Below are 576,716 nucleotides of genomic sequence, written 5' to 3' on the forward strand. Positions count from 1 at the left end.
TCCCTGGATCATTCCTGTGGCCTGCTGCTCTGCATAGCTAAGTTCTTCTTTGCTATTTGTTTGCTATTTTTTCTGTCCAGCTTGTCTAATTTGTTGCTGGAAGCTTTGGGACGCAAAGGGTGTACCTCCGTGCCGTTAGTTCGGTACGGAGGGTCTTTTTGCCCCCTTTGCGTGGTTTTCTTTAGGGTTTTGTGTAGACCGCAAAGTTCCTTTTCTATCCTCGATCTGTTAAGAAAGTCGGGCCTCACTTTGCTGAATCTATTTCATCTCTATGTTTGTCTTTTCATCTTAACTCACAGTCATTATATGTGGGGGGCTGCCTTTTCCTTTGGGGTATTTCTCTGAGGCAAGGTAGGCTTATTTTCTATCTTCAGGCTAGTTAGTTTCTCAGGCTGTGCCGAGTTGCATAGGCAGAGTTAGGCGCAATCCACGGCTGCCTCTAGTGTTGTTTGGAGAGGATTAGGGATTGCGGTCTGCAGAGTTCCCACGTCTCAGAGCTCGTTCTATGATTTTGGGTTATTGTCAGATCACTGTATGTGCTCTGACCGCTATGTCCATTGTAGTACTGAATTGCCTTTCATAACAGTACACCACTGATTCCAACACATTGAATTTATATATACACCCTAGTAGGTCACTGCTAACTTCACGATAACCAAATAACTACGTGCTGCTGCCACCACCACCAGTAGTTTATACAGGCCAACTGGATGCCTGGTGTCTTGTAGCATATGGATTTCCGGAGTGCGGTTTACAGAACAAAAAGAACAGAACTATTAAATTGTATATTTAATCCAGAACAATAGACAGTTTTTATTAAAAAAAATATACAAAAGATTTTACAAAGGGGACAAAACAATAAAGCATATATAGATTCATAAAATAAAATGGATTAGCAGAGAAACTTGCTACGCTGGTCACATAGATGGCTCAGCTTAGCGGATGGCAGCAATCCGATTGAAAACATCTGGTTTTCATGGATCAAGCCTACACTGATATGTATCTTCCTTAGCATTGAAGACAGATCATAATTCGCCTTGACCTTTTATCATCACCTAAGATATACCCACACCCTTCCCCTTGATGACTCACATAAAGGTTGGCCATGGGATGTGGCTTCAGTATTTGAAAGTTAAGATATCCCCAACATTCACAATATCTTCACTCCTGACAATCTCAGAAGTTTGATATCCCCGCCATTTTTTTAATCAGGATTTTACCTTTTCATAGTTAGGAAACATGGCAAGGCTGTTACCAGCGATCTGGCCACTATGGATTTGGGGCTTATAGGCATGTGTCATAGTTATAAAAAAATGCATAGTCTTCCTCGATTAGTCCTGAAATTGAAGATGTATGTCCCATTAATATCGGATGCATAGAAAACCCCAATATTCATAACTTTCCACCGGTGCCCAAATGTCTAGTTACAATTACAATCTAGTTATGTAAAGTTCCTTTTAACAGTGTTAGATTCCCTGCTTCTCTTCTGCTCCAATTTATAAATCTCAGTCTTCCTCACAATAGACACCCTGCTTGGCCCTGCAGGGGTCCTCTGATCAAAGGGAGTGTTAAGTAGTTTTATCACTTCTTAGCTATATGCAATTTCCTCACTTCCCATATGTCAACTGTGTAATTCTACTTCAAGGAGGCTTAGATAGTAAGCTCTTTCACGTTGACAATTTGTGCAAGAGAGGAGGGAGGTTATGGATAAAACAGCACAAAGTATAAATCATGGTCTTTGCCATGAAAGCCCATTGGCACTGCAAGGTCTTGTTGTTGATAGGTGCTGATAGAATTAAATTTATGTGCTGCTGTCAGAGATTCACAGCAGCATGTAAGTGGTCATACAGCAGGGAATCTAGTGAAACTCAGCAGTAGCTGTGCATTTCTTCTGCAGTTCCCCCAGAGGGGAAGATAAGTATTACACATTCAAATTAATGGGATGTCTATGTAATAAAGGACAGGTCCTCCAGAGCAAGAGACAATCTATGATCTCACCATTCAGACCAGGAGCTGAGGACACTGCACAGAAGCCCCCGTCACCTGTAACAATATGGTGTAAGCGATGAAGACTTTTACTAATTCCATCCCATGTGCAGAGGTCAGACGTCATCTCTTACCCTTACATGTTGGCACTGAACATTGGCACTGTCAATATCTGTGGGATTGGTAGACATTAGTCTAATATGTAAGGTGGTCAATAAGGCAATTATCAGCGCACAAAATTTCAGCGTCCAAGATCACAGTCGTCTTTCAGCCTGCAGGAGACTGTTTTCTATTAGATCCTGTCTATAGCAATACTGGGTAAGAAGATCTCAGACGGTTACAGAGAAGACGAGCTCATTACAACACCCCATGTTCTGCCGTCTCCCCACTATATTCAGCTCCTGACAGCCCGTAATATCGCACTTAGCTCCACGGGAACAGCAAGTGATTACCCGTCCAAGGCCTAAGCTGCAGAGAATGGCAGATCCCGGAGACACTGGAATACATGCGATGTCTGCTCTGTCTCCGGAGAATCTCGGAGGCTCTTAGGTGCCAAGTGAAAACCTCGGAAATCAGTGTGAAGAGTCTGACAAGTCTGCAAGGATGTTCTGCTCCTCCTGTCTGCTGCAGTGTGCTGCAAGAGCTCCGCATCCAAACGTCAGGTCTTTATTTTAAAGTTATCTATAAAAAGAAACACAGCAGAAAATACACGGAGAAAAGAAAAATGGTAGAAATACACTGTCCCCTATGTACAAGAATATAACTACTATAATACTGCCCACTATGTGCAAGAATTTAACTACTATAATACTGCCCCCTATGTACAAGAATATAACTACTATAATACTGCCCCTATGTACAACAATATAACTACTATAATACTGCCCCCTATGTGCAAGAATATAACTACTATAATACTGTTCCTATGTACAAAAATATAACTACTATAATACTGCTCCTATGTACAAGAATATAACTACTATAATACTGCCCCATATACAAGAATATAACTACTATAATACTGCTCCTATGTACATGAATATAACTACTATAATACTTCCCCATATACAAGAATATAACTACTATAATACTGCCCCTATGTACAAGAATATAACTACTATAATACTGCTCCTAAGTACAAGAATATAACTACTATAATACTGCTCCTATGTACAAGAATATAACTACTATAATACTGCCCCCTATGTACAAGAAAATAACTACTATAATACTGCTCCTATGTACTAGAATATAACTACTATAATACTGCTCCTATGTACAAGAATATAACTACTATAATACTGCCCCTATGTACTAGAATATAACTACTATAATACTGCCTCTATGTACAAGAATATAACTGCTATAATACTGCTCCTATGTACAAGAATATAACTACTATAATACTGCTCCTATGTACAAGAATATAACTACTATAATACTGCTCCTATGTACTAGAATATAACTACTATAATACTGCCCCAATGTACAAGAATATAACTACTATAATACTGCCCCTATGTACAAGAATATAACTACTATAATACTGCTCCTATGTACTAGAATATAACTACTATAATACTGCCCCAATGTACAAGAATATAACTACTATAATACTGCTCCTAAGTACAAGAATATAACTACTATAATACTGCCCCTATATACAAGAATATAACTACTATAATACTGCTCCTATGTACTAGAATATAACTACTACAATACTGCCCCAATGTACAAGAATATAGCTACTATAATACTGCTCCTAAGTACAAGAATATAACTACTATAATACTGCCCCTATATACAAGAATATAACTACTATAATACTGCTCCTATGTACAAGAATATAACTACTATAATACTGCCCCTATGTACAAGAATATAACTACTATAATACTGCTCCTATGTACTAGAATATAACTACTATAATACTGCCCCAATGTACAAGAATATAACTACTATAATACTGCCCATATATACAAGAATATAACTACTATAATACTGCTCCTATGTACTAGAATATAACTACTACAATACTGCCCCAATGTACAAAAATATAACTACTATAATACTGCTCCTAAGTACAACAATATAACTACTATAATACTGCCCCCTATGTACAAGAATGTAACTACTATAATACTGCCCCTATATACAAGAATATAACTACTATAATACTGCTCCTATGTACACGAATATAACTACTATAATACTGCCCCTATGTACAAGAATATAACTACTATAATACTGCTCCTAAGTGCAAGAATATAACTAATACTGCCCCCTATGTACAAGAATATAACTACTATAATACTGCCCCTATGTACAAGAATATAACTACTATAATACTGCCCCCTATGTGTAAGAATATAACTACTATAATACTGCTCCTATGTACAAGAATATAACTACTATAATACTGCTCCTATGTACAAGAATATAACTACTATAATACTGCCCCTATGTACAAGAATATAACTACTATAATACTGCTCCTATGTACAAGAATATAACTACTATAATACTGCTCCTATGTACAAGAATATAACTACTATAATACTGCCCCTATGTACAAGAATATAACTACTATAATACTGCCCCTATGTACAAGAATATAACTACTATAATACTGCTCCTATGTGCAAGAGTATAACTACTATAATACTACCCCCTATGTTCAAGAATATAACTACTATAATACTGCTCCTATGTACAAGAATATAACTACTATAATACTGCCCCTATGTACAAGAATATAACTACTATAATACTACCCCCTATGTTCAAGAATATAACTACTATAATACTGCTCCTATGTACAAGAATATAACTACTATAATACTACTTCCTTCTCCTCTCAGTTACAGACCATTCTTGGGAGGGCGTTGGATGAAGGGATCATTGACAAAAAAGTACTGGAGGGACTCACAGTTAGGTCAACAAGGACACCTACTTTTTACCGTCTACCAAAGATCCACAAGGACACCGTCAACCCACCAGGGCGTCCGATTGTGTCAGGGATTGACAGCTTATGTGATCCAGTATGTAAATTCATTGACTTTTATCTGAAGCCACTTGTGGAGGTTTTACCGTCATATGTTAGAGACACAAGGGACGTCCTTTCACGTGTTGACTTCGTCCTTGTTGATCCTGGTGTCCATTTGGTCACCGCTGATGTCCAAACACTCTATACCTGTATAGACCACGAGCACGGTTTGGCAGCGGTCCGCCTCTTCCTGGGAGCCTCCGACCTGGGCGGCCCTATGTGCGAATTAATCCTCGAGCTGCTGCGCTTTGTCCTTGCCCACAATTTTTTCGTCTTTAAAGACAATTACTATCTACAGAGGTGCGGCACGGCCATGGGCGTGGCCTGTGCGCCCTCGTACGCCAATCTCTTCCTGGGAGCATGGTAGAGATCAATCTTTGGCGACGGGGGCACGCGGTCCGCGGACCATGTGCTGTGCTGGATGCGCTATATAGATGACGTTCTGTTTTTGTGGGGGGTAACGGCGCAGCAGCTCGGGGAGTTCATGAACCAGCTGAACGATAATGAGCTGAATATAAAATTGACATATCAATCTGACTACCAACATATCGACTTCCTGGATGTTACACTTGAGATTGATGATGCCCGTCGGATTCAGACGGACGTCTACTGTTGTGAATTCCGCTCTTGGGCTCCCTCCGGTGGTTGTAAGTGGCACTTTTGTGAGTTCTGCTCTTGGGCTCCTTCTTGTGGTTTCCAGTGGTATGGCTGCTCCTTGGAGTTAGCTGTCTTCAGCTGTTTCCACTGATCGTCTTTTCTGTTCAACTATTTATGCCTGGCTCTGTCCTTCAGCCAGTGCCACTTGTAAATGGTTCCTGGTTGGATTCACATCTCTTTGGAGTTCCCTGTTATCCTGACTAAGCTAAGTTTTTGCTTGCTCTTTTCTGTTCACAGTTTGTGGACTTATCCGTTCTGTGCTTCTATGTTTGTCCAGCGTTATCAGTATGAATTAATTCTGCCTTGCTGGAAGCTCTGGGAAGCAGATTTACCCTCCACACCTTTAGTCAGGTGTGGAGATTTTTAGTAAACTCTGCGTGGATTTTTGTAGTGTTTTATACTGACTGCACAGTATTCCATCCTGTCCTATCTATCAAGTTAGACTGGCCTCCTGTGCTCATCCTGGTTTCATTCTGTGTATGTCTTTTCCCTCTCCACTCACAGTCATTATTTGTGGGGGGCTAATCTATCCTTTGGGGATTTTCTCTGAGGCAAGATAGTTTTCCTGCTTCTATCTTTAGGGGTAGTTAGCTCTTAGGCGGTGACGAGGTGCCTAGGGAGAGTTAGGAGCACCCCACGGCTACTTCTAGTGTTGTGTTGAGCTTAGGGACTGCGATCAGTACAGTTACCACTTCCTTCAGAGCTCGTTCCATGTTGCTCCTAAACCACCGCATCATAACAGTACAAGTGGCTGAAAATGAATTAAATGCATCTCAAAAGAAGGAAAAGAAAGTTCTGAACCATTTTTTTTTCTGTGCCCTGGTTTGTCTTTTTTTTCCTCTTGATCTCTGGGTGGTTCAGGATATATGCTTTGGCATGGATGTTCAGGGTTTGTTTTCTCGTATGGATCAACTTGCTGCAAGATTACAGAGTATCCAGGACTATGTTGCCAGACTCCGGCTTTAGAGCCTAGAATACCTACTCCTGATTTGTTTTTTGGGGACAGATCCAAGTTTTTGAACTTTAAAAATAACTGCAGATTGTTTTTTGCTTTGAAACCCCGTTCTTCTGGTGATCCCATTCAGCAAGTAAAAATCATCATATCCTTGCTGCGTGGTGACCCTCAGGACTGGGCTTTTTCTCTTGAAACAGGGGACCCGTAATTATTGAATGTAGACGCATTTTTTCAAGCGCTCGGATTATTGTATGACGAACCTAATTCTGTGGATCATGCAGAAAAAACCCTGTTGGCCTTGTGTCAAGGTCAGGAAGCGGCAGAATTATACTGCCAGAAATGTAGAAAATGGTCTGTGCTCACTAAATGGAATGAGGAGGCTCTGGCTGCTATTTTCAGAAAAGGTCTTTCTGAAGCCCTTAAAGATGTTATGGTGGGCTTTCCTACGCCTGCCGGTTTGAGCGAATCTATGTCTCTAGCCATTCAGATCGATCGGCGTCTGCGCGAGCGCAAAGCTGTGCACCATATGGCAGTATCCTCTGAGCAGAGTCCAGATCCAGGAATTCAGACGTCAGAATAGGCTGTGTTTTTACTGTGGTGATTCTGCTCATGTTATCTCTGATTGCCCTAAGCGTACTAAGAGAGTCGCTAGGTCTGTTACCATTAGTACTATACAGCCTAAATTTCTCTTATCTGTGACCCTGATTTGCTCATTGTCGTCCTTTTCTGTCATGGCATTTGTGATTCAGGCGCTGCCCTGAACTTAATGGACTTAGAATTCGCCAGGCGCTGTGGTTTTTCCTTGCAGCCTTTGCAGAGCCCTATTCCTTTGAGGGGCATTGATGCTACACCATTGGCCAAGGATAAACCTCAGTACTGGACACAGATGACTATGTACATGGCTTGTTATGACCTGGTGGTTAGGAGCACCCGACACGACCTGATAGTTAAACTCACACAGGACAAGCTCTGGGATGTGGGAGCTCTGCTGACCGCAGGCCCTAATCCTATCACAACAACTAGAAATAGCCGTGGAGCATTCCTGACTCTCCCTAGACGTCTCTTCACAGCCTAAGAACTAGCTAGCCCTAGAGATAGAAAATAAAGCCTACCTTGCCTCAGAGAAATTTCCCCAAAGGAAAAGGCAGCCCCCCACAAATATTAACTGTGAGTAAAGATGAAAGTCACAAACACAGAAATGAAACAGGTTTTAGCAAAGGGAGGCCAGACTAACTAAATAGACAGAGGATAGGAAAGGTATCTTTGCGGTCAGCACAAAAAATTACAAAAGACCACGCAGAGTGTGCAAATAGACCCCCGCACCGACTCACGGTGCGGAGGCGCCACCCTGTATCCCAGAGCTTCCAGCTAGCAAGACAAAATCATGAAAGCAAGCTGGACTAGAAAACCATGAACAGAAAATAACAATCGGGGACTTAGCTTCTTGCAGGAAGAGACAGGTCTCCAGAAAGATCCAAGAGTGAACTGAACCAGCACAGGAATATTGACAGCTGGCATGGAGTAACGATCTGAGTGGAGTTAAATAGAGCAGCCATCCAAGGGATAAACCACGTCACCTGTGTAAGGAACCTCAGAAGCAGCAGCTTCACTCACAGCCACCAGAGGGAGTCCATGGACAGAACTCGCCGAAGTACCATTCACGACCACAGGAGGGAGTTCGACAACAGAATTCACAACAGTACCCCCCCTTGAGGAGGGGTCACCGAACCCTCACCAGAGCCCCCAGGCCGATTAGGATGAGCCAAATGAAAGGCCCGAACTAGATCAGCAGCATGAACATCAGAGGCAAAAACCCAGGAATTATCTTCCTGACCATAACCCTTCCACTTGACCAGGTACTGGAGTTTCCGTCTCGAAACACGAGAATCCAAAATCTTCTCCACCACATACTCCAACTCCCCCTCGACCAACACCGGGGCAGGAGGATCAACGGAGGGAACCAAAGGCGCCACGTATCTCCGCAACAACGACCTATGGAACACATTATGGATGGCAAAAGAAGCTGGAAGGTCCAAACGAAATGACACAGGATTAAGAACTTCAGAAATCTTATATGGCCCAATGAAACGAGGCTTAAACTTAGGAGAGGAAACCTTCATAGGAACATGACGAGATGACAACCAAACCAAATCCCCAACACGAAGTCGGGGACCAACACAGCACCGGCGTTTAGCGAAACATTGAGCCTTCTCCTGGGACAATGTCAAATTGTCCACCACATGAGTCCAAATCTGCTGCAACCTGTCCACCACCGTATCCACACCAGGACAGTCCGAAGGCTCAACCTGCCCTGAAGAGAAATGAGGATGGAAACCAGAATTACAGAAAAAAGGAGAAACTAAAGTAGCCGAGCTGGCCCGATTATTAAGGGCGTACTCAGCCAAAGGCAAGAAGGACACCCAATCATCCTGATCAGCAGAAACAAAGCATCTCAGATATGTTTCCAAAGTCTGATTAGTTCGTTCGGTTTGGCCAGTAGTCTGAGGATGGAAAGCCGAAGAAAAAGACAAATCAATGCCCATCTTAGCACAAAAGGACCGCCAAAAACTCGAAACAAACTGGGAACCTCTGTCCGAGACGATGTTCTCTGGAATGCCATGCAAACGAACCACATGCTGGAAAAACAACGGCACCAAATCAGAGGAGGAAGGCAATTTAGACAAGGGTACCAAATGGACCATCTTATAGAAGCGATCACAAACCACCCAAATGACCGACATCCTTTGAGAAACAGGGAGATCAGAAATAAAATCCTTGGAAATATGCGTCCAGGGCCTCTTCGGGACCGGCAAGGGCAAAAGCAACCCACTGGCACGAGAACAGCAGGGCTTAGCCGAGCACAAGTCCCACAGGACTGCACAAAAGAACGTACATCCCGTGACAAAGAAGGCCACCAAAAGGATCTAGCCACCAAATCTCTGGTACCAAAGATTCCAGGATGACCAGCCAACACCGAACAATGAACCTCAGAGATAACTCTACTAGTCCATCTATCAGGGACAAACTGTCTCTCCGCTGGACAACGGTCAGGTCTATCAGCCTGAAACTTCTGCAGCACGCGCCGCAAATCAGGGGAGATGGCAGACAAAATTACCCCCTCTTTAAGAATACCCGCCGGCTCTGGAACACCCGGAGAGTCAGGCACAAAACTCCTTGACAGGGCATCAGCCTTCACATTCTTAGATCCTGGAAGGTATGAAACCACAAAATCAAAACGGGAGAAAAAGAGCGACCATCGAGCCTGTCTAGGATTCAACCGTTTGGCAGACTCGAGATAAGTCAAATTCTTGTGATCCGTCAAGACCACCACGCGATGTTTAGCTCCTTCAAGCCAATGTCGCCACTCCTCGAATGCCCACTTCATGGCCAACAACTCTCGATTGCCAACATCATAATTGCGCTCAGCAGGCGAGAATTTTCTAGAAAAGAAGGCACATGGTTTCATCACCGAGCCATCAGAACTTCTTTGCGACAAAACAGCCCCTGCTCCAATCTCAGAAGCATCAACCTCGACCTGAAACGGGAACGAAACATCTGGCTGGCATAACACAGGGGCAGAAGAAAAACGACGCTTCAACTCCTGAAAAGCCTCTACAGCCGCAGAGGGCCAATTGACCACATCAGCACCTTTCTTGGTCAAATCAGTCAACGGTATAGCAATACTAGAAAAATTAGCGATGAAGCGACGGTAAAAATTAGCAAAGCCCAGGAACTTCTGCAGGATCTTCACAGATGTCGGCTGAGTCCAATCATAAATGGCCTGAACTTTAACAGGGTCAATCTCGATAGTAGAAGGGGAAAAAATGAAACCCAAAAATGAAACCTTCTGAACTCCAAAGAGACACTTTGACCCCTTCACAAACAAGGAATTCGCACGAAGGACCTGGAACACCATTCTGACCTGCTTCACATGAGACTCCCAATCATCCGAAAAGGCCAAAATGTCATCCAAATATACAATCATGAATCTATCCAGTTACTCTCGAAAGATGTCATGCATGAAGGACTGAAACACAGATGGAGCATTAGAAAGCCCGAATGGCATAACCAGGTACTCAAAATGGCCCTCGGGCGTATTAAATGCTGTTTTCGATTCATCGCCCTGTTTAATTCGCACAAGATTATACGCCCCTCGAAGATCTATCTTGGTGAACCAACTAGCCCCCTTAATCCGAGCAAACAAATCAGACAGCAGCGGCAAAGGATACTGAAATTTGACTGTGATCTTATTAAGAAGGCGGTAATCAATACAAGGTCTCAAAGAGCCATCCTTCTTGGCCACAAAAAAAGAACCCTGCTCCCAATGGTGACGACGACGGGCGAATATGACCCTTCTCCAAGGATTCCTTTATATAACTCCGCATAGCGGTGTGCTCTGGCACAGATAAATTAAACAGACAGCCCTTAGGAAACTTACTACCAGGAATCAAATTAATAGCACAATCGCAATCCCTATGAGGAGGTAGGGCACCGGATTTGGGCTCTTCAAATACATCCCGGTAATCTGATAAAAACTCAGGGACTTCAGAAGGAGTGGAAGGCGAAATAGACAACAATGGAACATCACCATGTACCCCCTGACAACCCCAGCCGGACACAGACATAGATTTCCAATCTAACACTGGATTATGGATCTGCAGCCATGGCAACCCCAAAACGACCACATCATGCAGATTATGCAACACCAAAAAGCGAATATCCTCCTGATGTACAGGAGCCATGCACATGGTCAATTGAGTCCAGTACTGAGGCTTATTCTTGGCCAAAGGCGTAGCATCAATTCCTCTCAATGGAATAGGATACTGCAAGGGCTCCAAGAAAAAACCACAGCGCCTGGCAAACTCCAAGTCCAACAAATTCAGGGCAGCGCTCGAATCCACAAACGCCATAACAGAATAGGACGACAAAGAGCAAATCAGAGTAACGGACAAAAGAAATTTAGACTGTACAGTACCAATGGTGGCAGACCTAGCGAACCGCTTAGTGTGCTTAGGACAATCGGAGATAGCATGAGTGGATTCACCACAGTAAAAACACAGCCCATTCCGACGTCTGTGTTCTTGCCGTTCAGCTCTGGTCAAAGTCCTATCACACTGCATAGGCTCAGGCCTATGCTCAGAGAATACCGCCAGATGGTGCACAGCTTTGCGCTCACGCAAGCGCCGATCGATCTGAATGGCCAAGGACATAGACTCATTCAGACCAGCAGGCGTGGGAAATCCCACCATGACATCCTTAAGGGCTTCAGAAAGACCCTTTCTGAAAATTGCCGCCAGGGCACACTCATTCCACTGAGTAAGCACAGACCACTTTCTAAACTTCTGACAGTACACCTCCGCTTCATCCTGACCCTGACACAAAGCCAGCAAGATTTTCTCTGCCTGATCCACTGAATTTGGTTCATTATAAAGCAATCCAAGCGCCAGAAAAAACGCATCAACATCACGCAATGCAGGATCTCCTGGCGCAAGGGAAAATGCCCAGTCTTGAGGGTCACCACGCAACAAAGAAATAATGATTTTTACTTGTTGAACGGGGTCACCAAAGGAGCGGGGTTTCAAAGCTAGAAACAGTTTACAATTATTTTTGAAATTCAGAAACTTAGATCTATCCCCAGAAAATAAATCAGGAATAGGAATTCTAGGCTCTAACATAGGATTCTGAACCACAAAATCTTGAATGTTTTGTACCCTTGCAGTGAGATGATCCACACAAGAGGACAGACCTTGAATATTCATCTCTACACCTGTGTCCTGAACCACCCAAAGGTTTAGGGGAAAAGAAAGACAAAACACAGTGCAAAGAAAAAAAAATGGTCTCAGAGCTTCTCTTATCCCTCTATTGAGATGCATTAATACTTTGGGCAAGCTGTACTGTTGTGACCTGGTGGTTAGGAGCACCCAACACGACCTGATAGTTAAACTCACACAGGGCAAGCTCTGGGATGTGGGAGCTCTGCTGACCGCAGGCCCTAATCCTATCACAACAACTAGAAATAGCCGTGGAGCGTTCCTGACTCTCCCTAGACGCCTCTTCACAGCCTAAGAACTAGCTAGCCCTAGAGATAGAAAATAAAGCCTACCTTGCCTCAGAGAAATTTCCCCAAAGGAAAAGGCAGCCCCCCACAAATATTAACTGTGAGTAAAGATGAAAGTCACAAACACAGAAATGAAACAGGTTTTAGCAAAGGGAGGCCAGACTAACTAAATAGACAGAGGATAGGAAAGGAATCTTTGCGGTCAGCACAAAAAACTACAAAAGACCACGCAGAGTGTGCAAAAAGACCCCCGCACCGACTCACGGTGCGGAGGCGCCACCCTGCATCCCAGAGCTTCCAGCTAGCAAGACAAAATCATGAAAGCAAGCTGGACTAGAAAACCATGAACAGAAAATAACAATCGGGGACTTAGCTTCTTGCAGGAAGAGACAGGTCTCCAGAAAGATCCAAGAGTGAACTGAACCAGCACAGGAACATTGACAGCTGGCATGGAGTAACGATCTGAGTGGAGTTAAATAGAGCAGCCATCCAAAGGATAAACCACGTCACCTGTGTAAGGAACCTCAGAAGCAGCAGCTTCACTCACAGCCACCAGAGGGAGTCCATGGACAGAACTCGCCGAAGTACCATTCACGACCACAGGAGGGAGTTCGACAACAGAATTCACAACAATGGCTCCTGCACATCAGGAAGATTGCTGTTTTCTGGTGTTGCATAACCTGCATGATGTTGTTGTACTGGGTTTTCCATGGTTACAGGAACATAATCCGGTGCTGGATTGGAAAACTATGTCGGTGACTAGTTGGGGTTGTCAAGGGGTACATAGTGACGTTCCTTTGATGTCAATTTCCTCTTCCCCTTCTTCTGAGGTCCCTGAGTTTTTGTCAGATTTCCAGGATGCATTTGATGAGCCCAAGTCCAGTTCCCTTCCTCCGCACAGGGACTGTGATTGTGCTATTGACTTGATTCCTGGCTGCAAGTTCCCTAAGGGCCGACTTTTCAATCTGTCTGTGCCAGAGCATGCCGCCATGCGGAGTTATGTTAAGGAGTCTTTGGAGAAGGGGCATATTCGGCCCTATTCGTCACCATTGGGAGCGGGTTTCTTTTTTGTTGCTAAGAAGGATGGCTCCTTGAGACCCTGTATTGATTATCGTCTTCTTAATAAGATCATGGTTAAATTCCAATACCCCTTGCCTCTGCTTACTGATTTGTTTGCTCATATTAAGGGGGCTAGTTGGTTTACTAAGATTGACCTCCGAGGGGCATATAATCTTGTTCGTATTAAACAGGGTGACGAATGGAAAACTGCATTTAATACACCCGAAGGCCATTTTGAATACCTTGTGATGCCATTTGGGCTCTCTAATGCTCCTTCTGTATTTCAGTCCTTCATGCATGATATTTTCCACAATTATCTTGATAAATTCATGGTCGGATATTTGGATGATATTTTGATTTTTTCCGATGATTGGGAGTCTCATGGAAGCAGGTTAGGATGGTGTTCCAGATCCTTCGTGATAATGCTTTGTTTGTGAAGGGGTCTAAGTGCCTATTCGGAGTTCAGAAGGTCTCTTTTTTGGGTTTTATTTTTTTCTCCCTCGTCTATAGAAATGGATCCTGTTAAGGTTCAAGCTATTCATGACTGGATTCAACCCACATCTGTGAAGGGCCTTCAAAAATTTTTGGGCTTTGCTAATTTCTATGGCCGTTTCATTGCCAACTTTTCCAGTGTGGTTAAGCCCCTTACTGATTTGACGAAGAAAGGCGCTGATGTGACGAATTGGTCCTCTGCGGCTGTTGAGGCCTTTCAGGAGCTTAAACGCCGATTTACTTCTGCCCCTGTGTTGCGTCAGCCGGATGTTTCTCTTCCTTTTCAGGTTGAGGTCGACGCTTCTGAGATTGGGGCAGGGGCCGTTTTGTCTCAGAGGGAGTCTGATGGTTCTTTGATGAAACCGTGTGCCTTTTTCTCCAGAAAGTTTTCGCCTACAGAATGCAATTATGATGTCGGCAATCGGGAGTTGTTGGCTATGAAGTGGGCGTTTGAGGAGTGGCGACATTGGCTTGAGGGAGCTAAGCACCGTGTTGTGGTCTTGACTGATCATAAGAATCTGATTTACCTCGAGTCGGCCAAGCGGTTGAATCCTAGACAGGCTCGATGGTCTCTGTTTTTCTTCCGTTTTGATTTTGTGGTCTCATATCTTCCGGGATCTAAGAATGTTAAGGCTGATGCCCTCTCTAGGAGGTTTTCGCCTGATTCTCCTGGAGTCCTTGAGACGGTTGGCATTCTTAAGGAAGGGGTGATTCTTTCTGCCATCTCCCCTGATTTGCGGCGGGTGCTTCAGGAATTTCAGGCTGATAGGCCTGACCGCTGTCCTGTGGGGAAGCTGTTTGTTCCTGATAGATGGACGAGTAAGGTGATTTCTGAGGTTCATTGTTCAGTGTTGACTGGTCATCCTGGGATTTTTGGTACCAGAGATTTGGTTGCTAGGTCCTTTTGGTGGCCTTCCTTGTCGCGCGATGTGCGTGCTTTTGTGCAGTCCTGTGGGACTTGCGCCCGGGCCAAGCCTTGCTGTTCCCGCGCTAGTGGGTTGCTTTTGCCTTTGCCGGTCCCTGAGAGGCCCTGGACGCATATTTCCATGGATTTTATTTTGGATCTTCCTGTTTCCCAGAAGATGTCTGTTATCTGGGTTGTTTGTGACCGGTTCTCTAAAATGGTCCATTTGGTACCTTTGCCTAAGTTGCCTTCCTCCTCAGATCTGGTTCCATTGTTTTTTCAGCATGTGGTTCGTTTGCATGGCATTCCGGAGAATATTGTGTCCGATAGAGGTTCCCAGTTTGTTTCCAGGTTTTGGCGGGCCTTTTGTGCTAGGATGGGCATTGATTTGTCTTTTTCTTCGGCGTTTCATCCTCAGACTAATGGCCAAACTGAGCGAATTAATCAGACCTTGGAGACCTATTTGAGATGCTTTGTGTCTGCTGATCAGGATGATTGGGTGTCTTTCTTGCCGTTGGCTGAGTTTGCCCTTAATAATCGGGCTAGTTCGGCTACTTTGGTTTCACCTTTCTTTTGTAATTTTGGTTTTCATCCTCGCTTTTCTTCTGGGCAGGTTGAGCCTTCTGACTGTCCTGGTGTTGACTCTGTGGTGGACAGGCTGCAGCAGATTTGGACTCATGTGGTGGACAATTTGACGTCTCAGGAGAGGGCTCAACGTTTTGCTAACCGCCGTCGGTGTGTTGGTCCCCGGCTTCGGGTGGGGGATTTGGTTTGGTTGTCTTCTCGACATGTTCCTATGAAGGTTTCGTCCCCTAAGTTTAAGCCTCGGTTTATTGGTCCTTATAAAATTTCTGAAATTATTAATCCGGTGTCTTTTCGTTTGGCTCTTCCAGCCTCTTTTGCCATTCATAATGTTTTCCATAGATCTTTGTTGCGGAGATATGTGGTCCCCGTTGTTCCCTCGGTTGACCCTCCTGCCCCGGTGTTGGTTGAGGGAGAGTTGGAATATGAGGTTGAGAAGATTTTGGATTCTCGTTATTCGAGGCAGAGGCTTCAGTATCTTGTCAAGTGGAAGGGTTATGGTCAGGAGGATAATTCTTGGGTTGTTGCCTCCGATGTCCATGCCACCAATTTGGTTCCTGCTTTTCACTTGGCTCATCCTGATCGGCCTGGGGGCTCTGGTGAGGGTTCGGTGACCCCTCCTCAAGGGGGGGTACTGTTGTGAATTCCGCTCTTGGGCTCCCTCCGGTGGTTGTAAGTGGCACTTTTGTGAGTTCTGCTCTTGGGCTCCCTCTTGTGGTTTCTAGTGGTATGGCTGCTCCTTGGAGTTAGCTGTCAGCAGCTGTTTCCACTGATCGTCTTTTCTGTTCAACTATTTATGCCTGGCTCTGTCCTTCAGCCAGTGCCACTTGTAATTGGTTCCTGGTTGGATTCACATCTCTTTGGAGTTCCCTGTTATCCTGACCAGTTCAGCAAAGCTAAGTTTTTGCTTGCTCTTTTCTGTTCACAGTTTGTGGACTTATCCGTTCTGTGCTTCTATGTGTGTCCAGCGTTATCAGTATGAATTAATTCTGTCTTGCTGGAAGCTCTGGGAAGCAGATTTACCCTCCACACCTTTAGTCAGGTGTGGAGATTTTTAGCAAACTCTGCGTGGATTTTTGTAGTGTTTTATACTGACCGCACAGTATTCCATCCTGTCCTATCTATCAAGTTAGACTGGCCTCCTGTGCTCATCCTGGTTTCATTCTGTGTATGTCCTTTCCCTCTCCACTCACAGTCATTATTTGTGGGGGGCTAATCTATCCTTTGGGGATTTTCTCTGAGGCAAGATAGTTTTCCTGCTTCTATCTTTAGAGGTAGTTAGCTCTTAGGCGGTGACGAGGTGCCTAGGGAGAGTTAGGAGCATTCCACGGCTACTTCTAGTGTTGTGTTGAGCTTAGGGACTGCGATCAGTACAGTTACCACTTCCTTCAGAGCTCGTTCCATGTTGCTCCTAAACCACCGCATCATAACAGTCTACAGGAAGTCGACATCAGTCAATGCTCTTTTGCATGCCGATTCAGCACACAATCATAGCACAATTGGGGCCATCCCGGTCGGACAATTCCTGAGGATGAGGCGGATATGCTCCACTGATAATAGATTCTTCGCACAGGCAGAGGACCTGAGGGGACGTTTTGAGGCACGTGAGTACAGTCGCAGGACCATTAGGCAGGGGTTCGAAAGAGCAAGAAGGACACCGCGGAGGGACTTACTGTACCCAAAAGACAATAAAAGGGGGATACGAACAGAGGGAGATAGGATTCGGTTTATTACCACATACAATCACTAGTGGTCAAAAGTGCGGGAAATTTTAAATAAACACTGGCCGGTTTTGCTGACAGAGCCTGTATTAGCCTCTGCGTTGGGTGAGTTTCCATCAATGATCGCCAGAAGATCTCCGAACCTAGGCAATCTCCTGGTCCGGAGCCACTATGTTCCTCCTGCTCTTAACCCATTTGGTGCTAGGGGCCCATTGTTGGGCTCTTTTAAATGTGGCCATTGTTTGGCATGTACTAATATGATACGGATCTCGTCTTTTAAGTCACCCGACGGATCCAAGGAATATGACATTAGACAACACATCACATGTGGCACGTCTGACGTCATATACTATGCCACGTGCGAATGTTCTCTGATATACGTGGGACTCACATCCAGAGAACTTCGGGTGCGTGTCCGGGAACACGTCAGAGATATACGCGCTGCACGTATGGCCACTGATGACTCTGACCTGAAGACACTCCCCCGTCACTTTAAACAATTTCACAATTGTGACGCGGGGACTCTTCGGGTCAGAGGCAAAGAAAGTGTTCACCTTGGGGTCAGAGGTGGTAATTACAAGAAAGTGTTAGCGCAACGAGAGGCTGCCTGGATCGTACGCCTCAACACCCTGACCCCAAGTGGACTTAATGAGTCCCTCAGCTTCTCTTCCTATTTATGATGAGTATATAGTATACCTCTTTCATCTTGGGATCTTCCTTCATATATTTTTATAAGATATTATCTCCTGCTATATTCCTGATCAGCCTCCCTGCTTGGGTCCCCCATATTTGTGGGTCCCCTGCTTGGATTCTTTTCGTTGTTTTTATTATGTTTTTATTCACTTTATTCTTTTTTCGTTATTTTTAATTTTTAATATCGCTTATTCATCTTGCTCCGACCCTCAGGACACCTCGTGTGAGCGGATTCCGTCACATATTGGAACCTCTACATGCGCCGCCTCTCCAATTAATGTTCTATTTATATGCATATTGTAATGGCAGCAATGTATTCATTTTTGTTCATCTGAGCATGTGTGGTATTTTGTAAAATGTATATATGCATGTCATAGTGCGCCCGAATAGGATTCTTATTACGGGCACTACACACTTGGATGGCAATAGCATACATTTACCCAAATAACTTACTGTGTCCGGTTTAGCCAGTGTGCGCATGCGCCGCTTGCGGTTCCCTTGGTTCCCAGTCCGAGTGGTGTCTCTAATGTCTCGCGCAGGCGCTGTGGGGCTTTCCTCCCCCACAGCGGCTGGGCGACGCCTGACGCCATCTCTGACGCGGGACAGGGTGCCCCAGGCGCGCATGCGCCGCATGTATGGCTACTATTGGCTGGGAAGCTCCATGTGATAGGTCACATGTGGTGAAGTCCGCACTATATGAAGGGTCCTGTTTTGCTCTGGGGCACTTCCCCTTGAGAAAGCTAAACACCCGCGTAGGCGAAACGCGCATCGGGGTCATCTTTGGACTGAATCCTGCCCGGTGCACACTGCCTTTACATACTCTATTGGTAAGCGCCGCCTTGTTACTGGTATTAGACACTGTGGGGGGTATATTGGTTACCCATGGTGGTGATTTGGCATACACGCTTGGCTGCTTTCCCACTATTACTCTATATGTGGGATACTGATTATTGGCAGTGTGTCCACCGATGGAGACTCACCTTGTTTTATCCATCCTTTTGTATTGTCTAGTATGTATTTATGCACTATATGCTTGTAAAATTAATAAATATTTAACTTTTGCACTATTTCTTTGCTCCGCTGGTACTCCTTTTTGTCCATTATACAGTATGCAGCATCATGTGGGACCATTATACTGTATGAAGCATCACGTGGGGCCAGTACACTGTACGCAGCATCATTTGGGGCCATTATACTGTATGGAGCATCATGTGTGGCCATTATACTGTATGGAGCATCATGTGTGGCCATTATACAGTATGGAGCACTATGTGTGGCCATTATACAGTATGGAGCATCATGTGTGGCCATTATACAGTATGGAGCATCATGTGTGACCATTATAATATAATAAGAGATTCCAGAGGACTGGCAAAAGTAGGAGCTAACCGGAACCACTGCCTACACTGGGTCCGCTCCAACCTCCACTCGTTAAAACGGTGATCGATGCGGGTAGATATAGCTACGAGGTCCTCCAGTGTGGCAGGAATCTCCCTGGTGGCCAAGGAGTCCTTTACATGGTCAGCCAGTCCCTTCCAGTACACAGGAATAAGGACTTTATCCAGCCACTCCAGCTCTGATGCCAAAGTCCAGAAGTGGACGGCAAATTGGCTGACCATGGACAAACCCTGTGTTAATGCCAGCAGTTGGAGCGCTCTTAACATGGGTAACACGAGGTCCCAAAAAGACCTGTCTCAGAGAGTCCAGGAAGCGAGGAGCACTCTGCTCCACATGATCATCATGCCCCCACAGCGGCGTTGCCCACTCCAACGCCCTGCCCGACAGAAGAGATATGATTAAACCCACTTTTGCCCATTCCGTAGGAAAATGTGCAGCCAGAAGCTCTAGATGTATGGGGCACTGGCTCACAAATCCCCGACATAGCTTACTGTCACCAGCAAACTTGTCTGGAAGTGGGAGACGGGATAAGGTCGGAGCAGGGTTGGCAGAGGACAAACTGGCTGCAGCTACGCTAGCAGCCTGTACAGCGACTGTGGTGACATCCACAACTGAGGTTGTGCGCTCAAGAGCCACCAACCTACCCTCCAGCTGCTGGATGTACCACTGTAGATGCTGCTTGTCTGCCATTTACTAGCCAAACCCTGGCGCTAGTATTATGTTAGGGTTGACGGAACGCACCGAGTATATATATGAGTAATAATAGGTGCGTTCGCAACCCGGGGTCCACCGTGCAGGAGAGAACCTGCTGCTAGCAATTGACAGCACTGTATGGCGGTATAAGTGAACTCTGTTACTTCACAGAATCGCAAAGATAGGAAAACGCTGTCCCCTGTTAACAGAGGATCACAGCTACCTAACAGAGCAGAAAGCAAACAGTGGTCATGCAGTCAGCCTACGACAAACAACTGCTCTCCGGTGGAGCCGGAATTCTAGTGGCTATACGCCAGCCCTGAATTCATACACACAAACTCATCACTGGAGGTGCCGGTATTCTAGGGGCTTATTTCAGCCAACCCTGACCACATGCAGACATGACCACAAAGTAGCAAAGCTCATAACATAGGTTGATACTAGCGCATGGCCGTGCGGCCATGTGAACCTTTTATAGCTGTAGCAGACAAGGACCTTCCTAGTGGTCCAATAGGAGCCGCTGCAGGACCTGAACATGTGACCCAAGACCTCCAATGGAAGGTCGACCCTTGAGCATGCTCAGTAGAGGAAAAGCAGGACTTAGTCCCAGGAGCATCTGCCCGCCGAAGAATAGTGCTAGTTACAATGGCTGAGCCTGGAAGATCAGTAGTAACCAATCGCACATTATCTGCCTGAGACCGACGTCTCCGCTGAGCAGGTTCCACTGTGGCTGGAGGAGAATGGGAGACCACAGCGGACATGGTTCGAGATTCCCCCAGTGCAGTGGCAGGAACTTGACATCTAACATACTGTTCCCTATGTACAAGAACATAACTACTATGATACTGTCCCTATGTACAATAATATAACTACTATAATACTGCTCCTATGTACAAGACTATAACTACTATAATACTGCCCCTATGTACAAGAATATAACTATAATAATACTGCCCCTATGTACAAGAATATAACTGCTATAATACTGCCCCTATGTACAAGAATATAACTACTATAATATTGTCCCTATGTACAAGAATATAACTACTATAATATTGCCTCTATGTACAAGAATATAACTACTATAATACTGCCCCTATGTGCAAGAGTATAATTGCTATAATACTGCCCCTATGTATAAGAATATAACTACTATAATACTGCCCCTATGTACAAGAATATAACTACTATAATACTGCTCCTATGTACAAGACTATAACTACTATAATACTGCCCCTATGTACAAGAATATAACTACTATAATACTGCCTCTATGTACAAGACTATAACTACTATAATACTGCCCCTATGTACAAGAATATAACTACTATAATACTGCTTCTATGTGCAAGACTATAACTACTATAATACTGCTCCCTAAGTACAAGAATATAAATACTATAATACTGCCCCTATCTACAAGAAAATAACTACTATGATACTGCCCCTATGTGCAAGAGTATAATTGCTATAATACTGCCCCTATGTACAAGAATATAACTACTATAATACTGCTCCCATCCACAAGAATATAACTACTATAATACTGCTCCTATGTACAAGACTATACCTACTATAATACTGCTCCTATGTACAAGAATATAACTACTATAATACTGGCCCTATGTACAAGAATATAACTACTATAATACTGCCCCTATGTACAAGAATATAACTATAATAATACTGTCCCTATGTACAAGAATATAAATGCTATAATACTGCCCCTATGTACAAGAATATAACTACTATAATATTGCCCCTATGTACAAGAATATAACTACTATAATATTGCCTCTATGTACAAGAATATAACTACTATAATACTGCCCCTATGTGCAAGAGTATAATTGCTATAATACTGCCCCTATGTACAAGAATATAACTACGATAATACTGCCCCTATGTACAAGAATATAACTACTATAATACTGCTCCTATGTACAAGACTATAACTACTATAATACTGCCCCTATGTACAAGAATATAACTACTATAATACTGCCTCTATGTGCAAGACTATAACTACTATAATACTGCTCCCTAAGTACAAGAATATAAATACTATAATACTGCCCCTATGTACAAGAAAATAACTACTATAATACTGCTCCTATGTACAAGAATATAACTACTATAATACTGCCCCTATGTGCAAGAGTATAATTGCTATAATACTGCCCCTATGTACAAGAATATAACTACTATAATACTGCTCCCATCCACAAGAATATAACTACTATAATACTGCTCCTATGTACAAGACTATACCTACTATAATACTGCTCCTATGTACAAGAATATAACTACTATAATACTGCCCCTATGTACAAGAATATAACTACTATAATACTGCCCCTATGTACAAGAATATAACTACTATAATACTGCCCCTATGTACAAGAATATAACTACTATAATACTGCCCCTATGTGCAAGAGTATAATTGCTATAATACTGCTCCTATATACAAGAATATAACTACTATAATACTGCTCCTATATACAAGAATATAACTACTATAATACTGCCCCTATGTACAAGAATATAACTACTATAATACTGCTCCTATATACAAGAATATAACCACTACAGTGTGGGCCATGTATATGGATACACCTAAATAAAATGGAAATGGTTGGTGATATAACTGTTTGTGGCACATTAGTATTCGGAAGGGAGAAAACCTTTCAAGATGGGTGGAGACCATGGTGGCCATTTTGAAGTAGTCCATTTTGGATCCAACTTTATAAATGGCCCATCCAGGTGTAAACATATAAATGGCTCACCCTGTATAATACTGCTCCTTTGTACAAGAATTTAACTGCTGTAATACTGTTTCTATGTGTAGGAATGTGTAATGGAAGCTTCTGCATTGCAAAGAGGTAGTGGATGGATTCCGCACTCTATGATGTTTCAATACTTGATAAAGGAAAGGTCGTCGACTATTTTATTTCTCGTTGTTTTGTAAATCTTAAAAGTTCATTGACTTTAAAACATAAATGGCAAACACAAAATCAAAGCGCCTGACATTTCTTCTCTTGTAAAAACGCATTTTGAATCAATCTTTATTTTTATGAGCAGGATGGGAGTCATCCATCATCACATTCAACTCAAGCTCATCCTCCGTGCTGGGATCCATCGGGAATTTCATTACTTTAGGTTCTTCTTATATTAAGATTGATCCAAACTTTGTTTTTCTTTCTCAGCTGATAAAACTATAGAATAAAATCTTTTTTTTTCTTCTTTTCAGATTTAGAAGATATATCGCAATATACAGTAGTTCCTGTACTGCACAGCTCTATAGGATATAGTCCCAGTACTACTCAGCTCTATAGGATATAGTCCCTGTACTGCACAGCTCTGTAGGATATAGTCCCAGTACTGCACAGCTCTATAGGATATAGTCCCAGTACTGCACAGCTCTATAGGATATAGTCCCTGTACTGCACAGCTCTATAGGATATAGTCCCAGTACTGCACAGCTCTATAGGATATAGTCCCAGTACTACACAGCTCTATAGGATATAGTCCCTGTACTGTACAGCTCTATAGGATATAGCCCCAGTACTGCACAGCTCTATAGGATATAGTCCCAGTACTGCACAGCTCTATAGGATATAGTCCCAGTACTGCACAGCTCTATAGGATATAGTCCCAGTACTACTCAGCTCTATAGGATATAGTCCCAGTCCTGTACAGCTCTATAGGATATAGTCCCAGTACTGCACAGCTCTATAGGATATAGTCCCAGTACTGCACAGCTCTATAGGATATAGTCCCTGTACTGCACAGCTCTATAGGATATAGTCCCAGTACTGCACAGCTCTATAGGATATAGTCCCTGTACTGTACAGCTCTATAGGATATAGCCCCAGTACTGCACAGCTCTATAGGATATAGTCCCAGTCCTGCACAGCTCTATAGGATATAGTCCCAGTACTGCACAGCTCTATAGGATATAGTCCCAGTACTGCACAGCTCTATAGGATATAGTCCCTGTACTGCACAGCTCTATAGGATATAGTCCCAGTACTGCACAGCTCTATAGGATATAGTCCCAGTACTACACAGCTCTATAGGATATAGTCCCTGTACTGTACAGCTCTATAGGATATAGCCCCAGTACTGCACAGCTCTATAGGATATAGTCCCAGTACTGCACAGCTCTATAGGATATAGTCCCAGTACTGCACAGCTCTATAGGATATAGTCCCAGTACTACTCAGCTCTATAGGATATAGTCCCAGTCCTGTACAGCTCTATAGGATATAGTCCCAGTACTGCACAGCTCTATAGGATATAGTCCCAGTACTGCACAGCTCTATAGGATATAGTCCCTGTACTGCACAGCTCTATAGGATATAGTCCCAGTACTGCACAGCTCTATAGGATATAGTCCCAGTACTGCACAGCTCTGTAGGATATAGTCCCAGTACTACTCAGCTCTATAGGATATAGTCCCAGTACTGCACAGCTCTATAGGATATAGTCCCAGTACTGCACAGCTCTATAGGATATAGTCCCTGTACTGCACAGCTCTATAGGATATAGTCCCAGTACTGCACAGCTCTATAGGATATAGTCCCAGTACTGCACAGCTCTATAGGATATAGTCCCAGTACTGCACAGCTCTATAGGATATAGTCCCTGTACTGTACAGCTCTATAGGATATAGTCCCAGTCCTGTACAGCTCTATAGGATATAGTCCCAGTACTGCACAGCTTTATAGGATATAGTCCCAGTACTGCACAGCTCTATAGGATATAGTCCCTGTACTGCACAGCTCTATAGGATATAGTCCCAGTACTGCACAGCTCTATAGGATATAGTCCCAGTCCTGTACAGCTCTATAGGATATAGTCCCAGTACTGCACAGCTCTATAGGATATAGTCCCAGTACTGCACAGCTCTATAGGATATAGTCCCTGTACTGTACAGCTCTATAGGATATAGTCCCAGTCCTGTACAGTTCTATAGGATATAGTCCCAGTACTGCACAGCTCTATAGGATATAGTCCCAGTACTGCACAGCTCTATAGGATATAGTCCCAGTACTGCACAGCTCTATAGGATATAGTCCCTGTACTGTACAGCTCTATAGGATATAGTCCCAGTCCTGTACAGCTCTATAGGATATAGTCCCAGTACTGCACAGCTCTATAGGATATAGTCCCAGTACTGCACAGCTCTATAGGATATAGTCCCAGTCCTGTACAGCTCTATAGGATATAGTCCCAGTCCTGCACAGCTCTATAGGATATAGTCCCAGTCCTGTACAGCTCTATAGGATATAGTCCCAGTACTGCACAGCTCTATAGGATATAGTCCCAGTCCTGTACAGCTCTATAGGATATAGTCCCAGTACTGCACAGCTCTATAGGATATAGTTCCAGTACTACACAGCTCTATAGGATATAGTCCCAGTCCTGTACAGCTCTATAGGATATAGTCCCAGTCCTGCACAGCTCTATAGGATATAGTCCCAGTCCTGTACAGCTCTATAGGATATAGTCCCAGTACTGCACAGCTCTATAGGATATAGTTCCAGTACTACACAGCTCTATAGGATATAGTCCCAGTCCTGTACAGCTCTATAGGATATAGTCCCAGTACTGCACAGCTCTATAGGATATAGTCCCAGTCCTGTACAGCTCTATAGGATATAGTCCCAGTCCTGCACAGCTCTATAGCAGGGGTCCCCAACTCCAGTCCTCAAGGCCCACCAACAGGTCATGTTTTCAGGATTTCCTTTGCATTGCACAGGTGATGCAATTATTACCTGGGCAAGACTAAGGAAATCCTGAAAACATGACATGTTGGTGGGCCTTGAGGACTGGAGTTGGGGACCCCTGCTCTATAGGATATAGTCCCAGTCCTGCACAGCTCTATAGGATATAGTCCCAGTCCTGCACAGCTCTATAGGATATAGTCCCAGTACTGCACAGCTCTATAGGATATAGTCCCTGTACTGCACAGCTCTATAGGATATAGTCCCAGTACTGCACAGCTCTATAGGATATAATCCCAGTACTGCACAGCTCTATAGGATATAATCCCAGTACTGCACAGCTCTATAGTATATATTCCCAGTACTGCACAACTCTACAGTATAGGATATAGTCCCAGTACTGCACAGCTCTATAGGATATAGTCCCAGTACTACACAACTCTATAGGATATAGTCCCCGGATGGCACCAGTGCTGTTGTCCCAGTACTGTACAGCTCTATAGGACGTAGTCCCAGTACTGCACAGCTCTATAGGATATAGTCCCAGTACTACACAACTCTATATGATATAGTCCCAGTACTGCACAGCTCTATATGATATAGTCCCAGTACTGCACAGCTCTATAGGATATAGTCCCAGTACTACACAACTCTATAGGATATAGTCCCCGGACGGCACCAGTGCTGTTGTCACTGATCCCAGTGGTACACAGCTCCACATTCCCACCAGGGCTCAGGTCACTGGTCCCAGTACATAGCACTGCATTCCCACCAATGATCAAGTCACTGGTCCCAGTACATAGCTCCATATTTCTACCAGTGCTTAGGTCATTGGTCTCAGTAGTGCACAGCTCCACATTCCCACCAGTGCCCAGGTCACTGGACCCAGTGCACACCACTGTATTCTCACTAGTGCCTTGGTCACTGGTCACAGTACAGAGCGTCACATTCCCACCAGTGCTCTAGTCACTGGTGCCAGTACACAGCTCCACATTCCCACCAGTGCTCAACTCATTGATCCCAGTACTCAGCTCTGTAATACCACTATTGAACAGGTCACTGGTGCCAGCACTTGACAGCTCCACCGACCCACCAGTACCCAGGTCACAGATGCCAGTACGCAGCTTTACATTAGCACCAGTGCTCAGGGCACATGTCCAAATGCACAGCTCCACATTTCCACCAGTAGTTAGGTCAATGGTCCCAGAAGTGGACAGCTCCACATTCCCACCAGTATCCAGGTCTCTGGTGCCAGTACACAGCTCTACATTACCACCAGTGTTCAGGCCACTGGACCCAGTGCACACCACTATATTCTCACTAGTGCTTAGGTCACTGGTCCCGGTACAGCACTCCACATTCCCACCAGTGCTCAACTCATTGGTCCCAGTACTCAGCTCTGTAATACCACTATTGAACAGGTCACTGGTGTCAGCACTTGACAGCTCCACCGACCCACCAGTACCCAGGTCACAGATGCCAGTACGCAGCTCTAAATTAGCACCAGTGCTCAGGGCACATGTCCAAATGCACAGCTCCACATTTCCACCAGTACCCAGGTCTCTGGTGCCAGTACACAGCTCTACATTCCCACCAGTGTTCAGGCCACTGGACCCAGTGCACACCAGTGTATTCTCACTAGTGCTTAGGTCACTTGTCCCGGTACAGAGCTCCACATTCCCACCAGTGCTCAACTCATTGGTCCCCGTACACAGCTGTGTAATCCCACTATTGAACAGGTCACTGGTGCCAGCACTTGACTGCTTAACTGACCCACCAGTACACAGGTCACAGATGCCAGTACACAGCTATACATTCCCACCAGTGTTCAGGTCACTGGACCCAGTACACAGCTCTATATTCTCACCAGTGCTTAGGTCACTCGTCCCAGTACAGAGCTCCTCATTCCCACCAGTGATTAGGTCCCAGGTCCCAGTGCACAGCTCCACATTCCCACTAGTGCCCAGGTCACTGGTTCTAGTGCACAGGTCTACATTCCTACCAGTACCCTGGTCACAGATGCCAGTACACAGCTCTACATTAGTTCCAGTGCTCAGGGCACAGTTCCACATACCCATCAGTGCTCAGGTCATTGGTTCCAGTACACAATTCCCCATTCCCACTAGTGCTCAGGTCACTGTTCCCAGTAGAAGCAGTAATAAAATAACCATGATGACTATAGCGGAATAACCATAACCCTGCGTTGTGTCTGTGACTTTGTAATGAGATAATACTGAGATCCGACGCTGACGTTCTGGTGATCGAACTGATAAGACGAATTCTGACCACCACGCGTTAGCGAGAAATCGGTATCCAAAGTTGTGGGATGATTGACAGGTGCCATCTGCTTCTAGACAGGGGGAGAAGGCGATAATTTGCCATCAACACCCACCGATAATGAGTGATGATATATGATATGGGGGCGTCAGCGGAATACTGATAGAATTATATCAATTATATGTGTAAGATAGTGAGATCCTCATATTATACAGGGCACGTCTGCAGAGCCGAGTATCTAAGCCTGTCATGTGTGATACTACCTGCTGAGCTGCGTATCTAATCCTATCAAGCTGACAACCACCTGCTGGATTTTCCACTGGCGTGTTTCCCTCTAGATGGCGCTTCTGAGACTAGTGTGACTTTTTGTAGTATCTTTCTTCGCAGGTTGTGTTTCTTATAGTTAAGGAACCGTCTTGACCAGTAGCGTAGCTTCTGGGGGGCAGAGGGTGCGGGCGCCCCGGGCCTGGTGCTCTGAGGTGGCCCACACGGAGCTACGCTGTGCGCGCCGATACAGTTACATTCTGCGGCAGAGCAGGGAGAATCGATCTCCCTGCTCTGCCGCCCGGCCGCTATGGGGCTCCTGAGCAGGCGGGTGGGCCCAGTGTCAGCAGTGAGCCCCCCGCCATCATCGGAAGATCAGCTGTACCACCGGCATTTAGCCGATACCGCTGATCGCATTGATAGGAGAAGGAGCTATATGCTCCTTCTCCTATCATCTCCCTGTCAGTGTCGGCGTATAACGTCGCCGACACTGACAGCGGGTGCGATGACGTCACAGCCCGGCGCCCGCTGTCAGGAGATCAGCGGGAGCAGCGCAGGAACCAGGAAGAAGAACGGTGAGTATTTATTTATTTTTTTATCGGTGCTGCTGCCTTATTACAGGGTCTGCCGCCTTATTACAGGGTCTGACTATGGAGGCTGCCTTATTACAGGGTCTGCCTATGGGGGTCTGCCGCCTTATTACAGGGTCTGACTATGGAGGCTGCCTTATTACAGGGTCTGACTATGGAGGCTGCCTTATTACAGGGTCTGACTATGGAGGCTGCCTTATTATAGGGTCTGACTATGGAGGCTGCCTTATTATAGGGTCAGACTATGGGGTGCTGCCTTATTACAGGGTCTGACTATGGAGGCTGCCTTATTACAGGGTCTGCCTATGGGGGTCTGCCGCCTTATTACAGGGTCTGACTATGGAGGCTGCCTTATTACAGGGTCTGACTATGGAGGCTGCCTTATTACAGGGTCTGACTATGGAGGCTGCCTTATTATAGGGTCTGACTATGGAGGCTGCCTTATTATAGGGTCTGACTATGGGGTGCTGCCTTATTACAGGGTCTGACTATGGGGTGCCGCCTTATTACAGGGTCTGACTATGGAGGCTGCCTTATTACAGGGTCTGACTATGGGGGCTGCCTTATTATAGGGTCAGACTATGGGGGCTGCCTTATTACAGGGTCTGACTATGGAGGCTGCCTTATTACAGGGTCTGACTATGGGGGCTGCCTTATTACAGGGTCTGACTATGGGGGCTGCCTTATTATAGGGTCAGACTATGGGGTGCTGCCTTATTACAGGGTCTGACTATGGGGGCTTCCTTATTACAGGGTCTGACTATGGGGGCTGCCTTATTACAGGGTCTGACTATGGGGGCTTCCTTATTACAGGGTCTGACTATGGAGGCTGCCTTATTACAGGGTCTGACTATGGAGGCTGCCTTATTATAGGGTCAGACTATGGGGTGCTGCCTTATTACAGGGTCTGACTATGGGGGCTTCCTTATTACAGGGTCTGACTATGGGGGCTGCCTTATTACAGGGTCTGACTATGGGGGCTTCCTTATTACAGGGTCTGACTATGGGGGCTGCCTTATTACAGGGTCTGACTATGGGGGCTGCCTTATTACAGGGTCTGACTATGGGGGCTGCCTTATTACAGGGTCTGACTATGGGGGCTGCCTTATTACAGGGTCTGACTATGGGGGCTTCCTTATTACAGGGTCTGACTATGGGGGCTGCCTTATTACAGGGTCTGACTATGGGGGCTGCCTTATTACAGGGTCTGACTATGGGGGCTGCCTTATTACAGGGTCTGACTATGGGGGTGCTGCCTTATTACAGTGTCTAACTATGGGGGCTGCCTTATTACAGGGTCTGACTATGGGGGCTGCCTTATTACAGGGTCTGACTATGGGGGCTGCCTTATTACAGGGTCTGACTATGGAGGCTGCCTTATTACAGGGTCTGACTATGGGGGCTGCCTTATTATAGGGTCTGACTATGGGGGCTGCCTTATTATAGGGTCAGACTATGGGGTGCTGCCTTATTACAGGGTCTGACTATGGGGGCTGCCTTATTATAGGGTCTGACTATGGGGGCTGCCTTATTATAGGGTCAGACTATGGGGTGCTGCCTTATTACAGGGTCTGACTATGGGGGCTGCCTTATTATAGGGTCAGACTATGGGGTGCTGCCTTATTACAGGGTCTGACTATGGGGGCTGCCTTATTATAGGGTCAGACTATGGGGTGCTGCCTTATTACAGGGTCTGACTATGGGGGCTGCCTTATTACAGGGTCTGACTATGGGGGCTTCCTTATTACAGGGTCTGACTATGGGGGCTGCCTTATTACAGGGTCTGACTATGGGGGCTTCCTTATTACAGGGTCTGACTATGGGGGCTGCCTTATTACAGGGTCTGACTATGGGGGCTGCCTTATTACAGGGTCTGACTATGGGGGCTGCCTTATTACAGGGTCTGACTATGGAGGCTGCCTTATTACAGGGTCTGCCTATGGGGGTCTGCCGCCTTATTACAGGGTCTGACTATGGGGGTCTGCCGCCTTATTACAGGGTCTGACTATGGAGGCTGCCTTATTATAGGGTCTGACTATCGGGTGCTGCCTTATTACAGGGTCTGACTATGGGGGCTGCCTTATTACAGGGTCTGACTATGGGGGCTTCCTTATTATAGGGTCTGACTATGGTGGCTGCCTTATTACAGGGTCTGACTATGGGGGCTGCCTTATTACAGGGTCTGACTATGGGGGCTTCCTTATTACAGGGTCTGACTATGGGGGCTGCCTTATTACAGGGTCTGACTATGGAGGCTGCCTTATTACAGGGTCTGCCTATGGGGGCTGCCTTATTACAGGGTCTGACTATGGGGGCTTCCTTATTACAGGGTCTGACTATGGGGGCTGCCTTATTACAGGGTCTGACTATGGAGGCTGCCTTATTACAGGGTCTGACTATGGAGGCTGCCTTATTACAGGGTCTGACTATGGGGGCTGCCTTATTACAGGGTCTGACTATGGGGGCTGCCTTATTACAGGGTCTGACTATGGAGGCTGCCTTATTACAGGGTCTGACTATGGGGGCTGCCTTATTACAGGGTCTGACTATGGGGGCTGCCTTATTACAGGGTCTGACTATGGGGGCTTCCTTATTACAGGGTCTGACTATGGGGGCTGCCTTATTACAGGGTCTGACTATGGAGGCTGCCTTATTACAGGGTCTGACTATGGGGGCTTCCTTATTACAGGGTCTGACTATGGAGGCTGCCTTATTACAGGGTCTGACTATGGAGGCTGCCTTATTACAGTGTCTGACTATGGGGGCTGCCTTATTACAGGGTCTGACTATGGGGGCTGCCTTATTACAGGGTCTGACTATGGGGGCTGCCTTATTACAGGGTCTGACTATGGGGGCTGCCTTATTACAGGGTCTGACTATGGGGGCTGCCTTATTACAGGGTCTGACTATGGAGGCTGCCTTATTATAGGGTCTGCCTATGGGGGTCTGCCGCCTTATTACAGGGTCTGACTATGGAGGCTGCCTTATTATAGGGTCTGACTATCGGGTGCTGCCTTATTACAGGGTCTGACTATGGGGGCTGCCTTATTACAGGGTCTGACTATGGGGGCTTCCTTATTATAGGGTCTGACTATGGTGGCTGCCTTATTACAGGGTCTGACTATGGGGGCTGCCTTATTACAGGGTCTGACTATGGGGGCTTCCTTATTACAGGGTCTGACTATGGGGGCTGCCTTATTACAGGGTCTGACTATGGAGGCTGCCTTATTACAGGGTCTGACTATGGGGGCTTCCTTATTACAGGGTCTGACTATGGGGGCTGCCTTATTACAGGGTCTGACTATGGGGGCTGCCTTATTACAGGGTCTGACTATGGGGGCTGCCTTATTACAGGGTCTGACTATGGGGGCTGCCTTATTACAGGGTCTGACTATGGGGTGCTGCCTGATTACAGGGTCTGACTATGGGGTGCTGCCTTATTACAGGGTCTGAATATGGGGGTGCTGCCTTATTACAGGGTCTGACTATGGGGGCTGCCTTATTACAGGGTCTGACTATGGGGGCTTCCTTATTACAGGGTCTGACTATGGGGGCTGCCTTATTACAGAGTCTGACTATGGGGGCTGCCTTATTACAGGGTCTGACTATGGGGGCTGCCTTATTACAGGGTCTGACTATGGGGGCTGCCTTATTACAGGGTCTGACTATGGGGGCTGCCTTATTACAGGGTCTGACTATGGGGGCTGCCTTATTACAGGGTCTGACTATGGAGGCTGCCTTATTACAGGGTCTGACTATGGGGGCTGCCTTATTACAGGGTCTGACTATGGGGGCTTCCTTATTACAGGGTCTGACTATGGGGGCTGCCTTATTACAGAGTCTGACTATGGGGGCTGCCTTATTACAGGGTCTGACTATGGGGGCTGCCTTATTACAGGGTCTGACTATGGGGGCTGCCTTATGCTATAGAGTCTGCCTATGGGGAGTGCATTATACTATATTGTGGACTATTTGGTGCATTATGCTACTGTATATGGAAGCTATCTTTGGGGCCATCATACAGTATGGAGATTACAGTGTGGGGGTCATTATACATTGTTGGAGCCATGAACCAGTTTGGGGGCTACTAAGGAGTCAGTATACTGTGTGGATGGTACTATACAGTGAGGAGGCATTATACTGTGTATAAGAGAGCATCATACTGTGTATAAGGGAGTGTCACGATATTGTTTGAAATGTGATATGATTTTGTAGCTTGCCTGTTAGACCCATGCTGCGGGCTAACCCCCCCCCCCCCCTTTCTCTCTCTGTCTATCTTTGTTTCTATGTGTGTGTGTGCAGCTATTCTTCTCAATGCTCTGCCCTACCCCCAAGCCCAGGAAGGTTTATTGCGCTTGTGGCAGCCCAAAGCTCCCTCCAGCTGAAACTGGTCTGATTATCATTCTCAAAGACATGCGGTTCTTTGTTCGGTTATAGTAAGATATTGGGCCACCGATTTGGGCTAGAAAAATAATAAGGATATATTGTGAATCTCCATCGACGGATTTATCTGCCACTGTAAGCACTAGCCTCTAATTCCACCAGGTAAAAAAGTACGGATTTCTCTGGAACTGCATGTCCCAACCAGCCCAAATTTGGTTTCCTTAGAAAGCCAATTTTAAAATAAGCTGAATGAGGGTATTCTGGCATGTTCTGGAGCGGAGATACGAGCATTATAAAACTTTGTGTTAAATTTGGTATGTTTGAGGAGATGGGAGGGTCCGAGAAAACCAACCCCTTTAGTGATGTCACGAGCCTGGGGGTTTAAAAGTCTCTACCCATAACCCAGCCTTTAGTCCGAGTTGAGTCTGAGTTTTTTTGCCTGAGGAGCTGTACTATGCATTGGGACATTTGTGAGCTCTGCCTGCAGCATGGTTTTGCTTGACATGAACTGAGAACATGTGAGTTTTACCTTTCTTCTTTAATCCATGTTATTTTTATAATTACCTTGTACATATTTTCAATTGTCTCTTGTGTAATATCCTTGTAATATTTTTCATAAACACTGCCTAATTTTAATATAGTAAAATATTTAAAGTACTAGATTCGTTCTTACTGCTCTAAAACGTACCCTAAGTCTTCTGAAAGGAATTACGCTACTGTTTTGGGTTAGCTTCGGACCCGTTTAATCGAAGCTGGTGGCAGCATACCGTGTGCTGTGCCTTTGGGAGTTGTTGTAGCGACTGCGTCGTTGATAATTATTGGTCCTGCCTGAGCGGGAATAGTTATATCGCCTCGCTGCAGCGTGCCCAATAGCCAGTACATAGCAGGCAGCCTTTCTGGCGACTAATTACCCTAGGTGCAGTACCTAATCTGACCTGAGAGTAAGGGGGGCGCCAGAGAGCTGCAAGTTTCAAGTGGAACTGTAAGCGTGATATACATAAATCCCTGCAGTTCGTGGTATATTGAAGAGCAGTGGGATAACTAGAATAAGCCCCTGCTGTAAACTAAGAGGTCCATAGACTTGTGTGTGTTTTTTTTTCATTACATTGTAGCAGTGGGGGGATAACTAAGATAAGCCCCCCTGCACATGTGATAGCCGTCTGTTGGCCTAAAGTCACCCCGATCCGTGACGTGGGGGTGACGGTCACGGTGTGAATCGTGACAGGGAGCTGTACAGGGGTAGACTCGGGACATTATTAAATGTAAAGTGGGCACTTATTGTTATAGGGGAACTCAGGTTACTGTGGCTATCAAAGGGGCACACAGGGCAATATTACTTTCTAGGGGGCAAAATATGGGCACTGTGTTCTAGGGCACTTGCACCCGGCATTACTATATTATAGAGGGGTGCTTTAGAATTCAGAGTGCACAGAGAACCACACAGCAGGTGCTGTAATAGGGTCACATAGGGCAGCAGTCGCTCAGTATTGGGGTGTCAGGTGAAGTAATAGGGACACATACGGCAGCAGCGGCTCAGTATTGGGGTATCAGGTGCAGTAATAGGGACACATACGGCAGCAGCGGCTCAGTATTGGGGTATCAGGGGCAGTAATAGGGACACATACGGCAGCAGTCGCTCAGTATTGGGGTGTCAGGTGAAGTAATAGGGTCACATACGGCAGCAGCGGCTCAGTATTGGGGTATCAGGGGCAGTAATAGGGACACATACGGCAGCAGCGGCTCAGTATTGGGGTATCAGGTGCAGTAATAGGGTCACATACGGCAGCAGTCACTCAGTATTGGGGTATCAGGTGAAGTAATAGGGTCACATACGGCAGCAGCGGCTCAGTATTGGGGTATCAGGGGCAGTAATAGGGACACATACGGCAGCAGCGGCTCAGTATTGGGGTATCAGGTGAAGTAATAGGGACACATACGGCAGCAGCGGCTCAGTATTGGGGTGTCAGGTGAAGTAATAGGGACACATGCAGCAGCGGCTCAGTATTGGGGTATCAGGTGCAGTAATAGGGACACATACGGCAGCAGCGGCTCAGTATTGGGGTATCAGGGGCAGTAATAGGGTCACATACGGCAGCAGCGGCGGCTCAGTATTGGGGTATCAGGTGCAGTAATAGGGACACATACGGCAGCAGCGGCTCAGTATTGGGGTATCAGGTGCAGTAATAGGGGCACATACGGCAGCAGAGGCTCAGTATTGGGGTATCAGGAGCAGTAATAGGGACACATACGGCAGCAGCGGCTCAGTATTGATGTATCAGGTGCAGTAATAGGGACACATACGACAGCAGCGTCTCAGTATTGGGGTATCAGGTGCAGTAATAGGGGCACATACGGCAGCAGCGGCTCAGTATTGGGGTATCAGGGGCAGTAATAGGGACACATACGGCAGCAGTCGCTCAGTATTGGGGTGTCAGGTGAAGTAATAGGGACACATACGGCAGCAGCGGCTCAGTATTGGGGTATCAGGGGCAGTAATAGGGACACATACGGCAGCAGCGGCTCAGTATTGGGGTATCAGGTGCAGTAATAGGGTCACATACGGCAGCAGTCACTCAGTATTGGGGTATCAGGTGAAGTAATAGGGACACATACGGCAGCAGCGGCTCAGTATTGGGGTATCAGGTGCAGTAATAGGGTCACATACGGCAGCAGTCACTCAGTATTGGGGTATCAGGTGAAGTAATAGGGACACATGCAGCAGCGGCTCAGTATTGGGGTATCAGGTGCAGTAATAGGGACACATACGGCAGCAGCGGCTCAGTATTGGGGTATCAGGGGCAGTAATAGGGTCACATACGGCAGCAGCGGCGGCTCAGTATTGGGGTGTCAGGTGAAGTAATAGGGACACATGCAGCAGCGGCTTAGTATTGGGGTATCAGGTGCAGTAATAGGGACACATACGGCAGCAGCGGCTCAGTATTGGGGTATCAGGTGCAGTAATAGGGACACATACGGCAGCAGCGGCTCAGTATTGATGTATCAGGTGCAGTAATAGGGACACATACGGCAGCGGCTCAGTATTGGGGTATCAGGTGCAGTAATAGGGGCACATACGGCAGCAGCGGCTCAGTATTGGGGTATCAGGGGCAGTAATAGGGACACATACGGCAGCGGCTCAGTATTGGGGTATCAGGTGCAGTAATAGGGGCAAAAAAAGGGAAGAAGCCAGCACTGCTCATGGTCAGAACGCAATAACTGAAGTGCAATTGCACATAAATTCTAACTGTATTTCAAATATGAGACATTTAGCAAACAATTGATCAATTCTTTGAGCTACCCCGCCCCTTCACGGCATTCTCATAATGGGGTAGTCCTAATCTACGTATTTTATTTACGTTGTGCCATTATGGCCTCCTGAATGTATAAAAGAAAAAAAAGGACCACATTAAATGCGAACTGTACCTGGAGCATTTTCAGAATCACTCCCTTGGTGCCAGGAAAGGCAAGCGCAGGTAAAGGCCGATCAGGTCCAGTGCGGACATTTCAGATCTGGCTTCCACACTGCCAAACCCGCACCAAAGATGAAGGGTGAGACAGGCTGAGACACAGGTGCACAATTAACTTGAGCCTGAGGCGGGGCAGGGCTGCTGTGTGTGTGCACAGCAGCCTATCAATCACAGTGAACACAGAAAGAATGGCGCAATAACCCAGCGTGCGCGGCAACAGTGGTGGTCAGCCACATACCAATGCAAAGCAAAAAAAGGGAAGAAGCCAGCACTGCTTATAGTCAGAACGCAATAACTGAAGTGCAATTGCACATAAATTCTAACTGTATTTCAAATATGAGACATTTAGCAAACAATTGATCAATTCTTTGAGCTACCCCACCACTTCACGGCAATCTCATAATGGGGTAGTCCTAATTTTTATACTCTTTATACATTCAGGAGGCCATAATGGCACAACGTAAATAAAATACGAAGATTAGGACTGCCCCATTATGAGATTGCCGTGAAGTGGCGGGGTAGCTCAAAGAATTGATCAATTGTTTGCTAAATGTCTCATATTTGAAATACAGTTAGAATTTATGTGCAATTGCACTTCAGTTATTGCGTTCTGACCATAAGCAGTGCTGGCTTCTTCCCTCTTTTTTGCAGTAATAGGGGCACATACGGCAGCAGCGGCTCAGTATTGGGGTATCAGGGGCAGTAATAAGGACACATACGGCAGCAGCGGCTCAGTATTGGGGTATTAGGTGCAGTAATAGGGTCACATACGGCAGCAGTGGCTCAGTATTGCGGTATCAGGGGCAGTAATAGGGTCACATACGGCAGCAGCGGCCCAGTATTGGGGTATCAGGTGCAGTAATAGGGTCACATACGGCAGCAGTGGCTCAGTATTGCGGTATCAGGGGCAGTAATAGGGTCACATACGGCAGCAGCGGCTCAGTATTGAGGTATCAGGTGCAGTAATAGGGACACATACGGCAGCAGCTGCTCAGTATTGGGGTATCAGGAGCAGTAATAGGGACACATACGGCAGCAGCGGCTCAGTATTGGGGTATCAGGAGCAGTAATAGGGACACATACGGCAGCAGCGGCTCAGTATTGGGATATCAGGTGCAGTAATAGGGACACATACGGCAGCAGTGGCTCAGTATTGGGATATCAGGTGCAGTAATAGGGACACATACGGCAGCAGTGGCTCAGTATTGGGGTATCAGGAGCAGTAATAGGGACACATACGGCAGCAGCGGCTCAGTATTGGGATATCAGGTGCAGTAATAGGGACACATACGGCAGCAGCGGCTCAGTATTGGGGTATCAGGTGTAGTAATAGGGACACATACGGCAGCAGAGGCTCAGTATTGGGGTATCAGGAGCAGTAATAGGGACACATACGGCAGCAGCGGCTCAGTATTGGGGTATCAGGTGTAGTAATAGGGACACATACGGCAGCAGGGGCTCAGTATTGGGGTATCAGGTGTAGTAATAGGGACACATACGGCAGCAGCGGCTCAGTATTGGGGTATCAGGTGCAGTAATAGGGACACATACGGCAGCAGCTTCTCAGTATTGGGGTATCAGGTGCAGTAATAGGGACACATACGGCAGCAGCAGCTCAGTATTGGGGTATCAGGTGCAGTAATAGGGATACATACGACAGCAGCGGCTCAGTATTAGGGTATCAGGTGCAGTAATAGGGACACATACGGCAGCAGTGGCTCAGTATTGGGGTATCAGGTGCAGTAATAGGGACACATACGGCAGCAGCGGCTCAGTATTGGGGTATCAGGGGCAGTAATAGGGACACATACGGCAGCAGCGGCTCAGTATTGGGGTATCAGAGGCAGTAATAGGGACACATACGGCAGCAGCTTCTCAGTATTGGGATATCAGGTGCAGTAATAGGGACACATACGGCAGCAGCGGCTCAGTATTGGGGTATCAGGTGCAGTAATAGGGACACATACGGCAGCAGCTTCTCAGTATTGGGATATCAGGTGCAGTAATAGGGTCACATACGGCAGCAGCGGCTCAGTATTGGGGTATCAGGTGCAGTAATAGGGACACATATGGCAGCAGCGGCTCAGTATTGGGGTATCAGGTGCAGTACTAGGGACACATACGGCAGCAGTGGCTCAGTATTGGGGTATCAGGTGCAGTAATAGGGACACATATGACAGCAGCGGCTCAGTATTGGGGTATCAGGTGCAGTACTAGGGACACATATGGCAGCAGCGGCTCAGTATTGGGGTATCAGGTGCAGTAATAGGGACACATATGGCAGCAGCGGCTCAGTATTGGGGTATCAGGTGCAGTAATAGGGACACATATGGCAGCAGCTTCTCAGTATTGGGATATCAGGTGCAGTAATAGGGTCACATACGGCAGCAGCGGCTCAGTATTGGGGTATCAGGTGCAGTAATAGGGACACATATGGCAGCAGCGGCTCAGTATTGGGGTATCAGGTGCAGTAATAGGGACACATATGGCAGCAGCGGCTCAGTATTGGGGTATCAGGTGCAGTACTAGGGACACATATGGCAGCAGCGGCTCAGTATTGGGGTATCAGGTGCAGTAATAGGGACACATATGGCAGCAGCGGCTCAGTATTGGGGTATCAGGTGCAGTAATAGGGACACATATGGCAGCAGCGGCTCAGTATTGGGGTATCAGGTGCAGTAATAGGGACACATACGGCAGCAGCGGCTCAGTATTGGGGTATCAGGTGCAGTAATAGGGTCACATATGGCAGCAGTGGCTCAGTATTGGGGTATCAGGGGCAGTAATAGGGACACATACAGCAGCAGCGGCTCAGTATTGGGGTATCAGGAGCAGTAATAGGGTCACATACGGCAGCAGTGGCTCAGTATTGGGGTATCAGGTGCAGTAATAGGGTCACATATGGCAGCAGCGGCTCAGTATTGGGGTATCAGGGGCAGTAATAGGGACACATGGCAGCAGCGGCTCAGTATTGGGGTATCAGGTGCAGTAATAGGGACACATACGGCAGCGGCACAGTATTGGGGTATCAGGTGCAGTAATAGGGACACATACAGCAGTAGCGGCTCAGTATTGTGTTATCAGGTGCAGTAATAGGGACACATACGGCAGCAGCGGCTCAGTATTGGGGTATCAGGTGCAGTAATAGGGTCACATACGGCAGCAGCGGCTCAGTATTGATGTATCAGGTGCAGTAATAGGGACACATACGGCAGCAGCGGCTCAGTATTGGGGTATCAGGTGCAGTAATAGGGACACATACGGCAGCAGCGGCTCAGTATTGATGTATCAGGTGCAGTAATAGGGACACATACGGCAGCAGCGGCTCAGTATTGGGGTATCAGGTGCAGTAATAGGGTCACATATGGCAGCAGTGGCTCAGTATTGGGGTATCAGGTGTAGTAATAGGGGCACATACGGCAGCAGTGGCTCAGTATTGGGGTATCAGGTGCAGTAATAGGGTCACATACGGCAGCAGTGGCTCAGTATTGGGGTATCAGGTGTAGTAATAGGGGCACATACGGCAGCAGTGGCTCAGTATTGGGGTATCAGGTGCAGTAATAGGGTCACATACGGCAGCAGTGGCTCAGTATTGGGGTATCAGGTGTAGTAATAGGGGCACATACGGCAGCAGCGGCTCAGTATTGGGGTATCAGGTGCAGTAATAGGGACACATACGGCAGCAGCGGCTCAGTATTGGGGTATCAGGTGCAGTAATAGGGACACATACGGCAGCAGCGGCTCAGTATTGGGGTATCAGGTGCAGTAATAGGGACACATACGGCAGCAGTGGCTCAGTATTGGGGTATCAGGTGCAGTAATAGGGACACATATGGCAGCAGCGGCTCAGTATTGGAGTATCAGGTGCAGTAATATGGTCACATACGGCAGCAGCGGCTCAGTATTGGGGTATCAGGTGCAGTAATAGGGTCACATACGGCAGCAGCGGCTCAGTATTGGGGTATCAGGAGCAGTATTAGGGGCACATACGGCAGCAGTAGCTCAGTATTGGGGTATCAGGTGCAGTAATAGGGACACATACGGCAGCAGCGGCTCAGTATTGGGGTATCAGGTGCAGTAATAGGGACACATACGGCAGCAGCGGCTCAGTATTGGGGTATCAGGTGCAGTAATAGGGACAAATAGGGCAGCAGCGGCTCAGTATTGGGGTATCAGGTGCAGTAATAAGGACACATACGGCAGCAGTGGCTCAGTATTGGGGTATCAGGTGTAGTAATAGGGACACATACGGCAGCAGTAGCTCAGTATTGGAGTATCAGGGGCAGTAATAGGGTCTCATACGGCAGCAGTGGCTCAGTATTGGGGTATCAGGTGTAGTAATAGGGACACATACGGCAGCAGCCGCTCAGTATTGGGGTATCGGGTGCTGTAGGACACATACGGCAGCAGCGGCTCAATATTGGGGTATCAGGGACAGTAATAGGGACACATATGGCAGCAGCGGCTCAGTATTGGGGTATTAGGGGCAGTAATAGGGACACATATGGCAGCAGCGGCTCAGTATTGGGATATCAGCAGGATGAGGAGTTTGTGCAGGCTGGTAGTAGATGGTGATGGGGCTGGAATATGAGAAGTGAAATGCGTCTTTGTTGTATTCTCTGCAGACGAGTTGTAGCTGGAAGAAGTTGTCATGTCGGTCTGGGCCAGATGGAAAAGACAGGAAAAATGAACGATTCCATCAGAAAGGACATCAGCGGTAAGACATTATCTGTAACTGTGCTGTGATCTCTTATATGTTCTGTAGGGCTGGTATCTACCACTGACCGTATGGTGGTAATATCCATGATGGCCGTTATATAGAGATTATCTTCAGTATCAGCGCGGTCTGCTGAGGTTCTCCTCCACTATTAGGGCGCGTAACCAAGTTGTAATTGCAGCGCCCCAGAGTCCTGGTCGTTGCAGTAATGTTATTCTTCCACCAGGGGGAGTGATGTTATGTCTGAGGGCAATGAAGGAGATCTTCTGTCCAGGTATCACAACCACAAAACACACTTCACACTCCAGTCCGCCAGGGGGAGCCATGCTTCTATCTATTAGGGCACTCCTCACACTTAGGTAAAACTGGTGGGTTGGTTAGGAAGTTAGACAGAAGCTGACTGGAGGGAGTAGGAGATAGTCAGTGAGTCCCGACCGAGTTTGGCAGAAGCTGGTTGGAGTGGGTTCCAGCCAGCTCCAGACTGCGGCCTGCGGAAGACGAGGGTTCACGGAGCTGCGTCTGCATCCCATGCGGCAGCATCCCAAGAAGGAGACATTGAAAGGAATTGTGTTGCAGTGAGTGAGAAATGAAGTCATAGCAAAAGGAGAGGAATATCAGCGGGAGACCAGCTAGAAGCAGGCTGCCTCCTTCTGAAGCGCAGTACCGGTAGCCAGAACACCGAGGGAGTAAGGATCTCTATGCCGTTACTTCAGAGACTGGCAGGACAGTTGATTCCACGTTGGCTGCCCGACCATATACCCAGGAGGCAGGGTGGCAACTTGTGGAGGCTGGGGCGTCTCTAGGGTCCCTATAATAAGCCTCAGGCCACCAGTCATACAGGTTTGTCCTATCCGTCAGGGGGACAGAGAGAGAAAGAGACTTAACATCTGCAATAGTTGTGAGGACCTTACCGAGTTGCTCAGCAGGGAGGTACTACAACACCCAGGTGCTAGAGGAAGGCTATTGAATTCCACCTGGATAAGGGGACTCTGGATTTGCCTTCAGACCGGCCGGACTCTACCTACCCTGTGGTCCCTACCCTGGACCCTACCCTGGACTGTGGATGCTGAAGCCTTCAGTAAAGGTAAAGAGACTGCAACCTTGTGTCCTCGTTATTCACTGCGTCTTACAACATCCACCATCTACCAACTACACTCTGGGAATCCCTGGGGATACACTTCACCTGTGGGAAGGTCCACCATCTAGCTGCCATAACATCACCCCAGCGGACCCCTAAGCAGCGTCGGTCACCCTGACCAAATACCACAGGTGGCGTCACGAACATTATCCCTTTAAAGACCTTTTCCCCAATTTATCAACGGACGTTCCCCTAGGGCCACGGACCGGGTCAGCCACCGTGACATCCCCACTGAGAACCGAAGGACCCGGTACCGAGTATCCCCTAGCCCTTGGGGGCGCTCCATAATCAAGGTTACCTGGTTAGGGGCCCACTCAGAAGTTTCGCCCCCCCTGAGCCAAAACCCTAACTACTCCTCTGGTCTTGACGACTTGTCTGTAGTTTCGGAGCAGCTCATTAGTAAATTGAGGGTACAGATCCACGGAGACATTGTACCCAGAGGACGATTCCAGCTCATTTACGTGGGGACAATGTATCTTGTGCAGATGCCGCTCCTCCATTCCTCTTACAGCGAGGACCTTGTTCTTGATTTTCCTTTTATTGTTTCTTCGTTTCTCTGTAATGTGCGAAAACGAAACCGAGAAATGAGACAAAACCTTCCTGGAGATTTGGCAGAAGTTTCTGACTCTTCAGCAGAATGTTAATGGGACGACCACAAACACTTGGCTCCGGGCCCTTCATACAGCAGCTTCTGTGCGTCTACTGCAGCCACACCGGCCGTATGGCGCCCACAGAACGTTCCTGCACAGCACGGGGGCTCAGCGCAGGACCCCCAATACCTGATGTCCAGGGAAAGAACAAGTTCTGTTTAGATGTTTCTTCAATTGTAAAAAGTGGTGACCACCAATAACACCCCCTGCCTCCAATGTGCGCTGACAACCTAACATACACCGACACCCCCACACATGCAGACACCCCCACATACGCAGACACCCCCAAATAGGCAGACACACCCAAATAGGCAGACACCACCACATACGCAGATACCCCCACACACGCAGACACCCCCACATACACAGACACCCCGACACACGCAGACACCCCCCCCCATACGCAGACACCCCGACACACGCAGACACCCCCACACACGCAGTCACCCCCACACACGCAGTCACCCCCACATACGCAGACACCCCGACACACGCAGACACCCCCACATGCAGACACCCCCACACACGCAGTCACCCCCACACACGCAGTCACCCCCACATACGCAGACACCCCCACACAAGCAAACACCCCCACACACGTAGACACCTCCACACACGCAGTCACCCCCACATACGCAGACACCCCGACACACGCAGACACCCCCACATGCAGACACCCCCACACACGCAGTCACCCCCACACACGCAGACACCTCCACACACGCAGACACCCCCACACACGTAGACACCTCCACACACGTAGACACCTCCACACACGCAGACACCCCCACATACGCAGTCACCCCCACATACGCAGACACCCCCACATACGCAGTCACCCCCACACACGCAGTCACCCCCACATACGCAGACACCCCGACACACGCAGACACCCCCACATGCAGACACCCCCACACACGCAGTCACCCCCACACACGCAGACACCTCCACACACGCAGACACCCCCACACACGTAGACACCTCCACACACGTAGACACCTCCACACACGCAGATACCCCCACACACGCAGACACCCCCACATACACAGACACCCCGACACACGCAGACACCCCCCCCATACGCAGACACCCCGACACACGCAGACACCCCCACACACGCAGTCACCCCCACACACGCAGTCACCCCCACATACGCAGACACCCCGACACACGCAGACACCCCCACATGCAGACACCCCCACACACGCAGTCACCCCCACACACGCAGACACCTCCACATGCAGACACCCCCACACACGCAGACACCCCGACACATGCAGACACCTCCACACACGCAGACACCCCCACACACGTAGACACCTCCACACACGCAGACACCTCCACACACGCAGACACCTCCACACACGCAGACACCCCCACACACGTAGACACCTCCACACACGTAGACACCTCCACACATGCAGACACCCCGACATACGCAGACAACCCCACACACTCAGACACCCCCACACACGCAGACACCCACACACACGCAGACTCCCCCAGACTCACCATAACTCAGCTGTTAGGACATCTGGTTATAAAGTGGTGAGAAAAGTAACAAAACAAGACGGATCCAGAAAAATGTAACATTCCATCATAGTCACAATGATGAGTCTGATACCATTGGGTCAGCTGCTCATCTCTGTACTAAGCTTCCATTTATCCATTCTTCCTTTGTTCTTTGCCCATTCTTCATTCCTTATTTCCTTCCTACCTTGCTTCCCTCCTTCCTTACTTTTTTCCTTTCTTTCTTCCTTCTTTGTTTCCTTCATTCTTTCCTCCCTACTTTTTCTTTCTTTTTCTTTTTTCTTTCTTTCTTTCTTTCTTTCTTTCTTTCTTTCTTTCTTTCTTTCTTTCTTTCTTTCTTTCTTTCTTTCTTTCCATCTTCTTTCTCTGTCTCCTTCATTCCTTCTTTCATTCCTCCTTCCTTTCATCCTTTACTTCTTTATTAACTTCACTTCTTCCCTCTCTCCTCTCTTTTCCCCTTACTTTTCTTTGTAATTCCTTCCTTCCTTTCCTCTCTCCTTCTTTCCCTCCTTTTAGTCCTTCCTTCCTTCCCTCCTTTCTTCTTTTCCTTCCTGCTCCCTTCCCTCTCTCCTTCCTTCCTACATTTCCTTCCTTCCTTCCCTCTCTCCTTCCTTCCTTTCCTCTTTCCCTCCCTCCTCCCTTCCCTCTCTCCTTCCTTCCTTTCCTCTTTCCCTCCCTCCTCCCTTCCCTCTCTTCATCCTTCCTTCCCTTTTCCTTCCCTCTTTCCCTCCCTCCTCCTTCACTCTCCTTCCTTCCTTTCTTCCTTCCTACCTTTGGCAGTATTATATTGGAATGCCCGGTGGTTTCGGAAGGATTTCTGTGAATGGTTTAGGGGTATTTTACTGTGATTTTCAGTAGTTTCGTGTTAATTTCTGTGAATAGTTTGACGGTATTAAATTGTGATGTCTGGTTCCTGTTGTTTTGTGCTAATTTCTGTGAATAGTTTGACGGTATTATATTGTGATGTCTGGTTCCTGTTGTTTTGTGCTAATTTCTGTGAATGGTTTGGTGGTATATTGTGACGTCTGGTGGTCTTGCACTGTTTCATGTGAATTATTTGGTGGTATTATATATTATATTCGCTCCTTTATTGTGATGTTTGGTGGTTTTGAAATGATTTTTGTGAATGGTTTGGCGGTATTATATTATGATCAGTGGTCTCGTGATGATTTCCGTGAATAGTTTGATGGTATTATGTTGTGTGATGTCTGGAGGCTTTCTGCTGATTTCTGTGGATGGTTTGGTGATATTATACAGTATATTATATCCGTTACTTGTGGCGAGAATTTTTGTGAGTAGTTTGCGTTATTATATTGTGACGTCTGGTGGTTTAGAGAGGATTTCTGTGAATAGTTTGGTGCCAATGTATTGTAGTTTGCTCTGATTCCTGTGAATGTTTGGTGGTATCATAATGTGATGTCCAGTGGTTTTGCGCTGATTCCTATGAATGGTTTTTTAGCGGTATTATATTGTGATGCCTGGTGGTTTCATAATAATTTCTGTGAATAGTTTGCCAGTATTATATTATGATGTCCAGTTGTTTTGTGAGTGTTTCTGTGGATGTTTGCGGTATTATATTATGATGTCCGGTGATTTTGTGATGATTTCTGTAAATAGTTTGACTGTGTAATAATATTGTGATGTCTGGTGGCTTTGTGCTGATTTCTGTGAATGGTTTGGCGGTGTTACATTGTGATGTCTGGTGGTTTTGCAAAGATTTCGGTGACTCGTTTGGCGGTGTTATATTGTTATCTCCCGTGGCTTTGTGTTGATTCCTGTGGATGGTTTGGCGGTGTTCAATTGTGATGTCTGGTGGTTTTGCAATGATTTCTGTGAATGGTTTGGCGGTATTATATCGTGATGTCTGGTAGTTTCATAAATATAAAAACGACTGAAGAAACTTTTGCTTTCTGACACAGAAATATTATCTCAGTACAGATTGGGAAATATTCCAGATTTCAAAATTATTTTCAATCCTTCCAAAGACTTAGTTTAAATTTAGTTTTTTTGCTCGACCCCGCCGGCTGTGAGTGCCCGGAATCACCCAGAAACCTGCCATCCCTTCTGGTACGCGAGTCGGCGGCATTTAATGCACTGACATAAATAATTCTGTCTTCAGAACAACAAAGATCCGGATCCTGCGGGTAAAGCTGATTATCCTGCGAGCCGCTGTCTCTGGGACGACTCGGGGACATATATTATTATTATTATTACATGCCATTGGCTTAGTGTTAGAAGAAAGCGCGGAGCCTCGAGGGGCTGCAGACATGTGCCGAGCACTCACTGCGGGGAAATCAATCCATCAATTCTGCAAATAATGTTGTCACTCTCTGTACCAACTAAACTAATGTTTCCTGATGGAAAACTGCAAACAAACTGATTAGAAAAGGTATTAAAGCCGCCACCGAGCTTCTCTGCAGAAATCACCAACTTTGTAATATATTAGCCAAACCCAAGGGCTGCCATGACTGCGCGACACCAATCACTCAATGCTAACCTTCTGATTTATGGGCACGCAGGGGCAAAGGTGCCAAAAAATCTCCCAAATCCCCATCTAGAGAGATTGAGAAATATTAGCTGACATTTACAATTACAAATGACAGGAAACGTGGCTGAAATGTGGAGTGTTAGCGGATGTGGCATATTCAGGAGCCTGGACCGTGCCCATCGCTGTACCCACGATACTTAATTCCAGCTAGAAAAAAAGATTTAAAGTGATTGTAACCTTCTAAGATACCTTCAGATGTTTTGTAACTAGTTTTAAGATTTCTGCTTTCGTGATGAGCTGCGACTTTTATTCTTACCATTTTGGTGTATGGGCAATGCTTTCATCACTTTTTATTCCATTTTTGGGGGAGGTGCGGTGACTAAAAAACTGCAGTTGATTTTTTTTTTGTATTCCAGTAAAGGTATGGCTTAATTCATTTTATATCTTCATATATCAGAATTTTACAGACATAAAATTTTATTTTTATTTCTTTACTTTTGGATTGGGACAAGGGGAAAATCAAAATGTTACAGTTCATAACTTTTTTATACTTTCAAAAACTTTCACTGCTTTTTTTATTTCCATTAGGGGCCTTGAACCCGCAATCATTTGGACGCTTGTACTATATACTTCAATCCATTGCTTTGGCGTATATAGGAAAATTAATGATATAGGAATCCCAAACATGGCACCATAAAGATTGCAACCGTTTAAATGCCACTGTGCAAGATTGACAGTGGCATTTAAGTGGTTAAGCAGCAGCGATCGGAGGTCGCTTCATACATTTTCACCCGATGAGGGATATACTTCAAGGGATATTTCCAAAAGAGCAAGTTATCTCCTAATCACAGGATAGAGGATGATCTGCTGCTGATCATCGGGGGTCTGACCACTGAAACCCCAGTGATCCTGAGAAAAGAGCCAAACCCTATGCTCGGGGCTCCCATAGACAATGAAGTGGAGGTTGTTCTCAAAGATCCAAACACTAACTGTGAGGATGGACTTGGGCCCAAGAGGTCGGAGCCAGAGCGATCAGTAAGTTATTTTCTATCCTACAGAAAGGGAATAACTTGGATCTTTTGTGAACAGGCCATTGAAACTTTTACTGCCCTGGTTACATTGTAACTATCATATTTTTCGGACTATAAGACGCACCAGACCATAAGATGCACCCCAAATTTAGAGGAAGGAAATAGCAAAAAAAATGTTTATTGTGAAAATGGGAGTCTGTCTTATAGTTTGAATTTAGCTTAATCGGGGAGGCGGCAGTTGAGTGCGGTCACAGGAGAAGGATCATTTTTGAAAGAAGCTGGCAGCGACAGGAGTTGGGACAATGCTGTGGTCCAGGTATGGGAGGGATGTCCCGCCAGTGTGAGGCAGGAGCCGTTGATCTCCCAGTGGTGGGCTTCAAGAGAATATCGGTGGCAGGAGCATATTCCCCACTGTGCATATTGGTCTTCCCGGAGGTGGGCTTCAGGAAAATGGCACTGGAGGTGGAGCATTCACAGATTTAGATTAGGGTTGAGCGAAACGGGTTGGCCAGATTCAGAAGTCGCCGACTTTTGGCAAAGTCGGGTTTCATGAAACCCGACCCCGGTGTGGGGTCGGCCATGAGGTCGGCGATCTTCTGATCTGGAATCGGAATTCCGATACCGAGTTCCGATATGTTTAAGATATCGGGAATCGGTATCAGAATTCATACTCTCCTTCAGGCCCTGGGATCCATATTTAAGTATAAAATAAAGAATAAAAATAAAAAAATATTGATATACTCACCCTCGGACGCGCCCTGGTTCTCACCGGCAGCCTTCCTTCCTAAGAATGAGCGCCTGAAGGGCCTTCGATGACGTCACGGCTTGTGATTGGTTGCGTGAGCAGTCACATGGGCGGTCACGCGACCAATCACAAGCCGCGACGTCATCTAAAGTCCTTCAGGTGCTAATTCTTAGGAAGGAAGCGTCCGAGGGCGCGTCCGAGGGTGAGTATAGGTACATACTCACCCTCGGACGCGCCCTGGTTCTAACCCGCAGCCTTCCTTCCTAAGAATCAGCGCCTGAAGGACCTTAGATGACGTCGCGGCTTGTGATTGGTCGCATGACGCCCATGTGACCGCTCACGCGACCAATCACAAGCCGCGACGTCATCAAAGGTCCTTTAGGCGCTCAATCTTAGGAAGGAAGGCTGCCGGTGAGAACCAGGGTGCGTCCGAGGGTAAGTATATCAATATTTTTTATTTTGATTCTTTATTTTATACTTTAATATGGATCCCAAGGCCTGAAGGAGAGTTTCCTCTCCTTCAGACCCTGGGAACCATTAGAAACCCAATGCACTGCATTGGGTTTCGTGTTTCGGCCGACCCCGACCCCGACTTTTCTATAGGATCGGCCGATTTCACTCGTCCCGACTTTTGAAAAAGTCGGGTTTCGTGAAACCCGACCCGATCCTATAAAAAGAAAAGTCGCTCAACCCTAATTTAGATCTCTGCTCGTCTTTGAGCTGACACTTTCCAGAAGCCCACCGCCGGGAGATCAATGGCTCCTGCCTTGCATCGCCCCACTCCTGTCGCCGCTGGCTTCCTGCAGCAAAGACCCTGCCTCCTGTGATCCCCCTCCACTGCTGCTCACCCCCCATTATGCTACACTCAGACTATAAATCGCATCCCTATTTTCCTCCAAATTTGGGGGAAAAAATGCATCTTATTGTCCGAAAGATATGGTATATATAATATCAAACCCCAGGAACGTTATCATTAACCCATTTGCTATTCTAGACTTCAACATCATGATTGTTACTACTAACAAATTACTTTTAGAGATGAAAAAACTGATTTGATGCAAACGGAAATTTTGTAACAGTATTAGGAATTGTCATATTACACAATGCAGATGATTGCATCAGCCAAGTAAGGCTCAAATTACCTTGATCGCAGCCGGACAGAATTCCCCTGTCACGGATCCCATCGTGCTGCCAACACTAAGTCACGGATCCAAGCAATATGTCAGGGATCCCAGTGAGTATATCTTTATCGTCCCCACTACTGACACCAATATGTCGTGAACCGGGGTTGTTTGATTGCCCCTGGTTCCTTCTGAAGGGGATTTATCTATATCCCACTTCCCAGTGCCGGTTTGGAACTTGCAGCTCTCTGGCGCCCCCCTTACCCTCAGGTCAGATTAGGTACTGCACCTAGAGTAATTAGTCGCCAGAAAGGCTGCCTGCTGTGTACTGGCAATTGGGCACACTGCAGCAAGGGCAATATAACTACTACCACTCAGGCAGGAACAATAATTATCAACACCGCCATCGCTACAAAGATTCCCAATCACACAGAACAAAGTATGCTGCCACCAGCTCCGATTAACGGGTTCGGAGCCAACCCTAATTAGTAGCGCAATTCACTTCAGAGGACACACAGTTGTACAGAGCAGAAGAGACAAGCTAGCAATTAAATATTTTACTCCATGAAAAATTAGGCAGTGTTTACAAAATATAAAAAGATATTAGAAAGGAGACGATTCGTATATACATTACAGATTACAAAATAAAATAGGATTAACCTAAGAAAAATACACCTACAGGTCGTTAGATCATGTCATATCAGCATTCTTGACGTGTGCTCAGGAGATGCATCCAGGTGCATTGAAGAGCTGTTGTTAGCTGCTTCCTGGGCCAAGACTGAAAGCTGGGCTAAGAGTATAGTGGCTTATACTTCTCAGCTTGTGACATCACTAAAGGGCTGGTTAATGATATGCACTGTTCTGAGAGATATTTACGTTTTTAGAGTCTGGAGACAAAGACATTCCTGAGTGAGAGGGGAGGGACAATGGGTGGCTTTGCAGGATTGGTCACTGTTAAATATTAATTGAATCATTCATATTCTCAATTCTGTACTGAGCACATTGCTTCTTGCTGACATTATCAAAAGCTATTTCTGTGTATGTAGCTCAGAGTATAAGTTAACACCATATACAGGGGACACGTGATCTGTGTTGGACATATATAAACGTCTCTTAGGAGGGTGTGGGGGCCTTTTGTCACGTGGGACTGTCACCCCTGCCTCCACCATGGACGTCGGACAAAGAAGCAACAGCTGATAGTCATAATTCTACTCCATGCCATGATGACTTCAGACTTCACACAGACAGACGGTTTTACCATTCAGGACCTTGGGAAAGATGAGTAACAAGACAAGCGCTGATATTTACACTTGGACAATCTGTTCGTAACTATTTCATCTACTTTTATGTTTTTGCTGCAATGGTGGATAATTCAATAAACCACTATACTTTTCATCAGAATATCATGACATTTTTCTTTTAAGAATAACGCACCTGGTTAAGTCTTGATGAAATATATGTGCAAAATAACCATTTTTAACAGTCACCTGCCATTTAAAGCCACACCCTGCTCCAACACTAGGTTCAAGTTACTCAGTGCATCATCATAGGGCTTGGTGTCAACGAATGCAGTGGAAGCTGGAAGGGAGGTCAAATCTGCATAGTGTGTGTGTGGAAAGCCATGTCCTTCAAACTAAACTCACAATATAATATGGTATTTTTGGCATTATCGTGACATCCCCATAATACCTTGCGAATATTACATTATTTATTACAGCACAGCCAAATGAACAGGACTATCGGAGGCTGTATAAAAGCTGAAGCAGGCAATGCAGCTGCCAGTGTTGAGAATCTGGGTTCTGAAAGGAGGTAAAAAAGCCATAAAATAGAGCAGCAGTAGTGATACTGTACAGATAGCGTGTCATGGCACAGAGGTGATATAATGTACAGATAGTGTGTGACCGCACAGTGGTGATATACTGTACAGATAGCATGTGATGGCACAGCAATGAAATACTGGACAGATAGTGAGTCACCGCACAGTGGTGATATACTGTACAGATAGCGTGTGACGGCACAGAGGTGATATACTGTACATATAGCGTGTGACGGCACAGCGGTGATGTCATGATATTGTATGAAATATCATATAAGTTTAGTTTCTCTGCCAGCACATATAGGGTGGCCGTTGACCCCCCTTCACTCTGTGTTTAGCTTGCCTTGTCAATGTATGTGGGGAAGTTTTATTGAAGAAAGGTATTTACGACTGGCATAGCTGCAGTGGAAAGTTGTACTAGCTAAAACCGGTCTGATTCCCTTCTGTAAATGCAAGAAGTCCTTTGTTCCATTCTTGTAAGATATTGAGCTAACGATTTAGGCTAGAAAAAGGAAAAATACATATTCATTACGTCCATCGGCGGATCGGTCAACCGCTGTAAACATGAGATTCTAACTCCATCAGGTAAAACAGTAGGGATTTCTCTGTAATGAACAGTGGAAAAGTTAAGTTTCAGCTCACCCCCATCAGTAAATCCATGAGAGTCCACAGGAACATCCGAGCAAGGAAAACGCCACCGCCCAACGTCCTCTGCTGAGTAAGTAAGAAATCCTGCTCCGGAGTAAAAGTCATCAATTTTATTTCCACAAATTTAAAATTCGGAAAAAGCTGCTTGCAAGTAGCTGCACAACTATTCCAGAAAAGAAGCCATAAATTAGCTGAACGCGTTTCGAGCACGCATGGTGCTCTTTGTCCACAGCATAAGCTTGAACAGCCCAACAAGACATATAAAAACAGATTTAACAGGTGAATAGCCATGAGAATAATTAACTCCACCCCGACAAATCCCATTGGACATCCAGAACATGCAGTCATTAGGACAGGTACAAAAAGAAAAAAAAAAAAAAATCATTGAGCACATATTATATACATATACCATGAATACTGCACAGGCAGGTGTAATTATCCCCCGGAAGATAAAAAAAAAAAAAAAAACAACAACAATAATAACATGTTAATAATGTAACATCATCTCTTTTCTCAGGTTTAACCCTGTGGGCACTCTGGTGTTCAATAGATAAATGCAGAAAGCCTCTCTATCGCGTAATTTACTTTCTCTATCACCGCCTCGTATATTTTTGTAAGTTTGTTCTATTGCATAAACCTTTAGGTGATTTGTGTGTCTGTCATGTTTATTAATGAAATGGCTTGATGCATTTGACACATGACGTATTGTTGGTTGAACAATGTCCAATAAATGTTCCCTAAATCTGTCTTTTAGTCTCTTTATTGTCGATCCAACATATAGGAGTCTGCATTCCAGACATTCAATAATGTAAACCACATAGTCGGAATTGCAGTTTAAGAAACTTTTTATCGGAAAATTTTTTTGATTGCTAGAACAATGAAAACCTACAGTTTTTTTGGTGTACGAGCAAGTCTTGCATGGGTGTGAACCACATCTGAAAAACCCTTTTGTTGATAGCCAGTGAGTGGAAGTTTTTGGTTTAGTTTGATTCAGAAAACTGGGGCATAACGCATGACCTAATGTGGGTGCGCGTCTAGGGACGATTTTGATACCATTCTGTAAGATTATATCCATGGTTTGATCATCTCTCAGCAAATTTAAATTGCGCAGTACAATTTCTGAGATGGATTTGAAATGTGTACTATATGTGAGTACTAACACTGGCTGCTCAAAAGGCAATTCTGATTTTATCTGTTCATCATGGACATTAGTAGTTTGTATAAGATCTGATCTTGTTTTTTTATCTGCAATAGAAAAAGCACGATCTATAGTCCAATTAGGGTATGCTCTGTTGTTGAGACGTTTTTTAATAATGTTTTTTTCCCGGGTAAAAGCTGGTTCATTATTACAATTTCTTTTGGCTCATAATACCTCTCCTACTGGAATTGAATGAATGGTGTGGGGAGGATGAAAACTGCGTGCATGTAATATAATATTGCCAGCTGTGTGCTTGCGATATGTTTTACTTTGAATAATGGTATCAGGAAAGCCCTGCATAGTGTGTGTGTGGAAAGCCATGTCCTTCAAACTAAACTCACAATATAATATGGCATTTTTGGCATTATCGTGACATCCCCATAATACCTTGCGAATATTACATTATTTATTACAGCACAGCCAAATGAACAGGACTATCGGAGACTGTATAAAAGCTGAAGCAGGCAATGCAGCTGCCAGTGTGTTGAGAATATGGGTTCTGAAAGGAGGTAAAAAAGCCATAAAATAGAGCAGCAGTGATACTGTACAGATAGCGTGTGACGGCACAGAGGTGATATAATGTACAGATAGTGTGTGACCGCACAGTGGTGATATACTGTACAGATAGCATGTGATGGCACAGCAATGAAATATTGGACAGATAGTGAGTCACCGCACAGTGGTGATATACTGTACAGATAGCGTGTGACGGCACAGAGGTGATATACTGTACAGATAGCGTGTGACGGCACAGCGGTGATGTCACGATATTGTATGAAATATCATATAAGTTTAGTTTCTCTGCCAGCACATATAGGGTGGCCGTTGACCCCCCTTCACTCTGTGTTTAGCTTGCCTTGTCAATGTATGTGGGGAAGTTTTATTGAAGAAAGGTATTTACGACTGGCATAGCTGCAGTGGAAAGTTGTACTAGCTAAAACCGGTCTGATTCCCTTCTGTAAATGCAAGAAGTCCTTTGTTCCATTCTTGTAAGATATTGAGCTAACGATTTAGGCTAGAAAAAGGAAAAATACATATTCATTACGTCCATCGGCGGATCGGTCAACCGCTGTAAACATGAGCTTCTAACTCCATCAGGTAAAACAGTAGGGATTTCTCTGTAATCATGCATCACAAATAGAACATATTTGATCTCATTAGAATGCCAATGTTAATACGAGATGAATGCTGGGTTTGTAATGACTATGACATGTTCTGTAGCGGAGTTACAGGCATTAGACAAATTTAGGTTAAATTTAGTTAAACTGAAGATGTAGGAGGGTCTGGAAAAACCAGCCCTTTCTGTGATGTCATCAGGTTGAGCTATAAGTCTGTCTGTCTGCTGGAGCCTATGTGAGTCTGACTTGAAGAGCTGTTCCTAACCAGCGTCCTCATGCACTGGGACATTTGGGGAGCTCCACCCACCAGCATGGTTTTGCCTGATATGAACTGAGAACATGTGAGTTGTACCTTTTCTTATTTAATCCCTGTTTATTTTATAATTTACCTTGTACATATTTCAATTGTCTCATATTGTAACAACTTTTTATAGACACTGCCATAATTCTAACGGAGTAAAATATATAAATTACTAGTTTTCGTTCTTCCTGCTCTAAAACGTACCCTAAGTCTTCTGAAGAGAATTACGCTACTGTTTTGGGTTAGCTTTGGACCTGTTTAATCAAAGCTAGTGGCAGCATACATTTGTACAGTGCCTTTGGGTGTCGTTGTAGCGACTGCGGCGTTGATAATTATTGTTCCTGCCTGAGTGGGAGTAGTTAATCGCGTCGCTGCAGCATGACCAATAGCCAGTACATAGCAGGCAGCCTTTCTGGCGACTAATTACCCTAGGTGCAGTACCTAATCTGACCTGAGAGTAAGGGGGGTGCCAGAGAGCTGCAAGTTTCAAGTGGAACTGTAAGTGGGATATACATAAATCCCTGCAGTTCGTGGGATACCTAGAATAAGCCCCTGCTGTAAACTAAGAGGTCAATAGCCTTGTGTGTGTTTTTTTTCATCAAATTGTGGGGTGGAGGGATAACTAAGATAAGCCCCCCTGCACATGTGATAGCCGTCTGTTGGCCTAAAGTCACCCCGATCCGTGACGTGGGGGTGACAGTCACGGTGTGAATCGTGACAGGTGATATACTGTACAGATAGCGTGTGACGGCACAGCAATCACGGCACAGCAATGATATACTGTACAGATAGCGTGTGACGGCACAGCGGTGATATACTGTACAGATAGCGTGTGACGGCACAGCGGTGATATACTGTACAGATAGCGTGTGACGGCACAGCTGTACTGATATACTGTACAGATAGCGTGTGACGGCACAGCTGTACTGATATACTGTACAGATAGCGTGTGATGGCACAGCGGTGATATACTGTACAGATAGCGTGTGACGGCACAGCGGTGATAGACTGTACAGACAGCGTGTGATGGCACAGCGGTGATATACTGTACAGATAGCATGTGATGGCACAGCGGTGATATACTGTACAGATAGCGTGTGACGGCACAGCGGTGATATACTGTACAGATAGCGTGTGACGGCACAGCGGTGATATACTGTACAGACAGCGTGTGATGGCACAGCGGTGATATACTGTACAGATAGCGTATGACGGCACAGCAGTGATATACTGTACAGACAGCGTGTGACGACACAGCGGTGATATACTGTACAGATAGCGTGTGACGACACAGCAGTGATATACTGTACAGATAGCGTGTGATGGCACAGCGGTGATATACTGTACAGATAGCGTGTGACGGCACAGCGGTGATATACTGTACAGACAGCGTGTGATGGCACAGCGGTGATATACTGTACAGATAGCGTATGACGGCACAGCAGTGATATACTGTACAGACAGCGTGTGACGACACAGCGGTGATATACTGTACAGATAGCGTGTGACGGCACAGCGGTGATAGACTGTACAGATAGCGTGTGACGGCACAGCGGTGATATACTGTACAGATAGCGTGTGACGGCACAGCGTGATATACTGTACAGATAGCGTGTGACGGCACAGCGGTGATATACTGTACAGATAGCGTATGACGGCACAGCAGTGATATACTGTACAGATAGCGCGTGACGGCAAAGCGGTGATATACTGTACAGATAGCGTATGACGGCACAGCGGTGATATACTGTACAGACAGCGTGTGAGGGCACAGGGGTGATATACTGTACAGATAGCGTGTGACGGCACAGCGGTGATATACTGTACAGACAGCGTGTGACGGCACAGCGGTGATATACTGTACAGACAGCGTGTGACGGCACAGCGGTGATATACTGTACAGATAGCGTGTGACGGCACAGCGGTGATATACTGTACAGATAGCGTGTGACGGCACAGCGGTGATATACTGTACAGACAGCGTGTGACGGCACAGCGGTGATATACTGTACAGACAGCGTGTGAGGGCACAGCGGTGATATACTGTACAGATAGCGTGTGACGGCACAGCGGTGATATACTGTACAGATTGTGTGTGACGGCACAGCGGTGATATACTGTACAGACGGCGTGTGACGGCACAGCGGTGATATACTGTACAGACAGCGTGTGAGGGCACAGCGGTGATATACTGTACAGATAGCGTGTGACGGCACAGCGGTGATATACTGTACAGACAGCGTGTGACATGGGGATAGAGAAGACCATAACGTCGCCCTCTGCCGCTGTTAGTAATCCCATCCTACTTATACGTCTTTTTACGGAATTTTAGCAGAGTTGACAATTTTGTATTTCGTAGCCCCCAGTGCTCACCGCTCTCATCATCACTCCTGGTAGGTGGCATTGTTCCATTGTTGCATTGTCGTGGTTGGTATTTGTGACGTTGTTGCTGTAGTTTTGTAGAGTTTACATGAACCTGTTTCCTATAAAGACACCTGGCCTCTTCTCGCTCCTCCTCCTCGCTCTGCACGTAGAGACGTGTTTCATTTGATTTTTCTTCTGTTCCCCGGTGTCGTGTCGACCCCCCGGCCCCTTCCCCCGATCTGCGCATTTCCCGGCAGCTTCATCTTCTGTTTGTGATTGTTCATTAAAAGTAAAAAGCCATTTGAACATGTAAGACAAGTGGAGCTGGCATGAGAACTGAGGACATCGGTGCAGCATATGGGGAGACGCTGGAGGAGCGCCCCGGGCCCCCGCCGCGTCTGGAGCAGCTGCTGCGGAATCTCATGGCACGCGTTCATACCACGAGCAGGTCCAGGAGGAAACGTCGCGTCCAATAACCCGGGCATGGCGGAGAAGGCCGCTCTGCAGAGCCCTGACCATGGAGCCTGGCACTACGGCGCCCGCCATCGACCTTCAAGACGTCACCCAACTTTTCAGACTCCGGAATGGCAAATCTGACGATTTACGTAGCAATAAGACCCATCCTTCCTGCATGATAAGTGCAGGGCTCGCCCACAACCTCGGGGTACAGGCCATGTTGGTTGTCGCTCACTTTTTCCAAAGACAGATATAGCAAGAAATGACGGAAAAGCAAAGTAATAAGTTGACATACTTCAGAGTTGGCTTTGGGGTGTGAAAACATTTGCAATACTGTTAGATTTTATATGTTCTTAGCACAGTATGTCAGACATGGCAGGTGAGGGGCGTCCAGGGTCCACTCTTCATTATCAGCTTCTATGCTGTTTGTGGCTGCAGAGCCCCCGGCTTTCCCCGCAGAGCATCGCTCCTCCTGCTCCTCGGTGATAACATCCTGGAGAAGAGAGAAAAAGAGAAACAATCTATAAAACCCCCGAGATGAAGGACAGGAAAACAGAAGGTGTCCGCGGGAGCTTCTATGGAAATGGGAAATGTGTCTGACGATAGGGGATGAGAGAAGCATTGTGAAGTCTGAACGTGCGGGAAATCCGCCATCACCGCACACCTGCCATAATGTCACCACCTTATATAACACCAGCTACTATCTGTCCATATAGAACATATACCAGTCCTGTATTATACCCCAGAGCTGCACTCACTATTCTGCTGGTGCAGTCACTGTGTACATACATTACATTACTAATCCTGAGTTACCTCCTGTATTATACTCCAGAGCTGCACTCACTATTCTGCTGGTGCAGTCACTGTGTACATACATTACATTACTGATCCTGAGTTACATCCTGTATTATACTCCAGAGCTGCACTCACTATTCTGCTGGTGCAGTCACTGTGTACATACATTACATTACTGATCCTGAGTTACATCCTGTATTATACCCCAGAGCTGCACTCACTATTCTGCTGGTGCAGTCACTGTGTACATACATTTCATTACTGATCCTGAGTTACCTCCTGTATTATACTCCAGAGCTGCACTCACTATTCTGCTGGTGCAGTCACTGTGTACATACATTACATTACTGATCCTGAGTTACATCCTGTATTATACTCCAGAGCTGCACTCACTGTTCTGCTGGTGCAGTCACTGTGTACATGCATTACATTACTGATCCTGAGTTACCTACTGTATTATACTCCAGAGCTGCACTCACTATTCTGCTGGTGCAGTCACTGTGTACATACATTTCATTACTGATCCTGAGTTACCTCCTGTATTATACTCCAGAGCTGCACTCACTATTCTGCTGGTGCAGTCACTGTGTACATACATTTCATTACTGATCCTGAGTTACCTACTGTATTATACTCCAGAGCTGCACTCACTATTCTGCTGGTGCAGTCACTGTGTACATACATTTCATTACTGATCCTGAGTTACCTCCTGTATTATACTCCAGAGCTGCACTCACTATTCTGCTGGTGCAGTCACTGTGTACATACATTTCATTACTGATCCTGAGTTACCTACTGTATTATACTCCAGAGCTGCACTCACTATTCTGCTGGTGCAGTCACTGTGTACATACATTTCATTACTGATCCTGAGTTACCTCCTGTATTATACTCCAGAGCTGCACTCACTATTCTGCTGGTGCAGTCACTGTGTACATACATTACATTACTGATCCTGAGTTACATCCTGTATTATACTCCAGAGCTGCACTCACTATTCTGCTGGTGCAGTCACTGTGTACATACATTACATTACTGATCCTGAGTTACATCCTGTATTATACCCCAGAGCTGCACTCACTATTCTGCTGGTGCAGTCACTGTGTACATACATTACATTACTGATCCTGAGTTACCTACTGTATTATACTCCAGAGCTGCACTCACTATTCTGCTGGTGCAGTCACTGTGTACATACATTACATTACTGATCCTGAGTTACCTCCTGTATTATACTCCAGAGCTGCACTCACTATTCTGCTGGTGCAGTCACTGTGTACATACATTACATTACTGATCCTGAGTTACATCCTGTATTATACCCCAGAGCTGCGCTCACTATTCTGCTGGTGCAGTCACTGTGTACATGCATTACATTACTGATCCTGAGTTACATCCTGTATTATACCCCAGAGCTGCACTCACTATTCTGCTGGTGCAGTCACTGTGTACATACATTACATTACTGATCCTGAGTTACATCCTGTATTATACTCCAGAGCTGCACTCACTATTCTGCTGGTGCAGTCACTGTGTACATACATTACTGATCCTGAGTTACCTCCTGTATTATACTCCAGAGCTGCACTTACTATTCTGCTGGTGCAGTCACTGTGTACATACATTACATTACTGATCCTGAGTTACATCCTGTATTATACTCCAGAGCTGCACTCACTATTCTGCTGGTGCAGTCACTGTGTACATACATTACATTACTGATCCTGAGTTACATCCTGTATTATACTCCAGAGCTGCACTCACTATTCTGCTGGTGCAGTCACTGTGTACATACATTACTGATCCTGAGTTACCTCCTGTATTATACTCCAGAGCTGCACTCACTATTCTGCTGGTGCAGTCACTGTGTACATACATTACATTACTGATCCTGAGTTACATCCTGTATTATACCCCAGAGCTGCACTCACTATTCTGCTGGTGCAGTCACTGTGTACATACATTACATTACTGATCCTGAGTTACCTCCTGTATTATACTCCAGAGCTGCACTTACTATTCTGCTGGTGCAGTCACTGTGTACATACATTACATTACTGATCCTGAGTTACATCCTGTATTATACTCCAGAGCTGCACTCACTATTCTGCTGGTGCAGTCACTGTGTACATACATTACATTACTGATCCTGAGTTACATCCTGTATTATACTCCAGAGCTGCACTCACTATTCTGCTGGTGCAGTCACTGTGTACATACATTACATTACTGATCCTGAGTTACCTCCTGTATTATACTCCAGAGCTGCACTCACTATTCTGCTGGTGCAGTCACTGTGTACATACATTACATTACTGATCCTGAGTTACATCCTGTATTATACCCCAGAGCTGCACTCACTATTCTGCTGGTGCAGTCACTGTGTACATACATTACATTACTGATCCTGAGTTACCTCCTGTATTATACTCCAGAGCTGCACTTACTATTCTGCTGGTGCAGTCACTGTGTACATACATTACATTACTGATCCTGAGTTACATCCTGTATTATACTCCAGAGCTGCACTCACTATTCTGCTGGTGCAGTCACTGTGTACATACATTACATTACTGATCCTGAGTTACATCTTGTATTATACTCCAGAGCTGCACTCACTATTCTGCTGGTGCAGTCACTGTGTACATACATTACATTACTGATCCTGAGTTACCTCCTGTATTATACTCCAGAGCTGCACTTACTATTCTGCTGGTGCAGTCACTGTGTACATACATTACATTACTGATCCTGAGTTACATCCTGTATTATACTCCAGAGCTGCACTCACTATTCTGCTGGTGCAGTCACTGTGTACATACATTACATTACTGATCCTGAGTTACATCCTGTATTATACTCCAGAGCTGCACTCACTATTCTGCTGGTGCAGTCATTGTGTACGTGCAGTACATTATTTACTCTGTGCTGATGCTGTGTTTCCCTGTAATCCTTTAGCTCCGGTTCCGGTTACGACTCGGCTGTTCTCTATTTTCTGACGTTTCCAGCATTTACTTGGTCCCAGTTCACATCGTGCGTCGAGGTCTAGATGCCGTTGAAAGTGGAATCAAAGAGTATAGAGGAGAGGAGCTCCGGAGTGAAACCAGCAGCGTATCCTCAGTAGCAGCATGGACTGGAGCAGAGGGAGGTGAGTACAATATGTTATTGTTTTTTAACTCCTTCCTGGCCCAGTTGAATCCTGCAAACTATTGGAAGACTGGCCAGTATTTTTCAGAACTTCAACAAATTTAATCGCATAAACTTCGGATTCACTAGAATTCACAGAATTTAGAAACTTCTACACAAATCTGATTTGTTTAGAATCTATTTGCTCATCCTTAATTTGTAGCTCATGATTACTGGATACATTGTTACTGGACTTAGATAAGTCATTGAAATTGTTTCGTTGATTACTTAAATCAGGGACTGGATCAGGATTGTGATATTCACTGTGCCTTGCAAAATTATTCAACCCCCTTAAAAGTGAACTTATTTTACTTGGATTACACATCTTCTTTTCAGAAGTAATCTTCTCCCTGCTGGGACCTATGGGCAGCACCACACCCTATTTATACTCCCAGCAGTCTGCTGGGAGCTGCTAATCATTGATTGGTGTACTTCTGGATCAATGGTGTTATACACTTGTTGATCCTAATCGTGACTCGGATTGTGACCCTGACTGGATCTGTCTCCTTGATTCCTCTGATCCGGACTGTGGCTTGACTTACTTTGCTTTTGACTGATCTCTAAGCACCTGACCTCAGCATTTCCTCCTTACAGTTTTGTCTCCTGATCTCGGTCCCTCCAGTTACTCACCTTGGTATATTGAGTATCCTTGCTTCGGGCTACTCCTCCAGCCAGCAGCTACTCCATGGACACAACCCAGGGGCCCCTTTGTAATCCTAGATCCCCGTATAGAGAATCTTGGTATATTGAGTATCCTTGCCTCGGGCTACTCCTCCAGCCAGCAGCTACTCCATGGACACAACCCAGGGGCCCCATTGTAAGCCTAGATCCCCGTATAGAGAATCTTGGTATATTGAGTATCCTTGCCTCGGGCTACTCCTCCAGCCAGCAGCTACTCCATGGACACAACCCAGGGGCCCCTTTGTAATCCTAGATCCCCGTATAGAGAATCTTGGTATATTGAGTATCCTTGCCTCGGGCTACTCCTCCAGCCAGCAGCTACTCCATGGACACAACCCAGGGGCCCCATTGTAAGCCTAGATCCCCGTATAGAGAATCTTGGTATATTGAGTATCCTTGCCTCGGGCTACTCCTCCAGCCAGCAGCTACTCCATGGAAACAACCCAGGGGCCCCTTTGTAATCCTAGATCCCCGTATAGAGAATCTTGGTATATTGAGTATCCTTGCCTCGGGCTACTCCTCCAGCCAGCAGCTACTCCATGGACACAACCCAGGGGCCCCATTGTAAGCCTAGATCCCCGTATAGAGAATCTTGGTATATTGAGTATCCTTGCCTCGGGCTACTCCTCCAGCCAGCAGTTACTCCATGGACACAACCCAGGGGCCCCCTTTGTAAGCCTAGATCCCCATATAGAGAATCTTGGTATATTGAGTATCCTTGCCTCGGGCTACTCCTCCAGCCAGCAGTTACTCCATGGACACAACCCAGGGACCCCATTGTAATCCTAGATCCCCGTATAGAGAATCTGTATGAATGTCGGGGTTCCTCTGACAGACTTTACAACTGAAGTGATAATGTGTTTGCAAACTGTAAAGCGCTGCGGAATATGTTAGCGTTATATAAAAATAAAGATTATTATTATTAAGTGAAAACATCGCCCTGGACACCACATCTTCTTTGCAACTGAGAAAATACAAATTATCGGAATATTTCTGCCTCGCTCTCTTAACAAGTGTATTTCAGCAAACGGTCCAAACATGGAGACATTCATAAATCAATGCTTCATACATCCAAGTAAGTCACCATGAATTGTCGCCTTCTGCGGCTCAACTGTTTGGGAATTATAGATAAAAATATAAGAATAAAATGTGAGAAATGCATAAAACATTGCCAGATAAGTATAAGTATGTGCCCCCGGCCTCACAGACCGAGGTGGAATGCCATTTCTTAAGCTGATAATTACATCCTAATGTTAAGTGACTCCGGAATGAGATGATGTTCCAGGAGGACGGGGAAAGTAAGCTGGTTGTGTTGGGAGATTTGATCATCTAGTCCTCCTTGGCTGCGAGTAACCAGTTTATTTGGAGATCTCAGTGTCATCATCTGCTACTTACGGTGACTGCGATGCGTAATCCAATACAACATATTGAGGATCTCGGCAGAGTTAATGCGGCTTCAGGCTTTATTACTCCTCCGGCTGAATCCTGTAGGGACGGTCAGAGGTTCTGTAGATACATTGTATCATGGAGATGGTATCGCGGGAGCATTGGGGGTCACAGAGCTCATCTCCAGTCACCGTGTGCCTCCGGATCATCCTCCTGTAATGAGGTTACTGGGAGATGAGATGGTATTCATGGTATTCAGCCATGGATAGAAAGATAGCAACTCAAGTCGACAACTATTGATCTGGAAGAAACAAACTTCCAAGAAGAAATCTACAGTGGAAGTCGTATGGAAAGGAAGACATAGTAACATAGTAACATAGTAACATAGTTAGTAAGGCCGAAAAAAGACATTTGTCCATCCAGTTCAGCCTATATTCCATCATAATAAATCCCCAGATCTACGTCCATCTACAGAACCTAATAATTGTACGATACAATATTGTTCTGCTCCAGGAAGACATCCAGGCCTCTCTTGAACCCCTCGACTGAGTTTGCCATCACCACCTCCTCAGGCAAGCAATTCCAGATTCTCACTGCCCTAACAGTAAAGAATCCTCTTCTATGTTGGTGGAAAAACCTTCTCTCCTCCAGACGCAAAGAATGCCCCCTTGTGCCCGTCACCTTCCTTGGTATAAACAGATCCTCAGCGAGATATTTGTATTGTCCCCTTATATACTTATACATGGTTATTAGATCGCCCCTCAGTCGTCTTTTTTCTAGACTAAATAATCCTAATTTCGCTAATCTATCTGGGTATTGTAGTTCTCCCATCCCCTTTATTAATTTTGTTGCCCTCCTTTGTACTCTCTCTAGTTCCATTATATCCTTCATGAGCACCGGTGCCCAAAACTGGACACAGTACTCCATGTGCGGTCTAACTAGGGATTTGTACAGAGGCAGTATAATGCTCTCATCATGTGTATCCAGACCTCTTTTAATGCACCCCATGATCCTGTTTGCCTTGGCAGCTGCTGCCTGGCACTGGCTGCTCCAGGTAAGTTTATCATTAACTAGGATCCCCAAGTCCTTCTCCCTGTCAGATTTACCCAGTGGTTAAATTGACGATACATTAGAAACGTATTGAGCCTCATGTCTTCATCATTGATATGTGCAGCCCCGGGGCCGGATTCTGCTCCCATCACCTATGGATGATGTCCATTGTTGAGCTCCGTGTCACAAGTTTGTTGCTCAATATACTGTAGCGATATAATCGCCCGAGGGCTTTTAGGGCTGATTCTGACTTGCCTCTCGGTCAGAATATTGAATAAGCCTTGTGTTTACCATCTTCCTTGGAGTTTGTTCCACCAGTTTATTCAGCTGGAATCGCCTCTTCAAACTACAATCTGCATTTGCAATCAGCAGGTTCAAGAGAGAAAGCAAATGCAGAGCCGACTCCATAACTGCAGAGTCCAAACCTACTGTCACGGGGCTACTGCGACAGAGAGGTTCCAGAGAACCGCAGCGCTCTGGGCCTCATTCACACACAGTTAACAGAAGCTCTTCACCTATATTCTGACCTGGCTGCTTTGTGCCAGCAGTGCACCTTATTGCTGAGTTGCTGAGAGCTGGGTCTCTCTCAGCTGAAGTGGATTTTGTAATCTGATCCTCTATATAGACCCAGTCCTGACTTCAGCTATTGTCAGTGATCAGTTCTACTGCCTGGCTTGGAGGTTGAAGGAGCGTAGTGTTGGTGTTGGAGGTTTATTTTCAGAGATTAGTGTCTGCGGTTTTGGTTGCATGTTTAACCTGTTTTCCTTCCTAGTTTATTCCTTCTTATCCCTTCTCTGTGTTTCCTCTGTGGTTATGTGAGCATTTGGTGAGTTTGAGACTTTTAGTTACCTTGTCTGTATACCCTGTTATTTGTTGTATTATTACACTGGTGCAGTCCACCTCCTTTGGGGGGAGAGGGGGCCACTTATAGGGCCTATACAGGAGACAGGGATACGCTGGCGGCTCGGGCCTCCTAACCATCATAGGTACCCCTGAGATAAGGGAAAGCCAGGACCCCATTAAAGTGGTAGGGACAGGTGCGAGTCCCAGTACGCCGTCCTGCCCCTTTAACACCGCTTACGGCGTGACACCTACTAAGATCAGTACAAACACTGCATCCACCCTGCCCTCCATACATTAACAAGCACAATGCCGAGCGTCGGATAGAGTGGTGTAAAGCCGCCACCACTGGACTCTGGAGACGTTCTGTGCAGTCATAGATCGCACTTCTCTATCTGCGTCTGATGGAGGAGTCTGGGTTTGGTGATTTCAGGAGGACGTTATCCCCCCTAACTGCATTGTGCCCCTTGTACAGAGGGTGGAGGATAATGGTATGGGCTCATTATAAAGGGGCGGCCTCTGAACCTCAGCTCTTAATCTTCAGCACAAAACAATGTGGACAATTGTAGATTCAGCTTTGTGGGAACAGTTTTGGGAGGACCCTTATCTGCCCCCCATGACTGCACCCAGTGCACATGCTCCATACAGACGTTGGGGGTTGGGGGGGGGGTTTGGGGGGTTGGTGGAAGAACATGACTGAAGCTCCATCCAACATTAATAATGGAGCTTGAGAGCCCGGACCTCCCCCCAAAATCAGGGTCTGACCCCAAAAATGTTCTCCTGGATGAAGGTACAGAAATTCCCACAGACACCTCCAAAATCTTGTAGACCTAATTCCCGGAAGAGTGGAAGCCATTGTACCTGAAGAGGAGTGACTCCATATTATTGTCTATGGATGTAGATGAGGACAGAGAAGCCCCCGGAGCAGGATGTGGGGGGCACATACTTTTCTCCATATTAATGTCTATGGAGGTAGATGAGGACAGAGAAGTCCCCGGAGCCGGATGTCGGGGGCACATACTTTTCTCCATATTATTGTCCATGGATGTAGATGAGGACAGAGAAGCCCCTGGAGGTGGATGTGGGGCACATACTTTTCTCCATGTAGTGGAGTTAGATGTGAGATAGATAGATAGGAAGTGATGTCAGATAAGGGGACATCGGTTTGAATATTTTTGCTTTTCCATGTAACTTTTGCTACACGTTGTGACGACACAGAATTTCTTCTTAATTATGCCAGACGTATATTGTGTCGGCCCAGAATCATAAACTGTTGTCTGAAGTATTAACTCTATTTGTAGGACCAATATTAATCCCTAATATCTCCTACAGTTTTTATTCTGTTATCGTTGTAAAACAGTACAGCATGGCCACTGAACAATGATGTGTGCTGATATGTTGATTACTTACATTGTTTATGCCAGCCAGAGTGTTGGCATTCCGAGAGAAGGAAAAACTATGCAAATAGCTTACATAATCAGTCAATGCAGGTTGGCGTCATTCACATCTCTGTTTGACCTCTGGGTGATAGTTGCAGGCCAGTTGAGAGCTATATGAAGAGTCTTTTTCTTCTGGTCGGTGTGACTCTTCAGGATCTCACCTTATGGACCCGGCTGGAAGAACACAGGACTGCTCCAATAACCATCACTGAAACCTTGGAGACGTCTTAAAGAATCGAGGTTGGGACAATCGGGTCACCTGGCCACATACCTCACTGCTCTTTGTTGGTTTCCTAAGCTTGTCGTTACCTCCTCATTGTGGGGGCCCGCCAAAAGCGGAGAGCCACTGGTGGGGGTATGCGGCACTGGAAGCAGCACTAATCCTGGCAAGTCAGCGGAAGGGTGAGACTCATGGGCGTACCGGGGATCAAAACTAGGGAGGGGCAAGCCATGTTTGTTCAGGTTGTAAAATTTTAGAATGAAAAAGATGAATGATACAAAAATTTTAAGAAAATTATATGTAATTATAGCAGTGCTTTATTAGTTATTACCATTATTTGCTTGCAATAAAATTTAGATTTTTATTCTAATTACATATCTTACACTAATATAATTTTTGGGGGGTTTGAAGAAAACTTGTTCAAAACTTTCGTTTCAATCCAGTCCTGATTTTCCCTGAAGAATTTCCGATGGACGCTCATCAAACACAACCCAGTCAGTCTGCCCTCTCCCATTGTACTTCTGAGCCAGGTCTTTACCCTTCGAGGGGTACTGAAAGATCATTCAACAGTAGCTGTGGTGGACGGGAAAGCAATTAAAATAAAGAGTTCGTGCCTTGTTGCAGAGAAAAAAATATTAGCCTCCTCCAAAAGTGCAGCCACATTAATGCACTTTAATTTGCCTTCTGCTAAATCCTTCTTTTTCCTCAGATTATACCACAAATCTAATTCTGTAGAGATATCACCCAACCCATAAAACTCCACGAAAGACTTTGCATTTTGTTCCAAATCTTTTGAAGCCATTTTTTAGCACCCCCACAAACACATATAGTGCTCCTCCATAGGGCTCCCATCTCATATACAGCTCCCTAATGCCCCATAGGGCTCCCATACTATATTCAGCCCCGATAGGGCTCCCATATCATATACAGCCCCATAGGGCTACCATATCATATACAGCCCCCATGGGGCTCCCATATCATATGCAGTCCCCCATAGGGCTCCCATATCATATGCAGCCCCATAGGGCTCCCATATCATATACAGCCCCATAGGGTTCCCATATTCTATACAACCCCCAAAGGGCTACCATATCATATGCAGCCCCATCATAGGGCTCCCATATCATATACAGCCCCATAGGGCTCCCATATCATATACAGCCCCCATGGGGCTCCCATATCATATGCAGCCCCCCCATAGTGCTCCCATATCATATACAGTCCCCCCATAGGGCTCCCATTATGAGTGGTCTTAGAAGGCGGTGTTTCAGGACCCCCCCTTTTGCCCCTTCCTTTTTTGACCAGACCGATCAAGATATCTTTCAAGGATGGTAGAGGCACAAATGTTCTACGCAGGCTTCCAAGATCTTTCCTCTGGGCAAAATCCCTTCCAATAGACCAAATATAATGTATTCCATCAAGCTCTCTTGGAAGCCAAAATACCTTTGACCTTGTACACATCCATAGGCCAATGAGGAATGGAAGTAGAGGTAGGAGGATGAAACTTGGAGAAGTGATTCAGTATTACCGGCTTCAAGAGTGAGACGTGGAAGGAGTTTCGGATCTGTAGATTTGGTGGAAGTAGAAGACTGTAGGTCACTGGACTGAACTGTCTGATCAATTTGAATGGACCATATATTAAGACTGGACAGCTGGCGCCTTCCAGTAGATGACGCCATTCTTCTAGAGCAATTTCAATATCCAGTAGTTCGCGATTCCCAATAGAGTAATTACTTTCAGCCGGTGAGAACAGTTTAGAAAGGAAACCACAAGAGGCAGATTTCAAAGAAGAAGTTCTTTGCGGACGAACTGCCCCAGCACTGATAGAGGAGGCATCCACTTCTAGAAGAAACTGTTTCTTAGGGTCAGGTTGATGCAGCACCGGAACTCTCGCGAAGGCCTTTTTCAAGCACTGGAAGGATGACATGGCAAACTCAGAGCAAATCTTGGCATTTGCTCCCTTGTTGGTTAGGGCACTGATGGGTGCAATGGTGGACAAGAAGTGAGGTATAAACTGCCTGTAAAAGTTGGCAAACCCAATGCATCACTGGATGGCATGCAAACCCTGGTGCCAAGGCTTGGAGAGAACCACTGAAACTCTTTCAGGACCCTTCTCGAGACTCTGGCAGGAAAGAATATACCCAAGGAATGGCAAAAAAGACACATTTGAACACCTTGGCAAATAAATTGTTCTCCTGTAGGTGCTAGGGAACTGGAAGGACATGTAGACGCGGAGAGAATATCAAGATTTTGTCCAAATACATGGCAAAGGAAACATAGAGAAGGTACCTAAAGATGTCATTGATGTATTCTTGTCAGATGCATTGCACGGCCCAAAGGGTATGACGATATACTCGTAGTGACCCTCATGAGTATTAAAGGTCGTCTTCCAATTGTCGCGCTTGCGGATCTGGATTAAGTTACAATCTTTTAAATCCTATTTGGTGAAAATCTTAGCCCTATGGATTCTATCAAAAAGTTTTGAAATCAAGGGCAGAGGGTACTTGTTTTTGATGGTGATTTTGTTAAGTCTTTGATAGTCAATACAAGGACATAGTGAAGCATTCCTCTTTGCCCCAGAAGAAGAAGAGAACTTATGAATGAATCTCTTATCAAGGTTCTCTGAGATATATTCTGACATGGCCCAAGCGCCTGGCATGGATAGAGGGGATACCCAGCCTCGGGGAGGAGAGGGGCCAGGCTGAAAGTCGCTGGGGCAATTGTAAGGTCTACGATGTGGTAATATCTCTGCCTTGTTCACACGAAAGACATCTGCAAAGGCTTGACAATAAGTGGGCAAAGAACAACAGTTGTAGGCACGGAAGGCAGAAACTTGGGCTAGACCTTGGTAAGGCAGATGGTAGTGCAAGAAGGTCCCCACTGAAGCATTTGACTAGTGGATCAAACGACAAACAGCATGTGTGAACACAACCATGTCCCAGAAGGACAGAGTTCACATTTTGACAACACATAGAATTAAATCCTTTCGGAATGCCGGGCTCCAATCCGCAACCTGACGAGTCTCATGATGAATCCAATAGGCCCAGCTAGGAGCTGCAGAGCCCTGACCATGGAGCCTGGCACTACGGCGCCCGCCATCGACCTTCAAGACGTCACCCAACTTTTCAGACTCCGGAATGGCAAATCTGACGATTTACGTAGCAATAAGACCCATCCTTCCTGCATGATAAGTGCAGGGCTCGCCGACAACCTCGGGGTACAGGCCATGTTGGTTGTCGCTCACTTTTTCCAAAGACAGATATAGCAAGAAATGACGGAAAAGCAAAGTAATAAGTTGACATACTTCAGAGTTGGCTTTGGGGTGTGAAAACATTTGCAATACTGTTAGATTTTATATGTTCTTAGCACAGTATGTCAGACATGACAGGTGAGGGGCGTCCAGGGTCCACTCTTCATTATCAGCTTCTATGCTGTTTGTGGCTGCAGAGCCCCCGGCTTTCCCCGCAGAGCATCGCTCCTCCTGCTCCTCGGTGATAACATCCTGGAGAAGAGAGAAAAAGAGAAACAATCTATAAAACCCCCGAGATGAAGGACAGGAAAACAGAAGGTGTCCGCGGGGGCTTCTATGGAAATGGGAAATGTGTCTGACGATAGGGGATGAGAGAAGCATTGTGAAGTCTGAACATGCGGGAAATCCGCCATCACCGCACACCTGCCATAATGTCACCACCTTATATAACACCAGCTACTATCTGTCCATATAGAACATATACCAGTCCTGTATTATACCCCAGAGCTGCACTCACTATTCTGCTGGTGCAGTCACTGTGTACATACATTACATTACTGATCCTGAGTTACATCCTGTATTATACTCCAGAGCTGCACTCACTATTCTGCTGGTGCAGTCACTGTGTACATACATTACTGATCCTGAGTTACATCCTGTATTATACCCCAGAGCTGCACTCACTATTCTGCTGGTGCAGTCACTGTATACATACATTACATTACTGATCCTGAGTTACATCCTGTATTATACCCCAGAGCTGCACTCACTATTCTGCTGGTGCAGTCACTGTGTACATACATTACATTACTGATCCTGAGTTATATCCTGTATTATACCCCAGAGCTGCACTCACTATTCTGCTGGTGCAGTCACTGTGTACATACATTACATTACTGATCCTGAGTTACCTCCTGTATTATACTCCAGAGCTGCACTCACTATTCTGCTGGTGCAGTCACTGTGTACATACATTACATTACTGATCCTGAGTTACATCCTGTATTATACTCCAGAGCTTCACTCACTATTCTGCTGGTGCAGTCACTGTGTACATACATTACTGATCCTGAGTTACCTCCTGTATTATACTCCAGAGCTGCACTTACTATTCTGCTGGTGCAGTCACTGTGTACATACATTACATTACTGATCCTGAGTTACATCCTGCATTATACTCCAGAGCTGCACTCACTATTCTGCTGGTGCAGTCACTGTGTACATACATTACATTACTGATCCTGAGTTACATCCTGTATTATACTCCAGAGCTGCACTCACTATTCTGCTGGTGCAGTCATTGTGTACGTGCAGTACATTATTTACTCTGTGCTGATGCTGTGTTTCCCTGTAATCCTTTAGCTCCGGTTCCGGTTACGACTCGGCTGTTCTCTATTTTCTGACGTTTCCAGCATTTACTTGGTCCCAGTTCACATCGTGCGTCGAGGTCTAGATGCCGTTGAAAGTGGAATCAAAGAGTATAGAGGAGAGGAGCTCCGGAGTGAAACCAGCAGCGTATCCTCAGTAGCAGCATGGACTGGAGCAGAGGGAGGTGAGTACAATATGTTATTGTTTTTTAACTCCTTCCTGGCCCAATTGAATCCTGCAAACTATTGGAAGACTGGCCAGTATTTTTCAGAACTTCAACAAATTTAATCGCATAAACTTCGGATTCACTAGAATTCACAGAATTTAGAAACTTCTACACAAATCTGATTTGTTTAGAATCTATTTGCTCATCCTTAATTTGTAGCTCATGATTACTGGATACATTGTTACTGGACTTAGATAAGTCATTGAAATTGTTTCGTTGATTACTTAAATCAGGGACTGGATCAGGATTGTGATATTCACTGTGCCTTGCAAAATTATTCAACCCCCTTAAAAGTGAACTTATTTTACTTGGATTACACATCTTCTTTTCAGAAGTAATCTTCTCCCTGCTGGGACCTATGGGCAGCACCACACCCTATTTATACTCCCAGCAGTCTGCTGGGAGCTGCTAATCATTGATTGGTGTACTTCTGGATCAATGGTGTTATACACTTGTTGATCCTAATCGTGACTCGGATTGTGACCCTGACTGGATCTGTCTCCTTGATTCCTCTGATCCGGACTGTGGCTTGACTTACTTTGCTTTTGACTGATCTCTAAGCACCTGACCTCAGCATTTCCTCCTTACAGTTTTGTCTCCTGATCTAGGTCCCTCCAGTTACTCACCTTGGTATATTGAGTATCCTTGCTTCGGGCTACTCCTCCAGCCAGCAGCTACTCCATGGACACAACCCAGGGGCCCCTTTGTAATCCTAGATCCCCGTATAGAGAATCTTGGTATATTGAGTATCCTTGCCTCGGGCTACTCCTCCAGCCAGCAGCTACTCCATGGACACAACCCAGGGGCCCCATTGTAAGCCTAGATCCCCGTATAGAGAATCTTGGTATATTGAGTATCCTTGCCTCGGGCTACTCCTCCAGCCAGCAGCTACTCCATGGACACAACCCAGGGGCCCCTTTGTAATCCTAGATCCCCGTATAGAGAATCTTGGTATATTGAGTATCCTTGCTTCGGGCTACTCCTCCAGCCAGCAGCTACTCCATGGACACAACCCAGGGGCCCCTTTGTAATCCTAGATCCCCGTATAGAGAATCTTGGTATATTGAGTATCCTTGCCTCGGGCTACTCCTCCAGCCAGCAGCTACTCCATGGACACAACCCAGGGGCCCCATTGTAAGCCTAGATCCCCGTATAGAGAATCTTGGTATATTGAGTATCTTTGCCTCGGGCTACTCCTCCAGCCAGCAGCTACTCCATGGACACAACCCAGGGGCCCCTTTGTAATCCTAGATCCCCGTATAGAGAATCTTGGTATATTGAGTATCCTTGCCTCGGGCTACTCCTCCAGCCAGCAGCTACTCCATGGACACAACCCAGGGGCCCCATTGTAAGCCTAGATCCCCGTATAGAGAATCTTGGTATATTGAGTATCCTTGCCTCGGGCTACTCCTCCAGCCAGCAGCTACTCCATGGAAACAACCCAGGGGCCCCTTTGTAATCCTAGATCCCCGTATAGAGAATCTTGGTATATTGAGTATCCTTGCCTCGGGCTACTCCTCCAGCCAGCAGCTACTCCATGGACACAACCCAGGGGCCCCATTGTAAGCCTAGATCCCCGTATAGAGAATCTTGGTATATTGAGTATCCTTGCCTCGGGCTACTCCTCCAGCCAGCAGTTACTCCATGGACACAACCCAGGGACCCCATTGTAATCCTAGATCCCCGTATAGAGAATCTGTATGAATGTCGGGGTTCCTCTGACAGACTTTACAACTGAAGTGATAATGTGTTTGCAAACTGTAAAGCGCTGCGGAATATGTTAGCGTTATATAAAAATAAAGATTATTATTATTAAGTGAAAACATCGCCCTGGACACCACATCTTCTTTGCAACTGAGAAAATACAAATTATCGGAATATTTCTGCCTCGCTCTCTTAACAAGTGTATTTCAGCAAACGGTCCAAATATGGAGACATTCATAAATCAATGCTTCATACATCCAAGTAAGTCACCATGAATTGTCGCCTTCTGCGGCTCAACTGTTTGGGAATTATAGATAAAAATATAAGAATAAAATGTGAGAAATGCATAAAACATTGCCAGATAAGTATAAGTATGTGCCCCCGGCCTCACAGACCGAGGTGGAATGCCATTTCTTAAGCTGATAATTACATCCTAATGTTAAGTGACTCCGGAATGAGATGATGTTCCAGGAGGACGGGGAAAGTAAGCTGGTTGTGTTGGGAGATTTGATCATCTAGTCCTCCTTGGCTGCGAGTAACCAGTTTATTTGGAGATCTCAGTGTCATCATCTGCTACTTACGGTGACTGCGATGCGTAATCCAATACAACATATTGAGGATCTCGGCAGAGTTAATGCGGCTTCAGGCTTTATTACTCCTCCGGCTGAATCCTGTAGGGACGGTCAGAGGTTCTGTAGATACATTGTATCATGGAGATGGTATCGCGGGAGCATTGGGGGTCACAGAGCTCATCTCCAGTCACCGTGTGCCTCCGGATCATCCTCCTGTAATGAGGTTACTGGGAGATGAGATGGTATTCATGGTATTCAGCCATGGATAGAAAGATAGCAACTCAAGTCGACAACTATTGATCTGGAAGAAACAAACTTCCAAGAAGAAATCTACAGTGGAAGTCGTATGGAAAGGAAGACATAGTAACATAGTAACATAGTAACATAGTTAGTAAGGCCGAAAAAAGACATTTGTCCATCCAGTTCAGCCTATATTCCATCATAATAAATCCCCAGATCTACGTCCTTCTACAGAACCTAATAATTGTATGATACAATACTGTTCTGCTCCAGGAAGACATCCAGGCCTCTCTTGAACCCCTCGACTGAGTTTGCCATCACCACCTCCTCAGGCAAGCAATTCCAGATTCTCACTGCCCTAACAGTAAAGAATCCTCTTCTATGTTGGTGGAAAAACCTTCTCTCCTCCAGACGCAAAGAATGCCCCCTTGTGCCCGTCACCTTCCTTGGTATAAACAGATCCTCAGCGAGATATTTATATTGTCCCCTTATATACTTATACATGGTTATTAGATCGCCCCTCAGTCGTCTTTTTTCTAGACTAAATAATCCTAATTTCGCTAATCTATCTGGGTATTGTAGTTCTCCCATCCCCTTTATTAATTTTGTTGCCCTCCTTTGTACTCTCTCTAGTTCCATTATATCCTTCATGAGCACCGGTGCCCAAAACTGGACACAGTACTCCATGTGCGGTCTAACTAGGGATTTGTACAGAGGCAGTATAATGCTCTCATCATGTGTATCCAGACCTCTTTTAATGCACCCCATGATCCTGTTTGCCTTGGCAGCTGCTGCCTGGCACTGGCTGCTCCAGGTAAGTTTATCATTAACTAGGATCCCCAAGTCCTTCTCCCTGTCAGATTTACCCAGTGGTTAAATTGACGATACATTAGAAACGTATTGAGCCTCATGTCTTCATCATTGATATGTGCAGCCCCGGGGCCGGATTCTGCTCCCATCACCTATGGATGATGTCCATTGTTGAGCTCCGTGTCACAAGTTTGTTGCTCAATATACTGTAGCGATATAATCGCCCGAGGGCTTTTAGGGCTGATTCTGACTTGCCTCTCGGTCAGAATATTGAATAAGCCTTGTGTTTACCATCTTCCTTGGAGTTTGTTCCACCAGTTTATTCAGCTGGAATCGCCTCTTCAAACTACAATCTGCATTTGCAATCAGCAGGTTCAAGAGAGAAAGCAAATGCAGAGCCGACTCCATAACTGCAGAGTCCAAACCTACTGTCACGGGGCTACTGCGACAGAGAGGTTCCAGAGAACCGCAGCGCTCTGGGCCTCATTCACACACAGTAAACAGAAGCTCTTCACCTATATTCTGACCTGGCTGCTTTGTGCCAGCAGTGCAGGAGTTAACCTTATTGCTGAGTTGCTGAGAGCTGGGTCTCTCTCAGCTGAAGTGGATTTTGTAATCTGATCCTCTATATAGACCCAGTCCTGACTTCAGCTATTGTCAGTGATCAGTTCTACTGCCTGGCTTGGAGGTTGAAGGAGCGTAGTGTTGGTGTTGGAGGTTTATTTTCAGAGATTAGTGTCTGCGGTTTTGGTTGCATGTTTAACCTGTTTTCCTTCCTAGTTTATTCCTTCTTATCCCTTCTCTGTGTTTCCTCTGTGGTTATGTGAGCATTTGGTGAGTTTGAGACTTTTAGTTACCTTGTCTGTATACCCTGTTATTTGTTGTATTATTACACTGGTGCAGTCCACCTCCTTTGGGGGGAGAGGGGGCCACTTATAGGGCCTGTACAGGAGACAGGGATACGCTGGCGGCTCGGGCCTCCTAACCATCATAGGTACCCCTGAGATAAGGGAAAGCCAGGACCCCATTAAAGTGGTAGGGACAGGTGCGAGTCCCAGTACGCCGTCCTGCCCCTTTAACACCGCTTACGGCGTGACACCTACTAAGATCAGTACAAACACTGCATCCACCCTGCCCTCCATACATTAACAAGCACAATGCCGAGCGTCGGATAGAGTGGTGTAAAGCCGCCACCACTGGACTCTGGAGACGTTCTGTGCAGTCATAGATCGCACTTCTCTATCTGCGTCTGATGGAGGAGTCTGGGTTTGGTGATTTCAGGAGGACGTTATCCCCCCTAACTGCATTGTGCCCCTTGTACAGAGGGTGGAGGATAATGGTATGGGCTCATTATAAAGGGTCGGCCTCTGAACCTCAGCTCTTAATCTTCAGCACAAAACAATGTGGACAATTGTAGATTCAGCTTTGTGGGAACAGTTTTGGGAGGACCCTTATCTGCCCCCCATGACTGCACCCAGTGCACATGCTCCATACAGACGTTGGGGGTTGGGGGGGGGATTTGGGGGGTTGGTGGAAGAACATGACTGCAGCTCCATCCAACATTAATAATGGAGCTTGAGAGCCCGGACCTCCCCCCAAAATCAGGGTCTGACCCCAAAAATGTTCTCCTGGATGAAGGTACAGAAATTCCCACAGACACCTCCAAAATCTTGTAGACCTAATTCCCGGAAGAGTGGAAGCCATTGTACCTGAAGAGGAGTGACTCCATATTATTGTCTATGGATGTAGATGAGGACAGAGAAGCCCCCGGAGCAGGATGTGGGGGGCACATACTTTTCTCCATATTAATGTCTATGGAGGTAGATGAGGACAGAGAAGTCCCCGGAGCCGGATGTCGGGGGCACATACTTCTCTCCATATTATTGTCCATGGATGTAGATGAGGACAGAGAAGCCCCTGGAGGTGGATGTGGGGGCACATACTTTTCCCCATGTAGTGGAGTTAGATGTGAGATAGATAGATAGAAAGTGATGTCAGATAAGGGGACATCGGTTTGAATATTTTTGCTTTTCCATGTAACTTTTGCTACACGTTGTGACGACACAGAATTTCTTCTTAATTATGCCAGACGTATATTGTGTCGGCCCAGAATCATAAACTGTTGTCTGAAGTATTAACTCTATTTGTAGGACCAATATTAATCCCTAATATCTCCTACAGTTTTTATTCTGTTATCGTTGTAAAACAGTACAGCATGGCCACTGAACAATGATGTGTGCTGATATGTTGATTACTTACATTGTTTATGCCAGCCAGAGTGTTGGCATTCCGAGAGAAGGAAAAACTATGCAAATAGCTTACATAATCAGTCAATGCAGGTTGGCGTCATTCACATCTCTGTTTGACCTCTGGGTGATAGTTGCAGGCCAGTTGAGAGCTATATGAAGAGTCTTTTTCTTCTGGTCGGTGTGACTCTTCAGGATCTCACCTTATGGACCCGGCTGGAAGAACACAGGACTGCTCCAATAACCATCACTGAAACCTTGGAGACGTCTTAAAGAATCGAGGTTGGGACAATCGGGTCACCTGGCCACATACCTCACTGCTCTTTGTTGGTTTCCTAAGCTTGTCGTTACCTCCTCATTGTGGGGGCCCGCCAAAAGCGGAGAGCCACTGGTGGGGGTATGCGGCACTGGAAGCAGCACTAATCCTGGCAAGTCAGCGGAAGGGTGAGACTCATGGGCGTACCGGGGATCAAAACTAGGGAGGGGCAAGCCATGTTTGTTCAGGTTGTAAAATTTTAGAATGAAAAAGATGAATGATACAAAAATTTTAAGAAAATTATATGTAATTATAGCAGTGCTTTATTAGTTATTACCATTATTTGCTTGCAATAAAATTTAGATTTTTATTCTAATTACATATCTTACACTAATATAATTTTTGGGGGGTTTGAAGAAAACTTGTTCAAAACTTTCGTTTCAATCCAGTCCTGATTTTCCCTGAAGAATTTCCGATGGACGCTCATCAAACACAACCCAGTCAGTCTGCCCTCTCCCATTGTACTTCTGAGCCAGGTCTTTACCCTTCGAGGGGTACTGAAAGATCATTCAACAGTAGCTGTGGTGGACGGGAAAGCACTTAAAATAAAGAGTTCGTGCCTTGTTGCAGAGAAAAAAATATTAGCCTCCTCCAAAAGTGCAGCCACATTAATGCACTTTAATTTGCCTTCTGCTAAATCCTTCTTTTTCCTCAGATTATACCACAAATCTAATTCTGTAGAGATATCACCCAACCCATAAAACTCCACGAAAGACTTTGCATTTTGTTCCAAATCTTTTGAAGCCATTTTTTAGCACCCCCACAAACACATATAGTGCTCCTCCATAGGGCTCCCATCTCATATACAGCTCCCTAATGCCCCATAGGGCTCCCATACCATATTCAGCCCCGATAGGGCTCCCATATCATATACAGCCCCATAGGGCTACCATATCATATACAGCCCCCATGGGGCTCCCATATCATATGCAGTCCCCCATAGGGCTCCCATATCATATGCAGCCCCATAGGGCTCCCATATCATATACAGCCCCATAGGGCTAACATATCATATGCAGCCCCCCCATAGGGCTCCGATATCATATACAGCCCCATAGGGTTCCCATATTCTATACAACCCCCAAAGGGCTACCATATCATATGCAGCCCCATCATAGGGCTCCCATATCATATACAGCCCCATAGGGCTCCCATATCATATACAGCCCCCATGGGGCTCCCATATCATATGCAGCCCCCCCATAGTGCTCCCATATCATATACAGTCCCCCCATAGGGCTCCCATTATGAGTGGTCTTAGAAGGCGGTGTTTCAGGACCCCCCTTTTGCCCCTTCCTTTTTTGACCAGACCGATCAAGATATCTTTCAAGGATGGTAGAGGCACAAATGTTCTACGCAGGCTTCCAAGATCTTTCCTCTGGGCAAAATCCCTTCCAATAGACCAAATATAATGTATTCCATCAAGCTCTCTTGGAAGCCAAAATACCTTTGACCTTGTACACATCCATAGGCCAATGAGGAATGGAAGTAGAGGTAGGAGGATGAAACTTGGAGAAGTGATTCAGTATTACCGGCTTCAAGAGTGAGACGTGGAAGGAGTTTGGGATCTGTAGATTTGGTGGAAGTAGAAGACTGTAGGTCACTGGATTGAACTGTCTGATCAATTTGAATGGACCATATATTAAGACTGGACAGCTGGCGCCTTCCAGTAGATGACGCCATTCTTCTAGAGCAATTTCAATATCCAGTAGTTCGCGATTCCCAATAGAGTAATTACTTTCAGCCGGTGAGAACAGTTTAGAAAGGAAACCACAAGAGGCAGATTTCAAAGAAGAAGTTCTTTGCGGACGAACTGCCCCAGCACTGATAGAGGAGGCATCCACTTCTAGAAGAAACTGTTTCTTAGGGTCAGGTTGATGCAGCACCGGAACTCTCGCGAAGGCCTTTTTCAAGCGCTGGAAGGATGACATGGCAAACTCAGAGCAAATCTTGGCATTTGCTCCCTTGTTGGTTAGGGCACTGATGGGTGCAATGGTGGACAAGAAGTGAGGTATAAACTGCCTGTAAAAGTTGGCAAACCCAATGCATCACTGGATGGCATGCAAACCCTGGAGCCAAGGCCTGGAGAGAACCACTGAAACTCTTTCAGGACCCTTCTCGAGACTCTGGCAGGAAAGAATATACCCAAGGAATGGCAAAAAAGACACATTTGAACACCTTGGCAAATAAATTGTTCTCCTGTAGGTGCTAGGGAACTGGAAGGACATGTAGACGCGGAGAGAATATCAAGATTTTGTCCAAATACATGGCAAAGGAAACATAGAGAAGGTACCTAAAGATGTCATTGATGTATTCTTGTCAGATGCATTGCACGGCCCAAAGGGTATGACGATATACTCGTAGTGACCCTCATGAGTATTAAAGGTCGTCTTCCAATTGTCGCGCTTGCGGATCTGGATTAAGTTACAATCTTTTAAATCCTATTTGGTGAAAATCTTAGCCCTATGGATTCTATCAAAAAGTTTTGAAATCAAGGGCAGAGGGTACTTGTTTTTGATGGTGATTTTGTTAAGTCTTTGATAGTCAATACAAGGACATAGTGAAGCATTCCTCTTTGCCCCAGAAGAAGAAGAGAACTTATGAATGAATCTCTTATCAAGGTTCTCTAAGATATATTCTGACATGGCCCAAGCGCCTGGCATGGATAGAGGGTATACCCAGCCTCGGGGAGGAGAGGGGCCAGGCTGAAGGTCGCTGGGGCAATTGTAAGGTCTACAATGTGGTAATATCTCTGCCTTGTTCACACGAAAGACATCTGCAAAGGCTTGACAATAAGTGGGCAAAGAACAACAGTTGTAGGCACGGAAGGCAGAAACTTGGGCTAGACCTTGGTAAGGCAGATGGTAGTGCAAGAAGGTCCCCACTGAAGCATTTGACTAGTGGATCAAACGACAAACAGCATGTGTGAACACAACCATGTCCCAGAAGGACAGAGTTCACATTTTGACAACACATAGAATTAAATCCTTTCGGAATGCCGGGCTCCAATCCGCAACCTGACGAGTCTCATGATGAATCCAATAGGCCCAGCCAGGAGTTGTCAGTCTATAGCCATGGTTTAATAAAGCTGTTGTGTTGGAAGTTGACGCTCAAGAGCAAGGTTCTTACGGATGAAGTTGGCAGCTGAAATGGAATCAATGTGAGCTACCGTGGAGAGACAGTACTCACCCCAGACCAGTGTGCCTTCGGTCACTAGTTCCTGAGAGCAATCTTTCTCACCTAGTGTCATCTCTTTGGCCAACCCTGGAGTTTCCAGGCTTCAGTTGGCATGAGTGAATACAATGCCCTTTGTCTCCACAAAACATGCATTTGTTCTTACTATACCTCAGCTGTACAGAAAATTCTGCCTCCTCCACTAGCATCAGCTCAACAGCAAAAGGCATGACTTGCAGCAGCAAGAGATAAGGGAAGGCTGGGGCCAGCCTGGGGGAGGTGTCCTCTAACTCGAAATGATACTTGTGATGTATAGGGAGGTGCTAGATATGCAGAGTCAGTGTGATGTCCAGGGTGATGCTGGACCACCATGGCCAGTGTGATATATAGGGAAGTTCAGGACCTGCAAAGTAATTGTGATACAAGGAAGTTCTGGATCTACAGAGTCCATGTAATCTATAGAGGGGTGCTGGACCTGCAGAGTTAATGTGACTGTGAATGTGTTGGTCTCTGATATACAGCTGTACAAAACCTTAATAACAGCATATTTTTCACACATTGCAAACGAGGAGGGCAGTTTATTAGCCTCTTGTCCTAATTTTGATTCTAAACCAAAATCTTGAAACCGAGGCTTGTGGGTAGCAGAAATTGCACTTCCTGCATTGTGAGATGGACAAGCCATATATTTTTATTATCTCTTTAATCCAGAAATGTAAACATGACTGTCACAAAGTGAGGCAAATTATAATTTTTTTGCACACATCTTTGTTGTAGTCCAAAACTCACGCACAAGTCACCTGAATATCTCAGCTTGATGCAGGTGTTTTCTTTTAGGAAAAAGAAATAATTTGTCTAAACTGGTGTATGATTTTAGTAATTATAAAAACTTAATTCCAGCTCACCCAGTTGCTCTATGCTCATCCACCTGGGGCTCAGACACCGGCCTCGCCCTGTCCTCACATCAAGTAAAATAGAAAAAATTGGAGTCCGGCTCAACAGGACTAGATTTTCCTTTTCTTTTTATTTTTCAAAAGAAAATATGGTGCATATATAAAAAAAAAAAATTACATGGTCGACATGACCCAGTCGACGCGATTCGACTGTACTAGGCAGTCTTACTCATGGCTCATGCAGGGAATGAGGAGGTCCTAGACCTCACATGGCCATCCTAGTGGAGGAGGTGGCCACACCAAGAGCAAAGTAAAAGAGGAAGCAGGGCACAAAAGAACAGTGGGTGGACCCTAGCCGGTACACCAGCTGCTACTGCCCACCGCGCCTCTGAAATCAGCACACCAAAGAAAGTTCAACAGAGCTCCCTGGTGTGGCATTTCTTCAGGGAATGTACTGCTCCATGGAACTGTTCAGCTTTCCATTCCCGAAACCCTAGAGAGAAAGAGGAGATACCACCCCTAGCCACCCACAAGCAGTGGTCCTGAATGGCAACATTTCCAAATTACTGGCCTTTAAAATGCTACCATTCCGGCTGGTGGAGATGGACAGTTTTTAAAAAACTGATGGTGGTGGCTGTCCCGCAGTATGTTGTTACCAGCCGCCACTACTTTTCCTGGTGTCCCATCCCTGCCCCGCACAAACATGTTGCAGACCAAATCAGTTGTGCACTGCACAACGCCATCAGTGGCATGATACATATAGTCACCTGAATGTGGACCAGTAAGCACGGCCGGGAACGTTACATCTCCCTAACTGCCCACTGGGTAAATATAGTGATGGCCTGGGACAGAGGCGGAAGGCATTGCAGCCCATGTCCTACCAGCACCTAGTATGGACTCAGTTGAGAAGTGGTTAATTTGCTTGACTGCTGCCTTACTTGGATGTGGTACACATTTATCAGGTTGAGTCTCCAGAATAGAAACCTGATTCTCCGCTACACGTGTGTAATCTGCAACCCTGCCTGTGGAAGTACTGTGACAAAAGCCTCTGTGTGTACTTTGCAACCCTGCCTGTGGGGTTACTGTGGTGAAAGCCGCTGTGTGTACTCTGCAACCCTGCCTGTGGGGTTACTGTGGCGAAAGCCGCTGTGTGTACTCTGTAATCCCGCCTGTGGGGTTACTGTGGCGAAAGCCGCTGTGTGTACTCTGCAACCCTGCCTGTGAGGGTACTGTGACAAAAGCCGCTGTGTGTACTCTGCTGATCCGCCTGTGAGGGTACTGAGGCAAAAGCCACTGTGTGTACTCTGCAACCCTGCCTGTGAGGGCACTGAGGCAAAAGCCTCTGTGTGTACTCTGCATCCCCGCCTGTGGAAGTACTGTGACAAAAGCCGCTGTGTGTACTCTGCAACCCCGCCTGTGAGGGTACTGAGGCAAAAGCCGCTGTGTGTACTCTGCTGATCCGCCTGTGAGGGTACTGAGGCAAAAGCCACTGTGTGTACTCTTCAACCCCGCCTGTGGGAGTACTGAGGCAAAAGCCGCTGTGTGTACTCTGCAACCCCGCCTGTGAGGGTACTGAGGCAAAAGCCACTGTGTGTACTCTGCAACCCCGCCTGTGGGGGTACTGAGGCAAAAGCCGCTGTGTGTACTCTGCTGATCCGCCTGTGAGGGTACTGAGGCAAAAGCCACTGTGTGTACTCTGCAACCCTGCCTGTGAGGGCACTGAGGCAAAAGCCTCTGTGTGTACTCTGCATCCCCGCCTGTGGAAGTACTGTGACAAAAGCCGCTGTGTGTACTCTGCAACCCCGCCTGTGAGGGTACTGAGGCAAAAGCCACTGTGTGTACTCTGCTGATCCGCCTGTGAGGGTACTGAGGCAAAAGCCACTGTGTGTACTCTTCAACCCCGCCTGTGAGGGTACTGAGGCAAAAGCCACTGTGTGTACTCTGCAACCCCGCCTGTGGGGGTACTGAGGCAAAAGCCGCTGTGTGTACTCTGCAACCCCGCCTGTGAGGGTACTGAGGCAAAAGCCACTGTGTGTACTCTGCAACCCCGCCTGTGGGGGTACTGAGGCAAAAGCAACTGTGTGTACTCTGCAACCCATCCTGTGGGGGTACTGAGGAAAAAGCCACTGTGTGTACTCTGCAACCCATCCTGTGGGGGTACTGAGGAAAAAGCCACTGTGTGTACTCTGCAACCCCGCCTGTGGGGGTACTGAGGAAAAAGCCACTGTGTGTACTCTGCAACCCCGCCTGTGAGGGTACTGAGGCAAAAGCTGCTGTGTGTTCTCTGCAACCCTTCCTGTGGGGTAACTGTGGCGAAAGCCGCTGTGTGTACTCTGCAACCCATCCTGTGGGGGTACTGAGGAAAAAGCCACTGTGTGTACTCTGCAACCCATCCTGTGGGGGTACTGAGGAAAAAGCCACTGTGTGTACTCTGCAACCCCGCCTGTGGGGGTACTGAGGAAAAAGTCACTGTGTGTACTCTGCAACCCCACCTATGGGGGTACTGTGCCCCCTTATCTGGGTGTTAAATTTGTTATCAGCTTCTGTGGGGTAAATGTGGAAACATTTGTAACTGGACTGCGGGCATCAATAGTCGCGGCGGACCGCCAGATCAATCCAAAACCAAACTACAATCTTTTCATCAGCAGCATTGTGATGTACGCTACTGGAGCAGACATTTTGGAGCTGTGGGGGTGCTGTGCCCCGTGCTCTGTGGGTGAAATGGTAACTGCACTGGTGGTAGTAATCCTCAGTCTCTGTGGGGGCACTGTTGAAATGTTAATGTTATTTATTTACTTCCTATTTTACCATGATTGCTGGTGACAGAACCCCTTTAATTCATGTTCATATCCACATTTGCTTGCAGGGCACTTGTCCTGCTCTTATTTTTCTTCCTTTCGCAGCCTGTTAGCCCTTATTACGACCATTTTACAGCCATTTTACAGCCCTGAAGTTCGGGTCCCTATTGACTTATATGGGGCTTGGTGTCCGAGGTCAAGTTTAGGTTCCTAAACAGACTTTATAAAACCTGAACAGCCACAGGTTCGCTCATCACTAGTGAACACATATTTTTTTTAGATCATTTTTCATCATCGAAGACCCTGTAAAAAGCCCTCACTGGTCTGTGTCTCATCACTCTGCAAACAAGCCGTTAATAGAGCGGTAAAGTCACAGTGTCGCCATTTATCTCACACCAATAGATCAGCTCGGTGAGCCGCGGCGCCTTGCCCCTTTGGTTTCCGTTAAACTTTGTCGCTATGTAATTAATGGTAGCGTCTGTGAGAGGCGCTCAGCAGGAGAGGCTGAGAGAAGATGAAGCAATGTGTCTACTATCGACATCAAACCCCGGCGTTTAATAAATCCGCTGTTCTGTGTGTCTCCGTAAAGAGAAAACAAAGCAATGGCGGAAATGATAATTAACAGCAGATCTAATAGAAAGGTCCCGGGTGGAGAGACGAAGCTTCACATTGAGAGAGTCTCCTGGAAGCGTGTGCGTCCGGCGAGGTAAACTTCTCCAACGTGTCCTCTACAAGGTGGGAAAGTCATCGCTTCAGATTTGATATTCTGGACACATTTCAGGAATGCTTGTCCTCAACACTCATTGCCAAGCCGTGAAGAGGGAGAACACCAAGAACGATGACGAGAATTCCATCTAGAAGATGTCGGAGAACAAGATCCAGGAGCATAATGTATTCTCATCATTCCATAATGTATGGATGATTCCGAGACGTGGACCTCCGGTTTATCAACACGTCTGCTGTGTGAGAGAGAGAGGTCAGACGGGTCACGAGAATGAAGGGTCTCTGTGAGTCCATCAGTGGTAAAGCAGCACGGACTGATGAAGTAAATGCAGCAAGGTGGGCTGGTTGGAGCAATGGAGGCTGTAGAGGCCGGAGACCCAGTGTAGAATGACAGATAAAGCAGAGTAAGGATACGAAAGGATAATCTCTTGTGGAAATGTAGCATAGACCAGGTGTCCAGCAGAGCTAATTATGTCAGAAGACACATTAATGATGAGGTAGCAGAGCCCAGTGGTGCAGCAGAGTTGGGTAACTCAGGAGATTCACTTGTAATTATATAGCAAAGCCCAAAAAATACAGCAGGGTTGGATATGATGGGAAACACCTTTATGGTGCTGCAGCAGACCTGTAGAATACATAATATCTGGTGATGTCAAGAGACTCAGTTTACTCAATTATGGTCATGCAGCGGAGTCCGGCAGCACACTAGAGCATGTCAGGAGCCTTCTTTGTGGTTATGTAGCAGAGCACAGCAGTACAGCAGACTAGGGCTTGTCAGGAGACTTCATTGTGGTTATGCAGCAGAGCACAGCAGTACAGCATACGAGGGCATGTCAGGAGACGTCATTGTGGTTATGCAGCAGAGCCCAGCAGTACAGCATACAAGGGCATGTCAGGAGACTTCATTGTGGTTATGTAGCAGAGCCCAGCAGCACAGCATACTAGGGCATGTCAGGAGACTTAATTGTGGTTATGTAGCAGAGACCAGCAGCACAGCATACTAGGGCCTGTCAGGAGACTTCATTGTGGTTATGCAGCAGAGCCCAGCAGTACAGCATACAAGGGCCTGTCAGGAGACTTCATTGTGGTTATGTAGCAGAGCCCAGCAGCACAGCATACTAGAGCATGTCAGGAGCCTTCTTTGTGGTTATGTAGCAGAGCACAGCAGTACAGCATACAAGGGCATGTCAGGAGACGTCATTGTGGTTATGCAGCAGAGCCCAGCAGTACAGCATACAAGGGCATGTCAGGAGACTTCATTGTGGTTATGTAGCAGAGCCCAGCAGCACAGCATACTAGGGCATGTCAGGAGACTTCATTGTGGTTATGTAGCAGAGCCCAGCAGCACAGCATACTAGGGCCTGTCAGGAGACTTCATTGTGGTTATGCAGCAGAGCCCAGCAGTACAGCATACAAGGGCCTGTCAGGAGACTTCATTGTGGTTATGTAGCAGAGCCCAGCAGCACAGCATACTAGAGCATGTCAGGAGCCTTCTTTGTGGTTATGTAGCAGAGCACAGCAGTACAGCAGACTAGGGCTTGTCAGGAAACTTCATTGTGGTTGAGTAGCAGAGCCCAGCAGTACAGCATACAAGGGCATGTCAGGAGACTTCATTGTGGTTATGTAGCAGAGCCCAGCAGCACAGCATACTAGGGCATGTCAGGAGACTTCATTGTGGTTATGTAGCAGAGCCCAGCAGCACAGCATACTAGGGCCTGTCAGGAGACTTCATTGTGGTTATGTAGCAGAGCCCAGCAGTACAGCAGAATGACACTGCATCATAAATCGAGTCGTCGTTACGGGTTTGGCACAAGCACTATATGGAAGCCCACCCGCTGATGCCCAATGCAATGTGATCCTTCTGAGGCTGATGCAATCTTATGCATTGTGTATAATAGCTGGAGACATTTTTGATCATTTTTGAAAATCGAATTGCAAATTGTTCAAATTTGTTCTTTTTGTTGAATTTCCTAAATTTTTTGCAAAAATTAGCATTGAATTGATTGGCAGAGCTCTAGCAGGGAGGTATGGTTTGGGCTTTACACATCCCACCAGGAAGGCTCCAGTATTACACCGGTCACGGTCCGATCTAAGGCTGCCGCTGTCTGGTACCCGTTGTATGTGGCAGGAGACCTAGAAGGGATCCTCTCCATCAATATTAACCCGTTAATTGTCAGATAAATCGAAAAGTTATTCAACTTCAATCACCCAATATCAAAAGTATCCACGCCCTTGTATCAGTACATCTGGCCTCTGCACTGTTACGAGTTGGCGGTAATCTGTGCGTTGAGGCCAGATCAGTAATTGTCACATTAGCGACCCCTGTATAAGACTGCAGTTACTTTAGGTAAAGTCTATTTACTTTTGTAGCTTATTACGGCGCGGCCTCCGGCGACTGCGCTGATTGATCGTTCCACGTCCTCCGCGCCCCAAATGTAAATTGTTTATACCAACATTAATATTCAGGATCAATAGTCATCGTTCTTTGTCACTCGGATCCTAATCCGGCTGTCACAATATAATAGAGTATGTGACACCTTCAGGGGACAAGGAACCGCCGTCACCATAGAGACCCGCGCGGAGACAGCGCACAATGAGAGCATAATGTATCAGAGAGGATGGGAAGGATACATTGGATCAAAGATCATTCATACCGTGCAGCTATAAACCAGCGATGAATATAAGCACCCACTGCGTAATACCAATTGATGCCCACCAGACAGAAACACGGGGGCTTAGACGGATAGAAAATACTGTATAATGCATGGGATAAATGGCGCTATAATAATAAATAATAATAATAATAATGGGGGGCACAAATAAGCAAGAGTCACACACGTTAGATGGATGATTATCTACCTTTACTATATAAATAATATACTGTGCATAAATAATACCGCCACATAGCTCATAAATAAAACCACAATATAATAAACAGGTTGAGATCAGAGCTCCCCGAACACAGCCGTGCAAATATCAGCGGCACGAAGGGTTGGAAAATGAAATATTATGAACGCTGTAAACTGCGGTCATCTGATTACTTACTTTATACACACTCCTATTTTACGCAACTTTACTATGGTGCATAAACAACAGTGCCAAGTAATGTCTGAATAATAATGTCATACAGTGTGCAAATAACACTGCCAAGTAATGTCTGAATAATAGTGTCATACAGTGTACAAATAACACTGCCAAGTAATGTCTGAATAATAATGTCACACGGTGTGCAAATAACACTGCCAAGTAATGTCTGAATAATAATGTCACACGGTGTGCAAATAACAGTGCCAAGTAATGTCTGAATAATAGTGTCATACAGTGTGCAAATAACACTGCCAAGTAATGTCTGAATAATAATGTCATACAGTGTGCAAATAACACTGCCAAGTAATGTCTGAATAATAATGTCATACAGTGTGCAAATAACACTGCCAAGTAATGTCTGAATAATAGTGTCATACAGTGTGCAAATAACACTGCCAAGTAATGTCTGAATAATAGTGTCATACAGTGTGCAAATAACACTGCCAAGTAATGTCTGAATAATAGTGTCATACAGTGTGCAAATAACACTGCCAAGTAATGTCTGAATAATAGTGTCATACAGTGTGCAAATAACAGTGCCAAGTAATGTCTGAATAATAGTGTCATACAGTGTGCAAATAACAGTGCCAAGTAATGTCTGAATAATAGTGTCATACAGTGTGCAAATAACACTGCCAAGTAATGTCTGAATAATAGTGTCATACAGTGTGCAAATAACACTGCCAAGTAATGTCTGAATAATAGTGTCATACAGTGTGCAAATAACAGTGCCAAGTAATGTCTGAATAATAGTGTCATACAGTGTACAAATAACAGTGCCAAGTAATGTCTGAATAATAGTGTCATACAGTGTACAAATAACAGTGCCAAGTAATGTCTGAATAATAGTGTCATACAGTGTACAAATAACAGTGCCAAGTAATGTCTGAATAATAGTGTCATACAGTGTACAAATAACAGTGCCAAGTAATGTCTGAATAATAATGTCATACAGTGTGCAAATAACAGTGTCAAGTAATGTCTGAATAATAATGTCATACAGTGTGCAAATAACACTGCCAAGTAATGTCTGAATAATAGTGTCATACAGTGTGCAAATAACAGTGCCAAGTAATGTCTGAATAATAATGTCATACAGTGTGCAAATAACAATGCCAAGTAATGTCTGAATAATAGTGTCATACAGTGTGCAAATAACACTGCCAAGTAATGTCTGAATAATAATGTCATACAGTGTGCAAATAACAATGCCAAGTAATGTCTGAATAATAGTGTCATACAGTGTGCAAATAACACTGCCAAGTAATGTCTGAATAATAATGTCATACAGTGTGCAAATAACAGTGCCAAGTAATGTCTGAATAATAGTGTCATACAGTGTGCAAATAACAGTGCCAAGTAATGTCTGAATAATAGTGTCATACAGTGTGCAAATAACACTGCCAAGTAATGTCTGAATAATAGTGTCATACAGTGTGCAAATAACAGTGCCAAGTAATGTCTGAATAATAGTGTCATACAGTGTGCAAATAACAGTGCCAAGTAATGTCTGAATAATAGTGTCATACAGTGTACAAATAACAGTGCCAAGTAATGTCTGAATAATAGTGTCATACAGTGTACAAATAACAGTGCCAAGTAATGTCTGAATAATAGTGTCATACAGTGTACAAATAACAGTGCCAAGTAATGTCTGAATAATAATGTCATACAGTGTGCAAATAACAGTGTCAAGTAATGTCTGAATAATAATGTCATACAGTGTGCAAATAACACTGCCAAGTAATGTCTGAATAATAGTGTCATACAGTGTGCAAATAACAGTGCCAAGTAATGTCTGAATAATAATGTCATACAGTGTGCAAATAACAATGCCAAGTAATGTCTGAATAATAGTGTCATACAGTGTGCAAATAACAGTGCCAAGTAATGTCTGAATAATAATGTCATACAGTGTGCAAATAACAATGCCAAGTAATGTCTGAATAATAGTGTCATACAGTGTGCAAATAACACTGCCAAGTAATGTCTGAATAATAATGTCATACAGTGTGCAAATAACACTGCCAAGTAATGTCTGAATAATAGTGTCATACAGTGTGCAAATAACAGTGCCAAGTAATGTCTGAATAATAATGTCATACAGTGTGCAAATAACACTGCCAAGTAATGTCTGAATTATAGTGTCATACAGTGTGCAAATAACAATGCCAAGTAATGTCTGAATAATAATGTCATACAGTGTGCAAATAACACTGCCAAGTAATGTCTGAATAATAGTGTCATACAGTGTGCAAATAACAGTGCCAAGTAATGTCTGAATAATAATGTCATACAGTGTGCAAATAACACTGCCAAGTAATGTCTGAATTATAGTGTCATACAGTGTGCAAATAACACTGCCAAGTAATGTCTGAATAATAATGTCATACAGTGTGCAAATAACACTGCCAAGTAATGTCTGAATAATAGTGTCATACAGTGTGCAAATAACAGTGCCAAGTAATGTCTGAATAATAATGTCATACAGTGTGCAAATAACAATGCCAAGTAATGTCTGAATAATAGTGTCATACAGTGTGCAAATAACACTGCCAAGTAATGTCTGAATAATAGTGTCACACAGTGTGCAAATAACACTGCCAAGTAATGTCTGAATAATAATGTCATACAGTGTGCAAATAACAGTGTCAAGTAATGTCTGAATAATAATGTCATACAGTGTGCAAATAACAGTGCCAAGTAATGTCTGAATAATAATGTCATACAGTGTGCAAATAACAGTGTCAAGTAATGTCTGAATAATAATGTCATACAGTGTGCAAATAACACTGCCAAGTAATGTCTGAATAATAATGTCATACAGTGTGTAAATAACACTGCCAAGTAATGTCTGAATAATAATGTCACACAGTGTGCAAATAACACTGCCAAGTAATGTCTGAATAATAATGTCATACAGTGTGCAAATAACAGTGTCAAGTAATGTCTGAATAATAGTGTCATACAGTGTGCAAATAACACTGCCAAGTAATGTCTGAATAATAGTGTCATACAGTGTGCAAATAACACTGCCAAGTAATGTCTGAATAATAATGTCATACAGTGTGCAAATAACAGTGTCAAGTAATGTCTGAATAATAGTGTCATACAGTGTGCAAATAACACTGCCAAGTAATGTCTGAATAATAATGTCACACGGTGTGCAAATAACAGTGCCAAGTAATTGCTGAGTAATATTGCATTTAATAGTATCATACAGTATTCAAATAACAGTGCCGTGTAATTCTTACGGCTGTGACCGCAGACGCGGCCGAGCCGACACCTCCACGTTGCCTGACCAGGACGACGTGGGGCGAGCGTCCCAAAAAGGAACACAATGTGGACCCACTGGTCCACATAGAGTAACCTGGACCCACCCAGACTAGGGAAGGGCAGCGAGCAGGGTCTGTGGCAGCTGAGCATGTGGACAAGATGGCGATGTGCAGAACTAGATTACACCGCACAACTTCAGGTATGAAGAAACAAAGTTTACTTAAATGAAAGCACAGCACATAACAAAACATAATGGTGTCAGGATCCCGATTCCAGACGTCTAGGAAGGGTACACGTCTCAGACGTCAGACGATGGCAGGAGTCATCACGGGTTGATGCAGTCCAGGGTCATCTGGCACGGGCTTACTAGAACGGTCTCTCTCTCTCAGGGTAGGTGCACACGTTTAGAATTTTTTGCATTTTTTTTGCATTTTTTCGCTATTAAAATGTGATAAAAACGCGAAAAAAAACACGAAAAACGCTTATATATGCCTCCCATTAATTTCAGTGTATTCAGTATTTCTTGTGCAAATGTTGCATTTTTTTCCGCGAAAAAATCGCATCGCAGAAAAAAAAGCAACATGTTCATTAAATTTGCGGAATCGCGGGGATTCCGCACACCTAGGAGTGCATTGATCTGCTTACTTCCCGCATGGGGCTATGCACACCATGCGGGAAGTAAGCAGATCGTGTGCGGTTGGTACCCAGGGTGCAGGAAACTCTCCTCCACGGACTGGGCACCATATAATTGGTAAAAAAAAAAGAATTAAAATAAAAAATAGTGATATACTCACATTCTGATGGCCCCGGAGTCTTCCCGCCTCTCATCGGTGCATGCTGCCGCTTCTGTTCCTATAGATGCTCTGTGTGAAGGACCTGCTATGACGTCGCGGTCATGTGACCGTGATGTCATCGCAGGTCCTACACACAAAGCAACAGCTGAGAAGATCGGGGGCCATCAGAGGGTGAGTATAACCTTTTTTTTATTATTTTTAACATTATATCTTTTTACTATTGATGCTGCATAGGCTGCATCTATAGTAAAAAGTTGGTCACACTTGTCACGCACTATGTTTGACAAGTGTGACCAACCTGTCAATCTGTAGCATCGCTTGGAAAGCTTTAGCATTCTGCAAGCTAATTACGCTTGCAAAATGCTAAAAAAAAAAAAAACGCAGAAAAAACGTGAAAAGAAGCATGCGAGTTTCTTGCAGAAAATTTCCGGTTTTCTTCAGGAAATTTCTGCAAGAAATCCTGACGTGTGCACATAGCCTCAGGCCTCAGGCGTAGCACAGGCTCAGCAGGAGAACATCAGACACCAATCCCAGAAGGACGTCATCACAGGGTGGACCTCAGGCCATCAGGACACAGGCAGGACATCAGGACACAGGCAGGACATCTGGGACACTGGCGTGGCAGCCCAGGTCATCGGCTGGGACACTGGCGTGGCAACCCAGGGCATCAGGACATCGGACACAGGAAGGACATCCGGACAAAAGCAGGACATCAGGTCATAGGCAGGACATCAGGAACATAACACAAAGGACACAGTTCAGACAGGATCAGGTACTGGATATACAGCCTCCAGGATAGGCGGGTCTGGGTATTCTGCCCCCAGATTAGGCAGAAAAACGAAACACAAACAGATCTGGATATGCAGCCTCCAGGATAGGCGGATCTGGGTATTCTGCCCCCAGAACAGGAGGGTAAAACAAGATACTAACGGATCTGGGTATTCCGCCCCCAGAACAGGTGGACAAAACAAGATACTAATGGATCTGGGTATTCCACCCCCAGAACAGGTGGACAAAACAAGATACTAACGGATCTGGGTATTCCACCCCCAGAACAGGTGGACAAAACAAGATACTAATGGATCTGGGTATTCCACCCCCAGAACAGGTGGACAAAACAAGATACTAATGGATCTGGGTATTCCACCCCCAGAACAGGTGGACAAAACAAGATACTAATGGATCTGGGTATTCCGCCCCCAGAACAGGTGGACAAAACAAGATACTAACGGATCTGGGTATTTTGCCCCCAGAGCAGGCGGTAGACAGGTATCAGCTCTCCCAGAACAGACTGCAGACAGAACAGGAGCTGGATACCTCACAAGGCAAGACACAGAAACACAATGCAATGCTCTGGCCACACCCAACAGCAAATAGGAAGTTTTTATAGGAGCTGCTCCTCAGCAATAGGCTGTGGAAGCAACACAGGTGCACACTCAAACCCTGATAAAAGCAGGGTAGGTGTGGCCGCGCGCACCCTAAGCACAAACAGAAACCATTACAGCACAGATAGCACAGGAACTGTGGCTTAGGGCACCTGGCAGCGACTGCTAGCCTGGACACACGTGGAAAGTCATGCCCCAGCTGCAGAGGACCTCGCAAGCCGTGGCTAGCTTCCACAGCGGCAGCCAGGGACCGCAAATCCGAGTGGCCATGCAGCAGAGCAAAGACATCACAGCACATGTACAGCTACGCAGCGGTGGCAGGGAACTGAGCAGCGTCCATACAGGTAACAGATTACAGTATCCCTGCACATTAGGGGGAGAGGAGCAAGGGTTAAAGCAGAGACATGCAAAAGTAACGCCGAAGAAACAAGATATAAACCCAGCGGCGTTATAGTAATGTCAGAATAATAGTGTCCTACAGTGTGCAAATAACACTGCCAAGTAATGTCTGAATAATAGGTGTGATACAGTGTGCAAATAACAGTGCCAAGTAATGCCTGAATAATAATGTCATACAGTGTGCAAAAAAACAGTGCCAAGTAATGCCTGAATAATAGTGTCCTACAGTGTGCAAATAACAGTGCCAAGTAATGTCTGAATAATAGTGTCATACAGTGTGCAAATAACACTGCCAAGTAATGCCTGAATAATAATGTCACATAGTGTGTAAATAACAGTGCCAAGTAATGTCTGAATAATAGTGTCATACAGTGTACAAATAACAGTGCCAAGTAATGTCTGAATAATAGTGTCATACAGTGTGTAAATAACACTGCCAAGTAATGCCTGAATAATAGTGTCATACAGTGTGCAAATACCACTGCCAAGTAATGTCTGAATAATAGTGTCATACAGTGTACAAATAACAGTGCCAAGTAATGTCTGAATAATAATGTCATACAGTGTGCAAATAACAGTGCCAAGTAATGTCTGAATAATAGTGTCATACAGTGTACAAATAACACTGCCAAGTAATGTCTGAATAATAATGTCACACAGTGTGTAAATAACAATGTCAAGTAATGTCTGAATAATAGTGTCATACAGTGTACAAATAACACTGCCAAGTAATGTCTGAATAATAGTGTCATACAGTGTACAAATAACAGTGCCAAGTAATGTCTGAATAATAGTGTCATACAGTGTACAAATAACACTGCCAAGTAATGTCTGAATAATAATGTCACACAGTGTGTAAATAACAATGTCAAGTAATGTCTGAATAATAGTGTCATACAGTGTACAAATAACACTGCCAAGTAATGTCTGAATAATAGTGTCATACAGTGTACAAATAACAGTGCCAAGTAATGTCTGAATAATAGTGTCATACAGTGTACAAATAACACTGCCAAGTAATGTCTGAATAATAATGTCACACAGTGTACAAATAACAATGCCAAGTAATGTCTGAATAATAGTGTAATACAGTGTACAAATAACACTGCCAAGTAATGTCTGAATAATAGTGTCATACAGTGTGTAAATAACAATGCCAAGTAATGTCTGAATAATAGTGTCATACAGTGTACAAATAACACTGCCAAGTAATGTCTGAATAATAATGTCACACAGTGTACAAATAACAATGCCAAGTAATGTCTGAATAATAGTGTCATACAGTGTACAAATAACACTGCCAAGTAATGTCTGAATAATAGTGTTATACAGTGTGTAAATAACACTGCCAAGTAATGTCTGAATAATAGTGTCATACAGTGTGTAAATAACAATGCCAAGTAATGTCTGAATAATAGTGTCATACAGTGTACAAATAACACTGCCAAGTAATGTCTGAATAATAATGTCACACAGTGTACAAATAACAATGCCAAGTAATGTCTGAATAATAGTGTCATACAGTGTACAAATAACACTGCCAAGTAATGTCTGAATAATAATGTCACACAGTGTACAAATAACAATGCCAAGTAATGTCTGAATAATAATGTCATACAGTGTACAAATAACACTGCCAAGTAATGTCTGAATAATAGTGTTATACAGTGTGTAAATAACACTGCCAAGTAATGTCTGAATAATAGTGTCATACAGTGTGTAAATAACACTGCCAAGTAATGTCTGAATAATAGTGTCATACAGTGTACAAATAACACTGCCAAGTAATGTCTGAATAATAGTGTCATACAGTGTGTAAATAACACTGCCAAGTAATGTCTGAATAATAGTGTCATACAGTGTACAAATAACAATGCCAAGTAATGTCTGAATAATAGTGTCATACAGTGTACAAATAACACTGCCAAGTAATGTCTGAATAATAGTGTCATACAGTGTACAAATAACACTGCCAAGTAATGTCTGAATAATAGGTGTGATACAGTGTGCAAATAACAGTGCCAAGTAATGCCTGAATAATAATGTCATACAGTGTGCAAAAAAACAGTGCCAAGTAATGCCTGAATAATAGTGTCATACAGTGTACAAATAACACTGCCAAGTAATGTCTGAATAATAGGTGTGATACAGTGTACAAATAACACTGCCAAGTAATGTCTGAATAATAGTGTCATACAGTGTGCAAATAACACTGCCAAGTAATGCCTGAATAATAATGTCATACAGTGTGCAAATAACAGTGCCAAGTAATGCCTGAATAATAATGTCATACAGTGTGCAAGAAAACAGTGCCAAGTAATGTCTGAATAATAGTGTCATACAGTGTACAAATAACACTGCCAAGTAATGTCTGAATAATAGTGTCATACAGTGTACAAATAACACTGCCAAGTAATGTCTGAATAATAGGTGTGATACAGTGTGCAAATAACAGTGCCAAGTAATGCCTGAATAATAATGTCATACAGTGTGCAAATAACAGTGCCAAGTAATGCCTGAATAATAGTGTCCTACAGTGTGCAAATAACAGTGCCAAGTAATGTCTGAATAATAGTGTCATACAGTGTGCAAATAACACTGCCAAGTAATGCCTGAATAATAATGTCACATAGTGTGTAAATAACAGTGCCAAGTAATGTCTGAATAATAGTGTCATACAGTGTACAAATAACAGTGCCAAGTAATGTCTGAATAATAGTGTCATACAGTGTGTAAATAACACTGCCAAGTAATGCCTGAATAATAGTGTCATACAGTGTGCAAATACCACTGCCAAGTAATGTCTGAATAATAGTGTCATACAGTGTACAAATAACAATGCCAAGTAATGTCTGAATAATAATGTCATACAGTGTGCAAATAACAGTGCCAAGTAATGTCTGAATAATAGTGTCATACAGTGTACAAATAACACTGCCAAGTAATGTCTGAATAATAATGTCACACAGTGTACAAATAACAGTGCCAAGTAATGCCTGAATAATAATGTCATACAGTGTGCAAATAACACTGCCAAGTAATGTCTGAATAATAGTGTCATACAGTGTGCAAATAACACTGCCAAGTAATGTCTGAATAATAATGTCACACAGTGTGTAAATAACAATGTCAAGTAATGTCTGAATAATAGTGTCATACAGTGTACAAATAACACTGCCAAGTAATGTCTGAATAATAGTGTCATACAGTGTACAAATAACACTGCCAAGTAATGTCTGAATAATAGTGTCATACAGTGTACAAATAACAGTGCCAAGTAATGTCTGAATAATAGTGTCATACAGTGTGTAAATAATAGTGCCAAGTAATGTCTGAATAATAGTGTCATACAGTGTACAAATAACACTGCCAAGTAATGTCTGAATAATAATGTCACACAGTGTGTAAATAACAATGTCAAGTAATGTCTGAATAATAGTGTCATACAGTGTACAAATAACACTGCCAAGTAATGTCTGAATAATAATGTCATACAGTGTACAAATAACACTGCCAAGTAATGTCTGAATAATAGTGTCATACAGTGTACAAATAACACTGCCAAGTAATGTCTGAATAATAGTGTCATACAGTGTACAAATAACAGTGCCAAGTAATGTCTGAATAATAGTGTCATACAGTGTGCAAATAACACTGCCAAGTAATGTCTGAATAATACACTATGTTCCAAATTATTATGCAGATGACATTTTTCTCGGATTTTCCTAACTGGTCGGTGCTAATGACAGTCAGTCTAATAAAAGTCATCACACGTTAGATTATACATCGAATTTTACTGAAGAAACCTCCCAATGATAACAGTATAATCTCCAAAATGAATAAAACCCCACAGTGCACTGTTCCAAATTATTAGGCACAGTAGAATTTCTATACATTTGATGTAAAGAACTGAAAATGCTCATTTGTGGAATTTGCAGCATTAGGAGGTCACATTCACTGAACAAAAAAGCTATTTAACTCCAAAACCTCCTAACAGGCCACGTTACATTACATAGGACCCTTCTTTGATATCACCTTCACAATTCTTGCATTCTTGAGTTTTTCAGGCCCCAGATCCAAAATGGCTGTGGGGGGCCTCCCGGGTCCTGCAGGGAGGTGACTTACCAGCGCCTGCTCAGAGCAGGTGTCGGGAAGCCTCCCTGCAGTGCCTGTGTGATCGCTGATCTGACACATTGTCAGCTATCTGACACTGTATAGTCATGTCCCCACCTGGGGCAATGTAAAAAAGTTTAAAAAAAAAATCCTAAATAAAGAAAAAAAAAATATTGTTCAAATAAATACATTTCTTTATCTAAATAAAAAAAAAAAAAAAAAGTACACATATTTACTGTAGTATCGCCGCGTCCGTAACGACCCGACCTATAAAACTGTCCCACTAGTTAACCCCTTCAGTGAACACCGTAAAAAAAAAAACACGAGGCAAACAGCGCTTTATTATCATACCGCCGAACAAAAAGTGGAATAACACGGAAAAGACGGATATAAATAACCATTGCACTGCTGAAAACATCATCTTGTCCTGCAAAAAACGAGCCGCCATACAGCATCATTAGCGAAAAAATAAAAAAGTTATAGTCCTCAGAATATAGCGATACAAAAATAATTATTTTTTATATAAAATAGTTTTTATCGTATAAAAGCGCCAAAACATAAAAAAAATAAATGAGGTATCACTGTAATCGTACTGACCCGAAGAGTTGCTTTATCAACTTTACCAAACGTGGAACGGTATAAACGCCTCCCCCAATAGAAATTCATGAATAGCTGGTTTTTGGTCATTCTGCCTCACAAAAATCGGAATAAAAAAACGACTAAAAAACGTCACACGCCCAAAAATTGTACCAATAAAAACGTCCACTTGTCCTTCAAGAAACAAGACCTCACATGACTCTGTGGGCCAAAATATGGAAAAATTATAGCTCTCAAAATGTGGAGACGCAAAAACTATTTTTTGCAATAAAAAGCGTCTTTTAGTGTGTGACGGCTGCCAATCATAAAAATCCGCAAAAAACTCGCTATAAAAGTAAATCAAACCCCCTTCATCACCCCCTTAGTGAAAAATAATACAATTTTTAAAAAGTATTTATTTCCATTTTCCCATTAGGGTTCGGGTTGGGGCTAAAGTTAGGGTTAGGATTGAGGCTACAGTTAGGGTTAGGGTTGGGGCGAAGGTTAGGGTTGGGGCTAAAGTTAGGGTTAGGGCTAAAGTTCGGATTAAGGTGGGGGCTAATGTTAGGTTTAGGGTTGGAGCTAAAGTTAGGGTTAGGGTTGGGGCTAAAGTTAGAGTTTGGATTACATTTACGGTTGGAATTAGGGATGGGGTTAGGGGTGTGGTTAGGGTTATGGTTGGGATTAGGGTTAGGGGTGTGTTGGAGTTAGGGGTGTAGTTAGGGTTGGTGTTAGGGTTAGGGGGGTGTTGGGGTTTGGGTGTGGTTGGGATTAGGGCTCAGGGCATGTTCGGGTAAGGGGTGTGGTTAGGGTTATGGTTAGGGTTGGGATTAGGGTTAGGGATGTGTTAGGGTTTCAGTTAGAATTCGGGGGTTTCCTCTGTTTAGGCACATCAAGGGCTCTCCAAACGTGACATTGCGTACGATCTTAATTTCAGCCAATTCTGCGTTCAAAAAGTAAAACAGTGCTCCTTCCCTTCCGAGCTTTCCAAACAGAGGTTTACCCCAACATATTGGGTATCAGCATACTCAGGACACATTGGACAACAACTTTTGGGGTCCAATTTCTCCTGTTACCCTTGGGAAAATACAAAACTGGGGGCTAAAAAATAATTTTGTGAAAAAAATTTTTTTCACGGCTCTGCATTATAAACTGTAGTGAAACACTTGCGGGTTCAAAGTTCTCACAACACATCTAGATAAGTTCCTTGGGGAGTCTAGTTTCCAAAATGGGGTCACTTGTGGGGGTTTCTACTGTTTAGGTACATTAGGGGCTCTGCAATCGCAACGTGATGCCTGCGGACCAATCCATCTAAGTCTGCATTCCAAACAGCGCTCCTTCCCTTCCGAGCTCTGCCATGCGCCCAAACAGTGGTTCCCCCCCACATATGGGGTATTATCGTACTCAGGACAAATTGCACAACAACTTTTGGGGTCTAATATCTCCTGTTACCCTTGGGAAAATACAAAACTGGGGGCTAAAATATAATTTTTGTGGAAAAAAAAAAGATTTTTTATTTTCACGGCTCTGCATTATAAACTGTAGTGAAACACTTGGGGGTGTTAGGGGTCGAGATCCCGCTTCTGCACAGGGGGAATCTCGAGCCACTTCCGCTGCGGTCTCCCATTCTTGTCCAGCCGCAGTGGAGCCTGCTCAGCAAGGACATCGGTCCCAGCGTCTTGCTCAGTCTCACTCTGTACAGAGAGTTACTGCTGCTTCTCCAGTCTCTGCCTTTAAAGTCAGTGCTGGTCAGCAGCGAGCGGACTTCTCTGGGACTAAGTCCTTGTCTGCATGTACTGAGCATGCCCAGCGTAAGGTCTCCCGTTGGAGATCGAGGGTCATGTGCTCAGGCTCTGCAGCACATTCCATTGGTCCTCTTGGCAGGTCCTAGAAGGGCAAAAGTGCTGTGGCCACTTCCTGTGCTGCTGCTATATAAACTGCGCATGACCGCACGGCCATGCGCTAGTATTGTCTTACAATTGCTTATGTGTGTATGTTGTGAGTGCAAGTCGTCCTTGGAAACCCCTACCCTATTGAATGTCTGTTCGCGGAAGGTGTATGGCTGCTACCTAGCGCCCGACTTAGCCTACAGCACTAACACACATCACAGCGTCCTGTAGCTGTGCCTGCCAGTACGGCGCCGTGCGCCTGCCTTGCGCTTTCCATACCCGAGTCTTGGTGGTTAGTGGCGTCCGTTAGTGCGGCATCGCTCGCACTCTTGTGCACATAGATTGCTTAAGGTTCTCTACACACCCAGTTGCGGTGTTACGCCAGCAAGGGTCTAATCGGGCTCCAATCCCTTCTGGGGTTAGGTCCGCTGACCACTTGCTCGCGCACTAGTGCAGTACTGCGGTCCTGTGAATTAACAGGATCGCTTTCTTCACGCTGGGTGAGGTTTAACCCACGCGTGTATTCTTTAGTGTACCGCCATATTGTCTGCTAATTGCTAGCAGCAGGTTCTCACCTGCACGGTGGACCCCGGACTGCGAACGCACCTTTATCGTCTGTCTTGGTGCGTTCCGCCAGTCCTAACAGAATACTAGCGCCAGGGTCTGGCTAGTAAAATGGCGGACGATCAGCGTTTACAGCGGTACATCCAGCAGCTGGAGGGAAGGTTGGCGGCTTTTGAGCGTTCAACCTCAGCTGTGGATGTTACTGCTGTCGCTGTTCAGGCTGCAAGTGTGGCTGCAGCTACCTTGTCCACTGCCGCTCCTGTACCGACGCTATCTCGCCTCCCGCTACCAGAGAAATTTTCTGGTGACAGTAAGTCCTGTAGGGGTTTCGTGAGTCAGTGCTCAATACATCTCGAGCTTCTGGCCTCTCGTTTCCCTACAGAGCGGGCTAAGGTGGGCTTTATAATTTCCTTATTGTCGGACAGGGCGTTGCAGTGGGCTACGCCGCTGTGGGAGCGTGGCGATCATGTGGTGCAGAGTGCTCCGTTATTCCTGAGCACTCTGAAACAGGTCTTTCTAGGACCTCGTGTCACCCATGACACGGCGCTCCAACTGTTGGCACTGACTCAGGGCTCGTCCTTGGTCAGCCTTTTTGCCGTCCATTTCCGCACTCTGGCATCTGAGCTGGAGTGGTCGGATAAAGCCCTTATCCCTATATTTTGGAGGGGGCTGGCTGACCACGTTAAGGACGCTCTGGCCACTAGGGAGATTCCCGCCACACTGGAGGAGTTAATAGCAGTATCTACTCGCATTGACCGCCGTTTTCACGAGCGGAGGTTAGAGCGAGCCCAGTGTAGGCAGAGGTTTCGGCTGGCTCCCACCTTCGCCAAACCTTTGGAATCTCCAGTTCTGGCTCCTGAGTTCCAGGAACCTAAGGTGGTGTCACGAGCGGGATCTAAGTCCCAGACTGCTCGTGCACTCCAGGGTTGCCAGGTTTGCCAACAGTCAGGACATCTTGCCACCAGATGTCATCAGCGGTCGAGGAAACGTCAGCGTCTAGTGGTAGTAGGTGGAGGTGCACTAGACGCTGCGACGTTTGCCTCCAAATTGTCCTTTAAGGGGACAATTACCTTTGGCTCATCCTCCCACTCGGTAGACCTCTGCGTGGATTCTGGGGCGGAGGGCAATTTTATGTCTTCTGCCTTCGCCCAACGTCACGCAATACCCCTGGTTATGCTATCCCAACCAGTAACGGTACGAGTGGTGAATGGGTCGACACTCCCCGCACAGATAACACATCAGACCATCCCTGTTACTCTGTCCCTGTCGCCATCCCATCAGGAGATTATTTCTCTACTCGTCATTCCTGAGGGTATTGATGAGGTCCTGTTGGGGATACCTTGGCTACGGTACCACTCTCCTCACATCGAGTGGTCCTCAGGCAGAATTCTGGGATGGGGTGAATCATGTGGGGGTAGGTGTCACCGAGAGTGCGTTCAGGTTGCTACTACTGAGGTACCCGCAGATCTATCCTCTCTCCCCAAGCAATATTGGTCTTATGCAGACGTGTTCTCCAAGAAGGCGGCGGAGACCCTTCCGCCCCATCGCCCCTATGACTGTCCTATCGATCTCTTGCCTGGTGCTGAGCCTCCCCGGGGTCGAGTCTATCCATTATCTCTCCCGGAAACGGAGGCAATGTCTCAGTACATACAAGAGAATCTGGCAAGAGGGTTCATTAGGAAGTCAGTGTCACCTGCTGGGGCAGGGTTCTTCTTCGTGCAGAAGAAGAATGGAGAACTACGTCCATGCATAGACTACAGGGGTCTTAATGCTATCACAGTTAAGAACAAGTACCCTTTGCCGTTGATATCTGAGCTTTTCGATAGGCTTCGGGGAGCTAGAGTGTTTACGAAACTAGATCTGCGGGGTGCTTACAACCTGATTCGCATCCGTGAGGGGGACGAGTGGAAAACGGCATTTAACACCAGAGATGGGCACTATGAGTATCTGGTGATGCCCTTCGGGCTCTGTAATGCACCTGCCGTTTTTCAAGACTTTGTCAACGACATCTTCCGGGATATGCTTTCCACCTCGGTTGTAGTCTATCTGGATGATATTCTCATCTTTTCTCCAGATATTGACTCCCACCGGAGAGATGTTGGCAGAGTCTTCGACCTCCTACGGGCAAACTCTCTTTACGCAAAGTTGGAGAAGTGTGTGTTTGAGCAGGAGTCCTTACCTTTCCTGGGCTATATCATCTCCGCCCAGGGATTGGCTATGGATCCTGCCAAACTACAGGCTGTGATGGACTGGCAAGAGCCCCATTCTCTTAAAGCGGTGCAGCGCTTTATGGGGTTCATAAACTATTACCGCCAGTTCATTCCCCACTTCTCAACTCTGGTGGCTCCCTTGGTAGCCCTCACCAAGAAGGGAGCGAATCCCAAATTGTGGTCGGAAGAGGTCTCCAAGGCCTTCACTTCTATTAAGTCCCACTTTGCTAGCGCTCCCATCTTACATCGTCCCGATGTGGATAAGCCATTCCTACTGGAGGTGGATGCCTCGTCCGTTGGTGCTGGAGCAGTCCTCTACCAAAAGGATGCTCAAGGTCGGAAGCATCCATGCTTCTTCTTCTCCAAGACCTTCACGCCAGCGGAGAGGAACTACTCCATCGGGGACAGGGAGTTGCTAGCAATGAAGTTGGCCTTTTCGGAGTGGAGACACCTTCTGGAAGGTGCGCGGTTTCCCTTCCAAGTTTACACGGACCACAAAAATTTGGTCTATTTGCAGACAGCCCAGCGGCTAAATTCTCGCCAGGCCAGATGGTCCCTGTTCTTCTCCCGGTTCCACTTTTCCCTTCATTATCTCGCCGGGGAGAAGAATATCCGTGCTGACGCTCTCTCTCGCTCCCTTATGTCAACTGAGGAGGAGGAAGAGGAGCCTCGGCTTATTGTCCCTTCCGAGAGCCTGAGAACCGTGGCGCCAAGACTTTTGTGCCCATTAATTTGCGACCGGAGGTTCTCTCTTGGGCTCATTCGTCCAGGGTGGGTGGACACTTTGGGACAAAGAGGACATCTGAGCTACTGGCGAGGACGTACTGGTGGCCGCATATGGTCCGGGATGTCAGGGATTATGTTCTGGCGTGTGTCTCCTGCGCCAAAAATAAATCTCCGCGTCAAAGGCCAGCTGGTTTGCTCTATCCCTTGCCGGTGGCAGATAGGCCCTGGGAGATGGTCGGGATGGACTTTGTTGTGGGTTTGCCCAAGTCTCGCGGCTGTACCATCATTTGGGTCATCACCGATCATTTCTCAAAAATGGTGCATTTGGTGCCGCTGCCGCGGTTACCTTCTGCACGGGCCTTGGCAGCGTTGTTCATCAGACATATCTTCCGCCTACATGGTATGCCAGACAAAATTGTCAGTGACCGGGGTCCCCAGTTTGCGTCTCGGTTCTGGAGAGAGCTCTGTCGTCTTCTCAGTATTGAGTTGAATCTCTCTTCCGCTTATCATCCCGAGACGAATGGGTTGGTAGAGAGGGCCAACCAGACCTTGGTCACATACCTGCGACATTTTGTTTCAGCCAGGCAGGATGACTGGGCATCCTTGCTATCATGGGCAGAGTTTGCACTGAACAACGCCGTTGCCGACTCCACTGGACAAACCCCATTCCTCCTCAACTATGGTCAGCATCCACGGGTACCTGTGCCTATGCCCGTGTCTTCCGCCGACTCCAGGGTGGCAGACTGGGCTGTGGAGGCACGGGATATTTGGGACCGCACTCAGGATGCCATTCGGGCCTCTAAGGAGAGAATGAGGTCCTCCGCTGATGCTCATCGGCGCCCCGCCCCGACCTTTGCTCCTGGCGACTTGGTGTGGCTCTCCGCCCGTAACATCAGGCTGCGAGTTGAGTCCACTAAATTTGCTCCTCGCTACTTGGGTCCATTCAAGGTCCTCGAGCAGGTTAATCCTGTGGTCTATCGTTTGGCCCTTCCGCCACGCCTGGGTATCACCGACACCTTTCATGTGTCCCTCTTGAAACCCGTGTATATGTCCCGCTTTTCCGAGTCATCTGCTGGGACATCGGGTTCGTCTACGGACGATTATGAGGTGAACGCTATTTTGGGGTGCAAGGTGGTGCGTGGTAAAAAATTTTATTTGGTGGACTGGAAGGGTTATGGCCCCGAGGACAGGTCCTGGGAGCCTGTTGAGCACATTCGGGCCCCGCAGCTCATTGCTGCCTTCGAGCGTAGCGAGGCCCAAGGAGGGGGGGGCCCTAGGAGGGGGGGTAATGTTAGGGGTCGAGTTCCCGCTTCTGCACAGGGGGAATCTCGAGCCACTTCCGCTGCGGTCTCCCATTCTTGTCCAGCCGCAGTGGAGCCTGCTCAGCAAGGACGTCGGTCCCAGCGTCTTGCTCATTCTCACTCTGTTCTGAGAGTTAGTGCTGCTTCTCCAGTCTCTGCCTTTAAAGTCAGTGCTGGTCAGCAGCGAGCGGACTTCTCTGGGACTAAGTCCTTGTTTGCATGTACTGAGCATGCCCAGCGTAAGGTCTCCCGTTGGAGATCGAGGGTCATGTGCTCAGGCTCTGCAGCACATTCCATTGGTCCTCTTGGCAGGTCCTAGAAGGGCAAAAGTGCTGTGGCCACTTCCTGTGCTGCTGCTATATAAACTGCGCATGACCGCACGGCCATGCGCTAGTATTGTCTTACAATTGCTTATGTGTGTATGTTGTGAGTGCAAGTCGTCCTTGGAAACCCCTACCCTATTGAATGTCTGTTCACGGAAGGTGTATGGCTGCTACCTAGCGCCCGACTTAGCCTACAGCACTAACACACATCACAGCGTCCTGTAGCTGTGCCTGCCAGTACGGCGCCGTGCGCCTGCCTTGCGCTTTCCATACCCGAGTCTGGGTGGTTAGTGGCGTCCGTTAGTGCGGCATCGCTCGCACTCTTGTGCACATAGATTGCTTAAGGTTCTCTACACACCCAGTTGCGGTGTTACGCCAGCAAGGGTCTAATCGGGCTCCAATCCCTTCTGGGGTTAAGTCCGCTGACCACTTGCTCGCGCACTAGTGCGGTACTGCGGTCCTGTGAATTAACAGGATAGCTTTCTTCACGCTGGGTGAGGTTTAACCCACGCGTGTATTCTTTAGTGTACCGCCATATTGTCTGCTAATTGCTAGCAGCAGGTTCTCACCTGCACGGTGGACCCCGGACTGCGAACGCACCTTTATCGTCTGTCTTGGTGCGTTCCGCCAGTCCTAACAGGGGGTTAACAGTTCTCACAACACATCTAGATAAGTTCCTTAGGGGGTCTACTTTCAAAAATGGTATCAATTGTGGGGGGTTTCAATGTTTAGGCACATCAGGGACTCTACAAAGGCAACATGGCGTCCCATTTCAATTCCAGTCAACTTTGCATTGAAAAGTCAAACGGCGCTCCTTCCCTTCAGAGCTCTGCCATGCACCCAAACAGTAGTTTACCCCCACATATTGGGTATCAGCGTACTCAGGACAAATTGCACAACCACTTTTGTTGTCCAATTTCTTCTAGTTCCCTTGGGAAAATAAAAAATTGGGGCGAAAATTTCATTTTTGTGAAAAAATATGATTTTTTATTTTAACGGCTATACACTATAAACTTCTGTGAAGCACTTGGTGGGTCAAAGTGCTCACCACACTTCTAGATAAGTTCCTTAGGGGGTCTACTTTCCAAAATGGTGTCACTTGGGGTTTCAATGTTTAGGCACATCAGGGACTCTCCAAACGCGACATGGCATCCGATCTCAATTCCAGTCAATTTTGCATTGAAAAGTCAAACGGCGCTCCTTCCCTTCCAAGCTCTGCCATGCACCCAAACAGTGGTTTACCCCCACATATGGGGTATCGGCGTACTCAGGACAAATTGTACAACAACATTTGCAGTCCAATTTCTCCTGTTACCCTTGGTAAAATAAAACAAATTGGAGCTGAAGTAATTTTTTTGTGAAAAAAGATAAATGTTCATTTTTTTAAACATTTCAAAAGTTCCTGTGAAACACCTGAAGGGTTAATCAACTTGTTGAATGTGGTTCTGAGCACCTTGAGGGGTGCAGTTTTTAGAATGGTGTCACACTTGGGTATTTTCTATCATATAGACCCCTCAAAGTGACTTCAAATGTGATGTGGTCCCTAAAAAAAATGGTGTTGTAAAAATGAGAAATTGCTGGTCAACTTTTAACCCTTATAACTCCTTAACAAAAAAAAATTTGGTTCCAAAATTGTGCTGATGTAAAGTAGACATGTGGGACATGTTACATATTAAGTATTTTGTGTGACATATCTCTGTGATTTAAGGGCATAAAAATTTAAATTTGGAAAATTGTGAAATTTTCAAAATTTTCTGTTGTTTTTCATAAAAAAACGCAAATAATATCAAATAAGTATTACCAGTATCATGAAGTACAATATGTCACAAGAAAACACTGTCAGAATCATCAGGATCCATTGAAGCGTTCTGCTGTAACCTATTAAATATATTTCTTAAAATATGCAATACAATTTAGGTATATTTTTATTTATTTTTCAATTTTTAAAATGACCAATAATATCACATACAAGGAACAAATACCACTACACCATGTCAAGACCACATATTACCACCACATAGTGACTGAATACTACAATACTGATCAGTAATTTAAAAAAAACCACAATACTATCACCATTCGTGCCATTATACACAGGAGATCTGTACTTAGTATGCAGTGTCCATGTACAGGTAATACAGTGATCAATGGTGACATTATACACAGGAGCTCTGTATATAGTATACAGTATGTAGTGTCAATTATATCATATCAGGAGCACAGATATTAATCTGTGATCCAAGAAGTGCCACTATATACATTCATTTTAAAATTCAAATACCTTTATTAGACAATAAATAAAACTAAACATATATGGACATAGACAAGGTGCCTCAAAAAACAACCCAATTGCGGTCAACCGGGAATACATATACTGGAGTCAGGTAAATCCATTATACATACATTGCACAGTAATCTAGTTGGAAGCCCTGATGGCCGGAACCACACCGTTTTCTCCTATCACTAGAGGTTACAAACATAGCATCTGTGATACACTAGAACACTGCCTGGCGGCTAGCGTATAATGAGCGGTGCGCCCCGACCCCCATACATATTACCTGCTCCGTGCTGTCGGTAAGCCCCATCGCCTTAGACACACCCCCAGGAAGAAGCATCACGCGAAACGCGCGTCGGGGTTTATGCGGTCACAGCACGCCACTGAGCAGAGCACGTTAGGAGACAGCACGGAGCAGGTAATATGTATGGGGGTCGGGGCGCACCGCTCATTATACGCTAGCCGCCAGGCAGTGTTCTAGTGTATCACAGATGCTATGTTTGTAACCTCTAGTGATAGGAGAAAACGGTGTGGTTCCGGCCATCAGGGCTTCCAACTAGATTACTGTGCAATGTATGTATAATGGATTTACCTGACTCCAGTATATGTATTCCCGGTTGACCGCAATTGGGTTGTTTTTTGAGGCACCTTGTCTATGTCCATATATGTTTAGTTTTATTTATTGTCTAATAAAGGTATTTGAATTTTAAAATGAATGTATATAGTGGCACTTCTTGGATCACAGATTAATATCTGTGCTCCTGATATGATATAATTGATACATGAGGTGTTACCTACTCCCCTAGTGGGATTATGGGTTTGGGCGTTGTGCTTACAGTATGTAGTGTCAGTGTATAGGTAACACACTGACTCACCAGTGACGTCTCTAGGTGAAGTCCTTCATCTTTTTTTTTCATCTTTCATCCAGCACAGTCCCCTGTGACTTCTTCCAGCCAGGACTCGTCTCTGCAGGAAAAAACACAGTTATCTCGAGCTCAGCTTGCAGAACACATTACTTAATTTTTCCCAACTTCTACACTACACCACATGAAGAAAAAAAGGCTACATGGTGTCGCTCTGCACCGTAACATGCCTGCCCTCCATTTAAAACAGTATACTCAAAAAATAAAATAAATACATCACTGCAGAAATAATATCCCTTAATTGGCCCGGATGGTAATAATATTCCCCATCCTGGCCCCCGTGTGTCTCAATACTGGCTTCAGCCATATGTTCTCACATCCTGCCCTCATAAGTATCCATTCTGCCACATATGATATCCCCATCCTGCCCTATCTGTCTCCATCATATCCATCCTGCCCCATGATCCTGCACGATCTGTTTCCAATCCTGCCCCCAGTGTCTCCAAACATGCCCCATGTCTTTCATTCTGCCCTGTGTCTCCAATCATGCCCCGTATCTCCATTCTGCCCGAGTTCTTCTTGCCTGGCAGCGCTCCAGCGGCGAAGCTCCCTCCACATAGCTGAAGCGCGCACTCGCCAGCGACTGACAATGATGGTGGCTGGCGGATGTTAACTATTAGTGTTACACTGCCGCAGCACCGGTAGGGGCCTGGTGAGCAGATGAGACGAGTGCGGGCCCCCCTGCCCACCGTGCCCCATATGCGAGTCAGGGCAGTAATGACCTGATGGCGGCCCTGGATGAGGATAGCGAGTAACCTATCTACCATTGTTTGTACAGATATCTGTGGTCACATCCTTCAGACACATCTCACCTATGTACATCAGTGACAGAACATGCCGCTGATCAATACTGATGGAATCAAGTCCAAACTATGCAGGAAATAACAGAGGTGAGGATAGCGAGTAACCTATCTACCATTGTTTGTACAGACATCCGTGGTCACATCCTTCAGATACATCTCACCTATGTACAGTTAGGGCCAGAAATATTTGGACAGTGACACAAGTTTTGTTATTTTAGCTGTTTACAAAAACATGTTCAGAAATACAATTATATATATAATATGGGCTGAAAGTGCACACTCCCAGCTGCAATATGATAGTTTCCACATCCAAATCGGAGAAAGGGTTTAGGAATCATAGCTCTGTAATGCATAGCATCCTCTTTTTCAAGGGACCAAAAGTAATTGGACAATGGACTCTAAGGGCTGCAATTAACTCTGAAGGCGTCTCCCTCGTTAACCTGTAATCAATGAAGTAGTTAAAAGGTCAGGGGTGGATTCCAGGTGTGTGGTTTTGCATTTGGAAGCGGTTGCTGTGAGCAGACAACATGCGGTCAAAGGAACTCTCAATTGAGGTGAAGCAGAACATCCTGAGGCTGAAAAAAAAGAAAAAATCCATCAGAGAGATAGCAGACATGCTTGGAGTAGCAAAATCAACAGTTGGGTACATTCTGAGAAAAAAGGAATTGACTGGTGAGCTTGGGAACTCAAAAAGGCCTGGGCGTCCACGGATGACAACAGTGGTGGATGATCGCCGCATACTTAATTTGGTGAAGAAGAACCCGTTCACAACATCAACTGAAGTCCAGAACACTCTCAGTGAAGTAGGTGTATCTGTCTCTAAGTCAACAGTAAAGAGAAGACTCCATGACAGTAAATACAAAGGGTTCACATCTAGATGCAAACCATTCATCAATACCAAAAACAGACAGAAAAACACCTCAAGAAGCCAGCTCAGTTCTGGAAAAGTATTCTATGGACAGATGAGACAAAGATCAACCTGTACCAGAATGATGGGAAGAAAAAAGATTGGAGAAGAAAGGGAACGGCACATGATCCAAGGCACACCACATCCTCTGTAAAACATGGTGGAGGCAACGTGATGGCATGGGCATGCATGGCTTTCAATGGCACTGGGTCACTTGTGTTTATTGATGACATAAGAGCAGACAAGAGTAGCCGGATGAATTCTGAAGTGTACCGGGATATACTTTCAGCCCAGATTCAGCCAAATGCTGCAAAGTTGATTGGACGGCGCTTCATAGTACAGATGGACAATGACCCCAAGCATACAGCCAAAGCTACCCAGGAGTTCATGAGTGCCAAAAAGTGGAACATTCTGCAATGGCCAAGTCAATCTCCAGATCTAAACCCAATTGAGCATGCATTTCACTTGCTCAAATCCAGACTTAAGACGGAAAGACCCACAAACAAGCAAGACCTGAAGGCTGCGGCTGTAAAGGCCTGGCAAAGCATTAGGAAGGAGGAAACCCAGCGTTTGGTGATGTCCATGGGTTCCAGACTTAAGGCAGTGATTGCCTCCAAAGGATTTGCAACAAAATATTGAAAATAAAAATATTTTGTTTGGGTTATGTTTATTTGTCCAATTACTTTTGACCTCCTAAAATGTGGAGTGTTTGTAAAGAAATGTGTACAATTCCTACATTTTCTATCAGATATTTTTGTTCAACCCTTCAAATTAAACGTTACAATCTGCACTTGAATTCTGTTGTAGAGGTTTCATTTCAAATCCAATGTGGTGGCATGCAGAGCCCAACTCGCGAAAATTGTGTCACTGTCCAAATATTTCTGGCCCTAACTGTACATCAGTGACAGAACACATGCCGCTGATTAATACTGATGGAACCCAGTTTAAGCTAGACAGGAAAAAATTATGTTCAAAACCGCTTGAGGAAAAGAGAGATTCCTGCAGAAACTCCCCTAATGAAGAGCATTCAGTAAAGCAGTCTCTGATCAAAAGTTTTGCTGCATTTAAAAGGCTCAAAAAACTCTGTGTTCACAAAATAATCTAAAGTGAAAAAAACACAGAATGATCCAACAGATCATCAATGACTTTACAGTCATGGAGATAATGCAAATAATGGAACATCGAGGAGACGCGGCAGACATGACACATCCTGTTATTAATGACCATGTCTGGAGCATTACATGGGCATTTTGATGTCCTCAGGAGCGCAGTGCTCCCCAGCCTCCTGGCTTCCCGCTTACTGAGGAGCAGTGCCCCCCTGATGACTGAAGTTTTGGACCAGTGCTTGAGTCACTGACCCAAACTCCAATGCTCAAGCACAAGCAGCTTTACCTCTGCAGCGCTTCAGAGCATCGCTCTGTAGCAAAAAGCTTGCAAGTGCTGCACTCTGCCACGGCTGATGGACTGCAGTGGTGGTCGGTGACCTGGGCATCGAGCGATAAACAATAACATTTAAGACCCCTCCATTCTGGATAATATGGAGGCATTTTTAAAAAAGGTAAATTACAAAATTTCTTGTTTTTATAAATATTTTGCAATTTGACACATTTAAAGGGAACCTGTCACCCCGAAAATCGCGGGTGAGGTAAGCCCACCGGCATCAGGGGCTTATCTGCAGCATTCTGTAATGCTGTAGAGAAGCCCCCGATGTTACCTGAAAAAGACGTTATATTATACTCACCCAGGGGCGGTCCCGCTGCTGGTCAGGTCGGATGGGTGTCTCCGGTCCGCTGCGGCGCCTCCTATCTTCATTACAAGACGTCCTCTTCTGATCTTCAGCCACGGCTCCGGCGCAGGCGTACTTTGCTCTGCCCTCTTGAGGGCAGAGGATAGTACTGCAGTGCGCAGGCGCCGGAAAGGTCAGAGGCCCAGCGCCTGCGCACTGCAGTACTATCCTCTGCCCTCAACAGGGCAGAGCAAAGTACGCCTGCGCCGGAGCCGTGGCTGAAGATCAGAAGAGGACGTCTTGTAATGAAGATAGGAGGCGCCGCAGCGGACCGGAGACACCCATCCGACCTGACCAGCAGCGGGACCGCCCCTGGGTGAGTATAATCTAACGTCTTTTTCTCCTTTTTCAGGTAACATCGGGGGCTTATCTACAGCATTACAGAATGCTGCAGATAAGCCCCTGATGCCGGTGGGCTTACCTCACCCGCGAATTTCGGGGTGACAGATTCCCTTTAAGAAAATGAGAATAATCCCTATAAGAGAAACGTCCCTTAGTGGCACTGGTTCTTTACAAGCCGTCCTGCAGACATACAGCAGTGCAGTCTGTGCCACAACTTAACAGCTTGAAAGCCTGCGGCCATATTTCACTTTTATGAAGCGGCCAGTGTCCATTTCTAGGATCCCTAATAGCCCGTGCTGCAGTAATTCACTGTGACCGGATTCTCCGGACTCGGGAAACTTCCCATTTCATGCTTGCAGATTGATAGCGCAGACGACCAAGCTTCAATTTTCTAACGCTTTCCAAAAAATCAGCACAAATCAGGATATTAGTCACGGAACGGATGATGTGGGATTAGCCAAGTGAAAACAGTGTTCTGTAATTCTCGCTTAGGAATTTGAGTTATTAGAGACTAATCGCAAAGAGCGTCTCTCTCTGGAGGACTCAGCATGTCCGCGCAATTAGACTCAACAGGTCACATGTAATACTTCATCTCACCTATGGGGGTGCTGTCAGGCATTTACACCTGATGTCACACACTGCACACATACATACTGCACACACACATCCACACTGCACACATACATACACACACTACCCACATATAAACACACTGCACACATACACACACACTACCCACATATAAACACACACTACCCACATATAAACACACACTACCCATATACAAACACACTGCACACATACATACACACACTACCCACATATAAACACACTGCACACATACATACACACACTACCCACATATAAACACACTGCACAGATACATACACACACTACCCACATATAAACACACACTACCCACATATAAACACACTGCACACATACACACACACTACCCACATATAAACACACACTACCCACATATAAACACACTGCACACATACATACATACACACACTACCCACATATAAACACACTGCACACATACATACATACACACACTACCCACATATAAACACACTGCACACATACATACACACACACACTACCCACATATAAACACACTGCACACATACATACTGCACACATACATACACACACTACCCACATATAAACACACTGCACACATACATCCACACTGCACACATACATACACACACTACCCACATATAAACACACTGCACACATACATACTGCACACACACATCCACACTGCACACATACATACACACACTACCCACATATAAACACACTGCATACATACATACACACTGCACACATACATACACACACTACCCACATATAAACACACTGCACACATACATCCACACTGCACACATACATACACACACTACCCACATATAAACACACTGCACACATACATCCACACTGCACACATACATACACACACTACCCACATATAAACACACTGCACATATACATACTGCACACACACATCCACACTGCACACATACATACACACTACCCACATATAAACACACTGCACACATACATACACACACTTCACACATACATACACACACTACCCACATATAAACACACTGCATACATACATACACACTGCACACATACACACTGCACACATACATACACACTGCGAACAAACACACTGCACAGATAGATACACCCAGACACACTGTACACATACGGCACACATATATATACCCAGACACACTGCACACATAGATACATACAGATAGAATGTGCACATACTGCACCCATACATACATTCACCCAGACACACCACGCACACATTGCATATATGCAGTGGGTGAAATTAGTATTGAACACATCATCCATTTTCTAAGTAAATATATTTCTAAAGCTGCTATTGACATGAAATTCTTCCCAGATGACGGTAACAACCCATTCAAATCACACAGGCAAATTAATCACAATAAATGTCCATTAATTATGTGTAATAATGAGAAATGACACAGGGAAACACTATTGAACAGTTGCTGACATTTAATGACTACTTCATACAAAAGCCTTTGCTAGTGATGAGGCTTCAAGATGCCGCCTGTATGGAGAAACTAGTCGCAGGCATTGCTCAGGTTTGATTTTGTCCCGTTCTTCCACACAAACAATCGTAGCATTCTGAAGCTTCTGTGACTCCCATGGACTCTGAGCTTTAGTTCCTTCCATACATTTTCCTTTGGATTTAGGTCCAGTGATCGGCTCCGTCATTCTAGCAGCTTTATCTTCTTTCTCTGAAAATAATTGAGAATTTCCTTGGCCGTGTGTTTCGAGTCATTGTTTTGCTGAAATGTCCACCCTCGTTTCATCTTCATCATCCTGGTAGATGGCAGCAGATTTTTTTCAATTTCTCAGTACATTTGTTCATTTATCCTTCCTTTAATCATATAAAGTTTCCCCTGCCATATGTGAAAAACAGGCGCACACCATGATGTTACCACCTGCAAACTTCACTGTTGGCATGTGTGGAGACACGGGAGTCAGTGAGTGCTCTCGTCCACTGGCCTGGTTGTCATAAAGACCTCATGGACCAGGGCTCATACCACTGAATGCCTGCTCTCTCTCCCCGTGGGCAGAAAACTACTCAGACAACACAGTGTGAGGGTAAAACAGTGTGGAAATAATTTATTGAACCGCCAACACACAATAGCATACAGAACAGTTCCAGCAGATACCCAAGATGGTGCAAATTACAGAATCTCACCCTTCCACTGACTCGCCGGGATAATAGCAGCTGTGACTTCAGATCTTCCAGGGTTGCTACCCCACCTGTCCATTGAGTCCATACAATGTACCAGGCCAGTTGATCAAGTGATCACAACCTCGCTTCTCCAAACATCTCCATGGAACCAGGTGACCGGCAGGTCCCAATCCTGGCTTTCTCCAAACATATCCATGGTTCAGCGATGGTCAAATGTGGTAGCTCTGTATTACTTCAGTTGGAGTGATGATGCCATGACTTCTGTAATGTAGACTCTCTGAACACAAGCAGATCCCCCATCCTCCTTTTTATAGGTCACAACTCTCAGTCATTCCACCGCAGGTTTAGGGGAAGGTGGATGGAGGTCATCCCTTGTGCCATTGTTTCCCAAAGATAGTAGAACAATATTAGCAGGGCCGCGCTTAGTAACCCGATATTTACCATGGTTACCATTGTAAAAGTTAAAAAAAAAAAACAGTACATACTTACATTCCGGTGTCTGTCACGTCCCCTGGTGTCAGCTTCCCTGCACTGTGTCAGCGCCAGCCGGCCGTAAAGCAGAGCACAGCGGTGACGTCACCGCTGTGCTCTGCTTTACGGCTGGCTGGCGCTGACACAGTCAGTGCGGGAAGCTGAAGGCGGGGGACGTGACAGACACCTGGAATGTGAGTATGTACTGTTTGTTTTTTTTACTTTTACAATGGTAACCAGGGTAAATATCGGGTTACTAAGCGTGGCCCTGCGCTTAGTAACCCGATATTTACCCTGGTTACCAGTGAACACATCGCTGGTTCGGCGTCACACACGCCGATTCAGCGATGACAGCGGGTGATCAGCGACCAAAAAAAAGGTCCTGATCATTCCCAGTGACCAACGATCTCCCAGCAGGGGCCTGATCGTTGGTCGCTGTCACGCATAACGATTTCGTTAACGATATCGTTGCTACGTCACAAAAAGCAACGATATCGTTAACGAAATCGTTAAGTGTGAAGGTACCTTAAGGGTCAATATTCATTCTCAAATGAACTCTAGCTCATGTCCCTGGGCCTACTGAAATAATATGTCTGGATAATTCAAATTAAATGCTTAATTGTTGCCACAGTATGGTGTTTTGGGGTGAGATGCAGTGCCGTTTGGCCTCTAAACATGTTGTTTATTATGGCATACAAAGAGTTCAATGTTGGTCTCTTTTGACCAGACTGTATTCCCCCAGTATTTCACAGTCTTGTCTAAATTTTATTGAGCAAGCTATAAACGCGCTTGAACATGCTTTTTGATCAATAATGGAGTCTTGCGTGATTAGCGTGCAGAAAAGTCATGTAGCTTGCATGGTGAGCGTGCTTATAGGCCATGGGGGTTGAGTGCATTGTTAATAGTTTTCTTTGACACAATTATACCTACTGATTTTAGGTCTTTCTGTAGTCCTCCACAGGTGGTCCTTGGCTCTGGGACAATTCCTTTGATAACACCTTTTGCTCCTCTGACATCCTGCGGGGAGCAACTGGAACCATATTATGGTCTTATAACTCCATCTTATGTTGAAATGGTGTTCACTTCCAGATTATGGTCGCAACAGTTATCACTGGAACCTTTAGTAGTTTAGAAACTGTTCTGTAACCAATGCATTCAGTATAATTGCAACATTAAGGTTGTGAAGGTCTTGAGACAGTTCACTGGTTTTCCCCATCATTAGATGTTCCTTGTATGGCACTTTGGTAATGCGACCCTTTTTATAGGCTATTAGTTGAACCACATGATATAATTTGTCACTAAATGGCAGGAATGTTTTCTAATTACTGATAGATTTCAGCCAGTGTCAGGACTTTCCAGGGCTTTTTGGACCTCTCTTTCTGCATGTGTTCAGTACATTTACCCAGTGTCATTTCTCATTATTACTAGGGATGAGTGAATGTGCTCGGTGATATTCGGTTATCACTCGAGTATGACAATGCTCGGATGTGCTCATTGCTTGGCAAGGATTGGGCGGCGCTCGATGTAAAACTTGAACCACCACGCCAAATGTTTGGCACCTGTTAGGCAACAAATAAGCATGCAGGAATTGCCTGGGTGTCACTGTAATGCCATAGCCATCTTAGTTGTGGCATTACTGTGATTGGCAGGCCGTGTAACACCATCAGGGGTTATAAAAGGACAGGCGTCGCCAGGCTCAGCACATTGACGCCATTGCACAGGTCTGTGACACTTTGTATTGGAGGGAGAGAGTGCTTGTCCAGGCCTGTATGCACAGTATAAAGAATCAGAGACCTGTAGTGATGATGTTGGTGCTGAAGCTGAGCCACAGTCCTTCTAAGGGATAATAGTTTGTATCACATATAATCTGCATTTAGCCTAGGGAGAGAGAGTCGTAGGAGCAGGGAGAGTGTCAGAATCCAGCCTTTAGACATAAACAGTTGTTAGGGCTGTGCAGACCCTTTCAAATATTGCTGAGGTATTTTATTTTCGTGGGTGTGTGAAAAAATTTAATATATTGTGTGATCCATCAAGTCTTACGAGCTTTGTGATACATTTGATGTTATATGGTACTCCAAAAAAGTGGTGACATTTTTTGAATTACGCACCCATAGAGTATTCAGTGGCCTGTGGTACATTTTTTGGATAACGAACACTCCCAAAAAAACTTTGCTGAGTTAAATGTCTTACCCATACAGTATTCCGTTGTCTTGTGGACAATTATGTGATGTATCACACTCAAAAAAAAAAGCATCAAACATTTTTTTCTGGGTTAAATTTCTCAGCCATACAGTATTATGCGGTCTGGGGTACATTACTGTGATATCTATCACTCAAAAAGCATTAAATATTTTGCTGGGTTAAATTTCTCATACATACAGTATTCCATTGTCTGGGGTACATTATTGTGATATATAACACGCAAAAAATTTTTTTCATTTTACTGGGTTAAATATTTCACCCATACAGTATACTGTGGTTGGGGGTACATTTTTGTGATATATAACACTCAAATATATTTAAAACATTTTATTGGTTAAATTTCTCATCCATAAAGTATTTATTTGTCTGGGGGACATTTTTGTGATATAAAACACTCAAAAAAAACACTAACAAAATTTGACTGGGTTAAATTTCTCATTTATTCAGTATTCCTTGGTCTGGTGTAGATTTTTGTGACATATAACACTCCAAAATATTACTTAAAAATTGTTTGGGGTTAAATTTCTCACCCATACAGCATTTCGTGGTCAGGGGTTCATTTTTGCAATATATAACACTTTTACTGGCTTTGCTCTTTGTGCAAATCATTTATAAGTGTAGGAGTAAAGGATCTACACTTTTAAAATATTTGAATGAGGCCCGACAGTTGTTGCCTTTAAAGGATCTATGGATTACCCTTCTTATAATTTTTCCTAGCTTTGCACTTTCTGCAAAGCCTTTATGATTGTAGAAGTAGATAATGTACACTTTCAAAATATTTACGTTCCAAATTTATTTCTGGATTCAATTAGTTATCCATATGGAGCGCCCCCAGACACAGGGCCACGCGTTTCGGTACCGGGATGGATGGTGATGGTGTGAGGTACAGTCAATAATGAGGACACAAGGTTGCAGTCTCTTTACCTCTTTACTGAAGACTTCAGGATCCTCAATCCAGAGTACGTTTAACAGGGCTGTCTGAGACCGGCCGGTCCGATGGGCACATCCAGAGTTTCCTTCGCAGATGGAAATCGTTGCCTACCAATAGCGCCTGTGTGTTGTAGTCCTACCCTGCTGAGCATTCGGAATAGTCCTCACAACTGCTGTTCTCGTTCGTTCGCTCTCTACAGCTCTCTCTCTCGTTCTTTAGTTCCAGATGTTACTAGTTTCTAACGTCCCCCAGGTATATTATGGCTAGGACGCCACCCGTGTGACGGGAAGGCTTGGAGATCTTCCGGGACCCTAGAGACGCCCCTCTCCCAATGTTGCCCCCTGTGTCTTCGTAGGTGTAGTAAGGTAGACAGCCAACCTATGATTAACTGTCCAGCGGAGTTTGAAGTAAGGCCTGAAGTCAGTTACTCCTACGGTGTTCCGACCACCGACTACGCGCCTCAGTAAGATGTTGCCTCTCTCTCTCTCGGCACAACTCTTACTGGCTTTCCTTTGTGCTTGATCTAGTTTACACGGTTCCACAATATCCTTCCCTTCGTGTCTCTTTCTTAGGATACCGCCGCAGGGTGTGCAGGCGCGGCTCCGTTACGTTCTGTTCTGTTCGCTAGGCACCTGCCAGGTTCCCACGCCTGACAGTGACCCCCCTGTGCCTTCTCCCTGCAACACCCCCTGCCACGGGATGTTGCCTGGATCCAACCCAGTCAGATTCTGACTAACTTCCTCCCCAGCCCCTAGTTTTACCAGTGTGAGGAGTGGCCCAATAAATAAAGCCTTTTTCTCCCCCTAGTGGCCGGAGTGTGAAGTGTAATGTGTTCTGGTGATACCTGGTCAGGAGAACTCCTTAGTGCCATCGGACGTACCGCTACTCCCCTTAGCGGCAGAGTGCCATACTGCAACGTCCAGGTCTCTGGGGCGCTGCACATACAGTTTAGCGCAGTTATTGGTACATTATGATGGAATGTAAAACTCCAAAAAAGGGTAACATTTCTCACCCACATACTATTCCGTGGTCTGGGGTACATTTCTGTGATATATAACACTCCCAAAAAGTGTTAAAAAATTTCCCGAGTTAAATTTTGTACCCATAAAGTATTTTGTGGTCTGGGGAAAATTTCTCTGATATCTAAAACTCCAAAAAGACATTCAGAAAAGTATCTGGATTCAATTACTTATCCATACAGTATTACTTGTTCTTGGGTACATTTTGGTGGTATATAACCCACCAAAAAAATTGTTCAAATATTTATTGGTATTATATTGCCAATCCATACAATATTATGTGTTCTTAGGTACACTTTGGTGGTATTTGACCCTCAAAAAAATTGTCAAAAAATGTATCAGTATTATATTGCTCATCCATAGAGTATTATATCTTTTTGGGTACATTTCTGTGGTATGTAACAGTCCCAAAAATTGTTAAAAAAAATTATTGGTATTATATTGCTCATCCATATGGTAGTACCTTTTTTGGGTGTATTTCGGCAGCATCTAACCCTCCAAAAAAAATTCATTTTTTTCAGTATTATATTGCTCATTGTCATGAACCGGGGGTGTTTGGTTGCCCCAGTTCTCCAGGGATTTATTTATATCCCACTTCCCAGTTCTGGTTTGGAACTTGCAGCTCTCTGGTGCCCCTATTTCACTCAGGTCAGTCAGGGAACTGCACCTAGGATAATTAGCTGCCAGAAAGGCTGCCTTGCTATGCACTGGCTATTTGGGCACACTGCAGCAAGGGCGATATAACTACTCCAGCACAGGCAGGAATTATAATTATCAAGCACCATCCGTCGCTGCAAGTTTTGCCCAACCAGCTCAGAACACTTTGCTGCCAACAGCTCCTATTACTATGATTAATAGCAGATCGGGAGCAAACCCAACCAGTAGCATGATTTACTTCAGAGGACATTGGGGGTACGTTTTAGAGTAAGGAGAACAAAACTAGTAAATATTATAGCTTTTACTCCAAAAAGATTAGGCAGTCTTTACAAAAAGTATAAAAAATTATATTACAAGATAAGACAATTATAGTATGTACAGAACGATTGCAAAATAAAAGGGATTAAGTTGAAAATAAACTTACATTTGTCTTATGTCATTCCATGGTAAGCCATGCAGCAGGGAGGAGGAGTATACAGTGCCTACAAGTAGTATTCAACCCCCTGCAGATTTAGCAGGTTTAATAAAATGCAAATAAGTTAGAGCCTTCAAACTTCAAACAAGAGCAGGATTTATTAACAGATGCATAAATCTTACAAACCAAAAAGTTTTGTTGCTCAATTAAATTTTTATAAATTTTAAACATAAAAGTGTGAGTCAATTATTATTCAACCCGTAGGTTTAATATTTTGTGGAATAACCTTTGTTTGCAATTACAGCTAATAATCATCTTTTATAAGACCTGATCAGGCCGGCACAGGTCTCTGGAGTTATCTTGGCCCACTCCTCCATGCAGATCTTCTCCAAGTTATCTAGGTTCTTTGGGTGTCTCATGTGGACTTTAATCTTGAGCTCCTTCCACAAGTTTTCAATTGGGTTAAGGTCAGGAGACTGACCAGGCCACTGCAACACCTTGAATTTTTGCCTCTTGAACCAGGCCTTGGTTTTCTTGGCTGTGTGCTTTGGGTCGTTGTCTTGTTGGAAGATGAAATGACGACCCATCTTAAGATCCTTGATGGAGGAGCGGAGGTTCTTGGCCAAAATCTCCAGGTAGGTCGTGCTATCCATCTTCCCATGGATGCGGACCAGATGGCCAGGCCCCTTGGCTGAAAAACAGCCCCACAGCATGATGCTGCCACCACCATGCTTGACTGTAGGGATGGTATTCTTGGGGTCGTATGCAGTGCCATCCAGTCTCCAAACGTCACGTGTGTGGTTGGCACCAAAGATCTCGATCTTGGTCTCATCAGACCAGAGAACCTTGAACCAGTCAGTCTCAGAGTCCTCCAAGTGATCATGAGCAAACTGTAGACGAGCCTTGACATGATGCTTTGAAAGTAAAGGTACCTTACGGGCTCGTCTGGAACGGAGACCATTGCGGTGGAGTACGTTACTTATGATATTGACTGAAACCAATGTCCCCACTGCCATGAGATCTTCCCGGAGCTCCTTCCTTGTTGTCCTTGGGTTAGCCTTGACTCTTCGGACAAGCCTGGCCTCGGCACGGGAGGAAACTTTGAAAGGCTGTCCAGGCCGTGGAAGGCTAACAGTAGTTCCATAAGCCTTTCACTTCCGGATGATGCTCCCAACAGTGGAGACAGGTAGGCCCAACTCCTTGGAAAGGGTTTTGTACCCCTTGCCAGCCTTGTGACCCTCCACGATCTTGTCTCTGATGGCCTTGGATGCTCCTTTGTCTTTCCCATGTTGACCATGTTTGAGTGCTGTTCACAAGTTTGGGGAGGGTCTTAAATAGTCAGAAAAGGCTGGAAAAAGAGATAATTAATCCAAACATGTGAAGCTCATTGTTCTTTGTGCCTGAACTACTTCTTAATACTTTAGGGGAACCAAACAGAATTCTGGTGGGTTGAGGGGTTGAATAATAAATGACCCTCTGAAAAAACTTTTCCCAATTTAAAAAAAAAATAAACAAAGAAATAACATTCTTTTTTGCTGCAGTGCATTTCACACTTCCAGGCTGATCTACAGTCCAAATGTCACAATGCCAAGTTAATTCCAAATGTGTAAACCGGCTAAATCTGCAGGGGGTTGAATACTACTTGTAGGCACTGTATGTCCCAATGCATCAGGCACAGTGTTATGGCTGGCAATCAGGCAACACAGCGTGCAGTAATCAGCGCACATACAGAGATCTAGCAATAACCAAAAACAATAGGACGAGCTCTGAGACGTGGAATCTCTGTAGACTGCAGTACCTGATCTATCCTCACACAACTATAAGCAGCAGTGGATTGCGCCTATCACTACCTATGCAACTCGACACTGCCTGAGGAGCTGACTAGCCTGAAGATAGAAATACAAGCCTGACTTACCTCAGAGAAATACCCCAAAGGAATAGGCAGCCCCCCACATATAATGACTGTTAGCAAGATGAAAAGACAAACGTAGGAATGAAATAGATTCAGCAAAGTGAGGCCCGATATTCTAGACAGAGCGAGGATAGCAAAGAGAACTATGCAGTCTACAAAAAACCCTAAAATGAATACCACGCAAAGGGGCAAAAAGACCCACCGTGCCGAACTAACAGCACGGCGGTGCACTCCTTTGCTTCTCAGAGCTTCCAGCAAAAGTTAATAGCAAGCTGGACAGAAAAAACAGAAAACAAACTAGAAGCACTTATCTAGCAGAGCAGCAGGCCCAAGGAAAGATGCAGTAGCTCAGATCCAACACTGGAACATTGACAAGGAGCAAGGAAGACAGACTCAGGTGGAGCTAAATAGCAAGGCAGCCAACGAGCTCACCAAAACACCTGAGGGAGGAAGCCCAGAGACTGCAATACCACTTGTGACCACAGAAGTGAATTCAGCCACAGAATTCACAACAGTACCCCCCCCTTGAGGAGGGGTCACCGAACCCTCACCAGAACCCCCAGGCCGACCAGGATGAGCCACATGAAAGGCACGAACAAGATCTGGGGCATGGACATCAGAGGCAAAAACCCAGGAATTATCTTCCTGAGCATAACCCTTCCATTTGACCAGATACTGGAGTTTCCGTCTAGAGACACGAGAATCCAAAATCTTCTCCACAATATACTCCAATTCCCCCTCCACCAAAACAGGGGCAGGAGGCTCCACAGATGGAACCATAGGTGCCACGTATCTCCTCAACAACGACCTATGGAATACATTATGTATGGAAAAGGAGTCTGGGAGGATCAGACGAAAAGACACCGGATTGAGAATCTCAGAAATCCTATACGGACCAATAAAACGAGGTTTAAATTTAGGAGAGGAAACCTTCATAGGAATATGACGAGAAGATAACCAAACCAGATCCCCAACACGAAGTCGGGGTCCCACACGGCGTCTGCGATTAGCGAAAAGCTGAGCCTTCTCCTGGGACAAGGTCAAATTGTCCACTACCTGAGTCCAGATCTGCTGCAACCTGTCCACCACAGAATCCACACCAGGACAGTCCGAAGACTCAACCTGTCCTGAAGAGAAACGAGGATGGAACCCAGAATTGCAGAAAAATGGAGAGACCAAGGTAGCCGAGCTGGCCCGATTATTAAGGGCGAACTCAGCCAACGGCAAAAATGACACCCAATCATCCTGGTCAGCGGAAACAAAACATCTCAGATATGTTTCCAAGGTCTGATTGGTTCGTTCGGTCTGGCCATTAGTCTGAGGATGGAAGGCCGAGGAGAAAGATAGGTCAATGCCCATCCTACCACAAAAGGCTCGCCAGAACCTCGAGACAAACTGGGAACCACTGTCAGAAACAATATTCTCAGGAATGCCATGTAAACGAACCACATGCTGGAAGAACAAAGGCACCAAATCAGAGGAGGAAGGCAATTTAACCAAGGGCACCAGATGGACCATTTTAGAAAAGCGATCACAGACCACCCAAATGACCGTCATTTTTTGAGAAACGGGAAGGTCGGAAATGAAATCCATCGAAATATGTGTCCAAGGCCTCTTCGGGACCGGCAAGGGCAAAAGCAACCCACTGGCACGTGAACAGCAGGGCTTAGCCCTAGCACAAATTCCACAGGACTGCACAAAAGCATGCACATCCCGCGACAGAGATGGCCACCAGAAGGATCTAGCAACCAACTCCCTGGTACCAAAGATTCCTGGATGACCGGCCAGCACCGAACAATGAAGTTCAGAGATAACTTTACTAGTCCACCTATCAGGGACGAACAGTTTCTCGGCCGGACAACGATCAGGTTTATTAGCCTGAAATTTCTGCAACACTCTCCGCAAATCAGGGGAGATGGCAGACACAATGACTCCTTCCTTGAGGATACTCGCCGGCTCAGATAACCCCGGAGAGTCGGGCACAAAACTCCTAGACAGAGCATCCGCCTTCACATTTTTAGAGCCCGGAAGGTATGAAATCACAAAATCAAAACGAGCAAAAAATAACGACCAACGGGCCTGTCTAGGATTCAAGCGCTTGGCAGACTCAAGATAAGTAAGGTTCTTATGATCAGTCAAAACCACCACGCGATGCTTAGCACCCTCAAGCCAATGACGCCACTCCTCGAATGCCCACTTCATGGCCAGCAACTCTCGGTTGCCCACATCATAATTACGCTCAGCAGCAGAAAATTTCCTGGAAAAGAAAGCACATGGTTTGAACACTGAGCAACCAGAACCTCTCTGTGACAAAACCGCCCCTGCACCAATCTCAGAAGCATCAACCTCGACCTGGAACGGAAGAGAAACATCAGGTTGACACAACACAGGGGCACAGCAAAAACGACGCTTCAACTCCTGAAAAGCTTCCACGGCAGCAGAAGACCAATTAACCAAATCAGCACCCTTCTTGGTCAAATCGGTCAATGGTCTGGCAATGCTAGAAAAATTACAGATGAAGCGACGATAAAAATTAGCAAAGCCCAGGAATTTCTGCAGACTTTTTAGAGATGTCGGCTGAGTCCAATCCTGGATGGCCTGAACCTTAACCGGATCCATCTCGATAGTAGAAGGGGAAAAGATGAACCCCAAAAATGAAACTTTCTGCACACCGAAGAGACACTTTGATCCCTTCACGAACAAGGAATTAGCACGCAGTACCTGGAAAACCATTCTGACTTGCTTCACATGAGACTCCCAATCATCTGAGAAGATCAAAATGTCATCCAAGTAAACAATCAAGAATTTATCCAGATACTCACGGAAAATGTCATGCATAAAAGACTGAAAAACAGATGGAGCATTGGCAAGTCCGAACGGCATCACCAGATACTCAAAATGACCCTCGGGCGTATTAAATGCCGTTTTCCATTCATCTCCCTGCCTGATTCTCACCAGATTATACGCACCACGAAGATCAATCTTAGTAAACCAACTAGCCCCCTTAATCCGAGCAAACAAGTCAGAAATCAATGGCAAGGGATACTGAAACTTAACAGTGATCTTATTAAGAAGGCGGTAATCAATACACAGTCTTAGCGAACCATCCTTCTTGGCTACAAAAAAGAACCCTGCTCCCAATGGTGACGACGATGGGCGAATATGTCCCTTCTCCAGGGACTCCTTCACATAACTGCGCATAGCGGTGTGTTCAGGTACGGACAAATTAAATAAACGACCCTTAGGGAATTTACTACCAGGAATCAAATCGATAGCACAATCACAATTCCTATGCGGAGGTAGGGCATCAGACTTGGACTCCTCAAATACATCCTGAAAGTCCGACAAGAACTCTGGGATGTCAGAAGGAATGGATGACGAAATAGACAAAAATGGAACATCACCATGTACTCCCTGACAACCCCAGCTGGTTACCGACATAGAGTTCCAATCCAATACTGGATTATGGGTTTGTAGCCATGGCAACCCCAACACGACCACATCATGCAAATTATGCAGTACCAGAAAGCGAATAACTTCCTGATGTGCAGGAGCCATGCACATGGTCAGCTGGGCCCAGTACTGAGGCTTATTCTTGGCCAAAGGTGTAGCATCAATTCCTCTCAACGGAATAGGACACCGCAAAGGCTCCAAGAAAAATCCACAACGTTTAGCATAATCCAAATCCATCAGATTCAGGGCAGCGCCTGAATCCACAAACGCCATGACAGAATACGATGACAAAGAGCACATTAAGGTAATGGACAAAAGGAATTTGGACTGTACAGTACCAATAACGGCAGAGCTATCGAACCGCCTAGTGCGTTTAGGACAATTAGAAATAGCATGAGTAGAATCACCACAATAGAAACACAGTCTGTTCAGACGTCTGTGTTCTTGCCGTTCTACTTTAGTCATAGTCCTGTCGCACTGCATAGGCTCAGGTTTACTCTCAGACAATACCGCCAGATGGTGCACAGATTTACGCTCGCGCAAGCGACGACCGATCTGAATGGCCAAGGACATAGACTCATTCAAACCAGCAGGCATAGGAAATCCCACCATTACATCCTTAAGAGCTTCAGAGAGACCCTTTCTGAACAAAGCCGCTAGTGCAGATTCATTCCACAGAGTGAGTACTGACCACTTCCTAAATTTCTGACAATATACTTCTACATCATCCTGACCCTGGCATAAAGCCAGCAGATTTTTCTCAGCCTGATCGACTGAATTAGGCTCATCGTAAAGCAATCCCAGCGCCTGGAAAAATGCATCAACATTACTCAATGCAGAATCTCCTGGTGCAAGAGAAAACGCCCAGTCCTGTGGGTCGCCGCGCAAAAAAGAAATAATAATCAAAACCTGTTGAATAGGATTACCAGAAGAATGAGGTTTCAAGGCCAAAAATAGCTTACAATTATTTCTGAAGCTCAGGAACTTAGTTCTGTCACCAAAAAACAAATCAGGAATCGGAATTCTTGGTTCTAGCATCGATTTCTGATCAATAGTATCTTGAATCTTTTGTACATTTACAACGAGATTATCCATTGAGGAGCACAGAGCCTGAATATCCATGTCCACAGCTGTGTCCTGAAGCACTCTAATGTCTAGGGGAAAAAAAAGACTGAAGACAGAGCTAAGAAAAAAAAATGCTGTCAGGATTTCTTTTTTCCCTCTATTGGGAATCATTGGTTGGGCTCCTTGTACTGTTATGGCTGGCAATCAGGCAACACAGCGTGCAGTAATCAGCGCACATACAGAGATCTAGCAATAACCAAAAACAATAGGACGAGCTCTGAGACGTGGAATCTCTGTAGACTGCAGTACCTGATCTATCCTCACACAACTATAAGCAGCAGTGGATTGCGCCTATCACTACCTATGCAACTCGACACTGCCTGAGGAGCTGACTAGCCTGAAGATAGAAATACAAGCCTGACTTACCTCAGAGAAATACCCCAAAGGAATAGGCAGCCCCCCACATATAATGACTGTTAGCAAGATGAAAAGACAAACGTAGGAATGAAATAGATTCAGCAAAGTGAGGCCCGATATTCTAGACAGAGCGAGGATAGCAAAGAGAACTATGCAGTCTACAAAAAACCCTAAAACGAAAACCACGCAAAGGGGCAAAAAGACCCACCGTGCCGAACTAACAGCACGGCGGTGCACTCCTTTGCTTCTCAGAGCTTCCAGCAAAAGTTAATAGCAAGCTGGACAGAAAAAACAGAAAACAAACTAGAAGCACTTATCTAGCAGAGCAGCAGGCCCAAGGAAAGATGCAGTAGCTCAGATCCAACACTGGAACATTGACAAGGAGCAAGGAAGACAGACTCAGGTGGAGCTAAATAGCAAGGCAGCCAACGAGCTCACCAAAACACCTGAAGGAGGAAGCCCAGAGACTGCAATACCACTTGTGACCACAGAAGTGAATTCAGCCACAGAATTCACAACAGCACAGTATCTGCTAGGTGACTTCCCAGGCCAAGAGAGACAGAGGGAGAGAGAGCAGGCTCTAGTCCCACCTCTGTGTCTTATAGCTGTGCTCAAACTTAAGGCACTCCCACTGTGCTGACCTCACTGGGTGGTTGGGGAACTCCCCTTTCTGAACAGTTATGAAATACTCTATTACCCATATCTCTTAGGGTGAACCTCGTAGAAGAAAGACAAAATTATCATTATGCTCAGCATGACATGGAGGTTCATTTAAGTATGAACACGAAGTGTTTAATTGACCTGCTTACGAAGAAATCTATTCCTTGAATTTTGTTGGGTTTGAATCCTAGAGATTTCACTGGGCTATAGATCTATCAGTGGACATTCAGAATATGTAACTTTTATATTTCTATCACTAATTGGGGTCAGGTTATGCCCTACAATTACAGTAAGTTTTTAAATGAACAAAAGAGCACGTTTCCACAACTGCCTTCAGCCAGCTTAGGGCATAAACTACTCAGTGGGGGCTGCTAGCACACTAGTATCATGTTGCACAGAGTGTGTAGTGAGAAGAATCTGGGAGGGGGTGTCAAAAAGCCCACAGCGTGTGTCTGCAAAGCTATGGAACCTTCTAGAAGTATACTCAGAATATGGCATATTTATATTATATTTTATCGTGACACTCATCCATAGAGAATTATATGCTTTTGAGTACATTTCGATGGTATCTAACCTTCAAAAAAATGTTAAAAAACGTATTGGTATTATATTGCCCATCTCCACACAGTGTTATGCGTTCTTGGGTACATTTCGGTGGTATATAACTCTCACCAAAAATGGTTTAAAAATGTATTGGTATTATATTGCCCATATATAGAGTGTTACGTGTTCTTTGGTACATTTTGGCAGTATATAACTCTCACAAGAATTGTTAAAAAATATATTGGTATTATACAGTTAGGTCCATATATATTTGGACAGAGACAACATTTTTCTAATCTTGATAATATACATTACCACAATGAATTTTAAACAAAACAATTCAGATGCAATTGAAGTTCAGACTTTCAGCTTTCATTTGAAGGTATCCACATTAAAATTGGATGAAGGGTTAAGGAGTTTCAGCTCCTTAACATGTGCCACCCTGTTTTTAAAGGGACCAAAAGTAATTGGACAGATTCAATAATTTTAAATAAAATGTTCATTTTTAGTACTTGGTTGAAAACCCTTTGTTGCCAATGACTGCCTGAAGTCTTGAACTCATGGACATCACCAGACGCTGTGTTTCCTCCTTTTTGATGCTCGGCCAGGCCTTCACTGCGGTGGTTTTCAGTTGCTGTTTGTTTGTCGGCCTTTCTGTCTGAAGTTTAGTCTTTAACAAGTGAAATGCTGCTCAATTGGGTTGAGATCAGGTGACTGACTTGGCCATTCAAGAATATTCCACTTCTTTGCTTTAATAAACTCATGGGTTGCTTTGGCTTTATGTTTTGGGTCATTGTCCATCTGTAGTATGAAACGACGACCAATCAGTCTGGCTGCATTTGGCTGGATCTGAGCACACAGTATGGCGGCTCTGAATACCTCAGAATTCATTCGGCTGCTTCTGTCCTGTGTCACATCATCAATAAACACTAGTGACCCAGTGCCACTGGCAGCCATGCATGCCCGCGCCATCACACTGCCTCCGCCGGGTGTTACAGATGATGTGGTATGCTTTGGATCATGAGCTGTACCACGTCTTCGCCATACTTTTCTCTTTCCATCATTCTGGTAGAGGTTGATCTTGGTTTCATATGTCCAAAGAATGTTCTTCCAGAACTGTGCGGCTTTTTTAGATGTTTTTTAGCCTTTTTATTCTTGATGCTTATGAGTGGCTGCACCGTGCAGTGAACCCTCTGTATTTACTTTCATGCAGTCTTCTCTTTATGGAAGATTTGGATATTGATACGCCGACCTCCTGGAGAGTGTTGGTCACTTGGTCGGCTGTTGTGAAGGGGTTTCTCTTCACCATGGAGATTATTCTGCGATCTTCCAACACTGTTGTCTTCCGTGGGCGCCCAGGTCTTTTTGCATTGATGAGTTCACCAGTGCTTTCTTTCTTTCTCAGGATGTACCAAACTGTAGATTTTGCCACTCCTAATATTGTAGCAATTTCTCGGATGGGTTTTCTCTGTTTTCACAGCTTAAGGATGGCTTGTTTCACCTGCATGGAGAGCTCCTTTAACCGCATGTTTACTTCACAGCAAAACCTTCCAAATGCAAGCACCACACCTCAAATCAACTCCAGGCCTTTCATATCCTTAATTGAGAATGACATAACGAAGGGATTGCCCACATCTGTCCATGAAATAGCCTTGGAGTCAATTGTCCAATTACTTTTGGTCCCTTTAAAAACAGGGTGGCACATGTTAAGGAGCTGAAACTCCTAAACCCTTCATCCAATTTAAATGCGGATACCCTCAAATGAAAGCTGAAAGTCTGAACTTCAACTGTATCTGAATTGTTTTGTTTAAAATTCATTGTGGTAATGTCTATAACCAAAATTAGAAAAATGTTGTCTCTGTCCAAATATATATGGACCTAACTGTATTGCCTGTCCATGCAGTATTATGTGTTCTTGGAAACATTTTGATGGTGTATGACCCTCCCAAAAATTGTTAAAAATGTATTGGTGTTATATTTCTCATCCATATTGCATGTCTTAGATGTTCTTGTGTGCATTTCGGTGGTATATAAAACTCAAAAGAAGTTGTCAATATTTTTTTCAACATTATATCGCACATCCATACAGTATTATGTATTCTTGGGTGCATTTCGGTGATATATATAAAACTACATAAAGCAGTGAGAAATTTGTCTGGATTCAATTACTTATCCATACAGTTTAACATGCTTTCTGTTGCATTTTGGCGTTGAATCAAAATCCAAGAAAACTTTAAAAAAATATTTATGGATTCAAAGATTCATCAATACACTGTAAAGCAGTTCGTGGTATATTTCACTAGTATATTAAACTCACAAAAAAACTTCCAAACATTTTTATGGATTTAATGATTCATGCATACAGTTTTACTTGTTTTGTGTAAAATGGGTAAACATTTTTAAAAACTGCTTGTCCTGGTGCAAGTCACAAAATATTTTTGTCAAAAAATTGACAAAATTGGCATGCTAAAGGTTTTTAGTATTTTAATGAGGCCATCAAGTTATTGCCTTCAAGAGTGTATGGATGACACTGCTTGTAATTTTTGTCAGGCTTTGAACTCTGTAGAACTTTTATGAGTGTAGGAGTACGACAACTATACTCTGCCAACAGTATTTGAATGAAATAATACAGTTGGTGCCTTCAAGGATGTATGGATGACCCTACTTGTAAATTTTGGAAGGCTTTACATTTAGTGCATAGCCTTTATGCGTCTAGGAGTAGCAATATGTGATGCCCAGGAGACCGAGGTACCCAGCACCGGACCAATGGGGTCTGTCTCTTAAGCGGGATGTCACAGGTGGCTTGACCCGGTGCTGTGGCCTCAGGCAATGCACAGTGTAAGGGGTATCGTGAGGGAACAGGCACTTACTTGATCAGCAGCAGGTTCTCCCAGCGGTGATGATCCCGATCCTGGATAGATGGCTATTGTCCAAATGAAAGTCTGAAGCACTGAAACGTTTAACCAGTTTACTTCAACATAAAGGGATTTACAATCAGTCCTGTCACCGGAGTCTGTATGGGAACTCTGAGTTACTTTGACCCTGCCGGGGTCTTCGCCTCTTATTGTACGCAGTTTCTGTGTGGCCCTGCTGCTGTATGTGAACTGGCTGCCGGCCCAATCTGTCCCCTCCGGGTCCTGGTTCGACGGGCAACCCGAGTCCTTTTATCGGCTTACCCCCTCCAGGAGTACCACTGAACTCTGTGTCTGTTGCTGCGTCCGGCCCTAGTGAAGCTAGGGGTGCCACATTCCCCCTTAGTTAAGAACAGTACTCCGGGACTGTGGGACGATAACATTTTGAAATAACAATTAATATGTACAGAGTCTTAAAAATGAAAAGTTACAAAAAACCACTCAAGGAAACAAAAATAGAGTTCTGTAAAAAATCACTTCAAATAGCGTCCATTAATACAGTTCTATCCTTGAAGGTACTAGGAAAGGCACTGCACTTTGTGTCCAAGAATTTAGTTCCATTTTTCCAACGGAGTTACCAATATAAAGAATAAAGAAAGTTCAAAAAGAGCAAAAAGCAAAGTTCAAAAAGCAGTCTTTCCGGAGCTTTGATTTAGTGCCTCCGGGCTGATTAAAAGTTCAAGAATATGCAATAAGTTCATACAGACAAGTCTCTGTAGGTACTGGGCTTAAACGTTGCAGAATGATAACAATGACTATAGTTTTATAGTTGGTAATCCGCATACCTGGCCGGTAATTGACCTTGGGTACTACGCTGTGATCTACGTAATAGCGGTGTCTCTTCATGTGGTGTACTACTGTCTACTGCGGATGTAGTATCTGCCTGCTCTGCTAAAGATAATTCCACGACTATGGAGTTGGCAAGTCCACCGTGAATTGGATTACTCTGATCAGGAATCTGTTCTTCCTGGCCTGGAACCTCCCGTAGTACGGGGTCAGCCTCTTCCTGTCTTGGGACTTCTGGTATTGGGTTCGGTGTTGGGTAAAAGGCCACCATGGGAACCACTACTGCACCATGGTATGTTAGTAGGGTTTTGGGAAAGTCTCCTATACAGGTGTGATACATTTCCTCTTCTTTTTCCTTTACTGGTTGGACCTGCATGGGTTGAATAACTTCTGGTTCTGGCTGGACAATTTCTGGCTCTTTCAATGCTTCCGGACACAATTTAAGATTTAAGAATTCTCTGAAGATCTCTGATTCAAAGGCTGTACCTTGGTCGGTGAGAACCTGTTCCGGATATCCATGGGGTCTACAAAAGTACGTTTGGAAACGCTTTGGTTGCTGTTTTTGCTGTCAGATCTTTTACGGGTACTACTACCAAGAAGCGTGAATAATGGTCCACGATGGTCAAGGTATAGACATAGCCGGACCGGCTTGGTGTCAACTTCACGTGGTCCATGGCTACAAGCTCAAGTGGTTGTTTGGTGATTATGGGCTGCAGTGGTGCTCTTTGGTTCTTTTGATCGTTTCTTCTGAGGTTGCACGGTCCACAATTTCTGCAACACTGTTCGATTGATTTTCTCATCCCGACCCAATAAAATCTTTCTCTTAGAAGTACTTCTAACTTTTTCCAACCGAAGTGACCAGCACCATTATGGTAAGCTTCGAGGACCATCTTCACATCTTGTTTAGACACGATAATCTGCCAAACCAATTCATGTGTTTTCGGATTGGTGTACCTTCTACAGAGCTTCCCTTGATACAGGAACATTTTGCCTCTCTCTTTCCAGAGTTGATGCATCTCTTCGGAGGCATCCTCATCGGGATATGCACTTTGCTCAGTCAGCAGTTCCTTCACCAACTTCACAGCCGGATTGCTGTCTTGGGTGTCAGCCCATCTATGGTGTGCTAACGGATTAAAATTCACCTTTTGTTGTTTCTGATAGGTACTTGACTGATGATGTTTTGCCTTGGGATGATGGAAGGCAGGTAGTTCAATTTCTTCAAGCTCCCCCGTTTCTTCTTCTACATCTCTCAAGTGTGGCATCCGGGATAGGGCATCGGCATTTCCATTCTTGCGACCTGCTCGATACTTGATCTTGAAGTTGTAATTAGATAACCGGGCTATCCATCGCTGTTCTAACGCACCTAATTTGGCTGTGTCCAGATGGGTCAACGGATTGTTGTCAGTATAGACAATAAATTCTGCAGCGGCCAGATAGTGTTTGAAACGTTCAGTCACAGCCCAAACTACTGCCAGTAGTTCCAATTTGAAGGAGCTGTAATTTTCTGAATTTCTTTCAGTTGGCCGGAGCTTTCTACTTGCAAAGGCGATGACTTTCTCCCGACCTTCTTGCTTTTGTGACAACACCGCTCCTAGTCCCACATTACTGGCATCGGTGTAGAGGATGAAAGGTTGATGGTAATCTGGGTATGCCAGAACCTCTTCTCCGGTTAGTGCCTTCTTTAGTTGTTCAAAGGAGTCTTCCCTTTCGTCGTTCCACTGAAAAGGAGGGTTTCGGTTTGAAGGTTTCTTCGTCTGCCCTACCAAGGCGTCTTGCAAGGGTGCTGCCAACTTGGTAAATCCTTTTATAAGTCTGCGATAGTAACCCACCAATCCCAGGAATTGCCTCACTTCTTTTGCGTTGGTAGGTCTTGGCCAATCCCTTATGGCGCTTATTTTCTCGGGATCCGGTGCTACTCCCTCCGAACTCACGATGTGTCCCAGGTACTGTACCTTTGGCTTGAGAAGGTGACATTTGGATGGCTTGATTTTCATGCCATACCTGGATAAGGCTTCGAACACTTCTGCCAGGTCTTTTAAGTGTTGTTCGTAAGTCTTTGAGTAGACGATCACATCATCTAGGTACAGGAGGATGGTCTCGAAGTTCTTGTGTCCGAGGCAGCATTCCATCAACCGCTGGAAGGTACCGGATGCGTTGAAGAGTCCGAATGGCATGCGATTAAATTCACATAGACCCATTGGTGTGGTGAATGCCGTCTTTTCCTTATCTCTCTCAGCCACAGGGACTTGCCAATACCCGCTTGTTAAAGGGACTCTGTCACCTGAATTTGGCGGGACTGGTTTTGGGTCATATGGGCGGAGTTTTCAGGTGTTTGATTCACCCTTTCCTTACCCGCTGGCTGCATGCTGGCTGCAATATTGGATTGAAGTTCATTCTCTGTCCTCCATAGTACACACCTGCGCAAAGCAATCTTGCCTTGTGCAGGCGTGTACTATGAAGGACAGAGAATGAACTTCAATCCAATATTGCAGCCAGCATGCAGCCAGCGGGTAAGGAAAGGGTGAATCAAACACCTGAAAACTCCGCCCATATGACCCAAAACCAGTCCCGCCAAATTCAGGTGACAGGTTCCCTTTAAGTCTAAGGTGGAAAAATAATTAGCAGATTTCAAAGCAGTCAAGGACTCTTCTATCCTAGGCAAGGGGTAGGCGTCTTTATGGGTGATGTTATTAATCTTCCGGTAGTCTACGCACATTCTCATGGTTCCGTCCTTTTTTTTGACAATCACTAGAGGGGCCGCCCAGGGGCTACAGCTGTCTCTTATTACCCCGGCCTGTTTCATCTCCCTCAGCATATCTTTTGCACATTGATAGTGAGCGGGTGGTATGGGTCTATATCTTTCTTTTATTGGGGGATGGTCACCGGTGGGGATTGTGTGTTCTACCCCTTCTATCCGTCCAAAGTCCAATGGGTGTTTACTGAAGACTTGTTCATATTCCGTCACTAGCCTATACACCCCTTGTTTTTGATGGGTAGGTGTTGAATTTATGCCCACGTGTAGCTGTTGGCACCAATACTCCAATTCTCCGTCTGAGCCGTTGACTTCCACCTGACAGGTTGGTTCTAAGGGCTCAATGGTTGTGATGGCATTGTTGTCAACAGTATATAGCTTTGCCACTGTAGCATACCTTGGCAAAGTGACCTCTTCCTCTCCACAGTTCAAAAGTCGTACCGGCACTCGTCCCCAGTGTACCTCGACTATCCCTCGTGCTGTGAGTATAGTGGGCCTGCTGTCGGTGTACACTGGTTCTGTTAAGGCTTGATAATCTCGTCCCTTAGTACCAATGGCTGCTCTACACCATACCAGCATTTCTGTTTTTGGTGGGATTACAATAGACGTTGGATCACTTACCCTCACACTGCCAATTTCTCCACCTGCAACTTCTACCTGTTGCCTTAACATCAATACTTTTATTTCCCTCCGGAGAACTCTCTGCTGGTAGGATTGGGCAGTTTCAGCAATTTGCTGTAAGACAGAAATGACTTCGGAAAAGCAGTTCTCTAACACATTCATTCCTATCAATACAGTTGGTTCACAGTTCCGCCGGTCAACATCAACAACAATTATACCCTGTTTCTTCAGTTCTACTTTACCAATCTTTATGGTCATCTCCCTGAATCCTAGTTTCGGTACCAACTTACCATTACTGGCCCATATATCTAGTTCAACATCAGAGGGCCCTTTATCAATATCTGCATCAGCCCAGTACCTCTTATAAAGGATATACGGTATAGATGAAATCTGGGAACCTGTGTCCAGCAAAGCGTTGAGGGGAATTCCGTCCAGCACGATAGGGATAATGGGTCGTCCTCCGATGTACCTGTTGTGCCAGGGTGTTGGGCCTTGAAAGTTCATTCCTGTGAAGCGGCCCGCATTCCCAGGGGATTCCCGTTTAAATCACAATCTCGTGCAAAGTGGCCTGGCTGCTGGCAACGGCGGCAAATGGGCTGTCCATCCGGTTGGTAGCGGTCGCGGGGTCGTCCTCTCCATGTCGGGTATCTCCGGGGTCTCATCCATGGAACACCTTCTCTACGGTTTGACAACTCCATCTTGTGTCCTCTCATCTCCTGCATGGTTTTAGCCATTGAAGCAACAACATCAGCTAAAGAGTCAAGCTTTTGTTGAAGAGCCTCATTAGTACTGGGCCCCAGGGGCTTAGCAATGGCCCCGGACATAGCTGATGTCACTGGTACTCCATGTTGTTGAGGAGCCTCTGCCATGAGTTGCGCAGGCTCCTGATCCCGAGGTGCTTCTGCCAGCTGGAGACGTATAGCGCTCTCCTTTAATTGGGCAAATGTCAATTCAGGGTTCTTAAAAACAAGCATGCTCACATGCCCCCGGTGAGAAGGGGTGTAGAGTCCCTCCATAAATTGATCTCTTAGCAGTTTATCCGCTCCGGTGTTAAAAATGGGTTCAGCCAGTGTAAGTGATTTGAGGGCTTCCTGCAGGTTTAAGGCAAAGTCTCTCACGCCCTCATTAGCTTTTTGTTTGCAATTAAAGAATCGTACTTTAGCTTTGCTGCTGGCCGTGGTTTCAAATGTAGCTTTTAATCCAGCAAATATGCGTTCAACAGTGCCTTTTAGATCAGCTGCCCATGCTGTGACTTCTCGCTTAGCATGGCCACTTAACTGCATCATCAGGAGACTAACACGCTGAACTTCACCCACAGGGAACATGTCAAAATGGGCCAGCATCTTTTCTCTGAAATCGTCAAGGGTATTAGGCTCACCTTCATACATTGGAAGCCACGGGCCACCCGGGGTATATGGCATCAGCACCGGCATGATGGGTGCCGCTCCTTGCACCGCTGCGCTACCGGACTCTCTATCGACACTCTGTCTTTCAGCTGCATTAGCGTCGCCGGGTGCTGCGGCGTCTCCGTGCTGCGACATACTGTGCCCCCTTAGTTAATCCGGACCCTTCCGGTCCTCCGCTTCCGTCGGGATAGTGTAGATTCGTTCCGCTGCGCAGCAGGATCGGTTTTCCCCTTGCTCTGACGTCAGAGCGCTCAGCTTGGTGCCGCCCACAATGACACGCCCCCTGCTGCTCCCGCCCGCCACGCGCTCTGTAATGGCGGATTCTGAAGTTTTTCAGTCAGACTGGGGCTCAGGTAATGGCGTAGCTCAATTAACAGTCTCGTGCCTAACGGTTATGAAGTGATTACCTCAGGGGATGGCGGCCATCTTTACTCCATTATAACCAATGGGGAAAAGTCACTTTCAATAGTTTTTAATGGGAAATGGAATTTTCTTTAATAAAGTCAATTTTCAAGATTTTTCAACCAAGTTATCACAGTTTTGGGCTCCAATCACGGCACACAATACCCGGTATACGGGCTGGCTGAATCCTGTTCGTGACGCCAATTGTGACGCCCAGGAGACCGAGGTACCCAGCACCGGACCAATGGGGTCTGTCTCTTGAGGGAGATGTCACGGGTGGCTTGACCCGGTGCTGTGGCCTCAGGCAATGCACAGTGTAAGGGGTATTGTGAGGGAACAGGCACTTACTTGATCAGCAGCAGGTTCTCCCAGCGGTGATGATCCCGATCCTGGATAGATGGCTATTGTCCAAATGAAAGACTGAGGCACTGAAACGTTTAACCAGTTTACTTCAACATAAAGGGATTTACAACCAGTCCTGTCACCGGAGTCTGTATGGGAACTCTGAGTTACTTTGACCCTGCCGGGGTCTTCGCCTCTTATTGTACGCAGTTTCTGTGTGGCCCTGCTGCTGTATGTGAACTGGCTGCCGGCCCAATCTGTCCCCTCCGGGTCCTGGTTCGACGGGCAACCCGAGTCCTTTTATCGGCTTACCCCCTCCAGGAGTACCGCTGAACTCTGTGTCTGTTGCTGCGTTCGGCCCTAGTGAAGCTGATATCACCTCACGTTTTTCCGGTTGCTGTATTATATATAATGAATACAGCCACGGATCCGGTATCCGTCTTTGCGCCTGTTCTGGGTAGTGATTAATGCTACCCGGTTCTCACAATGTCCATTTTCTCCGTCCCTTTTCTCCCCAGGCCGGTGATTTGGGCCTGGAAACCGTCATAGGGCTGTTAGAAATTCAGCTGTATGACCTCTCACTTTCAGCTCCTTAGCCCAACTGCCAGTTCTTCTCTCAGACCAGAATGGATCAAGGGGAGTCTCTGGAGCTCCCCCTTCTGGCCGGAGGTGGTAGTGCAGTCTTGCTATTTTAGTATTTGTATTTAGTGTCAGTAACTGTTTTTGTGGCAAATACCCCTAGGGGTGCCACAAATACATGACTATTTAAACATAATGTGTATGAGGCTCTAATTATGTCTAATACAGGGTGTATCTGACTCATTCTTACATCACATTTTTGGTAGCTCTTGCTTTGTTCACAAATTGCATTGAAATTTCCATTTTTTATTAATTTCAATATCATATACCATATATAATCAATATCTTTTTTCTTAAATCCTTTTTACATTTTGCCTTATGTACAAGTCGTTATCCAAGAAAGACTGTCAGGCACCAGGATTTTTCCGCTGTACGGGATAGATCCCAAGCCTTATCTGGTGCTGTGGTCTACCATTCAGGCTCGGCCACTGGGATGACTGATCAGCACAGACTCCGGCCCCAGCGCCTTGCTCAGGCTCATGCTGTATGTGGAGTTACTGCTGGCTCTCCAGCTAAGCTTTTGTGACTACTGGTATACACGTGCAGCATTGTGCTCTGGAGCCTAAGTCCAGATTTCACCCTTGAGCATGTCTGTGATATGTCACCTTCTCATTAGTGCTCAGACATCAGATGATCTGGTGATGTGGCAGCTTCAGATTGGTCCACAGGCAAGGTCCTGTCTTACTGGACTTGAGCTTAGGGTATTAAAGGCTCTCAATGGCGCATGCCAGTGCGCTAGTATCTACTTATATTCATGTGTGTATGAACTTTGCAACTCTGTGGTCTGTGTCTGCATGTGCTCAAGGTCGGCATTAAGCCGTTAGAATTCCGGCATCTCCATAGAGGCGTTTGTTTGTATGAATTCAGGGCCAGCGGAAAGCCACTAGAATTCCGGCACCTCCGGAGAGGAGTTGTTTTGAGTGCAGTTCTTGACTGTATGACCACTGTATGCTACCTCGTCCATTATTAAGCTTCGATCCTCTGTGAGGTTAACAGGGATCATGTCTAGTGTCATTTCTATTGTTTCTGTGTGCGAGTGACACAGCTCTATGGCAGAGCATCTATTTCGTTACTGTGTGCGAGTGACACGGCTCTAGTGCAGAGCATTTATTCTGTTTCTGTGTGCGAGTGACACAGCTTCTTGTGCAGTTCACTGAGTGACGTTTAACTCTGTGAGTGCAAGCAATCACTTGCAGCGTATTCCGCCATTGTTCATATTAGCTGCAGTTTAACATCTCTGCTCGGTGGACCCGGGGTTACGATTGCACTTTATCATCATATTTATTTAGTGCAATCCGCCAACTCTAACAGACTGTTTCTTTACATTTTTTCTCGTGTAAACTCCAATTTCTTGTCAATTTTAAATGCTTTTTTGTCAGTCCTTAAAGTGGAGTAAGGGCTCATACTCATGTGCAAGACTAATGGACGGTTGCAATATGATACAAAAATTGGATGGCACTCTGACCAATGTTAATCGATGAGTCCCTGCTCATCTGCGATTGTCCCCGTATCTCGGACAAGACTCGCCAATACAAGTCTATGAATGTGATAAAACATAGCATGTAATCATGCAAAAATGCAGCCTGCCATCTACAGTGCCTTGCGAAAGTATTCGGCTCCCTTGAACTTTTCAACCTTTTTCCACATATCATTTGGTGAAGAATGAACAACAAGTGGAACACAATTGTGAAGTTGAACAAGATTTGTCCTCCAACAAGACAATGATCCCAAACATAAAGCAAAATCTACAATGGAACGGTTCACAAATAAACGTATCCAGGTGTTAGAATGGCCAAGTCAGAGTCCAGACCTCAATCCAATCGAGAATCTGTGGAAAGAGCTGAAAACTGCTGTTCACAAACGATCTCCATCAAACCTCACTGAGTTCGAGCTGTTTGCCAAGGAAGAACGGGCGAGAATTTCAGTCTCTCGATGTACAAAACTGATAGACACATACCCCAAGCGACTGGCACCAGTAATCGCAGCAAAAGGGGCGCAACAAAGTATTAAGTTAAAGGGGCCGAATAATATTGCACGCCACACCTTTCAGTTTTTAAATTTCCACAAAAATTTAAAATAACCAATAAATTTCTTTCAACTTCACAATTGTGTTTCACTTGTTGTTGATTCTTCACCAAAAATTTACATTTGGTATCTTTATGTTTGAAGCATGAAATGTGGGAAAAGGTTGAAATGTTCCAGGGAGCCGAATACTTTTGCAAGGCACTGTAGCTGTAGCAGAGCTACACACGTTGTGGGACAATTGAACTATTGTTTTCTCATGGGATAGATGAGGAGTATGGTAATTTATTATTTAAATTTTTTAACAGGGGACATTGGCTTCAGTGGATTGGGCATAAGGTGACTGGAACTGTTTTGGGTAATTTAGAGTCAATAAAGGAGTCTAGGTCATTTGTTCAAATAAAGGACTTTATTCTGAGTGTTATTTTTTTCACAATTACTAACCTCTGGGCTTGATGTCACCTGACATTACAAAGGTGACATCAACCACCCCATCTATCACCCCATTTGCCATCGCACCAGGGCAAGTGGGAAGAGCGTGGCTAAGCTCCAGAAATGTCACATCTTTTGGATACGCCATTTCTGGAGTAGCTGAGAGCTGATGTTTTTAATCTGGGTGGGCAATATTTATGACCCCTTCCTAAGCGATTAATGTCAGCCTGCAGCTGTCTGCTTAGCCTTTGCTGGTTATTAATTATAGGGAGCCCCATGTCATTTTTTGGGGGGTCCCCATTTTAATAACTAGAAAAAGCTAAGTATACAGTTATGAGCTGATATTAATAGCCTAGGAAGCTCCATGGGTATTATTGCCTTCCCAGGCTATAAACATAGTCCCTCAGCTGTCAGCTTTCCCTCTGCTGGTTAAAAAGATTTCTGGAGAGCCAACGCCATTTTTTCAGAATGTATTGCATCTGCTCCTGTACACTGCTCTGTGTGGCCTCTGCTCCTGTACACTGCTCTGTGTGGCCTCTGCTCCTGTACACTGCTCTGTGTCGCCTCTGCTCCTGTGCACTGCTCTGTGGCACCACAGCCTCTGCTCCTGTGCACTGCTCTGTGGCACCACAGCCTCTGCTCCTGTGCACTGCTCTGTGGCACCACTGCCTCTGCTCCTGTGCACTGCTCTGTGGCACCACAGCCTCTACTCCTGTGCACTGCTCTGTGGCACCACAGCCTCTGCTCCTGTGCACTGCTCTGTGGCACCACAGCCTCTGCTCCTGTTCCGTGACACTGCTGTTCCTGCAGCTCAGCATTTCTCATTTGATCCTTTCTCTTGTTCCATCAGTGACTACATAATCTCACATTATATTTCCCATCACCCTCCTCTGTCCCCCCAGCCTCAGACATGAGAGGCAGTCTCTGTGCACCTACCAATGCATTATTAGAGGGTCTTCCTAACCTAGTGTAAACTTTCAGCACGCAGTGCAGCGTGTGGACCCTAACAGTGTGCAGCCGGTGCCCAAGTGACAAGGGTGTGATGTGCAGTCACATGACGATCAGTTTCTCCGCTGCTTCTCAGTGGTCTAATGAGAGACGTTAATGAGAACCTATCTGGCCCTTACAGGCATAGTCAGCGCCGCTGTGTATTGTATAGGATACAGAACTTGGGATGTTCACCCTGAGCGTCACCCCTGCATCAGCATATTATCAGGGGTCCCTCTACTAAAAAGCGATTATCCCCCCCAAAAAAGCATTCCTATAAGCCAGGCATCCAACATTCATAAATTTTTCTTGAATTTCATGAATGATTCCAATTTCTAAAGATATAATTTGATAAGTTATTGTGACATGAGAAACACCCTCAACAGTCAGCAGCACACAATGCAACCCCTAAGTGGCCACATGTAGACACGTAGCGCTGACATCTCCTGGCAGAGTATCGCCAAATCCTGATTTTTCTACAGCTCTCCCGGCACTGGGAAAATCAGAAAGGACAATCGGGATCTGTGCTACCCTGTCTTGTGGGATTACAAGCCCCATTATTCTGTAATCACGCTCCCGAGGGTTCTGCATCTGATGACCTCAATTGTACAAATTTTGCATATTATATCATTTATTATATTTTCCATTTTCCATTCCATATTTTCCATTTTCCATATTTTCCTCCATTTCTGAGAATCGTAGGAAGCGCAACTGGGTGTTTACATTCCGATCAGGATTTGGAGGGATCATAGAAGCAATTTGCATGTCGGAGGAGCAGATTGGGAGATATTTCTCCTTCCTCTAATTAAATCCTGGCTTTGACATTTTTACTGTAATGTGTCACTGGAGCCTCGCGACAGACAGCTCCAAATAATGCCATCCGGGCAGCCGTCCATGCAGGACCCGATCAATAACCAGAGCCGTCTGCTGCTTCCTTACAAGTACGGTAATTTATGATTCGTCATGAGGTCCGAGATCGGGAGAACCTTCCTTCTTCCAAAACCGTAAACAGGACAAATACCGATCTCCAGCGCAATAATCGGTGACTTAAACCCATGGACGACTCGTAGAATTGTTATTTCTTGACTTCTTCCCATTTCTCACCATCTGACTTCATTAGGTTTTGATTATCTCGGGGTCGACAGCCTGAGCTGCCTGACTCTGACCTTACATCGTCAGCAGAGAACCCCCATAGACCATGAGAAAATATCACTGGTAGAGGAAGAAAAACGTATCATATGTACCAGATTTCAGGAAATCCTCGGAATCCGCTGCAGACATGGAAATGGATATCTCACAACGGTCAACGTTCTGGTCTCCAGGGAACACCAAGACCTTTGATGTTACCCCGCTCGTCAGGTGGTGGCGGCGACTGCGGTCTTGTATATGGTATTAATATTCAGCAAAGTAACGAAAAAAATGTAAAACCCTCAAGAAATGTGTGAGGAAACAGCCTCTTGTAACAAAACGGCCCCAAAATGATGGAAATGTCCTGCTGTGAAGTGGATAAAAAATTACCGGCAGAGAAATCCATCAGCTTCTACATTGTAGATCCCGAGGAAGGTAAACAAGACTCCCGGCAGGGAAGATGAGGGTCAAAGCGGTCGAGGAAATTCCTCTCTAATACTTTGTATTCATTCCTTGGGTCAATATACAAAACCAGTTATCATAAGAAGTCATGTGAGCGACACTCCATTAATGTATTATCAGGGCCCCAGGGTGGCTGTACCCAAGATTGGTTGTAGAGAATGTGTATCACTGGGCAAAACTAATAGTAAAGTCCCAAAGCTGTCCAATGTTAGCAAAGATACCAGTATACAAGGTCCCGATAATACCACCACACCATGACCACTGAATAGAGACTGAATAATAGCACCGTACTGGACATACAGTGTAAAAAACACTACATAATGACCTATGTAGTTGGAGCGCTCCCAGACACAGGGCCACGAGTTCTCGGTACTGGGCCTCTCTGGTTCGGTTCTGAGGCTGTCACAGTGGCTAGACCCGGTCCGTGACCCTGCTAAGGGACGTCCAATAAAGGTGGTACAGTCTGTCAAGGGTTCGTGACGCCACCTGTGGTGTTCGGTCAGGGTGACCGACGCTGCTGTGGGGTCCGCTGGGGTGATGGAATGGCAGCTGGATGGTATACCTTCCCACAGGTGAAGTATGTCCCCAGGGCTTCCCAGTAAGGTAGATGGTGATGGTGTGAGGTGCAGTTAATAACGAGGACACAAGGTTGCAGTCTCTTTACCTCTTTACTGAAGACTTCAGCATCCACAGTCCAGAGCACGATGATATACAGCTGTTACCCAGCCTGAGTACATGTGGGGGTTGCCTGGTTGCTAGGGAATCCCCACATGTAATCAAGCTGTCTAGTAGCTGCAAATCATGCAGCTGTGGCAAGGATACCTAAATCTCCGAGCAGTAATAAATACTGGGAGACCACCCGAGCGTCCTCGGAAAACCCAAGTGGAGCGCCCCCAGACACAGGGCCACGCGTTTCGGTACCGGGCCTCTCTGGTTCGGTGCTGAGGCTGTCACGGTGGCTAGACCTGGTCCGTGACCCTGCTAAGGGGCGTCCAGTAAAGGGGGAATATAGTCTGTCAGGGGTTCGTGACGCCACCTGTGGTGTTCGGTCAGGGTGACCGATGCTGCTGTGGGGTCCGCTGGGGTGATGGAATGGCAGCTGGATGGTATACCTTCCCACAGGTGAAGTATGTCCCCAGGGCTTCCCAGTGGTGTAGGTGGATGGCGATGGTGTAAAGCGCAGTCAATAATGAGGACACAAGGTTGCAGTCTCTTTACCTCTTTACTGAAGGCTTCAGGATCCTCAATCTCTGGGCTCTCTGATACCGGCCGGTCCGATGGGCACATCCAGAGTTTCCTTCGCAGATGGAAATCGTTGCCTACCACTAGCGCCTGTGTGTTGTAGTCCTATCCTGCTGAGCATTCGGAATAGTCCTCACAACTGCTGTTCTCGTTCGTTCGTTCTCTACAGCTCTCTCGTTCTTTGGTTCCAGATGTTACTAGTTTCTAACGTCCCCCAGGTATGTTATGGCTAGGACGCCACCCGTATGACGGGAAGGCTCGGAGCTCTTCCGGGACCCTAGAGACGCCCCTCTCCACGCGTTGCCTCCTGTGTCTTCGTAGGTGTAGTAAGGTAGACAGCCAACCTATAATTAACTGTCCGGCGGAGTTTGAAGTAAGGCCTGAAGTCAGTTACTCCTGCTGTGTTCCGGCCACCGACTACGCGCCTCAGTAAGATGTTGGCTCTGTCTCTCGGCACGACTCCTACTGGCTCTCCTTTGTGCTTGATCTCGTTTACACTGTTCCACAATATCCTTCCCTTCGTGTCTCTCTCCTGGATACCGCCGCAGGGTGTGCAGGCGTGGTTCTGTTACATTCTGTTCTGTTCGCTAGGCACCTGCCAGGTTCCCACGCCTGACAGGGACCCCCCTGTGCCTTCTCCCTGCAACACCCCCTGCCACGGGATGTTGCCTGAATCCAACCCAGTCAGCTTCTGACTAACTTCCTCCCCAGCCCCTAGTTTTACCAATGTGAGGAGTGGCCCAATAAATAAAGCCTTTTTCTCCCCCTAGTGGCTGGAGTGTGAAGTGTAATGTGTTCTGGTGATACCTGGTCAGGAGAACTCCTTAGTGCCATCAGACGTACCATCACTCCCCTTAGCGGCAGAGTGCCATACTGCAACGACCAGGTCTCTGCACAAGCAACAAGTATACTCGCTCATCATTAGTAATGTTATATTTATCAATATGTTTTGCTTATGTGTAGGAAAAGCATAGTGCCCTGTTCAGCCCTCTAGATGGTGCCCTTGACACCATTTCATAGGTACTGATGTAAACAGTTAACATTGGGAGGAGCTAGCTGGGGTAAGATAGGAAGGGCTTCCTAGTGAGAGTAAGTTGGAGCCAGGGTGCCCAGGCAGCTTAGTCAGGTGCCAGATCCCAGGCTACCCAGCAGCTGTGCAACATTAAAGTGCAGTGCCCAGCCATCCAGGGAACACCGGCTAGAAATATAGCAGTGTAGCAGACTGGCAGCAGTGAAGAAACGGAAGATAGAAGCAGGGCCAGGAGAGTACGGGGACGCAGGTGGATCCATAATGTGGCAACTCGTTGCATGGGCTGATACCTTCAGATCCGGTGCGAAACGGCTGAGGGAATCCCCAGGCACAGTGAGTTTGGACAGGGAGAATGCTGCATTACTGCAAGAAGTGGTACCACCCGGGCAAGTACTCACGGCTGAAAGAGAAGAATCAGGGAAAGTGAGAAGTGTGGAATGTTGAAACCCGCTGCTATAACTGTAACTGAGAAGGATGTGCTGCGAAGAGTAACAAGTAAAGTTTAATGTTTGAGGTTAAAGCTGGACTGTGTCTCAATTTGCAACAGCTGGGAAGGGTTCCGGAAGGTACAGAAAACAAAGAGGCAAGTATTCTCATAAAAGAACCTTATTTGTATGTAAAGGGAGACCAGAGCGAGCAAGAGCCATTAGCCTCAGCCATGACTACGGCCCTGGCGCTGCCTCACACACCTTTCGGGACCACTTTGCTAACCTGTTAGTAATTTTCCGGTGTCCCATCCGACTCTAAGGTAAGTATGGGGGTTGGAGTCGCCCTTTAATGAGTATTTTTGCACATTTCCATGATTTTGGACCATGAAGTGCTGTTGGCGTTATTGCACACTTTCTTCCCATATTTCAGGCTGTTATGAAGTATTATTATTCATCTCCTGATTGTTGTGCCGCCTGCTCTCGTCTGATAGAACGCCAGTCGCTTTATTTTCCTATATATCTCTATGAGATTCTCATAAAATAAATGGATATGTTACAAGATGCAAAAAACCTCCAGATTACATTTTGAGGAGATTGAATGTGGTTGACAGGTCGTGCCGGCGCGTCCATAAGAGCCCTGAGTTATGTGCTTGTCGGATTGTGTTAATCTGGCGTCAGGCAGATATATGAAGACCCCAGTGACGGAGCTGCCATCCGGCGCGCTCCCCTTCCACAAATGGAGTATTGCACATCAACTTAAGCTCAGAATTACACAACTACTTCTGCCGCTCAGGACTTTATTTAAAACCAGGCCTTGGAGTGAGCCTTAAGGATGTCGTGATTTAGAGGGAGTGCTCAAAGTAGGAAAACCCTGAAGAAACGTCTTCATTCTGCGGTACGAGATCCATATTGTGAATTGATTGCACTGGTGCAGAGACATTGCAAGGCAAAGTCAGGCTCCTGCAGAACTTCTGAAATACTGAAACATCTGATAAATAAATCTGCTGCAAGAGCCGAAGAGTAAGGAGAGAAGGGTGAGATGTACGGGAGGCTTCTCTGAGTAATGTTCATCAGATCTGTCAGTGCTGGGATTGATAGTCCGCTCGTCAGGCCTCCAGCCCATCCTGCCCCAATACATACAGTATATGTTACAATACTGGTCCAGACAAAGAGGGACAAGATGATGATTTGCTCCTACTTCATAAATTAATTATGAAAAAAAAGAAGGTTTCTGCGTTTCCTCCTGACTCCCCAGTCTCATCTCTCTTTTCTTAGATCCCTTTATTCCCCTTCAGACTTCATTGTCCTCAACTGGCCTGTCTTTTCCAGGCTCTCCTTTCCTTTCAATATAACTCTGTTACCCTAGACCTTTCTCCAAACTCCCTTTTCCTCTCCAAATTCATATGCTCTCTCCCTCCACTAGGCTATTCTGTACCACTTTCAGGATCCTATGTCTCCTACTTACCTCTCTGTCATGTCCAGAAATCTCCGTCCTCCTCCAAACTCTTTTATTCCCCTTCTTACCGCACTGTACCCTTCAGAGATTTCTGTCCTATTCAGAATCCTTTGTCACCTGCTGAAGACTCCTTTGATCCTTTGCAAGCTCCTCCATCCACTCTAGACCCCTCTGTCTCATCCAGACCTTTTTGCTACACTAACTGCTCCGACCCCTTGTCCAGATCCCTTGTCCAGATCCCTTTGCTACCTCTACATCCATCTGTCCCCTCTAGATCCATCTGTACCTTTGAGACTACTCTGTTTCATCTCAATCTCTTTTTCCACTCACAATTACTCTCTCCTCACCATGCTCATCTGTTCTCCTCCAGACAACTTTGTCCTCCTCAATACTTTTTTGCACTCCTCAAGAAATTCTGTCCTCCAGACTCCGCTGTCTGTCCAGCTACCTTTATAATCCTTGAGACTCTTATATCTGTGGCACCCCAGGGTCCTGGTCATCACAGTAGCATTGCTTTCCTCACGGGGAGAGTGATGTTACGTTTGGAAGCGATGAAGTATAACTTTCATCAGGTAATCACAATGCACACAACATGTTCACTCTCCAGGCCACAAGGGGGAACTTTTGATCCTATTCCTAGGTGACTCCCCTGCATATGCATACAGTATATATTGTGGTTTTGGAGGGAAAGTCAGTGAGAACGTGCCAGGAAGCAGACTGGAGCAGTCTGAGGCAGGAAGAACGTATAAGGGGCCGTGTAATCTGAAGTACTACAGCTCCTGGAAAGAGACATACAGAAGGAAAGTGCATCGTTCAGTGAGCGTGAAGGAGAGCGAAGCACAGGAGCAGATATATGAGGAGAGACCAGCTGCGAACAGGCTGCCTGCCTCTGAAGCGCAGATAATCGGTAGCCGGACTACTGAGGTTGTAAGGGACTCTACGACTTACAGCAGAGACCGGCAGGACAGCTGAACTGCAAGTTACCTGTCCGCCACACACACGTGAGACACAGTAACACATAGATCCCGGGGCGTGCTAGAGTCCCTGTAAAAAGGCTCAAGTTACCTGTCATGCAGGTATTGTCCTATCCTATATGGGGGACAGAGAGAGAAGAACAGTGAGGACCTTATCTGAAGCCATAGGCAGTAAGGGACTACAACACTACCGCGCTAGAGGAAGGCATTTAACTCCACCTGGTAAAGGGGACTCTGGAATCACTTCCAAGCTGGCCGGACCCTGCCTTCCCCGTGATCTGGTACCCTGGACTGTGGCTGCCTGAAGTCTTCAGTAAACCATGTAAAGAGACTGCAAACCTGTGTCCTCGTTCTTTACTGCACCATTCACCATCTTCCATCTACACACCGGGAGCCCTGGGGATACACTTCACCTGTGGGAAGTTATACCATCTAGCTGCCATAACATCACCCCAGAGGAGCCTTTAAAGCATTGTCGGTCCCCGCTGACCGAATACCACAGATGGCGTCACGAACATAACTTTATTCAATTATATCCTTTTCCATGGGCGCCCAGGGCCACGGACCGAGTCGCCACCGTGACATCCCCCTGTGAACACCGGACCCGGTACCGGGTACCCCATGGCCCTGGCAGGTGACCCATATCCCCTTCACACTCCTCCACCATTCTCCAGACTCCTATGTCATTGTTAAGGACTGACCTGGTTGGAGCAATGATATTGCAACCATTAGGGGCAGCAGCGGGCAGGTAGCATAGTCTGGGATAGCCAAGGAGTCAATACACAGGAACAGCAATGTAGTTTGAAGGAATGAGTGAGAATTGACAGTAGTCAAGGATACCAGGGGTCATTTACCAAGAGCAGCAGTATCGTTTAAGGGAATAACAGGTAGAAGGGCGCTTGACTAGAGGCAGGTAGCTCAATAATCACACAAGGAACTGAGAGTAAGGTCAGGTTTAAATAGGGTGTGCAATCAGAATGAAACAATCAGGAACTCAGGGTGGTAGCCAACAAGAAACTCAGGGAGGAGACATCAGCAACAGCATAGGTTCAAGTATTTGGATAAGCACAGAACTGTCCAGCGAGCTGAATAGCTCAGAAGGAAGAGCTGCTGACCAGGAGCTGCCAGGTTCGAATCCTGACAGTCATCCTTCAGACTTCTCTGTCCTTCTCCAAACAAATCTGAGCACCTCTAGACACCTCGGTCCTTCAACAGACTCTTGGGTCCTCTCCAGACTTCTCTATCCTCCTTGAAATTCAAAGACACAAAAGAGCACAGTGAGGTCAAAAATACTCTGTTGTAAAAAAATCACAGTAATAAGCAAGTGCTAGTCAAAAGATGGAAAAAACAGGGTATTTAGTTGATACGTTTTTTTGCAAAAAAATGTATACTAAGCTGCTCCACCAATCGTTAAGGTATACCCATATAGAGCAGTCCTAACTAATGTATATAATCCCTATCTGATGTATTTAAAAACCTGATCATCTGTATAGTACCTGTATAAGCAGGGTTCAGAGAGGGAATATCCATGTGGACATGCTGGATGGAACAGCTTTGATGCAAATGACCCATAAGGAGTGGTGGACTCCCTAGTTGATTTTTTTACAACAGAGTATTTTTGACCTCACTGCTCTTTTGTGTCTTCAAGTTTCTTGGTGGTGTGTGAACAGGTTCCTACAGACTTGTTCAATGTGCAAGTAGCCCATGTGTTTCTGGTTCTATAATTGTTCTCTTGTTTCTACAAGACTAGGGAGTCCACCACTCCTTATGGGTCATTTGCATCAAAGCTGTTCCATCCAGCATGTCCACATGGATATTCCCTCTCTGAACCCTGCTTATACAGGTACTATACAGATGATCAGGTTTTTAAATACATCAGATAGGGTTTATATACATTAGTTAGGACTGCTCTATATGGGTATACCTTGACGATTGGTGGAGCAGCTTAGTATACATTTTTTTGCAAAAAAACGTATCAACTAAATACCCTGTTTTTTTCCATCTTTTGACTAGCACTTGCTTATTACTGTGATTTTTTTTTACAACAGGGTCTTTTTGACCTCACTGTGCTCTTTTGTGTCTTCAAGTTTCTTGGTGTTGTGTGAACAGGTTCCTGCAGACTTGTTCAATGTGCAAGTAGCCCATGTGTTTCTGTCTCCTCCTCCTTGAAATTCCTCTGTAATGGTCTAGACAAGAGTACAGCCAGACTCCTCTGTTTTGCTCCAGACACCTCTGTCCTCCAGCAGACTCTTATGTTTCCTCCAGACTCCTGTCCTTCTCCAGACAACATGATCCTCATCCCAATTCCTCTATCTCCTCCAGACCCCTCTGTCCTCCAGGACAGATGCACTGGATTATAAAACTCAGCCCAAATTTTGAGGAGAAAAATAGGAGAAAAAACTTTTCTTTAATAAAATGGTGGTGTTTCTTATAATCCATGCATATTATTGCTTACTGGGGGTGATGGCTGCAGTGAATTGGGGTAACAAGATCACTGCTGGAGGAGGCAAGAGTGGAGCGTGGATGCAGGCTGCATGGACCCGCTCCAAGATGCGGTGAGGGATCGGATCAGCAGCGCTTGGCTATCAGCGTTGTTAGCCGGGAGCGACTCCTTCCCTGCCACGGTGCAGGCGATGCCGCCGGACGGACGGAGACCTCGCAGAGCCACCCGGCCTCCGGCGCGGCTTAGCCCGCCGTTGCATTCAAAGAGGAGCGCGCGCAGTTTGCGTGCGCGCGCTTCCGCCACTTCAGGCGCCAAACTTATTAGCGCGGCTACAGGGGGTGAGCAGGTGCAAGGGAAAAAAACTGGAAGGTCCACTTTAGGGAACCTCACCGAAATACACCCCGCTGCCCTAGAAGGTTATGGAGGGGGTTTATTACAGCAAGTACCACCACATTTAATAAGAACGGGACAGTTACTGACCAATAATATGGGGGAGCTCAGGGATCATCTTCTTCTTCTCATGATTCAAGAACAGCAGATAGTGGCGTAGGAGCTCCACAGGGGGATAACCCATCAATTTCACTGCAAATGGGGGAAGCAAGTTCTAATGCTGAAAGAGGGAGGGAACTGATAGTACCAGCCTAACAACAGATAGTATCATCTAATGCTACGTCAGGACCCGGGCAGCAAAATGTCTATAGCCAGTCAAATGTCAGGGGTGAGTCACCTTTTCCCTTATACCCAGTCATTTTTAGCACACCTCATTCTCAAATACCCAGCGGCCAAATAGCCCCATCCCAGACAGCGACAGGTGAACATCAGAACGCCCCGGCAATATTATCGCTGTTGGCAACCGGTGTTGGTGCCCCTACTCAGGTTGCTGGTATCCCGGCTCTAAACAGCAGACAGAGTGCGGGTAACTGCTCCGCGAGCAGCTTTTCATCATCATCATCCTCAGAAGGTTACCATAGGAACAGGAATAGGCGGCGCGAACGTTACAATAGTAAGCGACGTTCTCACAGATCCAGATCCAGCCGGCGCAGCAGACGATCTAGAGCTTCGCGATGGCGTTCGCCATCTTCATCCGACAGTTCTTGGTCCTTGGTATCCACTGACCAGCACTCAATCGACAGAGAACGGTGGGTGGGTGACAAACGTACGAACGGAAACCCAATGTGGCTAAGACCATCAACAACTGGCTTCAAGCCTTTGCGGTTTTGGGTTGCGTGATGCGGGGAAAAACACCCGGAAAGGTGTTCCGAATTATTTATCTACCTAGATAGCATTTACAACTCCTACAAGGCCCACGGGGATCCGCATGGTGGAAATACGATGAAGATTTCCGTCGGCGTTTGGCCGTTAACCCGCAATTAGGTTGGAGAGTAAAAGCCACTGATTCGTGGCTTCGCCTGATGATGGCTCAGAATCAGGCCCAATCCTTTCCCGAGTCAACCGCTGGATCTGGCAATAACACAGGTTCAGCGGCCATTCGCAGACCAGGCTCATGTTGGTTATTTAATGAAGGTCATTGCAAATTCTATGGCCTTTGTAAATACAAACATGAGTGCTCAATTTGTGGAGGATCCCATTCTGAAACAAAATGTACACGAACTTCCCAAAAAACAAATAACGGTAAAACAGCCGCCGCAGGTGAGACTCACGACTCCAGTGAAGGTAAAAAGAATGGGACCGTGGTTGGACAAGTACCCAAAAAAACCAGCAGCGGTGCAACTCCGTTTCGGTTTTTTCATTTGTTTTTTTTTTATTCCGTTTAATTTTTCACGCGAACCACAGTCAGCTCCAAACTTAAAATCAGCAAGGGAATCACCTGGCATACTATCCGTTAAATTAAACAAAGAAATCAAGTTGGGGCATTTTCAGGGTCCTTTCAAAGCCCGTCCGTTTTCGAATTTCCAAGTTTCCCCCCAGGGTGTAGTTCCCAAAAAGGAACAAGGGAAATACCGGTTAATCCACCATTTGTCCTACCCTAGAGGGCTATCAGTGAATGATGGCATTCCCAGCGAGGACACCGCAGTTACATATATTTCATTTGACAAGGCGGTCGAGTTAGTCCGGAAAGGCAGCCCGGGTGCCCTTATGGCCAAATCGGATATAGAATCCGCCTTCCGACTACTGCCGGTCCACCCGGATTGTCATCACTTACTGGGAGCTAAGTTTGAAGGTTTATATTATTATGACACATGCCTCCCGATGGGGTGTTCAATTTCTTGTTTTTGCTTCGAAATGTTTAGCACTTTTCTAGAGTGGGTCACACGCAAGATCACGCGATTACCCGCTATCACACATTACCTCGATGATTTTTTGTTAATAGGACCAGCGAATTCGGAGGTATGCTTGCAAGCCCTAGCACAGTTTAAAGACATTATGGCGCATTTCGGCGTTCCTTTATCCCCCGAGAAGACAATAGGTCCTATCTCGGTAATTACTTTTCTCGGAATTGAAATTGATTCGATCGCCATGGAATTCAGGTTGCCACGGGAAAAGATTGACAAGCTATTAGAGCTCATTAACAGTTGCCTATCTGTCGGAAAGGTCTCCTTAACCCAAATGCAGTCTTTACTTGGCTCTTTAAATTTCGCTTGCAAGATTATGCCAACGGGCAGGATTTTCTCTCGTAGGCTGATGCTCGCTACTAGAGGCATAAAACAGCCTCACCATAGAATCAGGATCACGGCACAGCTGCGAGATGATCTGACGATTTGGAAACACTTTCTCACAACTTACAACAGAAGAACCTGTTTCCAAGAAGAGGAGTGCACAAACGGTGATATAAATTTGTTTTTTGAACTTGCGGGTCCCGCCGGTTTCAGCATTCGGTTTGGTGGCCAGAAATGTGCAGACAAATGGCCTGACTCTTGGGTCAGCAGGGCTTGGACTGGGGACTCAACCCTTCTCGAACTGTTTCCCGTGGCGGTCGCCATAGTAATTTGGGGACCACAATTAGCCAATAAATGAATACGTTTACAATTGGAGACCGATGGTACTGCACACGCCATAAACTACTTGTCATCCTCTTCTCCGCCGGTCATAGATCTGATCAGGTTTATTGTTTTAAAAAGTTTGATCTTCAATGTTTGGTTCAAAGCAAGTGTTGGTATCAAGAATAATGACGTTTTGACAGATATGACAAATTGGTCTGTTTCACAGGACCAGCCTGGTCGGCGGGTGCAGGAGCATCTGGAGGAGCTGGAAAGTCTGCCTTTGATTTGGGATGTCCTGGAGACTTAATTCCCCTGGTACGATTGTCAATAGCGCCGTCAACTTGGAGAGCCTATGGTAAGGCGTGGGAGGAGTGGTGTTATTTAGCAGCAGATGAGCTGGTGGGTTCTTCAGATGATTCAAGGATGCAGGTGACAATGGCATTCTTATCTCGGATGCATGCCAGAGGGGTTTCAGGAGCGGTAGCGCGTAACCGAGTATCCACATTAGCTTTTCATTTCAAACTGCGGAGTTGGACGGATTCTACAAAACATTTCCTAGTTGGTCAATTATTGAAAGGATGGCGAAGAAAAGATAGTCATAGCGACAATAGGCGCCCCATTTCATTCCAGCTGTTAGCCAGTTTAATCAAGGCTACAAGATTCATTTGCGACTCAAACTATGAAACTACTCTTATATCAGCGGCTTTCGGCTTAGCCTTTTTCGGGGCCATGCGGGTTTGTGAGATCTTACCTCCCGCTCTCAAAGCAGGTGGCTTGCAGCGGGAAGAAATTTTAATTTGCGACAATGGCTTGAGGATTATAATTCGTAGATCCAAGAACGATCAAGAAGGGAGAGGCACATGGTTTCCAGTATTTGCCATTGAAGGAGATATTTGCCCATTAGTTTTAATTAACAAGTACATGTTGGTTAGGAGTAATGGTCCCCAATTTTTTATTCACGAAAATGGACAACCGTTGCTGTCGGGTCAATTCTTCGCACTATTACGATGCACTTTGTTATTCTTGGAGCTGCCTGCAGCTGAATTTGGGCGGCTCGACGAGCCGAATTGTGTCCAGGAGGACAATCGTTGGGTTTCACCGATTTGGATGTGATCTGGCGCGGCACGAGAGGTCTTATTTGGTCTCAGGTTCTTCCAGAGGTAGTCCGCATCGCACGAGTGGCTTCATCCCCAACAGTGGTGGTCATACATGCCGGAGGGAACGATTTGGCTTCATCTCTTCTCACTGAACTTTTGACTCTCATGAGATCAGACATGGACAAATTTCCGAGCTTCCTTTCCGCAATGCGGATAGTTTGGTCAGAAGTCATTCCAAGGCTAGTATGGTGGGGCGCCAGAAAGCTAAACGCAATGGAAAGATCCAGGCGTATCCTGAATCAGCGAATATCTTGTTTTTTCAGATTTAAAAACGGTGTAGTGGTTAGGCACCATCGTCTTGAGGGAGACAATACTGGTTTTCTTCTTCCAGATGGAGTTCATCTTAATGATGCTGGTTTAGATATTTTTCTTAATGGCCTTCGCGAGGGGGTGGTTCAGGCAATTCATTCTTTGGGGGGGTCGTAGCTTGCTGTCCGCACTCCTCCTTGGCGGAACGGGTGGTGTTTTTGGTTGTGAAGATACCTGCACCGGGATACCGGAAGGTAGATAATCTCCCGACACCCGATTTATTGACAAATATTGCCTGTGTTAAGCTGCGACCAAAATATTTTAGGCCAAACTAAAAGATGAAAGTTATATAAAAAATCTTTCCTAATAAACTTTTATGTGTTAATAAAAATGGTGTGGCGTCGCTTAATGGGAGAAGAAGATTGTGGGTCGCGGCAGTTGTGAGGAGGAACTGTGCTGTACATACTGTAACCAGAGAGGGCAGTATGCATTAAGAGATAGTGCTATAGAAAAGGATTAATACACATTTTGCTTATCTTCACGCTTGTGGGTGAAATCAGGGCATGTGTTTGAACCCGGCCATAAAATGACACTCGGATGTATGCGCCAATGGAATCATAAACTATAACGGTGCCAGCAGAGTGAACGTGCTGTCTGCCTTGCATCATTTTTGCGTGTATAAGCCTACTGGAGGTTGACACCTAAACCAGTTTACTATGTCTGAGTGTCCACCTCCAGTAGGTGTATATGGCCGAAAATGATGCAGGGCAGACTGCACGTTCACTCTGCTGACAGCATTATAGTCAATGGTCTTCTTGGCACATATGTCCAAATCCTGTTTGAGGAGGAGTTCGGACATCAGCCCCGACACACAAACGTGAAGATAAGTGCAATGTGAAAACACCCTAAGGCTATGTGCACACGTTGCGGATTCGGCTTAGGAATTTCTGGTGCGGATTCTGCTTCTCCTGGCAGAAAACGCACCTGCGGATTGTCGGGTTCTTTGTGCGGTTCCGAAGCGTTTTTTTTGTGCGTTTTTGCTGCGGTTTTCTTGCAGATTTGCAGCGTTTTTTTACCCCTGCGGTTTTCTATAATGGAATGGGTACAAAAGCGCTGCAGATTCACAAAAAAAGAAGTGACATGCTACTTCTTTTAAACCGCAGCCTTTCCGCAGTGGATTTTCCGCAAAGTGTGCACAGCATTTTTTTTCTCATTGATTTACATTGTACTCTAAATCAATTGTGGATCTGCAGCGTTTCTGCACTGCAAAAAAACGCTGCGGATCCGCAGAGAATCCGCCATGTGTGCACATACCCTAACAAGGGAGGGCACTATATAACAATAGATGGTTCTGTACTTAACAAGGGAAGGCACTACGTAATAAGGGATGGTAATATACATAACATATACAGTAACACACATAACAAGAAAGGAGAATGTGTTCATACATATATATATATATATATATATATATATATATATATATAGCTTTGTTGCAATAAAAGGAGGGTGCCCAGACACATTTCTTTGGCAGGGACCCCAATTTAGCAGTGTTCACCCCTGGATTCAGGCATTTGCAGTGCGAACCTTCAGCCACTAGTCACAGCTGATTCCAGAAAGGAATGGACTCCATAATCTGATGCCACGTGGCAGCTGACTGCCGTGGTATTATACCACCGATCATGCCACCTATGACTGGCAACCATTTCTAAGTTAGCCAGATTGTCAGAAGTTAGACACTGACTCTTCTGTCATCACTGATAATTATTATTACCGCTACATCCTCACTCCAGTATCTGTGTAATACTAAAGCTCCGTCTTGGCTCCATACGGCTGGATAGACAGGGTTTCCTTAGAAACAGATTTAATGAAAATTGGTTGATCTACGCTTATTACATTGTGGGTGAAATGATTGCAGTGAGAAGAGCCGTTAATATTTCAGAAAGGAATATTGTCTCGCTGAGTTACATCATTTTAATCCTGTTTCCGAAGATTCGCGCTGTGCGAGCAGGAAACATTTCCATAATAAAATATTATTATTACTATTTAAATCTGCGGCTGGTCACGTTCCCTACACTGCGCAATGAAAATCTACTTATTAAAAAAGATTATAAAAAGTGTATTAATAAGCCGGGCGCGGCGAAGAGTCCAGACTGGCCATGAAGACTTGACTCCATGGTTCACCGGCATCACCGACCGGCCAACAAACCTTGACTCCGCTCAATGAGATGGGTAATGGATGAAGACTATGGGTCGTCTTCACCTCTCTTTCTCTATGATCACCAATAGTGTCTTCCAATAGTGTCTTAAGCTTTGGATGAGCAGTGAGATCATTGACTTTCGCAGATCTCCTCTCACCTGACTCTTTATTTTTACCAGAAACCCAACACCTTTACCCCTCATTCAACGTCTTCTTATCCAAAATTACACAACTCTTTCACCCTTTGACGTCATCAACTATGTTCAAATTTATTCTCACCCTATGACATCAGTTCTTGCAGATCAAACATATCCCGACTCTGTGACATCACCACCCCATCCAAGATAGACCAGCTATCTCCAGATAATACTGTCTCTGACATCATCAGCCCACCCCAGATAACCCAACCTCTCACATGGTGACATCACCATCCTCATTATTTGTCATCAGAAGCCCTCCAGACGATAACATCATCTCTTTATTATGACCTCACCAACCTATACAGGATAGCTCCACCCTGTACTCAGTGACATCCCCACTATATTCAAGGTGGCCCCACCCCTTCATGTATGACATCATCAGCAGCATTATCCAAGATTGTCATACCCAAGAATCGGATCCGGACCATTGTCACCGATTCACCCTCACTAGTTGTTAAAATGGCGGCCAGTTCGACGAATCCTTGCTTCCCTGTTCCTATTCCCTTCTTCTTGGATAAACTTTCCATATTTAAGATGCAGATACAATTGAAGACATTAGAATTCTGACCCTGCAGGGATAGAGAAGAACCATTCAGCTCTGAGCAGCGATGTGCCAAGGTTTGATGAAGTCATGTCATCAAGCTGACGGCATTGTGCCATTGTTCTGCGGGACGGTGGGGAAGTTGACCACTCAGTATTGGATCTTAATAGTGAAGTAATTTTTTTTATCTTACATTACATTGAAGGGGATTACAATGTGGAGAGGGGGAAGAATGGAGGGGGCAATATGGAGAAAAAATAAAGAGGAGATGTCATGGGGTGGGCAGACAGTGTGAACACCATGGTTTATAAGATGCGACCATGCAGAGGCCATTGTTCATAAGGGGGAATAGAGTGGCAGTTATATTTCTTAAATGGAGGATGGAGTGGCGGCTGTAGCTAGGAGTGGGGCAGTGTGATAGTTATGGTTCATAAGGGGGGACAATGTAGAAGCAATATTTTATAGTAGACGACAGTGTGCTGTATAATTATAAGATGGGACAGTGCAGCAGTCATAGATCATAGGGGGGAATAGAGTGGCTGTTATAGCTCTTAAATGGAGGACAGAGTGGCAGCTGTAGCTGGGAGTGGGGCAGTGTGATAGTTATGGTTCATAAGGGGGGACAATGTAGAAGCAATATTTTATAGTAGAGGACAGTGTGCTGTATAATTATAAGATGGGACAGTGCCGCAGTCATAGATCATAAGGGGGAATAGAGTGGCCGTTATAGCTCTTAAATGGAGGACAGAGTGGTAGCTGTAGCTGGGAGTGGGGCAGTGTGATAGTTATGGTTCATAAGGGGGGACAATGTAGAGGCAATATTTTGTAGTAGACAACAGTGTGGTGTATAATTATAAGATGGGACAGTGCAGCGGTCATAGATCATAAGGGAGACTAGAGTGGCTGTTATAGCTCTTAAATGGAGGACAGGGTGGTAGATGTAGCTGGGAGTGGGGCAGTGTGATAGTTATGGTTCATAAGGGGGGGCAATGCAGAGACAATATTTTATAGTAGAGGACAGTGTGCTGTATAATTATAAGATGGGACAGTGCAGTGGTCATAGATCGTAAGGGGGAATAGAGTGGCCATTATAGCTCTTAAATGGAGGACAGGGTGGTAGCTGTAGCTGGGAGTGAGGCAGTGTGATAGTTATGGTTCATAAGGGGGGACCATGTAGAGGCAATATTTTATAGTAAAGGACAGTGTGCTGTATAATTATAAGATGGGACAGTGCAGCGGTCATAGATCGTAATGGGGAATAAAGTGGCCGTTATAGCTCTTAAATGGAGGACAGGGTGGTAGCTGTAGCTGGGAGTGGGGCAGTTTGATAGTTATGGTTCATAACGGGGGACAATGTAGAAGCAATATTTTATAGTAGAGGACAGTGTTCTGTATAATTATAAGATGGGACAGTGCAGCGGTCATAGACCGTAATGGGGAATAGAGTGGCCATTATAGCGCTTAAATGGAGGACAGGGTGGTAGCTGTAGCTGGGAGTGGTGCAGTGTGATAGTTATGGTTCATAAGGGGGGACAATGTAGAGGCAATATTTTATAGTAGAGGACAGTGTGGTGACAGGTGTACATGTATCTTAAGAGGGATAGTGTGGGAGTTTTGTGCAAGAAAAAAGAAGATGCTAAATGTGAATTACAAGTTGGGGTCTTTCTATATCTACTCGGGTTTTGCTCATTATTTCCCCACTTTACTGTTTATGCCACCACTTACTTATTTGCATTCACAATAGTTTCTTGCAGTGTCGGGCTTATTGGACTGTCAGACTGCATACTGCTCTATGGCCTCTTGGCTCTTTTTGGATATAACTTTATGTATTTTTATATTTTGGGGCCAGCCACCAGACTAGATTTAAGGGTTTATTTATGCCCCTGGTCATAATTATATTTCCTAGATTTATGGGCACTTGACCTTCTTTGTAATTTGGTGCCGTCACCCAGTGTTATACATGTGATTGCTGATGTGACCTCTTTTCATATGTGACAGATATTTGTACCGAACAATGAGATTTTCTATTTGTACTTTGGCTCCACATGTGTTATAGACCTCTGTGTACATTTTAGTCCTCTTCTGCTCTGAAAAGAAAATTTGCATATTTAATTTCCCAGAGGAGCATTGCAAGACTTAAAAGTCTCCTCACATTAGCATGCCAAGCTTGGCACGTAACTTTCCACGAAGAGAAACGTTATTCCTTGGATCCAGGTCAGAAGCCTCTCACCTAGACAAATTAGATCTCACACTTTGCACAGATGAGGGGCAGCACCCTGAAACACAGTGTCTGCAAATTGAGATCCTGGTTTGGGTTTTATCCCAGGTCTTGTGGCAAGGCTCGTTAAATTGCTACTCCCAATAGGTGGCACTAGAGTTCTAGTCCTCTTTCTCTCTGAAGAGGCAATTTACGTATTTGATTCTCCTTTTATCATATGTTTTTATGTCTCTTTTTTGTAAAATAATAAAGGTTGATATTATTACTGGGCCTGTATTCTTCTATTTCGTTGTAGGTTCTATTTATTATATAGGTGTGCCTTTTATTGATTTTAGCCTTATATGGGGTTTTATTATTTTTCTTATGTTGGTTCTCACGATACATTCATATACTAATTATGGTTCTGGTGCTGTATTAGTGCACTGATGGTGGTGTGGGTGTTGTATATATGTACTCATTGTTCCGCTGCTTCATGTAATGATGTTTGTTCTGCTACATTCATGCACTGTTTGTGGTTTTAGTAGTCTTTTTTTGTTGTGATATTGATTCTAGTGTGATAAGTATGTTGTACCTTTCTCGGTGACCAACTTGCCCCAGATAATAGCCTTCCCCAGGTAGCCCTGTGCTGTACTAATGATGGCTCTGGTGATGTATTTCTGTACTTATGACGGCTCTGATGCTGTGTTAATGTTCTGAGGTTGGGTTTGGAGCTGTATTCATGTACTGGTTCTGGTGCTGTATTCATGTCCTAATGATGGTTCTAGTGCTTTATTTGTGTACTGATGACTGTTCCAGTACTGTAGTCATGTACTGTTTATGGTTCCAGTGCTATATTCATGTACTAATATTAATTTTGTACTGTAGTTATATATTGTTGGTGGATCTGGTTATCTATTTATGTACTGATGTTGATTCTGGTGCTGTATGTGTGTACTAATGATACTTCCCATTTAATAGTAACAATTCTTACTTTATGACATTATAACAGCTCTTAGTCTATGACACTAACAGCATTCTGCTGATATTGCTCTCTGTCTGACATTATTGGCTGAAATCCTACGTCAGTGATATGGGTATCCTTCATTAACATCACGCCATCACTCTATGACAGCGTTCCCCAACTCCGGTCCTCAAGAGCCACCAACAGGTCATGTTTTCAGGATTTCCTTAGTATTGCACAGGTGTTAATTGCATCACCTGCACAGGCAATAATTCCATCACCTATGCAATACTAAGGAAATCCTGAAAACATGACCTGTTGGTGATTCTTGAGGACCGGAGTTGGGGAACACTGCTCTATGACATATCTAATTTTATCCAGCCATTTATTTTGTGAAATCACCAGTCTGCATCAGATATTGCTCTGTATCTGATAACATTGGCATTCCCACATTAGCCCACCCATAACACAGTAACATCAGCATACCTGCACAATAACATCACAATGTCTTTCCGATCCATTGTAGGTCTCATTTTAGACCCCTTTCACACATCAGTTTTTTGCCATCAGTCACAATCCGTTGGCTCGACGGATCCATCGCAGATTGTGAAAAACTGATGCGACGGATTCGTTTTTTCGACGGATCCGACTAGTGGATATGGCTAATTGGATCCAAAATAAATCGGAGCATGCTCAGTTAAAAAAAATGGAATCCGTCGCCGGATTCCGTCATTTGACAGAGCCGGCACCCATAGGCTTCCATTCGAGCAAACGATGAATGGCGACGAATCCGTCGCTGTCCGAAAAAAAGTTACTTTGTCCGTTGTCTCCGGCCACCGGAAAAACAATTTTTGAGGGATCCGCCAAACGACAAATGAAACGTGAGGCCATCCGTCGCAATCTGTCACTAATACAAGTCTATGAGAAAAAAACGGATCCGGCGGCATCAGTCACCGGATTCGCTTTTTTTTCAAAATTCAACGGATTGCGACTGATAGCAAAAAAAAATGTTGTGTGAAAGGGGCCTAGCAGCAAAGCAATAGACTCTCACTTACACGTTGCCTATTACTTATAAGTGATGGCATTCTTCTCTACTGGGGGATGTAAAGGAAGATCCTATTTTTGAGTCAGCCTACAGTGTAACCTTTTTTTGTCAGCTAGGTGTAAATGCATATGAAAGGTGTAATAATCTCCCATGCAGAATAATTCATTTTATTATACTATATCAAGGATGTATAGACTATAATATTAAGGACACATTTAGAATGGAGTGATAAAAGGCAAGCAGGGTCAAGAAAATTGAAAAAAAATTCTTGGCTAAGATCTGGATGGGAATCTCATCTTATTACTGTCACATATCAAAGGCGGATTAGTAAGAAATGTGCGAGAGCAGACAACACCCTACAAGATGGGAAACAGATGACATTCAGACACACAGGGCTTGGTGGAATCCCTCAGATATCAGATCTGGCCGTGATCCTATCATTACACTTATTAATGCACTCGGAGAATAAAGCGTCTCGTGGAGATTCAATCATCGTCAGCCAAGAGATTGTCCAGGCCAACGATTATGATGTCAATTCCCCATGAAAATGTCAGATTCCCCATTAACATGTCAACTCTCCATTAGTATTTCAATTGTACAGAGCCAGAAAAAATGAGCGGCTGCCAAATATGACTGGAGCGAACCTTCCAACTGGGCGAGAAACCAATATACCCCAACATCTCCAAAACTGGGAACTAGCAATAATTAGGCAGTGCTATGGATGTTGGAAGACAGTAGAAGAGTGGTGGTAGATGATGTCACAGAGGTGGTACATCACCGATCCTACCCAAGATAGTAACAGAGTAACAAGGTAGGACTGGTGATGTCACAGAGTAAGAGGTGTTACATCACCGATCCTACCCAAGAGAGTAACAGAGTAACAAGGTAGGACTGGTGATGTCACAGAGTAAGAGGTGATACATCACCGATCCTACCCAAGAGAGTAACAGAGTAACAAGGTAGGACTGGTGATGTCACAGAGTAAGAGGTGTTACATCACCGATCCTACCCAAGAGAGTAACAGAGTAACAAGGTAGGACTGGTGATGTCACAGAGTAAGAGGTGATACATCACCAATCCTACCCAAGAGAGTAACAGAGTAACAAGGTAGGACTGGTGATGTCACAGAGTAAGAGGTGTTACATCACCGATCCTACCCAAGAGAGTAACAGAGTAACAAGGTAGGACTGGTGATGTCATAGAGTAAGAGGTGATACATCACCAATCCTACCCAAGAGAGTAACAGAGTAACAAGGTAGGACTGGTGATGTCACAGAGTAAGAGGTGTTACATCACCGATCCTACCCAAGAGAGTAACAGAGTAACAAGGTAGGACTGGTGATGTCACAGAGTAAGAGGTGATACATCACCAATCCTACCCAAGAGAGTAACAGAGTAACAAGGTAGGACTGGTGATGTCACAGAGTAAGAGGTGTTACATCACCGATCCTACCCAAGAGAGTAACAGAGTAACAAGGTAGGACTGGTGATGTCACAGAGTAAGAGGTGATACATCACCAATCCTACCCAAGATAGTAACAGAGTAACAAGGTAGGACTGGTGATGTCACAAAGTAAGAGGTGTTACATCACCGATCCTACCCAAGAGAGTAACAGAGTAACAAGGTAGGACTGGTGATGTCACAAAGTAAGAGGTGATACATCACCAATCCTACCCAAGAGAGTAACAGAGGAACAAGGTAGGACTGGTGATGTCACAGAGTAATAGGTGATACATCACCAATCCTACCCAAGATAGTAACAGAGTAACAAGGTAGGACAGGTGATGTCACAGACTAATAGGTGATACATCACCAATCCTACACAAGATAGTAACAGAGTAACAAGGTAGGACTGGTGATGTCACAGAGTAAGAGGTGATACATCACCAATCCTACCCAAGAGAGTAACTGAGTAACAAGGTAGGACTGGTGATGTCACAGAGTAAGAGGTGAGATATCACCAATCCTACCCAAGAGAGTAACAGAGTAACAAGGTAGGACTGGTGATGTCACAGAGTAAGAGGTGATACATCACCAATCCTACCCAAGATAGTAACAGAGTAACAAGGTAGGACCGGTGATGTCACAGAGTAAGAGGTGATACATCACCGATCCTACCCAAGAGAGTAACAGAGTAACAAGGTAGGACTGGTGATGTCACAGAGTAAGAGGTGTTACATCACCAATCCTACCCAAGATAGTAACAGAGTAACAAGGTAGGACTGGTGATATCACAGAGTAAGAGGTGATACATCACCAATACTACCCAAGATAGTAACAGAGTAACAAGGTAGGACTGGTGATGTCACAGAGTAATAGGTGATACATCACCAATACTACCCAAGATAGTAACAGAGTAACAAGGTAGGACTGGTGATGTCACAGAGTAATAGGTGATACATCACCAATACTACCCAAGATAGTAACAGAGTAACAAGGTAGGACTGGTGATGTCACAGAGTAATAGGTGATACATCACCAATACTACCCAAGATAGTAACAGAGTAACAAGGTAGGACTGGTGATGTCACAGAGTAATAAGTGATACATCACCGATCCTACCCAAGAGAGTAACAGAGTAACAAGGTAGGACTGGTGATGTCACAGAGTAAGAGGTGATACATCACCAATCCTACCCAAGATAGTAACAGAGTAACAAGGTAGAACTGGTGATGTCACAGAGTAAGAGGTGATACATCACTAATCCTACCCAAGATAGTAGCAGAATAACAAGGTAGTACTGGTGATGTCACAGAGTAAGAGGTGTTACATCACCAATCCTACCCAAGATAGTAACAGAGTAACAAGGTAGGACTGGTGATGTCACAGAGTAAGAGATGATACATCACCAATCCTACCCAAGATAGTAACAGAGTAACAAGGTAGAACTGGTGATGTCACAGAGTAAGAGGTGATACATCACTAATCCTACCCAAGATAGTAGCAGAATAACAAGGTAGTACTGGTGATGTCACAGAGTAAGAGGTGTTACATCACCAATTCTACCCAAGATAGTAACAGAGTAACAAGGTAGAACTGGTGATGTCACAGAGTAAGAGGTGATACATCACTAATCCTACCCAAGATAGTAGCAGAATAACAAGGTAGGACTGGTGATGTCACAGAGTAAGAGGTGATACATCACCAATCCTACGCAAGATAGTAACAGAGTAACAAGGTAGGACTGGTGATGTCACAGAGTAAGAGGTGATACATCACCAATCCTACCCAAGATAGTAACAGAGTAACAAGGTAGGACTGGTGATGTCACAGAGTAAGAGGTGTTACATCACCAATCCTACCCAAGATAGTAACAGAGTAACAAGGTAGGACTGGTGATGTCACAGAGTAAGAGATGATACATCACCAATCCTACCCAAGATAGTAACAGAGTAACAAGGTAGGACTGGTGATGTCACAGAGTAAGAGGTGTTACATCACCAATCCTACCCAAGATAGTAACAGAGTAACAAGGTAGGACTGGTGATGTCACAGAGTCAGAGGTGATACATCACCAATCCTACCCAAGATAGTAACAGAGTAACAAGGTAGGACTGGTGATGTCACAGAGTAAGAGATGATACATCACCAATCCTACCCAAGATAGTAACAGAGTAACAAGGTAGGACTGGTGATGTCAGAGTAAGGGCTGTGACTGTGTTTAGATTGGTGATGTCACAGAGTAAGGGGAGATCAGGGGTTATCTTGGTTAATATTGGTGATGTCACAGGGTATGAGGTGGAGCTATTTTGATTAAGGTTGATGACGTCACAGAGTATGCGGTGGGGCTATCTTGGGTAGAATTGATGATGTGACAGAGTAGCAAAGTTATTATCTTATGTAGTATGTCATTGCAAAAGGATTTTTAAATCATTTTTGCAGTCAGTAAACGTTTCGTTCTTATCTAGACCTTCATCAGTCTGCCTGCTTGTCACAGAATATGGTGTAACATTGTATACACAGTATTGGAGTAATGAGATGCTGTATCTGCCGCTCTTCTGAGACACATTAACCCCTGACCACCACTGCAGCCCCTGGAGGGCAGACATATATTTATAGGTCGACTGTGCCCTCACCTGATTTCCACAGCAGGGACCCTTTATACGGAGCACATTAAGCCCCTGTGGCACCAGGACTGTGATCCTCTTATAGGCACAATCTATGCCAGTACTATGACTGCAACCCAATAAGGTCTACCATATGCTATCTTGCTACAGTTACACCTATTCTGTACACGTGAACTCTGATAGGAGTTACTCCTTTACCGAACTTCAAAAATTTGAGGAGCTCATTACTCCAATCCTGTGTATACAATTGTCCACCATATTCTTTCTGTGACAAGCAGTTTGACTGATGAAGGTCTAGATAAGACTGAAACGTTTACAGGCTGCAAAAATAATAAAAAAAATCCTTTTGCAATGACATACTAAGTTGAGTGCCAAGTTCTTTATGTTACTGAACATTGGTTTTGGTAACCTACTTCAGCAGCTCACGGTATTGCCATGCTATACTTCACATTATCTTATGTAGGACTGCTAATGTCATAGAGTAAGGAGTGTGACTATCTTGGATAGGATTGATGATGTCATAGAGTCTGGGATGTGACTATCCTAGATAGGAATGGTGATGTCAGAGACTAAGGGGTGGGACTTTTTTGTGATGTCACAGACTAAAGGGTGTCACTAGCTTAGATTAGTTGATGATGTCGCAATTAAAGGGGTGTGGCTATCTTAAATAGGGTGGTGATGTCAGACAAAAAGGGGTGGGATTTTATTGAATTGAATTGGTGATGTCACCAGTTGAAGAGACATGTCATTGTGGTTGATACTAATGGTAGTGCGTTAGGAATCTAAGTGAGGAATGCTGTCATGATTCACACCGTGACCGTCACCCCCACGTCACGGATCGGGGTGACTTTAGGCCAACAGACGGCTATCACATGTGCAGGGGGGCTTATCTTAGTTATCCCTCCACTGCTACAATGTGATGAAAAAAACACACACAAGTCTATTGACCTCTTAGTTTACAGCAGGGGCTTATTCTAGTTATCCCACTGCTCTTCAATATACCACGAACTGCAGGGATTTATGTATATCCCGCTTTACAGTTCCGCTTAAACTTGCAGCTCTCTGGCGCCCCCTTACCCTCAGGTCAGATTAGGTACTGCACCTAGGGTAATTAGTCGCCAGAAAGTCTGCCTGCTATGTACTAGCTATTGGGCACGCTGCAGCGACGCGATATAACCACTCTCGCTCAGGCAGAAACAATAATTATCAATGCCGCAGTCGCTACAACGACTCCCAAAGGCACAGCACACGGTATGCTGCCACCAGCTTCGTTTAAACGGGTCCAAAGCTAACCCAAAACAGTAGCGTAATTCCCTTCAGAAGACTTAGGGTACGTTTTAGAATAGGAAGAACGATACTAGTATTTTATGTATTTTACTCCGTTAAAATTAAGGCAGTGTTTATAAAAAGGTATAAAAGATGTTACAATATGAGACAATTGAAAATATGTACAAGGTAATCATAAAAATAACAGGGGTTAAATGAGAAATTAACACTTACATGTGTTCAGGTCATTTCAGGCAAAACCAGGCTAGTGGGCGGAGCTCCCAAATGTCCCAATGCATCAGGACTGGCAGTGAGGGCTCCTCAAGTCAGACTCAGACAGACTCTGAAGGCTGGGTAAAGTGGAGTCACTTAAATAACCACAGCCTCGTGACATCACTAACAGGGCTGGTTTCCTCAGACCCTCCTATCTCTTCAGTCTTACTAAATTTAACACAATGCCTGTATCTCCGCTACATAACATGTCAGAATCATAACACACCCAGCATTCATCTTGTATTAACATTGGCGTTCTAATGAGACCAAATTTGGGCTTGATGGGATGCATAGTTCCAGAGAAATCTATACTCTGTCCCTGTTGGAACTAGAAGCCCGCGCTTACCGTGGCTGATAGATGCATCGATGGAGATTCACAAACTGGACTTATTATTTTCCTAGCCTAAACCGTTGGCTCAATATCTCACTATAATGGAACAAAGGACTTCTTGCCTTTAAAGACGGAAATCAGACCAGTTCCTGCTGGAGGAATGTTTGAGCCGACACCAGTGATCGTAAAAATTCTTTTGGGAGGGGAATGAGGGGTTTGAGAGCCGCACATACACATCTCAGAACAGGAACACAGAGAAGGGGGTTTTTAGCCCACAGCATGGGCTAGCAAGAAGCAGTAAAAGCTCTTCTACACACATTGAAAAGAAAAGTTAAACCCTGAAGTAAAGGGGGGTCAACGCCCACCCTATATGTGCTGGCAGAGAAACTAAACTTATTATGTACATTTTCCTCACAAATGGCAATGATGTTGGGTGATGAGATTTATCTGGGGAAGCTTTGTGATGCCACCAACCAAGTTATCCTAGATGTGTTTGGTGATGTCACAAACTGAAGATGCGCTGTTATTATTTTATATACACCCTGGCTGTGGACGATGGTTTTCCATATGGTATTTTTTGACTGCAGGAATAAGAATTTTTTTCAGCAGGGTCTTTTTAATGGCCCCCATACAACCTGACTAAACAGATGGGAGTCTTATGGGAGCTGCAATAGCCTAGACCATAACTAGTAAATGTGTCCGCCATTGGAAATCTTAATGTGAAAGGAGGTACCTGTCCTAGAATGAAAAAAAATATATTACAAGAATTAATATGAAACGTGGCTGAGGATCAATTTCCAATCACTTCTGATCATTTGGATATCTAATTAGCTCCAGCTATGAAGAGTATATACAGGTCTCTATCCATTTATTTAGAGCTCTCAATGTCAGGCAGCTGCTGCTAAGGCCACTAATATTCTAGCTTATTTGTGGTATTTTGAGTAGTGACTGCGTGTGTGTAAAGACATATTCATACAATATTTTACAGATATAGAGAGGATATGACAGACTCTACATTATTATAAGGGCGCATATGTGTTTCCTGTGTTGCCTGTATAGTTAGTGTAGCAAGTTATGTGCTTTATGGCAGCTGCAGTGAATAGCAGTCAATTGGCAGAGAAATTACATAGACTTGCACACTTTCTTAGAATTAATGGAGTCCAGCACAGCCCCAGGAAACTATGGAGTGAGGGTAGAGCTGAGTACGAAGCCTTATCTGTGTATATAATTTTGCTTTCCTGCTGTCACACTGCAGCTATGCAGGTAACTGCAACTTCCACTAGATGGCAATAGTTTGGAAGGATAGTAACAAGTCTGCAAGGGCAGACCTGTAGTGCTGCAGCAAAGCTACCACTAGGTGGCAGGAGAATAGTCAAACAAGCCAAGTCAAAATCTAAACCGTCATGCAATAAAAATGGAAAAAACAAGTACAGAGTCAGTGGAGAGCCAAAGGGTCAATACCAGACAAAAGGCAGAAGTGCCAGGGACCAGAGGCAAAGTCAAGTCAGAGTCAAAGCCGAGTCAAACACTGGGAAATCCAAAAGCAATCAGGAAACAGTAAGACAGGATCCGCAGGGAAGGAGGAATAGACACGGGCAAGGTCAGAAAGCGCAGCAGGACCAATCTGGGTACAACCAAAGTCAGATACTCATGCCGTAGGGAGAAAATATAACTGACATGGCCTGCAGGATGCATTGGAGCTAAAGAGCAAACCTGATCCCAGAATGAGGCAGAGCAAAGTAAACGCTTGACATGATCAGCCCGGGAAAAGGGCAGACAGGACTCAAAACCCAGACTGGATCATGACACCTGCCTTATGTGGGCCACCAGCAGTATAATACAGTAACTCGCCCATCCTCTTTTGATGATGAGATGACTCTGCTCTTCTTGTCCTAGTCTATACAGCAAAGCTGAGAAGTGAGCTGCAGAAAGCAGGAAGTGCCTGCCCATTGTCAGAAATGTAGTAAAAATCTGATTAAAATAATCTTTTTGATGAAACAATGCCTTCAATGAGGGAGCAATCCTACGTGTCTACATCTGGGTGGTCGTCACTAAGGGGTCTGTCTTCTAAATACCCTCCAAAATTGTATATTAGCGATGAGCCCGCAATGATGAGGGTTCTCCTCCTTTTTTCGGAGCGTTTCCCTATTATATTGACAGATTTTTTACAAAGCACACGTTAGTGGCTGATCCGCTTTAATCAGGGAAAAGCATCAGATCTACAAAGAAGATGAAATGGATACAATGTATCGCAGATGTTATCAGATGCATTTCATCAAGACTCTGAGCGCTGCCATCGATGCATTGTTCAAAGCCAGACTCTTAATGAATCCCGCTCGTCTAACGCCTGCAATTAGGCTGCGCAGCCCTAACGAGAGATGCACAAACAGGAGGCAAACAATCCCTGCTCTTCCCAGAAGGCCGTTCAGGCGGCTCCTCATTGAGATGCGCTGGTTATTTTGGTATGGAAATCATGGGGTGGGGAACGGAGGGATCCTTGTTTGGGAGCGCTGGAGAGCCGGTCTTGACGTGTTCATTATCGCCCTTTCTTGCAGAGGAATATTAATGCACTGTGTAATAAGCGCTCAACACAACTCAGGTCATTACAATTTGCTGCAATTGTGGTTCCTCGACTCAGCAACGTGTGAAGGGGGTTTAGATCCTTCCAGAAGTCGGCGAAACGAAGAATGAAAAACCTGTGTCCTCTGTAACAAAAAAGTCACAGTGTTAGATGGGAAAATAAAAAGAAAATAGAAGAGGGGTATAATCTAGTGGAGTCTTATAGGGATAGAAGAGGGGAAAATTGTGTCCTATAGGGGTAGAACAAGGGTAAATGGTGTCCTATGAGGGTAGACAATGGGGGAATGGTGTCAGATTGAGATAAAATGGGTAAATTGTATCCTATCGGGTTAGAATAAAGGTAAATGGTGTCATATGGGGTTAGATTGGGGGGAATGGTATCAAATTGGGATAAAACGGGTAAATTATGTCCTATAGGGATAGAAGAGGGGTAAATTGTGTCCTACAGGGGTAGAACAGGGGTGAATGGTATCCTATGGGGGTAGACAAGGGGGAAATGGTATGAAATTGGGATAAAACAGAGGTAAGATATGTCCTATAGGGTTAGAACAGGGGTAAATTGTGTCCTATAGGGGTAGAACAAGGGTAAATGGTGTCCTATGGGGGTAGATGAGAAGGGAATAGTATCAATTTTTTTTTTTTCAAATTGGGATAAATCTGATAAATTATGTCCTATAGGGGTAGAAGAGGGGTAAATAGTGTCCTATAAAGGTTAAAACAGGAGTGGATTGTGTCCTTTAAACTGTAAATTGTGTCCTATAAGGGTAGAAAAGAGGTACATTTTGTCCTATAAAAGATGGCGAAATTGTGTCCTTTAGGAGTAAAAGATGGGTAAACTGTGTCCTATAAAGGGTAGAAGAGAGGTAAATTTTATCCTATAGGGGTAGAAGAGTAAATTGTGTCCTACAAAATGTAAAAGGAGTGGATTGTGACCTATAAAGGGTATAAAAGATGAGTAAATTGTGTCCTATAGGGGTTAAAGAGGGGTAAATTGTGTCATAAAGGGGTGGAATAGGGGTAAATTATGTCATGTAATGGTAAAATATGGGTGGATTTTGTCCTTTAGGGGCAGAAGAGGAGTAAATTGTGTCCTATGGGGGTAGAAGAGGAGTAAATTGTGTCCTATAGGGGTAGAAGAGAGGTAATCTGTGTCCTATAGGGGTAGAAGAGAGGTAAATTGTGTCATATAGGGGTGAAAGAGGGGTAAATTATGTCATATAACGGTAAAATATGGGTGGATTTTGTCCTTTAGGGGCAGAAGGGGAGTAAATTGTGTCCTATAGGAGTGGAAGAGGAGTAAATTGTGTCCTATAGGGGTAGAAGAGAGGTAATCTGTGTCCTTTAAAAGGTAGAAAATAGGAGGATTGTGTCTTATAAAGGGTAGACGAGGGATAAATAGTTTTTTATAGGGGTACATTGTGTCCTATGGGGCTAGAAGATGGGTGGATAGTGTCCTATAGGGAGTAATTGCTTAAGAGGTAAATTAATTTGTTTCATTTAGGGGGAAAATAAAAATATGTTCGATGCCCCGGACTGATCGTAAGAGAGAGGGGCGAGATCCCTTGCTGTTCTGATATTTCTCATCTCGTATTTTTGTCTCATTTCTTTGATTTGGTTCTTTATCTACTTTTAGGACTCGTGAAAAATCTGATTTAGTTTATTAGGTCAAACGTAAGTAGAAAGATTGAAAAGTCTGCAGGGTTCACAAACTTTCAAGCAGCTCTGTAAATACTGTGAAATCTTTAGAAGCTAGGCGTCCATTGTAGCAAGGACGAATACTACAGATACGTTGCATCTTCTCCAGACGACTCAGGTCTTTAGCCCCTGGCAGAATTGTCTCTGAGCTGAAGGCAGGAGGTCTCTTCGGACTTGGCCTCTACCTCTCAGTAGATGTGGAGGAGCGGAGATCGGGGACATTGAGATCTATTTAATATGATAATCTAGGCATTAAGAATACAAGAGATTGTACAGCCCATTAATCCAGAACCCAATAGTCCAGACTTTTTTCTATTCTGGTTGGCGGATGGACCCCTCTTTGGGCTCAGATATTCTCCGTCCATTCTCCGCCATCAGCGCTGCCTCCATAGAGATGAGCTACTTCCCTGACCCGATAACTCAGCAGCGGAGGGAACAAATAACATCACAATAATAAAACCTATTTTCTAAGCAATTAAATCATTTCATGATGGAAACAGGGTCACGTCATGGAATATAACATTTTATCATTATCTACAGTGGGTACGGAAAGTATTCAGACCCCTTTACATTTTTAACTCTTTGGTAAATTCAAAAAAGTTCATTTTTTTTTTCATTAATGTACACTCTTGCACCCCATCTTGTCTGAAAAAACCAGAAATGTAGTAATTTTTGCAAATTTTTAAAAAAAGAAAAAATGAAATATCACATGGTCATAAGTCTTCAGACCCTTTGCTCAGACACTCATATGTAAGTCCCATGCTGCCCATTTCCTTGTGATCCTCCTTGAGATGGTTCTCCTCCTTCATTGGAGTCCAGCTGTGTGTAATTAAACTGATAGGACTTGATTTGGAGCGGCGCACACCTGTCTGTATAAGACCTCACCGCTCACAGTGCATGTCAGACCAAATGAGAATCATGAGGTCAAAGGAACTGGCCAAGGAGCTCAGAGACAGAATTGTGGCAAGGCACAGATCTGGCCAAGGTTACAGCAGAATTTCTGTAGTACTCAAGGATCCTAAGAGCACAGTGGCCTCCATAATCCTTACAAGGAAGAACTTTGGGACCACCAGAAGTCTTCCTAGACCTGGCCGTCCAGCCAAACTGAGCAATTGTGGGAGAAGAGCCTTGGTGGGAGAGGTGACGAAGAACCCCAAGATCACTGTGGCTGAGCTCCAGAGATGCAGTAGGGAGATGGGAGAAAGTTCCACAAAGTCAGCTATCACTGCAGCCTCCACCAGTCGGGCCTTTATGGCAGAGTGGCCCGACGGAAGCCTCTCCTCAGTGCAAGACATATGAAAGCCGCATAGAGTTTGCTAAAAAGCACATGAGGACTCCCAGACTATGAGAAATAAGATTCTCTGGTCTGATGAGATGAAGATAGACCTTTTTGGTGATAATTCTAAGTGGTATGTGTGGAGAAAACCAGGCACTGTTCATCACCTGCCCAATACAATCCCAACAGTGAAACATGGTGGAGGCAGCATCATGCTATGGGGTGTTTTTCAGCTGCAGGGACAGGACGACTGGTTGTCATTGAAGGAAACATAAATGCAGCCAAGTACAGAGAGATCCTGGATGAAAACCTCTTCCCGAGTGCTCTGGACCTCAGACTTGGCCGAAGGTTCACCTTCCAACAAGACAATGACCCTAAGAACACAGCTAAAATAACAAAGGAGCGGCTTCAGAACAACTCTGTGACCATTCTTGACCGGCCCAGCCAGAGCCCTGACCTAAACCCAATGGAGCATCTCTGGAGAGACCTGAAAATGGCGTCCACCAACGTTCACCATCCAACCTGACGGAACTGGAGAGAATCTGCAAGTAAGAATGGCCGAGGATCCCAAAATCCAGGGGTGAAAAACTTGTGGCATCATTCCCAAGAAGACTCATGGCTGCACTAGGTCAAAAGGTGCTTCTACTAAATACTGAGCAAAGGGTCTGAAGACTTATGTCTATGGGGTATTTCAGGTTTTCTTTTTTAATAAATTTGCAAAAATTTCTACATTTCTGTTTTTTCCAGTCAAGATGGGGTGCAGAGTGTACATTAATGAGGAAAAAATGAACTTTTTTTCAATTTACCAAATGGCTGCAATGAACCAAAGAGTGAAAAATGTAAAGGGGTCTGAATATTTTCTGTACCCGCTGTATATGAAAGGAAACTCATCAATTTACAACTTTATCCTCTAGTCACAACCCAAGCTGCAAGGATGTAACTCCTACAGAGGCAGGCATCTGCTGAGGGGCACTAAACTGCTTCCCTGCGTGCCATGTAAGTGTCGACACCAGAGAGACCCTTCCTAGAGCCCGATGCAAGACGTGTAATGTGCGCGCTAGTTCACGACTTTGGTCACATGACTTCAAGATTGTAACATCACATTGCGACATCGCATCTCATAAATGACAATGTGGTCATGTATAACGCAACCTCCAAGTGAGTGCTGCGATCATCATTGCAATCTGATGAGAAAATCATGGGAAATGCGGCAGAATTGTGAATGCAGCTCTGAAGGCGACTGAAGCATAAGACTTGATGTAACTGATAGGATGAGTTGTACTATAAAAGAAAACGGGAAAAAATCCAAATGGGTTAAAATGATGAAACAATGTTGTAAGTGACAAGAGAAGGAACATTGTTCTCCTAATCACTGCGGTTACGGCGATTCCAAACTTATATCGTTTTTTACTATAATTTACCGGTTTAAAAAAAATCGGAAGCAAATAGTTTGTGCTGCCGTGTTGTGTTCGTCAGTGTGACCGCAGAGAGAAGCCGCCCAGAAGTTCCCACCAGCTCCTCACCCACCGGAGAAGTTTGGGAGTGACATGAAAAGTTCATATTTGTGTCTGGAACGTAACCGAGCTTGATAATGAAGTCAGCGGCGCGACAAGACTAATTACATATAAATATCACTGCTGCCATTATTCATCAATTAGCATCACACAGCGGAGCCCAACCGAGCGGAAGCTGCGTTTACAGTCCTGCCCCGCTACACCCCGGGCTCCGGATTACCGCTCAATGCATGTCATTAAAATGATGTTACAAGAATTCAGAGCGAGCGACAGCCAGACAATGACACGGTATATAGCCTTCATGTGCTACTGATATCAGCGCCAGGACACACCTGACTACCGGCTGAGATCCATACAGGGTCCTCTCCAGAGATCAGTATTTTAAGCAGGACAGAAATACTTGGAATAAAGGTAACCTGCCAGGAGCATAGACTGCACTTGCCAGGAATCAGCCAGCCTTTAGGTGCACTAGCCAGCAATCAGCCAGTTCTCTCTGCACTTACCAGTAGGGTTGAGCGACTTTTGTTTTTATAGGATCGGGTCGGATTTCACGAAACCCGACTTTTTCAAAAGTCGGGTCGAGTGAAATCGGCCGATCCTATAGAAAAGTCGGGGTCGGCCGAAACACGAAACCCAATGCAGTGCATTGGGTTTCTAATGGTTCCCAGGGTCTGAAGGAGAGGAAACTCTCCTTCAGGCCCTGCGATCCATATTAATGTGTAAAATAAAGAATAAAAATAAAAAATATTGCTATACTCACCCTCGGACGCGCCCTGGTTGTAACCCGCAGCCTTCCTTCCTAAGAATCAGCGCTTGAAGGACCTTTCAATGACGTCACGGCTTCTGATTGGTCGCGTGAGCGGTCACATGGGCGTCACGCGACCAATCAGAAGCCGTGACGTCATCGAAAGGTCCTTCAAGCGCTGATTCTTAGGAAGGAAGGCTCCCGGTTACAACCAGGGCGCGTCCGAGGGTGAGTATAGCAATATTTTTTATTTTTATTCTTTATTTTACACTTAAATCTGAATTCCGATACCGATTCCCGATATCTTAAACATATCGGGAATCGGTATCGGAATTCCAATTCCAGATTCAGAAGATCGCCAACTTCATGGCCGACCCCACACAGGGGTCGGGTCGGGTTTCATGAAACCCGACTTTGCCAAAAGTCGGCGACTTCTGAAAATGGCCGACCCGTTTCGCTCAACCCTACTTACCAGGAATCAGACAATCCTCTGTGCACTTACCAGGGATCAGCCAGCCCTCGGTGCACTTACCAGGAATCAGCCAGCCCTAGGTGCACTTACCAGGAATCAGCCTGCCTTAGATGCACTGGCCAGGAATCAGCCAGCCCTCTGTTCACTTACCAGGAATCAGCCAGCCCTCGGTGCACTTATCAGCAATCAGCCAGCCCTCGGTGCACTTATCAGCAATCAGCCAGCCCTCGGTGCACTGGAAAGGAATCAGCCAGCCCTAGATGCACTGGCCAGGAATCAGCCAGTTCTCTGTGCACTTACCAGGAATCAGCCAGTCCTCTGTGCACTTACCAGGAATCAGCCAGCCCTCAATGCACTTACCAGGAATCAGCCAGCCCTAGGTGCACTGGCCAGGAATCAACCAGCCCTACGTGCACTTACCAGGAATCAGCCAGCCCTATGTGCACTGGCCAGGAATCAGCCTGCCTTAGATGCACTGGCCAGGAATCAGCCAGCCCTCTGTGCACTTACCAGGAATCAGCCAGCCCTCGGTGCACTGGCCAGGAATCAACCAGCCCTAGGTGCACTTACCAGGTATCAGCCTGCCTTAGATGCACTGGCCAGGAATCAGCCAGCCCTCTGTGCACTTACCAGGAATCAGCCAGCCCTCGATGCACTTACCAGGAATCAGCCAGCCCTCGATGCACTTACCAGGAATCAGCCAGCCCTAGGTGCACTTACCAGGAATCAGCCTGCCTTAGATGCACTGGCCATGAATCAGTCAGCTCTAGGTGCACTTACCATGAATCAGCCAGCCCTCGGTGCACTTACCAGGAATCAGCCAGCCCTCGGTGCACTGGAAAGGAATCAGCCAGTCCTCTGTGCACTTATCAGGAATCAGCCAGCCCTCGGTGCACTTGCCAGGAATCAGCCAGCCCTTGGTGCACTTACCAGGAATCAGCCAGCTCTCGATGCACTTACCAGGAATCAGCCAGCCCTAGGTGCACTGGCCAGGAATCAGTCAGCCCCAGGTGCACTGGCCAGGAATCAGCCAGCCCTTGGTGCACTGGCCAGGAATCAGCCAGCCCCAGGTGCACTGGCCAGGAATCAGCCAGCCCTCGGTGCACTTACCAGGAATCAGCCTGCCTTAGATGCACTGGCCAGGAATCAGCCAGCCCTAGGTGCACTTACCAGAAATCAGCCAGCCCTCCGTGCACTTACCAGGAATCAGCCAGCCCTAGGTGCACTGGTCAGGAATCAGCCAGCCCTAGGTGCACTTACCAGGAATCGGCCAGCCCTAGGTGCACTTACCAGGAATCAGCCTGCCTTAGATGCACTGGCCAGGAATCAGCCAGCCCTCCGTGCACTTACCAGGAATCAGCAAGCCCTCGGTGCACTGGCCAGGAATCAGCCAGCCCTCCGTGCACTTACCAGGAATCAGCCAGCTTAGGTGCACTGGCCAGGAGTCAGCCTGCCTTAGATGCACTGGCCAGGAATCAGTCAGCTCTAGGTGCATTTACCAGGAATCAGCCAGCCCTCGGTGCACTTACCAGGAATCAGCCATCCCTCGGTGCACTTACCTGGAATCAGCCAGTCCTCTGTGCACTTGTCAGGAACCAGCCAGCCCTCGGTGCACTTACCAGGAATCAGCCAGCTCTCAATGCACTTACCAGGAATCAGCCAGCCCTAGGTGCACTGGCCAGGAATCAGTCAGCCCCAGGTGCACTGGCCAGGAATCAGCCAGCCCTAGGTGCACTTACCAGGAATCAGCCAGCCCTAGGTGCACTGGCCAGGAATCAGCCAGCCCTAGGTGCACTGGTCAGGAATCAGCCAGCCCTAGGTGCACTTACCAGGAATCGGCCAGCCCTAGGTGCACTTACCAGGAATCAGCCTGCCTTAGATGCACTGGCCAGGAATCAGCCAGCCCTCCGTGCACTTACCAGGAATCAGCCAGCCCTCGGTGCACTGGCCAGGAATCAGCCAGCCCTCCGTGCACTTACCAGGAATCAGCCAGCCCTCGGTGCACTTACCAGGAATCAGCCAGCCCTAGGTGCACTGTCCAGGAATCAGCCAGCCCTAGGTGCACTTACCAGGAATCAGCCTGCCTTAGATGCACTGTCCAGGAATCAGTCAGCTCTAGGTGCATTTACCAGGAATCAGCCAGTCCTCGGCGCACTTACCAGGAATCAGCCATCCCTCGGTGCATTTACCAGGAATCAGCCAGTCCTCTGTGCACTTACCAGGAATCAGCCAGCCCTCAGTGCACTTGCCAGGAATCAGCCAGCCCTCGGTGCACTTAACAGGAATCAGCCAGCTCTTGATGCACTTACCAGGAATCAGCCAGCCCTAGATGCACTGGCCAGGAATCAGCCAGCCCCAGGTGCACTGGCCAGGAATCAGCCAGCCCTTGGTGCACTTCCCAGGAATCAGCCAGCCCTAGGTGCACTTACCAGGAATCAGCCTGCCTTAGATGCACTGGCCAGGAATCAGCCAGCCCTCCGTGCACTTACCAGGAATCAGCCAGCTCTCGATGCACTTACCAGGAATCAGCCAGCCCTAGGTGCACTGGCCAGGAATCAGCCAGGCCCAGGTGCACTGGTCAGGAATCAGCCAGCCCAAGGTGCACTTACCAGGAATCAGCCAGCCCTAGGTGCACTTACCAGGAATCAGCCTGCCTTAGATGCACTGGCCAGGAATCAGCCAGCCCTCCATGCACTTACCAGGAATCAGCCAGCCCTCGGTGCACTTACCAGGAACCAGCCAGCCCTCGGTGCACTGGAAAGGAATCAGCCAGCCGTAGGTGCAGTGGCCAGGAATCAGCCAGCCCTAGATCAGCCATGGGTAATGCAAAAAGAAGCGTTTCCTGGTGTAGTTAGATAGTGTTCAGGGTTAGAGAAAGTGTGAGAAAAAGTGTAGTTCAAGGGCAGTGGGCTGAGGCACGAGAAGTACTTATTGTTCTGGCATTATAGGACCCTTTGAAACTGTCTGTGGACATTCCTCGAACATCAAGAGCCGAAATATTGAGTTGGTGGTTATAGAGAGCACTGATAATTCCTGGGGTTGAAGGAGCAAGTAAGCGGAAGAATAGTTCAGGCTGAAACCGCACAGAACATTGAAATGTACTGTGCATTGAACCTAAGCAGATGAAAAGGCTGTACCCAACACTGCATGATGTCATCTATGGAACATGGACTGTTAAGTAAAGTTGAATTGGTTAATCTGAACCGGGTGTCCCACAATTTATGTGCGGCAGTTCTTGTATCTGGAAGCCTGGAGACAGAGGAGGCCTACAGCCAAAACGTGAGTGTTCTGCACCGCACATGCAACACATAAGCCTGGCACATTATATTTGTAAGGAGCATGGGAGACAAGTGCAGGACCTCCACCATGACTACCGCCTTGCCTTCGGTGCACTTGTAAGCGGGAGGAGAAGAGAAGATGCATACAGCTCTTGCAAGTAAATTCCACCATCTCATGGTTGGACTGGGCATGCAGGAACTGAAGGACGGAAAGTATGTTTCCTGGAGGGTTTGAAGGGGACGACAGGTCATGTGACAGTTTTGTAGCCGTTACTAAATATAAAAGCCCTGGCCAGAAGGCATCAGTTGGCACCAGAGTCTGTACCAAGCAAGACATGTGGCTGCAAAGTGGGTATACAGCCACCACCGCCACAGAAGGGTCCGAAAGCAGTCAAATCCCAGAGAAGGCCTGAGCCAAGAGGAAGGTCAAAGACCTGAGTTAAGAGGAAGATCCAAGACTGTGCCCCAAGCCAGTAGAAGACTGTGACTCAGAGCAGAAGTCCATGCCCCAAGCCAGTAGAGGACCGTGACTCAGACCAGGAGAAGTCCATGCCCCAGGCCAGTAGAGGACCGTGACTCAGACCAGGAGAAGTCCATGCCCCAGGCCAGTAGAGGACCATGACTCCGACCAGGAGAAGTCCATGCCCCAGGCCAGTAGAAGACCGTGACTCAGAGCAGGAGAAATCTGTGCCCCCCAGGCCAGTAGAAGACCGGGACCCACGCCAGTAGAAGATCGTGACCAAGTCCAAAACAGGCTCGAGAAGCGATCCGGCAATAACGGAGGACCATTCCTGTGGGCCGTTGCTTTCCTGCACAGACATACAGTACTGAGGGTGGACTTGGACTGCGGTTCAAGCAGCGAAGGCGGCCAGCGACTTGAGTGAGAGAAACCACCTCTGAATTGGACTTATTAAATGTCTTTGCTTGATCAATCCCCACTCACTCCTCATTGTCTGTGTCATTCAATCCAATTACCCTGTTTACACACGTACCAGAATTAGTGAACACTTGGTGCACTTGACAGGAATTAGCACGCGTTTAATGCACTTGCCAGGAATAGAGATAAGCAAATACGTTCGAAAACTGATCGCCAAACATAAGTTCGGCACAAATATGGCACATTCGGATTCATGATCAGAAACACAAGCAAATTTTCATAAAATCTGTAACATTCGTTAAAAAGTGCAGGAAAATATTTGCGTTGCCACTAAAGTATTTTGAGCACTTTGGCTATGATAATGGTGGTGTATCATGAGCGTGGGGTACATGTTTGATAAGGGGAGGGGGTTTGCAGTGCTCAAAGGGGCAGCGTGCTTGTAAAAAAAAAAATGTTTATAATCTTTATGTGTGCACATTGCGGCTAGCCAGTCAGGGCGTATGTAACTCCCACAACGTCTTGACACAACGGTTTGTGTCATTGGCTGCTGAAGTCACATGTCCCTCTCCATATAAATAGCGGACATCTTGTTTTAGTGCCATTTTTACACTATAACAGCGCAGATAGGTTGCTCCTGACACTGCTCCTGGGTGCTGATAGAATTTAGCCAGTTAGCTAGGCGGTTATTTCTAAGTCATATAGTTTAGACAGCTAGCGTGGCTGTGAAATCAACCTTCCAGCAGATTTTTTTTTCCCTTGTGCCATTTGTGAGGTCCAGAGACAAAGACAGTAAGGCACATTTCATACAAGTGTGTTGTGCACTGCTTCTACTGCTTCTATTGTGCTACATGTAAAAAAAAAAAATCAGCTGTTAATTTCACCGCCACTAAATGACAAGGTGAGCTATGGCGTGCAGAATCACATTAGCAGTAGTGAGGAGCGAATATACTCGTTACTCGAGATTTCCTGAGCACGCTTGGGTGACCTCCGAGTATTTTTTAGTGCTCGGAGATTTAGTTTTCCTCACTGCAGCTGAATGATTTACATCTGTTAGCCAGCTTTATTACTTGTGGGGATTCCCTAGCAACCAGGCAACCCCCACATCTACTTATGCTGGCTAATAGCTGTAAATCATTCACCCAAGTGTGCTCAGGAAATCTCGAGTAATGAGTATATTCGCTCATCACTATTGCTAACGTGATTCCGCACGCCATAGCTCACCTTGTCATTTAGTGGCGGTGAAATTCATCTTTCTACACAGCTGCTGTAGAGCGGAAAAAAAACATTTTCTTTTCTGTTTCTAAACGTGATACAACATGCCATATCCCACCTTTTCATTTAGTGGCGTTGAAATTGTTCTGTGTGCAGAGCTGTTGCACAGTAAAAAAAATAATTTTGCCGTTACTAACGATATTCAGCATGCCATATCTCACCTTATCATTTAGAGGTGGTGAAATTGTTCTGTGCGCAGAGCTGTTGCACAGTAACAGAAAAAATAAAAAAAATGTTACAGCGTGCCATATATCACCTTGTCATTTAGTGGCAGTGAAATTCATCTTTCTGCACAGCTATTGCAGAGTAAGAAAAAATGTTTTTTTCTGTGACATTCATGATACAGCAGGCTAGATCAGAGTTTGAAATTGTTTGGAGCATATATTCTTTGTCATACAGGCCTTATCTACACTAAAAAAATACTTTCTTTTTTTACTAACGTGATACAGTAGGGGAGATCTCATTTTTTAAAATTGTTTGCCGCATATCTTCTTTGTTATACAGGCCTCATCCACACTGAAACAATTCTTTCTACAGTGACTAACGCATGCCATATTTCACCTTGGAATTTACTGCTGCAGAAATTCAGCTGTTTGCAGAGGTGGTGCAGTGTAAAAAAATCTAATTTTTTGTTGCTCCTATCACACTATCTGAGCAACATGACTTGGAAAAAGCGAGGCCATGGTAAAAGGGGGATTAGGCTTGGTGTTCAAGGTGTACGTGGGGTAGGTGGAAATGTTAGTGAAAGCACTAGTGAACCAGCATCACGTTCTATACAAAGACAACTAACAACTTCTGTTACTGGGCCGGCTACTCCATTACCTTTCTTTGGCAGATGCACAATGGTTCACCTTATTGTTGAGGCCCAGAAAGAGCATGTACTCGAGTTGATGGCAAGCGCAGCTTCAAGTGGCCTCTTCTTCCTCCACCTCAACATCACACCCAGTACAGTCCACAGAGGAGGCACCCCAATTATGCTTGCTTCGCCCACCTCACCACTATCCAACCGCCCAGAGCTGTTCACACATTTCATGCCATGGGAATCAGAAATATATTCCAAAATATAGCTTCCTGACCCTCGTCATCAGACATTAACCCCAGTGGGGGATTTGATCTTGATGAGACTCATATATCTGAGGCTCACGTGGACTGTACTGTGCTGTCAGGACAGGAAGAGGAGGGTGACTCCAAGGGCGAGTAATGTGATAACAAAGTTGATGGTAATGATGAGGTGTTAGATCTCAGTTGGCGTGAACACAGAGGCACACAGCTAAGTAGGTCATCTGATGAGGTGGAGGAGGAACACGAGGAGGTTATGTTGCAGCGTACGTTGCAGATATGTAGTGATGCAGCCACAATGAGCAATGCATCCTCAACCACAACTGTGTCTGTGGTCGGCAGCACTCGCGGGTCTGCAGCTTGCAGGGGTGACAAGGGTTGCTTAGCCTGGGTGTTTTTTCACAATGCAAAAAATGAGCCAACTCACGTAATCTGCCAACTTTGCAAAAAAAAGTAGAGGGGAAAAGTGCAATAATTTGACCATTACATGTATGAACCTTCACATGCGCAATCAACATGCATTATGCTGGCAATCCCATTGCAATAAAATGCAGACATCAAAAACCATCAGCCGCCCATCAATCGCATCTGCTGCTTCCTCCTTCTTTGTTACTGTGCCAACTATTGAGACGCAGGTCTTTGACCACAGAACCTCGGGTTCTTTACCCGCTCCAGTCATGCTGACTGAGAGCCCGCCGTCAGGTGTATTAGAAGCGGACATGCCTGCTGTTTTTGACCGTTCTCAGAGAACGAGCACACCACAACTTTCTCAATCCACCATAACAGCTCCGCCTGCACCTCTCTGACGGTCCAGCAGTTTGTCCAGTGCACCGTACTTCGCCCTCTCTCAGCACTGCAGCCAGCCCATGGTTCCACAGTTGTATTCACGTAAAAGATTGTTTCTTCCTACACATGACAAAGCTTCTCACATGAAATAGCCTTCATTTCTAAGAACAAGAATAGACTGTCGAGTTTCACATGAAAGTTCATTTTTTTCGGGCCATTCTGAGAGTTTAATGGAACCAACAAATGTAATGCTCCAGATTCTCAACTAGCTCAAAGGAAGGCCAGGTTTACAGGTTATCTAATCAGCCAAACTGTTTTCAGCTGTGCTAACATACTTGCACAAGGGTTTTCAAGGGTATTCTAACCATCCATTAGCCTTCTTACACACTTAGCAAACAAAAAGTACCATAAGAACACTGGAGTGATGGTTGTTAGAAATGGGCCTCTATACACCTGTGAAGATATTGCATTACAAACCAGATGTTGGCAGCTAGAATAGTCATTCACCACATTAACAATGTATAGAGTATATTTCTGAATCATTTAATGTTAGCTTCATTGGAAAAAACTGTGCTTTTCTTTAAAAAATAAGGACATTTCTAAGTGACACTAAACTGTTGAACGGAAGTGTATGCTTTAATCATCAACGGTTTGTGAACTATATTAGGGACGATCTAAAAAGAATTGTTCAGCTACTAGGTCCCATTCCATCATGACCTTCCAAACCAGGACGGCACCAGACATGATCCTGGTAGAAAAAAGGGGTCTGCAAAGTGATAGGGACTGTTACGCTAGAGGGTATAGGGTACAAGGAGTGGACCCACTGGACCGTGGAACCGAAGCTACCCCGAACGAGCACTCCAGAAGAACCAACCCCTATACAGGGACTGTTAGGAGGCAAGCGCGGGGACCTCAAGAACCACGGAGGCCAGGACCAGGGATCGGCTCAATGAAAGCGACAAAGGGGAAGCTGAGGACCAGAAGGAACCAAAAACCGGAGGGAAAACACGGAAGCAGGAACTGAGGAGAGACACCGGAATGGAGAAGGAGGACGAGTACAGGTACTGAGGGGAAACACTGGAACGGAGGTACACGGGAGCAGGAAAGGAGGAGGACACCGGTACAGGTACTGAGGGGAGACACTGGAACGGAGGTACACGGGAGCAGGAAAGGAGGAGGACACCGGTACAGGTACTGAGGGGAGACACTGGAACGGAGTTACACGGGAGCAGGAACAGAGGGGAGACACTGGATCGGAGGTAGACGGGAGCTGAGGGAAGACAAGAGAGGAACCAGGGTTAATACGTAATAGACCAGGGGAGCAAAGAGCAAATACGCGACCTAACTAAAGCAAAGCAACTCAATAATCAGGCACCTCCAAGAAGGAAGGAGGGCCTAAAGTACCTGACGCTGGATACCGATTGGCAGGAAGGACTTCCGGGTCAGGTCAAGCAGGAAGAGAAGAGGAAGAAGGTGCGCGCGCATGGTCAGACCTGACTGTGCCTGCGCAAGCCACAGGCGCGCGCACCCAGATGGAGAGAGGACGCACGCCGGGATGCCTGGACCGAACCCCGGGAAGAAGAGGACGCCAAGCGCGACGCCTGGACCGAGCCCCGGGAAGAAGAGGACGCAGTGAGGAGAGCGAGCGAGCCGTCGGCAGGAGACGGAGCCACGGAAGCCGAGGTAACAGGGACTAACTGCTGCACTTACATACCCAATAACACAGCCCCGGAAGGGAGCATAGCTAAGGCACTTAAAGGTCTTACTGACCTGTCAGAACTAGCCCAGAACTCAGGGGTAAAGGATCAGTGGGACACCTGGTTTGGGTGATGAATGGATGGCAAAAGGCCATTACCAAATTAGGAGTAGCTATTTTATGTGTTTTACTCACATTGGCCTTAATACCTGGTCTGTGTGGCTCTATGTGTTAAGAAAATGATGACAAAAACTATGGAAAACATGGTGAGGACCATGCAAGCATATTTCAGGGATCCATATGATGAAGGCTGCTACTGCGAGCCCCTGAGGAGATTGCCATATCCACTCCGTCTGACTGAGGAATACGCCTACTTGGGGCATGCCAAAAAGGGGCCGAGTAGGATCTGACTTCCTGTTGCATGAGTCCAGTAGGAGGGAGACCATACACTAGAGATGGGTCGTCTCGTTAGTGGTGAAACAACCATTGGTGCACTACAACGGAGCGATAGACTCGACGAGAATAGGGATAGATCTTGCATATCTCCAGAGGGGGATAGACAAGGATGTAAAGTATTAATGAAGATATGCAAAATAAGATGGTGCCGACCTCCTGAGCCTCACCTGTTATAGCACACATTTCACAAGGCTCAGGTGTCTGTGCAGATAATAGAGATTACTAATATAACACGACCATTAGTCATTACGTTAGTAATCACTCCTGATTGGACACTGGATCCAGCAGGTAATAACAGCAGCTTGTATCAATGATCTTGAAGATAAGCAGGTATCAATATACAGTGGGGCAAAAAAGTATTTAGTCAGTCAGCAATAGTGCAAGTTCCACCACTTAAAAAGATGAGAGGCGTCTGTAATTTACATCATAGGTAGACCTCAACTATGGGAGACAAACTGAGAAAAAAAAATCCAGAAAATCACATTGTCTGTTTTTTTAACATTTTATTTGCATATTATGGTGGAAAATAAGTATTTGGTCAGAAACAAAATTTCATCTCAATACTTTGTAATATATCCTTTGTTGGCAATGACAGGTCAAACGTTTTCTGTAAGTCTTCACAAGGTTGCCACACACTGTTGTTGGTATGTTGGCCCATTCCTCTATGCAGATCTCTAGAGCAGTGATGTTTTTGGCTTTTCGCTTGGCAACACGGACTTTCAACTCCCTCCAAAGGTTTTCTATAGGGTTGAGATCTGGAGACTGGCTAGGCCACTCCAGGACCTTGAAATGCTTCTTACGAAGCCACTCCTTCGTTGCCCTGGCGGTGTGCTTTGGATCATTGTCATGCTGAAAGACCCAGCCACGTTTCATCTTCAATGCCCTTGCTGATAGAATGAGGTTTGCACTCAAAATCTCACGATACATGGCCTCATTCATTCTTTCATGTACCCGGATCAGTCGTCCTGGCCCCTTTGCAGAGAAATAGCCCCAAAGCATGATGTTTCCACCACCATGCTTTACAATAGGTATGGTGTTTGATGGATGCAACTCAGTATTCTTTTTCCTCCAAACACGACAAGTTGTGTTTCTACCAAACAGTTCCAGTTTGGTTTCATCAGACCATAGGACATTCTCCCAAAACTCCTCTGGATCATCCAAATTCTCTCTAGCAAACTTCAGACGGGCCCGGACATGTACTGGCTTAAGCAGTGGGACACGTCTGGCACTGCAGGATCTGAGTCCATGGTGGCGTAGTGTGTTACATATGGTAGGCCTTGTTACATTGGTCCCAGCTCTCTGCAGTTCATTCACTAGGTCCCCCCGCGTGGTTCTGGGATTTTTGCTCACCGTTCTTGTGATCATTCTGACCCCACGGGGTGGGATTTTGCGTGGAGCCCCAGATCGAGGGAGATTATCAGTGGTCTTGTATGTCTTCTATTTTCTAATTATTGCTCCCACTGTTGATTTCTTCACTCCAAGCTGGTTGGCTATTGCAGATTCAGTCTTCCCAGCCTGGTGCAGGGCTACAATTTTGTTTCTGGTGTCCTTTGACAGCTCTTTGGTCTTCACCATAGTGGAGTTTGGAGTCAGACTGTTTGAGGGTGTGCACAGGTATCTTTTTATACTGATAACAAGTTTAAACAGGTGCCATTACTACAGGTAATGAGTGGAGGAAAGAGGAGACTCTTAAAGAAGAAGTTACAGGTCTGTGAGAGCCAGAAATCTTGATTGTTTGTTTCTGACCAAATACTTATTTTCCACCATAATATGCAAATAAAATGTTAAAAAAACAGACAATGTGATTTTCTGGATTTTTTTTTCTCAGTTTGTCTCCCATAGTTGAGGTCTACCTATGATGTAAATTACAGACGCCTCTCATCTTTTTAAGTGGTGGAACTTGCACTATTGCTGACTGACTAAATACTTTTTTGCCCCACTGTAAGTACAAAGAAGAATCCTGCTTCAGTCTGAGGCCGGCAGTCACCTGTGCTCATTCTCTGTGTACATGAACATCATTTGAATTATAATTTGGCAACAGATAATTCAGACGATTATGTAAAAGGCTGGGCCAGGACGGTAGTCATGGCTGAGGACAACCGGATACACGTGTCTTGGCCCCCGGTTACGTGCAAGCAATGTCCCTTCTGCAGCATACCTTTCGCTTCACCCTCTGCACCATCTGGGTCCCATCGGGCTGGCTGAAGTTCCGCTGCTCCCATTGTACAATAAAAGACAGAGTCCTTTTCAAACTTAAAATGAGGAACTTTACTATTCCCTTGTCGCAGCATATTCCAGTCAGTAACATCATCAGCATTATGTTCCAAACAGTTCGCTTTCTCCACTCTCCCTACACTTTCTCCTACGCCCTGCAGTACATTATAGGGTCGTATCGCCTCCTGCGATAACACAGCGTCCTCCCTGTGCAAGCTCATGACACCTGAGTATTCCCTCATCCGTTTTGTGCCTGTACGGAGGGCGTCAGCCCAAGCAATGATCTGCCACATGGTGAGCGACCTGTGTCCCTGTACTGGTCAAGGACCACTTCTCTTGCTTCTGTCCTGAACTGTGGTTACACTGCTGCCTCAGCTGCACTTGCTGTCCATCCGGACTCTGAATGGCTGGGCATAACGCTTGAACATTGCGGAGCTGTCTGTCCCGCATGGGCACTAGGCCCCTACTGACCCTAAACTGGAAAACACTTTCCACTTGACACAGTCAGCCCCGCCTACATAACTATGTATAACTAGATTGTGGCCCGATTCTAACGCATCGGGTATTCTAGATTATGCATGTCCACGTAGTATATGGACAAAGATGATTCCAGAATTTGCGGCAGACTGTGCCCGTCGCTGATTGGTCGAGGCAACCTTTATGACATCATTGTCGCCATGTCAACCATTATGACATCTACGTCGATACTGTGCCCGTAGCTGAATCAGAAACGCGGGATTTCTACGTCCTTTATGACATCATCGTCGCTGTGCCCGTCGCTGATTGGTCGAGGCCTAGCAGCCTCGACCAATCAGACGTGGGATGTCTACGTCCTTTATGACATCATCATCGCTGTGCCCGTCGCTGATTGGTCGAGGCCTGGCGGCCTTGACCAATCAGAGACGTGGGATTTCTACGTCAATACTGTGCCCGTCGCTGATTGGTCGAGGCCTGGCGGCCTTGACCAATCAGAGACGCGGGATTTCCAGGACAGACAGAAAGACAGACAGACAGACGGAAAAACCCTTAGACAATTATATATATAGATATCGTGCCCCCTCTAGCATCCGACTAAGTGTACCACACTTACCCTATCACTACTGACAAATACACATAACAACATGGAAAAAATACATATCTTACACATAGTAACATAACTGTACACTTTTAACGGGGTAGAAGCATGGCACCCCCTTGCATTCCCCCTCCCTTTAACAATGGTACTCCCTGACCATTTACCCAGAACTTTAATATTTGCAATGAATACTCCACGCAGGAAGGTAAAATGAGGGGGAAAAAACTGTGTAACTTCAACGCTTGAGAGTCCTGTCTCCATAAAGAGATGTCTGGCTCACAGTCCTCCAGACAACGCATTCAGTCCAATGTGGGAACAAAAAGTCTGTTTTTCCATGAAACCTTTGAACATGTGCCCAGAAACAGTCCTTCCCTTAGCACCGCTAGTTCACAAATCCAGCAGTTCTTCCCAAATCCAATGCTTCTTTAAGGGAGGCGTCCCCCCCCCCTTTTGTGCATGGCACTGTCCTGTGTGCCACATGTGCACTGCCTGGTCATAGCACGCAGTCTGTTGCTGCAGTCACATCCAGTCCGAAAGTCCAAGGACCCTTCTTTACTAAAAAGGTGAAGTTCTGCTAACCAGCAGAAAGGGTGCAACAGGCGCAACAAAACTTAACCAACAACTCAACGTTCTTTACTGGCCGCATCGGCTGCATTACTCCCGCTTCTAGGAGTGTTACCAGGGCTCACTCACCCACAAGGATGAAGAACAGTCCCATAGGCTGCCAGGATGCATGTTATCAAAGGCAATTCAGTATCACAATGGACATGGAGGTCAGAGCACATACAGTGATCTGACAATAACCCAAAATAATAGAACGAGCTCTGAGACGTGGGAACTCTGCAGACCGCAATCCCTGATCCTCTCCAAACACAACTAGAGGCAGCCGTGGATTGCGCCTAACGCTACCTATGCAACTCGGCACAGCCTGAGAAACTAACTAGCCTGAAGATAGAAAAAATAAGCCTACCTTGCCTCAGAGAAATAACCCAAAGGAAAAGGCAGCCCCCCACATATAATGACTGTGAGTAAGATGAAAAGACAAACGTAGGGATGAAATAGATTCAGCAAAGTGAGGCCCGATATTCTAGACAGAACGAGGATAGGAAAGATAACTTTGCGGTCTACACAAAACCCTAAAGAAAACCACGCAAAGGGGCAAAAAGACCCTCCGTACCGAACTAACGGCACGGAGGTACACCCTTTGCGTCCCAGAGCTTCCAGCAAAACAAATAGACAAGCTGGACAGAAAAAATAGCAACAAATAGCAAAGAAGCACTTAGCTATGCAGAGCAGCAAGCCACAGGAATGATCCAGAGAAACACAAGTCCAACACTGGAACATTGACAGGAAGCATGAATCAAAGCATTAGGCGGGGTTAAGTAGAGAAGCACCTAACGACCTCACCAGATCACCTGAGGGAGGAAACTCAGAAGCAGCAGTACCAGTTTCCTCCACAAACGGAAGCTCCCAGAGAGAATCAGCCGAAGTACCACTTGTGACCACAGGAGGGAGCTCTGCCACAGAATTCACAACAGTACCCCCCCTTGAGGAGGGGTCACCGAACCCTCACCAGAGCCCCCAGGCCGACCAGGATGAGCCACATGAAAGGCACGAACAAGATCGGGAGCATGGACATCAGAGGCAAAAACCCAGGAATTATCCTCCTGAGCATAACCCTTCCATTTAACCAGATACTGGAGTTTCCGTCTTGAAACACGAGAATCCAAAATCTTCTCCACAATATACTCCAATTCCCCCTCCACCAAAACCGGGGCAGGAGGGTCAACAGATGGAACCATAGGTGCCACGTATCTCCGCAACAATGACCTATGGAAGACGTTATGTATGAAAAAAGAATCTGGGAGGGTCAGACGAAAAGACACAGGATTAATAACCTCAGAAATCCTATAAGGACCAATGAAACGAGGTTTCAACTTCGGAGAGGAAACCTTCATAGGAATATGACGAGAAGATAACCAAACCAGATCCCAAACACGAAGTCGGGGACCCACACGGCGTCTGCGATTAGCGAAACGTTGAGCCTTCTCCTGGGACAAGGTCAAATTGTCCACTACATGAGTCCAAATCTGCTGCAACCTGTCCACCACAGTATCCACACCAGGACAGTCCGAAGACTCAACCTGTCCTGAAGAGAAACGAGGATGGAACCCAGAATTGCAGAAAAATGGCGAAACCAAGGTAGCTGAGCTGGCCCGATTATTAAGGGCGAACTCAGCCAAAGGCAAAAAGGACACTCAGTCATCCTGATCGGCAGAAACAAAGCATCTCAGATAGGTTTCCAAGGTCTGATAGGTTCGTTCGGTCTGGCCATTAGTCTGAGGATGAAAAGCCGAGGAAAAAGACAAGTCAATGCCCATCCTACCACAAAAGGCTCGCCAAAACCTCGAAACAAACTGGGAACCTCTGTCAGAAACGATATTCTCTGGAATGCCATGCAAACGAACCACATGCTGGAAGAACAATGGCACCAAATCAGAGGAGGAAGGCAACTTGGACAAGGGTACCTGATGGACCATCTTAGAAAAGCGATCACAGACCACCCAAATGACTGACATCTTTTGAGAGACGGGAAGATCTGAAATAAAATCCATAGAGATATGTGTCCAAGGTCTCTTCGGGACCGGCAAGGGCAAAAGCAACCCACTGGCACGAGAACAGCAGGGCTTAGCCCGAGCACAAATCCCACAGGACTGCACAAAAGAACGCACATCCCGCGTCAGAGACGGCCACCAAAAGGATCTAGCCACTAACTCTCTGGTACCAAAGATTCCAGGATGACCAGCCAACACCGAACAATGAACCTCAGAGATCACTTTATTTGTCCACCTATCCGGGACAAACAGTTTCTCCGCTGGACAACGATCAGGTTTATTAGCCTGAAATTTTTGCAGCACCCGCCGCAAATCAGGGGAGATGGCAGACACAATTACTCCTTCCTTGAGGATACCCGCCGGCTCAGATAAACCCGGAGAGTCGGGCACAAAACTCCTAGACAGAGCATCCGCCTTCACATTTTTAGAGCCCGGAAGGTGCGAAATCACAAAGTCAAAACGGGCGAAAAACAGCGACCAACGAGCCTGTCTAGGATTCAAACGCTTAGCAGACTCGAGATAAGTCAGGTTCTTATGATCAGTCAATACCACCACGCGATGCTTAGCTCCTTCAAGCCAATGACGCCACTCCTCGAATGCCCACTTCATGGCCAGCAACTCTCGGTTGCCCACATCATAATTTCGCTCAGCAGGCGAAAACTTCCTGGAAAAAAAAGCGCATGGTTTCATCACTGAACAATCAGAACCTCTCTGCGACAAAACAGCCCCTGCTCCAATCTCAGAAGCATCAACCTCGACCTGGAACGGAAGAGAAACATCAGGTTGACACAACACAGGGGCAGAAGAAAAACGACGCTTCAACTCCTGAAAAGCTTCCGCAGCAGAAGACCAATTGACCAAATCAGCACCCTTCTTGGTCAAATCGGTCAATGGTTTGGCAATACTAGAAAAATTGCAGATGAAGCGACGATAAAAATTAGCAAAGCCCAGGAACTTTTGCAGACTTTTCAGAGATGTCGGCTGAGTCCAATCATGGATGGCTTGGACCTTAACAGGATCCATCTCGATAGTAGAAGGGGAAAAGATGAACCCCAAAAATGAAACCTTCTGCACACCAAAGAGACACTTTGATCCCTTCACAAACAAAGAGTTAGCACGCAGGACCTGAAAAACCGTTCTGACCTGTTTCACATGAGACTCCCAATCATCCGAGAAGATCAAAATGTCATCCAAGTACATAATCAGGAATTTATCCAGGTACTCTCGGAAGATGTCATGCATAAAGGACTGAAACACTGATGGAGCATTGGCAAGTCCGAATGGCATCACTAGATACTCAAAATGACCCTCGGGCGTATTAAATGCAGTTTTCCATTCATCGCCTTGCCTGATTCGCACCAGATTATACGCACCACGAAGATCAATCTTGGTGAACCAACTAGCCCCCTTAATCCGAGCAAACAAATCAGATAACAAAGGCAAGGGGTACTGAAATTTAACAGTGATCTTATTAAGAAGGCGATAATCTATACAAGGTCTCAGCGAACCATCCTTTTTGGCTACAAAAAAGAACCCTGCTCCTAATGGCGACGATGACGGGCGAATATGCCCCTTCTCCAGGGATTCCTTCACATAACTGCGCATAGCGGTGTGCTCAGGCACGGATAAATTAAACAGTCGACCTTTTGGGAATTTACCACCAGGAATCAAATTGATAGCACAATCACAATCCCTATGCGGAGGTAGGGCATCGGACTTGGGCTCATCAAATACATCCCGGTAATCAGACAAGAACTCTGGAACCTCAGAAGGGGTGGATGACGAAATTGACAAAAATGGAACATCACCATGTACCCCCTGACAACCCCAGCTGGACACCGACATGGATTTCCAATCCAATACTGGATTATGGGCTTGTAGCCATGGCAACCCCAACACGACCACATCATGCAGATTATGCAACACCAGAAAGCGAATATCCTCCTGATGTGCAGGAGCCATGCACATGGTCAGCTGGGTCCAGTATTGAGGCTTATTCTTGGCCAAAGGCGTAGCATCAATACCTCTCAATGGAATAGGACACTGCAAGGGCTCCAAGAAAAACCCACAACGCTTAGTATATTCCAAGTCCATCAAATTCAGAGCAGCGCCTGAATCCACAAACGCCATGACAGAATATGATGACAAAGAGCAGATCAAGGTAACGGACAGAAGAAATTTTGACTGTACCGTACCAATGGTGGCAGACCTAGCGAACCGCTTAGTGCGCTTAGGACAATCAGAGATGGCATGAGTGGAATCACCACAGTAGAAACACAGCCCCTTCAGACGTCTGTGTTCTTGCCGTTCAACTCTGGTCAAAGTCCTATCGCACTGCATAGGCTCAGGTTTAAGCTCAGGTAATACCGCCAAATGGTGCACAGATTTACGCTCACGCAAGCGTCGACCGATCTGAATAGCCAAAGACATAGACTCATTCAAACCAGCAGGCATAGGAAATCCCACCATGACATCCTTAAGGGCTTCAGAGAGACCCTTTCTGAACATAGCTGCCAGCGCAGATTCATTCCATTGAGTGAGCACTGACCATTTTCTAAATTTCTGGCAATATACCTCTATCTCATCCTGACCCTGACAAAGAGACAGCAAATTCTTTTCTGCCTGATCCACTGAATTAGGCTCATCGTATAGCAATCCGAGTGCCAGGAAAAACTCATTGATATTACTCAATGCAGGATCTCCTGGCGCAAGAGAAAATGCCCAGTCCTGAGGGTCGCCGCGCAAAAAAGAAATAATAATCAAAACCTGTTGAACTGGATCACCAGAGGAACGAGGTTTCAAGGCCAGAAATAACTTACAATTATTTTTGAAACTCAGAAACTTAGTTCAATCTCCAAAAAACAAATCAGGAATAGGAATTCTTGGTTCTAACATAGATTTCTGATCAATAGTGTCTTGAATCTTTTGTACTCTTGCCGAGAGCTGATCCACAAATGAAGACAGACTTCTAATGTCCATCGCTACACCCGTGTACTGAACCACCCAAATGTCTAGGGGAAAAAAAAGACAAAACACAAAGCCAAGAAAAAAAAATGGTCTCAGAACTTCTTTTTTCCCTCTATTGAGAATCATTAGTACTTTTGGCTTCCTGTACTGTTATGAAAGGCAATTCAGTATCACAATGGACATGGAGGTCAGAGCACATACAGTGACCTGACTATAACCCAAAATAATAGAACGAGCTCTGAGACGTGGGAACTCTGCAGACCGCAATCCCTGATCCTCTCCAAACACAACTAGAGGCAGCCGTGGATTGCGCCTAACGCTACCTATGCAACTCGGCACAGTCTGAGAAACTAACTAGCCTGAAGATAGAAAAAATAAGCCTACCTTGCCTCAGAGAAATACCCCAAAGGAAAAGGCAGCCCCCCACATATAATGACTGTGAGTAAGATGAAAAGACAAACGTAGGGATGAAATAGATTCAGCAAAGTGAGGCCCGATATTCTAGACAGAACGAGGATAGGAAAGATAACTTTGCGGTCTACACAAAACCCTAAAGAAAACCACGCAAAGGGGCAAAAAGACCCTCCGTACCGAACTAACGGCACGGAGGTACACCCTTTGCGTCCCAGAGCTTCCAGCAAAACAAATAGACAAGCTGGACAGAAAAAATAGCAACAAATAGCAAAGAAGCACTTAGCTATGCAGAGCAGCAGGCCACAGGAATGATCCAGAGAAACACAAGTCCAACACTGGAACATTGACAGGAAGCATGAATCAAAGCATTAGGTGGGGTTAAGTAGAGAAGCACCTAACGACCTCACCAGATCACCTGAGGGAGGAAACTCAGAAGCAGCAGTACCAGTTTCCTCCACAAACGGAAGCTCCCAGAGAGAATCAGCCGAAGTACCACTTGTGACCACAGGAGGGAGCTCTGCCACAGAATTCACAACAGATGCAGCAGAAGCTGTGTTGGAATGGGGGAGTAGCCAAGGTACAAGGGGCTGACCTAGCCTTGTCCGTGCCCGCATACAGTCCCAGGCCATCATCCTCTGATCAGAGGGTCACTGCCACCGCATAGTAGCCCCTGGGACAGTCCTCTTTTATAAAGGAGACCCAGTCCCCTTCTTTCAGGAGTCTCCCAAATTTTATCAAGGCACATTTACGTAAATCTTGTCGTCGGTTCCCGTCTCACGGATGAAGCGAAAACCCCTTCCCACCTCTGTATATACAAGTTGGCCGTGAGTACGGCGACTGGCCATAGCACCCTCTCCATGTCAGTGCAATTCGGTCCATATCTCTCTCTCCAACTTCTTCTTCTCAATGACACCAGCAATCCAGGTGGACTGCCCAGGAGAAGGGACTGGGCCCACCGTGGCCTGACAAGAACAAGAAGTGCCCACCACTATACTTGTGCCAGACGTGGGCCTGGTCTCTCGCTCTGGACAGCTGCGGGATGGATCAATGAACTCGTTCATTGAAACAGAAGGTCGAGGAACAGTCCACCCTGGCGGAGTGGAGGGCCACTGTAGGGACCAACCCTCTAGGGTCAAGGGCCGAGGTGCACTCACCGCTGTTGTCTGCAGTAATCCGGCCGCGCCCGTCCTGCGATTGGTAGATCCTTCCATGGGCACCACTGCACACTCTGGCTCCCACTGACAAAGTCCCAGCTGGACCATTGCTTCCGGTTCATGTTCCTCCAAGGCTTTCTCCGATCCCGGTCCCCGACGCTATTGAGGGAAATTTTCCAGGCAAAGCGGTTCCGGCCTCTGCTGCTGTCCCGACTACTGAAGACCAGGCTCCTGCTCTGAAAGACGTCAAGGCTCTGTTCCCCGCCAATGTTCCTCAAGTAACTCCCTCTTAAATTCATTTGGGGTGGCCCAAGAAATGTGTTTGGCTATGGGAATACATGTAAGGCTGGGATGTCTTACCTGGGCCTCCTCTGAGTGTGATTCCGCCTCCGTAGCTCGAGCTTGTCATCGGGTGGTCACAGGATATGTCTCAGCCAGAGGGGCAACCGAGAAGGCCGACAACATGTGCCCCAAGTCATTTCCCAGCAAGACGTCTGCAGGCAAATCCTACATCAAGCCAACCTCAACAAGGCTATCCCCGACTCCCCAGTTCAGGTGAATCCTGGCAGTGGGCAGTCGATGTATGGCTCCCCCTGTTACACGGACTGCCACTGTCCGGTCCGTCTTCTCTTGGTCCCAGACGAGATGAGGCTTCACAAGGGTCAAAGCTGCCCTGGAATCTCTTAGTCCCTGCATGCGTTTCCTATTAACCCACACAACCTGTCGATGCTGTTGTCGATTATCTGCCCGGGCTGCCTGCACGGGGTCTACTTCATGCAGCACTTCCTCCAAGTCTTCCACCCCTTGGTTAGTTGTAGCCCCCAATGCCGGGTCAGCTTCGCCTTGGTAGCAGTGTACAGCGGCCCGGTGGAAGGTAGCTGTTCCCGCCTTTGGCCACTGGTATGCTGAGTCCGTTTGGGACATTGTCTTTGCAGGTGGCCCAGCTGACGGCAGGTGTGGCATCGCGCCCCAGGGGGACTGCGGTAGGCCGGGTTTCTAGCTGGTCCCCCTACAATCTTCAGGTGGTTTGGGGCCCTCCAGATCCATGGGCGGACCCCTAGTGACCATCTTTGATCCGGACAAGTGAGGCCTCCTGGCATCATGATGTTCATCGGCCAGATGAGCGGCTTCCTCAAGAGTCGTTGGCTGCCTGTCCCGAAGCCATTCCTGTGTCTCGGGGTTTAGTCCATTAAAGAATCATTCTAACAAGAAGAGCTGGAGGACATCCTCCTTAGTGGTTGTTTGGCTCCCTTGTACCCACTGTAGCAGTGACCGCCGTAATTTACAGGCCCATTCAGCGTGGGTATCGGTTACGCGTTTTATAAGTCTGCTGAACATTTGGCGGTATGCCTCTGGTGTCAGCGCATACCGGGCCAAGATCACTTCTTTGATCCGCTCATAGTCCTTACCGTCCTCATCAGGTACCGTGCGATAGGTGTCCGCTGCCCGGCCTGTCAGTTTGCTGGCCGGAATCTGAACCCGTTCCTCCGGCTTCACTTGATGAAGGGCACACTGCCGCTCAAAGTCCTGCAGAAAGCCATCAATGTCTTCCTCTGCCTCCCCCAACTGTCGGAAGGCATTATACTGGAACTTTTTGTGGCTTACTGTTGAAGACACCTGGTCGAAGGCCAGAGAGCTCCCCCTGCTCGCTGACTCTCCTCTCTCCGCTCTGCCATCTCCATCTTGGCCAGCTCCACTTTGGTCCGCTCTGCCATCTCCATGTTGGCTAGCTCTATCCTGGTCTGCTTGGCCATCTTTTCCTTCAGATCAGTACGCACATCAGTCATCACCTCTCGTATGATCTCTACTGCAGGGTTTGGGCCATAGAACGCCAGTCTGTTCTTTACCTCCCTCTGGAATTCAGTCTCCTCCACGTTCACATTGGGGGGCGCTGCACTGTCGTGTTCCATGATGGCTGCTATCAAATCTGCTTTTGTTTTGTTGCTGGCGATTAGCCCTCGGGCTTCCACCAGATCTTTTAATGTAGTCCTCTTTAACTTCTGTTAATTGTTTTCCATTCATTCCTTTCCTCCTGTAGAAGGGATATCATATCCCGCTGTCTGCCACCAGTGTAACGGGGTCTACCAAGCTGGGGTACCTCTTTCAGTACCACCCCGTGTTTCAGGAGGTCCACTCTGCTTTGGCTGGAGTCTGACTGAAGGACGCTGGCTGGAATTGCTTGGTTACATGGGCGCATATAAAAGATCACTGCTTCTCCACGTATTTCCAGTCTGACAACACTTTACTCACAGGACACAGAATATATCACACAGATACAGAGGGCAGGCCAATAGAAAAGCAGCAGGCCAGACATACATTACAATAACCGCAGGGGGCCGGAGCCTGCCGATATTAATCCTCTCCTGTGTGATACTGTCTGATGAGCCGTGTATCTAATCCTATTCTGTGTGATACTGACTGCTGAGCCGTGTATCTAATCCTGTCCTGTCTGATACTGTCTGCTGAGCTGTGTATCTAATCCCATCCTGTGTGATACAGTCTGCTGAGCCGTGTATCTAATCCTCTCCTGTGTGATACTGTCTGCTGAGCCGTGTATCTAATCCTATCCTGTGATACTGTCTGCTGAGCTGTATATCTAATCTTATCCTGTGTGATACTGTCTGCTGAGCCGTGTATCTAATCCTATCCTGTGATACCGTCTGCTGAGCCATGTATCTAATCCTCTCCTGTGTGATACTGTCTGCTGAGCCATGTATCTAATCCTATCCTGTGTGGTACTGTCTGCTGAGCCATGTATCTAATCCTATCCTGTGTGATACTGACTGCTGAGCCGTGTATCTAATCCTATCCTGTGTGATACTGACTGCTGAGCCATGTATCTAATCCTATCCTGTGTGATACTGACTGCTGAGCCATGTATCTAATCATCTCCTGTGTGATACTGACTGCTGAGCCGTGTATCTAATCCTATTCTGTGTGGTACTGTCTGCTGAGCCATGTATCTAATCCTATCCTGTGTGATACTGACTGCTGAGCCGTGTATCTAATCCTATCCTGTGTGATACTGACTGCTGAGCCATGTATCTAATTATCTCCTGTGTGATACTGACTGCTCAGCTGTGTATCTAATCGTATCCTGTGTGATGCTGACTGCTGAGCCATGTATCTAATCCCACCATATTACAGGAGGCTAGGTGGACTGGCTCAGGTGCAGGCATTTCTCCATTTGTGGATACAATGTATCTGTAGCAGGTCAGGTGATTACTATTCTCCCTGGTTCTCGGCTCTCGATGTCGGATGTTTTCGGTCCTCGGCCCGCCACACCCGCAGACTCCATGTGTCGCCCAGCGAGGACACTTTGATGAAGAGCCATTTGCAGTTTTGATCCCACACTGACTAAAAGCCACTTGTGCCGCCGCCCGCTGTCACCGCTCCTCGCTGCCTCCTCCACTTCCTACACAAGATTTAAAATAGGACACCCCCATGAGGGTTAACTCCTCACTGCCCGGTGTGACAACAGGAGCATCCAGAGAGCATGGGGTCATGAGGATCGGGCTATTTTCACACCTGTGTCATTTTCTCCATTAGTAGTCAAAGACTGGAATTCATCCAGAGCAGAGAAGCGACTGTGACTGACGCCCCTGACACCGCACAACCCCGGAGGACACGGTACTGGTGATCTTATGGCATCCTGGTACCCAACTGATGGCGGGGAAAGATGTGTGACTGATACTTGTTGTCAGGATTCCCCTGATCGCTGCCACAAATCTGTCAGGATTCCCCTGGCCGCTGCCACCAATTTGTCAGGAATCCCCTGACCGCTGCCACCAATTTGTCACGATTCACACCGTGACCGTCACCCCTACGTCACGGGTCGAGGTGACTTTGGGCCAACAGACGGCTATCACATGTGCAGGGGGGCTTATCTTAGTTATCCCTCCACTGCTAACAATGTGATGAGAAAACACACACAAGGCTATTGACCTCTTAGTTTACAGCAGGGGCTTATTCTAGGTATCCCACTGCTTTTCAATATACCACGAACTGCAGGGATTTATGTATATCCCGCTTACAGTTCCACTTAACACTTGCAGCTCTCTGGCGCCCCACTTATTCTCAGGTCAGATTAGGTACTGCACCCTGGGTAATTAGTCGCCAGACAGGCTGCCTGCTATGTACTGGCTATTGGGCACGCTGCAGGAACTCGATAAACTACTCCCCACTCAGGCAGGAACAATAATTATCAACCCCGCAGTCGCTGCAACATCACCCAAAAGTCTGCACCCGGTATCACTGCCACCAGCTTTGATTAAACGGGTCCGAAGCTAACCCAACACAGTAGCGTATTTCCCTTCAGAAGACTTAGGGTACGTTTAGAGCATGGAGAATGAACTAATATTAAATATTATATCCCATAAAAATTAGGCAGTGCTTTATCAAAAATATTTTATAAAGATGTTACAAATGAGACAATTGCAAATATGTACACGGTAATTATAACATAAAGGGAATAAAGGAGAAAAGCTAACACTCACATGTTCAAAGCATGGCAGGCACCCAGGCTAGTGCAGTTTTCCATACGTCCCAGTTCATGGGACGTGCTCAGCTCTTCCAGGAAAAGAAGACAAGAAGACTGAGCTGGGGATGTGGGCAGACAGTTATAGCTAAGCCTGTAACATCCCAGAAAGGGGTTGGATCACCTCGTCCCTCCTACCTCTTCAGTTAACTAATCTTACCCTAATCTATATCTAATTTCTATAACTTCGCTACAACACATGTCATAGTCATAACAAACCCAGCATTCATCTCGGATTCACGTGGGCATTCTAAGGAGATCAAATATGTCCTATCTGGGATACATATTTACAGAGAAAACCCTACTTCTTTACCAGATGGAGTTAGAAGCCCGTGTTTCGAGGGATGGGTAGGTCCACCGAATGAGATTAAGGATCTATATTTTCGTGTTCGTAACATACACGGTTTGCATAATATCTTACAAAAACAAAACAAAGAACTTCCATGGATTTCTGGAAACTTCTAGACACTTCTAAACAGTTCTCTGCTAGAGGAAGATTTGAGTCTAGTCGTAAATACCTTTCGGCCATAAAACTCCCCCCAATACATTGGCAAAGCAGCTCTTGGCTGAGTGAAAGGGAAGGGGGGCTTGTTAGCCCACAGCCTTGAGCAAGAGAAGCTACTTATATGATATTTCATACCATATCGTGACACTTGTACGACCAGGAATGAAGGGAGGAGGGAAGGGATGAAGGAAGAGAGAAAGGAAGGAGACAGGAAGAAACAATGAAGGATGGATGGAAGGAAGAGAGAAAGGAAGGAGAGAGGAAAGAAAGAGGAAGGAAGAATGAAGGATGGATGGAAGGAAGAGAGAGAGAGGGGAAGGAGAGACAAAAGAAACAGGAAGGAAGAATGAAGGATGGATAGAAGGAAGAGAGAAAGGAAGAAGAGAGAAAAGAAACAGGAAGGAAGAATGAAGGATGGATGGAACAAAGAGAGAAAGGAAGGAGAGAGGAAAGAAAGAGGAAAGAAGAATGAAGGATGGATGGAAGGAATGAAGAGAGAAAGGAAGAAGAGAGACAAGAAACAGGAAGGAAGAATGAAGGATGGATGGAACAAAGAGAGAAAGGAAGTAGAGAGGAAAGAAAGAGGAAAGAAGAATGAAGGATGGATGGAAGGAATGAAGAGAGAAAGGAAGAAGGGAGACAAGAAACAGGAAGGAAGAATGAAGGATGGATGGAAGGAACAGAGGAAAGAAAGAGGAAAGAAGAATGAAGGATGGATGGCTGGAAGGAAGAGAGAAAGGAAGGAGAGAGGAAAGAAAGAGGAAAGAAAAATGAAGGATGGATGGAAGGAAGAGAGAGAAAGGAGAGAGGACAGAAACAGGAAGGAAGAATGAAGGATTGATGGAAGGAAGAGAGAAATGAAGGAGAGAGGAAAGAAGAGGAAAGGAGAATGAAGGATGGATAGAAGGAAGAAAGAAATGAAGTGAGAGAGAAAGGAAGAATGAAGGAAAGAAAGAGGAAAAGAAAGAAAGAAAGAAAGAAAGAAAGGAAGAAAGAAAGAAAGAAAGAAAGAGAGAAAGAAAGAAAGAGAGAGAAAGATGAAGGAAGAAAATAAGATAGCAAGGAAGAAAAAAGAAAAATGGAGAAAGGAAGAAAAGGAGGTAAGCAGTGAGGAAGGAAAAAATGAAGGAAGAAGAAAGAAGGGAAGAAGAGAAAAAGGAAGGGAGGAATAAAAGCAGGTATGGAAGAAAAAAATGGAAATAGGGTGGTAGAGGAGGAAGGAAAGAGGATGGAGAGAAGGGAGGGAGGAATGAAGGTTAGAAGAAAAGAAGGAAGAAAGGAGGAAGGAAGTAGAGAAGAAAATATGGAAGGAAGGGATAAAAAAAGGTGGTATAGAAGGAAGGGAGAGGATGAAGGAAGGGAGAAGGAGGGAAGCAGAGAAGAAAAAAGGAAGGTATTCAAGGAGGAATAGAGGGAAGGAAGGGGGAGGAAGGAGACAAGGGAGGATCGAAGGACGAAAGAAAAGGTGGTAGGGAGTAAATCGAGTAAGTGTAGAAGGAAGGAAATGAAGGAGAGATGGAGAAAAGGACGGAGGTAAGAACAATAGGAAAGAAAATAAAGGAAGTAAGGGAGCAGGGCAAAGAAACAAAGTAAGAGAAATGAAGGAAGAAAAGGAATTAGGAAATAAATGCAAGGAGAAAAGAGAAAGAAAAAACAGGAAGGTGAGGAGAAAGAAATAAAGGAGCAAGTCAGGAAGGAATGGAGAGATAAATTATGCGAGCAAGAAAGGAAGGAAAAACAATGGAAGGGAAGAATGAAGGAGAGTAGGAAGGAAGGGGAAGGAGGAGGAAAGTAAGGAAGGAAAACAATATAAATTTAATGAAAAAGGAAAGAAGAACAGGAAACAATGGAAGAAAGAGAGGAAGGGAGCAAAGAGAAGACACAAAGTGAGAGAAAAAGGAAGGAAAAGAGGAACTAATGAGGAAAGAAATCAAGAAAAAGGAGAAAATAGAAGAAAGGGAGTGAATGGAAACACAGAGATAAAATAAGGAAGATGCAGAGAGGAAGGAAGAGAAAGAGGAATTGAGAGTAGGAAGACAGGATGAAAGAAAGGAGGAAAGGAATGGACAGAGATGGAGACAGCAAGAGAGAGAGAAAAGAAGGGAGATAGAGAAAGAAAGGGGAAGGAAGAGAGAGGGAGCAAGGGAGACGGAAGAATATAAGGAGGGAGGAAGGTGGAAAAGGAAGGGGAGGAGAAAGGATGAGAGGAAAAGAGGAATGAAGGAAAGAAGGAAGTGGAGAACATGGAAGGATTGATGATCTCTGTTCACGTCCATGAATGTTGAGGCCGGGACGTCTTACTATCCGGGCGCTGAATCTCGGCTGTGTCGGGGATCCTCTGTGAGCAGTGATGCCGGGAGATTTATCGCAGTGTAATTAGGTTAATCACTGACAGGGTTAAAATGCATTTTTCATATTCCCCAGTTACAGGAGAAAACAATCTATACCAATTACTGCTGGATTGCTTTCTAGCCCATCTCATAAGATCTGCAGATTCTCTGGACCAAGGATTCATTACGTGCAGGGAAATCATCCTCTGGTTAATATGAAGATAAGTGCTAATTAAAATCTGATATGCACGACTAGTGCGAGCAACTAACGAAGCGGCCGATCACACAGGTTGCAATGGACAGATTCATTTTACAGATTATATACCGCAATTATTACATAAACCTTCATAACAACCTCAATAAACCCCACACAAAGTTGGACATATACATATCAGGAATATCTGTGTTATTCCATCAAGTAACCACATGGAGTGCTGTTATGTGATAGACCAGTGATAAGTGTTACATGTAATACCGCTCCTGACCACATGGTGTGCTGTTATGTGATAGACCAGTGATAAGTGTTACATGTAATACCGCTCCTGACCACATGGTGTGCTGTTATGTGATAGACCAGTGATAAGTGTTACATGTAATACTGCTCCTGACCACATGGTGTGCTGTTATGTGATAGACCAGTGATAAGTGTTATATGTAATACTGCTCCTGACCACATGGTGCACTGTTATGTGATAGACCAGTGATAAGTGTTACATGTAATACCGCTCCTGACCACATGGTGCGCTGTTATGTGATAGACCAGTGATAAGTGTTATATGTAATACCGCTCCTGACCACATGGTGCACTGTTATGTGATAGACCAGTGATAAGTGTTATATGTAATACCGCTCCTGACCACATGGTGCGCTGTTATGTGATAGACCAGTGATAAGTGTTACATGTAATACCGCTCCTGACCACATGGTGCACTGTTATGTGATAGACCAGTGATAAGTGTTACATGTAATACCGCTCCTGACCACATGGTGTGCTGTTATGTGATAGACCAGTGATAAGTGTTACATGTAATACCGCTCCTGACCACATGGTGTGCTGTTATGTGATAGACCAGTGATAAGTGTTACATGTAATACCGCTCCTGACCACATGGTGTGCTGTTATGTGATAGACCAGTGATAAGTGTTACATGTAATACCGCTCCTGACCACATGGTGTGCTGTTATGTGATAGACCAGTGATAAGTGTTACATGTAATACCGCTCCTGACCACATGGTGCGCTGTTATGTGATAGACCAGTGATAAGTGTTATATGTAATACTGCTCCTGACCACATGGTGCGCTGTTATGTGATAGACCAGTGATAGGTGTTACATGTAATACCGCTCCTGACCACATGGTGTGCTGTTATGTGATAGACCAGTGATAAGTGTTACATGTAATACTGCTCCTGACCACATGGTGTGCTGTTATGTGATAGACCAGTGATAAGTGTTACATGTGATACCGCTCCTGACCACATGGTGTGCTGTTATGTGATAGACCAGTGATAAGTGTTATATGTAATACTGCTCCTGACCACATGGTGTGCTGTTATGTGATAGACCAGTGATAAGTGTTACATGTGATACCGCTCCTGACCACATGGTGTGCTGTTATGTGATAGACCAGTGATAAGTGTTACATGTAATACCGCACCTGACCACATGGTGCGCTGTTATGTGATAGACCAGTGATAAGTGTTATATGTAATACTGCTCCTGACCACATGGTGTGCTGTTATGTGATAGACCAGTGATAAGTGTTACATGTAATACCGCTCCTGACCACATGGTGCGCTGTTATGTGATAGACCAGTGATAAGTGTTATATGTAATACCGCTCCTGACCACATGGTGCGCTGTTATGTGATAGACCAGTGATAAGTGTTACATGTAATACCGCTCCTGACCACATGGTGCGCTGTTATGTGATCGACCAGTGATAAGTGTTACATGTAATACCGCTCCTGACCACATGGTGTGCTGTTATGTGATAGACCAGTGATAAGTGTTACATGTAATACCGCTCCTGACCACATGGTGCGCTGTTATGTGATAGACCAGTGATAAGTGTTACCTGTAATACCGCTCCTGACCACATGGTGTGCTGTTATGTGATAGACCAGTGATAAGTGTTACATGTAATACCGCTCCTGACCACATGGTGCGCTGTTATGTGATAGACCAGTGATAAGTGTTACATGTAATACCGCTCCTGACCACATGGTGCGCTGTTATGTGATAGAGCAGTGATAAGTGTTACATGTAATACCGCTCCTGGCCACATGGTGCGCTGTTATGTGATAGACCAGTGATAAGTGTTACCTGTAATACCGCTCCTGACCACATGGTGCACTGTTATGTGATAGACCAGTGATAAGTGTTACCTGTAATACCGCTCCTGACCACATGGTGCGCTGTTATGTGATAGACCAGTGATAGGTGTTACATGTAATACCGCTCCTGACCACATGGTGCGCTGTTATGTGATAGACCAGTGATAAGTGTTACATGTAATACCGCTCCTGACCACATGGTGCGCTGTTATGTGATCGACCAGTGATAAGTGTTACATGTAATACCGCTCCTGACCACATGGTGCGCTGTTATGTGATAGACCAGTGATAAGTGTTACCTGTAATACTGCTCCTGACCACATGGTGCGCTGTTATGTGATAGACCAGTGATAAGTGTTACATGTAATACCGCTCCTGACCACATGGTGCGCTGTTATGTGATAGAGCAGTGATAAGTGTTACATGTAATACCGCTCCTGGCCACATGGTGCGCTGTTATGTGATAGACCAGTGATAAGTGTTACCTGTAATACCGCTCCTGACCACATGGTGCACTGTTATGTGATAGACCAGTGATAAGTGTTACCTGTAATACCGCTCCTGACCACATGGTGCGCTGTTATGTGATAGACCAGTGATAGGTGTTACATGTAATACCGCTCCTGACCACATGGTGCGCTGTTATGTGATAGAGCAGTGATAAGTGTTACATGTAATACCGCTCCTGACCACATGGTGCGCTGTTATGTGATAGAGCAGTGATAAGTGTTACATGTAATACCGCTCCTGACCACATGGTGCACTGTTATGTGATAGACCAGTGATAAGTGTTACCTGTAATACCGCTCCTGACCACATGGTGTGCTGTTATGTGATAGACCAGTGATAAGTGCTATATGTAATACCGCTCCTGACCACATGGTGCGCTGTTATGTGATAGACCAGTGATAGGTGTTACATGTAATACCGCTCCTGACCACATGGTGCGCTGTTATGTGATAGACCAGTGATAAGTGTTACATGTAATACCGCTCCTGACCACATGGTGCGCTGTTATGTGATAGAGCAGTGATAAGTGTTACATGTAATACCGCTCCTGACCACATGGTGTGCTGTTATGTGATAGACCAGTGATAAGTGTTACATGTAATACCGCTCCTGACCACATGGTGCGCTGTTATGTGATAGACCAGTGATAAGTGTTACATGTAATACCGCTCCTGACCACATGGTGTGCTGTTATGTGATAGACCAGTGATAAGTGTTATATGTAATACCGCTCCTGACCACATGGTGTGCTGTTATGTGATAGACCAGTGATAAGCGCTATATGTAATACCGCTCCTGACCACATGGTGTGCTGTTATGTGATAGACCAGTGATAAGTGTTACATGCAATACCGCTCCTGACCACATGGTGTGCTGTTATGTGATAGACCAGTGATAAGTGTTATATGTAATACCGCTCCTGACCACATGGTGTGCTGTTATGTGATAGACCAGTGATAAGTGTTACATGCAATACCGCTCCTGACCACATGGTGTGCTGTTATGTGATAGACCAGTGATAAGTGTTACATGTAATACCGCTCCTGACCACATGGTGTGCTGTTATGTGATAGACCAGTGATAAGTGTTATATGAACGGGAAACCACTGGGTAAATCTGACAGGGAGAAGGACTTGGGGATCCTAGTTAATGATAAACTTTCCTGGAGCAGCCAGTGCCAGGCAGCAGCTGCCAAGGCAAACAGGATCATGGGGTGCATTAAAAGAGGTCTGGATACACATGATGAGAGCATTATACTGCCTCTGTACAAATCCCTAGTTAGACCGCACATGGAGTACTGTGTTTCCAGTTTTGGGCACCGGTGCTCAGGAAGGATATAATGGAACTAGAGAGAGTACAAAGGAGAGCAACAAAATTAATAAAGGGGATGGGAGAACTACAATACCCAGATAGATTAGCGAAATTAGGATTATTTAGTCTAGAAAAAAGACGACTGAGGGGCGATCTAATAACCATGTATAAGTATATAAGGGGACAATACAAATATCTCGCTGAGGATCTGTTTATACCAAGGAAGGTGACGGGCACAAGGGGGCATTCTTTGCGTCTGGAGGAGAGAAGGTTTTTCCACCAACATAGAAGAGGATTCTTTACTGTTAGGGCAGTGAGAATCTGGAATTGCTTGCCTGAGGAGGTGGTGATGGCGAACTCAGTCGAGGGGTTCAAGAGAGGCCTGGATGTCTTCCTGGAGCAGAACAATATTGTATCATACAATTATTAGGTTCTGTAGAAGGACGTAGATCTGGGTACTTATTATGATGGAATATAGGCTGAACTGGATGGACAAATGTCTTTTTTCGGCCTTACTAACTATGTTACTATGTTACTATGTTACTATGTAATACCGCTCCTGACCACATGGTGCGCTGTTATGTGATAGACCAGTGATAAGTGTTATATGTAATACCGCTCCTGACCACATGGTGCGCTGTTATGTGATAGACCAATGATAAGTGTTACATGTAATACCGCTCCTGACCACATGGTGTGCTGTTATGTGATAGACCAGTGATAAGTGTTACATGTAATACCGCTCCTGACCACATGGTGTGCTGTTATGTGATAGACCAGTGATAAGTGTTAAATGTAATACCGCTCCTGACCACATGGTGTGCTGTTATGTGATAGACCAGTGATAAGTGTTACATGTAATACCGCTCCTGACCACATGGTGCGCTGTTATATGATAGACCAGTGATAAGTGTTACATGTAATACCGCTCCTGACCACATGGTGTGCTGTTATGTGATAGAGCAGTGATAAGTGTTACATGTAATACCGCTCCTGACCACATGGTGTGCTGTTATGTGATAGACCAGTGATAAGTGTTATATGTAATACCGCTCCTGACCACATGGTGTGCTGTTATGTGATAGACCAGTGATAAGTGTTACATGTAATACCGCTCCTGACCACATGGTGCGCTGTTATGTGATAGACCAGTGATAAGTGTTACATGTAATACCGCTCCTGACCACATGGTGCACTGTTATGTGATAGAGCAGTGATAAGTGTTACATGTAATACCGCTCCTGACCACATGGTGCGCTGTTATGTGATAGACCAGTGATAAGTGTTACATGTAATACCGCTCCTGACCACATGGTGCGCTGTTATGTGATAGACCAGTGATAAGTGTTACATGTAATACTGCTCCTGACCACATGGTGTGCTGTTATGTGATAGACCAGTGATAAGTGTTATATGTAATACCGCTCCTGACCACATGGTGTGCTGTTATGTGATAGACCAGTGATAAGTGTTACATGTAATACCCCTCCTGACCACATGGTGTGCTGTTATGTGATAGACCAGTGATAAGTGTTACATGTAATACTCCTCCTGACCACATGGTGTGCTGTTATGTGATAGACCAGTGATAAGTGTTACATGTAATACCGCTCCTGACCACATGGTGTGCTGTTATGTGATAGACCAGTGATAAGTGTTACATGTAATACCGCTCCTGATCACATGGTGTGCTGTTATGTGATAGACCAGTGATAAGTGTTACATGTAATACCGCTCCTGACCACATGGTGTGCTGTTATGTGATAGACCAGTGATAAGTGTTACATGTAATACCGCTCCTGACCACATGGTGCGCTGTTATGTGATAGACCAGTGATAAGTGTTACATGTAATACTGCTCCTGACCACATGGTGTGCTGTTATGTGATAGACCAGTGATAAGTGTTACATGTAATACCGCTCCTGACCACATGGTGTGCTGTTATGTGATAGACCAGTGATTAGTGTTACATGTAATACCGCTCCTGACTACATGGTGCGCTGTTATGTGATAGACCAGTGATAAGTGTTACCAGGGCTGCCACTAGAAATTTTGGGGCCCCATACTGGCAAAATTTTCGGGGCCCCCTTGAAACTCCGCCCAGGCTCCACCCCAGCCCCGCCTCCAGGCTCCACCCCACGAACTTTCCACAGTCCCACAGCTCTCTCTTGGAAAATCTCCACTTCTCACCTATCACACATTAACAGTTCCCATCACCAGATCACACATATAGCCGGCAGCTTTTGTTTTGGCCAAAAGATTTTTTAAGCCGCCACCACAACAAGGTAGACACTTTTGGCCGGGCCCTACTCTACTGTAACCTACTAAATATTTGTTAAAATATGCAATACAATTTAGGTATATTTTTATTTTTTCAATTTTTAAAATGACCTATAATACTACATACAAGGAACAAATACCACAGCACTATGACCAGATGACATATTACCACCACAGTGATCGAATAATATAAAATACAAGGAACAAATACCGCTACACCATGACCAGACCACATATTACCAACAATGACTGAATACTACAATACTGATCAGTAATTAAAAAAAAACCCACAATACTATCCCCATCAGTCCCATTATGCACAGGAGATCTGTAATTAGTAAGCAGTGTCTGTGTACAGGTAATACAGTGATCACTGGTGACATTACACACAGGAGCTCTGTATATAATGTATAGATAATACAGTGATCACTGGTGACATTGTACACAGGACCTCTGTATATAGTATACAGAGTATAGTGTAAGTGTATAGGTAACACTGACTCACCAGTGACGTCTCTAGGTGAAGTCCTTCATCTTTCATCCAGCACAGACCGCCATCACTTTATCCAGCCAGGACTCGTCTCTGCAGGAAATAAAACAGTTATCTCGAGTTCCGCTTGTAGAACACATTACTTAATTTTCCCAACTTCTACATTACACCACATGAAGAAGGCAACATAGTATCACTCTACACAGTAACAGGACCGCCCCCCCATTTAAAACAGTATACTCAAAAAATAAAATAAATACATCACTGCAATAATAATATCCCTTAATTAGCCCCTATGGTAATATTCGCCATCCTAGCCCCCGTGTGTCTCATTCCAGGCTCCAGCCATATGTTCTCCCATCCTGCCCTCATGAGTATCCATTCTGCCCCATATGATCTCCCCATCCTGCCCCATCTGTCTCCATCGTATCCATCCTGCCCCATCTGTCTCCAATCTTGCCCCATCTGTGTCCAGCACTCTGCCCCATCTGTGTCCAGCACTCTGCCCCATCTGTGTCCAGCACTCTGCCCCATCTGTGTCCAGCACTCTGCCCCATCTCTGTCCAGCACTCTGCCCCATCTCTGTCCAGCACTCTGCCCCATCTCTGTCCAGCACTCTGCTCCGTGTCCAGCTTTCTGCCCCCCATGTGTCCAGCTTTACTGCCCCCCTGTGTCCAGCCTTCTGCCCCCCCTGTGTCCAGCTTTACTGCCCTTCTGTGTCCAGCGGCCTTCTGCCCCCCCCTGTGTCCAGCTTTACTGCCCCCGTGTCCAGCGGCCTTCTGCCCCCTCTGTGTCCAGCTTTACTGCCCCCCTGTGTCCAGCCTTCTGCCCCGTGTCCAGCTTTACTGCCCCCTCTGTGTCCAGCTTTACTGCCCCCTCTGTGTCCAGCCTTCTGCCCCCCCTGTGTCCAGCTTTACTGCCCCCCTGTGTCCAGCCTTCTGCCCCCCCTGTGTCCAGCTTTACTGCCCTTCTGTGTCCAGCGGCCTTCTGCCCCCCCCTGTGTCCAGCTTAACTGCCCCCGTGTCCAGCGGCCTTCTGCCCCCTCTGTGTCCAGCTTTACTGCCCCCCCTGTGTCCAGCCTTCTGCCCCGTGTCCAGCTTTACTGCCCCCTCTGTGTCCAGCTTTACTGCCCCCTCTGTGTCCAGCCTTCTGCCCCCCCTGTGTCCAGCTTTACTGCCCCCCTGTGTCCAGCCTTCTGCCCCCCCTGTGTCCAGTTTTACTGCCCTTCGGTGTCCAGCGGCCTTCTGCCCCCCCTGTGTCCAGCTTTACTGCCCCCCTTGTGTCCAGCTTTACTGCCCCCCTGTGTCCAGCGGCCTTCTGCCCCCTCTGTGTCCAGCTTTACTGCCCCCATGTGTCCAGCCTTCTGCCCCGTGTCCAGCCTTCTGCCCCCCCGTGTCCAGCTTTACTGCCCCCCCCTGTGTCCAGCGGCCTTCTGCCCCCCCCTGTGTCCAGCTTTACTGCCCCCCTGTGTCCAGCGGCCTTCTGCCCCCTCTGTGTCCAGCTGCCTTCTGCCCCCTCTGTGTCCAGCTGCCTTCTGCCCCCTCTGTGTCCAGCTTTACTGCCCCCGTGTCCAGCGGCCTTCTGCCCCCCTGTGTCCAGAGGCCTTCTGCCCCCCTGTGTCCAGAGGCCTTCTGCCCCCTCTGTGTCCAGCCTTCTGCCCAAACCCCCCCCCCGATCGCCGCTCTCAATGGAAAAAAAAAAAAAGTTCTGCTTACCTGCCGCGCTCCTGATCTCTCCACGCAGCTGCACTGTGCACTCGCCGGCGACTGACAATGACGTCAGACGCCGGCGACATGCACGCTGTGGCTGGCGGCTGTTAACTATTGACGTGCGGGCGCGGGCCCGCATGTCAATAGCGTACAGCTGCAGCGCCGGCCGCCGCTAAGGGCCCGGTTCAGCCTGCGGCCCCCTTTGCTCACCGGGCCCCTTACGCCAGTCACGGCTGTAATGCCCTGATGGCGGCCCTGAGTGTTACATGTAATACCGCTCCTGACCACATGGTGCGCTGTTATGTGATAGACTAGTGATAAGTGTTACATGTAATACCGCTCCTGACCACATGGTGTGCTGTTATGTGATAGACCAGTGATAAGTGTTACATGTAATACCGCTCCTGACCACATGGTGCGCTGTTATGTGATAGACCAGTGATAAGTGTTACATGTAATACCGCTCCTGACCACATGGTGTGCTGTTATGTGATAGACCAGTGATAAGTGTTATGTGTAATACCGCTCCTGACCACATGGTGCGCTGTTATGTGATAGACCAGTGATAAGTGTTACCTGTAATACCGCTCCTGACCACATGTTGTGCTGTTATGTGATAGACCAGTGATAAGTGTTACATGTAATATCGCTCCTGACCACATGGTGCGCTGTTATGTGATACACCAGTGATAAGTGTTATATGTAATACCGCTCCTGACCACATGTTGTGCTGTTATGTGATAGACCAGTGATAAGTGTTACATGTAATACTGCTCCTGACCACATGGTGTGCTGTTATGTGATAGACCAGTGATAAGTGTTACATGTAATACCGCTCCTGACCACATGGTGCGCTGTTATGTGATAGACCAGTGATAAGTGTTACATGTAATACCCCTCCTGACCACATGGTGCGCTGTTATGTGATAGACCAGTGATAAGTGTTATATGTAATACCCCTCCTGACCACATGATGCGCTGTTATGTGATAGACCAGTGATAAGTGTTATGTGTAATACTGCTCCTGACCACATGGTGCGCTGTTATGTGATAGACCAGTGATAAGTGTTACATGTAATACCGCTCCTGACCACATGGTGCGCTGTTATGTGATAGACCAGTGATAAGTGTTACATGTAATACCGCTCCTGAACACATGGTGCGCTGTTATGTGATAGATCAGTGATAAGTGTTACATGTAATACCGCTCCTGACCACATGGTGTGCTGTTATGTGATAGACCAGTGATAAGTGTTACATGTAATACCGCTCCTGACCACATGTTGTGCTGTTATGTGATAGACCAGTGATAAGTGTTACATGTAATACCGCTCCTGACCACATGTTGTGCTGTTATGTGATAGACCAGTGATAAGTGTTACATGTAATACCGCTCCTGACCACGTTGTGCTGTTATGTGATAGACAAGTGATAAGTGTTACATGTAATACCGCTCCTGACCACATGGTGTGCTGTTATGTGATAGACCAGTGATAAGTGTTACATGTAATACTGCTCCTGACCACATGGTGTGCTGTTATGTGATAGACCAGTGATAAGTGTTACATGTAATACCGCTCCTGACCACATGTTGTGCTGTTATGTGATAGACCAGTGATAAGTATTACATGTAATACCGCTCCTGACCACATGGTGTGCTGTTATGTGATAGACCAGTGATAAGTGTTACATGTAATACTGCTCCTGACCACATGGTGTGCTGTTATGTGATAGACCAGTGATAAGTGTTACATGTAATACCGCTCCTGACCACATGGTGTGCTGTTATGTGATAGACCAGTGATAAGTGTTACATGTAATACCGCTCCTGACCACATGGTGTGCTGTTATGTGATAGACCAGTGATAAGTGTTACATGTAATACCGCTCCTGAACACATGGTGCGCTGTTATGTGATAGACCAGTGATAAGTGTTACCTGTAATACCGCTCCTGACCACATGTTGTGCTGTTATGTGATAGACCAGTGATAAGTGTTACATGTAATACCGCTCCTGACCACATGTTGTGCTGTTATGTGATAGACCAGTGATAAGTGTTACATGTAATACCGCTCCTGACCACATGTTGTGCTGTTATGTGATAGACCAGTGATAAGTGTTACATGTAATACCGCTCCTGACCACGTTGTGCTGTTATGTGATAGACCAGTGATAAGTGTTACATGTAATACCGCTCCTGACCACATGTTGTGCTGTTATGTGATAGACCAGTGATAAGTGTTACATGTAATACCGCTCCTGACCACATGGTGTGCTGTTATGTGATAGACCAGTGATAAGTGTTACATGTAATACTGCTCCTGACCACATGGTGTGCTGTTATGTGATAGACCAGTGATAAGTGTTACATGTAATACAGCTCCTGACCACATGGTGTGCTGTTATGTGATAGACCAGTGATAAGTGTTACATGTAATACCGCTCCTGACCACATGGTGCGCTGTTATGTGATAGACCAGTGATAAGTGTTACATGTAATACTGCTCCTGACCACATGGTGCGCTGTTATGTGATACACCAGTGATAAGTGTTACATGTAATACTGGTCCTGACCACATGGTGTGCTGTTATGTGATAGACCAGTGATAAGTGTTACATGTAATACCGCTCCTGACCACATGGTGCGCTGTTATGTGATAGACCAGTGATAAGTGTTACATGTAATACCGCTCCTGAACACATGGTGCGCTGTTATGTGATAGACCAGTGATAAGTGTTACATGTAATACCGCTCCTGACCACATGGTGTGCTGTTATGTGATAGACCAGTTATAAGTGTTACATGTAATACCGCTCCTGAACACATGGTGTGCTGTTATGTGATAGACCAGTGATAAGTGTTACATGTAATACCGCTCCTGACCACATGGTGTGCTGTTATGTGATAGACCAGTTATAAGTGTTACATGTAATACCGCTCCTGACCACATGGTGTGCTGTTATGTGATAGACCAGTGATAAGTGTTACATGTAATACCGCTCCTGACCACATGGTGTGCTGTTATGTGATAGACCAGTGATAAGTGTTACATGTAATACCGCTCCTGACCACATGTTGTGCTGTTATGTGATAGACCAGTGATAAGTGTTACATGTAATACCGCTCCTGAACACATGGTGTGCTGTTATGTGATAGACCAGTGATAAGTGTTACATGTAATACCGCTCCTGACCACATGGTGCGCTGTTATGTGGTAGACCAGTGATAAGTGTTACATGTAATACTGCTCCTGACCACATGGTGTGCTGTTAAGTGATAGACCAGTGATAAGTGTTACATGTAATACCGCTCCTGACCACATGGTGTGCTGTTATGTGATAGACCAGTGATAAGTGTTACATGTAATACAGCTCCTGACCACATGGTGTGCTGTTATGTGATAGACCAGTGATAAGTGTTACATGTAATACAGCTCCTGACCACATGGTGCGCTGTTATGTGAAAGACCAGTGATAAGTGTTACATGTAATACTGCTCCTGACCACATGGTGTGCTGTTATGTGATAGACCAGTGATAAGTGTTACATGTAATACTGCTCCTGACCACATGGTGTGCTGTTATGTGATAGACCAGTGATAAGTGTTACATGTAATACTGCTCCTGACCACATGGTGCGCTGTTATGTGATACACCAGTGATAAGTGTTACATGTAATACTGGTCCTGACCACATGGTGTGCTGTTATGTGATAGACCAGTGATAAGTGTTACATGTAATACCGCTCCTGACCACATGGTGTGCTGTTATGTGATAGACCAGTGATAAGTGTTACATGTAATACCGCTCCTGACCACATGGTGTGCTGTTATGTGATAGACCAGTGATAAGTGTTACATGTAATACCGCTCCTGACCACATGGTGTGCTGTTATGTGATAGACCAGTGATAAGTGTTACATGTAATACCGCTCCTGACCACATGGTGCGCTGTTATGTGATAGACCAGTGATAAGTGTTACATGTAATACCGCTCCTGACCACATGGTGTGCTGTTATGTGATAGACCAGTGATAAGTGTTACATGTAATACCGCTCCTGACCACATGGTGCGCTGTTATGTGATAGACCAGTGATAAGTGTTACATGTAATACTGCTCCTGACCACATGGTGTGCTGTTATGTGATAGACCAGTGATAAGTGTTACATGTAATACCGCTCCTGACCACATGGTGTGCTGTTATGTGATAGACCAGTGATAAGTGTTACATGTAATACCGCTCCTGACCACATGGTGTGCTGTTATGTGATAGACCAGTGATAAGTGTTACATGTAATACCGCTCCTGACCACATGGTGCTCTGTTATGTGATAGACCAGTGATAAGTGTTACATGTAATACCGCTCCTGACCACATGGTGTGCTGTTATGTGATAGACCAGTGATAAGTGTTACATGTAATACCGCTCCTGACCACATGGTGCGCTGTTATGTGATAGACCAGTGATAAGTGTTACATGTAATACCGCTCCTGACCACATGGTGGGCTGTTATGTGATAGACCAGTGATAAGTGTTACATGTAATACCGCTCCTGACCACATGGTGCGCTGTTATGTGATAGACCAGTGATAAGTGTTACATGTAATACCGCTCCTGACCACATGGTGCGCTGTTATGTGATAGACCAGTGATGTGTACATGTAATACCGCTCCTGACCACATGGTGCGCTGTTATGTGATAGACCAGTGATAAGTGTTACATGTAATACCGCTCCTGACCACATGGTGCGCTGTTATGTGATAGACCAGTGATAAGTGTTACATGTAATACCGCTCCTGACCACATGGTGTGCTGTTATGTGATAGACCAGTGATAAGTGTTACATGTAATACCGCTCCTGACCACATGGTGTGCTGTTATGTGATAGACCAGTGCTAAGTGTTACATGTAATACCGCTCCTGACCACATGGTGCGCTGTTATGTGATAGACCAGTGATAAGTGTTACATGTAATACCGCTCCTGACCACATGGTGTGCTGTTATGTGATAGACCAGTGATAAATGTTACATGTAATACCGCTCCTGACCACATGGTGTGCTGTTATGTGATAGACCAGTGATAAGTGTTACATGTAATACCGCTCCTGACCACATGGTGCGCTGTTATGTGATAGACCAGTGATGTGTACATGTAATACCGCTCCTGACCACATGGTGTGCTGTTATGTGATAGACCAGTGCTAAGTGTTACATGTAATACTGCTCCTGACCACATGGTGTGCTGTTATGTGATAGACCAGTGATGTGTACATGTCATACCGCTCCTGACCACATGGTGCGCTGTTATGTGATAGACCAGTTATAAGTGTTACATGTAATACCGCTCCTGACCACATGGTGTGCTGTTATGTGATAGACCAGTGATAAGTGTTACATGTAATACCGCTCCTGACCACATGGTGTGCTGTTATGTGATAGACCAGTGATAAGTGTTATGTGTAATACCGCTCCTAACCACATGGTGTGCTGTTATGTGATAGACCAGTGATAAGTGTTACATGTAATACCGCTCCTGACCACATGGTGCGCTGTTATGTGATAGACCAGTGATAAGTGTTATGTGTAATACTGCTCCTGACCACATGGTGTGCTGTTATGTGATAGACCAGTGATAAGTGTTACATGTAATACTGCTCCTGACCACATGGTGCGCTGTTATGTGATAGACCAGTGATAAGTGTTACATGTAATACCGCTCCTGACCACATGGTGCGCTGTTATGTGATAGACCAGTGATAAGTGTTATGTGTAATACTGCTCCTGACCACATGGTGTGCTGTTATGTGATAGACCAGTGATAAGTGTTACATGTAATACCGCTCCTAACCACATGGTGCGCTGTTATGTGATAGACCAGTGATAAGTGTTACATGTAATACCGCTCCTGACCACATGGTGCGCTGTTATGTGATAGACCAGTGATAAGTGTTATGTGTAATACCGCTCCTGACCCCCAATATGTGCGGTCCCATGACATGAGTTCGGGGCATCCATCACAGAACTGCATATAATACCACGATGATGATGATGATGAACAGACTGTTCGGTTGCAACGTGTAATAATTTCCGTAGATTCTCTCCTGCATCACAGCGTCCTCTCTCCCCGCTGCGCCGTCCCTTCTATTCCGGTGCTACCACCTTAGCTTTCTCACATCTGCTGCCTCTGGCTCTCTATACTTCCTCTGGGCAGAGTCTCTCACTCCTCTGCGCTGCGCAGACTTCTCGCTTGTGGGCATGAAGGGTTAACGCGCCGTTTGCTCGGTATCATTTTGATCACGGACGCGATCGTTTGCCGGAAGAAACAAAGTAGCTGAATTAATGGTGTCGGCATTACGGGGCCGGGGAGGATTTCACTTCACAAGATTCTGCTCCACCTGTTCCGCGGAATAATAAAGGAATCATTTTTCTCCGTCCTTTTCATCTCGCACCTGATAAGCCGCCGATTCCCGTGACGGCGGAATACGAAATGAAGGAGCGAGACATAACTCACCGCCGACGGTTCTTTAAATTGCGGTGAGGGATTGGGGCGGAGGAGGGGGAGATGCGTATCGGCCGCTCTCTGCTCGCCGCTGATAATATGTCAGACTCACAAAGTAAAGTCCCGAAAATGGAAGTCAAATTGTCAAAGTGCAAACATTTGTATCCAGGCAGCCGAGCGCGTCCGCAGCGTATGCAAAGCAGCTCCGCGCGCAGCGCCACATGAATTATCGCCGCATTTAATTGACTTGAATAAAAACCACGGAGCGCCGGATGGAGGAGGGGACACGAGAGCGGAGGCCGAAGATAAACTAAAATAAGTGAGCGCCACCAGCAAGACCGCACGTCCGTGCCTGCTGTTCCTGACTGCTGGGCACTGATGGACATATATGGCCCCAGATACGGCGCCACGCCTGTCCATGGTCGGGTCTGGTACTGCAACTCAATTCAAATACCAGTAATTGCAAAAGGTCCGGAGTCCAAATATCCAACCCTCTTATTATGTGCCATTATCCATGGGCAATTCATACCTCATCTAGGTGAAGGGCAGGGGAATATCCTGAGCTATGAGCAAAGATAATGCACAAAGTGGGGTCACAGAATAAAGGTCATACATGTAGTAGTGTCACTGCACAAGGGGCGAGGGGCCGGATGTTATACACTGGAGGGTGAGAGGGGCCGGATGTTATACACTGGGGGGTGAGGGGCTGGATGTTATACACTGGGTGGTGAGAGGGGCCAGATGTTATACACTGGTGGGTGAGAGGGGCCGGATGTTATACACTGGAGGGTGAGAGGGGCCGGATGTTATACACTGGAGGGTGAGGGGCTGGATGTTATACACTGGAGGGTGAGAGGGGCCGGATGTTATACACTGGAGGGTGAGAGGGGCCGGATGTTATACACTGGAGGGTGAGGGGCTGGATGTTATACACTGGGGGGTGAAAGGCCGGATGTTATACACTGGGGGGTGAGGGGCCGGATGTTATACACTGGAGGGTGAGAGGCCGGATGTTATACACTGGGGGGTGAAAGGCCGGATGTTATACACTGGGGGGTGAGGGGCTGTATGTTATACACTGGGGGGTGAGAGGGGCCAGATGTTATACACTGGTGGGTGAGAGGGGCCGGATGTTATACACTGGAGGGTGAGGGGCCGAATGTTATACACTGGGGGGTGAGGGGCTGTATGTTATACACTGGGGGGTGAGAGGGGCCAGATGTTATACACTGGTGGGTGAGAGGGGCCGGATGTTATACACTGGGGGGTGAGAGGGGCCGGATGTTATACACTGGAGGGTGAGAGGCCGGATGTTATACACTGGGGGGTGAGGGGCTGGATGTTATACACTGGGGGGTGAGAGGGGCCAGATGTTATACACTGGTGGGTGAGAGGGGCCGGATGTTATACACTGGGGGGTGAGAGGGGCCGGATGTTATACACTGGAGGGTGAGAGGCCGGATGTTATACACTGGGGGGTGAGGGGCTGGATGTTATACACTGGGGGGTGAGAGGGGCCAGATGTTATCCACTGGTGGGTGAGAGGGGCCGGATGTTATACACTGGGGGGTGAGAGGGGCCAGATGTTATACACTGGGGGGTGAGAGGGGCCGGATGTTATACACTGGGGGGTGAGGGGCCGGATGTTATACACTGGGGTGAGAGGGGCCAGATGTTATACACTGGGGTGAGAGGGGCCGGATGTTATACACTGTAGGGTGAGAGGCCGGATGTTATACACTGGAGGGTGAGAGGCCGGATGTTATACACTGGGGGGTGAGAGGGGCCAGATGTTATACACTGGGGGGTGAGAGGGGCCGGATGTTATACACTGGGGGGTGAGGGGCCGGATGTTATACACTGGGGTGAGAGGGGCCAGATGTTATACACTGGGGGGTGAGGGGCCAGATGTTATACACTGGGGTGAGAGGGGCCAGATGTTATACACTGGGGGGTGAGGGGCCAGATGTTATACACTGGGGGGTGAGGGGCCAGATGTTATACACTGGGGGTGAGGGGCCGGATGTTATACACTGGGGGGTGAGGGGCCGGATGTTATACACTAGGGTGAGAGGGGCCAGATGTTATACACCAGGGGGTGAGGGGCCGGATGTTATACACCAGGGGGTGAGGGGCCGGATGTTATACACTGGGGGGTGAGAGGGGCCAGATGTTATACACTGGGGGGTGAGAGGGGCCGGATGTTATACACTGGGGGGTGAGGGGCCGGATGTTATACACTGGGGTGAGAGGGGCCAGATGTTATACACTGGGGGGTGAGGGGCCAGATGTTATACACTGGGGTGAGAGGGGCCAGATGTTATACACTGGGGGGTGAGGGGCCAGATGTTATACACTGGGGGGTGAGGGGCCAGATGTTATACACTGGGGGTGAGGGGCCGGATGTTATACACTGGGGGGTGAGGGGCCGGATGTTATACACTAGGGTGAGAGGGGCCAGATGTTATACACCAGGGGGTGAGGGGCCGGATGTTATACACCAGGGGGTGAGGGGCCGGATGTTATACACTGGGGGGTGAGAGGGGCCAGATGTTATACACTGGGGGGTGAGAGGGGCCAGATGTTATACACTGGGGGGTGAGAGGGGCCGGATGTTATACACTGGGGGGTGAGGGGCCGGATGTTATACACTGGGGGATGAGGGGCCGGATGTAATACACTAGGGGGTGAGGGACCGGATGTTATACACTGGGGAGCGAGGGGCCAGATGTTATACACTGGGGGGTGAGAGGGGCCGGATGTTATACACTGGGGAGCGAGGGGCCAGATGTTATACACTGGGGGGTGAGGGTCCGGAAGTTATACACTGGGGGTGAGGGGCCTGATGTTATACACTGGAGGGTGAGAGGGGCCAGATGTTATACACTGGGGGTGAGGGGCCTGATGTTATACACTGGTGGGCGAGGGACCAAATGTTATACACTGGGGTGAAAGGGGCCAGATATTATACACTGGGGTGAGAGGGGCCAGATGTTATACACTTGGGGGTAAGGGGCAGGATATTATACACTGGGGGATGAGGGGCCAGATGTTATACACTGGGGGGGGTGAGGGGCCGGATGTTATACACTGGGGGGCGAGTGGTCTAATATTATACACTGGTGGGCGATGGGTCTGATGTTATACACTGGGGGGGTGAGGGGCTGGATATTATACACTGGGGGGTGAGGGGCTGGATATTATACACTGGGGGGTGAGGGGCCGAATGTTATACACTTGGGGGTGAGGGGCCGGATATTATACACTGGGGGCGAGTGGTCTGATGTTATACACTGGGGGGCGAGGGGTCTGATATTATACACTGGGGGGCGAGCGGTCTGATGTTATACACTGGGGGGCGAGGGGTCTGATATTATACACTGGGGGTGAGTGGTCTGATGTTATACACTGGGGGCGAGGGGTCTGATATTATACACTGGGGGGCGAGTGGTCTGATATTATACACTGGGGGGCGAGCGGTCTGATGTTATACACTGGGGGGCGAGGGGTCTGATATTATACACTGGGGGGCGAGTGGTCTGATATTATACACTGGGGGGCGAGCGGTCTGATGTTATACACTGGGGGGTGAGGGGCCGGATATTATACACTGGGGGGCGAGTGGTCTGATATTATACACTGGGGGGGGGGCGAGTGGTCTGATATTATACACTGGGGGGCGAGTGGTCTGATATTATACACTGGGGGGGGGGCGAGTGGTCTGATATTATACACTGGGGGGCGAGTGGTCTGATATTATACACTGGGGGGGGCGAGTGGTCTGATATTATACACTGGGGGGTGAGGGGTCTGATATTATACACTGGGGGGTGATGGGCCGGATGTTATACACTGGGGGGTGAGGGGCCGGATATTATACACTGGGGGGCGAGTGGTCTGATATTATACACTGGGGGGTGAGGGGTCTGATATTATACACTGGGGAGGGGGCGAGTGGTCTGATATTATACACTGGGGGGCGAGTGGTCTGATATTATACACTGGGGGGGGGGCGAGTGGTCTGATATTATACACTGGGGGGCGAGTGGTCTGATATTATACACTGGGGGGGGGGCGAGTGGTCTGATATTATACACTGGGGGGTGAGGGGTCTGATATTATACACTGGGGGGTGATGGGCCGGATGTTATACACTGGGGGGTGAGGGGCCGGATATTATACACTGGGGGGCGAGTGGTCTGATATTATACACTGGGGGGTGAGGGGTCTGATATTATACACTGGGGGGTGATGGGCCGGATGTTATACACTGGGGGGTGAGTGGTCTGATATTATACACAGAGGGGCTATGGGGCCTCACGTTATACACTGGATTTTGCATTGATGTTTTTATTTGGTGTGACCTGAAGGTGTTAATAATGTAACAGAACATAATAATAATAACGATGTCTCGTCCTGTATCACATAAAGTAGCAGATCAGAGTCTCGTGTAATAATCTCGGTGTTGTATAAAGTATCAGATAATGATTCCTTCTGTGTAGAGTAGCGACCCCCATCGTCTCCTTGTTGCCTCTGCTGCCCGATTACTGCACGTGTGGCTATATAATGTACATGTAATGTGTCCGCCGCGCTCACAATTATATCCCCCCTCCCTGTGTTATTTATACTTATCATCGGCAGCCCCTTCCCCCGCTCTATCTATATATACACACATGGGGGTGTAGATTAATGCATGCACTTTTGCAGACTCCTCGGGGTACAGATTGGCCGTCATGCTGATATTTATCAACTTTTCCGGACACCTCCATTTTTTTTCCAAGTGTCAGGAAGAGGGGGCCGTGCTTTCTATATAGAGAAGCTGCTCTGAGATTATATGCTGGCGGAATATTCCACAGACGTGCACCCCAGGGATTGGGCAGTGACCAGAGCATGGATGCAGTGGAGGGGCATCTATTCCAAAATGGTCGTGTTTTGTCTCCAAATAATAAGGGGTAAGATGCGACAGAAAGAAGGAGCTCGTACACCCCTGTAAGAGCCGCAATACAGATTATTAATCCCCACTGTAACTTAGTTTTTTCCCGATATTTAGAAACTTTCTGCAGTTTGCAAAAAAACAATAAAACAAGAACAACGTAAATAAATGAACATAACAACTAGAAGAAGTGGATTCTCCAAATTCAGCAGCAAATGCCCCTTCTACAATCTCAGAATTATTCATCCCTTCATAACTAGAGTCTTTAGTACTGGCTGCTATAACCTGCCTCTCCTCTGGCTGTTATAACCTGCTGCTCCTCAGGTTGTTATATCCTGCCTCTCTTCTGGCTGTTATAACCTGCTGCTCCTCGGGTTGTTATAACCTGTCTTCAGTCTGGCTGTTATAACCTGCTGCCACTCTGGCTGTTATAACCTGCATTCAGTCTGGCTGTTATAACCTTTCTGCCCCTCTGGCTGTTATAACCTGCTTCCCCTCTGGCTGTTATAACCTGGGGGGAGAGGGGCTGGATGCTATACTATGGGAGGGGGTGAAGAGCTGGATGTTATACACTGGGGGGTGAGGGGTCGAATGTTATACACTGGAGGGTGAGGGGTTGGATGTTATTGACTGGGGGGCGAGGGGACAGATGTTATCCACTAGGGGGTGAGGGGCCGGATGTTATACACTGGAGGGCGAGGAGCCGGATGTTTTACACTAGGGGGCCATTTGTTATACACTGGAGGGAGAGAGGCTTACCGAATAAGCTGCAGAGGGAACCCAGATACCTGGAGCGCTCCCGATAATCAGCTGTCTCACTGTCACAGCACATTCATGGAGAGCCCAACAATCAGCCTCGACACATGCAGCTGTGGCACCCGATAGTTGATCAGTAGGAGTGATCCAGGAAGTCGGGTTCCCTCTGCAACTTATTCGGTAAGAGCTATAGCTTGCCGAATAAGGAGGGAGTCGAACATATTCCATGCTTGAACTCCGAAACATGCACCTAATACTGAACCAAAAGCACAAGAAAAGTCACCTCCAATAGACTCTCAACTATATAAAAAGCCACAGAAGTTCTAGATCTCTGTTCTGTGGAGTGACAAAACAAAACTGTAACTATTCTGCCTTCTCAAACAGCAGTATGTCTGGAAGAAGAAGAATGAAACATATGCTAAGATCACCCTGCCTTCAGTCAACCATGGAGGGAGCTCAGTGATGTCTACAGTGAAGCATGACGGGAGCTCGATGATGCCTACAGTGAGGCATGACGGGGCTCATTGATGTTAACAATACAGCACGGCGGGGGATTAAGCCTACAGTGAAGCATCACGGAGGCTCCATGATATCTACAGCGAAGCATGGTGGGACTCAGTGATGGCTACAGTGAAGCATGGTGGGGTCTCGGTGATGTCTACAGTGCAGCAGGGTGGGGGCTTGGTGATGTCTACAGTAAAACATGGTGGGGCTTGGTGATGTCTACAGTGAAGAATGGTGGGGGCTCAGTGATATCCACAATGAAGCACGGTGGGGCTAAGTGAAGTTTACAGTGCAGCACAGTGGGGATTCGGTGATGTCTACAGTGAAGCATGGCATAGGCTTGGTGATGCCTACAGTGAAGCATGCTGGTGACTCGGTGATTTAAACAGTGAAGCATGGCAGTGGCTCAGTGATGTCTACAATGAAGCCCTTTGGGGCTCAGGGATGTCTACAATGCAGCACGTGGGGGCTTGGTTATGTCTACAGTGCAGCAGAACAGGGGCTCAGTGTTGTCTATAATGAAGCATGATCGGTGCTTGGTGATATCTTCAGTGAAGCATGGCTGGGCTCAATAATGTCTAGAGTGAAGCACGGTGGGGGCTTGGTGATGCCTGTATTGAAACATGACGTTGGGTTGGTGAGACCTACAGTGAAGCATAGTGTGGGCTCAGTGATGCCTACAGTGAAACATGATGGCAGCTTGGTGATATCTACAGTGGCACATTGCGGGGGTTTGGTTATGTCTAAAATGAAGCATGACGGAGGATCGTTGATGCCTAGAGTTTGAGGATTTTGCAAATGAACCACATTTAGGAAGAAGGAGTAAAATAACTTTGATTGCAATTGTAGATATGAATAATTTGGTGTCATTTTATGACTCCTTCGAGTGCTCCTCCTACTTGGCTGAAGACCTATGTGGCAACTAAGATGAAATGCTATGACTGCTAGAGTAAAATTGTCATGCTATGACTTATGGAGGGTGATGCTGTTAGCAATGAGGGCATAATGGGGGGACATTATATTATATTGTGCTGACAACGAGTGTAAGCCCCCAGATTATTAATGATAATGTACAGAAAACTGCAGACAACAAGGATAATAAAAGGCCCATAAGTGTAATGTGCAAATCATGAAGTCTGGGAGGGCTGCGTGTTTCGTTCTGCAGTGGGGAGTGTTTCTTGGCATATTTTAGGTATTTAATTCAGATGAGGAGGTTTCCTGCTGTCCCCAACTCTTTAATTAAATTACCATTGTAAATGAGGTGGTGATTGCTCTTTATATAACACCCGGAAATGAGGAGCAGAGAGAACATTTACCCAAAGTATATACAGCAGAGATGAAAATTACCATGCTCTGCGGGTGTTTTGGCTGTGATGAGACAGAATCATAGAGTCATAGAATGATAGAGTTGGAAAGAACCTCTGGGGTCAGGGTCGGACTGGCCCACCGGAGAATCGGAAGATTCTCTGGTGGGCCCAGGCTCTGACATCTGCTGGCATACAGGGGGCCCCAAGTCAGTGGCATGTCCCTAACAGCGGTACACCACACAGCCGCTATGGGGCCCATGAGTCAGTGGGTCATGCCTGGTGCCAGCAGAGCAGCAGGTGACAGGAGGCAGGAGCCGGTTGCTGCAGGTAAAGTCTGTGCCCGCTGCTAAAGAGAAATTAACATTCGCTGCTTCCAATGCCCATGGGCATGGAGAGTAGTGAATATTCATTTCACTTTAATAGTGGGTAGCAGGGCAGGCATCAGCAAGTGAAGGGGCCCTAAGCAGACTGGGACACCGACGCGCTATGTGGGCCTGGTGCCTGTGCCCACGAGTGGCACCCATGCTTGCTCAGGGCCATGGCACTTGCAATACTTACCTCTCCCCTCTCCAACGCTGCAGCGTCTTCCGCATCTTCTGTGATGTTCAGGTCAGAGGGAGCGATAATGTCACGTCTGTGCGCCCCCTGACAAAGGCTTTTGTCTGAAACGCGCGTAGGGGTGGATGCACGGATCCTATGAGCCCCTGCTGGTGCAATCTCTGCAGGTAATATGACACTTTACTACTATACTTCTGGCTCCAGCTTTATTTTGGACTCTTCATTTAGAATTAGCCATCAATATATGGATATCATCCGATCAGCTTCTGCCTTAAGATATATACTATTTTATCAGCACCTCTTCCTGACACCACATTGCAGGGTGTTCCCCACATGTCTTATTACCTTGGCAATAGTTGCATATAGTAATCATTCCAAAAAATTGAAAGAAATGCGGCACTCACCCTTTGCTGCTTGTGAAATCGTGCTGTTTTTATTACACCGACATGAAGAAATTGTTACATGTCCATGTATTACATCAGGCGTGCAGGAGGGTGCGGGGAGAGAAAGTGGACAATGGCCGTTTCGCACACGATGTGCTTCAACGGGTCCAGGACCTATTTCCAGGACCTTATTCAGTATCACAATGCTGCAGGGCCAGCATCAGCACCCTGCGTACCGGGGCAAATGACGGGGCCCTGAACAAATAGGGGGGCCCACTCGTGGCCGGGATACCAGGGGGCCCGGGCCGCTCCCCCAGAAGCCTCGGCACTACTTGAGCTCAGCCGTCACTTAAATAAACATGGACATGGCCGCGCACAGTGCAGTGTGCAGCGATGTCTCTGCAAGTAAGCCGGGCAGACACACAAGCAAAGTTAAAGGCACAGTGTCTGCCTGACCGCATCATTAACAGCAGACACAGCTGCAGCGTGCACTGTGGGTGGCCATGTCTGTTTATGTGAGGGCCATCGATCAAGCAGCGCTCCCTCCACAGCCACATGCCAGAGGAGCCTGATGGGTGACAAGCCTGGGGGAGCTGAGTGAGGCTTGTGTCTGTCTGTATGTCTGTGTATGCCTGTATGATGTGCAGATCTGTGTATATCAGTGTATATGACTGTATATATTTATGTATTTTTGTGAATTTGTCTTCAAATATATGTATGTAAATACCTGCGTATTGTATGTGTGCATGTCTGCGTATTGTGTATGTGCATGTCTGCGTATTGTGTGTGCGTGTGCGCGCATGTCTGCGTACTGTATGTGTACGTCTGCGTATTGTGTGTGTGCATGTCTGCGTACTGTATGTGTATGTCTGCGTATTGTAACATTGTAACATAGTAACATAGTAACATAGTTAGTAAGGCCGAAAAAAGACATTTGTCCATCCAGTTCAGCCTATATTCCATCATAATAAATACCCAGATCTACGTCCTTCTACAGAACCTAATTGTATGATACAATATTGTTCTGCTCCAGGAAGACATCCAGGCCTCTCTTGAACCCCTCGACTGAGTTCGCCATCACCACCTCCTCAGGCAAGCAATTCCAGATTCTCACTGCCCTAACAGTAAAGAATCCTCTTCTATGTTGGTGGAAAAACCTTCTCTCCTCCAGACGCAAAGAATGCCCCCTTGTGCCCGTCACCTTCCTTGGTATAAACAGATCCTCAGCGAGATATTTGTATTGTCCCCTTATATACTTATACATGGTTATTAGATCGCCCCTCAGTCGTCTTTTTTCTAGACTAAATAATCCTAATTTCGCTAATCTATCTGGGTATTGTAGTTCTCCCATCCCCTTTATTAATTTTGTTGCCCTCCTTTGTACTCTCTCTAGTTCCATTATATCCTTCCTGAGCACCGGTGCCCAAAACTGGACACAGTACTCCATGTGCGGTCTAACTAGGGATTTGTACAGAGGCAGTATAATGCTCTCATCATGTGTATCCAGACCTCTTTTAATGCACCCCATGATCCTGTTTGCCTTGGCAGCTGCTGCCTGGCACTGGCTGCTCCAGGTAAGTTTATCATTAACTAGGATCCCCAAGTCCTTCTCCCTGTCAGATTTACCCAGTGGTTTCCCATTCAGTGTGTAATGGTGATATTGATTCCCTCTTCCCATGTGTATAACCTTACATTTATCATTGTTAAACCTCATCTGCCACCTTTCAGCCCAAGTTTCCAACTTATCCAGATCCATCTGTAGCAGAATACTATCTTCTCTTGTATTAACTGCTTTACATAGTTTTGTATCATCTGCAAATATCGATATTTTACTGTGTAAACCTTCTACCAGATCATTAATGAATATGTTGAAGAGAACAGGTCCCAATACCGACCCCTGCGGTACCCCACTGGTCACAGCGACCCAGTTAGAGACTATACCATTTATAACCACCCTCTGCTTTCTATCACTAAGCCAGTTACTAACCCATTTACACACATTTTCCCCCAGACCAAGCATTCTCATTTTGTGTACCAACCTCTTGTGCGGCACGGTATCAAACGCTTTGGAAAAATCGAGATATACCACGTCCAATGTGTGTGTGTGCATGTCTGCGTACTGTATGTGTATGTCTCCGTATTGTGTGTGTATGTCTGTGAATTGTGTGTGTGTGCATGTCTGCGTATTGTGTGTGTGCATGTCTGCGTACTGTATGTGTATGTCTGCGTATCGTGTGTGTGCATGTCTGCGTATTGTGTGTGTGCAGGTCTGCATATTTTGTGTGTGTGTGTGCATGTCTGCGTACTGTCTGTGTATGTCTGCGTATTGTGTGTGTGTGCATGTCTGCGTATTTTGTGTGTGTGTGCATGTCTGCGTACTGTATGTGTATGTCTGCGTATTGTGTGTGTGTGTGTATGTCTGCGTATTGTGTGTGTGTGTGTGTGCATGTCTGCGTATTGTGTGTGTGTGCATGTCTGCGTACTGTATGTGTATGTCTCCGTATTGTGTGTATGTCTGCGTATTGTGTGTGTGTGCATGTCTGCGTATTGTGTGTGTGCATGTCTGCGTACTGTATGTGTATGTCTGCGTATCGTGTGTGTGCATGTCTGCGTATTGTGTGTGTGCATGTCTGCGTATTTTGTGTGTGTGTGCATGTCTGCGTACTGTATGTGTATGTCTGCGTATTGTGTGTGTGTGCATGTCTGCGTATTTTGTGTGTGTGTGCATGTCTGCGTATTTTGTGTGTGTGTGCATGTCTGCGTATTTTGTGTGTGTGTGCATGTCTGTGTACTGTATGTGTATGTCTGCGTATTGTGTGTGTGTGTGTGTGTGTGTGTGCATGTCTGCGTATTGTGTGTCTGTGTGTATGTCTGCGTATTGTGTGTGTGTGTGTGTGTGCATATCTGCCTATGTGAAGGGTGAGGGGGAAGGCTAGGCCCTATGTAGTATATCTTTATTTCTCCGCCGTATCTGTGCATCATGAATCGTGGTACGTGGGCCCACTGAGACTTTTTTGCCCGGGGCCCACAAAATCCTGGAGCCGGCCCTGCAATACTGTATGGAGCATTATATGGGGATCACAATACTGTATCGAGCATTGTATGGCGCTTACAATACTGTATGGAGGACTTTGCTGTCCGGCTTCTGAGCTATTGTAAAATTTACAAAACATATCACTCATGTAATGTAAGAAGTAAGTGAAATCTTTGGCATTGTACTATACCTATATTTCTCTGCTGTATCTGTCCATCATGAATTGTGGTATGTGTTAAAGGAGCCCCCTTTATGTGGGGCCTAGGAAAACCTGGAGCCGGCCCTGGCAGGCAGTGTTAGCCGCATACACCGATTCCTGCAGCAGCTGTGCGATCACGTGTGCCTGCTGCTAAAGATAATGAATATTCACTGCTGCCATGCCCATGGGAGTGGAGAGCAGTGAATAGTCTTTCTCTTTTGTAGCAAGCACACATTAATGCCCAGCAGCAGAAAGCCTGTGGCTGCGGCTAACACTGCCTGCTATTAAAGTGGAATATTCACTGATGTCCACTTCTATAGTCCCGGGCGTGGGGAGCAGTGAATATTCTTGCAGCTGTCCTCAGCGATATGGATGAGGGGGCTATGCATACCAGGATAGGGATGAGGAGACAGTATTGTTGTGAATTCTGTGGTCAAGCTCCCTCCTGTGGTCATGAGTGGTACTTCGGCTGGTTCTGTCTATGAGCTTCCTCTGGTGGATGTGAGTGGGGCTGCGGCTTCTGAGTTTCCTTCCTCAGGTGACGAGGTTAAGTCGTTAGGTGCTGCTCTATTTAACTCCACCTAGTTCTTTGTTCCTTGCCTCCAGTCAATGTTCCAGTATTGGTCTTGCTCTCTCTCCTGGATCGACCTTGTGGCCTGTCTTCACTGCATAAGCTAAGTTCTGCTTGTGTTTCTTGGTTTGCTATTTTTTCTGTCCAGCTTGCTATTTTGGTTTGTCTTGCTTGCTGGAAGCTCTGGGACGCAGAGGAAGCACCTCCGTACCGTTAGTCAGTGCGGAGGGTCTTTTTGCGCCCTCTGCGTGGTTGTTTGTAGGTTTTTGTGCTGACCGCAAAGCTATCTTTACTATCCTCGGTCTATTCAGTAAGTCGGGCCTCACTTTGCTAAAATCTATTTCATCTCTGTGTTTGTATTTTCATCTTTACTCAGTCATTATATGTGCCTTTTCCTTTGGGGAATTTCTCTGAGGCAAGGTAGGCTTATTTTTCTATCTTCAGGGCTAGCTAGTTTCTCAGGCTGTGCCCGAGGCGCCTAGGTCTGGTCAGGAGCGCTCCACGGCTACCTCTAGTGTGGTGTGATAGGATTAGGGATTGCGGTCAGCAGAGTTCCCACGTCTCAGAGCTCGTCCTATGTTATTAGTAACTATCAGGTCACTTTGTGTGCTCTTAACCACCAGGTCCATTGTGTTTCTGAACCACCAGTTCATAACAGTACTGGAGGCCCAAAGTACTAATGCTTCTCAATAGAGGGAAAAGAGAAGTTCTGAGACCATTTTTTTTTTCTTTGCACTGTGTTTTGTCTTTCTTTTCCCCTAGACATTTGGGTGGTTCAGGACACAGGTGTAGTGATGGACATTAAAGGTCTGTTTTCTTGTGTGGATCATCTCACTGCAAGAGTACAAAATATTCAAGACATTGTGGTTCAGAAATCTATGTTAGAACCTAGAATTCCTATTCCTGACTTATTTTCTGGAGATAGAGCTAAGTTTCTGAATTTCAAAAATAATTGTAAACTGTTTCTGGCTTTGAAACCCCGCTCCTCTGGTGACCCAGTTCAACAAGTTAAGATCATTATTTCTTTATTACGTGGCGACCCTCAAGACTGGGCATTTTCCCTTGCGCCAGGAGATCCTGCATTATGCAATATTGATGCGTTTTTTCTGGCGCTCGGATTGCTGTATGATGAACCTAATTCAGTGGATCAGGCAGAGAAAAATTTGCTGGCTCTGTGTCAGGGTCAGGATAAGGTAGAGATTTATTGTCAGAAGTTTAGGAAGTGGTCTGTGCTCACTCAATGGAATGAATGTGCGCTGGCAGCAATTTTCAGAAAGGGTCTCTCTGAAGCCCTTAAGGATGTCATGGTGGGATTTCCTATGCCTGCTGGTCTGAATGAGTCTATGTCTTTGGCCATTCAGATCGATCGACGCTTACGTGAGCGTAAAACTGTGCACCATTTGGCGGTATTATCTGAGCATAAACCTGAGCCTATGCAATGTGATAGGACTGTGACCAGAGCTGAACGGCAAGAACACAGACGTCGGAATGGGCTGTGTTTCTACTGTCGTGATTCCACTCATGCTATCTCCGATTGTCCTAAGCGCACTAAGCGGTTCGCTAGGTCTGCCACCATTGGTACGGTACAGTCGAAATTTATTTTGTCCGTTACTTTGATCTGCTCTTTGTCATCCTATTCTGTCATGGCATTTGTGGATTCAGGCACTGCCCTGAATTTGATAGACTTGGACTTTGCTAGGCGCTGTGGGTTTTTCTTGGAGCCCTTGCAGTATCCTATTCCATTGAGAGGAATTGATGCTACGCCTTTGGCCAAGAATAAGCCTCAGTACTGGACCCAACTGACCATGTGCATGGCTCCTGCGCATCAGGAGGATATTCGCTTTTTGGTGTTGCATAATCTGCATGATGTGGTCGTGTTGGGGTTGCCATGGCTACAAGTCCATAACCCAGTATTGGATTGGAAATCTATATCTGTGTCCAGCTGGGGTTGTCAGGGGGTACATGGTGATGTTCCAGTTCTGTCTATTTCATTATCCACCCCTTCTGAGGTCCCAGAGTTCTTGTCGGATTACCGGGATGTATTTGATGAGCCCAAGTCCAGTGCCCTACCTCCGCATAGGGATTGCGATTGTGCTATCGATTTGATTCCTGGTAGTAAGTTTCCTAAGGGTCGACTGTTTAATTTGTCTGTGCCTGAGCACGCCGCTATGCGGAGTTACGTAAAGGAATCCTTGGAGAAGGGTCATATTCGCCCGTCGTCGTCGCCATTGGGAGCAGGGTTCTTTTTTGTGGCCAAGAAGGATGGTTCGTTGAGACCTTGTATTGATTACTGCCTTCTAAATAAAATCACAGTCAAATTTCAGTACCCCTTGCCGCTGCTGTCTGATTTGTTTGCTCGGATTAAGGGGGCTAGTTGGTTCACCAAGATAGATCTTCGTGGTGCGTATAATCTTGTGCGTATTAAACAGGGCGATGAATGGAAAACAGCATTTAATACGCCCGAGGGCCATTTTGAGTACCTGGTTATGCCATTCGGGCTTTCCAATGCTCCATCAGTATTTCAGTCCTTTATGCATGACATCTTCCGAGAGTACCTGGATAAATTCCTGATTGTATACTTGGATGATATTTTGGTCTTCTCGGATGATTGGGAGTCTCACGTGAAGCAGGTTAGAATGGTGTTCCAGGTCCTGCGTGCGAATTCTTTGTTTGTGAAGGGGTCAAAGTGTCTCTTTGGTGTTCAGAAGGTTTCATTTTTGGGTTTCATTTTTTCCCCTTCTACTATTGAGATGGACCCTGTTAAAGTTCAGGCCATTTATGATTGGACTCAACCGACATCTCTGAGTCTGCAAAAGTTCCTGGGCTTTGCTAATTTTTATCGTCGCTTCATCAATAATTTTTCTAGTATTGCTAAACCGTTGACTGATTTGACCAAGAAGGGTGCTGATGTGGTCAATTGGTCTTCTGCTGCTGTAGAAGCTTTTCAGGAGTTGAAGCGTCGTTTTTCTTCTGCCCCTGTGTTGTGCCAGCCAGATGTTTCGCTCCCGTTCCAGGTCGAGGTTGATGCTTCTGAGATTGGAGCAGGGGCTGTTTTGTCGCAAAGAAGTTCTGATGGCTCGGTGATGACACCATGTGCCTTCTTTTCCAGGAAGTTTTCACCTGCTGAGCGTAATTATGATGTTGGCAATCGAGAGTAGTTGGCCATGAAGTGGGCATTCGAGGAGTGGCGTCATTGGCTTAAAGGAGCTAAGCATCGCGTGGTGGTCTTGACTGATCACAAGAACTTGACTTATCTCGAGTCTGCCAAACGGTTGAATCCTAGACAGGCTCGTTGGTCGCTGTTTTTCTCCCGTTTTGACTTTGTGGTTTCGTACCTTCCGGGCTCTAAGAATGTGAAGGCGGATGCCCTGTCTAGGAGTTTTGTGTCCGACTCTCCGGGTTTGCCTGAGCCGGCGGGTATTCTCAAAGAGGGGGTAATTTTGTCTGCCATCTCCCCTGATTTGCGGCGGGTGCTGCAAAAATTTCAGGCTAATAGACCTGACCGTTGCCCAGCGGAGAAACTGTTTGTCCCTGATAAATGGACGAGTAGAGTTATCACTGAGGTTCATTGTTCGGTGTTGGCTGGTCATCCTGGAATCTTTGGTACCAGAGATTTGGTGGCTAGATCCTTTTGGTGGCCGTCTCTGTCGCGGGATGTGCGTTCGTTTGTGCAGTCCTGTGGGATTTGTGCTCGGGCTAAGCCCTGCTGTTCTCGTGCCAGTGGGTTGCTTTTGCCTTTGCCGGTCCCGAAGAGGCCCTGGACACATATCTCTATGGATTTTATTTCGGATCTCCCCGTCTCTCAAAAGATGTCGGTCATTTGGGTGGTTTGTGATCGCTTCTCTAAGATGGTCCATTTGGTACCCTTGTCTAAATTGCCTTCCTCCTCTGATTTGTGCCATTGTTTTTCCAGCATGTGGTTCGTTTACATGGCATTCCGGAGAACATCGTTTCTGACAGAGGTTCCCAGTTTGTTTCGAGGTTTTGGCGAGCCTTTTGTGCTAGGATGGGCATTGATTTGTCTTTTTCCTCGGCTTTCCATCCTCAGACAAATGGCCAACCTGAACGAACCAATCAGACCTTGGAAACATATCTGAGATGTTTTGTTTCTGCTGATCAGGATGATTGGGTGTCCTTTTTGCCTTTGGCTGAGTTCGCCCTTAATAATCGGGCCAGCTCGGCTACTTTGGTTTCGCCGTTTTTCTGCAATTCTGGTTTCCATCCTCGTTTCTCTTCAGGGCAGGTTGAGTCTTCGGACTGTCCTGGTGTGGATACTGTGGTGGATAGGTTGCAGCAGATTTGGACTCATGTAGTGGACAATTTGACATTGTCCCAGGAGAAGGCTCAACGTTTCGCTAACCGCAGGCGCTGTGTGGGTCCCCGACTTCGTGTTGGGGATTTGGTTTGGTTGTCGTCTCGTTATATTCCTATGAAAGTTTCCTCTCCTAAGTTTAAGCCTCATTTCATTGGTCCGTATAGGATTTCTGAGGTTCTTAATCCTGTGTCTTTTCGTTTGACCCTTCCAGCTTCTTTTTCCATCCATAATGTATTCCATAGGTCATTGTTGCGGAGATACGTGGCACCTGTGGTTCCATCCGTTGATCCTCCTGCCTGTTGTGAATTCTGTGGCTGAATTCACTCCTGTGGTCACAAGTGGTACTGCAGCTTCTGAGCTTCCTTCCTCAGGTGTTCTGGTGAGCTCATTAGCTGCTTCGTTACTTAACTCCACCTGATGCTGCTATCCTTGCTCCTAGTCAATGTTCCAGTGTTGGATCTGAGCTTCTCCTGATTGTTCCTGTGACCTGCTGCTCTGTATAGCTAAGTGCTTTTTTGCTATTTTGTTGCCTTTTTTCTGTCCAGCTTGTCTTTTGTTTTGCTGGAAGCTCTGAGACGCAAAGGGTGTACCGCCGTGCCGTTAGTCCGGCACGGTGGGTCTTTTTTGCCCCCTTTGCGTGGGTTTTGCTTTAGGGTTTTTTGTAGACTGCAAAGTTCGCTTTACTGTCCTCGCTCTGTCTAAGAATATCGGGCCCCACTTTGCTGAATCTATTTCATCCCTACGTTTTGTCTTTTCATCTTACTCACAGTCATTATATGTGGGGGGCTGCCTTTTCCTTTGGGGTATTTCTCTGGGGGCAAGTCAGGCCTATTTTTCTATCTTCAGGCTAGCTAGTTTCTTAGGCTGTGCCGAGTTGCATAGGTAGTGGTTAGGCGCAATCCACAGCCACTTTTAGTTGTGTTTAGGATAGGATCAGGTGTGCAGTCTACAGAGTTTCCACGTCTCAGAGCTCGTTCTTTTGTTTTTGGGTATTTGTCAGATCACTGTGTGCGCTCTGATTGCTAGGCACACTGTGTCTCTGAATTGCCTTCATTACACCTTTCATTAGCAGACATAACAGTACTAGGAGCCAACTAATGATTCTCAATAGAGGGAAAGAAAAAGTTCTGACATCATTTTTTTTTTTTCTCTGCTCTGTGTTCACTTTTTTTTTTTTTTTTCCCCTAGACATTTGGGTGTTTCTGGACACAGGTGTGGACATGGATTTTCAGGGTCTGTGCTCTTCAATGGATAATCTCGTTATAAATGTACAAAAGATTCAAGATACTATTGATCAGAAATCTATGTTAGAACCAAGAATTCCTATTCCTGATTTGTTTTTTGGAGATAGAACTAAGTTTCCAAGTTTCAAAAATAATTGTAAGCTATTTCTGGCCTTGAAACCTCATTCTTCTGGTAATCCTATTCAACAGGTTTTGATTATTATTTCTTTTTTGCGCGGCGACCCTCAAGACTGGGCATTTTCTCTTGCGCCAGGAGACTCTGCATTGAGTAGTGTCGATGCGTTTTTCCTGGCACTCGGATTACTGTACGATGAGCCTAATTCAGTGGATCAGGCTGAGAAAAATCTGCTGGCTTTGTGCCAGGGTCAGGATGATATAGAAGTATATTGTCAGAAATTTAGGAAATGGTCAGTACTCACTCAGTGGAATGAATCTGCGCTGGCAGCTTTGTTCAGAAAGGGTCTCTCTGAGGCTCTTAAGGATGTCATGGTGGGATTTCCTATGCCTGCTGGTTTGAATGAGTCTTTGTCTTTAGCCATTCAGATCGGTAGACGCTTGCGCGAGCGTAAATCTGTGCACCATTTGGCGGTATTGCCTGAGGTTAAACCTGAGCCTATGCAGTGCGATAGGACTATGACCAGAGTGGAACGGCAGGAATACAGACGTCTGAATGGGCTATGTTTCTACTGTGGTGATTCCACTCATGCTATTTCTGATTGTCCTAAGCGCACTAAGCGGTCCGCTAGGTCTGCCGTCATTGGTACTGTACAGTCCAAATTCCTTCTGTCCATTACCTTGATATGCTCTTTGTCGTCGTTTTCTGTCATGGCGTTTGTGGATTCAGGCGCTGCCCTAAATCTGATGGATTTGGATTATGCTAAACGTTGTGGGTTTTTCTTGGAGCCTTTGCGGTGTCCTATTCCATTGAGATGAATTGATGCTACACCTTTGGCCAAGAATAAACCTCAGTACTGGGCCCAGCTGACCATGTGCATGGCTCCTGCACATCAGGAAGTTATTCGCTTTCTGGTGTTGCATAATCTGCATGATGTGGTCGTGTTGGGGTTGCCATGGCTACAAACCCATAATCCAGTATTGGATTGGAATTCCATGTCGGTATCCAGCTGGGGTTGTCAGGGGGTACATGGTGATGTTCCATTTTTGTCGATTTCGTCATCCACCCCTTCTGAGGTCCCAGAGTTCTTGTCTGATTATCAGGATGTATTTGAAGAGCCCAAGTCCGATACCCTACCTCCGCATAGGGATTGTGATTGTGCTATCAATTTGATTCCTGGTAGTAAATTCCCTAAAGGTCGATTATTTAATTTATCCGTGCCCAAACATGCCGCTATGCGCAGTTATGTGAAGGAATCCCTAGAGAAGGGACATATTCGCCCATCGTCATCACCACTGGGAGCAGGGTTCTTCTTTGTAGCTAAGAAGGATGGTTCGCTGAGACCGTGTATTGATTACCGCCTTCTTAATAAGATCACTGTTAAATTTCAGTATCCCTTGCCATTGTTATCTGACTTGTTTGCTCGGATTAAGGGGGCTAGTTGGTTCACTAAGATAGATCTTCGTGGTGCGTATAATCTGGTGAGAATCAGGCAAGGAGATGAATGGAAAACTGCATTCAATACGCCCGAGGGTCATTTTGAGTATTTAGTGATGCCGTTCGGACTTGCCAATGCTCCATCAGTGTTTCAATCCTTTATGCATGACATCTTCCGTGAGTACCTGGATAAATTCCTGATTGTTTACTTGGATGACATTTTGATCTTCTCAGATGATTGGGAGTCTCATGTGAAGCAGGTCAGAATGGTTTTTCAGGTCCTGCGTGCTAACTCTTTGTTTGTGAAGGGATCAAAGTGTCTCTTCGGTGTGCAGAAAGTTTCATTTTTGGGATTCATCTTTTCCCCTTCTACTATCGAGATGGATCCAGTTAAGGTCCAAGCCATCCAGGATTGGATTCAGCCAACATCTCTGAAAAGTCTGCAAAAGTTCCTGGGCTTTGCTAATTTTTATCGTCGCTTCATCTGTAATTTTTCTAGCATTGCCAAACCATTGACCGATTTGACCAAGAAGGGTGCTGATTTGGTCAATTGGTCTTCTGCTGCTGTGGAAGCTTTTCAGGACTTGAAGCGTCGTTTTTGTTCTGCCCCTGTGTTGTGTCAGCCAGATGTTTCTCTTCCGTTCCAGGTCGAGGTTGATGCTTCTGAGATTGGAGCAGGGGCGGTTTTGTCACAGAGAGGTTCTGATTGCTCAGTGATGAAACCATGTGCTTTCTTTTCCAGGAAGTTTTCGCCCGCTGAGCGTAATTATGATGTGGGCAACCGAGAGTTGCTGGCCATGAAGTGGAGTGGCGTCATTGGCTTGAAGGAGCTAAGCATCGCGTGGTGGTATTGACTGATCATAAGAACTTGACTTATCTCGAGTCTGCCAAGCGCTTGAATCCTAGACAGGCCCGTTGGTCGTTATTTTTTGCCCGCTTCGACTTTGTGATTTCGTACCTTCCGGGCTCTAAAAATGTGAAGGCGGATGCTCTGTCTAGGAGTTTTGTGCCCGACTCTCCGGGTTTATCTGAGCCAGCGGGTATCCTCAAGGAAGGAGTCATTGTGTCTGCCATCTCCCCTGATTTGCGGCGGGTGCTGCAAAAATTTCAGGCGAATAAACCTGATCGTTGTCCAGCGGAGAAACTGTTCGTCCCTGATAGGTGGACTAATAAACTTATCTCTGAACTTCATTGTTCGGTGTTGGCTGGTCATCCTGGAATCTTTGGTACCAGAGAGTTAGTGGCTAGATCCTTCTGGTGGCCATCTCTGTCACGGGATGTACGTACTTTTGTGCAGTCCTGTGGGATTTGTGCTAGGGCTAAGCCCTCCTGTTCTCGTGCCAGTGGGTTGCTTTTGCCCTTGCCGGTCCCAAAGAGGCCTTGGACACATATTTCGATGGATTTCATTTCTGACCTTCCCGTTTCTCAAAAGATGTCAGTCATTTGGGTGGTCTGTGATCGCTTTTCTAAAATGGTCCATCTGGTGCCCTTGGCTAAATTGCCTTCCTCCTCTGATTTGGTACCTTTGTTCTTTCAGCATGTGGTTCGGTTGCATGGCATTCCTGAGAATATTGTTTCTGACAGAGGTTCCCAGTTTGTTTCAAGGTTCTGGTGAGCCTTTTGTGGTAGGATGGGCATTGACCTATCCTTTTCCTCGGCTTTCCATCCTCAGACTAATGGCCAGACCGAACGAACCAATCAGACCTTGGAAACATATCTGAGATGTTTTGTTTCTGCAGACCAGGATGATTGGGTGTCCTTTTTGCCGTTGGCTGAGTTTGCCCTTAATAATCGGGCCAGCTCGGCTACCTTGGTTTCTCCATTTTTCTGCAATTCTGGGTTCCATCCTCGTTTCTCTTCAGGACAGGTTGAGTCTTCGGACTGTCCTGGTGTGGATTCTGTGGTGGACAGGTTGCAGCAGATCTGGACTCAGGTAGTGGACAATTTGACCTTGTCCCAGGAGAAGGCTCAACTTTTCGCTAATCGCAGACGCCGTGTGGGTCCCCGACTTCGTGTTGGGGATCTGGTTTGGTTATCTTCTCGTCATATTCCTATGAAGGTTTCCTCTCCTAAATTTAAACCTCGTTTTATTGGTCCGTATAGGATTTCTGAGGTTCTCAATCCTGTGTCTTTTCGTCTGACCCTCCCAGACTCCTTTTCCATACATAATGTATTCCATAGGTCATTGTTGCGGAGATACGTGGCACCTATGGTTCCATCTGTTGAGCCTCCTGCCCCGGTTTTGGTGGAGGGGGAATTGGAGTATACTGTGGAGAAGATTTTGGATTCTCGTGTTTCTAGACGGAAACTCCAGTATCTGGTTAAATGGAAGGGTTATGCTCAGGAAGATAATTCCTGGGTTTTTGCCTCTGATGTTCATGCTCCCGATCTTGTTCGTGCCTTTCATGCGGCTCATCCTGGTAGGCCTGGGGGCTCTGGTGAGGGTTCGGTGACCCCTCCTCAAGGGGGGGGTACTGTTGTGAATTCTGTGGCTGAATTCACTCCTGTGGTCACAAGTGGTACTGCAGCTTCTGAGCTTCCTTCCTCAGGTGTTCTGGTGAGCTCATTAGCTGCTTCGTTACTTAACTCCACCTGATGCTGCTATCCTTGCTCCTAGTCAATGTTCCAGTGTTGGATCTGAGCTTCTCCTGATTGTTCCTGTGACCTGCTGCTCTGTATAGCTAAGTGCTTTTTTGCTATTTTGTTGCCTTTTTTCTGTCCAGCTTGTCTTTTGTTTTGCTGGAAGCTCTGAGACGCAAAGGGTGTACCGCCGTGCCGTTAGTCCGGCACGGTGGGTCTTTTTTGCCCCCTTTGCGTGGGTTTTGCTTTAGGGTTTTTTGTAGACTGCAAAGTTTGCTTTACTGTCCTCGCTCTGTCTAAGAATATCGGGCCCCACTTTGCTGAATCTATTTCATCCCTACGTTTTGTCTTTTCATCTTACTCACAGTCATTATATGTGGGGGGCTGCCTTTTCCTTTGGGGTATTTCTCTGGGGGCAAGTCAGGCCTATTTTTCTATCTTCAGGCTAGCTAGTTTCTTAGGCTGTGCCGAGTTGCATAGGTAGTGGTTAGGCGCAAACCACAGCCACTTTTAGTTGTGTTTAGGATAGGATCAGGTGTGCAGTCTACAGAGTTTCCACGTCTCAGAGCTCGTTCTTTTGTTTTTGGGTATTTGTCAGATCACTGTGTGCGCTCTGATCGCTAGGCACACTGTGTCTCTGGATTGCCTTCATTACACCTTTCATTAGCAGACATAACACCTGCCCCGGTTTTGGTTGAGGGGGAGTTGGAGTATATAGTGGAGAAGATTTTGGATTCTCGTATTTCGAGACGGAAACTCCAGTACCTGGTTAAGTGGAAGGGTTATGGTCAGGAAGATAATTCCTGGGTCTTTGCCTCTGATGTTCATGCTGCCGATCTGGTTCGTGCCTTTCATTTGGCTCATCCTGGTCGGCCTGGGGGCTCTGGTGAGGGTTCGGTGACCCCTCCTCAAGGGGGGGGTACTGTTGTGAATTCTGTGGTCAAGCTCCCTCCTGTGGTCATGAGTGTTACTTCAGCTGGTTCTGTCTATGAGCTTCCTCTGGTGGATGTGAGTGGGGCTGCGGCTTCTGAGTTTCCTTCCTCAGGTGACGAGGTTAAGTCGTTAGGTGCTGCTCTATTTAACTCCACCTAGTTCTTTGTTCCTTGCCTCCAGTCAATGTTCCAGTATTGGTCTTGCTCTCTCTCCTGGATCGACCTTGTGGCCTGTCTTCACTGCATAAGCAAAGTTCTGCTTGTGTTTCTTGGTTTGCTATTTTTTCTGTCCAGCTTGCTATTTTGGTTTGTCTTGCTTGCTGGAAGCTCTGGGACGCAGAGGAAGCACCTCCGTACCGTTAGTCGGTGCGGAGGGTCTTTTTGTGCCCTCTGCGTGGTTGTTTGTAGGTTTTTGTGCTGACCGCAAAGCTATCTTTACTATTCTCGGTCTTTTCAGTAAGTCGGGCCTCACTTTGCTAAAATCTATTTCATCTCTGTGTTTGTATTTTCATCTTTAATCACAGTCATTATATGTGGGGGGCTGCCTTTTCCTTTGGGGAATTCTCTGAGGCAAGGTAGGCTTATTTTTCTATCTTCAGGGCTAGCTAGTTTCTCAGGCTGTGCCCGAGGCGCCTAGGTCTGGTCAGGAGCGCTCCACGGCTACCTCTAGTGTGGTGTGATAGGATTAGGGATTGCGGTCAGCAGAGTTCCCACGTCTCAGAGCTCGTCCTATGTTATTAGTAACTATCAGGTCACTTTGTGTGCTCTTAACCACCAGGTCCATTGTGTTTCTGAACCACCAGTTCATAACACAGTATATATCAGGATGGGGATGGGGGCCATGCATAGCAGGATGGTGATGAGGGGGCCTTGTATACCAGGATAAGGATGAGGGGCCATACATACCAGGATAGGGATGAGAGGGTCATACATACCAGGATAGGGATGAGGGGGCCATTTATACCAGGATAGGGATGAGGGCGCCATACATACCAGGATAGGGAGGAGGGAGCCATGCATACCAGGATAGAGATGAGGGGTCCATGCATACCAGAATAGGAATGAGGGGGTCATACATACCAGGATAGGGATGAGGGGGCCATGCATACCAGCATAGGGATGAGGGGGGCATGTATACCAGGATAGGGATGAGGGGGCCATGCATACCAGAATAGGGATGAGGGGCCATGCATACCAGAATAGGGATGAGGGGGCCATACATACCAGGATAGGGATGAGGGGGTCATACATACCAGGATAGGGATGAGGGGGTCATACATACCAGGATAGGGATGAAGGGGCCTGTTATGACCTGGTGGTCAGGACAATAATGGACCTGGTGGTTAAGAGCACACAGAATGACCTGATAGTTACTGATAATAAGGACGAGCTCTGGGACGTGGGAACTCTGCTGACCGCAATCCCTAAACCTATCAAACACACTAGAAATAGCCGTGGATTGCGCCTAACGCTCCCTATGCAACTCGGCACAGCCTAAGAAACTAGCTAGCCCTGAAGATAGAAAAATAAAGCCTACCTTGCCTCAGAGAAATTCCCCAAAGGAAAAAGCAGCCCCCCACATATAATGACTGTGAGTAAAGATGAAAATACAAACACAGAGATGAAATAGATTTAGCAAAGTGAGGCCCGACTTACTGAACAGACCGAGGATAGGAAAGGTTACTTTGCGGTCAGCACAAAAACCTACAAAAAGACCACGCAGAGGGCGCAAAAAGACCCTCCGCACCGACTCACGGTGCGGAGGCGCTCCCTCTGCGTCCCAGAGCTTCCAGCAAGCAAGAAAACAAATTAAATAGCAAGCTGGACAGAAAAATAGCAAACCAAAGAAATACAAGCTGGAACTTAGCTTCTGATGGGAAGACAGGTCACAAGAACGATCCAGGAGTGAACAGACCAATACTGGAACATTGACAGGTGGCATGGAGCAAAGATCTAAGTGGAGTTAAATAGAGCAGCAGCTAACGAATTAACCTCGTCACCTGTGAAACTCAGAAACACCCACCAGAGGAAGTCAATGGACAGAACCAGCCGAAGTACCATTCATGACCACAGGAGGGAGCCCGACAACAGAATTTACAACAGGGGCCATGCATACCAGCATAGGGATGAGGGGGCCATACATACCAGGATAGGGATGAGGGGTCATACATACCAGGATAGGGATGAGGGAGCCATGCATACCAGGATAGGGATGAGGGGGCCATGTATACCAGGATAGGGAGGAGGGGGCCATGTATACCAGGATAGGGATGAGGAGCCATGCATAGCAGGATAGAGATGAGGGGGCCATGTATACAGGATAGGGATGAAGAACCAATGTATACCAGGATAGAGATGAGGGGGCCATGCATACCATGATAGGGATGAGGGGCCATGTATACCAGGATAGGGATCAGGGGGCCATGTATTCCAGGACGGGGATGAGGAGGCCATGTATACCAGGATAGAGATGAGGGGGCCATGCATACCAGGATAGGGATGAGGGGGCCATTTATACCAGGATAGGGATGAGGGGGCCATGTATACTTGGATAGAGATGAGGGGGCCATGCATACCAGGATAGGGATGAGGGGGCCATTTATATCAGGATAGGGATGAGGAGCCATGCATACCAGGATAGAGATGAGGGGCCATGCATACCAGGATAGGGATGAGGGAGCCATGTATACCTGGATAGAGATGAGGGGGCCATGCATACCAGGATAGGGATGAGGGGGCCATTTATATCAGGATAGGGATGAGGAGCCATGCATACCAGGATAGAGAAGAGGGTGCCATGCATACCAGGATAGGGATGAGGGGGCCATTTATATCAGGATAGGGATAAGGAGCCATGCATACCAGGATAGGGATGAGGGGGCCATGCATACCAGGATAGGGATGAGGAGCCATGCATACCAGGATAGAGATGAGGGGCCATGTATACCTGGATAGAGATGAGGGGCCATGTATACCAGGATAGGGATGAGGAGCCATGCATACCAGGATAGAGATGAGGGGCCATGTATACCTGGATAGAGATGAGGAGCCATGCGTACCAGGATAGGGATGAGGAGCCATGTGTATCAGGATAGGGATGAGGAGGCCATGTATACCAGGATAGAGATGAGGAGGCCATGTATACCAGAATAGGGATGAGGGGGCCATTTATACCAGGATAGGGATGAGGGGGCCATGTATATCAGGATATGGATCAGCGGGCCATGATTTCCAGGATGAGGATGAGGGGGCCATACATACCAGGATAGGGATGAGGGAGTCATGCATGCCATGATGAGGATGAGGGGACAATGTATACCAGGATGGGGATTGGGTCCATTCATATCAGGAAAGGTATGAGGAGACAATATATACCGGGATGTGGATGAGGGCCATACATACTAGGATGGGGGATATTTGTACAGAATTGACCACATTTTTTACTTCAGTTTTTTTTTCTATTTCCTTCCTCTAAAGCCTGCATCTTATGGTCTGAAAAATATGGTATATATCAATGAATGGGTGAGTACTTGCTGGCCATAGTACTGTAGGAATGCATTATATACTATGAGGGGGCTGCATAAATATCATGTCCACTATGTGTGCACCAACGCTCGCGTCTCACCCGAGGAGACCGACATGCAGCGCGTATTTCCAGATTGCAGCATGTCACTTTATCTTTGCGGAGACACGAGTCTCCGCAAGCTAAATGTCACCACTATAATGTATTGGACGCAGTAATTCTGCAAGGTTCCATGAACACATGTGGAATCACCTGCATTAAAAAGCCGCCAGCACATTAGACATGTGCTGCATTCAAAGCGCTGCCGATTCCTGACAGTGGGCACCTACCTTTAGCCTTCTTTTCAGCAAGCTAAACATACCCAGATCCTTTAACCGTTCCTCGTAGGACATACTTTGCAGTACGCTCACCATCCTGGTCGCTCTTCTCTGAATTAGCTCCTGTTTTTCAACGTCTTTTTTAAAATGTGCCCAGAACTGGAGTCAGTATCCAGATGAGGTCTGACCAAGGAGGAGTAGAGGGGATAATTACTTCACATGATCTAGACTCTGTGCTTCTCTTAATACATCCTAGAACTGTGTTTACCTTTTTTGCTGCTGCATCACAATGTTGACTCATTTGCAGTCTGTGATTTGTTAATATACCCAGGTCTTTTCCACATGTGCTGTTGCTTACTTCTATTCCTCCCGCTCTGTAGATGTAATTTTCATTTTTCTTGCCCAGAGGTAGAATCTTGCATTTCTCTTCTCACTGCTAAATACCATTCTGTTAGTCGGTGCCCATTGTTCAAGCTTATCTTGATCCTTATGAATCCTTTCTCTGTCTTCTCTAGTGTTAACTATCCCTACTAGCTTTGTGACATCAGCATATTTATTCAGTTTACACTCAATTCCTTCATTTAAATAATTGATAAAGATGTTGAGCAACACTGGGGAAAGGACAGAGCCTTGTGGACCCCACTTGTAACACTGAGGCCAGGATAGAGCCTTGTGGTACTCAAGTCATCGGACGCAGGCTGGACATAGGCTGGACCTCAGGACATCGGACACAGGAAGGACTTCAAGACACAGGCTGAACATCTGGACACAGGCTGGACCTCAGGACATCGGACACGGGCTGGACATCAGGACATCAGGACACAGGCTGGAGATCAGGACACAGGCTGAACATCAGGACATCAGAAGCAGGCTGGACATCAGGGACACTGGATAGATATCTGGGACAATGGCGTGGCAGCCCTGTTCATCAGCTGGGACACGGATGGCACAGGACCAGGCAGCGGTGGTCATTAGGTTCCTAGCTACAGCCTTCAGGCTCTGGCTGGGCATCTGACCTAGGAAGTAACTCAAGCGGGATGGTGCAAGCACCACTAGACTGGACCTGGGCCGGACGGAATTAGCGCCATATAGCAGGCTGAGCACAGCCTAATAAACGCTCAGCAAGAACACCGGACTCCATCTTTAAAAGATGAGCCCAGGGAGTTCAAAGTCACTGGATACGGGGTGTCGGACACAAAAGGACTTCAGGAACATAACACAGAGGACAAAGTTCAGACAGGAACAGGTACTGGATATGCAGCCTCCAGGATAGGCAGATCTGGGCACTCTGCCCCCAGAACAGGTGGAAAAAACAAGACACAAAAGGATCTGGGTATTCTGCCCCCAGAGCAGACGGGATCTGGGTACTCTGCCCCCAGAACAGGCAGAAAAATGAGACAGAATCGGATCTGGGTATTCTGCCCCCAGACAAGGTGGGATCTGGGTACTCTGCCCCCAGAAGAGGCGGAAAACGAGACACAAACGGATCTGGGTATTCTGCCGCCAGAGCAGGAGGGATCTGGGTACTCTGCCCCCCCAGAACAGGTGGAAAATTGAGATATTAACATATCTGGGTACAGGCGAAAGACAGGTATTAGCTCTCCCTGAACAGACTGCAGACAGAACAGGAGCAGGATACCTAACACACAAGGCAAGACTCAGAAACACATTGCAATGCTCTGGCAACGCCCGACAGGAAAGAGAGAGTTTATATAGGAGCTGCTCATCAGTAGTGTTGATACTTGCGGTATCGGAATTCCGATACCGAGATCCGATACTTTTGTGGTATCGGGTATCGGTATCGGATCCATAGGAATGTGTAAAATAAAGAATTAAAATAAAAAATATTGACATATTCACCTCTCCGGCGGCCCCTGGACATCACGCTGGTAACCGGCAGGCTTCTTTGTTTAAAATGAGCGCGTTTAGGGCCTGCGAATGGCGGTCACATGAGCGGCACGCGACCAATCAGAAGCCGCGACGTCATTCTCATTCACTAAACTCCTAATTCTAGGAATTTAGGACCTGCAAATGACGTCACGGCTTCTGATTGGTCGTGTGGTGGTCACATGGGCGGCACGCGACCAATCAGAAGCCGCGACGTCATTCGCAGGCCCTAAACGCGCTCATTTTAAACAAAGAAGCCTGCCGGTTACCAGCGTGATGTCCAGGGGCCGCCGGAGAGGTGAATATATCAATATTTTTTATTTTAATTCTTTATTTTACACATTAATATGGATCCCAGGGCCTGAAGGAGAGTTTCCTCTCCTTCAGACCCTGGGAACCATCAGGATACCTTCCGATACTTGGTGTCCCATTGACTTGTATTGGTATCGGATATCGGTGATATCCGATATTTTTCGGGTATCGGCCGATACTATCCGATACCGATACTTTAAAGTATCGGACGGTATCGCTCAACACTACTCATCAGTGATAGGCTGAGGAAAGCAACACAGGTGCACACACAAACCCTAATAAAAGCAGGGAAGGTGTGGCTGCGTGCTCCCTAAGCACAAACAGAAACTATTACAGAACAGGAACTGTGGCTTAGGATATGCAGCGCCCCAGAGATCTGGTCGTTGCAGTATGACACTCTGCCGCTAAGGGGAGTGATGGTACGTCTGATGGCACTGAAGGAATTCTACTGACCAGGTATCACCAGCACACATTATACTTCACACTCCGGCCACTAGGGGGAGAAAAAGGCTTTATTTATTGGGCCTCTCCTCACACTGGTAAAACTAGGGGTTGGATGGGAAGTTAGTCAGAAGCTGACTGGGTTGGATTCAGGCAACATCCAGTGGCAGGGGGTGTTGCAGGGAGAAGACACAGGGGGGTCCCTGTCAGGCGTGGGAACCTGGCAGGTGCCTAGCGAACAGAGCAGAACGTTACGGAACCGCGCCTGCACACCCCGCGGCGGTATCCTAAGAAAGTGACATGAAGGGAAGGATATTGTGGAACAGTGAGAAACGAGATCAAGCACAAAGGAGAGCCAGTAGGAGTCGTGCCGTGAGACCGAGGCAACATCCTACTGAGGCGCGTAGCCGGTGACTGGAACACCGCGGGTGTAACTGACTCTAGGCCTTACTTCGATCTCCGCAGGACAGTTAATTATAGGTTGGCTGTCTACCTTAAATTTCCTACGAAGACATAGGGGGCAACACATGGAGAGGGTCGTCTCTAAAGTCCCGGAAGAGCTCCGAGCCTTCCCGTCATATGGGTGCATCCTAGCCATAACATACCTGGGGGACGAGAAACTAGTAACATCTGGAACTAACGAGAGAGAAATAAAGAGAACTAGAAAGTACGAACGAACGAGAACAGCAGTTGTGAGGACTATTCCGAATGCTCAACAGGGTAGGACTACAACACACAGGCGCTATTGGTAGGCAACGATTTCCATCTGCAAAGGGAACTCTGGATGTGCCCATCGGACCGGCCGGTCTCAGAAAGCCCTGTTAATCGTGCTCTGGATTGAGGATCCTGAAGTCTTCAGTAAAGAGGTAAAGAGACTGCAACCTTGTGTCCTCGTTATTGACTGCACCTCACACCATCACCACCTACCACTGGGAAGCCCTGGGAACATACTTCACCTGTGGGAAGGTATACCATCCAGCTGCCATTCCATCACCCCAGCGGACCCTACAGCAGCGTCGGTCACCCTGACCGAACACCACAGGTGGAGTCACGAATCCCTGTTAGACTGTACCACCTTTATTGGACGCCCCTTAGCAGGGTCGCGGACCGGGTCTAGCCACCGTGACAGCCTCAGAACCGAACCAGAGAGGCCCGGTACTGAGAACTCGTGGCCCTGTGTCTGGGGGCGATCCAACTTGGCGTCACGAACAGGATCGTACTTAAGCCTGAGAAGCAGGTCATGTGTGCCTTGGAACTGTGATTGAAACATGTTTGGACTGTGATTTATTGCAAAGACTGTCTATTGCAAGATTCCCGCCAAAACTGCCGCCATTGCCGCGCCACGAGGAGCGCAGGGGAAGAAGGAGGGTGTGCCATGGGAGGAGACTACCAAAGTGGTGCCAGAAGTGCTGACCGCCCCCTCCGATTACTGTTGTGGGAGGACGATCTGCCCCAAAGCAGAGGAGAACCGCCCCCTGATTTGCAATGGCGGGAACCAAGACAAGGAGGAGCTCCACCCCCAGGAAATGGAGGAGCAGCGTGTGAGTGCCATCGCAGATCCCGGAGTGGGGATGATGACCAGCGGGTGCCCGAACGGCGAAGGAGTGATCCTGGCCTGTCCCCGTCAGCCGGAGGAGGATCCAGACTCGAATCTGCCGCGGCTGGAGGACTCGGACTTCTTGGGGCCGCGGGCGGAGGAGCCGAGTCGGACTATCCCGAGTGTGGAGCCAGCCGATGTGAAGCAATGGAGGTCGGAGCCGTCACCGAGGGCCGCATCGGGAGTACCGCGGTCCGAACCGCAGCCGACTCTAGTGTCCTCATCAATGGAACCGATCGGCATCGGTGGAACCACATCAGACAGAGGTATGGAAAACTCCCCTGCCCTCCTGACCGATCCGGCTCCCGTGACCGCACCCCGTCCTGACAGTGACCGAGTCCTTGCTCCTGAACTGGTGGTTATAGCCCCCGGCACCATGGAGAAGCTGGTGCCTCTGCTACCGACGACTATGTGGATACCACTGGATGTAAGATCAGAGGGGGTGATCTTCAAGTGGGACACCCCAAGGATGGGGCCAGACGGAACCAGGCAGGAGGGCCTCAGCATCGCTGCGCTCACTTGGGAACAATATAAACAATGCCTAATTTTACACTGGAAAGACCGAAAAGGGACAGAACAAAGTGACCCACCGAAAGTACAAGGACCAAAGACAGGACGCAGTAAAGGAAGTCCGGTAAAGCGGGGAACTGTGCTTTCCTTTCACCCAAAGCGGGGTTGGGGCTATATACAGGAACCGGGGCTACCGACGGAAATCTTCTTTACTAGCTACAATGTGAAGACCCCACGCCGCGATAGATGTGATAATCGGCTGCTATACAGAGGGGACCAGGAGACGTACACCCGCCATCGGAGTGCGCAAGGGTGGTGCGCTCAAAACGTCTACCGATGCGAGCCGGCAGTGGCGCCACCTGCTGTCCTGACTACGACTAACCCTGATTTGACGAATTCCACCCCTGTCACCACAGTGTGCATTATCTCCGCTACTGAACTTACAACCAAAGCTGACATTCGGATCCAGACCCCGGGTGACCTGGCCGCACCTGAGAGACGAACCCATGATACAGACGCCGCATCAGGCAAGAACACGTAACCAGAGCTTCCACGGCCGGGAAGTGTTCACTACCGGTGGATGTCTTGCAACCTACTATAGAAATAAACCTCGAAGAACCAAAAAAGATGTAAATAGTTAACTCTTTATCCTGCGTTTGCTGCTTTAAACCCGTCCAGGGTTATTTCTTAAAGGGATCCCTTTGTTGACCTGGGATCCCTGCTGTTTTACATTTCTTTTTCTATTTCCTTTTGCACAAGTTATCATTGTTTCCAAAGACTGCCGGATCATGAACAGTGAATGATTCCAAAACTGTTTTGTACGTAGTTTGCACCTTCTTAAAGGTGCTCCCTACTGGTTTTACAAAAGAAAGAAGACTTTGCGAAGAGATTGTTTTTGGACATGACGCAGAAGGTCTTGCTTTCATTGGACTTGCAGACAGAGAGAATCTGCACTACCTCCTAGAGACTTGGTTCCCTCTTAAAGGGACACTGTCACCTGAATTTGGAGGGAACAATCTTCAGCCATGGAGGCGGGGTTTTGGGGTTTTTGATTCACCCTTTCCTTACCCGCTGGCTGCATACTGGCTGCAATTTTGGATTGAAGTTCATTCTCTGTCCTCCATAGTACATGCCTGCACAAGGCAATCTTGCCTTGCGCAGGCGTGTACTATGGAGGACAGAGAATGAACTTCAATCCAATATTGCAGCCAGCATGCAGACAGCGGGTAAGGAAAGGGTGAATCAAAAACCCCAAAACCCCGCCTCCATGGCTGAAGATTGTTCCCTCCAAATTCAGGTGACAGTGTCCCTTTAAACGGAATGTTCACATGTTGCCTTAAAAAAAGTTAAAATGTTGATAATGTTGTGATTTAGAAAAGTTTGATAATGTTAACAGAGATTGAGGACAGGAAAGATTGAAAGTGAACCCGTAGGGGTTAGAGAGAGAGTCCTCCTGAGAACCGTAGAACGACAGTTGGTTGCTGAAAGAGACACAATGACAGTAGACCCGGCCCAGGAGCTAGGCGGTCCTGCATTGGTGAAGCTAGAAATGAAAGAAAAGTTTAGTTATTTTTATAGTTTTTTATAGTAGGCCTTTAGTGGGTTCAGCCTATACGCCCTTAAAGGAAAAGTTAAATTATTGTTCAGAATTTGCACTTAGTAGAATACCCGGCTGGGTAATGAGAGTTATTTATAGTACGTAGAATAGGATGTTATTTAAAAAAATATATATATATATATTTAACCTTGTTTTGTTTGTAACGTTCAAGTGTCCTCACCTCCCATAAAGGGAAGCATTGTTCTATTTACTTGTTTTAAGCATTTCAAAATTTTGTATGTCTTTTGTTGAAATGTATTGTTGTTCTTCTTCCCAGTCCAGGAGTACTGGATTTAACCGGGGGGGACTGCAGCGCCCCAGAGATCTGGTCGTTGCAGTATGACACTCTGCCGCTAAGGGGAGTGATGGTACGTCTGATGGCACTGAAGGAATTCTACTGACCAGGTATCACCAGCACACATTACACTTCACACTCCGGCCACTAGGGGGAGAAAAAGGCTTTATTTATTGGGCCACTCCTCACATTGGTAAAACTAGGGGTTGGATAGGAAGTTAGTCAGAAGCTGACTGGGTTGGATTCAGGCAACATCCCGTGGCAGGGGGTGTTGCAGGGAGAAGACACAGGGGGGTCCCTGTCAGGTGTGGGAACCTGGCAGGTGCCTAGCAAACAGCAGAACATAACGGAACCGCGCCTGCACCTCCTGCGGCGGCATCCTAAGAGAGAGACACGAAGGGAAGGATATTGTGAAACAGTGAGAAACGAGATCAAGCACAAAGGAGAGCCAGTAGGAGTTGTGCCGTGAGACCGAGGCAACATCCTACTGAGGCGCGTAGCCGGTGGCCGGAATACCGCGGGAGTAACTGACTCTAGGCCTTACTTCGAACTCCGCAGGACAGTTAATTATAGGTTGGCTGTCTACCTTAAATTTCCTAAGAAGACATAGGGGGCAACGCGTGGAGAGGGGCGTCACTAGGGTCCCGGAAGAGCTCCGAGCCTTCCCGTCATACGGGTGCGTCCTAGCCATAACATACCTGGGGGACGAGAAACTAGTAACATCTGGAACTAACGAGAGAGAAATAAAGAGAACTAGAAAGTAGGAACGAACGAGAACAGCAATTGTGAGGACTATTCCGAATGCTCTGCAGGGTAGCACTACAACACACAGGTGCTAGTGGTAGGCACTGATTTCCACCTGCAAAGGGAACTCTGGATGTGCCCATCGGACCGGCCGGTCTCAGATAGCCCTGTTAATCGTGCTCTGGATTGAGGATCCTGAAGTCTTCAGTAAAGAGGTAAAGAGACTGCAACCTTGTGTCATCGTTATTGACTGCACCTCACACCATCACCACCTACCTTACTGGGAAGCCCTGGGGACATACTTCACCTGTGGGAAGGTATACCATCCAGCTGCCATTCTATCACCCCAGTGGACCCCACAGCAGTGTCGGTCACCCTGACCGAACACCACAGGTGGCGTCACGAATCCCCGATAGACTGTACCACCTTATTGGACGCCCCTTAGCAGGGTTGCGGACCGGGTCTAGCCACCGTGATAGCCTCAGAACTGAACCAGAGAGGCCCGGTACCGAGAACTCGTGGCCCTGTGTCTGGGGGCAATCCAGATACCTGGCAGTGACTGCTAGTCTGAACACACGTGGAAAGTCATGCACCAGCTGTAGAGGGCCTTGCAAACCGCAGATAGCTTCCACAGCGACAGCCAGGGACCGCACATGCAGGTGGTCAGGCAGCAGAGCAAAGACATCACAGCACATGTACAGCTACGCAACGGCACAGGGAACTGAGCCGCATCCATACAGGTAACAGACTACAGTATCCCTGCAAGTTAGAGGAAGAGGAGAAAAGGGTTAAAGCAGAGATATGAAGAGTAATGCCGAAGAAATAAGGTACAGTATAAACCCACGGGCGTTACAGCCAGAAACTACTCAGGGAGGGCTGCTGGTCTCGCATTACAGCTGTATAGCAGGGGAGAGGGAGGAGGGAGTGAAATCGCACACAGGCACATGCAGGCAGAGGAAATTGCAGCTGAGAGCTCTGAATGTGTAATTGAAATAATAAGAAATTCTTCATATTTCCTGACAGCATGTAACAGAGGAGCCAATGTGGCCAGTGTAAAGCCATATAATGTGACAGATAGAAACTCCACACTAGACCAGCCCAATCCTCTCCTGACATCCTCTGTGCTGTTCAGAAACCCCCACCGACAACCAATATGGAGAAGTTACATTAACTGCTTGAATGGAGAATTTATAAAACTGTAGCAAATTGGACAAAATGCAGATATTCGAGGGTTAAATGTCAGATTCACGTCTGACGAGTGATTGGATCATTGAGTGACATGAAGTGAGATTAATGCAGGATAATAAGTCTCCATCACTTCAACCCGATCGCAGCGACTAACAGCAGCTCCGGTGACAGCTCCCGACTCGATGTCTCCTGAGTACGAGGATGGGCTAACATCTGAGCAAGGAGTACGCAGCACTACATAGGCTGTAGCGCTGCTCAGTACTCTGTATCCAATATTTATACTAACAACGCAATCATAACTGCAGGTCATGCAGAAATAAACTGCAGTCCTATGTAACACCACAGATAACACAGTGATAACTGAGTACACATCATGTAGTAGAGGTCACCTGCAGTCCTATGTAGCACCACAGCTAACACAGCGATAACTGAGTTCACATCATGTAGTAGATGTCACCTGCAGTCCTATGTAGCACCACAGATAACACAGCGATAACTGAGTTCACATCATGTAGTAGATGTCACCTGCAGTCCTATGTAACACCACAGATAACACAGCGATAACTGAGTTCACATCATGTAGTAGATGTCACCTGCAGTCCTATGTAACACCACAGATAACACAGCGATAACTGAGTACACATGATGTAGTAGAGGTCACCTGCAGTCCTATGTAGCACCACAGATAACACAGCGATAACTGAGTTCACATCATGTAGTAGATGTCACCTGCAGTCCTATGTAACACCACAGATAACACAGTGAAAATTACAGACCTCTCCATTCTGTAATGGGCTGGGTGGTGGAACCACTGTGCCGAAGCCCAAGGAGGACCTGGAGAGGCGTGACTAGGAGCCTCACCCAATCTGACCACGGACATGCAGTAGCTAACAACATCGAGGTGCATGGAGAGACAAGGGAGGTGATCCAGATGCTACTCCAGGTCTGACCTTGGGTAGATGGCGGCTGATCCCTAGGAGCAGATAGCTGGAATGGCCCAGGGGAATGTCCAACAGATGCAGGCAGGCATAGAAGATGACAGGAACCGCAGGTGCAGACAGGACAGTCTGATGGACAGATGAGCACTGGCGGGTGCAGCTGGTTCAGCTGCCATTGAGGTGTGTACTGGTGGGTTCAGCTGGTTCGGCTGCCGTTGATGAGAGCACTCGTGGGTGCAGCTGGTTCGGCTGCCGTTGATGAGAGCACTCGTGGGTGCAGCTGGTTCGGCTGCCGTTGATGAGAGCACTCGTGGGTGCAGCTGGCTTGGCTGCCGTTGATGAGAGCACTCGTGGGTGCAGCTGGTTCGGCTGCCGTTGATGAGAGCACTCGTGGGTGCAGCTGGCTTGGTTGCCATTGAGGAAAGCACTGGCAGGTGCTGCTGGGTCAGCTGCCATTGAGGTGAGCACTGGCAGGTGCAGCAGACTCAGCTGCCGTTGAAGAAAGCACTAGCGGGTGCAGTAGACTAGGATACACGTACTGGGACCTGAGCACTAGCAAGCATGTTAGGAACAAACTCATAATATTGCACCCTAAGCACAGTGCCTGGAAACCTGCTAGGAGTGCACGGACCCCGGGCAGCAGCAGACCTGGAAGCAGCAGAACGGGAGCCTCGGCGGTGAGTACACTGGTGTCTCCGCAGGGAGAGAGGGACTGCAGCCAGAGTTGCGGGCGCTACGCATTCTTTGTAGGTGGGTAAACTAGCAAAATCGTCAGTGTATCAAATACTTATGTTTCCACTTATACTCTGGATTTCAGGAAACTAACAGTGAGCATATAGTATATAGACCTCCAATGCATGGAACATACGCTGTTCTGTCTCCGCCATCTAATATTGTTACCCTGATTATCTGCGTAATTGCAGGTTTCTCAGTATGGATGTTCATATCTTTATTTGTTTTTAGTGCTTTGGCTCCCTCTAGCGGTCAGAGTTATGTTGACAGTTCAATCTTCTGTGTTTGTATTATCCATGTCTGATTCTCCTCCTCCTTTGCAATGCATTATGGTAGCTCAGCCTCCATTTCCCTCCATTTTTCCTTTCACTTTCTTCAGTCTGCCTTCAAGGAAAGACGCTTCACTTCATCCCCCTTGCGATTGCATTGCCGGTATGTCTTTATGCTTTCCGTAGATATTTCTGCTCCATATTAGCCTAGCCTAGGCAGTTGTACTCCCAGTTTAGTCACTAGCTTTCTAAATGTTATGCATAATGTATATCATATGTATTATGTATCTGTTCTATACCATGCACTGATTCTATGTATATCATTGTTCACAGTTTCACCGGATCAATATACCACTACGTTTAATAAAGCACAGACTCAACCACAGTCTCCTTATTGGACCCCAGTATAGCGGTTTAGCTGACTGTATAGCTACGTATGAGCCTGCCTCAGCTAGTGAGGACAGAACATACGTATATACCACCGCTACCGTCACTGCGAATATCACGATAACCCAAGTATTACTCGGTTCCTCCACAAGTCGTGTTTTATACAGGCTGATTGTAGCCTGGTTCTGGTTCTGATAGCGTATTGCTTCAGGGTGCGGGTAACAGAACAAAAACAACATAACTATTACATTTTATATTTAATACAAAACAATAGGTAATGTTTATATAAAACATACACATTTTTTAACAAAGGGGACAAAACAATACAGCCTATACAGTTGCATAAAATAAAACTGATAAAACAAAATAAACGTAACATACTGCGAAGATCACAGATATGATTTGGCCTAGCAAAGGAAAGTTTAAAAAATCCCAGCGAATGAGAATCATGCATACACTGAGCTGCATAAACCCAGATCATAATTTGTCTTGACATTTTATTTTATTTTGAGTTAAACCCCCCACTTAACCCCGTGATGACCTCATATGGGCCGGGTTGTTGGATGTCCTCAGCCCTCAAGGATTTTATGAAATTCCCAAATAATGCAATAACTTCATTCCCGATGATCGAAGAACTTTGAGGTTGCCACCATATTTTTATTAGGGATTTTAACGTTACCCAAAGACCAAACATGACATGGCTGTTGTCAGTTATCTGCCCACTATTGATTTGTGGCTTATAGGCAGGGGTTACAGTTATGAAAAAACATGCATCTTCTTCCCCGATTCATCCTGAAGCTGAAAATGCATGTCCAATGCCTTTCGGATCTATGTCCATTGTACCAGTCTATTTCAAGAGATGCAGACTATCAGCTATTTGTTTTCTTACTGGAAATCTGTGTGAGAGGAAAGGATGGTGGAGGGCGAGTGGCCCCTTCACTAGGGGTTTAGAGAGTTAAATATTTTCAATGACAATCTGCACTTAAAAATTGTGTTTGAATTTACTGCTTAAAGCTTTGTGCAGACATTGAAGATTTGTATCTCAGTTTCTTTCTGCAACAAGTGTTGGCAGAAATAATGTTGCGCACAATCTGTGTGTATGATTTATGCAGTTTTATGTGGTTTTTTTCGCATTAATTTGAAGGGGCAAAAAAATGCTGCAAAAACTCTGAAAGAATTGATCTGGTGGTTTAAATCTGCAATGAAAAAGATAAGCGGCGTGTTCCAGACACTTCAGAAATCTCATTCACTTTGCTGTTATAATGAAACACTAGTTTTTTCTGCTGAAAAAAAAAAATGCAGCAATAATTAAGTGACTGAACAAGCCCTTGCTTAGGATATGTAAAGCAATATGGAATATGATGGCGCTATATAAACAAGCAAAATAATTAAGAAATAATAAGTGTAGCAATAACTGTCATCATCACACAGAGGATTGCAGGGAAGAACAGACACACGGGAACCAGAGAGGTCACGCAGCACAACATTAACAAGCAATGAACACAGCGCCATCTGTTGTCTATGGAGCGCCCCCAGACACAGGGCCACGGGGTACTCGATCCGGGGTTGTCACGGTGGTTAGACCCGGTCCGTGACCCTGCTAAGGGGCGTCCAATGAAAGGTGATGGTGCGTGGTGCAAGGAATAATGAGGACACAGGGTTGTAGTCTTTTTACCTTTACTGAAGGCTTCAGGGTCCGCAGCCCGGAGCACTGCTAACAGGGCTGGCTGAGTCCGGCCGGTCCAAAGGCACATCCAGAGTTCCCTTTTCAGGTGGGAATCAGTGTCTACCTTCTAGTGCCTGTGTGTTGTAGTCCTTCCCTGCTGAGCACCACGGGATAGTCCTCACAACTGTCGTATCTGTTCTTTCTCTCTCTGTCCCCCAGATAATATGGCTAGGACGCACCTTTATGACAGGTAGGCCTGGAGTTATTCTGGGACCCTAGCGACGCCCCTCTCCCACAATTGCCTCCTATGTCCGTTTAGGTGATGTAAGTCAGACAGCCAACCTGTAATCAACTGTCCTGCCGCTGTTTGAAGTAATGCTTGGAGTCTGTTACTTCCTCGGTGCTCCGGCCACCGACTACGTGCCTCAGAAGGATGTTGCCAATCTCAGGGCACGACTCCTTCTGGTTCTATCTCCATCGTAATATGATCCCACTTCTCACTTTTCCACAATATCCTTCTCTTCGTGTCCTTCCTTGAGATACCGCCGCAAGGTAGTGCAGGCACGGTCCCGTAACAATCTGTCCTTTCTGCTAGGTACCTGCCAGGTTCCCAGTTCTGACAGGTCCTCCCTGGAGCTCTCCCAGGCTGCGTTCTGTTCTAACTTCCTATCCAACCCCCAGTTTTACCAGTGTGAGGAGTGGCCTAGTACATAGTGCCTTTTGCTCCCCCTGGTGGCCCGAGTGTGAAGTGTAGTGTGTGACTGTGATACCTGGTCAGGTGAACTCCTTTAGTGCAATCAGACATAACATCGCTCCCCTTAGTGGCAGAACGCCATTACTGCAACGACCAGGACTCTGGGGCGCTGCATCTACACAGTACATTCCCCCCAGCATAAGTCTGCAGCTGTTGGGCACTCGAGCACCAATTTAAGGCCATGTTCACACTTTCAGTAATTGGTATTTTACAACAGTACATCAGTTATGTCTATTCCTACTGTCATGTCCGCAGATGTCCAGAAATCTTTATTATTGAAGATCCTTCTGAAAAATAAACTTCACATCAATATCCTTAGTTTTCCACCTGTGCGAGTGATGGATGGCCTTGGTTGTCACGCAGGGATGTCATTTCTCCCTCTGCGGCCTTTATCAATATATCGGCTTCCTCTTCTGACAGCTGGGATCTGTCTCCATAAGACGTGGGTTCATGTACACTGAGGACGCCTAGTGAAAGAGACAAAGTTACCCTGAGAATATGGAACGTCCTGGGGGGAGTTGATTTAAACAGAAAAAAAAAACTCTTAAGTGCAAACCACCCCACTACGTGTCAGCCCCTCACTAACAGGCCATTAAAACCTTTATGAAACAATTGAAACTTCACGATTTATTTTCTGCATTATAATTCTGAAGAGATGATACAAATAAAATGTGTCCTGATCCCAGAGTATTATTCACAATCTACATTCCCTATTGGTCTTTGGAGTGTGGGAAGAAATTCGAGAACCTGGAGGAAACTTCAACAAACAGGAATCAAGACACAGAAGAAAGGAGTCCATCAAGAGAAAACAGGTAAACCACCAGTACGTCTCTTTCAGCAAAACCAATAATCGAGATTAGTGATGATATATATATATATAGGATCGTTACCAGTATAAAGGTATAATTAATCAGCATAGAGAATGTGTGTATACAGTATAAAAGACAGAAAACCCCACAGTAAGTTGTAGGAAACAGATGAAATCACCTCTGTAGGCGCACCACATGCGAAAACGTCACTGGTGCCACCTGGACTTACAGATTTAGGCTAGCTGCAGACGACCGTATGTTTTATCAATCAAGAAAATTAGGTCAATTATGCAAATTAGAGCTCGTACAGACGCCCGCATTATCGGTCCGCGTGAAATCCAGAGAAACATCAGATCGCACTCAGACCATTGTTATGTTATGGGGCCGTGCACATGTCCAGGTTTTAGACAGAGCAGAGCCAGTCAGGGGAAAACAATGGCTTCATGAACAAGTTTAATCTGGATAGAATTTGATCTTTCAAGTCAATGAGACCAAGAGAATTGGATCACACTCTGATCACACTCTGGTAACACTCTGATCACACTCTGGTCACATTCTAATTACACTATGATCACACTCTAATCACACTATGATCACACTATGATCACACTTAGTTCACACTAAGGTCACACTCTGATCACACTCTGATAACATTCTGGCCACACTTTGCTAACACTATGATCACAATATGGTCACACTATGGTCACGGTATGGCCTCACTATGGTCACACTATGGTGACACTATGATCACACTATGATCACACTCTGGTCACACCCTGATCCCAGTATGGCCACACTATGGTCACACTATGATCACACTATGATCACACTCTGGTCACACCATGATCCCAGTATGGCCACACTATGGTCACACTATGGTCACTCTCTGGTCACACTATGTTCACACTCTGGTCACACTCTGGTCACAGTATGGCCACACTATGGTCACACTCTGATCAGAGTGTGATTAGCATAATCGGCCCTATTCTCTCTGCTGAGAAAACACATGGTGGTCTGCGACTATCCTTATGTTGGAAGTATCTGACCCATGGGTAACCGACATGTGATAGGATATAGATGTATCAAATTGTTTTTTTGATGGAATTCATGTGTTGGAGGGTGTCAGGAATCCCCCCGTTCTGCCACCAATATGTCACAGATCCCACCAGATCCCACCAATCTGTTACAGGTCACGGGGAAGATACCTTTATCATCCCCACCAATTTGTCACGAACCGGGGTTGTTTGGTTGCCCCTGGTTCTTTCTGAAGGGGATTTATCTATATCCCACTTCCCAGTTTCGCTTTGGAACTTGCAGCTCTCTGGCACCCCTTATCCTCAGGTCAGACTAGGAACTACACCTAGGGTAATTAGTCACCAGAAAGGCTGCCTGCTATGCACTGGCTATTGGGCACACTGCAGCGAGGGTGATATAACTACTCCCACACAGACGGGAACAATAATTATCAATGCCACCGGTCGCCGCAAAGATGTACAATTACACAGGACAAGGTATGCTGCCACCAGCTCTGATTTTCCAAGCATTTAATGGGTCCAGAGACAACCCAAATCAGTAGCATAATTCTCTTCAGAGGGCGCAACAGTTCGTTTAGAGCATGGAGAGACAAGCTAGTAATTTTATATTTTACTCCAAAAAGGTAGGCAGTGTTTATAAGGTATAAAAGATATTATAAAGAAGACAAAATCATGTCTACAATACAAATTACAAATAAAATGGGATTAAAATTAAAAAGAACACTTACAGGTTGTTATGTCATTGTATCATCTTTACTGGCCGTGTGCTGGGGGGAAGGGTGAGCATATATCCAGATGCATGGCACCCCCCTGTATAACAGCTGGACCCCGGACAAAAGACACTGCAAGAATGCTGTCTCACTAAGTTATTCCTAGCCCAAAACCCAGGCACTCCCCATGGTGACATCACTGAGAGGCTGAAACCTCCCCTTAGAATATGAAAACTATTTTTACGCATATCTCGCTGTATGAATCTCGTATACGAAATACACCAGGTTCCCGAGGTGCACCATGTTGGGGCGATTCTTTTAAGTGTAAGCACGGCGTACTTACATGAACCGCTTAAGGAGAAATCCATGCTTTGCAGTAGTGAGTGATAGATCTATCGATGGACATCCGGAATATATAATTCATATATCCCTAGCCCGGATCGGTGCCACTATATATAACCTTAAAAGAACAAAGAATCTCATGGTGGCTACACCAGTTTCAAATAGTACCATGTAGGAGGGGGATTGAGTATTTTTAGGGAAACTGGTCTGCCTGCAGCACAGAACCATAAAAATTTTTGTGGGAGGAGGGAAGAAAGAGTGGCTTAGAATTCACACACACACAGGCAGAGTAGGAAGAGGTGGGGTCAGACAGGCCCACAGCGTGTGTCCGAAAAGCCATAAAACCTTCTGAAACTAAACTCACAATATGACATTTTTACATTATCATGACAGAGTCCGTCTCAGTTTTGACCACATAGAGTAATAAACATGGATAGAATGTATGGAAACATCACCGGAGAGGATACATTCATAAACCATTGACTGGACTCATTCCTTACATGTGTGGATTCTGAAGTCCCCTAATTCTTGGCTTACATTTGTCCTCCTTGGAGTTTCACCATTTATGGGGTCCGAGTTCTTTGTTTTCTAACCATTTTGCTTTATGATTTGTTTCTGATTTTTCTGCACCAAAATATTCTGCAGATTACAGCCCCTATGTCATGTTATCATTGGACAGGCAGCGGTTCTATCCTTTAAGTCTTCATCTGCCGGTGTTTAGCTAATACCCGGAGAATGTCACGAGCACGCCCGTCATTGGTGCCGACACATCTGCTAAACTTCTCCTTTCTCTTATTTTTATACCAGTCTCTGTGAGAAAGTCATTCCTCCACGTTTGTGTAGCCTGATCAGACGCCTATTAAAGTGATTTCCAGGGATAACCTGGTTCATGAAAGCGTCTGCACAATCCTCGTCTCTGATAAAATCTTCATCTCTAGAACAACTACGATGTGCCTTTAACCCCTTCCTGCCGGGGGCCTGTGTTCACCTTCCCGACAGCCCCATTCATCTGCCACTTTATGAGCTTCTACATATTCAGGTGATTCGGAGATTGTGTTTTCGTGACACTTTGTACTTTAGGTTGATAAAATTTGCGTTTATTTATGAAAACATCTGAAGTTTTGCGAAACTTTAATAAATGCAGCAATTTTCAATCTTCACATCAAATCTGGCAGCAGCAGGGAAGAGTATTTGTGTCGCACTCTTCCGTGTTTTGAATAAAATGTTGGAGTTTAAAGGACCGGTGAGCGTCGCCTTCTCTTCTTGTCAAATATCATTTAGATGTATTTTTATTTCTTTGCTTATATTGTTCACCACATGGGTTTAATAATTTAATAGTTTGATAGATCGGTTCATTCCGGACGCAGTGATACCAAGTATCTGTACTTTTTTTCTTTAATGTCATTTTTACTTGAGAAATATTTTTCAGTTTTTTTAATTTTTCACACTTTTGACTGTTTTTCATGACTTTTTAACTCAGTCCCTGTATGTGACATCAATTTCTGGTCTGATCTGCTTCTGTATTGCAGGGTGAGACTGAGAGGAGGCTTGCCGGGCCCTGCATATGGCCGGACCTTACAGACCACCACAGCTGGGAGACTTCGAGGCCATTACTTGGGCCACGAGATCATCATATCATCATGGCTGACATAGGTAAAATGCTTTTTTCACTTGTGCTAATGGTTGATGGAATAAACATCACAATCTTGGAGACTCTTTACGTTTTGGCCAATAGATATTGTCTTCTTCGGTAGAACAAGATGGAAACTGTCACAGTGGAGAAGGTGTTTGTAGATGTATCGTTCCTGTACAATCTAGTTGAATGTTGCCATCATTATCAATCCACAAGGTTATGTCCAGGAGGCTGATTTATCATTGATCTCATTATCATCGTGCCTACAGCTGATGGCTGGTGCTGATCCAATTGATTAATAACGTGTGGCGACACAGAGATTAGTGGGTGCTCTTGTCTGCTGGACCCACTGTCTTAAGAAAGACCGCATGGACCAGGACTCATCTTAACAAACGCCCGCTCTCATTTCCAGTCGGCAGAACCCTAATCAGACAACACAAGGGTGAGGGTAAAACAGTGTGGCAATAGTTTATTGAATAGACAATAACATATAGAACAGTCCCAGGAAATACCCAAGACGGTGCACATTAGAGTCTCGCCCTTCCACTGACAAGGTGGGGTTAGAGCAGCTGTGACTTCCAGGGCCGAATACCCCCACTCCGCTTTTGACGGGTACCCACAGAGAGGAGGTAACAAGTTTAGGAAGCTGACAGTCCTTTGAGACACTTGGCGAGGTGACCAGATTGTCCCAACCTGTATTTTCTGAACGTATTCATGGTACCAGGTGACCGGAGGGTCCCAACCTGGCTTCTCCAATAGTCGTCATGGAGCCATGTGACTGTGAGGCCTCCTTAAAGGGCCACTGTCACCCCCCTCCAGCCGTTATAAATTAAAAGAGCCACCTTGTGCAGCAGTAATGCTGCATTCTAACTGCTCTTTTAGTTTTGTGTTCATGTATTACTAAAATAAAGCATTTTTAAACTTTTCAAAAATACCTGTCTTTGTTCATGGAGGCGGGTCTGAAGCCTCCTCTGTGAAGCGCCCAACTGCCGTCACACATCTCTTCTGGGGCGATGGTCGCCGCCCCCTGTGCGCTGTTCTTCTTAAATCCGGCGCCTGCGCTGTGCGTGCCTGCCTGGGGCAGGCGCATTGAGAATTGGCCGTCATAGCTCAGATGCCGGGTTCCTGACTGCGACTGTGCGGGCAGTGCGGCCACCCTGTTACTGATTCCCCGCCCCGAACTGTGTTATGCATTATGCACAGTGTGGGGCTGGGATTCCTGGGCATGCGCACTGCGCTTGTCAGACGCTCCCCCAGGTTCCCCGCCTTCCAGCGTCGGTCTGTGCAGGAATCTGCCCAGGAATCCCAGCCCCGCACTGTGCATAAAGCATAACACAGTGTGGGGCGCGGATTCAGTAAGAGGGTGGCCGCACTGCCCGCACAGGCGCAGGCAGGAACCCGGCATCTGAGAGCTATGACGGCCAATTCTCACTGCGCCTGCCCCAGGCAGGCACGCACAGCGCAGGCGCCGGATTTCAGAAGAAAACAGCGCGCAGGGGGCGGCGACCATCGCCCCAGAAGAGATGAGTGACTGCAGTTGGGCGCTTCACAGAGGAGGCTTCAGGCCCACCTCCATGGACAAAGACAGGTATTTTTGAAAAGTTTCAAAACGCTTTATTTTAGTAATACATGAACACAAAACTAAAAGAGCCACCTTGTTAGAATGCAGCATTACTGCTGGACAAGGTGGCTCTTTTAGTTTATAACGGCTGGAGGGGGTGACAGTGGCCCTTTAATACCTTGATGTCTATGCTACAGACATCTATGCCATGTGCTGCTACAGTGATTGTTGCCATGTGTGCCGGGTCACACCAGTTCCTTAACGTGCAGACATGATATAAATACTTTAAAAAAACCAACTAAATATATGAACTGTGATACAGACTGGTGTGCATGCAGCGTGTAAGCGCACATCCACACCGGCCATTGAACAGAAGAAAAAAAACCAAGACAAACATAATGATTTAATACTCTGCAGTAAATTAACAGCAATAGTGCATGAAAATAATATAGGCCACTTAGTTAACATTTTTTTAATTAAAAACATGCAAAAGCCATCCCACCACTTAAATACTTATCCATTATGGCATTAGCTATGACCTGCTTCCCAACTATGATAGCACACTTTTCTCTTCAATTTTATGGTGATATTTTTTTGAATTTTGAATAACAGTCCTCCTTCTAAACTGGGAAACTACAACATGTCTTTTACTGATATGGTTAAATTTGGTCTATTTTTTACTGATGCACATGATGACTCCATGGGTGGTAGATTATTTATTCTGGTTCATCAGCAAGATACATTGTTTCATTCATATTTACCGTAATTAAATTTATGTGGAGAAGCTTCTATTACTTGTCAGATGACTTTCCTCCTTGTAAAGTCTGATCATGTGTCATTCCAATAATCTGCTGTATCAAAGATTGTACGTTTGACCTTTTGTTTAGTTGTTCAACCATTTCTTTTCTTCTGCTTTACATATTGTACAGTGCTCTGCATGTGTCCGGTAAAGTGCATAGCAATATGGCTGCAGCATGGCTGTCTTTTACATCCTCACCCAATGATCTCAGTTATGCGATCACTTCCAGCATTGCATTTATTAGCTCCTGATAATCCAAAAGAAAAACTGCGATCAAAAATTCCAAGGAAATTGTTTTATATATGCAAAAAATCATTTTATTAAATACAGAAATATAGGAAGAAAAAGGGGGGTTACACCAAATAGCACATGCGAAAAATAGGGTGCTCAAAAAGACATAGTAGTCAGGGATATGGTGGCTGGAGAAATCAAATATTACATATGATCATCCTCGGTATTGCATCTTCCCCATATGGCCACATCTAATCTCATAGTAAACTCCTATACTAATCAAAAATGTTTATCAGAGTGCATCAACTGATGCTATTACCTGAATAATAGCCAGGAGTAAGTCCAGAAGCGTCCTCCTCGACGCGCGTTTCGGCAGTAATGCCTTTTTCAAGGGGTGATAACTCTCTGTGTAGAGATAATGTTCTTCCTTCCCTTGGCATCATAGACCTTGCCCTTTCCTGGATCGCCTCATACCTTTCCGACCGCACATGTAACGTTTCCCACTCCCACACCATCTCCTCATCCTGTCCTCTCTCTGTTGGAGTCCCTCAAGGTTCTGTCCTAGGGCCCCTACTTTTTTCCATCTATACCCTTGGCCTAGGACAACTTATAAAGCCCCATGGCTTCCAGTACCACCTGTATGCGGACGACACTCAGATCTACCTCTCTGGCCCAGATGTCACCTCTCTGCTGTCCAGAATCCCGAAGTGTCTGTCAGCCATATCCTCCTTCTTCACCTCTCGCTTCCTAAAACTCAATGTAGACAAACCCAAACTCATCATCTTTCCCCCATCTCACGTATCCCCCTACCTGATCTATCTATTATGGTAAACGGCATCACGCTCTCTCCCGCACCTGAAATCTGCTGCCTCGGGGTAACTCTCGACTCTGCCCTGTCCTTCAAACCACACGTCCAAACTCTTGCCACCTCCTGTCGCCTCCAACTCAAAAATATTGCCATAATCCGTTCCTTCCTCAGTCCACAATCTACTAAAACTCTTGTGCATGCCCTCATCATCTCCCGCCTCGACTACTGCAACACCCTCCTCTGTGGCCTCCCCGCTAACTCTCTTGCACCGCTCCAATCTGTCCTCAACTCCGCTGCCCGGCTAATCCACCTCTCTCCTCGCTACTCTCCTGCTTCTCCCCTCTGCAAATCCCTTCACTGGCTCCCAATTCCCCAACGAATCCAGTTCAAACTACTAACACTGATCTACAAAGCCATCCACAACCTGTCCCCTCCATATATCTCTGACCTAATCTCCCAATATCTTCCCTCACGTAATCTCCGATCCTCCCAAGACCTCCTTCTCTCCTCCACACTTATTCGTTCCTCACACAACCGCCTCCAAGATTTCTCTGGAATATCCCCCATCCTCTGGAATTCCATGCCTCAACACGTCCGATTATCCACCACCCTCAGATCCTTCAGACGGAACCTGAAAACCCATCTCTTCAGGAAAGCCTACAGCCTGCAATAACCATTCTGACGCCTCACCAACCGCCCAAGCTGCCGCCTCACTATCCCATAGAATGTAAGTCCGCAAGAACAGGGTCCTCTCCCCTCTGTATCAGTCTGTCATTGTAAACCTGTTTACTGTAAATGATATCTATAACCCTGTATGTAACCCCTTCTCATGTACAGCACCATGGAATTAATAGTGCTATATAAATAAATAATAATAATAATAATAATAATGTAGTAGGTGTCACCTGCAGTCCTATGTAACACCACAGATAACACAGTGATAACTCTCTGAGTGCAGATAATGTAGTAGGTGTCACCTGCAGTCCTATGTAACACCACAGATAACACAGTGATAACTCTCTGAATACAGATAATGTAGTAGATGTCACCTGCAGTCCTATGTAACACCACAGATAACACAGTTATAACTCTCTGAGTACAGATAATGTAGTAGATGTCACCTGCAGTCCTATGTAACACCACAGATAACACAGTGATAACTCTCTGAGTACAGATAATGTAGTAGATGTCACCTGCAGTCCTATGTAACACCACAGATAACACAGTTATAACTCTCTGAGTACAGATAATGTAGTAGATGTCACCTGCAGTCCTATGTAACACCACAGATAACACAGTGATAACTCTCTGAGTACAGATAATGTAGTAGATGTCACCTGCAGTCCTATGTAACACCACAGATAACACAGTGATAACTCTCTGAGTACAGATAATGTAGGAGATGTCACCTGCAGTCCTATGTAACATGTCCATGTTGCTTTCTGTCCGCTGGCTGTATAATTGATTCCTAGGGTGGACCTACTGGGGGAGGGCGGCGTTATATTCTGCCATCACCCTCTGTCCATTTCTCGGGTCCCTGGCAGGGCAGATATTACACAGGTCCAGGTTGTGTTTGTCGGGGGCTGTCAGTATTTATTCCGTGTCTCCGCTCACTGAACGGCTGTAAATGTTTTGAGTGATACTTTTGGGAAATTATCGTTCCTGACCAGCAGCAATAAGAGCGGTGCAGGGTGATAAAAAACCCAGCTGTGGGGGACGCGACGCCGTCCACATATAGGGCGCTGATAATAAATCCTGACAACTGGTTACATGGAAATAAAGTTCAAAGTCAATGGAACAAGAAGTTTGGAATCGTTCTCTTTTACCTTTATTACCATTTGTAAGATCTCTAGATGTTGTTGTTAAATGGAAACATCAATTGTTCATATCCAAAGGATGAGATCCAATCCAATCCTGACCTAACCCTTCACATCTGATGGTTTGTTACAATTGTTTTTAATGACTCAATTCTGATGCATTTTTCTTCATTAATACATTTAGTAGGGATGAAATTGTAACAAACCCTCCATATTACAGAAACTTGATATGCAGCATAATGCACTGGGACGTCCGTGTAAAAGGGGAAAGATCGTTAAAGGGATATAGTCTATGTTCGTGACACCACCTGTGGTATTCGGTCAGGGTGACCGACGCTGCTTTAAGGGGTCCGCTGGGGTGATGTTATGGCAGCTGGATGGTATACCTTCCCACAGGTGAAGTATGTCCCCAGGGCTTCCCAGTGTGTAGATGGTGGATGGTGAGAGGCGCGGAGAAGAACGAGGACACAAGGGGTACAGTCTCTTTACCTTTTACTGTAGACTTCAGCATCCACAGTCCAGAGCACCAGATCACAGGGCAGGCAGAGTCCGGCCGGTTGGGAGGCAAATCCAGAGTCCCCTTGTCCAGGTGGAAATCAGTAGCCTTCCTTTGCGCTGCGGTGTTGTAGTTCCTTACTGCCTATGGCTTCACATAAGGGTCTCACAGATGTGGTGTTTCGTTCTCTCTGTCCCCCATATAGGATAGGACAAAACCCGTATGACGGGTGACTTGAGCCTGTTTATAGGGTCTCTTAGATAACCCGGCTCTGTAGATGTCACCGTGCCTCCTGGGTGTACTGTGGGTGCGGACAGGTAACCTGCAATTAGCTGTCCTGCCTGTCTCTAAAATAAGGCGTAGAGGTCCTTACTCCCTCGGTGTTCCGGCTACCGGGATTCTGCGCCTCAGGAGGCAGCCTGAGCGGGGCTGGTCCCCTTCTGGTTCTCTCCTTTGCTTCGACTTCCTTCACGCTCACTGCAATACAATTCTGCCTTTCAATGACTCTTTCTGGGAGGTGCAGCTCTGAGGGCATGCACAGCTCCATTAACCTTCTGTCCGCCTCAAACTCCAGTCTGGAACTAATTGAGCTGAGCTCAGCCAGCAACCAACTAACTTTCCCTACAGACTACCAGTTATATATATATATATATATATATATATATATATATACATGGAGTGACCTAATAATTAGGAGCAGAAGTTCCCCCTGGTGGTCTGGAGTGTGAAATGTGTTGCATGTTTGTGATACCTGGATGCAGTTATCCTTATTTGCCTCCAAACGTAACATCAGTCTCCCCGGAGGAAAGCATCATTATTGCGATGACCAGGACCAGTGGCGTAACTACAAAGTGAGGGGCCCCGATGCGAACTTTCAAATGGGGCCCCCCGCGCCAAAATATTTCCCACCGAAATTCACATTTTCCCTATTCATTTCGCACACTATAGTCGTGTTGCAATGTTGTGTAGTCTGACCTAATACTGCCCTGTACTCGCTGAGAAAAATGATTTTATAACTAACATGTCCCTATAGTAATATGTCCTCCCTCGCTCTAATTCCAAGCGCACTCCTGGCGTTTGAACTCTGTGTGCTGTTTCTTCCTGGTATGACGCTGCAGTGCGTCATTTCCAGACCTGTGCAGTGTGGGGGTGTATTGGGTGTACTGGTTGGCTCTGGAGCATACGCACTGCACATTCTGACACTGGCAAGTACACGCAATACTCCCCCACAGTGTACATGCTGGGCTCTGCCCACAGCCGTGTACAGCCCGTACACACACGGCTTCGCTCCGAGAACCCGTACACACACGGCTCCGCTCCGTACACCTTGTACACACACGGCTCCGCTCCGTACACCTTGAACACACGGCTTCGCTCCGTACACCTTGTACACACACGGCTCCACTCCGTACACCTTGTACACACGCGGCTACGCTCCGTACACCTTGTACACACGGCTTCGCTCCGTACACCTTGTACACACACGGCTCCGCTCCGTACACCTTGTACACACGGCTTCGCTCCGTACACCTTGTACACACACGGCTCCGCTCCGTACACCTTGTACACACACGGCTCCGCTCCGTACACCTTGTACACACACGGCTCCGCTCCGTACACCTTGTACACACGGCTTCGCTCCGTACACCTTGTACACACACGGCTCCGCTCCGTACACCTTGTACACACGCGGCTCCGATCCCTACACCTTGTACACATGCGGCTGCGCTCTTTACACCTTGTACACACGCGGCTCTGCACCGTACACCTTGTACACACGCGGCTCCACTCCTTACACCTTGTACACACGTGGCTCCGCTCCCTACACCTTGTACACACGTGGCTCTGCTCCCTACACCTTGTACACACGCGGCTCCGCTCCCTACACCTTGTACACATGCGGCTGCGCTCTTTACACCTTGTACACACGCGGCTCTGCACCGTACACCTTGTACACACGCGGCTCCACTCCTTACACCTTGTACACACGCGGCTCCGCTCCCTACACCTTGTACACATGCGGCTGCGCTCTTTACACCTTGTACACACGCGGCTCTGCACCGTACACCTTGTACACACGCGGCTCCACTCCTTACACCTTGTACACACGCGGCTCCGCTCCATACACCTCTTACACACGCAGCACCACTCCATACACCCCATACATACACGAATCCGCTCACCTCTTTCACCCACGGCTCAGCTTTGTACACACCTGACTCCGCTCCGTACACCTTGCTCCACTACGCACATACACGGCTCCGCTCTGTACACCTGTGTGTGTGTGTGTGTGTGTCAGGTGTAAGCAGCACATCACTCACCAGCTAATGCCTGCCATCTCTCCAGCTTCAGTCAGTGACACGCACAGCCCTTCTGCTAGGTCACATGTCCTTCACGGACACGCCCACTCGCCGCACACTGCTGAAAGTCTGGGGAAGCTGTGGGCGTGGCCAGCAGGATGCGTGCGTGACTTGTCTCCTTCCCCTGCTACTTGTTTGCTGGACTGGGCGGGCCCTGAAAACACTGTGGGCCCCGTCGCAGTCGCGACCCCTGCGACCGCAGTTGTTACGCCCCTGACCAGGACCCTGGGGCCCCGCACTTATATATATATATATATATATAGTGGTATATCAGCTCACTCGGCTGGACACAGAGGTACAAACGGAACACTGTCTCTTTAAGATTGTGCTTTATTTATTAAAGACAGCATGAACTAAGATGGCAAAAAATAAACACGGCCCTCTGGGCAAAGCAAAACAAAATCACAGTCCTTCTCCTAGTGGGGATCAGCTCTCTTAGGGTTAGCAATGTCCATGGTTCAGGTTCTTTAGCAAACAACTTCCCGGAGAGCTTCCTCTCCAGACATTGAACACTGCTGCCTTTGGAACCAGCTACTTAAGCCCCAGACCATGTGACTCCTCCCCCGTGTGACTGACCACGTGACTTTAACACCACACAGGTTCTGTCAGCACACGGTGGTGCCGGCTCTGCAGGTGAAGATAAGGTGGACATCGTCCCATCCACTCTTTGGATGTCCATATAAAAACCAACACATTTATGCAACTCAGCTAAACCCTGACAACTCTTTATGTGCTGGAGGAAAAACTCTGAGTTTTATATCTCTGATGCCATTAGGCGCAGTGAAACATGTCTCTCTTCCAGCACTTTACCAGTAACTATGTCACAATATATACAGTATATTACATAGTCACCTGGGTTATCAGTGGCACACTGCTAATGACAGCAGGCCACATGTCTGCTATGTGGGTCCCCTCCTTTGGTACCAAGCCCCCCTCCGCCGCCTTCATAATTCTGTATAAAGGACTATGGGGAATAAACTATACTGGATGGACTATGAGGAGTGCATTATACTGTATGGAGGACTATGAGGAGTGCATTATACTGTATGGAGGACTATGAGGAGTGCATTACACTGTATGGAGGACTATGAGGAGTGCATTACACTGTATGGAGGACTATGAGAAGTGCATTATACTGTATGGAGGACTATTTTGGGAGTGCATTATACTGTATGAAGAACTATGGAGAGTGCATTATGCAATATGGACTATGGGGAGTGTATTATACTGTATAGAGGACTAAGATGAATGCATTATACTGTATGGAGGACTATGAGGAGTGCATTATCCTGTTTGGAGGACTATGGGGATTGCAGTATACTGTATGGACTATGGGGAGTGCAGTATACTGTATGAAGGACTATGAGGAGTGCAGTATACTGTATGGAGGACTATGAGAAGTGCAGTATACTGTATGAAGGACTATGAGGAGTGCAGTATACTGTATGAAGGACTATGAGGAGTGCAGTATACTGTATGGAGGACTATGAGAAATGCAGTATACTATATTGAGGACTATGGGTAGTGTAGTATACTTTCTGAAGGGCTATGGGGAGTGCAGTATACTGTATGGAGCACTATGGGAAGTGTGTTATACTGTATGGAGTACTATGGGGTGAATTATACTATATGGAGGACTATGAGGAGTGCATTATACTGTATGGAGGATGATGGAGAGTGCATTATACTGTATGGAGGGCTATGGGGGGTGCAATATTCTGTATGGAGGACTATGTGGAGTGCATTATACTGTATGGAGGACTATGGAGAATGTAGTATACTGTATGTACTATATAGAATCCATTATACTGTATAGAAGGCTATGGGGAGTGCATTATATTGTATGGAGGGCTATGCAGAGTGCAATATACCATGAAGACTATGGATTGTGCATTATACTATATGGAGGACTATGGTGAGTGCATTATACTATATGGAGCACTATTGAGTGCATTACACTATATGGAGAACTATAGGGAGTGTATCATAATGTATGGAAGACTATGGGGTGTGCATTATACTATATGGGGAGCTCATTATACTTTATGGAGGACTATGGGGAGTGCATTATACTAAATGGAGGACTATGGGAAGTGTATTATACTGTATGGAGCACTATGGGGTGAATTATACTATATGGAGGACTATGAGGAGTGCATTATACTGTATGGAGGATGATGGAGAGTGCATTATACTGTATGGAGGGCTATGGGGGGTGCAATATTCTGTATGGAGGACTATGTGGACTGCATTATACTGTATGGAGGACTATGGAGAATGCAGTATACTGTATGTACTATATAGAATCCATTATACTGTATAGAAGGCTATGGGGAGTGCATTATATTGTATGGAGGGCTATGCAGAGTGCAATATACCATGATGACTATGGATTGTGCATTATACTATATGGAAGACTATGGTGAGTGCATTATACTATATGGAGCACTATTGGGTGCATTACACTATATGGAGAACTATGGGGAGTGTATCATAATGTATGGAAGACTATGGGGTGTGCAATATACTATATGGGGAGCGCATTATACTGTATGGAGGACTATGGGGAGTGCATTATACTAAATGGAGGACTATGGGAAGTGTATTATACTATATGGAGTACTATGGGGTGAATTATACTATATGGAGGACTATGAGGAGTGCATTGTACTGTATGGAGGATGATGGAGAGTGCATTATACTGTATGGAGGGCTATGGGGGGGTGCAATATTCTGTATGGAGGACTATGGGGAGTGCATTATACTATATGGAGGACTATAGGGAGTACAATATACTGAATGGAGGACTATGGAGTGTGTTATACTGTATGGAGGACTAAAAGGAGAACAGTGTACTGTATGGAGGATTATTATTAGTGATGAGCGAGTGTAATCGTTGCTCGGTACATGTGGGGGTTGTCTGGTTGCTAGGGAATCCCCACATGTAATCAAGCAGGCTAGTAGCTATAAATCATTCAGCTGCCACGATGAAAACTAAATCTCCGAGCAGTCATAAATACTCGGAGGTCACACGAGCGTGCTCGGGAAAACCCAAGCAACGAGTACACTCGCTCATCACTAATTATTATGTAAAGTATACAGTATGTAGGACTATGCTGCCCATTATACCATATAGAGGACTTTGTGGGAGCTATTATAATATTTGGAGGGCAATGTGAGACCATTATAATATTTGGGGGGCTATCTGAGAGCCTTTATACTTTATGGATGGTTATGTGAAGATCAATATACTGTATGGAAGAAATTGCACAGTCTGTAGGCTTGTGTGAGGGGCATTATACTGTTTGGAGGGCTGTGTGGGGGCCTTTATTCAGTGTGGAGAGGTGTGGGGCCATTATACTGTATGTAGGCTCATTATACTGCATGGAGGGCTGTGAGGGGGTCACAGTTGGGGATTATACTGTGTTGGGGTCAATATACTTTGCTGGGGTAGTTGAAGGTTAAGTGGGATACAGGTGGATAATCATACTGGCATGTGGAAGATACTTTAGGGGAATTCACTGTGGGGGTTTCATACTGTGCTTGTGGGATACTTTTGTAGGCATCATACTACATGGGTGCAATGAAAGGGGAATCTAGGGCTCTAGAATTAGGAAAACTAGTTTGTAAAGGTTGGTAGATTTGCTCTTTTGTGACTCATCAATACTATTTTTTTGTTATTGTGGAAGAGCCCAATTAGAACTTGTGCTATCCCGTGATTCCTGTGTACGCACTTGCCTGTTACAGTATATCAGGACCGTGTCTTATTATACTGCATCCTCTCTACTTATGCATAGTGCTGTCCCTTATTATATTGCATCCTCTCTAGCTGTATATAGTGCTGTCCCTTATTATATTGCAACATCTCTAGATGTGTATAGTGCTGTCCCCTATTAAATTGCATCCTCTCTAGCTGTGTATAGTGCTGTCCCTTATTATACTGCATCCTCTCTAGCTGTGCATAGTGCTGTCACTTATTATATTGCATCTTCTCTAGATGTGTATAGTGCTGTCCCTTATTATATTGCATCCTCTCAAGCTGTGCATAGTGCTGTCGCTTATTATATTGCATCCTCTCTAGCTGTGTATAGGGCTGACCCTTATTATATTGCATCATCTCTAGCTGTGTATAGTGCTGTTCTTTAGCATATTGCATCCTCTGTAGCTGTGTATAGTTCAGTCCCATATTATATTGCATCCTCTATAGCTGTGTATAGTGCTGTCCCTTATTTTATTGCTTCTTCTTTAGCTGTATGTAGTGCTCTCCCTTATTAGATTGCATCCTCTCTAGCTGTGTTTAATGCTGTCCCTTATTATATTACATCCTCTCTAGCTGTGCATAGTGCTGTCCCTTATTATATTGCATCTTCTCTAGCTGTTATAGTTTTGTCCCTTGTTACCTTACATCCTCTCTAGCTGTGTATAGTGTTGTCCCTTATTACCTTGCATCCTCTCTAGCTTAGGTCTCACATTTTCCCTGATGAAGACACTTTAATAGCGTCGATGCGCGTGGGGCTTTGGTCTCCCAAGGGACAGAACATGGTAACCCACTATTGCATTTGCAAAAGGACCATCTTGATATACCCTCTCATGGTCATATTTTATCATGTGTTAGGATACCAGATATCAGATTCCTTGATTGGGATATGGCGATCGCATTCACATGTTTGCTATGTAATATGATGGCTACAAAGCACCTGATTATTTGGTTGGTAGCATATAGGTGTTTGATTTAACCCTTGGCCTTTCAGATGTGCATGCTCCATGTTATATTGGATGCGTTACTTTATATTTATATTCAACTTCTGTGTATCTGATTGGGATATGTGGATTATTGTAGTATAGGATGTTCTCTCTTATGGTATCCATTGGATAAGTTGGCAGCAAATCAAGATGTTAATTTTTACCTGACAGAGGAATTCACGTGTACACCTACTATCATTATTTTTTTGCCCTGTACAAGTTTTGTATTACTTGTTTTTCTCATTGCCTTGGGGAGACTTTCAAGTGACCCATTTAGCCATATTGGTTGTAACAGGGTCTACCACGCTGGGGTACCTCTTTCAGTACCACCCCGTGTTTCAGGAGGTCCACTCTGCTTTGGCTGGAGTCTGAAGGACGCTGGCTGGAATTGCTTGGTTACGTGGGCGCATATAAAAGATCACTGCTTCTCCACGTACTTCCAGTCTGACAACACTTTACTCACAGGACACAGAATATATCACACAGATACAGAGGGCAGGCCAATAGAAAAGCGGCAGGCCAGACATACATTACAATATGTTGTGAATTCTGTGGCCAAGCTCCCTCCTGTGGTCGTGAGTGGTACTTCGGCTGGTTCTGTCTATGAGCTTCCTTTGGTGGATGAGAGTGGTACTGCGGCTTCTGAGTTTCCTTCCTCAGGTGATGAGGTTAAGTCGTTAGGTGCTGCTCTATTTAACTCCACCTAGTGCTTTGATCCTGGCCTCCAGTCAATGTTCTAGTATTGGTCTTGCTTCCTCCTGGATCGTTCCTGTGGCCTGTCTATCCTGCATAAGCTAAGTTTTGCTTGTGTCATTTTTGTTTGCTGTTTTTTCTGTCCAGCTTGCTATATTGGTTTTTCTTGCTTGCTGGAAGCTCTGGGACGCAGAGGGAGCACCTCCGTACCGTTAGTCGGTGCGGAGGGTCTTTTTGCCCCCTCTGCGTGGTTGTTTGTAGGGTTTTGTGTTGACCGCAAAGCTATCTTTCCTATCCTCGGTCTATTCAGTAAGTCGGGCCTCACTTTGCTTAAATCTATTTCATCTCTGCGTTTGTTTTTTCATCTCAACTCACAGTCATTATATGTGGGGGGCTGCCTTTTCCTTTGGGGTATTTCTCTGAGGCAAGGTAGGCTTATTTTTCTTTCTTAGGGCTAGCTAGTTTCTCAGGCTGTGCTCGAGGCGCATAGGTCTGGTCAGGAGCGCTCCACGGCTACCTTTAGTGTGGTTGGATAGGATTAGGGATTGCGGTCAGCAGAGTTTCCACGTCTCAGAGCTCGTCCTATGTTTTTGGTAATTGTCAGGTCACTTTGTGTGCTCTGAACTTCAAGGTCCATTGTGGTTCTGAATTACCTGTTCATAACAGTAATGGAGGCCCAAAGTACTAATGCTTCTCAATAGAGGGAAAAGAGAAGTTCTGAGACCATTTTTTTTTCTTTGCACTGTGTTCTGTCTTTCTTTTCCCCTTTACATCAGGGTGGTTCAGAACACAGGTGTGGACATGGACATTAAGGATCTGTTCTCTTTGATGGATAATCTCGCTATAAATGTACAGAATATTCAAGATTTAGTGGTTCAGAATCCTATGTTAGAACCTAAAATTCCTATTCCTGAGTTATTTTCTGGAGATAGAGCTAAGTTTTTGAATTTTAAAAATAATTGTAAACTATTTCTGGCTTTGAAACACCGCTCCTCTGGTGACCCAGTTCAACAAGTTAAGATTATTATTTCTTTATTACGTGGCGACCCTCAAGACTGGGCATTTTCCCTTGCGCCAGGAGATCCTGCATTATGTAATATTGATGCGTTTTTTCTGGCGCTCGGATTGCTGTACGATGAACCTAATTCAGTGGATCAGGCAGAGAAAAATTTGCTGGCTCTGTGTCAGGGTCAGGATGAGGTAGAGATTTATTGTCAGAAGTTTAGAAAGTGGTCCATGCTCACTCAATGGAATGAATGTGCGCTGGCAGCAATTTTCAGAAAGGGTCTCTCTGAAGCCCTTAAGGATGTCATGGTGGGATTTCCTATGCCTGCTGGTCTAAATGAGTCTGTCTTTGGCCATTCAAATCGGTCGACGCTTGCGTGAGCGTAAATCTGTGCACCATTTGGCGGTATTATCTGAGCATAAACCTGAGCCTATGCAGTGCGATAGGACTTTGACCAGAGCTGAAAGGCAAGAACACAGACGTCAGAATGGGCTGTGTTTCTACTGTGGTGATTCCACTCATGCTATCTCTGATTGTCCTAAGCGCACTAAGCGGTTCGCTAGGTCTGCCACCATTGGTACGGTACAGTCGAAATTTCTTTTGTCCGTTACTTTGATCTGCTCTTTGTCTTCCTATTCTGTCATGGCATTTGTGGATTCAGGCGCTGCCCTGAATTTGATGGACTTGGAGTTTGCTAGGCGCTGTGGGTTTGTCTTGGAGCCCTTGCAGTGTCCTATTCCATTGAGAGGAATTCATGCTACGCCTTTGGCCAAGAATAAGCCTCAGTATTGGACCCAGCTGACCATGTGCATGGCTCCTGCGCACCAGGAGGATATTCGCTTTCTGGTGTTGCATAATCTGCATGATATGGTCGTGTTGGGGTTGCCATGGCTCAAGTCCATAATCCAGTATTAGATTGGAAATCCATGTCGGTGTCCAGCTGGGGTTGTCAGGGGGTACATGGTGATGTTCCATTTCTGTCTATTTCATCATCCACCCCTTCTGAGGTCCCAGAGTTCTTGTCTGATTACCGGGATGTATTCGATGAGCCCAAGTCCAATGCCCTACCTCCGCATAGTTATTGTGATTGTGCTATTGATTTGATTCCTGGTAGTAAGTTTCCTAAGGGTCGACTGTTTAATTTATCTGTACCTGAGCACGCCGCTATGCGGAGTTACGTGAAGGAGTCTTTGGAGAAGGGTCATATTCGCCCGTCATCGTAGCCATTGGGAGCGGGGTTCTTTTTTGTGGCCAAGAAGGATGGTTCGCTGAGACCTTGTATTGATTACCGCCTTCTAAATAAAATTACGGTCAAATTTCAGTACCCCTTGCCGCTGCTGTCTGATTTGTTTGCTCGGATTAAGGGGGCTAGTTGGTTCACCAAGATAGATATTCGTGGTGCATATAATCTTGTGCGTATTAAACGGGGTGATGAATGGAAAACAGCATTTAATACGCCCGAAGGCCATTTTGAGTACCTGGTTATGCCATTCGGGCTTTCTAATGCTCCATCAGTGTTTCAGTCCTTTATGCATGACATCTTCCGAGAGTACCTGGATAAATTCCTGATTGTATACTTGGATGATATTTTGGTCTTCTCGGATGATTGGGAGTCTCATGTGAAGCAGGTCAGAATGGTGTTCCAGGTCCTGCGTGCTAATTCTTTGTTTGTGAAGGGGTCAAAGTGTCTCTTTGGTGTTCAGAAGGTTTCATTTTTGGGGTTCATTTTTTCTCCTTCTACTATCGAGATGGACCCTGTTAAAGTTCAGGCCATTTATGATTGGACTCAGCCTACATCTCTGTAGAGTCTGCAGAAGTTCCTGGGCTTTGCTAATTTTTATCGTCGCTTCATCAATAATTTTTCTAGTATTGCTAAACCGTTGACTGATTTAACCAAGAAAGGTGCTGATGTGGTCAATTGGTCTTCTGCTGCTGTGGAAGCTTTTCAGGAGTTGAAGCGTCGTTTTTCTTCTGCCCCTGTGTTGTGTCAGCCAGATGTTTCGCTTCCGTTCCAGGTCGAGGTTGATGCTTCTGAAATTGGAGCAGGGGCTGTTTTGTCGCAGAGAAGTTCTGATTGCTCGGTGATGAAACCATGCGCCTTCTTTTCCAGGAAATTTTCGCCTGCTGAGCGAAATTATGATGTTGGCAATCGAGAGTTGCTAGCCATGAAGTGGGCATTCGAAGAGTGGCGTCATTGGCTTGAAGGAGCTAAGCATCGCGTGGTGGTCTTGACTGATCACAAGAACTTGACTTATCTTGAGTCTGCCAAACGGTTGAATCCAAGACAGGCTCGTTGGTCGCTGTTTTTCTCCCGTTTTGACTTTGTGGTTTCGTACCTTCCGGGCTCTAAAAATGTGAAGGCGGATGCCCTGTCTAGGAGTTTTGTGCCCGATTCTCCGGGTTTGCCTGAGCCGGCAGGTATTCTCAAAGAGGGGGTAATTTTGTCTGCCATCTCCCCTGATTTGCGGCGGGTGCTGCAAAAATTTCAGGCTAATAGACCTGACCGTTGCCCAGCGGAGAAACTGTTTGTCCCTGATAGGTGGACGAATAAAGTTATCTCTGAGGTTCATTGTTCGGTGTTGGCTGGTCATCCTGGAATCTTTGGTACCAGAGATTTGGTGGCTAGATCCTTTTGGTGGCCGTCTCTGTCGCGGGATGTGTGTTCTTTTGTGCAGTCCTGTGGGATTTGTGCTCGGGCCAAGCCCTGCTGTTCTCGTGCCAGTGGGTTGCTTTTGCCCTTGCCGGTCCCGAAGAGGCCTTGCACACATATTTCTATGGATTTTATTTCGGATCTCCCCGTCTCTCAAAGAATGTCGGTCATTTGGGTGGTTTGTGATCGCTTCTCTAAGATGGTCCATTTGGTTGACCTTGTCTAAATTGCCTTCCTCCTCTGATTTGGTGCCATTGTTTTTCCAGCATGTGGTTCGTTTACATGGCATTCCAGAGAACATCGTTTCTGACAGAGGTTCCCAGTTTGTTTCGAGATTTTGGCGAGCCTTTTGTGCTAGGATGGGCATTGATTTGTCTTTTTCCTCAGCTTTCCATCCTCAGACAAATGGCCAGACTGAACGAACCAATCAGACCTTGGAAACATATCTGAGATGTTTTGTTTCTGCTGATCAGGATGATTGGGTGTCCTTTTTGCCTTTGGCTGAGTTCGCCCTTAATAATCGGGCCAGCTCGGCTACTTTGGTTTCGCCGTTTTTCTGCAATTCTGGGTTCCACCCTCGTTTCTCTTCAGGGCAGGTTGAGTCTTCGGACTGTCCTGGTGTGGATACTGTGGTGGATAGGTTGCAGCAGATTTGGACTCATGTAGTGGACAATTTGACTTTGTCCCAGGAGAAGGCTCAACGTTTCGCTAACCGCAGGCGCTGTGTGGGTCCCCGACTTCGTGTTGGGGATTTGGTTTGGTTGTCATCTCATTATATTCCTATGAAGGTTTCCTCTCCTAAGTTTAAGCCTTGTTTCATTGGTCCATATAGGATTTCTGAGGTTCTTAATCCTGTGTCTTTTCGTTTGACTCTTCCAGCTTCTTTTTCCATCCATAACGTGTTCCATAGGTCATTGTTGCGGAGATACATGGCACCTGTGGTTCCATCTATTGATCCTCCTGCTCCGGTTTTGGTTGAAGGGGAGTTGGAGTATATAGTGGAGAAGATTTTGGATTCTCGTGTTTCGAGACGGAAACTCCAGTATCTGGTTAAGTGGAAGGGTTATGGTCAGGAAGATAATTCCTGGGTCTTTGCCTCTGATGTCCATGCTGCCGATCTGGTTCATGCCTTTCATGTGGCTCATCCTGGTCGGCCTGGGGGCTCTGGTGAGGGTTCGGTGACCCCTCCTCAAGGGGGGGGTACTGTTGTGAATTCTGTGGCCAAGCTCCCTCCTGTGGTCGTGAGTGGTACTTCGGCTGGTTCTGTCTATGAGCTTCCTTTGGTGGATGAGAGTGGTACTGCGGCTTCTGAGTTTCCTTCCTCAGGTGATGAGGTTAAGTCGTTAGGTGCTGCTCTATTTAACTCCACCTAGTGCTTTGATCCTGGCCTCCAGTCAATGTTCTAGTATTGGTCTTGCTTCCTCCTGGATCGTTCCTGTGGCCTGTCTATCCTGCATAAGCTAAGTTTTGCTTGTGTCATTTTTGTTTGCTGTTTTTTCTGTCCAGCTTGCTATATTGGTTTTTCTTGCTTGCTGGAAGCTCTGGGACGCAGAGGGAGCACCTCCGTACCGTTAGTCGGTGCGGAGGGTCTTTTTGCCCCCTCTGCGTGGTTGTTTGTAGGGTTTTGTGTTGACCGCAAAGCTATCTTTCCTATCCTCGGTCTATTCAGTAAGTCGGGCCTCACTTTGCTTAAATCTATTTCATCTCTGCGTTTGTTTTTTCATCTCCACTCACAGTCATTATATGTGGGGGGCTGCCTTTTCCTTTGGGGTATTTCTCTGAGGCAAGGTAGGCTTATTTTTCTTTCTTAGGGCTAGCTAGTTTCTCAGGCTGTGCTCGAGGCGCATAGGTCTGGTCAGGAGCGCTCCACGGCTACCTTTAGTGTGGTTGGATAGGATTAGGGATTGCGGTCAGCAGAGTTTCCACGTCTCAGAGCTCGTCCTATGTTTTTGGTAATTGTCAGGTCACTTTGTGTGCTCTGAACTTCAAGGTCCATTGTGGTTCTGAATTACCTGTTCATAACAACAATAGCCGCAGATGGCCGGAGCTTGCCGATATGTACTGTGGGAATTACAAAGGTGGGGGGCGGACAAAAGGGGAATATCGTGTCCCCTCTGCCCAGGGGCGCAGCCTGTGGACTGATGCATTAGGGACATGCATCTCACATGGAACCTATTATACATACATATAACTGCACAACATATTCTGGGTGCTGAGTGGTTCCCTAACACGTAACAATTGGTGTTTTAAATGATTTTAATTGTGTGTCTTGCTTTGCCTTTTTGTATTACCACGTTTAATAAAATGTACTATTTAAGGTTGATCCCAGTAGTGTGCATATCTTTTTTCTTGCTTTTTTCGCTGTCCCTTATTTAATTGCATCCAGTGAAGCTGTGTATAGTGCTGTCCCTTATTATATTGCATCCTCTCTAGCTGGGTATAGTGCTGTCCCTTATTATATTGCATGATCTCTAGTGGCGTATAGTCCTGTCACTTATTATATAGCATCCTCTCTAGCTATGTAAAGTGCTGTCCCTTTTTACATTGCATCATCTCTAGCTGTGTAAAGTGCTGTTCCTTACTTATCAGACTCTCTTTTTATTTGTGTTATTTATAGCCCCTGTATTTATATATAATGAAATAACTGCATGGACACACAATCTGTGAGGAGTGACACTCTGCAGTCATGAGGAGTTATGCTCTCTATTAATGAGGAGTGATCCAATGCAGTAATGAAGAGTGATATTCTGCAGTAATTTAGAGTGATACTTTGCAGAAATGAGGAGTGATGCTCTGCAGTACTGAGGAGTGACACTGCAGTGATGAGTGACGCTCTGCAGTAATGAGGAGTGATGCTCTGCAGTAATGAAGAGTGATGCTTTCCAGTAATGAGGAGTGATTGTCACGGATCCCTTCTCCGTGGTGTAACTAATTTGTCACGTGCCCGCTCTCAGCACATGAATTGGGTTAAGCCTGCAAGGGTTAATCTATCTCCCCTCTCTCAGTCCAGCATTCAACCTCTATCCTATACTGTAATGGGACCTTTAATCACACACTGATCCAGGCCACGCACCCCCTCATACAAGCTGCCACTACTCACCCAACACACGGGCGATGAGTCCCGGAAATATTAGTACTAATAATGTCTACCACTCTTAAGGCTCACACCTCTTAGGCTATGGATTCACTTAGAACATTCAGTGTTCAACTTGTTAAAGTTTTAAACTTTAATAACAAAAAGGTTCAGTGCTTACAGTAAGAAAAGTTATAAAAATATGATAATAAACAGACATGCAACTTATGCAAAACAATATAAAATAACAGGAGAAAACTTACAGAAATCATCTAACTGGTAGTTTGCTTTCTGCTCCCTGAGGGGGGTGAATGGAGTTGGTGGAACACATCAGCGTCAGCTGCCCTCACATGTGAACACGTGTCTCTGTATACAGGTCTAAGTTATAAGTTTGGTCTGCAGGTTTCTAGAACAGCCCTCAGGTTAATATCATAATTGCTTGGTTTTTGATTGGACCACGGCCACGCCCCCCAATGAATATATTATTTTCTCTTTAGATCCTTTGTGTAACAGCTGTCACAGTGATACTATCAGGCCGTAATTAACATCTCTCTTCCAAGTGCTAGGAGGTGTCAAATGTTAACTTTTTTCTTGGCTTCAAGCATGACTCGCTGGTGAGATTGGATACCGAATTCTATTTGTCCCAGGAAAATACATACTAACACCTGGGTGCGACATGCAGCTTTTCAAGACAGATGTTACATTATTGCCAGTGACACAATAAATCTATACATAGTCCACTGCACACACACACACATATATATATATATATATATATATATATATATATATACATACATATTTCACCACAGTGATGCTCTGCAGTAATGAGTGACGCTCTGCAGGAATATGGAGTGATGCTCTGTAGTACTAAGGAATGACACTGCAGTAATGAGGAGTGATGCTCTGCAGTGATGAGGAGTGATGCTCTGCAGTGATGAGGAGTGATGCTCTGCAGTGGAGGGGTCTGCAATGTCCTGCATATTAGTGGCTGTCGGGCTTGTTGCACAGTAATGGATGATCCTGCTCTAGATGCAGCAGAGTTGGCTCTGCGGGGTTTGATGGTTGGTTCTGCATCTCTGGGCTCACAGCACACATTACTTTGTGTTCACAGAGTCCGTCACATCTCGGTCCTGACACATCACATTCCTGGGATCGCTGCTTTGGAGCCGCTCGCTGCACTCAGATGACTTGAATGAAGTTATTTTTCAACTGCCTGATGCTGGAATATAAAAATAACTAATATGTGCTGGCGGCGGGTGATTGATGACGCTGCATGAGAAATGTCAGAGATATCGACCATGGACAGAGGAAATATGAGAGAGGAGTGCACTTCACAAATGGGCCGTAGCATGCCCTCCACAAGATGGAGGTGTCAAGGAAGATGGTTACCAGTAGATTTATCTGCAGATATAGAGACGATTATCCGGACTCTCCAAAGTCCCCCGATACAAAGATCTGCAAATTATTAACTCCTGATACAAATTAACAGCACCGTTCTGACCCATCCAGCACCGCTCTGATCCATCCAGCGCCACTCCGACTCACCTAAGACCACTCTGTCCCATCCAGAACTGCTCCAACCCAACCAGCACTGCTCCGACCCATCCAGCACTGCTTCGAGCCATCCAGCACTGCTGCGACCCATCCAGAACTGCTCCGACCCATCCAGCACTGCTCTGACCCATCCAGAACTGCTCCGACCCATCCAGCACTGCTCTGACCCATCCAGAACTGCTCCGACCCATCTAGCACTGCTGCCACCCATACAGAACTGCTCTGACCCATCCAGCACTGCTCCAACCCATCCAGAACTGTTCTGACCCATCCAGCACTGCTTCAACCTATCCAGAACTGCTCTGACCCATCCTGCACTGCTCCAACCCATCCAGCACTGCTCCGACTCACCCAAGACCGCTCTGACCCATTCAGCACTGCTTCAACCCATCCAGAACTGCTATGACCCATTCAGCACTGCTCCAACCCATCCAGAACTGCTCTGACGCATCCAGGACTGCTCCAACTCATCCAAAACGGCTCCAACCCATCCAGCACTGCTCCGACCCATCCAGCACTGCTTTGACCCATCCAGCACTGCTGCGACCCATCCAGAACTGCTCTGACCCATCCAGCACTGCTCCAACCCATCCAGAACTGCTCTGACCCATCCAGCACTGATCCGACCCATCCAGAACTGTGCTGACCCATCCAGCGCTGCTCCGACCCATCCAGCACTGCTCCGACCCATCCAGCACTGCTGCGACCCATCCAGAAATGCTCCGACCCATCCAGCACTGCTGCGACCCATCCAGCACTGCTCCGACCCATCCAGCACTACTCCAACCCATACAGAACTGCTCTGATCCATCCAGCACTGCTCCGACTCACCCAAGACCGCTCCGACCCATCCAGCACTGCTGCAAGCCATCCAGAACTGCTCCGACCCATCTGGCGCTACTCCGACCCATCCAGAACTGCTGCCACCCATCCAGCACTGCTGCGACCCATCCAGAACTGCTCCGACCCATCCAGCACTGCTCCAACCCATCCAGAACTGCTTCGACCCATCCAGCACTGCTCCAACCCATACAGAACTGCTCTGACCCATCCAGCACTAGTCCAACCCATACAGAACTGCTCTGACCCATCCAGCACTGCTCCGACCCATCCAGCACTGCTCCGACCCATCGAGCACTGCTCCGACCCATCCAGAACTGCTCCGACCCATCCAGCACTGCTCCGACCCATCCAGCACTGCTTCGACCCATCCAGCACTGCTGCAACCCATCCAGAACTGCTCCGACCCATCCAGCGCATCTCTGACCCACCCAGAACTGCTCCGACCCATCCAGCACTGCTCCAACCCATCCAGAACTACTCCGACCCATCCAGCACTGCTCCAACCCATCCAGAACTGCTCTGACCCATCCAGCGCTGCTCCGACCCATCCAGAACTGCTCCGACCCATCCAGCACTGCTCCAACACATCCAGAACTGCTCTGACCCATCCAGCGCTGCTCCGACCCATCCAGCACTGCTCCAACCCACCCAGAACTACTCCGACCCATCCAGCACTGCTCCAACCCATCCAGAACTGCTCTGACCCATCCAGCGCTGCTCCGACCCATCCAGAACTGCTCTGACCCATCCAGCACTGCTCCAACACATCCAGAACTGCTCTGACCCATCCAGCGCTGCTCCGACCCATCCAGCACTGCTCCGACCCATCCAGCGCTGCTCCGACCCATCCAGAACTGCTCCGACCCATCCAGCACTGCTCCGACCCATCCAGCACTGCTTCGACCCATCCAGCACTGCTGCAACCCATCCAGAACTGCTCCGACCCATCCAGCGCATCTCTGACCCACCCAGAACTGCTCCGACCCATCCAGCACTGCTCCAACCCATCCAGAACTACTCCGACCCATCCAGCACTGCTCCAACCCATCCAGAACTGCTCTGACCCATCCAGAACTACTCCGACCCATCCAGCACTGCTCCAACCCATCCAGAACTGCTCTGACCCATCCAGCGCTGCTCCGACCCATCCAGAACTGCTCCGACCCACCCAGCACTGCTCCAACACATCCAGAACTGCTCTGACCCATCAAGCACTGCTCCGACTCACCCAAGACCGCTCCGACCCATCCAGCACTGCTCTGACCCATCCAGAACTACTCCGACCCATCCAGCACTGCTCCAACCCATCTAGAACTGCTCCGACCCATCCAGCACTGCTCCAACACATCCAGAACTGCTCTGACCCATCAAGCACTGCTCCGACTCACCCAAGACCGCTCTGACCCATCCAGCACTGCTCTGAACCATTCCCGAACTGCTCCGACCCATCCAGCACTGCTCCAACCCATCCAGAACTGCTCTGACCCATCCAGCACTGCTTCGACCCATCCACAACTGCTCCGACCCATCCAGCACTGCTCCGACCCATCTAATGCTTTTACGACCCATCCAGAACTGCTCCGACCCATCCAGAACTGCTGCGACCCATCCAGAACTGCTCCGACCCATCCAGCGCTGCTCCGACCCATCCAGAACTGCTCCGACCCATCCAGCACTGCTCCGACCCATCCAGAACTGCTCCGACCCATCCAGCACTGCTCGAACCCATCCAGCACTGCTCCGACCCATTCAGCGCTGCTCCGACCTATCCAGAACTGCTCCAACCCATCCAGAACTGCTCCGACCCATCCAGAACTGCTACGACCCACCCAGAACTGCTCCTACCCATCTAGCACTGCTGCGACCACACTAAGTGCAAATGCTAAAAACGATTTACCCTTGGGGGTACATATTTATATGTAAGAGACTATTGCAGAGATAGGACACATACACATCCTGTAAAAATTATATAAGTTTGGCAACATACACACCATGGAAAAATTAAGAGCAAGGGTTGCTTCATGACCCTTCATGACCGTCTAGAAATTATGAGTGAGGGCCACATGATGACCCTGTAAAATTTTTGAGCGAAGGCCACATGATGACCATGGAAAAATTAAGAGCAAAGGTTTCATGATAACCCTCAAAAAATTATGAGCGAGGGTTGCACGTTTACCCTGCAAACTTTATGAACAATGATGACCCTGTTGATGTTGTGGAGTAGGAAGAGGACAAAAAAAACCAAGAAACCATGAACCGTATACTCTTTTTTGGGGTGATGAAGCTACCCGGGGGGCAGTGGGTACGGTCTACTTTTAACGGTACCAGCATGGTCAGCCGCAAGGATACAAGATCTCCCTGAACTGCTACTTGCACGCTATGGACGTCATCGCAAGTTCAACTGCAGCAGAATCCTGGATGCTGATACAGTGGAAAAAAATGATGAAAACGAGAATGTTAGCTGACACTCCCTCTCCCATCATTATTCCTCAGTGTCTGACATCTCAACCCAGCAGCTGATATCACTTGTTTGCGCCCGCTGCGCAGAGCAGTAAAGACAAATCTTCAGAGCGCTGAATAGCGGAAAATAAGTAAGAAAAAGGGAGTATATATTTTTTCTTATTGGAACTGCATTATACTGTATGGACTGTATGGAAGGCTATGGGGAGTGCATTATACTGTATGGGGGACTACGAGGAGTGAGGTATACTATGTGGAGGACTTTAGGATGCATTATACTGTATGGAGGACTATCAGGAGTGCATTATACTGTATGGAAGGCTATGGGGAGTGCATTATACTGTATGGAGGACTATGTGGAGTGAGGTATACTATGTGGAGGACTTTAGGATGCGTTATACTGTATGGAGAACTATAGGATGCATTATACTGTATGGAGGACTATGGGGAGTGCATTATACTGTATGGAAGACTATGGGGAGTGCACTATACTGTATGGAGGACTATAGGATGCGTTATATTGTATGGAGAACTATAGGATGCGTTATACTTTATGGAGGACTATTGGGAGTACATTATACTGTATGGAGGACTATAGGGTGCATTATACTGTATGGAGTACTATTGGATGCATTATACTGTATGGAGGACTATAGGATGTACAAATATGAAGTAGAACGGCACTAGGGTAGAGTGCATCCAAAACACAGGACTTATGGACGGACAGCTGTGTATTCAGGCGCCACAATCACCGAGGGAACTGGTGCTCTGCACAAATATCCAACAAGCAATCCATACGTAGTAGAGAAGAAGAAAATATGCGGCACTCACCCCAAATTGGCTGTGAAGATTGTGGTCTTTATTGGAGAAAAAATATAAATTACATCCGTCAGGACATCAGGTATGTACGAGGGTGCGGTATAGGAGCTCGGACGACGGCCGTTTCGCACACACAGGTGCTTCCGGACCCGTCGAAGCACCTGATGTCCTGACGGATGTAATTTATATTTTTTCTCCAATAAAGACCACAATCTTCACAGCCAATTTGGGGTGAGTGCCGCATATTTTCTTCTTCTCTACTACGTATGGACTATAGGATGTATTATACTGTGTGGAGGACTAGAAGGTGCACTATACTATATGTAGGACTATAAGATGCATTATACTGTATGGAGGACTATGGGGAGTGCATTATACTGTATGGAGGACTATGGGGACTGCATTATACTATATGGAGGACTATATGATACCTTATATTGTATGAAGCACTATAGAATGCATTATACTGTATGGAGGACTATAGGGTGAATTATACTGTATGGAGGAGTATGGGGAGTGTATTATACTCTATGAAGGACTATAGGATGCATTAAACTATATGGAGGACTATGGGATGCATTATACTGTATGGAGGATTATAGGATGCATTATACTGTAAGGAGGACTATACGGTGCATTATACTGTATGTAGGACTATAGGATGCATTATACTATATTACGGACTATGGGATGTATTATACTATGCTGAGGACTACAGAATACATTATACTATATTGAGGACTTTGGGATGCATTATACTATATTGAGAACTATGAGGACTATGGGATGCATTATACCATACCCAGGATTTTGAGGTGCATTATACAAGACCAAGGACTATGGGATACCTTATACTATGTAGAGGACTTTGAAATGCATTATACTGTACTGAGGATTTTGGGATGCACTATACTTTAATAAATAATTAAGGACTATGGGTAGTGCATCATACCATACGGATGACTATGGGGAGTGCATTCTACTATATTGAGGACTATGGGCTGTACATTATACTCTATCAAGGACTATGGAAAGAATTATACTATATTAAGGCCTTTGGGGTGTAATATACTATATGGAGGACTATGGAGTGCAGTATACTCCAAGAAGGACTATGGGAAGCGCATTATACTATATTGAGGACTATGGGAGTGCATTATACCATATTGATGTCTATGGGATTCATTATGCTATATTGAGGAACAAGGTAAGTGCATTATGCTATGTTGAGTACTATGGGATGCATTATGCTATATTGAGTACTATGGGATGCATTATACTATATTGAGGATCATGGAGAGTGCATAATTCTATGCAAAGGATTATGGGATGCATTATACTATATTGAGGATCATGGAGAGTGCATAATTCTATGCGAAGGATTATGGGATGCATTATACTATATTGAGGACGATGGGGTGCATTATACTATATTGATGACTATGAGAAGTGCATTATTATTATTATTTATTATTACAACGCCACTTATTCCATGGCGCTTTACATGTGAGGAGGGGTATACAATAATAAAAACAAGTACAATAATCTTGAACAATACAAGTCATAACTGGTGCAGGAGGAGTGAGGACCCTGCCTGCGAGGGATCACAATCTACAAGGGATGGGTGAGGATACAATAGGTGAGTGTTGAGCTGGTTGTGCAGTGGCTTGGTCGATCGGTGGTTACCGCAGGTTGTAGGCTTGTCGGAAGAGGTGGGTCTTCAGGTTCTTTTTGAAGGTTTCAATGGTAGGCGAGAGTCTGATGTGTTGTGGTAGAGGGTTCCAGAGTAGGGGTGATACGCGAGAGAAATCTGGTATACGATTGTGGGAAGAAGAGATGAGAGGGGAGTAGAGAAGGAGATCTTGTGAGGATCGGAGGTTGCGTGTAGGAAAGTACCGGGAGACGAGGTCACAGATGTATGGAGGAGTCAGGTTGTTGATGGCTTTGTATGTCATGGTTAGGGTTTTCTACTGGAGTCTCTGGGCAATGGGGAGCCAGTGAAGGGATTGACAGAGGGGAGAGGCCGGGGAATAGCAGGGGGACAGGTGGATTAGTCGGGCAGCAGAGTTTAGAATAAATTAGAGGGGTGCGAGAGTGTTAGAGGGGAGGCCACAGAGCAGGAGGTTGCAGTAGTCAAGGCGAGAGATGATGAGGGCATGGACTAGGGTTTTTGCAGATTCTTGGTTTAGGAATGTATGGATGAATATTTTTGAGTTGAAGGCGGCAGGAGGTGGAAAGGGCTTGGATATGTGGTTTGAAGGAGAGATCAGTGTCAAGGATTACCTCGAGGCAGCGAGCTTGTGGGACTGGAGAGAGTGGGCATCCATTTACTGTAATGGATAGGTGCGTTGGGGGGGGTCGCTTGAGATGGGGGAAAGATGATGAATTCTGTTTTGTCCATGTTAAGTTTTAGAAATCTAGCGGAGAAGAAGGATGAAATAGTGGACAGACATTGGGGGATTCTGGTTAGTAGGGAGGTGATATCTGGTCCAGAGATGTAGATCTGTGTGTCATCAGCATTATACTATAGTGAGGACTATGGGATGCATTATATTACATTGAGGGCTATGGGAGTGCATTATACTTTATGGAGGATTATGGGGAGTGCGTTATACTATATTGAGGTCTATGGGGGTGAATTATACCATATTGATGACTATGGGATGGATTACGCTATATTGAGGAACAAGGGGAGTGCATTATAGTATATTGAGGACTATGGGATGCATTATACTATATTGAATACTATGGAGAGTGCATGATACTATATGGAGGACTATGGGATGCATTATAATATATTGAGGATGATGGGAAGTGCATTAAACTATATGGAGCACTATTGGGTGCATTACACTATATGGAGGACTATGGGGAGTGCATAATACTATGATGCATAATTCTATATTGAGGACTATGGGGGATGCATTATACTATGCTGAGGCCTATGGATGCATTATACCATATGAATAACTATGTGGAGTGCATTATGCTATTTGCAGGACTATGGGAAGTGCAGTATAATACATAAAGGACAGTGGGGAGTGAATTATTGAGGACTATGGGATGCATTATACTATATTATACTATATTGAGGACAATGGGGAGTGCATTATACTATATAGAAAACTATTGGGAATACATTATACTATATGGAGGACCATGGGAAATGCAGTATAATACATGGAGTTCTATGGGAAGTGCATTATACTATAAGGATTACTGTGGGATCCATTATACTATATTGAGGACTATGGGGAGCGCATTATACTATATTGAGGTTTATGGGAATGCATTATACTATATGGAGGACTATGGGATCCATTATAGTATATTGAGGACTATGGGAGTGCATAATACTATATGGAAGACTATGGGGAATACATTATACTGTATGGAAGACTTCTCCCTCTGGCCACCCCACTGCCTCTTCCTGCCTGTTGCAGTGCTGCTGATCCCTTCCGCTCTGCACTACTATCCTCGCTCTGCAAGGCACCTTCCTAGGTTGTGTCAGTGACTTCATCGTCCACCACCTCATTCACCACCACCTCTTCCACTTCCCTACTCTTGTACTCCTGACTTGTTGGCTTAACAACATCACTTGTTGGCAACTGTGTCACATCATCATCTACCTCTTTAGACACAAATTGTCATTCCACAATGTTGCTTTCTTTTGAGTTTGTTGTTCTTCCGCAGCAGGTACAATTTTGCCTTTCCCACAACTGTGGTGTTCACCATCAGTTCACTTCCCCGTCACTTAACGCATGCCTCGAACATGTTAAGTTAGGAATATAATATATTTGCAAATTTTCTAGAATTAATAGAGAAAAGAAAATATGTAGTCCTGAAAAGGACTTTCCTTTTAATGGTTCAGCAGCGGTATATAAGTACTGCAATAGCAATTAAGCACTGCCTACTGTATATGCTTCTCAAATAATCTCTCCATCCTATAACAGAACAGAACTGCTTCAGAGGAGATCGTGCTGAGCATTGTGTCACCGGGTCTTATAGGAGCCAATATGGCTATGGCATTACCGTGTATGGCGGGGAATCCTCGCAATATCATTGGCTGTCCAACAGCTGCTAAAGATGCGGGGCGGGGAATCGCGCATTTAGCTCGAACATCTGCGATGCTCAATCGAGTAACGAGCGTACCCGAGCACCCCGATGTTTGATTGAGCAGTGCCGAGCACGCTCACTCATCACCATTCATCATAGCATAGGACAGTATCACTCATGGTGGGATTAGATACAGCAATCCAGGAGACGGTATTACACATAGTCAGATTTGGCATACTGCACCAAATGCAATGTCCATTCCGGTATTTACTGCAAAACCTGTGATCCTATTCACCCCAACCAATCAGAGCAGCAGTTGCCCCCAACCACAGTCATACTGCAGATACAGACTATTATCCTATATCTCTGTATACAGGGAGCACCCTCTAGTGGTGACTGCAGACAGGATCCTATCATGTATCTCTGTATACAGGGAGCTCCCCCTAGTGGTGGCTGCAGACAGGATCCTATCATGTATCTCTGTATACAGGGAGCTCCCCCTAGTGGTGTCTACAGACGGAATTGGATCGCCCCCAGACACAGGGTCACGCGTTTCGGTACCGGGCCTCTCTGGTTCGGTTCTGAGGCTGTCACGGTGGCTAGGCCCGGTCCATGACCCTGCTAAGGGGCGTCCAATAAAAGTAGTAAAACAGTCTGTCAGGGGTTCGTGACGCCACCTGTGGTGTTCGGTCAGGGTGATCGACGCTGCTATGGGGTCCACTGGGGTGATGGAATGGTAGCCGGATGGTATAACTTCCCACAGGTGAAGTATGTCCCCAGGGCTTCCCAGTGGTGTAGGTGGTGATGGTGTGAGGTGCAGTCAATAATGAGGACACAGGGTTGCAGTCTCTTTACCTCTTTACTGAAGGATTCAGGATCCTCTATCCAGAGTACGTTTAACAGGGCTATCAGAGACCGGCCGGTCCGATGGGCACATCCAGAGTTTCCTTCACAGATGGAAATTGTTGCCTACCACTAGCACCTGTGTGTTGTAGTCCTATCCTGCTGAGCATTCGGAATAGTCCTCACAACTGCTGTTCTCGTTCGTTCGTTCTCTACAGCTCTCTCTCATTCTTTGGTTCCAGATGTTACTAGTTTCTAACGTCCCCCAGGTATGTTATGGCTAGGATGCCACCCGTATGACGGGAAGGCTTGGAGGTCTTCCGGGACCCTAGAGACGCCCCTGTCCCAATGTTACCCCCTATGTCTTCGTAGGTGTAGTAAGGTAGACAGCCAACCTATGACTAGCTGTCCAGCGGAGTTTGAAGTAAGGCCTGAAGTCAGTTACTCCTACGGTGTTCCGGCCACCGACTATGCGCCTCGGTAAAATGTTGCCTCTCTCTCTCGGCACGACTCTTACTGGCTCTCCTTTGTGCTTGATCTCGTTTACACGGTTCCACAATATCCTTCCCTTCGTGTCTCTTTCTTAGGATACTACCGCAGGGTGTGCAGGCGCGGTTCTGTTACGTTCTGTTCTGTTCGCTAGGCACCTGCCAGGTTCCCACGCCCGACAGTGCCTTCTCCCTGCAACACCCCCTGCCACGGGATGTTCCCTGGTTCCAACCCAGTCAGCTTCTGACTAACTTCCTCCCCAGCCCCTAGTTTTACCAGTGTGAGGAGTGGCCCAATAAATAAAGCCTTTTTCTCCCCCTAGTGGCCGGAGTGTGAACTGTAATGTGTGCTGGTGATACCTGGTCAGGAGAACTCCTTAGTGCCATCAGACGTACCGCTACTCCCCTTAGCGGCAGAGTGCCATACTGCAGCGACCAGGTCTCTGGGGCGCTACAGAGTCTTATCATGTATCTCTGTATACAGGGAACTCCCCATAGTGGTGTCTACAGACGGGATCTTATTATGTATCTCCGTAAACAGGGAGCTCCCCCTAGTGGTGTCTACAGACGGAATCTTATCATGTATCTCTGTATACAGGGAGCTCCCCCTAGTGGTGTCTGCAGACGGAATCTTATCATGTATCTCTGTATACAGGGAGCTCCCCCTAGTGTTGGCTGCAGACAGGATCTTATCATGTATCTCTGTATACAGGGAGCTCCCCCTAGTGGTGGCTGCAGAGAGGATCTTATCATGTATCTCTGTATACAGGGAGCTCCCCCTAGTGGTGACTGCAGACAGGATCTTATCATGTATCTCTGTATACAGGGAGCTCCCCCTAGTGGTGGCTGCAGAGAGGATCTTATCATGTATCTCTGTATACAGGGAGCTCCCCCTAGTGGTGACTGCAGACAGGATCTTATCATGTATCTCTGTATACAGGGAGCTCCCCCTAGTGGTGACTGCAGACAGGATCTTATCATGTATCTCTGTATACAGGGAGCTCCCCCTAGTGGTGGCTGCAGACAGGATCTTATCATATATCTCTGTATACAGGGAGCTCCCCCTAGTGGTGGCTGTAGACAGGATCTTATCATGTATCTCTGTATACAGGGAGCTCCCCCTAGTGGAGGTTGCAGACAGAATCTTACCATGTGTCTCTGTATACAGGGAGCTCCCCCTAGTGGTGGCTGCAGACAGGATCTTATCATGTTTCTCTGTATACAGGGAGCTCCCCCTAGTGGTGACTGCAGACAGGATCTTATCATGTGTCTCTGTATACAGGGAGCTCCCCCTAGTGGTGGCTGCAGACAGAATCTTATCATATATCTCTGTATACAGGGAGCTCCCCCTAGTGGTGGCTGCAGACAGAATCTTATCATATATCTCTGTATACAGGGAGCTCCCCCTAGTGGTGGCTGCAGACAGAATCTTATCATATATCTCTGTATACAGGGAGCTCCCCCTAGTGGAGGCTGCAGACAGGATCTTATCATGTATCTCTGTATACAGAGAGCTCCCCCTAGTGGTGGCTGCAGACAGGATCTTATCATGTATCTCTGTATACAGGGAGCTCCCCCTAGTGGTGGCTGCAGACAGAATCTTATCATATATCTCTGTATACAGGGAGCTCCCCCTAGTGGTGGCTGCAGACAGGATCTTATGTATCTCTGTATACAGGGAGCTCCCCCTAGTGGTGACTACAGACAGAATCTTATCATATATCTCTGTATACAGAGAGCTCCCCCTAGTGGTGGCTGCAGGCAGGATCTTATCATGTATCTCTGTATACAGGGAGCTCCCCCTAGTGGTGGCTGCAGACAGAATCTTATCATATATCTCTGTATACAGGGAGCTCCCCCTAGTGGTGGCTGCAGACAGAATCTTATCATATATCTCTGTATACAGGGAGCTCCCCCTAGTGGTGGCTGCAGACAGGATCTTATGTATCTCTGTATACAGGGAGCTCCCCCTAGTGGTGACTACAGACAGGATCTTATCATGTATCTCTGTATACAGGGAGCTCCCCCTAGTGGTGACTGCAGACAGAATCTTATCATGTATCTCTGTATACAGGGAGCTCTCCCTAGTGGTGGCTGCAGACAGGATCTTATCATGTATCTCTGTATACAGAGAGCTCCCCCTAGTGGTGGCTGCAGACAGGATCTTATCATGTATCTCTGTATACAGGGAGCTTCCCCTAGTGGTGGCTGCAGACAGGATCTTATCATGTATTTCTGTATACAGGGAGCTCCCCCTAGTGGTGACTGCAGACAGAATCTTATCATGTGTCTCTGTATACAGGGAGCTCCCCCTAGTGGAGGTTGCAGACTTGATCTTATCACATGTCTCTGTATACAGGAAGCTCAAATTATTGTTAGTTGCAGGCTGATTTTTTCCTTTTTTATGACCTTTTGGGGAAGGACCAGTTTGTTTTTGTTCAGAAAAGCTGTAATCATTAACACGGCATTTATCCTGTCCTGCAATCTGTTACTTTTTACCTTAAGAGCAGCCGCTGACACTATTATCAAACTACTCCAAGTCCTGTTTTGTAGAGTTACTTCTGTGCAGCCAAAGTAAAAGTTGCAACGCGGTGAAGAGAAGCAATAATAGTTTGGGGAACTGTTGAAAGGCTCCAGAGATGAAACCTGCATCGTCTGACAGCTGAGAATCTGCCGCCAGTTCAATGAGAAGATATTAAAAACCCTCTGGGAAATAAGAATGCGGGTCAGGAACATCTGCAAATGACAGCTAACGGCAAGTACATTCCGCTGCCAACGCCACAAAAGCCTCTCACCTTGTGAGCGAGTGAGATGTTAACAGATACAGGACTTTGATGATGTGATGAAAAGCTCCCGGCAGCCGGATCCTGAAGAAGAGACGGCGAAACATACAGACGACCAAGTCCCATCTGGACCAACCTGCACCCCTTCAATGCCAGAGCCTCGGAGCTACGGATACAGAGTAATTCTCCAGCAAAGCAGACACAGACGGAAGACTCAGCACTGTGTCCAGTGTGGACAATGCTCTGCGAGATGAGCAGCTTGTACGCCAGACTGATACATGATACCTGCACAGATGCATTATTATTTTTTATAGCACCATTTATTCCATGGCGCTTTACATGTGAGAAGGGGGGAAAATATAGACAAATACATTAAACATGAGCAAAAAAACAAGGCACACAGGTACAGAAGGAGGGAGGACCCTGCCCGCGAGGGCTCACAGTCTGCAGGGGATGGGTGATGATACACTAGGAGAGGGTAGAGCTGGTTGTGCGGTGGTTCAGTAGGTTGAGGATCACTGCAGGCTGTAGGCTTGTCGGAAGAGGTGGGTCTTCAGATTCTTTTTGAAGGTTTCTATGGTAGGCAAGAGTCTGATGTGTTGGGGTAGAGAGTTCCAGAGTATGAGGGAAGCACGGGAGAAGTCTTGGATGCGGTTATGGGAAGAGGAAATAAGAGGGGAGTAGAGAAGGAGGTCTTGAGAGGATCGGAGGTTGCCTGTAGGTAGGTATCGGGAGACCATGTCACAGATGTATGGAGGAGACAGGTTGTGGATGGCTTTGTATGTCATTGTGAGGGTTTTGAACTGGAGTCTCTGGATGATAGGAAGCCAGGGAAGGGATTGACAGAGGGGAGAAGCCAGGGAATAGCGGGGAGACAGGTAGATTAGTCGGGCAAGAAGAGTGTAGGATGGATTGGAGTGGTGCCAGAGTCTTACAGGGGGTGGCCAGAGAGTAGGAGGTTGCGGTAGTCAAGGCGGGAGATGATAAGGACATGCACTAGTGTTTTTGTGGTGTCGCGGTCAAGGAATGCACAGATCCGGGAAATATTTTTGAGTTTGAGACGGCAGGAGGAGGCAAGAGCCGTGAAACGTTCACCGTGCCATTGGCTGCAACACAACCCCAAAAAATGATTGATCAACCCCCATACTTAATGGTTGGCCTTCTGTTGTTTTCTTGAAATTCTGCGCCCTTCTTTCTCCACACATAGCTTTGATCATTGTGGCCAAAGAGTTCTATTTTCCTCATCGATGTACAGGACTTGTATCCAAAATGCACCAGGCTTGTTTAGATGTTCTTTTGCATACTTCTGATGCTGAGATTTATGGTGAAGATGCAGGAGAGGTTTTCTTCTGATTACTTTTCCATGAAGACCATGTCACGATTCCCCTGACCGCTGTCACCAATGGGTCAGGATTCACACCGTGACCGTCACCCCTACGTCACGGATTGAGGTGACTTTAGGCCAACAGTCGGCTATCACATGTGCAGGGGGGCTTATCTTAGTTATCCCTCCACTCCACGATGTGATGAAAAACCACACACAAGGCTATTGACCTCTTAGTTTACAGCAGGGGCTTATTCTAGGTATCCCACTGCTTTTCTATATACCACGAACTGCAGGGATTTATGTATATCCCGCTTACAGTTCCACTTAACACTTGCAGCTCTCTGGCGCCCCCCTTACTCTCAGGTCAGATTAGGTACTGCACCCTGGGTAATTAGTCGCCAGAAAGGCTGCCTGCTATGTACTGGCTATTGGGCACGCTGCAGCGACGCGATAACTACTCCCACTCAGGCAGGAACAATAATTATTAACGCCGCAGTCGCTTCAGCATAACCCAAAAGTCTGCACACTTCTCGCTGCCACCAGCTTCGATTAAACGGGTCCGAAGCTAACCCAACACAACAGTAACAGTAGCGTTTTCCCTTCAGAAGACTTAGGGTACGGTTATTAGAGCATGGAGAAGAACTAACATATAATAGTATATCCCATTAAAAATTAGGCAGTGCGTTATCAAAAATATTTTATAAAGAAGTTACAAATGAGACAATTGCAAATATGTACAAGGGTAATTATAACATAAAGGGAATAAATGAGAAAAAGCAACACTTACATGTTCCAAGCATAACAGGCAACCAGGCTAGGGCAGTTTTTCCCATACGTCCCAGCTCATTTGGACGTGAGCAGGGCTCTTCCAGGACAAGACAAGAAATCAAGCAGCAACTGACTCCTCAGAGCCTGCCAGACACTTAAAACATTAAGGCTGTGACATCACAGAAAGGCTGGCTTATCCAGACCCTCCTCTCTCTACATTCTGCCTAAACTTTAAACTATTCTCTCTAATTTCTATAACTTCACTACAAAACACGTCATAGTTCTAACAAACCCATCAATCATCTCGGGTTAACGTGAGCATTCTAATGAGATCAAATATGTCCTATCTGGGATACATATTTACAGAGAAAACCCTACTTCTTTACCAGACGGAGTTAGAAGCCCGAGTTTCAAGGGATGGGTACCTACACCGAGTGGGAATACGAATATATATTTTCGTGTTCTTACCGTAAACATGGTGCATAATATCGTACCAAAACCAAACAAAGGATCTTTCATGAATTTTGGAGCCACTTTACCAGTTCTGACTAGTGAAGGTGGGAGGGGTGAGGGACTTTCCTCTGAGCCTGGAATTTACGACCCCAGGGCAATAAAACCCCCTTCTAGCATACAGTCCATAGCCCAGAGAGAAACAAGTAGAGTCAGCTAGTGAAGGGGGGGTTTAGCCCACCTCATGAGCTGACGAGCAACTAAACTTATATGATATTTCATACCATATCGTGACAGACCACATTTCAGCAAGGTATCTGAACAGTAGAACAATGTACCACAACTCCAGAGTCTGATAAATCTTTCTGAAGGTCTTTTGCAGCCAGCAGGGGTTCTGATTTGCCTCTCTAGCAATCCTGTGAGCATTTCTCACTGACATTTTGCTTGATCTTCCACGTCTTATCTTGATCTCCACTGTTCCTGTTAACTGCTATTTCTTAATTACATTTTGAACTGAGGAAAAGGGCAACTTGACGAAAACGCTTTGTTGTCTTCTTATAGCCTTTTCCTGCTTTGTGGGCCTCCATCATTTTCAGAGTCTTGGCAGCTGCTTAGAAGACACCTTGGCTGCTGTTTTTTGGCACAAGGTTCAAGGAGGCTGGGTTTTTATATAGCTGGAAATTTGCATCACCTGGCCTTTTCTAATAGTGATATTGAACAAGCCATAACCCTAACAGGATAATTAAGGTCTGAAACCTTGGTCAAAGTTATCTGAGCACACAAATCCCCAAGGGTGCCAAAACTTTTGCGTTGGCCCTTTTTTCTTTTTGTAATTTTCAAAACGTAAAAAAATGATTTATTTTTTTTTGCCTAAAATACAAATTAATTGTGTCATCTTGAACTTTTTAGGCCTTTTAGAGATCATTTCATATTCAACTTTCTTAAAGGGAAACTGTCACCCCGAAAATCGCGGGTGAGGTAAGCCCACCGGCATCAGGGGCTTATCTGCAGCATTCTGTAATGCTGTAGATAAGCCCCCGATGTTACCTGAAAGAGGAGAAAAAGACGTTAGATTATACTCACCCAGGGGCGGTCCCGCTGCGGTCCGGTCGGATGGGTGTCTCTGGTCCGCTGCGGCGCCTCCCATCTTCATTCCAAGACGTCCTCTTCTGATCTTCAGCCACGGCTCCGGCGCAGGCGTACTTTGTCTGTCCTGTTGAGGGCAGAGCAAAGTACTGCAGTGCGCAGGCGCCGGGCCTCTGACCTTTCTGGTGCCTGCGCACTGCAGTACTTTCCTGCATGCAGACGGAGGAGAAATCTACAGATACGAGGGGTTAACTAGGAGAAAATGATAATAAAGGAGTCTGAGGATCCAGAGGAGCCACGAGCAAAGTCCTACAGTGCAGGCCGGGGTCTGACTGCTCCAGTAAATGGGAGAAATGGCGACAGTCGCCAAAATTGTGTCTAAAATGGACTTTTATTGGCAAAAAGCTTAAAATGATACATGAAAGAGGCGTGGTCACCATAAAGGGGTGTGGTCATCATGAAGTGGGAGTGGTCTAATAGAGTGGGTGTGGTCCCGATATTTAAAGCCAATTGTCAGTGATGCCCTACATACAGTGCCAGCAGGTACGGACTGGAGCTTAAATTCAGCCCTGGCATTTGAAATCACACAGGCCCATGTTTTCTCCGTCCCCGAGCACCAGAACAATATTTCTAATAATACCTGTGACCTGCTGGGGTAAGTGATGGAATCTGCGACTTTGTGCTCTGTTACAACTATTAACAGTATGGGAGTCTTGAGAACACCGATTCTGCTAACATCGTAGCAGACAAGGCAGCCCATGACCAGACAGGCCCTTCTAGCATTTGCCAGATGGCCAGTCCGGCCCTGAGTGCCAGTGATGCCCTTATATACAGTGCCAGTGATGCCCTACATACAGTGCCAGTGATGCCCTACATACAGTGCCAGTAATGCCCTACATACAGTGCCAGTAATGACCCCATACAGTGTCAGTGATGCACTACATACAGTGCCAGTAATGCCCTACATACAGTGTCAGTGATGCACTACATACAGTGCCAGTAATGCCCTACATACAGTGCCAGTAATGACCCCATACAGTGTCAGTGATGCCCTACATACAGTGCCAGTAATGCCCTACATACAGTGCCAGTAATACCCTACATACAGTGCCAGTAATGCCCTACATACAGTGCCAGTGATGCCCTACATACAGTGCCAGTAATGCCCTACATACAGTGCCAGTAATGACCCCATACAGTGTCAGTGATGCCCTACATACAGTGCCAGTAATGCCCTACATACAGTGCCAGTAATGACCTACATACAGTGCCAGTAATGCCCTGCATACAGTGCCAGTAATGACCCCATACAGTGTCAGTGATGCCCTACATACAGTGCCAGTAATGACCCCATACAGTGTCAGTGATGCCCTACATACAGTGCCAGTAATGACCCCATACAGTGTCAGTGATGCCCTACATACAGTGCCAGTAATGACCACATACAGTGTCAGTGATGCCCTACATACAGTGCCAGTAATGCCCTACATACAGTGCCAGTAATGACCCCATACAGTGTCAGTGATGCCCTACATACAGTGCCAGTAATGCCCTACATACAGTGCCAGTAATGCCCTACATACAGTGCCAGTAATGCCCTACATACAGTGCCAGTGATGCCCTACATACAGTGCCAGTAATGCCCTACATACAGTGCCAGTAATGACCCCATACAGTGTCAGTGATGCCCTACATACAGTGCCAGTAATGCCCTACATACAGTGCCAGTAATGACCTACATACAGTGCCAGTAATGCCCTACATACAGTGCCAGTAATGCCCTACATACAGTGCCAGTAATGACCTACATACAGTGCCAGTAATGCCCTACATACAGTGCCAGTAATGACCCCATACAGTGTCAGTGATGCCCTACATACAGTGCCAGTAATGACCCCATACAGTGCCAGCGATGCCCTACATACAGTGCCAGTAATGCCCTACATACAGTGCCAGTAAAGACCCCATACAGTGTCAGTGATGCCCAACATACAGTGCCAGTTATGACCCCATACAATGCCAGGGATGCCCTACATACAATGTCAGTGATGCCCCACATACAGTGCCAGTAATGCCCTACATACAGTGCCAGTGATGCACTTATATACAGTGTCAGTGATGCCCTACATACAGTGCCAGTAATGCCCTACATACAGTGCCAGTGATGCCCTTATATACAGTGCCAGTGATGCCCTACATACAGTGCCAGTAATGCCCTACATACAGTGCCAGTAATGACTCCATACAGTGTCAGTGATGCCCTACATACAGTGCCAGTAATGCCCTACATACAGTGCCAGTAATGACCCCATACAGTGTCAGTGATGCCCTACATACAGTGCCAGTAATGCCCTACATACAGTGCCAGTAATGACCCCATACAGTGTCAGTGATGCCCCCCTACATACAGTGCCAGTAATGCCCTACATACAGTGCCAGTAATGCCCTACATACAGTGCCAGTGATGCCCTACATACAGTGCCAGTAATGCCCTACATACAGTGCCAGTAATGACCCCATACAGTGTCAGTGATGCCCTACATACAGTGCCAGTAATGCCCTACATACAGTGCCAGTAATGACCTACATACAGTGCCAGTAATGCCCTGCATACAGTGCCAGTAATGACCCCATACAGTGTCAGTGATGCCCTACATACAGTGCCAGTAATGACCCCATACAGTGCCAGTGATGCCCTACATACAGTGCCAGTAATGCCCTACATACAGTGCCAGTAAAGACCCCATACAGTGTCAGTGATGCCCAACATACAGTGCCAGTTATGACCCCATACAGTGCCAGGGATGCCCTACATACAATGTCAGTGATGCCCTACATACAGTGCCAGTAATGCCCTACATACAGTGCCAGTGATGCACTTATATACAGTGTCAGTGATGCCCTACATACAGTGCCAGTGATGCCCTACATACAGTGCCAGTAATGCCCTACATACAGTGCCAGTAATGACCCCATACAGTGTCAGTGATGCCCTACATACAGTGCCAGTAATGCCCTACATACAGTGCCAGTAATGACCCCATACAGTGTCAGTGATGCCCTACATACAGTGCCAGTAATGCCCTACATACAGTGCCAGTAATGACCCCATACAGTGTCAGTGATGCCCTACATACAGTGCCAGTAATGCCCTACATACAGTGCCAGTGATGCCCTACATACAGTGCCAGTAATGCCCTACATACAGTGCCAGTAATGACCCCATACAGTGCCAGTGATGCCCTACATACAATGCCAGTGATGCCCTACATACAGTGCCAGTGATGCCTTACATACAATGCCAGTGATGCCCTACATACAATGCCAGTGATGCCCTACATACAGTGCCAGTAATGCCCTTCATGCAGTGCCAGTGATGCCCTACATACAGTGCCAGTAATGCCCTACATACAGTGCCAGTAATGACCCCATACAGTGTCAGTGATGCCCTACATACAGTGCCAGTAATGCCCTACATACAGTGCCAGTAATGCCCTGCATACAGTGCCAGTAATGACTCCATATAGTGTCAGTGATGCCCTACATACAGTGCCAGTAATGACCCCATACAGTGCCAGTGATGCCCTACATACAGTGCCAGTAATGCCCTACATACAGTGCCAGTAAAGACCCCATACAGTGTCAGTGATGCCCAACATACAGTGCCAGTTATGACCCCATACAGTGCCAGGGATGCCCTACATACAATGTCAGTGATGCCCTACATACAGTGTCAGTGATGCCCTACATACAGTGCCAGTGATGCCCTAGATACAGTGCCAGTAATGCCCTACATACAGTGCCAGTGATGCCCTACATACAGTGCCAGTAATGCCCTACATACAGTGCCAGTAATGACCCCATACAGTGTCAGTGATGCCCTACATACAGTGCCAGTAATGCCCTACATACAGTGCCAGTAATGACCCCATACAGTGTCAGTGATGCCCTACATACAGTGCCAGTAATGCCCTACATACAGTGCCAGTAATGACCCCATACAGTGTCAGTGATGCCCTACATACAGTGCCAGTAATGCCCTACATACAGTGCCAGTAATGACCCCATACAGTGTCAGTGATGCCCTACATACAATGTCAGTGATGCCCTACATACAGTGCCAGTGATGCCCTACATGCAGTGCCAGTAATGCCCTACATACAGTGCCAGTAATGACCCCATACAGTGTCAGTGATGCCCTACATACAGTGTCAGTGATGCCCTACATACAGTGCCAGTGATGCCCTACATACAGTGCCAGTAATGCCCTACATACAGTGCCAGTAATGCCCTAAATACAGTGCCAGTAATGCCCTTATATACAGTGTCAGTGATGCCCTACATACAGTGCCAGTAATGCCCTACATAGTGCCAGTGATGCCCTTATATACAGTGTCAGTGATGCCCTACATACAATGTCAGTAATGACCCCATACAGTACCAGTAATGTTCCCATACAGTGCCAGTGATGCCCTAATATACAGTGCCAGTGATGCCCTAATATATACAGTGCCAGTGATGCCCTACATACAGTGCCAGTAATGCCCTACATACAGTGCCAGTAATGCCCTACATACAGTGCCAGTAATGACCCCATACAGTGTCAGTGATGCCCTACATACAGTGCCAGTAATGCCCTACATACAGTGCCAGTAATGACCCCATACAGTGTCAGTGATGCCCCCCTACATACAGTGCCAGTAATGCCCTACATACAGTGCCAGTAATGCCCTACATACAGTGCCAGTGATGCCCTACATACAGTGCCAGTAATGCCCTACATACAGTGCCAGTAATGACCCCATACAGTGTCAGTGATGCCCTACATACAGTGCCAGTAATGCCCTACATACAGTGCCAGTAATGACCTACATACAGTGCCAGTAATGCCCTACATACAGTGCCAGTAATGACCCCATACAGTGCCAGTGATGCCCTACATACAGTGCCAGTAATGCCCTACATACAGTGCCAGTAAAGACCCCATACAGTGTCAGTGATGCCCAACATACAGTGCTAGTTATGACCCCATACAGTGCCAGGGATGCCCTACATACAATGTCAGTGATGCCCTACATACAGTGCCAGTAATGCCCTACATACAGTGCCAGTGATGCACTTATATACAGTGTCAGTGATGCCCTACATACAGTGCCAGTGATGCCCTACATACAGTGCCAGTAATGCCCTACATACAGTGCCAGTAATGACCCCATACAGTGTCAGTGATGCCCTACATACAGTGCCAGTAATGCCCTACATACAGTGCCAGTGATGCCCTATATACAGTGCCAGTAATGCCCTACATACAGTGCCAGTAATGACCCCATACAGTGCCAGTGATGCCCTACATACAATGCCAGTGATGCCCTACATACAGTGCCAGTGATGCCCTACATACAATGCCAGTGATGCCCTACATACAATGCCAGTGATGCCCTACATACAGTGCCAGTAATGCCCTACATACAGTGCCAGTAATGACCCCATACAGTGTCAGTGATGCCCTACATACAGTGCCAGTAATGCCCTACATACAGTGCCAGTAATGCCCTACATACAGTGCCAGTAATGCCCTGCATACAGTGCCAGTAATGACTCCAGTGTCAGTGATGCCCTACATACAGTGCCAGTAATGACCCCATACAGTGCCAGTGATGCCCTACATACAGTGCCAGTAATGCCCTACATACAGTGCCAGTAAAGACCCCATACAGTGTCAGTGATGCCCAACATACAGTGCCAGTTATGACCCCATACAGTGCCAGGGATGCCCTACATACAATGTCAGTGATGCCCTACATACAGTGTCAGTGATGCCCTACATACAGTGCCAGTGATGCCCTACATACAGTGCCAGTAATGCCCTACATACAGTGCCAGTAATGCCCTACATACAGTGCCAGTAATGACCCCATACAGTGTCAGTGATGCCCTACATACAGTGCCAGTAATGCCCTACATACAGTGCCAGTAATGACCCCATACAGTGTCAGTGATGCCCTACATACAGTGCCAGTAATGCCCTACATACAGTGCCAGTAATGACCCCATACAGTGTCAGTGATGCCCTACATACAATGTCAGTGATGCCCTACATACAGTGCCAGTGATGCCCTACATACAGTGCCAGTAATGCCCTACATACAGTGCCAGTAATGACCCCATACAGTGTCAGTGATGCCCTACATACAGTGTCAGTGATGCCCTACATACAGTGCCAGTGATGCCCTACATACAGTGCCAGTAATGCCCTACATACAGTGCCAGTAATGACCCCATACAGTGTCAGTGATGCCCTACATACAGTGCCAGTAATGCCCTACATACAGTGCCAGTAATGCCCTAAATACAGTGCCAGTGATGCCCTTATATACAGTGTCAGTGATGCCCTACATACAGTGCCAGTAATGCCCTACATACAGTGCCAGTGATGCCCTTATATACAGTGTCAGTGATGCCCTACATACAATGTCAGTAATGACCCCATACAGTACCAGTAATGTGCCCATACAGTGCCAGTGATGCCCTTATATACAGTGCCAGTGATGCCCTACATACAGTGCCAGTAATGACCCCATACAGTGTCAGTGATGCCCTACATACAATGTCAGTAATGACCCCATATAGTGCCAGTGATGCCCTACATACAATGCCAGTGATGCCCTACATACAGTTCCAGTGATGCCCTACATACAGTGCCAGTAAAGACCCCATACAGTGCCAGTGATGCCCTAAATACAGTGCCAGTGATGCCCTACATACACTGCCAGTGATGCCGTACATACAGTGCCAGTTATACATACATACAGTGCCAGGGATGCCCTGCATACAATGTCAGTGATGCCCTTATATACAGTGTCAGTGATGCCCTTATATACAGTGTCAGTGATACCCTACATACAGTGCCAGTGATGCCCTTATATACAGTGTCAGTGATGCCCTACATACAATGTCAGTAATGACCCCATACAGTGCCAGTAATGCACCCATACAGTGTCAGTGATGCCATACATACAATGCCAGTGATGCCCCCACACAGTGCCAGTAATGCACCCATACAGTGTCAGTGATGCCCCCACCCAGTGTCAGTAATGACCCCATACAGTGCCAGTAATGCCCTACATACAGTGTCAGTGATGCCCTTATATACAGTGTCAGTGATGCCCTACATACAATGTCAGTGATGCCCCCACACAGTGCCAGTAATGCACCCATACAGTGTCAGTGATCCCCTACATACAATGCCAGTGATGCCCCCACACAATGTCAGTAATGACCCCATACAGTGCCAATAATGCGCCCATACAGTGTCAGTGATGCCCTACATACAATGCCAGTGATACCCTAGATACAATATCAGTAATGACCCCATACAGTGCCAGTGATGCCCTACATACAGTGCCAGTAATGCCCTACATACAGTGCCAGTAATGACCCCATACAGTGTCAGTGATGCCCTACATACAGTGCCAGTAATGCCCTACATACAGTGCCAGTAATGCCCTACATACAGTGCCAGTGATGCCCTACATACAGTGCCAGTAATGCCCTACATACAGTGCCAGTAATGACCCCATACAGTGCCAGTAATGACCCCATAGAGTGTCAGTGATGCCCTACATACAGTGCCAGTAATGCCCTACATACAGTGCCAGTAATGCCCTACATACAGTGCCAGTGATGCCCTACATACAGTGCCAGTAATGCACTACATACAATGCCAGTGATGCCCTACATACAGTGCCAGTGATGCCCTACATACAATGCCAGTGATGCCCTACATACAATGCCAGTGATGCCCTACATACAGTGCAAGTAATGCCCTACATACAGTGCCAGTGATGCCCTACATACAGTGCCAGTGATGCCCTACATACAATGCCAGTGATGCCCTACATACAATGCCAGTGATGCCCTACATACAGTGCCAGTAATGCCCTTCATACAGTGCCAGTAATGACCCCATACAGTGTCAGTGATGCCCTACATACAGTGCCAGTAATGCCCTACATACAGTGCCAGTAATGCCCTACATACAGTGCCAGTAATGCCCTGCATACAGTGCCAGTAATGACTCCATACAGTGTCAGTGATGCCCTACATACAGTGCCAGTGATGCCCTACATACAGTGCCAGTAAAGACCCCATACAGTGTCAGTGATGCCCAACATACAGTGCCAGTTATGACCCCATACAGTGCCAGGGATGCCCTACATACAATGTCAGTGATGCCCTACATACAGTGCCAGTAATGCCCTACATACAGTGCCAGTGATGCACTTATATACAGTGTCAGTGATGCCCTACATACAGTGCCAGTGATGCCCTACATACAGTGCCAGTAATGCCCTACATACAGTGCCAGTAATGACCCCATACAGTGTCAGTGATGCCCTACATACAGTGCCAGTAATGCCCTACATACAGTGCCAGTAATGACCCCATATTGTGTCAGTGATGCCCTACATACAGTGCCAGTAATGCCCTACATACAGTGCCAGTAATGACCCCATACAGTGTCAGTGATGCCCTACATACAGTGCCAGTAATGCCCTACATACAGTGCCAGTAATGACCCCATACAGTGTCAGTGATGCCCTACATACAGTGCCAGTAATGCCCTACATACAGTGCCAGTAATGACCCCATACAGTGTCAGTGATGCCCTACATACAGTGCCAGTAATGCCCTACATACAGTGCCAGTAATGACCCCATACAGTGTCAGTGATGCCCTACATACAGTGCCAGTAATGCCCTACATACAGTGCCAGTGATGCCCTTATATACAGTGTCAGTGATGCCCTACATACAGTGCCAGTAATGCCCTACATACAGTGCCAGTGATGCCCTTATATACAGTGTCAGTGATGCCCTACATACAATGTCAGTAATGACCCCATACAGTACCAGTAATGTGCCCATACAGTGCCAGTGATGCCCTAATATACAGTGCCAGTGATGCTCTAATATACAGTGCCAGTGATGCCCTACATACAGTGCCAGTGATGCCTTATATACACATGTCAGTGATGCCCTTATATACAGTGTCAGTGATGCCCTACATACAATGTCAGTAATGACCCCATACAGTACCAGTAATGTGCCCATACAGTGCCAGTGATGCCCTTATATACAGTGCCAGTGATGCCCTACATACAGTGCCAGTAATGACCCCATACAGTGTCAGTGATGCCCTACATACAATGTCAGTAATGACCCCATATAGTGCAAGTGATGCCCTACATACAATGCCAGTGATGCCCTACATACAGTTCCAGTGATGCCCTACATACAATGCCAGTGATGCCCTACATACAGTTCCAGTGATGCCCTACATACAGTGCCAGTAATGCCCTACATACAGTGCCAGTAAAGACCCCATACAGTGCCAATAATGCGCCCATACAGTGTCAGTGATGCCCTACATACAATGCCAGTGATGCCCCCCCACACAATGTCAGTAATGACCCCATACAGTGCCAATAATGCGCCCATACAGTGTCAGTGATGCCCTACATACAATGTCAGTGATGCCCTAGATACAATGTCTGTAATGACCCCATACAGTGTCAGTGATGCCCCCACACAGTGTCAGTAATGCCCCCATACAGTGCCAGTAATGCGACCACACAGTGCCAGTGATGCCCTAGAGATGCCCCCATACAGAGGCAGCTGCTCCCCTGTTGTGGGGTGATACAAGTCTTTGTGGATATGACCTTCCTGGCATTTTCCGCCTCTTCTTCTTCCTCCTGCAGATATTTTGCCGCCTGTGATTTCAATCTTCTTTACATGGGAGACTTTTAATTGCTCCATTGTTCTCAGAGAACACATGAATTATTTGTAGGTCTCACAAACTTTTAATGGATCAGCGCCGCAAAAAAGTGAAATATTCAGGATATTCTATTAACATAATAGAGGCAATGACTGAAGCCGCGCTGCCGGCTGGGACACAAACCTTCCCTCTATCTTCCCCTGTAATTTGCATGACATTATGCCGCTGATAGAGCGCCGTGAATATTCAGACTTGTTCGCAGCCACCTTCTCCCTGTTTCAAGTTTTTAATTGGTGCCGTTTTGTAGGAGAGGAGATAACAACAAACTAACGCGATTCGGGCTATTTACATATTATGTATGGGAGCTGTGAGTGGAGCGGGAGATAACTTTTCATTTCACTCTTTAATTAACTGGTTGGGACCTTTCTGGAGGAGCGACCTAGTATGAACACGCCACACAAGCTTCTAGGTCATAGAAATCTACTGTGAGACCTGATCCCTGTGTTCAATTGCATTCAGATGGGGAGAGGGGGATATGTGAGGAGACACTATGGGGAGAGGGGGATGTGTGAGGAGACAGTATGGGGAGAGGAGGATGTGTGATGAAACAGGGTGGGGAGGATGAATGTGTGATGAAACAGGGTGGGGAGGATGAATGTGTGAGAAAACAGTATGGGGAGTGGGGAATGTATGGGGAGAAGGAATGTGCAAGAAGACAGTATGGAGAGGGTGGAATGTGTGAGATGACAGTTTGGGGAAGGTCGGAATGTGTGAGGAGATGGTATGAGGAGGGGAAAATGTGTGAGGAGACAAAATGGAAAAGAAGGGATGTGTGAGGAGACAAGAAGGGCGAATGTGTGTGGAGACAGTATGGAGAGAGGAGGGAATGTGTGGGAAGACAGTATGAAGTTATAAATGAGTGAAGGGACAGTATCGGTGGAGAAATGAGTAGTGGGTAGAAATGGGTAGTGTGGGGAGGCATTATAGAGAGGCGGCAGTGTGAAAGAACAGTATATAGGGAACAGTATGTCAGGGGGAGTGAGAGGAGCAAGAACAGTAAAGAGACTGGGCTGTTTAGGGGGGACAGTGTGATGCGGGAACTCAGCGTGGAAAGGAGAGGGAAGTGTGGAGGGAATATTCCAGAAGAAGCATAGTGATGGGGTTTATATTTTGTGAGTGGCAATTATCCAGGGGCACAGTGTAGGGCAGATATTTTCATTCAGGAGCATTATAATAGCACTCTTATTTTTGAGGGCACCGAGTCAGGATGTTATGCAGAAGACCAGAGAAGGTGATAGTCTGCAGAGACATTTGTGGATGTGAAAAGTCATCACAGCATCTGGACAAGATGGAAAAGAAGAGAAAGAAAACTCCAATCAGAGAAGACATCACATAGATATTTGTGATACTGCCTGTGTCTCATCTGTACTGTGGTTCCTGTGTGGTCCGCAGTCTGATGATGGTTCGTAACAACAATTCCCAAACTCCCAGTATCTCCCTACCATTGTTTAGGACAAACCATAAGTTGTAAATGCATGCTATATAATTGTATATGGGGTTAACCTGACATTTCAAATGATTGCTGTACTCACTTGGCAAGGTATTCATGTAGTGATGAGGGTTCTGGTAATGTATTGCTGTATTGTTAGTCATTCTGGTAATGTATTGCTGTATTGGTGGTCATTCTGGTAATGTATTGCTGTTTTGAAGGTGGATCTGGTGCTGAATTTCTGTACTGTTAGTTGTTGTGGTGGTGTATTCCTGTACTGTTGGTGGTTCTGGTGGTGTATTCCTGTACTGTTGGTGGTTTTGGTGGTGTATTCCTGTACTGTTGGTGGTTCTGGTGGTGTAGTCCTGTACTGTTGGTGGTTACATAGGTAATACTTCAACGTACTGTATTTAACTATGTCCTTCAAGTTCAACCTTTCTCCACCATTTGTGCATTTTGTCACTAATTAACCTATAACCTGCAATATTATGTGTATTCAGGAAATCATCCAGCGCTTTTCTAAAAAGCTTTTATAGTGTCGGCCATTACTACCTCTTGTGGTCGGCATTCCACGGTCTGACTGCTCTAACTGTAAAGAACCCTTTCCTATTTAGCACCGGTAATGAGTGCCCAATAGTCCTCAGTACGGTCTTACGGACGGAATAAGTCATGTGCCGTCTTCTGTACTGACCACACATATATTTATGCATGCAAATCAGACTTTGTCTCTTTTTATACATCCTAAAATCTTGTTTGCTTTTGCAGCTGCTGCCTGACATTGAGTGCTGCTGCTCAGATTACTTGTAACCATAATCCCGCGTCCTCCTGTTCTGTGGTCCCGAGTATTCTCCCATTTAATGTATATTCAGCTATAGGATTACTCCATCCCAGGTTCATTACTCTACATACAATATATCTACATTAAATCTCTTTTGCCTTATGGTGATGTCTTCCTGTGCTGTTATTGGTTCTGATCCTGCACACTTGTAACAAAGCATAACTTGTCAGATAACTTGATGCATGGCTATCTTAATAAAATAATGTGCCATCTGACAAGTTTAGGATTACTACATCTGTATTTATGTTAGGGGCATTAATTATAAAATTCAGCACTGAAGCATGCCCAATCCCAACAGTGTGTAAGACGCTCTATTTGCTGGTTTCAGTGGTCATCACATATATGCAGGAAAACTTAATTCTGCCTCTGAGATATGGAGTTGTCCACACTCGACTGCCTGATGTAAATGAAAGTTGTAGACGAGCTGTAGAGATTTACTAAGTGATGCAAAATCCATAAAGATTGGCGACTGCAGAAATCAGAGATTACTGCAAAAACACTGGATAATACAACAGAACTACAGGATATGTCTGTGTATAAATATCAAGAGGATGTGGGAGCAAGGACAGGATCATACATACTGCAGACGGGACAGGATCATACATACCACTGATGAAAAAGGATTATACATACAGAATTGTGGATATAATTGTTATTATGGGGGCACTGTGGGTATCACTGTTATTATGGGGGGTGACAACGCAGCATCAATCTGGCTACTGGTGTGAGGGTGAGTTATTCTTAAATATGCCAAACGTAATGTTCCTTTGTTCAGTAGGTCAAGGGACATGAGCCATTGTTTCATGCGAGACTGTCCGTTGACTCTTGTATGTTAATTTGTGGGATGCGTATTGCATCAGCCCGTTGCAGTGTACTAGTCTGCACAACTTTGAGGACAAATATGCAGTGTAAATGAACAATCGAACAATGAGGGATTACTCCCCCCACCTTCCACTAATCCTGTGGGAAAATGCCCTGAATGAGAGCTGTGGAATATAAAAGGGACCTGCCTCTGTCTCCACTCAGACTCCACAGGATAACAGCCCAGGAACCAGCACCAGCTGGTGACATACAGATCTGCTCCACTGCCCATCAGTGAACTCACGCAGACATTTGGAGAACCCAGGTTGGGGCGATCAAGTCACCTGGCCACATACCTAGCTTCCTAAGCTTGCCGCCACCACCTATGGGTGCCCACTAAAAGTGTGTGCTAATGGTTTGGGTTGTTGCTTCTGGATACTCCGAAATCACAGAGGTTCATTCCCTGACGAGCAAGCAGAAGGGTGAGTCTCATTTCCACCATTTTATTGGGAATGTACTATATGTTTTTAAATGTTTGTGATCCAATAAAGTATTACCACAGTGTGTTACCCTCACCATGTGTTGTCTGTATAGTATTCTGCCCATGGGGAAGAAGTACGGGTGTTCAGTTGGATGAGGCCTGGCCCATGTGGTCTTTCTAAAGACAAGCCAGGCCAGCAGACAAAAGCACTTATTGACACTCATGTCTCCATACTTGGTGGCAGCAGTGTGATACTACTCTGTCTGGCTGAGCCGGGGAAGCTGCAGGGGACTGGTGTTCGCAGACACTGTCCAATGGCACCACAACCACAACCAGGGAGGCATATAAGGAGACAGGGCCGGCGTCAGCACCCGGCACAGCGGGCAAATGCCGGGGCCCTGGGGAGAGAGGGGGGCCCACTTAGCTGTCATAGATACAGCTGGGAGAGCAGAGCAGGAGATAACATGCTCTCTCCCCCCACAAAGTCACTGCTGGCTGCGTTCTCTTAACCCCTATGTGCCAGCTCTGACACAAGCATCTTCTCACTCAGTCAGTGCAGCCAGGCAGGCACACATAGGGGTTAACAGAAGGCAGCCAGTGTGACATTGTGGGCGGAGAGAGCACATTCTCTGCTCTCCCCCCTGGGTGGCTGCGGACAGTGCTGAAGTTTATCAGGCAGATTCCGGAGCTCCGTCCTACCAGTGCCTGAGTGCAAAGGTATCTTGCAGTTGTGGCTCAGTCTGCTGCTGTCTGTCTCTGCTGCCTAAAAATGTGGGTGATGTCTGGAGGAGCAGCTGGTGGGGTGCAGCCTGTAGCCACCCAGCTCACCCAGAATACATGCATGCTGCACCAAACCTGCACCAGTGGGGTAGGAAGAAGCTTAACCCCTTCCCATCTGTATGAAGGTTATTGCTGAACCTTAAAGATAACAATCCAACCCGCATAAATGGGGTTAACCAGATGCCAGGAGGAAGGGGAGCTGCTGCCATGGATAACACTGAGCTGTGGGCTGTAGGTTGGGGCCCCGTGGCCCCAGGCTGGTGACTGGAGGGACTCTGCCCAGTGCTGGCATGTGGGTGATTTCTGCTCCGGAGTCTCAGCTTCTCTCCTCCAGGTCACACTGTGCAGTCACAGCAACATTGGTTGTCTCTGTCCAGGTCCAGCAGCTGCCACTGCTCCCACCAAGGACATGGCATCACTTAACCCTTCCCCTGCAGCCACTGGCAACAAATCCACATTATTCCTTGATTAAATCAGGTTCCAACCCAATAGAGGAGCAGACATTTCCTGCTGCCATTAGGGTCCGGGAGGGGGTGACCTGTGACATTGGCTGCCCTGCTACTCTGTAGTGGGGGGTGACAAGTGTAACATGGGGTAACGATGACGGAGAAATGCACAGGATAATAGTGAGAGCGACAGAGGGCAGTGTATGGTATGGAGCAGTCAGGGGGTGGGCTGCAGAATCCCCCCATACTGTACATGACTGCTCGGGACAGGGAGGCGCTTAATGAGCTTCTAATGACAGGGCACTAATTGGGTCATTAGGGTTTGTGGAAAGGATTCAGCATCAGGTCCCTCATTAATGCCCGAGCCGCCTGTTACTTTGTAGCACAGATCTGTTGGGGCCGCAAAACCAAACAACGTTGTTTATGTAGAAAAGTCTTTGTTTCATAGAAAAACTCAAAACAGAAAAGCACCTCTCCTGTATATATACACTGCACAGCACCTTTCCTCCTGTATATATACACTGCACAGTACCACGCCTCCTGTCCTGTATATATACACTGCACAGCACCTTTCCTCCTGTATATATACACTGCACAGCACCTCTCCTGTATATATACACTGCACAGCACCTTTCCTCCTGCATATATACACTGCACAGCACCTCTCCTGTATATATACACTGCACAGCACCTTTCCTCCTGTATACATACACTGCAGAATCTACAATAGCTGTCACTCATGTAAGAAGTGAAATCTGGCATTGTACTATACATTTCTCTGCCGTATCTGTGCATCATAAATCAGGGTATGTGTTAAAGGGGGGGGCCCACTGAGACTCTTTCGCCCGGGGCCCTCGAAAACCTGGAGCCGGCCCTGTAAGGAGACACAGCAGACCATAGTTCAGGCATACACAGCAGGTTTTGGATGCCACCATGTCAAAACCCACCAGGGAGGCCTTGGGAAGAGGACCAGAGTGGATTAACAGCCCCAACAGAAAACAGCAACTACAGGAGCTGTGACAGCTTCTATGGATCGAATACCGGACCCCCTACACTCGGATTTAATCCAGAAATTGGTCCATTGAGATGCCCAGAATGTAATTGAGGATGACAAAAACTCAGCCGAGGTTTACCCAGAGGAATTAACCTGCTTGCCAGAGTAAGGACCCTGTGGCAGTCTGAAATCAGCAACCCAGTCCCAAGCAGTCCAAATCGAGGACTTGTTCGGGGCTCGGAGCCTCAAGTGGCAAGAGGGATTGTGCTATGGAATCAGTTTTGGGAGTTCCAGTTTCCCTACCGCCAGCACCACTCCGTACCCCTGTGATGGTATACCACTAAAGAAATCATCTCCGCTACAGAGACCTACAAAGGTTTATGAACCTGATGCTGATGCACCAGGTTCCCACAGCTGATTGGACCAAATACCTGTCGATTAGTTTGACTGGCCAGGCCAAGGATGCTGTCCCAACGCTTGGGCCTCTGGACTGCCTGGTCTATGGGACTGTTAAGAACACCCCATTGACCCCTTTTTTCATCACCCCCCAAAGATACTGCACCAACTTCAGGACATTGTCTCACCAGAGGACCACCTATGTAGAATTTGGCAGTCAACTATGACACCAATCCAACTGCTGGCTCTATGGTCGTGATGCCCACTGCAATGTTTCACTCTGGGACATGAGCAACTTTTGGAAAAGATGGTCCTAGAAATATGAGAGTGGGCAGCGAAATGGAAGCCTGACACCCCATAGCACGCAGCCCGATTGGCAGATGAGTTTACAGCCCATCGACCCTGCTGAAGACCCAGTTTGCTCACCGATTCCAGGAGACCCATCAACCAAGAATTCAATCACCTGCCAGCCACTCGAGAAGTACTATCCCAATACCCAGGAGAAACCCCACCAGTACAATGGTTTGCAAACAGGATCCATGATTTGCCAAACCCATGGCTCTGTTGTACGTGTGGGCACCTTGTACACATGGCCAAAGTTGTCTCCAGGGCCAGGGCCCGATTCCTGTAGCCCATCTGCTGACCCAGCTGGTCAATGTCTGCCAAGATGAGCTGACCTCCATCACCACATTCAGCCTGTCAAGGTTGATGACATCCAGGCCCAGGAACTTCAAGACACTGGGTCATCCATCACCCTGGTCAGCCAAGATATTGTCCCTCCAGAACACCATTTACAAGGCCGCCATCTCCCTGACTGGTGGTAAGCGCTCGGACATCCCTCTGGCACGTGTGTAGTTTGACTGAAGGAACGACCAGGGAGTGGTCAAATTGGGGCTCATGGAAAGACTCCTCACACCTGTTATTTTAAGGAATGACCTAGGACAAGTACTCTCCAGCCAGTTTGTCACAGTCATCACAAGCAAACAAGCCAAGCAGCACTCTGATGCGGATCCATCTGCCACCCCTTACGAGAATAACCCAGACTCCAAGCCTCCATCATCCTCCTTGTAGCCGGCGGCAGTGAGTACCCCTGACCAAACTGTGGTCATTGACTGGGGGGAAATAGATTACAAGGAGATTAGGAAAGCCCTACTCATGGACCCCACCCTAGAGCTTGTTCGCCTTATGGCTGCACGACCTGGGGAAAGAAATCAGGGGGAGATGTATAGATGGGAGAATTGGCTCTCATATCGGGGAAAAACTAGCATCCTGCCCAGAAAAACCCTGGACCCATGTCCATAAACCTGTGGTACCCCAGCAGTACTAATCCCAGCTCCTGCGCCCATTCATGTGAGGGTGAATTATTCTTAATTAGTCCAGATGTACTGCTCCTTTGTTCCATTGGTCATGGTACTGTTATGAAAGGCAATTCAGTACTACAATGGACATAGCGGTCAGAGCACATACAGTGATCTGACAATAACCCAAAATCATAGAACGAGCTCTGAGACGTGGGAACTCTGCAGACCGCAATCCCTAATCCTCTCCAAACAACGCTAGAGGCAGCCGTGGATTGCGCCTAACTCTGCCTATGCAGCTCGGCACAGCCTGAGAAACTAACTAGCCTGAAGATAGAAAATAAGCCTACCTTGCCTCAGAGAAATACCCCAAAGGAAAAGGCAGCCCCCCACATATAATGACTGTGAGTTAAGATGAAAAGACAAACGTAGAGATGAAATAGATTCAGCAAAGTGAGGCCCGACTTTCTTAACAGATCGAGGATAGAAAAGGTAACTTTGCGGTCTACACAAAACCCTAAAGAACACCACGCAAAGGGGGCAAAAAGACCCTCCGTACCGAACTAACGGCACAGAGGTACACCCTTTGCGTCCCAGAGCTTCCAGCAACAAAATAGACAAGCTGGACAGAAAAAATAGCAAACAATTAGCAAAGAAGAACTTAGCTATGCAGAGCAGCAGGCCACAGGAATGATCCAGGGAAAAGCAAGTCCAACACTGGAACATTGACAGAAAGCCAGGATCAAAGCATTAGGTGGAGTCAAGTAGAGAAGCACCCAACGACCTCACCAGATCACCTGAGGGAGGAAACCCAGAAGCCGCAGTACCACTTCCCTCCACAAACGGAAGCTCCCAGAGAGAATCAGCCGAAGTACCACTTGTGACCACAGGAGGGAGCTCTGCCACAGAATTCACAACAGTACCCCCCCCTTGAGGAGGGGTCACCGAACCCTCACCAGAGCCCCCAGGCCGACCAGGATGAGCCACATGAAAGGCACGAACAAGATCGGGAGCATGGACATCAGAGGCAAAAACCCAGGAATTATCTTCCTGAGCATAACCCTTCCATTTAACCAGATACTGGAGTTTCCGTCTAGAAACACGAGAATCCAAAATCTTCTCCACAATATACTCCAATTCCCCCTCCACCAAAACCGGGGCAGGAGGATCAACAGATGGAACCATAGGTGCCACGTATCTCCGCAACAATGACCTATGGAATACGTTATGTATGGAAAAAGAATCTGGAAGGGTCAGACGAAAAGACACAGGATTAAGAACCTCAGAAATCCTATACGGACCAATGAAACGAGGTTTAAACTTAGGAGAGGAAACCTTCATAGGAATATGACGAGAAGATAACCAAACCAGATCCCCAACACGAAGTCGGGGACCCACACGGCGTCTGCGATTAGCGAAACGTTGAGCCTTCTCCTGGGACAAGGTCAAATTGTCCACTACATGAGTCCAAATCTGCTGCAACCTGTCCACCACAGTATCCACACCAGGACAGTCCGAAGACTCAACCTGTCCTGAAGAGAAACGAGGATGGAACCCAGAATTGCAGAAAAATGGCGAAACCAAGGTAGCCGAGCTGGCCCGATTATTAAGGGCGAACTCAGCCAAAGGCAAAAAGGACACCCAGTCATCCTGATCGGCAGAAACAAAGCATCTCAGATATGTTTCCAAGGTCTGATTGGTTCGTTCGGTCTGGCCATTAGACTGAGGATGGAAAGCCGAGGAAAAAGACAAATCAATGCCCATCCTACCACAAAAGGCTCGCCAAAACCTCGAAACAAACTGGGAACCTCTGTCAGAAACGATATTCTCTGGAATGCCATGTAAACGAACCACATGCTGGAAGAACAATGGCACCAAATCAGAGGAGGAAGGCAATTTAGACAAGGGTACCAGATGGACCATCTTAGAAAAGCGATCACAGACCACCCAAATGACTGACATCTTTTGAGAAACGGGAAGATCAGAAATAAAATCCATAGAGATATGTGTCCAAGGCCTCTTCGGGACCGGCAAGGGCAAAAGCAACCCACTGGCACGAGAACAGCAGGGCTTAGCCCGAGCACAAATCCCACAGGACTGCACAAAAACACTCACATCCCGCGTCAGAGACGGCCACCAAAAGGATCTAGCCACCAACTCTCTGGTACCAAAGATTCCAGGATGACCAGCCAACACCGAACAATGAACCTCAGAGATAACTTTATTGGTCCACCTATCAGGGACAAACAGTCTCTCCGCTGGACAACGATCAGGTTTATTAGCCTGAAATTTTTGCACCACCCGCCGCAAATCAGGGGAGATGGCAGACACAATTACTCTTTCCTTGAGGATACCCGCCGGCTCAGACAAACCCGGAGAGTCGGGCACAAAACTCCTAGACAGAGCATCCGCCTTCACATTTTTAGAGCCCGGAAGGTACGAAATCACAAAGTCAAAACGGGCAAAAAACAGCGACCAACGAGCCTAGGATTCAACCGCTTAGCAGACTCAAGATAAGTCAAGTTCTTATGATCAGTCAATACCACCATGCGATGCTTAGCTCCTTCAAGCCAATGACGCCACTCCTCGAATGCCCACTTCATGGCCAGCAACTCTCGGTTGCCCACATCATAATTTCGCTCAGCAGGCGAAAACTTCCTGGAAAAAAAAGCGCATGGTTTCATCACTGAGCAATCAGAACCTCTCTGCGACAAAACAGCCCCTGCTCCAATCTCAGAAGCATCAACCTCGACCTGGAACGGAAGAGAAACATCTGGTTGACACAACACAGGGGCAGAAGAAAAACGACGCTTCAAGTCCTGAAAAGCTTCCACAGCAGCAGAAGACCAATTGACCAAATCAGCACCCTTCTTGGTCAAATCGGTCAATGGTTTGGCAATACTAGAAAAATTGCAGATGAAGCGACGATAAAAATTAGCAAAGCCCAGGAACTTTTGCAGACTTTTCAGAGATGTCGGCTGAGTCCAATCATGGATGGCTTGGACCTTAACAGGATCCATCTTGATAGTAGAAGGGGAAAAGATGAACCCCAAAAATGAAACCTTCTGCACACCAAAGAGACACTTTGATCCCTTCACAAACAAAGAATTAGCACGCAGGACCTGAAAAACTGTTCTGACCTGCTTCACATGAGACTCCCAATCATCCGAGAAGATCAAAATGTCATCCAAGTACACAATCAGGAATTTATCCAGGTACTCTCGGAAGATGTCATGCATAAAGGACTGAAACACTGATGGAGCATTGGCAAGTCCGAATGGCATCACTAGATACTCAAAATGACCCTCGGGCGTATTAAATGCAGTTTTCCATTCATCTCCTCGCCTGATTCGCACCAGATTATACGCACCACGAAGATCTATCTTGGTGAACCAACTAGCCCCCTTAATCCGAGCAAACAAATCAGATAACAATGGCAAGGGGTACTGAAATTTAACCGTGATCTTATTTAGAAGGCGGTAATCTATACAAGGTCTCAGCGGACCATCCTTCTTGGCTACAAAAAAGAACCCTGCTCCTAATGGTGACGATGACGGGCGAATATGCCCCTTCTCCACTGATTCCTTCACATAACTGCGCATAGCGGCGTGCTCAGGCACGGATAAATTAAACAGTCGACCTTTTGGGCATTTACTACCAGGAATCAAATTGATAGCACAATCACAATCCCTATGCGGAGGTAGGGCATCGGAATTTGGCTCATCAAATACATCCCGGTAATCAGACAAGAACTCTGGAACCTCAGAAGGGGTGGATGACGAAATTGACAGAAATGGAACATCACCATGTACCCCCTGACAACCCCAGCTGGACACCGACATGGATTTCCAATCTAATACTGGATTATGGGCTTGTAGCCATGGCAACCCCAACACGACCACATCATGCAGATTATGCAACACCAGAAAGCGAATAACCTCCTGATGTGCAGGAGCCATGCACATGGTCAGCTGGGTCCAGTATTGAGGCTTATTCTTGGCCAAAGGCGTGGCATCAATTCCTCTCAATGGAATAGGACACTGCAAGGGCTCTAAGAGAAACCCACAACGCTTAGCATACTCCAAGTCCATCAAATTCAGGGCAGCGCCTGAATCCACAAATGCCATGACCGAATACGATGACAAAGAGCAGATCAAGGTAACGGACAGAAGAAATTTTGACTGTACAGTACCAATGGTGGCAGACCTAGCGAACCGCATAGTGCGCTTAGGACAATCAGAGATAGCATGAGTGGAATCACCACAGTAGAAACACAGCCCATTCAGACGTCTGTGTTCTTGCCGTTTAACTCTGGTCAAAGTCCTATCGCACTGCATAGGCTCAGGTTTAAGCTCAGGTAATACCGCCAAATGGTGCACAGATTTACGCTCACGCAAGCGTCGACCGATCTGAATGGCCAAAGACATAGACTCATTCAAACCAGCAGGCATAGGAAATCCCACCATGACATCCTTAAGGGCTTCAGAGAGACCCTTTCTGAACATAGCTGCCAGCGCAGATTCATTCCATTGAGTGAGCACGGACCACTTTCTAAATTTCTGACAATATACCTCTATCTCATCCTGACCCTGACAAAGAGCCAGCAAATTTTTCTCTGCCTGATCCACTGAATTAGGTTCATCGTACAGCAATCCGAGCGCCAGGAAAAACGCATCGATATTACTCAATGCAGGATCTCCTGGCGCAAGAGAAAATGCCCAGTCCTGAGGGTCGCCGCGCAAAAAAGAAATAACAATCAAAACCTGTTGAACTGGATCACCAGAGGAGCGAGGTTTCAAGGCCAGAAATAATTTACAATTATTTTTGAAACCCAGAAACTTAGTTCTATCTCCAATAAACAAATCAGGAATAGGAATTCTTGGTTCCAACATAGCTTTCTGATCAATAGTGTCTTGAATTATTATTATTATACATTTTTATAGCGCCATTTATTCCATGGCGCTTTACATGTGAATACGGGGCAAATATAGACAAATACATTAAACATGAGCAGATAACAAGGCACACGAGTACATAAGGAGGGAGGACCCTGCCCGCGAGGGCTCACAGTCTGCAGGGGGTGGGTGAGGATACACTAGGAGAGGGAAGAGCTGGCTGTGCGGCTGTTCAGTAGGTTGAGGATCACTGCAGGCTGTAGGCTTGTCGGAAGAGATGAGTCTTCAGGTTCTTTTTGAAGGTTTCTATGGTAGGCGCGAGTCTGATGTGTTGGGGTAGAGAGTTCCAGAGTATGGGGGAAGCACGGGAGAAGTCTTGGATGCGGTTATGGGAAGAAGAGATGAGAGGGGAGTAGAGAAGGAGATCTTGGGAGGATCGGAGGTTGCGTGTAGGTAGGTACCGGGAGACCATGTCACAGATGTATGGAGGAGACAGGTTGTGGATGGCTTTGTATGTCAGTGTGAGGGTTTTGAACTGGAGTCTCTGGGCGATAGGAAGCCAGTGAAGGGCTTGACACAGGGGAGAGGCTGGGGAATAGCGGGGGGACAGGTAGATTAGTCGGGCAGCAGAGTGTAGGATAGATTGGAGCGGTGCCAGAGTGCTAGAGGGGAGTCCAGAGTGTAGGAGGTTGCAGTAGTCGAGGCGGGAGATGATAAGGGCATGCACTAGCGTTTTTGCAGTGTTGCGGTCAAGGAAAGCACGGATCCGGGAAATATTTTTGAGTTTGAGACGACAGGAGGAGGCAAGGGCTTGGATATGTGGCTTGAAAGAGAGTGCAGAGTCGAGGATCACCCCGAGGCACCGGGCGTGTGGGACTGGGGATAGTGAGCAGCCATTGACATTGATGGATAGGTCTGGTGGAGGGGTAGAGTGAGATGGGGGAAAGATGATGAATTCTGTTTTGTCCATGTTCAGTTGTAGAAAGCGAGCAGAAAAGAAGGCTGAAATGGCAGACAGACAGTGCGGGATTTTGGTAAGCAAGGAGGAGAGGTCAGGTCCGGAGAGGTAGATCTGCGTGTCATCAGCGTAGAGATGGTACTGCAAACCGTGGGATTCTATGAGCTGTCCCAGGCCAAAAGTGTAGATGGAGAAGAGTAGGGGTCCTAGAACAGAGCCTTGAGGAACACCGACTGACAAGGGGCGAAGTGAGGAGGTGGTGTGGGGGAGGGAGACACTGAATGTTCGGTCTGTCAGATATGACGAGATCCAGGAAAGGGCCAAGTCTGTGATGCCAAGGGATGAGAGGATTTGTAGCAAAAGGGAGTGGTCTACAGTGTCAAAGGCAGAAGACAGGTCCAGGAGAAGGAGGACAGAGTAGTGTCGCTTGCTCCTGGCAGTTAGTAGGTCATTGGTGACTTTAGTTAGGGCAGTTTCAGTTGAGTGATGGGAACGGAAGCCTGATTGTAACCGATCAAAGAGGGAGCAGGAGGAGAAGTGGGAGGATAATTCAAGATGGACGTGTTGCTCCAGCAATTTGGAGGCATAAGGGAGAAGAGATATTGGGCGATAGCTAGACACAGAGGATGGGTCGAGGGAGGGCTTTTTGAGGATGGGTGTGATCTTGGCATGCTTGAAGGAAGAGGGAAAGACACCTGTTGTGAGTGAGAGGTTGAAGAGGTGCGTTAGGGTTGGGATGAAGACCGTGGAAAGGTTAGGGATGAGGTGGGATGGGAGCGGGTCAAGCGTGCAGGTGGTGAGGTGTGATCTTGACAGGAGGGTGGAGAGCTGATCTTCTGTCATGTTGGAGAAGCTGGTTTTTGAGGAGCAGGGTTGAGGAGCTAAGAGGGGTAGTGGGCGCTGTGGGCCAAAGCTTTCTCTGATCGTATCGATCTTCTGTTTAAAGAAAGAGGCGAAGTCATCGGCAGAAATGAGGGGGGAGGGAGGAGGTGCGGGGGGACGGAGAAGAGAATTGAAAGTGTTGAAAAGCTGTTTAGGGTTGTGGGCCAGGGAGGATATGAGGGATGAGAAGTAAGTTTGTTTTGCGGCAGTGAGCGCAGACTTGAAGCTGGCGAGGGACTGCTTGTATGCAGTGAAGTGGTCGGCAGAGTGGGATCGCTTCCATCTCCGCTCAGCAATCCTGGAAGCCTGTCTCAATTCTTTGGTCAGGCTGGTCAGCCAGGGCTGTCTGTTAATTGTACGTGTTTTACTGTGCATGAGTGGGGCGGCCGAATCGAGTGTTGCTGTTATTGTGGTGTTATAAAAAGTGGCAGCAGCATCTGTGTCATGAAGGGAAGCTATGTCTGTGAGAGGGAGAAGGGACTCAGAGAGTGATTGTAAGTTGAGATGTTTGAGATTTCTGCGAGGGTGAGTTTGTGGAGTGGGGGTTGCACACTAGGAGAGGAGAGGGACGAGAATGTCAGTAGGTTGTGGTCAGACAGGGGGAGGGGTGTGTTAGTGAGATTAGTAAGGGAGCAGAGGCGGGTGAAGATGAGGTCCAGCGTGTGGCCATCTTTGTGAGTGGCCTCAGAGGACCATTGAGTGAGGCCAAAGGAGACAGTCAGTGATAGAAGTTTAGAGGCAGCTGAGGTGGAGGTGTCAATGGGGATATTGAAATCACCCATGATGATAGTGGGGATGTCAACAGAGAGGAAATGAAGTAGCCAGGTGGTGAAGTGGTCAAAAAAGGTGGAGATGGCTAGGTCTGGGGGGCGGTAGATGACAGCCAGCTGGAGGTTGGAGGGGGAATAGATGCGGACAGAGTGCACCTCAAACGAGGGAAGGGAAGCGGAGGGTGGTAGCGGTATTGGAGTGAAGGAGCAGGTGTCGGACAGGAGCAAGCCAACTCCTCCACCACGTTTGTTGCTGGGGCGAGGGGTGTGAGAGAGGTGGAATCCGCCATAGGAGAGCGCAGCTGGAGAGGCTGAGTCAGAGGGGGTGAGCCAGGTTTCAGTGAGGCCGAGGAAGGAGAGTTTGTTGGTGATGAAGAGGTCATGGATAAATGGCAGTTTGTTGCAGATGGAGCGTGCGTTCCATAGTGCTCCAAGTAGGGGGAGTGGGGGCTGGATGAATGGGTATGATGTTGTCGTGGTTGGGAAAACGTGCGGAGGATCGTGGCAGGGGGTTAGAAACGAGTGTGGGGATGAATTGGGGAGGGCCGGGATTTGGGGATATGTCACCAGCAATGAGGAGTAGCAGACAGAGCATTAGAAGGTGGGAGCAGGATAGGACATGATGCGGCCGTGTGTGTCTGGATAAAAAGGATTGTATGTGGAGGAACAGTTCCGAGGAGAAGGTGAGATGGCTGGGGAGTAATGAGGGAGAAATGACTATTTCCTTACTAGGTGGAGGGATTGCAGGAGATTGTAAGAAGGAAAGTAGTATGGGGGTGAAAGAGAAAAGAAACCGAAACATTGTAGTGGTTAGTAGTCTGTTACCTTCCAGTCAATTCCAGTCCAATTCAGTCTAATTCAGAATCATAATTAAAAAGATGGAAGTTAAAAGATGGAAGTTAAAAGATGATTTGCAGCAGACTGAGTCTATAGCAGACTCCTGCATGTGAATATATCCCCAGTTAAGGGCAATCAGGTGTGAATGAGGGGGTGGCTGGGTATGGGAGACCAGATGTAGAGAGTTAAGCAAAGGTCATAAAGTGAGGGAGGGGTAAGACTGACCACTCAAAGAGATGCCAGGATCACACAATGAGATACATGAAAACAGGTCATGGAAACAAGCTGATAGGTAAGAAAGCATACTAAAAGGATTATATGTGCTGCACCAAGACACTCAGATCCAGGGGAAGCATAGAAGAGTCAGTGCAATATACAGAGACATTCGGGAGCCAGGGAGAGCTGGGTAAAGTCAGTGCATACCATGGAAAATCAATGCAGTATACAGAGACATTCGGGAGCCAGGGAGAGCTGGGTAAAGTCAGTGCATACCATGGAAAATCAATGCAGTATACAGAGACATTCGGGAGCCAGGGAGAGCTGGGTAAAGTCAGTGCATACCATGGAAAATCAATGCAGTATACAGAGACATTCGGGAGCCAGGGAGAGCTGGGTAAAGTCAGTGCATACCATGGAAAATCAATGCAGTATACAGAGACATTCGGGAGCCAGGGAGAGCTGGGTAAAGTCAGTGCATACCATGGAAAATCAATGCAGTATACAGAGACATTCGGGAGCCAGGGAGAGCTGGGTAAAGTCAGTGCATACCATGGAATATCAATGCAGTATACAGAGACATTCGGGAGCCAGGGAGAGCTGGGTAAAGTCAGTGCATACCATGGAAAATCAATGCAGTATACAGAGACATTCGGGAGCCAGGGAGAGCTGGATCTTTTGTACTCTTGCCGAGAGCTGATCCACAAATGAAGACAGACTTCTAATGTCCATCGCTACACCTGTGTACTGAACCACCCAAATGTCTAGGGGAAAAAAAAGGCAAAACACAGTGCAAAGAAAAAAAAATGGTCTCAGAACTTCTTTTTTCCCTCTATTGAGAATCATTAGTACTTTTGGCTTCCTGTACTGTTATGAAAGGCAATTCAGTACTACAATGGACATAGCGGTCAGAGCACATACAGTGATCTGACAATAACCCAAAATCATAGAACGAGCTCTGAGACGTGGGAACTCTGCAGACCGCAATCCCTAATCCTCTCCAAACAACACTAGAGGCAGCCGTGGATTGCGCCTAACTCTGCCTATGCAACTTGGCACAGCCTAAGAAACTAACTAGAGTGAAGATAGAAAATAAGCCTACCTTGCCTCAGAGAAATACCCCAAAGGAAAAGGCAGCCCCCCACATATAATGACTGTGAGTTAAGATGAAAAGACAAACGTAGAGATGAAATAGATTCAGCAAAGTGAGGCCCGACTTTCTTAACAGATCGAGGATAGAAAAGGTAACTTTGCGGTCTACACAAAACCCTAAAGAACACCACGCAAAGGGGGCAAAAAGACCCTCCGTACCGAACTAACGGCACGGAGGTACACCCTTTGCGTCCCAGAGCTTCCAGCAACAAAATAGACAAGCTGGACAGAAAAAATAGCAAACAATTAGCAAAGAAGAACTTAGCTATGCAGAGCAGCAGGCCACAGGAATGATCCAGGGAAAAGCAAGTCCAACACTGGAACATTGACAGGAAGCCAGGATCAAAGCATTAGGTGGAGTCAAGTAGAGAAGCACCCAACGACCTCACCAGATCACCTGAGGGAGGAAACCCAGAAGCCGCAGCACCACTTCCCTCCACCAACAGAAGCTCACAGAGAGAATCAGCCGAAGTACCACTCGTGACCACAGGAGGGAGCTCTGCCACAGAATTCACAACATGGTACATGAACCATTGCTTCACGTGAAACTGTCCATTGACCCTTGTTGTATGTTATTTTGTGGGATGCCTGCTGTTTATATATTGCATCAGCCCCTTGCAATGTACTAGTCTGCACAACTTTGAGGATAAATATGCAGTCTAATTGAACAACCAAACAATGTGGATAACTTCTCTTTCCTCTTTCCATACCAGGAAAGATCTTTGAACAAATTATTAAAGAACATGTATGTAAGTACCTGGATAAGAATGAAGTGATTAACCAGAGTCAGCATTGTAACTAATAAGTCATGTCAGACTAACTTAATTTCCTTCTATGATGGAATCACTGACTGGGTGGATCAGGGAAATGCTGTAGATATAGCATATCTTGACTTCAGCAAAGCATTTGACAAAGTATCTCACACCATCCTTGGACAAGGCACCTGTTAGGTGGATTCATAACTGACTTAGTGATCGGACCCAAAGTGTGGTCGTAAATGGCTGCACATCCTGTTGGAAGAATGTCTCAAGTGGGGTACCATAGGGTTCGGTCCTGGGCCCTGTATTGTTCAACATCTTTATGAATTATTTAGATGAAGAAATTGAGGGTACACTAATTAAATTTGCTGATGACAGGAAGCTAGGAGGGATAGCTAATACTAGAGAAAAGAGAGAGAGGATTCAACAAGATATAAATAAACTTGAGCAGTGGGCAGGAAATAACAGAATGGTTTTTAACAAGAAAAAATGCAAAGTACTACATCTGGGCAATAAAAATGAAAAAAGCATATACAGAATGGGAGGAATAGGGCTAAGCAACAGCACATGTGAAAAAGACTTGGGTATACTAATAGATCATAAACTGAACATGACTCAACAGTGTGATGCAGCAGCAAAAAGGCAAATACAATTCTGGGACGTATTAACAGAAGCATACAGTGGGCACCACATTTTAAAAAATACATCAACAAACTGTAGCAAGTTCAGAGAAGAGCGACCAGAATGGTGATTGGTCTTCAAACCATGTCCTATGAGGAATGGTTACAGGATTTGGGAATGTTTAGCTTACAAAAAAAAACTGAGAGGAGACTTAATAGCTGTCTACAAATATCTCAAGGGATGTCACATTGTAGAAGGATCATCATTACTCTTTATTTGCACAAGGAAAGACTAGAAGCAATGGGATGAAACTGAATGGGAGGAGACACAGATTAGATATTGGAAAAAATTTTTGATTGTGAGGGTGATCAATGAGTGGAACAGGCTGCAATGGGAGGTGGTGGTGAGTTCTCCTTCCATGGAAGTTTTCAAACAGAGGCCGGACAGACATCTGTCTGTGATGATTTAGTGAAGCCTGCTTTGAGCATGGGGTTGGACCAGATGACCCAGGAGGTCCCTTCCAACTCTATCATTCTACGATTCTATGATTCTCCTCACCTTCCCCCAATCCTGTGGGAAAATGCCCTGAGTGAGTGCTGTAGGATATAAAAGGGGCCTGCCTCTGTCTCCACTCATACTCTACAGGACATCAGTCTGGGAACCACAGCGTCAGCTGGTCAAATACAGATCTGCTCCACTGCCCATCAGTGACCCACATAGACATTTGGAGAAACTAGGTTAGGACAATAAGGTCACCTGGCCACATACCTCACTGTGCTCGATCAGTTTCCTAAGTTACCTCCTCTCTGTGGGTGCCCGCAAAAAATGTGGGGTTCTACTGGTTGGGGTAGTTGGCCCTGGGTGCGCCGAAATCACAGAGGTTCGAATACCCTGGCGAGCCAGCTGAAGAGGGTAGATTCTGTAATTTGCACCACCTTGTTTACTTTTGGGAATGTACTATACAGTAGGTACGGAAAGTATTCAGATCCCTTTACGTTTTTCACTCTTTGTTTCATTGCAGCCATTTGGTAAATTCTTTTTTTCTCATTAATGTTCACTCTGCACCCCATCTTGACTGAAAAAAAACAGAAATGTAGAAATTTTTGGAACAATATTAAAAAAGAAAAACTGAAATATCCCATGGTCATAAGTCTTCAGCCCCTTTGCTCAGTATTTAGTAGAAGCACCTTTTGAGCTCGTACAGCCATGAGTCTTCTTGGGAATGATGCCACAAGTTTTTCACCCCTCGATTTGGGGATCCTCGGCCATTCTTCCTTGCAGATCCTCTCCAGTTCCGTCAGGTTGGATGGTGAGCATTGGTGGGCAGCCACTTTCAGGTCTCTCCAGAGATGCTCAATTGGGTTTAGGTCAGGGCTCTGGCTGGGCCAGTCAAGAATGGTCACAGAGTTGTTCTGAAGCCACTCCTTTGCTATTTTAGCTGTGTGCTTAGGGTCATTGTCTTGTTGGAAGGTGAACCTTAGGGCAAGTCTGAGGTCCAGAGCACTCTGGAAGAGGTTTACATCCAGGATATCTCTGTACTTGGCCACATTCATGTTTCCTTCAATGGCAACAAGTCGTCCTGTTCCTGCAGCTGAAAAACACCCCCATAGCATGATGCTGCCACCACCATGCTTCACTGTTGGGATTGTATTGGGCAGGTGATGAGCAGTGCCTGGTTTTCTCCACACATACCGCTTAGAATTATCACCAAAAAGGTCTATCTTCGTCTCATCAGATCAGAGCATCTTATTTCTCATTGTCTGGGAGTCCTTCATGTGTTTTTTTAGCAAACTCTAAGCTGCTTTCATATGTCTTACACTGAGGAGAAGCTTCCGTCGGGCCACTCTGCCATAAAGGCCCAACTGGTGGAGGGCTGCAGTGATAGTTGACGTTATGGAACTTTCCCCCATCTCCCTACTGCATCTCTGGAGCTCATCCACAGTGATCTTGGGGTTCTTCATCACCTCTCTCACCAAGGCTCTTCTCCCACGATTGCTGAGTTTGGCTGGCCGGCCAGGTCTAGGAAGACTTCTGGTGGTCCCAAACTTCTAACCATTTAAGGATTATGGAGACCACTGTGGTCTTAGGAACCTTGAGTACTGCAGAAATTCTGTTGTAACCTTGGCCAGATCTGTGCCTTTTCACAATTCTGTCTCTGAGCTCCTTGGCCGGTTCCTTTGACCTCATGATTCTCCTTTGGTCTGACATGCACTGTGAGCTGTGAGGTCTTATATAGACTTGTGTGCGCCTTTCCAAATAAAGTCCTATCAGTTTAATTACACACAGCTGGACTCCAATGAAGGAGTAGAACCATCTCAAGGAGGATCACAAGGATATGGACAGCATGTGACTTAAATATCAGTGTTTGAGCAAAGGGTCTGAATACTTATGACCGTGTGATAATTCAGTTTTACTTTTTTAATAAATTGGCAAAAATTTCTACATTTCTGTTTTTTTTCAGTCAAGATGGGGTGCAGAGTGTACATTAACCCCTTCATGACCCAGCCTATTTTGACCTTAATGACCTGGCCGTTTTTTGCAATTCTGACCAGTGTCCTTTTATGAGGTAATAACTCAGGAACGCTTCAACGGATCCTAGCGGTTCTGAGATTGTTTTTTCGTGACATATTGGGCTTCATGTTAGTGGTAAATTTAGGTCAATAAATTCTGCGTTTATTTGTGATAAAAATGGAAATTTGGCGAAAATTTTGAAAATTTCGCAATTTTCACATTTTGAATTTTTATTCTGTTAAACCAGAGAGTTATGTGACACAAAATAGTTAATAAATAACATTTCCCACATGTCTACTTTACACCAGCACAATTTTGGAAACAACATTTTTTTTTGCTAGGAAGTTATAAGAGTTAAAATTTGACCAGCGATTTCTCATTTTTACAACGAAATTTACAAAACCATTTTTTTTAGGGACCACCTCACATTTGAAGTCAGTTTGAGGGGTCTATATGGCTGAAAATACCCAAAAGTGACACCATTCTAAAAAATGCACCCCTCAAGGTGCTCAAAACCACATTCAAGAAGTTTTTTAACCCTTCAGGTGCTTCACAGCAGCAGAAGCAACATGGAAGGAAAAAATGAACATTTAACTTTTTAGTCACAAAAATTATCTTTTAGCAACATTTTTTTTATTTTCCCAATGGTAAAAGGAGAAACTGAACCACGAAAGTTTTTGTCCAATTTGTCCTGAGTACGCTGATACCTCATATGTGGGGGTAAACCACTGTTTGGGCGCACGGCAGGGCTTGGAAGGGAAGGAGCGCCATTTGACTTTTTGAATGAAAAATTGGCTCCACTCTTTAGCGGACACCATGTCACGTTTGGAGAGCCCCCGTGTGCCTAAAAATTGGAGCTCCCCCACACGTGACCCCATTTTGGAAACTAGACGCCCCAAGGAACTTATCTAGATGCATAGTGAGAACTTTGAACCCCCGGGGGCTTCACAAATTGATCCGTAAAAATGAAAAAGTACTTTTTTTTCACAAAAAAATTCTTTTAGCCTCAATTTTTTTCATTTTCACATGGGCAACAGGATAAAATGGATCCTAAAATTTGTTGGGCAATTTCTCATGAGTACACCGATACCTCACATGTGGGGGTAAACCACTGTTTGGGCACATGGTAAGGTTTGGAAGGGAAGGAGCGCCATTTGACTTTTTGAATGAAAAATTATCTCCATCGTTAGCGGACACCATGTCGTGTTTGGAGAGCCCCCGTGTGCCTAAACATTGGAGCTCCCCCACAAATGACCCCATTTTGGAAACTAGACCCCCCAAGGAACTTATCTAGATGCATATTGAGCACTTTAAACCCTCAGGTGCTTCACAAATTGATCTGTAAAAATGAAAAAGTACTTTTTTTTTCACAAAAAAATTCTTTTCGCCTCAGTTTTTCATTTTCACATGGGCAATAGGATAAAATTAATCCTAAAATTTGTTGGGCAATTTCTCCCGAGTACGCCGATACCTCATATGTGGGGGTAAACCACTGTTTGGGCACACGGCAGGGCTCGGAAGGGAAGGCGCGCCATTTGACTTTTTGAATGGAAAATTAGCTCCAATTGTTAGCGGACACCATGTCGCGTTTAGAGAGCCCCTGTGTGCCTATGCATTGGAGCTCCCCCACAAGTGACCCCATTTTGGAAACTAGACCCCCCAAGGAACTTATCTAGATGCATATTGAGCACTTTAAACCCCCAGGTGCTTCACAGAAGTTTATAATGCAGAGCCATGAAAATAAAAAATAATTTTTCTTTCCTCAAAAATGATTTTTTGCCTGGAATTTCCTATTTTGCCAAGGGTAATAGGAGAAATTGGACCGCAAATGTTGTTGTCCAGTTTGTCCTGAGTACGCTGATACCCCATATGTGAGGGTAAACCACTGTTTGGGCGCACGGCAGGGCTCGGAAGGGAAGGCACGCCAATTGGCTTTTTAAATGGAAAATTAGCTCCAATCATTAGCGGACACCATGTCACGTTTGGAGAGCCCCTGTGTGCCTAAACATTGGAGATCCCCCACATATGACCCCATTTTGGAAACTAGACCCCCAAAGGAACTAATCTAGATGTGTGGTGAGGACTTTGAACTTCCAAGTGCTTCACAGAAGTTTATAACGCAGAGCCATGAAAATAAAATAAAAATTTTATTTTCTCTAAAATGATTTTTTAGCCTGCAATTTATTATTTTCCCAAGGGTAACAGGAGAAATTTGACCCCAAAAGTTGTTGTACAGTTTCTCCTGAGTACGCTGATACCCCATATGTGGGGGTAAACCACAGTTTGGGCACATGTCGGGGCTCGGAAGTCAAGTAGTGACATTTTGAAATGCAGACTTTGATGGAATGCTCTGCGGGCGTTACGTTGCGTTTGCAGAGCCCCTGATGTGGCTAAACAGTAGAAACCCCCCACAAGTGACCCCATTTTAGAAACTAGACCCCGAAAGGAACTTATCTAGATGTGAGGTGAGCACTTTGAACCCCCAAGTGCTTCACAGAAGTTTATAACACAGAGCAGTGAAAATAATAAATACGTTTTCTTTCCTCAAAAATAATTTTTTAGCCCAGAATTTTTTATTTTCCCAAGGGTTACAGGAGAAATTGGACCCCAAAAGTTGTTGTCCAGTTTCTCCTGAGTATGCTGATACCCCATATGTGGGGGTAAACCACTGTTTGGGCACACGTCGGGGCTCAGAAGGGAAGTAGTGACTTTTGAAATGCAGACTTTGATGGAATGGTCTGCGGGCGTCACGTTGCGTTTGCAGAGCCCCTGGTGTGCCTAAACAGTAGAAACCCCCCACAAGTGACCCCATTTTGGAAACTAGACCCCCCAAGGAACTTATCTAGATATGTGGTGAGCACTTTGAACCCCCAAGTGCTTCACAGACGTTTACAACGCAGAGCCGTGAAAATAAAAAATCATTTTTCTTTCCTCAAAAATGATGTTTTAGCAAGCAATTTTTTATTTTCTCAAGGGTAACAGGAGAAATTGGACCCCAGTAATTGTTGCCCAGTTTGTCCTGAGTACGCTGATACCCCATATGTGGGGGTAAACCACTGTTTGGGCACATGTCGGGGCTCGGAAGTCAAGTAGTGACGTTTTGAAATGCAGACTTTGATGGAATGGTCTGCGGGCGTCACGTTGCGTTTGCAGAGCCCCTGGTGTGCCTAAACAGTAGAAACCCCCCACAAGTGACCCCATTTTGGAAACTAGACCCCCCAAGGAACTTATCTAGATATGTGGTGAGCACTTTGAACCCCCAAGTGCTTCACAGACGTTTACAACGCAGAGCCGTGAAAATAAAAAATCATTTTACTTTCCTCAAAAATGATGTTTTAGCAAGCAATTTTTTATTTTCTCAAGGGTAACAGGAGAAATTGGACCCCAGTAATTGTTGCCCAGTTTGTCCTGAGTACACTGATACCCCATATGTGGGGGTAAACCACTGTTTGGGCACACGTCGGGGCTCGGAAGGGAAGGAGCACCATTTGACTTTTTGAATAAAAGATTGGCTGGAATCAATGGTGGCGCCATGTTGCGTTTGGAGACCCCCTGATGTGCCTAAACAGTGGAAACCCCTCAATTCTAACGCCAACACACCCCTAACCCTTATCCCAACTGTAGCCGTAACCCTAACCACAACCCTAACCGCAACACACCCCTAACCACAACCCTAACCCCAACACACCCCTAACCCTAACCACAACCCTAATTCCAACCCAACCCTAACCCTAAGGCTATGTACCCACGTTGCGGATTCGTGTGAGATTTTTCCGCACCATTTTTGAAAAATCCGCGGGTAAAAGGCACTGCGTTTTACCTGCGGATTTACTGCGGATTTCACCTGCGGATTCCTATTGAGGAATAGGTGTAAAACGCTGCGGAATCCGCACAAAGAATTGACATGCTGCGGAAAATACAACGCAGCGTTTCCGTGCGGTATTTTCCGCACCATGGGCACAGCGGATTTGGTTTTCCATAGGTTTACATGGTACTGTAAACCTGATGGAACACTGCTGCGGATCCGCAGCGGCCAATCCGCTGCGGATCCGCAGCCAAATCCGCACCGTGTGCACATAGCCTAATTCTAAAGGTATGTGCACACGCTTCGGAAAACGCTGCGGATCCGCAGCAGTTTCCCATGAGTTTACATTTCAATGTAAACCTATGGGAAACAAAAATCGCTGTACACATGCTGCGGAAAAACTGCACGGAAACGCAGCGGTTTACATTCCGCAGCATGTCACTTCTTTCTGCGGATTCCACAGCGGTTTTACAACTGCTCCAATAGAAAATCGCAGTTGTAAAACCGCAGTGAAATGCGCAGAAAAACCGCGGTAAATCTGCCATAAATCCGCAGCGGTTTAGCACTGCGGATTTATCAAATCCGCTGCGGAAAAATCCGCAGAGGACCAGAATACGTGTGCACATACCGAAACCCTAACCCTAACCCTAACCCTACCCCTAACCCTAACCCTACCCCTACCCCTAACCCTACCCCTAACCCTAACCCTACCCCTATCCCTAACCCTAACCCTACCCCTACCCCTAACCCTACCCCTAACCCTAACCCTAGTTCTAACTCCAACCTTAGTGAAAAAAAAAAATTCTTTATTTTATTATTGTCCCTATCTATGGGGGACAAATGGGGGGGGTCATTTACTGTTTTTTTATTTTGACCACTGTGATAGATTATATCACAGTGATCAAAATTCACATTGGAACGAATCTGCCGGCCGGCAGATTCGGCGGGCGCACTGCGCATGCGCCCGCCATTTTGGAACATGGCGGCGCTCGGGGAAGAAGACGGACGGACCCCGCCAGGATCGGTAAGTATAAGGGGGGGAGATCAGGGCTCAGGGGGGGGGAGATCAGGGCACGGGGGGGCGTCGGAGCACGGGGGGGAGGGATCGGAGCATGGGGGAGAGTGATCGGTGTGCGGGCGGGTGGATCGGTGTGCAGGGGTGGTGGATCGGTGTGCAGGGGGGGTGGTTCGGAGCACGGGGGGGGATCGGAGTGCGGGGGGGTTTGATTGGAGCACGGGGGGGTGTGATTGGAGCACGGGGGGAGCGGACAGGAGGACGGGGGAGCGGAGCACAGGACGGAGGGGAGCGGGCCACAGATCGGGGGGCTGGGGGGGCGATCGGTGGGGTGGGGTGGGGGCACATTAGTATTTCCAGCCATGGCCGATGATATTGCAGCATCGGCCATGGCTGGATTGTAATATTTCACCATTTTTTTAGGTGAAATATTACAAATCGCTCTGATTGGCAGTTTCACTTTCAACAGCCAATCAGAGCGATCGTAGCCACGAGGGGGTGAAGCCACCCCCCCTGGGCTAAACTACCACTCCCCCTGTCCCTGCAGATCGGGTGAAATGGGAGTTAACCCTTTCACCCGATCTGCAGGGACGCGATCTTTCTGTGACACAGCATATGCGTCACAGGTCGGATTGGCACCGACTTTCATGACGCATACGCTGTGTCACAGGTCGGGAAGGGGTTAATGAGAAAAAAATTAACTTTTTAGAATTTACCAAATGGCTGCAATGAAACAAAGAGTGAAAATTTTAAGGGGTCTGAATACTTTCCATACCCACTGTATGTTGTTAACTGATGGTGATCCAAAAAAATATTATCACAGTATGTTATCCTCACCCTGTGCAGTCTGAATAGTATTCTGCCCACGGGTAAGGAGTATGTTATATTGTACTCAGTAGGTTTGTGATGTTAGACCCCCCACAATTTCCTTTTTACTATTCATTTCTAAATCTTGGTAATGTTCACAGTATAAAACACTGAGTGTAATGTGGAATCAGAGCAGCGAAGTCACTCATTTTCCTCACTGAGTATTGTACTGGGGCACTTGTCTCAGGTCTAGTCCTCTGCTCCAGGTTCTTCTCGTTGTAGAATTATCAGTCTGATGGGTGTCTTCCGTCCGCATTTATTATCCTGGACACTTTTCTTATTTACTCAGGAGTTACTGCCTAATGGCAGCGACATTCCCCTTAGGTCAAGGGATGACACTGGAGAGACCACGCAGATCCCACTGCTGCCACCAATTGTCAAGGTGTGACACCGGAGAGACCACACAGATCCCACGACTGCCATCATGACCAGGGGAGTAACACTGAACCACCCAGCTGCTATCTTTTGTCACAAACAGATCTCTGCTGCCCCCTATCATCAGGACAGTTACACAATTGACCAACGATTGGAGGAGTGTTGTGAATTCTGTTGTCGGGCTCCCTCCTGTGGTCATGAATGGTACTTCGGTAATTCTGGTTTCCATCCTCGTTTCTCTTCAGGGCAGGTTGAGTCTTCGGACTGTCCTGGTGTAGATAGTGTGGTGGATAGGTTGCAGCAAATTTGGACTCATGTGGTGGACAATTTGACATTGTCCCAGGAGAAGGCTCAACGTTTCGCTAACCGCCGGCGCTGTGTGGGTCCCCGACTTCGTGTTGGGGATTTGGTTTGGTTGTCGTCTCGTTATGTTACTATGAAGGTTTCCTCTCCTAAGTTTAAGCCTCGTTTCATTGGTCCGTATAAGATTTCTGAGGTTATCAATCCTGTGTCATTTCGTTTGGCCCTTCCTGCTTCTTTTGCCATCCATAATGTGTTCCATAGGTCGTTATTGCGGAGATACGTGACGTCTGTGGTTCCATCCGTTGATCCTCCTGCCCCGGTGTTAGTTGAGGGGGAGTTGGAGTATGTGGTGGAGAAGATTTTGGATTCTCGTGTTTCGAGACGGAAACTCCAGTACCTGGTCAAGTGGAAGGGTTATGGTCAGGAAGATAATTCCTGGGTTTTTGCCTCTGATGTTCATGCTGCCGATCTGTTTCGTGCCTTTCATTTGGCTCATCCTGGTCGGCCTGGGGGCTCTGGTGAGGGTTCGGTGACCCCTCCTCAAGGGGGGGGTACTGTTGTGAATTCTGTTGTCGGGCTCCCTCCTGTGGTCATGAATGGTACTTCGGCTGGTTCTGTCCATGGACTTCCTCTGGTGGGTGTTTCTGAGTTTCACAGGTGACTAGGTTAATTCGTTAGCTGCTGCTCTATTTAACTCCACTTAGATCTTTGCTCTATGCCACCTTTCAATGTTCCAGTATTGGTCTAGTTCACTCCTGGATCGTTCTTGTGACCTGTCTTCCCATCAGAAGCTAAGTTCCAGCTTGTATTTCTTTGGTTTTCTATTTTTCTGTCCAGCTTGCTATTTAATTTGTTGTCTTGCTTGCTGGAAGCTCTGGGACGCAGAGGGAGCGCCTCCGCACCATGAGTCGGTGCGGAGGGTCTTTTTGTGCCCTCTGCGTGGTCTTTTTGTAGGTTTTTGTGCTGACCGCAAAGTAACCTTTCCTATCCTCGGTCTGTTCTGTAAGTCGGGCCTCACTTTGCTAAATCTATTTAATCTCTGTGTTTGTATTTTCATCTTTACTCACAGTCATTATATGTGAGGGGCTGCCTTTTCCTTTGGGGAATTTCTCTGAGGCAAGGTAGGCCTTATTTTTCTATCTTCAGGGCTAGCTAGTTTCTTGAGCTGTGCCGAGTTGCATAGGGAGCGTTAGGCGCAATCCACGGCTATTTCTAGTGTGTTTGATAGGTTTAGGGATTGCGGTCAGCAGAGTTCCCACGTCCCAGAGCTCGTCCTTATTATCAGTAACTATCAGGTCATTCCGTGTGCTCTTAACCACCAGGTCCATTATTGTCCTGACCACCAGGTCATAACAGTACAGGTGGCCCAAAGTACTAATGCATCTCAATAGAGGGATAAGAGAAGTTCTGAGACCATTTTTTTTTCTTTGCAGTGTGTTTTGTCTCTATTTTCCCCTTTACCTCTGGGTGGTTCAGGACACTGGTGTAAACATGGACATTCAAGGTCTGTCCTCTTGGATGGATAATCTCACTACAAGGATACAAAACATTCAAGATTTTGTGGTTCAGAATCCGATGTCAGAGCCTAGGATTCCAATTCCTGATTTGTTTTTTGGGAATAGATCTAAGTTCTTGAATTTCAAAAATAATTGTAAATTGTTTCTTGCCTTGAAACCTCGCTCCTCAGGTGACCCTGTTCAACAAGTAAAGATCATTATTTCTTTGTTACGTGGTGACCCTCAAGACTGGGCATTTTCCCTTGCGCCAGGAGATCCGGCATTGTGTGATGTTGATGCGTTTTTCCTGGCGCTTGGATTGCTTTATGACGAACCTAATTCAGTGGATCAGGCAGAGAAAATCTTGCTGGATCTGTGTCAGGGTCAGGATGAAGCGGAGATATATTGTCAGAAGTTTAGAAAGTGGTCTGTGCTCACTCAGTGGAATGAAGGTGCCCTGGCAGCAATCTTCAGAAAGGGTCTCTCTGAAGCCCTTAAGGATGTCATGGTGTGGTTTCCCATGCCTGCTGGTCTGAATGAGTCTATGTCCTTGGCCATTCAGATCGATCGACGCTTGCGTGAGCGTAAAGCTGTGCACCATTTGGCGGTACTATCTGAGCATGGGCCTGAGCCTATGCAATGTGATAGGACCTTGACCAGAGCTGAACGGCAAGAACACAGACGTCGGAATGGGCTATGTTTTTACTGTGGTGATTCCACTCATGCTATCTCCGATTGTCCTAAGCGCACTAAGCGGTTCGCTAGGTCTGCCACCATTGGTACGGTACAGTCTAAATTTCTGTTGTCTGTTACTCTGATTTGCTCTTTGTCATCCTATTCTGTTATGGCATTTGTGGATTCAGGCGCTGCCCTGAATTTGATGGACTTGGAGTATGCTAGGCGCTGTGGTTTTTTCTTGGAGCCCTTGCTGTTGTGAATTCTGTGGCAGAGCTCCCTCCTGTGGTCACAAGTGGTACTTCGGCTGATTCTCTCTGGGAGCTTCCGTTTGTGGAGGAAACTGGTACTGCTGCTTCTGAGTTTCCTCCCTCAGGTGATCTGATGAGGTCGTTAGGTGCTTCTCTACTTAACCCCACCTAATGCTTTGATTCATGCTTCCTGTCAATGTTCCAGTGTTGGACTTGTGTTTCTCTGGATCATTCCTGTTGCCTGCTGCTCTGCATAGCTAAGTGCTTCTTTGCTATTTGTTGCTATTTTTTCTGTCCAGCTTGTCCATTTTGTTTTGCTGGAAGCTCTGGGACGCAAAGGGTGTACCTCCGTGCCGTTAGTTCAGTACGGAGGGTCTTTTTGCCCCTTTGCGTGGTTTTCTTTAGGGTTTTGTGTAGACCGCAAAGTTATCTTTCCTATCCTCGTTCTGTCTAGAATATCGGGCCTCACTTTGCTGAATCTATTTCATCCCTACGTTTGTCTTTTCATCTTGCTCAGTCATTATATATGGGGGGCTGCCTTTTCCTTTGGGGTACTTCTCTGAGGCAAGGTAGGCTTGTTTTTTCTATCTTCAGGCTAGTTAGTTTCTCAGGCTGTGCCGAGTTGCATAGGGAGCGTTAGGCGCAATCCACGGCTTTTGGGGTTGCCATGGCTACAGGTTCATAATCCAGTATTGGACTGGAAATCTATGTCTGTGTCCAGCTGGGGTTGCCAGGGGGTACATGGTGATGTTCCATTTTTGTCTATTTCGTCTTCCACTCCTTCTGAAGTTCCAGAGTTTTTGTCGGATTATCGGGATGTATTTGATGAGCCCAAAGCCAGTGCCCTACCTCCTCATAGGGATTGCGATTGTGCAATTAATTTGATTCCTGGTAGTAAGTTTCCTAAGGGCCGATTGTTCAATTTATCTGTGCCAGAATACGCCGCTATGCGGAGTTATATAAAGGAATCCTTGGAGAAAGGCCATATTCGCCCGTCGTCATCACCGTTAGGAGCAGGGTTCTTTTTTGTGGCCAAGAAGGATGGTTCTTTGAGACCTTGTATTGATTACCGCCTTCTTAATAAAATTACAGTCAAATTTCACTATCCTTTGCCGCTGCTGTCTGATTTGTTTGCTCGGATTAAGGGGGCTAGTTGGTTCACCAAGATAGATCTTCGAGGGGCGTATAATCTTGTGCGTATTAAACAAGGCGATGAATGGAAAACAGCATTTAATACGCCCGAGGGCCATTTTGAGTACCTGGTTATGCCATTCGGGCTTTCCAATGCTCCATCAGTATTTCAGTCCTTTATGCATGATATCTTCCGAGAGTACCTGGATAAATTCCTGATTGTGTATTTGGATGATATTTTGGTCTTTTCGGATGATTGGGAGTCTCATGTGAAGCAGGTCAGAATGGTGTTCCAGGTCCTTCGTGCGAATTCCTTGTTTGTGAAGGGGTCAAAGTGTCTCTTTGGAGTTCAGAAGGTTTCATTTTTGGGGTTCATTTTTTCCCCTTCTACTATCGAGATGGACCCTGTTAAAGTCCAGGCCATTTACGATTGGACTCAGCCGACATTTGTGAAGAGCCTGCAAAAGTTCCTGGGCTTTGCTAATTTTTATCGGCGCTTCATCGCTAATTTTTCTACTGTTGCTAAACCGTTGACTGATTTGACCAAGAAGGGTGCTGATGTGGTCAATTGGTCTTCTGCGGCTGTAGAGACTTTTCAGGAGTTGAAGCGTCGTTTTTCTTCTGCCCCTGTGTTGTGCCAGCCAGATGTTTCGCTTCCGTTTCAGGTTGAGGTTGATGCTTCTGAGATTGGAGCAGGGGCTGTTTTGTCGCAAAGAAGTTCTGATGGCTCGGTGATGAAGCCATGTGCTTTCTTTTCTAGAAAGTTTTCGCCTGCTGATCGTAACTATGATGTTGGTAATCGTGAATTTTTGGCCATGAAGTGGGCATTCGAGGAGTGGCGTCATTGGCTGGAAGGAGCCAAGCATCGCGTGGTGGTCTTGACAGATCACAAGAATTTGACTTATCTTGAGTCTGCCAAACGGTTGAATCCGAGACAGGCTCGATGGTCGTTATTTTTCTCCCGTTTTGATTTTGTGGTTTCGTACCTTCCGGGCTCTAAGAATGTGAAGGCTGATGCCCTGTCAAGGAGTTTTGTGCCTGACTCTCCGGGTGTTCCTGAGCCGGCGGGTATTCTCAAAGAGGGGGTAATTTTGTCTGCCATCTCCCCTGATTTGCGGCGGGTGCTGCAAAAATTTCAGGCTGATAGACCTGACCGTTGCCCAGCGGAGAAACTGTTTGTGCCTGATAGATGGACTAGTAGAGTTATCTCTGAGATTCATTGTTCAGTGTTGGCTGGGCATCCTGGAATCTTTGGTACCAGAGATTTGGTGGCTAGATCCTTCTGGTGGCCGTCTTTGTCGCGGGATGTGCGTTCTTTTGTGCAGTCCTGTGGGACTTGTGCTCGGGCTAAGCCCTGCTGTTCTCGTGCCAGTGGGTTGCTTTTGCCCTTGCCGGTCCCGAAGAGGCCCTGGACGCATATTTCTATGGATTTTATTTCGGATCTTCCCGTCTCTCAAAAGATGTCGGTCATTTGGGTGGTTTGTGATCGCTTTTCTAAGATGGTCCATTTGGTACCTTTGTCTAAATTGCCTTCCTCCTCTGATTTGGTGCCATTATTTTTCCAGCATGTGGTTCGTTTACATGGTATCCCGGAGAACATCATTTCTGTCAGAGGTTCCCAGTTTGTTTCAAGGTTTTGGCGATCCTTTTGTGCTAGGATGGGCATTGATTTGTCTTTCCTCGGCTTTCCATCCTCAGACAAATGGCCAAACTGAACGAACTAATCAAACTTTGGAAACATATCTGAGATGCTTTGTTTCTGCTGATCAGGATGATTGGGTGTCCTTTTTACCGTTGGCTGAGTTCGCCCTTAATAATCGGGCCAGCTCGGCTACTTTGGTTTCGCCGTTTTTCTGCAATTCTGGTTTCCATCCTCGTTTCTCTTCAGGGCAGGTTGAGTCTTCGGACTGTCCTGGTGTTGATACTATGGTGGATAGGTTGCAGCAGATTTGGACTCATGTGGTGGACAATTTGACATTGTCCCAGGAGAAGGCTCAACGTTTCGCTAACCGCCGGCGCTGTGTGGGTCCCCGACTTCGTGTTGGGGATTTGGTTTGGTTGTCGTCTCGTTATGTTCCTATGAAGGTTTCCTCTCCTAAGTTTAAGCCTCGTTTCATTGGTCCGTATAAGATTTCTGAGGTTATCAATCCTGTGTCATTTCATTTGGTCCTTCCTGCTTCTTTTGCCATCCATAATGTGTTCCATAGGTCGTTATTGCGGAGATACGTGTCGCCTGTGGTTCCATCCGTTGATCCTCCTGTCCCGGTGTTAGTTGAGGGGGAGTTGGAGTATGTGGTGGAGAAGATTTTGGATTCTCGTGTTTCGAGACGGAAACTCCAGTACCTGGTCAAGTGGAAGGGTTATGGTCAGGAAGATAATTCCTGGGTTTTTGCCTCTGATGTTCATGCTGCCGATCTGTTTCGTGCCTTTCATTTGGCTCATCCTGGTCGGCCTGGAGGCTCTGGTGAGGGTTCGGTGACCCCTCCTCAAGGGGGGGTACTGTTGTGAATTCTGTTGTCGGGCTCCCTCCTGTGGTCATGAATGGTACTTCGGCTGGTTCTGTCCATGGACTTCCTCTGGTGGGTGTTTCTGAGTTTCACAGGTGACTAGGTTAATTCGTTAGCTGCTGCTCTATTTAACTCCACTTAGATCTTTGCTCTATGCCACCTGTCAATGTTCCAGTATTGGTCTAGTTCACTCCTGGATTGTTCTTGTGACCTGTCTTCCCATCAGAAGCTAAGTTCCAGCTTGTATTTCTTTGGTTTTCTATTTTTCTGTCCAGCTTGCTATTTAATTTGTTTTCTTGCTTGCTGGAAGCTCTGGGATGCAGAGGGAGCTCCTCCGCACCGTGAGTCGGTGCGGAGGGTCTTTTTGTGCCCTCTGCGTGGTCTTTTTGTAGGTTTTTGTGCTGACCGCAAAGTAACCTTTCCTATCCTCGGTCTGTTCAGTAAGTCGGGCCTCACTTTGCTAAATCTATTTAATCTCTGTGTTTGTATTTTCATCTTTACTCACAGTCATTATATGTGGGGGGCTGCCTTTTCCTTTGGGGAATTTCTCTGAGGCAAGGTAGGCTTTATTTTTCTATCTTCATGGCTAGCTAGTTTCTTAGGCTGTGCTGAGTTGCATAGGGAGCGTTAGGCGCAATCCACGGCTATTTCTAGTGTGTTTGATAGGTTTAGGGATTGCGGTCAGCAGAGTTCCCACGTCCCAGAGCTCGTCCTTATTATCAGTAACTATCAGGTCATTCCGTGTGCTCTTAACCACCAGGTCCATTATTGTCCTGACCACCAGGTCATAACAGAGGAGGCTGTTTTCACTAGGATCGGTTACTGGGAACTTACAGTGAATATATGGTATATACACCTCCGACTCCAAAGTATGGAATATGTACCCCCTGTACGGGCACTACTAACTCCACAATAACCCAAGAACTGCTCACTACCGCCATCAATTGTTTATGCAGGCTGACAGGAATCGTGATTTCTGGTAGCGTATGGCTATAGGGTGCGGTTTGCAGAACAATAGGAACAGGACTATAAGATTTTATATTTCATCGGAATGATAGGCAGTGTTTATAAAAAATATGCAAAAGATTTTGCAAAGGGGGAAAAAACAATACAGCATATAGAATTGCGTAACATAGACAGGATTAGCAAAACACACTTACAATGCTGATCACAGAGATTATTCGGCTTAAGGTACCTTCACACTAAACGACGCTGCAGCGATCCAGACAACGATCCGGATCGCTGCAGCGTCGCTGTTTGGTCGCTGGAGAGATGTCACACAGACAACTCTCCAGCGACCAACGATGCCGGTAACCAGGGTAAACATCGGGTTACTAAGCGCAGGGCCGCGCTTAGTAACCCGATGTTTACCCTGGTTACCATCCCAAAAGTAAAAAAAACAAGCGCTACATACTTACCTACCGCTGTCTGTCCCCGGCGCATTGCTTCTCTGCTCTGGCTGTGAGCGCCGGGCAGCCGGAAAGCAGAGCGGTGACGTCACCGCTCTGCTTTCCGGCCGCTGTGCTCACAGCCAGAGCAGAGAAGCAAAGCGCCGGGGACAGACAGCGGTAGGTAAGTATGTAGCGTTTGTTTTTTTTACTTTTAGGATGGTAACCAGGGTAAACATCGGGTTACTAAGCGCGGCCCTGCGCTTAGTAACCCGATGTTTACCCTGGTTACCAGCGAAGACATCGCTGAATCGGTGTCACACACGCCGATTCAGCGATGTCAGCGGGAGAGCCAGCGACCAAAGACAGGTCTGGCCCTCTAGCCCCGACCAACGACATCACAGCAGGATTCTGATCGCTGCTGCGTGTCAAACCAAAACGGTATCGCTAGCGAGGACGCTGCAACGTCACGGATTGCTAGCTATATCGTTTAGTGTGAAGGTACCTTTAGTGAAGGAGAGCACTTTGACTGGAAATGTCCAGTGAGCGAGATCATGCATGCATTGATATGTATCTCTCTACATAAACACAGATCCTAATTTGCCTTTACCTTTTATCAGCACCTTAATTACACCCACACACCCTTTACCAGCTGATCTCACATGTGTCAGGTTGTGGGATGTTCTCAGATCTTCAGAACTTCATTAGATTTCCAACATTAACAATATTTTAATTCCTGACAATTGCACAAGTTTGAGACCACCGCCATATTTTTCATCATTACATGGCTGATGCCAGCTATCTGACCTCTATATGTTTGGGGCTTTAGTCAGGTGTCATAGTTATGAAAAAATATGCATTTTCTTCCCATATTATGCCTGAAGTTGAAGGTTTTCATCCCATCAATATCAGATCTATAAAAACCCCAATATTCATAACCTTCCTTTAGAGACACAAAGTCTGGGAGAAGTTCTTTAATCATAGCAGTTCATCTTGGAGAGAGCCCTCCTGCTCCTCCTCTAATCAAAGAAATGCCAGACTTCATGTCCGATCTCACAAAAGGTATCCTACCTTAATTGTTTGCTCACACCAGGGAGTCTTGGCTTCAAAGGGAACTTGAATGGCTAACTCTTTCTACCTTAATTGGTTTCCCTACATTCTAGCTATCCATAATTTCCCATATGTCACCTGAGCAATTTTATTTCTAAAAGACTTAGGCTGGTTTCACATTTGCATTTAAAAACGCAGCGTTTTAAACGCAAATGCATTTGGTGAAAAAACACATTTAAACGCGTTTAAACACTGCGTTTTTTAGGCGCATGCGTTTTTGCATGTTTTAACACAAACACGGTGTTTTGACGCGTTTACATGCGTTTTTTCCTGCGTTAGCGTTTTTGAAACGCATGATGATAAGTGTGTGACAGCTGCCAATCATCAAAATCAACTAGAAAACCCACTATAAACAGAAATACCTAGGGTTAGGGTTAGGATCCCTAGTAACCCTAGGGGTCCTAACCTTATCCCTAACCCTAAAACGCAAACTCTAACACTAACCCTAAAACACAAACTCTAACCCTAACCCAAACTCTAACCCTAAACCTAAAACACAAACTCTAACACAAACTCTAACTCTAACCCTAAACCTAAAACACAAACTCTAACACAAACTCTAACACTAACCCTAACACAAACTCTAACACAAACTCTAACCCTAACCCTATGGATCCTAACCCTAACCCTAGGGACCCTAACCCAAACCCTAACCCTAACTCTAACCCAAACTCTAAGCCAAACTCTAACACAAACTCTAACACAAACTCTAACCCTAACCCTAAAACACAAACTCTAACCCTAACACAAACTCTAACACAAACTCTAACACAAACTCTAACCCTAACACAAACTCTAACACAAACTCTAACCCTAACCCTAAAACACAAACTCTAACCCTAACCCTAGGGATCCTAACCCTAACCCTAGGGACCCTAACCCTAACACAAACTCTAACACAAACTCTAACACAAACTCTAACACAAACTCTAACCCTAACCCTAAAACACAAACTCTAACCTTAACCCTTGGGATCCTAACCCTAACCCTAGGGACCCTAACCCTAGGGACCCTAACCCAAACCCTAACCCTAACACAAACTCTAACACAAACTCTAACACAAACTCTAACACAAACTCTAACACAAAATCTAACACAAACTCTAACACTAACCCTAAAACACAAACTCTAACCCTAACCCTAGGGACCCTAACCCTAACCCTAGGGACCCTAACCCAAACCCTAACCCTAACACAAACTCTAACCCTAACCCTAAAACACAAACTCTAACCCTAACCCTAGGGATCCTAACCCTATCCCTAACCCTAGGGATCCTAACCCTAACCCGGCAAAAAAACTCTGCTAAAATTACTACATGTTGCATTTTTGCAACACAACGCATGCAGAGAAAAAACGCATGCGTTGTCAAAACGCATCAAAACACATGCAAAAAAAGCATGCGTTTTCAATGTTAAGTATAGGGAAAAAAGCATGCGTTTTTTTGCGCAAAAATGCAAAAAAAAAAACGCAAATGTGAAACCAGCCTTAGAATGTAAGTTTTTTTCCCTACTGGAATTCTGTGTGAGAAAGGAGGGAGGGGGTAAATGCCCCTTCACTAGAGTTGCTTTATGGATCCTAATATTTTCTATGGCACCATTGTATCCACATTACCTCCTGACAGCACCACCATTCCACTAGTATTTACACTACCGCCTGATGACAGTGCCATACCCCTTATATTCACATTACCAACTGATGGCTGCACAATTCCTCTTGTATCCACATTAATGCCTGATGACAGCGCCATTCCTTTTTATCCACATTACCAACTGATGACTGCACCATTCCTCTTGTACAGTCATGGCCAAAAGTATTGACACCCATGCAATTCTGTCAGATAATACTCATTTTCTTCTTGAAAATGATTGCAAACACATATTATTTGGTATTATTATCTTCATTTAATTTGTATTAAATGAAAAAAACAAAAAGAATTGTCTTAAAGCCAAATTGGATATAATTCCACACCAAACATATAAAAGGGGGTGGACAAAAGTATTGGTTGGCACTGTTCAAAAAATCATGTGATGCTTCTCTAATTTGTGTAATTAACAGCACCTGTAACTTACCTGTGGCACCTAACAGGTGTTGGCAATAACTAAATCACACTTGCAGCCAGTTGACATGGATTAAAGTTGACTCAACCTCTGTCCTGTGTCCTTGTGTGCACCACATTGAGCATGGAGAAAAGAAAGAAGACCAAAGAACTGTCTGAGGACTTGAGAAACCAAATTGTGAGGAAGCATGAGCAATCTCAAGGCTACAAGTCCATCTCCAAAGACCTGAATGTTCCTGTGTCTACCGTGCGCAGTGTCATCAAGAAGTGTAAAGCCCATGGCACTGTGGCTAACCTCCCTAGATGTGGACGGAAAAGAAAAATTGACAAGAGATTTCAACGCAAGATTGTGCGGATGTTGGATAAAGAACCTCGACTAACATCCAAACAAGTTCAAGCTGCCCTGCAGTCCGAGGGTACAACAGTGTCAACCCGTACTATCCGTCGGCGTCTGAATGAAAAGGGACTGTATGGTAGGAGACACAGGAAGACCCCACTTCTTACCCCGAGACATAAAAAAGCCAGGCTGGAGTTTGCCAAAACTTACCTGAAAAAGTCTAAAACGTTTTGGAAGAATGTTCTCTGGTCAGATGAGACAAAAGTAGAGCTTTTTGGGCAACGGCATCAACATAGAGTTTACAGGAGAGAAAAAAGAGGCATTCAAAGAAAAGAACACGGTCCCTACAGTCAAACATGGCGGAGGTTCCCTGATGTTTTGGGGTTGCTTTGCTGCCTCTGGCAATGGACTGCTTGACCGTGTGCATGGCATTATGAAGTCTGAAGACTACCAACAAATTTTGCAGCATAATGTAGGGCCTAGTGTGAGAAAGCTGGGTTTCCCTCAGAGGTCATGGGTCTTCCAGCAGGACAATGACCCAAAACACACTTCAAAAAGCACTAGAAAATGGTTTGAGAGAAAGCACTGGAGACTTCTAAGGTGGCAGCAATGAGTCCAGATCTGAATCCCACAGAACACCTGTTGAGAGATCTAAAAATGGCAGTTTGGAGAAGGCACCCTTCAAATATCAGGGACCTGGGGCAGTTTGCCAAAGAAGAATGGTCTAAAATTCCAGCAGAGCATTGTAAGAAACTCATTGATGGTTACCGGAAGCGGTCGGTCGCAGTTATTTGGGCTAAAGGATGTGCAACCAAGTATTAGGCTGAGGGTGCCAATACTTTTGTCTGGCCCATTTTTGGAGTTTTGTGTGAAATGATCAATGTTTTGATTTTTGCTTCATTCTCTTTTGTGCTTTTTCATTTAAGACAAATTAAATGAAGATAATAATTCCAAATAATTTGTGTTTGCAATCATTTTCAGGAAGAAAATGAGTATTATGTGACAGAATTGCAGGGGTGTCAATACTTTTGGCCATGACTGTATTCACATTATCACCTGATGGCTGCACCATTCCTTATGTATTCACAGTGCCACCTGATGACAGCGCCATTTCTTTTGTATTCATGTTACCGCCTGATGATAGCGCCATTCCCCTTGTACCATTATTGCGGTTTCACGTGTCCATTTAGTAAATGGCCTTTTAATTGTTAATAATAAAAGTTCTGATTTCGGCATTTGCTCTTCTCCGGTCGGGTTGTTACGGTGTTATTACCGGCTCCATTCTAATTATCTACAAATGTTACATTACCCGCAGGCCGTCGTGTCTATCAGGTTCATGAGCAGAAGGAGAAGATGGTGATTTAGAATCAATTACTCCGGAGCGGGGACAACGGGCGCGTCAGCGCCACAGAAAGCTCCCGTCCACTGATCCTCTAATCCTTCCATCCCTTCCCCTGTATCTTCTTCCTTCTCATTGTTTGCCTCTTTAATTCATCTGCTTCCTTTTACTATTCTTCTTATTTCTATTTTCCCTTCATATTCTTCCTCTTCAGCCTTCTGTCCCTTCCTCTTCATTATCTTATTTGCTCTTACTTCGCTTATTCACTGCCTCCCCCCTCGCATCTTACGTTCAACTCTTTCAGTATCTTGGATGCCGATACAGTTGAAAGCAATGATGGGAGAGGGAGTCGTCACTGCAGTGTGACCTCTTTACTGAGTAGTGCAGAGGGTCAGTGGGGAACAGGGACAGGTGAGTATTTGTTTATCTATTTTTTATGTATGGAGCAATATATGGAGCCCATTATACTGTATGGAGCATTATATGGGGCTCATTATTCTGTATGGAGCAATATATGGAGCCCATTATAATGTATGGAGCATTATATGGGGCTCATTATTCTGTATGGAGCAATATGTGGAGCCCATTATACTGTATGGAGCACTATATAAGGCCCATTATACTGTATGGAGCAAAATGTTGGCCCATTACACTGTATGGAGCACTATGTGGGGCCATTATACTGAATGGAGCAATATATGGGGCCCATTAAACTGTATGGAGCATTATATGGGGCTCATTATTCTGTATGGAGCACTATATGAAGCCCATTATACTGTATGGAGCAATATATGGAGCCCATTATACTGTATGGAGCAATATATGGGGCCCATTATACTGTATGGAGCACTATGTAAGGCCGATTATACTGTATGGAGCAATATGTTGGCCCATTATACTGTATGGAGCAATATATGGGGCCATTAAACTACATCGAGCACTATATGAAGCTCATTATACTGTATGGAGCACTATATGGGGCCATTATACTGTATGGAGCCATATATGGGGCTCATTATACTGTATGGAGCAATATATGGGGCCCATTATACTGTATGGAGCACTATGTAGTGCCCATAATATTGTATGGAGAATTATGTGGTGCCCATTATACTGTATGGAGGACTATGGAACACAGGATTTGAAGCATAAAGATCACAAAAAAGGTACTCAACAAAAAGGTATATTTTATTTACCATAGAAAATTACCATAAAATACACTTACATGACAATCAAAATCCAAGTATCATGAACAGAGCTATTTGAATCCATGGTACAGGTGCAGCCATGAAAAAAATATGTTGCACCATAGAAACAGGGTATGGGCACAGAGGTAATACGGCAGAGGAAGACTTTTTCAATATAGTCAGCAGTATTGAAATACTAAAGTGACAGTGCATAAGATCCAAAGTGGCCACAGTCCCCTACTAACACATGGGTATGGGGAAACACATATCCCTCAATTCAAAATCGGTCTCAGACCGCATAGTAGAAAACCCATCATATAAAAGAACAAGTGTTCCAATTTAAATATTCTTACCCCTCGAGGGGCGCGTGTGTGCACTCATGGAAAGGGATATGGGTAGGAATATTTAAATTGGAACACTTGCTGACTAAATTTAAATTGGAACACTTGTTTTCTTCTTTATCTTACTCTGCTCCTCCCTTTTCATCTTCCTCCTCCTTATATTCATCACCACTTTCCTCTTCGGCATTCATCCCCAAATTTCACCTCTTCGTTATATTATTCTTATGGATCCTCCTCATCTTCCTTCTCTTCAGCTTTCTTCTTTTTCCCCATCATATTATTTTCCTTCGTATTCTTTCTGTTCATACTTCTTTTCTTCGTCGTCCTCCACATTTTCTTGCGTTACTTCTTTAAAATGGTTCATCATCATTATCATCATCATCATCTACAGTTTTCTCCTCTTGATTTTCATGTTCAGAAGCATGTTGGTCTTCTTCTTCGCTGTTGTTTTCCTCATCTGCCTCCTCTTCTTATCCTTCTTCCTCCCTTTTTCCTCCTCTTTGCCTTCTCCCTCTGCTTCTTCCTTTTCTTCTTTTTCCTCTTCTTTTGTCTCCTTTTCATGCTCTCCCTCTTCTTCTTGTGATCCTCTCCTTTTTCTTCATCATCCTCTTCTTCCATTTATTTTTCTACTTTGTCTTCATCTTTATGCTGTTTCAATTTCAACTTTTCCTTCCTTTTGATTCTTTTCACCGTCTCGCTCTTTCTTTTCATCTTCCTCCTCCTCTTTTTCTTCCACCTCCTCATTTCTTTCTTTTCTTCTTTTCTTCCTTTATCCTCTCCTTCCATTCCTTCTTTTTTGGCCTTCGTCCTTTTCTTGCTGATTGCATTTTTCATCTTCTCCTTTGTCCTCTTCGTCTTCCATTTCTTTGTTATACTCATCGGCATTTTACCCTTTTTCTTCCTCTTCCTTTCCCCTTTCTTCTATGTTGAATCTTTTTCTTTTCCTCTGTTTCATAGGTTGGGTTTATATTACCAGCATTACATAAAAGAAAGTGCTACATAACAGACAAGATAATACAACATATACAGTATATACCGTACTATACAGAATAAATGTGAATTTCCTGAGGGCTCCTTCCCCCGGAGCTCCATCAGGCTATCATCCAGCTGGGTCTGAAGAATATATTTTACAGCTGATGGGTCGTTGTACTCCTCTGAGGTCCTCCAGCTCCTCCACATAGTGATTGTTGGGGTCTCTGGCATGAAGCACAGTCACTACATACAGCATTAACTGGTGGCTCAATACTAAAACGTCCCTGTTACCGGTTGTGGCGCACAGCAGTCAGGGGCTTCAGTACCAGGCACTATTCAGACATGGTTGGCACATGTGAACTTTACTTGTTGGATTGTTGACAAGGAGAACTGACCCTGAACTGGATACGCAGTGATCTCGTTATCAGTCACATGACCACTGCTCGGTGATTGACAGCTGTCTCTGTACAGTACACATAGAAGCAGAAGGTCAGCATCATAAATGTCCTCCATCCTGTTTGGAAGCGCCATTCTACTTTCCACCTTTCCACCCCCGATCCTTATACAGTAAAGGCTATTAACCCCGTCATTTTCCTTCCACCCTATTTATTTATGTCAGTCAAAGTGATACATTTTATACCGCATCCCGCTTGTCTGTAATCAGAACCTTTATAATATTTCAATGGCCGTCAAGTCCTGTAAGTGCTTATTTGTGCCCTGTGTGATTTATTTTCTCCGGTCCTCCCCATGTCGCCTTCTCTTCCTCCGGAGCTGGATGATTTCCTCAGTTTCGCCATGAGCGTCATCAAACTAATCTGTGGCTTCAGTAAGTCATCATACGTCTGGTTTCGTCTCGTGAAAGTTATGGAGTAATAAAGTTTTCAGCTTCTGGGAAAGTTTGGAGATCTCTCTTCTGGACATGAGATGATGAGCCTGATACGTGGAGAGAAGCGTCTGCCGCCACGGGCGGGGGGGGGAGACCATGTGTCCTGTAGATGTCACGATCATCAGCTGAGACAGTTGAGTAAGACACTCTCCTGGAAGGTCTCTGCTCGCCCCGTGACAGATGACTCGTCCATTCTACTTACAGGCGACATCCATCTCCATCCGAGTGACAGAACGAGACGTCGGCTCCTTATTATATCAGGAGACGCGGATTCTTGTGTTCTGAGATCGCTCAGGTGGAAATGAGAACTGTATCTTGTCAAGCAACCAGAATAAGCTCCTGCGTCCAGAAGGAAGACGAAACTGAAGAAAACATAAGAAAACATTGGAAAATAAGAACCAAAGATGAGACGAAAGAGACAACACCGCGGTGACATCACCAGCAACCAAGAAACCGACTAGCATCTTCAGGCATCGGGCATCGGTAGGAAGCAGACGGATGCTTATCAAAGCCACCGCAGAAGATCATGTGCAAGAAAAATCATTCCAGCCCAAGTCTTCAGAGACATCAAACAAGTCACCACCAGCTATGGTGCCCATCACAAAGCGACGGTGATCAGAGAACAGCACCACTTATTTCCTCTGCCAAGCCTGCCCAAAAGGGTAGTTCTATCTACAGGAAAACGGGGAGATAGAAGTTAGATACAGGATTAATCACTTTTTGTGGACCATTTTTACACTAGCAGGGATAAATAGTGATTTTCATCCCTCATATCTTATATTTTAAATGTCATACCCAAGAATAGTCATGGAAACTAATATAGCTTAAATATAATGGAACCATTTGGTTTTGATTAAAGTGTCCAGCATCTAATGCAAACCATCTAACATGATTGATGATGCGTGCATCCATCATGGGACAAGTACCGCTTGTGACAAATCTGATGCTGGTTCTGGTGCTGTATTCATGCACTACTGTCTCTGGCTGTGGTGATATATTCATCAACAGAACCACCATCAGTACAGAAATACATTATCATAACCCCCATTATTACATGAATACAGCACCAGGACCACCATCAGTACATGAATACATCACAAAAAGCACCATTAGTACATGCATACAGCACCAGCGCCAACGTGGTGACTTTTCAAAGCCACAAAGCCACAACTAGTCTCTGCAGGCATCCTTCTTCTCTTGTCTTCTCCAGCACAACCCGACATTGGGTCCCTAAAAAGAAGCATACGAGGAGCAGGCCATGAATGAAAGACTTTTGGATCAATTCACATAGAGCAAATCCATGGCTCAAAGGGATGCAGACTTTTTCCAGCGAGGAGCACCGGTTCCGTTATTCCTATTGTTATGTTTTATTAGAGGTTTTCTTGCTGTGTTTTATTATAAATTTGTTTGCTCATCACTTTTAGTGCACTAATTTAACCTGTAAAGTGTTCTGCTTCAGGAATCAATGTTTCCATTCAGTAACAATAAGCAGAGGAAGACATGCAGGCTGGATCTTATGTAGACCTAAGGCCAGACTAGACATTGGTGATCAGGTAAAGTAATCATTCCATTACACTTGTTAGTGTCTCAGAAGCCTCAACGGAGCCATTGTTTACACTGTGTGCAGAATTATTAGGCAAGTTGTATTTGGATCACATGATACTTTTTAGACATGTTGTCCTACTCCAAGCTGTTCAGGCTGAGAGCCAACTACCACATAAGTAAATCAGGTGATCTGCATCTCTGTAATGAGGAGGGGTGTTGTCTAATGACATCAGAACCCTATATAAGGTGTGCGTAATTATTAGGCAACTTCCTTTCCTTTGGCAAAATGGGTCAGAAGAGACATTTGACGGGCTCTGAGAAGTCCAAAATTGTGAGATGTCTTGCAGAGGGATGCAGCAGTCTTGAAATCGCCAAACTTTTGAAGCGTGATCACCGAACAATCAAGCGTTTCATGGCAAATAGCTAACAGGGTCGCAAGAAGCGTGTTGGGCAAAAAAAGGCGCAAAATAACTGCCCATGAATTGAGGAAAATCAAGCGTGAAGCTGCCAAGATGCCATTTGCCACCAGTTTTGCCATATTTCAGAGCTGCAACGTTACTGGAGTAACAGAAAGCACAAGGTGTGCGATATTCAGGGGCATGGCCAAGGTAAGGAAGGCTGAAAAACGACCACCTGTGGACAAGAAACATAAGATAAAGCGTCAAGACTGGGCCAAGAAATATCTTAAGACTGACTTTTCAAAGGTTTTATGGACTGATGAAATGAGAGTGACTCTTGATGGGCCAGATGGATGGGCCAGAGGCTGGATCAGTAAAGGGCAGATACCTCCACTCCGACTCAGACGCCAGCAAGGTGGAGGTGGGGGACTGGTATGGGCTGGGATCATCAAAGATGAACTTGTGGGACCTTTTCGGGTTGAGGATGGAGTGAAGCTCAACTCCCAGACCTACTGCCAGTTTCTGGAAGACAACTTCTTCAAGCAGTGGTACAAGGAAGAAGTCGGTATCGTTCAAGAAAAACATGATTTTCATGCAGGACAATGCTCCATCACATGCCTCCAACTACTCCACAGCGTGGCTGGACAGTAAAGGTCTCAGAGAAGAACAAATAATGACATGGCCCCTTGTTCACCTGATCTGAACCCCATAGAGAACCTGTGGTCCCTCATAAAATGTGAGATCTACAGGAAGGGAAAACAGTCCACCTCTCGGAACAGTGTCTGGAGGCTGTGGTGGCTGCTGCACCAATGTTGGTCGTAAACAGATCAAGCAACTGACAGAATCTATGGATGGAGGCTGCTGAGTGACCTCATAAAGGAAGGGGCTATATTGGTCACTAATTTTTTTGGGTTTTGTTTTTGCATGTCAGAAATGTTTATTTCTAAATTTTGTGCAGTGATATTGGTTTACCTGGTGAAAATAAACAAGTGAGATGGGAATATATTTGGTTTTTATTAAGTTGCCTAATAATCCTGCACAGTAATAGTTACCTGCACAAACAGATATCCTCCTATTATAGCCAAATCTAAAAAAAAAACACTCCAACTTCCAAAAATATTAAGCTTTGATATTTATGAGTCTTTTGGGTTGATTGAGAACATAGTTGTTAATCAATAATAAAAATAATCCTCTAAAATACAACTTTCCTAATAATTCTGCAAACAGTGTAATATGAGACTGTACGTTGACCCTTGCTGTATGTTAATTTGTGAATGCCTGCTGAGTAGGTATTGCATCAGCCAACTGCAGTTTACTAACCTACACAACTTAGGATAAATATGCAGGTTATTTGAACAATCAAACAATGATGGACCACTTCCCTCAACTTCATCCAATCCTGTGGAAGAATGTCATGAATGGGAGCTGTGGCTATAAAAAGTCGTCTCTGACTTCCTCTGCAATGAGACTCTCTTCAAGAACAGCCCAAGGAACCATGGCTCCATCTGCTGGAATACTGGTCTGCTCCTCTGCCTATCACTGAACCAACAAATACGTATGGACAAACCCGGTGGAGACTGTACTATAGGCTGTTGTCAACCGCAGCTGGGTACATGTGCTATGGTGGTGATATCCATCATCTGGATATGAGGAACTGTCTTAAGACTGTTGTTGCTGGCTGGATAGGGATACACGTGCTACGGTCGTGATTTCAGTCATCTCCAGGGGCATAATGTTATGATCCGGTGACCTGGGAGCCACATGAATAACTTTCACTGGAGTAGGTGGTAACTGTACTGACCGCAAATCCTGATCTGACACCGCAACTAGAAGTAGCCGTGGGGTGTACCTAACAAACCCTAGACACCTCGTCACAGCCGGAGAACTAAATACCCCTATAGATGGAAATAGGAATACTATCTTGCCTCAGAGCAGAACCCCAAAGGATAGGCAGCCCCCCACGAATATTGACTGTGAGTAGGAGAGGAAAGACACACGCAGGCAGAAAACAGGATTTAGCACAGGAGGCCACTCTAGCTAACATAGGAAAGGATAGGACAGAGTTCTGTGCAGTCAGTATTAAAACCCTTCCAAAAATATCCACATTAGATTCTACAAAAAATTCCTCCATCTAACTAAAGACGTGGAACGTATATCTGCAACTCCAGAGACTCCTACACACAGAGCAGAAATACAATCAAAAATCCAGCACACTGCATGTGTGCCATAGAAAAAAAACCAGACACTTATCTTTGCTGAATTGGCAGCTAAGCAGGAGAAACCAGACAGAGGTCCAACACTTCCCAAGAAACATTGACAACTGGCAAGGACTAATGAATCCTGCAAACCTAAATACCCCAGTCAGAATTGCAATCAGCAGAAACACCTGACCATGACTGCAGCCCTGGGACAACTGCATTACCACCTACAACCACCGGAGGGAGCCCAAAAGCAGAATTCACAACAGCATAGACTGTGACTACAGACTATACAGGCAGGAAATACAAAAGCTGTGGGCCAACCAAACATAAGGAGACAGTGGGTATCTCCTGGTATGGAGGCAGTGGAACTATAGGCCCCAGGATGGAATCTTGTGAACAGAGGACATTGCATTGTGAGCATCTACCCGGAATTGCTGGAAGACAGTCTACCTAAGGAATAAAAATGATTACATTGTAAACCTGCCTAGGTGAATGTTACAACTCACAACCTCAGGTCTTCACAAAAAAGTATAATTATAATTGTCCTGAATAAAAAAAAATCTGTCCATACTATGACCTAAATCAGCCTCTGATGGTATGTGGCCTCCACACTGCCTGCCCTTAGGAGCTATAATCACCACACCGTCTGTCCTTACGAACCACGGCCTATACCATGGCTATACCATAGTTAGCGATTTTATATTATCTCCTGGGGAACAAGACGTTGCATCCTTATTAGATGCCTACCTTTGCCGACCCATAGACCTGGCTGTGCAGAGCATTGACCTCTTACCCAAACTCTAATGCACCTGACTGTGGGCCCTCGGGCAATGCTCCATGGACCATATGGTAATGGTCAGTTCATCATTGTGGGGGATTGTCCGGCTGATGAGATAACACTGCTCCTGGGATCACTGGAAAAATGAATATCTGAAGACTAGGTCTCTCATCACCCCCTCATGCCCATGACCTGGGCTGTAATATCACAGGACACCATTAGCTCCTATAGAGCAGCGCTGACACTATCACACGATCACCGCCGCCGGCTACGTGTCCTCCATTATTAGCCGAGAATGAGAAATAATTGCAAATTGTATTAACGTAGAGAGCAAAAAATAAAACCTATGGCATGGACCGATAAAGCAGGATAAAAGCGTCTGATAATAGCAGCCATAAAACCTTCACTTTACACGCACTTCATTATCACATGGACATCGCGGCTTCACAGGCGGAGAAGCCATCGCATTACAGATGATTTCCATCACTGAATGATAATCACCGGCTGATAACGGCCGTTTACCACAACCGTATGAAAATTCCCATTTGGAGTCTGGTGAAGATATTAGGGCGCCAAGAGACAGAGTAAGATGTCCGGGGCACGTGCCACCTGGGGCTGGTGACACCACTCACCTGAGAGTCAGTCCCCTGCCTGCAAAGAACCGGATGAGACCCGAGAACTGGTTAATTTCAAGAGACTGCACATTCATTGAGTGAGAACCTGAAGGAATCTCCATATCAGGGCCAGTGGTGTACCTCCGATGTGGATTCAGTGGTGTACCTCCAAAAAAGGACTAGTGGTGTGCCTATGATACAGGACTGGTGGTGTACCTACCATGTGAGGCCAGTGGTTTACCTGTGATGTGGGACCATTTTTGTACCTATGATGCAGGATCAGTGGTGAGCCTACGATGTGGGATGAGTGCACCCATGATATGGAACCACTGGGACCAGTAGTGTACCTAAGATGTGGGTGCTGTACCTACAATTTGGGGCCAGTGATGTATGTGCAATGTGAGACCAGTGGTGTTTCCCCAATGAGGGATTGGTGGTTAACCTATGATATTGGTCCGGTGGTGCACTTACAATGTATGACCGGTGGTGTACCTCCAATGTGAGATAGTGGTGTACCTACGATGCAGATCCAGTGGTGTAGCCATGATGCAGAATCGGTGGTGTACCTGCAATGTGAGACCAGTAAATGTATTCCCAATGAGAGTTCGGTGGTGTACCGACGATGCAGATCCAATGGTCTAGCCATGATGCAGGACCTGTGGTGTACCTGCGATGTGGGACCAGTGGTGTACCTATGATGCAGAACCAGTGGTGTATCCCCAGTGAGGGATAAGTGGCTAAGCTACGATGCAGGACTGTTGGTGTACCTACGATTCGAGATTAGTGGTGTACCTAAGATTTGGTATCAATGGTGTAACTATGATGCAAACCCAGTAATGTAACTATGATTCGGGATCGGTGGTGTATCTACAATTCGGGATCAGTGGTACCTATGATTCGGGATCAGTGGTATACCTATGATTCAGGATCAGTGGGGTAGCTACGATTCAGTATCATTGGTGTACCTACGATTCAGTATCATTGGTGTACCTACGATTCCGGATCAGTGGTGTACCTACGATTCCGGATCAGTGGTGTACCTACGATTCCGGATCAGTGGTGTACCTACGATTCAGGATCAGTGATATGTCTACGATTTGGGATTAGTGGTGTGCCTACGATCCGGGATGAGTGGTGTATCTACGATTCAGGATCAGTGATGTGTCTACGATTCAGGATCAGTGATGAGTCTACGATTCAGGATCAGTGATGAGTCTATGATTTGGGATCAGTGATGTGTCTACGATATGGGATCAGTGGTGTGTCTACGATATGGGATCAGTGATGAGTCTATGATTTGGGATCAGTGGTGTGTCTATGATTTAAGATCAGTGGTGTGCCTACAATCTGGGATCAGTGGTGTGTCTATGATTTGGGATCACTGGTGTGTCTATGATTTGGAATCAGTGATGTGTCTACAATTTGGGATCACGTTGTGTCTACAATCCGGGATCAGTGGTGTGTTTATGATTTGGGATCAGTGATGTGTCTACAATTTGGGATCATTGGTGTGTCTATGATTTGGGATCAGTGGTGTGTCTATGATTTGGGATCAGTGGTGTGTCTACAATTTGGGATCAGTGGTGTGTCTACAATTTGGGATCATTGGTGTGTCTATGATTTGGGATCAGTGGTATACCTATGATTTGGGATCAGTGGTGTGTCTACAATTCGGGATAATTGGTGTGTCTATGATTGGGGATCAGATGTGTGCCTACAAATCGGGATTAGTGGTGTGCCTACGATTTGGAATCAGGGGTGTTCCTATGATTCGGTTTCAGTGGTGTGCCTATGATTAGAGATCAGTGGTGTGCCTACTATTCGGGATCAGTGGTGTGCCTATGATTAGAGATCAGTGGTGTGCCTACTATTCGGATCAGTGGTGTGCCTACGATTCAGAATCAGTGGTGTGCCTACGATTCGGGATCAGTGGTACCTATGATTTGGGATCAGTGGTGTACCTACGATTCAAGATCAGTGGTGTACCTATGACAGGGTGTGGGGTAAGTGGGACAGGGTGTCGGGTAAGAGGGGACAGGGTGTGGTGTGAGTGGGGACATGGTGTGTGGTGAGTGGGGACAGGGTGTGGGGTGAATGGGGACAAGGTGTGGGGTAATCGGGGACAGGGTGTGGGGAGAGTGTGGACAGGGTGTGGGGTGAGTGGAAAGGGGGTGGGGTGAGTGTGGACAGGGTGTGTGGTTAGTGGGGACAGGGTGTGGGGATAGGGCTTGGCGTAAGTGAGGACAGGGTGTGGGGTAAGCAACGATAGGGTGTGGGGTAAATGAGGACAGGTGTGCGGTGAGTGGGGACAGGGTGTATGGTGAGTAGTGACTGGGTATGCGGTGAGTGGGGGCAGGGTGTGGGGTAAGTGAGGATAAGGTGTGTGGTGAGTGGGGACAGGGGGTGTGAGTGGGGATCAGTGGTGTGTCTACGATTTGGAATTAGTGGTGTGTCTACGATTTGGGATCAGTGGTGTGTCTACGATTTGGGATCAGTGGTGTGTCTACGATTTGGGATCAGTGGTGTGTCTACAATGTGAGATCAGGGTGTGTCTACAATCTGGGATCATTGGTGTGTTTATGTTTTGGGATCAGTAGTGTGTCTATGATTTGGGATCAGTGGTGTGTCTATGATTTGGGATCAGTGGTGTGTCTATGATTTGAGATCAGTGGTGTGTCTATGATTTGGGATCAGTGGTGTGTCTATGATTTGGGATCAGTGGTGTGTTTACAATCCGGGATCATTGGTGTGTCTATGATTGGGGATCAGATGTGTGCCTACAATTCAGGATTAGTGGTGTGCCTACGATTTGGAATCAGTGGTGTTCCTATGATTTGTTTTCAGTGGTGTGCCTATGATTAGAGATCAGCGGTGTGCCTACGATTCGGGATCAGTGGTGTGCCTATGATTCAAGGTCAGCGGTGTACCTACGATTCAGGATCACTGGTATGTCTACGATTCGGGATCAGTGGTGTGCCTACGATCCGGGATGAGTGGTGTATCTATGAATCAGGATCAATGGTGTACCTACGATTCAGGATCAGTGATGTGTATGATTTGGGATCAGTGATGTGTCTACGATATGGGATCAGTGGTGTGTCTATGATTTGGGATCAGTGGTGTTCCTATGATTCAGTTTCAGTGGTGTGCCTATGATTATGGATCAGTGGTGTGCCTACGATTCGGGATCAATGGTGTGCCTACTATTCGGGATCAGTGGTGTGCCTACGATTCGGAATCAGTGGTGTGCCTACGATTCAGGATCATTGATGTGTCTACGATTTGGGATCAGTGGTGTGTCTATGATTTGGGATCAGTGGTGTGCCTAAAATTTGGGATCAGTGGTGTTCATACAATTTGGGATCAGTGGTTTTTCTACGATTTGGGATCAGTGGTGTGTCTACAATCCGGGATCAGTGGTGTGCCTATGATTTGGGATCAGTGGTGTGTCTATGATTTGGGATCTGTGGTGTGTCTACGGTTCGGGATCAGTGATGCCTCTACGGTTCGGGATCAGTGATGTGTCTACAATCCGGGATCAGTGGTGAGTGTATGATTTGGGATCAGTGGTGAGTCTATGATTTGGGATCAGTGGTGTGTCTACAATTTGGGATCAGTGGTATGCCTACAATTTTGGATGAGTGGTGTACCTACGATTCGGGATCAGTGGTGTACCTACGATGCCGGTCCAGTGTTGTACCTACTATGAGGGACTAATAGTGTGCAGCAGATGGAAAGGGTCATCCAGAAGTCATCAAATACTCCAAAAAGCAGGCCATGTAATAATAATGAGAGCCTGCAAACAGGCACATAGTTCTGCGGGGGAGCTGCGTACAAGTTGCCAAGTGGATTCATTGGTTGCAAAAGGGTTTTATGAATGATGACTCCAGCAATTACTGCTGATCTTCTACGTAGCTCAAATCAGAGGAGAATTCGACTCCGTCCCCCTCAGCCCTGAATCTGCCCCTCTCCTCTGGTTACGTGGTTTTGATTTCTAGTTCCCATACAAGGCACGACAGTCCGGTGCCATGTCCGCCTGTCACCGGCTGAAGTCCCCTCCCAGTGATTGACGTATGTCCTCACTGGTCATTACTGGTGCTGCATGTCTGTACTGTCACCTATGAAATGACGCCATTGTCCGTAACATATAAAGGGTCTGAAACATTTGCAACCAATTTGTTTTTTTTATTGCTCCAGGACATCAGCTAAAAAATTATTGAACAATCTTGCCCCCCAGCGTGGCCCCTCTGCATCGGGGAGTACGTCTCCACACCCTCATCTACAACACCCGTGTCATTGACAGGTCTCCTGGTTTCGCCTCCTTTTTGAACATCCTTGGTGCTGCCGCACTTAGAGCCTTAATTCCCACAAATCGCCCACTTCGCGGCTGTGGAGACGGCAGGCGGCAATTTTGCAATTTATCAAACAATGGTTTTGCTGCTCGCAGCGGTTTATTTCCACTTTGGTGGAGAGCGGTGTCTACCTCTGGGGAAGCACGGCTGTGATTTGGGTGGAGGAGACGCTGCATTTACATCTGACATTTTCTGTGACGGAGAAGTGAAGATTCACTCAAGTGAAAAGCGTCTGATTGTCGGTACAAAACACCAACAAGTATAAAGAGGTGGAGGAGCACTCCCAACATCCACACCACCTACTGCCAAATACTTACAGACATCGCTCATGGAAAGTCATACTAGGAAAGCGGAAAGTTCTGGAACAGTAACTATCCACCACAGTATAAAACAATACCGCCACACAGTGCCCATAAATACTACAGCCATACCATGCACATGAATACTACTGCTAAACCGTGCACATAAATACTACCGCTATGCCACACTTCTTTTTTTGGCGGCAGTTGTTCTCAGCCACATCCGGTCAGGTCTGACAGAATGCAGATAAATAATCCAGGCAGATGAATAGTGCATGTAACGTAGCGCACGCTGCTCTGGGCGGCTTTATTTCTTTCTCATGTCTCCAACTTACCAAGAGAAATGTCCATGTATACTAAAACAGAAAGGAGGAAGAGTCCCGGGAGCTGCCGGTGTGACTCCAGGGACAGGGTGTGAGGTGAGTGGGGACAGAGTGTGGGAGGAATGGGGGCAAGGTGTGCAGTGAGTGGGGACAGGGTGTGGGGTGAGTGGGTACAGGGTGTAGGGTAAGGGGGGACAGGGTGTGAGGTGAGTGGGGACGGTGTGGGAGGAATGGGGCAAGGTGTGCAGTGAGTGGCGACGGTGTGGGAGGAATGGGGCAAGGTGTGCAGTGAGTGGGGACGGGGTGTGGGAGGAATGGGGGCAAGGTGTGCAGTGAGGGGGACAGGGTGTGGGAGGAATGGGGGCAAGGTGTGCAGTGAGTGGGGACAGGGTGTGGGAGGAATGGGGGCAAGGTGTGCAGTGAGTGGGGACAGGGTGTGGGAGGAATGGGGACAGGGTGTGCAGTGAGTGGGGACAGGGTGTGGGGTGAGTGGGGACAGGGTGTGGTGTGAATGGGGACAAGGTGTGGGGAGAGTGTGGACAGGGTGTGGGAGGAATGGGGGCAAGGTGTGCAGTGAGGGGGGACAGGGTGTGGGAGGAATGGGGGCAAGGTGTGCAGTGAGTGGGGACAGGGTGTGGGAGGAATGGGGACAGGGTGTGCAGTGAGTGGGGACAGGGTGTGCAGTGAGTGGGGACAGGGTGTGGGAGGAATGGGGGCAAGGTGTGCAGTGAGTGGGGACAGGGTGTAGGGTAAGGGGGGACAGGGTGTGCGGTGAGTGGAGACAGGGTGTGCGGTGAGTGGGGACAGGGTGTGGTGTGAATGGGGACAAGGTGTGGGGAGAGTGTGGACAGGGTGTGGGGTAAGTGGGGACAGGCTGTGGTGATAGGGCTTTGGGAAAGTGAGGACAGGGTGTAGGGTGAGTGGGGCCAGGGTGTAGGGTGAGTGGCGACAGGGTGTGGTGTGAATGGGGACAAGGTGTGGGGAGAGTGTGGACAGAGTGTGGGGAGAGTGTGGACAGGGTGTGTGGTGAGTGGGGACAGGGTGTAGGGTGAGTGGGGACAGGGTGTTGGGTGAGTGGGGACAGGGTGTAGGGTGAGTGGGGACAGGGTGTAGGGTGAGTGGGGACAGGCTGTGGGGATAGGGCTTGGGGAAAGTGAGGCCAGGGTGTGGGGTGAGTGGGGACAGGGTGTAAGGTGAGTGGCGACAGGGTGAAGGGTGAGTGGGGACAGGGTGTAGGGTGAGTGGGGACAGGGTGAAGGGTGAGTGGGGACAGCGTGTGGGGTAAGTGGGGACAGGGTGTGGGGAGACTGTGGACAGGGTGTGGGGTGAGTGGGACAGGGTGTGGGGTAAGTGGGGACAGGGTGTGGTGTGAGTGTGGACAGGGTGTGAGGTGAATGGGGACAAGGTATGGGGTTAGTGGGGACAAGGTGTGGGGATAGGGCTTGGGGTAAGTGAGGACAGGGTATGGGGTGAGTGTGGACAGGGTGTCGGGTGAGTGGGGACAGGGTGTGGGGTAAGTGGGGACAGGGTGTGGTGTGAGTGTGGACAGGGTGTGAGGTGAATGGGGACAAGGTATGGGGTTAGTGGGGACAAGGTGTGGGGATAGGGCTTGGGGTAAGTGAGGACAGGGTGTGGGGTGAGTGTGGACAGGGTGTCGGGTGAGTGGGACAGGGTGTCTGGTAAGGGGACAGGGTATGGTGTGAGTGGGGACAGGGTGTGCGATGAGTGGGGACAGGGTGTGGGGTGAATGGGGACAAGGTGTGGGGTAAGCAGGGACAGGGTGTGGGGTGAGTGTGGAAAGGGGGTGGGGTGAGTGTGGACAGGGTGTGTGGTTAGTGGGGACAAGGTGTGGGGATAGGGCTTGGCGTAAGTGAGGACAGGGTGTGGGGTAAGCAACGATAGGGTGTGGGGTAAATGAGGACAGAGTGTGCGGTGAGTGGGGACAGGGTGTATGGTGAGTAGTGACTGGGTATGCGGTGAGTCGGGGCAGGGTGTGGGGTGAGTGGGGACAGGGTGTACGGCGAGTGGGGACAGGGTGTGTGGTGAGAGGGGACCAGGTGTGCATTGAGTGTGGACAGGGTGTGGGGTAATTGAGGACAGGGTGTGAGGTAAGTGAGGATAAGGTGTGCAGTGAGTGGGGACAAGGTGTACGGCGAGTGGGGACAGGGTGTGTGGTGAGAGGGGACCAGGTGTGCATTGAGTGTGGACAGGGTGTGGGGTAATTGAGGACAGGGTGTGGGGTAAGTGAGGATAAGGTGTGCAGTGAGTGGGGACTGGGTGGGTGGTGAGTGGGGACAAGCCCTGGTGGGACAGTTTCTTTCACCTCCAGCTCTATGGATCTAATGAATGATCCACTTCTCTGCTGCAGTGTACTATACAATCTGTGACCGCCCTCCCCACCTCCACTACGTGGGACTATTGGGGTCCTCTTTTTTGCCCCCATTAAGCACCAGAGTTTTGGGGAACATTATAAATTCCCAGGATCCTGAGGATTAGATTTGGGATAATATGTCGCCAGCATGACACCTTCTACCTCTCCCAGCATCCACAATACTCCTGTGTACCCTCCATCCGGGCACACAACTGCCCCTCAGGCATGGAGCCCACCAAGTAGCAGATGCATTGAGGGGCCACAGAAACTCTATGTGTTTCCATATGAGGCTGCAAGCAAGGAAGAAAACTTCTATAATACAGGGACTGGTGAAATGAGTCCGTACAGGGTCCGCCTAAAGATTGCCATAATTATCCAGTACAATTATCCAGTACAGCGCCTTGCGAAAGTATTCGGCCCCCTGGAACTTTTCAACCTTTTCCCACATATCAGGCTTCAAACATAAAGATACCAAATGTAACTTTTTGGTGAAGAATCAACAACACGTGGAAATTTGAGGAAATTCAAACACTGAAAAGTGGGGCGTGCAATATTATTCGTCCCCTTTACTTTCAGTGCAGAAGTTCATTGTGGATCTCTGAATGATCATATGTCGTCCTAAATGCCTAATGATGATAAATATAATCCACCTGTGTGTAATCAAGTCTCCGTATAAATGCACCTGCTCTGTGATAGTCTCAGGGTTCTGTGTGAAGCACAGAGAGCATCATGAAGACCAAGGAACACAACAGGCAGGTCCGTGATACTGTTGTGGAGAAGGTTAAAGCCGGATTTGGATACAAAATGATTTCCAAAACTTTAAACACCAAAAATTTACATTTGGTATCTTTATGTTTCAAGCATGATATGTGGGAAAAGGCTGAAAAGTTCCAGAGAGCCGAATACTTTCACAAGGCGCTGTAGATGTCTGGGGTCAAATACTACACAACTAACATCATCCTGGGAATGTTCGGACCACTTTGCAGACACATGAGAGTAGTTCTAGGGGGAGTACTGAGGAGCAGCTGTCAGGTGTAGCGCCCCCAAGGGCTAGGGGTTACTCGGATCCAGGCCCTCCGGTTCTTGAGGGGGATGTCACGGTGACTGACCCGGTCCGTGGCCCTAGGGGCGTCCGTTGATAAATGGGGGGAAGGTCTTTAAAGGGGAAATGTTCGTGACGCCACCTGTGGTATTCGGTCAGGGTGACCGACGCTGCTTAGGGGTCCGCTGGGGTGATGTTATGGCAGCTAGATGGTGTACCTTCCCACAGGTGAAGTATATCCCCAGGGCTCCCGGTGTGTAGATGGTGGATGGTGAGAGGTGCAGTAAAGAATGAGGACACAAGGTTGCAGTCTCTTTACCTTTACTGGAGGCTTCAGTGTCCACAGTCCAGAGCACCGGATCACAGGGCTATCAGAGACCGGCCTCTAGCGCCTGGGTGTTTTAGTCCCTCCCTGCTAAGCTTCTCGGTGAGGTCCTCACAGCTATTATAGATGTAACGTCTCTTTCGCTCTGTCCCCCTGATGGATAGGATATGACAAACACGTATGACTGATGGCCTGAGGTTTTTTACAGGGACACTATCACGCCCCGGCCCCCACAAGTTGCCACCGTGCCTCCTGGGTATAAGGTCGGGCAGCCAACGTGGAATTAACTGTCCTGCCAGTTTCTGAAGTAAAGCGTAGAGATCCTTACTCCCTCGGTGTTCTGGCTACCGGCTTCTGCGCCTCAGATAGGAGGCAGCCTTTTACAGGGCAGAACTCCTTCTGGTTTCCTCTCCGTTTGCTATGACTTCGTTTCTCACTCACTACAAGACAATTCACTTCTGATGTCTCTTTCTTAGGATGCTGCCGCACGTGGGGCAGGCGCAGCTCCGTGGACCCTCGTCCTACGCAGACCCCAGTCTGCGTCTGGCTCTCTCCCTCTCCAGCCAGCTTTTCTCTCACCTCCTATCCAGACTAACAGTTTTACCTAGTTGTGAGGAGTGCCCTAATAGATAGAAGCATGGCTCCCCCTGGCGGCCTGGAGTGTGAAGTGTGTTGTGTGGTTTGTGATACCTGGTAGGGTGATCTCCTTTATTGCCTTCAGACATAACATCACTCCCCCTGGTGGAAGAATGACATTACTGCAACGACCAGGATCCTGGGGCGCTGCATCAGGTAATGATAATGCACCAAGAGAGGAGCCTTTCCTTGGGGGGGGGGGGGGGGTCCCTCCAGATACCCTGCCACTGCTTATGTCAGTTAGATGCGGCCGGTTCGGATTGGGTAAAATGAAAGTTGATATTTGATCATTTGTGAGGGAGATGGGAAAATAGATCAACCGCACAACGAGCCACAAATCTCCTCTCTGACTCCCCCAAAAGATATATTTTAGGGAAATGATCTGCATGAAGCGTTTTCCTCCAAGACAAACCGCCAAGAAGTCGGTAGGAAGGCAATATGGCTTGTAAAGGAAGCTCAGAGCACAACCAGTCACACAGAACATCATTGTCACTGCGCTAACTGTACGGACGGCGACGATCATCACCGAGCGAGCGATGGTCCATCATCGATAGAACAAGAATCTTTCATTGATCTCTGCTGCTAAAGACGAGATGGCGAATAATAAAGACACAAAATACACGGAAAGTAAGGAGAAAGGACTGAAATGGAAAAATGCAAACCGAGAAGATGCTCAGGTACACAGCGCCCCCTACAGCAAATAGAGCAGCACTGCATGAGGCAAGAAACACTAGAATTCACCAAAAAGAAGGGGATGAGTACAGTATATGTCACCTGCAGTCCTATGTAACACCACAGATAACACATTGATAACATTGATGGATCTGGTGATATATTCATGTACTGACGGTGGTAATGGTGATATATTTCTGCACCGTTGATGGATCTGGTGATGTATTCATGTACTGACGGTGGTAATGGTGATATATTTGTACACCGCTGAAGGATCTGATGATATATTCATGTACTGACGGTGGTAATGGTGATATATTTGTACACTGTTGATGGATCTGGTGATATATTCATGTACTGACGGTGGTAATGGTGATATATTTGTACACTGTTGATGGATCTGGTGATATATTCATGTACTGATGGTGGTAATGGTGATATATTTCTGCACCGTTGATGGATCTGGTGATATATTCATGTACTGACGGTGGTAATGGTGATATATTTCTGCACCGTTGATGGATCTGGTGATATATTCATGTACTGACTGTGGTAATGGTGATATATTTGTACACTGTTGATGGATCTGGTGATATATTCATGTACTGACGGTGGTAATGGTGATATATTTGTACACTGTTGATGGATCTGGTGATATATTCATGTACTGACGGTGGTAATGTGTTATGGCTGGCAATCAGGCAACACAGCGTGCAGTAATCAGCGCACATACAGAGATCTGGCAATAACCAAAAACAATAGGACGAGCTCTGAGACGTGGAATCTCTGTAGACTGCAGTACCTGATCTATCCTCACACAACTATAAGCAGCAGTGGATTGCGCCTATCAACTACCTATGCAACTCGGCACTGCCTGAGGAGCTGACTAGCCTGAAGATAGAAATACAAGCCTGACTTACCTCAGAGAAATACCCCAAAGGAATAGGCAGCCCCCCACATATAATGACTGTTAGCAAGATGAAAAGACAAACGTAGGAATGAAATAGATTCAGCAAAGTGAGGCCCGATATTCTAGACAGAGCGAGGATAGCAAAGAGAACTATGCAGTCTACAAAAAACCCTAAAACGAAAACCACGCAAAGGGGCAAAAAGACCCACCGTGCCGAACTAACAGCACGGCGGTGCACCCCTTTGCTTCTCAGAGCTTCCAGCAAAAGTTAATAGCAAGCTGGACAGAAAAAACAGAAAACAAACTAGAAGCACTTATCTAGAAGAGCAGCAGGCCCAAGGAAAGATGCAGTAGCTCAGATCCAACACTGGAACATTGACAAGGAGCAAGGAAGACAGACTCAGGTGGAGCTAAATAGCAAGGCAGCCAACGAGCTCACCAAAACACCTGAGGGAGGACGCCCAGAGACTGCAATACCACTTGTGACCACAGAAGTGAACTCAGCCACAGAATTCACAACAGTAATGGTGATATATTTCTGCACCGTTGATGGATCTGGTGATATATTCATGTACTGACGGTGGTAATGGTGATATATTTCTGCACCGTTGATGGATCTGGTGATATATTCATGTACTGACGGTGGTAATGGTGATATATTTCTGCACCGTTGATGGATCTGGTGATATATTCATGTACTGACGGTGGTAATGATGATATATTTCTGCACTGTTGATGGCTCAGGTGATATATTCATGTACTGATGGTGGTAATGGTGATATATTTCTGCACTGTTGATGGATCTGGTGATATATTCATGTACTGACGGTGGTAATGATGATTTATTTCTGCACCGTTGATGGCTCTGGTGATATATTCATGTACTGACGGTGGTAATGATGATATATTTCTGCACTGTTGATGGCTCAGGTGATATATTCATGTACTGACGGTGGTAATGGTGATATATTTGTACACCGTTGATGGATCTGGTGATATATTCATGTACTGACGGTGGTAATGGTGATATATTTCTGCACCGTTGATGGCTCTGGTGATATATTCATGTACTGACAGTGGTAATAGTGATATATTTGTACACCATTGATGGATCTGGTGATATATTCATGTACTGACGGTGGTAATAGTGATATATTTGTACACCGTTGATGGATCTGGTGATATATTCATGTACTGACGGTGGTAATGGTGATATATTTCTGCACCGTTGATGGCTCTGGTGATATATTCATGTACTGACAGTGGTAATAGTGATATATTTGTACACCATTGATGGATCTGGTGATGTATTCATGTACTGACGGTGGTAATGGTGATATATTTGTACACCGTTGATGGATCTGGTGATATATTCATGTACTGACGGTGGTAATGGTGATATATTTCTGCACCGTTGATGGCTCTGGTGATATATTCATGTACTGACAGTGGTAATAGTGATATATTTGTACACCATTGATGGATCTGGTGATATATTCATGTACTGACGGTGGTAATAGTGATATATTTGTACACCGTTGATGGATCTGGTGATATATTCATGTACTGACGGTGGTAATAGTGATATATTTGTACACCGTTGATGGATCTGGTGATATATTCATTTACTGACGGTGGTAATAGTGTTATATTTGTACACCGTTGATGGATCTGGTGATATATTCATGTACTGACGGTGGTAATGATGATATATTTCTGCACTGTTGATGGATCTGGTGATATATTCATGTACTGACGGTGGTAATGATGATATATTTCTGCACCGTTGATGGATCTGGTGATATATTCATGTACTGACGGTGGTAATGGTGATATATTTCTGCACCGTTGATGGCTCTGGTGATATATTCATGTACTGACGGTGGTAATGGTGATATATTTGCACACTGTTGATAGATCTGGTGATATATTCATGTCCTCACTGTGGTAATGGTGATATATTTGTACACCGTTGATGGATCTGGTGATATATTCATGTACTGACGGTGGTAATGGTGATATATTTGTACACCATTGATGGATCTGGTGATATATTCATGTACTGACGGTGGTAATAGTGATACATTTGTACACCGTTGATGGATCTGGTGATATATTCATGTACTGACGGTGGTAATGGTGATATATTTCTGCACTGTTGATGGATCTGGTGATATATTCATGTACTGACTGTGGTAATGGTGATATATTTCTGCACCGTTGATGGATCTGGTGATATATTCATGTACTGATGGTGGTTATGGTGATATATTTGTACACTGTTGATGGATCTGGTGATATATTCATGTACTGACTGTGGTAATGGTGATATATTTCTGCAACGTTGAGGGATCTGGTGATATATTCATGTACTGACGGTGGTAATGGTGATATATTTGTACACTTTTGATGGATCTGGTGATATATTCATGTACTGACGGTGGTAATGGTGATATATTTCTGCACCGTTGATGGATCTGGTGATATATTCATGTACTGACGGTGGTAATGGTGATATATTTCTGCACCGTTGATGGATCTGGTGATGTATTCATGTACTGACGGTGGTAATGGTGATATATTTGTACACCGTTGATGGATCTGATGATATATTCATGTACTGACGGTGGTAATGGTGATATATTTGTACACTTTTGATGGATCTGGTGATATATTCATGTACTGACGGTGGTAATGGTGTTATATTTGTACACCGTTGATGGATCTGGTGATATATTCATGTACTGACGGTGATAATGGTGATATATTTCTGCACCGTTGATGGATCTGATGATATATTCATGTACTGACGGTGGTAATGGTGATATATTTCTGCACGGTTGATAGATCTGGTGATGTATTCATGTACTGATGGTGGTAATGGTGATATATTTGCACACTGTTGATAGATCTGGTGATATATTCATGTACTCACTGTGGTAATAGTGATATATTTGTACACCGTTGATGGATCTGGTGATATATTCATGTACTGACGGTGGTAATAGTGATATATTTGTACACCATTGATGGATCTGGTGATATATTCATGTACTGACGGTGGTAATGGTGATTTATTTCTGCACTGTTGAGGGATCTGGTGATATATTCATGTACTGACTGTGGTAATGGTGATATATTTGTACACCGTTGATGGATCTGGTGATATATTCATGTACTGACGATGGTAATGGTGATATATTTCTGCACTGTTGATGGATCTGGTGATATATTCATGTACTGACTGTGGTAATGGTGATATATTTCTGCAACGTTGAGGGATCTGGTGATATATTCATGTACTGACGGTGGTAATGGTGATATATTTGTACACCGTTGATGGATCTGATGATATATTCATGTACTGACGGTGGTAATGGTGATATATTTCTGCACCGTTGATGGATCTGGTGATATATTCATGTACTCACTGTGGTAATAGTGATATATTTGTACACCGTTGATGGATCTGGTGATATATTCATGTACTGACGGTGGTAATAGTGATATATTTGTACACCATTGATGGATCTGGTGATATATTCATGTACTGACGGTGGTAATGGTGATATAATTCTGCACTGTTGAGGGATCTGGTGATATATTCATGTACTGACTGTGGTAATGGTGATATATTTGTACACCATTGATAGATCTGGTGATATATTCATGTACTGACGGTGGTAATAGTGATATATTTGTACACCGTTGATGGATCTGGTGATATATTCATGTACTGACAGTGGTAATGGTGATATATTTCTGCACTGTTGATGGATCTGGTGATATATTCATGTACTGACTGTGCTAATGGTGATATATGTCTGCACTGTTGATGGATCTGGTGATATATTCATGTACTGACTGTGCTAATGGTGATATATTTCTGCACTGTTGATGGATCTGGTGATATATTCATGTACTGACTGTGCTAATGGTGATACATGTCTGCACCGTTGATGGATCTGGTGATATATTCATGTACTGATGGTGGTTATGGTGATATATTTGTACACTGTTGATGGATCTGGTGATATATTCATGTACTGACGGTGGTAATGATGATATATTTCTGCACCGTTGATGGATCTGGTGATATATTCATGTACTGACGGTGGTAATGGTGATATATTTCTGCAACGTTGAGGGATCTGGTGATATATTCATGTACTGACGGTGGTAATGGTGATATGTTTGTACACTTTTGATGGATCTGGTGATATATTCATGTACTGACGGTGGTAATGGTGTTATATTTTTGCACCGTTGATGGATCTGGTGATATATTCATGTACTGACGGTGGTAATGGTGATATATTTGTGCACTGTTGATGGATCTGGTGATGTATTCATGTACTGACGGTGGTAATGGTGATATATTTCTGCACTGTTGAAGGATCTGGTGATATATTCATGTACTGACGGTGGTAATGGTGATATATTTCTGAACCGTTGATGGATCTGGTGATGTATTCATGTACTGACGGTGGTAATGGTGATATATTTGTACACTGTTGATGGATCTGGTGATATATTCATGTACTGACGGTGGTAATGGTGATATATTTGTGCACTGTTGATGGATCTGGTGATGTATTCATGTACTGACGGTGGTAATGTTGATATATTTCTGCACTGTTGAAGGATCTGGTGATATATTCATGTACTGACGGTGGTAATGGTTATATATTTCTGAACCGTTGATGGATCTGGTGATGTATTCATGTACTGACGGTGGTAATGGTGATATATTTGTACACCGTTGATGGATTTGGTGATATATTCATGTACTGACGGTGGTAATGGTGATATATTTGTACACCGTTGATGGATCTGATGATATATTCATGTACTGACGGTGGTAATGGTGATATATTTGTACACTGTTGATGGATCTGGTAATGTATTCATGTACTCGTCAGCAGAACAAGTGTTTTAGTAAAGCCCCCATACACTTTAGCTAACTGATAGTTTGTCCGACAAGCTATATCGCCCAGGAATATTGGCTTTGTCTAGTGCTCCTGTAGTCTCTCGGAGAAAACTGCTGCTAAAAACCTCTGTCTGGTGGTGGCAAATCTCTTAGAAAATAAATGGATCTGGAGTCTGAAATCTGACATACCGGATCCTTATTTCACCCAACGATCATCAGTCAGAGGACGCTATACACATTGAAATCTTTGTAAATGTTTATATGGTGCTTTTCAGGTGGGATGCAGAGCGGATCTGCCTGAAATAGATGTCATGTGCATATAGGCTTTGTCCGAACTGCCAGTAGGGGGCGTAGTAGTGACTAGGGCAGCACGAATGCCAAACACAGCGCCGCTTACAGTGTGGTACAGACGGTGCACAATATACACTGTACATCCTGTGTGCAGCCATTATATATCAGATTGGGCGAATGCTAACGACTGCGAGTTTAGACGGATTAGCATCATAAAATGCACATTATATTCCTGCACAGTGTGCGCAGAATATCTCCAATATGCCTGGAGCCGAGGTTTCTGTTTAATAAAAAGACAATTAAGAATAGTGCCAGATGGCAGCGCGGAAATGACCGCTCTGCGGAGAGAACCAGCAGAAGGATTAATCGCAATGTTGCATCATCTTACTGATTGCAATATATGTAGATATATGTATAGTGTAGGAGTAGATTGTTCACCACCAGTGGGGGATTTATTATATATCCAGCAGGAGGAGGGATCGGAGAGGGGAATAATAATGCTCTGATAATCTGGAGCCAGGAATGACCTGTGTAATATCGCATGGGAACACTAGGGGGTGAAAAAGAGCAGCCTCACATTGCATCCAGGGAATGATAAACTGGGGGGGGGGGGGGGCGATGATTGTAGTGGGGGGAGAGAATGATGATTATAGTGGGGGAAAGAATAATGACTGCAGTAGGGGGAGGGAATGATGATTGTAGTGGGGGGAGAGAATGATGATTGTAGTGGGGAGAGAATGAGGATTGTAGTGGGGAGAGAGTGAGGATTGTAGTGGGGAGAGAATGAGGATTGTAGTGGGTAGAGAATGATGATTGTAGTGGGGGAGAGAATGATGATTGTAGTGGAAGAGAGAATGATGATTGTAGTAGGGAGAGAATGAGGATTGTAGTGGGGGGAATGATGATTGTATTGGGGGAGAGAATGATGATTGTAGTGGGGGAGAGAATGATGATTGTAGTGGGGGAGAGAATGATGATCGTAGTGGGGGAGAGAATGATGATTGTAGTAGGGGGAATGATGACTGTAGTGGGGGAGAGAATGATGATTGTAATGGGGGAATGATGATTGCAGTGGGGGGAATGATTGTAGTGGAGTGAAAGAATGATGATTGTATTGGGGGAGAGAATGATGATTGTAGTGGAGTGAAAGAATGAGGATTGTAGTGGGCGGAGAGAATGATGATTGTAGTAGGGAGAGAATGATGATTGTAGTGGGGGAGTGTCACGATTCACACCGTGACCGTCACCCCTATGTCACGGATCGGGGGTGACTTTAGGCCAACAGACGGCTATCACATGTGCAGGAGGGCTTATCTTAGTTATCCCTCCACTTCTACAATGTGATGAAAAAACACACACAAGGTGTCACGATTCACACCGTGACCATCACCCCTACGTCACGGGTCTGGGTGACTTTAGGCCAACAGACGGCTATCACATGTGCAGGGGGGCTTATCTTAGTTATCCCTCCACTCCACACTGTGATGAAAAAACACACACAAGGCTATTGACCACTTAGTTTACAGCATGGGCTTATTTTAGGTATCCCACTACTCTTCAATATACCACGAACTGCAGGGATTTATGTATATCCTGCTTACAGTTCCACTTAAGACTTGCAGCTCTCTGGCACCCCCCATACTCTCAGGTCAGACTAGGTACTGCACCCTGGGTAATTAGTTGCCAGACAGGCTGCCTGCTATGTACTGGCTATTGGGCACGCTGCAGCGACACGATAAACTACTCCCACTCAGGCAGGAACAATAATTATTAACGCCGCAGTCGCTACAACATCACCCAAAAGCCTGCACGTTACTGCCAACAGCTTCGATTAAACGGGTCCGAAGCTAACCCAACACAGTAGCGTAATTCCCTTCAGGAGACTTAGGGTACGTTTAGATTACATTTCAAAAACCTGACCTGCACATCCAAACATAGACTGAGTGTGAACAGGTGCTGAACCCAGAGTCGCCAACTCGTATATAGTTAAGTAAAAAGGGCAGCACACTGCAGCGCCAAAACATGCAAACTTGAAAACACGAAATTTGAACTGCATTACTGCACTAGAAATATGAAAAATGAGAGCTTTTAGCGCATAAAAATGGCCATATTTATGTGTACCTCGTAGCCACTTTACGGCATCTCTCTTATACGAGGTCCTACGCTTGACCTACCTCATTGAGAATAAACGTCTCCATCTGAACGGGTACATGTGAAACCTCTTCTTGGACTCAAATTCTCACTCTCTGTGGAGGGGTATTAGACCTACTATAATTAAAACACCTGTGGCTAGGAGGCGGGAGTGCACGATCAGAAGGCTAGAGAATACATTTCAAAAACCTGACCTGCACATCCAAACATAGACTGAGTGTGAACAGGTGCTGAACCCAGAGTCGCCAACTCGTATATAGTTAAGTAAAAAGGGCAGCACACTGCAGCGCCAAAACATGCAAACTTGAAAACACGAAATTTGAACTGCATTACTGCACTAGAAATATGAAAAATGAGAGCTTTTAGCGCATAAAAATGGCCATATTTATGTGTACCTCGTAGCCACTTTACGGCATCTCTCTTATACGAGGTCCTACGCTTGACCTACCTCATTGAGAATAAACGTCTCCATCTGAACGGGTACATGTGAAACCTCTTCTTGGACTCAAATTCTCACTCTCTGTGGAGGGGTATTAGACCTACTATAATTAAAACACCTGTGGCTAGGAGGCGGGAGTGCACGATCAGAAGGCTAGAGAATACATTTCAAAAACCTGACCTGCACATCCAAACATAGACTGAGTGTGAACAGGTGCTGAACCCAGAGTCGCCAACTCGTATATAGTTAAGTAAAAAGGGCAGCACACTGCAGCGCCAAAACATGCAAACTTGAAAACACGAAATTTGAACTGCATTACTGCACTAGAAATATGAAAAATGAGAGCTTTTAGCGCATAAAAATGGCCATATTTATGTGTACCTCGTAGCCACTTTACGGCATCTCTCTTATACGAGGTCCTACGCTTGACCTACCTCATTGAGAATAAACGTCTCCATCTGAACGGGTACATGTGAAACCTCTTCTTGGACTCAAATTCTCACTCTCTGTGGAGGGGTATTAGACCTACTATAATTAAAACACCTGTGGCTAGGAGGCGGGAGTGCACGATCAGAAGGCTAGAGAATACATTTCAAAAACCTGACCTGCACATCCAAACATAGACTGAGTGTGAACAGGTGCTGAACCCAGAGTCGCCAACTCGTATATAGTTAAGTAAAAAGGGCAGCACACTGCAGCGCCAAAACATGCAAACTTGAAAACACGAAATTTGAACTGCATTACTGCACTAGAAATATGAAAAATGAGAGCTTTTAGCGCATAAAAATGGCCATATTTATGTGTACCTCGTAGCCACTTTACGGCATCTCTCTTATACGAGGTCCTACGCTTGACCTACCTCATTGAGAATAAACGTCTCCATCTGAACGGGTACATGTGAAACCTCTTCTTGGACTCAAATTCTCACTCTCTGTGGAGGGGTATTAGACCTACTATAATTAAAACACCTGTGGCTAGGAGGCGGGAGTGCACGATCAGAAGGCTAGAGAATACATTTCAAAAACCTGACCTGCACATCCAAACATAGACTGAGTGTGAACAGGTGCTGAACCCAGAGTCGCCAACTCGTATATAGTTAAGTAAAAAGGGCAGCACACTGCAGCGCCAAAACATGCAAACTTGAAAACACGAAATTTGAACTGCATTACTGCACTAGAAATATGAAAAATGAGAGCTTTTAGCGCATAAAAATGGCCATATTTATGTGTACCTCGTAGCCACTTTACGGCATCTCTCTTATACGAGGTCCTACGCTTGACCTACCTCATTGAGAATAAACGTCTCCATCTGAACGGGTACATGTGAAACCTCTTCTTGGACTCAAATTCTCACTCTCTGTGGAGGGGTATTAGACCTACTATAATTAAAACACCTGTGGCTAGGAGGCGGGAGTGCACGATCAGAAGGCTAGAGAATACATTTCAAAAACCTGACCTGCACATCCAAACATAGACTGAGTGTGAACAGGTGCTGAACCCAGAGTCGCCAACTCGTATATAGTTAAGTAAAAAGGGCAGCACACTGCAGCGCCAAAACATGCAAACTTGAAAACACGAAATTTGAACTGCATTACTGCACTAGAAATATGAAAAATGAGAGCTTTTAGCGCATAAAAATGGCCATATTTATGTGTACCTCGTAGCCACTTTACGGCATCTCTCTTATACGAGGTCCTACGCTTGACCTACCTCATTGAGAATAAACGTCTCCATCTGAACGGGTACATGTGAAACCTCTTCTTGGACTCAAATTCTCACTCTCTGTGGAGGGGTATTAGACCTACTATAATTAAAACACCTGTGGCTAGGAGGCGGGAGTGCACGATCAGAAGGCTAGAGAATACATTTCAAAAACCTGACCTGCACATCCAAACATAGACTGAGTGTGAACAGGTGCTGAACCCAGAGTCGCCAACTCGTATATAGTTAAGTAAAAAGGGCAGCACACTGCAGCGCCAAAACATGCAAACTTGAAAACACGAAATTTGAACTGCATTACTGCACTAGAAATATGAAAAATGAGAGCTTTTAGCGCATAAAAATGGCCATATTTATGTGTACCTCGTAGCCACTTTACGGCATCTCTCTTATACGAGGTCCTACGCTTGACCTACCTCATTGAGAATAAACGTCTCCATCTGAACGGGTACATGTGAAACCTCTTCTTGGACTCAAATTCTCACTCTCTGTGGAGGGGTATTAGACCTACTATAATTAAAACACCTGTGGCTAGGAGGCGGGAGTGCACGATCAGAAGGCTAGAGAATACATTTCAAAAACCTGACCTGCACATCCAAACATAGACTGAGTGTGAACAGGTGCTGAACCCAGAGTCGCCAACTCGTATATAGTTAAGTAAAAAGGGCAGCACACTGCAGCGCCAAAACATGCAAACTTGAAAACACGAAATTTGAACTGCATTACTGCACTAGAAATATGAAAAATGAGAGCTTTTAGCGCATAAAAATGGCCATATTTATGTGTACCTCGTAGCCACTTTACGGCATCTCTCTTAGGGTACGTTTAGAGCATGGAGAAAGAACTAGTATTAAATAATATACCCCACAAAATTTAGGCAGTGCTTTATCAAAATATTTTACAAAGATGTTACAAATGAGACAATTGCAAATATGTACAAGGTAATTATAACATAAAGGGGATTAAAGGAGAAAAGATAACACTCACATGTTCTCAGTTCATTGCCGGCAACCAGGCTATTGGAGCTCCCATACGTCCCAGTGCATTGGACGTGCTCCGGGTCTCTAGGAAAAAGACAAGAAGTGACTGCTGGGATCCTGCCAGAAAATTAAAACCTGCAGCTAGTGACATCACAGAAAGGCTGGCTTATCCAGACCCTCCTCTCTCTACATTCTGAGTACTTCAACCTTAAATTTGTCTACTTTCTATAACTTCGCTACAAAACATGTCATAGTCATAACAAGCCCAGCATTCCTCTCGTATTAACATGGGCATTCTAATGAGATCAAATATGTCATATGGGTGATGCGTCATTACAGAGAAATCCCTATGTTTTTACCTGATGGCGTTAGAAGCCCGTGTTTAGAGTGATGGATAGATCCGCCGAGGGACGTAAAGAATATATATTTTTCCTATTTCTAGCTTAAATCGTTTGCCTAATATCTTACAATAACAGAACAAAGGACTTTCATGGATTTCTGGAAACTTCTAGACACTTCTAAACAGTTCTCTGCTAGAGGAAGATTCTAGCCTGGTCGTAAAAATTCCTTTCGGCAATAAAACTCTCTTCCCCCATACCTTGGAAAGGAAAGCTCTTGGCTGAGTGAAAGGGAAGGGGGGCTTTTTTTTGCCCGCAGCCTGGCTAACAAGAGAAACTCAACTTATATGATATTTCATACGATATCGTGACGCAATGCTATTGACCTCTTAGTTTACAGCAGGGGCTTATTTTAGGTATCCCACTGCTCTTCAATATACGACGAACTGCAGGGATTTATGTATATCCCACTTCACAGTTCCGCTTGAAAACTTGCAGCTCTCTGGCGCCCCCCTCACCCTCAGGTCAGACTATGTACTGCCCCTAGGGTAATTAGTCGCCAGAAAGGCTGCCTGCTATGTATTGGCTATTGGGCACGCTGCAGCAAGGCAATATAACTACTCCCACTCAGGCAGGAACAATAATTATCAACGCCGCAGTAGCTACAATGACTCCCAAAGGCACAGCACACAGTATGCTGCCACCAGCTCCGTTTAAATGGGTCCGAGGCTAACCCAAAACAGTAGCGTAATTCCCTTCAGAAGACTTAGGGTACGTTTTAGAGCAGGAAGAACGAATCTAGTATTTTAAATATTTTACTCCATTAAAATTAGGCAGTGTTTATGAAAAGGTATAAAAGATGTTACAATATGAGACAATTGAAAATATGTACAAAGGTAATTATAAAAATAACAGGGATTAAATAAGAAATCAACACTTACACGTGTTCAGATCATGGCAGGCAGAACCAGGCTAGTGGGCGGAGCTCCCATATGTCCCAGTTCATCAGGGCTAGCAGTCAGGGCTCCTCAGGTAAAACCAACTGCTGGGGGCCTGGCAGAAACTTATAAACCGCAGCCCGTGACATCACCAACAGGGCTGGTTTACCCAGACCCTCCTCTCTCCTCAGCCTTATAGTTTTCTCCAACAATTCTTATAATTGTGTATTTTTGGTCCAGAACATGTCAGAATCATAACACACTCAGCATTCACCTTATTTTAAAATTGGCTTTCTAATGAGACCAAATTTGTGCTATTTGGGATGCACAGTTCCAGAGAAATCCATACTTTGTACCTGATGGAGTTAGTCTCATGTTTACACCGGCTGACAGATCCGCCGATGGACGTTAACAATATGTACTTTTTATTTTCCTAGCCTAAAACGTTGGCCCAATATCTTGCAATATTAGGACAAAGAACCTCATGTTTTAAAAGGGAAATCCGACCAGTTTCAGCTGGTGCAACTGTCTATGCATCTATACCGATCATAAAAATTCCTTTAGGAGGGGCATGAGGGGTTTGGGAGCTGAAAGTCAGGAATGCAGCAAGAAGCAATAAAAGCTCTTCTACACCCATTGAAAAGAAAAGCTAAACCCTGAAGTGAAGGGGGGTCAACGCCCACCCTATAGGTGCTGAGTGCTGACAGAGAAAGTAAACTTATTATATACATTTTCCTCACAGGGAGAATGATAATTGTAGTGGGGAGAGAATGATGATTGTAGTGGGGGAGAGAATGATGATTGTAGTGGGAGAGAGAATGATGATTGTAGTGGGGGGAGGAATGATGATCTCTCCCCCACTACGAATGATGATTGTAGTGGGGGGAATGATGATTGCACTGGGGGGAATGATGGTTGTAGTGGGGGGAGAGAATGAGGATTGTAGTGGGGGAGAGAATGATGATTGTAGTTGGGAGAGAATGATGATTGTAGTGGGGGAGAGAATGATGATTGTAGTGGGGTGAGAGAATGATGATTGTAGTGGGGTGAGAGAATGATGATTGTAGTGGGGGAGATAATGATGATTGTTGTGGGAGAGAATGATGAATGTAGAGGGGGAGAGAATGATGATTGTAGTGGGGAGAGAATGATGATTGTAGTGGGGGAGAGAATGATGATTGTAGTAGGGAGAGAATGAGGATTGTAGTGGGGAAAGAATGATGATTGTAGTGGGGGGAAAGAATGATGATTCTAGTGGGGGAAAGAATGATGATTGTAGTGGGGGAGAGAATGATGATTGTAGTGGGGGGAATGATGATTGTAGTGGGGGAGAGAATGATGATTGTAGTGGGGGGAATGATGATTGCAGTGGGGGGAATGATTGTAGTGGAGTGAAAGAATGATGATTGTATTGGGGGAGAGAATGATGATTGTAGTGGAGTGAAAGAATGAGGATTGTAGTGGGCGGAGAGAATGATTGTAGTAGGGAGAGAATGATGATTGTAGTGGGGAGAGAATGATGATTGTAGTGGGGGGAAAGAATGATGATTCTAGTGGGGGAAAGAATGATGGTTGTAGTGGGGGAGAGAATGATGATTGTAGTGGGGAGAGAATGATGATTGTAGTGGGGAGAGAATGATGATTGTAGTGGGAAGAGAATGATGATTGTAGTGGGGAGAGAATGATGATTGTAGTGGGGAGAGAATGATGATTGTAGTGGGGAGAGAATGATGATTGTAGTGGGGAGAGAATGATGATTGTAATAGGGAGAGAATGATGATTGTAGTGGGGGGAGGAATGATGATTGTAGTGGGGAGAGAATGATAATTGTAGAGGGAGAGAGAATGATGATTGTAGTGGGGAGAGAATGAGGATTGTAGTGGGGAGAGAATGATGATTGTAGTAGGGAGAGAATGATGATTGTAGTGGGGGAAAGAATGATGATTGTAATGGGGAGAGAATGATGATTGTAGTGGGGAGAGAATGATGATTGTAATGGGGAGAGAATGATGATTGTAGTGGGGAGAGAATGATGATTGTAGTGGGGAGAGAATGATGATTGTTGTGGGGAGAGAATGATGATTGTAGTAGGGAGAGAATGATGATTGTAGTGGGGGGAGAGAATGATGATTGTAATGGGGAGAGAATGATGATTGTAGTGGGGAGAGAATGATGATTGTAGTAGGGAGAGAATGATGATTGTAGTAGGGAGAGAATTATGATTGTAGTGGGGGGGAGAATGATTGTAGTAGGGAGAGAATGATGATTGTAGTGGGGAGAGAATGATGATTGTAGTAGGGAGAGAATGATGATTGTAGTGGGGAGAGAATGATGATTGTAGTAGGGAGAGAATGATGATTGTAGTGGGGGAGAGAATGATGATTGTAGTAGGGAGAGAATGATGATTGTAATGGGGAGAGAATGATGATTGTAGTGGGGAGAGAATGATGATTGTAGTGGGGAGAGAATGATGATTGTAGTGGGGGGGAGAATGATTGTAGTAGGGAGAGAATGATGATTGTAGTGGGGAGAGAATGATTGTAGTAGGGAGAGAATGATGATTGTAGTGGGGGAGAGAATGATGATTGTAGTGGGGAGAGAATGATGATTGTAGTAGGGAGAGAATGATGATTGTAGTGGGGAGAGAATGATGATTGTAGTAGGGAGAGAATGATGATTGTAGTGGGGGAGAGAATGATGATTGTAGTGGGGAGAGAATGATGATTGTAGTGGGGAGAGAATGATGATTGTAGTGGGGAGAGAATGATGATTGTAGTGGGGAGAGAATGATGATTGTAGTGGGGAGAGAATGATGATTGTAGTGGGGAGAGAATGATGATTGTAGTGGGGAGAGAATGATGATTGTAGTAGGGAGAGAATGATGATTGTAGTGGGGGAGAGAATGATGATTGTAGTGGGGAGAGAATGATGATTGTAGTGGGGGGAGGAATGATGATTGTAGTGGGGAAAGAATTGATTGTAGTGGGGGAGAGAATGATGATTGTAGTGGGGAGAGAATGATGATTGTAGTGGAGGGAGAGAATGATGATTGTAGTGGGGAGAATAACGATTGTAGTGGGGAGAGAGTGATGATTGTAGTGTGGGGAAAGAATGATGATTCTAGTGGGGAGATAATGAGGATTGTAGTGGGGAGAATGAGGATTGTAGTAGGGAGAGAATGAGGATTGTAGTGGGGAGAGAATGATGATTGTAGTGGGGGAGAGAATGATGATTGTAGTAGGGGGAGAGAATGATGATTGTAGTGGGGAGAGAATGATGATTGTAGTGGAGGGAGGAATGATGATTGTAGTGGGGAAAGAATGATGATTGTAGTGGGGGAGAGAATGATGATTGTAGTGGGGAAAGAATGATGGTTGTTGTGGGGGAAAGAATGATGATTGTAGTGGGGGAGAGAATGATGATTGTAGTGGGGAAAGAATGATGATTGTAGTGGGGGGAGAGAATGGTGATTGTAGTGGGGAAAGAATGATGGTTGTTGTGGGGGAAAGAATGATGATTGTAGTGGGGGAGAGAATGATGATTGTAGTGGGGAGAGAATGAGGATTGTAGTGGAGGGAGAGAATGATGATTGTAGTGGGGGAGAATAATGATTGTAGTGGGGAGAGAGTGATGATTGTAGTGTGGGGAAAGAATGATGATTCTAGTGGGGAGATAATGAGGATTGTAGTGGGGAGAATGAGGATTGTAGTGTGGAGAGAATGATGATTGTAGTGTGAGACGGAGAATGATTATTGTAGTGAGGGAAGATAATGATTGTAGTGGATGGAGGGAAGGGGAGTATGATTGTAGTGAGGGAGGGGAAAGAATGATGATTATGCTGGGGGGATTGGAGGGGAGGATGATAATTGTAGTGGAGGAGAGGTGAAAGGGGAGAATTTTGACTGTGGGGATTGAAAGGAGAAGAATGATTGTTTTAGTGGGAAGTGTTGGGAAGGGGCAGAATAATGATTATAGTCAGGGAAGTGTGGGATGTGGGTGATGATTGTAGTGGGGTAGAAAGGAAAAGAGAATAATGATGATTGTAATGGGCGAGGGGTTTAAAGGGGCAAAATGATGTTTGTAGGAAGGATAAGGGGATGATGGGGCATAATATAAATTATAGTGGTGGGGAGGATGGGAAGATGTAGAAAGATGATTGTAGTGGGGGAGGGGTGATATGAGAAGTGTAAGTGCTTGTGGGAGGACCTACGGGTAAGGGATTGAAGCTGTTGTCAGTGGGGTGAGACAAGCCACAGGGGAATGAGCTCAGGCTGAGATACTCAAAGACGTCAGTGATGATATTTAGGAAACATGAGATATTAGACTGTATATAGGATTAGACAGCATATGGTCGTCAAAATAATTTAGGGGTTTGGTCTGGTGTCTATATTTAGGGGTCGGGTTTTGTTTGTCTTTCTCTTGGGGCTCGGAACATGTGCAGCATCGAGGGGCCACTAAGTTCCACGCAGCAAACTCTGCAGTTGTCAGGAGAAGTCGTCTTAGTTGTCTGAGCCGGACGGAGACGAAAAGGAAAGATAACGACTCCAATCATCTGTGTTTAATTGATACGTCTGTCATTAAAAATACTGGGATTACCCATGAAACCACAATTCTGGAGCATCTTTATTCAGCTCTCCTTGTTGTGATGTTCCTCTCTTATTTCGGTTGGAAATGTATGATTTAAGCTTGGGCTTAATGAAGACTTTTTTTGTCACTTGACTAATTAATTACGGCATATGTGTGCACAATGTTTGGCAGCACACATCCATACAGTGAGCGGCGTGCAATATTGTGGGCTGCAGCAATCACCATCAGAGCCTGTAGAAAAGCAGAGGCAAGGAGTGCAGCTGCCATTATGCGGTGAATCTGGATAGTGAGAGGATGTCACAACTCTGCAATAAAGCTAGGCAAAGAAAGCCATGAAAGACTGAATACACGGACATCGTGCACAATATTCAGGCTGTAAATAATAGAAATAATTTGGATTTGCTATAAAAATGTGAATAATAAAATGTACACGTTTGCAGATTAGTGCAGCAAAGTCGTCAGAAAGTTGTAAGGGGGAAGATAGAAATGTGATACACGGAATCAATAATAAAGAGATACATTTATGTAGGCAGGAATGATGAATATTCACAGTCACAGTAAAACCGATGATAAATGTGATAACAAGAACACGCTGTAAATAAGAGACGCCGAACATTAAAAATGAAGGAGGAAGTAGACGAATCTGTGCAAAGTGATACATAGAAACAGTGGAGAGGACACGTCCGGCCATTGGAGGCTGCGACAATCCGGTCATTACAAATGGATTTCCGGGGTTCGGACACGATACTGTGCAGAATGTTCGGTCAATGGTAAGAAATGAGAAATCAGAGAAGTTACAGTAGCGGTCCGGCAGGGTACGTCCTGCCCTGTGCATCCATCATGCCACACCTATGCTTTCCTATAGGGGTGTGGCGATATTGGGTAGTACGTCCAGTATAACGTCCTCCACACGTGCTTTCTAATAAATTAACAATATACGGTAAGTGGAGGCAAAATTCAGAAATGTAGAAATCTATAAGACCTTGCCTGAATTGTTCCCTGCTAATACTCCAATATATTAAAATGACCCTGAGAGTAGAGGCCTGCACCAGAGCACATGTAGCAGGAATCCCACCTTGGCTGTTATCGCATCCGTGTTACTTCTACATTGCGGCAATTCACAAAAAAAAAGATACGCTGAAAAGCCAAGCTGGGGCACCAAGGAGCATCGACAAGTGCGGCTTCTTCTTCTTGCAGCTCTAGGCGCAGCGGGTGCCCACAAAGTGGCCTGCAAGCTACAGGAGTAAGGAGACCAAAGGCATTGTCACATCAATCATGACTATGCAGAGCGCAGCAGCCGGTGACAAACTCATCTTGACTGCTGAGCTCTGCATTGGCAGAAACCAAGGTTGAAAGAAGCTGAGCAGCTAATGAATGAAGACAGTAGTGAGTCACAATACTGAGCTGCTTTTATGTCTTTACAGTGACACTTTTTCTAACTGTAACTGGGTTAAGGCTCGGAGGGTTAGAAATAGCATTAGATCAAAGAGTAGGTTTAAGGTTAGGTCCAGGATTATGGCTAGGGTTAGATGTGTTAGGTCTGAGGATAGGGTTAGGGCTAGAGTTAGAAATTTGGTTAGGTATGGGGGTAGTGTTAGGGTTAGAGTTAAAAATTGGGTTAGGTCTGAGGATAGGGTTAGGGCTAGGCTTACAGTTAAAGGGACTGCCAAGTTTTGTCATGAAAATCTGCAGTCACTCTATGCTACTGCAGACTTGTGAATTCTTATATTGAGCACATGTGAGGCTTTTCTGGTGCTGGCTGTGATACTGAGCAATCAAGTGACCGCAAGTATGCCATATGCACATTACCAGTCACATTCCGACTAGACATGTGCCTTTTGCCATCTTTCTACGAGGTTCATACGCAGAGATCTGTGTAGAGATGGTTTCTCATAGCTTCAAGAAAGGGGAGTATTCAGCCACCCAGTGAGGTCACCACAGGGGGAGTGCCTTGGTTTTTGGCACAAGTGTAAGTGAGTGGGAGCTCATTTTTCACTAGTCTTGGTCAAGGGAGTCAGCTGAGAGAGACGCTCTGCAAATCTGCCTGATGCATTGGGATATATGCTCCCCTCCCCCTAGCCGCATGGTCAGCTATGATATGAAAGAACTGTAAGTGTACTTTCTTCCTTTAATCCCTTTTTATTTTGTAATCATCTGTATATACATAATTGTTAGGGGTCAAGTTCCCACCTCTGCACAGGGGGAATCTCGGGCCATCGCCGCTGCGGTCTCCCATTCTTCTCCTGACGCAGTGGAGCCTGCTCAGCGGAGACGTCGGTCCCAGCATCTCGCTCAGTCTGACTCTGTGCAAAGGGTTACTGCTGCTTTTCCAGCTTCTGCCATTGAAGCCAGTGTTGGGCAGTGGCGAGCAGATGCTTTTGAGACTAAGTCCGGCTTTTCCCCTTCTGAGCATGCCCAGGGTAAGTTCTCCAGGAAGGTCCTGTAGTTCCTCAGGCTCTGTGGCAGCCTCTCATTGGTCCTTCTAGGAAGGTCCTGTACTTGCTGCAGCTATATAAGGTTTGCATGGCCGCACGGCCATGCGCTTGTATCAATGCATGACATGAGTTTTGCGCCAGTGTGGTCACGCTTGTGTGTATTCAGGGACCCGGCTGAAATAAGCCACTAGAATACTGGCTCCTCCGGTGAGGAGATTGTATTTTTGCCTCCTGCACTGCGTGACCACAAGCTGCTATCTGCTCAGCAGTTACTGTGTATTCCTGTGGAGTTTAACAGGACACAGTCCTTTCTTTATAGCGACTCTGTGAAGCAACAGAGTTCGTTTCTACCGCCACATTGTGCCGCCGTTTGCCAGCAGCAGGTTCTTTTGCTGCACGGTGGACCCCGGGCTGCGAACGCACCAAATAACATCTCTATATTTACTCGGTGCGTTCCGCCAGCCCTAACACATAATTGTCTCTTTTTTATAATATCTTTTGATACTTTTGTAAATACTGCCTACCTTTTGGAGTAAAATATATAAAATTACTAGCTTCTTTTCTTCTTGCTCTATAACGTACTTACACATCCTCTGAAGTAAATTACACTACTAATTGGGTTGCTTCCGGCCCCGTTATTAAGGAACAGGAGCTGGTGGCAGTGGACCGGGGTTTATCAGTGTATTGCTCGGCTGTGGCTGGGAATAATTATATCACCCTCACTGCAGTGTGTGCCCAATAGCCAGTAAATAGCAGGCAGCCTTTCTGGAAACTAATTATCCTAGGTGCAGTTCCCTGAATGACCTGAGGGTAAAAGGGTGCCAGAGAGTTGCAAGTTCCAAATTGGAACTGGGAAGTGTGATATAGATAAATCCCCTTCAGAGAAGGATTGGGGCCAGCCAAACAGCCACAGTTCATGACATCTTGTATGACATTTCTTATACACCAGTTACATGCAGAGTTGCATTCAAATTTCTGCTGTGATGCACGTGTGTGTTACATTACTGGAGCCTGGGAAAGCTGAGTGACAACAGCAATGGCAGCAATCCAAGGTAATAAATAGTGAACCTGACCCTGACCCTCCCAATAACATCGAAAACATCCCCAAAATCATAACCTGCGAGGAGGAGACGGCGCTTACAGGAAAACTAATCACATCTCTCAGGAGCGTGGAATATTTATAGATGAGATGAAGAAGCGACGCTGTGATAGAGAGCGACCGATGCAAATCACTGAGCGAGAAACCAGAGCGATATTAACCCCGACATCGCTGCTGCAACCAGTGTAATAACGCGGATTATGATCCACTACACTGTTTAGAAAGTTAAATTCTATCATACACAACAGCCATCGATGATTCTGGAGGATTCTTATGAAGTTTAAGATGCTGCAAATTTATCAAACATTTCCAACATGTTAATACAATTGGCGCAAGCTATGATAATTGTCACGGTTCACACCGTGCTGCCCACACTATATCACGGATCCCAGCAGTATGTCAGGGATCCCAGGGATGATATCTTTATCGTCCCCACCACTCACACCAATTTGTCACTAACTGGGGCTGTTTGATTGCCCCTGGTTCCTTCTGAAGGGGATTTATCTATATCCCACTTCCCAATTCCGGTTTGGAACTTGCAGCTCTATGGCGCCCCCCTTACCCTCAGGTCAGATTAGGTACTGTACCTAAGGTAATTAGTCGCCAGATAGGCTGCCTGCTATGTACTGGCTTTTGGGCTCACTGCAGCGAGGGCGATTTAACTACTCCCACTCAGGCGGGAGCAATAATTAACAATGCCGCCGTCGCTACACAGCTTCCTAAACGCACAGAACAAAGTATGCTGCCACCATCTCCGATTTTCACCAAAGGTTAATGGGTCCGGAGCCAACCCAAATTAGTAGTGTAATTCACCTCAGAGGACATAGTTCGTTATAGAGCAGAGAGAGACAAGCTAGCAATTATATATTTTACTCCATAAATAGTTAGGCAGTGTTTACAAAGTATATAAAGATATTATAAAGGAGATGATCATATACATTGCAATTACAAATAAAATAAGGATTAAAATAGAAGAGAACATGTATTGCTTAGGTCATTCCAGGCTAACCATGCTGGTGGAGGAGCCAGACATCACAATGCATTACAGAGGGTCTTACTACAACAGCGTTCCAGGCAAGAATGAAGGCTGGGCTGAGTGCAGTAACTTATACGTCTGGGCTTGTGACATCACTAAAGGGGCTGGTTTACCTGCACCCTCCCCTAGCTACCAGGGTGCACATTTTGGTATGAAAACTTGTAATAGTCATACCTGGGCTTGAGAACCTAGCATAATAATGGCACACACATCACTCATCTTATATTGAAATTAGCTTTCTAATGATTCCAAACTTGGGCTAGCTATTCCACTTTGTTTAGGAGAAATCCATTTCTTGGGTTCTTTTGGTGCTAGAATTTAGCAAAAGGTACTGTAGCGGAGCTCTATCAAAGCAAGTTCCAAATATGTATCTGTCATATTTCTATCATACACTGGCATCGCATTAGGGCTTCTTTAATATCTCCCCCACACGCAGCAAGCACATGAGTTTCAGACAAAGACTTGTACACACTCCTTGCTAATTCACATTTCTATGGGAGGGGGGAAGAAAGGAGAGAAAGGAGTGTGTAGGGTTACAGGGAAGCCAGGGAAGGTTCCAGGTGGTGTGATAACAAGGAAAAAGAAAAATCATACGCCATTTTATACAATAACGTGAAAATAATGAAGATAAAAGCAAAACTGACTACAAAAATCCCCTTATCATACACTTTCCCCAATATCTTACACATAATTGTGGATATATTTAAAAAAAAATTACAAGTTACTCAAATCATTCATGTATTTAAAAATTGAGAAACTACCAATAATGAACATAATTTATCCTGTATTATACTCCAGAGCTGCACTCACTATTCTGCTGGTGCAGTCAATGTGTACATACATTACAATACTGATCCTGAGGTACAGCCTGTATTATATTCCAGAGCTGCACTCACTATTCTGCTGGTGCAGTCACTGTGTACATTCATTACATTACTGATCCTTAACTTATCCTGAGTTACATCCTGTATTATACTCCAGAGCTGCACTCACTATTCTGCTGGTGCAGTCACTGTGTACACACATTACTGATCCTGTACTGATCCTGAGTTACATCCTGTATTATACTTCAGAGCTGCACTCTCTATTCTGCTGGTGCAGTCACCGTGTACACACATTACATTACTGAGTGATCATGAGTTACATCCTGTATTATATTCCAGAGCTGCACTCACTATTCTGCTGGTACAGTCACTGTGTACATACATTACTGGTCCTGAGTTAACTCCTGTATTTTACTCCAGAGCTGCACTCACTATACTGCTGGTGCAGTCACTGTGTACATACATTACATTACTGATCCTGAGTTACATCCTGTATTATACTCCAGAGCTGCACTCACTATTCTGCTGCTGCAGTCACTGTGTATGTAACACCCCAGGGTCTTGGTTGTTGCAGTGGCATTGCTTTCATCATGGGGAGAGTGATGTCACGCTTGGAAGCGAAGGAAGATCTTCTTTATCAGGTAACCAGAAGCATACAACATGTTCACACTACAGACCAGAAGGGGGAGCTCTGATGTCAGCTTGTTGGTGGCTTCCCTATATATATTCTGGTCTGGAGGGAAAGGGAAAACAGTCAGCCTGTCAGTGAGACAGATAGGAGAGAGAGTCGGAAGGACTTAAGGGGCCGTGCAGCCAAGAGGGAGCTGAAGCTCCTGGACAGAGATAACAGAGAAAGAACAGTTTATAGTGAGCGTGTAGGAGAGCGAGGCACAGGAGAGTGAGAACTGGGGAGAACAGCTGCAACTGAGCTACCTCCCTGCAGAGCGCAGACACCGGTAGCCGGAAGACCGAGGTTGTGAGGGATTCCACTGTTCACAGCAGAAACCGGCAGGACAGCTAGACTCCACATCACCTGTCTGCCCTAACACCCAGGAGGCACAGTGGCGCGTAGAGCCCGAGTCATGATAGAGACCCTGTAAAAAGGCTCGAGCCACCTGTCATACAGTTTAGTGTCCAACCTTTAAGGGGGACAGAGAGAGAGCAGTGAGGACCTTGACAGAAGCCATAGGCAGCAAGGTACTACACCACCACGCTTGTAGGAAGGCTTCTAACTCCACCTGGTAAAGGGGACTTTGAACTCACTTCCAAACCGGCCGGACCCCGCTTGCACCTGTGATCTGGTGCCCTGGACTGTGGCTGCTTGAATACTTCAGTAAACCAGGTAAATAGACTGCAAACTGTGTCCTCCGTTTCTTACTGCGCCACCCACCGTCTTTATCTACATACATGTCAGGAACATGAGGTATTTGATTGTGTATTATCGCGCACACCAAGAGGGAAGAACAGACACCCGCTGCAGATTCGACCCCCCCTTCTTTCCTCTGCCTGCAGCACAGTGGAATTCAAGCCACACGTTTCCCCCTCCCCCAGGATTGTCTTTGCTTGCCACTGTGAAGACAAATGTAAAGAGTAAAAAAGCATGGCAATTCCTTTGTGTAGCTACAGTGGTCCTTTAAGACCAAATATATCATAACAGGATAGGCACAGAAATAGGCTGTCCATATTTCTGGAAACCGCAAGGACAGGGCTCCTAGCTGGTGAGATTGGGGAGCCCAACGCGCAGCCGAAAGTGAGAAACACATTACTGCTTTACTGGGACTCCCAGCCAAAATGTGTTTCCACTTAAATTAACCTTCAGGACTTGCTGAGCATAGTGATAACTGTGTCTTCCTGCTGCAAGGTTCATACGCTGAAATATGGGTAAAAATGGCATTTCATAACTCTGAGAAAAGAGGAGTGCATTTCATACCTCAGCCCACTCAGTAATGTGATGATGAGAAGGCATATCTTAACCCTGCTGAGTTGTGTGTCTTTTGTCTGGGGTCTAGCTGACAGACAGATGCGTGCTATGCATCTAGATGTGTTCCCTCCTCCACAGTACATGTTCAGCCATGAAATGATATGACATAATGAAATGTAAGTGTTTTTCAACTTTAATCCCATTTTATTTGTAATTGTTTGTACATACGAGAATTGTCTTCTTTATAATATATTTTCTATAATTCTGTAAACACTGCCTACCTTTTTTTGGAGTAAAATATGTAAAATTACTAGCTTGTCTCTCCTTGCTCTATAACGAAGTGTCACGTCCTCTGAGGTGAATTACCCTACTAATTTGGGTTGGCTTCAGACCCGTTACTACGTAGGAAATCAGAGCTGGTGGCAGCGGAATTTGTCCTGTGCGATCGGGGGGCTTTGTAGCGACCGGCGGGATTGATAATTATTGTTCCCGCCTGAGTGGGAGTAGTTACATCGCCCTCGCTGCAGTGTGCCCATTAGCCAGTACAAAGTAAGGCAGCCTTTCTGCCGACTAATTATCCTAGATGCAGTACCCTTTCTGACCTTAGGGTAAGGGGGGTGCCAGAGAGCTGCAGGTTCCAAACCGGAACTGGGAAGTGGGATATAGATAAATCCCCTTCAGAAAGAACCAGGGGCAACCAAACAATCCCGGTTTGTGACAAATTGGGGTAAGTAGTGGGGATGATAAAGGTATCCTCCTTGTGAACCGTGACATATTGTTGGCAGCCACTACACACCAGGAGCTTTGGGGACCCAGCTCCACCTGTGGGAAGCGATACCATTTTAGCTGCCAAAACATCACCTCAGAGGACCTCTTTAAGCAGCGTCGATTATTCCATAACCCCTTTTAAAGACTTTCCCTTTTACTTGGGCGCCCAGGGCCACAGACCGCGTCGCCGCCACCATGACATCCCCTTTAAGTACCAGATCAGGCACTGAGTATCCCAAAGCCCTGGTGGGCTTTCCATGTGCATACATTACATACTCTATACTGAGCCCTAGGTAAATATACAGAGCCTGATGCAAAGAGAGAAGTTTCCAGAAGTGCTAGCTCAGTACAGAAGGTGAATAAGCAGGGATTGTTGGGAGTTCAGCTCTGAATTGTGCTGTTTTTCTTGCCCGTGTTGTTTTTCTTATTGATGCCATACTCCTGCTGCTGTCAGTGTGATGGGCAGCAGTGACATCTCCAGCCGCTCAGTAGTTCCATACTGTCCATATTTAACATCTCAGCAGATTACTCTCCCAGTATAGTGCCGGAGATTTACTGTATGTCCGGGTGCGTTGCGGCAGTGGGGATTTATGCTCCTTCGGCTCATAAGTATGCATTTGGCTTCTCACCAGGAATCAGATCACAGTACATTTGTTTAATCCCCCAGACCCGGTGAGGATTGTCCGGCTCCGTCAGGTCAGGCCGAGCCAGTGAATTATTGATCATCTCCATTTCTTGCTTTATATATGTTAACCCTGTGTGAGGAGCCATCGTGCAGCTCCGTGTACTAACAGGGGCCCTGGTCCACACTACATCACGTCTTCTACTGAGGGAGCATGTGATATTACGGATTTATGGCATTCCCTCCCTCTTAGCTGCCCCATCGATCTCATGCTCCATACTTTACAGGAGAGGTGGCAGTGTTCCACTCTGTCCATACTTCCCACAGTTTTGGTGGCCCTGCACCATTAGATGTGTGTCATACTGGTAATGAGCGTGCCATGCGATGTGCCCATGGGGCCCGTTCTTTCACCTTGACTTTGCTCTCTCTATCTTTTGCCTCCGCATTTTGACTCCATCTTGCTCCTTCAGGTTTCTTTCCAAGGACTTTCGACCTTGGCCTATCTTCTAAGTCTCGTTTGTCCCATCAAGTGCCGACCCCTGGTTTACCTTCATTTCTGCACCAATATAAAGGTTCCTGGTTCCTGGTGACTACAGCGAGGACCACAACCTGGAAATCTGACGGAGAAAGTTCCGACCTTCTTAAGAAGAATTTTGGCTGAAGAACAAGGAGGGGTTCCTGAGACTAGTGAGAATTATCAGTATAGACCAACACTTTTTTTTTGTCTTCCGTCGTGGTTGACCATTGGGTTTGTGGTCCTCAACTTTACCCACTTGGCCAACACACGCACCCAATGTTCCTTCTCATCAGGCACTCACTGATGCAGGATGTCTCTTGCTCTCTCATGCACGGTGCTAACATGCAATTTACTTGGAAATGTACCGAAAACAGAGCTGTGAGACGGGCAACGAGCGGAGAGATCCGCGGCCAACCCCCTGTGTATAGAGCTTATTGTGGCGTGTCCAATTATCCAGTACCAGTGTTATGACAGCTGGACACTGGAGGCGGCTGCTGCTTAGCGGACTTAGCGATAATCTGGAGCTGAGGAGCCGGGTTCTCCCTGCAGACTGCGGGCAGAGGATTTGTGCTGAGCTCAAGTGTCAATCATACAACTCTTTGCGTTGCTCCGGTTGTCAGGACTCGGATGTTTCCATCAAGACTCGAGCACCAATAGGATTTTGTTTGTCTTTAACGCCGTCCTATTCTCTGCGCAGATCTGAATCATATGATTCGTAAACTATATATATATTTTAGGAAACAGTTGCCCGCATCCTCCACCGCCTGTTGGTGTCCACTGCCACATCTTCATCCCATGCAGGTATCCAGATACAACGGCATATGCCTGTAAAAGTCAGGATGCAAGGTAAAAAAAAATCCTTTAGGAATAAATAAAAATCAGCACAAAAATTTTCCCAAAATGTATAATCCACCAGAATCCAAATTTTATATTCTATATTAAAGGTCCGTGGTTCTCAGGGTAATTTTGAAGCTTAAAGACCCATTCACAGAGAATCCTTAGATGACCCCCCTTGTAAAGAGTATGAAAATTAATACGGAGTGAAAAATCGGATAACCCTGGAATCGTATAGCAGACTAAAAAACACAGCCTGATACTTGACAGTGAATTCCCCCGCAAAACGTATCCACATAGTACCCTCTACATTTACAGTATGGTGTCCTCACAGTACCCTCTACATGTAAGGTATGTATCCCCACAGTACCCCCTACATATAAAGTATGGTGTCCCCACAGTACCCCCTACATGTAAGGTACCTATCCCCACAGTACCCCCTAAATATACAGTATGGTGTCCCCACAGTACCCCCTACATGTAAGGTATGTATCCCCACAGTAACCCCTAAATATACAGTATGGTGTCCCCACAGTACCCCCTACATGTAAGGTACCTATCCCCACAGTACCCCCTAAATATACAGTATGGTGTCCCCACAGTACCCCCTACATGTAAGGTACATATTCCCATAGTACCCTCTACATTTACAGTATGGTGTCCTCACAGTACCGCCTACATGTAAGGTATGTATCCCCACAGTACCCCCTACATATAAAGTATGGTGTCCCCACAGTACCCCCTACATGTAAGGTACCTATCCCCACGGTACCCCCTAAATATACAGTATGGTGTCCCCACAGTACCCCCTACATGTAAGGTACATATTCCCATAGTACCCTCTACATTTACAGTATGATGTCCCCACAGTACCCCCTACATGTAAGGTATGTATCCCCACAGTACCCCCTACATATACAGTATGGTGTCGCCACAGTACCCCCTACATGTAAGGTGCGTATCCCCATAGTACCCTCTACATTTACAGTATGATGTCCTCACAGTACCCCCTACATGTAAGGTATGTATCACCACAGTACCCTCTACATATACAGTACGGTGTCCCCACAGTGCCCCAAAGTAATATGTCCCCACAGTCTTTCTGAACACAGTACACTATCAGCATAGTGCCTCTAACACTCTGCAAAGTCCCTGCAGTGCCCCCATCACAATATGATGTCTCCACAGAACTCTTAATGTAAAGACAAAAGACTCAAGGCAAGGTATACATAAAAATCAAAAGAAAATCACCACGGTATGTACACCAAATGGACAATGCAATGGACATCTCGGAGATTAAAGTAATAAACGAAGAAAAAAACGAAACAGTGTCCAATAAGTTGATATATAGTAATATATATTAAACAATGTGCAACAACGTGAGGTAGAGTGGGAAACAAAATACCAAAAGAAGGGGCACAGGACCAGAGGACGACACAAATTGCAAAGTAATGTGGTAATATATCAAAATGGATAGATGACAAAGTTACCGTAATAGAGCCACAACTATCACAAACCCAAAGAGCTTACAAAACAGTATGATGTGCCCATACTGACACCAACACAGTACGATTTCCTCACAATGAGCCCGTACAGTATGATGTCCTCACAGTGCCTCCAACACATTATGACATCCTCACAGTGCCTCCAACACATTATGACATCCTCACAGTGCCTCCAAGACATTATGACATCCTCACAGTGCCACCAACACAGTATGATAACTTCACATTTCCCATAGCACAGTATGTTGTCCCCACAGTGCCCCAACACAGTTCAATGTTCTCACACTGTCCCAACGGAAAATGATGTCCTCATACTGCCCCAACACAGTACAATGTCCTCTCAGTGCCCCCAACGCAGTATTATGACTTTACACTGCCTCTAGCACAGCATGATTTCCTCACAATGCCTCGAGGACAGTATGTTGTCCTCAGAATGGCCCCATCCCAGTATGTTGTCTATACACTGCCCTAAGACAGACTGATTCCCTCACAGTGCCCCCAGCATAGTATGATATTTCTTCAGTGCCCCCCAACACAGTATAATGTCCTCATAATAACCCACAATAGTATGGTATTTCCTCAGTACCCTTCAACACAGTACAATGTCCTCACAGTGCCACAACACAGTATGATGTCCTCACAATACCCCCAGCATAGTATGATGTTTCTTCAGTGCCCCCAACAGAGTATAATGTCCTCACAATAACCCACAATAGTATGGTATTTCCTCAGTACCCTTCAACACAGTACAATGTCCTCACAGTGCACCAACACAGTCCGACGTCCACACAATACTCCCAGCATAGCATGATGTCTCCTCAGTGCCCCCAACCAAGTACAATACTCTCACAGTGCCCCAACTCAGTATGATGTCCTCACAATGCACCAACACAGTATGATGTCCTCACAATACCCCCAGAATAGTATGGTATTTCCTCAGTGCCCCCCAACACAGTTTAATGTCTTCACAGTGCCCCTGCCACTTTCCAGCGGATGGTCAACTACCTGCTTGAAGGACTGGAGAAGTACGCAGTAGTGTGCTTGGATGACATTGCCATCTTCAGTTCTTCCTGGGATGAACACCTGCAGCATCTCGAGGAGGTGCTCTAGCGAATTCACCTAGCCAGGTTGACTCGGAGGACCAAGAGCACCCCGTGTTGTACCTGAGCCGGAAACTTCTGCCGAAGGAAGTGGCCTACTCCACCATCGAGAAGGAGTGCCTGGCCATAGTCAGGTCCCTGCAGCGCTTGCAGCGCTACTTGTATGGTCGCACTTTCACTGTGGTGACTGACCACAACCCTCTGCGCTGGCTAAACGCCATGAGCGGAACCAATGGAAGGTTGCTATGCTGGAGCCTTACCCTTCAGCAGTTCGACTTCACCATCGAACACAAAGCGTTAGCACACATACTGTGGGCTCTGACCCCTCTTCTCTCTGTGTTTTTGCTTGCTGAGATGTGTGTGTGTGAAGAACCAAATCCCTCATTCCCTCCCACCACAAGAATTTTTACGACTTCTGTAGCTGCAATGCACAATTCTCTCATCTAGTACAGCTGAAACTTGTCTATTCTCTCTCAAAAGACATGAGGTTCTTTGTTCTATTATAATAAGATATTGGGCCACCGATTTGGGCTAGAAAAATAAGGACTATATATTGCTAAGTTCCACCTGTAGATCTGTCAAACACTGTAAGCGAGCAGCTAAACACAATGAGTACAAAGTGCGGATTTCTCTGGAACGATGTGGAATAACTAGGACAAATTTGGTATCATTAGAAAGCCAATTTTAAAATAAGATAAATGATGGGTGTGCTGTGATTCTGACATGTTCTCAAGCTAAGATATGAGAATTACAAATATTGTTGGTAAAAACTGTACATTTGAGTAGAGGGGAGGGCGATGGTAACTCAAACCCCTTTAGTGATGTCACAAGCCTGCACTGCACTCGGCCCAGCCTTCATTCTTCCATGGGACCTCACCTCACCACAGAGGACTATCTCATGAATTGGGACATATTGGTCTCCGCCTACCAGCATGGTTTGCCTAAAATGACCTCAGCAAATGTGAGTTTATCTTCCTTTAATCCATGTTTATTTTATAATTTATGTGTACATACTTTGTCTCATATTGTAACATCTTTATATGCCTTTTATAAACACTGCCTAATCTTTTATGGAGTAAAATATATAAAATACTAGCTTTGTTCTCCTGCTCTAAAACGTACCCTAAGTCTTCTGAAGTTAATTACGCTACTAATTTGGGTTAGCTCAAACCCCTCCCTGTGAGAAATCTGAGCTGGTGGCAGCAAAGTGTGTTCTGGGCTAGGCAGGTGAGCTGGCAGTGACGGAATGGGGTTTTATAAGCTATTGTCTGGCTGCGGCCTGAGCATTTATAATTCCGTCTCTGCAGTGTGCCTGCTAGCCAGTCCACAGTGAAGCGGCCCGTTCGGCGACTAATTATCCCAGGTGTAGTTCCCTGACTGACCTGAGGTTAAGAGGGGCACAGGAGAGCTGCAAGTTCCAAAGCAGAATTGGAAAAGCGGGATATACATAAATCCCTGCAGTTCGTGATATTGTAGCAGCAGTGGGATAACTAAAATAAGCCCCTGCGGTAAATTGATAGGTCAATAGCCTTTGTTTGTGTTTTCATCACATTGTAGCAGTGGAGGGATAACTAAGATAAGCACCCCCTGCACATGTGATAGCCGGGTGCTGGCCAAAGGTCACCCCGATCTGTGACATAGTGGTGTCAGCACGGTGTGAATCATGACATGTGGGAAATAAATTCTTGCTGGGCTTTTGGGTTTGAAGGACATTATAAAGCAGTACTTAGCAGTGTAGCTGTGAATATAGCACTAGTGTAAGAAAAAAGCTGAATAAAAAGCAGCAGTTTGGATGACATTATAAAGCAGTACTGAGCAGTATAGCTGTGAATATAGCACTGGTGTAAGATAAAAGCTGAATAGAAAGTAGCAGTTTTGTGGAAATTATATAGCTGTACTGAGCAGTGTAGCTGTGAATACAGCACCAGTGTAAGATAAAATAGGAATATAAAATAGTAGTTTGGAGGACGTTATACATCAGTACTGAGCTCTGTAACTGTAAATATAGCACTGGTGTGAGAAAAAAGCTGAATAGAAAGCAGTTTGGTGGAAATTATACAGTTGTTCTGAGCAGTGTAGCTGTGAATATAGCACTAGTGTAAGATAAAAGCTGTATAGAAAACAGCAGTTTGGAGGACATTTTACATCGGTACTGAGTAGTGTAGCTGTGAATATAGCACTGGTGTGAATAAAAAAGATGACTAGAAAGTAGCAGTTCGGTAGAAATTATACATTAGTACTGGGCAGTGTAGCTGTGAATATAGCACTAGTGTAAGATAAAAGCTGAATAGAAAACAGTTGTTTGGAGGACATTATACATCAGTACTGAGCAATGTAGCTGTGAATATAGCTCTGGTTTCAGATAAAAGCTGAATAAAAAGCAGCAGTATGGAAAACATTATACAGGACATTATTATTATTATTATAGCGGTGCTGAGCAGTGTAGCTGTTAATCCACCTAGTGAGAAAAAAATAGATCCTAGAAAGTTTCTGTCTGTGCCTTTCTTTTCTTCCCACCAAATAGACTTCTACAGGCAGCTGTAATACTATCCTCAGTGAGCTGACAGCCCTTCTTGTCATGAGCTTTTCGGAGTGAATAATGAGGAGAAGAAATGGCTCATTAGTGGAGAAAGGAGCTGATCTCTCTGATAAGATATTTACAGTTCCTTTTATCCACCTGCACTCTTCATTAACGCAACGTTTGATGGAATGACAGGGACCCGGTTAATGGATCGGTGGTCAGCCCTTGTTACACATCGTGAAGCTTCTCCATGTTCGCACCATGTGGTCCCAATCATCGCAGAATTTCTGCTATTTCCTGAGGAACCTGAGACATGTTCAATGGGGGAAGGTGGAGATATAAAATGTCATGATGGTCCGAATGTGATGGCGGAACCTGCACATTACACAATCAGAGCTCCTCCGGGTAATCCCACCATGAAGAGTCAGTGAAGTCACTCTCCTCCACCCGGAGCCAGATCTGAAGCAAGAGGTCACATGGATGAAAGATGGCGCCAAAGCGTGCACCATGGAGAAGGCATACAGAAGATGAGGCACGAGATCTGGGAAATTCCTAATAAATCTGCTTAGTAATGGGAATCCCATGTTCCTGAGTTCCACACCACAGATACATAGTGACATGATAATAGTGAGAATTCTTTCTCCTCCATTTTGGCGACTCATTGTCATCGGCGTGTAGCGCTCCGCGCATCGAAACTTGAGGAGAGACTGAACACAACTTTTACAAGGTGAGCCATGAATTATTTTGAAGCCCAAAGAGAAGGTTGAGGCCCTGGGGTTAATGTAATATTCATTTCTAATGACCTTTCCTGGCCGGGGCCGGTGCAATCACCGGGGGCCGCGGAGTCAAGTCGTTTGTATGTAAATGAGGCGCGCGAATGTCGCCTGCGGATGTGGAGATGAATGTGAGATGTCAGGAGCATCCGCAGAGGAGAAGCAGGTCAGACAGAGGAAGCCATAATGACCAAACACAAGGAAGCGCAGACACAGACTGCAAGAGAAGCCCTGCAGATCTCCGATATACTGTGTGTTACTGACGCCTTATTATCGAGATCTCTGCATGATGGCAGTATAGCGGAGCTGTGCAATAACTGCGCTCTTCACACCGCCGCGGTGACGTCACCAGAATCATACACACACCGCCGCGGTGACGTCACCAGAATCATACACACTGCCGCAGTGACGTCACCAGAATCATACACACACCGCCGCGGTGACGTCACCAGAATCATACACACACCGCCGCGGTGATGTCACCAGAATCATACACACACCGCCGCGGTGACGTCACCAGAATCATACACACACCGCCGTGGTGACATCATCAGAATCATACACACCGTCGTGGTGACATCACCAGATTCATACACACACCGTCGTGGTGACACCACCAGATTCATACACACACCGCTCCTGTGACATCACCAGATTCATACACACACCGTCGTGGTGATGTCACCAGAATCATACACACACCGCTCCTGTGACATCACCAGATTCATACACACACCGCTCCTGTGACATCACCAGATTCATACACGCACCGCTCCTGTGACATCACCAGATTCATACACGCACCGCTCCTGTGACATCACCAGATTCAAATACGCACCGCTCCTGTGACATCACCAGATTCATACACACACCGCTCCTGTGACATCACCAGATTCAAACACACACCGCACCTGTGTCATCACCAGATTCATACGCACACCGCTCCTGTGACATCACCAGATTCATACATGCACCACTCCTGTGACATCACCAGATTCATACACGCACCGCTCCTGTGTCATCACCAGATTCATACACACACCGCTCCTGTGACATCATCAGATTCATACACACACCGCTCCTGTGACATCATCAGATTCATACCCATACCGCTCCTGTGACATCACCAGATTCATACACACACTGCTCCTGTGACATCACCAGATTCTTACACACACCGCTCCTGTGACATCATCAGATTCATACACACACCGCTCCTGTGACATCACCAGATTCAAACACACACCGCTCCTGTGTCATCACCAGATTCATACACGCACCGCACCTGTGACATCACCAGATTCATACACACACCGCTCCTGTGACATCACCAGATTCATACACACACCGCTCCTGTGACATCACCAGATTCATACACACACCGCTCCTGTGAAATCACCAGATTCATACACACACCGCTCCTGTGACATCACCAGATTCATACACACACCGCTCCTGTGACATCACCAGATTCATACACACACCGCTCCTGTGACATCACCAGATTCATACACACACCGCTCCTGTGAAATCACCAGATTCATACACACACCGCTCCTGTGACATCACCAGATTCAAACACACACCGCTCCTGTGTCATCACCAGATTCATACATGCACCGCACCTGTGACATCACCAGATTCATACATACACCACTCCTGTGTCATCACCAGATTCATACACACACCGCTCCTGTGACATCACCAGATTCATACACGCACCGCACCTGTGTCATCACCAGATTCATACACACACCGCTCCTGTGTCATCACCAGATTCATATACACATCGCCGTGGTGATATCACCAGATTCATACACGCACCGCTCCTGTGTCATCACCAGATTCATATACACATCGCCGTGGTGACATCACCAGATTCATACATGCACCGCTCCTGTGACATCACCAGATTCATACATACACCACTCCTGTGTCATCACCAGATTCATACACACACCGCTCCTGTGACATCACCAGATTCATACACGCACCGCACCTGTGTCATCACCAGATTCATACACACACCGCTCCTGTGTCATCACCAGATTCATATACACATCGCCGTGGTGATATCACCAGATTCACACACACCGCACCTGTGCCATCACCACATTCATACACACACCGCTCCTGTGTCATCACCAGATTCATACACACACCGCTCCTGTGTCAGCACCAGATTCATACACACACGGCTTCTGTGACATCACCAGATTCATACACACACCGCTCCTGTGTCATCACCAGACTCATACACACACCACTCCTGTGTCATCACCAGATTCATACACACACCGCTTCTGTGACATCACCAGATTCATACACACACCGCTCCTGTGACATCACCAGATTCATACACACACCGCACCTGTGACATCACCAGATTCATACACACACCGCTCCTGTGACATCACCAGATTCATACATACACCACTCCTGTGTCATCACCAGTTTCATACACACACCGCTCCTGTGACATCACCAGATTCATACACGCACCGCACCTGTGTCATCACCAGATTCATACACACACCGCTCCTGTGTCATCACCAGATTCATACACACACCGCACCTGTGCCATCACCACATTCATACACACACCGCTCCTGTGTCATCACCAGATTCATACACACACCGCTCCTGTGTCAGCACCAGATTCATACACACACGGCTTCTGTGACATCACCAGATTCATACACACACCGCTCCTGTGTCATCACCAGACTCATACACACACTGCTCCTGTGTCATCACCAGATTCATACACACACCGCTTCTGTGACATCACCAGATTCATACACACACGGCTCCTGTGACATCACCAGATTCATAGACACACTGCTCCTGTGTCATCACCAGAGTCATACACACACCGCACCTGTGTCATCACCAGAGTCATACACACACCGCACCTGTGACATCACCAGATTCATACACACACCGCTCCTGTGTCATCACCAGTTTCATACACACACCGCTCCTGTGTCATCACCAGATTCATACACACACGGCTCCTGTAACATCACCAGATTCATATACACACTGCTCCTGTGTCATCACCAGAGTCATACACACACCGCACCTGTGTCATCACCAGATTCATACACACACCGCTCATGTGACATCACCAGATTCATATACACACTGCTCCTGTGTCATCACCAGAGTCATACACACACCGCTCCTGTGACATCACCAGATTCATACACACACGGCTCCTGTGTCATCACCAGTTTCATACACACACCGCTCCTGTGTCATCACCAGAATCATACACACACTGCTCCTGTGTCGTCACCAGATTCATACACACCGCTCCTGTGACACCACAATATTAATACACACTTTACTTTTCTAGGTGCTATATGTAATTATGAAAAGTTCTGTAACTTTTTTAGACTTTATCTCTAGCGGAGTCCAGAGCAGTGAGGGAGCTGCATGGGGCTGTCGTTAATTGTGCTGGTCACCACTGACGGATGCGCAGCCCTCAGATGTTTCCTGAGCTCCCTCTTCCATATTCACTTCTCAGCTGGAGTAAGAATCTCATTAGAGAGGTTTCATCTATGGAGGATTCATCTATGGAGGATATGCATAATTATGACACAAGAAGAATGGGGGAGGGGCGGAAAGTTCAGATGTCCAACGGAGACAGGTGACGGTCCGGTAATGAATCCGATATGCAAATAGCAGAATATGGAATGTTCTGGCGTTCGTCTCCGATGTGCGAATTAATCTGAATATTGCAGAGTCGTCTCCGTGTGTCGGGGAAGTGACACTTGTAAAGTGGATTCTCATCACCATCTTCACACAGCGACGTGATAAACAGGGAGATATGAGCGCTCAAAGAGAAAAAAGCAGAGAAAAAACACAGAGCATGTGACAAAAAAAGAAAGTAATGGAAGGAATTATATGTACAAGAAAAGTATCCAAAATAAAAAGACACACAAAAAACGACAACAAGGTGATCACAATGTGTAAAAACGCTGTCACTTGTTCATTACCTAATCTTAACAAGTGTGAGGCAGTGACCCCTGTTACAGCTAGGGGGCACTGTATGTGCTCTCCAGAATGCGCACGGAAGCGTAGTGAGGCCATGAGGGCGTACTGCAGACACAGGAGTGGCTGTAATTAGAATAGTGAAGCAGTGACTGATTAAAAGCCCTGTAGTAGAGGGGGAGGTGTGTCCGTGTTGGTTTGGAAGCAGATAGAGCAGTTGTCTGCAGAGCTCTTTCTGTGTGGAGCAACACAGGAGCAAAAGGAACTGATACCCTGCGTCCCGGGCTGCCTTGTGTGCCAGGCTGCAATCCGGAGGATAGCCTGTAGTGCACGGCATGAGTAAACAGACTTGGTATAGGTGGGCGGTCACCCCAGGGAAACTAAACGGGGAAGTCTGGCCTGTGTAGGGACTGCAAACTAAAGCCGGTTACTGTGCATTTCTGATGGACTTTGTGAAGAAGCCGTGTACTGTATATTTTCCTTTGGCCTGGATGAAGAAACCATTTATTGTGTATTGCTAAAAGATTGTATGAAGTAACACAATAAAGAAACATTTTGTTTGAACTTGCTTGAGTCACTGCGGTTTCACTGTGTGTGGTCCTACCGCTGCATCACATATGGTGGAAAATGCGGGCAGTGTGAACTAAGGCATACGCAGAGAGTGCTGCAGATCGTTGTGCAAGTCTGCTGGAGAAATGGAGGAGCTTTTGGAGCAGGTTGTGCTCAATCAGCAAAGGCTTCAGCAAGAGACGCTGCAGTTTCAACGTTCACTGCAATAAGATCTGCAGCAGCAGGAGCTGCAGTGGCATCAACAGCAAAAGGCGCTACAGGGGAAGCTAGCAGAGCTTCAGCACGTTGAAATGGAGACCCCTAAAGTGAGGGGTGAACAGCACCAGAGTCCTGGAGATACCCCAAAGGTAAGGGGCGATCATTGGGTGTACCAGTGGTCCTTTGTAGAGACTTGCTTGAGGTCTCTAGCAAATGACTTATTGCAATTGGAGAAGGAGTGGCTCCAGGCTGAGTTCTGTTCTCCGTATGAGATGATGGAGAGAATCGTGGCTGACCGGATGGCGAGGGCTCTGCCGGCCGCCATGCAGCGTTGGGTCGGGCTGAGGGACCTAGGCCACCTGGAACTGCTGATAGAATTGATTGAGTGGTATAAATCCACTCAGGATGTTGCACCAGAGCTAGTAACTGTTCGGTGACATCTAAGCCCATGGACTGTGGGAACACTGGTCAGGAGTCTATGTGTGCTGTTATGAAAGGCAATTCAGTACCACAATGGACATAGCGGTCAGAGCACATACAGTGATCTGACAATAACTCAAAATCATAGAACGAGCTCTGAGACGTGGGAACTCTGCAGACCGTAATCCCTAATCCTCTCCAAACAACACTAGAGGCAGCCGTGGATTGCGCCTAACTCTGCCTATGCAACTCGGCACAGCCTGAGAAACTAACTAGCCTGAAGATAGAAAATAAGCCTACCTTGCCTCAGAGAAATACCCCAAAGGAAAAGGCAGCCCCCCACATATAATGGCTGTGAGTAAGATGAAAAGACAAACGTAGGGATGAAATAGATTCAGCAAAGTGAGGCCCGACTTTCTTAACAGAGCGAGGATAGGAAAGATAACTTTGCGGTCTACACAAAACCCTAAAGAATACCACGCAAAGGGGGCAAAAAGACCCTCCGTACCGAACTAACGGCACGGAGGTACACCCTTTGCATCCCAGAGCTTCCAGCAAAACAATTAGACAAGCTGGACAGAAAAAATAGCAAACAAATAGCAAAGAAGAACTTAGCTATGCAGAGCAGCAGGCCACAGGAATGATCCAGGGAAAAACAAGTCCAACACTGGAACATTGACAGGAAGCCAGAATCAAAGCATTAGGTGGAGTTAAGTAGAGCAGTACCTAACGACCTCACCACATCACCTGAGGTAGGAAACTCAGAAGCCGCAATACCACTTTCCTCCACCAACAGAAGCTCACAGAGAGAATCATCCAAAGTACCACTTGTGACCACAGGAGGGAGCTCTGCCACAGAATTCACAACAGTACCCCCCCTTGAGGAGGGGTCACCGAACCCTCACCAGAGCCCCCAGGCCGACCAGGATGAGCCACATGAAAGGCACGAACAAGATCGGGAGCATGGACATCAGAGGCAAAGACCCAGGAATTATCTTCCTGAGCATAACCCTTCCACTTAACCAGATACTGGAGTTTCCGTCTCGAAACACGAGAATCCAAAATCTTCTCCACAATATACTCCAACTCCCCCTACACCAAAACCAGGGCAGGAGGGTCAACAGATGGAACCATAGGTGCCACGTATCTCCGCAACAATGACCTATGGAATGCATTATGTATGGAAAAGGAATCTGGAAGGGTCAGACGAAAAGACACAGGATTAAGAACCTCAGAAATCCTATACAGACCAATGAAACGAGGTTTAAACTTAGGAGAGGAAACCTTCATAGGAATATGACGAGAAGATAACCAAACCAGATCCCCAACACGAAGTCGGGGACCCACACAGCGTCTGCGATTAGCAAAACGTTGAGCCCTCTCCTGGGACAAGGTCAAATTGTCCACTACATGAGTCCAAATCTGCTGCAACCTGTCCACCACAGTATCCACACCAGGACAGTCCGAAGACTCAACCTGTCCTGAAGAGAAACGAGGATGGAACCCAGAGTTGCAGAAAAATGGCGAAACCAAGGTAGCCGAGCTGGCCCGGTTATTAAGGGCGAACTCAGCCAAAGGCAAAAAGGACACCCAGTCATCCTGATCAGCAGAAACAAAACATCTCAGATATGTTTCCAAGGTCTGATTGGTTCGTTCGGTCTGGCCATTAGTCTGAGGATGGAAAGCCGAGGAAAAAGACAAGTCAATGCCCATCCTACCACAAAAGGCTCGCCAAAACCTCGAAACAAACTGGGAACCTCTGTCAGAAACGATATTCTCTGGAATACCATGTAAACGAACCACATGCTGGAAGAACAATGGCACCAAATCAGAGGAGGAAGGCAATTTAGACAAGGGTACCAGATGGACCATCTTAGAAAAGCGATCACAGACCACCCAAATGACTGACATCTTTTGAGAAACGGGAAGATCTGAAATAAAATCCATAGAGATATGTGTCCAAGGTCTCTTCGGGACCGGCAAGGGCAAAAGCAACCCACTGGCACGAGAACAGCAGGGCTTAGCCCGAGCACAAATCCCACAGGACTGCACAAAAGTACGCACATCCCGCGACAGAGATGGCCACCAAAAGGATCTAGCCACTAACTCTCTGGTACCAAAGATTCCAGGATGACCAGCCAACACCGAACAATGAACCTCAGAGATAACTTTATTCGTCCACCTATCAGGGACCAACAGTTTCTCCGCTGGACAACGATCAGGTTTATTAGCCTGAAATTTTTGCAGCACCCGCCGCAAATCAGGGGAGATGGCAGACACAATTACTCCCTCCTTGAGGATACCCGCCGGCTCAGACAAACCCAGAGAGTCGGGCACAAAACTCCTAGACAGAGCATCCGCCTTCACATTTTTAGAGCCCGGAAGGTACGAAATCACAAAGTCAAAACGGGCAAAAAACAGCGACCAACGAGCCTGTCTAGGATTCAACCGCTTGGCAGACTCGAGATAAGTCAAGTTCTTATGATCAGTCAATACCACCACGCGATGCTTAGCTCCTTCAAGCCAATGACGCCACTCCTCGAATGCCCACTTCATGGCCAGCAACTCTCGGTTGCCCACATCATAATTTCGCTCAGCAGGCGAAAACTTCCTGGAAAAAAAAGCGCATGGTTTCATCACTGAGCAATCAGAACCTCTCTGCGACAAAACAGCCCCTGCTCCAATCTCAGAAGCATCAACCTCGACCTGGAACGGAAGAGAAACATCTGGTTGACACAACACAGGGGCAGAAGAAAAACGACGCTTCAACTCTTGAAAAGCTTCCACAGCAGCAGAAGACCAATTGACCACATCAGCACCCTTCTTGGTCAAATCGGTCAATGGTTTAGCAATACTAGAAAAATTGCAGATGAAGCGACGATAAAAATTAGCAAAGCCCAGGAACTTTTGCAGACTTTTCAGAGACGTCGGCTGAGTCCAATCATGGATGGCTTGGACCTTAACAGGATCCATCTCGATAGTAGAAGGGGAAAAGATGAACCCCAAAAATGAAACCTTCTGCACACCAAAGAGACACTTTGATCCCTTCACAAACAAAGAATTAGCACGCAGGACCTGAAAAACCGTTCTGACCTGCTTCACATGAGACTCCCAATCATCCGAGAAGATCAAAATGTCATCCAAGTACACAATCAGGAATTTATCCAGGTACTCTCGGAAGATGTCATGCATAAAGGACTGAAACACTGATGGAGCATTGGCAAGTCCAAATGGCATCACTAGATACTCAAAATGACCCTCGGGCGTATTAAATGCAGTTTTCCATTCATCGCCTTGCTTAATTCGCACCAGATTATACGCACCACGAAGATCTATCTTGGTGAACCAACTAGCCCCCTTAATCCGAGCAAACAGATCAGATAATAATGGCAAGGGGTACTGAAATTTAACCGTGATCTTATTAAGAAGGCGGTAATCTATACAAGGTCTCAGCGAACCATCCTTCTTGGCTACAAAAAAGAACCCTGCTTATTCTTGGCCAAAGGTGTAGCATCAATTCCTCTCAATGGAATAGGACACTGCAAGGGCTCCAAAAAAAACCCACAACGCTTAGCATACACCAAGTCCATCAAATTCAGGGCATCGCCTGAATCCACAAATGCCATGACAGAATACGATGACAAAGAGCAGATCAAGGTAATGGACAGAAGAAATTTAGACTGTACCGTACCAAAGGTGGCAGACCTAGTGAACCGCTTAGAGCGCTTAGGACAATCAGAGATGGGAGGATAGGAAAGATAACTTTGCGGTCTACACAAAACCCTAAAGAATACCACGCAAAGGGGGCAAAAAGACCCTCCGTACCGAACTAACGGCACGGAGGTACACCCTTTGCGTCCCAGAGCTTCCAGCAAAACAATTAGACAAGCTGGACAGAAAAAATAGCAAACAAATAGCAAAGAAGAACTTAGCTATGCAGAGCAGCAGGCCACAGGAATGATCCAGGGAAAAACAAGTCCAACACTGGAACATTGACAGGAAGCCAGGATCAAAGCATTAGGTGGAGTTAAGAAGAGCAGTACCTAACGACCTCACCACATCACCTGAGGTAGAAAACTCAGAAGCAGCAGTACCACTTGTGACCACAGGAGGGAGCTCTGCCACAGAATTCACAACAGTGTGCCCAACCTGTTTGTTTCATCACTACGGGCACAGCCGGCAGCGAACCAGAATTGTGCCAAGTACTTGTGAATGGGTGCCTAACAGAGGCTATCCTGGACATGGGGAGTAAAGTGACTCTGGTCCATCGGTCCCTTGTCGTCGGGGACAACCCCAAAGGACAAAGTGTAGGTGATGGGTATCCATGGGGAAATCCGGGAGCACCCGACCGTGGAGGTTCATTTTTCCCCACTATGTGGGGACATTAAGCATGTGGTGGGAGTGGCAAAGACCCTTGATATTTGGGGCTGTGTTGGGGAGAGATTTGCCCGTTTTGGTCCCTGTGGGAGACCAGAGTCAACCCTCGATAGGTTGCCTCTAGAGGTTGTGGCAGTAGAGGTCATGGGGACCCCATTGAACCCTGAGCTGGAGGTGTTCCCTGGTAAGGTCGGGACAGCTCAGGTCCAGGGTTCCACACAGACACAGGTATAAAAGACACAGGTATGAGAAGAGCCGGGAGTGTGTGGTCGCAGAGGCGACTGGGGACGTCCGCATGAGGAACATCCGGGAACTGGTCAAGGATGGGGTCAGGGGAAATTAGATCGGTACAGAGGAAACGTTACCAGTGGCCTGAATGCAGGTACTTAGGTAACAGGATGACCCGTGGGGTTCGTGTACCCAAAATAGTCAATGTCAAGACCACCCAAACTGGCCCAAATCTACGGTTAAACAGAAAAGAGGGTTTGGCTTCTGCAATGGAGAACAAGGGGGGTGGTCCCATAATGAAGTGTAGAGGAGAAACGCAAAGGGAGGGATGTATGTGCTAATCGATGGTTCTAGTCCCTACTTTGGTTTCTTAGTGTAGTGTCGAGCGGGGCTGTCACAGGGGCATAACAATGCCCTGTCTCACGCCCTTTTGGGGTATCAAATGTTCAACCCCACAGGTATGAACAGGGGGGAGGATTTGTGAGGCAGTGACCTCTTTTACAGCTAGGGGCGCTGTATGTGCTTTCCACAATGCGCACGGAGACGTAGTGAAGGCATACTGCAGACACAGGAGTGGCTGTAATTAGAATAGTGAAGCAGTGACTGATTAAAAAGCCCTGTAGTAGAGGGGGAGGTGTGTCAGTGTTGGTTTGGAAGCAGATAGAGCAGTTGTCTGCAGAGCTCTTTCTGTGTGGAGCAACACAGGGGCGAAAGGAACTGACACCCTGCATCCCGGGCTGTCTTGTGTTTGCAGGCTGCAATCCGGAGGATAGCGTGAGGTGCACGGCGTGAGTAAAGAGACTTGGTATCGGCATGCGCAGGGGTGGATTAAGGGTAGCCAAGGCCCCGGGCTGTTCAGACACTGTGGCCCCCCCGGTCATGTGATGGGGTCATGTGACGGGGTCATCATATACCTGAACCAGATTATTCCAGAAAAATAGTTGCTGTGTGAAACTATAACCTGTCAAACATCCATTGATCTTGTCAATTTACCCTTCAGTTCTGTATATAGTATACAGTGTATAGTGTCAGTGTATAGGTAACACTGACTCACCAGTGAAGTCCTTCATCTTTCATCCAGCACAGACCGCCATCACTTCATCCAGCCAGGACTCGTCTCTGCAGGAAATAACACTGTTATCTCGAGCTCAGCTTGTAGAACATATTACTTAATTTTTCCCAACTTCTACATTACACCACATAACGAAAAAGAGGCGACATAGTGTCACTCTACACAGTAACATGACCGCCCCCCAGTTAAAACAGTGTCCTCAAAAAATAAAATAAATACATCACTGCAGTAATAATATCCCTTAACTAGTCCCTATGGTAATATTAATATCCCCCATCCTGGCCCCGTGTATCTCATTCCTGGCTTCAGCCATATGTTCTCCCATCCTGCCCTCATGAGTATCCATCCTGCCCCATATGATCTCCCCATCCTGCCCCATCAGTCTCCATCGTATCCATCTTGCCCCATGATCCTGCACGATCTGTCTCCAATCCTGCCCCATATTTTTCATTCTGCCCCGTGTCTCCAATCATGCACCGTATCTACATTCTGCCCATGTCTCCAATCCTGCCCCATCTGTCTCCAGTCCTGCCCCCAGTGTGTCCAGCATTTCTGCCCCCCCCCCAGTGTCCAGCATCTCTGCTCCCAGTGTCCAGCATCTCTGCCCCAGTGTGTCCAGCATCTCTGCCCCAGTGTGTCCAGCATATTGCCCCCAGTGTGTCCAGCATATTGCCCCCAGTGTGTCCAGCATATTGCCCCCAGTGTGTCCAGCATATTGCCCCAAGTGTGTCCAGCATATTGCCCCCAGTGTCTCCAGCATATTGCCCCAAGTGTGTCCAGCATATTGCCCCCAGTGTGTCCAGCATCCTTCCTGCCCCAAGTGTGTTCAGCAATCTGCCCCAGTGTCTCCAGCATAGTGGTCCCAGTGTGTCCAGCATCTCTGCCCCCAGTGTCCAGCATACTGGCCCGGGCCCCCCGGATTGCCGCCCGTTCACAATAAAAAAAAAAAAAGTTCTCCTCACCTGACTGTGATCCAGCGGCGAAGCTCCCTCCAGCAGCACGCACTCGCCAGCGGCTGACAATGACATCAGACGCCGGCGACGTGCGCGCTGCGGCTGATGTCAGCTGCCAGCCTCCAATTGGCTGGCGGCTGTTAACTATTGATGTGCGGGTGCGCGCCTACCGGGCGCATACTACTACTTTTGCCTACCGGGCCCATACTACTCCGGTCAGGGCAGTAATGTCCTGATGGCGGCGGGCAATCTGAGCGGTAGCCCAGGGCCCCCCCCCACACCACTGGGCCCTGGGCTACTGCCCAGATTGACCCTATTATAATCTGCCCCTGGGCGTGCGGTCGCGCCAGGGAAACTGGACGGGGAAGTCTGGCCTGTGTAGGGACTGCAAAGTAAAGCCGGTTACTGTGTATTTCTGATGGAGTGTGTGAAGAAGCCGTGTACTGTGTATTTTCCTTTGGCCTGGATGAAGCGGCCATTTACTGTGTATTTTTGATGGACTGTGTGAAGTAACACAATAAAGGAACATTTTGTTTGAACTTGCTCGGGTCACTGCCGTTTCACTGTATATGGTCCTACCGCTGCACCACACAAGCTATATCAGCAGTACGAGCAAGGTCTGCAGCTAACAGGTTATATCATCTGATCGCAAGTGTCAGTAAGGCATGTGAACATGATTCTGTGTGAATTCAATATACTATGCTGTCACTTGCTCATTACCTATTCTTTATATCAGGTACGTTAACAATATGAGCAATGTCTGCAGCTTAAAGGTTATATCATCTGATCGCAAGTGTCATTAAGGAATGTGAACATGATTTTCTGTAAATTCAATATACCATGCTGTCACTTACTCATTACCTATTCTTTATATCAGGTACGTTAACAATGTGAGCAATGTCTGCAGCTTAAAGGGAACCTGTCACCCTGAAAATCGCGGGTGAGGTATGCCCACCGGCATCAGGGGCTTATCTACAGCATTCTGTAATGCTGTAGATAAGCCCCCGATGTTACCTGAAAGAGGAGAAAAAGACGTTAGATTATACTCACCTAGGGGCGGTCCCGCTCTGATGCGCGTCTCAGGTCCGGTACAGCGCCACCCATCTTCCTTCCATGACGTCCTCTTCTTGTCTTCACGCCGCAGCTCCGGCGCAGGCGTACTTTGCTCTGCCCTCTTGAGGGCAGAGCAAAGTACTGCAGTGCGCAGGCGCCGGAAAGGTCAGAGAGGCCCGGCGCCTGCGCACTGCAGTACTTTGCTCTGCCCTCAACATGGCAGACAAAGTACGCCTGCGCCGGAGCCGTGGCTGAAGATCAGAAGAGGACGTCATGGAATGAAGATGGGAGGCGCCGGAGCGGACCAGAGACACCCATTTGACCAGACCAGCAGCGGGACCGCCCCTGGGTGAGTATAATCTAACGTCTTTTTCTCCTCTTTCAGGTAACATTGGGGGCTTATCTACAGCATTACAGAATGCTATAGATAAGCCCCTGATGCCGGTGGGCTTACCTCACCCACAATTTTCGGGGTGACAGGTTCCCTTTAAAGGTTATATCATCTGATCTGATTACAATAAAACATTTCAGTCACTTGCTAACGACCTTTTCCTAGTAACCATATCAGCATGAATAGAATGTAGTACACAATCACATGGTATTCCAGGTTATAACAATGCAGAGCATGGTACTACAGTGATATGAATGTTATACTGCTGTCACTTGTTAATAACCTTTTTTATATCAACCAGAACAAAATATGTGAATAGCGACCCTTAAGTGGAGTTTAGGCCAGGTAAGGATAGTATTATTAATATATTTTAACATGATGCTAATATTGCTGTCATTCACTGTCACGGTTCACACCGAGCTGCCAACAATATGTCAGGGATCCCGGGGAGGATTCCTTTACCGTCCCCACTACTCACACCAGTATGTCATGAACCGGGGTTGATTGATTGCCCCTGGTTCCCTCTGAAGGGGATTTATATATATCCCAATTCCCAGTTCCGATTTGGAACTTGCAGCTCTCTGGCACCCCCTTATCCTCAGGTCAGACTAGGTACTACACCTAGGGTAATTAGACGCAAAAAAGGCTGCCTGCTATGCACTGGATATTGAGCACGCTGCAGTGAGGGCAATATAACTACTCCGACACAGGCAGGAAGAATAATTATCAACGCCGCCGTCACTACAAAGATTCCCAATCGCACAGAACAAAGTATGCTGCCACCAGCTCCGATTCCACAAGGGTTAACGGGTCCGGAGCCAACCCAAATCAGTAGCGGAATTCACTTCCGAGAAAGTGACAGTTTGTTTATAGAGCAGAAAGTGACAAGCTAGTAAATTATATATTTTACTCCATAAAAAGGTAAGCAGTGTTTACAAAGTATAAAAGACATTATAAAGAAGATAAAATCATGTGTACATTGCAAATTACAAATAAAATAGGATTAACATTGAAAAGTGAACAGGTTGTTCAGATCATTTCATATCATCATGGTGGCCGTGTGCTCAGGAGATACATCCAGGTACGTTAGAACAGCTTTGCCAAGCTGCTGTTAGTTCGCTTCCTGGGCCAAGACTAACTCACAACTCAGCAGGGGCAAGTGGCTTTACGGGATTGGTCATCTGTAGTTTAAAAGCCATAAACTGCTCATACATTGGTATCAAGTTGCACAGAGTCTCTGGCATAGGGCTTTGTTTGTTGTGTGAGCGACAGCAGAGGGGGAGAAAGGGGGTCGAAACTGCAGTGTGTGTGTCTGTGACATGGTACTTTCTAGAACTAATCTCACATTATGACATTTTTACATTGTCCTGACACTCACTCACCTATTCCAACAACAGGTATAATAATAGTAATACATGTAATGATTCCCATTGGTAGATCATACCAATCGCAGTAGTTATTGATGCAGGTGAACATGATCCTATATTTTATACCAATGTACTACATTGAGAGGAATAGAATATAAAATTGTTGTCACCTGCTAATTACTTTCTTATCAAGCAGAAGAGCATGAATGAAAGGTACTTCTCATTGTACCAGATCACTATCCTGTAATACAGAAAAGTAAACTGTAGTGCTAAAATTATACTATTACTGTCACTTGCTAATTACCTTTTTATATACACCAGGAGACAAAAAAGACCTTTGCTTTTAACTGTATATTATGCCAGTTCATGCATGTAAGTGGAGCGCCCCCGTAGGGCTAGGGGTACTCGGTACCGGGTCCTTCGGATCTCAAGGGGGATGTCACGGTGGCTGACCCGGTTCGTGGCCCTCGGGAGGTCCGTTGTAAAAAGGGAAAGGTCTTTAAAGGGATATGTTCATGACGCCACCTGTGGTATTCAGTCAGAGTGACTGACGCTGCTTAGGGGTCCGCTGGGGTGATGTTATGGCAGCTAGATGGTATACCTTCCCACAGGTGAAGTATGTCCCCAGGGCTTCCCAGTGTGTAGATGGCGGATGGTGTGAGGCGCAGTGAAGAACGAGGACACAAGGTTGCAGTCTCTTTACCTTTACTGGAGGCTTCAGCATCCACAGTCCAGAGAACAGATCACAGGGCAGGCAGAGTCCGGCCAGTCCGAAGGCAAATCCAGAGTCTCCTTATCCAGGTGGAAATCAGTAGCCTTCCTCTAGCGCCTGGGTGTTGTAGTCCCTTCCTGCTGAGCGTCCTCACAACTATTGTAGATGTTCTAGATGTTGTGTCTCTCTCTGTCCCCAAGATGGATAGGACTAACCCGTATGACCGGTGGCGTGAGGCTTTTTACAGGGAATCTATCACGCCCCAGCCTCTCGTGGGTGCCACCTTGCCTCCTGGGTATAGGGTGGGCAGGTAACGTGGAATTAGCTGTCCTACCGGTCTCTGGAGCAAGGCATAAAGAACTGTTGCTCCCTCGGTGTTCCGGCTACCGGGATCATGCGCCTCAGAAGGAGGCAGCCTGTGCAGGGCAGAACTCCTTCTGGTTTCCTCTCCTTTTGCTATGACTTCTCACTCTCTACAATACAGTTCTCTGTTCGTGTCTGTTTCTGGAAGCTGCCGCACGTGGGGCAGGCGCAGCTCCGTGGCCTTCCGTCTAGGCCTCTGACAGGATCCCACCCCTGTCAGGGACCAACTACCTGAGTGGAGCTCAGACAGCAGCTGCCTGAGCAAAGCTCAGATCGCTTCTGCTTAACTTCCTATCCAGACCACCAGTTTTACCTAATTGTGAAGAGTGCCCTAATAAATAGGAGCATAGCTCCCCCTGGTGGACTGGAGTGTGAAATGTGTTGTATGAAACCAGGGATTCAAGCTTCAGGAGGCTAATTTGCATATTCCAGGTGCCTTCTGGGAGAAGCAAAGTCTCCCTAAGCTAGAAGATCGTTGGGTACAGCCGGGACCAGCTGCTTCGAAAGCATCACCAAACCAGGGATTCAAGCTTCAGGAGGCTAATTTGCATATTCCAGGTGCCTTCTGGGAGAAGCGAAGTCTCCCTAAGCTAGAAGATCGTTGGGTACAGCCGGGACCAGCTGCTTCGAAAGCATCACCAAACCAGGGATTCAAGCTTCAGGAGGCTAATTTGCATATTCCAGGTGCCTTCTGGGAGAAGCGAAGTCTCCCTAAGCTAGAAGATCGTTGGGTACAGCCGGGACCAGCTGCTTCGAAAGCATCACCAAACCAGGGATTCAAGCTTCAGGAGGCTAATTTGCATATTCCAGGTGCCTTCTGGGAGAAGCAAAGTCTCCCTAAGCTAGAAGATCGTTGGGTACAGCCGGGACCAGCTGCTTCGAAAGCATCACCAAACCAGGGATTCAAGCTTCAGGAGGCTAATTTGCATATTCCAGGTGCCTTCTGGGAGAAGCGAAGTCTCCCTAAGCTAGAAGATCGTTGGGTACAGCCGGGACCAGCTGCTTCGAAAGCATCACCAAACCAGGGATTCAAGCTTCAGGAGGCTAATTTGCATATTCCAGGTGCCTTCTGGGAGAAGCAAAGTCTCCCTAAGCTAGAAGATCGTTGGGTACAGCCGGGACCAGCTGCTTCGAAAGCATCACCAAACCAGGGATTCAAGCTTCAGGAGGCTAATTTGCATATTCCAGGTGCCTTCTGGGAGAAGCAAAGTCTCCCTAAGCTAGAAGATCGTTGGGTACAGCCGGGACCAGCTGCTTCGAAAGCATCACCAAACCAGGGATTCAAGCTTCAGGAGGCTAATTTGCATATTCCAGGTGCCTTCTGGGAGAAGCGAAGTCTCCCTAAGCTAGAAGATCGTTGGGTACAGCCGGGACCAGCTGCTTCGAAAGCATCACCAAACCAGGGATTCAAGCTTCAGGAGGCTAATTTGCATATTCCAGGTGCCTTCTGGGAGAAGCAAAGTCTCCCTAAGCTAGAAGATCGTTGGGTACAGCCGGGACCAGCTGCTTCGAAAGCATCACCAAACCAGGGATTCAAGCTTCAGGAGGCTAATTTGCATATTCCAGGTGCCTTCTGGGAGAAGCAAAGTCTCCCTAAGCTAGAAGATCGTTGGGTACAGCCGGGACCAGCTGCTTCGAAAGCATCACCAAACCAGGGATTCAAGCTTCAGGAGGCTAATTTGCATATTCCAGGTGCCTTCTGGGAGAAGCAAAGTCTCCCTAAGCTAGAAGATCGTTGGGTACAGCCGGGACCAGCTGCTTCGAAAGCATCACCAAACCAGGGATTCAAGCTTCAGGAGGCTAATTTGCATATTCCAGGTGCCTTCTGGGAGAAGCAAAGTCTCCCTAAGCTAGAAGATCGTTGGGTACAGCCGGGACCAGCTGCTTCGAAAGCATCACCAAACCAGGGATTCAAGCTTCAGGAGGCTAATTTGCATATTCCAGGTGCCTTCTGGGAGAAGCAAAGTCTCCCTAAGCTAGAAGATCGTTGGGTACAGCCGGGACCAGCTGCTTCGAAAGCATCACCAAACCAGGGATTCAAGCTTCAGGAGGCTAATTTGCATATTCCAGGTGCCTTCTGGGAGAAGCAAAGTCTCCCTAAGCTAGAAGATCGTTGGGTACAGCCGGGACCAGCTGCTTCGAAAGCATCACCAAACCAGGGATTCAAGCTTCAGGAGGCTAATTTGCATATTCCAGGTGCCTTCTGGGAGAAGCGAAGTCTCCCTAAGCTAGAAGATCGTTGGGTACAGCCGGGACCAGCTGCTTCGAAAGCATCACCAAACCAGGGATTCAAGCTTCAGGAGGCTAATTTGCATATTCCAGGTGCCTTCTGGGAGAAGCAAAGTCTCCCTAAGCTAGAAGATCGTTGGGTACAGCCGGGACCAGCTGCTTCGAAAGCATCACCAAACCAGGGATTCAAGCTTCAGGAGGCTAATTTGCATATTCCAGGTGCCTTCTGGGAGAAGCAAAGTCTCCCTAAGCTAGAAGATCGTTGGGTACAGCCGGGACCAGCTGCTTCGAAAGCATCACCAAACCAGGGATTCAAGCTTCAGGAGGCTAATTTGCATATTCCAGGTGCCTTCTGGGAGAAGCAAAGTCTCCCTAAGCTAGAAGATCGTTGGGTACAGCCGGGACCAGCTGCTTCGAAAGCATCACCAAACCAGGGATTCAAGCTTCAGGAGGCTAATTTGCATATTCCAGGTGCCTTCTGGGAGAAGCAAAGTCTCCCTAAGCTAGAAGATCGTTGGGTACAGCCGGGACCAGCTGCTTCGAAAGCATCACCAAACCAGGGATTCAAGCTTCAGGAGGCTAATTTGCATATTCCAGGTGCCTTCTGGGAGAAGCAAAGTCTCCCTAAGCTAGAAGATCGTTGGGTACAGCCGGGACCAGCTGCTTCGAAAGCATCACCAAACCAGGGATTCAAGCTTCAGGAGGCTAATTTGCATATTCCAGGTGCCTTCTGGGAGAAGCAAAGTCTCCCTAAGCTAGAAGATCGTTGGGTACAGCCGGGACCAGCTGCTTCGAAAGCATCACCAAACCAGGGATTCAAGCTTCAGGAGGCTAATTTGCATATTCCAGGTGCCTTCTGGGAGAAGCAAAGTCTCCCTAAGCTAGAAGATCGTTGGGTACAGCCGGGACCAGCTGCTTCGAAAGCATCACCAAACCAGGGATTCAAGCTTCAGGAGGCTAATTTGCATATTCCAGGTGCCTTCTGGGAGAAGCAAAGTCTCCCTAAGCTAGAAGATCGTTGGGTACAGCCGGGACCAGCTGCTTCGAAAGCATCACCAAACCAGGGATTCAAGCTTCAGGAGGCTAATTTGCATATTCCAGGTGCCTTCTGGGAGAAGCAAAGTCTCCCTAAGCTAGAAGATCGTTGGGTACAGCCGGGACCAGCTGCTTCGAAAGCATCACCAAACCGCGCGCCTTACGGCGCGCGAATTTTTGCCTGTAGGACATTATTGCAAGAGAGCTTGGCTGAGTAGATTACACAAGAAGGAAAACACACAGCAAGTCAGCAGGATCTAGGAGCAACATGGCAGATGTGACAACCTACATGGTGAGCTGCAGCATGTGCTACATGTTCACAGATCGACCAGAAGAAGAATCCAATTTCACCTGTCAGAAGTGTAGACTAGTGGCCCTTTTAGAAGAAAAGGTGCGGGATCTGGAAGAAAGAATAGCAACTTTGAAACTCATCAAAGAGAATGAAGACTTTCTAGACAGAACAGAAGCATCTCTACTGGTCACAGAAGGTGCAAAAAGTGTCAGAGAACCTCCAAAAGCAGATGAGTGGAAGCATGTGACCAAAAGAAGCAAGAAGACCATGGAGAAATCACCAACCACACAACTGAAGAACCGATATCAAATCTTTGTAGAGGATGAAGATGGCACACCTAAGAAGGAAGCAATACCAGCAAGCAAAAAAGAAAAGGGTACACAGCAACAAGTGACAGCAAACAGTACAGCCAAGAAGCAACGAAGAGTGGTGGTGGTGGGAGACTCACTACTGAGAGGCACAGAAGCAGCCATCTGCAGACCGGACATAACTGCAAGAGAAGTATGCTGCCTTCCAGGTGCGATGATCAAGGATGTGACCGATAGGATACCAAAGCTCTTCAGCTCCAAGGACGTCCACCCATTTCTTCTGATACATGTTGGCACCAATGACACGGCAAGGAAGGACCTACCGACAATCTGCAAGGACTTTGAAGAGTTGGGGAAGAAAGTAAAGGAACTGGATGCACAGGTAGTTTTTTCTTCTATCCTTCCAGTAGACGGGCATGGCACCAGGAGATGGAACAGGATCCTTGATGCAAACAACTGGCTAAGACGATGGTGCAGACAACAAGGATTTGGATTCCTGGACCACGGTGTGAATTACTGGTATGATGGACTCCTCGCCAGAGACGGACTACACCTCAACAAACCTGGGAAACACACATTCGCCAGAAGACTCGCTACACTCATCAGGAGGGCGTTAAACTAGAAGAAGAGGGGACGGGAAGAAAAACATTAGACTCGAACAAAGACGACCCAGGAAAACATACTCAGAAGGGAGGTAAGAACATTTCTAAAACAATCCACAGTGAGGAGATTGGAACAAAACAAAATCCTCTAAACTGCATGCTCGCAAACGCCAGAAGCCTGACAAACAAGATGGAAGAACTAGAAGCAGAAATATCTACAGGTAACTTTGACATAGTGGGAATAACCGAGACATGGTTAGATGAAAGCTATGACTGGGCAGTTAATTACAGGGTTACAGTCTGTTTAGAAAGGATCGTAAAAATCGGAGAGGAGGAGGGGTTTGTCTCTATGTAAAGTCTTGTCTAAAGTCCACTTTAAGGGAGGATATTAGCGAAGGGAATGAGGATGTCGAGTCCATATGGGTTGAAATTCATGGAGGGAAAAATGGTAACAAAATTCTCATTGGGGTCTGTTACAAACCCCCAAATATAACAGAAAGCATGGAAAGTCTACTTCTAAAGCAGATAGATGAAGCTGCAACCCATAATGAGGTCCTGGTTATGGGGGACTTTAACTACCCGGATATTAACTGGGAAACAGAAACCTGTGAAACCCATAAAGGCAACAGGTTTCTGCTAATAACCAAGAAAAATTATCTTTCACAATTGGTGCAGAATCCAACCAGAGGAGCAGCACTTTTAGACCTAATACTATCTAATAGACCTGACAGAATAACAAATCTGCAGGTGGTTGGGCATTTAGGAAATAGCGACCACAATATTGTGCAGTTTCACCTGTCTTTCACTAGGGGGACTTGTCAGGGAGTCACAAAAACATTGAACTTTCGGAAGGCACAGTTTGAACAGCTTAGAGATGCCCTTAATCTGGTAGACTGGGACAATATCCTCAGAAATGAGAATACAGATAATAAATGGGAAATGTTTAAGAACATCCTAAATAGGCAGTGTAAGCGGTTTATACCTTGTGGGAATAAAAGGACTAGAAATAGGAAAAACCCAATGTGGCTAAACAAAGAAGTAAGACAGGCAATTAACAGTAAAAAGAAAGCATTTGCACTACTAAAGCAGGATGGCACCATTGAAGCTCTAAAAAACTATAGGGAGAAAAATACTTTATCTAAAAAACTAATTAAAGCTGCCAAAAAGGAAACAGAGAAGCACATTGCTAAGGAGAGTAAAACTAATCCCAAACTGTTCTTCAACTATATCAATAGTAAAAGAATAAAAACTGAAAATGTAGGCCCCTTAAAAAATAGTGAGGAAAGAATGGTTGTAGATGACGAGGAAAAAGCTAACATATTAAACACCTTCTTCTCCACGGTATTCACGGTGGAAAATGAAATGCTAGGTGAAATCCCAAGAAACAATGAAAACCCTATATTAAGGGTCACCAATCTAACCCAAGAAGAGGTGCGAAACCGGCTAAATAAGATTAAAATAGATAAATCTCCGGGTCCGGATGGCATACACCCACGAGTACTAAGAGAACTAAGTAATGTAATAGATAAACCATTATTTCTTATTTTTAGTGACTCTATAGCGACAGGGTCTGTTCCGCAGGACTGGCGCATAGCAAATGTGGTGCCAATATTCAAAAAGGGCTCTAAAAGTGAACCTGGAAATTATAGGCCAGTAAGTCTAACCTCTATTGTTGGTAAAATATTTGAAGGGTTTCTGAGGGATGTTATTCTGGATTATCTCAATGAGAATAACTGTTTAACTCCATATCAGCATGGGTTTATGAGAAATCGCTCCTGTCAAACCAATCTAATCAGTTTTTATGAAGAGGTAAGCTATAGACTGGACCACGGTGAGTCATTGGACGTGGTATATCTCGATTTTTCCAAAGCGTTTGATACCGTGCCGCACAAGAGGTTGGTACACAAAATGAGAATGCTTGGTCTGGGGGAAAATGTGTGTAAATGGGTTAGTAACTGGCTTAGTGATAGAAAGCAGAGGGTGGTTATAAATGGTATAGTCTCTAACTGGGTCGCTGTGACCAGTGGGGTACTGCAGGGGTCAGTATTGGGACCTGTTCTCTTCAACATATTCATTAATGATCTGGTAGAAGGTTTACACAGTAAAATATCGATATTTGCAGATGATACAAAACTATGTAAAGCAGTTAATACAAGAGAAGATAGTATTCTGCTACAGATGGATCTGGATAAGTTGGAAACTTGGGCTGAAAGGTGGCAGATGAGGTTTAACAATGATAAATGTAAGGTTATACACATGGGAAGAGGGAATCAATATCACCATTACACACTGAACGGAAAACCACTGGGTAAATCTGACAGGGAGAAGGACTTGGGGATCCTAGTTAATGATAAACTTACCTGGAGCAGCCAGTGCCAGGCAGCAGCTGCCAAGGCAAACAGGATCATGGGGTGCATTAAAAGAGGTCTGGATACACATGATGAGAGCATTATACTGCCTCTGTACAAATCCCTAGTTAGACCGCACATGGAGTACTGTGTCCAGTTTTGGGCACCGGTGCTCAGGAAGGATATAATGGAACTAGAGAGAGTACAAAGGAGGGCAACAAAATTAATAAAGGGGATGGGAGAACTACAATACCCAGATAGATTAGCGAAATTAGGATTATTTAGTCTAGAAAAAAGACGACTGAGGGGCGATCTAATAACCATGTATAAGTATATAAGGGGACAATACAAATATCTCGCTGAGGATCTGTTTATACCAAGGAAGGTGACGGGCACAAGGGGGCATTCTTTGCGTCTGGAGGAGAGAAGGTTTTTCCACCAACATAGAAGAGGATTCTTTACTGTTAGGGCAGTGAGAATCTGGAATTGCTTGCCTGAGGAGGTGGTGATGGCGAACTCAGTTGAGGGGTTCAAGAGAGGCCTGGATGTCTTCCTGGAGCAGAACAATATTGTATCATACAATTATTAGGTTCTGTAGAAGGACGTAGATCTGGGTATTTATTATGATGGAATATAGGCTGAACTGGATGGACAAATGTCTTTTTTCGGCCTTACTAACTATGTTACTATGTTACTATGTTACTATGTTGGTGTTACCTGGTAAAGAGAGCTCCTTTATTGCCTTCAAATGTAACATCACTCCCCCTAGTAGAGAATGATATTACTGCAATGACCAGGACCCTGGGGCGCTGCATAAACATGATCCTGTAAAATGCTATTTCAATGCTGCATGCTATTATGATTCAATTATAACATGACATCATTTTGCACTTGCTAATTACCCATAATTATCAACCAGAACAGCATTAATAGAATACGGGCTCACTGTACAATGTGATAATTTACAGAATGATTACAAAGTTCTGACTATTAGAACATTTTACTAGAGCAATGTGTCATGATCCAGGCCGGGTTTTGAGTCCTGTCTTCCCCTTTTTCCGGTCTGGTCAAGCCAGGGGTTAACTTTCTCAGCCTCAGTCTGGTCTCAGGTTTGCTATTTTTCTCCGTTGTGTCCTGCAGACCATGTCAGTTATAGTTTCTGCCTACGGCATGTGTAGCTGACAGCGTTTGCCCTGATTTGTCCTGCTGATTGCTTACTGAACCTGTGTCGGTTTTTCCCCTCTTCCCTTAATGACTCAGTGTTCCCCTTTCGTGTATTGACTCTCTGGTTTTGACTTGGCTTGGACTCTGGCCTGTGGTTTTGTCTCTTGTCTTTGGCATATCTGCTCCTGACTGGTACTGACCCATTTGGCTTGTTGCTGATTCTGTGTTTGCTTATTCATTTTGTACTGTCCTACAGTCTTTTATCGACCCGGCTTGTTTTGACTATTCTGCTGCCACCTGGTGGTGGCCTCGCCGCTGCAATGAAGGTCTGGTCTTGCTGTGTGCAGTCCTTCCTCCACTCTATTGCCAACTAGTGGAGCTTGCATTTACCTGCTTTGCAGCGACGTGACACAATATAACTCACTATTGCTGTCACTTGCTTATTATTAATTCTTAAGTGAAGTGACTCTGGCAGCTATGTCATGTTTTCTGATAACAGGTGTAATCACTGTATATAAACATGATCCGGTAAATGAGATCACAGACTGTAGTGATAATTCTGAAACATCACTGTCGCTTGCTAATTACCTGAGACTAAACTGAATGCACACTTTATGTAACTCTATCTGGTAGGAAGAGTCCTACCTGGTTAACAACATGAACCTCCACAGTAGTAAAGATTATTGTTCTGAAGTGATCAAACGATAACATGAAGTCACTGTCACTTGCTAACTACCTATCCTTAGCAAGTAAACTAGCACAACTGAAAAAGTGGCACTCGCTTGTACGTGCTTTCTGACGAGCCCATCAACAGAACATCTCATATGCCATAGGAGAGTATACTGTTCATGGGGCTGTTCCCCAATTTGGGTACCCTGAAAGAAGCAGCAAGGAACTTTAAAGAAGAAAATTCCCTTTAAGCATTTTCTGATACATTATAGATAACATAAGTCAGAGATCCGGCCTCCGCCGTCTCACAGCTGACACATTATATGATTATTGCAGAATAATTATCATTACATCTAGCAGGAGGGAGCAGAGATGTGAAATCCTGCACTCCACATCATAATCTCTCTATATAAGAGCTCGCCTTCAAGGTTAATGTGGTGACGGTGATTGACAGGTCGTAAATATCCCAAATCGTTCTGCCCTTGCCTGCTGTTCACATTCACAGGTTAAAGGTCCAAGAACATATTTACATCCTGACATTTCAGTATGACTCCTGGACGGGTGATCAATGTGGCGGCTAATTAGTGGGCATTATAACCTGCTCAGCGGGATGATATCCTGGGAGAGGAGTCTGGAGGTCAACCATTCACCTGCTGATAATCCACATATAACAGGAGCAATCTGCTCACACCAAACTCACAGAGATAAGACCGAAGAAAAAGCAACATGAAAGTCAATATCTAAACTTTCATCATTTCTGCAATTCTGAATTTCATGGATCATTTTTACCCCATAACGTGAAGCTTGCTCAAATTAGTTGATGCAAAATGAGCACACACCCCCCCATCAATAACTCCTCCATCCAGTATTGTGCGTGACCTCCATGATGTGCGAGGCGGCAGCTAGTCTTCTGGGCCTGGAAGGAAAAAGGTGGAGACATATTACAGTGGCCATCGTTCTGAGCCTGGATGCCGGACGGAGAGTGGTGACAACTTGTCTCCAGAACTCGCCATAGGTGTCTGGGTGTCAGAAAACCCTCAGCCACTGAGTTACCATCATCTGTTCTTCTCCAAAAACACAGCAATAAGATACTGATCAAAATCTTACTTTTCAAAGGAGGTGTACTCATTTATCCTGAGCACAGCATTTCAAACATAATATTTGTCACCCTTGTGAAAGATCTTGACCGCGTATCGCCAAGAATGGGTCTTCTCCGTACCCAATCTTCCTAACCCCCCATACCCCGGGCACCATTCACCACTCCTCCTGCCAAACATTAAAATTAAGACACAACACGTAAATTTCTTTGGATAATTTGGCCACAGCGGCCATTTTATTAAAACAAACAATAACATGAATAACAACATGTATACCATATGTAAAAACCTTGAGGGGAGGGTTCTTGGAGCTAAGAAATCTGGTTTAGAAATAGGCATAAAGCCACCACCAAACTTGAAAACCAAACACTTCTTTGCCCTCAGCCGTGACCACCAGCTCAAGGGCACCATGTAACCCATTTCGGGCAAACCAAACCCCAAAGCTCCCGAGGTAAACTACCCGTCCAGAGCCCGTAAACAAAAGCCAGATCAACCCCATAAAACGTCATCACCAACTCCAAGAACCCCACCCCCCACCAACCTGCCACTGTGACAATGTTAACAAAAACTCACCTTCGAAATTGAACTGCCTAAAACCGAAAAAACCCCACTCCCAGACTACCCCTCATCAAAGAACTGTTCACTCAAACTGATATGAAAAAAGGGAGGGAGGGTGGGCTTCTCTCCTCGTTAGTCACCGCAAAAGTGATCCTTCCCGCACTTTTTCCAGCCCCCGCCTCCTTGTTCCACTAAAAACGTCCCCCCATTCAAAATTCCCACCAATCCCGTGACGATCCCTGTTTATATTCAAAAAACTCCAAACCCCTCCTCTCGGCAACGCAGTCATGTGGGGGCTTCCATCAAGCTGCGCCCATTACAGCCCCCCTCTTGACCGCTTATCGCCAAGACTGAGTCTTCTCCGTACCCAATCTTCCTAACCCCCCATACCCCGGGGCACCATTCACCACTCCTCCTGCCAAACATTAAAATTAAGACACAACAGGTAAATTTCTTTGGATAATTTGGCCACAGCGACCATTTTATTAAAACAAACAATAACATGAATAACAACATGTATACCATATGTAAAAAACCTTGAGGGAAGGGTTCTTGGAGCTAAGAAATCTGGCTCAAAAATAGGCATAAAGCCACCACCAAACTTGAAAACCAAACACTTCTTTACCCTCAGCCGTGACCACCAGCTCAAAGGCACCATGTAACCCATTTCGGGCAAACCAAACCCCAAAGCTCCCGAGGTAAACTCCCCATCCAGAGCCCGTAAACAAAAGCCAGATCAACCACATAAAACGTCATCACCAACTCCAAGAACCCCACCCCCCGCCACACACGAACAGCCCTGACCACCTCAGGCTCGTGAGTGCCCCACCACCACCAAAGCTCTTTCCACTCCTTCCTGTAGACCGAGCGCCCATAAGTCCATACCAACATCATTAAGATGCACTCCATCATCCCTCCAAAAATTGCCAACCCCAGCCTCCAGCTCCAAATGTCTCACGGCAATACCCCCGTTCCGAGACACAAAACTCGCCACCGCCCTATTCAGCTTCACCCGGGCTCTATTAATCTCTTTATGGGAACGTGCATCCCGCCACTTCCGCCGTGGCACAATGTCCGACCAAACCGTCAAAACACCCGGGAAAGATACCCACAACCTTAGGAAATCGAAACGGATGTCTCAAATCAATTCCCTCACTGGCCTCATTTTCAAATCATTTCCTCCAAAATGAACCACCAAAATGTCCGGGGGTCGATTAAGTCTGGTGGCATTGGAAACTTCCGCCAACAACCTCCCCCATAACATACCCCGAAAGCCCAACCATCTAATAACCACAGAATCCAGTACAAAGCCAAATTGCCTACCATTTGGCCTAGCATCCGCCCGAAGCGCACCCCAGTGAACAAATGAATGTCCGACAATCCAGGCCAGGAGGGAGGTTCGACCTGAAAGACATAACAATGATTAACACCATAACATAACTCGCCACCATTACCCCCAGACTTAATGCCTAACATAAGACAGATAACGATTCGAACTCCATCTGCCTATTCTCTTGATCACATCCGCACCCAAGCCCAGATCATCAGCCTCGGACGCAGCACCAATTCCTCGGGTCAACGCCCAGCAATCCCAAACCCCTCTTCAATAGCGCCGTAAATTGGAAGCGCGACAAGAATTCCCCGTTCTTGTGTCATAACAAAGGGCCTGCCCTCAGCGGCCACAGACCCCAGTAAGCCTCCAAACAGTGCTGCGGGCACATCCCGCTACCGCCAACTCTTCCCAGCACCACTCGCCTACCCCTAACTTGCTGATCAGTCTTAGAACGCCTGATCCAAAAAACAATACCCCCTGCCCAAAAATCAACATCTTCCGCTAACAAACCACCCGCCTTATCTTTATTCGGGGACACCAGCTCCCCCAAGCACAAAGCCCCAAAGAACACTAAAGAAAAAGCTAACCAAAACAATAAGACCTCGAACTGAGAACTACAAATACCACCCAAAGCCTCCCCGAGCCGTTCCAGCATCCCAAAAGAAATCGTCCTGCACTTATCAAAAGACACATTGCCTTTCCTGAAACCCTTCAAAGCCTGCCTTATCAAAAAATCTTTTGTCACATCAGCTGAACCTTGCAAACGAAAACCGAAGGCCAGACCCCCAATAACTTTATTTAACCTCGACACGGACCATCCCCATTCGGCCGCCTTACCCATCAATGCCAGCAAAGCCATAGTCCTATCGCCGTCAGACTCAACTGGGCCGCATTGGACCAACCAACCTTCCCACATATACCATGCAGCTTCATAATCCGACCACGTCCCGCTCGACAGTGAGGCCTGTATCAACAGATCTCCCCGTCTGCAACAATCTGCCACAGATGCGAAGGACATCCCGCTCCTGTAGGTTCCGAATCTGGTGCCAGCTCCCGGAATCGATCCCACTGCAAACGAGATTAAGCATCGGCTATAGTGTTTTGGACACCTGGCATGTGCACAGCCGAAATCCACGAATTCAATTCCAAACACCTCAACACCAATTCCCTAACCAACCTGATCACAGGGGGAGAAGAAGAAGATAAACTGTTGATAACTGACACCACGCTCAAGTTATCGCAATGAAAGCGTACCCGGCGATCCTTAAAAATGTCACCCCAAATAAACGCTGCCACCACAATTGGGAACAACTCCAACAACGCCAAATTTTTGGTAAGCCCGTTTCGTCGCCACTCTTCCGGCCACACTCCGACACTCCATTTCCCTCCGCAGTAGGCCCCATAACCAGCTCCTCCCGCTGCGTCCGTATAAATTTCACAATCAAAGGCATTCAAATCCTCCTGTTGAATCAATGCCCTGCCATTATAATTCTCAAGGAAACGCTGCCAAACCAACAAATCATCCCTGTGCTTCCTGCTCAAGCGTATGAAATGATGAGCTGCACGGACTCCCACCATAGCCCTGGACAACCTGCGGCAAAAAATCCGGCCCATAGGCATGATACGGCACGCAAAATTTAGGCGACCCAGCAACAACTGCAACTCCTTCAATGTCACTTTCCTCAATTTTCCGATTCTGGACACCTCCTGCTTCAGCAACAACAATTTGTCATCGGGCAACCTGCACTCCATCTTTCTTGAATCGATAAGAATCCCGAGAAAACTTAAAACCGTATAGGGGCCCTCTGTTTTCTCCTGCGCCAAAGGGACCCGAAATGCCTGGCCACCCATTCCATGGTGGCCAATAAATTGCCGCACACCACAGAGTCCGGGGGACCCACAAACAAAAAATCATCCAAGTAATGAATGACCGAAGGAACATCAGAAACGTCTCTAACAACCCATTCCAGAAAAGTACTGAAAGTTTCAAACAAGGAACAAGAAATCGAACAGCCCATCGGCAAACACATGTCCAAATAAAAACCTCCTTTCCAACAACAACCTAGTAACGGAATGCTCTCCGGATGCACCTGCAGAAGCCGAAAGGCAGACTCGATGTCTGTCTTTGCCATCAAGGCCCCCGCTCCGTACATATGAACCCACTGCACTACCACGTCTAACGACGTGTATACAACAGAGCATAATTCCTCCGCAATGCCATCATTAACCAAACAACCTTTCGGGTACGACAGATGCTGAATTAAACAAAACTTATTCGGCTCCTTCTTGGGTACCACTCCCAACGGAGAAACAATCACCCCCTCCATAGGCAGCGAACTAAACGGCCCCGCCATTCTCCCCAACTCCACCTCTTTTGCTAACTTAATTGAAACAACATCCGCATGCAAACTTGCTGACCTCAGATTTTTTGTAGAAAAGGGGACCACATGATTCAGGCGAGGAATCCTAAAACCTTCAGCAAAACCGTCCCTAATAACCACCGCCTTCAACCGCTCTGGATATCTACTTAGATAAGGGGCCACCTTTTGAAGCCTCACCGGTGTCACCCCCATGACTGCTACCCACCGCTGGCTTGCCCCTTGCTTTTTTGAAACATTTTGAACCCCGTGTGAGGCCCCGCTACAATGGGAGCATACGTGCTTGAACTTTTAGGTATTTCCATACTTGCACTGGCCGTCATTAAACTGCCAGCACGTACCCGTTTTTTCTTTTGCCCCCTGTGATCCCTGTCCTCCACCTCCCCCTTGTCCCGACTGCTGACTACTACCCCCCCTCCCCCCCCGCCCCCTTGAAAGGACTGCCCGTACCGCACAGGGGCCATCACCTTCAATCCAATGTCCTTTTGATCCCATTTAATCTCGGGCCTAACCGCCTTCCGCTGCATAAATTGCTCATCGTAACGCAGCCAAGCCTGGCCCCCATACGTACGATGTGCCTCCCCAATGGAATCAAAGTAACAGAAAAGACCCGAGCAATTTTCCGGGAATTTTTCTCCTATCACACTGGCCAAGATAGCAAAAGCCTGCTGCCAATTTACAAACGTTTGCGGAACCAAGCGCCAACGCCTTTTTTTCTTCCTCCTCCTTTTTGCTATCATCCTTCCCTTTGTCCAAATTAAATTTTTCCAAAGGGAGGAGGGAGAAAATCTCCACAAATTCATCCTTCCAAATCTTCTCCTTCACCTCCTTCCTTAAATGGGAACCGAGGGGACTCTCAAAACACACATAAACCTCCCCTTTTGCCCGATCGTCTAATTTTACCTCATCCATCTTACCCGTCTCCGTTTGAACCGACACTGACACCCCAGCGGCCTGAGCCGACGTGGCAGCACCAGACCTCACTAACTCGCCAGGGCTCCCCGTGGCTGCGTTACCAGAATCCACCAACCAAGCCCCCGCGGGTGACGCTCCCACGCTGCCTGCTGCACCCGCATCCAATCTCCTCAAAATATGCGACATACCCGCCAAAAGCTCTCTAACGCCAGGAAACCCTGAACCGGCCTCCCCTACCCCTTCCACTAAACCCGCCGCACCCGGCACCGAAAAAGGAATAGAAATATACTCACGAGGCTGCGCAGGTGCTGTGTCCCCACCAGCCGTGTCTCCGGAATCCCGCTGCTCACCATCGTCTGGATGCTCGCTCCCAGATCCGGGGTCGTCGCTACTGCTGTGGTGCCCCAGGCCCGCGCCCCTGGCCTCCACATCACCAGGGGGGACCGAGACTGGCGAAGCGCACCTGTCGCTGGACCTCCTGGCGGATCGGGACCTCATGGCTGTTTGTAATCCACTTCGGCCTCCTGCAATGCTGGCCCGACCGGCACCTGCCGCACAACATCCGCATCCCGGGCCCGGCTGAACCGCTGATGCCAGCCTGCCCATCGCCCTGCTCTGCCATCCAGTGCCACTGCCAGGCCCACCTGGGGGAGGTGATCCCGGTGAGCCCGCCGCTGCACCCGCTGCCCTGGAACTCCCGATCACCGATGACGTCGCTGGGCTCCTGGATCTCCCTGCTGCTGTTGCCGCCGCTGCCCGCGCTGTACTCCGGCGGTTACTGGTGCCACTAGAGGGCGCCACACTTCTACCGCTCCCCGGACTAGGCTGCACTTCCGGTGCGGCCCTGGCTTTCGTTGCGGCCCTGGCCGCAGGCCGCGCCTGGCTCGTCCCTGCTCCACGCCACCGACTCGCGCCGGCAGAGCCGCCGGGTGGATTCCTGCCGGAGGGGGGAGCGGGCGGGATAATCGCGCCGCGTCCCACGGCCCCCGCAGGGTTCCCGGAGGGGCACCGCGGCCTGCGCCTGCCGCGCGGTGTCATCTCTGGGGACAACCTCTCTGGTGGCCGCGTCCTCCTGGTCCTGCTGCCCCGGCTTCCGCTGTCGCCCAGCTGCCTGGTGAGCTGCTCCTCCAGCCATCCGTCACTCCTGGACCTGGATTCCCTGCGCAGCTGCTCCACAAGGCTGTCTATGGAGGACATGGTGAGTAGCTGTGACAGGTCTTCTCTCCTCGTTAGTCACCGCAAAAGTGATCCTTCCCGCACTTTTTGCAGCCCCCGCCTCCTTGTTCCACTAAAAAGGCCCCCCCATTCAAAATTCCCACCAATCCCGTGACGATACCAAGGAAGGTGACGGGCACAAGGGGGCATTCTTTGCGTCTGGAGGAGAGAAGGTTTTTCCACCAACATAGAAGAGGATTCTTTACTGTTAGGGCGGTGAGAATCTGGAATTGCTTGCCTGAGGAGGTGGTGATGGCGAACTCAGTCGAGGGGTTCAAGAGAGGCCTGGATGTCTTCCTGGAGCAGAACAATATTGTATCATACAATTATTAGGTTCTGGAGAAGGACGTAGATCTGGGGATTTATTATGATGGAATATAGGCTGAACTGGATGGACAAATGTCTTTTTTCGGCCTTACTAACTATGTTACTATGTTACTATGATCCCTGTTTATATTAAAAAACTCCAAACCCCTCCTCTCGGCAACGCAGTCATGTGGGGGCTTCCATCAAGCTGCGCCCATTACAGCCTCCCTCTACATTGTGCAATTAGATAGAACCAAAAATGTCTTATGCCAGTACTGCATGTAAGGAAAGCTACAAGTTATTGTATTGTTCTTTTACTGATCCTGAGTTACATCCTGTATTATGCTCCAGAGCTGCACTCACTATTCTGCTGGTGCAGTCACTGTGTACATACATTACATTACTGATCCTGAGTTACATCCTGTATTATACTCCAGAGCTGCACTCACTATTCTGCTGGTGCAGTCACTGTGTACATACATTACATTACTGATCCTGAGTTACATCCTGTATTATACCCCAGAGCTGCACTCACTATTCTGCTGGTGCATGTCACTGTGTACATACATTACATTACTGATCCTGAGTTACATCCTGTATTATACCCCAGAGCTGCACTCACTATTCTGCTGGTGCGGTCACTGTATACATACATTTGCAGCGCCCCAGAGACCTGGTCGTTGCAGTATGGCGCTCTGCCACTAAGGAGAGTGATGGTACGTCTGATGGCACTAAGGAGTTCTCCTGACCAGGTATCACCAGAACACATTACACTTCACACTCCGGCCACTAGGGGGAGAAAAAGGCTTTATTTATTGGGCCACTCCTCACACTGGTAAAACTAGGGGCTGGGGAGGAAGTTAGTCAGAAGCTGACTGGGTTGGAACCAGGCAACATCTCGTGGCAGGGGGTGTTGCAGGGAGAAGACACAGGGGGGTTCCTGTCGGGCGTGGGAACCTGGCAGGTGCCTAGCGAACAGAACGTAACGGAACCGCACCTGCACACTTTGCGGCGGTATCCTAAGAAAGAAACACGAAGGGAAGGATATTGTGGAACCGTGTAAACGAGATCAAGCACAAAGGAGAGCCAGTAAGAGTCGTGCCGAGAGAGAGAGGCAACATCTTACTGAGGTGCGTATTCGGTGGCTGGAACACCATAGGAGTAACTGACTTCAGGCCTTACTTCAAACTCCGCCGGACAGTTAGTCATAGGTTGGCTGTCTACCTTACTACACCTAGAGAAGACATAGGGGGCAACATTGGGAGAGGGGCGTCTCTAGGGTCCCGTAAGACCTCCAAGCCTTCCCGTCAAACGGGTGGCATCCTAGCCATTCCATACCTGGGGGTTAGAAACTAGTAACATCTGGAACCAAAGAACGAAAGAGAGAGCTGTAGAGAACGAACGAACGAGAACAGCAGTTGTGAGGACTATTCCGAATGCTCAGCAGGGTAGCACTACAACACACAGGCGCTATTGGTAGGCAACGATTTCCATCTGCGAGGGAAACTCTGGATGTGCCCATCGGACCGGCCGGTCTCTGATAGCCCTGTTAAATGTACTCTGGATTGAGGATATTGAAGCTTTCAGTAAAGAGGTAAAGGGACTGCAACCCTGTGTCCTCATTATTGACTGCACCTCACACCATCATCATCCACCTTACTGGGAAGCCCTGGGGACATAATTCATCTGTGGGAAGGTATACCATCCAGCTGCCATTCCATCACCCCAGCGGACCCCATAGCAGCGTCGGTCACCCTGACCGAACACCACAGGTGGCGTCACGAACCACTGACAGACTGCTTTACTACTTTCACTGACCCGCAGAAAAGGAACTGAGCGGCACTCGATGTGTTAATCTTCACAGGCAGTAACAGTGTAGGAGAAGTCTCGGCATAAACTTCAAGCCACCAGTCTATGTGTTTGCAGATGCCGGGTGGTGCTTAGCATATAAAGCAGACAGACTTTCCAACTTGTTAAATAACAAAAGATGCAGCACTCATCAGATTCTTGCTGAAGATAGTGTCCTTTATTCGCTTAAAGCGATGTGAGACATTATGCGGAGAGGCGGCAGGAAAGAGGATTGGGTGGGGGGGGGGGGGGGGGGGAGAGGAGAAGGACCTTCTCCTCTCCCCCGCACCCAATCCTCTTTCCTGCCGCCTCTCCGCATAATGTCTCACATCGCTTTAAGCGAATAAAGGACACTATCTTCAGCAAGAATCTGGTGAGTGCTGCATCTTTTGTTATTTAACAAGTTGCTTTACTACTTTCATTGGACGCCCCTTAGCAGGGTCGCGGACCGGGTCTAGCCACCGTGACAGCCTCAGAACCGAACCAGAGAGGCCCGGTACCGAAACGCGTGGCCCTGTGTCTGGGGGCGATCCACATTACATTACTGATCCTGAGTTACATCCTGTATTATACCCCAGAGCTGCACTCACTATTCTGTTTGTTGAGCCTTGAATTACATTAACACAATGGTTCTACAAGCAGAATAGTGAATGCAGCTGTGGAGTTTAATAGAGGATACACAGTCCTGCTCATCGTTATTGGCACTCATGAAGTGTCAGTACACAATGTGGAATATCTCCTGAAAAAAAGAATCAAGTGAAACAGTTTTTATTTAAAACAAAAAACAATGTAAGGGCAAATTGGAAAAACCTAAAGCTGCTGTGCACTGGTCTTGGTGCCTTTATATTACATTATTATGGAAACACATTGTGACTACTGATGAGTGAACGTGCTCGCCACTACTCGTTACTCGCCCCGGTATTGGGGTACTCGCCAAGCACCGAGCCTTTCCGGGATTATTCGTCGGTAACTGTTGTCTCCACCCAGCAGTTTTGTCGGACTTTAGAGACCCAATCACGGTGCAGGGATTTTCTGCCAGGCCATGAAATGCTGCAGCCATCTTTGCTGTTGTGTCGTGCGCCACCCTGCTCGCCGCATTCTGTTCCTGTTTCAGTGAGAGTAGGGAGAGCTGCTGCCGAGATGGGGTCAGAATCGTGGTTTTAGAGGTAGTGTAGGTCTGCATCTGTTACATCCACAGCTCCTGAGAAACCAACAGTCCTTTTTAGGGCTAATTCGTGGGTCCCGATATTGCAGCGCTAGGCAGGCACGGCACAGCATATCCACATCAGTGCAAGGCCTGCAGGCGCTGTATGTGCGTCCATTGCTCCCAGTGCATCTCTCCCAAAGCTCCATAACTGCCTGCTGCTGCTGCAGCTTATTAAGGCCAGCTTCACACTTGCGAGTTTTACGGACGTAAGAGCGCAGAAACTACGTCCGTAAAACTCGCAAAACAAACGGCACAATTATTCTCTATGCCCCTGCTCCTATCTGCCGTATTAAACTGATCAGTATTATACGGCTTTCTACGGCCGTAGAAAATCGCAGCATGCTGCGTTTGTCACCGTATTGCGCAAATAAAACGTCAATGAAAGTCTATGGAAGCCCCAAAAATACGGATTACACACGGACCAGCAGTGTGACTTGCGAGAAATACGCAGCGGTGTTAGAGAGAAAAGCCGGCAATTCAGTGCGGTGTACAGTAAAATCACACTGACAGCTTACAATAGAATAGGTAGAATAAATGTGTACACATAGAATAGGTATATATATATATGTCAGTAGACACATATATGTATATATATTAATATTTCTTCCAGCGCTAGATAGCTTTAAAGCCGGTAATTCAATTACCGGCTTTTGCTTTCTCCTTCCTAAACCCGGCATGATATGAGACATGATTACATACAGTAAACCATCTCATATCCCCATTTTTTTTTTGCATATTCCACACTACTAATGTTAGTAGTGTGTATATGCAAAATTTGGCCGTTCTAGCTAGTAAATTAAGGGGTTAAATGGCGGAAAAAATTGGCGTGGGCTCCCGCACAATTTTCTCCGCCAGAGTGGTAAAGCCAGTGACTGAGGGCAGATATTAATAGCCTGGAGAGGGTCCACGGTTATTGGCCCCCCCCTGGCTAAAAACATCTGCCCCCAGCCACCCCAGAACAGGCACATCTGGAAGATGCGCCTATTCTGGGACTTGGCCACTCTCTTCCCATTCCCGTGTAGCGGTGGGATATGGGGTAATGAAGGGTTAATGTCACCTTGCTATTGTAAGGTGACATTAAGCCAGATTAATAATGGAGAGGCGTCAATTATGACACCTATCCATTATTAATCCAATACTAGTAAAGGGTTAAAAAAAATACACAAACACATTATTAAAAATTATTTTAATGAAATAAAAACAAAGGTTGTTTTAATATTTTATTGAACGCCCAATCCAATCACTGAAGACCCTCGCTCTGTAACAAAAAAAACATAATAAACCAACAATATCCTTACCTTCCGCAGATCTGTAAAGTCCAACGATGTAAATCCATCTGAAGGAGTCAAAAAATATTTTGCAGCCACGAGCTTTGCTAATGCAGCTGCTCATGTCTGCAAAACCCCGGAGAATGTAGGTAAAGTAGGTCATTGACCTATATTTACCTGCATTTGCGGTGAGGCGCCCTCTGCTGGCTGTTCCTAGATCGTGGGAACTTTCCTAGAAAGCTCCCTGGCTCGAGTTCATATTAGGACAACCAGCAGAGGGCGCCCTCTTATGTTTTCGAGCCAGGGAGCTTTCTAGGAAAGTTCCCACGATCTAGGAACAGCCAGCAGAGTGCAGGTTGTACGGATGACTTACGGATTACATACGGAGGATGCCATGCGCAAAAAACGCTGAAACACCCTGCCTACGGAGGAGCTACGGACCACTATTTTCGGGACTTTTCAGTGTATTACGGCCGTAATATACGGACCGTATTTTCATACGCTGAGTGTGAAGCCGGCCTTACTGTCTATATACCCATTTTTGTTTTCCACAAATTACCCCCCCCCCAAAAAAAAACAAAACAATATACAGTCTGGTCAGTCAGACTTAGGCCTGTTGAAAAGTGATAGTTTGTCAAGCATATGTAGCATAGTTGTGTGTGCTAACCTTGTGCCCCTTTTTTGGCGGTGGTGTTTTAAATTCACCGAAAAAGGCCTCATATATCTGCGTGCTCCATGTTTGGTCATTGGAGGCCGGTGTACTTACTTTGTGGCTGTGTGATACTCAAGTTCTATACAGCGCTATTCAGCCTAAAAAAAAAATTTAAAGGCCACAGATTTGCCAGTGTGGTATTTCTGTTACAGCCGTCATATATCTCTGCTCCAAGTTTTGCCATTGGAGGCCGGTGTACTTATTTTTTGGCTGTGAAATACTCAAATCCTATACAGCGCCATTAAATTAACATAAAAAAAAATTGAATACAGACCTGTTAGGTCAGGCTGAGGCCTGCCTGGTGTTTGGGTTTGAAAAATCGTAGATTTGCAGGCATACTGATCAGATATTATTTCGCTACTAATAAAGACATTTGTGTTGAGCATTTGAAATAGTGCAGTAGTCCATTTAAAATGGTTAAGGCAAGGGGCAAGGGACGGGGAAGTAGATGCTGATGGTGCATCCAGAGGACGAGGCCGTGGGCAAGGTGAAAGTGGGAAACAACAAAGACCCACATCTTCTAGCTCGACCTTCCTGTCCCAGTTTCTAGGGGACTGCAGCACACCACTATTGAAGCTAGAGCAGTGTGTAACGGTTGTTGGTTGGATAGCGGATAATGCTTCCAGTCACTTAGCCACCACCACCACCTTGTCTTCCACACGGTCAAGTCTGAGTAGCCGTGAGTGTGGCCAGGATATTCCTCACCCTGATCCTCCTTCCTCCCACCATGCCGAGTGCCCTGAGACAACTGATCCCATGCTTGGATACTCTGAAGAGCTGTTCAGTTTTCCATTTCAAGATTCAGAAATCTCTGCCGGTCAACTTGAAGTGGGGAAAGATGAGATCGCATGTATAGCTGCCCAAAGCTTTGACCAGCCCCGGTCACACGAAGGCGATGGTGGGAAAGTGTCACAAGAGGTGGACAATGATGAGACACAATTGTCAGAAAGTCAGGAAGGAGCAGGGTGCGGATGTGGAAGGCAAGGTGGTGGAAGACATAGTGACTGACCCCAACCTGGCAGGAGGACATGCAAAGCAAGGACAGCAGCACAAATGGGGAAGGAGGCATATCCCCCCAACAGGCAGGAAGAAGCAGTGTGGTGGCCACAGACAGAAGGCATGCATCCGTTCCCCGTATTACCAACAGTGAAGTTGCCATTCCACCTGTGAGATCTTCCCGAGTCTGGCTATTTTTTAAAGACTCTGCCGATAACCCCAAATAGGCCATTTGCAGCACCTGCCATGCCCACATCAGCAGGTGGTAGCAAAATAACCAGCCTGACCACCACCAGCATGATCAGGCACATGCAAGCAAAGCATTCGACTTTGTGGGCCAAACCCCAGGCTCCAGGACCACTGCCTGCTGGTCACACCACTGCTTCTTTCACTGTTTTGCGTAGAAGCCAATCCCCAGTACACCGTGCATGTGAAGATGCCTCTAGCCCTGCACCTGTTGTGGCCCACAGTCAAGCAGCACCATCAGCAAGCGCGTCCACGTCCTTGTCCCAGCACAACGTTCAGTTGTCTATATCCCAGTCTTTGGAACGCAAGCAGAAAAACCCCACCAATGCCCCACAGGCCACAGTCCTCAATTCTAATATTTCTCTTCTGCTTGGGCTAGAAATGCTGCCTTTTAGGCTTGTTGATACAGAAACTTTCCACAACCTGATGGCGGCGGCCGTCCCAAGGTACTCGGTCCCCAGTCGCCACTATTTCTCCTGGTGTCCCGTATCGGCATTACACCAGCATGTGTCCAAAAACTTTAGCCGTGCCCTCAACAATGCTGTTACCGGGAAAGTCCACCTAACCACGGACACATGAACAAGTGCTTGTGGGCAGGGACAGTACATCTCAATCACGGCACACTGGGTTAACATAGTGGAAGCCGGGACCCAGTCCGACCTTGGGATGGAACACATCCTCCCCACGCCGAGGATTGCTGGCCCTATGTCAATCATGGTTGCCCTCACAGTCTACAGCTCCTGCACCTCCTCCTCTTCATCCTCATGTGTCTGAAATCAACACATCAGTCAGAAGCTGGAAGCACTGCAGCACTGCCTCAGCCAAGCGGCAACAGACTGTGCTGAAGCTAATCTGCATAGGTGACAAACCGCACAATGCAGAAGATGTGTGGACAGCGCTGAAAGAGCAGTCAGATGTTTGGATGACACCATTGAACCTACAGCCAGGCATGGTCATGTGTGGCAATGGCCGTAACCTGGTGGCGGCTCTGAGACAAGGTGAGCTCACACATGTACCTTGCTTGGCCCATGAGCTTAACCTCGTGGTTCATCATTTTCTGAAAAGCTACCCGGAGCTGTCAGATCTGCTAGTAAAAGAACGCCGTCTGTCTGCCCATTTTAGAAAGTCAGCTACCGCTTCAGCTGCCCTTGCCGTGCTTCAGCAGCGTTTTCAGCTTCCAGCTCACCGACTGTTGTGTGATGTCCCCACGTGCTGGAACTCTATGCTGCATATGTTAGAAAGTATTTGTGAGCAGAAGATGGCTGTTATTGACTACTAACATCAACAAGGCTGTCGAATTTCAGGTCAGACTCCACACATAAGACCTCAGGAGTGGACTTTGAGGACAGCACCAAGATGGTGAGCGGCGATGATGCCATAATTAGCATCACCATCCTGCTTCTCAGCATTCTGAAAAACTCTCTGCTCACAATCAAAGAGGATGCATTGCAGGCGCAGCACGAGGACATGGAGAAGGGAAACATACAGAGGGATTACACTCAGCCAAGCCTCATGTCTTCTCAACGTGGATTGGTAGGCAATAAGGAGGAGGAGGAAGAACAGGAGCTACTTTCATGCACTATAGACGGTACTACAAACACATCTGTATTAGCTTCTGTTCAGCAGGGTTGGCCTGAGGACAGGGAGGATGAGGATGAGGAGGACAGCATGGTCAGTCGTCCTGTTGGTGAGGACACGGAAGTCTTGCCCGTTAGCAGTCTGGCACGGATGGCTGACTTTATGTTGCGCTGCATGTCACGTGATCCTCGGATTATCAAAATTTGGGTGACACTCATTACTGGTTGGTGACACTTCTAGACCCATGCTACAATGAGAACTTTCAATCTCTTCTGTCTGAGGCAGAGATGTGTACATAAATGTTACAGTACCACAGGGCCCTTGTAGTGGAATTAGTTAGAAAATTCCCATGTGAGAATGCTGGCAGCAGACGTCAGAGTTTGTTGTACAACCAAGGACTCCAAGCGAGAGAGACAGAAGTAAAATCCAGCTCAGGCAGGGGAACAATGGCCAAGTGCTGGGACAGTTTTCTCAGACCCTCCCATCGTGGCGGCACAGAGGCAAGGGGTGCTGTCACAAGAAGTGCAATGTTTGGGAAGATGGTGAGGGAGTACCTTGCAGATCGTACAAATGTTTTCCGTGATTCCTCTGTGCCTTTAAATTATTGGATATCCAAGCTGGACATGTGGCATGAACTGGCTCTCTATGCCTTGGAGGTCCTGGCCTGCCCTGCTGCTAGCGTTCCGTCAGAGAGGGTTTTTAGTGTTGCTGGTGGAATTATAACAGATAAGCGCATCCATCTTTCAACTGAAAAAGCTGACAGGCTGACTCTTATCAAAATAAACAATGCCTGGATTGGGAAAGACTTCTGTACACCGCTAAGTGAAACCAGCGAAACATAACCTCAAATACATTCTCTGTTTTGGGGAGATGTATCCTCATGCACCTCTTCACAACCACACATGGGTATGCGCTTCCAGATTTGGTCTGTTTGTTTTTATCCTCCTCCTTATCCTCATCCTCCTCATCCAGAACCACTATATCACCAGGGTTAACATGATCTGTATGGTGCATTTTGGCCAAGGGTGCATTGGGGAATTGGGCATGACATTTCTTTGGGCCTACTTCTTAACTCGGTCTCCTGCAATCTATCCTGTACCTGCCAGTAGATTTCCAGGGTGATCGTGCTCTGTACGGTGCAAGTTGGCCAAGGGGCCCGTGATGGCACTTTACATTGGGGAATTGGGCATGACATTACATTGGGCCAACTTCTTAACTCGGCCTGCAATGGTCCTTTAACGGTCTCCTGCAATGTGTCCTTTAACTGCCACTAGATGACCAGGGTGCACGTGCTCAGTACTGTTATAGGCCAGTGATTTTTGGGCACGGGGGCTGTGAAGGCACTATTTCATTTTGCAAAAACAGGACCCCACATTGGGGAATTGGGCATTATATTACGTTGGGCCTACTTCTTAAGTCTGTCTCCTGCAATGTGTCCTTTAACTGCCACTAGATGACCAGGGTGCACATGCTTAGTACTGTTATAGGCTGGTGATTTTTGGGCACGGGGGCTGTGAAGGCACTATTTCATTTTGTAAAAACAGGACCCCACATTGGGGAATTGGGCATTACATTACATTGGGCCTACTTCTTGAGCCGGTCTCCTGCAATGTGTCCTTTAACTGCCACTAGATGACCAGGGTGCACGTGATCAGTACTGTTATAGACCGGTGATTTTTGGGCACGGGGGCTTTGATGGCACTATATTTTTAAGTCCAAAAAAGGACAACACATTGGGGAATTGGGCATGACATTTCTTTGGGCCTACTTCTTAACTCGGTCTCCTGCAATGTGTCCTGTACCTGCCACTAGATCAACAGGGTCAACGTATTCTGTACGGTGCATGTTGGCCAAGGGGTCTGTCATGCCACTCTTTTATTTTTTTAAAAAAAGTATTTGACATTGGGGAATTGGGCATGACATTACATTGGGCCTACTTCTTAACTAGGTCACCTGCAATCTGTCCTGTACCTGCCACCAGGGTGAACGTGGTCTGTACGGTGCATTTAGGTCTAGGGGGCTGTGATGGCACTATTTTAATCAGTCCAAAAAGGACCCCACATTGGGGAATTGGGCATGGAATTACATTGGGCCTACTTCTTAACTCTGTCTCCTGCAATGTCTCTTGTTTAACTGCCAGTAGATCACCAGGGTGAACATGCTTTGTACTGTTATAGGCCATTAAAGTTTGGTCAAGGGGGGCTGTGATGGCACTAGTCTATTTTTACAAAAGGTACGCCCGATTGGTGAAACCACATCCTTGTTGGCAAACACTTCATAATATTTGTGTACCTTAAAGAGCTCACTTGAAAAGCTCCTTTTTGTGTTGCCTGGTTGCTAACATTTTACACAATACACTTCATATAAATTTGATAAAGCAATGATGTTAGTTTGGCTCAGTAGTTCATTAAAAATAATTCTTAGTCCACTATATTAGTTTCTCAACTTGAGAGCCTTAACTTTGTCTGCCTCAAATGTACAAATGGCGAATATACAAATGGCGATTTGTAAACAAGTTTGAAATACTGTATACCGAATGCATTCAGACAATCACATAGCTGCATTTCTAGTAAAACATTTATACATGTGACAGACAATGCTCATAGTGACTGTTGTGAATTCTGTGGCAGAGCTCCCTCCTGTGGTCACAAGTGGTACTTCGGCTGATTCTCTCTGGAAGCTTCCGTTTGTAGAGGAAAGTGGTACTGCGGCTTCTGAGTTTCCTCCCTCAGGTGATCTGGTGAGGTCGTTAGGTGCTTCTCTACTTAACTCCACCTAATGCTTTGATCCTGGCTTCCTGCCAATGTTCCAGTGTTGGACTTGTTTTTCCCTGGATCATTCCTGTGGCCTGCTGCTCTGCATAGCTAAGTTCTTCTTTGCTATTTGTTTGCTATTTTTTCTGTCCAGCTTGTCTAATTGTTTTGCTGGAAGCAAAGGGTGTACCTCCGTGCCGTTAGTTCGGTACGGAGGGTCTTTTTGCCCCCTTTGCATGGTTTTCTTTAGGGTTTTGTGTAGATCGCAAAGTTATCTTTCCTATCCTCGCTCTGTTAAGAAAGTCGGGCCTCACTTTGCTGAATCTATTTCATCCCTACGTTTGTCTTTTCATCTTAACTCACAGTCATTATATGTGGGGGGCTGCCTTTTCCTTTGGGGTATTTCTCTGAGGCAAGGTAGGCTTATTTTCTATCTTCAGGCTAGTTAGTTTCTCAGGCTGTGCCGAGTTGCATAGGCAGAGTTAGGCGCAATCCACGGCTGCCTCTAATGTTGTTTGGAGAGGATTAGGGATTGCGGCCTGCAGTGTTCCCACGTCTCAGAGCTCGTTCTATTATTTTGGGTTATTGTCAGATCACTGTATGTGCTCTGACCGCTATGTCCATTGTAGTACTGAATTGCCTATCACAACAGTACAGGAAGCCAAAAGTGCTAATGATTCTCAATAGAGGGAAAAAAAGAAGTTCTGAGACCATTTTGTTTTCTCTGCACTGTGTTTTGCCTTTTTTTTCCCCTAGACATTTGGGTGGTTCAGGACACAGGTGTAGCAATGGACATTAAAGGTCTGTCTTCATGTGTGGATCAGCTCACGGCAAGAGTTCAAAATATTCAAGATTTTGTGGTTCAGAATTCTTTGTTAGAACCGAGAATTCCTATTCCTGATTTGTTTTTTGGAGATAGAACTAAATTTCTGAGTTTCAAAAATAATTGTAAACTATTTCTGGCTTTGAGACCTCGCTCCTCTGGTGACCCAGTTCAACAGGTCAGGATCGTCATTTCTTTTTTGCGTGGCGACCCTCAGGACTGGGCATTTTCTCTTGCGTCAGGAGATCCTGCATTAAGTAATATCGATGCGTTTTTCCTGGCGCTTGGATTGCTGTACGATGAGCCTAATTCAGTGGATCAGGCAGAAAAAAATTTGCTGGCTCTTTGTCAGGCTCAGGATGAGATAGAGGTATATTGTCAGAAATTTAGAAAGTGGTCCGTACTCACTCAATGGAATGAATCTGCGCTGGCAGCTATATTCAGAAAGGGTCTCTCTGATGCCCTTAAGGATGTCATGGTGGGATTTCCTATGCCTGCTGGTTTGAATGAGTCTATGTCTTTGGCCATTCAGATCGGTCGACGCTTGCGTGAGCGTAAATCTGTGCACCATTTGGCGGTATTACCTGAGATTAAACCTAAGCCTATGCAGTGCGATAGGACTATGACCAGAGTTGAACGGCAAGAACACAGACGTCTGAATGGGCTGTGTTTCTACTGTGGTGATTCCACTCATGCTATCTCTGATTGTCCTAAGCGCACTAAGCGGTTCGCTAGGTCTGCCACCATTGGTACAGTACAGTCAAAATTTCTTCTGTCCGTTACCTTGATCTGCTCTTTGTCATCGTATTCTGTCATGGCATTTGTGGATTCAGGCGCTGCCCTGAATTTGATGGACTTGGAATATGCTAAGCGTTGTGGGTTTTTCTTGGAGCCCTTGCAGTGTCCTATTCCATTGAGAGGAATTGATGCCACACCTTTGGCCAAGAATAAGCCTCAGTACTGGACCCAGCTGACCATGTGCATGGCTCCTGCACATCAGGAGGTTATTCGCTTTCTGGTGTTGCATAATCTGCATGATGTGGTCGTGTTGGGGTTGCCATGGCTACAAGCCCATAATCCAGTATTGGATTGGAAATCCATGTCGGTGTCCAGCTGGGGTTGTCAGGGGGTACATGGTGATGTTCCATTTCTGTCAATTTCGTCATCCACTCCTTCTGAGGTCCCAGAGTTCTTGTCTGATTACCGGGATGTATTTGATGAGCCCAAGTCCGATACCCTACCTCCGCATAGGGATTGTGATTGTGCTATCAATTTGATTCCTGGTAGTAAATTCCCAAAAGGTCGACTGTTTAATTTATCCGTGCCTGAGCACACCGCTATGCGCAGTTATGTGAAGGAATCCATGGAGAAGGGGCATATTCGCCCGTCGTCGTCGCCATTGGGGGCAGGGTTCTTTTTTGTGGCCAAGAAGGATGGTTCGCTGAGACCTTGTATAGATTACCGCCTTCTTAATAAGATCACGGTTAAATTTCAGTACCCCTTGCCGTTGTTATCTGATTTGTTTGCTCGGATTAAGGGGGCTAGTTGGTTCACCAAGATAGATCTTCGTGGTGCGTATAATCTGGTGCGAATCAGGCGAGGCGATGAATGGAAAACTGCATTTAATACGCCCGAGGGTCATTTTGAGTATCTAGTGATGCCATTCGGACTTGCCAATGCTCCATCAGTGTTTCAGTCCTTTATGCATGACATCTTCCGAGAGTACCTGGATAAATTCCTGATTGTGTACTTGGATGACATTTTGATCTTCTCGGATGATTGGGAGTCTCATGTGAAGCAGGTCAGAACGGTTTTTCAGGTCCTGCGTGCTAATTCTTTGTTTGTGAAGGGATCAAAGTGTCTCTTTGGTGTGCAGAAGGTTTCATTTTTGGGGTTCATCTTTTCCCCTTCTACTATCGAGATGGATCCTGTTAAGGTCCAAGCCATCCATGATTGGACTCAGCCGACATCTCTGAAAGTCTGCAAAAGTTCCTGGGCTTTGCTAATTTTTATCGTCGCTTCATCTGCAATTTTTCTAGTATTGCCAAACCATTGACCGATTTGACCAAGAAGGGTGCTGATGTGGTCAATTGGTCTTCTGCTGCTGTGGAGGCTTTTCAGGAGTTGAAGCGTCGTTTTTCTTCTTCCCCTGTATTGTGTCAACCAGATGTTTCTCTTCCGTTCCAGGTCGAGGTTGATGCTTCTGAGATTGGAGCAGGGGCTGTTTTGTCGCAGAGAAGTTCTGATTGCTCAGTGATGAAACCATGCGCTTTTTTTTCCAGGAAGTTTTCGCCTGCTGAGCGAAATTATGATGTGGGCAACCGAGAGTTGCTGGCCATGAAGTGGGCATTCGAGGAGTGGCGTCATTGGCTTGAAGGAGCTAAGCATCGCGTGGTGGTATTGACTGATCATAAGAACTTGACTTATCTCGAGTCTGCTAAGCGGTTGAATCCTAGACAGGCTCGTTGGTCGCTGTTTTTTGCCCGTTTTGACTTTGTGATTTCGTACCTTCCGGGCTCTAAAAATGTGAAGGCGGATGCTCTGTCTAGGAGTTTTGTGCCCGACTCTCCGGGTTTGTCTGAGCCGGCGGGTATCCTCACGGAAGGAGTAATTGTGTCTGCCATCTCCCCTGATTTGCGGCGGGTGCTGCAAAAATTTCAGGCTAATAAACCTGATCGTTGTCCTGCGGAGAAACTGTTTGTCCCTGATAGGTGGACGAATAAAGTTATCTCTGAGGTTCATTGTTCGGTGTTGGCTGGTCATCCTGGAATCTTTGGTACTAGAGAGTTAGTGGCTAGATCCTTTTGGTGGCCATCTCTGTCGCGGGATGTGCGTACTTTTGTGCAGTCCTGTGGGATTTGTGCTCGGGCTAAGCCCTGCTGTTCTCGTGCCAGTGGGTTGCTTTTGCCCTTGCCGGTCCCGAAGAGGCCTTGGACACATATCTCTATGGATTTTATTTCAGATCTTCCTGTTTCTCAAAAGATGTCAGTCATTTGGGTGGTCTGTGATCGCTTTTCTAAGATGGTCCATCTGGTACCCTTGTCTAAATTGCCTTCCTCCTCTGATTTGGTGCCATTGTTCTTCCAGCATGTGGTTCGTTTACATGGCATTCCAGAGAATATCGTTTCTGACAGAGGTTCCCAGTTTGTTTCGAGGTTTTGGCGAGCCTTTTGTGGTAGGATGGGCATTGACTTGTCTTTTTCCTCGGCTTTCCATCCTCAGACTAATGGCCAGACCGAACGAACCAATCAGACCTTGGAAACCTATCTGAGATGCTTTGTTTCTGCCGATCAGGATGACTGGGTGTCCTTTTTGCCTTTGGCTGAGTTCGCCCTTAATAATCGGGCCAGCTCGGCTACCTTGGTTTCGCCATTTTTCTGCAATTCTGGGTTCCATCCACGTTTCTCTTCAGGACAGGTTGAGTCTTCGGACTGTCCTGGTGTGGATGCTGTGGTGGACAGGTTGCAGCAGATTTGGACTCATGTAGTGGACAATTTGACCTTGTCCCAGGAGAAGGCTCAACGTTTCGCTAATCGCAGACGCCGTGTGGGTCCCCGACTTCATGTTGGTAATCTGGTTTGGTTATCTTCTCGTCATATTCCTATGAAGGTGTCCTCTCCTAAGTTTAAACCTCGTTTCATTGGTCCGTATAGGATTTCTGAGGTTCTTAATCCTGTGTCTTTTCGTCTGACCCTTCCTGATTCTTTTTCCATACATAACGTATTCCATAGGTCATTGTTGCGGAGATACGTGGCACCTATGGTTCCATCTGTTGATCCTCCTGCCCCGGTTTTGGTGGAGGGTGAGTTGGAGTATATTGTGGAGAAGATTTTGGATCCTCGTGTTTCAAGATGGAAACTCCAGTATCTGGTTAAATGGAAGGGTTATGCTCAGGAAGATAATTCTTGGGTTTTTGCCTCTGATGTCCATGCTCCCGATCTTGTTCGTGCCTTTCATGTGGCTCATCCTGGTCGGCCTGGGGGCTCTGGTGAGGGTTCGGTGACCCCTCCTCAAGGGGGGGGTACTGTTGTGAATTCTGTGGCAGAGCTCCCTCCTGTGGTCACAAGTGGTACTTCGGCTGATTCTCTCTGGGAGCTTCCGTTTGTGGAGGAAAGTGGTACTGCGGCTTCTGAGTTTCCTCCCTCAGGTGATCTGGTGAGGTCGTTAGGTGCTTCTCTACTTAACTCCACCTAATGCTTTGGTCCTGGCTTCCTGCCAATGTTCCAGTGTTGGACTTGTTTTTCCCTGGATCATTCCTGTGGCCTGCTGCTCTGCATAGCTAAGTTCTTCTTTGCTATTTGTTTGCTATTTTTTCTGTCCAGCTTGTCTAATTGTTTTGCTGGAAGCTCTGGGACGCAAAGGGTGTACCTCCGTGCCGTTAGTTCGGTACGGAGGGTCTTTTTGCCCCCTTTGCGTGGTTTTCTTTAGGGTTTTGTGTAGACCGCAAAGTTATCTTTCCTATCCTCGCTCTGTTAAGAAAGTCGGGCCTCACTTTGCTGAATCTATTTCATCCCTACGTTTGTCTTTTCATCTTAACTCACAGTCATTATATGTGGGGGGCTGCCTTTTCCTTTGGGGTATTTCTCTGAGGCAAGGTAGGCTTATTTTCTATCTTCAGGCTAGTTAGTTTCTCAGGCTGTGCCGAGTTGCATAGGCAGAGTTAGGCGCAATCCACGGCTGCCTCTAGTGTTGTTTGGAGAGGATTAGGGATTGCGGTCTGCAGTGTTCCCACGTCTCAGAGCTCGTTCTATTATTTTGGGTTATTGTCAGATCACTGTATGTGCTCTGACCGCTATGTCCATTGTGATACTGAATTGCCTATCACAACAAGTGACACAATCTTGATAAATGTTTGTTTATTCACTTCACAAACAGTTCTAAGCCTCTATATGTTTGCTGTTTGTCATTGTAAAACAATAAGGTTTACTGAAACTATGCCGGTGGTGGTTTGATCTAAATCCTTGTGGCTTATTTTCTAGAGGTTTATGGCCCCTCGTCTGATGACTCCATGATATCTCAGTTTCATACAACCTTGAAAAGTGGCCACTTGAAGGTATTGGTGAAACTAAAGTTACTACATAGTGTAGATGACTATATAAGACCAAAGAAACATGACTAAGACAGATGCCAAAACTGGGGTACCTGTACATGTACAGTGTGCTGATACCTGCATAATTGGGGATGCCCATGCAGTGTAGGTAATCTCCCAGGGGTTCTGTGTCTTGGTGTTGCTTTTCGGATATTCCAAACGGATTGATGTTTAAAAGCCTCTTGGTGATGATCTAAGTATACTGTATGTAGTTAATCTTCGTATATACGTAATCACTATATTTATTTAATCCTTATATGTACTTATTAACCTGTGTATGTTAACACATACAAAAGTGTACGCACTCACACTATTCAATCATACTATTCCTTGAATTTTGTAGTTTGCAATAAAATTGCCTTGTATTGCAAGTATTAGCCTTTTTTAAAGCCATATCTGAACCTTACTGTCAAAAACATGGCAAATAAAATTGCAAAATTTTCCTGTAAATAATTGTGCAAAGAGGGAACCATCATACCATTAAAAAATACGAGTGAATTTTCCTGTGCCCATCCAGTATGTGGGTTCAAAGGCCTAATGGGGTGCATATGACTATGCAGCAGGGCTTGTCTTTCTGCCAATGTATAAAACAAAGGAGTATGGAGCACAAAATGCATATTGTGAAGTGGATTTTCCTGGGCCCATCCACTATGTGGGTTCAAAGGCTTATTGGGGTGCATATGAATTGGTAGCAGGGCAGGCCTTGAATTTAGTGGAACACTTTTTCAGGAGTCCCCCCTGGACATCTTATGACAGGGGTATTGTGGTGCGTCGTAATTCTTGGCAGCCCATCACTCACACCATAGGCTACAACAGCTTAGGAGACCCACTGTTTCATCACGGCCCTTTAAGAAGATTAATGCCGCCTGATGCACCAGTAAAAATAGGCTCTGGGACTTTAAGAGTCGCTCTTTCATAAATGAAACAAGATGGGTCTGCTTATGTGTCACCCACCACATGGCCAGCTAGGGGGGTTACATGTTACAATGACATTTCCCAGTGAATGCATTTGTAGTGGTTGAAAGCAATGTTAAAGTTGAAAAACACTTCAAAAACGCAGCGTCTGAACTAAGCCCAAGTGGTGGAGGAAATTTTCGGCCTGGGGTGAAATATTTGGCCTTACAGGCAAGTCATTAACCTGCAAAGGATGTACATTGACATACTTCCAAGCAAAACCCGTTTTGGTTTTGTTTTCATGTGTTTTTTTTCCAAAGACCTGAAGACCAACCTGGAATGGTCTTGGGTCATGGTTTCAACAAGTACCATATGCCGCACACTAAACCAAGCAAAGTTTTATGGACGAAGACAAAGGAAGAAACCATTGCTGAAGAAAAGACATAAAAAGGAACGACTGATCTTTGCCAAAGAGTACCTTGACAAACCACAATCCTTTTGGAAAAATGTTCTGTGGACATATGACACAAAAATACAACTTTTTGGCAATGCAAAGCAACAGTTTGTTTACAGACGGAGCAATGAAGCTTATAAGGAAAATATCACCCTACCAACAGTTAAGCATGGTGGAAGATCCATAATGCTATGGGGTTGCTTTGCTGTGTCTGGTACTGGAGACCTTGACCGTATGACAGGAATCATGAAGTCAGAGAATTATCAAGATATTTTAGAGTGAAATGTCCTACCCAGTGTAAGAAAACTTGGCTTGAGTTGAAGATCATGGGTCCTCCAGCGAGACAATGACCCAAAGCCCACATCCAAAAGTACACCGGAACAAATGGACTGTTTTAACTTGGCCAGCAATGAGTCCTGACCTCAATCCCATTAAAAATCTTTTGGGTGAGCTGAAATCTTCCATTGGGAAAAATAACCCTGCAAACATTCAAGAGCTTGAACAAACTGCAAAGGAAGAGTGGGAGAAAATACCAGCGGAGAAGTGCAAGAAGCTTATAGGTGGCTGCAAGGAACATTTTGAGGCTATCATCAGTGCAAAAAGGTGGGCAACCAAGTATTAATTAGGGACCTTTAAAGCTCTGTTTCTTCTTTGAAATTGCAACAAGTAAGATGAAAAACAATGTTTTTATTTAGTTGCATTACTTAGGACCACCAATTTAAAAAATCCTGAGGATATAACTATGGTACATTTCCATTTATTTCTAAGGATATTGTACATTCTATGAAGAAAATGAAGGGGTGCCAACAATTATAAGCAGGACTGTATGCAAATTTTCTCTTCAGAGAGGAACAGGACTTGAACTCTGGTGCCACCAATTGTAAGGTTGAAATTCAATATTGACCCTTTATGCGGTCAGTATTTACTATTAGGATTGCTACTTCCGATAGGTGACATTAGATTTCCAGTCCTGTTCCTCTCTGAAGAGACAATTTGTACAATTAGTGGAACATTGAATGGCCTATAAGTCTCCTCACACTGGCATGTCACTTTCCACACAGAGACGTTACCCCTTCGATAGAGGATGTAGTAAAGTATGTCTCCGTTACTTCTATCCCTTGTCCATATTCTTCTGGAGCAGATTTTGCCTCCTGGCTGGTGAATTACTTGCTGCATTCTGACATTACAGAGGAAATATAGATTTGTACATTTGTCTCTGTAGTTTACAGACTTTAGTAACATAAAAAAAGTCATAAAAAGTGACAAACAGAAGAAAAACAAGGTTTTATGGCGACATAAAATGTGAGATGGAAATTAGCAGATCTGCCTGTGATATTAGGAGTGGCACGTTGGGCGCTCGCTGCGGCCGGCGCCATCGTCTCCCTGATGGAGGAGCTGTCACGGTGACAGTAAATTAGAGCGCTGGGTAATGAGGCTCCTGCGCCATCAATTCCACGTTCCAGACATTTTATTCTCACGACGCAATTCACAATTTATTTTATGATCGATTTGATGTAAAAAAAATAATATCCTAGAAACAACAATAGGACATTTCTCATTATTACAGATGGAGACACAGTAAGGTGGGGCCGCTGAGCGGAGATCTGGACCCCCCTAATCTGAGCAGGGTCTCCACCAAGAGTACTGGGCAGGGGCTCCAGCCGTCCCTGAATAAGATCTAGAGTTTGGCCTCTTCCACAGAGGGCCACTAAGTAGCCACATGGGCTAATAAATCTCTAGAATGTGTCCATCAGGAGCTGCTCCACAGTCTGGGGTCAGGCGTTACATTGTATCAATTGTTTCTGCTCCTACACAGTGTGTGTACAGGTAAAAAGTAACAAAGTAACTAGTGAAGGTCAATCCTTCCAGCTTTTTCTAAAAATCTCCTATTCTTAACATAGAAACCATCAGCAAGTATGTCACTTCCCCCTGATGTACACAGTATTCATGTATTGCTTACAATAACTGTGCCAGCAAGTAATGATGTCCTGTAAGAAATAAACCAATATCCTTCTAGTCCATTAACACCCTTACAAATATTGTTTGATACATAAAATACAGAAACATGTCCTGTACAGTCACATTACTGCTGCTCATAAACTGCATGCAACAATCCCAACATTTACTGTAATGTATGTACATGTAAGAGGGTGGTGCTGTTATGGACAGTAAGGAACACGCTGTTACATTAAGAGACTGCACCCTCTTGTCTGGCAGGATGGAATGTTCCGCTTCTCCCCTGCAATAGACTGTGTGAATGAACTGGACTGTGCAGATGGCAAGGGTGGAGCCCGAACAGCATGTGTGAGATGAGGCTGCTGCAGAGAGAACTTTGTGATGACAGCTGCAAGAGAGGAGAACTGTGTCCTGATGTAGCTGCAAGAGATGACCCACAGCCTGCAATTTAGTGGACTTGTGAGATTTGACAGACTTTTCCGGGTGCAGCGAGGGTGGCTGTCCTGTGTTAGTTCAAGGAGCCACGAAGATACTGAGAAAGGGATTTACAGTTTCCTGGAGCACCTCCAGGACCCAGAAGCAAGGAGAAGACCACGTTTCACAGAGCTGACAGAAAGCCGTGCGCACCATCGTACTAGACTGTTGGGGGCCCCCAGGACTGGATCTGAGTCCCCAATATCAATGTGAATTTGTTCCTGTTTTGTGCACATGTCAGGGTCTAGTGTAGGCTTCAATGGTTAGAACACGGCAGCCGTGAGGCCTGCTTAGTAAAGGCCAGGGAGGTTATACGTAGAGTAGCATCATTCTTTGTTTATTGTTTGCATTTACTTGTGTGACGTATATTGAGTCTGCAACAATTGGAGCACTGTGCTATTTTACGGACAAGCTAAAGAATATAACTCTTTTAAATTATCTTTTGCCATTGCATACCCCTGTTTGCATCTTCCTCATCCACTTCATTCCTTGCCTTCCAATAAATCTACCCTTTGTTGCTTGCGCCTCATCTTGTGTACAGTAGTCTTCCTGCACCGTGGTGGCCCCCCGGCCATCGCTTCACACACAGTAACTGCACCAGCAGAATAGTGAGTGCAGCTGTGGAGTGTAATACAGGATGTAACTCAGGATCAGTAATGTAATGTATGTACACAGTGACTGCACCAGCAGAATAGTGAGTGCAGCTCTGGAGTATAATACAGGACGTAACTCAGGATCAGTAATGTAATGTATGTACACAGTGACTGCACCAGCAGAATAGTGAGTGCAGCTCTGGGGTATAATACAGGATGTAACTCAGGATCAGTAATGTAATGTATGTACACAGTGACTGCACCAGCAGAATAGTGAGTGCAGCTCTGGAGTATAATACAGGATGTAACTCAGGATCAGTAATGTAATGTATGTACACAGTGACTGCACCAGCAGAATAGTGAATGCAGCTCTGGGGTATAATACAGGAGATAACTCAGGATCAGTAATGTAATGTATGTACACAGTGACTGCACCAGCTGAATAGTGAGTGCAGCTCTGGAGTATAATACAGGACGTAACTCAGGATCAGTAATGTAATGTATGTACACAGTGACTGCACCAGCAGAATAGTGAATGCAGCTCTGGGGTATAATACAGGAGATAACTCAGGATCAGTAATGTAATGTATGTACACAGTGACTGCACCAGCTGAATAGTGAGTGCAGCTCTGGAGTATAATACAGGACGTAACTCAGGATCAGTAATGTAATGTATGTACACAGTGACTGCACCAGCAGAATAGTGAGTGCAGCTCTGGGGTATAATACAGGATGTAACTCAGGATCAGTAATGTAATGTATGTACACAGTGACTGCACCAGCAGAATAGTGAGTGCAGCTCTGGAGTATAATACAGGAGGTAACTCAGGATCAGTAATGTAATGTATGTACACAGTGACTGCACCAGCAGAATAGTGAGTGCAGCTCTGGAGTATAATACAGGAGGTAACTCAGGATCAGTAATGTAATGTATGTACACAGTGACTGCACCAGCAGAATAGTGAGTGCAGCTCTGGGGTATAATACAGGAGATAACTCAGGATCAGTAATGTAATGTATGTACACAGTGACTGCACCAGCAGAATAGTGAGTGCAGCTCTGGAGTATAATACATGATGTAACTCAGGATCAGTAATGTAATGTATGTACACAGTGACTGCACCAGCAGAATAGTGAATGCAGCTCTGGGGTATAATACAGGAGATAACTCAGGATCAGTAATGTAATGTATGTACACAGTGACTGCACCAGCTGAATAGTGAGTGCAGCTCTGGAGTATAATACAGGACGTAACTCAGGATCAGTAATGTAATGTATGTATACAGTGACTGCACCAGCAGAATAGTGAGTGCAGCTCTGGAGTATAATACAGGATGTAACTCAGGATCAGTAATGTAATGTATGTACACAGTGACTGCACCAGCAGAATAGTGAGTGCAGTTCTGGGGTATAATACAGGATGTAACTCAGGATCTGTATTGTAATGTATGTACACAGTGACTGCACCAGCAGAATAGTGAGTGCAGCTCTGGAGTATAATACAGGAGGTAACTCAGGATCAGTAATGTAATGTATGTACACAGTGACTGCACCAGCAGAATAGTGAGTGCAGCTCTGGGGTATAATACAGGATGTAACTCAGGATCAGTAATGTAATGTATGTACACAGTGACTGCACCAGCAGAATAGTGAGTGCAGCGATATCCCTTTATGTCCCATGTGGCTGCTGGCGGGGGGCTCTGTACAGCACCAGCGTCTGAGATCTGAGGAGGAGCGGCCCCTGCGGAGAAGTCGGATCTGTAGAGGAGAGATAAGGCTTCTGCAAGGAGCAGTTCACAAATTCAGCTCCTCACCTGCTGCACTGGAAGTGCCCCTCGCTGGCTCCACCATTAACCCCTCTGTGACCACATCAGTAACGTCTCACAGCCATGTTCACACTGGTGTCATGGCCTCCACCTCTTACATAGCTACAGAGCCCGGACCCCTGAAACAGACCCCAAACCGTACCTCCTAAGCAAATACAGAGCCCAGACCAAACCCTTTTAGTACAGACCCGAGACACCCTAAATATAGTCCCCAGACCTGCTAAATACAGACCCCAGACCATACCCCATTAGCAAATATACAGTAGACCCAAGACAAAACCCCTAATAATATACAGACCCAATACAAGAACCCCCTAAGCTAAAGCATACCTCAGACCCTCCAAATACATACAGACCTTATATTAGACCAGTTAAATTGAACACACATCCCAGAACAGAGCTCTTAAATAAGTACAGACCCCAGACCAGACTGCAGACCGCCGTCCTCATCATTAAAGCTTGTAATAATCCTCTTAGGTCCTCACCATCTCTGCCAGCGAGTCCATCCTGGGGGCACATAGGACCCCCAGACATTTACCTGCTCTTCTTGGATGTCCCTACTTATTCCGAGAAGTCGTCTTCTTCTATACCGGAGTTATTGGGGGATTCCAGCATTTTTTATGTCAAATGTTACAAGCAGGAATTTTTGGATTAGAGACGTTTTCTTATTGTTAAATTATTATTTCCAGAAATACAAATTCCCCGTGATCACCAGCAGAGGGCGACTGCGGGCAGCGATCCTCATGCGGGGCGGAGGATGAGTTCGGGGGCCTTTCCATTCCAGGGGACTCATATGCCCTTCTTCCCAGGAGAATAGGTGGGCACCACCCCTGAACAGGCTTATAGCGGCAGATACACCATTGATTTTCTTAAGAAAAAACGAATAATTTTATTTTCCAAGGGCCAAAATAACTGCAGTTCAGCCACTGAAGGGTTAAAAAATAAAGTGGGAAAATCACTGCAAGTTCCGAAATATCTTCATTAGGAAACTATTTGTCTCCGCGAATCCTGGCGATGGCGCAGATGTTTGCGCTCCATCAAAATCAGAGAATTTACTTAGGACTTAAACTTTCAAATCCGTTCTATAAAGTCTCCAAGCCCCCGGAGACTTCAGAGCAGAAATCGTGTGCGCCTACGTGATTTTCTCCGGAGCCGCAGAGTCAGGGACACCTGGTTCTAATAAGATCCTGTGATTCTCAGCGTCTCACACTGTGATCAGAATCCGGCCTCTTTAAGGGATTATTGCTCCTGACAACCTGCACTTATCACACATCAGCCCCCGGTCGGGGTAATTAGTGCTGGAATGCAGAAATATTAATGCTCAGCAGATTTCTGGGTATTATTCTACTGGATGAATATTTGCTCACTGTCTCTTTAATTTCCCTTCTCGGGGTCTGACACCATCAGATCTAATCTCTGACTATGAAGGAGCCCCCATCAGACACAAGTCAATGGGAAATCAGTGCACAAGTGAGGGAACCAATTTACCACCAACCGGTGTCCAAACCTGAGCAGATCCCCCCCATCACAGGGCAGGGTGGGAACCCGAATATTACAGTCAGGGGTCACAATGTATCTAATATACAAGCGTAATGACAGAGGAGGCGCCATCACTGAGCACCAATCACAACCCTGGAATGTTCAACTCAACACAGTGTCAATAAATACAATGTAACAATGTATCATTAACAATCACACGGCCAATGATTTAAAGGGACCTGACCGGAAAAAAAAAGAAAAATGGAAACTGAGAAATCTTCGTCTCTTCACATTCTATGTAGAAATTTCTGACATTTCTTGGTATTATAGTAGTTATATTCTTGTACATAGGGGCAGTATTATAGTAGTTATAATTCTTGTACATAGGGGCAGTATTATAGTAGTTATATTCTTGTATATAGGGGGTATTATAGTAGTTATATTCTTGTACATAGGGGCAGTATTATAGTAGTTATATTCTTGTACATAGGGGCGGTATTATAGTAGTTATATTCTTGTACATAGGAGCAGTATTATAGTAGTTATATTCTTGTACATAGGAGCGGTATTATAGTAGTTATATTCTTGTATATAGGGGGTATTATAGTAGTTATATTCTTGTACATAGGGGCAGTATTATAGTAGTTATATTCTTGTACATAGGAGCAGTATTATAGTAGTTATATTCTTGTACATAGGAGCAGTATTATAGTAGTTATATTCTTGTACATAGGAGCAGTATTATAGTAGTTATATTCTTGTACATAGGAGCAGTATTATAGTAGTTATATTCTTGTACATAGGGGCAGTATTATAGTAGTTATATTCTTGTACATAGGGGCAGTATTATAGTAGTTATATTCTTGTACATAGGGGCAGTATTATAGTAGTTATATTCTTGTACATAGGGGCGGTATTATAGTAGTTATATTCTTGTACATAGGAGCAGTATTATAGTAGTTATATTCTTGTACATAGGAGCGGTATTATAGTAGTTATATTCTTGTATATAGGGGGTATTATAGTAGTTATATTCTTGTACATAGGGGCAGTATTATAGTAGTTATATTCTTGTACATAGGAGCAGTATTATAGTAGTTATATTCTTGTACATAGGAGCAGTATTATAGTAGTTATATTCTTGTACATAGGAGCAGTATTATAGTAGTTATATTCTTGTACATAGGAGCAGTATTATAGTAGTTATATTCTTGTACATAGGGGCAGTATTATAGTAGTTATATTCTTGTACATAGGGGCAGTATTATAGTAGTTATATTCTTGTACATAGGAGCAGTATTATAGTAGTTATATTCTTGTACATAGGAGCGGTATTATAGTAGTTATATTCTTGTACATAGGAGCAGTATTATAGTAGTTATATTCTTGTACATAGGAGCAGTATTATAGTAGTTATATTCTTGTACATAGGGTGCAGTATTATAGTAGTTATATTCTTGTACATAGGAGCAGTATTATAGTAGTTATATTCTTGTACATAGGAGCAGTATTATAGTAGTTATATTCTTGTACATAGGAACAGTATTATAGTAGTTATATTCTTGTACATAGGGTGCAGTATTATAGTAGTTATATTCTTGTACATAGGAGCAGTATTATAGTAGTTATATTCTTGTACATAGGAGCAGTATTATAGTAGTTATATTCTTGTACATAGGGGCAGTATTATAGTAGTTATATTCTTGTACATAGGGGCAGTATTATAGTAGTTATACTCCAGCACATAGGGGCAGTATTATAGTAGTTATATTCTTGTACATAGGAACAGTATTATAGTAGTTATATTCTTGTACATAGGAGCAGTATTATAGTAGTTATATTCTTGTACTTAGGAGCAGAATTATAGTAGATATATTCTTGTACATAGGAGCAGTATTATAGTAGTTATATTCTTGTACATAGGGGCAGTATTATAGTAGTTATATTCTTGTACATAGGGGCAGTATTATAGTAGTTATATTCTTGTACATAGGGGCAATATTATAGTGGTTATATTCCAGTACATAGGGGGCAGTATTATAGTAGTTATATTCTTGTACATAGGAGCAGTATTATAGTAGTTATATTCTTGTACATAGGGGCAGTATTATAGTAGTTATATTCTTGTACATAGGGGCAGTATTATAGTAGTTATATTCTTGTACATAGGGGCAATATTATAGTAGTTATATTCTTGTACATAGGAGCAGTATTATAGTAGTTATATTCTTGTACATAGGGGCAGTATTATAGTAGTTATATTCTTGTACATAGGGGCAATATTATAGTAGTTATATTCTTGTACATGGGGCAGTATTATAGTAGTTATATTCTTGTACATAGGGGCAGTATTATAGTAGTTATATTCTTGTATATAGGAGCAGTATTATAGTAGTTATATTCTTGTACATAGGAGCAGTATTATAGTAGTTATATTCTTGTACATAGGAGCAGTATTATAGTAGTTATGTTCTTGCATAGGAGCAGTATTATAGTAGTTATATTCTTGTACATAGGAGCAGTATTATAGTAGTTATATTCTTGTATATAGGAGCAGTATTATAGTAGTTATATTCTTGTACATAGGAGCAGAATTATAGTAGTTATATTCTTGTACATAGGGGCAGTATTATAGTAGTTATATTCTTGTACATAGGGGCAGTATTATAGTAGTTATATTCTTGTACATAGGGGCAGTATTATAGTAGTTATATTCTTGTACATAGGGGGAGTATTATAGTAGTTATATTCTTGTACATAGGGGGCAGTACTATAGTAGATATATTCCTGTACATAGGGAGCAGTATTATAGTCGTAATATTCTTGTACATAGGGGCAGTATTATAGTAGTTATATTCCAGTACATAGGGGCAGTATTGCAATAGTTATATTCTTGTACATAGGGGCAGTATTATAGTAGTTATATTCTTGTACATGGGTGCAGTATTATAGTAGTTATATTCCAGTACATAGGGGCAGTATTATAGTAGTTATATTCCAGTACATAGAGGCAGTATTATTGTAGTTATATTCTTGTACATTCGGGCAGTATTATAGTAGTTATATTCTTGTACATAGGAGCAGTATTATAGTAGTTATATTCTTGTACATAGGGGCAGTATTATAGTAGTTATATTCTTGTACATAGGAGCAGTATTATAGTAGTTATATTCTTGTACATAGCGGCAGTATTATAGTAGTTATATTCTTGTTACATCATAACACAATAAATAAATCAGTAAGGATAGAAGTCACATAAAGACAAATGCATTTAGAATGAAGGACTCGGATAGATTAGATCTGGGGTCAAAGCAATAAAATATAAGAATCAAGGAATCATATTCCTAGGTTAAAGCAGAGGGGTTTTAATTCCAGGGGTTAAAGATGTAGCAATCCCTAATGATAATAAATATAGCAGCATATAAAGTTATGTTTAGGGATAAATATCAACCAACTACCCAGGTATTGATAGGGGTAAACCTCAAATAAATGTGTGAATCAGCAGAGGGTCACCTGAGGAAGCCCACTCAAAACGTGCGTTGGGGCTGCATGGTCTAAAGTCACACAGGGATTTACATGTGTAAGGAACATTCCTGCAGCACTCTGCTGATTCACACATTTATTTGAGGTTTACCCCTATCTATACCTGGGTAGTTGGTTGATATTTATCCCTATAACATAACTTTATATGCTACTATATCTTTATAAGTTAGGGTGTTGACCCCAGACCTACTCTATCCGAGTCCTTCATTCTAAATTCTTTTGTCCTTATGTGATTTCTATTCTTATGTCCTTACATGATATCCTTATGATGTAACAATAATAAAATATTTCTATATATCTTTTAACCATGTTGTCATGATGCAAAAAGGATTAAACAGAAAGGATAGTCAGGACATAGCAGGAGATCAGTAAACCAGGGCGAGCAAAATACGGTACAATAGGGACAAATCAAGACAGAGTCAATAACCAAGCCAGGAGGTCAGAATCAGAAAATCAATCAGGACAAACAAACGTAGGGAAAGGGCAGACAGAGGGGGATTACAGACACAGGACAAGTCAGGGTTAACAGCAGGACAAACCAAGGCTTTCCAGGGTCAGGTTCACAAGCCAAAGACAGAACTATAACTGACACTGCCAGCAAGATTCATGGGAGCTAAATAGCAAAACCGAACCCAGAATGAGGCAGAGCAAAGTTAACTCTTGATATGATCCGTCCAAAAAAGGGCAGACACTAATAAACCCTGGAACGGATTATGACACATGTTTTCTTTACTCCTTGTCCTCCTGGTTTTCTATTCTTGCCTGTTTTTCATGTGTTGATATTAGGTGGCTGTGACTCGGTGATTGCACCTGTCCTATTAGATCAGTGAGCGGAGTTGCCCTTTAATAATCGTTGCATTCTCTTCCCTACGGAGATACTTTGGCTGCCGCTCATCACATCACTTTCCTTGCACACTCGGATATTTAATGCTCCTTGTCAAAATCAAATTGTGTAGAACGAAGAGCACAAATGGCGGGATATTAGCGCCTGGAGTTGGCGGCTTCCCTGGCGCGGAGGATCCTTGGCGCTTATTTCCCAGTTACAAGTCTGTTTGGATTCTCTTAAAGGGATATCTCTCACCATCAATTACGCCTTTACTGCGGGGGGGGATAAAGTGCTGACTATTTACTCACATTTACTGAATGAGCCGGTGGGGACGGCCGGGTCCCAGCAGCAATTTATAACTGCAATATCCAGCTGCCGCGCTCCCCGATCGCCCCGTCTGCTCAGGAAAACGAAAAATGTTTTTTTTCCATAACACAATAAATTTTCTGTCATCAAGAACAAAAGTTACCAAATGTCAATGATCGCATCCCCGCCGAAGACTAACGACTCGTCCTTTACGTACTGGAGATTGAGCGCTGCACCGCGACTCCGGTACAAACGACGACAGCGACTTCTCCGCTCCGTCCGACCGGCAGAATTTCGACGGCAGCCCTGAAGGTGACTGCAGTGTAAGATTTCATGTAAGACATCAGTAAAGGACAATGTTACATTGCATTGTGAGAGATTGTGTGTTCCCCATAAGGTTACTGCATGGTGCCTAGCAGACACTGAACCAGCAGGAATCAGCAGGTCCCACAATGAAACCTCTTTAAAGCGCACGGCTCTAGGGGTGACTGGGGGGCAAAATGTAAAAGAATATTATAAGATATTGGATATTGGAGGTGATACACACCAGCAGACACTGAACTAGCAGCGAATTGCAGCCACCCGAGGAATGGCCGGATTATAAACAGTCTCAGTACACACTAATGGACGGTAGTGAAGTGTGTGAGATTCTCCTGCAATGCACTGCAGCATACACAGACACTGAACCAGCAGGGACCCGGGAGAAAACACTGCTCAATTGTGAATGCACCACCTGATTGGAGTATAATACTATTATAATATTGCATCAAGCAGCTCCTGGTGATTCTCCTGCAACACATGCTCCGTGCAGACACTGAATCAGCAGGGGGTGACTCTTAGATATTATTTAAAAAAAAAAAACTTTGTAATTCCAGCCTTGGATGTGACTGGAGGGTAAGATTAATAATCTGTAAAAAATAGTTCCAATATTATTGCAGCAAAGCAGAGCAGACACTGAACCAGCAGGAACTACTGCTAGATGAATCCAGTGAAATTCTAACTATATCCTTGCATGTGACTAGATCAATAACCTCTGATATATATTATTGCATAGTGCAGTTCAATGTGTAATGCCGCAATGCATTATAGCAGCACATGATCTATGCAGACACTGAACCAGCAGGGGCTGGCCGTGAGATATTAGTAGAGACCAAAAATCATTGTAATTCCAGACTTGGATGTGCCTGGAGTTTGAGATTAATAATCTGTAAAAGATTTTAATATAATATTGCAGTTTTGCAGAGCATGCTCTTTGCAGACAATGAACAAGCAGGGGGCGACTGTGAGATATTAAAAGAACCCAATAAAATTGTAACTGCACCCTTGAGTGTGACTGGAGCATAACATTAAAAATCTGTATAACGCAGCAATGCATGAAATCAGAACATGATCTGTGCAGACACTGAACCAGCAGGGAGGAATTTTGAGGTACAAGGAGAAAGCAACTAAATTGTAAATACAGCTTTGGCTGTGACTAGAGTGTAAATAATATATATAATCCTTAGAAGATGTTATTCTGTTATTGCACAGCACAGCTCCTGGTGATTCTCCCACAACCTGATACAGCAGAGCATGCTCTGTGCAGACACTGATGCAGCAGGAGGCGACTGTGAGATATAAGTAACAATATTGTCATTTCTGCATTGAAATGTAACAATAATCAGTAAAGTTACTACATCAGTTCCTTGTGGTTCTGCCACAAAGGTTTATAGCAGAACATGCGCTGTGCAGACACCGAACCATCAGGGGGCGACTGGGAGATATGTGAAGAGACTAACAAAGCTGTAATTCCCGCCTTGGCTGTGACTGGAGTACAAGATTTCTAATCTTACAGTTTTATATTATTGTACAGCTCCTGGTGGTGCAATGTTGTAATGCAAAGCTCTGCGCAGACACTGAAGCAGCAGGGGCTGCAGGACATTGCACTGTGCTTGTCAGACATCGCTGACATTCGCCATTATTACACTAATGCCGCTAATATTATCCATCCAGCCGCCATCAGACAGAAGCAAAAGCACAAAATGACTGATGAGTCTGACACCGCGTCCTCGCAGCGTCACTGTATCCAGAGAACGGTGCCGGTGAAATATTCCCGACAGCCAGAGAAAAGAAAAATCGGAATAAACGAGGTTTATGCAACAAAATGTCAAACTTTCTAACATACTTTGGTTCCATTACACCCAACTTACAAGATCTCTGCTTGCTGCGGTGTTCTCCACGAGAGCTGCAGCCCGAAATCTGACATCCTATTATACTCCAGAGCTGCACTCACTATTCTGCTGGTGCAGTCACTGTGTACATACATTACATTACTGATCCTGAGTTACATCCTGTATTATACCCCAGAGCTGCACTCTCTATTCTGCTGGTGCAATCACTATGTAACATAGTAACATAGTTAGTAAGGCCGAAAAAAGACATTTGTCCATCCAGTTCAGCCTATATTCCATCATAATAAATCCCCAGATCTACGTCCTTCTACAGAACCTAATAATTGTATGATACAATATTGTTCTGCTCCAGGAAGACATCCAGGCCTCTCTTGAACCCCTCGACTGAGTTCGCCATCACCACCTCCTCAGGCAAGCAATTCCAGATTCTCACTGCCCTAACAGTAAAGAATCCTCTTCTATGTTGGTGGAAAAACCTTCTCTCCTCCAGACGCAAAGAATGCCCCCTTGTGCCCGTCACCTTCCTTGGTATAAACAGATCCTCAGCGAGATATTTGTATTGTCCCCTTATATACATATACATGGTTATTAGATCGCCCCTCAGTCGTCTTTTTTCTAGACTAAATAATCCTAATTTCGCTAATCTATCTGGGTATTGTAGTTCTCCCATCCCCTTTATTAATTTTGTTGCCCTCCTTTGTACTCTCTCTAGTTCCATTATATCCTTCCTGAGCACCGGTGCCCAAAACTGGACACAGTACTCCATGTGCGGTCTAACTAGGGATTTGTACAGAGGCAGTATAATGCTCTCATCATGTGTATCCAGACCTCTTTTAATGCACCCCATGATCCTGTTTGCCTTGGCAGCTGCTGCCTGGCACTGGCTGCTCCTGGTAAGTTTATCATTAACTAGGATCCCCAAGTCCTTCTCCCTGTCAGATTTACCCAGTGGTTTCCCATTCAGTGTGTAATGGTGACATTGATTCCTTCTTCCCATGTGTATAACCTTACATTTATCATTGTTAAACCTCATCTGCCACCTTTCAGCCCAAGTTTCCAACTTATCCAGATCCATCTGTAGCAGAATACTATCTTCTCTTGTATTAACTGCTTTACATAGTTTTGTATCATCTGCAAATATCGATATTTTACTGTGTAAACCTTCTACCAGATCATTAATGAATATGTTGAAGAGAACAGGTCCCAATACTGACCCCTGCGGTCCCCACTGGTCACAGCGACCCAGTTAGAGACTATACCATTTATAACCACCCTCTGCTTTACATTACATTACTGATCCTGAGTTACATTATGTATTATACCCCAGAGCTGCACTCACTATTCTGCTGGTGCAGTCACTGTGTACATACATTACATTACTGATCCTGAGTTACATCCTGTATTATACTCCAGAGCTGCACTCACTATTCTGCTGGTGCAGTCACTGTGTACATACATTACATTACTGATCCTGAGTTACATCCTGTATTATACCCCAGAGCTGCACTCACTATTCTGCTGGTGCAGTCACTGTGTACATACATTACATTACTGATCCTGAGTTACATCCTGTATTATACACCAGAGCTGCACTCACTATTCTGCTGGTGCAGTCACTGTGTACATACATTACATTACTGATCCTGAGTTACCTCCTGTATTATACCCCAGAGCTGCACTCACTATTCTGCTGGTGCAGTCACTGTGTACATGCATTACATTACTGATCCTGAGTTACATCCTGTATTATACTCCAGAGCTGCACTCACTATTCTGCTGGGTCAGTCACTGTGTACATACATTACATTACTGATCCTGAGTTACATCCTGTATTATACCCCAGAGCTGCACTCACTATTCTGCTGGTGCAGTCACTGTGTACATACATTACATTACTGATCCTGAGTTACCTCCTGTATTATACTCCAGAGCTGCACTCACTATTCTGCTGGTGCAGTCACTGTGTACATACATTACATTACTGATCCTGAGTTACCTCCTGTATCTCTTTTTATTATAAAAGTACAAAACAAAGCTTACAGACAAACTCAATAACAAAACAAATTATTTACAATCCCCAAAAAGTCCAATGTCCAGCAGATTTATACAAACAAAATGTTCCTCCATTTCATTAATACCCCCAGCAAGGGAAGAGACCTTAACCTATATCCTTTTTCCCCCTCATACACACATACCCACGCATTCATCCCTAGAAAAAAATAAACAAGTCGGCCAACTGCCCTAAACAAAGTAAATAGGCCACCTGGCCGAAACTTAATCATATATTTTTATATATTTTTTTATTTTATATATTTTTTTATAATTTTTTTTTTCCTCCTAAACTATACCACCACCATTCCCCCAAATGTCCCACGAAAGTTTGTGGCCTATCACACCAGGTCCCACGAGAGTTTGTGGCCTATCACACCAGGTCCCACCAAAGTTTGTGGCCTTTCCTATACAGCAAGGTCCATAAAAGTTTATGGCCTTTTTTTCCTCTTCTTGGCATCCCGCCGGACGTCCATTCTCCAAAACCCATTCCCCCACCCCCCAAGAAACCCCTCACCACACCTAAACTAAATCCCCCTACACGCATCATAGTACACATGTAACATATATATACAACCTTATAATAACATATCAATAATAACATAATAATAATAACCAGTTCACACCTTAACCATGACCAAAGAACAGGCCCAAGTTCAATGCTTGCAAGCCCTATACCCAGGTTACCAATTACAAAACAAAAATCTGTAAGTGAGGGTTACAGCCCACCACCAGGAACTGGAGACCAGAGGCTCTCACCCTAATCTACCGCACATCACCCTGACCCTCCCTAACAACACAAAAGAGAAAATCCTGTCCCTATAACCCTACCAATCTCTCCCTACCTGCCCCTACCTGTCCCTCACTGACCCTCACTACCAACCTAATACTAACTACCTGTCCCTAAAGACTGTCCCTATCTGTCCCTCCCTGTCCCTACACATCTATCTGACCCTACAAAATAAAAAGATAAAAAAGACTAACTCAACGCTATCACAGGCACACAGAACCGAACTATCCCTAGGGCACATTAAAGGAGAAACCCCTCCATAGAAGAGAGGCCCTCCCTGCACCCAGCCTCTCAAACTCCAGCACGCGCACTTTTGCCAGGTCACCCAGGATGTTCCTAATCACCTCTTCCCCGGGGAGGACTTTCCGCTGAGTAGACACTAGACACCGTGCATTCCACGTGTGGAACCTAGTTACTAAACTAACTAAGAAAACAGTGCCCCGATCTCGGCCACCAAGGGACCTGAATGCCCCATAGGCCCACTCCGCATAGGAAAGGCCTGCCAGCCTGGGCCAGCCAATGGAAGCACCCACCCTGCTATAGACCTCTGTATTAAAGGGACACCGAAGCAGGAAATGCTCCATGCTTTCAAGCATGCCGCCACACTCCTCGCGGGGACAATCCCGGTCATCAGAGCGTCTGCACTTCAGGTTGTCCCTCACATACAGCTTTCCATGGAAGCAGCGCCAAGCCAAGTCCCAAAACTTCAAGGGGATCCGCTTAGAGTTCAATAACCCGAGCCCCACCTCCAGATCCCAGCTTGGGCAATCCCTGAGCGCCAGGGGCTTCTGAAAGTGGGTCAACAGGACCCTATTGTCAAGAAACCTTCTCAACATGGTCCTGATCTCCCACACTCCCAGACCCCACCGACGGATCACCTTCAGAACTGGGGTAGCATAAGCCGGAAGATGCCCATGAGGTGTACGAAGGTCCTTCACCTGCCCTCCTGTCTCCCATTCCTGGAAGAAAGGCCGAAACCACCCCCTACAGGAGAATACCCACAGAGGAGCCCTCTCTAACCAGAGGTTGGCGATGTTTGCCTTAAGAAAGGTGTTTACTAGAAACACCACTGGGTTGACCATACCCAACCCTCCTAGTCTCCTCGTGCGGTACGTGACCTCCCTCTTGATTAGGTTCAGCCTATTTCCCCATAATAATTGGAAAAACAGGCTGTAAACCCGTGTCCAAAGAGGCTCTGGCAAGATGCAGACGCTGCCCAGATATATTAGCAAAGGAAGCAAATAGCCCTTGGCAAGACTAACCCTTTCCCTTAGGGTCAAAGACCAACCCTTCCACTGATTCACCTTCTGAGCGGCAATCTTAAGTCTGCCCTCCCAGTTTTGCTGGGGATAGTCCCCCGGGCCGAAGCTGATGCCTAATATTTTTGCTGTGGCCTGAGGCCCTGGAAGGGTGTCCGGGAGATCAAAACTTGGATCTCCCCCTCCCAGCCAGAGACTCTCACACTTGTCCCGGTTGATCATGGATCCGGATGCCACCGAGTAGCGTTCAACCTCAGACATCACCCAATCTGCCTCCTCTCTCGAGGATACAAAAAGGGAAACATCGTCAGCGTACGCCACTACCCTCAAGGCGGCCTCAGGATCCGCTCCACCCTCCTTAAAAGGGGGTCGATCGCAAACACGTATAACAGTGGGCTCAGAGGACAGCCCTGGCGGACACCAGACCTCACCTCAAAAGGGTGTCCGACCCAACCGTTCACGAGCGGAAAAGTCTCTGCCCCATTGTATAAAACTCTCAACCAATCAACAAACCTCCCAGGCAGACCATATCTCAGAAGGACGGACCAAAGGTACTCATGGTTAACCCGGTCAAAGGCCTTCGCCTGATCTAATGACAGCAAGTACCCCTTCCAGTGACCCGCCCTGCCCTGCTCCACTGCCTCCCGGACACCGAGCACAGCACTAAATGTACTGCGGCCTGGAACAGAGCAGTGCTGGGCCCCCGAAAGGAGCCGGGGCGCAAACTGCACCAACCGATTAAAAAGCACCTTTGCCAGAACCTTTCGGTCCGTATTGAGAAGCGCTATGGGACGCCAATTCTCAATACGGGACGAGTCTTTACCCTTTGACAGGATAATCAGGGCTGACTTCCTCATTGAACTGGGCAGAATGTCCGAGGAGAGACACTCATTAAACATCTCAGTCAAGAGGGGGACCAAAGAGTCCCTAAAAGTCTTGTAGAACTCGGATGTTAAGCCATCCGGACCGGGCGACTTTTTGGGCCGGAGCCCATCAATCGCCCGTCTCACTTCCTCTTCCCTGATTGCTTCTGTCAAAACTTGAAGAGAGGGGTCATCCCCTGGCTCAGGGATGGTTTCAGTCAGGAAAGCCGACATCTCATCTCGATCAGGATCCCTCCTCCCCAAGAGGTGCAAGTAGAAGTATCTGACCACCTCCAGAATCCCCGATTTGGATCTGTTCAGGGACCCCGTACTGTCAATCAGTCCTCTCACCATCTTACAATTCACTGACAACCTGCAGTTTCTGTAAGGGTCGGGCGAGCGGTACCTCCCGAAATCCCTCTCAAAAACCAAGGATGTGTGCCTATCATACTGGCACCCCTTGAGCAAGGTCTTCACCCTGGAGATTTCCTCTTGGTCCCCTCCAGTCGAGACGAGCTGCTCGAGTTTCCTCCCCAGCTCCCGATACAGGCGGTACCTGTTCAGGCCCCTGAGGCTCGAGAGCTGACGGAAGAACCCCGCGACCCTTCTTTTGAAGATCTCCCACCACTCAGACTTACTGCTACAAAGACCCAAGAGAGGTACCTGGCTCTGAAGAAATTCCTCAAAGGACTGTCTTACTTCCGCCTCTTCCAGAAGGGACGAATTCAGCTTCCATAGGCCTCTCCCCATGCGGGGGGTCTCTGTAACATTCAAAGTAAAGAAAATGAAACAGTGATCGGAGAACTCCACCTCAACAGTGGACACTGCAGAAGAGACGGCTTCCTCCTTTAAAAAAAACCTATCTATCCTAGACCTACTGCTTCCCCTAAGAAAGGTGAAACCCCCGTGACCTGGGGTGTGCCGGATGTGGACATCCACCAGGCGATCTTCGCTTACTATGCTATTCAAGGCTACGCTATCATAAGCCAGCCGGTCTCCGGGGCCTCCCCTATCACGGAGTCTGGTTACAGTATTAAAATCCCCACCGAAGACCACCTGCCGGCTTGTAAAAAGATAGGGCTTGATCCTCAGGAAGAGACATTTACGGTCCCACTTAGATTGCGGGCCATAGATATTGATGAGCTGAAGCTCCTGTCCCCTCATGAAGACGTCAAGGACCAAACATCTCCCCATTTCTACCTCAATCACCCGTCTGCATTCCACCTCCGCGGTCTTAAAAAGGACCGCTACCCCGCTATACGGCTCGACCGCAAGAGACCAGTATTTGTAGATTGTGAGCCCTCGCGGGCAGGGTCCTCTCTCCTCCTGTACCAGTTGTGACTTGTATTTTTCAAGATTATTGTACTTGTTTTATTATGTATACCCCTCCTCACATGTAAAGCGCCATGGAATAAATGGCGCTATAATAATAAATAATAATAATAATAATAATAATAATAATAATAATGAGGGCCCACTCCTCCATTCCCTCTTTGCTTTGTAGATGGACCCCAGGTCCGTTAGTCTGGTCTCCTGCAAAAATAAAATATCAGCCTCAACCCGGGTGAAAAAATCAAAGGCCGTAAATCTAGCTGTATCTGACTTTATGCTGGCGACATTAATTGACGCCAGAGTCAACGGGGTAGGTTCCGCCATCATGAGTGATTGAGTTAGATGGCCTGTTTTTTAACCGTACCCCCTGATTTCCTCTTCCCCTCTGAGGAGGAGCCCGACTCACCCCTCCTCTTTAAAGACACCGAGGTGTCCATATCCTCCTTTACAGTACTGGACTTCCCAGAAATAGATTCCTCGCCCCTGGACCCCAAGGTAGTCCTCTCCCCCCAGAGGAGTGTGAATCCCCCGGAGGACAGACCTCACCATTCCCCGAAGGCACCCCAGATGTTGCGTCCGGCTCCTCACCCCCGACCTCCGACACAGCAGAGTCATCGAGGGCTTGGAACCGATTGGAGAGGGGGATCAGAGGGGAGTCGGTGAGCCCTTCCGTAGGCACCCCAGTGGCCAGGGGGGGGGGCTTAGATTTTTTAGCCTTGTTCTTCTTCTTCCGACTCTTACCGGTACAATTGTCACCGGTTTTTTTAGGCTGCTCCACCACCTCTTCATCCAGACTTTCATACTGGGAAGAGTTATCAGAAGCAGCCAACTCCTCCCTCTCCATCCTCCGGATCTCCTCGCTCACCGCCTTCTCCCCCAGGGCCTCAGAGGCTTCGGCTGCCGCGTCCAGGCTGGGGGCAGTCATCACCCCAGTTGCCTGAGGCTTATCCTGCCCCCTGCCCTTACGGCGCCTCACCTGTTGCCACTGGTGGGCAGATGTACCAGCCTCGCCTTTCCTCACTGACCCCTCAGCTCCCCTCAAGCCTCCACCCTCAGCCCCAGCAGAAGCTGCACCACCAGGGACCCCCCCGGGGCTCCCCCCTGCCGGGCCAGAGATGGTGCTGGAAAAGGAACGGGGGCAGCAGCTATACGGGTGACCTAGGTCACCACACAGGTGACACCTAATGTCACCACAGGCTGCGGCAAGATGGCCTACCCCGCCACACAAGGCACATTTCTGCACCTTGCAGCCTGCGCTGAAGTGGCGGGGATCACTGCACCTGTGGCAGACCTTTGGTTGCCCCTGGTAGAAGATCTGGATTCTGTCCCTCCCCAGAAATGCTGAGGAGGGGATGTGGGTGACCGTACCTCCTGAAACCTTCAACTTTACCATGAAGGTCCAGCCCCCTGACCAAATGCCAAACTCGTCTCTATTTTTCTTAGGGACCTCGGTGACTTCCCCATAACGGGAAAGCCACGTCATTATGTCGACCCCAGAGAGTGACTCGTTACTTGTCAGAACGGTCACCCTCTTTACACTATTTTGACGAGACACCGCCTGCACGGCAAAGTCTCGCCAGCCGGGCTCCCCCTTTGCCAGTTCAAAATTCGACCAGAAAAGCTCCAAGCCCTCCGGCCGAACAAAACTGACATCGAAGAAGGAGGTGCCAAACGGATGAATCAGGGCAAAGATGTCCGTTGCCCTGAAGTCCATCTTCAGAAGGAGCTCCACAACCCTCGCCCTTGGCGGGCACGCTTCACTGCCCCTCCACCGAAGACGGACCACATTCCGCCTGGCCACCCCCTGCCCGGCTGTCGGGAGGGACCAAACCGTTTCCCCTTCCCTTTTATCTTGGAAGGCAGCCAGGCCGTGTCTATCCAGCCAAAAGGCGAAGTCCACCACTCTTCCCTCTACTTCGATCGTCCGTTCTCCCTTTTTGAGGGCCTCCAGGAAACGGCGCCACAAGACGCTATCCCTGAGGTCCAGAGGCGAGGAAACCCCTTGATTAGACCCCGAGGCTCCAGCCACCACCCTCGAATAACTCAGAGGACCTGTGGCCGGGGGGGCAGATGGACCGGCCCCCTCCCCCCTTCTCCCACTACCATCAGACACCGTACTCACACTTGCCACGATATTCACACTTGCCACCTCAGACGCACTGCCACTCGCATCCTCAACCATAGACACTTCCATACCCGCACCCTCCTCATCCACTCCATCAGTCACCGCACTCTCACTCACATGCACACTGGGGTCAGTATTATTTTGCCTCACCTTTTGGGTATTTCCAGGTTTTGTTTTCCCACTGCTACCGCCACCTACTGGTGGCATCTTCCCTGCTGGGGGGTTTGGCACACACAGTGCTGCTGTCCCTTTAAGAGTCCGGCTGCCATTGGTTTTAAGCAGCACTGTCTGACTTTCCACCACAGCAGGCACAGAGCTTCCTCCCTCACTGGCAGGTAGGAAGTCAGGAGCAGACCCGCCTCCAGCTCCATCCTGCCTTGTGGCCAGAGCCCCCACCGCAGGTAAGCCCCCCGACTCAGGGGACCCCGCCAGGCAGGCGCCCTTGCTGCTATCTGCTGCAGCTGCAGTTCCTGCACCATTGCTGACCGCAGCTAAGACCATTTTTTTTTCTTTTGCTTTGGAAGCCACGCCCCCAGCCTCCAGCTGCACAGGACAGCTATCCAAAGCTGCTCCTACATGGGCAGCGGGTGCCGAGGAGGCCACGCCCCTGAGACCGGCGGGACCCCCAGAGCCGACCCAGAGCTGGATCCACCCCCAGGAATCCCCCCAGCGGTACCAGTCCCCCGAGGCACAGCACCCCCCACCACCACACCCTGGGCCACAAACAGCCTGGCCACAGCAACTCCAGCGGATGGCCCCAGGCTAGGCCACTCCCCCTCAGCATCCACCAGCGGCGGTGCCCCCAATGCAGGAGACCCCGACTTCACCGCAGACCCCACCAGGGGAGCTTCCACCATTTTCTTTTTATGAGCCTGTTCAGCCGGAGCCGCAGGCCCCTCACCCTTTACTTTACTAGGTGCCTGGGTCTCCAGAAGCGATCCAGCTTTAACGGATCCGTAAGTGGGGGACCCAGACACCTCAGCGCTCACCGCCGGAGATGCGGTCCCGGCTGTCACTCTCCCGCCCACCACTGGGCCACCCTCCACATCATGCTCCATATCAGACACATCACTACCCCCATTACCACAAACAGAGGCAGCGCCCTGCGTGTCATGGCCTGTAATCTCCCCGCTCCCTCGCTGCGGACCCACAACAGAGGCCGAGCCGGGGTGGGTAGCGGGTGCCGCACAGCGGGACCGGGGGGCCCCAGAGAGGGGGACATACACAAATTTCTGCACAGTAGATGTTTTCTGCTTATTCCTCTTCTTAGCCTTTCTCTTCATCCCCCTCCTGGTTGCCTCGTCCTCGCAGATCTCATCCCCGAACCTCAGCTGGTTAAAACGGACCGGGGACTCGATCTGCCGGATCTGCTGCATGACGAGGCAGCCCCCCTCACTGCTACTACTCCCACCATCCTCATCCTCCCCCTCGCTCCCGCTGTCCCCTGAAGGGCCAGAATCTGACGGGAGAGCCACCTGCTCGGGGGCTATCCCGCTATGCGACGCCTGGAGATCTCTTACCAGGCCACCAGGCGGTGGGTAGGGCACGACCTCCTCCTCACATTCCTCTTCCTCATCATCCTCCTCCACCACCTCCTCCACCACCTGGCCGGAGCTCCGTGACCCCTCCAGAGCCCCACCGGCCATGGCTCTGAACCGGTTATCGTTCTCCAGCTTTTCACGGAAGGGCCCGCTGCCATCCAGGATCTCACATCTCCGGCTTTCCAGGTCTTGTATGGATTTCTTGATCATCTTGACCGCGGCGGATAGCTCGGCCTTCTTATTGCCGGAGGCCCTGTCAGACCTCTCCTTAGCTACCCTCAACTCCCCCCAGAGGGATTTTAGCTTCCTTGAGGCGTCCTCATACTCGCAGAGGTGCGCATGGACGCGGGAACCATAGACCAGGGCGGATTCTCTAGCCGCCTTGGTGCCCCAACCAAGAGGCACCGCTGCAGCACCCCTGCTCGTACTCGGCCTACCTCCGGGGGAAGGAGCCGCCGCGGCCTCAGGGGTCCTCCGGGTCTTCATGTTGGATCCTTGGCCAGATCTTGTGGCCCTAGCCGGAGTTGGAGTCCTCCCACCCCCCGCCGGCTTGGACCGGGAGGTCGGAGCCGGGGGCCCAGCCCCGGAGGCCAGTCCCAAAATGAGCCTTCTTTCCTGGGAAGGGGGCAGACAAAAAGTCCTGGATGGAAAACTTTACCTCCCTTCCCAGGAGCTCTCTCTAGGCAGCATACAGAGCACACGGCAAACAGGCTCCGCCTCTTCCTGTATGACACCCTAGAGCTGCACTCACTATTCTGCTGGTGCAGTCACTGTGTACATACATTACATTACTGATCCTGAGTTACATCCTGTATTATACCCCTGAGCTGCACTCACTATTCTGCTGGTGCAGTCACTGTGTACATACATTACATTACTGATCCTGAGTTACATCCTGTATTATACCCCTGAGCTGCACTCACTATTCTGCTGGTGCAGTCACTGTGTACATACATTACATTACTGATCCTGAGTTACATCCTGTATTATACTCCAGAGCTGCACTCACTATTCTGCTGGTGCAGTCACTGTGTACATGCATTACATTACTGATCCTGAATTACATCCTGTATTATACTCCAGAGTTGCACTCACTATTCTGCTGGTGCAGTCACTGTGTACATACATTACATTACTGATCCTGAGTTACATCCTGTATTATACTCCAGAGCTGCACTCACTATTCTGCTGGTGCAGTCACTGTGTACATACATTACATTACTGATCCTGAGTCACATCCTGTATTATACCCCAGAGCTGCACTCACTATTCTGCTGGTGCAGTCACTGTGTACATACATTACATTACTGATCCTGAGTTACATCCTGTATTATACCCCAGAGCTGCACTCACTATTCTGCTGGTGCAGTCACTGTGTACATACATTACATTACTGATCCTGAGTTACATCCTGTATTATACCCCAGAGCTGCACTCACTATTCTGCTGGTGCAGTCACTGTGTACATACATTACATTACTGATCCTGAGTTACATCCTGTATTATACCCCAGAGCTGCACTCACTATTCTGCTGGTGCAGTCGCTGTGTACATACATTACATTACTGATCCTGAGTTACATCCTGTATCATACTCCAGAGCTGCACTCACTATTCTGCTGGTGCAGTCAGTGTGTACATACATTACATTACTGATCCTGAGTTACATCCTGTATTATACCCCAGAGCTGCACTCACTATTCTGCTGGTGCAGTCACTGTGTACATACATTACATTACTGATCCTGAGTTACATCCTGTATTATACCCCAGAGCTGCACTCACTATTCTGCTGGTGCAGTCACTGTGTACATACATTACATTACTGATCCTGAGTTACATCCTGTATTATACTCCAGAGCTGCACTCACTATTCTGCTGGTGCAGTCACTGTGTACATACATTACATTACTGATCCTGAGTTACATCCTGTATTATACCCCAGAGCTGCACTCACTATTCTGCTGGTGCAGTCACTGTGTACATACATTACATTACTGATCCTGAGTTACATCCTGTATTATACCCCAGAGCTGCACTCACTATTCTGCTGGTGCAGTCATTGTGTACATACATTACATTACTGATCCTGAGTTACATCCTGTATTATACCCCAGAGCTGCACTCACTATTCTGCTGGTGCAGTCATTGTGTACATACATTACATTACTGATCCTGAGTTACATCCTGTATTATACCCCAGAGCTGCACTCACTATTCTGCTGGTGCAGTCATTGTGTACATACATTACATTACTGATCCTGAGTTACATCCTGTATTATACCCCAGAGCTGCACTCACTATTCTGCTGGTGCAGTCATTGTGTACATACATTACATTACTGATCCTGAGTTACATCCTGTATTATACTCCAGAGCTGCACTCACTATCCTGCTGTGCTACTATTCATCCTGGTTTGCAGGTGATGTATGGGGTCTTCCAGTCTTCCAGATTGTAAGGAGTTGTCCTCCCCCTCTCTGAGACCCCCATGTATCAGATATTTGTGGCTTGTCCTGTGTATTGCTAAGATGGCAATAAAAGTTCAATTGAGTTTGTTCAGGACCAGGGACAGCGAGAATCCAGAGCTGTAATCACAAATTTTCTCTGCAGAGTACTTACAGATTTAGGTAGGGCTCACATGGTGCAGTCTGTACCCTGGAAGCTGAAGGAGCCATCCGCTGGTTAGTTCACTTTACGGCCCACATTGGTGCATGGTGTCATGTCCAGCACCTTGGCCAGCAGTGGTCGGTGCATGCTGTCATGTCCAGCACCTTGGGCAGCAGTGGTCGGTGCATGGTGTCATGTCCAGCACCTTGGGCAGCAGTGGTCGGTGCATGGTGTCATGTCCAGCACCTTGGCCAGCAGTGGTCGGTGCATGGTGTCATGTCCAGCACCTTGGCCAGCAGTGGTCGGTGCATGGTGTCATGTCCAGCACCTTGGCCAGCAGTGGTCGGTGCATGCTGTCATGTCCAGCACCTTGGGCAGCAGTGGTCGGTGCATGGTGTCATGTCCAGCACCTTGGGCAGCAGTGGTCGGTGCATGGTGTCATGTCCAGCACCTTGGCCAGCAGTGGTCGGTGCATGGTGTCATGTCCAGCACCTTGGCCAGCAGTGGTCGGTGCATGGTGTCATGTCCAGCACCTTGGCCAGCAGTGGTCGGTGCATGGTGTCATGTCCAGCACCTTGGCCAGCAGTGGTCGGTGCATGCTGTCATGTCCAGCACCTTGGGCAGCAGTGGTCGGTGCATGGTGTCATGTCCAGCACCTTGGCCAGCAGTGGTCGGTGCATGGTGTCATGTCCAGCACCTTGGCCAGCAGTGGTCGGTGCATGCTGTCATGTCCAGCACCTTGGGCAGCAGTGGTCGGTGCATGGTGTCATGTCCAGCACCTTGGCCAGCAGTGGTCGGTGCATGCTGTCATGTCCAGCACCTTGGGCAGCAGTGGTCGGTGCATGGTGTCATGTCCAGCACCTTGGCCAGCAGTGGTCGGTGCATGGTGTCATGTCCAGCACCTTGGCCAGCAGTGGTCGGTGCATGCTGTCATGCCCAGAGTTTTATCTAGAGTTTTTGGCACCCGGGGCAAGAATTCATTTTGGCGCCCCCCCCTCCACCAAGGACATATGCGATTTGCACACTTAGTCATGTACCCACGAGCTCCTCTCCCTAATGCTCTCAATATTCAGTAAAACACTGAGATAAGCTGGAAGAGAAGCTCGATGTCACAGGACCATAAGTATGAAAATCACATGTGAGCGAAGTGTCCATGTGACGACTACTGGAACCTGCAGAGCTGAATCCTGACATCGCAGCTTCTGAATTCTCACAGCTAATGCACTGCACACTTTTAGGATTCTCCCTTGCCGGTGGACAGTCATGTCAGCACAAGCATGTGCTTTGTATACTTCTGACCACATTCTGACAAGACCTGCCCGGCCTCGCTCAGTTCATTGAGCGAGGCCACAAATGTCTAGTCGGCGTGTGACCGCACGTATGTAAATCTCCAGCACGAGAGAATCCTGACAGCGTGCAATGCGCACTGTGAGAATTCAGAAGTCTGCAGTCACAAAGAATGACTGCAGACTCATTACAAACCTGGACATCCCCTTTAATGCTCCTAACATAAATAAAAACATGAGAGTAAGTCAGTATTACAAATAACATTTACATCCAGGTACCTTATACTGTAGATGACGTCGGCTCTGGAATCTTCTTTTCTTCATCTTGTCTGGACCCCATGATCAGTTTTCTCAGCCACAGCCATCTCTGCAGACTTCCATCTTCTCCGCTCTTTTGCAGAAAATCTCCACATGACGCCCTTAAAGATACAAGTGTCATTATAATGCTCCTGAATAAAAAATTGCCCCTCACTATATTGTCTGCACAAAATATGACCCCCACACTGTCCCTCTTATGGTACATGCTCTTCACACTGACCTCTCCTTTCCATACTGGCCCCCTCTTCACAATGTCTTCTCATACTGTGTCCCCCTATAGGGCCCAGTATTTATACTGTACTCTCATCACACTCCGCCTCCTTGGTATACTGTCCCCTCCTGGCTGTGCCCTTACACTGTCCCTCAATGCTACGCTCCCACTGCTCAGTTCTATTCTGGGTTCTCCCCTCACACTGTCTCCTCACACTATTCCTGTTGTGAATTCTGTGGCAGAGCTCCCTCCTGTGGTCACAAGTGGTACTTCGGCTGATTCTCTCTGTGAGCTTCTGTTGGTGGAGGGAAGTGGTACTGCGGCTTCTGAGTTTCCTCCCTCAGGTGATCTGGTGAGGTCGTTAGGTGCTTCTCTACTTAACTCCACCTAATGCTTTGATCCTGGCTTCCTGTCAATGTTCCAGTGTTGGACTTGCTTTTCCCTGGATCATTCCTGTGGCCTGCTGCTCTGCATAGCTAAGTTCTTCTTTGCTATTTGTTTGCTATTTTTTCTGTCCAGCTTGTCTAATTTGTTGCTGGAAGCTCTGGGACGCAAAGGGTGTACCTCCGTGCCGTTAGTTCGGTACGGAGGGTCTTTTTGCCCCCTTTGCGTGGTTTGCTTTAGGGTTTTGTGTAGACCGCAAAGTTACCTTTTCTATCCTCGATCTGTTAAGAAAGTCGGGCCTCACTTTGCTGAATCTATTTCATCTCTACGTTTGTCTTTTCATCTTAACTCACAGTCATTATATGTGGGGGGCTGCCTTTTCCTTTGGGGTATTTCTCTGAGGCAAGGTAGGCTTATTTTCTATCTTCAGGCTAGTTAGTTTCTCAGGCTGTGCCGAGTTGCATAGGCAGAGTTAGGCGCAATCCACGGCTGCCTCTAGTGTTGTTTGGAGAGGATTAGGGATTGCGGTCTGCAGAGTTCCCACGTCTCAGAGCTCGTTCTATGATTTTGGATTATTGTCAGATCACTGTATGTGCTCTGACCGTTATGTCCAGTGTAGTACTGAATTGCCTTTCATAACAGTACAGGAAGCCCAAAGTACTAATGATTCTCAATAGAGGGAAAAAAGAAGTTCTGAGACCATTTTTTTTTCTTTGCACTGTGTTTTGCCTTTTTTTTCCCCTAGACATTTGGGTGGTTCAGTACACAGGTGTAGCGATGGACATTAGAAGTCTGTCTTCATTTGTGGATCAGCTCTCGGCAAGAGTACAAAAGATTCAAGACACTATTGATCAGAAAGCTATGTTGGAACCAAGAATTCCTATTCCTGATTTGTTTTTTGGAGATAGAACTAAGTTTCTGAGTTTCAAAAATAATTGTAAATTATTTCTGGCCTTGAAACTTCGCTCCTCTGGTGATCCAGTTCAACAGGTTTTGATTGTTATTTCTTTTTTGTGCGGCGACCCTCAGGACTGGGCATTTTCTCTTGCGCCAGGAGATCCTGCATTGAGTAATATCGATGCGTTTTTCCTGGCGCTCGGATTGCTGTACGATGAACCTAATTCAGTGGATCAGGCAGAGAAAAATTTGCTGGCTCTTTGTCAGGGTCAGGATGAGATAGAGGTATATTGTCAGAAATTTAGAAAGTGGTCCGTGCTCACTCAATGGAATGAATCTGCGCTGGCAGCTATGTTCAGAAAGGGTCTCTCTGAAGCCCTTAAGGATGTCATGGTGGGATTTCCTATGCCTGCTGGTTTGAATGAGTCTATGTCTTTGGCCATTCAGATCGGTCGACGCTTGCGTGAGCGTAAATCTGTGCACCATTTGGCGGTATTACCTGAGCTTAAACCTGAGCCTATGCAGTGCGATAGGACTTTGACCAGAGTTAAACGGCAAGAACACAGACGTCTGAATGGGCTGTGTTTCTACTGTGGTGATTCCACTCATGCTATCTCTGATTGTCCCAAGCGCACTAAGCGGTTCGCTAGGTCTGCCACCATTGGTACGGTACAGTCAAAATTTCTTCTGTCCGTTACCTTGATATGCTCTTTGTCATCGTATTCTGTCATGGCATTTGTGGATTCAGGCGCTGCCCTGAATTTGATGGACTTGGATTATGCTAAGCGTTGTGGGTTTCTCTTAGAGCCCTTGCAGTGTCCTATTCCATTGAGAGGAATTGATGCCACGCCTTTGGCCAAGAATAAGCCTCAGTACTGGACCCAGCTGACCATGTGCATGGCTCCTGCACATCAGGAGGTTATTCGCTTTCTGGTGTTGCATAATCTGCATGATGTGGTCGTGTTGGGGTTGCCATGGCTACAAGCCCATAATCCAGTATTAGATTGGAAATCCATGTCGGTGTCCAGCTGGGGTTGTCAGGGGGTACATGGTGATGTTCCATTTCTGTCAATTTCGTCATCCACCCCTTCTGAGGTTCCAGAGTTCTTGTCTGATTACCGGGATGTATTTGATGAGCCCAAGTCCGATGCCCTACCTCCGCATAGGGATTGTGATTGTGCTATCAATTTGATTCCTGGTAGTAAATTCCCAAAAGGTCGACTGTTTAATTTATCCGTGCCTGAGCACGCCGCTATGCGCTGTTATGTGAAGGAATCCCTGGAGAAGGGGCATATTCACCCGTCATCGTCACCATTAGGAGCAGGGTTCTTTTTTGTAGCCAAGAAGGATGGTTCGCTGAGACCTTGTATAGATTACCGCCTTCTAAATAAGATCACGGTTAAATTTCAGTACCCCTTGCCATTGTTATCTGATTTGTTTGCTCGGATTAAGGGGGCTAGTTGGTTCACCAAGATAGATCTTCGTGGTGCGTATAATCTGGTGCGAATCAGGCGAGGAGATGAATGGAAAACTGCATTTAATACGCCCGAGGGTCATTTTGAGTATCTAGTGATGCCATTCGGACTTGCCAATGCTCCATCAGTGTTTCAGTCCTTTATGCATGACATCTTCCGAGAGTACCTGGATAAATTCCTGATTGTGTACTTGGATGACATTTTGATCTTCTCGGATGATTGGGAGTCTCATGTGAAGCAGGTCAGAACAGTTTTTCAGGTCCTGCGTGCTAATTCTTTGTTTGTGAAGGGATCAAAGTGTCTCTTTGGTGTGCAGAAGGTTTCATTTTTGGGGTTCATCTTTTCCCCTTCTACTATCGAGATGGATCCTGTTAAGGTCCAAGCCATCCATGATTGGACTCAGCCGACATCTCTGAAAAGTCTGCAAAAGTTCCTGGGCTTTGCTAATTTTTATCGTCGCTTCATCTGCAATTTTTCTAGTATTGCCAAACCATTGACCGATTTGACCAAGAAGGGTGCTGATTTGGTCAATTGGTCTTCTGCTGCTGTGGAAGCTTTTCAAGAGTTGAAGCGTCGTTTTTCTTCTGCCCCTGTTTTGTGTCAACCAGATGTTTCTCTTCCGTTCCAGGTCGAGGTTGATGCTTCTGAGATTGGAGCAGGGGCTGTTTTGTCGCAGAGAGGTTCTGATTGCTCAGTGATGAAACCATGCGCTTTTTTTTCCAGGAAGTTTTCGCCTGCTGAGCGAAATTATGATGTGGGCAACCGAGAGTTGCTGGCCATGAAGTGGGCATTCGAGGAGTGGCGTCATTGGCTTGAAGGAGCTAAGCATCGCGTGGTGGTATTGACTGATCATAAGAACTTGACTTATCTTGAGTCTGCTAAGCGGTTGAATCCTAGACAGGCTTGTTGGTCGCTGTTTTTTGCCCATTTTGACTTTGTGATTTCGTACCTTCTGGGCTCTAAAAATGTGAAGGCGGATGCTCTGTCTAGGAGTTTTGTGCCCGACTCTCCGGGTTTGTCTGAGCCGGCAGGTATCCTCAAGGAAGGAGTAATTGTGTCTGCCATCTCCCCTGATTTGCGGCGGGTGCTGCAAAAATTTCAGGCTAATAAACCTGATCGTTATCCAGCGGAGAGACTGTTTGTCCCTGATAGGTGGACCAATAAAGTTATCTCTGAGGTTCATTGTTCGGTGTTGGCTGGTCATCCTGGAATCTTTGGTACCAGAGAGTTGGTGGCTAGATCCTTTTGGTGGCCGTCTCTGTCGCGGGATGTGCGTGTTTTTGTGCAGTCCTGTGGGATTTGTGCTCGGGCTAAGCCCTGCTGTTCTCGTGCCAGTGGGTTGCTTTTGCCCTTGCCGGTCCCGAAGAGGCCTTGGACACATATCTCTATGGATTTTATTTCTGATCTTCCCGTTTCTCAAAAGATGTCAGTCATTTGGGTGGTCTGTGATCGCTTTTCTAAGATGGTCCATCTGGTACCCTTGTCTAAATTGCCTTCCTCCTCTGATTTGGTGCCATTGTTCTTCCAGCATGTGGTTCGTTTACATGGCATTCCAGAGAATATCGTTTCTGACAGAGGTTCCCAGTTTGTTTCAAGGTTTTGGCGAGCCTTTTGTGGTAGGATGGGCATTGACTTGTCTTTTTCCTCGGCTTTCCATCCTCAGACTAATGGCCAGACCGAACGAACCAATCAGACCTTGGTAACATATCTGAGATGCTTTGTTTCTGCCGATCAGGATGACTGGGTGTCCTTTTTGCCTTTGGCTGAGTTCGCCCTTAATAATCGGGCCAGCTCGGCTACCTTGGTTTCGCCATTTTTCTGCAATTCTGGGTTCCATCCTCGTTTCTCTTCAGGACAGGTTGAGTCTTCGGACTGTCCTGGTGTGGATACTGTGGTGGACAGGTTGCAGCAGATTTGGACTCATGTAGTGGACAATTTGACCTTGTCCCAGGAGAAGGCTCAACGTTTCGCTAATCGCAGACGCCGTGTGGGTCCCCGACTTCGTGTTGGGGATCTGGTTTGGTTATCTTCTCGTCATATTCCTATGAAGGTTTCCTCTCCTAAGTTTAAACCTCGTTTCATTGGTCCGTATAGGATTTCTGAGGTTCTTAATCCTGTGTCTTTTCGTCTGACCCTTCCAGATTCTTTTTCCATACATAACGTATTCCATAGGTCATTGTTGCGGAGATACGTGGCACCTATGGTTCCATCTGTTGATCCTCCTGCCCCGGTTTTGGGGGAGGGGGAATTGGAGTATATTGTGGAGAAGATTTTGGATTCTCGTGTTTCTAGACGGAAACTCCAGTATCTGGTTAAATGGAAGGGTTATGCTCAGGAAGATAATTCCTGGGTTTTTGCCTCTGATGTCCATGCTTCCGATCTTGTTTGTGCCTTTCATGTGGCTCATCCTGGTCGGCCTGGGGGCTCTGGTGAGGGTTCGGTGACCCCTCCTCAAGGGGGGGGGGTACTGTTGTGAATTCTGTGGCAGAGCTCCCTCCTGTGGTCACAAGTGGTACTTCGGCTGATTCTCTCTGTGAGCTTCTGTTGGTGGAGGGAAGTGGTACTGCGGCTTCTGAGTTTCCTCCCTCAGGTGATCTGGTGAGGTCGTTAGGTGGTTCTCTACTTAACTCCACCTAATGCTTTGATCCATGCTTCCTGTCAATGTTCCAGTGTTGGACTTGCTTTTCCCTGGATCATTCCTGTCGCCTGCTGCTCTGCATAGCTAAGTTCTTCTTTGCTATTTGTTTGCTATTTTTTCTGTCCAGGTTTTCTAATTTGTTGATGGAAGCTCTGGGATGCAAAGGGTGTACCTCCGTGCCGTTAGTTCGGTACGGAGGGTCTTTTTGCCCCCTTTGCGTGGTTTTCTTTAGGGTTTTGTGTAGACCGCAAAGTTACCTTTTCTATCCTCGATCTGTTAAGAAAGTCGGGCCTCACTTTGCTGAATCTATTTCATCTCTACGTTTGTCTTTTCATCTTAACTCACAGTCATTATATGTGGGGGGCTGCCTTTTCCTTTGGGGTATTTCTCTGAGGCAAGGTAGGCTTATTTTCTATCTTCAGGCTAGTTAGTTTCTCAGGCTGTGCCGAGTTGCATAGGCAGAGTTAGGCGCAATCCACGGCTGCCTCTAGTGTTGTTTGGAGAGGATTAGGGATTGCGGTCTGCAGAGTTCCCACGTCTCAGAGCTCGTTCTATGATTTTGGGTTATTGTCAGATCACTGTATGTGCTCTGACCGCTATGTCCGGTGTAGTACTGAATTGCCTTTCATAACATATTCCCCTCCCTCCTCATAGTGTCTCCTCTCACATCCCTCCTGTTCACCATACTGTCTCCTCATATATTTACCCCCTCACTTTCTACACTGCCTGCACACCTGACTCCCCATACTGTAGCTGCACACATCCCATCACCCTCACTCCCCGTACTCTGTTCACATACATTTTTCACATCGCTACTCTTACTGTGTCCACATACATTCCCCTGTTCACTCCTCATACTGTCTGCACCCATCCCCCATACTGTTTCCTCATGCATGCCCCCCATTCCCCAGTACTGTTTCCTCATACATGCCCCCTATTCCCCAGTACTGTTTCCTGATACATGCCCCTAATTCCCCCGTACTGTTTCGTCATACATGCCCCCCATTCTCCTGTACTGTTTCCTCATATATGCCCATTATTTTCCTCTACCCCACCTTATCATTGCTCTCTTCACCACCTCCATCTTTGCCTTCTCCGCCACCACTATCATTGCTTTCTCCCCCACCACCCCATAATTTTCCATTCCACAACCTCCATCATTTCCTCCTTCCCCAGCACTCCCATCATTGCTCATTCCACCACCTCCATCATTTCCTCCTTTGCCTTTTCCACCACATCCAACATTTTCTCTTCCCCCACCATCCCCATCATTGCCCTTTCCACCACCATCATCATTGTCCTTTCTGCCGCCATCACCATACTTGCCCATTCCACCACGCCATCATTTTCTCCCCCACCAATATCATCAGTGCTTTCCACCACCACCATCCTTGTCCATACTACCACCTCCATCATTTATTTCCCCCCTCACTATTGCCCTTTCCACCACCTCCTTGATTTCCTTCTCCTCCCACCATCATTCCATCATTACCCATTCCAATTTCCACCCCATCATTGCCCATTCCACCACCTTCATCATTTCCTCCCCCATCCCCATAATTGCCCATTCCACCACCTTCATCATTTCCTCCCCCACCCCCTTCATTGCCCATTCCACCTCCATTATTGCCACCTCCATCATTGCCCATTCCAGCACATCCATCATTTCCTCCTCCCCCTCTATCCCAATTATTGCCCTCTCCCCATCAGCCCCATCATTGCCCTCACCTCTCCTGCCTGTACACACACAAAACCATTTTACTCTACACATTCACCCGCAGTGCTACGCATGCACACACACACACACACACACACACACAACATACACACAGCACCTCTATATATACACACACAGCACCTCTATATATACACACACAGCACCTCTCTATACAGACAGACAAAGACACAAAGCACCTCTATATATATACACACACACACACACACACAAAACCTCTCACGTTTCCACACGCTCTGCCGCAGCATCTCATCGCCTTCCTCTGACACAGCCGGCAGCTGAATGATGATGTCATCCAGCGGCGCTGCCTGTGTGAGAGGAAGCGCGGGCAGGGAGACAGATCGCTGCAGCTCTGCTGCTGTTTTCTCTTGTAGGCAGCAGAGCTGCAAGGATTTCTCCCTGCACATGTGCAGCCGCGGTATGTCCGCACATGTTGGGAGCCGGCGCGCTGCAGCTTCTCTGTGCCGGCTGTCAGCTTGCCATTCGGCAAAGAGGACAGCCGACTCTCAATCCGGGGGGTGGCAGAATGCAGCCGCCGGGGGAGATATTCCGGACCGCCGCATTAGGCAGCTCGACTGCGCCCCCCCTGCTGGCTGCGCCCAGGGCACATGCCCCAGCTGTCTCCCCCTAGATACACCACTGGTCATGTCCAGCAGCTTGGCCAGCAGTGGTCGGTGCATGCTGTCATGTCCAGCATCTTGGCCAGCAGTGGTTGGTGCATGCTGTCATGTTCAGCACCTTGGCCAGCAGTGGTTGGTGCATGGTGTCATGTCTAGCACCTTGGCCAGCAGTGGTCAGTGCTGACTGGGGTCAGGACACTTGCATAGAGGTAGCCCACTGGCTGACAACATGCCCTTCTGAACGAGGCCTTCATGGTGTCATGTCCAGCACCTTGGCCAGCAGTAGTCGGTGCATGCTCTCATGTCCACCACCTTAGCCAGCAGTGGTCGGTGCATGGTGTCATGTCCAGCACCTTGGCCAGCAGTAGTCGGTGCATGCTGTCATGTCCAGCACCTTGTCCATCAGTGATCGGTGCATGCTGTCATGTCCAGCAGCTTGGCCAGCAGTGGTTGGTGCATGCTGTCATGCCCAGCATCTTGTCCATCAGTGATCGGTGCATGCTGTCATGTCCAGCAGCTTGGCCAGCAGTGGTTGGTGCATGCTGTCATGTCCAGCACCTTGGCCAGCAGTAGTCGGTGCATGCTGTCATGTCCAGCAGCTTGGCCATCAGTGGTCAGTGCTGAGTGGGGTCAGGACGCTTGCACAGAGGTAGCCCACTGGCTGACAACATGCCCATCTGAACGAGGCCTTAGGAAACAGGTACCTTAATGCAGAACCTTATAATGTTAACTAAAGCAGAATATCAGAGGTTAAAGTGATCGACTCTGGGAAGGTCCCTGTGATAATCCCGTCTTGTCGCGTTGCTCTGCTGCTCAGTGTTGTCATAGGGCCATGCGTTCTGCTTGCAGTATTGGCCGGTCTTGTACATATTTCTTCGCTGTAGTTGTCTTCACCTCGTTCTGCGTCTTATCTACATTGTATTCAGTTGTGTGAATGAATCGCCCCCACGTAAGGGCAATGGGGTACTCGGTACCGGGTCCTTCAGTTCCCTCGGTGGGGATGTCACGGTGGCCCGACCCGGACCGTGGCCCTATGAGGGGCGCCCAATAAAAGGGTAGAGTTCGTAGATAACGGTAGTGTTCGTGACGCCACCTGTGGCATTCGGTCAGGGTGACCGACGCTGCTTAGGGGTCCGCTGGGGTGATGGAATGGCAGCTAGATGGTATACCTTCCCACAGGTGAAGTATATCCTCAGGACTTCCCAGTAGTGTAGATGGTGATGGTGGATGGTGCAAGGCGCGATGAATAACGAGGACACAATGGGTGCAGTCTCTTTACCTTTACTGAAGGCTTCAGCATCCACAGTCCAGAGTGCCGGATGACAGAGCAGGCAGAGTCCGGCCGGTCTGATGGCAATTCCAGAGTCCCCTTATCCAGGTGGAAATCAGTAGCCTTCCCCTTGCGCACAGTAACGTAGTAGGTCCTTACTTGCATTATCTACCATAAGGTCCTCACTCTTGTTACTCCTCTCTGTCCCCCAGATGGATAGGACAAACCCGTATGACTGTGGTGGCCTGAGGCTATTTTATAGGGACCTTAGCGTCGCCCCTCCTCTGCGTTGCCACCTTGTCTGCTTAGGTTCTTAGGGCGGACAGCCAACTTGGAATTGACTGTCCTGCCGGTCTCTGAATTAAAGCGTAGAGTCTATTACTCCCTCAGTGTTCCGGCCACCGTCTCTGCGCTCAGTGGGAGGCAGCCTGCTTCTAGCTGGTCTCCCACTGGTGTTTCACTCCTGTTGCTACGACTTCTGTGCTCACTCACTATGGCACACTTCCTTTCTTGTCCTTTCTTAGGAGGCTGCCGCATGGGTTGCAGGCGCAGCTCCGTGTCCTTCTTTCCCTTTCCTGGGCTGAGCCCAGTCTCTCCTCTCCTCCTGGCTCCAACTCCAACTTCTCTGACTCTGACTGACTTCCTAACCAACCCCCAGTTTTACCCAAGTGTGAGGAGTGGCCTAATAGATAGAACCTTTTCCTCCCCCTGGTGGTCGGCATGTGAAGTGTGTGTGTGGCTGTGATACCTGGCAGGGTGAACTCCTTTGGTGCCATCAGACGTAACATCGCTCCCCCCTGGTGGAAGAACGACATTACTGCAACGACCAGGACTCTGGAGCACTGCATGAATCTCCCCATAAAGTGTATATAACGAGGATATAACGAGGCCATTGTGGATTCATGTCTCCAGCGGTTCCGGCGTCGGCGTCTTCTCTTTATTACCCTCATACAGAACACGGCAACTCTTCAGTTGTTTACTTACAAGCAAAAAAATTTGGAAAAAATAAAACACTAAAGATACAGCGCCTTGTGAAACTATTCGTCCCCCTGGAACTTTTCAACCTTTCCCACATATCGTGCTTCAAACATAAAGATACCAAATGTAAATTTTAGGTGAAGAATCAACAACAAGTGGAATACAATTGTAAAGTTGAATGAAATTTATTGGTTGTTTTAAATTTATGTGGAAATTCATAAACTGAAAAGTGGGGCGTGCAATATTATTCATCCCCTGTAACTTAATACTTTGTTGCGCCCCTTTTGCTGTGATTACAAGTCTCTTGGGGTTTGTCTCTATCAGTTTTGTACATGGAGAGACTGAAATTCTCCTCGTTCTTCCCGGCAAACAGCTGGAGCTCAGTGAGCTTTGATGGAGATCGTTTGTGATCAGCAGTTCTTGGCTCTTTCCACAGATTCTCCATTGGATTGAGGTCTGGACTGTGACTTGGCCATTCTAACACCTGGATACGTTTATTTGTGAACCGTTCCATTGTAGATTTTGCTTTATGTTTGGGATCATTGTCTTGTTGGAAGACAAATCTCCGTCCCAGTCTCAGGTCTTTTGCAGACTCCAACAGGTTTTCTTCAAGAATGGTCCTGTATTTGGCTCCATCCATCTTCCCATCAGTTTTAACTATCTTTCATTACAGGTCCTTCTCAAAAAATTAGCATATAGTGTTAAATTTCATTATTTACCATAATGTAATGATTACAATTAAACTTTCATATATTATAGATTCATTATCCACCAACTGAAATTTGTCAGGTCTTTTATTGTTTTAATACTGATGATTTTGGCATACAACTCCTGATAACCCAAAAAACCTGTCTCAATAAATTAGCATATTTCACCCATCCAATCAAATAAAAGTGTTTTTTAATAACAAACAAAAAAACCAACAAATAATAATGTTCAGTTATGCACTCAATACTTGGTCGGGAATCCTTCAATGCGGCGTGGCATGGAGGCAATCAGCCTGTGACACTGCTGAGATGTTATGGAGGCCCAGGATGCTTCAATAGCGGCCTTAAGCTCATCCAGAGTGTTGGGTCTTGCGTCTCTCAACTTTCTCTTCACAATATCCCACAGATTCTCTATGGGGTTCAGGTCAGGAGAGTTGGCAGGCCAATTGAGCACAGTAATACCATGGTCAGTAAACCATTTACCAGTGGTTTTGGCACTGTGAGCAGGTGCCAGGTCGTGCTGAAAAATGAAATCTTCATCTCCATAAAGCATTTCAGCCGATGGAAGCATGAAGTGCTCCAAAATCTCCTGATAGCTAGCTGCATTGACCCTGCCCTTGATGAAACACAGTGGACCAACACCAGCAGCTGACATGGCACCCCACACCATCACTGACTGTGGGTACTTGACACTGGACTTCAGGCATTTTGGCATTTCCTTCTCCCCAGTCTTCCTCCAGACTCTGGCACCTTGATTTCCGAATGACATGCAAAATTTGCTTTCATCAGAAAAAAGTAAAAAAAAAAAAAAAAAAAAAAGCATGAACCGCACATCCCAAAATCATACGTTGATCTAAAGCCGCTAGGCAAAAATTTATATACTGAACATGAGGTTTTCAGTTTAACATTCTGATCAGACTGTATGAAGCCCACTGCCACTTCACGGCAAACCTCGTAGTGGGTCCTATCGCCCTAACGGAGCGGAGCCGTGCGGCGACCACCGCCACAGCGGCCATGCACCAGCAGGGCGGACGGCCTGTTGCCCAACAGCACCCATGCTGCGAGACTGAGCCCCCATGACTCCAGACCGCGCCGCCCCACCAGCACAAGGCCACAGCAACAATGGCCGCCACACAGCACCAGCACCAAAATGAAAGGAGCATTGAAACTCACCTTCCTCCAGCTCTTCAGTGAGAGCCAAAATGGGCTAGACCCCTTACTTTGCAGTCTCCTCAGAAAAAAGTACTTGGGACCACTTAGCAACAGTCCAGTGCTGCTTCTCTGTAGCTCAAAAGTGGCTTTACCTGGGGAATGCGGCACCTGTAGCCCATTTCCTGCACACGCCTGTGCACGGTGGCTCTGGATGTTTCCACACCAGACTCAGTCCACTGCTTCCTCAGGTTCCCCAAGGTCTGGAATCGGTCCTTCTCCACAATCTTCCTCAGGGTCCGGTCTCCTCTTCTCGTTGTACAGCGTTTTCTGCCACATTGTTTCCTTCCAACAGACTTACCATTGAGGTGCCTTGATACAGCACTCTGGGAACAGCCTATTTGTTGAGAAATTTCTTTCTGGGTCTTACCCTCTTGCTTGAGGGTGTCAATGATGGCCTTCTTGACATCTGTCAGGTCGCTAGTCTTACCCATGATGGGGGTTTTGAGTAATGAACCAGGCAGGGAGTTTATAAAAGCCTCAGGTATCTTTTGCATGTGTTTAGAGTTAATTAGTTGATTCAGAAGATTAGGGTAATAGGTCGTTTAGAGAACCTTTTCTTGATATGCTAATTTATTGAGACAGGTTTTTTGGGTTATCAGGAGTTGTATGCCAAAATCATCAGTATTAAAACAAAAAAAGACCTGACAAATTTCAGTTGGTGGATAATGAATCAATAATATATGAAAGTTTAATTGTAATCATTACATTATGGTAAATAATGAAATTTAACACTATATGCTAATTTTTTGAGAAGGACCTGTATATGCATGATATGTGGGAAAAGGTTGAAAGGTTCCAGGGAGCTGAATACTTTCACAAGGCACTCTATCAAAAGATGAAATCCTCGACAGGAGAAAAGCTCCATCTATTCTCCTCTCTGTAAGGAGGAGAATCCCTCACAGAAGCCGCGGCTGTGAGCAGCGTCTGGCGACAGGAACGGAGAAGTCACAGGTAAAGAGGCGCCGCAGCAGCAGCGTTTATTGTAATAATGTTCACATTGGCCATAGAGCATACAAAACCTACAAGAAACAAAATGAGCAAAAACCTGCTGTAACTAAATAAGTAAAAACCAAAAGTGCATCTAAATAACACAGAGTTCTTAGTAATACTGTTCTTGATCAATAATAGCATAAAAGCCATCCCACCGTGACAAGGTGACCCTGATCGGGACGGTCCTACGCTGTCTAATATTAAAACCTTACCATGAGTCAGAGTTGACTTCAGTATGTGAATAAGGGCAGACAAAAAACCGGGTCCCGACCTGTGGACCCAGTCTGGCGAAGTCTTTAAATGTATTTTCCAGCTCAGGAGAGCACTATTAATGCACAAGTACAGCAGGTTTTCGGTCATTTTGTTTCTTGCAGGTTTTGTATGCTTTATGGCCAATGTGAACATGCATTTATGTTCTGCACGTATACCAACTTAAACCAAGCTCATTTTTTGTGCTTTTTCTTCGGATTTTTGCATCCTGTGCAAGCCGGAGTATGGCCTCCCTCTCCTGAGCTGGAAATCACATTTAAAAGCTTCCCCAGACTGGTGTCCACAGGTCGGAACCCGGTCTTTTGTCTGCCCTTATTCACAAACTCTGACACATGGTAAGGTTTTTAATATCAGACAGTATAGGACCGTCCCGATCAGAGTCACCTTGTCGTGTTGGGATGGCTTTTATGCTATTTTTGATCAAAATTATAGACAGCGAGTGGTTTCCAAACCGCACAACTGTTGAACATGCCGCGCAGCATTACTCCCCCGGTATGGTAAATAAAAGACATGACAGCAGACGGAACATGAGCACCGCTACTTACCATATATACTCGAGTATAAGCCGAGATTTTCAGCCCAAATTTTTGGGCTGAAAGTGCCCCTCTCGGCTTACACTCGAGTCACGGTCTGTGGCAGGGTTGGCGGGTGAGGGGGAGAGGGTGCTGAGGCATACTTACTTAGTCCCGGCGATCCTGACGCTCCCCCTGCCCATCACACTGTCTTCGGGTGCCACAGCTCTTCCCCAGTATAGCGGTCACGTGGGACCGCTAATTAAAGTTATGAATATGGACTCCACTCCCATAGGGGTGGAGCCGCATATTCATTTCTGTAATCAGCGGTAACGGTGACCGCTGATAGAGGAAGAGGCAGCAGCACCTGAAGACAGTGTAACGGGCAGGGGGAGCGTATGTCATATTTACCTGTCCACGATCCACACGCCGGGCGCCGCTCCATCTTCCCGGCGTCTCTCCGCACTGACTGTGCAGGTCAGAGGGCGCGATGATGCATATAGTGTGCGCGGCGCCCTCTGCCTGATCAGTCAGTGCGGAGAGACGCCGGGACGAGACGCCGGGAGCTGCAAGCAAGAAAGGTGAGTATGTGTTTGGTTTTTTTTATTGCAGCAGCAGCAGCAGCGGCGTTATATATGGCACAGATTTATGTGGAGCATCTATGGGGCCAAACTGAACGGTGCAGAGCATATAGGGCACAGCTTTATATGGAGCATCTATGGGGCAATAATCAATGGTATGGAGCATTATATATGGCACAGCTTTATATGGAGCATCTATGGGGCAATAATGAACGGTGCAGAGCATTATATATGGGGCACAGCTTTATATGGAGCATCTATGGGGCAATAATCAACGGTATGGAGCATCTATTTTTATTTTTGAAATTCACCGGTAGCTGCTGCATTTTCCACCCTAGGCTTATACTCGAGTCAATAAGTTTTCCCAGTTTTTTGTGGCAAAATTAGGGAGGTCGGCTTATACTCGGGTCAGCTTATACTCGAGTACATATGGTATTATTATTTATTTATATAGCACTATTAATTCCATGGTGCTGTACATGAGAAGGGGTTACATACAGAGTTATAGATATCGTTTACAGTAAACAAATTTACAATGACAGACTGGTACAGAGGGGGGAGGACCCTGTCCTTGCGGGCTTACATTCTATTCATTAGGCCATTGCTCCACATTATGGTATTCCTTGTAGTCATGTCCCAGATGAATTACAGACAGATGTTGCGTGCACAGACCCCAAGTGTGAAAATCGTACTGTAGTCAGCCCAAGCATCAAGATTACTGAAGGAGACTTCCCTTGATCAAGATAAGCAAAGGAGCCACTCAATCCTTTGGAGCAGTGAAGTAGCTAGTCCATCCTCTGTATCTGCTAAGGAGTCTGAACTTCCACACAATTAGCAAAGGGGCCACCCATCCTCCAGATTAACATTTAGCTAGCATATCTTCTGAAACTTTGGAAGCTGATCCCCAGTATCAATAATGCAGCCAACTCCTACTTGAGCTTAGCCCATCCTTGGGATCAGTGGAAGAGCTACAGCATCTTTAAACTCGGTGGAGGAACCAGCCTTTCACTTGGATCTCTGGAGGAGCCAGCCCTTCACTTGGATCACTGGAAGAGCCAGCCCTTCACTTGGATCAGTGGAGGAGCCAGCCCTGCACTTGGATCAGTGGAGAAGCCAGCCCTTCACTTGGACCAGTGGAGGAACCAGCCCTTCACTTGGATCAGTGGAGGAACCAGCCCTTCACTTGGATCAGTGGAGGAACCAGCCCTACACTTGGATCAGTAGAGGAGCCAGCCATTCACTAGGATCAGTGGAGGAGCCAGCCCTGCACTTGGATCAGTGGAGGAGCCAGCCCTTCACTTGGATCAGTGGAGGAGCCAGCACTTCACTTGGATCAGTGGAGGAACCAGCCCTTCACTTGGATCAGTGGAAGAGCCAGCCCTTCGCTTGGATCAGTGGAGGAGCCAGCCCTTCACTTCGATCAGTGGAAGAGCCAGCTCTTCACTTGGATCAGTGTAGGAGCCAGCCCTACACATGGATCAGTAGAGGAGCTAGCCATTCACTTGGATCACTGGAGGAACCAGCCCTTCACTTGGATCAGTGGAGGAGCCAGCCCTTCACTTGGATCAGTGGAGGAACCAGCCCTTCACTTGGATCAGTGGAAGAGCCAACCCTTCACTTGGATCAGTGGAAGAGCCAGCCCTTCACTTCGATCAGTGGAAGAGCCAGCTCTTCACTTGGATCAGTGTAGGAGCCAGCCCTACACATGGATCAGTAGAGGAGCTAGCCCTTCACTTGGATCACTGGAGGAACCAGCCCTTCATTTGGATCAGTGGAGGAGACAGCCCTTCACTTGGATCACTGGAGGAGCCAGCCCACTGTTTTCCACTTTCAGGAAAGTAGGTCCAAGTACTGTAAAATACCCAAAATAAAAGAGAAGATACTAATCCTCCTAGGTTATGTGACCGCTCCCTGTCACTGGTCGAGTCTTAGTGGCTTGCCAGCAGTGTTGACGTTACATCCACAGCACACATCACTGCTGTAGACAATCAGTAAACTGAGCGGCAGTAGCGAGTTAAATGGCTCGAACTGCTGAGCTCAATGATTGACAAAAGCAGTGATATGCGCTGTTGATTTGACATCACTGCTGCAGTCAAAATACATAGACCCCAACAGTGGCAGAGAGCTGGTGGTGGACCCAGAGAGGATTATTACTTGCTCTGTTTGTTACATTTGGTATTTTACAGTATTTGGGGTTGATTTACCTGAAGATAGAATACTCCTTTCTTGGTATTCTCTTGGTACTGATAGAGGAGTCAGCCCATTATCGGGTTCAGAAGAGGAACCCAACCAACCTGGGTATCAGATGAGCAAGTCCATCCTCAGAATCAAATCAAGAGTTAGTCTACTCTGATGATCATTAGGGGAGCCAGCCCGTCCTCGGAATCGCAGGAGAAGTCAGTTCATCGTTGGGATCAACCCCATTCTCTGGAACAGTGGAGCAGTCAAAGGATCAGCCATTTCCCATGATCAGCAGAGGAACCAGCCAATTTTTAACATCAATGGAGTTTGATTGGTAATGGATTCATGCGAGCGGAGCCTGGACCTTCTTGGTTTAGCATATAAGCCAACCTATCTCCAGGATCAGTGGTGTAGATAGTCCATCATGTGGAACAGTAGAGAATGATCTTTAGCATGAAAAATAGTGCCTGCCCATTATTGGGATCAGCGGAGGAGTCTACCTATTCTCAGTGTCAGAGGAGGAGCTTTCCCATCATTGGGATCAGTGAAAGAGCCTGCCCAATTTAGAGATTAGTGGAAGAGCCAATCTATCCTCAGGGTCAGCAGATTAGTCTGCCCATCATCAGGCTCCGTGGGGGAGACTGCCCATCTTTGGTATCAGAGCAGATGCATGGCCATGATCGGAATCCACAGAGGAGATGCCCATCTCTGGGACTAGTAATGGAGCCAATCCATCCTGGAGATCAGTGTAGTAACCAGTCCATCATGAGAATCAATAGGTAGTCCTCCTATTCTTGGCATCAATACTTGGGATCAATAATAGAACAAGTTAATTCTGTCAAGGCAGTAAGTCGCATGCCTCTCTCCTCAGCGCCGCCCTACTATCCGAGGTCACCATGTGGCTTCTTCTGTCAGACGGGCTCGCTGAGTTTTAGCGGCAGCTTAGCCTATCCTCAGCACCAGAGGCTACAGTGCAGACCTGGTAGACACCTACTCATGCCCTTCCAAGGTAATCCCGGCCTGTGGCTCAGTTAGTCCACACCCTCTGGTGTAGCATTCACCCACCAGTGTAACATTACTTTTGGTCCATGAACCCTGTTGACAAATCGGGACCCAGTGACTCTAAATCTCTAGTCCAAGTTTTGTACAAGGAGTTAAGTTATTAATGGGAGCGTCAAGACCAGCTAATACAGGCGATTAATGTAATGGCCACACTGCTTCAGAATTTGTCCGCTTCTGTGCTTCAAGCACATTAGGTCAGTCTCCATCAGCAAAGGCATGGTCTCCAGGGGAGATGCCTGGGTTTCCAGGGTCTGGTGTAGCAGCTAAGCTTCAGCTTACACTGCCGTCCTACTTTGATAGAGACCCGAAGGAGAGCGGCAGCTTCTTTAACCAATACCAGATCCACTTCACTCTCCACGCACTTTTTCCTTCGGACCAGACTAAGATTGCGTTCATGGTTTCTCTGCCTTCCGGACGAGTCTGGCCTAGGCAAACCCCTACTAGTCCTGAGATATTTTCTCAGTGGGCCGGCCTAAAAAAGAAAAATACATGGGGGCAACTGTCAAAGTGGTAACTCGCATGCCTCCTCAGTGCTGTCCTACACTTCATAGTCACCACGGGGCTTCTACTCGCGTCAACCGGCGCTGCTGTATCTGTAGGTGACTCAAGGTGGCTTTAGGGGACGCAGCAAGTCTCTGTAGGAATTTAACCCTGCAGTGTCCAGCAGAGATAAGGTTCACTGGCATATACAGTGCCAGTAGGCTCTTTATTAGGCAGCTCCTCCCACTACTCTTGGCCCAAACGTTGGTTCCTAGCATGTTTGTTCAGCTAATGTCCAGTTTCTGCTTTGTGTGTTTGTTTCCCGCCACCCCCTTCCCCCCCCCCCATTTTTGACCAGGCTACTATACCTGTTCAGCTTGATCTCTCCGCTTCTAACCTTGGCAACATTTCCTGCTCCTGTGCTGCCTTACCCAATCTCGGACCTTCTGACCACGTCTTTCTCTTTGTCCTCCCCTCTAGTGAAGACCCTTAGGCTCTAGTGAAGACCCGGTAGACACTTACTCATGCCCCTACACAGTATGCCCGTCCCATAGCGCAGTAGGTCCACAGCCTATATTGTTACACTCACCCGCCGGCGTAACACATTCTATGGATACAAGCAGGAGCAAACCCATCCTCGAGATCAACAAAGGAGCTGTGGTTGCACTCATGTCAAGAAATTTGAGCTCAAGTCCCTTTCATATAATTCGGCAGCTTCTTGTGGTTAAACCTCAGATCAAAAGTAAATTACTGCAGATTTGCTGAAGCACAAACACTGAGACATCTGCCAAAAATTTCAGAAGTTCATGCAAATTTAGCTAAAATAGCTTCCCTAAATTTAACTGGATGACGACTGAGTGCAACCAATGTGTACTCTGAAGCATTGACGCTACAGGAGTATCTCTGAACAAGATACATAATGAACAAGTCCAAAAAAGAAAAAAACAAGCTAGAATGGGTCTTCAGATGGGGTGGAGAGAAGATAAAAAGCTGTACAAGGAGGCGTTTACCTAGACAGTGTAGAGGTATAATTCAGTCACATGTTTTGATACCTAAAACCACCCAAATATTGAGTTGGTTGAGGTCTCTGGTGGTTTTTGGGTTGCTTGCAGTCTCTGTATATTGTATGTGGGTTTGTTCAGGTTTCAATATGGTGAGTTTGGGTTCATTGATTCTTCTTCATGATGGCTTTGAGTTGGTGAGCTGTCTGTATGTTTACTTTTGGTTGGTTGACGTCTCATTATCACAGCTCTGAGTTGGTTGAGGTCTCTGTATTGTGACTTCTTGGTGTTTGAGGTCTCTGACTTCTGATTGGTTGAAGTATTATTATGGTGGCTTTGCGTTGCTTAAGGTCTCTCTTTAGTGTCTTGTGGTTGGCTGAGGTCTATACATGGTGATTGAGTTGGTTGAGGTCTTCATATAGTGTTTTCTGGTTAGTTGAATTCTCTTCATGGTGGCTTTGAGTTGGTCTGTTTATGGTCCTTCTGGTTGGTTTAGGATTCTCCATGATAGCACTGAGTCGGTTGAGATCTTTGTATAGAGTCTTCTGGTTGGTTGGTTGAGGTCTCATTATGGTCATTCTGGTTGGTTGAAGTATGTTTATGGTCCTTCTGGTTGGTGAGGTCTCCGTATGGTCCTTCGGATTAGCTGAAGTCTCCTTATGGTCCTTCTAGTTGATTGAGATCTCATTATGGTTCCTTCGGGATAATTGAGGTATCCTTCTGGTCGGTTGCGGTCTCATTATGGTGACTAGGGTTGAGCGACCTTGACTTTTTTAGGGTCGAGCCGGGTTTCGCGAAACCCGACTATCTCAAAAGTCGAGTCGAGTGAAATCGGCCGATTATGACCGAAACACGAAACCCAATGCAAAGCCAATGGGATTTTTTTTTTTCTCTCTCTCTCTCTCTCTCACTTTTGAAAATGAACGATCCGTTTCGCTCAACCCTAATGGTGACTTTGGATTGGTCGAGATTTCTTCGTGGTGGCTTTGGGTAAGTTGAGGTCTCTGTATGTTGACTTTGTGTTGATTGAGGTTCCATACTTGACTGCGGCACTCATTTGGACCAATTGGTTGATGATGATTGTTCCAGATGGTTTAGGAATACTGCATCGTAATTTCTGGAGATTTGCATATTAGTATAATAAGTTTTGCCAGGAGGCATGGAGGGATGCAAACATGAGAAGTTTTACATTTTCCTCCAAGTTGTGGGCAGGGGGAGTGATGCGTCATTTACCCAACGTAATGAGGTGAAGCAGCTCTCCTGGGCACACCACCGACCACAGGAACTAACACACTGAGTCGTTTCCACATCAAAAAGCAGCTGCAAACAGTAAACTGGATCCAGATGATGAGCATCGGCCACGAGAAGCGCAAACATAGACTTACACCGGAGATTCTCACTTTCTCATGTCGGATGAAAAGCTTTTTTTTTTTTGTTTTAAAAGGAAAATAAAAGGTTTCCATATCAGGAGCTGAGTACGGTCACGGTGCTTCTTTCCTTCGTTGTGGTGCTTCCTCTCGTCATGGCATCTAAGTCCATTTGCTACAAATATTTCCTATGGTTTCAGCCACCAGGGATTCTAGGTATCACATGACTGATGGGCTCGTTGCAATGTATCAGTGCAGGAAAAAGTCTTTGAACTCTTAAGAGTTTGCTACAATTTACATATTAACAAGAATGAAATATTCACTGTTTCAAGGGCAGATGAAATTGCTTCCAGCTGGATAAGGAGCAGCTACAATAGTAACAGTGTGTGAGGGACAGGTACAGCAGGCTGACAGCCGCCCCTCACGTACAGACGTCCGACCTCACCTGTCCCCCTGACTTCGCATATCCTGAGATGAGAAGCACGACATGACCAACTTACTAAAAAATCATGATTTTGTGATACTCTGTTGGGCGATCCAATCGGCAAACGTGGCCCCGTGGGGCCTCCTAGTGGTTGTGATGTGAATTGCAGCTGCTATAGAACTAACTAGAACAGGTGGATCGTCAAAGCCCAAACTCCACCTGTGCACATGGGTTACAGGTATTGGTGCAGCAGGTACTTCAGGCATGTGGGAAACAGGAAGCAGTGGTTATTGAAACTGCAGACAGGTAGCAGAGATACTGGAAGTCGCAAGCAGGCCGGAGACGTCCAGGAGACCACAGGCAGGTATCAGAGATACTTAAGGCAAAAAGTGGACAGGAGATGTCCTTGAAGCAACAGGCAGACTCATAGGAGAGGTTGTGTAAGGTTGGAAACAGGTAGCAGATGTATTGAAAGCCATAGGCAGACTGGAGATGTCCTCGAGAGCACAGACAGGTAGTAGTTGTACTGGAGGATGAAGGCAGGCGAGAGAAGTCTTGGAGACCAAAGAACAAAAAGCAAGGTTACTGGAAGACGCAGGCAGGCCAGAGATATCCGGGAGACCACAGAAAGGCAGCATATGTACTGGAAGCCGCTGGCAGAAAGGAGACATTCCTGGAGACCGCAGACAGAAAGCAGAGTTACTGGAAACAAAAAGCGGACAGGAGACATCATAGAAGCTGCAGGCTGATATGTAGCAGAGATAATGGAAGACCAGAAACAGGTAGCAGAGCTATTGAAAACTGAAAACAGGTAGCAGAGGTACTGAAAACCGCAAACAGGTATCAGAGGTACTGGAAGCCGCAGGCAGACCGGAGAAGTCCTAGAGATTACCAACAGATAGCAGAAATACTGAAATACTCAGGAGGCAGACAGAAGACGTGTCATCTGCAAAGCCTGATATGGAGCACAACAGAGTTCAGAGGACCAGAGTGAGGAGAGCACAGCTCAGATCTGGGACAGGTGCGTAGCAGTGGCATTGAGCATTAAATGGCAGTATTATTCACTTACTTTATGGTGGTATTTAGTTTGCCTATTGTAAAGCATCATTATTAGACTACTAGATTGTGGCCCGATTCTAACGCATCGGGTATTCTAGAATATGCATGTCCCCGTAGTATATGGACAATGATGATTCCGGAATTCGCGGCAGACTGTGCCCGTCGCTGATTGGTCGAGGCAACCTTTATGACATCATCGTCGCCATGGCAACCATTATGACATCATCGTCGCTGTGCCCGTCGCTGATTGGTCGAGGCAACCTTTATGACATCATCGTCGCCATGGCAACCATTATGACATCATCGTCGCTGTGCCCGTTGCTGATTGGTCGAGGCCTGGCGGCCTCGACCAATCAGAGACGCGGGATTTCCAGGACAGACAGACAGACGGAAAAACCCTTAGACAATTATATATATAGATTCTATACATTGAGCTACATGGCGGTATAATGTTGGCACTGTATGGTGACATGGTGTGTTGCTACTAGTAAAATATATATGTGGAATTGTTATTTAAGCACTATATTGACCCTTTATATTAACATACTACTTACTCGAACACTATATAGCACTTTTCTTACATTACATTTTGAATGGAGATGTTATTTGACCATTGTTTCTCTTTTGGTCTTATTTGAGAACTGTATTGTAGTATTACTGCGGTGTTATTTCAGCGCTGTATAGCGGCATGACATTGAAGGATTAGATTACTTTATATATGGAGACGTTACTTTGGCATCGTTTGTTAGTTTTATTTAAATACTCTATTGCGGTATTATATGAGCACTGGATGATGGCACTGAGTAGCACTGCTCCTTAGTTAATGAGCATATCATCTCTGCCCCATGTAATGGTGGGGATGCTGTGCAGCACTGCTCTTCCGGCACTGTTATGTGGCATGATATGGTTATTTATACACAGAGGCCGATGGACATCAGCAGGCGGCTATACACAAGGTGCCACATAACGTGAGGCACACAGATGTCGGCTTCCCTCTACACTGGCCACATAGCATCTACTTGAGACCCCCATGTGCTGTTATTCAGCATTTCATAATTCAGAGGGTCTGACGATCTGGCAATATTAGTGGTAAACAGGTGATGAAGAGCAGCGGTGCTGGAGCCGATGGGGTTAATAACCAAAGGGGGGGGGGGGTCTTGTCCAGACCACAATTCAGAATTTGGACCCCAAGGTGCCATTACTTGCTTGCATTACAGAACAGAATGGATCTGGCAGGATGAAGCAGACCCTCATCAGACATTAAATGTTGGGGGTGTTGCTGTGAGGAGCGTGATTTATGGACATGCGGTGCAGTAATTAGACATCTCTGTGTCATTAACTTCCATCAGTGCGATAGATATTAGTGTTAACGAGCCTCACGTCTCATAAAGCCGCAGACTAATAGAACTGGCACATTCTTCACAAACACAACCAGCTGGTAAAAAAATGACAATCCGCAAATTATCTCACAGTGTACCACCAGGGAGCGCTGGTCCTTCTGTTAGTGCAAAACCCCATCTGTGAAGGTCAAGTCATAGGCAGAAGCTGCCAAGTGACCCAAAGCACTTCATCTACTATACTCTAGTCACATCCAGAGCTGCAGCACCAATTCTGCTGACTGTCATTTAGGACCCATCATTAGTAATGGACTTCTGATGAAAAATCTAGCATTTACAAATGCACACAAAGGGGGTGTAGAACAGGGACCCACTCTACAATGTCTGACAGCCCTAATAGACTATTTAGGAAAGGGTTGTCCTGATGGTAAAATCCATCTACAGCCCCACTATGGGGAGCTCACCACATACAGATTTATACAGTTCTAAAATGTACCATGGCACAGACACACGCTGCAGATTCGACCCCCCCTTTCTCCCCCACTGCATTCGCTGATGCAAAAACCAAGCCCTATGGCAGGCACACTCTGTGCAACTTGATACCAGTGTGTCGCAGCCCACTGAAGAAGTTTTATGGCTTTACGCTGCAAATTTCAGTCTCCCTGCACTACCAATTCCCTCCTCCTAACCAATACCAGCCAAAACTGGTATAGGAACCATGTACTTCTATTGTTCTTTCATGGGTATATATATTGACACCGATCCGGGCTAGAGATATAAGAATTATATATTCCAGATGTCCATCGATAGATCTACTGTATAACTCACTGAAAGCGCTAGAAGCTAAATGCAATGAGTGCAAAGTGCGGGTTTCTCCGCAAGCGGTTCAGGTAATTACTCTGTGTTTACACTTAAAGAATTCCCATGTTATGGAGTACATGCTGATCATTGTATCTTTCTTATATGAGATTCATACAGCGAGATATGCGTAAAAATAGTTTTCATATTCTAAATAAAGGGGAGGTTTCAGCCTCCCAGTGAGATCACTACAGGTGAAGGGCTTTGGTTTTAGACTAGGAAATAACTTAGTGAAACAGCATTCTTGCAGTGTTTTTTTGTCCAGGATCTAGCATGTGACATGCATCTTGATGTGTCTCCTGAGCACATGGGCAACCAGGAGGTGAAATAATCTGAATGACCTGTAAGTTTTCTTTTCAATTTTAATCCCATTTTATTTGTAATTGTAATGTGCACATGATTTTTCTTCTTTATAATATCTTGTTATACTTTGTAAACACTGCCTACCTTTTTTGGAGTAAAATGTAAAATTACTAGCTTGTATCTCCATGCTCTATAACGAACTGTCAAATCCTCTGAGGTGAATTAAGCTACTGATTTGGGTTGGCTCCGGACCCATTAATAATTACGCAATCGGAGCTGGTGGCAGCAGACCTTGCCCTGTGCAATCAGGTGTCTTTGCAGCGACAGCCGGCGTTCATAATTATCGTTCCCGCCTGTGTGGGAGTAATTATATCACTCTCACTGCAGCGTGCCCAATAGCCAGTACATAGCAGGCAGCCCTTCTGGTGACTAATTACCCCAGGTGCAGTACCCTGACTGACCTGAGAGTAAGGGGGGTGCCAGAGAGCTGCAAGTTCCAAAGCGGAACTGGGAAGTGGGATATAGATAAATCCCCTTCAGAAGGAACTAGGGGTAACCAAACAACCCCAGTTCATGACAAATTGGTATGAGTGGTGGGGATGATAAAGGTATCTTCCCCGTGAACCATGACAGATTGATGGGATCCTGGTGGGATCTGTGACGTATTGGTGGCAGCATGGTGGGATTCCGTGATATACAGTCACCACTAGGAGGAGCTCACTACATACAGATTTATACAGCACCCACTAGGGGGAGTGTTATGATTAGGCAATTCAGTACCACAGTGAACATAGAGGTCAGAGCACATACAGTGATCTGACAATAATCCAAAAACATAGAACGAGCTCTGAGACGTGGGAACTCTGTTGACCGCAATCCCTAATCCTATCCAACAACACTAGAGGCAGCCGTGGATTGCGCCTAACGCTACTTATGCAACTCGGCACAGCCTGAGAAACTAGCTAGCCTGAAGATAGAAAATAAGCCTACCTTGCCTCAGAGAAATACCCCAAAGGAAAAGGCAGCCCCCCACATATAATGAATGTGAGTAAGATGAAAAGACAAACGTAGAGATGAAATAGATTTAGCAAAGTGAGGCCCGACTTTCTGAACAGAGCGAGGATAGGAAAGGTAACTTTGCGGTCAACACAAAACCCTAAAAACCACGCAAAGGGGGCAAAAAGACCCTCCGTACCGAACTAACGGCACGGAGGTACACCCTCTGCGTCCCAGAGCTTCCAGCAAACAAATAGATAAGCTGGACAGAAGAAAAGCAAACAAAATAGCAAAAGAAAACTTAGCTATGCAGAGCAGCAGGCCACAGGAACGATCCAGGAGGAAAACAAGTCCAATACTGGAACATTGACAGGAAGCCAGGATCAAAGCACTAGGTGGAGTTAAGTAGAGCAGCACCTAACGACCTCACCACATCACCTGAGGGAGGAAACTCAGAAGCCGCAGGACCACTTCCCTCCACCAACGGAAGCTTACAGAGAGAATCAGCCGAAGTACCACTTGTGACCACAGGAGGGAGCTCTGCCACAGAATTCACAACAGTACCCCCCCCTTGAGGAGGGGTCACCGAACCCTCACCAGAGCCCCCAGGCCGACCAGGATGAGCCACATGAAAGGCACGAACAAGATCGGGAGCATGGACATCAGAGGCAAAGACCCAGGAATTATCTTCCTGAGCATAACCCTTCCACTTAACCAGATACTGGAGTTTCCGTCTTGAAACACGAGAATCCAAAATCTTCTCCACAATATACTCCAACTCCCCCTCCACCAAAACCGGGGCAGGAGGGTCAACAGAAGGAACCATAGGTGCCACGTATCTCCGCAACAATGACTTATGGAATACGTTATGTATGGAAAAAGAATCTGGAAGGGTCAGACGAAAAGACACAGGATTAAGAACCTCAGAAATCCTATACGGACCAATGAAACGAGGTTTAAACTTAGGAGAGGAAACCTTCATAGGAATATGACGAGAAGATAACCAAACCAGATCCCCAACACGAAGTCGGGGACCCACACAGCGTCTGCGATTAGCAAAACGTTGAGCCTTCTCCTGGGACAAGGTCAAATTATCCACTACCTGAGTCCAAATCTGCTGCAACCTGTCCACCACAGTATCCACACCAGGACAGTCCGAAGACTCAACCTGTCCTGACGAGAAACGAGGATGGAACCCAGAGTTGCAGAAAAATGGCGAAACCAAGGTAGCTGAGCTAGCCCGATTATTAAGGGCGAACTCAGCCAAAGGCAAAAAAGGACACCCAGTCATCCTGATCAGCAGAAACAAAACATCTCAGATATGTTTCCAAGGTCTGATTGGTTCGTTCGGTCTGGCCATTAGTCTGAGGATGGAAAGCCGAGGAAAAAGACAAGTCAATGCCCATCCTACCACAAAAGGCTCGCCAAAACCTCGAAACAAACTGGGAACCTCTGTCAGAAACGATATTCTCTGGAATGCCATGTAAACGAACCACATGCTGGAAGAACAATGGCACCAAATCAGAGGAGGAAGGCAATTTAGACAAGGGTACCAAATGAACCATCTTAGAAAAGCGATCACAGACCACCCAAATGACTGACATCTTTTGAGAAACGGGAAGATCTGAAATAAAATCCATAGAGATATGTGTCCAAGGCCTCTTCGGGACTGGCAAGGGCAAAAGCAACCCACTGGCATGAGAACAGCAGGGCTTAGCCCGAACACAAATCCCACAGGACTGCACAAAAGTACGCACATCCCGCGACAGAGATGGCCACCAAAAGGATCTAGCCACTAACTCTCTGGTACCAAAGATTCCAGGATGACCAGCCAAGACCGAACAATGAACCTCAGAGATAACTTTATTCGTCCACCTATCAGGGACAAACAGTTTCTCCGCTGGACAACGATCAGGTTTATTAGCCTGAACTTTTTGCAGCACTCGCCGCAAATCAGGGGAGATGGCAGACACAATTACTCCCTCTTTGAGGATACCCGCCGGCTCAGATACACCCGGAGAGTCGGGCACAAAACTCCTAGACAGAGCATCCGCCTTCACATTTTTAGAGCCCGGAAGGTATGAAATCACAAAGTCAAAACGGGCAAAAAACAACGACCAACGAGCTTGTCTAGGATTCAACCGCTTGGCGGACTCGAGATAAGTCAAATTCTTATGATCAGTCAAGACCACCACGCGATGCTTAGCTCCTTCAAGCCAATGACGCCACTCCTCGAATGCCCACTTCATGGCCAGCAACTCTCGGTTGCCCACATCATAATTTCGCTCAGCAGGCGAAAACTTCCTGGAAAAAAAAGCGCATGGTTTCATCACTGAGCAATCAGAACCTCTCTGCGACAAAACAGCCCCTGCTCCAATCTCAGAAGCATCAACCTCGACCTGGAACGGAAGAGAAACATCTGGTTGACACAACACAGGGGCAGAAGAAAAACGACGCTTCAACTCTTGAAAAGCTTCCACAGCAGCAGAAGACCAATTGACCACATCAGCACCCTTCTTGGTCAAATCGGTCAATGGTTTAGCAATACTAGAAAAATTGCAGATGAAGCGACGATAAAAATTAGCAAAGCCCAGGAACTTTTGCAGACTTTTCAGAGATGTCGGCTGAGTCCAATCATGGATGGCTTGGACTTTAACAGGATCCATCTCGATAGTAGAAGGGGAAAAGATCAACCCCCAAAATGAAACCTTCTGCACACCAAAGAGACACTTTGATCCCTTCACAAACAAAGAATTAGCACGCAGGACCTGAAAAACCGTTCTGACCTGCTTCACATGAGACTCCCAATCATCCGAGAAGATCAAAATGTCATCCAAGTACACAATCAGGAATTTATCCAGGTACTCTCGGAAGATGTCATGCATAAAGGACTGAAACACTGATGGAGCATTGGCAAGTCCGAATGGCATTACTAGATACTCAAAATGACCCTCGGGCGTATTAAATGCAGTTTTCCATTCATCGCCTCGCTTAATTCGCACAAGATTATACGCACCACGAAGATCTATCTTGGTGAACCAACTAGCCCCTTTAATCCGAGCAAACAAATCAGATAACAACGGCAAGGGGTACTGAAATTTAACCGTGATCTTATTTAGAAGGTGGTAATCTATACAAGGTCTCAGCGAACCATCCTTCTTGGCCACAAAAAAGAATCCTGCTCCTAATGGCGACGATGACGGGCGAATATGCCCCTTCTCCAAGGACTCCTTCACATAACTGCGCATAGCGGCGTGCTCAGGCACGGATAAATTAAACAGTCGACCTTTTGGGAATTTACTACCAGGAATCAAATTGATAGCACAATCACAATCCCTATGCGGAGGTAGGGTATCGGACTTGGGCTCATCAAATACATCCAGGTAATCAGACAAGAACTCTGGAACCTCAGAAGGGGTGGATGACGAAATTGACAGAAACGGAACATCACCATGTACCCCCTGACAACCCCAGCTGGACACCGACATGGATTTCCAATCTAATACTGGATTATGGACTTGTAGCCATGGCAACCCCAACACGACCACATCATGCAGATTATGCAACACCAGAAAGCGAATAACCTCCTGATGTGCAGGAGCCATGCACATGGTCAACTGGGTCCAGTACTGAGGCTTATTCTTGGCCAAAGGCGTAGCATCAATTCCTCTCAATGGAATAGGACATTGCAAGGGCTCCAAGAAAAACCCACAATGCTTAGCATACTCCAAGTCCATCAAATTCAGGGCAGTGCCTGAATCCACAAATGCCATGACAGAATACGATGACAAAGAGCAGATCAAGGTAACGGACAGAAGAAATTTTGACTGTACTGTACCAATGGTGGCAGACCTAGCGAACAGCTTAGTGCGCTTAGGACAATCAGAGATAGCATGAGTGGAATCACCACAGTAGAAACACAGACCATTCAGACGTCTGAGTTCTTGCCGTTCAACTCTGGTCAAAGTCCTATCGCACTGCATAGGCTCAGGTTTAAGCTCAGGTAATACCGCCAAATGGTGCACAGATTTACGCTCACGCAAGCGTCGACCAATCTGAATGGCCAAAGACATAGACTCATTCAAACCAGCAGGCATAGGAAATCCCACCATGACATCCTTAAGGGCTTCAGAGAGACCCTTTCTGAACATAGCTGCCAGCGCAGATTCATTCCATTGAGTGAGCACGGACCACTTTCTAAATTTCTGACAATATAACTCTATCTCATCCTGACCCTGACAAAGAGCCAGCAAATTTTTTTCTGCCTGATCCACAGAATTAGGCTCATCGTACAGCAATCCGAGCGCCAGGAAAAATGCATCGATATTACTTAATGCAGGATCTCCTGGCGCAAGAGAAAATGCCCAGTCCTGAGGGTCGCCACGCAAAAAAGAAATAATGATCAAAACCTGTTGAACTGAATCACCAGAGGAGCGAGGTTTCAAGGCAAGAAATAGTTTACAATTATTTTTGAAACTCAGAAACTTAGTTCTATCACCAAAAAACAAATCAGGAATAGGAATTCTTGGTTCTAACATAGATTTCTGATCAATAGTGTCTTGAATCTTTTGTACTCTTGCCTAGAGCTGATCCACACATGAAGACAGACTTCTAATGTCCATTGCTACACCTTTGTCCTGAACCACCCAAATGTCTAGGGGAAAAAAAAGGCAAAACACAGTGCAGAGAAAAAAAAAATGGTCTCAGAACTTCTTTTTTCCCTCTATTGAGAATCATTAGTACTTTGGGCTTCCTGTACTGTTATGATTAGGCAATTCAGTACCACAGTGAACATAGAGGTCAGCGCACATACAGTGATCTGACAATAATCCAAAAACATAGAACGAGCTCTGAGACGTGGGAACTCTGTTGACCGCAATCCCTAATCCTATCCAACAACACTAGAGGCAGCCGTGGATTGCGCCTAACGCTACCTATGCAACTCGGCACAGCCTGAGAAACTAGCTAGCCTGAAGATAGAAAATAAGCCTACCTTGCCTAAGAGAAATACCCCAAAGGAAAAGGCAGCCCCCCACATATAATGACTGTGAGTAAGATGAAAAGACAAACGTAGAGATGAAATAGATTTAGCAAAGTGAGGCCCGACTTTCTGAACAGAGCGAGGATAGGAAAGGTAACTTTGCGGTCAACACAAAACCCTAAAAACCACGCAAAGGGGGCAAAAAGACCCTCCGTACCGAACTAACGGCACGGAGGTACACCCTCTGCGTCCCAGAGCTTCCAGCAAACAAATAGATAAGCTGGACAGAAGAAAAGCAAACAAAATAGCAAAAGAAAACTTAGCTGTGCAGAGCAGCAGGCCACAGGAACGATCCAGGAGGAAAACAAGTCCAATACTGGAACATTGAGAGGAAGCCAGGATCAAAGCACTAGGTGGAGTTAAGTAGAGCAGCACCTAACGACCTCACCACATCACCTGAGGGAGGAAACTCAGAAGCCGCAGTACCACTTCCCTCCACCAACGGAAGCTTACAGAGAGAATCAGCCGAAGTACCACTTGTGACCATAGGAGGGAGCTCTGCCACAGAATTCACAACAGGGGAGCTCACTACATACATAATAATAACAATAATACATTTTTATTTATATAGCGCCAACATATTCTGCAGCGCTTTACATTATAGAGGGGATTTGAGCAGACAATAGACATTACAGCATAACAATAAACACAGATCAAAACAGATACCAAGAGAAATGAGGGCCCTGTTCGCAAGCTTACAAACTATGAGGAAAAAAGGGAGACACGAGAGGTGGAGGGTAACAATTGCTTTCGTTGTTCAGACCAGCCATAGTGTAAGGCTCGGGTGTTCATGTAAAGCAGACAGATTGGAACGGGGAGAGTTGGGTAAGAGGGAGGCTGATTAGTAGAAAGTTACAATAGTCCAGACGAGAATGAATAAGAGAAACAGTAAGAGTTTTTGCAGAGTCCAAAGTAAGAAAAGGGCGAATTCTAGAAATGTTTTTGAGGTGCAGATTACAAGAGTGAGCCAGTGATTGGATGTGGGGGGTGAATGAAAGCTCGGAATCAAGGATGACCCCAAGGCAGCGGGCATGTTGCTTGGGAGTAATGGTGGAACCACACATGGAGATGGCAATGTCGCCTCTGGAGCCGTTCTTCTTTTCTTCATCTTGTCCAGACCCCATGATGAGTTTTCTCATCCACAGCCATCTCTGCAGACTTACATTTTCTCCGCTCTTTTGCAGAAAATCTCCTGAGGACAGCACGAGCTGCCGGTGCTGAGACGGAGTTGCAGCAGGCACCACTGGAAGAGGGTGAGTATGAAGTCTTCAGGGAGGGGGCGGGATGGAGGGAGGGAGGGGGTAACGGGCGCTTGACCCCAGACTTTATAAAAAAAACCTTGCTCAAGTGCGCCCCCCCATCCTGCCGCCCTAGGCACGTGCTCTCAAGTGCCTAGTGGCAAATACGGCCCTGGTCTCCTCACACTATTCCCCTCCTTCCTCATACTGTCTCCTCTCACATCCCCCCTGTTCACCATCCTGTCTACTCATATATTTACCCCCTCACTGCCTGCTCACCTGACTCCCCATACTTTGTCTGCACACAACCCATCACCCTCACTCCCCGTACTCTGTCCACATCCATTTTTCACATCGCTACTCATACTGTGTCCACACACATTCCCCTCGTTCGCTCACCATACTGTCTGCACCCACCCCCCATATTGTTTCCTCACATATGCCCCCCATTCCCCCATACTGTTTCCTCATACATGCCCCCCATTCCCCAGTACTGTTTCCTCATACATGTCCCCCATCCTCCCATCCTGTATGCATGGCTTGGCTCCCCATCTTGTATGCATGGCTAGGCTCCCCCATCCCCCCATCTTGTATGCATGGCTCGGCTCCCCCATCCTCCCATCTTGTATGCATGGCTCGGCTCCCCCATACTCCCATCTTGTATGCATGGCTCGGCTCCCCCATACTCCCATCTTGTATGCATGGCTCGGCTCCCCCATCCTCCCACCCTGTATGCATGGCTCTCCATCCTCCCACCCTGTATGCATAGTTCCCCCATCCTCCCACTCTGTATGCATGGCTCCCCCATCCTCCCACCCTGTATGCATGCATAAAAAAAAGAGAAAAAAAAAACCTTACTCAAGTGCGCCCCCCCATCCTGCTGCCCTAGACACGTGCCCTCGAGTGCCTAGTGGCAAATATGGCCCTGCAGTCACCTCTTGGACTTTCTTACTGCAAACAGGTTTATACAGCCCCCCATTAGGAGGACCTCACTACATACAGATTTATACAGCCACTACTAGGGGGAAATAAATACATACAGACTTATACAACCACCACTAGAGGGAGCTCACTAAATACAGATTTATACAGCCACCACTAGAGGGAGCTCATTACATACAGATTTATACAGCCACCACTAGAGGGAGCTCACTAAATACAGATTTATACAGCCACCACTAGAGGGAGCTCATTACATACAGATTTATACAGCCACCGCTAGGTGAGCTCACTGTATACAGATTTATACAGCCACAACTAGAGGAAACTCACTGCATGCAGATTTATACAGTCCTCACTGGGGGGTGATCGTTACATACAAATATATACAGTCACTACTAGAAGGAGCTCACTACATACAAATATATATAGTCACCACTAGGGGAGCTCACTACATACAGATTCATACAGTCACCACTAGGAGGAGCTCACTACATACAGACTCATACAATCACCACTAGGGGGAGCTCACTACTTACAGTCATCTCTAGGGAGCTCACTACATGCAAATATAACAGTCACCACTAGAGGGAGCTCACTACATGCAAATATATATAGTCACCACTAAAGGAAGCTCTCTACATATAGATTCATACAGTCACCACTAAAGGGAGCTCACTACATACAAATATATACAGTCATCACTAGGGGGAGCTCACTGCAAACAGATTCTTACAGTCACCACTAGGGGGAGCTAACTAACATAGTAACATAGTTATCAAGGCTGAAAAAAGCCATTTGTCCATCTAGTCCAGCCTATATTCCGTCAGAATAAATCCCCAGATCTACGTCCTTCTAAAAAACCTAATACAGTTATATGAAAAAGTTTGGGCACCCCTATTAATCTTAAGCTTAATGTTTTATAAAAATTGTTTTTTTTTTGCAACAGCTATTTCAGTTTCATATATCTAATAACTGTTGGACACTGTAATGTTTCTGCCTTGAAATGAGGTTTATTGTACTAACAGAAAATGTGCAATCTGCATTCAAACAAAATTTGACAGGTATCAAAATTTAGGAGACACACGAGTCAAAACTGGCCACAATATATAATAACAAATAGTTTTTATTAAGTAATCAAACTTACAATAGTATAGTATTCAAAAAAGAGGACTATAAAGTGCATAGCAACTTAATCTAAGGGTACATCCAAGTCACCCATTTGTCCAGAACAGGGCCCACACAAGTATGGAACAAATATATTCGATAATAAATATCAATTAAAGTGCTGCTCACATAAGGGCTATATAGCCTAAAGCATGTGGTGATCCTAATGAAAAGGAGTATATTCACAGTGACCACAATACATGGAATACCACATGTTTCAAGCGTACAGATGGTCACACAGAAGAATCAAATGGTAAAGTTACCCATGTGTGGTTAAGGGGTCCTGCCTGGGTCCTGGGTGACGTCAAAGGTGATAACTATGAAATATCCCTACGATTATGGAGCGCCCCCAGACACAGGGCCGCAGGTTATTCGGTACCGGTCCTCTCTGTCTCAGTTCTGGGGATGTCACGGTGGCTGGACCCGGTCCGTGACCCTGTTAAGGGGAGTCCAATAAAAGGGATGATGGTAGTTTGTCAAGGTTTGCCACCTGTGGTATTCGGTCAGGGCGACCGATGCTGCTTGGGGTCCACTGGGGTGATGTGATGGCAGCTAGATGGTAAACCTTCCCACAGGTGAAGTGTGTCCCCAGGGCTTCCCAGTAGTGCAGATGGTGATGGTGTGAGGTGCAGTCAATAACGAGGACACAAGGTTGCAGTCTCTTTACCTCTTTACTGAAGACTTCAGGATCCTCAATCCAGAGCACTGTTAACAGGGCTGTCTGAGACCGGCCGGTCCGAAGGCACATCCAGAGTTCACTTTGCAGGTGGAAATCGTTGCCTACCACTAGCGCCTGTGTGTTGTAGTGCTTCCCTGCTGAGCATTCGGGATAGTCCTCACAACTGCTGTTCTCGTTCGTTCCAGTTCTTTCTAGTTCTTTCTATTCTCTGTCCCCCAGGTTTGTTATGGCTAGGACGCACCCGTTTGGCGGGAAGGCTCGGAGCTCTTCCGGGACCCTAGAGATGCCCCTCTCCACGCGTTGCCCCCTATGTCTGCTTAGGTGATGTAAGGTAGACAACCAACTTATAATTAACTGCCCTGCGGTATTTGAAGTAAGGCATAAAGTCAGTTACTTCCTCGGTGTTCCGGGCACCGGCTATGCGCCTCAGTAGGATGTTGCCGTTCTCCGGGCACGACTCCTACTGGCTCTCCTTTGTGCTTTGATCTCGTTTCTCACTGTCCACAATATCCTTCGCTTCGTGTCTCTTTCTTAGGATGCCGCCGCGGGTGGTGCAAGCGCGGTTCCGTAACGTTCTGTTCTAGGCGGTAGGTACATGCCAGGTTCCCACGCCTGACAGTGACCCCCCTGAATCTTCCCCCCGCAACACCCCCTGCCACGGGATGTTGCCTGGACAAAACCCAGTCAGCTTCTGACTAACTTTCTATCCAAACCCTAGTTTTACCAGTGTGAGGAGTGGCCTAATAAATAAAACCCTTTGCTCCCCCTAGTGGCCGGAGTGTGAAGTATAATGTGTGCTGGTGATACCTGGTCAGATGAACTCCTTTAGTGCCATCAGACGTACCATCACTCCCCTTAGTGGCAGAGCAATACTACTGCAACGACCAGGTCTCTGGGGCGCTGCACTTACATAAGAGGTTTCTGGGATTGGGATGCAGCTTTTCCATGTTAGTGAATTACTCTGGGATATTCATAGATTTACAGGGTTTGGCGACTGTACCCTCCACCTAACCCCCACACCCTCTCAGCTGCCATGTTTTGCCCTCGCTGCCAGGATATTTCCGCTGTTCCTATAAATTACAGAGAGGTTTATGTGTAATCTGCTGCCAATTGTGAGATTGGGGGTCAGGGAGGGGGCCCTAATTAAGGACTATAACTGCCTGGTTCCAGCTCCTCGCAGTTCATCATGGCGCGGCCTTCTGGCGGGTCTCCGCCGCTCGCTTTGTTGCATGTTTCGAATCGCCAGGATCCCATTAAGAAGAAATTTGTTTAATCTCTGCCTCAATGTTCACCAGTCCTCAATCATTCAAAGATGTTCACGGGTCGCATCCAAGCAGGCAACCGGCCAGACCCTCTATGGTTTCAGTATGGTCACTGACATGGAGCCAACTCCTGGAGACTGGACCCACCCAACACAAGTGATTATCCCCCCGGCCGGAGACGGGATCCCCCGTACATCTCATGTTATCAGTAATACATGGAGACTTAATACTTTTCATATGAGACATTTATAGTGAGTCTGAGAGACATTGCGTTCTCTGCCCAGCGCCATAAAGACGGTTTACGAGGAGATTTATGGCTGCAATGAAGTGATAAAGTGTCTAAAACTATTATATGGGAAGAGGGAAACAGTTCTCTAAATGGCGGAGGAGGAAAGAAAGAACAGAAACAGTGACGGTGCGATCCTGGCCAAAAGTTCTGGGACTCACACAAGTTTTGGCTTTCCCATTTTGCCTCTTTTGTTTTTGCTCCATACATTGTTACACTGTCATCAACAAATCCATAAACTTTCTGTGATTCCTCAATATTCCCGGCAGCGCTGATCCTTATCTCTCAGACTTCTGCCCTTCCCGCGTCAGCTGGATATCAGCTTCTGGGCAGATCCTGACTGATGGCCGCTCGTTCTTGTCTCATCAGAGCTCGGAGTTACCACAATTTCTGGCTTTTGTCAGTTTGATGATTGTCCACAGTTTTTCAATGGGAGGAGATCTGGGGAGTCTCCTGGACTCAGAATGTAAATGTTTTGCTCACTGATCCACTTAGTTATTAGTTGCGCCTTGTGACTGTGTATCCACATTGGAAAAAGGACTCTCCAGTCAGGATCTCCCTGGGCTGATAAGTTACAAGAACACTCGTTAACCCTTTTGATTCCGCTTAACTGTTTACTGTTTTTACTTGACTCTATTAACCCCCTGTTTACTCCCTGCGAGAAGAATTTTACCCCTGTTAATAAATTCCCCTCAACAGTTGGTCGGTCTGTTCCGTAGTGACATACTCTATCCTGCACTCTATTACACTTGGCGTAGTCGGCAGGATGTCACACGGTAGCGTGGAAGGGGCAGACCAAGCAGTTGGGGGAGGCCCCAGGTCTAGCATCTCCCTGGGAGCCATGTTAGTTAACTTGCCAAAATTCTCGGGGAGCGATGTCATGTTGTGGAGTTGGACGGAGCGCATCCGAGGGATGATGCGGATGCATTCTATGACACCAGCTCTGCAGGCGGAAATAGCTGTGATGGCCCTAGAGGGGGATGCACGGGACTCTGTTATGCTCAGACCCCCCCCCAGGCGAGAGATACCCTGGACAAAGTATTACGTATACTTGAGGAGACGCATGGGGACCCAACTGACGTAGGGGAGCTGCGCATGCGACTGTTCCGCCGGGTACAAAGAGAGGGGGAGACCGTGATGCAATATATGAACGCACTGCAGGAGCTTCATACTGCCATTATACGGAAGGACGGTGTAGGTGTGGGGTCAGTTGACGTTGTGCTGCGAGACCAACTGGTGACAGGCTTGCGAGATGTGTTGATGAAACAGGCCCTGCGAGAGCGCATGCGCGTAAAGCTAGATATGACTTTCTCTGAGGTCGGGAGTGAGGCACGCACGCGCGAGCAAGAGCAAGGGGTGGTAGTGCCAGTGGGAAAGGTATGGAGCAGGGAGGTAACAGCCCCTCAATGGGTAGAACACTTGAAGAAGGAGGTTAAGCGAGTCCGTGAGGAGGTGGCTGAATATAAGAAGATCCCTGCTGCAGAGTACAGCCCTCCGGTGCGAGAAAGAGAGACTGCCCCCCCAAAGTGAGACTAGTGCCGCTCGGCGAAGAAGACTGCCTACATGCTACAACTGCGGAGCACCCAGTCAAAATGAAGAGGAGGCGATGTGGACCCGAGATTCCCAGCTGAAGATAAGAAGAATCTGTGAGGAGATTGAGAGTCTGGGGAAGGCCCTTACTGCCGTTTTGGAGACCAGCGGCATACCCCGAGGTAACATGCGGAAGCCACCAGAAAGAAATCGTGGAGAGGTGCGCAGCATGAAGACTGCTTCGGTGGTGGCCCAGAGTGTAACTCCGTATCCTGGGGTGAAGAGCAACCACAGATGAGAGATGTCTCCCGCCGAGGTCGACGATCCAGACTGAAGCGCCCTCCAGACAGACGCAGACGTGAGTGCTGGTCGTGCAGAAAGGTGGGACACGTGTCCAGAAATTGCCCTACCCGAGAAGAGCGGTGGCAGAGATCCGCTCACCCCTCTGAGGGTCCAGAAACCACCAGAGACTAGACGGAGGTGGACATGACTTGGGGATGGGTGGACTGAGAACTCCTGCAGCCTTTGTTTGTATTGCAGTGTAGATTTTAAACAAGAGTGATGTTGCTTTAAGAGGAAGGAGTTTAGATGTTTGTGCCTGGTGTATTACTGTGAGGAGGGTGGGGCTTATATAGGGGAGGCAACTCTGGCTCTCCCTCTTTCTCTCACACGATGGACAGGAGGAAACATGTCTGCAGACTCAGGGAGTATTAGGCTATGTTCACACCTTGCGTCGGGTCCCTGCGGGTTCTCCCGCAGCGGATTTGATAAATCTGCAGGGCAAAACAACTGCGGTTCTCCCTGCAGATTTATCGCGGTTTGTTCCGCGTTTTCCGCTGCGGGTTTCCGCCTATACTATTGATGCTGCATATGCAGCAATATGCAGCATCAATAGTAATGTTAAAAATAATAAAAATTGGTTATACTCACCCTCTGATGTCCGGATCTCCTGGGCGCTGCACCCGGCGGTCCGGTTCCTAAGATGCTGTGGGAGAAGGACCCTTCGTGACGTCACGGTCATGTGACCGCGACGTCACCGCAGGTCCTGGTCGCACAGCAACTCTGACCGGACAGCCGCGTGCAGCGCCCAGGAGCTCCGGACATCAGAGGGTGAGTATAACCAGATTTTTTATTTTTTAACCCCAAATATGGTTCCCAGGGCCTGGAGGAGAGTCTCCTCTCCTCCACCCCGGGTACCACCCGCACATTATCCGCTTACTTCCCGCAACGTGGGCACAGCCCCATGCGGGAAGTAAGCGGTTCAATGTATTCCTATGGGTGCAGAATCGCAGCGATTCTGCACAAAGAAGTGACATGCTGCGGGTTGTAAACCGCTGCGTTCCCGCGCGGTTTTTCCCGCAGCATGTGCACAGCGGTTTGCGGTTTCCATAGGGTTTACATGTTACTGTAAACGCTATGGAAACTGCTGCGGACCCGCAGCATCAAAATCGCGGCGGTTCCGCGGTAGAAACCGCTAAGTGTGAATATAGCCTAATACTGGGGTTATCACCTCACATTATAGCTCATAGGAGCACACTCACCTCACACATCATATATTAGTGTAGTATCAGCTCCTACATCATATATGGGATCAATTTTTCCTCAGAAATTCATGTAGCCGCCATGTTCCCTCATGTGTACCTCCCTGCAGACATGGCTGATATACCACTCCACATTCATTATGTATTAGTGTAGTCTCAGCTCTTACATCTTATTTGGGAGTAATATTACCTCAGAGACTCATGTAGCTGCCATGTTCCCTCATGGGTCTGTTACAAGTTGCCTCACACACTGCAGAGACGGCTCCTGTGTGACCTCCCTACAGACATGGCTGTTGTGTCTTATTTCTGCTGTATTGTGCAGAGTCTTCATGAGTTTTGTGTATCTGTGTGATGGGTCAGAGCATTGACACATACAGTGTCTGCTATTGGTAGCATGGAGCTGGGCAGTTACAGGGACTAGTCACTGGTGAGAGGGAGCAGTAAAGGGGTGGTGTATATATATACCTTATATATATATATGAGGGTAAGAGGCTGCACTTCTTGTCTGTGCATTGCATGCTGCTGTCTGCTGATTCCCCTCTTCCCATTTATGGAGTCTGGTGACCTGTATGTGACCTCATCTCTGCTGCAGTACAGTCTGATGATGCTGGGTGATAACCAGGTTACTCTCACTATCTATATGTGATATATGAGAAAAGGCTCCATCTCTGCGCAGCATGCTTATCATGTATACAGACTTTGAGTACATGTTAGATCCTGGGTCTCCAGGTTATTTTTTTTGCTGCACATATAATCTGTACATGACTTCCAAATCCGTGCATTATTTCTGGAAATAAGGCAGCCTTTAGTCCTATTATGTTGCATGCTGTCCTGCCTGATATATCCACCCCTTTTTCTGTATATTCTTATGGCTGCAGGCAGCTTATCACAAGCCTGAGTGGATTACCTGGAGCCTTACTATATATATTTTATCAGGTGTCAATAATTATTCGGGGAGTAATTCAGCACATGGTGGGGTGGTGAGTGGGCACTAATAACTCAGCACATGGCGGGCAGTGAGTGGGCACTAATAACTCAGCACATGGCGGGCAGTGAGTGGGCACTAATTCAGCACATGGCGGGCAGTGAGTGGGCACTAATAACTCAGCACATGGCGGGGGCAGTGAGTGGGCACTAATAACTCTGCACATGGCGGTATGGTGAGTGGGCACTAATAACTCAGCACATGGCGGGCAGTGAGTGGGCACTAATAACTCAGCACATGGCGGGCAGTGAGTGGGCACTAATAACTCAGCACATGGCGGGCAGTGAGTGGGCACTAATAACTCAGCACATGGCGGGCAGTGAGTGGGCACTAATAACTCAGCACATGGCGGGCAGTGAGTGGGCACTAATAACTCAGCACATGGCGGGCAGTGAGTGGGCACTAATAACTCAGCACATGGCGGGCAGTGAGTGGGCACTCCTAGTGTGATGCTGCACCTTGCTCTGGAGAACACATCATGGGCCCAGTTTTCAGCCTTGTCTCTCGTCTATTGTATGTAGGTAGTGTGACTGATTGGGGACACAGACCTTGCAGTTTTCTGCACATACACTTATGGCTGCAGGCGGCTTATACTAGATCTACATATTATATTTTCTTACGATGTATGTGCAGCTGGTGGTTAGAGAGCCTGTCTGTAACTGCTGTAGAGGAGCAGGCGGCTTCTTTATTGTTACAGCATATAACAGCATTGCCCATCATCAAATGTATCTGACCTTATGGTGGGACATTTTCCAGGATCAACCTGTAATATACCTTGGTTGTAAACTTACATGGTGTTTTCATCTTCACTTATCCCACATCTTGTGCAGTTAGGGGGGGGGGGAGGGGTCCTTGAAGTTGGTTATAAATTGGTCTGGGGGATCCATTGGGATATGGATTCATCTTTTTGGAATTTAATTTGGTTCTTGATCTGGTGAATGGTAGAGGGGATTTTCAGCAAGGGTTTGTTGAATCCTCAGGAAGTTCAAGTGAACATTGGAACCCTGTGGTTGTGGTGCTCCCGAGCTAGTGGGGTAACGGCTGGGAGTAATTGTTGGTACATTTTATGTTCACTTTTTGTTTGGTAATCACCAGATCTTATGAGCTTCAAGGACTCCTCCCAGCATGTTAATGTTCTTTATGCTTTGATGTTTTATTGTATGCTGTTTTAATTCTTATATTGTCCCCTTCATATATTTGCAGGAATGGTGTATATCCACTGAGTGCTAAATTTTATATTACCTAAGATGGTGGATAGCACAGACTAAGTGGATTACCTGGAGCCGGGCAGTTGGGGGGTTCCTTGAAGTTGGTTACAAATTGGTCTGGGGGATCCATTGGGATATGGATTCTTCCTTTTGGTATTAAATATGGTTCTGATCTGGTGAAATGTGGAGGGGAGTTTCGGCAAAGGTTTGTCGGATCCTCAGGAAGTTCAAGTGAACATTGGAACCCTGTGGTTATGGTGCTCCCGAGCCAGTGGGGTAACGGCTGGGAGTAATTGTTGGTACATTTTATGTTCACTTTATGCTTGGTAATCTCCAGATCTTATGAGCTTCAAGGACTCCTCCCAGCTAGCTAAGGTTATTTATGCTTTGTTGGGTTATTGTATGTTTGTATTAATAAAGCAGGGCAGCACGGTGGCGCAGTGGTTAGCACAGCAGCCTTGCAGCGCTGGGGTCCTGGGTTCTAATCCCACCCAGGACAACATCTGCAAAGAGTTTGTATGTTCTCTCCGTGTTTGCGTGGGTTTCCTCCGGGCACTCCGGTTTCCTCCCACATTCCAAAGACATACTGATAGGGATTCTAGATTGTGAGCCCCATCGGGGACAGTGGTGATAATGTGTGCAAAACTGTAAAGCGCTGCGGAATATGTTAGCGCTATATAAAAATAAAGATTATTATAAAGATTATTAATAAAGGTGTGTATTAAAAAAAAAAAAAAAAAAGAAAGAAAGCACTTATTTGTTTCTTTTTTAGTGGGTCCTTGAAGCTAATTATAATTTGGTCAGTAGGGGTAACCATCTCAGGTTCATCATAGTATCACCCCTTGTGTGGAGGAGTAAACATCTCGGGTGTGGCCCCTGGATGGAGGGGTGTACATCATAGTATGACCCCGTGGAATGGAGATGTAACCATCTTTGGTATGGCCCCCTGGTGTGGAGGAGTGACCATCACGGTATGGCCCCCTGGTCTCCAGAAGCATTTATATCTTACAAGACCCTGTTAGGGTAAAGTCCCTGTGGTCATGGCAATCATATTCTACATGCATACAAATTGGGTTATATGCCTGGGGTGTTGGACGAGGTCCTGAATAGTACCTGGACAGGTCATATGCCTGGGGTGTTGGACTATGTTCTGAATAGCACCTGGACAGGTTATATGCCTGGGGTATTGGACTGACGTCCTGAATAGCACCTGGACAGGTCATATGCCTGGGATGTTGGACTGATGTCCTGAATAGCACCTGGACAGGTTATATGCCTGGGGTGTTGGACTGACGTCCTGAATAGCACCTGGACAGGTCATATGCCTGGTGTGTTGGACGAGGTCCTGAATAGTACCTGTGACTTGAGAATGCTGAGGCACTGATTTTGACTGTTTATATTGACCAACTCCTATTTCTTTCAAGGTTGTTGTCTGGAGAATGCAGTAATCTGGAGCATCAAACTGAAGAGCAATGTACCTAATATGGATGCCCTGGAGTCAGTGGGAGTGACTAAGAGAAAAGTAATAAAATGCATCCCGATGCCCTTTAGCCAGTGGGAGCGGCTAGGGGTGAAGACATCAAGTGCATTGACACGAAGGGCAATGTGCCTATTCCCAATGCCTTTGTCCCAGTTGGAGAAGGTTAATGGTATATGTTATCAAGTGCCTGTAAAGCAATTAACAATGGCGTGGCAAGGTTATTAATAATGTCTTTGTAGACTTTTCTGCAATAGGCTTATTTCATTTACCATGTCCAAATATTGCAGAAATTATTTAAATTATTTAATGATCGGTTATAATGTCGATTTTATATTGTGTATGGCTTTTAATTACTCCTTGTTTATAGTATCTTTCTCTTTATATACACTCATCACTTTTTGGGTAGTAATAGTAAGTGGGTTTAAGAATTGGTTACTGCACAGCCCAGCTACTGTATGTAATGGTGGTTTCTTGAACTGAAATCTGTGAATTAGTGAGTTATTAGAGCTGGCTACAATACATGCAGTATAATAGTTTTTGAGGCATCACAGATGTCATTATACAGGTAGTCAGACTGTGGCTACCCCTTTGTTATGGTTTAGTTTCTGCATTCCCTATTATAGGATCCACATTGCAGGGTGTTTAGCGGCTGTTATTTTGCTGTAGTTACCATATTATCGATCATAATTTGGTAGTGTTGCATTGTTAAAATTAATCTGTTGCAGTCCTGGAATTTTGTTCCTTATATGCGCAGTCTTTCCATAGCATGCAGATCTGGTTGATGACTTTATTAGGCATGGGTGATGGGGGTCGAGTCCATTCAAGGTGTCAAATGGCCTCACTGGTGGCGGTTTAGGAGTCAGGTGGAAGTTGCAGACAAGTTAAGGTGGACTCATTTTAACTAATAGAGGATGTAAAACCTCATGGTGGTGAGCAGGCTCGGCTTTGGTGGCCAGCCTCAAGGACGTTGTAATGGTAACATCAATCAGGGGCGGGCACAGTGGTTAAGCACAGGGTGAGGATAATAGGGTCATTGGTGCCCTGAAAGTTTACTGGCTCTGCTTGAATGGCAAGCCAGTGCGTGCCGCCCCTTTATGGCTGTCTGTCCTGGTGCTGTATGTCAGACAGCTGGGGATATCGCAGTACTTGTGAATCCCAATGTACTAGCACTCCACCTGACTCCTACTGTGATTATTTAATCCTGTGATTTGAATAAAAGCTGTGGCCATTTTGACAACCAAAATAATGTGTTTTGTGTATTTATTTTAGTACCTAGGTTTACAGTAGTTATGGTGGTTTTAAGAAGGAGTGGGGTCCATCCCATATCCAAAAGTCAAGAAACCACCGGAGACTAGACGGAGGTGGACATGACTTGGGGATGGGTGGACTGAGAACTCCTGCAGCCTTTGTTTGTATTGCAGTGTAGATTTTAAACAAGAGTGATGTTGCTTTAAGAGGAAGGAGTTTAGATGTTTGTGCCTGGTGTATTACTGTGAGGAGGGTGGGGCTTATATAGGGGAGGCAACTCTGGCTCTCCCTCTTTCTCTCACACGATGGACAGGAGGAAACATTACCCGCCCTCCCGCCCTGTTTATAATCTCTGTCCTTACACTTTTTAATTATTGCTTGTATAATGATAAATGCTTTATTGTATTTTTGAATTTGTCATTGTATATCTTGTACCAGGTTCAATTGTATATTGGCTATAAAGAGTTATTATTTGTGGCAACCTTCTAAGCCCAAGGGAAGGGCAATCCTTCAGCCATGGTTCCCTGGAGGTTTCCTCCACAGGGGTTTTTTCCTCTCCTGAGCGCTGTAGGATGACTCTTTGTGAGTCGGGGGTTTGCCAAGTTTAGTCCCATTAATGCTTTTGCAGGGACTCCTAATTTTTAAGTTTGCAAAAATGATTTAATTATAAAAAAAAAAAAAAAAAAAGGTGTCAAATGAAACTTGGAATTTATAACCCGTCACGGCTTTGCGGTTTAGGAGTCAGGTGGAAGTTGCAGACAAGTTAAGGTGGACTCATTTTAACTAATAGAGGATGTAAAACCTCATGGTGGTGAGCAGGCTCAGCTTTGGTGGCCAGCCTCAAGGACGTTGTAATGGTAACATCAATCAGGGGCGGGCACAGTGGTTAAGCACAGGGTGAGGATAATAGGGTCATTGGTGCCCTGAAAGTTTACTGGCTCTGCTTGAATGGCAAGCCAGTGCGTGCCGCCCCTTTATGGCTGTCTGTCCTGGTGCTGTATGTCAGACAGCTGGGGATATCGCAGTACTTGTGAATCCCAATGTACTAGCACTCCACCTGACTCCTACTGTGATTATTTAATCCTGTGATTTGAATAAAAGCTGTGGCCATTTTGACAACCAAAATAATGTGTTTTGTGTATTTATTTTAGTACCTAGGTTTACAGTAGTTATGGTGGTTTTAAGAAGGAGTGGGGTCCATCCCATATCCAAAAGTCATGCTAACTGGAGGGAACGTCGCCCCTGGAGGGAATGGTACGGCAGGAAGAGAAGAGTTCCACCTAGGGCAAGACAGTACCACAATGTCGGACGCCAAGGAGAGGTGGAGAAGGTGTCAGGCATCTCTGGTGAAATGACTGCGCTGTCCCAACACGTAAAGGCGAACCTGGTGGATCTACAGCCTGGGTCTGAAGGTTTTGTTGGTGAGACTCAGTCCAGCGGGAAGAAAGTGACGTTCACTCGAGAAGACCACCGAAGTGCTTTACTACCCTGCCCAGCACGAGTTCCTGAAGAAGGAGAGAAAGTGCCAAGTGTTCCTGCGACACACGTTTTCAAGGTCCGAGCCGATGAGAAGGAGGAACCACTGATGTCGTCCCCTGAGGTGAAGAATGTGCTGGCTGTCAGCTCACCAGTTCCTGATCGGACAGGGGAAATGGAGCAGCTGTGTGAGACAGGGCGTGTGGCTGAGAAGCCCTGAGAAATGATGCCCGCAGAGCCCGGCGCAGATGACAAAGAGTCCGGCCTGCATGGTCTTAATTCATCTGACTCAAGCTTTGATGAGAATGCTCCTGTCAAAAAGAGGGGGAGCTATGGAGAAGAATTGCTTGTACTAAGCCCCCAAACTGAGGAGCCCGAACAAGAAGTCCCTAAAGTTTCCGATAACGACAAGGAGGAGGATGAATCATCTACGAAGACATCTGCTAGCGGCAAAGCTTAGAAGAAGAAGAAAAAGAAGAAGACAGCACTTGTTGATGAAGCAGAGAAAGCATATCTCAACCTGACTGATGAGCAGCTCCTAAACCATTTAGTCTGGGAGTATGTACAAGAAGAAAGGCAGAAGGAGATGCGAGAATCGCAAGTATCTGACTCCCCTCCGAAGAACAAAGAGAAGCACGAAGAGTCCTCGCCCGTGGAATGGCGAGCTTTAAGAGAGGGGGAATGTAAGGAGGTTGCTTTCCCTGCTCCTTGCCTGGAACCACTTAGTCAGACAGCTGGGTTGTTGGGGGGGAGACTTTCTGCCCTGGACACAGGGGACCAGGTGACTGCTGGGAAGAGAGAGGAGAGTGGTCAGAAAAGTACGGGAGAGAGAGCGCGCCAGAGAGGGGACAGCTGCACAGAGAGAAAGCAGGCTGCAGCGCCGCACTCCCCATGACAGAGTGCTCCCCGTGAGGGCACTAAGGCTGGAGTGAGAGTGGGGACTTGGAATCCTCCATAATCTGAGAAGACTCTTCCCCTGACAGTGCAGAGACAGTGACTCAGTGCAGCCCTGGTGACCGCAGTGACAAGCAAAGATCCCTGAGTGTGATAAGTAACTGCCCAGTGTGTGTGACATCGTTACTACAGAGAAGCTGCCAGGCTTATGAAGACTCCTGCAGCAGTGATGGAGAGACTGTGCTATTTCTTGGTTCCAGTTTCACTTTGAGAAGAACAGGCTGCAGAGATTTAACTCCGGACTTTCCAGGAGACAGAGAAGAGACCAGGATCTCAAGCCCTGCTGGTGACTGTATCCACATTGGAAAAAGGACTCTCCAGTCAGGATCTCCCTGGGCTGATAAGTTACAAGAACATTCGTTAACCCTTTTGATTCCGCTTAACTGTTTACTGTTTTTACTTGACTCTATTAACCCCCTGTTTACTCGCTGCGAGGAGAATTTTACCCCTGTTAATAAATCCCCTTCAAAGGTTGGTCTGTCTGTTCCGTGGTGACATACGCAACCCTGCACTCTATTACAACTGGGTCTCCATCATGAATGGAAAAAGCATAATCCCCATATTGTCCTGGATAATAGGAGAAGTTGTTCTTGGAAGAGGAAGTATAACTGTGAGTGACCCCCTCCATGGATTAGAAGCCCCCTCACATTGTGAGCCCCCTGATTTGATGAGAATCACCCTCACATTGTGAGCCCCCTCCATGATTGAGAAGCCCCCACACATTGTGAGTGATCCCCTCCATGGATGAGGAGCCCCCGCACATTGTTAGTGACCCCTCCATGGATGAGAAGCCTCCACACATTGTGAGTGATCCCCCTCCATGGATGAGAAGTCTCCGCACATTGTGAGTGACCCCTCAAGGGATGAGAAGTCCCCGCACATTGGGAGTGACCACCTCCATGGATGAGAAGTCTCCGCACATTGTGAGTGACCCCTCAAGGGATGAGAAGTCCCCGCACATTGGGAGTGACCACCTCCATGGATGAGAAGCCTCCACACATTGTGAGTGATCCACTTCCATGGATGAGAAACCCCCGCACATTATAAGTAAACCCCTCCATGGATGAGAAACCCCCACACATTGTGAGTGACCCCCTCCATGGATGAGAAGCCTCCACACATTGCGAGTGATCTCCCTCCATGGATGAGAAGCCTCCACACATTGTGAGTGACCCCCTCCATGGATGAGAAGCCCCCGCACATTGTGAGTAATCCCCTCCATGGATGAGAAGTCTCCACACATTGTGAGTGATCCCCTCCATGGATGAGAAGTCCCCGCACATTGTGAGTGATCCCCTCCATGGATGAGAAGCCCCCGCACATTGTGAGTGATCCCCTCCATAGATGAGAAGCCCCCGCACATTGTGAGTGACCCCTACAGGGATGAGAAGTCCCCGCACATTGTGAGTGATCCCCTCCATGGATGAGAAGCCCCCACACATTGTGAGTGATCCCCTCCATGGATGAGAAGCCCCCGCACATTGTGAGTGATCCCCTCCATAGATGAGAAGCCCCCGCACATTGTGAGTGACCCCTACAGGGATGAGAAGTCCCCGCACATTGTGAGTGATCCCCTCCATGGATGAGAAGCCCCCACACATTGTGAGTGATCCCCTCCATGGATGAGAAGCTCCCACACATTGTGAGTGATCCCCTCCATGGATGAGAAGCCCCCACACATTGTGAGTGATCCCCTCCATGGATGAGAACCTCCACACATTGTGAGTGATCCACGTCCATGGATGAGAAGCCACCGCACATTGTGAGTGACCCCTCCGTGGATGAGAAGCCTCCACACATTGTGAGTAATCCACTTCCATGGATGAGATGCCCCCACACATTATAAGTAAACCCCTCCATGGATGAGAAGCCCCCGCACATTGTGAGTGATCCCCTCCATGGATGAGAAGCCTCCACACATTGTGAGCGACCCCTTCCATGGATGAGAAGCCTCCACACATTGTGAGTGATCCCCTCCATGGATGAGAAGCCCCCGCACATTGTGAGTGATCCCCTCCATGGATGAGAAGCCTCCACACATTGTGAGTGATCCCCTCCATGGATGAGAAGTCCCCACACATTGTGAGTGATCCCCTCCATGGATGAGAAGCCTCCAAACATTGCGAGTGATCCCCTCCATGGATGAGAAGCCTCCACACATTGTGAGTGATCCCCTCCATGGATGAGAAGCCCCCACACATTGTGAGTGATCCCCTCCATGGATGAGAAGCCCCCACACATTGTGAGTGATCCCCTCCATGGATGAGAAGCCTCCGCACATTGTGAGTGATCCCCTCCATGGATGAGAAGCTCCCACACATTGTGAGTGATCCCCTCCATGGATGAGAAGCCCCCACACATTGTGAGTGATCCCCTCCATGGATGAGAAGCCTCCGCACATTGTGAGTGATCCCCTCCATGGATGAGAAGCCCCCAAACATTGTGAGTGATCCCCTCCATGGATGAGAAGCCTCCAAACATTGCGAGTGATCCCCTCCATGGATGACAAGCCTCCACTCATTGTGAGTGACCCCCTCCATGGATAAGAAGCCCCCGCACATTGTGAGTGATCCCCTCCATGGATGAGAAGCCCCCACACATTGTGAGTGAGCCCCTCCATGGATGAGAAGCCCCCACACATTGTGAGTGACCCCCTCCATGAATGAGAAGCCTCCACACATTGCGAGTGATCCCCCTCCATGGATGAGAAGCCTCCACACATTGTGAGTGACCCCCTCCATGGATGAGAAGCCCCCACACATTGTGAGTGATCCCCTCCATGGATGAGAAGTCTCCACACATTGTGAGTGATCCCCTCCATGGATGAACAGCCTCCACACATTGTGAGTGATCCCCCTCCATGGATGAGAAGTCTCCGCACATTGTGAGTGACCCCCTCCATGGATGAGAAGCCCCCACACTTTATGAGTAAACCCCTCCATGGATGAACAGCCTCCACACATTGTGAGTGATTCCCTCCATAGATGAGAAGCCCCCGCACATTGTGAGTGAACCCCTCCATGGATGAGAAGCCTCCGCACATTGTGAGTGATCCCCTCCATGGATTAGAACTCCCCGCACATTGTGAGTGATCCCCTCCATGGATGAGAAGCCTCCACACATTGTGAGTGACCCCCTCCATGGATGAGAAGCCCCCACACATTGTGAGTGACCCCCTCCATGGATGAAAAGCCTCCACACATTGCGAGTGATCCCCCTCCATGGATGAGAAGCCTCCGCACATTGTGAGTAATCCCCTCCATGGATGAGAAGCCTCCACACATTGTGAGTGATCCCCTCCATGGATGAGAAGCCCCCACACATTGTGAGTGACCCCCTCCATGGATGAGAAGCCTCCACACATTGCGAGTGATCCCCCTCCATGGATGAGAAGCCTCCACACATTGTGAGTGACCCCCTCCATGGATGAGAAGCCCCCACACATTGTGAGTAATCCCCTCCATGGATGAGAAGTCTCCACACATTGTGAGTGATCCCCTCCATGGATGAACAGCCTCCACACATTGTGAATGATCCCCCTCCATGGATGAGAAGTCTCCGCACATTGTGAGTGACCCCCTCCATGGATGAGAAGCCCCCACACTTTATAAGTAAACCCCTCCATGGATGAACAGCCTCCACACATTGTGAGTGATTCCCTCCATAGATTAGAAGCTCCCGCACATTGTGAGTGAACCCCTCCACGGATGAGAAGCCTCCACACATTGTGAGTGATCCCCTCCATGGATTAGAACTCCCCGCACATTGTGAGTGATCCCCTCCATGGATGAGAAGCCTCCACACATTGTGAGTGACCCCCTCCATGGATGAGAAGCCCCCTCACATTACGAGTGATCTCATCCATGGATGAGAAGTCCCCGCACATTGTGAGTGATCCCCTCCATGGATGAGAAGTCCCCGCGCATTGCGAGTGATCCCCTCCATGGATGAGAAGCCCCCGCACATTGTGAGTGATCCCCTCCATGGATGAGAAGCCTCCACACATTGTGAGTGATCCCTCCATGGATGAGAAGCCCCCGCACATTGTGAGTGATCCCCTCCATAGATGAAAAGCCTCCACACATTGTGAGTGATCCCCTCCATGGATGAGAAGCTCCCACACATTGTGAGTGATCCCCTCCATGGATGAGAAGCCTCCACACATTGTGAGTGACCCCCTCCATGGATGAGAAGCCCCCACACATTGTGAGTGACCCCCTCCATGGATGAAAAGCCTCCACACATTGCGAGTGATCCCCCTCCATGGATGAGAAGCCTCCGCACATTGTGAGTAATCCCCTCCATGGATGAGAAGCCTCCACACATTGTGAGTGATCCCCTCCATGGATGAGAAGCCCCCACACATTGTGAGTGACCCCCTCCATGGATGAGAAGCCCCCACACATTGTGAGTGACCCCCTCCATGGATGAGAAGCCTCCACACATTGTGAGTGACCCCCTCCATGGATGAGAAGCCCCCGCACATTGTGAGTGACCCCCTCCATGGATGAGAAGCCCCCACACATTGTGAGTGACCCCCTCCATGGATGAGAAGCCTCCACACATTGCGAGTGATCCCCCTCCATGGATGAGAAGCCTCCACACATTGTGAGTGACCCCCTCCATGGATGAGAAGCCCCCGCACATTGTGAGTAATCCCCTCCATGGATGAGAAGTCTCCACACATTGTGAGTGATCCCCTCCATGGATGAACAGCCTCCACACATTGTGAATGATCCCCCTCCATGGATGAGAAGTCTCCGCACATTGTGAGTGACCCCCTCCATGGATGAGAAGCCCCCACACTTTATAAGTAAACCCCTCCATGGATGAACAGCCTCCACACATTGTGAGTGATTCCCTCCATAGATGAGAAGCTCCCGCACATTGTGAGTGAACCCCTCCATGGATGAGAAGCCTCCACACATTGTGAGTGATCCCCTCCATGGATTAGAACTCCCCGCACATTGTGAGTGATCCCCTCCATGGATGAGAAGCCTCCACACATTGTGAGTGACCCCCTCCATGGATGAGAAGCCCCCTCACATTACGAGTGATCTCATCCATGGATGAGAAGTCCCCGCACATTGTGAGTGATCCCCTCCATGGATGAGAAGTCCCCGCGCATTGCGAGTGATCCCCTCCATGGATGAGAAGCCCCCGCACATTGTGAGTGATCCCCTCCATGGATGAGAAGCCTCCACACATTGTGAGTGATCCCTCCATGGATGAGAAGCCCCCGCACATTGTGAGTGATCCCCTCCATAGATGAAAAGCCTCCACACATTGTGAGTGATCCCCTCCATGGATGAGAAGCTCCCACACATTGTGAGTGATCCCCTCCATGGATGAGAAGCCCCCACACATTGTGAGTGACCCCCTCCATGGATGAGAAGCCCCCACACATTGTGAGTGACCCCCTCCATGGATGAAAAGCCTCCACACATTGCGAGTGATCCCCCTCCATGGATGAGAAGCCTCCGCACATTGTGAGTAATCCCCTCCATGGATGAGAAGCCTCCACACATTGTGAGTGATCCCCTCCATGGATGAGAAGCCCCCACACATTGTGAGTGACCCCCTCCATGGATGAGAAGCCTCCACACATTGCGAGTGATCCCCCTCCATGGATGAGAAGCCTCCACACATTGTGAGTGACCCCCTCCATGGATGAGAAGCCCCCGCACATTGTGAGTAATCCCCTCCATGGATGAGAAGTCTCCACACATTGTGAGTGATCCCCTCCATGGATGAACAGCCTCCACACATTGTGAATGATCCCCCTCCATGGATGAGAAGTCTCCGCACATTGTGAGTGACCCCCTCCATGGATGAGAAGCCCCCACACTTTATAAGTAAACCCCTCCATGGATGAACAGCCTCCACACATTGTGAGTGATTCCCTCCATAGATGAGAAGCTCCCGCACATTGTGAGTGAACCCCTCCATGGATGAGAAGCCTCCACACATTGTGAGTGATCCCCTCCATGGATTAGAACTCCCCGCACATTGTGAATGATCCCCTCCATGGATGAGAAGCCTCCACACATTGTGAGTGACCCCCTCCATGGATGAGAAGCCCCCTCACATTACGAGTGATCTCATCCATGGATGAGAAGTCCCCGCACATTGTGAGTGATCCCCTCCATGGATGAGAAGTCCCCGCGCATTGCGAGTGATCCCCTCCATGGATGAGAAGCCCCCGCACATTGTGAGTGATCCCCTCCATGGATGAGAAGCCTCCACACATTGTGAGTGATCCCTCCATGGATGAGAAGCCCCCGCACATTGTGAGTGATCCCCTCCATAGATGAAAAGCCTCCACACATTGTGAGTGACCCCCTCAATGGATGAGAAGCCCCCGCACATTGTGAGTGATCCCTCCATGGATGAGAAGCTCCCACACATTGTGAGTGATCCCCTCCATGGATGAGAAGCCTCCACACATTGTGAGTGACCCCCTCCATGGATGAGAAGCCCCCACACATTGTGAGTGACCCCCTCCATGGATGAAAAGCCTCCACACATTGCGAGTGATCCCCCTCCATGGATGAGAAGCCTCCGCACATTGTGAGTAATCCCCTCCATGGATGAGAAGCCTCCACACATTGTGAGTGATCCCCTCCATGGATGAGAAGCCCCCACACATTGTGAGTGACCCCCTCCATGGATGAGAAGCCTCCACACATTGCGAGTGATCCCCCTCCATGGATGAGAAGCCTCCACACATTGTGAGTGACCCCCTCCATGGATGAGAAGCCCCCGCACATTGTGAGTAATCCCCTCCATGGATGAGAAGTCTCCACACATTGTGAGTGATCCCCTCCATGGATGAACAGCCTCCACACATTGTGAATGATCCCCCTCCATGGATGAGAAGTCTCCGCACATTGTGAGTGACCCCCTCCATGGATGAGAAGCCCCCACACTTTATAAGTAAACCCCTCCATGGATGAACAGCCTCCACACATTGTGAGTGATTCCCTCCATAGATGAGAAGCTCCCGCACATTGTCAGTGAACCCCTCCATGGATGAGAAGCCTCCACACATTGTGAGTGATCCCCTCCATGGATTAGAACTCCCCGCACATTGTGAGTGATCCCCTCCATGGATGAGAAGCCTCCACACATTGTGAGTGACCCCCTCCATGGATGAGAAGCCCCCTCACATTACGAGTGATCTCATCCATGGATGAGAAGTCCCCGCACATTGTGAGTGATCCCCTCCATGGATGAGAAGTCCCCGCGCATTGCGAGTGATCCCCTCCATGGATGAGAAGCCCCCGCACATTGTGAGTGATCCCCTCCATGGATGAGAAGCCTCCACACATTGTGAGTGATCCCTCCATGGATGAGAAGCCCCCGCACATTGTGAGTGATCCCCTCCATAGATGAAAAGCCTCCACACATTGTGAGTGATCCCCTCCATGGATGAGAAGCTCCCACACATTGTGAGTGATCCCCTCCATGGATGAGAAGCCTCCACACATTGTGAGTGACCCCCTCCATGGATGAGAAGCCCCCACACATTGTGAGTGACCCCCTCCATGGATGAAAAGCCTCCACACATTGCGAGTGATCCCCCTCCATGGATGAGAAGCCTCCGCACATTGTGAGTAATCCCCTCCATGGATGAGAAGCCTCCACACATTGTGAGTGATCCCCTCCATGGATGAGAAGCCCCCACACATTGTGAGTGACCCCCTCCATGGATGAGAAGCCTCCACACATTGCGAGTGATCCCCCTCCATGGATGAGAAGCCTCCACACATTGTGAGTGACCCCCTCCATGGATGAGAAGCCCCCGCACATTGTGAGTAATCCCCTCCATGGATGAGAAGTCTCCACACATTGTGAGTGATCCCCTCCATGGATGAACAGCCTCCACACATTGTGAATGATCCCCCTCCATGGATGAGAAGTCTCCGCACATTGTGAGTGATCCCCTCCATGGATGAGAATCCTCCACACATTGTGAGTGATCCCCTCCATGGATGAGAATCCTCCACACATTGTGAGTGATCCCCTCCATGGATGAGAAGCCCCCACACTATATAAGTAAACCCCTCCATGGATGAACAGCCTCCACACATTGTGAGTGATTCCCTCCATAGATGAGAAGCTCCCGCACATTGTGAGTGAACCCCTCCATGGATGAGAAGCCTCCACACATTGTGAGTGATCCCCTCCATGGATTAGAACTCCCCGCACATTGTGAATGATCCCCTCCATGGATGAGAAGCCTCCACACATTGTGAGTGACCCCCTCCATGGATGAGAAGCCCCCTCACATTACGAGTGATCTCATCCATGGATGAGAAGTCCCCGCACATTGTGAGTGATCCCCTCCATGGATGAGAAGTCCCCGCGCATTGCGAGTGATCCCCTCCATGGATGAGAAGCCCCCGCACATTGTGAGTGATCCCCTCCATGGATGAGAAGCCTCCACACATTGTGAGTGATCCCTCCATGGATGAGAAGCCCCCGCACATTGTGAGTGATCCCCTCCATAGATGAAAAGCCTCCACACATTGTGAGTGATCCCCTCCATGGATGAGAAGCTCCCACACATTGTGAGTGATCCCCTCCATGGATGAGAAGCCTCCACACATTGTGAGTGACCCCCTCCATGGATGAGAAGCCCCCACACATTGTGAGTGACCCCCTCCATGGATGAAAAGCCTCCACACATTGCGAGTGATCCCCCTCCATGGATGAGAAGCCTCCGCACATTGTGAGTAATCCCCTCCATGGATGAGAAGCCTCCACACATTGTGAGTGATCCCCTCCATGGATGAGAAGCCCCCACACATTGTGAGTGACCCCCTCCATGGATGAGAAGCCTCCACACATTGCGAGTGATCCCCCTCCATGGATGAGAAGCCTCCACACATTGTGAGTGACCCCCTCCATGGATGAGAAGCCCCCGCACATTGTGAGTAATCCCCTCCATGGATGAGAAGTCTCTACACATTGTGAGTGATCCCCTCCATGGATGAACAGCCTCCACACATTGTGAATGATCCCCCTCCATGGATGAGAAGTCTCCGCACATTGTGAGTGACCCCCTCCATGGATGAGAAGCCCCCACACTTTATAAGTAAACCCCTCCATGGATGAACAGCCTCCACACATTGTGAGTGATTCCCTCCATAGATGAGAAGCTCCCGCACATTGTCAGTGAACCCCTCCATGGATGAGAAGCCTCCACACATTGTGAGTGATCCCCTCCATGGATTAGAACTCCCCGCACATTGTGAGTGATCCCCTCCATGGATGAGAAGCCTCCACACATTGTGAGTGACCCCCTCCATGGATGAGAAGCCCCCTCACATTACGAGTGATCTCATCCATGGATGAGAAGTCCCCGCACATTGTGAGTGATCCCCTCCATGGATGAGAAGTCCCCGCGCATTGCGAGTGATCCCCTCCATGGATGAGAAGCCCCCGCACATTGTGAGTGATCCCCTCCATGGATGAGAAGCCTCCACACATTGTGAGTGATCCCTCCATGGATGAGAAGCCCCCGCACATTGTGAGTGATCCCCTCCATAGATGAAAAGCCTCCACACATTGTGAGTGATCCCCTCCATGGATGAGAAGCTCCCACACATTGTGAGTGATCCCCTCCATGGATGAGAAGCCTCCACACATTGTGAGTGACCCCCTCCATGGATGAGAAGCCCCCACACATTGTGAGTGACCCCCTCCATGGATGAAAAGCCTCCACACATTGCGAGTGATCCCCCTCCATGGATGAGAAGCCTCCGCACATTGTGAGTAATCCCCTCCATGGATGAGAAGCCTCCACACATTGTGAGTGATCCCCTCCATGGATGAGAAGCCCCCACACATTGTGAGTGACCCCCTCCATGGATGAGAAGCCTCCACACATTGCGAGTGATCCCCCTCCATGGATGAGAAGCCTCCACACATTGTGAGTGACCCCCTCCATGGATGAGAAGCCCCCGCACATTGTGAGTAATCCCCTCCATGGATGAGAAGTCTCCACACATTGTGAGTGATCCCCTCCATGGATGAACAGCCTCCACACATTGTGAATGATCCCCCTCCATGGATGAGAAGTCTCCGCACATTGTGAGTGACCCCCTCCATGGATGAGAAGCCCCCACACTTTATAAGTAAACCCCTCCATGGATGAACAGCCTCCACACATTGTGAGTGATTCCCTCCATAGATGAGAAGCTCCCGCACATTGTGAGTGAACCCCTCCATGGATGAGAAGCCTCCACACATTGTGAGTGATCCCCTCCATGGATTAGAACTCCCCGCACATTGTGAGTGATCCCCTCCATGGATGAGAAGCCTCCACACATTGTGAGTGACCCCCTCCATGGATGAGAAGCCCCCTCACATTACGAGTGATCTCATCCATGGATGAGAAGTCCCCGCACATTGTGAGTGATCCCCTCCATGGATGAGAAGTCCCCGCGCATTGCGAGTGATCCCCTCCATGGATGAGAAGCCCCCGCACATTGTGAGTGATCCCCTCCATGGATGAGAAGCCTCCACACATTGTGAGTGATCCCTCCATGGATGAGAAGCCCCCGCACATTGTGAGTGATCCCCTCCATAGATGAGAAGCCTCCACACATTGTGAGTGATCCCCTCCATGGATGAGAAGCCCCCAGACATTGTGAGTCATCCCCTCCATGGATGAGAAGTCCCCACTAGGGTTGAGCGACCTTGACCTTTTTAGAGTCGAGTCGGGTTTCGCGAAACCCGACTATCTCAAAAGTCGAGTGGAATCGGCCGATTATCGCAAAAAGTCGGGGATCGACCGAAACACGAAACCCAATGCAAGTCAATGGGGGAGCATAGTCGGCAGTGAGTAGAGGCCAGGAAAACATGCACAGAGCCCATTTTAATGGCAAAAACATCCATTCTTGTTACTGAAGCTTGTCAATCTTAATTTAGCTTATAATAATTGTAAGGCATTTTAAATTGGGGGTCATTTGGCTAAAGTTGTGGGGGGGTAGGGCTGGTTCAAGTAATTAGTGGGCCCAGTAAATCTGGACCACGTCACGGCAGTGGAGCAGGGAGAGGTAAGTGTTTCAACTTTGCAAGTGCTGTGATCCTGAGCAAGCAGGGGGGGCCCACTCGTTGGCATTGGCACTGGCACAGGGCCCCTTAAAGTACAGCGGTGTGTTTGCACGGCGGGGCGCCTCCCACCGGCAGCAACACTTTTGCGTACTATGAGAGGCCCTGTGCCAGTGACGTCGCCAACGAGTATTCCTCCCCCCACCTGATGAAGGAACCTGCACCTTCATCTGCACCTTCCTCTTTGTCCCCGTGTAAGGTGGTATGGTATGCGGGAAGGGGGACCTGACTTTCAGCTGGGTCACAATCTTGCAGTGTAGCGTGCACGGGGAATGTTGGATTATGGGTCAATGTACCAGCAGATTCATCTATCACTGGCTGGGCAATGGGCAGGATGAGGGGGAAACAGATATGGGCCCAAAGAATAAAGTGGGCTAAATGCAGTTCAAAATTGGTAACAGGACTAACCAGGGGGCATTGTTTTGTTCAGTGGAGGACAACTGGAATGAGAGGCTGACACAGAGAGTAGGCCCAAATCAGTAAGTATTCTAAATGCAGTTCAAAATTGGCAACAGTAGTAAACCGGCGGCACAGCTTTGTTCACTGTAGGAGAACAGCAAGGAGCGGCAGACACAGATAGAAGGCCCAAACCCAACTAGTAGGTCTAATGCAGTGTTGTTTTCAACAACTACTAAACGAGAGCCAGAAGATCGAAGCAATGGAGAGGAAACCTGGGGAACACCTTGGAGCGGAAGACACCATCTCTACACCCCAGACCCAACTTATAGGCCGAATGCAGTGTTGTTTTCAACAACTACTAAACAAGAGCTTTAAGATTGAAGCAATGGAGAGGAAACCTGGAGAACACCTTGGAGCGGAAGACACCGTCTCTACAACCCAGACCCAACTTGTAGGTCGAATGCAGTGTTGTTTTCAACAACTACTAAACAAGAGCTTTAAGATTGAAGCAATGGAGAGGCAACCTGAGGAACACCTTGGAGCGGAAGACACCATCTCTACACCCCAGACCCAACTTGTAGGCCGAATGCAGTGTTGTTTTCAACAACTACTAAACGAGAGCTTTAAGATTGAAGCAATGGAGAGGCAACCTGGGGAACACCTTGGAGTGGAACACACCGTCTCTACACCCCAGACCCAACTTGTAGGCCGAATGCAGTGTTGTTTTCAACAACTACTAAACGAGAGCTTTAAGATTGAAGCAATGGAGAGGCAACCTGGAGAACACCTTGGAGCGGAAGACAACGTCTCTACACCCCAGACCCAACTTGTAGGCCGAATGCAGTGTTGTTTTCAACAACTACTAAACAAGAGCTTTAAGATTGAAGCAATGGAGAGGCAACCTGGGGAACACATTGGAGCGGAAGACACCGTCTCTACACCCCAGACCCAACTTGTAGGCCGAATGCAGTGTTGTTTTCAACAACTACTAAACGAGAGCTTTAAGATTGAAGCAATGGAGAGGAAACCTGGAGAACACCTTGGAGCAGAAGACACCGTCTCTACAACCCAGACCCAACTTGTAGACCGAATGCAGTGTTGTTTTCAACAACTACTTAAGAAGAGCCAGAAGATCGAAGCAATGGAGAGGCAACCTGGGGAACACCTTGGAGTGGAACACACCGTCTCTACACCCCAGATCCAACTTGTAGGCCGAATGCAGTGTTGTTTTCAACAACTACTAAACAAGAGCTTTAAGATTGAAGCAATGGAGAGGCAACCTGGGGAACACCTTGGAGCGGAAGACACCGTCTCTACAACCCAGACCCAATTTGTAGGCCGAATGCAGTGTTGTTTTCAACAACTACTAAACAAGAGCTTTAAGATTGAAGCAATGGAGAGGCAACCTGGGGAACACCTTGGAGTGGAACACACCGTCTCTACACCCCAGACCCAACTTGTAGGCCGAATGCAGTGTTGTTTTCAACAACTACTAAACGAGAGCCAGAAGATTGAAGCAATGGAGAGGCAACCTGGAGAACACCTTGGAGCGGAAGACACCGTCTCTACACCCCAGACCCAACTTGTAGGCCGAATGCAGTGTTGTTTTCAACAAATACTAAACAAGAGCTTTAAGATTGAAGCAATGGAGAGGCAACCTGGGGAACACCTTGGAGCGGAAGACATCGTCTCTACACCCCAGACCCAACTTGTAGGCCGAATGCAGTGTTGTTTTCAACAACTACTAAACGAGAGCTAGAAGCTCTAAGCTATGGAGAGGAAACCTGGGGAATACCTTGGAGCGGCAGACACCGTTAGTAGGCCCTACCGAAGTAGTAGTAGTAGCCCCAATGCAGGTTTCAAATTCCTATAGGCTGAAAACCAGACTATTGACGCTCAGCTTTTTTAAAAGGAGGACAGCTGTATTGAGTGGCGCAGACAGACACAGGTAGTAGGCCTTAAACACAACATTTGGCTCAATGCAGTTTAAAAAAGGTTACAGGGATACACAGGCAGCATTGGTCTGTTCAGTGGAGGACAATTTCAATTATGGACCACAGACAGAGTTTGTATGCCTACTATTAAAAAAAGGATGCTCTATGCAATTTAAAATAGGTTCCAGGGGTACACGGGCAGCAGTGGACAGGTCACTGGAGGACTAGTGGAAGGAGGGACCGCAGACAGGCGTAGTAGGCCTAACATAACAACATTTGGCTGTAGGCACTTTTACATTGGTTCCAGGGGTACATGGGCAGCAGTAGACAGGACACTGGAGGACTAGTGGAACGAGGGACCGCAGACAGGCGTAGTAGGCCTAACATAACAAAATTTGGCTGTAGGCACTTTTACATTGGTTCCAGGGGTACACGGGCAGCAGTGGTCTGGTCAGTGGAGGACTAGTGGAAGGAGGGACCGCAGACAGGCGTAGTAGGCCTAACATAACAAAATTTGGCTGTAGGCACTTGCAATTCTCTTGCAGGGGTACGCAGGCAGCATTGGTGTTGTCAGCGGAGGCCGATTGTAATGAGCGTCTGCCAGTTAGTACTCCAAAAAAATAAATAGATGTTAATGTCTCGCATTACAACAAAATCAAAACACAAAAGGGTGCAATCATTAGGTACAGGGGTGGGCTCCTCTACTGAGTTTTAGACCTAGTAATTTGGCGCTAATTATTTACTGGTGTAAATATAGGACACTGCCCCTGACTATGTTAAGTACCATCATACATGTCAACACAATGGTATTGTCAGTGCCAGGGATTGAATGATGTCAGCGCATAGACTAAACATTGGTGGAACTGTGAGAGATAATTGTGCAAGTGGTAGAGCACTGTTTGAGCTGGGGGGGGGGGGGAACTGTCTTGTGGCCGGCGGTACAGGCCCAGGGCCCCTCATGTTACAACAGTGTGTCTGACGTTGGGTGCGCACCACCACTGCCAGAGACACTTTATTGTACTATGAGGGACCCAGTGGCAGTGCCGTCGACCAAAAGCGGGCGCACCCACCTCTTCAGACAAACGGCACTCTCACGGGTGCTTGCGCCAAGTGGCGAGACCACGGCCCCGTGGGGGGAGTTTGGCCATTTAGGGAGGTGTAAACATGTCGTATGCTGGACAATCAGCTGCTGCAAATTACGAGATTGGAAAAGTCAGTCAGAGCAGTCCACAAGCAAGACCTTTTCATAGGAAAGCTAGGTGTCAGCCGAGCAAGGTGGGGCAAAAGAATTCGAAATCCAGTTGTGGTTCATTTTAATGAAGGTTAGATCATCCACATTTTGGGTAGCCAGACGAGTCCTTTTTTCGGTTAATATTGAACCAGCAGCACTGAATACTCTTTCTGATAGGACACTAGCTGCTGGGCAAGCAAGCTCCTGCAATGCATATTCTGCCAATTCTGGCCAGGTGTCTAATTTGGATGCCCAGTAGTCAAATGGGAATGACGGTTGAGGGAGAACATCGATATGGGATGAAAAATAGTTAGTAACCATACTGGACAAATGTTGTCTCCTGTCACTTTGAATTGATGCTGCAGTACCTGTCCAGTCTGCGGTCATAGCAAAATCACTCCACAACCTGGTCAGAAAACCCCTCTGTACAACGCCACTTCTGATTTCTGCCCCTCTAACACCTCTGGTCTGCTGCCCCTTGCAGCTCGTGTGAGAACGATCACGGGCGCTGTGTGCTGGGAATGCCTGAAGCAAACGGTCAACAAGAGTTGATTGTTTGGTTGCTAATATTAGTTCCAAGTTCTCATGTGGCATAATATTTTGCAACTTGCCTTTATAGCGAGGATCAAGGAGGCAGGCCAACCAGTAATCGTCATCGTTCATCATTTTAGTAATGCGTGTGTCCCTTTTGAGGACACGTAAGGCATAATCCGCCATGTGGGCCAAAGTTCCAGTTGTCAAATCTGCGGTTGTGCTGGGTTGAGGGGCTGTTTCAGGCAAATCTACGTCACTTGTGTCCCTCAAAAAACCAGAACCCGGCCTTGCCACGCCACCAATTTCCAGTGGCCCCGGAACAGCTTCCTCATTAAAAAAATACTCATCCCCATCATCCTCCTCGTCCTCCTCCTCCTCCTGTTCGCCCGCTACCTCGTCCTGTACACTGCCCTGACCAGACAATGGCTGACTGTCATCAAGGCTTTCCTCTTCCTCTGCTGCAGACGCCTACTCCTTTATGTGCGTCAAACTTTGCATCAGCAGACGCATTAGGGAGATGCTCATGCTTATTATGGTGTTGTCTGCACTAACCAGCCGTGTGCATTCCTCAAAACACTGAAGGACTTGACACATGTCTTGTATCTTCGACCACTGCACACCTGACAACTCCATGTCTGCCATCCTACTGCCTGCCCGTGTATGTGTATCCTCCCACAAATACATAACAGCACGCCTCTGTTCGCACAGTCTCTGAAGCATGTGCAGTGTTGAGTTCCACCTTGTTGCAACGTCTATGATTAGGCGATGCTGGGGAAGGTTCAAAGACCGCTGATAGGTCTGCATACGGCTGGAGTGTACGGGCGAACGGCGGATATGTGAGCAAAGTCCGCGCACTTTGAGGAGCAGGTCGGATAACCCCGGATAGCTTTTCAGGAAGCACTGCACCACCAGGTTTAAGGTGTGAGCCAGGCAAGGAATGTGTTTCAGTTGGGAAAGGGAGATGGCAGCCATGAAATTCCTTCCGTTATCACTCACTACCTTGCCTGCCTCAAGATCTACAGTGCCCAGCCACGACTGCGTTTCTTTCTGCAAGAACTCGGACAGAACTTCCGCGGTGTGTCTGTTGTCGCCCAAACACTTCATAGCCAATGCAGTCTGCTGACGCTTGCCAGTAGCTGCCCCATAATGGGACAACTGGTGTGCAACAGTGGCAGCTGCGGATGGAGTGGTTGGGCGACTGCAGTCTGTGGACGAGCTCTGGCTTCTGCAGGAGGAGGAGGAGGGGGTGCGAACGGCTACAGCCAACTGTTTCCTAGACCGTGGGCTAGGCAGAACTGTCCCAAAATTGCTGTCCCCTGTGGACCCTGCATCCACCACATTCACCCAGTGTGCCGTGATGGACACGTAACGTCCCTGGCCATGCCTACTGGTCCATGCATCTGTTGTCAGGTGCACCTTTGTACTCACAGATTGCCTGAGTGCATGGACGATGCGCTCTTTAACATGCTGGTGGAGGGCTGGGATGGCTTTTCTCGAAAAGAAGTGTCGACTGGGTAGCTCGTAGCGTGGTACAGCGTAGTCCATCAGGGCTTTGAAAGCTTCGCTTTCAACTAACCGGTAGGGCATCATCTCTAACGAGATTAGTCTAGCTATGTGGGCGTTCAAACCCTGTGTACGCGGATGCGAGGCTAAGTACTTCCTTTTTCTAACCAGAGTCTCATGTAGGGTGAGCTGGACTGGAGAGCTGGAGATCGTGGAACTAGCGGGGGTGCTGGTGGACATGGCAGACTGAGAGACGGTTGGAGACGGTATTGTTGCCGCCGGTGCCCTAGATGCAGTGTTTCCTACTACGAAACTGGTGATTCCCTGACCCTGACTGCTTTGGCCTGGCAAAGAAACCTGCACAGATACTGCAGGTGGTGCGGAAAATGGTGGCCTTACACTGACGGAAGGGATGTAGCGTTGCTGACTAGCTTCATTGGCCGAGGGTGTTACAACCATAAGGGACGTTTGGTAGTTAGTCCAGGCTTGCAAATGCATGGTGGTTAAATGTCTATGCATGCAACTTGTATTTAGACTTTTCAGATTCTGACCTCTGCTTAAGGTAGTTGAACATTTTTGACAGATGACTTTGCGCTGATCAATTGGATGTTGTTTAAAAAAATGCCAGACTGCACTCTTTCTAGCATCGGATCCCTTTTCAGGCATTGCAGACTGAGCTTTAACCGGATGGCCACGCTGTCCTCCAACAGGTTTTGGCTTTGCCACGCGTTTTGGGCCATCTACGGGCCCGGCAGATGGAACCTGTTGCGATGTTGATGCCTGCTGCGGCCCCTCCTCCTCCGCTTCAGAACTACTGCTGCCTGCACCCTGTTCCCCCAATGGCTGCCAATCGGGTCAACAACTGGGTCATCTATAACCTCCTCTTCTAGCTCGTGTGCAACTTCGTCTGTGTCACTGTGTAAGTTGGTGGTATAGCGTTCGTGACGGGGCAACATAGTCTCATCAGGGTCTGATTCTGGATCAGTACCCTGCGAGGGCAATGTTGTGGTCTGAGTCAAAGGACCAGCATAGTAGTCTGGCTGTGGCTGTGCATCAGTGCACTCCATGTCAGATTCAACTTGTAATGGGCATGGCCTGTTAACTGTTTCACTTTCTAAGCCAGGGACGGTATATGTAAAGAGCTCCATGGAGTAACCCGTTGTGTCGCCTGCTGCATCCTTCTCTGTTGCTGTTTTTGCTGAAGAGGACAAGGAAGCGACTTGTCCCTGACCATGAACATCCACTAACGACGCGCTGCTTTTACATTTACCAGTTTCAGAAGAGGAGGCAAAAGAGCTAGAGGCTGAGTCAGCAAGGTAAGCCAAAACTTGCTCTTGCTGCTCCGGCTTTAAAAGCGGTTTTCCTACTCCCAGAAAAGGGAGCGTTCGAGGCCTTGTGTAGCCAGACGACGAACCTGGCTCCACAGCTCGAGACTTAGGTGCTATATTGTTTTTCCGACGACCACCCGATGCTCCACTACCACTACCATCATTACCAGCTGGCAATGAACGCCCACGGCCACGACCTCTTCCACCAGACTTCCTCATTGTTTTAAAAACGTCACCAAACTAACGGTATTTGTTACTGTTAAACAACTTACAAGGTGAACTCTAACTTCTGTACGATTTAGATATCCCTTTATAGGTGGGTGAGACCGCAAGGAAAATCAGGAACGATGTTACACACTCTGTTTTCTGTGGCACCAAATGAGAGAGATGCCAAACACGCAGGACTGTCACTCAAGCACAAAGGCCAATATTAATCTCCCACTGTTTTTTTTTCAGGGAGAACTTAGATACCAAATTTAAAAAAAAAAAACACTAGGCTTTCTATGGCCCACTATTTAAGAGAGATGGCACACTCAGGACTGGCAGACAAGCAGGAAGGCAAATATTAATCTCCCACTGTTTTTTTTTTTCAGGGAGAATTTAGATACCAAATTTAAAAAAAAAAACACTAGGCTTTCTATGGTCCACTATTTAAGAGAGATGGCACAATCAGGACTGGCAGACAAGCAGAAAGGCCAATATTAATCTCCCACGTTTTTTTTTATTTTTTCAGGGAGAATTTAGATACCAAATTTAAAAAAAAAACACTAGGCTTTCTATGGCCCACTATTTAAGAGAGATGGCACACTCAGGACTGGCACACAAGCAGAAATGCCAATCTTAATCTCCCACGGTTTTTGTTTTTTTTTTCAGGGAGAATTTAGATACCAAATTAAAAAAAAAAACACTAGGCTTTCTATGGCCCACTATTTAAAGGGACTCTGTCACCTGAATTTGGCGGGACTGGTTTTGGGTCATATGGGCGGAGTTTTCGGGTGTTTGATTCACCCTTTCCTTACTCGCTGGCTGCATGCTGGCTGCAATATTGGATTGAAGTTCATTCTCTGTCCTCCATAGTACACGTCTGCGCAAGGCAATCTTCCCTTGTGCAGGCGTGTACTATGGAGGACAGAGAATGAACTTCAATCCAATATTGCAGCCAGCATGCAGCCAGAGGGTAAGGAAAGGGTGAATCAAACACCCGAAAACTCCGCCCAAATGACCCAAAACCAGTCCCGCCAAATTCAGGTGACAGGTTCCCTTTAAGAGAGATGGCACACTCAGGACTGGCAGACAAGCAGAAAGGCCAATATTAATCTCCCACTGTTTTTTTTTTCAGGGAGAATTTAGATACCAAATTTAAAAAAAAAATAGGCTTTCTATGGCCCACTATTTAAGAGAGATGGCACACTCAGGACTGGCACACAAGCAGAAAGGCCAATATTAATCTCCCACTGTTTTTTTTTTCAGGGAGAATTTAGATACCAAATTTAAAAAAAAACCACTAGGCTTTCTATGGCCCACTATTTAAGAAAGATGGCACACTCAGGACTGGCACACAAGCAGAAAGGCCAATATTAATCTCCCACGTTTTTTTTTTTCAGGGAGAATTTAGATACCAAATTTAAAAAAAAAAAACTAGGCTTTCTATGGCCCACTATTTAAGAGAGATGGCACACTCAGGACTGGCAGACAAGCAGAAAGGCCAATATTAATCTCCCACTGTTTTTTTTCAGGGAGAATTTAAATACCAAATTTAAAAAAAAAAACACTAGGCTTTCTATGGCCCACTATTTAAGAGAGATGTCACACTCAGGACTGGCAGACAAGCAGAAAAGCCAATATTAATCTCCCACTTTTTTTTTTTTCAGGGAGAATTTAGATACCAAATTTAAAAAAAAAACACTAGGCTTTCTATGGCCCACTATTTAAGAGAGATGGCACACTCAGGACTGGCACACAAGCAGAAAGGCCAATATTAATCTCCCACGTATTTTTTTATTTTTTCAGGGAGAATTTAGATACCAAATTTAAAAAAAAAAACCTAGGCTTTCTATGGCCCACTATTTAAGAGAGATGGCACACTCAGGACTGGCACACAAGCAGAAAGGCCAATATTAATCTCCCACTGTTTTTTTTTTTCAGGGAGAATTTAGATACCAAATTTAAAATAAAAAACTAGGCTTTCTATGGCCCACTATTTAAGAGAGATGGCACACTCAGGACTGGCACACAAGCAGAAAGGCCAATATTAATCTCCCACTGTTTTTTTTTCAGGGAGAACTTAGATACCAAATTTAAAAAAAAAAACACTAGGCTTTCTATGGCCCACTATTTAAGAGAGATGGCACACTCAGGACTGGCAGACAAGCAGGAAGGCAAATATTAATCTCCCACTGTTTTTTTTTTTCAGGGAGAATTTAGATACCAAATTTAAAAAAAAAAACACTAGGCTTTCTATGGTCCACTATTTAAGAGAGATGGCACAATCAGGACTGGCAGACAAGCAGAAAGGCCAATATTAATCTCCCACGTTTTTTTTTATTTTTTCAGGGAGAATTTAGATACCAAATTTAAAAAAAAAACACTAGGCTTTCTATGGCCCACTATTTAAGAGAGATGGCACACTCAGGACTGGCACACAAGCAGAAATGCCAATCTTAATCTCCCACGGTTTTTGTTTTTTTTTTCAGGGAGAATTTAGATACCAAATTAAAAAAAAAAACACTAGGCTTTCTATGGCCCACTATTTAAAGGGACTCTGTCACCTGAATTTGGCGGGACTGGTTTTGGGTCATATGGGCGGAGTTTTCGGGTGTTTGATTCACCCTTTCCTTACTCGCTGGCTGCATGCTGGCTGCAATATTGGATTGAAGTTCATTCTCTGTCCTCCATAGTACACGTCTGCGCAAGGCAATCTTCCCTTGTGCAGGCGTGTACTATGGAGGACAGAGAATGAACTTCAATCCAATATTGCAGCCAGCATGCAGCCAGAGGGTAAGGAAAGGGTGAATCAAACACCCGAAAACTCCGCCCAAATGACCCAAAACCAGTCCCGCCAAATTCAGGTGACAGGTTCCCTTTAAGAGAGATGGCACACTCAGGACTGGCAGACAAGCAGAAAGGCCAATATTAATCTCCCACTGTTTTTTTTTTCAGGGAGAATTTAGATACCAAATTTAAAAAAAAAATAGGCTTTCTATGGCCCACTATTTAAGAGAGATGGCACACTCAGGACTGGCACACAAGCAGAAAGGCCAATATTAATCTCCCACTGTTTTTTTTTTCAGGGAGAATTTAGATACCAAATTTAAAAAAAAACCACTAGGCTTTCTATGGCCCACTATTTAAGAAAGATGGCACACTCAGGACTGGCACACAAGCAGAAAGGCCAATATTAATCTCCCACGTTTTTTTTTTTCAGGGAGAATTTAGATACCAAATTTAAAAAAAAAAAACTAGGCTTTCTATGGCCCACTATTTAAGAGAGATGGCACACTCAGGACTGGCAGACAAGCAGAAAGGCCAATATTAATCTCCCACTGTTTTTTTTCAGGGAGAATTTAAATACCAAATTTAAAAAAAAAAACACTAGGCTTTCTATGGCCCACTATTTAAGAGAGATGTCACACTCAGGACTGGCAGACAAGCAGAAAAGCCAATATTAATCTCCCACTTTTTTTTTTTTCAGGGAGAATTTAGATACCAAATTTAAAAAAAAAACACTAGGCTTTCTATGGCCCACTATTTAAGAGAGATGGCACACTCAGGACTGGCACACAAGCAGAAAGGCCAATATTAATCTCCCACGTATTTTTTTATTTTTTCAGGGAGAATTTAGATACCAAATTTAAAAAAAAAAACCTAGGCTTTCTATGGCCCACTATTTAAGAGAGATGGCACACTCAGGACTGGCACACAAGCAGAAAGGCCAATATTAATCTCCCACTGTTTTTTTTTTTCAGGGAGAATTTAGATACCAAATTTAAAATAAAAAACTAGGCTTTCTATGGCCCACTATTTAAGAGAGATGGCACACTCAGGACTGGCACACAAGCAGAAAGGCCAATATTAATCTCCCACTGTTTTTTTTTTCAGGGAGAATTTAGATACCAAATTTAAAAAAAAAAAAAATAGGCTTTCTATGGCCCACTATTTAAGAGAGATGGCACACTCAGGACTGGCAGACAAGCAGAAAGGCTAATATTAATCTCCCACATTTTTTTTTATTTTTTTCAGGGAGAATTTAGATACCAAATTAAAAAAAAAACACTAGGCTTTCTATGGCCCACTATTTAAGAGAGATGGCACACTCAGGACTGGCAGACAAGCAGAAAGGCAAATATTAATCTCCCACTGTCTTTTTTTTTTTCAGGGAGAATTTAGATACCGAATAAAAAAAAAACAAAACTAGGCTTTCTATGGCCCACTATTTAAGAGAGATGGCACACACAGTACTGGCACTCTAGCAGAAATGCCAATCTTAATCTCCCACAACTTATTTTTTTAGGGAGAATTTAAAAAAAAAAAAAAAAAGGGACTGTCCTACAATTACTATCTCCCTGCAGTAATCTCAGCCAGGTATGGCAGGCAGCAATAACAAGGAGTGGACTGCTGCACAAATTAAATCAAAAGTGTGGACAAACAAAAAAGATAGCTGTGCAGAAAGGAAGGAACAACAGGATTTGTGCTTTGAAAAAAGCAGTTGGTTTGCACAGCGGCGTACACACAGCAATGCAGCTATCAGGGAGCCTTCTAGAGCAGCCCAATGAGCTACAGCGCTGAGGAAAAAAAATGTAGCTTCCACTGTCCCTGCAAACAAAAGGTGGTGTTGGACAGTGGAAATCGCTACAGCACAAGCGGTTTGGTGGTTAATGGACCCTGCCTAACGCTATCCCTGCTTCTGACGAAGCGGCAGCAACCTCTCCCTATGCTCAGATCAGCAGCAGTAAGATGGCGGTCGACGGGAACGCCACTTTATAGCCCCTGTGACGCCGCAGACAGCAAGCCAATCACTGCAATGCCCTTCTCTAAGATGGTGGGGACCAGGACCTATGTCATCACGCTGCCCACACTCTGCGTCCACCTTCATTGGCTGAGAAATGGCGCTTTTAGCATCATTGAAACGCGACTTTGGCGCGAAAGTCGAGTACCGCATGGCCGACCCCACACAGGGGTCGGGTCGGGTTTCGTGAAACCCGACTGTGCCAAAAGTCGGCGACTTTTGAAAATGAACAATCCGTTTCGCTCAACCCTAGTCCCCACACATTGTGAGTTATCCCCTCCATGGATGAGAAGCCCCCGCACATTGTGAGTGAACCCCTCCATGGATAAGAAGCCTCTGCACATTGTGAGTGATCCCCTCCATGGATGAGAAGCCTCCGCACATTGTGAGTGATCCACGTCCATGGATGAGAAGCCCCCACACATTGTGAGTGATCCCCTCCATGGATGAGAAGCCTCCACACATTGTGAGTGACCCCCATCCATGGATGAGAAGCCCCCGCACATTGTGAGTGATCCCCTCCATGGATGAGAAGCCTCCACACATTGTGAGTGACCCCCATCCATGGATGAGAAGCCCCCGCACATTGTGAGTGATCCCCTCCATGGATGAGAAGCCCCCACACATTGTGAGTGATCCCCTCCATGGATGAGAAGCCTCCACACATTGTGAGTGATCCCCCTCCATGTATGAGAAGCCTTCGCACATTGTGAATAATCCCCTCCATGGATGAGAAGCCTCCACACATTGTGAGTGGTCCCCTCCGTGGATGAGAAGCCTCCACACATTGTGAGCGATCCCCTCCATGGATGAGAAGCCCCCACACATTGTGAGCGACCCCCTCCATGGATGAGAAGCCCCCACACATTGTGAGTGATCCCCTCCATGGATGAGAAGCCTCCACACATTGTGAGTGACCCCCTCCATAGATGAGAAGCCCCCGCACACTGTGAGTGACCCCCTCCATGGATGAGAAGCCCCCACACATTGTGAGTGACCCCCTCCATGGATGAGAAGCCCCCACACATTGTGATTGATCCCCTCCATGGATGAGAAGCCCCCACACATTGTGAGTGGTCCCCTCCATGGATGAGAAGCCTCCGCACTTTGTGAGTGATCCCCTCCATGGATGAGAAGCCCCCACACATTGTGAGTGATCCCCTCCATGGATGAGAAGCCCCCACACATTGTGAGTGACCCCTCCATGGATGAGAAGCCCCCACACATTGTGAGTGACCCCCTCCATGGATGAGAAGCCTCCGCACATTGTGAGTGATCCCCTCCATGGATGAGAAGCCCCCACACATTGTGAGTGATCCCCTCCATGGATGAGAAGCCCCCACACATTGTGAGTGATCCCCTCCATAGATGAGAAGCCCCCACACATTGTGAGTGATCCCTCCATGGATGAGAAGCCCCCACACATTGTGAGTGACCCCCTCCATGGATGAGAAGCCCCCACACATTGTGAGTGACCCCTCCATGGATGAGAAGCCCCCACACATTGTGAGTGACCCCCTCCATGGATGAGAAGCCCCCACACATTGTGAGTGACCCCTCCATGGATGAGAAGCCTCCGATCATTGTGAGTGATCCCCTCCATGGATGAGAAGCCTCCACACATTGTGAGTGATCCCCTCCATGGATGAGAAGCCCCCACACATTGTGAGTGACCCCTCCATGGATGAGAAGCCCCCACACATTGTGAGTGACCCCCTCCATGGATGAAAAGCCCCCGCACATTGTGAGTGGTCCCCTCCATGGATGAGAAGCCTCCGCACTTTGTGAGTGATCCCCTCCATGGATGAGAAGCCTCCACACATTGTGAGTGACCCCCTCCATGGATAAGAAGCCCCCACACATTGTGAGTGACCCCCTCCATGGATGAGAAGCCCCCGCACATTGTGAGTGGTCCCCTCCATGGATGAGAAGCCCCCGCACATTGTGAGTGACCCCCTCCATGGATAAGAAGCCCCCACACATTGTGAGTGACCCCCTCCATGGATGAGAATCCTCCGCACATTGTGAGTGACCCCCTCCATGGATGAGAAGCCCCCGCACATTGTGAGTGATCCCCTCCATAGATGAGAAGCCCCCGCACACTGTGAGTGACCCCCTCCATGGATGAGAAGCCCCCACACATTGTGAGTGACCCCCTCCATGGATGAGAAGCCCCCACACATTGTGAGTGATCCCCTCCATGGATGAGAAGCCCCCACACATTGTGAGTGACCCGCTCTATGGATGAGAAGCCTCCACACATTGTGAGTGATCCCCTCCATGTATGAGAAGCCTCCGCACATTGTGAGTGAACCCCTCCATGGATGAGAAGCCCCCGCACATTGTGAGTGGTCCCCTCCATGGATGAGAAGCCTCCGCACTTTGTGAGTGATCCCCTCCATGGATGAGAAGCCCCCACACATTGTGAGTGATCCCCTCCATGGATGAGAAGCCCCCACACATTGTGAGTGATCCCCCTCCATGGATGAGAAGCCTCCGCACATTGTGAGTGATCCCCTCCATGGATGAGAAGCCCCCGCACATTGTGAGTGATCCCCCTCCATGAATGAGAAGCCTCCACACATTGTGAGTGATCCCCTCCATGGATGAGAAGCCCCCGCACATTGTGAGTGGTCCCCTCCATGGATGAGAAGCCTCCGCACTTTGTGAGTGATCCCCTCCATGGATGAGAAGCCCCCACACATTGTGAGTGATCCCCTCCATGGATGAGAAGCCCCCACACATTGTGAGTGATCCCCCTCCATGGATGAGAAGCCTCCGCACATTGTGAGTGATCCCCTCCATGGATGAGAAGCCCCCACACATTGTGAGTGATCCCCCTCCATGAATGAGAAGCCTCCACACATTGTGAGTGATCCCCTCCATGGATGAGAAGCCCCCACACATTGTGAGTGAACCCCTCCATGGATGAGAAGCCCCCGCACATTGTGAGTGATCCCCTCCATGGATGAGAAGCCCCCACACATTGTGAGTGATCCCCTCCATGGATGAGAAGCCTCCACACATTGTGAGTGATCCCCTCCATGGATGAGAAGCCTCCGCACATTGTGAGTGATCCCCTCCATGGATGAGAAGCCCCCGCACATTGTGAGTGATCCCCTCCATGGATGAGAAGCCCCCGCACATTGTGAGTGACCCCCTCCATGGATGAGAAGCCTCCGCATATTGTGAGTGATCCCCTCCATAAATGAGAAGCCCCCGCACATTGTGAGTGATCCCCTCCATGGATGAGAAGCCTCCACACATTGTGAGTGATCCCCTCCATGGATGAGAAGCCTCCACACATTGTGAGTGATTCCCTCCATGGATGAGAAGCCTCCGCACATTGTGAGTGATCCCCTCCATGGATGAGAAGCCCCCGCACATTGTGAGTGATCCCCTCCATGGATGAACAGCCTCCACACATTGTGAGTGACCCCCTCCATGGATGAGAAGCCTCCGCACATTGTGAGTGATCCCCTCCATAGATGAGAAGCCCCCGCACACTGTGAGTGACCCCCTCCATGGATGAGAAGCCCCCACACATTGTGAGTGACCCCCTCCATGGATGAGAAGCCCCCACACATTGTGAGTGATCCCCTCCATGGATGAGAAGCCCCCACACATTGTGAGTGACCCCCTCTATGGATGAGAAGCCTCCACACATTGTGAGTGATCCCCTCCATGGATGAGAAGCCTCCGCACATTGTGAGTGAACCCCTCCATGGATGAGAAGCCCCCGCACATTGTGAGTGGTCCCCTCCATGGATGAGAAGCCTCCGCACATTGTGAGTGACCCCTCCATGGATGAGAAGCCCCCATACATTGTGAGTGACCCCCTCCATGGATGAGAAGCCTCCGCACATTGTGAGTGATCCCCTCCATAGATGAGAAGCCCCCGCACACTGTGAGTGACCCCCTCCATGGATGAGAAGCCCCCACACATTGTGAGTGACCCCCTCCATGGATGAGAAGCCCCCACACATTGTGAGTGATCCCCTCCATGGATGAGAAGCCCCCACACATTGTGAGTGACCCCCTCTATGGATGAGAAGCCTCCACACATTGTGAGTGATCCCCTCCATGGATGAGAAGCCTCCGCACATTGTGAGTGACCCCCTCCATGGATGAGAAGCCTCCACACATTGTGAGTGACCCCTCTCCATGGATGAGAAGCCCCCACACATTGTGAGTGATCCCCTCCATGGATGAGAAGCCTCCGCACATTGTGAGTGACCCCTCCATGGATGAGAAGCCTCCACACATTGTGAGTGAACCCCTCCATGGATGAGAAGCCCCTGCACATTGTGAGTGGTCCCCTCCATGGATGAGAAGCCTCCGCACTTTGTGAGTGATCCCCTCCATGGATGAGAAGCCCCCACACATTGTGAGTGATCCCCTCCATGGATGAGAAGCCCCCGCACATTGTGAGTGATCCCCTCCATGGATGAGAAGCCCCCACACATTGTGAGTGACCCCCTCCATGGGTGAGAAGCCCCCACACATTGTGAGTGACCCCCTCCATGGATGAGAAGCCTCCGCACATTGTGAGTGATCCCCTCCATGGATGAGAAGCCCCCACACATTGTGAGTGATCCCCTCCATGGATGAGAAGCCCCCACACATTGTGAGTGATCCCCTCCATGGATGAGAAGCCCCCACACATTGTGAGTGATCCCTCCATGGATGAGAAGCCCCCACACATTGTGAGTGACCCCCCTCCATGGATGAGAAGCCCCCACACATTGTGAGTGATCCCCTCCATGGATGAGAAGCCCCCACACATTGTGAGTGATCCCCTCCATGGATGAGAAGCCTCCGATCATTGTGAGTGATCCCCTCCATAAATAACTTTCCCCTGTCCTCTGCAGTCTGATCCCTGTACTCTCTGCAGAGTAATTTTCTGATGTCCTCCACCTTCCTTCTTGCGGTGTGGGATCGTGAACTCTTGGTAATGGACAGTGTGGTCCTGTGGTCCGCAGAGCTGTGTGACTGGACGATGTGCTCGCCATGCTTTGCCTCTGCTGCATCGGAGGAGACAAGGAGCACTAGATCACTGAACCAGCTGAATTCAGAGTATCAGCACTGCACTCCTTGCCAAGCATACTGGCCACTGCCAAGAAACTGCAGAGGTGGCCAGTAACCGAGGCAACAACCAATAAACTATAACATTAAAAATTCCTTCATTGTTGAACTTTTTTAACAAGTAAATGTAATGTTGTATCTTTCTATATCTGAGCTTTGTCATTTTACCAATCTTTGATGATGAGACAAGTGATTTAACACCAAACGCCATCTGTGAAGTCTGGAAACCTGACTGTACGCCCTCCGGTGGTCGAGAAGCTCAGATACACTGTAGGGTAGGAGCTCGTCCAGCAACTTACTGACTGCTTCCTGGAACAACCATTGCAACACAACAATGGATCCCAAAAGAAAAGAGCTGATTCTCAGAGGATGGCGTCCACGGACATCGTTACCCCCCGTAATGTGTGACACTGAATCTATGCATTGTATCACATCTCTGTACATAGATACATTGTATCCCACTCATCTCTGTGAGGAGATGTAATCTCTGTGTATAGATACATTGTATCCCACTCTTCTCTGTGATGAGATGTAATTGCAGCGCCCCAGAGACCTGGTCGTTGCAGTAATGTCGCTCTGCCGCTAAGGAGAGTGGCGGTACGTCTGATGGCACTAAAGGAGTTCTCCTGACCAGGTATCACCAGAACACATTACACTTCACAATCCGGCCACTAGGGGGAGAAAAAGGCTTTATTTATTGGGCCACTCCTCACACTGGTAAAACTAGGGGCTGGGGAGGAAGTTAGGGAGAAGCTGACTGGGTTGGATTCAGGCAACATCCCGTGGCAGCGGGTGTTGCAGGGAGAAGGCACAGGGGGGTCCCTGTCAGGCGTGGGAACCTGGCAGGTGCCTAGCGAACAGAACAGAACGTAACGGAGCCGCGCCTGCACACCCTGCGGCGGTATCCTAAGAAAGAGACACGAAGGGAAGGATATTGTGGAACAGTGTAAACGAGATCAGCACAAAGGAGAGCCAGTAGGAGTCGTGCCAAGAGAGAAAGGCAACATCTTACTGAGGCGCGTAGCCGGTGGCCGGAACACCGCGGGAGTAACTGACTTCAGGCCTTACTTCAAATTCCGCTGGACAGTTAATCATAGGTTGGCTGTCTACCTTCTACACCTACGAAGACATAGGGGGCAACATTGGGAGAGGGGCGTCTCTAGGGTCCCGGAAGACCTCCAAGCCTTCCCGTCATACGGGTGGCATCCTAGCCATAACATATCTGGGGGACGTTAGAAACTAGTAACATCTGGAACCAAAGAACGAGAGAAAGAGAGAGAGAGCTGTAGAGAACGAACAAAGGAGAACAGCAGTAGTGAGGACTATTCCGAATGCTCAGCAGGGTAGCACTACAACACACAGGCACTATTGGTAGGCAACGATTTCCACCTGCGAGGGAAACTCTGGATGTGCCCATCGGACCGGCCGGTCTCTGACAGCCCGGTTGAACGTGCTCTGGACTGAGGATATTGAAGCCTTCAGTAAAGAGGTAAAGAGACTGCAACCTTGTGTCCTCGTTATTGCCTGCACCTCACACCATCACCATCCACCTTACTGGGAAGCCCTGGGGATATACTTCACCTGTGGGAAGGTATACCATCCAGCTGCCATTCCATCACCCCAGCGGACCGCATAGCAGCGTCGGTCGCCCTGACTGAACACCACAGGTGGCGTCACGAACCCCTGACAGACTGTACTACCACCTTTATTGGACGCCCCTTAGCAGGGTCACGAACGGGTCCAGCCACCGTGACAACCGCGTAACCGAGCAGAAAGGACCGGTACCGAGTGACTTGTGGCCCTGTGTCTGGGGGCGCTCCATAATCTCTGTGTATAGATACATTGTATCCCACTCTTCTCTGTGATGAGATGTAATCTCTGTGTATAGATACATTGTATCCCACTCTTCTCTGTGATGAGATGTAATCTCTGTATATAGATACATTGTATCCCACTCTTCTCTGTGATGAGATGTAATCTCTGTGTATAGATACATTGTATCCCTCTCTTCTCTGTGATGAGATGTAATCTCTGTATATAGATACATTGTATCCCACTCTTCTCTGTGATGAGATGTAATCTCTGTGTATAGATACATTGTATCCCTCTCTTCTCTGTGATGAGATGTAATCTCTGTATATAGATACATTGTATCCCACTCTTCTCTGTGATGAGATGTAATCTCTGTACATGGATACATTGTAACCCACTCTTCTGTGATGAGATGTAATGTATCACATACGCCCTTGTTCCCTGTTACATTGCAGCATGTCTGGCTGACGTCGCCATCTGTGTCCCCGGCAGCGGCGGTAGCGCAGTATACCTGCATACATTATGCGATATACAGTAACATACGACGATTATCTCATCATCAAACAGGAAAACCACTGATCTCACTACAACTCCCATTATTTCTCTGGAAATATAAGCCCTACATCTCGGGTTTTACCCCTGATTGTCGCCCACCCCTGCGCCTGTCAACACCTCCAGGGCCCATCAGGAATAATTTACTTAGATTCATGTTACCGGTGAGGACAGGCATCGCCCTGATTAGCGGAACTGACCTCATCATCTCCAGAGGAGGGGGCAATAACTGTAGATGATACAGCAGCCCACAGCGGAGATCGTACTATAAAGGGTTAATTTACTCCACAAGTTCACGGCTAAAAGCCAACATTTAAAGGGGAAGTCGGCTTATAACCACATGATAATGACTGAAAGGAGCCACAGTGTTACCAGAACGGGAGGGACCAATGGAAGCGGGTGAGAAAAGGGTCACCAATCACACAGGAGCACAGACCTCTCTGTTCCTGAGACTTTGTTACAATGTGTCAGTCTGATGAATAAACCCCATATAACACCGCACAGCACTAATGAGAAGAAGGGAATGCTGGGCGATTTCAGCTCTGAAACTGCAGAATCACGAAGAAAGCGCTGGAGTATAATAAAATCAGAGAATGGTAGAGTTTGAAGGGACCCCCGGGGTCATCGTGTCCAACACCCGGCTCAATGCAGAAGTCACTAAACTATCTCAGATTGATGTCTGTCCGGCCTCTGTGTGAAGACTTCCATTGAAGGAGAACTCATCACCTCTCATGGCCGCCTGTTCCACTCATTGATCACTATCACTGTCAAAACGTTTTTTCTAATATTTAATCTGTATCTTCTCCCTTTCAGTTTCATCCTATTGCTTCTCGTATTTCCATGTGCAGATGAGAATGATGATCCCTCTACACTGTGACAGACCCTCAGATATTTGTAGACAGCTATTAAGTCTCCTCTTACTCTTCTTTTTTGCAGCTAAACATTCCCAAATCCTGTAACCGTTCCTCATAGGACATACTTTGCAGTCCGCTCACCATCCTGGTCGCTCTTCTCCGAACTTGCTCCAGTTTCTCAATGTATTTTTTAAAATGTGCCCAGAACTGGACCCAGTATGCAGATGAGGCCTGACCAAGGAGGAGTTGAGGGGGAGAATTACTTCATATGTTCTAGACTCTAAGCTTCTCTTAATACATCCTAGAACTGTGTTTGCCTTTTTTGCTGCTGCATCACACTGTTGACTCATATTTAGTCTCTGATCCGTTAGTATATCCATTTCTTTTTTCCACGTGCTATTGCTTAGTTCTATTCCTCCCATTCTATAGATGTACCGTATATACTCGAGTATAAGCCGAGATTTTCAGCCCAAATTTTTGGGCTGAAAGTGCTCCTCTCAGCTTATACTCGAGTCACGGTCTGTGGCAGGGTCGGCGGGTGAGGGGGTGAGGGCGCTGAGGCATACTTACCTAGTCCTGGCGCTCCTGACGCTGCCCCTGCCTGTCACACTGTCTCCGGGTGCCGCAGCTCTTCCTGTCAGCAGTCACGTGGGACCGCTCATTAGAGAACTGAATATGGACTCCACTCCCATAGGGGTGGAGCCACATATTCATTCCTCTTAGCAGTGCCAGTGACCGCTGACAGGAAGAGCTGCGGCACCCGGAGACAGTGTGACAGGCAGGGGCAGCGTCAGGAGCGCCAGGACACGGTAAGTATTTTATATTCACCTGTCTGCGTTCCACACGCCGGGCGTCGCTCCATCTTCCCAGCGCGGCTCTGTCTTCCCGGCGTCTCTCCGCACTGACTGTGCAGGTCAGAGGGCGCGATGACGCATATAGTGTGCGCGGCGCCCTCTGCCTGATCAGTCAGTGCGGAGAGACGCCGAGACCAGACGCCGGGAGCTGCAATCAAGAGAGGTGAGTATGGCTTTTTTTTTATTATTGCAGTAGCAGCGGCAGCAGCAAAGGCAGAGCTTTATAAGGAGCATATATGGGGCAATAATGAACGATGCAGAGCACTATATGGCACAGCTATGGGGCAAAAATGAACGGTGCAGAGCACTATATGGCAGCTATGGGGCAATAATGAACGGTGCAGAGCACTATATGGCACAGCTATGGGGCAAGAATGAACGGTGCAGAGCACTATATGGCAGAGCTATGGGGCAAGAATGAACGGTGCAGGGCACTATATGGCAGAGCTATGGGGCAAAAATGAATGGTACCATTCATTTCAATGGTACCACCTGGGCATGGCACCAGGAGATGGAACAGGATCCTTGATGCAAACAACTGGCTAAGACGATGGTGCAGACAACAAGGATTCGGATTCCTGGACCACGGTGTGAATTACTGGTATGATGGACTCCTCGCCAGAGACGGACTACACCTCAACAAACCTGGGAAACACACATTCGCCAGAAGACTCGCTACACTCATCAGGAGGGCGTTAAACTAGAAGAAGAGGGGACGGGAAGAAAAACATTAGACTCGAACAAAGACGACCCAGGAAAACATACTCAGAAGGGAGGTAAGAACATTTCTAAAACAATCCACAGTGAGGAGATTGGAACAAAACAAAATCCTCTAAACTGCATGCTCGCAAACGCCAGAAGCCTGACAAACAAGATGGAAGAACTAGAAGCAGAAATATCTACAGGTAACTTTGACATAGTGGGAATAACCGAGACATGGTTAGATGAAAGCTATGACTGGGCAGTTAACTTACAGGGTTACAGTCTGTTTAGAAAGGATCGTAAAAATCGGAGAGGAGGAGGGGTTTGTCTCTATGTAAAGTCTTGTCTAAAGTCCACTTTAAGGGAGGATATTAGCGAAGGGAATGAGGATGTCGAGTCCATATGGGTTGAAATTCATGGAGGGAAAAATGGTAACAAAATTCTCATTGGGGTCTGTTACAAACCCCCAAATATAACAGAAACCATGGAAAGTCTACTTCTAAAGCAGATAGATGAAGCTGCAACCCATAATGAGGTCCTGGTTATGGGGGACTTTAACTACCCGGATATTAACTGGGAAACAGAAACCTGTGAAACCCATAAAGGCAACAGGTTTCTGCTAATAACCAAGAAAAATTATCTTTCACAATTGGTGCAGAATCCAACCAGAGGAGCAGCACTTTTAGACCTAATACTATCTAATAGACCTGACAGAATAACAAATCTGCAGGTGGTCGGGCATTTAGGAAATAGCGACCACAATATTGTGCAGTTTCACCTGTCTTTCACTAGGGGGACTTGTCAGGGAGTCACAAAAACACTGAACTTTAGGAAGGCAAAGTTTGACCAGCTTAGAGATGCCCTTAATCTGGTAGACTGGGACAATATCCTCAGAAATAAGAATACAGATAATAAATGGGAAATGTTTAAGAACATCCTAAATAGGCAGTGTAAGCGGTTTATACCTTGTGGGAATAAAAGGACTAGAAATAGGAAAAACCCAATGTGGCTGAACAAAGAAGTAAGACAGGCAATTAACAGTAAAAAGAAAGCATTTGCACTACTAAAGCAGGATGGCACCATTGAAGCTCTAAAAAACTATAGGGAGAAAAATACTTTATCTAAAAAACTAATTAAAGCTGCCAAAAAGGAAACAGAGAAGCACATTGCTAAGGAGAGTAAAACTAATCCCAAACTGTTCTTCAACTATATCAATAGTAAAAGAATAAAAACTGAAAATGTAGGCCCCTTAAAAAATAGTGAGGAAAGAATGGTTGTAGATGACGAGGAAAAAGCTAACATATTAAACACCTTCTTCTCCACGGTATTCACGGTGGAAAATGAAATGCTAGGTGAAATCCCAAGAAACAATGAAAACCCTATATTAAGGGTCACCAATCTAACCCAAGAAGAGGTGCGAAATCGGCTAAATAAGATTAAAATAGATAAATCTCCGGGTCCGGATGGCATACACCCACGAGTACTAAGGGAACTAAGTAATGTAATAGATAAACCATTATTTCTTATTTTTAGTGACTCTATAGCGACAGGGTCTGTTCCGCAGGACTGGCGCATAGCAAATGTGGTGCCAATATTCAAAAAGGGCTCTAAAAGTGAACCTGGAAATTATAGGCCAGTAAGTCTAACCTCTATTGTTGGTAAAATATTTGAAGGGTTTCTGAGGGATGTTATTCTGGATTATCTCAATGAGAATAACTGTTTAACTCCATATCAGCATGGGTTTATGAGAAATCGCTCCTGTCAAACCAATCTAATCAGTTTTTATGAAGAGGTAAGCTATAGACTGGACCACGGTGAGTCATTGGACGTGGTATATCTCGATTTTTCCAAAGCGTTTGATACCGTGCCGCACAAGAGGTTGGTACACAAAATGAGAATGCTTGGTCTGGGGGAAAATGTGTGTAAATGGGTTAGTAACTGGCTTAGTGATAGAAAGCAGAGGGTGGTTATAAATGGTATAGTCTCTAACTGGGTCGCTGTGACCAGTGGGGTACCGCAGGGGTCAGTATTGGGACCTGTTCTCTTCAACATATTCATTAATGATCTGGTAGAAGGTTTACACAATAAAATATCGATATTTGCAGATGATACAAAACTATGTAAAGCAGTTAATACAAGAGAAGATAGTATTCTGCTACAGATGGATCTGGATAAGTTGGAAACTTGGGCTGAAAGGTGGCAGATGAGGTTTAACAATGATAAATGTAAGGTTATACACATGGGAAGAGGGAATCAATATCACCATTACACACTGAATGGGAAACCACTGGGTAAATCTGACAGGGAGAAGGACTTGGGGATCCTAGTTAATGATAAACTTACCTGGAGCAGCCAGTGCCAGGCAGCAGCTGCCAAGGCAAACAGGATCATGGGGTGCATTAAAAGAGGTCTGGATACACATGATGAGAGCATTATACTGCCTCTGTACAAATCCCTAGTTAGACCGCACATGGAGTACTGTGTCCAGTTTTGGGCACCGGTGCTCAGGAAGGATATAATGGAACTAGAGAGAGTACAAAGGAGGGCAACAAAATTAATAAAGGGGATGGGAGAACTACAATACCCAGATAGATTAGCGAAATTAGGATTATTTAGTCTAGAAAAAAGACGACTGAGGGGCGATCTAATAACCATGTATAAGTATATAAGGGGACAATACAAATATCTCGCTGAGGATCTGTTTATACCAAGGAAGGTGACGGGCACAAGGGGGCATTCTTTGCGTCTGGAGGAGAGAAGGTTTTTCCACCAACATAGAAGAGGATTCTTTACTGTTAGGGCAGTGAGAATTTGGAATTGCTTGCCTGAGGAGGTGGTGATGGCGAACTCAGTCGAGGGGTTCAAGAGAGGCCTGGATGTCTTCCTGGAGCAGAACAATATTGTATCATACAATTATTAGGTTCTGTAGAAGGACGTAGATCTGGGTATTTATTTATTATGATGGAATATAGGCTGAACTGGATGGACAAATGTCTTTTTTCGGCCTTACTAACTATGTTACTATGTTACTATGTTACTATGGTGCAGAGCACTATATGGCAGAGCTATGGGGCAATAATGAACGGTGTAGAGCACTATATGGCAGAGCTATGGGGCAAAAATGAACGGTGCAGAGCACTATATGGCAGAGCTATGGGGCAATAATGAACGGTGCAGAGCACTATATGGCAGAGCTATGGGGCAAGAATGAACGGTGCAGAGCACTATATGGCACAGCTATGGGGAAATAATGAACGGTGCAGAGCACTATATGGCACAGCTATGGGGCAATAATGAATGGTGCAGAGCACTATATGGCACAGCTATGGGGCAATAATGAATGGTACAGAGCACTATATGGCACAGCTATGGGGCAATAATGAACGGTGCAGAGCACTATATGGCACAGCTATGGGGCAATAATGAATGGTGCAGAGCACTATATGGCACAGCTATGGGGCAATAATGAATGGTGCAGAGCACTATATGGCACAGCTATAGGGCAATAATGAACGGTGCAGAGCACTATATGGCACAGCTATGGGGCAATAATGAATGGTGCAGAGCACTATATGGCACAGCTATGGGGCAATAATGAATGGTACAGAGCACTATATGGCACAGCTATGGGGCAATAATGAACGGTGCAGAGCACTATATGGCACAGCTATGGGGCAATAATGAACGGTGCGGAGCACTATATGGCACAGCTATGGGGCAAGAATGAACGGTGCAGAGCACTATATGGCAGAGCTATGGGGCAATAATGAACAGTGCAGAGCACTATATGGCAGAGCTATGGGGCAAAAATGAACGGTGCAGAGCACTATATGGCAGAGCTATGGGGCAATAATGAACGGTGCAGAGCACTATATGGCACAGCTAACAGCTATGGGACAATAATGAACGGTGCAGAGCACTATATGGCACAGCTATGGGGCAATAATGAACGGTGCAGAGCACTATATGGCACAGCTATGGGGCAATAATGAATGGTGCAGAGCACTATATGGCACAGCTATGGGGCAATAATGAATGGTGCAGAGCACTATATGGCACAGCTATGGGGCAATAATGAATGGTGCAGAGCACTATATGGCACAGCTATGGGGCAATAATGAACGGTGCAGAGCACTATATGGCACAGCTATGGGGCAATAATGAATGGTGCAGAGCACTATATGGCACAGCTATGGGGCAATAATGAATGGTACAGAGCACTATATGGCACAGCTATGGGGCAATAATGAACGGTGCAGAGCACTATATGGCACAGCTATGGGGCAATAATGAACGGTGCAGAGCACTATATGGCACAGCTATGGGGCAAGAATGAACGGTGCAGAGCACTATATGGCACAGCTATGGGGCAATAATGAATGGTGCAGAGCACTAAATGGCAGAGCTATGGGGCAATAATGAACGGTGCAGAGCACTATATGGCAGAGCTATGGGGCAAAAATGAACGGTGCAGAGCACTATATGGCAGAGCTATGGGGCAATAATGAACGGTGCAGAGCACTATATGGCACAGCTATGGGGCAATAATGAACGGTGCAGAGCACTATATGGCACAGCTATGGAGCATTAATGAATGGTGCAGAGCACTCTATGGCAGAGCTATGGGGCAATAATGAACGGTGCAGAGCACTATATGGCAGAGCTATGGGGCAAAATTGAACGGTGCAGAGCACTATATGGCAGAGCTATGGGGCAATAATGAACGGTGCAGAGCACTATATGGCACAGCTAGGGGGCAATAATGAACGGTGCAGAGCACTATATGGCAGAGCTATGGGGCAATAATGAACGGTGCAGAGCACTATATGGCACAGCTAACAGCTATGGGACAATAATGAACGGTGCAGAGCACTATATGGCACAGCTATGGGGCAATAATGAACGGTGCAGAGCACTATATGGCACAGCTATGGGGCAATAATGAATGGTGCAGAGCACTATATGGCACAGCTATGGGGCAATAATGAATGGTGCAGAGCACTATATGGCACAGCTATGGGGCAATAATGAATGGTGCAGAGCACTATATGGCACAGCTATGGGGCAATAATGAACGGTGCAGAGCACTATATGGCACAGCTATGGGGCAATAATGAATGGTGCAGAGCACTATATGGCACAGCTATGGGGCAATAATGAATGGTACAGAGCACTATATGGCACAGCTATGGGGCAATAATGAACGGTGCAGAGCACTATATGGCACAGCTATGGGGCAATAATGAACGGTGCAGAGCACTATATGGCACAGCTATGGGGCAAGAATGAACGGTGCAGAGCACTATATGGCACAGCTATGGGGCAATAATGAATGGTGCAGAGCACTAAATGGCAGAGCTATGGGGCAATAATGAACGGTGCAGAGCACTATATGGCAGAGCTATGGGGCAAAAATGAACGGTGCAGAGCACTATATGGCAGAGCTATGGGGCAATAATGAACGGTGCAGAGCACTATATGGCACAGCTATGGGGCAATAATGAACGGTGCAGAGCACTATATGGCACAGCTATGGAGCATTAATGAATGGTGCAGAGCACTCTATGGCAGAGCTATGGGGCAATAATGAACGGTGCAGAGCACTATATGGCAGAGCTATGGGGCAAAATTGAACGGTGCAGAGCACTATATGGCAGAGCTATGGGGCAATAATGAACGGTGCAGAGCACTATATGGCACAGCTAGGGGGCAATAATGAACGGTGCAGAGCACTATATGGCACAGCTATGGGGCAATAATGAACGGTGCAGAGCACTATATTGCACAGCTATGGGGCAATAATGAACGGTGCAGAGCACTATATGGCACAGCTATGGGGCAATAATGAACGGTGCAGAGCACTATATGGCACAGCTATGGGGCAATAATGAACGGTGCAGAGCACTATATGGCACAGCTATGGGGCAATAATGAATGGTGCAGAGCACTATATGGCACAGCTATGAGGCAATAATGAATGGTGCAGAGCACTATATGGCACAGCTATGGGACAATAATGAACGGTGCAGAGCACTATATGGCAGCTATGGGGCAATAATGAACGGTGCAGAGCACTATATGGCACAGCTATGGGACAATAATGAATGGTGCAGAGCACTATATGGCACAGCTATGGGGCAATAATGAACGGTGCAGAGCACTATATGGCACAGCTATGAGGCAATAATGAACGGTGCAGAGCACTATATGGCACAGCTATGTGTTGTGAATTCTGTGGCTGAATTCACTCCTGTGGTCACAAGTGGTACTGCAGCTTCTGAGCTTCCTCCCTCAGGTGTTCTGGTGAGCTCGTTGGCTGCTTTGTTATTTAACTCCACCTGATTCTGTCTTCCTTGCTCCTTGTCAATGTTCCAGTGTTGGATCTGAGCTTCTGGATCTTTCCTGTGGCCTGCTGCTCTGCTTAGATAAGTGCTTTTTGCTTTTGTTGCTACTTTTTCTGTCCAGCTTGTCATTTCGTTTTGCTGGAAGCTCTGAGACGCAAAGGGTGTACCGCCGTGCCGTTAGTTCGGCACGGTGGGTCTTTTTGCCCTTTTTGCGTGGTTTTTTGCTTTAGGGTTTTTTGTAGACTGCAAAGTTCCCTTTGCTATCCTCGCTCTATCTAGAATATCGGGCCTCACTTTGCTGAATCTATTTAATCCCTTCGTTTGTCTTTTCATCTTGCTAACAGTCATTATATGTGGGGGGCTGCCTTTTCCTTTGGGGTATTTCTCTGAGGCAAGTCAGGCTTGTTTTTCTATCTTCAGGCTAGTCAGCTCCTCAGGCTGTGCCGAGTTGCATAGGTAGTGTCAGGCGCAATCCACAGCTGCCTTTAGTTGTGTTTAGGTTAGGTTCAGGTATTGCGGTCTACAGAGATTCCACGTCTCAGAGCTCGTTCTATTGTTTTTGGGTTATTGTCAGATCACTGTATGTGCTCTGATTGCTGGCACACTGTGTCACTGGATTGCCTACATAACAGTACAAGGAGCCAACCTAATGATTCTCAATAGAGGGAAAAAAGAAGTTCTGACATCATTTTTTTTTTCTCAGCTCTGTGTTCAGTCTTTTTTTTCCCCTAGACATTTGGGTGTTTCAGGACACAGGTGTGGACATGGATATTCAGGGTCTGTGCTCTTCAATGGATAATCTCGTTACACATGTACAAAGGATTCAAGATACTATTGATCAGAAATCTATGTTAGAACCAAGAATTCCTATTCCTGATTTGTTTTTTTGGTGATAGAACTAAGTTTCTTAATTTCAAAAATAATTGTAAGTTATTTCTGGCCTTGAAACCTCATTCTTCTGGTAATCCTATTCAACAAGTTTTGATTATTATTTCTTTTTTGCGCGGCGACCCTCAGGACTGGGCATTTTCTCTTGCGCCAGGAGACCCTGCATTGAGTAATGTCAATGCGTTTTTCCTGGCGCTCGGATTACTTTACGATGAGCCTAATTCAGTGGATCAGGCTGAGAAAAATTTGCTGGCTTTGTGCCAGGGTCAGGATGATATAGAAGTATATTGTCAGAAATTTAGGAAGTGGTCAGTACTCACTCTGTGGAATGAATCTGCGCTGGCAGCTTTGTTCAGAAAGGGTCTCTCTGAGGCTCTTAAGGATGTCATGGTGGGTTTTCCTATGCCTGCTGGTTTGAATGAGTCTATGTCTTTGGCCATTCAGATCGGTCGACGCTTGCGCGAACGTAAATCTGTGCACCATTTGGCGGTATTGTCTAAGATTAAACCTGAGCCTATGCAGTGCGATAGGACTATGACCAGAGTTGAACGGCAAGAACACAGACGTCTGAATGGTCTGTGTTTCTACTGTGGTGATTCCACTCATGCTATTTCTGATTGTCCTAAGCGCACTAAGCGGTTCGATAGGTCTGCCGTCATTGGTACTGTACAATCCAAATTCCTTCTGTCCATTACCTTGATATGCTCTTTGTCATCGTATTCTGTCATGGCGTTTGTGGATTCAGGAGCTGCCCTGAATCTGATGGATTTGGATTATGTTAAACGTTGTGGGTTTTTCTTGGAGCCTTTGCGGTGTCCTATTCCGTTGAGAGGAATTGATGCTACACCTTTGGCCAAGAATAAACCTCAGTACTGGACCCAGCTGACCATGTGCATGGCTCCTGCACATCAGGAAGTTATTCGCTTTCTGGTGCTACATAATCTGCATGATGTGGTCGTGTTGGGGTTGCCATGGCTGCAAACCCATAATCCAGTATTGGATTGGAACTCTATGTCGGTATCCAGCTGGGGTTGTCAAGGGGTACATGGTGATGTTCCATTTTTGTCTATTTCGTCATCCACTCCTTCTGAGGTCCCAGAGTTCTTGTCTGATTATCAGGATGTATTTGAAGAGCCCAAGTCCGATGCCCTACCTCCGCATAGGGATTGTGATTGTGCTATCAATTTGATTCCTGGTAGTAAATTCCCTAAAGGTCGATTATTTAATTTATCCGTGCCTGAACACGCCGCTATGCGCAGTTATGTGAAGGAATCCCTGGAGAAGGGACATATTCGCCCATCGTCATCACCACTGGGAGCAGGGTTCTTTTTTGTAGCCAAGAAGGATGGTTCGCTGAGACCGTGTATTGATTACCGCCTTCTTAATAAGATCACTGTGAAATTTCAGTATCCCTTGCCATTGTTATCTGACTTGTTTGCTCGGATTAAGGGGGCTAGTTGGTTAACTAAGATAGATCTTCGTGGTGCGTATAATCTGGTGAGAATCAGGCAAGGAGATGAATGGAAAACTGCATTTAATACGCCCGAGGGTCATTTTGAGTATCTAGTGATGCCGTTCGGACTTGCCAATGCTCCATCTGTGTTTCAGTCTTTTATGCATGACATCTTCCGTGAGTATCTGGATAAATTCCTGATTGTTTACTTGGATGACATTTTGATCTTCTCTAATGATTGGGACTCTCATGTGAAGCAGGTCAGAATGGTTTTCCAGGTCCTGCGTGCTAATTCTTTGTTTGTGAAGGGATCAAAGTGTCTCTTCGGTGTGCAGAAAGTTTCATTTTTGGGGTTCATCTTTTCCCCTTCTACTATCGAGATGGATCCGGTTAAGGTCCAAGCCATCCAGGATTGAACTCAGCCGACATCTCTGAAAAGTCTGCAAAAATTCCTGGGCTTTGCTAATTTTTATCGTCGCTTCATCTGTAATTTTTCTAGCATTGCCAAACCATTGACCGATTTGACCAAGAAGGGTGCTGATTTGGTTAATTGGTCTTCTGCTGCCGTGGAAGCTTTTCAGGAGTTGAAGCGTCGTTTTTGTTCTGCCCCTGTGTTGTGTCAACCAGATGTTTCTCTTCCGTTCCAGGTCGAGGTTGATGCTTCTGAGATTGGAGCAGGGGCGGTTTTGTCACAGAGAGGTTCTGGTTGCTCAGTGTTGAAACCATGTGCTTTCTTTTCCAGGAAGTTTTCGGCTGCTGAGCGTAATTATGATGTGGGCAACCGAGAGTTGCTGGCCATGAAGTGGGCATTCGAGGAATGGCGTCATTGGCTTGAAGGAGCTAAGCATCGCGTGGTGGTATTGACTGATCATAAGAACCTTACTTATCTCGAGTCTGCCAAGCGCTTGAATCCTAGACAGGCCCGTTGGTCGTTATTTTTTGTCCGCTTCGATTTTGTGATTTCGTACCTTCCGGGCTCTAAAAATGTGATGCTCTGTCTAGGAGTTTTATGCCCGACTCTCCGGGTTCATCTGAGCCGGCGAGTATCCTCAAGGAAGGAGTCATTGTGTCTGCCATCTCCCCTGATTTGCGGCGAGTGTTGCAAAAATTTCAGGCGAATAAACCTGATCGTTGTCCGGCGGAGAAACTTTTCGTCCCTGATAGGTGGACTAGTAAAGTTATCTCTGAACTTCATTGTTCGGTGTTGGCTGGTCATCCTGGAATCTTTGGTACCAGAGAGTTAGTGGCTAGATCCTTCTGGTGGCCATCTCTGTCACGGGATGTACGTACTTTTGTGCAGTCCTGTGGGATTTCTGCTAGGGCTAAGCCCTGCTGTTCACGTGCCAGTGGGTTGCTTTTGCCCTTGCCGGTCCCAAAGAGGCCTTGGACACATATTTCAATGGATTTCATTTCTGACCTTCCCGTTTCTCGAAAGATGTCAGTCATTTGGGTGGTCTGTGATCGCTTTTCTAAAATGGTCCATCTGGTGCCCATGGTTAAATTGCCTTCCTCCTCTGATTTGGTGCCTTTGTTCTTCCAGCATGTGGTTCGTTTACATGGCATTCCTGAGAATATTGTTTCTGACAGAGGTTCCCAGTTTGTTTCAAGGTTTTGGCGAGCCTTTTGTGGTAGGATGGGCATTGACCTATCTTTTTCCTCGGCTTTCCATCCTCAGACTAATGGCCAGACCGAACGAACCAATCAGACCTTGGAAACATATCTGAGATGTTTTGTTTCTGCTGACCAGGATGATTGGGTGTCCTTTTTGCCATTGGCTGAGTTCACCCTTAATAATCGGGCCAGCTCGGCTACCTTGGTCTCTCCATTTTTCTGCAATTCTGGGTTCCATCCTCGTTTCTCTTCAGGACAGGTTGAGTCTTCGGACTGACCTGGTGTGGATTCTGTGGTGGACAGGTTGCAGCAGATCTGGACTCAGGTAGTGGACAATTTGACCTTGTCCCAGGAGAAGGCTCAACTTTTCGCTAATCGCAGACGCCGTGTGGGTCCCCGACTTCGTGTTGGGGATCTGGTTTGGTTATCTTCTCGTCATATTCCTATGAAGGTTTCCTCTCCTAAATTTAAACCTCGTTTTATTGGTCCGTATAGGATTTCTGAGATTCTCAATCCTGTGTCTTTTCGTCTGACCCTCCCAGACTCCTTTTCCATACATAATGTATTCCATAGGTCGTTGTTGCGGAGATACGTGGCACCTATGGTTCCATCTGTTGAGCCTCCTGCCCCGGTTTTGGTGGAGGGGGAATTGGAGTATATTGTGGAGAAAATTTTGGATTCTCGTGTTTCTAGACGGAAACTCCAGTATCTGGTTAAATGGAAGGGTTATGCTCAGGAAGATAATTCCTGGGTTTTTGCCTCTGATGTCCATGCTCCAGATCTTGTTCGTGCCTTTCATGTGGCTCATCCTGGTCGGCCTGGGGGCTCTGGTGAGGGTTCGGTGACCCCTCCTCAAGGGGGGGTACTGTTGTGAATTCTGTGGCTGAATTCACTCCTGTGGTCACAAGTGGTACTGCAGCTTCTGAGCTTCCTCCCTCAGGTGTTCTGGTGAGCTCGTTGGCTGCTTTGTTATTTAACTCCACCTGATTCTGTCTTCCTTGCTCCTTGTCAATGTTCCAGTGTTGGATCTGAGCTTCTGGATCTTTCCTGTGGCCTGCTGCTCTGCTTAGATAAGTGCTTTTTGCTTTTGTTGCTACTTTTTCTGTCCAGCTTGTCATTTCGTTTTGCTGGAAGCTCTGAGACGCAAAGGGTGTACCGCCGTGCCGTTAGTTCGGCACGGTGGGTCTTTTTGCCCCCTTTGCGTGGTTTTTTGCTTTAGGGTTTTTTGTAGACTGCAAAGTTCCCTTTGCTATCCTCGCTCTATCTAGAATATCGGGCCTCACTTTGCTGAATCTATTCAGCGCAGAGCACTATATGGCACAGCTATGGGGCAATAATGAACGGTGCAGAGCACTATATGGCACAGCTATGGGGCAATAATGAACGGTGCAGAGCACTATATGGCACAGCTATGAGGCAATAATGAACGGTGCAGAGCACTATATGGCACAGCTATGGGCAATAATGAACGGTGCAGAGCACTATATGGCACAGCTATGGGGCAATAATGAACGGTGCAGAGCACTATATTGCACAGCTATGGGGCAATAATGAACGGTGCAGAGCACTATATGGCACAGCTATGGGGCAATAATGAACGGTGCAGAGCACTATATGGCACAGCTATGGGGCAATAATGAACGGTGCAGAGCACTATATGGCACAGCTAGGGGGCAATAATGAACGGTGCAGAGCACTATATGGCACAGCTATGAGGCAATAATGAACGGTGCAGAGCACTATATGGCACAGCTATGGGGCAATAATGAACGGTGCAGAGCACTATATGGCACAGCTATGAGGCAATAATGAACGGTGCAGAGCACTATATGGCACAGCTATGGGCAATAATGAACGGTGCAGAGCACTATATGGCACACCTTTCTATGGTACATCTATGGGGCAATAATGAACGGTGCAGAACAGTATATGGCACAGCTATGGGGCAATAATGAACGGTGCAGAGCACTATATGGCACAGCTAGGGGGCAATAATGAACGGTGGAGAGCACTATATGGCACACCTTTCTATGGTACATCTATGGGGCAATAATGAACGGTGCAGAGCACTATATGGCACAGCTATGGGGCCATAATGAAAAGTATTGAGCATCTATTTTTATTTTTGAAATTCACCGGTAGCTGCTGCATTTCCTACCCTAGGCTTATACTCGAGTCAATAAGTTTTCCCAGTTTTTTGTGGCAAAATTAGGGGGTCGGCTTATACTCGGGTCGGCTTATACTCGAGTATATACGGTAGTTTTTGTTTTTCTTGCCCAGATGTAGAATCTTTCATTTCTCCATTAAATTCCATTCTATTAGTCGCTGTCCTTTAGATCTTATCTAGATCCTTCTGAATCATTTCTCTCTCTTCTCTAGTGTTCGCTATTCCTCCTAGCTTTGCATCATCTGCAAATTTGATTATCCATCATAAGGAAACAAGGAAGCTTATGCCAATAAAAAACAATTATATTTTATTAATCAAAAGACATTAAAAACCCGTAGAACAATGTCATTCAGTTGGAATACACACGCAGAATATACAGTCTGCACTTGATATACACCAAAATATATAAATAAATATAGGGCACAAAAAATGGCGACTAACCCCCAGGACGAAGCATCACAGGAAACGCGCGTCGGGGCTTAATACTGCACTGCACTGCCAGGTAATACACCAAAGCCTTATAGCATGTAATAGAGACACTTTATTTGCTGCACTTTGCACATATTTGGGGCTTTACATTAAGCTACATTGCCAAGTAAATATTCCAATGTCTAAATTGTAAGTACTATAGACACTTTATTTGCTGCACTTTGCACACATTTAGTTACATTTATTTTCAGCTTTATAGCACCCATTCCCTAATATAGGAGTATTTAATACCTACCTGTCCACTGGGGCTTATTTTATTGCACATATTAAGTCTAATAGCATTTATTATTCACTTTTATAGCACCCATTACTTTATATAGGAGCATACAATACCTATTCGTCCACTTGGCCTAATTTTTTGTGCCCTATATTTATTTATATATTTTTTTAATAGGGTGACTATGATTACCATATTTTGTTTTTCAGTTGTGGGTATTTGGTTCTTAAATACAAGTGATGTGTCTTATAGTGATATGTCTCTATTTTTAAGACCTTGGTCTTTGTAAACCTTTCTAAATATGTATTATTAATTTGATCTATATATGTATTACAGACATTGGATGCCATTGTATACCACTTGGTTCTTTTAAACGTGTATACCAAGTGCAGACAGTATATTCTGCGTATGTATTCCCACTGATTGACATATTGTTCTACAGGTTTTTAATGTTTTATGATTAATAAAATATAATTGTGTTTTATTTGCATAAGCTTCCTTGTTTCTTTATGATGGATTTGTGCATTTGCCGAAATGCCATAAATTAGGCTTGCAATAGGTGTAATGCAAATTTGATTAGTTTACCTTCAGTTCCCTTATCTAGATGATTTACAAAAACGATGAACAACATTGGGGCCAGGACAGAGCCTTGTAATCCCTACTTGTAACACTCTTCCAACTGGATGTGCAACCACTACAGGATAACTAATGTAATGTGTCATGGATCCCTTCTCCGTGGTGTCACTTATTCGTCACGTGCCTGCTCTCACACGTGACTTGGGGTTGTGCCTGCAAGGGTTAATCTATCTCCCCACTCTCAGTCCCAGCATTCAACCTCTGTCCTATGATGTAATGGGAGCATAAATCACATAGTGACCCAGGCCACACATCCGCTCATACACGCTGCCACCACTCATCGAATACACAGGCGAGGACACCAGGAACTAACAATACTAATAAAAATATGTCTATCACTCATAAGGCTCACACACCTTAGGCTATGGATTCTTTTAGAACATTCAAGGTTCAACTTGTTAAAGGTTTATACTTTAATAACAAAAGGTTCAATGCTTACAATAAGAAAAAGGTATAAAAATATGATAATAAAAAGACATACAACTTATGCAGAACAGTGTCAAAATAAACAGGAGAAACCTACAGAAATTATCTAGTAGTTGCTTTCAGCTCCCTGAGGGTGGGACGATGTAGATTGGATCACACCAGCTTCTCAGGTTGCCCCCATCATGTGAACACAATTCTCTGTCTGCAGCCTAAATTTATAACGTTGGTCTGAGGTCAGGTTTCTAGACCAGCCCCTCAGGTTAATATAATTGCGGGCTGTTTGATTGGCCACAGCTGCTCTACTAATGTATATATATTATTTTCCTCTTGAGACACTTGTGACCAGGTTCCCAGGAATAGATCACCTCAGGCCACAATTAACATCTGCCCTCCAAGACCTAAGAGGTGCCAAATGTTACCTTCTTCTTGGCTCTAGCTAGACCTCCTGATGAGATATGGAGACACAATTTCTACTAGTCCCAAGGAAGTACCTATTAACACCTAGGTACGTCTTGCCTTCAGGACAGATGTTACATTATCACTAGTCACACATATAACCCTAGACATATGTCACTACACACATATAGATATATATATATACATACACATATTTCACCACGTAATGTATGTACACAGTGACTGCACCAGCAGAATAGTGAGTGCAGCTGTGGAGTATAATCAGGGCTGTATTTAG

Source organism: Ranitomeya imitator, chromosome 1, assembly GCF_032444005.1.
Source record: "Ranitomeya imitator isolate aRanImi1 chromosome 1, aRanImi1.pri, whole genome shotgun sequence".
In the NCBI taxonomy this organism is placed as follows: Eukaryota; Metazoa; Chordata; class Amphibia; order Anura; family Dendrobatidae; genus Ranitomeya; species Ranitomeya imitator.